Source organism: Panthera pardus, unplaced genomic scaffold (genome assembly GCF_024362965.1).
Source record: "Panthera pardus isolate Hobbes unplaced genomic scaffold, ASM2436296v1 HiC_scaffold_11, whole genome shotgun sequence".
Taxonomy (NCBI): Eukaryota; Metazoa; Chordata; class Mammalia; order Carnivora; family Felidae; genus Panthera; species Panthera pardus.
This window is the reverse complement of record NW_026526666.1, coordinates 63,807,075-64,300,434: the sequence shown is the minus strand read 5'-3', so window position 1 is coordinate 64,300,434 and position 493,360 is coordinate 63,807,075. Positions and strand designations below refer to the sequence as shown.

Genomic DNA, 493,360 nt, shown 5'->3' with positions numbered 1-493,360 from the left:
AAGTGAATGTTACAGAAAAGAATGCACTAAATGGTCACAGAAGTGGAGATTGTCCCTGAGGATGATGTTCTAGGGCAGCGTTAGTGTTAGAATGCTATAGAATCGTTAATGAATGGTCAAAATAAATACGATTGCTTCACTAATATACAAATATGAGATTAGCTGTGTTAGGATGACAGGTTTTTTTTTTAAAGTTTTATAACTTCAAAAAGGAAAAATTGTAAAACCTTACTCCACCCTTCCCCCTCCCTCACCCTTTGTCACAGTTTTTATTATGTAGGTTGACCTAATCTCTCGACTGAATTCCTCCTTTCTTCCCATTATCCTTCCATCTTCTATTCCCCATTAATCTGCATTTTAAGAGTCCAATGAATTGTTCTAACTCCATTAACTCCTTGAATTGAGAGGAGGGGATGAATGGTAGAAACCATGAGCACTCACATGAATTTTTGTTCTTATAATTTAAGATTCTAATGCAGTCTCAGAATTTAGTCTTTACACAGGCTCCAGCCTATGAAAGAGCAAGTCCTAGGCTGGGAGTACCCACAGTGAGCTCTTAGCTTTCAGAAGTAAGCCTTTAGAACAAGTTTGGGGAAACGACACCAATAGCCAGATGCTGCAAACGAATGGCTTACTCCCATGCCTTCAGTAAGACAGCTGCTCAAAACCATCTTGCAATGACTCAGTCAAGGACCATCTCTAATGAGTAGCCCTTCTTGACTTGGGATATGACTACTAACAGCTAAGAAGAACAACAAAAACTCTTAGCTCAGGTGCCTGGCTGGCTCAGCACCACTTTGGGCACAGGGATTGGAAGACAAAACAAAACAAAAAAAACCTTAGCTCTCCTGTCACTTCACATTAATATACATTATAAAAGGAACCATTTTCAATTACATACCTAGAATGTGATTGTCATATTTGAATATGGAAATTAAAGGGTTTCCAAAAACATCTTTTACCTAATTCTCAGTCTCATCAATTTGGCCTTAAACAAAACCCTTCAAAACTGCCGATACTATGAATGATGAGCCAAGTACTGCATTTAACTCTCAAATATCTTGTAAGGAAAGATAATTATTCCCTACCTTTACAGTTGAAGGGAAGCCTAACGAGATCAAATGACTTGCCTCAAATCATAAGACATAGAGGAACTTGTAGATTAAACCTAGACACTGTTTTGACACTAGTATCTCCACTATTTGTAGAACTTTTGCTATTTTGTAAAATTAGTACTAATGATTTTCAATGCAAAGCAAAGGTATAATCAAAATCCCTTTGAAACTGATTCATGAAATAAAGCACATTATTATTAGTGGATATTAGCAGTGGATTTAAAGATTTCCCCTTTAAAGACCTATGAGACTAAATCAACCATAATTTAGGTTTTGGGGTCAATCAATTAACACTATATGCCAAGTACTATTGGAAGGGGTCTATAATTTCAAATACTACTAGTTACTCGATAGATTCCAATGACTGACTTGGAATTCCAATGTAACTGGAAAGTATATCAAGGTAAGCACTATGCTAAACCTTTTTATGTGTATTTTCTCAGTTAAGCCTTGCAACAACCTTATAACAACGGTGACAATTATTCCATTTTATGGATACAGAAATTGTGAGGTATTAAATAACTTTGCCAGGGTCACAAACTATTAGGTGTCATAGTCACACATTAAGACTCAGGTCTGTCAGGCTCTGAAATCTATGCTCTTAATCACTGTGTTATACAGAGGAAAAATCCAATTTAACCATTAATGCCAATCTCAAATCCAATTTAAACCTTTCCTGTTTAGGGCTGCTGACACTTTGTGCTCCTCTGTGGTTCCAGTTCCTTTCTTTATTTCCTAGGCAGGCTCTTTCCATAACAAAGGTTTTATTGCTGATCACAATGGGAGAAATAAACCAAAGCTAACAGACATAGATATGGGTAAATCACAGATGTTAATAGCTCATCTTTGTGTGCTTCTTCAATGCCCAGAAAGAGACAAATACTTGCTCAAAGTCACAGACCTTTTCCCTTAGAAAGCATCCTATCTATTTGAAAGCCAAAAATAACACATAAGATAGAAGTTCTATTAGCTTTTAAGTAACTGCCCAAAGGAGAGGTGAAGTGGAATTTGAATTCAGGCTTTTTTGACATCAAAGTTCATGATCTTTCCTCTATACTTCAGGTCCATGAGGCTTAAGAGATTTTATAAAATTCTTAAAGAATGTCAGCCATGATTTAAAGAGATCTTGACTACAGTTTTCTAATTTCATTTCAAAGTTTAATTTCTTTATTTTGTTATTTTTAAAGATATTTTTATTAAGTTTATTTATTTTGAGAGAGATAGAGCATGTGAGGGAGAGAGGGGAAGAAAGAGGGAGAGAGAGAGAATCCTGAGCAGGCTCTATACTTCAGTACAGAGTCTGATGTGGGGCTTGAACCCATGAACTGTGAGATCATGACCTGAGCTGAAACCAAGAGTCAGACGCTTAACTGACTGAGCCACCCAGGTGCCCTATTATTATTGTTTTTAAGTAGGCTTCATTCACACCTAGCAAGGAGCCCAACATGGGTCTTGAACTCCCGACCCTGAGATGAAGATATGAGCTGAGATCAAGAGTCAGATGCTTAACTTGTGGGACCCAAGGAATTTAACAAAAACCCCCTACCCCTGGACAAGCAGAGCAAGACTAACTCCATTTTGTGCTACACCCACCATCTCATGTATAACCCCCACATGACCTACTTATTGCTTAAGACACTCCCCCACCCTAGTCAAGCCGCTGAGCACACCCTTACTGGAAACCGGCTCATATAGGAACGCAGAACCCCTAACCGCCAAAGAGTGTAAACCCCGCCTTTTGCCTGCCAAACTTGCGTGCCAATTCTGACCAGAGTGATAGGCTAGTTCAAACAGTTACTATAGGGTAAATTGTAATTCAATTGGCCACCTGCGTGTGGACTAACATGACTATGCAACTTTCTGTGTGTGTTACAATCTCATTGGCCACTGGCCCCTATAAAACTGCTACGCCTCTTAACCTAGGGGTCCAAGTCCCTGCTCCGCTGTGTCGGGTATACTTGGGCCCAAGCTCGAGCTTGCAAATAAACCCTGGTGCGTTTGCATTGGTATTGGCTCCTTGGTGGTCTCTCGGATTCGAAATCGGGGGCATTACAAACTGAGCCACCCAGGTGCACTGAGAAGTTGAATTTCTTTAAACTTCTCAGTTTATCTACATCTGCACAATCCTTCCCTACCTTTTCTTCAGAGTTGGCAGGAAGAGAGTAGGGTATGTCAGTGAAGGCTTTCTAGAGGAATTGACATCTAAGTGAGATTAAAAGGATCAATAGGAATTAGGTGGGGGGGGGGGGTGTAGAGTGAACAACAACAAGTGTGCAAAAGTACATTTCTGGGGGCGCCTGGGTGGCTCAGTTTGCTAAGCTTCCGACTTGGTTTCTGCCCATGATCTCACGGTTTGTGAGTTCGAGCCTGGCATCGGGCTCTGTGCTAGCAGTGCAGAACCTGCCTGGGATTCCCTCTCTCCCACTCTCTCTGCTCCTTTCCTGCTCACACTGGTGCATGCTCTGTTGGCTCTCTATATTTAAGAGTCTCTTATGTTTTGTTCCCGTTAGAGCACCATCTTTAAGAATTTTTTTATTCTTCATGAAATGGGAGGTTATAGGAGAGTTTTGTTTAGAAGGGTGACATGACCGTTTAAAATGATCACCCCATGGGACACCTGGGTGGCTCAGTTGATTAGGCAACCAACTTTGGCTCAGGTCAAGATCTCACAGTTTGTGAGTTCAAGCCCCGCATGGGGCTCTGTGCTGACAGCTCGGAGCCTGGAGCCTACTTTGGATTCTGTGTCTCCCCCTCTCTCTGCCCCCTCCCCTGCTCACACTCTGTGTCTCTCTGCCTCTCAATAATAAATAAACGTTAAAAAATGTTAAATGTTAAAAAATGTTAAATGTTAAAAAATGATCACCCCAGCTCCTGTTTTGAGAATAGATTTCAGTGGAGCAAGGGTGGAAGCTGAGAAACCAGATAAGAGGATCTTGTAAAAATCCAAGCGGGGGCACCTGTGTGGCTCAGTTGGTTGAGTGTCAGACTTCGGCTCAGGTCAGGATCTTGCAGTCTGTGGGTTTGAGCCCTGTGTCGGGCTCTGTGCTGACAGCTCAGAGCCTGGAGCCTGCTTCGGATTCTGTGTCTCCCTCTCTCCCTGACCCTCCCCCATTCATGCTCTGTCTCTCTCTCTCTCTCTCTCTCTCTCTGTCAAAAATAAATAAACATTAAAAAATAAATTAAAAAAAATCCAAGCAGGCAATGACAAGCCGTTGGCCCAGGAAAGAGGTAGAACATAGATAATCTCTAGATATATTTTGAAGATAGAACAAAGGGTTTCTTAAAAGGTAGGATAGGTGATATAAGAATAAAAAACAAGGGGGCACTTGGCTGGCTCAGTTGGTAGAGCATGGGACTCTTGACCTTGGGGTCATGAGTTCAGCCTTAATGTTGGACCAAGAGCCTATTCTTAAAAAAGGAGAGAGAATAAAAGAGTTAAAAATGATTTCCAAGATTTCATAAGCAACTGAAAATGAAGAAATTGCCACATATACTGAAATAGAAAAGACTGGCAAGAAAAGCAAGTTAGGGGGAGGATATCAAGAGTTTACTTTTGGACACATTAAGGCTGTTTATATAACCAGTTGTCTATATGTTGAATAGACAGCTGGGTATGAGTCTGAAGTTCGAAAGTGAGGCATGGGGTAGACATAAAAAATAGGGATACATCAGCGTATAGATTGCTTGCAAAGTGATGAAACTAGATAAAATCCCCACAAGTAAAGAATGGATAGAGGAGAGGTATACAAGCACTGAGTCCTGGCATACACAAAGAAGTAGAATTCTGAGTGATGAGGAATCAGGAGGATGAGAAGGAGCAGCCAGTGAGGTAGGTGGAAAAGAGAAAGAAAGAAGAAAGAGGTTGGGGGTGGGGGGTGGGGGGGGGGAAAGAGATGTATTCTGGAAGCTAAATGAAAGTTTTATTTATTTATTTATTTATTTATTTATTTATTTATTTATTAATTATTTTTTGTGAATGTATTTTAGAGAAGAAGAAATCACTTGGGTCAAATGCTGCTGAACAGTCAAATAAGATGAAGAATGAAAAGTGCATTTATCAACTTGATAAGAACTGTTTAGTGGAGTGGCCAGGGTGAAAGAAAATGGTAAGAGACACCAGGTACAGACCACACTTTAGAGAGGTTTTACTGTAAACAGAGTAGAAGAGATGGGGGAGGGGAGTACGTTGTCAAAAGTTTAGAAGTAGTAGAAAAACCAATGAATTACCAAAGTAGTGATTAGTAGAAGTTTCTTGTGCACACCAAAACCCTGCAAACCAAGAGCACTCAAAACCAAGAAATGGAATGAGGCTCAGGGGTTATAAAGCAGCTTATATAGTGAGAAAGCAGTGATTACTCTTCACAGTGGTTGGTTATAATATTAGAGTTTTCTTAAATGATAAGGAATTGATCAGTGGTTACCTCATACCAACCTTGGGAAACAGTTTAAGTTTTGCTTATTATTTTCAGAAGCATAAGCAAGAAATGACCCAGGTTAAGTTAGCCTTGCAAAATAAATTAAATTAAACTTTGTACAACTGTTTTTTTCTGTTCAGGGAATTTTTGAGGGTGGTCTCCATTTGTTTTTGGCTTTTACAACCTGAATAATTAGGTCAAAAGTATTTTTTTTGTTTTTAATTATGGAAAGAGTATAGGCTTTTTTTTTTTTTTTTTTTTTTTTTTAATTTATTTATTTTTGGGACAGAGAGAGACAGAGCATGAACGGGGGAGGGGCAGAGAGAGAGGGAGACACAGAATCGGAAACAGGCTCCAGGCTCCGAGCCACCAGCCCAGAGCCTGACGCGGGGCTCGAACCCACGGCCCGCGAGATCGTGACCTGGCTGAAGTCGGACGCTTAACCGACTGCGCCACCCAGGCGCCCCTAGGCTTTTTTTTTTAATGTTTTTTTTTTATTTATTTTTGACAGAGAGAGAGAGACAGAGCATGAGTGGGGGAGGGTCAGAGAGAGAGGGAGACACAGAATCCGAAGCAGGCTCCAGGCTCTGAGCCATCAGCACAGAGGCCGATGCGGAGTTCGAACTCACAGACCGCGAGATCATGACTTGAGCTGAAGTCAGACGCTCAACCCACTGAGCCACCCATACGCCCCAGTATAGGCTTTTTTTTTTAATTTATTTTTTATTTTTTAAAAGACTTTATTTTTGAAGTTATTTATTTATTTATTTATTCAGAAAGAAGGAGAGAGAGCCAGGGAGGGGCAGAGAGAGAGGGAGAGAGAATCCTAAGCAGGAGTTCGAGCCCATGAACCATGAGATCATGACCTGAGCCAAAACCAAGGGTTGAACGCTTACCCACTGAGTCACCCAGGTGTCCCTTAAATATTTTATTTTTAAGCAATCTCTGCACCCAACATGAGGCTCAAACTTAACAACCCTAAGATCATAAGTCGCATGCTGCACCCATTGAGCCAGTCAGGTGTCCCTAAGCTTGTTTATGTGCTGGTGTCAATGATCCAAGAAAGGGGACAAATGATAATTCAGGAGAAAGAAAGGATGTTGCCGGGTGATGTCTTTGACTAAGCAAGAGGGGATAAGATCTAGTGGACAAGTCCAAATACAGGAGCTGGCCTTAGGTAAGAGCAAAATAGTTGATAGTAATAGGCAGTAAGGCAAAGACAGTTTGCCCATACAGAGAGGTGGGTAGTTGTTGATGGTGAGAACTTAGGATGCTCTTTTTTAAAATTTTATTTTATTGCTTTTCTTTTTTTCAGTAAAACAGGAAGCTGAGAATATGTTTGGAGGAGGAGGTGTTGGAAGTTGGAGGATAGAGAAGTTATGAAATAATAGTCCACTGAAAATAAACTCCCAACATTGACTGGACTGGGAGTTAGAAAACTAGATTTTGATTCCCAGGTTTTCTGTTCATCACGTGGGTAAAATTTAACTTGTCTATTCAATCTCTCAGGTGTTCAGTTTCTCTGTGGGTAAAATGGAGATACCTACTGTAAATAACTTTTTAATGTTTATTGTTTATTTTTGAAAGAGACAGACGGGGGTGGGGGGGGGAGGGCAGAGAGAGAGAGAGAGAGAGAGGGAGACACAGAATCTAAAGCAGGCGCCAGGCTCTGAGCTGTCAGCACAGAGCCAGACAGGGAGCTCAAGCTCACAAGCAGTGAAATCACGACCTGAGCTGAAGTCAGACAGTTAATGGACTGAGCCATGCAGAAGCCCTGGATTTTTTTTTTTTTAATGAGGATTAAATAAAAGAATAAAAGAATAAAGTGATAATATTATCAAAAAATAATATCTATCCTCCACAAACTCAAAAAATTGAATAGAAAAAAAATTGAACAGGGAACAATTCCCAATTCATTTTTGAGGCCAGCATTATCGTGATACTAAAACTAGATAAAATGTCTCTGGAGAGCAATCTCCCTCATAAACACGGGGCATACAAATACTTAACGAAATATCAGCAAATAAAATCCTGTGGTATTAAAAACAATACATCATGACCATGTGGAGTCTTATCACATTTTACTGATGGGGATGTTGAACTTCAGAGAAATTAAGAACTTTGCTCAAGGTTCACAAATTAGTAGATGGCTGAGCAGGCATTCCAATCCAGGGTTCAAATCTAAGGCTCATACTCTTAAGAACTACCCTTTTCAAGACATATTTTTACTTAAATTAGCTGAAGTGTACTGATTTACTGCTTTCAGGGTTTCTTTCTTGGAGCAAGTTATAAGGATTTTCTTAGTACCTTGCAGGTCACAAGAAAGCTGAGTAAAGGAAGTCAGAAGTGTTTTTGATACTTGATTCATTCAATGTCGGTAGGAGTTGGATCAACAGAGAAGAGTGATAAAAGAGGTGTTGTTACCTCAGTTTTAGGAGAAAGGTCTTTAAAAATATATTTTTTAAAGTATATCTATATCTATATCTATCTATCTATCTATCTATCTATCTATCTATCTATCTATATTCTAGGGGTGCCTGCCTGACTCAGTCAGTAGACCAATGGACTCTCAATCTTGGGTCCTGAGCTGAAGCCCCACGTTGGGTATAGAGAGTACTGAAAATACATAAATAAATATTCTATTTTCCAACTTCACAGAGCTAGTCTGTGGGCATACTCTAGAGTGGCTACAGGAGTGAGGTATCAACCCCCGAGGTGCGGGTTTAAGGCAAGTTGGTCTCAGAGGCGTGAGTAGGAGTTGGGTGAACGCTCTCTGTGGCGTTGGTGTGCCCAAAGGAGGACGGTTGGGCCCTGATAGGGTGGGGTGGTGGTCGGCACGGGTAGGCGAGGGGCGGGCCGGCCCCGGGGGCGGGGTCTGCGGCGGGCCGGCCTCCGAGGGAGGGGGAGAGGCCGCGGCGGGCGCGTGCGCGTGGTCACGCCGGGCGTTTCAAAACCCCTGCGGTCCGGACGGAGCAGCGTGATTGCTGCGTGCGCTGCCCCGGAGCGGGCGCTCCTCAGCTGCCTCACAGCGAGGTTCGACCCCTTCTCTCGCGGGATCCGGGTCCGCGCTCGACGCTCGCTCTCTCCTGCCGCCCCGCCGACGGGGGTCGCCATGGTTCACTTCTTGCACCCGGGCCTGTCGCCCAGGAATATCGTCCCTCCCGACGCTCAGAAGGATGCCCTGGGTTGCTGCGTGGTGCAGGTGAGCACCGGGGCGGGGACGCGAACCTCGGCGGGACGCCGCGCTAGCCAGGGAGTCGTCGGGGACTGTGCGAAGGCACTTGCTGGTTCGTTTGGCTGACGTGGGGTAAAGTCTGAAGAGTGAGCCGAGGCTGGGCTCCTGTCGTCGCCGGGGAAGTGCACGCTGGAAGGGAGTTTTCTGTCCCGGGCGTCCCAGCCTCTGGGCCGAGCGCTCTGACCTGGCGCCGCAGCGTTCAGGCGCGGCGAGGGCGAGTCCCGCCCCCCGGCTGACCAGAGGGCATCTCCTCCTCAGGTCTGCGATTCTCATCTGTGGAGGCAGCCGCCGTTTGCTGAGTGGTGTTAAGTTCGGACGTAGACTCTCTAGGCTTGGCCGGCAGTTGACGGTGGCGCTTATTATTGTCATAATGAACCCAAATGCCCCCGACCTCGACCGTACTGCCACGTGCATTGTGGACGTGGTACTCCGCAGAGAATGTGACCCAGCAGTCCCTAGTACCTGAGGCCTGTGCCCCGGAACTCTAGCTGGAAGCCGCTCGTGAGTCCGGCGAGGGGGTGGGGGGACTAGAACCCCAAGACTTGAAATTCTTTCAGTTCACGTGTACCCCCTTCCGCCCTCCCTCCACGGAATTCCTATTAAACTACACCTACAAAAATGCAAACCAAGAGAGTGTATTTTCTGCTGTGTGTTAAGTATCGCGTTTCTAGAGTAATCCGGTTATCTCTAGTCTTTTGTATGCATTGATAGTCTCCATTTTTCTGTGGTCTAGGGCAGTTGAGAACTCTAAAGGTTAGTTGATTTGCTTAAGAACCTGAACTTGACTTCAGGTGTTCTGGGGTCAGATTGCACATTCTACCACGCCCCAAGGGCCACGACTCTTAGAACTCAAAATCTACTTAAGGCTCAACCTAAAATATGGAGGGAAGGAAACGTTCATTGAGGTTGTACTTTACGTGCAATACCTTGTTGGAAGATTGTTGTGCCCTACAACGATCTGTCCTGTACTTCTCTGTACTCTGTTGGATTCACTTTTAATGCTGCTATATAATTTGTAAATTTGTTTGTAGCTAATGGAAAAGCTGGGTTTTTAAGCATGTACTATAGCACAGTATCTCAAGCACATTTTTTGTTGACGCTAATTGGAATTGAAACAAGATTTTTCTCTAGAAATCAAACCAACCCATTTTCTGCCTGGTTCCATAGTGTACTGCATACATTCGTTTTCTTGGTAAGATTTTATTTTCAATTAATCTTGAAAATTAACACATTTTCGCTTATATATATTTTCCCATTTATGTCATCTTTAATTTTATTTAGTAATGTGTTGTAGTTTTGATAATAAAGGTCTGTGACATATTTTGTTAAATTCATCCCTATTTTTGATACTGTAAAAATATTTTTGAAAAACAATGCAAAGAATTTTTTGGTGTATTGCTCTTGTATCCTACAATCTTGCTAGATTCACTTTTTTTTAAAGATTTCTTAAGATTTTCATCAGTTATGTCATCTGCAAATAAAGACAGCTTTACTTTATTCCCTTTTAGTCTATGCTTTTTTTTAAGTCTATGCTTTTTATTTCCTTTTTCTAAATTGTATTTTCTCTAGAACCTTTGTAAAATGTTGAAGTGGTGAGAGTAAACATCTTTGTATTCTAGATCTTTCACCTTTAAGTATGATACTGGTTAAAGGTTTTTCCATAGATGCCCTTTATCAAGTTAAGGATGTTTTCTTCTATTCCTAGTTTGCCAGGAGTATATTTAAAAAAAAAAATTTTTTTTTATGTTTTTATTTTTGACAGAGAGAGAGAGAGAGAGAGAGAGCGCGCGCGCGCTGCGAGCGAGCATGAGCGGGGGAGGGGCAGGAGAGAGAGGGAGACACAGAATCAGAAGCAGGCTCCAGGCTTTGAGCTGTCAGCACAGAGCCCGATGCAGGGCTCAAACTCACAGCCTGAGCGATCATGACCTGAGCCGAAGTCGGACGCTCAACTGACTGAGCCACCCAGGCGCCCTTGCCAGGAGTATTTTTAAAATCATGAATGTGTGTTGAATTTTGTCAAGTGCTTTTTCAGCATTTATTAAGATTATATGTTTTTGTTGTTTTTCTGTTAATGTGGTGGACTTTCTAGATTGTGAATTTAACTTTACATTTACATCTAAACCCCACATGGTCATGATGTATTGTTTTTATATACCACAGGATTTTATTTGCTGATATTTCATTAAGTATTTGTATGCCCCGTGTTTATGAGGGAGATTGCTCTCCAGAGATATTTTGTCTAGTTTTAGTATCACGATAATGCTGGCCTTAAAAATGAATTGGTAATTGTTCCCTGTTCAATTTTTTTTCCTGTTCAATTTTTTGAGTTTGTGGAGGATAGATATTATTTTTTGCCTTTTTAAAAATTTAATTATTTCTTTTGAGTAAACTCTGCCCTCAATGTGGGGCTCAAACTCATGACCCTGAGATTATTTCTTCCTTAGATGTTTAATAGCACTCATCAGTGAAGCCACTGAAACTAATTTCTTTGGGAGAGCTATTCGTATACTTCATTTTATGTTTTATAAAAGCATCAATTTATTGAGTCATAACATTCCTAAATATGTATGCACTTATTAACAGATTATCAGTTTTTGTAGTTATTTAAGTAATTTGCCTATTTCATCTGAGTTACCAAATTTATTGGCAAAATTGTTCATAGGATACCTTTATTGTCATTTTAATTCTTATAGGATCTGTAATGATGTTCCCTCTTTTGTTCCTGGTATTGGTGTTTTCTCTTTTTACTTTCTCTTAGTCTTTGTATCTAGGGATTTAATAATTGTTAGTTTTTTTGAAGAACTAACTTTTGGTTTTGATTTATATCCATTGCACATCTGTTTTCTCTTATTTCTGCTTGTATCTTTATAATTTCTTATGTTTATCTTTGGGTTTAACTTACTCTCTATCTTTTTAAGGTGGAAACTTAGGGCATTAAATTTATAACTTGTTTCTAAATTTTTAAAAATGTTTTTAAATTTATTTTTGAGAGAGGCATAGCACGAGTGGGGGAGGGGCAGAGAGACAGACAGACACACACACACACACACACACACACAATCTGAAGCAGGCTCAAGTCTCTGAATTGTCAGCAAAGAGCCTGATGCGGGGCTTGAACTCATGAACCTTAAGATAATGACCTGAGCCAACGTTGGACGCTTCACAGACTGAGCCACCCAGGTGCCCCTTACATCTTGTTTCTAATACAAACATTTCCTCCAATAGTGCTTTGGTTAATACCCGTAAACTCTGGTATATTGTTCACAATATTTTCTAATTTCCATTATGATTTCTTCTTTGAGCCATGGGATGTTTAGAAATGTATTGCTTCATTACCAAATAGTTGGGGATATTTAAGATATCTTTTTTTTTTTTAAGGGGGAGAGGGGAGAGGGAGAGAGAATCCCAAGTAGGCCCCTTACCCAGTGCAGAGTCCTTCGCGTGGATTGATTCTAGGACCTGAGCTGAAATCAAGAGTTGGGTGCTCAACCAACTGAGCCACTCAGGCACTCCACACACATCTTTTTTTTTTTTTAAATTGACTTCAAACGAGGGGCGCCTGGGTGGCTCAGTCGGTTAAACGGCCGACTTCGGCTCAGGTCATGATCTCGCGGTCCGTGAGTTCGAGCCCCGCGTCGGGCTCTGTGCTGACAGCTCTGTTCTGTGATTCAGAACAGGCCGAATCTGAAATCAACCTGTTTCAGATTCTGTGTCTCCCTCTCTCTGACCCTACCCCGTTCATGCTCTGTCTCAAAAATAAATAAACGTTAAAAAAAAAAAATTGTAAATTGACTTCAAACATAATTATTGTTAGAGACAATACTCTATGATTTTAATCCATTTGTATACATATATTTTAAATGTTTATTTATTTTTGAGATAGCACCAGCATGGGAGGGGCAAAAAGGCGTGGGGAGACAGAGGATCCAAAGTGGGCTTTGCACTGACAGTGGCGAGGCTTGAACTCAGGAACTGTGAGAATCATGACCTGAGCTGATGCTGGACGCTCATCAGACTGAGCCACTCAGGTGCCCCTTAATCCATTTACATTTATTGAGATTCGTTTTATGGCTCAGATATGATTTATCTTGGTGCACACTTATGTGCACTTAAAGATATATATTGTACAGCAATATATGTGGGTTTTATCTATTAATGTCAGGTGAAGTTGGTTGATAATGTTAATTTTCTATATTCTTACTCCTTTTCCAGCTACTTGTTTTTTATCAGTTGTTTGAAGATGAATGTTCATTTCCAACTCTGGATTTTTCTTTTTATTCTTTGAGTTTGCTTCATGAATTTTGAAGCTGTTAGTAAGTGCATATACATTTAGGAATTACGTCTTCCTGATGAATTGATCCTTTTATCTTTATGTATTCTGGTAATAGTCTCACCTTGAAGTCTTTTTCTGACATTAATATAGTTAACTCCGTTTTCCTTATGATTGGTATTTGACAATCCTGTATGGTTGTTCATGTTTAAAGCACATCTCTTGTAGAAAAGGTCTTTTATTCAGTCTGACAGTCTGCCTTTTAAATCAGAGTAAATGTGATTATCAAAATTGTTGGGTTTAAAGTCTGCTGTGTTGCTATTTGTGTTTTATTTGTCCTGTTTGTCGTTTTGTTTCTTCCTTTCCTGACTTGAATTGAACACTTTTCAAGTTTCATTTTATCTCTCCTATTGACTTGCTAGTTCTGCTTCTCTCCTTTACCTTCTTCCAGTCTTTCCCCCCTCCCCCCTTCTGTCAGTCTTTAATGGTCACTCAAAGGTAGCAGTTTTTAAAGTGTGGATTAAGGACCTCTGTGGTCTCTAAGGCCCCATTTTCTTTTTTTTTTTTAGTTTTTTTTTTTTTTTACGTTTATTTATTTTTGAGAGACAGAGACAAAGCATGAGCAGGGGAGAGGCAGAGAGAGAAGGAGACACAGAATCTGAAAGCAGGCTCCAGGCTCTGAGCAAGCTGTCAGCACAGAGCCCGATGTAGGGCTTGAACCCGTGAACTGTGAGATCATGACCTGAGCCAAAGTTGGACGCTCAACTGACTGAGCCACCCAGGCACCCCAGCGTGGAATTGGGTTTTTAACTTCTTTTATTTCTAAATGAATTAATACAGGTTTTAAAGATTTCTCAGTTTTAACTTATGTAGTAACATGTTGATAGATAGAATCCAGTTTTTAAGAGTATAAAGTGGTCCTAAAACCAAGAAGTTTGAGAGTCACAGCTCTGGGTTTTAAAATACACACTTGACTTGATCACATTCTACTTTAAAATATATCAGTTTAGGGGCACCTGGGTGGCTCAGTTGGTTAAGCATCCGACTTCAGCTCAGGTCATGATCTCACTGTTCGTGAATTCGAGCCCCACATCTGTGCTGACAACTCGGAGCCTGGAGCCTGCTTCAGATTCTGTGTCTCCCTCTCTTTGCCCCTTCCCCACTGAGGCTCTGTCTCTCAAAAATGAATAAACGTTAAAAAAAAATTTTTTTTAAATATAGCAGTTTACCTTAAAACAGTATTCTTTGATTTTTTTTCCCTTTTGTTTTGTCCTTGGTGCTAGTGAGATAATATACCTCTTACTTCTCCATGTTATAAATTGCACAATTTATTTCTTTATTTTTGCTTTGATCAGTTATTTCTTAAAGACATTAGGAAATAAAAAAGTTTTTCTCTTTATCCACGTTTCCATTTCCATTACTCCCTTTTTCTTAAATCCCAAATATTCATCTTCTTTCCTTTTTCTTCAGCTTAAAGAACATTTAACCTTTCTTATAGTGTAGATTGGCTGGCAACAAGTTCTCTCTGCTTTTTGTTTGAGAATATCTTTATTTCAGCTTTATTTCTGAAAGCTATTTTAGTTGTACTTAATTTTTTTCCCCTATTGTACTTTTTTGGGAAAGATTTTGTTTTATTAAATTTTTTTAATATTTATTTATTTTGAGAGAGAGAGAGCAGGGGAGGGGCAAAGAGAGAGAATCCCAAGCAGGCTTTGCACTGTCCGTGCAGAGCTGGATGTGGGGCTCAAACTCACAAACCTTGAGATCATAACCTGAGCCAAAATCAAGAGTTGGATACTTCACTGACTGAGCCACCCAGGCACCCCTCAACATAAGAATTTTTGAGGAACACAGTCTATAGCAAGGAGTGAGGGCTAATTTTAAAGGAGTGATTTGGGGGACACAGCCCAAGGCAACCTTAACAAATCATTAACAAGTCTTAACAAATGTTAAGAATCTTGATGAGATTAGTGGAATCTTTATGAGAGAATGGAGGGAGATTTGAGACCTGGAGACACAGGGAGGAAGGCCATGTGAAGATGAAGACAGAGATCATTTATGCTGCCTCAGTTGGGGAGAGCCAGGAGCCTCTACAAGCTGATAACAGTTTTTCCCTTGAGCCTTCAGAGGAGAATGGCCCAGCTCTCAGGGGACTTGTTTTCTGGACTTCTGTTCTCCAGAACTGTGAGAGAACAAATTTCTGTTGTTTTTAGCCATCTCATTTTTTTTTCTCAGTCTTTATGTATTTTTTTAATTTACATCCAGGTTAGTTGTAATATAGTGCAACAATGATTTCAGGAGTAGATTAATGCCTCTTACCCATTTATCCCATCCCCTCTCACAACCCCTCCAGTAACCCTCTGTTTGTTCTCCATATTTAAGAGTTTCCTCTGTTTTGTCCCCCTCTCTGTTTTTATATTATTTTTGCTTCCCTTCCCTTGTGTTCATCTGTTGTGTGTTTTAAAGTCCTCATATGAGTGAAGTCATATGATTTTTGTCTATCTCTGACTGACTAATTTTGCTTAGCATAATACCCTCTAGTTCCATCCACGTAGTTGCAAATGGCAGGATTTCATTCTTTTTGATTGCCTACTAATAGTCCAGTGTGTGTGTGTGTGTGTGTACACACCAAATCTTCTTTATCCATTCATCCATCGATGGGCATTTGGGCTCTTTCCATACTTCGGCTATTGTTGATAGTGCTGCTATAAACATTGGGGTGCATGTGTCCCTTTGAAACAGCACACCTGTATCCCTTGGATAAATACCTAGTAGTGCAATTGCCGGGTCGTAGGGTAGTTCTATTTTTAATTTTTTGAGGAACCTCCATATTGTTTTCCAGAGTTAGTCATCTCATTTTTTGTGGTAATTTTAGCCCCACTAGGAAACAAATACATGTTCTAACTTCATTCACCTCCCTTCTGTCTTCTTTGAGAGTTTCATGTTGTCAGAACCAAACTGACAGCAGGGCAAGGGAATCTGTTCAGGAGATCTGCTTAATTCCAGTAGAGAGCAGGGTAGAGAAGATTAAGGAGTGAGTCTGGGTAGGAGGTAGGTGGCAAGTGCTGTAGTACAATTCTGCTTACATAAAGTTTACAGACATGGAGAACTAAATAGTATACAAGATAATGATTGCCTCTGGGTGAAGGGATGGGAAATAGCATCAGAAAGGGACTGCAAACATACTGGTATATTCATTTTAAGCTATGGGATAAATACAAAAGCGTATTTTAAAAATATACTTTATATTATATTTTATTTTTATATTTGAAATGTTTTATAAATTTTCTTTAAATAATTTTTTTAATGTTTGTTTATTTTTGAGAAACAGAGAGACAGAGCATGAGCAGGTGAGGGGCAGAGGGAGAGGGAGATACAGAATCCGAAGCAGGCTCCAGACTCTGAGCTGTCAGCACAGAGCCTGACGTGGGGCTCGAACCCACAAACTGTGAGGTCATGACCTGAGCTGAAGTTGGTCATTTAACCGACTGAGCTACCCAGGTGCCCCTGAATGTTTTATAAATTTCTAAATATCTTTTATGTGGATTTAGTCTTTAGTATACTATATTTTTATTTTTGTTCTTTTTAAAAAATGTTTATTTTGAGAGAGAAAGAGTGAGAGCAAGTGCACAGGGGAGGGGAAGAGAGAGCAGGAGAGAGAGAATCCTAAGCAGGGTCCTCGCTGTTAGTGCAGAGCCCTATGCTGTGCTCAATCCAACAAAATGTGAGATCATGACCTGAGCTGAGATTAAGAGTCAGTGCTTAACTGATTAAATTAACAGATTAAGTGTTTAACAGATTAAGTGCTTAACTGACTGAGCCACCCAGCCATCCCTACTATGCTATATTTTTTAAATGGAGCTGTCATGTAGTAATATGGCAAATAATGTTAGAAAATCTTAAAACTAAATATTTGGAATCAAATGTTACAAACATTTGCAAAGTAAGAGAAATCCCCAGCACCCCCACCTAATCCAGATAAAGTGGAAAACATCACTGTAAGCAGACCCTAAATCTTTGACATTTACCAATATCAATAACTTGGGATTGGAGGCTAGGCTTTTGCCAAAGTCTGGTAGGGAATTTGAGTGGATACTGTAAACTATAACTATATATATAATATAAACTAATATGGGCTAACAAAGGCTGGCTTTACTTTAGTGAAATGGTAGATCTAAAAAAATTTGCTTATGGGAAAGGGAAATGGGGAATGCTGTCAGTTTTGGCGTGGATTTTGAGTAGAAAGATACCTGCTTAAAATTTGCTACTGGGGTGCCTGGGTGGCTCAGTCAGGTATCCAGCTTTGGCTCAAGTCACAATCTCGCAGTTGATGAGTTCGAGCCCTGCATAAGACTCTGTGCTGACAGCTCAGAGCCTGGAGCCTATTTCAGAGTATGTGTCTCCCTCTCTCCCTACCTCTCTCCCCACTTGTGCTCTTTCTCTTTCAAAAATAAATAAACAAAACAATTTGCAGGGCGCCTGGGTGGCACAGTCAGTTAATTCGTTCGACTTTGGCTCAGGCCATGATCTCAAGGTTTTTAGTTCGAGCCCCACATCAGGCTCTCTGCTGACAGCTCGGAGCCTGGAGCCTGCTTTGGATTTTGTCTCCCTCTCTGCTCCTCTCCTGCTCGCACTGTGTCTCTGTTACTGTCTGTCTCTCTCTCTCAAAAATAAATAAACATTAAAAAAAAATTTGCTACCATAGGCTTGTCTTCACACACATTCAGGGTTTTTTGTTTGTTTGTTTGTTTGTTTATTCTGAGAGACAGCACAGCTTGGGAAGGGCAGAGAGAGACTCCCAAGCAGGCTCCACACAGTCAGTACAGAGCCCAACGTGGTGCTCAATCTCATGAACCACAAGATCATGACCTGAACCAAAATCGAGAGTTGGACACTTAACTGACTGGGCCCCACATTTAGGGTTTCTTGCTTGGTTCAGGAAATCTATAGTTGAGAAATTATCAGGGTGAGCCTTGGTATTTCCCCTGGGATAACCATAGTTTTGCAGAATCTCTCTGATGTGAACATCTTTTTTCTTCTTCTTTTAAGCTTATTTATTTTGAGAGAGAGAGAGTGCAAGAGAGAGAGAGACAGAATCCCAAGTAGACTCCACGCTTTCAGTGCAGAGCCCAGTGTGGGGTTTGAACTCATGAACTATGAGATCATGACCTGAGTGGAGATTAAGAGTCATATGCTTAACCAACTGAGCTACCCAGGCGCCCCTGTGACATGTCTTCTACCCAGGCCTCATAGGAGTCCAGTAAATAAAATCCCATTAAAAGTGCGTTCACAATGTTAATTTATGAACCATGAATCTCCATGAGTAAAATTCAACAGAATCAACAACAGGATTACATTCCAAGAAAATTAAGGAAATGGATTATTAAAACACTATAAGTATATTTAAAAGTAAAGATATAAAAGATGAAATAAGTCATGAAAAAAGAACAATATACAATTAGACTGTGAAGAAATATATACCACTAAACAAAGAGATAGTGACCTGGGAGATAGATGTGTGGAAATTACCCACATGAAGTATAATCTCCATTTTCCCATGGGCCTGTAAACCAATTCTGGCTTTTAAGACCTAAGTAGAAGTCTCCTGAGACTCTTTCAGGGAATCTTTTTGCTTCCCTCAGTCTTTTGGACATGAATTCTGACCTGGGGAGTTGGAGCAACTAAAATTTTGGGAATGCAAAATGGTAGATCCACTTGGCAAGAACAGGTTGGCACTTTTCTTACATAAAGTTAAATATAGACTAGTAGGAAGTGTGGAATCCCAGGGACCCAGGAATCCCATTCCTAGGAAACTACCCAAGAAAAATGAAACCCAGATTCACATAAACTTATATGAATATTTATAGCAGCTTTCTTCAAAACTGTCTAAAACTTTAAATAATACAACTGCCCTTAATGATAAAATTGTGGAACATGCGGTATAATACTTCTCAGCAATAAAAAAGGAACTAATTACAAAAACACAACATGGAAGAATCTTGAATCCTTTATGGGGAGTGAAATCAGATTCAAAAGGCCTACATATTGTATGATTCTATTTATATGACATTTTGGAAAAGGGAGAACTCTAGGGACAAACACAGATTTGGTTGCTTGGGGTTGGTGGGAGGGATTGTCTACAAAGGGACATGGGAATTTTTGGGTTATAGAACTGTTCTCTATGTTTATTGTGGTGTGGCACATGACTATGCATTTGTTAAAATTTGTGGAACTAAGTACACCAAAAAGTAATTTTTTTTGCTATATGTAAATTAGACCTCAATTTAAAACACACACACACACACACACACACACACACACACACACACAGAAATGAATAGGAAGAAAGTGATTACAGTAGTCTCCCTTTATCTGAGGTTTCATTTTCTGTGGTTTCACTTACCCTAAATCAACTGTAGTCCCGAAGTAGGTCATCGTTTGTTTTATTTTATTTTATTTTTTTAACGTTCATTTATTTTTGAGAGAGAGTGTGAGCAGAGGAGGGGCAGAGAGAGAGGGAGACACAGAATCTGAAGCAGGCTCCAGGCTCTGAGCTGTCAACACAGAGCCCCACGTGGGGCCTGAACTCACAGACCGTGAGATCATGACCTGAGCTGAAGTCGGACACTTAACCAACTGAGCCACCCAGGCACCCCTCAGGTCATCTTCTCTTGGCATATTGTCAGAAAATCATTAGGAGTCTAATGCTGCTTCACACTGCCTGTGGCATTCACCTCACTGCTTTTCATCATGTAGGCATTTTATCATTTCATATCATCACAAGAAGGATGAGTACAGTACAGTTAAGATATTTTGAGAGACAACATTGATATATTACAGTATATTGTTAATCTCTTACTGTGCCTAGTTTATAAATTAAACTTTATTTTAGGTATGTAGAGGAGAAAACAGTCTGTATCGGGTTTGGTACTGTGGGCAGTTTTAGGCATCCACTGGGAGTCTTGGAACGCATCTTCTGTGGATACGCGGATAAGTGGGGGACTACTGGATAGCATGTGAACTTATTGGAGAAATTTAGTTATGAAGAGGAGTAACTGAAGAGAATGTGGGTTTCGGCAGAAGGTGTTTTTGTTTTTAAGGTATATAGCAGAACAAATTATATGTTAAGAATGATCCATTTGAGGATACTCTGAAGATGTATGCATGAAGAAATGATAGGAGGGACCAAGGCAAGGGGGGATGAAGTCAGTCAGCACATGTGGAAGTGTTGGGCTTTGCAAGGAGGTACACATTTTCTTTTTTTGTTTGTTTTTGTTTTTAAAGTTTATTTTTGAGAGAGAACACACACAAGCAGGGGAAGAGCAGAGAGAGAGAATCCCAAGTGGAGTTTGAACTCAGGAACCATGAGATCATGACCTGAGCTGAAATCAAGAGTTGGATGCCTAACCCAGGTGCCCCGCAACCCCCCCCCCCCCCCCCATTTTCCATGTAAGAGGAAAGTAAAGGAAAGATGCATGCATTTTCCGGCTAAATTTGATGGTGAGATGGCCTCATTTTTCTCCATGAAGTGAGTCAGATTCTGATAGCATAAAATGCATTTGAGGAATAAGTAGAAGGCATGGAATAATTCTTGCCTGATGTTGGAAGAGTACCCTGTCTTGAAGACCTTATGGACAGACAACTGTCTCAGAGCTACGGAGGGCTAATTTGAAGTTAATGATTATGAATTTGCTGTGACATGCTATGTTATGGGAATCTTCCTCCTTCCCATAGATGATTAGCTGCTGCGTGTTGCCACAAAAACTAGTTAGTAGAGTTCTTCTAAGAATGGAGTTTTGTCTGGAGACGGAATAAGGAGTTGAGGGTATTTGCAAAGGAGTAATTTTTACTTTGGGTCATTGAGGGAACTTAATCATTTGAAAGTGGTGTGGAAGTCAAGGAATTATCCCATGTTGAAGCCTCTGACAAAGGTAACAACCTCTGTTTGACCTATGTCTATCTCTTCGTGTCTGATACAGTGCCATGCCTTTCAAATATTTGTTGGATAAACAAATGCCAGTTTCTCTTAGAGAGAAAGAGACCATATGCCTCTTTACTCTCACCTCACTGTCAGTTCTTACTCTTCTACAGCAGCCTGGTATAGCACACTTTTACGTTGTGAACACTTGAGGGTAAGAATAGGCAGGCCTGGGGCACCTGCATGGCTCAGTCAGTTACGTGTCTGACTCTTGGTTTTGGTTCAGGTCATGATTTCATGGTTTGTGAGTCTGAGCCCCGTGTCAGACTCTTTGCTGCCGGTGGAGAACCTGCTTGGGATTCTCTCTTCCTCTCTCTCTGCCCCTCCCCGGCTCGCACTCTGTCTCTCTCAAAATAAATAAATAAACTTAAAAAAATACACTTAAAAAAAAAAAAAAAAGAATAGACAGGCCTTATCCTCTGGGACATAGTAATCACTGAGTAATAAATATTTGTTGAGTGAATGACCATGTGATATCTGTTTGAGTTGCCCCTTGTGTTTCATTGAAATTGTCAGATTTCTTGGTTGTGTTCCCCACTATTAGCTCCAAAAGGATTAAAATAATATTTTGCTCATCCCTGTATTTTCAGTGGCTGGCACACAACAGGTGATGAGTGAAGGATTGAGAGAACTTATTTTTTTTTCAAGATACAACAGAAATAGATAAAATCTTCCATTCAGTTAACAGTTGGAATAAGGTGGTTTCGTTACATATAAATCATGTAAGTCACTACTAGGGTAAGGAGAATGTATCTTCAGATATCCTTACCAACTAGTTTGATGTCTTTTGCATGGTCTACTTCTGTGCTGAGTTTTTCTGGATGTATTCTAACAAAGTTTGTTTTCTAGGAGGAGGCATCTCCCTACTCTTTGGTCAACATCTGCCTGAACTTCCTGATTGCTAACCTAGAGAAATTGTGTCCTGAAAGATCTGATGGAACATTGTGCCTTCCAGAGCATTGGAGTTTCCCTCAGGAAGTAGCTGATCGATTCCTTGGGGTGATGACATGGCACGGTAATAATAACGCTCTTTTATTTTAATCTTATAAAGTTTATTTCTTTATTTTGAGAGAGAGTGTGCACTCGCGAGCACTCTTGGATGAGTGCACGGGGGAGGGGCAGAGAGAGAAGGGAGAGAGAGAGAATGCCAAGCCCGTGTGGGGCTCGATCCCATGAACTGTAAGATCATGACCTGATCCAAAATCAAGAGTTGGACACTTAACCAACTGAGTCACCCAGGTATCCCTATTTAATTTTTTTTGATAAGGTTTCTTTATATTGTACTCTTAAAGCATTTTACTATTTGAAGAGTGCTTTCATATCCAGTTCCTGTTTTACTCCTCACAACAAATGGATGGGCAATAGGGAAATAATTTCCATTTTATTTGTGTGGAGATTTGAATCTCAGAGTCTTTCTGGGATCCCTTGCAGGAAATTTGTCTTGTTTCTAGGTTTATCCTGCTGTTAGCTTAGCAGAGTGAAGACAATGGAGAACTAAACCAAGTTCCCACTCATCTGTTTGCTCTCTAGCTTTTGAAGTGCTTTTCCTATAGTCTTGTCTCCTACTCTTTTCGTTGTGAATATGAGACTTAAAAATCTTTTCATTTACTTCCCCTTGTAGTGAGGCTTTCAAAACCTCACCAAAAGTTATTTTACTTTTTGATTACAGCCTTCCTGGTGGATGTGAAGTATTTATTGTGGTTTTGTTGCATTTCCCTAATGAGTAATGATGTTGAACATTTTAAATGGTGTTTAATTTATCATGTTACTGTTTTTTTTTAAGTTTATTTATTTTGAGAGAGACAGTGCAAGTGGGGGATGCGCAGAGAAAGAGGGAATCTCAAGCAGTCTCCGCACAGTCTATGCAGAACCCAGTGTAGGGCTTGAACTCACAACCATGAGATCATGACCTGAGCTGTAATCAAGGGTGGGACACTTAACCAACTGAACCACCCAGGCATCTCCACTTTTTTTTTTAAATGTTTATCAGTTTTTTCTTAATATAAAGGCTTTTGGTAACAAATTACTGAGATGTGTTTCACATACTATATAATTCACCTACTTAAAGTGTACAGTTCAATGGTACTATTATTTTTGTTTTTAGTGATTTGGGCAGCTGTCATCACAATTTTAGAACATTTTTTGTCACCTCAAAAAGAAACTCCTTACCCATCCCCCAATCCTAAGCAACTACTCATAGACTTTTTATTTCTGTGTTGTTGTTTTTTTTTCCTGAACATTTAATATAAATCAAATTGTATAATATGTGGCCTTTTATATCTTCTTTGGAGACATGTCTATTCATATCCTTTGCCCAGTTCTTTCTTTTTCTTTTTTTTTTTTCTTTACTTATTCTTTTAATTTAAAAAAAATTCTTAATTTTTTAGTTTACATCCAAGTTAGTTAGCATATAGTGCAACAATGATTTCAGGAGTAGATTCCTTAATGCCTGCATTTAGCCCACCCCCTCCCACAACCCCTCCAGCAACCCTCTGTTTGTTCTCTATATTTAAGAGTCTCTTATGTTTTGTCCCTCTCCCTGTTTTTATATTATTTTTGCTTCCCTTCTCTTATTGTGTTCATCTGTTTTGTATCTTAAATTCCTCATATGAGTAAAATCATATGATATGTGTCTTTCTCTGACTAATTTCACTTTAGCGTAATACCCTCTAGTTCCATCCACGTAATTCCAAATGGGAAGATTTCATTCTTTGTGATTGCCGAGTACTTTTTTTTTTAATGTTTATTTATTTTTGAGAGAGAGAGAGGGAGGGGCAGAGAGAGAGGGAGAAATAGAAAATCCCAAGCAGGCTCAGCACTGTCAGCACAGAGCCCCAGAAATTTAAAAAAATGATCACCATGATAAATCTAGTTACCATCTGTTAACCATACAAAGGTTTTACAATATTACTGACTATATTCCCTATGCTGTACATTACATCCCCATGTCTTATTTTCTTGTTACAAGTCCCTTATCAGTTACATGGTTGCAATTATTTTCTTCCATTCTATGAATTCTCTTTTCACTTTGCTGATAGTGTGTTTTGACTTACAAACAGTTTTAATTTTTTAATGTTTATTTCTGAGAGAGAGACGAGTGCGAACGGGGGAGAGGCAGAGAGAGGGAGACACAGAATCCAAAGCAGACTCCAGGCTCTGAGCTGTCAGCACAGAGCCCAGCGCGGGGCTCAAACTCACAAGCTGCAAGGTCATGACCTGAGCCGAAGTCGGATGCTTAACCGACTGAGCCACTCAGGTGCCCCAAAAATGGTTTTAATTTTCATGAAGTCCAATTTATCCATTTCTTTTCTGGCTTATGCTTTTGGTATCATATCTAAAAATTAATTGCCAAATCCAAGGTCCTAAAGATTATACCTGTATTTTCTTCTAAGAGTGTTGGTTTTTTCACTCCTACACTCTTAGGTTTTTGGTCCATTTTGAGTTTATTTTTGTATATGGCATGAAGTGTAAGAGTCCAGCTTTATGTTTTCCATGTGCCTATACAGTTGTCCCATCACTATTTGTTGAAAAGCTTATTCTTTCACTATTGAATGGTGTTGGCACCCTTTTAAAAAATCAGATGACCACAGAGCATTGTGTTTATTTCTTACCTTCATTTCTGTTCTGCGAAGCAATATGTCTATCCTTTTGTCTGTATGACCCTATCTTGATTGCTGTTGCTTTGTAGTAAATTTTGAAATTCGAAAGTGAGAATTCTCTTTTTAGGATTGTTTTGGCTATTCTGGGTCCTTTATGTTTCCGTATGAAGTTTAGAACCAGTTGGTCAGTTTCTACAAAGAATCCAGCTGGGATTTGAATAAGGATTGCATCAAATAGGTACGTTAATTTGGAGAGCATTGCCATCTTAACAGCATTAAGTCTTCTGATGATGAACATGATGTCTATTTATTTAGATCATTTTGAATTATTTTCTAATGTTTTGCCATCTTAACCATTTGAAATCTTCATGAGTTTGGGTTAACTTTCTATTAAACTAGACTTTCATTTCTTTGAACAGTGTTTTCTAGTTCATGCATATAAGTTTACACATCTTTTGTTAAATTTATTTCTAAGTATTTTATTCTTTTGATATTATTTTATGTGGAATTGCTTTCTTAATTTCATTTTTGTTATTGACGTATTTATTTACTTATATTTATTTATTTTTTTGAGAGAGAGAGGGAGAGGGGCAGAGAAGAAGGGGCAGACCCTGGGATCATGACCTGAGCCAAATCCAGCTTAACCAGCTGAGCCTCCCAGGTGCCCCTTAATTTCATTTTTGGATTGTTCATTTTTAGTGTACAGAAATATAGTTGATTTTCTTTTTGAAATGTACAAAACTAGAAAATGTAAATAAACCTCAGTATATTCAACCTAAACAATTATCAACTCATGGCCAATCTTGCATCTTCCACACACCTACCCACCTTTGTCCTGCCCCCAGATATTTTGAAGTAAATCCCAGGTATTATGTTATTTCAACTGTAAATGTAGGTGGGGAGTGGGGCTTGTAAATTGTATATACATAACCGTAATTTTAATTTAACACTTAAAATTTTAATATTCGTTTTTTAATATCAGATAGTGAGCGTTCATTTTGACTGATTGTCTTACAACTTTTATTTTTTTTTATTTATTATTATTATTTTTTTAACGTTTATTTATTTTTGAGACAGAGAGAGACAGAGCATGAACGGGGGAGGGTCGGAGAGAGGGAGACACAATCTGAAACAGGCTCCAGGCTCCGATCTGTCAGCACAGAGCCCGACTCGGGGCTCGAACTCACGGACCGTGAGATCATGACCTGAGCCGAAGTCGGCCGCTCAACCAACTGAGCCACCCAGGCGCCCCGTCTTACAACTTTTAAAAACCTTTGTTTGAATTAGTATCTAGGTGAGGTCCATATATTGTGATCGGTTGATAGGGTTTTTAGGCCTCTTTTGATCTACAGGCTATCTCGTATTATTTTGCAATATGTATGTTATATGTGTATATATCTCTATCTTTGTGTGTGTGTGTGTGTGTGTGTGTGTGTGTGTGTGTTTAAGACTTTATTTTTTAGAGCAGTTTTAGATTTACAACCAGATTGAGGGTACACACATGCATAGCCTCCCCTATTGTCAACGTCACTCATTAGAATAGTACTTTTTTTTTTAACTAAGGAGGACTCTACCTTTGGCACCTCATTGTCACCCAGAGTCCATGTTTTAGTTTAGGGTTCGCTCTTGGTGTTGTGTATCCTGTGGGTTTGGACAAAAGTATAAAGACATACCCATCATTATATCATAAAGAATATTTTCACTGTCCTAAAAATCCTCTGTCCTCTGCCTTTTCATACCTTCCTCCCATGCCTGGCAATCACTGATGTTTATATTGTCCCCATAGTTCTGCATATTTGGAATCCTGTGGTATGTAGCCTTTTCATATTGGCTTCTTTCACTAATATGCATTTCACTCCATGTTTTTTATAGCTTGATAGCTCATGTCTTTTTAGTGCTGAATAATAGTCCATTGTCTGGATGTGCCACTGTTTATTCATTTACCTACCCAAGGATGTCTTGCTTCCAAGTTTTGGCAATTATTGAATAAAGCTGCTGTAAACATCTCTGTGCAGGTTTTTGTGTGGACGTAAGTTTTCATCTCCTTTGGGTAAGTAACAAGGAATGTGATTGCTAGATCATATGGTAAGAATATGTTTAGTTTTGTAAGACACTGACAGACTGTCTTCCAGAATGGCTTTTGTACTGTTTTGCATCCCACCAGCAGTGTATGAGAGCTCCTGTTGCTTCACATCCTGCCCAACTTTTGGTGTTATCAGTGTTCTGGATTTTGGCCATTCTAATAAGTGTGTAGTGCTGTCTCACTCTTGTCTTAATTTGCATTTCCCTGATGACGTGTGATGTGGAGCATCTTTTCCATATGCTTATTTGCCATCTATATATCATCTTTGGTGAGGTCTTTTCAGGTCTTTGGCCCACTTTTTAATTGGAATGTTTTCTTATTGTTTTTGTTTTCTTGTTTTTGTTTTCTTATTGTTAGGCGTTCTTTTTTTTTAATGTTTATTTTTGAGAGAGAGAGAGCACACACTAATGTGAGTTGGGGAGGGGCAGAGAGGGAGACAGAGGCTTCGCACTGACTCCCATGCGGCGCTTGAACTCACAAACCATGAGATCATGACCTGAGCCAAAGTTGGATGTTCAAATGACTGAGCCAGCCAGGCGCCGCATGAGTTCTTTATATGTTTTTGGATAAGTCATTTATCCGATATGCCTTTTGCAATTATTTTCTCCCAGTCTGGCTTGTCTTTTAATTATTTGGATATTCTCTTTCACAGAACATATGATTTTAATTTTATTTGAATTAAGCTAAATCAAATTTTGTTTTATTATACTTCTAAATGTTTATTTTTGGGTGAAAGAGAGTGAGTGAGGATGGGGCAGAGAGAGGGGGCCAGAGGATCTGAAGCAGGCATTGCACTGAAAGCAGTGAGTCCGATGTGGGGCTCAAACTCATGAACTGTGACATTATGACCTGAGCCGAAGTTGGACTCTCAATTGACTGAGCCCCACAATTTTAATTTTAATGAAGTCCAGCTTATCAATAATTTTTTTCATGGATTGTGCCTTTGGTGTTGTATCTAAAAAGGCATTACTATACCCATTATACCCATAGATTTTCTTCTGTTACATTCTAGGAGTTTTATAGTATTGTGTTTTATAGTTAGGTAAATCTGTTTTGTGTTTACAGTTAGGTAAATCTGTGATCTGTTTTTGAATTAATTTTTTTAATGCTTTTTATTTTAATGTTTGTTTATTTTTTGATTCCGTGAGCAGGAGAGCGGGGGAGGGGGACAGAGAATCCCAAGCAGACTCCAAACTGGCAGTACAGAGCCCAACTCGGGGCTTGAATACACAGACCCTAAGATCATGACCCGAGTCGAAATCAAGAGTCAGATGCTCAACTGACTGAGCCATCCAGGCGCCCCTGTTTTGAGTTAATTTTTGTGAAACGTGTTAGTTAGGTCTGTGTCTAGATTCATGTTTTTTTGTTTCTGTTTTTTCATGTGGATGTCCATTTGTTCCAACATCATTTGTTGAAGAAACTATATTGAATTGTCTTGGTTCTTTGAGTCAAAGATCAGTTGACTATATTTATGTGGGTCTGTTTCTGGGCTCTCTCTTCTGTTCCGTTAATATCTTTATTCTTTTACCAGTACCACACTGTCTTGATTACTGTAGCTTTATAGTGAGTCTTTTTTTAAAAAAAAATTTTTTTTTTTAACGTTTATTTATTTTTGAGACAGAGAGAGACTGAGCATGAGCGGGGGAGGGTCAGAGAGAGAGGGAGACACAGAATCGGAAGCAGGCTCCAGGCTCTGAGCTGTCAGCACAGAGCCCGATGCGGGGCTCGAACTCACAGACCGTGAGATCATGACCTGAGCTGAAGTCGGACACTTAACCGACCAAGCCACCCAGGCGCCCCTATAGTGAGTCTTGAAGTTACGTAGGGTCAGCTCTCCAACTTTGTTCTTTTCTTTCAATATTATGTTGGCTATTCTAGGTCTTTTGCCTTTCCATATAAACTTTATTTATTTATTAAAAATTTTTTTTAATGTTTATTTTATTTTTGAGAGAGACAGAGCACGAGCAGGGGAGGGGCAGAGAGAGAGGGAGACACAGAATCCGAAGCAGGGTCTAGGCTCTGAGCTGTCAGCACAGAGCCTGACGTGGGGCTCGAACCCACTAACCATGAGATCATGACCTGAGCTGAAGTCAGATGCTTAACCAACTGAGCTACCCAGGCATGCTCCATATAAACTTTAAAAAAAATTATTTTTAATGTTTATTTATTTTTGAGACAGAGATGAACGGGAGATGGTCAGAGACAGAGGGAGACACAGAATCTGAAGCGGGCTCCAGGCTCCGAGCTGTCAGCACAGAGCCTGACATGGGGCTCGAACTCATGGACCGTGATGAGATCATGACCTGAGCTGAAGCTCAACTGACTGAGCCACCCAGGCGAATATAAACTTTAGAACCAGTTTATTGATATTCACAAAATAACCTGCTAGGATTTTTATTAAGACTGCATTGTATCTGTATATCAACCTGGGGAAAACTGATAACTTGAAAAAAAATTTTTTTTGTTTGGATATTTATTTATGTTGGGGGAGAGTGCAAGTGGGCAGGGGCAGAGAGGGGAACAGACGATCTGAAGCAGGCTCTGTGCTGACAGGCTTTCAACAGCAAGTCCGGTATGGGCTCGAACTCACGAACTGAGAGTTCGACCTGAGCCAAAGCCGGATGCTCTGCCCACTGAGCCACCCAGGTGCCCCTAAAAATTTTTTTTAATTCCAGTGTAGTTAACATACAGTGTTATATTAGTTTCAAGTGTGCAATATAGTGATTCAGCAGTTCCATACGTCACCCAATGTTCATCACAAGTGCACTTCTTAGCCCCATCACCCATTTCACCCATACCCCTACCTCCCTCCAGTCTGGTAACAGGAGTGTTTGTTCTCCACAGTTAAGAGTTGTTTCTTAGCTTATTTTTCTCTCTCTCGCCCTCTCTTTTTTCCTCTTTGCTCATCTGTTTCTTAAATTCCACATATAAGTGAAATCATATGGTATTTGTCTTTTTCTGACTGACTTATTTCACTGAGCATTATAGTCTCTAGCTGCATCCATGTTGTTGCCAATGGTAAGATTTCTTTCTTTTTTATGGCTGAATAATGCAAAAAACTGATATTTTATAACATTGAATCTTCCTGTTCATGAACATAGAATATCTCTCCCACTTATTTAGTTCTTTGATTTCATTTATCAGTTTTCTAGTTTTCCTCATATAGATCTTGTACAAAATTTTTTAGATTTATACTTAAATATTTCATTGTTTTGGGGTGTTGATGTAAATGGTATTCTATTTAATGTCAAATTCCCTTTTTCATTGTTGGTATATAGGAAAGCTAGTCACTTTTGTATAGTAACCTTGTATTGTGCAATCTTGCTGTAATATTAGTTCCAGGCGTTGTTTTTTTGTTTTGTTTTATTTTTTTGTGATTCTTTCTGATTTTCCACATAAATAATATGTCACCCGTGAACAAAGAGCTTTATGTCTTCCTTCCTAATCTCTTTTTTCTCTGTCTTGTCTTATTGCATTAGCAAGGACTTCCAGTACAGTGTTTAAAAGGAGTGGTGAGAGGGGACATCCTTGTGTTGTACCTTATCTTAGTGAGAAAGTTTTGAATTTCTCACCATTAAGTATGTTAGTTGTAGATTTTTTGTAAAGAGTTTTCAAGTTGAGGAAATTCATCTCTATTTGTAGTTTACTTAGAGTTGTTATTAGGAATGAATGTTGGATTTGTCAAATGCTTTTTTTTTTCATTTATTGATATGATCATGTGATTTTCCTTTTTGCATGTGATGGGTTACATTAATTGATGTTTGAATGTTGAGCCAGCCTTCTATACCTGGGATAAATCCATTTGGTTGTGGTACAGATTTCTTCTTATATGTTTTTGGATTCGGTTTGCTAGTGTTTTGTTGTGGATTTGGTTTACTGATATTTTGTTGAGAATTTTTGCATCTGTGTTCATAAGAGAGATTTATCAGTAGTTTTCTTTTGTAATTATCTGTGTGGTTTTGCTGTTAGGGTAATGCTTGCCTCAAAGAATTAGTTAGGAAGTATGTCCATATGTCCTCTGCTTCTATTTTTTTTTTTTTAAGTTTATTTATTTATTAGGAGAGAGAGAGAGAATGATGTGGGGCTCAATCCTATGACACTGGGGTCAAGACCAGAGCTGAAATCAAGAGTCGGATGCTCAGTCCGACTGAGCCACTGAGCCACCCATGTGTCCCTTCTCTTTCATTTCTGATACTAGTAATTTGTCTCCTCTTTTTTTTTTTTTTCTTCTTCTTTTTTTTTTTTTTAAACTTAACCTGGACTTTTTAAATAACCAGCTTTTGGTTTTGTTGATTTTTCTCTATTGATTTATATTGATTTCACATTTTCAATTTCACTGATTTCTGTTCTAATTCTTACTATTTCTTTTCCTCTGTTTAATTTGGATTTAATTTGTTCTCTTTTTTTTTTTTTTTAATGTTTATTTATTTTGTGGGAGAGAGAACGTGCACACACGTGAGCAGGGGAGGGGCAGAGAAGGAGGGAGAGAGAATCCCAAGCAGGCTGCACACTGTGAACGCAGAGCCTGATGTGGGGCTTGAACCCACAAACCGAGATCACAACCTGAGCTGAAATCAAGAGTGGATGCTCCACTGACTCAGCCACGTAGGCATCCCTAATTTGTTCTTTTTCTAGTTTCCTAAGGTGGAAATTTAAATGATTGATTTTATTTTATTCTTAAAAATTATTTATTTATTAATATTTTATTTTTAAGTAATCTCTACACCCAATAGGTGGGCTTTATCTCACAACCCTGAGACTAAGAGTCTCATGCTCCTCGGAGTGAGCCAGCCAGATGCCCCAAGATGATTGATTTTAGATCTTTCTTTTCTCTTATATGTATTCAGAGCTGTCATTTTTCCTCTAAGCACTGCTTTCACTTTATCCCACTAATTTTGATAAATTGTTTTCATATTGTTCCAAATTTAAAATTTCTCTTATTACACTGTAATTAACTAATTGTAATTTAAATAAAAACTTGGGAAAAGAATAAAATAGAAAAAAAAAACCCAAAAAACAATTTAAAATTTCTCTTGAGATTTCTTCCTTGATCCATATATATTTTTTTAATGTTTGTTTATTTTTGAGAGAGAGTGCAAGTGGGAGAAAGGAAGAGAGAGAGAGGAAGACACAGAATCCAAAGCAGGTTCCAGGCTCTGAGCTGTCAGCACAGAGCCCAACACAGGGCTCAAACCCATGAGCTATGAGACATGACCTGAGCCTAAGTCAGACGCTTAACCGACTGACCCACCCAGGCACCCCTCCATATGTTTGTTTAGAAGTGGATTGTTTAATCTCTGTTTGTTTAGAGATTTTACAGTTATTTTTATATATTTATTTTACTTTTTAAAATGTTTATTTACTTATTTTGAGAGAGAGACCGCATGCATGCTTGTGAGCAGGGGAGGGGCAGAGAGAGGAAGAGAAAGAATCCCAAGCAGGCTCCCCACCGTCAGTGTGGGAGCTAGATGCAGGGCTCCATCTTAGGAATCATGAGATCAACACCTGAGCTGAAATCAAGAGTCAGATACTTAACCGACTGAGCCACCCCAGTGCCCCCAGTTATTTAATTTTTTTAAAGAAATTGTGGTAGTTTTTCTGTAGTGTTTTCCCACAATCTGGATTTTTCCATTGTTTGACAGTGCTGTGATTTTGACTATTCCTCTGATCCCTGTAATCCCTATAAATTGAAAGTTAGAGGTAGAGGCTTGATCGTATTCAGGTTTGATGGTTTTGGTTGTACCTTGTACTTCCTTAAGGGGATTAATTAAGTCTGGTTGTCCGGATGGTTTTGTGATTTTGGTGGTCATAGATGGTCATTGCCTAGATCCATTAAATCATCAGAGAATTCTTGTACCTTTGACTTTTAGTATTAATTACTCTTGACCTTTCTGACTTCAGAGTATTTCATTTTTCTGTTTTTTTCTTGTATCCTTGGTTACTCTGCCATAATTTCCTTGTATGCTCCTGTTTTTCTATATATCCCTTAAGTGTTTTATATTCCTTAAGGTTCCATCTTGGGTACCCATCTCACTTTATACACTCTTTAGGTCTGTGGGTAATCTTTTTAAATTTTTGTTCTTGTTGTTTAGCTACCACTTATTCTCTGATTCCCCAGAGTTCCCAGCACAGTACTTTTATTTTAAGCTCTAGAACCGCATATCCAGGATGCCTCATGGATATACTGCCATTTCTTCTCTGGGCTGCTCAGTCATCATATTTTTCTGGTTTTCTTCCTTCCTCAGTGGCTGTGCTGCTGATCTGTTTCCTTATCTAGCTCCCCTTGAAAGACAGTACAAATTAAAGTTTTAAGATATCTGGCTCTGATGCCAGACTGTCTAGGTTTGTACAGTCATGACTATTAGATGTTTCCTTGGGCCAGCTACTTAACTTTAGTATGCCTCAACTCATCTGCAAAATGTGGCTAACAATAATCCCTACCTCATTGGGTTTTATGAGGATTTGGAGAGTTAATACATCTAAAACGTTTAGAACATTCAACAGCTGTTAGTTGCTATTATGACTGTTATTCCTCATTCTACTGACCTTAAATGTAAATGTTTTCGGTACCTTTGTCTTGCTCCTTCTTTTACATTCCCATGTTATCCATTCCCACAGTTTTAAATACTGTCTTTGTGCCCGTTAATTTCAAGTGTTTATACTTCAGTCTTGTAGGTTTAAAATCTATAGAATCTAGAATGCCAACTGATATTTTGGGGAATTCTGAAGGTGTAACAACTACTCAGATCTGTTTGGTTGTGGTGTAGAATTCTTTTTATACATTGTTGGATTCAGTTTACTAATATTTTGTTGAGGATTATATTATACCATAATTCTTCTATAATTTCTTTCAGAGAATAGAAACAGAGGACATAGTTCCTAACTCATTCTTTGAGGCCAGCATTACCCTAACAGCAAAACCACACAGATGTTATAAAAGAAAACTACTGACAAATCTCTGTCATGAACACAGATGCAAAAATCCTCAACTATTCAGATCTGTGTTGAGCTGGGCTGTGAACGCTGGACCTTATACCTCCCAACTCAGTTTTGGAAATGGGTCTGCATGGGGAAGTGGTGTGACCTTGGGTGGGACAACTGTTTGTCCCATTGGATTACAGCCAGTGTAGTCCCCATAGATGAGGGCTGTTAGCTGTTGGCACTCCCAACAGATTTAGTAGTAAGTCCTTTGTTCCTAAAAAGGATCTAGGTGTCCTATTGCAGCATCTACTACACTGCCATTTTTCCCCATCTCCAAAATGACCATCTACCTATTTGTTTAGTGACATTTTTCATTTCTTCTTCTCTCCTTGGTAATATTGAAACATTTTCTACTTTCAAATCTATATCTCATTCTTTTCCTCTTACCTCCTATCATAGATACCTTTTCTTTCCTTTCCTCTGACCTCATATGCACTCTCTTCACTTCTACTTTTGCCCCTTGGCAAGCTCTGCCACACAGCAAACAGTCCTCTTAAAGTTTAATCAGATCTGGACATTACCTCTGTCACTCTTGAAAGGCTTCTCCTTGTACTTAGGGTAAAAAGTCAGTTTCTTGCCCTGGTCTGCACGATTGACTCTTTTTGCCTCTGTCTCTAACCTGTCAGATGCTGGTATCCCCTCATCAACTGTGCTTCAGCCATACTGGTTTGCTCTTATTTCACAGAAAAAGCCAACCTGTTTCCCACATCAGGACTTCAGCTTTTCCTTCCATCTAGAATGACAACTACTACCTTCACCTTTCATGTCCTTCAGGTCTTAGCTTAAACATCACCTCCTCAGCCTCCTCAGAGAGACAGGATTCTTGTTTTCCTTCTTCATTTCCTTACCCCTCTATCATGTTCTTGTTTGTTTCCTTTAGAACTCTCACTACATTTATTTTATTTTGTTTTGTTTTATTTTATTTTATTTTATTTTATTTTATTTTATTTTATTTTATTTTATTTTATTTTATTTTATTTTATTTTATTTTATTTTATTTTATTTTATTTTATTTTATTTTATTTATTTTTTATTTTGAGGGAGAGAGAGCGCATGCGTGAGCAGGAGAGGGGCAGAGAGAGGGAGAGAGAGAATCCCTAGCAGGCTCTGCTGTCAGCAGAGTGCCCAAAATGGGACTCAGTCTCACGAAGTGTAAGATCACGACCTGAGCTGAGATCAAGAGTCAGATGCTTAACCCACTGAGCCACCCAGGTGCCCCTTACTACATTTCAAAAATTTTTTAATTTAAATTTGAGTTATTTAACATACAGTGTAATATTACTTTCAGGTATACAATATAGTGATTCAGCACTTAACCTACAACACCCAGTGCTCATAACAAGTGTATTTCTTAATCCCCGGCATCTATGTTAACCCATCCTCCCACCCACCTCCCATCTGGTAACCATCGGTCTGTTCTCTGTAGTTAAGAGTCTGTTTCTTGGTTTGGCTCTCTCTCTCCCTTTTTCACTTTGTTTTGTTTTGTAAGCTCCACATAGGAGTGAAATCATATGGTATTTGTCTTTCTCTGACTGACTTATTTCCCTTAGCATAATACCCTCTTGCTCCATCCATGTTGTTGCACATGGGAAGATTTCATTATTTTTTTTTTTTAATTTTTTAATGTTTATTTATTTTTGAGAGAGAGAGAGACAGAGCATGAACAGGGGAGGGTCAGAGAGAGAGGGAGACACAGAATCTGAAGCAGGCTCCAGGCTCTGAGCTGTCAGCACAGAGCCCGACGCGGGGCTCGAACTCACGGACCGTGAGATCATGACCTGAGCCGAAGTCGGCCGCTTAACCGACTGAGCCATCCAGGCGCCCCAAGATTTCATTATTTTTTATGGCTGAGTAGTATTTCATTGTGTGTTATATATATACATACCACATCTTTTTTTTTCTCCCTGTATCTTTATCTAGTCATCAATCGGTAAGACACTTAGGCTGTTTCCATAATTTTGCTATTAATATGTAATGATTCTTTAAACATAGGGGTGTATGTATCCCTTTGAATTAGTATTTTTGTATTCTTTGGATAAATACCAAATAGTCTGATTATTGGATTGTAGCATAGTTCTGGTTTTTTTTTTTTTTTTTTTTTTTAACGTTTATTTATTTTTGGGACAGAGAGAGACAGAGCATGAACAGGGGAGGGGCAGAGAGAGGGGGAGGCACAGAATCGGAAGCAGGCTCCAGGCTCTGAGGCATCAGCCCAGAGCCTGACGCGGGGCTCGAACTCACGGACTGTGAGATCGTGACCTGAGCTGAAGTCGGATGTTTAACCGACTGAGCCACCCAGGCGCCCCGCATAGTTCTGTTTTTAATTCACTCAATACATTTTTAAAAAATGTTTATTTTTTGAGAGAGAAAGAGCAAGCGAGCAGGGAGGGCAGAGACAGAGGAGGGACAAAGGATCCCAAGCGGGCTCCATGCTGAGAGCAGTAAGCCTGATGTGGGGCTCCAACTCACAAACCATGAGATCACAACCTGAACCCAACTTAGAAGCTCAACCAACTCAGCCACCCAGGCACCCCTCACTTACTACATTTTTAATGTTAGATATTTTCTGCTTGTCTGGTATTCTCCCTCTAGAGTGTAGGTAAACTCCATGATGGTATATGAAGCCATGTCTGTCTCATTCACTGTGAAGCATAGCACTTTGCATACAGTGAACATTCAGTGTTTGTTGAATAAATGTATGAATCAGTGTACTAAATTCTTCCTCAAAATCTGAAGTATAGGGACTTTCTTCCTCCTGTCTTGGTAGCACAGCCCAGCTCAAACTGAAAAGGTGGGAATCAGCTTATATACCTTTTTCTCTCAGTTCTTTCCCCCATTCTGTTCAGCCACCATGTTCTGTCAGCCCTGTTTTAAACTTTTATCTTGCATTATGAGAAGCATCAATAATCTCTTGCCCCATCTTCCATCAGACACCATCCTAATTCCTTTACAGTCACATAATTGGTCTTTCTAAAAATATAATTATGACTATTTTTTTAATTAAATTTTTTAATGTTTTTATTTAATTTTAAGAGATAGGACATGAGTGGGGGAGGGGCAGAGAGAGAGCGAGAGCAAGAGCAAGAGGGGGGGCGGGGAGGGAGATACAGAATCTGAAGCAGGCTCCAGGCTCTGAGCTGTCAGCATAGAACCTGATATGGGACTTGAACCCATGAACTCTGAGATCATGACCTGAGCTGAAGTTGGACACTTAACTGACTGAGCCACCCAGGTGCCCCAATGACCATTCATTTTTCTGCTTCAAAATTGAATTGTTCCTTATTGTGCATAGGATAAAAAAAAAGTCTGGGTTTCATAACTTTGTCTGCAGGCTGCATCTGCTTTTTACCTTCCTTTCTACTTTTCTTTCTAGCCATCCTTCCCTTTTACACCACCGTATTCCAGTAATGCTAATCTGCTTGGGGTCTTTCCACGTAATCTGCTGTTCTTTGCCTCCCTGTCTTTGATAAGTTCTTCCATTCTCTCTGCCCCCACCCCCAAACTAATATTTAGTCTTAAGAACTTTTCCCAAAGTTAATCTCATCTGTACTAATTTAATACATGGTGCAATTTACTATTGCGTGTAATACACTATTATAATCATTTGTTTACCTGATGTGCCTTCCTAGACTGAATTCCTTGTGGTCACAGGTATCTAATTACCTTGTGTGACCATTACTTAACATAGAATGTCACACACAGAAGATGCTTGGTAAATCTCTTCTAAATAAAATCTAGTACAACCCATTCATTTTATAGATGAGCAAAATGAGGCCTAGAGTGGTAAGTGACTTGTTAAAGGCTATCTATTAATTTAGTTAAACTAATCATTGGTAGTGTTATTTGTATATTGCACATATGTACTTATTTATCTATTTTATTTTATTTTATTTTATTTTATTTTATTTTTTATTTTTATTTTTATTTTATTTTTTGTGAGCACGGTTGCTGTGGATAAAACTGTGGGCTCTGGAGTCAAACTGGTTTTGATTCCTGATTCCACCACATATTTTGACTTTGAGCAAGTCACTTAACATCTTTAAGCTCTAGTATCTTATAAGATAGTAATTAATAGTATTATAGTATTATTATAAAGAATAAATGAGGTGATCTCAGTAACGGGGTTAGAACAATTCTTGCCACAGAATGAGCAGTAAATATAGTCATTATTATTATTGGCATCTGTCATTGTTCATTGACCACAATGCTTCTGGAAAAGGCATGGGATTTAGTTGTTATTACAAGCTGGTTCTGGTTTTCTTATAGGCAAGCTGACTGATAGAACAGCGAGCATTTTCCAAGGCAACCAAATGAAACTGAAGCTGGTCAATATTCAAAAAGCCAAAATCTCGACAGCTGCATTCACAAAAGCCTTCTGTCATCACAAAGTCATTGAACTGGATGCTACTGCAGTGCACACTGACCTCCCAATTCCAGACATCATAAATGGACTCTGCAGCAATAGCTGGATCCAGCAAAACCTTCGGTGTCTCCTGTTGGACTCAACGAGCATCCCTCAGGATTCCAGATTACTGTTCTTTGGTCAGCTCACCGGTCTTCGCGTTTTAAGTGTTTTCAATGTTTGTTTTCATAGTGAAGACCTGGCTAACGTTTCTCAGTTACCAAAACTGGAAAGCTTGGATATCTCCAATACTATGGTCACTAACATCTCTGCACTCCTCGCCTGTAAAGATCGACTCAAATCTCTCACAATGCACTATCTAAAGTGTCTGACCATGACCAAACCACAGATTCTTGCAGTTATTAGAGAACTTAAATGTCTGCTTCACCTTGATATTTCTGATCACAGGCAACTCAAATCAGATCTGGCTTTTCATTTGCTGCAGCAAAAGGATATTCTGCCTAATGTTGTGTCACTGGATATATCGGGGGGCAGTTGTATCACCGATGGAGCTGTAGAACTGTTTATACGGCAGCGGCCTGCGATGCAATTTGTGGGACTGTTGGCTACGGATGCTGGTTATTCTGACTTCTTTACTGCAAAGCAAGGCTTGAGGGTTTGTTTTTTATCTGAAATAAGTTTGTTTTCATTTGTTTAGAACATTATTAGGCTTTTGTTGTAAAACAGAATCTGTGCTAGGTATTAGGGTTACAAAGACAGATAAAAAATCCTTATGGAGCGAGCGTAACAAAAATGATTGTGTAGCTACTATGTGGTAGGTTGTGGAATTACAACCTAAAGCAAGATATGGTCCTGGCGTGCAGGTCTTCTAATCTAGTTTGATATGATAAGTATAGCCATTTATGCATTCCCGCCTATATGCCAGATGCCACTTTGTGCATGTTGTTTTCCTCTTTAATCCTCCCATTTTATAGATGAGGAAGTGGAAGCTTAGGTTAAACTTCTTATCCATAATCCTATAACTACCTATTAAACGGTAGAGCTAGGACTTTTATCCAAGTCTTTGTGACTCTAAAACTTGCTCTGTTCACCTCTGTTGACAGCTAAATATAATTAGTAAGGCAGTGATCAATGTTTTTGCTGAAGGTTTGAGAGAAAACAGTTTTGAAAAGGGTCTTAAGAAAAAAAGTTTGGAACATTGCCAGAGTAAGTTTATAGCCAATCATGATGCTGGTTTTTTTTGTTTTTCGTTTTTTAAATACGGAACACTTTATGAATTTGCCTGTTATCCTTGCACAGGAGCCGTGCTAATCTTTTCTGTATTGTTTCAGTTTTAGTTTTAGCTTATTGCTGAAGCAAGCACTCATGGTGCTGTTTTTAAAGCAACACACATTGGGGTGCCTGGGTTCAGCTCAGGTCATGATCTCACGGCTCGTGGGTTCGAGCCCTGCATTGGGCTCTGTGCTGACAGCTTGGAGCCCGCAGCCTGCTTTGGATTCTGTGTCTCCCTCTCTTTCTGCCCCTCCTTTGCTCACACTTTTTCTCTGTCTCTCTCTGTCTCTCTCTCTCTCTCTCTCTCTCTCTCAAAAATAAACGTTAGAGGCGCCTGGGTGGCTCAGTCGGTTGAGCATCTGACTTCAGCTCAGGTCATGATCTCATGGCTTGTGACTTTCAGCCCCACGTTGGGCTCTGTGCTGACAGCTTGGAGCCTGGAGCCTGCTTCAGATTCTGTCTCTGTCTCTGCCCCTCCCCTCCTCATGCACTGTCTCTCTCTCCATCTCAAATATAAATAAACATTTAAAAATTTTAAAATAAATAAACATTAAAAATTTAAAAACCTACAAATTTAAATATTTTTGTTTCAGAATATTTCATTTATTTATTTATATTTTGAGAGAGAGTGCAGGAGGGGCAGAGAGAGAATCCTAAGCAGGCTCCCACAATGCCATCATGGAGCCCCTTGCGGGGCCCAACCCCATGAACCGTGATATCATGACCTGAGCTGAAATCAGAAGTCTGATGCTTAACCGATTGAACCACCCACGTGCCCCTAAAGTATTTCTTTTTTAAAACAGTGGTTTTCTACCTCGGCTGTACTTTGTGATCACTTGGGAAGCTTTAAAATATACTGATGCCTGTGTCCTATCTCCCAGAGATTCTGATTTAATTGGTCTGGGACTTGGTGTGGGCATCAAAATTTTGAAAACTCCCAGGTATTTCTAATGTGCGGCCAAGGTTCAGAACCATTGTTTTGAAATGCTTTTTAATTATACCATACGTAATTCTTTCTAGGCTGAGAGAGTAAAATGATTTGCAGTCATTACTTGTTTTTCATCTATCTGTCTGTCTGTCTGTCTATCTATCTATCTATTATGTAGGCCCTACACCCACCATGGGATTGAACTCACAACTGGGAGACTAAGAGACACATGCTCCACTGACTGAGCCAGCCAGGCACCCCAGTTTTTTTTCACATTTTTGTTCTTTTTTTCCTCAAACGAAAGGCCTCACATTTATTACTGAACCAGCCTACTGGTGCAGAAGCACAGTGACAGGAAAATCATTTCACCTATAAAACATGTCTGTTGTTCTGGTAGAAGTGATGTTTACAGAATGATAGGATATGAGCACATTACCTTCATGCAACATAAATACGTGTGCCATCTCATGTGCAATCCATTGTAGACCCAGCTTGGTTCTTCTCCAATGCTTCCTCTTGGAGCTAGACCTTCTTTTTTTTTTTTGGTACCTGATTTTTATTACCAGTTTTCTTGCGAGTCGACTAGGGAATGGAACACTTCTGCTTTTGTTTCTTGGCCAGGAATTATTTGGTCCTGAAAGTCTTATGAGAAGACATGGTGGGAGATAGTCAGCCGCATACCCCACGATGACAGAGAAAAGGAGAGAGCTGTTTACATATTTTTATTCTTTTGATTTGAAAATAGCAATTGTATTTTGAAGTCTTTTTAATTTTCTGGCATGTCTAATGAAGGTGTAAGCCATCAATTAATTAGGCTAGAATTAGAGATAATAGTGAGAACTTTCAGATTAGATGTGTAGAGAATTGTTTACTGGGAATGTATACTTAGGCCTGTTTCAGATTAATAGCATTTAGTGTCACAATGATCAAAAGACCACAGCTATCAGGGGAAAAAATTTTTTTAGTACAAACTCTTGGTATATGCAATAATATGGGACAAATGCTGGAATATTCTGCAGAGGGATTATGCATGTAGTTAAGGTACTGTCAAAGTGGGTACACCAAAAGAAAATGTGAAGCTGTGTTTCAGTAAACTTACCTGGTATACATGTAAGTTTAGTTTATTTTGAAAACTTTAAAGTATGCATTCTATACGGTGTTAGATATTGTTGGGATGGAGAGGAGAAACCACAGTCTTCCCAGTACTAAGAAACTCTAAAGATCTTAAGCCAGCCTTCTGTGGAGTGTAAGGTATGGCAAATTTAAAATTTAAATGGTTCAGAAAAACTTTATTTAATGGAAATATATATGTTTTAGATCAGATGCAAAGTATACTAAGTATCTTTGTTATTTAGGTTGATCAAAAATTTGCTTGCATTAACATGAATAAAATCAAATGTAAGCAAAGACCTTTAAACACAACAAATACGTTATTTATTGTACCCCAAATTAGAATGGGCAGCATGTACTTAATTCTTTTAAAATGGGCAGAAAGTGGGGGCGCTTGGCTGGCTCAGTCTGTATAGCGTGCAACTCTTGATCTCCGGGTCATGAGTTCAAGCCCCATGTTGAGCATGGAGCTTATTTTAAAATATAAAAATAAAAAATAAAATAGGCAGAAAGGGCATCCACTATTAGTATTAAGAGCCACACACATCTTCATTTGGTAGGAAATCCTTGTGAACCCCCTGGTGGGGTGTGGCGGGGATCCCTTCTGAAGATTGTTTTATAAGGCATCTTCAGGAAGCCAAGAAGAGAGGGTGAGACAACAGTTATCTGGTCTTCTGCTTGGTCATGTGGTTAATCCTTTGTTTCTTTTTCAGCTCTTAGATCTGGATGGTCATAAAACTTTTTTAAAAATTTTAGAATATATCCATTGTTTTACATTTTTAATGTGGAAGAGTGCCTTAGTCCTTCCTGTCCTTTGTGACATTGATATTTTTGAAGAATACAGACTAGCTTTGTTTTGTAGGCTTTTTGGAAGAATATTCCATTTTGGATTTGTCGAATGTTTCCTTATGATTAGGTTCTTCATCTTTGGCCAGAATTCCTTGGGAGGCGTGTTGTATCAGTCTCAAGAATACAATCCTGAAGCACACAGTGTGCCTCATTAGTCCTGTTACTTTTCATCATACATTCAAAGTATTGTCCAGATATTATATAAAATATCCAGTATAGATAAAATACTATCTATATAATATTGTATTGTTTCTATACTATATGGATAGTATTTTTTTCACTTGCAACTAATAAGTGATGTGTACTTGAAGACTATGCAAATATCCTCGTCCTCATCAAACTTTCTAATCTGGATTTAGCATCCATTGATGATTCTTACCTGAACCAGTCTTGACTGGAATGGTTGCAAAGTGATGATTTTCAAATCTAGTCCTCCTACCATAAAGAAGAGCCCTGCCTTCTGCATCTGTCTGTCTAACCCAACTTCAATGTGAACTCACTGATTCTTATTGTTTTCAGTGGTTTACAATTCAGTACTGTCCTTAATTATTTTGATGCCCAGTTTGTTACAGATTGGCCAATGGATGCTCCTTCATACTGGCTCCTGTGTTATTTACATGTCTCCATTATTATAATTGTTACTATTATTATTTTTTAAGATTTTTATTTTATTTTTTAAAATGTTATTTATTTTGAAAGAGAATGTGAGCAGAGGAGGAGCAGGGGGGGAGGGGGACAGAGGATCTGAAGCAGGCTCTGCAGACAGCAGTGAATCAGATGCAGGGCTCAGACTCACAATCTGCGAGATCATGACTTTAGCCCAAGTTGGACATTCAACCAACTAAGCCACCCAGGTGCCCCTTTGTTGTTATTTTGATCACTTCCTCACTTTCTAGCACATGAAGATGTTTTAGGCTTCATATACTTTCCTGTTCCTAGCCCTTCTGGCATTTCTACTAGGAGCCCTGGTTCCTTTTATTAAACCAATATCTGAGTACTAGGTATGTTCTTAGTTGTTGGGGTATCTTTGTTGTTGTTGTTGTTGTTGTTTAATGTGTATTTTGAGAGAGAGAGAATGAGAGGACGGGAGGGGCAGAGAGAGAGGGAGAGAGGGAGAGAAAGAATCCCAAGCAGGCTCTATGCTGCCAGTGCAGAACTCAATGTGGGACTTGAACTCAAGAACTGTGAGATCATGACCTGAGCTGAAATCAAGAGTCAGACACTTAACCAACTGAGCCACCCAGGCACCCCTGCATATTTTTGTTTTTAAGTCCCTTTTGGGAAACAAGGCTAAGGAGATATATGAAATAAGTTTCAGAGTAATACTTCCAAATGTCCATCCTCACACCATTCTCCTTTGCCTTTCTGCGTTCTTTACTTGCATTTCCTCTTTTCCACAGTGAGAACCTTCGTTCTCAAAACATTGGCACGTTTGCTTCATCCTACAGTACACGTAAAAGAGTTTTCAGAATAGTGAAACACAAGCCTGCTAAAAAGAATTGAAAATTTATTTGCAGTTCCTCCCCCACCCCCCCCCACCAGACTGAGAGTTTAATCAAGGTACTAAGCAGATGTATTTAGGTTCTCTTATTTCCTCTTCTTACACAATAGGTAGTATATACTTTGTATTTATTACTTAACAATATGTCTTGAAAATCACCCCATGTCAGTTCATATTTCCATTCCTTTTTTCTTCTTCTATTTTATTTTATTTATTTATTTTTTTTAACGTTTATTTATTTTTGAGACAGAGAGAGACACAGCATGAACGGGGGAGGGTCAGAGAGAGGGAGACACAGAATCTGAAACAGGCTCCAGGCTCTGAGCTGTCAGCACAGAGCCCGACGCGGGGCTCGAACTCACGGACCGCGAGATCATGACCTGAGCCGAAGTCGGCCGCTCAACCGACTGAGCCACCCAGGCGCCCCTCTTCTTCTTTTTTAAAAAATAATCTTTACCCCCAATATGGGGCTCAAACTCAGGACCCTGAGATCAAGAGGCACATGCTCTACTGACTGAGCCAAACACCCCTATATTTCCATTCTTTTAAGTTTTTTGGATGACAAAACATACATAACATAAAATTTACCATCTTAACCATATTTAAGTGTACAGTTCAATGGTATTAAACACCTTCATAAAGTTGTGCAACCATTACCACCATCCATTTCCATAGCTATTTTCATCTTGAAAAACTGAAGACTATGTACCCATTAAACACTAACTCCTCATTCCCCCCTCTCTCCAGACCCTGGTAACCCCGATTCTACTTTCTGTTTCTAAGTACATAAGTGGAATCATACAGTATTTTTGTGATTGGCTTATTTCATTAGCATAAATGTCCTCAAGGTTCATTTGTTGTAACATATTGTAGAATTACTTTCTTTTTTAAGGTTGAATTAAGTGTGTTATGTATATACCAATTTTGCTTATCCATTTATTGTCGATGGACCCTTGGGTTGGTTCCGTGTTACTTCCAGCTATTATGAATAATGCTGCTGTCAATAAGACTATTCATATATCTTTTTGAGACCCTGCTTTCAGTTCTTTTGATACAGACTCAGAGGTAGAATTGCTGGATTATATGGTAATTCTGTTTTTAATTTGTTGAGGAACTGTCACACTGTTTTCATAGCAGCTGTACAATTTTATATTCCCACAAACAATGCGTAAACATTCCAGTTTCTCCACATCTTGTCAACACTTACTATTTTCTGTTTTTGAACAGTAATGATCCTAGTGGGTATGAGGTGTATCTCTTTGAAGTTTTGATTTGCATTTCCCTACTGATGAGTGATTATTAAGCATGTTTCATGAGCTTATTGGCCATTTGTTTGTCTTCTTTGGAGAAAGGTCTGCTCAAGTCCTTTGCCCATTTTTGAGTGGGTTTACTTATTTTTCATTATTGAGTATAGAAGTTCTCAATATATTGTGAATCTTAATCCCTTACCAGAGATATGATTTGCTGATATTTTCTTTTTGTGAGTTGCCTTTTTACTATTGATATTATCTTCTGATGCACAAAACTCTAAAAAATTTTAGGTTTTATATATCATATATATATTTTTTCTTTTGTTGCCTGTCTTTGGTATCCTATGCAATAAGTCATTGCCAAATCCATTGTCATGAAGTTTTTGCCCTGTGTATCCTTTTAAGAGTTTTATAGTTTTAGGTCTTACATTTAGGTCTTTGATCCATTCTAATTTTTTTATATATAAAGTAAGAGCCTCCAACTTTAGTCTTTTGCATATGCATATCCAGTTTACTCAGCACAATTTCTTGAAAAGATTGTGCTTTCCTTGTTGAATGATCATGGCATCCTTGTAAAAGTCATTTGACCATATATACTAAGGATTATTTGGGGGCTTTCTATTCTATTCCATTGGTATATATGTCTGTTTTTATGCCTTTAATATCTTTTAGTAGTGTTTTGTAGTTTTCACCATATAAGTCACCTCCTGGGTTAATTCCTAAGTACTTTATTATATTATTGTAAATGGAATTATTTTCATAATTTCCTTTGCAGATTGTTCATTGTTATTATATAGAAATGTGGCTGATTTTTGCTTGTTGACTTTGTGTCCTGCAATTCTTTTTAGTTTCCTTTATTAGTGCTAATAGCTTTTTGTGTGTGTGTGGAATCTTTAAGGGGTTTCTGCATATAAGTTTATATTACCTGCAAACAAAGATAATTTTACTTTTTCCTTTGCAATTTGGATGTCATTTGTTTCATTTTCTTGCCTGATTACTCTAGCTAGGACTTCCATCCAGTACTATGTTCAGTAGAAGTCATGAAAGTAGGTATCCTTGTCTGTTCTTGATTTTAGAATAAATGCTTCCAGTCTTCCACCATTGAATATGATGTTCACTGCAGGTTTTTTATACATGGCTTTTATTAAGTTGAGGTAATTTACTTTGAATTCCAGTTTATTGAGTGTTTTTGCCATGAAAGGGTGTTGTCAAGTGTTTTTTCTATGTTAATTGAAATAATTATGTTTTTTCCCTTCATTCTGTTAATGTGTGTTATACTAATCAATTTCCATATGTTAAGCCATCCTTGCATTCCAGGAATAAATCTCACTTGGCCATGGTATATAATCCATTTCATACACTGCTGTATGTAGTTTGCTTATATTTTGTTGAATTTTGAATCACTGTTCTTTAAGTGTATTTATCTTTAGTTTTCTTGTATCTTTTTCTGGTTTTGGTATCAGGGTAATGCTAGCCTCATAGAATGACTTAGGAAGGTTTTTCTTCAATTTTTAACCTTTGAGAAGGATAGGTATCACTTCTTAAATGTTTGGTAGAATTTATTAACAAAGCCATCAGATCTAGGACTTCTGTTTGTGAGGAGATCTTTTAATTACTGATCCTATGTCCTTACTAAGTTACAGGTCTCTTAAAATTTCCATTTCTTCAGGATTTAGTCTTGTTAAGTGTTGTGTTTCTTGAAACTTGTCTATTTCATCTAAGTTATTCAATTTGTTGGGGCATAACTGTTCATAGTATTCTTAAAATTTTTTTAAATTTCTTTGTGATTAGTAGGAATGTTCCCACATTCATTTCAGATTTTAGTATTTTGAGTTCTGTCTTTTTTTCTTAATCCATCTGGGAGTTAGTGGTTTGTTAATTTCATTTGTTCAAAGAACCAACTTTTGGTTTTACTAAATTATTCTATTTGTCTATTCTGTATTTCATTTATTTCTGCTATAATCATTATTATTTCCTTCATTCTGCTAGCTTTGGGTTTAATTTGTTCTTTTTCTTGTTCCTTAAGTTGTAAAGATAAGTTGTTGACTTGATTTTTTCTTGTTTTTATTTTTCTTCTCTCTTTTTAAGTTTATTTATTTTGAAAGAGAGGGAAAAGTAAAGAAGAGAGAAAGAGAGAGAGAGTAGGTGCAAGCAGAGGAGAGACAGAATTCCAAGCAGGCTCTGTACAATGCAAGACTTGATCTCACGAACTGCAAGGTCATGGCCTGAGCTGAAATCAAGAGTCAGACACTTAACTAAGTCACCCAGGTGCCTCTTCTTGTTTTCTTCTCTTTTTTCTTTTTTTTTTAAGTTTATATATTTATTTTGAGAGAGAAAGAAAGTGAGCAGGGCAAGGGCAGAGAGAGAGGAGTCAAAGGATCCGAAGCAGGCTCTGTGCCGACAGCAGAGAGACCAGTGCAGGGCTCAAACTCATGAATTGTGTGATCATGACCTGAGCTGTAGTCTGACGCTTAACCGACTGAGCCATCCAGGCACCCCATCTTGTTTTCTTAATGTAAACATTTATAGCTATAAATTTCCCTCTTAACACTGCTTTCCCTGGGTCCTACCAGGTTTAGTATTCTGTGTTTTTGTTTTTATTTGCCTTTAAATATTTTCTAATTTCCCTGTGATTTCTGATTTGATCCATTGGTTATTTAAGAGGTGTTATCTAATTTCCATAAATTTGTAAATTTTCTGGTTTTACTTCTATTATTTATAACTTCATCTTGTTGTCAGAAAAGACACTTTGTATGATATCTGTTTTTAAAAATCTGTAGAGACCTAATTTCTGCTCTGACACATGGTCTATCCTGGAAAAGTCCCACGTGCACCTTAAAGGCTGTGGATGCTGGTATTGTTGGGTAGAGTGTTTTGCATATGTCTGTTAGATCTAATTGGTTTATTGTGTTAAGTCCTTTGTTTCCTTACTTCTGTCTGGTTCTATCCATTATGGAGTGGGTTATTGAAGTCTCCATTATTGTAGAAATGTCTGTTTCTCCCTTTAATTCTGTCAGTTTTTGTGTCATGTTTTTGGTTTTGTTTTTTGAGAGAGAGAGAGAGAGCGAGCATGAGCTGGTTAAGGGGAGGGGCAGAGGGAGAAGTAGAAAGAGAATCTTAAACAGGTTCCATGCTCAGAGCAGAGCCTGATGCAGGGCTCAATCTCACCATGATCATGAGATCATGACTTAAGCTGAAATCAAGAGTTGGACGCTGAACTGACTGAGCCATCCAGGTGCCCCTATGTGTCATATGTTTTAATAGTCTGTCATTAGATACATCAGTGTGTATACTTATTATATCTTCTTGCTCTACTGTACCTTTTATTGATATATAATGTCTTGCTTTGTCTCTTGTAACCTCTTCTGATTTTAAAGTCTATTTTGTCTGACAATAGTATAGTCACCCCTGCTGTCTTTTGGTTATATTTTCATGGAATGTTTTTTTCCATCCTTTCATTTTCCATCTAGCTATGTCTTTGGATCTGAAGTGAGTCTCTTGTAGATAGTGTATAGTTGGAGCATATGTTTAATTCATTCTTCCAATCTTTGTCTTTTGATTGTAGCATTTAATCCATCTACATTTAAAGTAATTAGTGATAAGGAGGGACTTATGTCATTTTGCTCTTTGGTTTCTATATGTTTTGCAGCTTTTTTTGTTCCTCATCTCCTGCATTACTATTTTCCTTTTGTTCAGCTGATTTTTTTATAATGAAATGTTTAAACTCCTTTCTCATTTCCTTTTGTGTATTTTCTGTAACAGTTTTCTTTGTGGTTATCGTGGAGATTACATTTAATATCCTAAAGTCACAATACTCCAATTTGAGTATCAGCTTCACTTCAGTGACCTAAAATACTGCTCATTTACATCTCCATTCTCAACCTTTTAATCAATGACATCCCCAAATTATATCATTATGCATTTTTTTGCCCCACAGTATAAAAATTGATAATTCAAGTTATAATAACACTAGCTTTTAGAGTAATATTTTTTTTTTTAGCAAATGTATTCGTTTCTTAAATCATGTAGAAAACAAAAAGTTACAAACCAGTTTTGTTGTTTTGTTTTTGTTTTTTTTTTTTGAGTAATCTCTACACCCAACATGGGGCTTGAACTCATGACCCTGAGATCAAGAGTCACATACTGTACCAACTTAGCCAGCCAGGTGCTCCTACAAACCAGTGTTAATATATCACTAGTTTTGTTTTGTTTTGTTTTTGTTTTTGTTTTAGTGTTTATTTATTTTTGAGACAGAGACAGAACACGAGTGGGGGAGGGACAGAGAAGGAGGGAGACACAGAATCAAAAACAGGCTCCAGATTCTGAGCTGTCAGCACAGAGCCTTATGTGGGGCTCGAACTCACGAACCAGAGAGATCATGACCTGAGACGACGTTGGACGCTTAACTGACTGAGCCACCCAGGTGCCCCAATATATCACTAGTTTTTTAAATGGCCCATGTATATACCTCTGTTGAGATCTTTATTACCTCAGATGGCTTATTACTGTCTGGTGTTACTTTATTTTACTCTGCAGGACTCCTTTGAGCATTTCTTACAGGACAGGTTTAGTGATAATGAATTTCTTCAACTTTTTTTATCTGGGAATGTCTTGATTTCTCCCTTACATTTGAAGGACAGTTTTGCTGGATATAGGATTCTTGGTTAACAGGTTTTTTTTTTCTTTTAACAATTCAAACATATCTGTTTTCCCACTGTCTTCTGCCCTTTAAAGTTTCTGATGAGAAATCTGCAGATAATCTCATCAGGGATCCCTTATGTATGATGCTTTGCTTCTCTTGCTGCTTGCAAGATTTTCTTTGTCTTTAGCCTTCAAAAATTTGATTATAATGTGTCTTGGTGTGAGTATTCTTGAGTTCATCTTACTTTAGATTTCCTAGGATATTTATATTAATGTCTTTAATCAAATTTGGGAATTTTTCAGTCATATTTTCTTCAGATATTCTCTCAGCCCCTCTCTCTGTCTTCTTCTGGGATGCCCACAATGTGTAGTTTGGTCTGCTCCTTGGTATTTCATAGGTTCCTGAGGGTCTCTTCACATTTTTATTTTCATCTTTTTGCTTTTTGTTCCTCTGACTCAGTCATTTCTGTTGTCCTGCTTTCGAATTGGTTGATTCTTCTGTCTGGTGAAATCTGCCTTTGAATCCCTGTAGTGAAGTTTTCGTTTCAGTTATTGTACTTTTCAGCTCAAGAATTTCTTTTCTTTTTCCTGTTTGTTTGTTTATTTATTTATTTATTTATTTAACGTTTATTTATTTTTGAGACAGAGACAGAGCATGAACGGGAGAGGAGCAGAGAGAGAGGGAGACACAGAATCGGAAGCAGGCTCCAGGCTCTGGGCCATCAGCCCAGAGCCCGACGTGGGGCTCGAACTCACGGACCGTGAGATCGTGACCTGAGCTGAAGTCGGACACTCAACCGACTGAGCCACCCAGGCGCCCCTTTCCTTTTTTTAAAAAAAATTTTTTAAATATTTGCTTATTTTTGAGAGAGAGAGAGAGTGTGAGCAGGTTAGGGACAGAGAGAGAGGGAAACACAGAATCCAAAGCAGGCTCCAAGCTCTGATCTGTCAGCAGAGAGCCTGACGCGGGGCTTGAACCCACAAGCCGTAAGATCATGACCTGAGCTGATGTTGGATGCTTAACTGACTGAGTCACCCATGTACCCCTTCTTTTTCTTTTTTATGATTTCTGTCTGTATTGATTTTTTTCTCTTTTGCTCATGCATCATTTCCTTGACTTTATGTATATCTTCCTTTAGTTCTTTGAACATCTGCAAGACAGTTGTCTAGAAGTCTTTCCTAGTAGATTTGCCATCTGTTTTTTTTTTTTACAGGGACAGTTTCTGTTGATTCCTTTTTCTTTCAAGTGAGCCATACTTCCTTAATTGTTTGTATGCCTTGTGATTTTTTTTCTTGTTAAAAACTGGACATTTGAAACTTATCATATGGTAGCTCTAGAAATTAGATTGTCTCCTTTCCCTAGGGTTGGCTGTTTTGTTACTGTGTTTGTTGTTGTTTTGTTTTGACCTGTGCCAGATATCAACCTGAAGTATAAACTTAAAGGTCTTTTTAGGTCTTCTCTGAATCTTTCTTGGGTCTGTGCAGTCACTTTGGAATTTTCTCTGTATATGCATTTGTTTTGAATGTTTTAGTCTTTAATGTCTGGCTTCCCAAATTAGAAAAAGAGTCAAAGGAAGACAAGGGGGATATAAAGGACACTGGCCCTTTAATTTCCCTGGAAGTCAGTTTGGTTGGAGGGAGAGGTGCAGCAATAGTGGCTTCTCACCTGCGTCCTGTACGCTGTTCTCAGAAGCAGCATTCTGTGATCAGAACACATATCCCTGATAATTGGGAGTCATGATCCTTTTTCCTTTCTTGGCTCCCACAAGCCAAGTGCATGCTGCCCTGGATGTATTTCTGGGGGCTGATGGGTGGGGGTGGACAGCTGTTACTGTGCTAAGAGCTGAAATAGATGGAAACGAATCACAATTTCCTGTCTAAGGCTTCTCTGGGAAATTGCAAGCCTTTGATAAACTCCTGGGTTCTGACATAGTCATATCAGACACATAATTTCCCAATGTACTTGTTGACTATGTGGGGACACAAATCTATGATTAAATATGTTAAATGTTCACCATCTGTCCATTTGCTAGAGTTACCTCCGTCATCTCTTGGTTACTGTATGAAACTTACTCTCTAGCAGATTTTCCAGGAAGGAGATTTGTGTCCTATTCTCTGAGTTCTTATTATTCAGTATTTTATATTTTTATAACCTTGATATTTGAAGTATAGCTTGGCTGGATACAAACTCCTTTTTTACCCTTTTCTTTCCTGGTTTCTTGAAAATTCTCCACTGTTGACTTGCTTTGTATGTTGCTTTTTAAGTTCCATGACAGTCTAATTCTCTGTGTTATTTATTTGATCTTTTTATGTGGAAGCCCTGCAGATTGTTTTTTTCCTTATCTTTAAATTTAATCTTTGTACTCTGATATATCTCAGACGATCTCAGTTAGTTGTCCCTGGTACTGGGTGGATCCTTTCAATGTATTGATTTAAGTCTTTTTAAAAATTATTTCTGGAAAGTTTTTCTAGATAATAGTTTTAAATATTAGTTTGTTTTCCCCTAAGGACCTTCAAATATATACATCTTGGATCTTCTTTGTCTTTTTTCCATAACAACACTCAATCTTAGACCATTTGTACTTTTTTCTTTCTTTTTGTTTTAAGTTTATTTATTTATTTTGAGAGAGAGAGAGAGAGACAGAGCACATGAGCAGAGGGTGGACGAGGGGCAGAAGAGAGGGAGAGAAAGACTCCCAAGTAGGCTCTGTACCACCAGCAGAGTACAATGTGGTGCTTGAACCCATGCACCGTGAGAACATGACTTGAGCCGAAGTCAAGAGCTGGACCCTTAACCAACTGAGCCACCCAGGAACCCCTGTACTTCTTTCTTTTTAAAAAATTTTGTTTTCTTGCATTTCTTTCCATTACTAAATGTTTATTCAAATCCACCCTTCCTTGGGTGCCTTGTAACTTAGTTTTTATATTTGATATGATTTTGTCTTTTTCTTTCTGAGTTTAATCAACCATTGTCTCATCTTTTCATTGAGGGTATTTTTTCACATCCCCAAATGCTTACGGAGAATATTTAATTAGATTAGTGCTGTGTTAAAATTTTCTTCTGATTTGTTGTTGGTTTATAGGAAGAATTTTTCTCAGATGAAATGTGTAGATCTACTGCTTAGAAATTTCTTATAAATAGCTATATATGGAATTGGTTTGAATTTTTTATTTTTTGGTATTTAATGGACATAGTTCCTACTTCAGAAGCATTGTCCATTAGTGATGTCAATCAGTGATGTGAGGTTTCTTCAGTGATAATGATATTACTGGTCATGGTAGAGTGGAGAGGGGATTGTTTTCATTTTACAAGATTCTGAATTTTCCCCTTTATTTTCTTCTCCACTACCCAGGAATGCTGAAAATTGGGTCATACTTAGTTTTATTTGCATTCCTTATTAATTTTATGTTTTGGATCATGGTGGGGGGGAGTACCGTTATCCTCCAGACCCAAAGTCTATATGTAGATTTTTAAAAGTTATTATTTAGGTGGTAGCAAGAAAGAATTGTGTTAATATTTAATAAATAAAAAGTAATACTACAAAAAAAGTCCTTTTCCCTTCCATTTTAGTTATTTTATGTGGCCTTTTACCTTTCTCTTATTATCTAATTTATTCTATATGAGTACTTAGAAAACATATGCAGTCATGGTTATTGATTAAAAATTTATATGCCACCCATTATTCAGTTGAAGTCTTTTTTTTTTTTTTTTTTTTAAGTCTTAACTGTAATATAGTTGTAGGGAGATGGCATTTCAGTTTAGCTCCATCACTGAATTGGTTTGTTAAAATTAGCACCATACTTCATCTCTCTGACCCCATCTGTAAAAATGGGAATGAGGAGACCGTTTACCTATTAGACTTAGAATTCAATAAGAGTAACTTTGTAAAGCACCTGGAACACTGAATTGAATACCTGTCATTGTTTCTAACACTCAAAACCCCTTAAAAACCTGAGTAGTGAAACCTATTGGTAATATTTTTGTTTTTCAGGTTGCTGGAGGAGCCAATATGAGCCAGATTTCAGAAGCATTGAGTCAATACAGGAATAGGTCATGTTTTATGAAGGAAGCCCTTTACAGGCTCTTCACAGAGACATTTTCAATGCAGGTAACCATGCCTGCGATTTTAAAGGTAACTATACCTCAGAAAGGTAGTTTTTGTTACCACTTTTTACTTAGTTCATTAAAGCTGTTCACAAAACACTGACTGCAATAATTTATATGCCTTATTCTATAGTGAGCCACAGTACCCTCACAGAGAAAGGAAAACAATGTTAGACTTAACTACTAGACCATTTCTCATTTTGAGCATCTGAATCAATTAGAATCATCCAGCATTTTGATTTTACCTGAGAAGGGTCTATAGGAGCACTGTACTATTTTGCCTACAATAAGAGATATAATTTATAAACACAAAGTCACTTTGCCCTAAGTGTTGTTTCTTATTCATTCATTCATTTGGTTACTCTTTGTTTTTTATTTAAAAAATGTTTTTTAAATGTTTACTTATTTTTGAGAGAGACAGAGACAGAGTGTGAGTGGGGGAGGGGCAGACACAGAGGGAGACACAGAATCCAAAGCAGGCTCCAAAGTCTGAGCTGTCAGCACAGAGCCCAACGCGGGGCTCAAACTCACGAACTGCGAGATCATGACTTGAGGCAAAGTCAGACACTTAACCGACTGAGCCACCCAGGCACCCCATTTGTTTACTCTTTAAAATCTAACCTCTGGTTTTCTAAAAGAAAACATCAGTATCTCCAACAAGAACAGAGCAAAATGTAATAGTTGAAGGTGGCCAAATCTACCATTTAAAGTATTTTGTGAATAAAGTAAAATTACCAGTATTGGTAGGTCCAGGCTTTGGTTTACAGAAGAATGAAATTTTTTTTTATTTTTATGTTTATTTATTTTTTAAAAAATTTTTTATTTTTTAATGTTTATTTATTTTTGAGACAGAGACAGACCATGAACGGGGGAGGGTCAGAGAGAGAGGGAGACACAGAATCGGAAGCAGGCTTCAGGCTCCAAGCCATCAGCCCAGAGCCCGACGCGGGGCTCGAACTCACGGACCGCGAGATCGTGACCTGAGCTGAAGTCGGACGCTCAACCGACTGAGCCACCCAGGCGCCCCATATGTTTATTATTTTTGAGAGAGAGAGGAAGACAGAGGATCTGAAGCGGGCTCTGTGCTAAGAGTGGAGAGCCCGATGTGGGGCTCAAACTCATGATCCGTGAGATCATGACCTGAGCCAAAGTTGGACGCTTAACTGACTGAGCTGCCCAGGCGCCCCTACAGAATGAATTTATTTTAAATGTTACTGGAAGTATTAAGTGGTTTGGGAAAGAAAACTGCAGTTATTTAGAGTGAAATGTAACATGGAAATGAAGAGTCTTAAAGTCACTGTCTTTATTATTTGTAATTCTTTGCATTTCCTTAAAAATATGGATATTTCTGCCTCATGCGAGATTAGATTTGTTCATAACCTAAAAGCAGCACTGTATAAAGAGAAAAAATTCTGGACTTTTCTCATTTGTAATGATACTGAATTTGGTGTTCTAAAAGTCCATTTCATATCAAAGATTCTATGATTTTTGATAACCGTGGTTTTTCTTTTATTATTTCTGCATATTTAATTTGCAGATGATGGCAATCCAATGAAATCCTAGGAGCAGTTTAGCAATATAGACAACAGTCATTTTTTTTCTCTAGTAGAATGTGTCCCAGGTCTGTGTCTGTCTCTAGGCTCCATTACTTCATGCAGCTGTCAGAGTGAGGGGCTCTGGTCTCTTAAAATCATGGTTCATGCAAGTATCAGCAGACTAGTTTCTGAGGTAGATAGGGATGATTATTATCCCTGTTGGATAGACAAAACAGATTGCTTTGTCCTTAAATGTTAGAGCAGGGGTGGTCTAAGGTTAGAATGGCACCTCCATTTTACATGAGTGTTGTAGGTCTTTCACAGTTTGTCTTCCAGTTACCTTTCTAATGTTATGCTTTACCATTTTTCAAATGCTTTCAAAATTCTGTTAAATTCAAATTTTCTCCTCCGCTAACGGATTCATCCCATCCTTTTGTTTATTTTGTGTATTTCCTTATCACCTTTCTCTTCCTTGGGAATCTCCTCTTCATTTCATCCCTACCTCCATCTTATTCTGTCCAAATCTTAGCTGCAACCCTGCTTAAATGTGCTCTCTGAATGAAGTCTTCTGATTCCATACCAGAAATGATTGCTCCCTCCACAGTGACCTTAGGCAGCACTTTATGTATACTTCTTTTATGATACTTTCTTTTTTCCAGTTTCATGTTTTGATAGCCCTCACAGTATCCTTTGTTTACATACCTTATTTTTCTCACAAGGCTTTATGTTAAGGAATTAGGGTGTAAGTGATTCATGTTTGTGTCCCCTGTAGTGCTTATCACAATGCTTTGTATGGAGTGAGGTTCGATAAAGGATTATGAAATTACTGAGGAAACAGAAGTCCAAAGAAAGGAAGTGACTTGCCTTTAGTCACAGAGCTAGTTAATGGCTGCATTTGGATTGGAAGGTATTGCTGGTGTCCTAAAATAATAAATGCTGAGGATAGGGAAAATCTGTTACTTTCTGGCCCAATGAACAGATATTTTTGCCAATTAACACAAAAACAAGACAGTTTAAAGAATGCTAATGTTGTCATATGCCACTAAAAACAAGTTCATCTTCAGCTTGTGGCTGTAGGAATGAGGAATCATCCATTGGATTTGCCAGTGCAGTTCACAGCCAGTGCTTGCGCCCTCAACTTAACACGCCAGGGCCTGGCCAGGGGGATGCCTGTTCGTCTGTTGTCAGAGGTCACCTGTCTGCTTTTCAAGGCTCTGAAAAATTTCCCCCATTACCAGCAGGTAATTTGAATTGAATACTTGACTGTGCTTCTTACTTCAGGGCAAATACATGAAAAAAATTATTAGTATTAGTTATTATTAGTTTTAGCATTATTTTCTTTTAATTTTTCATCCTACCTGAAAGAATGAGAGAGAGAATAAATAAGGAATTTATATTTGTTATAGAAAAAAATAGCAAATTTGGATAAGCAGTTGGGTTCAAATTTTTAAAATTTCTCAAAAACCAGTTACCCAGAAACCCATGTACTGTTAACACTTCAGTACATCGTTATAAGCTTAACATCATATGTGAAAGTTAACTTGAATTGAATCATCTAAATATAAAAGGTAAAACCCTAAAACTTGTAGACGAAAACATAGGAGAAAATATTTGTGACCTTGAAGTAGGCAGTTTTCTTAGGATACAAAAAGCACACATCATGAAAGAAAAATAATAAATTTAGAATTCATCAAAATTAAAGCTTCTCACACACATACACAAATTGAAAAGGGTGAGCTGTGGGCTGGGAAAAATGTTTATTTTGTATATATGAGAAAAGACTTTTATAGAAAATATAAAAAAAATCTCTTAGTAACACAAGATAAACCAGTTTTTTTAAAAGGCAAAAGATTTGAGCACTTTACCCAAGAATACATGCAGATGACAAATGAGTATGTGACAAGATGCTCAGTGTGTTTAGTTATTAAAACCACATTGAGATACCACTGCATACCTAGTACTACTACACACTAGATTGGTTGAAATTAAGTGTTGGCAGGGGTGTGGAGCAACTGAGATTCTCATATATTGATGTTAAGAATGTAAAATGATGCAATTACCAGTTTGACGTTGGCTTGCAAAGTTAGACATATACCTTCTACACTACCTAGTCATTCCACTACTAGAGAAATGAAATCATATATTCATACAAAGACTTCTACATGAATGTTCATAATACCTTTATTCATAACATATCTCCTAAAACTGAAAACTTTTCAGTTGCTCAGCAACAGATGAATAGATAAATTGTGGTATGGTCATATAGAAAGATACTATTTGGCAATAAAAAGGAAAAAAGTACTCATGTGCAATATGGATGAATCTCAAAAACATCATATACTGAGCAAAATAAGCCAGACACAGAAGAGTAGATACCATATGATTCCATTTATGTGAAACTTGAGAAAAGATTAGTCTCTTAGGACAGTGTAATTTTCTGGGGTTGAAGCCTGTGAGGTTAAGATTAACTGGAAGGTCATGCAGTGCAACTCTTTGGGGTGATGGAAATATTTTTTATTTTAACTATGGTGATGGTGGATGGTAGTGGTTACACAGCTGTATCAATTTGTCAAATCTAATTGAAGTATGTACTTAAAATGTAAAATTTTTAAAATACAATAAGGAAGGTGGTTTTTCCTCATTAAAAAAAAAAAATCTATTTCTACTTTCTGTTGAGAAGTTGGAAGCTCCTTCACAGTTTGGTGTTAATTCCTACATGGAAGGCATCAGTTGGAGTAAGAACTGCCCCTATAAGAGGCCATTAATTCTCATTTGCCGTAATTCCTACAACTGCTCTGCTCTGTCACATTCAGCCCACTTCACTTGTTTGTTACTGCCCAGTTCCTGTTGGCATTTCAGGCTTGCTGGCCCTGCCTCTTAAACTACTTCAGTCATACAGGCCTACTTATTATGGCCTTTCAAAGAAATGGTATGTTTTTCTATTCCTACAGCTTTCCCATGAAGCTTTCTCTTTCTTTCCTGTCTCTAATGGCCCAGTTTCATCCCTGCTGGTCTTAGGTAGCAGGTATAACTCTATCACATAGTTATGAGAGATCTGGTAAGGACATTTGTAGATGGCCCAGGCTTCAGGTAATTGATTTAGACTGACCCATAGTCAGGCCATTGGGGTTCAGGAGAAAAGACCCCACTTTGTCAAAAAAAAAAAAAGGTAGGGGGAGGATTGTTCTTTAGGCCAGAGGTAAATGTGACAGGGTAAGATTAAATGAACTTGGAAGTACATAGAGGCAGGTACACAGTGAGCTCTCAGTAAATGCCTAGAATCTTTATTTAGAATGGGGTATACCTTTGCTCAAAATTATTTTTCTTTATTTCCTTAAAGTTACAGAAGAATTGTCTTCTCTCCTTAACCAATTCCAGGATTCTTGTGGATGTTCCATTTGACAGGCAAGTATAAAACTTGGTCATCTGATTTTGGGGTGTTGACTAGTGTTACTCTGAACATTGTTGGCTTTGGTTATTAGCTTATTAGCAAGGGTTTGATTAAGGCTGGGCTAAGGTGTTTGAGGAGAATGTTCTGTTGAGCCTCTTCCACAGAGGTGATTAGAAGTACCCTACAGATGACCCTTGAAAAAATGCAGGGATTAGGGACACTCACACTACACCCCCGCCCGTCAAAACGCATGTATAATTTTGACTCAACCAGAACTTTACTAGTAGCTTGCTATTGACTGAAAAGCCTTAGTGATAATAGTTGATTAACATGTATTTTGTATGTTAAATATTATATATTATATTCTACATTAAAGTAAGCTAGAGAAAAGAAAATGTTATTAAGAAAATCATAAAGAAGGGGCACCTAGGTGGCTCAATCAGTTAAGCATCTGACTCTTGATCTAGGCTCTGGTCCTGATCTTGCTGTGGATTGAGCTCCGCATTGGGCTCTGTGCTCTGACAGGCAGTCTGCTTGGGATTCTCTCCTCTCCCTCTGCCCCTCCCCCAGTCATGCTCTCCCCAAAAATAAATAAATATTTTTTTAAAAAGAAAAAATCATAAATAGAAAACAATACATTTATAGTACTGTACTGTATTTATTGATACCAAAAGTTTATATTATCTACTTCTAAGGTGAATCTTCTGTCAGTACCTATATCAATATCATCTACAAAACACTGTAGATGTTTTATGTATTACTAACGCTAGATATCAAAAATGAAAAGATAATGTGGGGTATCTGGCTGTTTTAGCAGAGTGTGTGACTTGATCTCAGGGTCATGGAATTCAAGCCCTACATTGGCGGTAGAGTTTACTTAGGTTTTTCTTTTCTTTTTTTTTTTTAATGTTTTATTTATTTTTGAGAGAGAGACAGCATGAGCAGGGGAGGGGCAGAGAGAGAGGGAGACACAGAATCCGAAGCAGGCTCCAGGCTCCAAGCTGTCCTCACAGAGCCTGATGCAGGGCTTGAACTCAAGAACTGTGAGATCATGGCTGGAGCCAAAGTCAGCCACCCAACCAGCTGAGCCACCCAGGTGCCCCGAGTTTACTTAGGAAGGAAGGAAAGAAGGAAAGATAGTGTGAAAAATATTTATTTACAAGTGTATTCATGCATTGATAATGAAGAAGCAGCAATATGATTGCTTTATGGTAGTGTAGTATAATCAATGAATTGTTTCATGGTAGCCTAGCCTTACACTAATGAATGAATTGCTGTAAAATTTTCATGGCATAGAGTAAAGCAGTCATATTTATCATACAGTGTTGGAAACATTGTTACTTAAAAAAAAAACAAAACAAAACTACTGGGGTGCCTGGGTGGCTTAGTAGGTTGAGCATCTGACTTTGGCTCAGGTCATGGTCTCAGTTTGTGAGTTCGAGCCCTGCCTTGGGCTCTGTGCTGACAGCTCAGGGCCTGGAGGCTGCTTCTGATTCTGTGTCTCATTCTCTCTCTGCCCCTCCCCCACTTGTGCTCTGTCTCTCAAAAATAAATAAATGTAAAAAAAAAAAAAATTAAAAAAAAACAACAACTACTTGCTTTTGATAATAGGCTGAAATGCAGTTTCTTCAGTTACGGCAGAGGCATATTATATGGTAATGTAATTCTTGGAAAGCAAAATTACAAAATGATAAAACTAACATGTTTTTAATCTTATATTAAATATCACTTACCTTATGCTCTATAAGGGTAGGCTGTCCACTTCCATGCAAGTCTTGCATGTGATGTTGTACATCATGAATACTTAGGCATTAATAAGGACACAGAAACCTCTCATACAATTCTTGCTATACAGTTATTAGATGTTCATATGAAGATACATACACAAAAGAGAGGTTTATTAACTGTAGGCATGATGATTATTTACTGCTCATTAAGTGGAATTGGATCATCATAAAGGTCTTCATCCTCATTGTTTTCATGTTGACCAGGCTGAGGAGAAAGAGGAGGGGTTAATCTTGCTGTCTTGGGGGTGAAAGAGGTGGAGGACATGGAAGGGGAGGCAGCCACACTTGGTATAACTTTACTACATCATAATTTCTGTCTGACCTCTTTGCTTTTTCATTTCTCTAGAGATATTTCTATACAGTACCAATTTTTCTTCCACCATTTGCTTTAGTTTCATTGTCCGTATTATAGAAGGGTCCATGTTATAAAATAAGTCAAAAGCAGTCTTGAATAATTGGGATCCTTCTGCCCGACTGTCTAATGTCAATCTATTATCTGGTACTGCTTCTCTTACATCTTCTTCCTTGCCGTCCAGCACTGGTTTGGAAGCGCTCATCTGTATCAAATTGACATCTGTTAATTCCTCTGGTGTGGTGTCTGTTAACTCTTGAATTTCTCCAAGATCTGTATCTTGAAACTTCACCCCCCACCTTTTTTTGGCCATATCTACAGTGTCTTTCATGATTTCCTTGATTGGCTGTCATAAATCCTATAAAGTCATACACAGCAAATGGATACAGTTTTCTCCAGCAGAAATTTATTGTCTCAGGCTTGATGGCTTTTATGGCTTTTCCTGTAACAATAGTTGCACCTTCGATGGTGTAATACTTCCAGACTTTCATGATGTTCTATTGGGATTCTCTTCCAAAATGTTGACAGTCCTTCCATAGAGTACTGTGTGTAATGAGCCTTAAAGGTCCCTATCACCCCTGATCTAGAGGCTGAATTAGAGACCCTGTGTTTGGGGGCAAATAGACCACTTCAGTGCTTGAAATCATGGGGTTCTGGGGGCCAGGGGAATTATCCAATATGAAAAGAATTTAAAAAAATTTTTTTAGCGTTTGTTTATTTTTTGAGAGACAGAGTCAGTGCAAGCGGGGTAGGGGCAGAGAGAGAGGGAGACCCAGAATCTGAAACAGGCTCCAGGCTCTGAGCTGTCAGCACAGAGTCCTACGGGAGGCACGAACCCACAAACCACGAGATCATGACCTGAGCCAAACTGGACGCTCAACTGACTGAGCCACCCACGCACCCCAATATGAAGAGAATTTTAAAGGCAGTCCTTTATTGGCAAGGTAATTCCTGACTTCAGGGACAAAGTATGGAACCAATCCATAAAAAGGATTCTTGTACAGGCCTTCTTGTACAACCAAAAGACTAGCATCCTATGTTTATCTTTTCCCTTCAAGTCTTTGGAGTTAGCAGCTTTATGGTTAAAGGCAGTTCTTATCGTAAAACTGACTGCATTTGTACAAAACAGTAGAGTTAACCTATTCTTTCCTGCCTTAAGTCAAACCTCTTTCTAAAAAGCAAACTATCTTTGCTGGCATTAAATTTTGCAATTTTAGGGGCACCTGGACTGGCTCAGAAGTACCTGAGGCTTTTTTTTTTTTTTTTTTTAAGTTTATTTATTTATTTTGAGAGAGAGAGCACACGTGTCAGCAGGGAAGGTGTAGTGAGAGAGCCAGTGCAGAGCCTGATGCGGGGCTCAAACTCGTAAACCATGAGATCACGACCTGAGCCGAAGTCAACAGTCGGATACTCAACAGACTGAGCCTCCCAAGAGCCTTGGAAGAACATATGACTTTTGATCTCAGGGTTGTGAGTTCGAGCCCACTGGTTGTAGAAATTACAAAAAATAAACAAATTTTTTTTTGCAGTTTTAGATCCTTTCCCTTCCTTTTCCTTTAACTTGTCATATGGTCACTTTTTCTCAAGTCGTATTAGAGTCTATAACTATGCTTTTCTTATGGCAGTCCCTGCCCACATAAAAGCTGCATTTTCAATAAGATAAAAGGGTGTTTTGCAAAAAAGCATAAGGTTTCATGATAGCTGGCATAGCTGCAGCAACACCTTCACCAATTTCTCTTTTCTTTTCTTCCTTTTTTACTGTGGTCTTTATTCTGGATTCATTTATGAAATGATGGGCACCCCAGCTGCAGTCTTCAATCTATGGTAGATATCAGGCAGTTCAACTTTTTCTTGTAATGGCATGATTTTTCTTTGTTTCTAGGGAGCACTTCCAACATCATTAGTGGCATTTTTATATGGGTCTCATGGTGTTATTCAGGGTTTATAATATTTTACTAAACAGTGAAAAATATGTGAGTACTGCAAGAGATTGCTTTTTACTGCTGTATGCAGTTTACTGGATGGAAAACTGATCATGTCGAGTGATTAATGTTGCAGGGCATTTTAAGTGGATATACACACACACTTGAGCTCATTGTAATGTTAACAGGAGGTGGCTGTGAAATAATTACGGTAGTACAGTATGTAGTACAGATAACTATATAGTTACTTAATACTGTATGTTTGTTTACATTTATGTTGACTGGTGCTATGTATGGTCTATAAGTGTTTGTGTAAGTTTCAATAAATTTTAACCTTTTATGGTAGATGTGTATACATTTTATGGTAATAGTAAAAGAAACCAGTAACAAGTATCCATGTATGTTTTGTATAGTTATAAATCCCTAACTTTTTCTTATTTTTTTGATATTTCTGGGCTATGAGGTTTATTTGTGAGTTTTTTCAAATTGTTGCAAATCTGCAAAAAAATTTTCCATTGTGTCTATTGAAAAAAACTCTGTGTTTAAGTGGACCACAATAGTTCAAACCTATGTTGTTCCAGGGTCAACTGTGCTTGCAAATATTGTCTCTCAAAGTGATTCCAGTTCAGGGTAGTAAGTGTCAAGAACATGGGCTCCAGAGAGTCAAACATACTTACTTGAAGCTTGACTCATTTGTAAAAGTTTCCTCATTTGTAAAATAGTGACTCTTATGAGGATTAGACATGATAATGTTTGTAAAGTACTTATCAGGGTGCCTAGCTTAAGAAGTAGAGCCTGTTTAGGGGTGCCTGGGTGATGACTCAGTAAGTTGAGTGCCTGACTCTTGATTTCGGCTCAGGTCATGATGCCAGGATTGTGTGTCTGAGCCCTGCATCAGGCTCTGTGCTGAGCTCAGAGCCTGCTTAAGATTCTCTCTCTCTCTCTCTCTCTCTCTCTCTCTCTCTCTCTCCCGTACCTCTGCTTCTCTCTCCAGCTTGCACTTTCCTTAAAAAAAAAAAGTCTCTTCTAAGTATAGTCATTCTTTTTGTTACTATTTTATTGAAAATAATTGAGAAAATCATCATCCTGGACTCCAAAGGGACTCCTTTTGAGGCCTTTATAGTCTTCCAGATTCATGAGCTCAGAAACATTTATAATAGTTGCTGCTAACAGCAGAAAAATTCAGCACAGGCTGACATGAACAAAGCCTGTGGTATGTGGGTGTGGAGTGTTAGGCTAAGCCATTCTCAAATCTAACTGAAATGCGTACTTAAAATGGGAGTTGACTTTTTTTTTTTTTTAATTTTTTTTTTTTCAACGTTTTTTATTTATTTTTGGGACAGAGAGAGACAGAGCATGAACGGGGGAGGGGCAGAGAGAGAGGGAGACACAGAATCGGAAACAGGCTCCAGGCTCCGAGCCATCAGCCCAGAGCCTGACGCGGGGCTCGAACTCACAGACCGCGAGATCGTGACCTGGCTGAAGTCGGACGCTTAACCGACTGCGCCACCCAGGCGCCCCAAAATGGGAGTTGACTTTTAAAGTTAGGGTCTTCCTCATTAAAAGGGTCTTCCTCATTAAAAAGAAAAAATTGATTTCAGTCTTCTCTTGAAAGTTAGAAGATCTTTCTCATCTCAGTCTTCATTCCTACAATTGTAGTCAATAGGAGCTAACTACTATCTGCCTCTATAAAAGGGTATGAATTCTCTTTAGCTATGTGCTTTGTTTGCTATCCCATTTTAGCACTGTCTACAATTCATATTACAAATTACTACTTGTTGGGTGGGTTCTTCCCATTTTTCAGACCCATGAAAGTAGGAACTGAATGGTAAGTTTTTCCTAGGTCTGCTAATCTTATTTGTTTAAAAAAAAATTTTTTTTTAACGTTTATTTATTTTGAAGGAGAGAGAGCATGAGCAGGGGAGGGACAGAGAGAGAGGGAGACACAATCTGAAGCAGGCTGCAGGCTCTGAGCTGTCAGCACAGAGCCCAGCGAAGGGCTCAAACTCATTAGCTGTGAGATCATGACCTGAGCCAAAGTCAGATGCGTAACCGACTGAGCCACCCAGGCGCCCCTGCCTGCTAAACTTACTTTGAATTCTGTGCATTTTGCTTACATTCTTATTTGCCTACTGTCCTCTTCCTCTTCTGACCTTCTCTTCTTTTTGCCAGATGCTCTTGATTTTCATGCCTGAGGGTTTAGAAATCCAAGATACAGGGTTTGTTGGGGAGGTTAAGTGATTTCTTCTTTCCTCATGTACTGTTTAAAACTTCATTGTGAGAAAAAAAACTGGTTTTTCAGGTTTGATGCTGCCAAGTTTGTTATGAGATGGCTTTGTAAGCATGAGAACCCCAAGATGCAAACAATGGCAGTGAGCATCACCTCTATTCTAGCCCTGCAGGTATGTGATTGCTAAAGTCCAGATTTCTCTCCTGAGTCTTGATGGTGCTCTGATAGATGTCCAATGTTTTACTTTCGGCTTTTTGTTTGCTTACAGCTCTCATCTGAGCAAACTGCACAGCTGAAGGAAGAGCTCTTCATGGCAGTTAAGGTAAGTTGATTGTCGCTTTTATAACCCTTTTTTTTCCAATAAAAAAACCTATGAACATAATTTTAAAAGTATAATCATTCTAAAAGGCTTATAAATGAAAACTCTCTAAAGACCTGCTCCCCAAAAGAAACTACTTTCTACTCTTAGAGCTATTTCTTTTGGTATTTACCTCCACATCTCGAAATAAAATGCTTTTAACTTGATTTATCAATTTTATATGTTTTTTAGTGATTCTGCTGCTATAGTAAATAAGAACGTAGCTCTCCCACATGTATCTTTAAAGAATTTTTTTACATGTATGTATGTATGTACGTATGTATGTAATTTATTTTAGAGAGAGAGGGAGGGATGGAGGGAGGTATCCGCAGAGAGAGAGAGGGAGAGAGAGAATCCCAAGCCGACTCTGCGTGGACAGATGCATGTATTCAACACAGGGCTCAATCCCACGAACTATGAGATCATGATCTGAGTCAAAATCAAGAGGTGGACACTTAACCAACTGAGCCACCCAGGTGCTCCTCTCCTACATGTATCTCTATAAATTATCTCCTTTCCCAATAAATTAATATCCTAATTTTTATTCAGTAATCAGTATTAACCTTACGATTATGCTAATACTGCTCACTAAAAAATGTACATCATTGTTTTATTTTGCACTTGTTTTGAGCAAGTAATACCATCCCCCTTCCCCCTCCAAACATTTGTTTCCTGTGAACTGTTTTCATAGCCTTGATAGGTTTCCTTTTTTTTTTTTTTTTGTTTTGTTTTGTTAATGTTTATTTATTTTTGAGACAGAGAGAGACAGAGCATGAACGGGGGAGGGTCAGAGAGAGAGGGAGACACAGAATCTGAAACAGGCTCCAGGCTCTGAGCGGTCAGCACAGAGCCCGATGCAGGGCTCGAACTCACAGACCGCGAGATCATGACCTAAGCTGAAGTCGGACGCTTAACCGACTGAGCCACCCAGGCGCCCCGATAGGTTTCCTTTTTTTAAAAAATTAATTTATTTATTTTGAGAGAGAGAACCACTTGAGTGGAGGAGAGGCAGAGAGAGGGGGGACGAGGTCCGAGGTGGGCTCTTCGCTAACAGCGGAGAGTCTGATGTAGGGCTTGAATTCAGGAACCATGAGACAATGACCTGAGCCACCCAGGAGCCCCTGTTTTCCCTTTTGGGTTGCTGGCTTTCTTATGATTTATAAGACTTTGCTATATATTAAGGAATTGAGCCTTTTGACTCTGATGTGAGATGCATGTATTTTCCCTAGTTGGCTGTTTGATTATTTGTACTTTATTTATGACATGTTTTGCCATGCAGTAATTTAAAAATGTTTATAGGTTTAAATTTATCATTCTATTTCTCTGGCATTGATGGCACAGTTTGAAAGTATTTCTGTGCTCCACAGAGTATATTTTAAAATTTTCTCATGATTTTTATCTGTGGTTTCCTTTCTTTTAACATGTAAATTCTTGATTTACTTAAAGCCTTTTTTTTTGGGGGGGGGCGGGTTATGTTGTAAGGGTCTGTGTTTCTTCTCAATGTCTGCCTCTGCACCTTTTGTTGAACAAATTATCTTTTCTCCACTGTTATACATTGCTACCTCTATCATATATTAAATTCCCTTCTCTATTTGCATCTGTTTCTGGACTTTGTGCTGTGTTAATTTGTATGTCTGTTTATATGCTGATACCACACTTTTTATTTACTAGTTTTATAAATTCCTTAATAGTTAAGATCTTGAGTTTCTTTTTTTTCTTATGTTTTATTTTTGTGGGTTTTTTTTATTGTTATTGTTGTTTTTGAGAGAGAGAGGGTGCAGAAGAGGGGTAGAGAGAAAGAGGGAGATACACAATTCGAAGCCGGCTCCAGGCTCTCAACTGTCAGCACAGAGCCTGTCACGGGGCTCAGTCCCGTGAACTGTTAGATCATGAGTTGAGGCAATATCAAGAGTCAGACACTTAACTGACTGAATCACCCAGGCGTCCCTCTTTTTTTTTTTTTAATGTGAACACCAGAACTGGCTTTTCTTGTTTTAAACAAGCTTTGTTTTCTTTGGGATTATGTTAAATTTACAGATTTACTTAGAAGAATTGACCTCTCTTTGATACTGATTTTTCCTTCTGAGAATAGGAGATGTTACTCCCTTTATTTGGTCTTCTATGTCCCCCAGATGTATACGGGTGTTGTCTTAATGTTGATAATTCTGTATTTCTTAAATTTATTCCTAAAGTTTTTACCTTTTGCATTGCTGTCACAAGTAGAATCTTACGAGTATTTGATATGTAGTCAGTAGGTTTGGGGGATAAAAATCAAGAATGACTTTAGACATGTTAATTTCTGCAATGCTTGAGATGTCACAGAGGCAGTTTGACATGGGACACAGCTCAGAGTATTGGGTAAGAATAATTTGAGTCCTCAGTTCTGATACGGGATATAATCACCTGGAGAGTGTGGAGTGCATATAGAGTAAATAGAAGGACTGAAATGAGTGTGTTAGAAAGAAGAACAAGCCGGGGAAGGAGAGTGGAGTTGTGTTGAAAATGAGAAAACCAAGAAAGAGTGATGTCTTAGAATCCAAGAGAATTATTTCCAGAAAAATTGAGCAGTCATGTCAGATGCTATTGAGTGGTTGAGTGAGATGGACAGAGAGGTGCCAGTTGGATTTGGCAGGATGGAAGTCATTAGTCATCTTGTTTACATTATTTTAGTGGAGTAGTGGGACAGAGCCTGTTTGGACTACAATGATGAGCAAATGGGAGGTGCAACACGGAAGCAACTTTTTGATATACTTTAATGAGAAAAAAAGAAAGGAAGATACTACATGGGGCCAGCAATTGTTTTTTTCCAAGATCTATTCTACGCCCTTGAAAACATTTCTGAAAAAAAAGGAGAAATTGATGGCAATGGCAATAAAGAGGGAAGTAATTTGGTGCCAAATCTGTGTGTGTGTGCAGGAATTGTGTATAGAACAGGAGTAAAGATGTTCGCTTTAGACTAAAGCAGAAGGGAAAGCGGGGTGCGTTGATATATGTGTAGGTAGGCTGGTAGATTTTGTCAGGAGGAACAGCAGTAGTTCGTGAAAAACTAGATGAGGTGATCGAGTGAGAGGTGTAAAAAGATGGTGAGTAAAGTCGGAGGGGAGAGGGAATGATGAAAGAAGAGTGGTCTTGGGAGCAAATTCATTGAGAAATCCAGTAGAATTCCCAGATACAGTTGAATGCCCTCTTCAGAGTGTTCTGGCAGATATTGAAGATGAGACTCGAGCAGTCTTTTTCAGGATTCTAAGGCATAAAGTAGGGTGTTTGAGGCAGCAGTTTCATCAAGATGATGTGATGGAGTTGCTGGGAATGGTTAACAGGAACAGACAGAGATACAGAATAGAGCGAGATAGAGAGCAGGTCCTGAAGTAACACGGAGGGAAGAGCAGCCCTGTAGTTCTCGGAGAAACAATTTTGGAAATGTTACCAAAAATTCAGGCTTTAGGTGAAAACAAGCCATGTTCAGCCACTAGTCATAAGACCTTAGATAATTTATTTATCTTCTCTGTGCCTCAGATTCTTCATCTGAAAACTGGCATCATCTGAAAAACAGGCATCTGTCATAGGAGTAATATTTTGCAGTTATTTTGAATGTCATTAAGGTAAAAATATATAAAGCATCTAACCACGGGCCTGGCCACATTCGTTATTATTGTCAGGGTCAGCCTCACTTCCCCTGCTCCCTCCCTTGCCTTTGCGGCCATTCACCCCATTGGGTGTCTGAATGATTGCTACCAATGCTGTGTGTCACTCTTACACTTCCCTCTTGGTTTTCACAGCTTTATTTTTGTGATAAATTCTCTCGATACATTCTCTCCTGATTGGGTAAAATTTTTGAGGTGGTCTCATTCCTCCTGAAAACAGACATACTCTGCTTTGTTCAGTGCTGTTTTACTTTAGGTGTTTTCATTAGGTGGTTAGGTGAAAATGGCTATCTTTTCCCTCTCTCACAACAGTCTAATATGCTTGCAGGAAAGTGAGGATACTAGCTTCACTTGTGTCCAAAATTATTCTGATATGAAACGGGGTTTTGGAATCTCTGTTAAAGTGAGCCAATGATTTCTTTATTATGACATATGGTTGTAGTACTGGTGTTACCCTCTAGCCATACTGATCTGCTCAAGTGTGCTCAAGAACAGCACACTTTTTCTCTGCCTGGCATACTCCCTCCCCCTCTATGTCTCCACTCCTTGCTTAACTCATTATCTTTCTTTCTCTTCTGGTCTCATTTGTTTCAGTATACATATTACCTTTGCATGGAGGTTTCCTTTTCCTGCCTTTTCTAAAGTAAATTCTTAGGCTTTTATGTATTTTGTTCAGAACATTTTCCCAAACTTAAAATTCTTTTATTTAGTTGAGAGAAAAACCAACATTTTTTTTTAATCTGTCGCTCTTACCTGAGGTGTTGACCAACCATGCTCAATAAATGAATAATGGAATAGCTAATATGTACTTGATTATGAGTCTTATTAACAAGGACCAAGAACTAGATTAAGTGCTCATTAAAGCTGAATTGTTTTTTTCTTTTAATCTTCATAAAAATCTTAGGAGTTAGGTATAACTCATTATATAGAGAATAAATGGATCACAGAGCTATTAAGTGGTAGAACAACTATTGCTTTTCTTATGTTGTAATTGAGTTAGTCACTGGGGCATCTAACCCTTTGTCTCTTTGGTTTTTAGGAACTTCTAGCAATAGTAAAACAAAAGACTACTGAAAATTTAGATGATGTCACCCTCTTGTTTACTTTGAAAGCACTTTGGAATCTTACAGATGAGTCTCCAGCTGCCTGCAGTCACTTTATAGAAAATCAAGGATTGGCAATCTTCATCCAAGTCTTGGAGGTGGGAAGACAGGATTGAGTTTATATGTAAAGTTCTTTTTTTCATGGTAAAGTAACCTGTATATTCTTTTGACAGACTTTTTCAGAGTCAGCAATACAAAGCAAAGTACTTGGTCTTTGGGTAAGGTGAATTGTTTCAGTTAATTCTGATTTCTAAAAAAAAAATAATAAAACTAACAGTTATGTAGCACCTACTATATGCTAGGCACTATTGTAAGCAATTTTCTGTGTGTTAACTCATTTAGTGTTCACGTGATTCCCTATAAAATAATACCACATCAGTCCTCTTGCTCTGAACAAACTACAGCTTAAAACAACAGCCATTTTATTTACTTTTGAATCTGTGAGTCAACAATTTGAACTCCGTGTAGCCGTACAGTTCTTCTGGTCTCAGTAATTCCAGTGGAGTTATTCATGTTGCTGTAGTCATCTGGTGGCTCAACTAAGGCTAGGTGTGCTAAGATGGCCTAACTCTCACTGTGACAGTTGGTACAGGTTGTTAGTTGGGCCTTGTATCTCCGTGGGCGATGACTTCTCCTCTTCCCCTTTCCCTTCTTCTTCTTCTCTCCCCCTCCCTAACCCCCAGGGAGTTCTGTGCCCAATGTGGGGCTTGAACTTATGACCCTGAAATCAAAAGTTGCATGCTCTACTGACTGAGTCAGCCAGGCACCCCTGTCACCCTGGGCTTGTTTCAGTTTCAGGGTAGCGCTAGAAGGCAAGTCCCACTGTGCAAGTGCTTCTTAAACCTCTGCTTATGTCACGTTCTCTAATGTCTCATTGGGCAAAGCACACTAGGTGGCCTGGGGTGTTTCCCAGTAATCACTTCGCCAACTCTCAGTAACAACTGGGTATGCTCCAATTCAGTTCAATTCCTTTCTTACACTACCTACCTAAGTTATCCTAAGTTATCCAAGTTAAAGGGCTCAGGTTCATAAGACTGCCCCACTTCAGTTGCCAGTTTTAAGTCTTGGGCCACCCATACCTTTGACCATCTGGCTATAAATTAGGAGTGTCCATGACCCCTTCCTCAGGTTGATAATTTGCTAGAATGGCTCACAGACTCCAGAAGGCATTTTGCTTGATATTGTCAGTTTATTATAAAGGATACAACTCAGAAACAGTGAAATGGAAGAAAGATATAGGGCAAGGAAGGATGAGTGCATGCAGAGCTTTCATACTCTGTCTGGGCACACCACCCTCCCAGCACCTTAATGTGTTTACCAATTCAGAAGTTCTCTAAACCCATCGTTTAGGATTTTTTATGGAGGTTTCATCACATAGGCATGACTGATCATTAATTCAATCTTCAGTTCCTCTCTCCTCCTCCAGAGGTTGTGGGGTGGGGCTGAAAGTCCGAGGCTTCTAATTAAGGTTTGGTTTTTTTTGGCAACCAGTCCCCATCCTGAAGTTATTTATTTAGTTGCCTACCAAATAAAGAACAAAGATGCTCTGATTACTCTTATCACTTGGGAAATTCCAAGGGATTGAAGACTTCTCTTTCAAGAACTGGCAACAAAGACCAAATATATATTTATTATATGTCCATGCTTAAGCCCACATTAAAGGAGGTGGCCACCCCTTGATGGGAGGAGCAGTGAAGTCACATGGCTAAGTCACATAGAGATAGGAAAAGTTGTGTTATGTTCTATTTATCCTGTTACCTAAGTAGTAGGAGGCAGAATCAAATATCAAACTCAGGCAGTCTAGCTGTAGACCCTCTGATATTAACCACTTTACCATACTTTTTTATCAAGGTAATCAATTCTTTAGAAATTTCTTTGATTATATTGTTATACTACCTCTCAATCAGGATATCCATAATTGAGAAATTTCTTTGTTTCCAGAAGATAAAGGTGAACATTTACAAAAAGTAATGAAGACATACTGTTAAGTCCTTGCAGTTTGCCATGCATGAAATACATCCAGCTGATGGTCCTTCAGTGTTGGGGAGGTAGTGTTAGACAGGTATATGAATAATTTTCTGATTTAAGAGGGACTGTGGTAAGTGCTAGAAAAGCACAAAGTCTAGTGGAAGCTTTTGATTCTAGAGCATGCACTCCTTGAAAGCAGGGACTGTGTCTTTACTTTAGTATCCCTAGCACCTATAGGACTTGGAACAGAGTAGAGGGGATTAAATGATTAATATTGGAAATCTTAATATTGGAAGGTACAAAAAAGTAGGAAGATAGAGGACAAAAGAAGTAGGAGACAAAGCTCTTTGGCTAGGGAAGATGAGAAAATGTAATCATTTAAGGGATACTGTAATAAAGAATATCTGGAATTTTGGCAGAAGTTGGGAAAAGCAATAAATAAGGCCAGAAAGGTGGATTGAAGCCTCATATATGCTATATAAAGCTAAGTGTCCTACTATTAGCTAACCTTTTCTAAAAGATCTTTTACTTTTTTCTGAGAGCCTCTCAGAATGCTGAGAGTTTTTGAGGATGCCTCCTTTCCTTCCTTTTTCTGAGTGAAGAAGACCCACATTCTCCTGTAGCTTCCATCTCTTCTCAACATTTTGTTCATAGACTATTGGAATGAAAAAGGTACTAGAAAAGTAGCCTCTGCCAAGCTTATAAGAGAAATTGTGATTCATCTAAGGTGTCCTCAGTTATAGTAAGGATGCTGTCATGTTGTCTCTCCTTGTCTGGGGCTTCCATCTGATCGACTTAATGCTGAAATCCTACTATTGATGAGGGTATGTATAGATAGCTTTGGGGAAAACGGGGGGGAAATCTCACAATAGTGCAGTTTCTGCTGAAATCAATAGGGTATAGCTGGTCTTGTAAAAAAAAAAACAAACCTGGGGTAAGTGATCTCAAAATAATTTAGTTTTCTGCATAGTGCTGTATGATGCTATTTTGAACATACTAGTCTCTAGGGTATACTTTTCTGAAAACCACTTCAGAAGGAACAGTAACTGCTGTGTTCAATTTGACTATGTGTTTCACTTCTAAACCTTTGTGTTTTCATCTGTGTGGTAGACAGACCCTAAGGTGATTCCTAGTGATTCTGATTTCTTCTTGGTGTTCACGTCTTTGTAAAAGTCCTCCTCTCAAATGTGGGCAGGAACTGTGACTTGCTTCTAACGAATAGAATATAGCAAAGATGATAGGATATCAGTTCTGTGATTATGTTATGGTGTGTAGACAGTAGACCCCTTCCCCTTATCCATAGTTTCAGTTACTCACAGTCTGGAAGCAGGTGATCCTCCTGAGGAATGGTCCAAAGGTCAGTAGTAGCCTAATGCTATGTCACATGCTTACGTCATCCACCTTTTTTTGTCTTGTCATATAGACATTTTGTCATCTCCTCACAAGCAGAAGAAGAGTGAGTACAGTGAAATAAGATATTTGAGAGAGGGTGCTGGGTGGCTCAGTCGGTTAAGCATCTGGCTCTTGATTTCAGTTCAGGTTATGGTCTCACAGTTTGTGAGTTTGAGCCCCACATCAGGCTCTGTACTGACAGAGCAAAACCTGCTTGGGATTCTCTCTCTGCCCCTCCCCCCGCTCATGTGTTTTCTCTCTCTCTCAAAATAAATAAATAAGCTTTAAAAAGATATTTTGAGAAAGAGACCACATTCATGTAAATTTTTTTTTTTTTTTTTTTTTTTTTTTTTTTTTTAAGAGAGCGAGAGAGAGCACAAGCAGGTGAGGGGCAAGAGACAGACTCCCAAGCAGGCTCTGCACCATCAGTGCAAAGCCCAATGTTGGGCTTGAACTCAAACCATGAGATCATGACCTGAGCCAAAACCAAGAGTCGGACACTTAACTCAGTGGCGGACTGAGCCACCCAGGTGCCCCTATAACAGGGGCATGTAATAAAAGTTACATGAGGGGCACCTGAGTGGCTCAGTTGGTTAAGTGCCCAACTCTTGATCTCAGCTTAGGTCATGATCTCATGGTTCATGAGTTTGAGCCCTTCGTCGGGCTGTGCGCTGACAGCATGAAGCCTGCTTGGGATTCTCTCTCTCTCCCTCTCTTTTTGCCCCTCCCCTGCCCATGCTCTCTCTCTCTCAAAATAAATAAACTTTAAAAAAACAGACAAAAGTAAACAATATATTGTTATGATTATTCTATTATTGTTAATCTCTTACTGGGCCTAATTTACACATTGAACTTTATCATAGGTATGTTTGTGTAGAAAAAACAGTATATTATAGAATTTGATACTGTTTGTGGTTTCAGGCATATCCATTGGGGGTCTTAGAACATATCCCCCTCTGATTTAGGGGTACTATGGTGTTAATCCCTCTTGCTAATAGACTTGCTAGAGAGACTCTTCCATGTATTTGAAAAAGCAAGCTGCCAAGAAGTAAGTAGTTGGAGAAAGAAGCCCCTGTGGGAAGTAACTATGGGCAGCTTCTAGGAGCTAAGGGTGGCCTCCAGCAAGAAAACGAAACCCTCAATCTTAATGAATGTGGCCAACAGTTTGTAAGCTTGGAAGTAAGTTTCCTTCCAGTGGAGCCCCCAGATGAGAATGCAGCCCAGCCAGCACTTTGTGGCTTTTTGAGACCTCAGAGTAGAAGAGCCACCTAAGCCATGGATGAACTCCTGGCCCACAAAAACTGAGAGAGAAAAAATGTATGTTGTTTTAAGCCACCAAGTTTGTGGCAGTTTGTTAAACAGCATAGAAACCTAATATATAAAATAAAATACTACCTGCCTTTCATTGTTACTGTTAAATTTCAAGCTAATGTAACATATAGTAGGCCCTGAGCAATCTTAAGTATTTGAGTCAGGCCTGGATTTTATTCTAGTTCAACTGGTTATTAGCAGTATAAACCTGACAAGTTCTGACTGACAAGTTAAATCTTGCTGAGTGACTTATTTCTTGGTAAAACTATATGAAACATGAAATGAGATAAGGCAGAAAAAAGGACCTTTTTGTTTGTCTAGTACAGTGCCTGGCACTTAGTAAGTGCTCACTCAGTGATTTGTCATTACTGATATCCTCCTCATCAAGGGGTGGGATTGTGGGTTTTAGGCTAAATTGAGAGGGAGGAGGATGGGATGAAGTATCTAAGCTAAGCAGTAGTAAAGGAAGAGAGAATCAGACACTGATTCCTCTCCCTTTCCTATCCCTGATATTTTCTGCTCTTTTACCTGTAGAACAACATAGCTGAAGTTAGAGAACTGTCTTCCAAGCTGGTGACTGAAGATGTGGTGAAACATATTAGCAGCTTGCTCCATAGCAAAGAAATGGAAGTCAGTTATTTTGCTGCAGGCATCATAGCCCACCTGACATCTGACACACAGCCCTGGATGTCCCATGACCTTCAGAGGAGTGCTCTTCTCCAGGATTTGGTACAAGGACCATTCATTCTTCTTTACAAACTGTGTCATGATCTCTTCTTGCAGGAGACTTACTTTTCTAGTTTTAAGAATTTTACTTTATTATTATTATTTTATATTTCAGAAAGAGAGAGAGACAGAGTGTGGGCAGAGGAGGGGCAGAGAGATGGGGGAGACACAGAATCCGAAGCAGGCTCCAGGCTCTGAGCTGTGCGCACAGAGCCTGACATAAGGTTCGAACCCACAGACTGTGAGATCACGACCTGAGCCTAAGTCAGACACTCAACCAACTGAGCTACCCAGGCGTCCCAAGAATTTTAGAAATATGTATTCATTGTAGAAAATGGGAAACATAATAAAAAAGTACAAAGAAAATATTCTAAATCACTCACCGTACAATCAAGCTCTAACCTCTGTTAACACTTTGCTACATTCCTCCTGATATTTTTCTTTTATAAAAGTTACACGTATACACAGTTGAATGTGGCTTTACCAGTTCTCTTTTCCACTTTGAGCTTTTTTTCAAGCTATTTCTTTTGATATTTTCTCCATATCTAAATAACCTCTGTTGCTACTTCATTTTGCAGTTTTAGACATTAATCTGTTCATTCATTTTCCCACTCTGGAAAAAGAAGATTCTTTTTCTCATTTTCCCTATGCGTACCCTTTCCTATACTCCCAAGTATATATATCCTTTCAGTATATTGAAATATATTCCATCTACTTCAGCTTCTTAAGACTTCTTTCCCAGAACTTTCTGTTTTCTTCCATCTGGTCTGCTTATTTGTGTATCTGCTATACTGCTGTCATTCCAGGATATTCCTTTACTGGGGATTCTCTTTACTTCTCTGGTGTTGGATTCCCTGTTTCCTGGATTGCATGCCTTCCTGGTTTTTTGGTGTACTCCCTCATTCTGTTGGATCTTATCTAGTAGCTTCCTCAGAAGAAATGCATGAAATAGAAAATTTCAGACTTTACATGATCTCAGAGTCACGAGATCCGAGCCTCACGTCACACTCTGTGCCGGGCATGGATCCTGCTTAAGCTTCTCTCCTCTCTCCCTCTATCCTCCCAACCTCCCCACCTCCATACTCTCTCTCTCTCTCTCTCTCTCTCTCTCACTCTCACTCTCACTCTCACTCTCTCTCTCTCTCTCTCTCTCTCTCTCTCAAATAAATAAAAAATTCAGACCTTATTTGTTTGAAAAGGGCATTATTTTACCTTCATATTTAGTTAGTCACATGGCTGGGTATAGAATTTTAGTTTTGGAATATTTTTATTTCTGAATTTTTAAGTCATTACTTCTTTGTTTTCTCAGTATCACTTTTGAGAAGTCATTTTCCTTCGGAACCTTTAAGATTTTTGTTCTCAAAAATCACACAGTGGTGTGCCTGGATGTAGGTTTATTTTCATCATTATCTTGGATACTAATTGCTCTAGAAGCTTGTTTCCTTCAGTTCTGGGAAATTTCTTTCTCCCTCTCTAGTCTCTTCCTCTTTTTTTCCCCCCGCCTTAGGATTTGGCCTCCCTGGACTCATTTTTCCTTACCTATTTCCCTGTTTTCCTCTTTAAAAAAAATCTTTAAAAATCTCCACTGCTGGGGCATCTGGGTGGCACAGACAGTTAAGTGTCTGACTTTGGCTCAGGTTATGATTTTGAGGTTTGTGAGTTCGAGCTTCGCATTGGGTTCTGCACTGGTGGTGTGAAGCCTGCTTGGGATTCTCTCTCTCCCCACCTCTCTCTGCCCCTTCCTCACTTGTGCTCTCTCTCTCCAAAATAAATAAATAAAAAATCTCCACTCCTATTGGGTTTTGCATTTATATTTGTATTTTATATTTTTTATTATATAATTAACTATTTTAATGTAATTTTATATATTTATATGGTTCATCATATAGTTTAACATATACTTTAAATTTTTTTAATGTTTATTTTTGAGAGAGAGAGAGGAGGACACAGAATCCGAGGCAGGTTCAGGCTCTGAGCTGTCAGCACAGAGCCCAGCGTGGGGCTCAAACTCACGAGCTGTGAGATCATGACCTGAGCTGAAGTCAGAGGCTTAACCAACTGGGCCACCCAGGTGCCCCTTAATTTTTTTTTTTTTTTTTTTTTTTTTTTTTGAGAGAGAGAGAGTGTGTGCACACACGCAAGGAGGGGAGGGGCAGAGAGAGAGAGAGAGAGAGAGAGAGAGGAAATCCCAAGCAGGCTCCGCACTGTCAGTGCAGAGCCCAATGTGGGACTCAATCTCACAATCTGTGAGATCATGACCTGAGCCAAAATCAAGAGCTGGACACTTAACTGACTGAGCCACCCAGGTACCACAGTATATTTATTTATTTTTATAGCTTATAATGTGTTTTTATATATTATGTATAGTTATATATTTGTATTTATATATTTCTATTTTAATATTCAAGAACTCTCTTTTGTTCTCTGAGTGCTTCTTTTTCATATAATATCTTACTCTTTTCCCATGGTTGCTGTATCTATTATCTCCTTAAAGGTAGTAATGATTAGTTTGGGTTTTGTTTTTTTAAATTTTCCTCTTCCTTCAAGGTTTCTGTTTTCTGCAAGTTGCTTTTTCACCCTATTTCTATCGTTTATGTTACAGACTTTCTTAAAGTATATGGAGATCTTCAGCTGTCCACTCACATTTAAGAGTGGAGTTGTTTGGAAGCTAGGTGCAGATGGGTGGAACTTGTCAACTGTGGGCCTCACCTAGCATGATCTGTATTAGTCACTGTCATTGTCATTAGATCTTCTGTGCTGAACTGGTTGGAATTTTCCTCAAGAAGAATCTTCTGTTCTCCTGACTGAAAATGATAAGCTTGGTTCCAATGGTCTGAAATCCCACTAGAGGAAGAGAGTTGAGAGCAAGGGACTCTCAGCATTTATCATTTAGATTTTCACTTCATCCCTGTTTTTAACATGGTACTTCAACCCTTAATTGTTCACAAGGTTGCCCAGTCCAGAAATTTTTATTAGTGGTGGAAAGGAGATATGGGAGTCTTGATTCTTCGGTACTTTCGATCATTCCTCTTGTTTTTAACCCCACCTCTAATCTCACTTCCTAAAGTACTTGGTGTGCCAGATTTTTATGTCTAGGAGTTCTGTTTAAACTGGTTCATTTTTTAATCTTCTCCAGTGCTAGATCTACTAAATCACTCACCATTTTCTTTCTGCTTTGTTCTTGTTTGGTTGCCTTCTTTTAGTTTAAACCATTTATACTATTTCTGGTCATGGGATTTAGGAAAGGAATGGATGCATGCCAAGTCCTGCATCTTTACTCAGAAGCCCCCTCTTATTGCACTGTTTTCCACATGACTTTGTTCCTATTCTACATATTTAATGGTTATCTACTTCATATTTTGGCAGGTAGGTATACCTTAATTTGGGTGATCATTCCCATATTTTGAAGATTTGTTTTTTCATATATATGTAATTATAAATGGCATGAAACAGCCTATTATGGCCTTTTAAAAAGGATGGAATACAATACTAGAATCCTGGTTTCTCTTTTTGTATAGTATGCAACCATCCAGAATTGGCCAAGTTCAAGTTGCAAGATGACAGCGTTGGTGACCTACAGGTAATCTCGTGATGGCGCAGTACTTTTCTTAAAGCTTGTCCTCATTGTACTCACTATGTAGAGACCATGGTACAGTGATAAGATATAGTCAGATAGCCTTATGTTCAAATCCTGTTACTTTGTGATTTTGGGACAATCACTTTTAGGAGATCTCTGAGACTCAGTTTTACTCCTCTGTAAAATGAGGCTTATTGTGTGCAAGATTGAGGATGAAATGAGATACTGAATGTAAAGAGTGTCTAACATAGAATGTAAGTTCTTAAATGTTAGCTTCTGATATATGCTCAACAATACATCTGTCTCAATGAGGAAATGATCCTGTGGAGAGGTTAAAAATAATTATTGTATCACAGATGCTAGCCTGAGTTCTAAATGAACTTCTTTGTGCCTCTTTAGATCCTTCAAGGCATTTTTCCCACTCCTTGGCAACTTCTCTCAACCAGCGGTTCAGCTCTGGGCACTATGGGCAATGTATCATGTCTGCAGTAAAAACCGTATGTATTCAAAACATAGTAGTTTTCCAACTGTTTTTCTGTATAAAGGTTAAGTTCAAGATAGAATTTTGAAAATTTGCTCACCTGTATTGAATTTAACTTTTTTAAAAAATGAAGTTGGAAAATGTTTTTATTAGTTTAAAAAATGTCACAGAATTATAATCTATTTGGGGGTGGATGTCAAGCAGTATAGAAAGTGAAAGTTGGCTCTCACTCCTATTCCCCACAGGCAGGTACTATTAATAATTTGATAATTATAACTATCCTTCCAAATACTTCTCTATACACATACTGTAGTTAGTATATACTATATATAAATAAGGACATTTTTAAACAAAATGGGCTCATTCTGTGCATGCTGCCCTATAGCTGGCTCTTTTCACTCAACAGTTTATCATGAATACTCTGTCTATAGTAATATATACATCTGCCTTTTTGTAATGGTCTGGGGGAGGCTGGAGGGCCAGGAGTCAGGAGGGCCAGGAGTCAGGGGTTGTTTCCTAGCCAGATTAAATGTTTTTACATGTTTGGCTGTTGGGAGAATTGGGGACTTATTCTTTGCTAAGGATTATTGTAAAATTTTTTGCTTTTATTATAAAAGAATACAGAGTATAATTTTATAGTGAAAAGTTTCAAGAAATAGCTTTTAGAATTAAAATATTAGCTACTAACAAAAGTATAAAATTCCCAAAATAATTTTAACAGACAATGAGAGCTCTGTGCAGTAAACTGAGAAATAATTGAGAAACCTGAAGTAATTATGAGACATACTAGATTCCTAGATGGAAAGACTTTTTAAGAGACACATGTCAAATCTTATCAGCTTATGAATATGCTGCAATTAAAATGAACGAGTGAGATGAGGGATCTGAAAATTATTCTAAAGTTAACCTGGCAGAATAAACAAGAACTGACCAAGAAAAATGGTTTCTAGGAGCTTGCCCTAACACTTCTCTTTAAATTATAAATAAGTATTGTGAATGGTGTTGGCATATAAACAACTACAGGCAGATCTGTCAGAATAGCTCCGAAATGACTTTGGTTTATAGCAACTAGAAGTTAGTTGAGTACTTTCTCTGTGCCAGGCAGTATTGCAAGGTCTTTATGAGTTAACTCAATCTTCACAACAACGAGAAGGGGGTAGCATTATTATTATTATTCATCTATTACAGATGAGCAAACAAGGCACAGAGAACTTAAGTAACTTACTAAAGTTAAAATAGCAACTGGCAGAGCTCCAGATTACCACTATTAGTTAGACTGCTTAGTATTTCTTCACTATATAGATATAATTATTTAACCAGTCTTCTTTAAATGGATATTGTTTCTAGTCTTTTCTATTACAAGCACTATTTTATTGAATATTAACATATTTATATACATGAATATGGATTAATGTACAATGAAAAATGATATACAAAGACTATATATCTGTAACTCTATCTATCTATGAATTGAAGATGCACATGTGGGTAATTAAGAGGACAGATGTTAGAACCAGACTGACTACCTGTGCTCTGTTCCCAGTTTCTGCCAGTTACTAATAGTGGGAACTTGAGCAGGTTACTTGACTTCACTGTGCCCCAGTTTCCTTAAGTATAAAATGGGGATGAAAATACCTACTTCATAGAGCTGTGAGAATTAAGTGGGTTGAGGTGCCTGGGTGGCTCAGTTGATTGAGTATCTGACTTCAGCTCAGGTCATGATCTTGTGGTCCATGAGTTCGAGACCTGCATTGGGCTCTGTGCTGACAGCTCAGAGCCTGGAGCCTGCTCTGGATTCTGTGTTGCACTCTCTCTCTCTGTGCCTCCCCCACTCATGTCTGTCTGTCTGTCTCTCTCTCTCTCAAAAGTAAATAAATAAACATAGAAAAAAATTAAGTGGGTTAATATTCATTAAGCATTTAAAACATTGCTAGGCTCATAGTATTAGCATTTGTGCATAGCATAGTATTAGTTCACGCATAGTACATATCATTTGTTAAGTGTATCATTTTGCAAGTGTGTCAGTTAATCTGCAGAATATTTAGAATTGCTGAGTCAAAATGTTAGGAACATGGTGATATTGATAGGCATTTCTAAACTGTTTTCTGGTGAGTTGATTATCAGTTTTCACTCCTGTCAGCAATTTATGAAAGCTTGTCATTCTTACACAATGTTTAATTGAACTTTTTGTTCTTTGCCAATTTAAGGTGAAATGATGGTCTTGCTTAACATTTAAGTTACGTTAACTATCTTTTATTGAAGACTCGTTTTCGTTTCCTTGAATTGTCCATTGATATTCTTTATTCACTTTTTCTCTACTGTTTGTTAATCTTTTTAATTTGAAGGAACTCTTGCAAATATTTTTTCTGCAGTTTATTGTCTTGACTTTGTTCATTATGTTTCATCAGCCTTTTGTTACACAGCCTCTGGACTTCAGGTCACAGTTACACTTTCCAAAATTGATGAAAATTCTCAGCTGTTTAAAGATATTATTCCTCCCCTATACTTTCCTTGTGGGGTGTCTGTCAGAAGTATCTTATACCTTCTCTCACTTTATTCTATCTTATCCTTAAAAAAACAATTTCCATGTCATTAGATCATTATTTCTCCCTGTGTCTAGTTGGCCTTTGGAATGATTAAGAGAATCCTTTTTAGACTACGTTGTGGACACATTCCTTCAGCAGTTTTGTATTTGCTTCCCTCAGGTGCTCTAGAGGTTTTCCTGGGATTGAACTAATTTTCATATTAACTTCTCACCTCAAGGGTTCCCAGAACATTTAGGCAGTATAAATTCAGATCCTATACCAACTCACTACTGTGGTTATGAATTCTTGGGAAGGATTTCTTCCAACCACGCCTGTATACCCACCTAGAGGCCAAATGTTTTCATTGTCTTATCCCTTCTCTCCTATAGTTCTTTGAGGGGTCAGCTTTATGCACTGATACATATTTATTATATATAGATTGCTTCTAACTTTGTAAGTTGGAACCTAAATTCCTAGATTACTGAAACTGACAGTCCCTTTCTTCCCCGGGATAGCTGCAGATAAAGTTACATGAGCTTAGGTGCTCTCTGAAATCTGTGTCTGGGTCCTGGACAAGTTCTTTACTTTGTACACATGAGTATACATTTAAAATTTTTTGTTATATTTTATCCAGCATTTAGTGTTATTCAGGTTATCTAGCTCAGCTTAACGCCTGAACTTGAAATGTGTATTACATTTATAATAAAAGAGGTTTCTATCCTTTTAGCTAGGATTAGAGATTTGAGGCATAGAGTTGTCTGGAAATAAGCATACTAAAAAATCATTTATAATTGCACTACACAATCCAAGCATTATTTAAGTTTTGACGTATTTTTTTTCTTTTAAGTTTTTTTTATGTTTATTTTTGAGAGAGAGAGAGCATAAGTGTGAGAGGGGCTGAGAGAGGGAGACACAGAATCTGAAGCAGGCTCCAGGCTCCCACCTGTCAGCACAGAGCCCAACGTGCGGCTCAAACCCACAAACCGCGAGATCATGATCTGAGCTGAAGTTGGGTGCTTAACCGACTGAGCCACCCAGGTGCCCTTTGACATATTTCTTTTATCTGTTAATTCCTATGTCAAAGGGCTTAAACCTTGGTACCCTTTCTTCAAAAAGGTGAGTGTGGTGACTTGGGAATATTTAAAATGCCAGTTTGTCCATCAGTTCTCTTTGATTTTCTTTCAGCCAGCAAATACTGCAGAATGTTAGTTGAAGAAGAAGGATTGCAGTTTTTGTGCGACATCCAGGAGCACAGTGAGGCAGATGCTCAAGCACAGAAGATTGCAACCTCCATTCTAGATGACTTCAGAATGCATTTCATGAATTATCAGAGACCCTCTCTGTGTTGAATGCCCTCCTCAGCCCCTGGGGCTTCAGAGGTGCTGTCTGTTCCTCAGTGTCAGCCCTTCTGCCTTGCCAGCAGTTCAGTGTTGAAACAAGTTATCATTGGAGTTTGTAAGTTGGCTGCCTCACTGGCCTTTATTGTTGATTTTCTATAGGCCACAAAAAGGCTGATTTTGAATGATAGCCATAATCCCAAATCAAGTTGGAATCATTCTGGGAACGCTCCTTCAACAGCTTTGCAAAATCAAGCCTTGGACTATGTGGGGAGACCTGTGAGCTTATGTTGGAACAACTATGCCAGTTACTTTTCCTAGCCCTGGCCAGCTTCTTAACTCTGGGAGTTTCAGAGAGGAAGGAGAAACGAAAGACCTACAGGGAGACCTTGGTATTTATGTTAAATTTCATGTTTGAAAGAATATCCTGAGTTGTTATTCCTAGTGAGGCTACTAGAAAAGAAGTACATGAAAAAGGTTTGGAAAATACATGCTTATAAATGTGTTGTTTAGAAGGCAGAATCTCAGCTGGAGGGGAGGAAAAAGAGGGGAAATTTTTTTTTTTTTTTTAATAAATACCAAAGTACCTTCCACTTGTGGGGTAGAGGGAAGGAAAAAATATATTTTTTACAATTTTGGGTATTCTGCTTTTGGCCTCTTTTGCTCCAACTTTACACACTAGACTGAACATAACATTCTGTGTAAGTGGATGTGCTGGTGGAAAATAGTAGGACTTGATGACTGTGAGTAGAGGGTTTAGATGATGATTATGTGGGCATTGTAAATCTTGATCCCTCAAAGTTTTGATTTAAATGGGATTGTGACCAAAACTGAGAAGAAGAGGAAGGGCCAGAAAAAAGACTTCGCTATAGATTTCAAGAGTGCTCTTACCTAGCATGAAGACAAGAAATATAATGGGCTTTTGAGAACCAGCCTCAACTGCAGTATAAACTATCAGAGGCTTCTGTTTGTGTCCTTTGCAAACCTCTGTGGAACCGAGTATGAATTCCTTCCTTATTGACAACCAACGAAATGTGTTTTGCCATTCCTCTGTTTAAGTTTTCCAAAGAACAAAAGTATATTCCTTTTTGACTAGTGGCATATTTTTATACTAGATATTTGTGCTTTAGCTGGCCAGACTTTTTTTTTTTTAATTTATTTTTTATTTTTTGAGAGAGGGAGAGAGAATCCCAAGCAGATTCCTTGCTGTCAGTGCAGAGCCTGACGTGGGGGTTGAACCCACAAACCACAAGATCATGACCCGAGCCCATATCAAAAGCTGGTCGCTCAGCACTCCGAACTGGCCCGATTCTTACTGGAGTTCTGTGTACTGTCTTTTGGAATCAAATGAGGCTTATCCTTACTCTAAATCATATTCAAAATTCTTGCTCACCAGTGAGCAAGATAAGGAGAATTTGTAATCTCTTTCCTTCCACAGTTCTGAAACTGCACTGTATTTTCTCTTATTCACTCTTTTGCATGATTCCAAAAGGCTGTCTTCAGTTCCTGACCTGGGTTCTAGTATTTTAGAACATTCTGTTGCCAGATACTAACTCTTACTGATAGGAGGATGTAGTAAGAACTAGTGCCTGTTGAGGCAGCCCTCTGAACTTTGTTTCATTCATGATAGTCCTTTGATATAGATAAGTTGTATTCTCCCCATTTAACAGATGAGAAAAAGGAGGTTAAGTAACACTGTTACTTTACTGAGTAGTTACAAGGAATGTGCGGCTCCAGCTAATGTGGTTCTTTCTGATTCTAAGGCCTGGGCTCTGTTACTATTCCTTCCAGGAAATGAGCACAGCCTTGGGCACACTTGTATTTAGCACCAAATCGACAATGTTACTGGTATGTATCCATGCCCTTGGCTTAGTATCTCTAGGCCAGCCCTAAGCTGGGGAAGCTGAGATGAGTTAAAGAATGATCATAAGGCCACAGCTTAAGATGCAGCCTTCTCTTTTCCTACCTTGGTACAGGAGGAGGGCTATGAGGATTAGTGTGCATATGTGTTTATCAGCCACCATCATTTCTAAGTGTGTCATCCTCTTGCTCACCTTCCCTCATGCTGTTTCCCTTACCCTTCCTTTCTTTGCCTCAAATGCCTATTGAACGTTCAGGCTTCACTCCAGTGTTACCTGACCATTTCCTGACCCTCCATTCTCTCCTTCATACTTAACCTGCTCCCTTCTCAGTGCTCCTGAGAGCACTGTGTACTGCAGCCATCAAAGATTGCCTGCCACCCTATAGTTTACAAAAAGTTTTCACAGTGATGATTTCATTCGGTTCTCACAAGAGCACTGTACAGTAATAATAACTCACATTTATTGAACATGAGGCATAGGCTTTTTTGTTTTTAACAGTTTCATTTTGCAGCTGAAGAAGCTGAGGCACACAATGAATAACTAGGAGAGCTGGGATCTGCAGTCTGATTCCCGATGCCTGTTCTACCATGACCAGGGTTTCCATATTATCCCTATTGTATGGAGGAAGAAACTGGAGGGTTCTTACAACCTTTTGCGGTCTCTGGTGAGCACCCGATAATTGAGTGGCAGAGGTCAGGCCAGGCCTGAGAGTCAGTAACATAAAGACCCAGAGTGGTCTATTTTAATCCTTAGTTTACCATTCAAATAGGGAGAGACAGATATTCTCCAAAGCTAACTTGACCCCAGTGGTCATCTAGCCCCAGGATAAGGAATAACGAAGGTAGCAGTCGGTGGCATGGTCAGTACCTTAGTATCAGACACCATGCCAGTTGTTTTATATCTGTCATTGTCCTTGTGGGTCTTACCCTTGATGGCTTGCATCTCCCATACTTAAATGGGAGTCATTTGCCAACAAATCTGGGGGGCCGCTTCTCCCTGAAGGCTGCCATGCCCTCTAGCCGGTCCTGGGTGGGGATGTTCTGAAACAACAATACAGAGTATTAATTTGGGGTGGGGTGGGGGGCACAACAGGGCCAGAGGCCAATAAAGACTTACTTAAGCTTGTCCAGCCCATGGCAAGGTCAGAGTCCAAGTCTTTTCATTGTTTCTGAACTCTGGTGATGGGCCAGGCAAAGGTGTGGGCCTGACTTCTTGATCACCTGGGGAAGTTAGGCCACCTCTCTAGCATCTGTGACCTGTCACATTAGCCTCTTGCACACTGCTTACATGCTTCCAGTGGGCTGATAGTCTGCAGGAGTCCAATACGAGGCTGATTGGTAGAGAATGATTAAGTTTTACAGTAAGAAATCTGGCTTTGAATCCTGGTGTGTAGCCAGTTTGCACCAGGTTCTACAAGTCCCCAGACCCCTTGTTTAGGAGTATTTTGGATATTTGTTAACCTGGAGATTAGTATTTTTGACTCACCCAGGAGTCAAGGGCTAAATAAGTCAGCCTTAGGTAACCATCCTCCCCCAATCCTCCACAATTGAACACACACAGCCCGCAGGCTATAACCAAGGCCTTGACATTGCAAGGCCATCCTGGTCTCTACAGCAGCCACTGGTACAGAGACAAAAGAAGTGGCTCTTTGCCAGTTACCTCTACCTGTGTGCTTTGTGACTCTCTGTGCACTAAGTGGGGCAGTATGAGCCACCATTAGATGGCTGGGGACACAGTACCAGGGACCAGTGTGGTTTCCCTAGGACCATCCCACGCTAATTGTGAGAGGGAGTGGCACAGAGTTTAACTCTTCAGGGTGGGAGGAGCCTACTAAACTGGTTATGTATTACACAAGTCTCCCCACTCTGGCCTGCCCTCTGCTTGCAAGTATGTACCAACGGACAGCGGTCACGTACCTGGGCATAGCATATCCCTTCAATGGCCATCCCTGATGCGATGTCCACCTGTGAGAAAGAAGTGGTGCCTGGATCAGCCTGACCTTCTTCCCCTCTGTCTGCTTGGGGTGCCAGCCCACCTTACTGCCTACACCATTTCCTAGTGTTCATGGATTCCTCCAGCAAAGTATTACTGAGGCTTACTGTATGCTAGTCCATAGGAACAGAGATGAATATGATAAGAAATTCCCTACCTGGAGAGGGAACACCATTTGTAGCAGTGATAAAACAATGTTTGGGACAAAGCGGGGCTGTGAGAACTGGGGAGGATTGCACTTGGCCTGGGGAGCTGAGGAGGGTGTATGGAAGCTGTACATAGCCAGTGTTCCTTCCTTCCCATCTGGCTGCCTCTCCACACCTCCTGTCACTCCTGGTAAGTGAACTTCACAGGCTTTCTGTTGTCCTGAGGAGTAAGGCCCTAGGGTTTATGGCCGGGCCCCTGGCAGCTTTCTAGTCTCTACTGCCCAGTGCTTACTGTTACTACCACTTATGGGCACCATTCTAAGAGAAATACCATGTGTGTATAAACCCGTTTACTTTTCACAGCAAGGGTTATTATCCCTACTATACAGCTGAGAAATCAGGCATAGAAAGGTGAAGGTCACAACTATATATGGAGAAGCAGGTCTTTGAATCCAGACAGTCCAGCATCAGAATGCCTGTGCCCCTAACTTACGTGCTGTATAGTCTCATTCACCCCTTACTGCCATTCAGTCAAGTTACTTGTTTATACACGTCTATGCTTTTGCTCATACTCTTCCCGAATTTTTTTTGAACCCTCATCCAACCCAAGGCCCAACCTTACAAAACATTCCCTAACCCAGCAATACCCAGCAGTAGCTGTGTCTGCTTGGTACCCACCCCTGCCTTTTTTTAGTAATCTCTACACCCATCATGGGGCTCAAACTCCTGACCCTAAGATCAAGAGTTGCATACTTTAGTGACTGAGCCAGCCAGGTACCCCTACCTTGTACTAGTGATTGTGTCTGTATCTGTCCTGTTTCCCTACCTTAGGGGAGTGACCATATTTGACTTCTCTCTGTGTCCCAGTTCTCAGCTCAGGTCTAGATTCAGTGTGTAATGGATGAGTTGATGAGTAAGTTGATGTCTGAGGATGGATTAGTAGCATCTAAGGCACCACCCTGAGCCCTATCCTTGAGGCCACCTTACTGACCACCAGCATAAACCCAAGAACATGGACTGGGAGCCACACAGACTTGCATTCTTATTACATTTGTTCTGTGATCCTAGATAAGTCATTTACCCTTTTACTCAAATTACTTTCTCTCCAAGAGAAAGAGATGAGGATAAAATGTAATTCGGAATATCATCTGGCCAAATTTTCCATTTTGTGGGTGGGTAAACTAAGGCACAGAGAGAGGTCAGACTCCATGTTTGTTAGAAAAGTCTGGCTCCTGAGTTGTTTCTAGCTGTGCTCTCAGTCTGCATGAGCCATGAAAGCACTGTTTCCCAGCAATCCCACTGACTTCAGTGGACCCAGAACCTGCTTACATCCATTCCTCTGTCAATGGCTACTTTGCCCAGCCGCACAGCAATGGGTGCCTAGGGAAAAGAAAAGGAAAAAGTCTTAGTTGAGGGGATCAATGCTGATAGTTGAGGGGGAGGGTTGGAATAAAGAGAGGGACCTATCTTCATGGGCGGGGGGAAGAGTCATGGACAGGGAGACAGGTCTGGGTCAAGTTCCAGCTGTTCTGTTACATTTTGTTAGTGTTAGTACTTTCTACTTCTCAGTTGATACTCTCTATCTATAATGAAGGAAGCCTGACTGATCCCTGAGCCTCCCAAGTGTATCTGGGGTTCTTGCCATTTAACCTATCCCCCCCAGTGTGTATAACCTACGATAGTTTACAAAGCGTTTTCCCACCTACAGACTTGCCTAAAGGTGCCACCCACTCTTCAAGGGTGGTGCCATCTTTGAGGTTCAGGGAGGTGAAGCAGTTGGTCCTGTTTGTCCAGAGTGGTGAAGCTTGGATTTGATTCCCAGTCACCTTTCTTACTGCTGCTCTGTTCCCCTACTCATCTCGGCAAATACAAGCCTCTACTGCAAACAGGTTTCACTCCAGCAGGGTGAAAAAAAGGTCAAGATTAGGAACTTGGGCTTTGGGGTCTGACAGGCCTGAGTTGAAATCCCAAGGGACAGTTTACACAGCCACTGGAAGCAGATGTATCAGAGCAGCAACCTGTGGTTCACTGGTCTTGCTTCCGATTAACTTGTGCCACCGCAGGCCTGGCAGTCCATCCCCAGCCTCACTTTAGGCAAAAAATGTATTTATTCCCTATATTGCTCATATAAATTATTTGAAGTTTTTGTAAGTACAACTTTATCAGAAAAAGATTTGTAAAGTCTGTTAACATAGAGGACATAAGTGAAAAGGCTAGCTACATAAACACAAATGACTTCATATTGGGGGAAAATACCATGAATAAAAGGCAAAAATGAAAAACTGGGAAGATGTATTTGTGATGTTTCTGACAGGCAAATGTCCTTGATTTACAAAGAGCTGGTATAAATTTTTTTACGAATATTCACAAGGGTATGAAAAGGTAGTTCACAGAAAAGGAAATATGAACACAAGGGTTATTCAGTTATACTGTTAAAGAAATGCAGCTTAAAAATCTGAGGTGCCCCCTTTCCCCTAAACTAGGTAAGTAGTAAGATATTGGTGATGCCCACTGTTTGCTGAGATTCAGGAAATAGGTATTTGCATACATTATTGATGGAGTGAATTGGTACCATGCTTCTAAGGGCCAGATGTTAGGTGGATGCACATACGCTTTGATGTTTTAATTCCATGTAGGAATCCACCTTACAGATGCACTTCTAGAAGTACACAAAGATGTTCAGTTATGCACTCCAGCCATTTTGGTAGCAAAAAGCAACATAAAATGTTCATCATTAGAGTACTAGTTGAGTAATGATGGCACATCTGTACCATGAATGAAAAAGCGTGCAGTTGTTTTAAAAGAATGAGGTTGATAAGTATATGCTGAAATGGGAAACTCCAAAATATTGGGTAAAAAAAATCAAGGGCTATACTAGTATGTACATTCTAATCTCATTTGTGTAAAAGTTGTTGGCATGACGTGCCTTTGATCTCTCCAGAGGGTCAGGAGAATGGACAACTTCACTTTTTGTTTTATACATTTCCATATTGTTTGAATTCATTACTATTCATATTTTAATTTCATGTTTTTTATATGTCTGTTAGAACTGTATTAGCCTCTGCAAGTGTGCTCCTTGTCTCCCAAACCGTCCTAAAAGGAATTCAGTTCTTTAGATATGTGAGTGTATGTGTATAATATGTATTCCTATATATACAATGAAAATTTTTGGAAGAGTATGTAAATTGTTAACAGTGATCATCTCTGGGGAGGGCTTGGGGAATCTAGAGCTGTTTGGGTGACCACCTATCCTGGTTTGCCAGTGACTGAAGGATTATCAAGATATGGGACTTGCACTTTTAACTGAGACAGCCCTATGGAGACAAGGTCAGCTGGGTCACCCTATTTGTGATTTTTTACTTTATGCCCTTATTCTTCTATTTGATTTGCTTGTCATGAATATGCATTATTATTTAGGTAACTACCTAATAAACTGATTTCTCACCAAAGAAAAGTAAAAACTGTATAGATACGATGTGTGTTGTGTGTGTGTTGAAAATGTGATTTTTTCCCTGAGTGTATGGATACCATTTGACTCCCTAGTCTTGGTGGTTTATCCACTAGAGAGCAGCAGTCTATCACACCATCCTTACACTCATCCTATTTGGGAACCCTCTCATTCTGGGCACCCAATAACTCGCCTAGAAGTTGAAGATTGGGATTAGTGAATGTAAAACTAATTTTTGGTAAGCTGGTGCCTTGGTATACAAAGCTATTTTTAAGTAATGAAATACAAGTAATTAGTAGGAGACCATTGTTTCAGTATATTCAAAAATCTGAAATCTGAATCCTCTTGAGATGAAGCTCAAAGACCCAATTATTCAGTTTATGCAAAAAGACAACCCTACAGTCCACAAGTCTTGCTAGTGCAGTGAGCCACGCGCTACCTTGAGTTTTTTTGTGTTAGTTCAGACTTTTGCTCAAGTGTAATAGAAACCTAGTAGCATTAGAATGGCCCAAGTAACATCATCAGGCTCCATTTGTATGTGATGAAGAAAAGAAAAAGAAATAAAGACAAAACAAATGCTTTCTTTTAAACCAACTCACTATTAATTTTTAAAGTTATAGTCCTTGCCCTCAAAGAACACCTGAAAGTTATGAGGGAGGATTATTTAAATTTAAGAGAGACAAAGTATTTTTTCCAAAATAAAATACTTATTTTCGTGATTAATTCAAATACTTTTTTCTGTTAATATTAAAATGATAATATATGGTTAACAGTTTTATAAGCTTATCTGTTTTATAAATGTAAATTTTTTGTGTTGGAAATGCATTAAGTATTTAAGTTTTAAAAATTTTGTATGTATTCTGCACTCTTAAGAATACCAGTTTTTATATTGTATTTTGTAGTATACAAAATAAAAGCCCAAATGCCAGTATTGTCTTTTTTTCTGGTATTGCAATCACTTTTTGTGACCTTGATGAGCAAGTCACTTAACCTTTCTGGGTCTGTTGTATTACAAATACAACATGGATAATCAACTCGGCTGGATTGTACTAGTGATTGAGAAACTCTTAAAATACCTGGGATTGTGTCTGATGGATAGGAAGCGCTCCATATGGGCTAAGTCATTATAAAACCTAGCTCCATTTCAAGCTGCTTTCATATGGAAACTTGGGACCTTCCTCCAGGTCCCAGCAGTGAGAAGTGAGAAGCCAGCAGTGAGAGGCTCTCCAGTCCTTGGAGACCCCATCAGCCAGATTCTGGCTGCCCTGCTAAAGGCTTTGGGCCTGGAAGCAGGTAGGATTACACCTAGCTGGGGTCGTAACACATGTCCTACATGATACATGGGAATTTCTCTGTGCTATGTTGGGAAAGATAAGCTTGTAGTTCTTTATCTGCTTTAGAATCTTGCTTTATAGTTTTGGGGACATTTTATTGCAGTACTGTCTGATCTAGTAGCCACTAACCACATGTAGCTATTAACATTTGACATGGCGGAAGTGTAACTGAGAAACTAAATTTTTAATTAAATTTAAGTCCAGTTAAGTGGATCTTGTGTGTCCTCACAGGACGCACCCCCTCGCCTCCCCACAGGTGTACACATACACACCCCCTCCCGTGGCACAGGCTCTCCTGTGCTAGGCTGCTACCTCACCTGGGGCAGGATCTCCTGGGCCAGCGCTCTTGCCCGGTGGTAGGCAGCATTGCCCTCCTCATTCTGGGGAACAGTGTGGTTCACCAACCCCAGGGCTTGAGCCTGTGCACCACTCAGTCTTCGGCCTGTGAAGATGAGCTCCTTTGCCAGGGCCACCCCTAGACATCGAGGCAGCCTCTGAGTCCCTCCTGCCAGGATGGAGTACGGGTGGTAAATCGACATAGGAAGTGGGAGCCCAGAGGAGCCCAGTCTGGGATGCAGCCAAGACTTCTCAGAGGAACAGATTCTGAGTTAGGATGGAAGGGCAGAGCCCAGAACATAAGGCAAAGGATGGAAGCAGGGGAGTAGCTTGGATAGAGTGGGAATGGGTAAGTAGAGAAGGATGGGTGCTGTGGGTACAGTTACCTGCTCCTGGGAGGAGCCCTCGGGTGGTCTCAATCAGCCCCATGACAGCCGAGGAAGCTGCTTAAACAGAACAGAGTGAAGCACCCATGCTGTCCTGCAGTGCCAGTCCCCAGAGAGAAGAGTCCTCTGCCCCTAGGCTCACCCCTCCAGCCAACCACTTCTGTCATGGGCTGGCCGCAGCAGACCTCCCCAGACTCTGCCTTGGCAAGAGCCCTAACATAGAAGTCAGGAGGCCTAGGCCCTCATCCTGCCTCCTCTGGCGGTGGAGGTATGCATCCAAGCAAATCTCACCCTTTCTGAGCCTCATTCATAGGTGGAAAAAATATGGTTACTCTTCTGCCATCGTCAGAGAGCTGCTAAGGATCAAACGAGGTACTGGTGCTTGTAACAAGGAAGGGGTTCTTGGGACCCCCCAGTGCCTATTTGTGGGTTAATGGATTCTCTGTCTCATGGACCCTTAGCTCTGGCCTGGCCTATAGTATCATGACTTACGCTCACACCACAGTTATTCCTCCCAGCTTTTCATCAGCCTGAAAATTCCCATGTTTCAGTCCACTTCTCCTTTTGAGTTCTACTTCCTCTAAGGAGCTCCCTTGTGTGTCCCACCCCACAGGCTTCTCCTGAATTCCCTCACGGACCATCTGAACCATGCAGTCTGGCAGCAGGGAATGGCCAATACTCCTGCCTATGAGGGGTTTTATAGTCACTCTCTGCCATCTACCCAAACCCTGCAAGTTAGTTGCCCTAAACATGGGCACATGAGAAACAGAGTTGGAGCTATGATCTGACTTGGTAATTTGATACCTTCTCTTTGATATGCATCATGTAGATGCTACCTCTGTGCCTGGAGTTACACATTTCTAAATGTTCTACCTGGAGTGGCAGGAAAAAGCAGTGAAAGGAAGAGAGTAGCACCAGATAGCACTCAGACTTTCTGCCAAGAAGGGCACACTAACCAGCAAGTCTGTAAGGTTAAAGGCAATCATCTTTTTCATCCCCTCCCTCCACTCTTCAAACTCAACCGCTCTGAACAAGTATTGCAACACTTGCCTGGTACCAGTGAACCAGAGGGCAGTGTTTCTGCCCAGGCATGTTTGTGATTAACTGGGCTGGTGACAAACTGCCCCCATGGTTCTTTGTGCAAAACATGACAAATAAATCTGGCTTGCATAGAACCGGAAAGTTGAACAATTAATCTTTTCCTCAGTCTCCCCTCCCTGCGTTTTTGTTGATTGTCCTCTCGCCAACTGCTGTGGGGTTGGTAGAAGCATTCCTGAGGTGAAGGAGGCTGGTTCTGAAGAGTAAAAGGTACTATAGCAGTCAGTGGCTGGGCCAGGAGGGAAACCAGTTTCCCCCAAACTTGCTCTGTATCTCTCACGTTACATTTAGTTTTGCTGTTGATTGGAAAGCTCAGAGCAGTGGCTAACTTTGCAGAATCTCCAGACTTACCCTGCTTTACTTCTTCCCTTCTCACCCTGTCCCACCTCTTCTTCTGCCCAGTACCTGCTACTCGGAGATCACAGGCCAGGGCAAGTTCCAGGCCTCCACCCAAGGCAAACCCGTCCATAGCCGCAATAGTGGGTGCCGGGAAGGCTGCTGTGGAGATGAAGAAGGGCTCAGCCTGAGAGGCCCTAGCAGGACCAGAACAGGGACTCAAGGTTGGAAAGGGGCTAGCTGGTTGGGACAGAGGGCCTCATGGGTCCCAGGTTTGGAACCTTACCTGGTACCTCAGCCAGGTTATCTTAGAAGTTGGTTTTTCTATTGGGGAAAGTTGGGAAATTAGCTGGGCTACTGGGGTGGGGAGATGGGCTGAATGATCCGTGCTCAGGCCCACTCTCCTGCTGGCCTCCCCAGACCAGCCTTTCTGCACTTCCTCCAAGTTCTGTGTGCCAAGCCCCATGCTGGGTGCTGAAAACATAGAATTGAATAGATATGGGGAAGGCAGATCTGTAAACAGACAATGATGACCCATGGTAATCAGTGCTCTGATAAAGAAATCTTGGAGAACCAGTCCGGGAAGGCTTCCTGGTGGTTTTAAAGAATGAGTAAAAAGTTCAGGTGGCCAAGGAGGGATATTCCAGGCAAAAAGAGCAGTAATTATCAAAGCCCGAAGGCCTGCAGCCTGAAATCTGACTCCACTGGAATAGCTGGGCTTGAACCCTGAGGGTAGAGAGGTGGGAAGGTCAGAACTAGCAGGACACAAAGGTTGAGCACCAGAGCCCCCTCCGGGAGAAATGCCCTCTGAACTCTCTTGTCCCTTTCCACCTTGTAGAATTCTTTGTGCCATTCCTCCTGGGAGAGTCATCTGTCTTCACAGAGCTCACAACAGAAACTGTCCTCTCTTTACAGTAGAGGATGGTAGGTGTGGTGGGGCTGGGATCAGCAGGGCCCCTGAACGCCCTCCTCCAACCCACTCCAAGACCCTCACCAATCTCATTCATCAGGCCTCGGAGCCGCTGGACAAAGATCCCCACTTCCGCCTCACTCATCTGCTCCCGCTCCTTCAGGTCTGCACCTGCAGATAGTGAGGGGGTGGTGACAGCCCTTGGGAAATGACCTATTACTGAATCCCAGGTTGTTAAAGGACCCAGCAAAGGTGACTTGAGAGGCAGAGAGGAAGGCGAAATCTCAGGGAGGAAGGCATGGGCCAGGAAGCCAGGGAGGAAAGTGGGGGGCGGGTGGTGTGTCAAAAAAGGACAGGTGCAACAACAACAAAAAGGTCAGTTGGACTTCATTAGAATTAAAAACTTTTGTGCATCGAAGGACACTATCAAGAGAGTGAAAAGACACCCCGTGGAATGAAGAATATACCAGCAATTTACATATCTGATAAGGCATTAATATCTAGGATACCTAAGGAACTCTTAGAACTCAACAACCAAAACCACAAAGGACAAAGGGCTCAAATAGACATTTCTTCAAAGAAGACATATACAGATGGGCAATAAACGCAAGCAAGAAAAGATGTTCAACATCATTAGTCATTAGGGAAATGCAAATTGAATCCACAATGAGAAACCAACCTCACACCGTTTAGGATGGTTATTCTAAAAAACCACAGAAATAGAAAGTAAGTGTTGGCATGGATGTGGAGAACGCTGGTGCATTGCTGGTGGGAATGTGAAATGATGCAGCTGCTGTGGAAAACACGTGGGCAGTTCCTCAAAAAGTTATTCGTAGAATTACTATATGACCCAGCAGTGTCACTCTTAAAAGATTTAACAGCAAAGACTCAAACAGAGACTTGCATACCAATTTTCATAGCAGCACTATTCACAATACCCAAAAGGTATAAACAACCCAGGGCACATCAAGATAGATAAAACGTAGTATAAATACAATGGAATATGATTCAGCCATAAAAAGGAATGAAGTTCTGACATGCTCTGACATGTTCACTATGGGTGAACCTTGAGGATATTATGCTAAGTAAAAAAAGCCAGATACAAAAGAACAAATGTATGATTCCACTTGTATGAGGTATCTAGAATAGGCAAATTCATAGAGATAGAAAGTACAACAGAGATTATCAGGGGCTGGTGGGGGGAGGAGGAATGGAGAGGGATTGCTTAATAGGTACAGAATTTGGGATGATAAAAGATTTCTGGAATTGGACAGTGGTGATAGTTGCATGGCCATGTGAATGTACTCAGTGCCACTTTATTTTATACTTAAAAATGGTTAAAGTGTAAACTCTGTGTAATTTATTTATTTACCACAATTTAAAATATATATGATAATATTTAAAATGTATTATTTCTTGGGGCGTCTGGGTGGCTCAGTCAGTTGGGCATCTGACTTCCATTCAGGTCATGATCTCACGGTTCGTAGGTTCAAGCCCTACATCAGGCTCCACGGTGATAGTATGGAGCCTGCTTGGGATTCTCTCTCTCTCTTTCTCTCTCTGCTCCTCCCCCCTCCCCCATGCTTTCTCTCTCTCCCGCTCTTTCAAAATAGATAAACAAATTTAAACATCAAAAATGTATTATTTCTTCCCAGTTTTATTGAGAAATAATTGACATCTTGATTTTTTAAGGTTTATTTATTTTGAGAGAGAGAGTGCATGAGAGCGGGGGTGGGGGGGGAGAGAGAGAGAGAGAGAGAGAGAGAGAGAGAGAGAATCCCAAGCAGGCTCTGTGCTGTCAGCCCAGAGCCCGATGTGGGGCTCAATCCCACAACCCTGAGATCATAACCCAAGCCAAAATCAAGAGTCGGACGCTTAACTGACTGAGCCACCCAGGTGCCCCAACATATTACTTTTTGATAGGAGGGGTCAGTGTGGTCCAAGGAGACTACAAAGTCAAGATGAGAGAACTGACAAGCAAGTGCAGGATACAGTGGGATGGAGTTGGGAAGGACTTTGGTAAGAGTAGTACCATGGCAGAGTCATCAAAGGCCAGATGGCAGGGGGCTGAGGTGGGAGTAGGGAGTGAATATATTCTCTTCACATCTGAAACTATGGGAATTCAGAGCTGACAGCCCTTGCATGTCTTTGATTAGTCCCAGCCCCTCAAAGACAGATGGAGAAACTGAGGCTAAAGAGGGGTAGGGACTATCCCAGGATTCCAGAACAAGTCAGAGACAGACCCAGACCTCCTGCAGCCATCCCCCCAACCCCTCCACTTCCCTGTGCTTAGCTGGGATAGTGGGGCTACTGGGACCTTCATAGAGAAGGTCAGACAGGCATAGAGCTGAAGGAGGAAGCCAGGGTAGAGTGAGGCCCTCATCCTCAGCTGCGTCAGAGGCAGCTGCGTCAGGCAGACCCCTCTGCATACTTGTGCCAGGGAAGACCCCAAACTGGGCACTGTGATCCCGACAGCTCAGACCTAGAGACTGAGCCATATCATCTTGAAATGCCATGTTCTTCCCATCCTACCCATCCATGGCCTCTTCTCACCTCCTCAGTGACTCCTGCTATCCCTTCCCCAATCACCCCATAGTGGGTTCTTAGCTCAGCTCAGTGCATCTCTCACTCACTTGCTTCTTGTTGTGGGGATGTGAGTCAGTGTTTTGTGTCTTTGAAACAGAAGTTGGTGATGCTTGCCCTACTGTGAGGACCAAATTGTCCAGGGGCAGTGGAGAGTTTTGGCGACAGGAACTGAGATCTTGTGGGTGGGCAAAGGGGCACAGAGTACCTTCTTGGCCACAGACCTTGTCAATGTCACAGCACTTAGTTTCCTCAGTGAAGTGTCAGAACAGAGCATGATGTAGCAGAAAGAATAAGGATTTGAGGGTCAGAGGGGCCAAGTTAAAATTGAATTCTATTCTACCTCTTACTAGCTGTGTAACACTAGGCGAGGCATTTTACCTCTGAGTATTTGAGTTCACATCTATAAAATGGGAATAATAAGTCCTATGCTAGAGCTGACCTACGCCCCCAACCCCCTATAGGCTGGTGGGAACCCTGCTAGCCCTGGGGTAGAGGCAAGGGAGGAAACCCACCTGCACAGAACACACCCTTCACTCCACTTCTGAATAGCAGAACGCGTACTTGCTGGTCCTCCCGCAGCCGGGCCAGAGCTTCCAGAAGCTGCAGAGGAGATCTTTTCAGGTATCTCCCAGCCCAGCCCTAGCCCAGCCCCCACCCACCCTGGTGCTGCCCTTTCTCACCTCACTGACCAAGACATTCCCCAGGGCATTACGGGCACTTGGTCTGTTCATCAGGATCTCCGTGATTCCTGCAGGTGACAGGGCAGCCTTGGGTGAGCCAGCTGGCCTGCTCACTCCTGGGCTGGGGCCTGGAGGCAGCTGCCTGGATTCTTGGTGGCCTCTACCCTTGATGAGCAGTGTGACTTAGAGCGAGTCACAGACACCCAGGCTTCAGTTTCCCTGACCATAACATGGAGAGAATAACCCCTTGCTCTTTCTCCCTCACAGAAGTGAAAGGGCTTGTAACCCCCATGGAGCAACACGGAGAGACGGACAACAATGACCACTGCATTGGTTCCTACCTGCTTCTGCTGTTATTATACACACAAACACACAGGCAAGTCAGGAGGGCTTTCACATGCTCATCTGCCCCTTCTCCACCTTCCACACCCCCTGTGTGCTTGCCTCCTGTATACCCAGAACTGCTCTGCATATTTGACTAGCCCAGAACTCTCCCTGGAGCTCTAAGCCTGAATACACAGTTGCCCACTTGATGTCTTGACCAACCGGTCAAAAAAATGATCAATCTTTTCTCCTGTTCCCTTTGTGAGTAAATGATCTATCAACTCAGAAGTCCCTTCTTCCTCACCCATGGAATTTACTCAGTCTCCAATGCCAGTTCAACCACTTAAATGACATCTCAGATACTTCAGCTAATATCCCTCCTTGCAGCCAGCAACCTGTAAGGGTTCTTTACTACATGGATCACCCAAAATTGGCCCTCCTGCCTTCGGTCTTGCTTCCCCTCCCTACTCCACATTCATTCCTCATTTGGGTCAGAGTCCTCTTTCTAACCCAAATCCAACCATGACCCTCCCTTTCCCTTTTCACCAAAATTAAGCCAAATTCCTTAATACCACCCAAAAGATGCCCCCCCCCCTCCACCCCAATATGGCCATTGCATCCTACTCTGGCCTCAACTCACCCCCACAATCTGGGCCAGTTGTAGAGAAGACAGACCAGTTCTGGGCAAGGGCTCAAATACTCTCATACCTTCTTGGTTGTATCCCCTCCTGTATTTACCTATCCTTTGGCCTTCAAAGACCCCTTAGTATTTTCCCCCAGGGTCCTGAGCCTTGTCTGTGAAATAAGCAGTATTTATTAAGATGGCATTCTCAGTGTGAGTTAATCTGAGACACAGAAGGGACAATAAAAGTTTTGGAGCGCTCAAGGGACAGGGTTTCCAGCCAGGAGTTAGAGAACTGTGGTTCAGGACAGAAATCTATAACATGCAGACTAGGCTGGCTTCCTTAGCCTCCCCAGAAACCTTCAAAGAGTTCTTTGAGCCCAACAGGTCTGGAGGTCCCACAGAACTCAGATGTCCCCAGGGTCTTCTCCAGCTCTAATGCTCCATGAAAGAAAATGCTGCAACTCTGGGGAAGGGAAACTCTGGTAGATACAAAGAAACCACATCAGAGGGATTGAGGAAAACAGTCTAGAGGTCCAACATCTTTGTGGCAGACAGGCCCCATCTTCATATCCTCAATAATCTCCTTCCCTAGAGTGTGGGCAGGGCCCCGTGAATTGCTTCTAACCAACAGAATACAGCTAAACTCATAAAATGTCACTTTGAAGATTAAAATTTAATGATATGGCAAAGGAGATGAGATGTTCATTCTATAATTAGGTTACAATGTATATAAGACTCTGTCTTGCTAGGGCATACTAGAGAAACTAGTGGACCTATAGAGAGGGTCCTGTGGCAAAGAACTATAGGCTGCCCCCAGGAGCTGCGAGACACCCCCCAGACCAACAGGAAGAAAACAGGACTTCAGTCCTACAACCACAGGAGGTGACTTCTATCAATGGGAGGAGCTTGGAAGCAGATCTCTCCCTGGTCAAGCCTATGAGGAGACCATACCCCTGGCCAATTCTTGGATTGTGGCCTAGTAAAACCCTGAAGTAGAGAACCCAGCTACATTGTGCCTGGACTTCTGATCTATAGGAACTATAAGATAATACATGTGTGTTATTTTAAGCAATAAAATTTGTGGTAATTTGTTATCCTCAGGCAATATCCTGAGATTGATAGACGTTCTTCTCTCCTCTTCACTTTCCTATTCTGTCTTGCCTTTCTGGCTGATGTCTCCCATATTTCATCTTTGTCCCCTCTCTCCATCTCTATCTCCTTCTTTCAGAATACAAATGGGGTGCTTGGCTCATGTCACAGCTTAGTCATATACTACTAGTTCCACTGGTCTTGGGCAAGTTGCTTTACCCTCTGGTCTTCAATTTCCTAATCCATAAGTAGAAATAATAAAAAGGGGGGCGCCTGGGTGGCTCAGTTGCTTAAGCGGCTGACTTCAGCTCAGGTCACGATCTCACAGTTCGTGGGTTTGAACCCCATGTTGGGCTGTGCGCTGACAGCTCAGAGACTGAAGCCTGCTTCCGATTCTGTGTCTCCCTCTTTCTCTGCCCCCACCCCCCACTTGCGCTCTGTCTGTTTCTCAAAAACAAATAAACATTAAATTTTTTTTTAATAATAAAAAGGTTGTTATGAGGATTAAAAGAGATAATGCCTTGGGGCACCTAGCTGGCTCAGTCAGTAGGGAATGCAACTCTTGATCTTGGGGTTGTAAATTTGTTTGTAAATCTTGGGTGTAGAGAGTACTTAAAAATAAAATCTTAAAAAAAGAGAGAGATAATGCCCATAAGTGCTTAGCCAGAGTTTGTGAGTGAGCAGTGAGCAGGAAAAATGCATAGATGCTAGGGAAACTCTAGGATTTAATAGAAGGAATGAACTCCAAGCTGGGAGCTATGAGGAGCCAGACAGGGTTATGTTTGGCTTTCATTTAATTTGCACTTATCACATGTCAAGTCCTGGAGAAATAGGGAGGAATCAGCCATGGTCCCTGACTTTCTAGTCAAGCCCTGATTCTGGGAACATTGCCCTTGCTGGACCTCCACAGTAAGGATAGGTGTGTACTATACCCTCCCCACTCTTACCTAGAAATTAGACCTTGAAAGGGACAGAAAATTCTTGTTTCCCAGAAAAAGTCAACAGGAACCACTGTAAGGTATTAGAGACCCACTCTTTTTACAACCCCTTACTATATAGAAGGGGAAATTCAGGCCCAGAAGAGAATGTGCCTAATAGCTGGACCCACCTAGCAATCCTCACTCTCTAAGAGTTAATAACCTATGTGAGAGATAAGTTTAGATACATGGAAAGTAATGGGAAAATGGGAAGGAGGGAGTATGTAATTCCATAAGGACTTACATAAGCAGAGTGGAAAGAGAATCCAAGTGAACAAAACAGAGGTGGGACAGTTTGAAATGAACCCAATGCACTGAAGAGATAAGATGGAAAGGTAAGGTTGTGGTGGAGAACGTTGAACGCCCAGCTAAGGAGTTGGGTAGAGCCATAAGAAGAGCCAAGAGTGGTTAAAAAGGGAATCCCATTTTCAAGGACAACAGAAAAATGTGACAATGTTGTGGTGTCGTCAGCTCAAGTGGAAGCAGAACCTGTGGCTTCTAACATGAATATCAAATGACCCCAAATCACTTTAGGTTGGTGGAAGGTGGGGGGATGGAGGTAGGGAGGGGGTGGTGGCGGTGTTCTCCTTTGTGAGTCTCTTCCTGCTGCCTCCTCCATTGTGGTTTCTCCCTGGTTTCCTTCCTCCGTGGTTTCCTTCCTCAATGACTTCCTCCTGCCTTCTATATGCCCTCTGGCAAGGGCAGCCGTTTAATCTGCTAATCCTTGTTATTTGTGGATAAAACATTCTGTATTTGCAAGTGAGCCCTAATTTGACATATGATAGTTTTTTGGTTTTTGGTTTTTTTTAATTGATGTAGAAGTCTGTCTTTTGAGTCAATACTAAAGAAGTAGTGATGATCTAATAGTTGAGAAAACAGGTTTTGAAATCAGATCTGGTTCAAACTGCCTAACCTTTGCCTCAATTTCTTAATCTGTAAAGTAGGGAGAATAATTATAACAATCTCAAAGCAAGTGCTGTTGTGTTTTGCAATGAACTAAGCATGAGAGTAAGGAGTATTCTCTAAGAACCAACAATCCTAAGCACCTGGGTGGCTCAGTCGGTTAAGTGTCTGACTTCAGCTCAGATCATGATCTCACAGTTTGTGAGTTCGAGCCCCATGTCAGGCTCTGTACTGACAGTGCGGAGCATGGAGCCTGCTTTGAGTTCTGTGTCTCCTCTTTCTGCCCCTCCCTTGCTCTCTCTCTCTCTCAAAAATAAATAAACATTAAAAAAACAAAACAAAAAAGAACCAACAATCCCAAATGGCTAGAGGAAGACCCTTCATGTCCATGTCCAGGATGCACTCTACAGAACAGTATACAACAGCAGGGAGCAAGAAACTGGATTTGTATGGCAAAGCAGCTCTTCAAAACTTAGTATCAACCAGGGGAAAAAAGGAAGAAATACGAGTTATATAGTAGTTATATAGTACGACGATATGTACTTTAAAACTGTAAATTAAAACACAAACTATGCTACATCAAACTCAGGGAGAGAGTTGGGACTGGGGAGAAAGTAAAGCCAAGAAAATGGCTTTGCCCTTATGGTAACACGCAGAGGACTGAGGGGTGTTAATGCCACTGAATGCACTTTGACATCCCCTTGCACCCCAGCAAAAAACAAAACACCCATAGTGGAAAATGGAGGGCTGCCTGGGTGGCTCAGTAAGTTAAGCATCCCACTCTTGATCTCACCTCAGGTCTTGATCTCAGGGTAGTGAGTTCAAGCCCCACTTCGAGCTTAGGGCTCCGCGTGAAGCCTACTTAGGAAAAAAAAAGTTCTCTGCCAGTGACCAGCACGAACTTTCTCCTTTGACTCAGAGTGTAAAAGTCCGCCAGCCAAGGCCAGCCACAGCAGGGCCAGAGCGCATGGAGACTTGCCCAGGTCTTTGCTCCTCCTCTGCTCTCCTCCCTCTTCTTCCCTGCATGGCGAGCCAGATTGGCTCCGCCCCCTCGGCGCTCTGGAAACTAGCCAGGACTCTTGGCCGACGGCACAGCAGGCCTTTTAAAGTTACTGGGTGGAAGCGGTGAGGGGTGGGGGTCGCCGGTGCTTGGTCTATCGCTGAGCGAGTCTCCGTCCCTCCGTCACAGCCCCAGGCCTTCGAATGGGGGACTAAGGGACTTAGATTGACCTGGAGCTCCACCTCAACTAGGGTCTGGGCGGCTAGTGACGGGGCCACCCACCTCCCCGGCCTTAGGAAGGCGTGGGGAGCCTTGACTGGGAAACCGCACATTCGGGATCAAATCCTTAAACGACCCGCCTTCCCCTTACTGGTCTGTGTTCCCGCGTGTAGTGGGCCGCTCTGGCCATGGCTTCGGCCCTGGCAGCAGCGCCAGGAGCCCGGCCCGGACCCGTCGCGTCTCCCCCCTGGGCGCTCCCGCGACAGCGCACTTACCTTGGTCTGGACCTGCCAGGGCGCGCACTTGGATCTCCGGGTCCCCAGCCGCCCCATCGGAGGCGCAGCTGCGGGTCTGAAGGGGTCTCCAGGGGCGTGGAAGGCGCAGGGCACTGGTCAGGGCTCGCAGCATCTGGGCGCAGGCTGGGAAGGTGCCAAGGGCCCCTCCACTGCTCCCTCCTCTCTCGCTGAAAGCTTGCAGCGGCGCCCCCACGTTTCGCAAACTGCTCCACCTATGGGCGGAGAGCACAACGCAGTTTTTCTCGCCTCTTGACTCTCAGAGCCCTGGAGCCCTGGCTAGGTAAAGCCCGGCTCCTCTGTGTGCTTTGGGACAAGGATGTCAACCTCTTTAAGTGCCAGTGTTTTAATCAGTAAAGCGGGGATAATAATAGTGACTACTGTCACAGATAAAGGGGAGGCTAAAGTAGTGAGAACAGATAATGTACTACTGCAAATGGGAAGTGTCGTGTGTGAACTGAACTCAACTTCCATTTGTACAGAGGTGCCTGAGAATTTTAAAGGGAGAAAGAGGAACGACAGAGGTGGGTGAACCGGGCTTGTGCAGAATTACAAAAATCAGGAAAGGCGTTTGGCCACGTGAAACTCATCTGGGTTAGCTAACTGGCGCCTAGCCAACCTTAGGCTCCCACAGAGACTGGGGTTGGTGGCAGCGGTGACAGACAGTGGGGGTGCTGTCTTCAGGTGTTGGCCGAAACAAGCAGTAAATTCTCTTGGCAGTGCTGGCCTTAAAAATAAAAGTTGTTTTACCAGCAAAAATAGGTGTCTTTGGGAATAGCCAAGAATTGCAATTTGGGATAAACAAGCCACGGGAAAAAAACAGGCTAGTCCAACAGAGGAGGAAACCATATTTTATGGAGAAGTTGGGAGTGGTTGCTTTAAAACCAAAACCCACGGGAGAAAAGCAAGAGGTCAGAGTGATCACAGTTTCTCATGGGCTGAGCTGCTGACCTACTGGATTTCTTGTAGGAGATACAATGTACACCCTCTCCTGTTGAGTCTATTATAATTGACAATTCCTCCTGTAATTGATGTCCAGTGGTATCGCATGAGAACTCCTCTTTCTGGCCTCCTGACTGCATTTTAGTGAGGGTTTTCCTTTATTAATTTCTACAGTTGGCTTAAGTGTTCTCCTCCAGGCACTCTAAGGGGGGCCAGGGTCATCTTAAGAATGTGGCCTTGATCTGCTAGAAACTATGTTAGTGTTCAAGTCATTGTAGGCCAAGGTTGAGGCCTAGTAGAGAAGTGGGCTCAGAGGGGCATGGCTAGAATTTGGTCAAGAAGAGAATCTTTGTCACTATGTCATGGTGGTATTATGATGATTGAATGGGGGTGTGTGAACCTTGCTTCTTATTCCATTTTTTAAATGTCATTTCATTCATTCATTCTGACGTTGTCTACATTCATGGGCTTCACTGCCTCACCTCCCAGTTACTCTTCAATCATTCCAAATTTATGCTCACTAATTAGATGGCAAAAATATTTGTGAATGTGAATCCCTAGCCTCTGCCTCCACTATCTACCCAAAATGCTTTTGCAGAGGTCATCAGTGGCCCTGTTTAGTTCATTCTGGGTGGATCAATAAAGAGTGTTCAGTGAACACTCTACCTCACTCGCCTTCCACTTGTTAATGACCCCAAAGTCACTAATAATTCATGCCTCCAATCAATGGCTGGACTATTAGGTGATCTAGAAATAAAATTCTTTTTATTTTTTTTTGAAAGCCATGGCTTTCAAAAAAAAAATTAATGTGTATTTATTTTTGAGAGAGAGCATGAGCAGGGGAGGGGCAGAGAGAGATGGTGACACAGAATCCAAAGCAGGCTACGGGCTCTGAGCGGTCAGCACAGAGCCTGATGCGGAGCTCGAACTCACTACCATGAGATCATGACTTGAACTGAAGTCAGATGCTTAACCAACTGAGCCACCCAGACACCCCTAAAATTCTCTCTTTTTAAAGTCATTGGTGTTTGCTGAGGTCATCACTATGTCTAGTAAGGTTTAAGCAAAAATGTGCTCTCATCTCCTTCCTGGGTCTAATGGGAAACCCTAAGTTCCTCTGTGTGGCCTAAAAGATTAATTGGGGTTTGTATCAGTCCTAGTCATTTTTGATCCCTTGCCTTTGCTTCCAATGAGTTAATTCAGGTTATGGATCATCTGGCCATCCCTCTGTGTCCCTTTTCTATATATTAGTGGACACAACTCCAACTCCTTCATTCCTTAAAGAATAGTAGACACAAGAATGCATGAGAAAGAAAGGTTGGGGATCAACTGTGGGACCCCACTTCTCATACTTAATGAGGTTAATGCTAACTGTTGTGGACTGAATTATGTCCCCCTAAATTCGTATGCTGAAGTCCTATTCCCTAGTACACCAAAATATGATTGTATTTGCAGATAGGGTCTTCAAAAATGTAATTAAGTTCAAAATGAGGTCATTAGGCTAGACATTAATCCAATATGACTGATGTCCTTATAAGAAGAGGAAATTTGGACACAGATAGGTATAGAGGACAGACCTGTGAAGACAAAGGGAGAAGATGGCCATCTGTAAGCCAAGGAGAGAGACCTCAGACAAAATCAACCTACTGACACCTTTATCTCAGCCTTTCAGCTTCCAGAACTGTGGAGAAATAAATTTCTGTTGTTTAAGCCATCCAACCCGTGGTCCTTTGTTATAGCAGCACTTGCAAACTAATATACCAATAAAAGAATTCCTTTTGTTAAGAGGTAATCTGGTGCCTGGTTTTTAAAATAACAAAGTGCCCCCTTCCTCTACATTATTATTATTCCTAGGTCTCCAAGAAAGATCAGCAAAGCAGCAATGGGCATAGGACAAAGTGGTAATAACAGTATGGCCATAGGTGTCACAGACTTTGAGTCTGGAATTCTCTCTTGTCCAGCAAGGGAGCAGACGCAGAATTGAATATGAGAGAGGTTAATGTCCAGGAGGAGACAGGAGTCCTGAGTAAGGGTCCTTGCTGTGTATTTATTAGGATCATCTTCACAAAACACCTTATGAGAATGTGTTGGTTTGTGAAGATTTCAAATCCACTTATGACTTACGTGCAGTTGTTCTGATCTGAGGGTGAACTTGGGAGGCCATGTGAAGATGATAGCAGAATTGTGCTGCTGAGTGCTTATAGACAGGAACATATGGAGGAGCAACTATGATATAATGGACATTTAAACTTTAAATACCAATAATTTATGAGGACTTATTGAGAATGTCCTATTTGGGCAAGGCTACTCTTTGCTGATCAAAACAGATCTCTGAAGGTCTTGAGACACTTGCTCATGTGGGGTGGCCACCCTACCCTTGGTTCTGAGTGGTATTCAAGGCACAGTGGTCTCAGGAAGACAAAGACTTCTGTTCTGCCTTGGCAAGCCTACTCTTCCTAGGTAGTGGTCAACTCGGTGCCAGCTAGCTGTGTGCCCCAGCAGTAAGGAACCTAAGCTGGCAGCTGATTCCCAGCTTAGTTGGAAGGACTGATTTACAGAGGACCAACTAACTCATAGAAAGTACATCACAACTAAACTTGGACTTTATTTCATCTCCCTTTTGCCTGGAACTATAATGTAGTTAACCTATCTTTGGTTTGGAGTATGTTATTTCTTTATGAGCTTATTAAGAGACGTTAACCGTATGCTACTGGCTTGTGAAATATTACTATTATAAATTAGAATCCCTACAGCAAATCTGTGCTAAATAAACCATCGGCAAAGACAAAGCTCAGTTTCTGAGCATAATTTGCGGGAGCAAAACAAGAGTGAGATTCAGAGATTAACAGGAAAGGTCACATAGCTAGTGAAATGAAATCTGGTTGTTTTAGACATCCAGTAAAACACTCCCCATGGTCTTGTTGGTGTACAGCCTTATGACTTTTTGCACTTGCACTGACTCTTCTGAGTACCAACATTAACAGGATACAGAACAATTAGAACACTCCCAAAACCTTTCCTCAGGCTATGCTTTTCTGAGTCCGGTTTCAGGCCACCCTCTGCTCTCAGCCTCAGGCGCGACTCCTCTTAACATAGAGAACGTAAACCCGAATGGCTGTACTAGGTTATGAAACTTTTTCCTGATGTGTGATGTGGACTCAGACTCCCATCCGCTTGTAAGCCGGGTCCAGAGCTTCGCAGACGAAGAACTGCTGAACGCCCCCGTCCCGGAAAAGAACGCGACCACTGGACGCCTCTGCGCACGCGCAGGCGCCCTACTCTCGCTCCACCTCCCGCCGGCGGAGCGTGCCCCCCGCCCCCTCACCGCCTCCGGCCCCGCCCCTAGCTCTTGGGTGAGCGCCCGCGTCGGCTGCCTCAGGCCTTGCTCTGTCGGCCTCCGCAGCGCACGGTCTGAGCCATGTTCCTTACGGCCGTAAAGCCTCGGCCCCGGCACCGGGTGTTCGTGGTGGGGGTTGGGATGACCAAGGTAAACAGAGCCGCGGACCTCTTCGCTCTGTGCCGGAGAGGCCGAGGAGTCGGGGAGCCCCGAGGTGACAGGGGCACGGCGGGAAGGTCAGGGGCCTGGCGCTGGCCGGCGGTTTGTCCTTCCTACCGGGAGGGTGCCCCGGGCACCCCACTGGTCCGTTCCGGCTTCTTGGCATGAGAGTGGCGACTCGGATGGGTTGAGGTGTAGGGTTGTCTCTGAGGTATGGCGCTGTCTGGGGGTGGTTCCTGTGGCCATTTCTTTCCCCTTCCGCCTTTTCCGTTCTCCCTGGATCAGGTTTTGTGACGGACACCCCAACATAACCGAAAACCCACACCTCCTTTGATTCTGAGTGGAATCCCAAGGTATGTGGCTCTTTGACGAGGCAAGATCCTCCTTACACTGGAAAGGGAAGCAGGTACGGAAAGGGGAATGTCCCCAGCTCTCCACACCCAGGAGTACTCCCTGTAGGATTCCTTTACAGGCACAGTTAGAAGTGTGGATGAGGAGAAACAGTGATGTGCAGTGTCTTGGCACAAGGGGCAGGTTTCCTGGATCCTCCGACCCCCTTTCTGTCCCTGTAGTCTGTCCCTGCAGTGGTACTCTGCTTGGTTCTCAGGAATCCAGAGGCTCCAGGCCTCATTTCTTGACGCCCTCCCCGCTCCTAAGTGCGAGTAATGCCAAACTGCTTATTACTTTCACCCGCACTCTGTTCTATGCTTCTCTTGCTTTCCTTCTCTTGTTCTTACTCCTTGCTTTCCTTCTCTTGTTCTTACTCCTTGTGCTTGGTTGACTTTGGGCTTTTATTTTATTTTTTTAAATTTTTTTTAACGTTTATTTTTGGGACAGAGAGAGACACAGCATGAACGGGGGAGGGGCAGAGAGAGAGAGGGAGACACAGAATCGGAAGCAAGCTCCAGGCTCTGAGCCATCATCAGCCCAGAGCCCGACGTGGGGCTCGAACTCGCGGACCGCGAGATCGTGACCTGAGCTGAAGTCTGACGCTTAACCGACTGAGCCACCCAGGCGCCCCGACTTTGGGCTTTTAAAAGACTGGTTCAGATCTTAGCTTCTCCAAGAAGCTTCTGATCCTCCCGACTTTCCCGCAGAGTCCCGTACTTACCTTTGCTTCGGTGTGGCTGAACTTGTGGCAAGTACAGGTTGTGCCACTTCGTTTTCACCTGTATTTCAGAGACCTGTGTTAGTGCCTATTTTCATTAGCTGAAATTCGAAGAGGATTTTCGCTTTTAGAAAAGGCAAAAAGTGAAAGTAGCATTCAGCATTTTTTTTTTTTTTTTTTTTTTTTTTCAGGGAGTTGTTAGGCATTGAGCACCTGAAGCATCAGCCAGAGTGGGACTGCCAGGCTTCTTTCCTGGAATTACTCTCAGCATGAAGCCAGCGTAGTTTTGTTTGTTGGTTTGTTTGTTTAATTTTTAAAAATGTTTATTTTTGAGAGAGACGGAGTGTGAGCAGGGGAGGGGCAGAGAGAGAGAGGGAGACACAGAATCCGAAGCAGGCTCCAGGCTGTCAGCACGAGTCCTGACATGGGGCTTGAACCCAGGGACTATGAGATCATGATCTGAGCTGAAGTCGGACGCTTAATGGACTGAGCCATCTAGGCACCCCTGTGTGATGGTTCTTAATTTGAATAGCTGAGTTCCCCATACAACTTGAAGTTCTCATAATGAGATTTTATTATCAGTATAGGAAATAAGTTAGAATTTCTATGGTGGATGTCAACAGATTTTAATACAACTAAATCACAACCACCACCTGGCGGATAGCAGCCCAAGTCCCTTTGCTTATGCTGCTTACCTTCTGATATGCCCTTTTTTCATAGATTTACCTTCTACCTATTTCAAGAAGTGGTCTGACTTCATCTGTTTGGACTGCTGTAACAGCAATACTGTAGCATGGGTGGCTTAAGCAACAAATACTCATTTCTCACAGTTCTGGAGGCCGGGAAGTCCAAGATCAAGGCACTGGCAGATTCAGTATCTTGTGCGGTCTTTCTTTCTGGTTCATAGACAGCTATCTTCTTGCTGTGTCCTCACATGGCAGAAGGGGTGAGGGAGCTCTCTGGGGTCTCTTTTATAAGTGTATTAATCCCATTTGTAAGGGCTCCATCCTCATGACCTCCTAAAGGCCCCTCCTCCAAATTCAACCATATTGGGGATTAGATTTCAATATATGACTTTTGGGAGGATACAGACATTCAGTCTATAGCAAAGTACCCAAGTACTATATTTTCTCCTATTTCTTCAACTCGCTCTAAGTTATTCTGGTCACTTTTTTTTTTTTTTTTTTTTTTTAAAATTCTGGTGTCCTTATAGTTAGGACCAAATAATAAGCACTTGATTTTCCTAATACTTTAATGTATGATAATTTCATGACTTACAGAAGAAATACATTTTACATTCTCTCCCCCCCCCCCCCCCCCCCCCCCCCAGCCCAACACACAACTGAAACAAGTTTGCTAAAGCAACACTTATCTGGGCAGCTCTAGGTCAAATGTTCTAGGTTCTTAAACAGATACATTGAGAGGGAAAGAAAGTGGAGGAGGACCTGTAGATTAAAAGAATTAAAAGACCCATGGAATTTTGATAAAAGGCAAGACTAAACTGTAGTGTCTACAGATACATACTTGGATGATAAAGTAATGAAATATTACAAAGAAGTGATTGCTGTAAGAGAATGATAGTAAGAGGAGATTGAGATTGGGACGGAGTGCTTAGAGGAGTTTCTGGAGTAAAAATGGAAGCAAAGTTCAATTTATCGGTCTGGGTGGTGGTGTGAAAGATAAGGAAAGGCAGACACTAGGTAAAGCATCAGGACATATTTCAGTCAGTAACATATGACTGTGAAAGGGAAAGTCCAGTGTGAAGTGCACTCAGTTTTGATGTATACAGAGGTGACTGGGTGTTTTAAAGGGAAATGAGGGAATAGGGAGGGTGTTAAGTTGGGGCCCAGTAGTGTAGTGCTAGGGAAATGAAAACTTACAAAAAGGAGGAAGGGGGGGTCTTGGTCCATGTGAAATCCACTTGGGTTTGCTAACTGGTGCTCATCCAAACTTGGGCTCCCACTCTCCCACAGAGACTTGGAGACAGGGGTCCTATCTTCTTGTGTTTGTGGGAACAAACAGTAACTTCTTTTTGGTAGCCTTGAGGCACTTTAAGTAGGGCTAGAGTCATCCTAGGGATGTGGACTTGAGCTGTTAGAAACTGTGCTAATGTTTGGTTTTTATAAGCCAAGGTGGTAGCTTAGAGAAGAGGGCTCAGAGGAGCCTGGCTAGAGTTTGGTGAATCTTTGTCAGTGGTTGCAAGAGTGTTTGCCTTAGAGTAATTCATGTTTTGTGTGTGGTATTCTGTATCTCTGCTATTTACAATTAATCTTTAAAAAGGCTAAAACTTTTATTTATTATCATTTATTTATTGAACATTTATTTATTTGAAAGAGAATGAGAGAGGGAATGAGCAGGGGAGGGGCAGAGAGAGAGACACACACAGAATCCAAAGCTGGCTCTAGGCTCTGAGCTGTCAGCAGAGAGCCCGACATGGGCCTCGAACTCACAAACCGCGAGATCATGACCCAAGCAGAAGTCGGATGCTCAACTGACTGAGCCACCCAGGCGCCACTTTTTTATTATTAAAAAAAAAGTTTATTTATTTGTTTTTAAATAATCTCTACGCCTAGCCTGTGGCTCAAACTCACAACTTCGAGATTCAGAGTCACATGCTCTATTGACTGAGCCAACCAGGTGCCCCCAAAAGGTTAAAACTTTTAAAAATAACTCTAGAAAAAAAATTGTACCATAGGAAATGTAATTATAGCACACAACTTGGCCCAGTAATAAAAAATATTTACTTAATGAAGTAAACAATGAGTACTGATTTAATAAAAAATTATTCAATTGTATAAGTGGGATGGAGTAAGTGTAAATGTATATGTGAGGGGGCCTAAAGAGACCTAATCCTCACTGGCCCTTTTTGGAGATTGTGATATAATTTCTGAAATTGATAAAGAAATGATAGTATAAGAACATTTAGAAATATGGCAGTTTATAAAAAAAAAAAAAAGAAATGTCTAAAAGAATTATAAGTGGATGTTTTGGGAACAAGTAAGACTAGTGTGTGGAGAGTAGTGAAACTGAATTGCCGTTTTTATTAATGCCTTATGGTGCTTTTTGTTTGTTTTGCATTTCTTTGATGAAACAAATAAAAACTAAAAAAAATAGAACTTTACCAGCACCTCAGAATCTCCTTTGTGCTCTTTTTCAGTCACCGACTCCTCACCTGCAAGGATTGCCATCATCCTGACTTTAGACCTTTAATGCTATAGATTAGTCCTGGCTTTTTTATTCAGCATTATATTTGTGAGATTCATCCATAATTTTATGTGTATAGATTTTTCATTCTACTTGATGTCATGTAGTCCACTGTGTGAACATACCACAGTTGATCCAGTCTGCTGTTAATGGACATTAGGTAGTTTCCACCTAACTATGCTTTTTATTTTGAAGAAGTAGTGTTGTATGTGTTTATTTGCTTGGCTAGTCATTTAAAAATTAACTTGATTTCAGTAAGCACTGGGAAAGTGCAGTTGTTTCACTACATGGGTTATAATTTAATCATGAATTGGTATAACCAGTTAGAACCTAGCATACTGTTCTCTGTATATGAGTGCTCTCTGTAAATGATCTGATTGTGGATAGTGAATTGAAGAATAAGTAGGGGTGGAATAGGCAATTTTTAGGTACTGAATTAGGGAATTATGAAGGATTCCCTAATGCAGGAATTATGAAGAAATTGGATGAGACAGAATGGGAAGAAATGTTTAATGTTTTCTTTTGGTTCAAGTTCAACAGATGTATTTCAGCACTGTGCCATGAAATGTGGCATTTAAGTCAAGTCTCTATATAATACTTAAGACTGGTTTTGTGACTCACTGGGAGGTTGAAAAGTAAATTTGGTAGGTTGCTTCTAGCATTAAAAACTTGAAATCGAATAGAAAATATTTTATCAGTATAACAAGGATAAGTATTTCATGAAAATTTAGCTTCAATTATGTATGTATATGTGTCTACTGGGTTTGTTGTAATATGTATTTTTTTGTGGCTTGCAGTCAAAATGTTTTGAAAGCCAGTTTTTTGTTAGCACCTCCACTGACCAGCAAACCACTCCACTTTATTTAGTTGGCCACCTAGTTTGGTAGATTTTCTTCTTTTATGTTTCTTAAATCTGTCTACTTTTTTCATCTTTTCTGCTGTTATCTTAATCAACTCTTACTTGGACTGTTTCAGGATCATTTGTCCTCACTGCCTCCTGCCTATTCCCTTCATTCATTTCTCCACATTACATCTATAATAATCTAAAATGCAGCTCTTCTCACCCCAGTCTCTCTCTTTTTTAAAAGATAAGGCTTTATTTTTCAAAGCAGTTTTAGGTTTACAGCAAAATTGAGCAGAAAGTATAGAGCTCCCATATGTTCCCTGCCCCCACACGTGCACAGCCTCACTCGCTATCAGTAATCTGCACCAGAATGGGGCATTTGTTATAATCAGTAAACCTAAACCGACACATCATTGTCACTCAGAGTCTATAGCTTACATTAGGGTTCCGTTGTGGTGTTGTATATTCTAGGTTTGCACAAATGTATAATGACATGTATCCATTGTAATATCATACAGAATATGGGGTGCCTGGGTGGCTCAGTTGGTTAAACATCTGACTTTGGCTCAGGTCATGATCTCATGGTCTGTGGGTTCGAGCCCTGTGTCTATGCTGTCAGCACAGAGCCTGGAGTCTGCTTCAGATTCTGTGTCTCCCTCTTTTTCTGCCCCTCCCTCGCTGTTACTCTCTCTCTCTCAAAAACTAAACAAACATTAAAAAAAAAATCATACAGAATAGTTTTATTGCCTTGAAAATCCTCTGTGCTCTGCCTGTTCATCCCTCTTTTCCCTCAACCTCTGACAACCACTAATCTCTACTATCTCCATAGTTTTGCCTTTTCCAGGATGTCATATAGTTGGAATCATACAGTCTGTAGGCTTTGCAGATTGACTTCTTCACTTAGTAACATGCATTTAAAATTCCTCCATGTCTTTTCTTTGTTTTTTTAAAGTTTATTCGTTTATTTTGAGAGAGAGAGAGAAAGAGAGAAAATGTATGCATGAGAGAGCACAAATGGGAGGGGAAGAGAGAGTGGGGAGAGAAAATCCCAAGCAGGCTCTGAACTATCAGGGCAGAGTCCAACAAGGAATTCTTCTCTGTGCCATGAACCGTGAGATCATGACCTGAGCCAAAGCCAGTATTTAGATGCTAACTGACTGAACCACCCAGGCACCACCCTCTGTGTCTTTTCATGACTTGATAGTCCATATCTTTTTAGTACTGAGTAGTGTTCCATGTGCCACAGTTTATGTATCTATTCACCTACTAAAGACATTTTGGTTACTTAACAAGTCTTGGCAGTTATTTAAAATTGCTATAAATGTGCCTGTGTGGGCTTTTGTTGTGGACATAAGTTTTCAACTCATTTGCATAAATACCAAGGATTGCTGGATTAATGTTAAGAGAAGGTTTAGTTTTATAAGAGACCACCAAGCTGTCTTCCAAAGTGGACATACCATTTTGCATTCCCACAAGCAATGAGACTTCCTATTGCTCTACATCCTTGTCAGCATTTGGTATTGTCAGTGTTTGGATTTTGGCCATTCTAATAGGTGTGTAGCAGTATCTCGTTGTTTTTTTTCCAGTTTCTTAAAAAAAAAAATCCATTGTCTTCAGGATAAAGCTCAGATGTCAAAGGAATGCATATAACGTTCCCTGAGTTGGCTCCAGAGCCAGACTGTCTGAAGTTTCAGCTTCATTGCTTATTAGCTATGTGACCTTGGGCAAATTACTTAATCTCTCTATATACCCTAGTTTTCTTACTGTAAAGTGATGATAATAATAGTGACTACCTCTTAGGATTATTGTGAAGATTAAATGAGTTAATATATGTGAAGTGCTTAGCATAATGCATAACACAGTAAGTGCCCAATTAATGTTAGTGGTTACCATCATTTGGACCTAAGTTACTCTTCTGTACCTGTCACTTGCTGTAACTTATCTTGCACTTCAACTGCTGCAATATAAACTTGTTTATAGTACCTGGATTGAGCCAAATTCTCTCACTTCTAGACCTTTGCCCTAGAAGTTTTGTTTTCTTTGACTTGGCAAACTCCATCCTAAAAGACTTAATTTAAATGTCAGTTCCTCTGGGAAGCCTTTCTAATCCTCCCTCTGAACCTATGTAGTTTTCCCTCCCAAATTATTCTGTACTTATGGACACTGTAGTATAATTTTCTGTTTTCTGTTGGACTAGAAACTCCCCGAGTGCAAGGACTGTATATTATTTATTGTCAGAGTCCAGGAACATGATAGGTGCTCAGCATGTTAGGTGCTCAGTGTGTTTTTGTGTAAGCTAATAGATGAATGAATTTCTGCAGTGCTCTGTTGTGAGAAAAATCTAACTATATTTGCTTCTGTTATTATCTCCTTCTATATTTCTAGTTCCTAAAGCCTGGACTTGAGAATTCAAGAGACTATCCTGACTTGGCAAAAGAAGCAGGTAAAATAGAAAATTTAGGTATTTGAACATTGATGTTACTGTGTAGTCTATCTTGATTGTGGAACAACCTTGCAACCGTAAAAAGAATCCTGGGTCAAGGAGAAGAACCTATACAGATAATTGCTTACTGATTCATTAGGAAGGACAAAGGGCAAAGAGCTTGGGCTAATTTTTAGCTAGATAGCCAGGGCAAACAGTGGCCTTTGATTTTATGTACTATCCAACTGTTTAGTGTGACAGCAAAGGGCTCTGTGGGAGTCCCCCCTGCCCCCCAATAATGATATTCTTTCCAATTTTGCCCTTTAGAGGTACAGTGGAGCCACAGAGATGAGTAAGACAAGGACCTTGCCACTAAGGGGGTTTAAGATTTTGGGGTTTAATATATTTATAGTTAGTATATAAGTATCATAAAGGAGGTATGAAAAAGTGATGTAGTAGCTTAGAGGAAGAAATGGTTATTTCTCAATGGAGAGGTCTGAGAGGATTTGATGAAGGTTTGTCATTTGAATTGAACATAGACTATTTGGAGGTAGATCTACTCTGGGAAAACTCTAAACTTAATTTTTACTCACCTAAAGCAAATACTCAAAGCACTATTTGATTAAACATTTTTGTTTTTATAGGCCAGAAGGCTTTATCTGATGCACAGATCCCTTATTCAGTAGTGGAACAGGCATGTGTTGGCTACGTTTATGGTATGTGCTAAACTATACATTCTAAAAGTGTTTCACCTAATATAGCAGCGACTTCATAAACAGTGCAGAGGCATTTGTAAATTTTAACCCTCAAAAATCAGAATTCAGAGTCTTATTCCTATCATTCCTAGATTTCCCTTATGTGTTAGCCTAGTTTAATATATGTCTTTGCCATTGTTTATTGCCAAAACAGGAGATAAATTAAAAAAAAATTGTTTATCTTTAAAAAACAAAAAAATTGCCCATAGTTCTACCATATAAAGATACTGTTCAGAAGATAAATTTTTGTTCTTTGTTATTTTAAAATTTGTAAACATTTACTTTTTTGTATCCAATAAAATTTTTTATTAAACTTTTTTCTTTTCTTTTTATTTTTTTAATTTACATCCAAATTAGTTAGCATATAGTGCAACAATGATTTCAGGAGTAGATTTCTTAATGCCCCTTACCCATTTAGCCCATCCCCCCTCCCACACCCCCTTCAGTAACCCTCTGTTTGTTCTCCATATTTATGAGTCTCTTATGCTTTTGTTCCCCCTCCCTGTTTTTATATTATTTTTGCTTCCCTTCCTTTATGTTCATCTGTTTTGTCTCTTAAAGTCCTCATATGAATGAAGTCATATGGTATTTGTCTTTCTCTGACTGACTAATTTCACTTAGCATAATACCTTCTATTTCTATCCACGTAGTTGCAAATGGCAAGATTTCATTCTTTTTGATTGCCAAGTAATACTCCATTGTGTATATATACCACATCTTCTTTATCCATTCCTCCATCGATGGACGTTTGGGCTCTTTCCATACTTTGGCTATGGTTGATAGTGCTGCTATAAACATTGGGGTGCATGTGTCCCTTTGAAACAGCATACCTATATCCCTTGGATAAATACCTAGTAGTGCAATTGCTGGGTCGTAGAGTAGTGCTCTGTTTAAATTTTTGAGGAACCTCCATACTGTGTTCCAGAGTGGCTGCGCCAGCTTGCATTCCCATATCAAACTTTTTCTAACTAGGAAAAGAATATACACTAATTATAACAAAAAAAGGAAACAGAAAAAGACAAGAAAAAATAAATCACCTGTAATCCCATTGTCCAGTTCAGAAATTATCACCATTAATTTTTGGTGTTATCCTTCAGTGAATATGAATGCATGTGAGTATGCATGCATATACAACTTTCTCTTCAAGAAAATTAGGTCCTGGGGCACCTGGCTGGCTTAGTCAGAAGTATGTGCAACTCTTGATCTCTGGATCGTGAGTTTGAGTCCAATATTAGGTGTAGAGGTTATTTAAATAAATAAAACTTAAAAAAGAAAAAAAATAATGAGGTCCTAGTATACATACTTTTTGGTAACCTACTTTTCTCATTTTAGTATTGCCTGTATTCTCCATTAAGTCTTCCTTTATGTTATCATTAACATTAAAAAAAAATTTTGTTTTTTTTACATTTATTTATTTTTGAGAGACAGAGTGAGACAAAGTGAGGGTGGGGGAGGGGCAGAGAGAGAGGGAGACATAGAATCTGAAACAGGCTCCAGGATCTGAGCTGTCAGCACAGAGCCCGACACGGGGCTCAAACTCACAGACCGCAAGATCATGACCTGAGCCGAAGTCAGACACTCAACCCACTGGGCCACCCAGGTGCCCCAGCATTTTTTCAATTAAGTTTTTTTTTTTTTTTTTTCTGGACTTGATGAAGTATTTACATGGTACAAAAATACCAAAGGTGGATGGTTATATAGTGGAAAATCTCACACTTATTCCTGTCTCCCTGTCTCATGGTTACCTTCACTTAGACATCCAGTTTCACTAATTTCTGGTGTATCTTTTCAGAAGTGATTTGTACATATACAAGTATGTGTGAGTGTGTAAGTTCCCCTTTCCCCTTTTGTTACATACATGGTAGCATAATATACACACTATTTTGTATCTTAAATTTTTTTTCTTTTTTACTTAGTAGTTCTTGGCTACTGTTCCAAATTGTATCATAAAGAGCTTCCTTGGTCTATTTTTTATGATAGCATAAAATTCCATTGAATAGATATATCATAATTTATTGAATCCATTGTCTTTCAATGGACATTTAGAATGTACCCAGTCTTTTTACAGCCTTTTTAATGATTGTATGATTTTCTAGTCTTTGGGATTTACTACAGTTTATTTAGTAGTAGTAATGATAGCCTGTTCTTGGACATTTTCTTTCTTTATTCATTCATTCATTCATGGGACATTTTAAATTTTTTCTGATTTCTAGTTATCATAAAAGGCTTTGGGGTGCCTGGGTGGCTCAGTCGGTTAAGTATTTGACTTCAGCTCAGGTCATGATCTCGCAGTTCAGGGGTTTGAGCCCCACATTGGGCTCTGTGCTGACAGCTCAGAGCCTGAAGCCTGCTTGGAGCCTGAAGCCTGCTTCCCAAACTTGTGTCTCCCTCTCTCTCTCTGCCCCTCCCCCGCTCACGCTCTGTCTCTCTCAGTCTCTCAATAATAAATGAACGTTAAAAAAAGTTTTTGAAAAAAGGCTATAGTAAGCATAACCGTAGGTGAGTCTGTGTGCATATCTGTGGTTATTTTTTTGAGATTTCAAGATACCAAGAGAATCCTCAAAGGGAAATTTACTAGATCAGAGAGATACACAATGTATTTATTGAAAAGGAGGTCCTGAACTTTGCTGTTTTCCCTGAAGACTTCTGAAGAGTCTGTACCTTCAGATGTTCCCATTACATTGCTCTAGCATGTCTGCCTTGGTGGCCGTGTTACTTGGCAAAGGGAGTCAAATGTGTATTCAGCTTGGATCACTATTTTTTTGTAATGACCTGCCTCGTAGGATCTTTTAAACTTTTTGAAGTTGTGGAACCTTTATATGAAGAGAAAAATCATAGCCTTTTAAAATTTTATTTTATTTTTTATTTCTATTTTTAAATTACTATTATTTTTTAATGTTTGTTTATTTTGAGAGAGAAAGATAGAGAACAAGCAGGGAAGGGGCAGAGAGAGGGAGACACAGAATCCCAAGCAGGCTACGCACTGTCAGCGCAGAGCCCGATGCCGGGCTTGAACTCACAAACTGAGATCATGACCCGAACTGAAATTAAGAGTCAGATGCTTAACCATCTGAGCCACCCAGGCTCCCTGAGAAAGTCATAGCCTTTTAATCAGATGGTATAGTTTTAAAGATTTGTAAAGAAGTATAAATGAAACATTGCTTCCTTTATCATGTAGCACTAGCCAGACTGAATTGTTCGCTATTACTTGGTCATTTCTCTACTTTCCTATTGTAACATGTAGAGAAAGTACATATCATACTGTGTTTTGAGGATTTTTCATATTTGGAGTGTAAATGATGCTTAATGCAAACCTTTTTCTGAGTAAGATGTTGGTTTATTTATTGTTCTGCCTGTGTTGTATGCTAGGCAAAGGCATAATAGTGGAAAAAAAAAACAACAACCGTACTGTGGTATTATGTTGCATTGCAGCTTCATAAATTCCCATGTTGTAGATATTATAGTTTTTGTTTCTTTTTCTGTACAGGTGATTCTACCTGTGGGCAGAGGTCTATCTATCACAGTTTGGGACTGACTGGAATTCCTATAATTAACGTCAACAATAACTGTGCTACTGGTTCTACTGCTTTGTTTATGGCCCGGCAGCTGATACAGGGTGGTGAGGATTGTTTATTTGTCTACTGTACTTAAATAGACATGGGGCAATATCTATTGCCCTTTCATCATTTCTTTCTATGACCATCAGAGGGATTGATTGATTGATTGATTGATTGATTTTTAAAGTTTGTTTATTTATTTTGAGAGAGAGAAAGCACAAGTAAGGGAGGGGCAGAGAGAGGGAAAGAGAGAGAGAATCCCAAACAGGCTCTGGGCCATCAGCACAGAGCCAGAGGTGGGGCTTAAACCCACAAACCATGAGATCATGATCTGAGCCAAAATCAAGAGTCATATGCTTAACGAGTTGAGCCACCCACGTGCCCCAGAGGGATTGCTTTTATAATGTGTATCTTTTTTTTTAATTATTTTTTTAAGTTTATTTATTTATTTTGAGAAAGAGAGAGAGTGTGCTTGTGCACATGCATGCCAGGGGTGGGGCAGAGAGAGAGAGAATCTCAAGTAGGCTCTGCGCTGTCAGCATGGAGCCCAACTCAGGGCACGATCTTGTGAACTGTGAGGTCATGACCTGAGCTGAAATCAAGGGTTGGATGCTTAACCAACTGAGCCACCCAGGCACCCCTATAATGTAGATCTTTTTAAAAAATAACAGCTGTAAGGGCATCTGGGTGGCTCAGTCGGTTGAGTGTCCAACATTGTCTCAGGTCATGATTTCACGGTTTGTGAGTCTGAGCCTCTCATTGGGCTCGCTGCTATCAGCGCAGAGCCCACTTTGGATCCTCTGTCCCCCTCTGTCTCTGCCCCTCCCCTGCTCACGCTCTCTCTCTCAAAAATAAAAATAAAAATAAAACATTAAAAAAATAAAAAATAATAATTTTATTGAGATCTAATTTATGTACCATAAGTTCACCTTTTGAAACTATACAATTAAGTGTGTTTTAGTATAATCACAGATTTCATGTAACCATCACCACTATCTAGCGTTTTAGAACATTTTTATCACCCCAAAAAGAAACCCTGAACCTATCAGCAGTCACTCTTCATTATCCCCTCTCCTAAACACCTGGTAACTACTAAGCTACTTTCTGTCTCTGGATTTACCTATTCTGAACATTAAATGAATGGAAGCATATAATACATAGCCTTTTGTGCCTTCTTTCATTTAGCATAATGTTTTCACAGTTCATCTGTGTTGTGGCATATATCCCTACTTCATTATATTTCATGACCAAATAATGTTCCATTGTATGGATAGACCACATTTTGTTTATCCAATTATCAATTAATGGCCATTGGATTGTTTCTATTTTTTGCCTATTATGAATAATGCTTCTATAAATATTTATGTACATTTTTTAGTGGCCATGTGTTTTTAGTTCTCTTGAGTATATATCGTATTCTATATTTCCACATATTCCAATGTATTTTATTAGGCCCTCTATTCTGTTCTGTTGGTTGATTGTTGATTATTGCTCTACTACTCCACTATTGTTTTTGTTTGTTTGTTTTGTTTTATATTTTTTTATTTTGAGTTTATTTATTTATTTTGAGAGAGTGAGAGAGCAAGAGCAGGGGAGGGGCAGAAAGAGAGGGAGAGAGAGAGAATCCCAAGGACTAACAGTGTTAGTGCAGAGCCCAGTGTGGGGCTTGAACCCATGAATGTGAGATCATGACCTGAGCTGAAGTCAAGAGTTAGATGCTTAACCAGCTGAGCCACCCAGGCACACCCCTGTTTGGTTTTGTTTTTTAGAGAGAAACAGAGAGAGTGCTCGAGTGGGAGAGAGGGGCAGAGGGAGAGAGTCTTAAGCAGGCTCCGCACTCAGGGCACTCAATGCAGAGCCTTACCTGGGGCTTGATTGCACAACCCTGGGATCATGACCTGAGCCCAAATCAAGAGTTGGATGCCCCACCAACTGAGCCACCCGAGTGCCCGTCCACTGTTATTTTAATTGTTGGAGCTTTAATGTCTTATTGTTTGATAATGCTTGTGTCCTCTGTGCCCCTCACTTTGTTAGGTTTCTTCTTTTTTTTTTTTTTTTTAAAGAAAAATTTTTGTAATTCTTATTTTGCTATTCATTTGAACTTTAACATCATTTTTAAGGCATCCCCTCCCTCCAAAAATAATTCTGTTAAGATTTTAATCAGGATCCTTTAAAAAATTTTTAAATTTTATTTGTTTTAAAATTCAAAATTAGTTGTTTATGGGCGCCTGGGTGGCTCAGTTGGTTAAGTGTACGACTTTGGCTCAGGTCATGATCTGGCAGTTCGTGAGTTCAAGTGCTGCATAAGGCTCTGTGGTGACAGCTCAGAGCCTGGAGCCTGCTTTGGATTCTGTGTCTCCCTCTCTGCCATGCCCCCATTCATGCAGCGCTCTCTCTCTCTCTGTCTCGTGTGCGTGCACACGCTCTCTCTGTCTCAAAAAATGAATAAACATTAAAAAATAATTAATAAAAACCCAAAATTGGTTGTTTATATTTGTTTTCACTGAACCATATTTCCATATTAATAAAAAGTTTTATTAGCATACAAATTATTTAGAATAAAAGGAAGAATTAAATACGTAATTTTTCCTCTTATCTGGAATCATATAAGAATTTACTCTAATTTTTCACTTATTAAACATTTTGTCAGATTATAGCATCTTTTTCAATTTTATATAAATTACTTAAAGTATTTAATGGTATTTGGTTAGGTGTCTTGAAATTTAATTTTTCCTAATGATTACATTTTTCTTTCAAGGTATGGCAGATTGTGTCTTGGCTCTTGGGTTTGAGAAGATGGAGAAGGGACCCCTTTTATCAAATGTGAGTCTTACTGTTACTCTGGAGTTGTTAATAGTACTGTGAGAAAACTTTGCTCATCTGACTACTATAAATAGAACCTGTTAATAAGCAACAGAAAGCATAATTTGGCATAGTTATTAAATGAGCTGATATATTCACAATCTGAAATGTGACATTGTATATGTATGCATAAATTCTGGTATTTTAGAACAGTAAAGAATCGGAGATAATTTGGCTCAACCTCTTTACTTTGTCAGTGATAAACCTGATGTTCAGAAATGTCAAATGATTGAATTTGAGGTGACTTACCTATTTAATTTGAAAGTCATTAATTCAAAAACTTAACAAATTGAAGAGGATTAATAAAGTGTGGGATTTCTGATTCTGGAAATGGGAAGCCAAATTATTTAAACCAGTTCTAGAGATGACAGTTAAAGTATTGGAATATAAAGAAAAAATCCTAAAGGCAAGGAAATGCTAAAGAGAGAGGAATTGCAGATGAATGCCAGAGAGTTTGAAGTATTTGAAGCACTTTCGCCTTGAATGCCTTTGATCAGGAAGCTGTGAGCTTTAATTTTTATGGTCCCCTGGAATGAAGAGGCAAGTAGTCCTCCCAAGATCAGAAGTTTAATACTCACTCTGCACATTAAACTGGGGCCCTGCGGGGATAAACCCTTTGGGTAAGGGCAAATCTAAAGAAAAACTGTCTTTTTTTCCTGTGAGAGTTGTCTTGGTACCGAGCGGAATAGGGGAGAAAAAAGAGAAGGAAAAAAACAAAAACAAAACACCAGAAAAACCTTTCACTGAAAAATCTTTCTTTGATATTCCTCATATGAGATTGCTACCAAAATTCTCATTATAGGACAGTTAGAGAAACCTCAAACCTTGAATTCAGTCTAAATTGGTTCCAGAATGGTAATTACCTAGGTACTTAACAGACACAAGTGTGAATTTTCTTTTGGAGGAAAGCATCTTCTTTTGGAGGCTTTGAGAACTCTTCAAATAATTATCTAAGACATGCAGTAATAACCAGGCATTAAAGAAACAGGGCACCATAATTGGAAATATTGTAAGAATATTGGAAACTGCAAAAAGGGACATGATAGGCATGAAAAAAAAGTAGAGTTTATAGAAAAGAAAAATAAAATGATTAAAAGTAAGAAATCAGAAGATAGGTTTGATAGCAGATTACACATGACTAAAAAGAGAATTGGTGAAACTGGACTAGGTTAGAAATAATTATTTAGTATACACTCTAAAGAGAAAAAAGATAAAAAGAGTTTAGATGATAGTGTGATAAGATATAATTATGTTTAATTGGAATTAATGGAGAAGAAGTGGTGAGAGAAGATAAGGCTTGGGCATTTTGTTTATCTTCTCCAAAAACCAGTGTTTAGTTTTGTAATACCCCGATTTCGAATCCGAGAGACCACCAAGGAGCCGATACCGATGCAAACGCACGAGGGTTGATTTGCAAGCTCGAGCTTGGGCCCAAGTATACCTGACACAGCGGAGCAGGGACTTGGACCCCTAGGTTAAGAGGCGTAGCAGTTTTATAGGGGCCAATGGCCAATGAGATTGTAACACACAGAAAGTTGCATAGTGATGTTAGTCCACACGCAGGTGGCCAATTGAATTACAATTTACCCTATAGTAAACTGTTTGAACTAGCCTATCACTCTGGTCAGAATTGGCACGCAAGTTTGGCGGGCAAAAGGCGGGGTTTACATTCTTTGGCGGTTAGGGGTTCCATATTCCTATATGAGCTGGTTTCCAGTAAGGGTGTGCTCTGTGGCTTGACTAGGGTGGGGGAGTGTCTTAAGCAATAAGTAGGTCATGTGGGGGTTATACATGAGATGGTGGGTGTAGCATAAAATGGAGTGAGTCTTGCTCTGCTTGTCCAGGGATAGGGGAGTTTTGTTAAATTCCTTGGGTCCCACAGTTACATCGATGTTTTCTATTTGATATTTTGTCTCATTTATTTCCACTCTGATCTTTGTTATGTTCTTCTTCTACTAACTTTGGGCTTAGTTCTTCTTTTTATTGTTCTTTGAGGTGTAAAGTTAGGGTTTTGTCATGTGGGTTTTTTTTTTTGTTTTTGTTTTTGGTTGTTTTGGAGATCTTTCTCATTTCTCTGTATAGGAGTTTATTACTATGAACTTCCCCCTCTTAGAACTGCTTTTGCTGCATCCCATAAGTTTTTGTTGTTTTATTTCCATTTTAATTCATCTTAAAAAAGATATTTTTTAATTTCTTTGTCCCATTGGTTGTTCAGTAGCATGTTGTTTAATCTCCACATATTTGTGCATTTTCTAGTTTTCTTCTAGTTTCATGCCATTATGGTTGGAAAAGATGCTTGATGATTTCAGTCTTGTTAAATTTATTAAGGGCCTACCACACGATTTATTCTGGAAAATGTTCCATGTACACCACAGAAGAATGTGTATTCTTTTGCTTTTGGATGGAATGTTCTGTATATGTCAGTTACGTCCATCTGGTCCAATGTTTCCTTATTGATTTTCTGTCTGACTAATCTATCTATTGATGAAAGTAGGGTATTAAAGTTCTATGTACAATTATTGAATGCTGTCTATCCCTCCCTTTAGGTCTGTTGACATTTGGTTTATATATTTAGGTGCTACTGTGTTGGGTGCATGAAAAATTACAAATGTTATGTCATCTTGTTAGATTGACCCCTTTATCATTAGATAGATGGTTTTGAGGTTTTAAACCTGACTTAAAATAATAAGACCAGACATAATTATACTTTAATAAGTATATCAACATGTGAATGTAGAGGAGAGCCAAAATGATTAAGCATTTTTCTTTAGATTGAATATTTGAATCTTATGTGTAATTAATAGAAGTGGATTTTAGTTTAATGACCTTCTTTGTCTCTTATTATAGCCTTTGTCTTAAAGTTTATTTTATCTGATATAAGTATAGTGACCTCAGCTTTCTTTTAGTTTTCATTTGAATAAAATATCTTTTCCATCCCTTTACTTTTTTAAAAAATATTTATTTATTTTGAGAGAGAATGAGTGAGCGTGTTCAAACATGCATATGTGAGTGGGGGAGAGGCTGAGAAAGAGGGAGAGAGAGACTCCTAAGCAGGCTTCGGGATGTCAGCATGGAGTCCAATGTGGGGCCTGATCTCAGGAACCATGAGATCAAAATCAAATGTCAGATGCTTAAGTAACTGAGCCCACCCAGGTGCCTCATGTATATAATTTAAGAAGCAATTACCCTTGAAAAAATATATATATATTAGAAATTGCCAGTGCCTGGATGGCTTGTGCTGTTAGCACAGAGCCTGCTTGGGATTCTCTCCTCTCTCTGCCTCTTTTAACCCCCTTCAAAATAAATAAACTTAAAAAAAACAAACAAACAAAAACTAGAGTCATTGCTTTATTATTATTTTTTTTTAGTTTTATTTAAGTAGTTTCTACACCCAACATCTAACTCATGACCTTGAGATCAAGAGTTGCATTCTCTGCCGACTGTACCAGCCAGGCGCCCCTAAAACTAGAATCATTGTTAGAAAATGAGTTGAAGATAACTTTTAGCCTATTCATCTAAGACTTATGAGGTCAATCTGATTCAATTCTTTCTGTTCAAACATTAAAGGACCTCTACCTCAAATTAAGTTAAATATATGTGACAGTATCTCTTAGTAACCACAGGCATTGAAATCAACAAGAGCTATTTCCCATTTTCATTAGAGAACATTTTAAGAAAGTAGGAGATGTTAGGTTGGGTCTTAAAGACAATAAGAGATAATAATTATATGAAATTTGTATATAATAAATATGGATAATTATAATAATATAATAAAGATAATTAAAGATAGGGAAGCATGAGATCTTTCTGGGTATGGGAGAAAACATCATGAGCTAAGTCATGGATGGTGGAATAAACATAATATAATATGTTCAGAGGCACTTGGCTGGCTTAGTCGGTAGAGCATGTGACTCTACAAGCCCAACATTGGCATGGAGCCTACAAAAAAAAGTAATTAATATAATATGTTTAGGGGATAGTTTGAAAAACTGGATTGGAGGGTGGCAACTAGAGAAGAGTATGAAATAAGATTAGGTGATGCCTAATGAGAGTACCTGATATTTATGACACATGAAAAATTGACTTTTTTTCTTAAGTAGTGAATGATAAGTATCTTGGTAACTTGTATTTGAAAATTACTAAAAACCACATCTAGATCTGGAGTTTTCTTTATGGGAAAGTTTTTAACCTTTTAAGTTTAGTAATTCAGTTTCTTTCTTTTTTTTTTAATTTTGTTTTTACATTTATTTATTTTTGAGAAACAGTGTGAGGCAAAGCGTAAGCGGGGGAGGGGCAGAGAAGGAGACACAGAATCCGCAGCAAGCTCCAGGCTCTGAGCAAGTGGTCAGCACAGAGCCTGATGCGGGGCTCAAACCCACGAACTGTGAGATCATGACCTGAGCTGAAGTTGGATGCTCAACCAACTGAGCCACCCAGGCACCCCAGTAGTTCAGTTTCTTTAGTAAATATATTACTATTTATGTCATTATTTTTTTTTTTTGAGTGAGCTTTGATAATGCCTTTTAAGGAATTTGTCCATTTCATCTACATTGTTGAATTTATTGACAAAAAGTTGATCATGTTATTCCCATAGTATCTCTTTAAAGTAAGATCTTTATTTATTTATTTTTTTAAATGTTTATTTATTTTTGAGAGAGAGAGAGATTGAGAGAGCTGGGGAAGGGCAGAAAGAGAGGGAGACACAGAATCCACAGCAAGCTCCAGGCTCTGAGTTGTCAGCATAGAGCCTGATGTGGGGCTCAAACCCATGAACCGCAGATCATGACCTGAGCTGAAGCCATACGCTTAACCAACTGAGCCACCCAGGCATCTAAAATAGGATTTTTATTTATTTATTTATTTTTAAATGTTTATTTATTTTTTTGAGACAGAGAGAGGCAGAGCATGAATGGGGGAGGGTCACAGAGAGAGGGAGACACAGAATCCAAAGCAGGCTCCAGGCTCTGAACTGTCAGCACAGAGCCCGACGTGGGGCTTGAACTCATGGACCATGAGATCCTGACCTGAGCTGAAGTTGGACGCTTAACCGACTGAGCCACCCAGGTGCCCCTAAAATAGGATTTTTAGACGTGTCCTTGTTCTTCCTCTGATGTTGTTAGTCTTTGTCTTCTCTCTTTTTCCCATGACGAATAAAATAAAAGGTGTTTACCAATTTTATTGATCTTGTCAGAGTGCCAGCTTTTATTTTCATTGGTTTTTCTCTATTTTTTCTGTTTTCTGTTCCATTCTGTTAATTTCTATTTATTTCATTCTGCTCACTTTCTAGTTACATCTGCTATGATCCTTAATATTTCCTTTTTTTTACATTGGGTTTAACTTGCTCTTTATTTTTATAGTCTATAAAGTTGGAGGCTTAGGTCATTGCTTTTAAATCTGGCCTTTTTTCAAATGTAGGTATTTGATACTATACATTCTTTTAAAACACTGCTTAAGCAGCATACCGTAAATTAAAAAATTTTTTCTTAATGTTTATTTTTGAGAGAGAGAGAGAGTGGGAAAAAGGTAGAGAGAGAGGGAGACACAGAATCTGAAGCAGGCTCCAGGCTCCAAGCTGTCAGCACAGAGCCCAATGCAGGACTTGAACTCATGAAACACAAGATCATCACTTGAGCTGAAGTCGGATGCTTAACCGACTGAGCCACCCAGGAGCCCCCATACCATAAGTTTTTTTATATCATGCTTTTATTTTCATTTATTTCAAATTATTTTTAAATTTCAAAAAAAAAAAAGGGGGGGGGGGTAAACCAGGAAACACTCTTAACTGTAGAGAACAAACTGATGGTTACCAGAGGGGAGGCGGGTGGGGAGGGGGGATGTTATGATGAGCATAACAAATGTTGTATGTAAGTGATGAATCACTAAATTCTGCAGCTGTAACTAATATTACACTGTATGTTAACTAACTGGAATCTAAATAAAAACTTGAAAAAAAATTTTCCATTGTGATTTCTTCTCTCACCCATGTGTTAGAAGCATGTTGTTTAATTTTTAAATATTTAGGCATTTTTCAGATATCTTTCTGTTCTCTGTTTCTATTAAAAATTTTTTTTTAATGTTTATTAACTTTTGAAGGAGGGTGAGAGCACAAGCAGGGGAGGGGAAGAGAGAGATGGAGACTGAGGATCAGAAGCAGGTTTTACGCTGACAGCAGGAGCCTGATGCGGGGCTGGAACCATGCTCCAACCGTGAGATCATGACCTGAGCCAAAATTTGATGCTTAACCATCCAGCCACCCAGGCACCAGGCCACCCACACACCCCTATTTGTTTCTATTTTAAATCTCTGTGGTCAGAGAATATACTTTGTATGATATGAATACTTTTTAATTACTGAGACTTACTTTTTGGCTCGGGATATGGTCTATTTTGATAAATAGTCTGTGCACTTTCATATGTATTCTGATGTTATTGGGTGGAATGTTCTGTAAATGCTAAGTCATATTGGTTGTTAATATTGATCAAATCTTCATATCCTTACTGATTTTCCTGTCTACTTGTTCTATCAGTTATTCAGAGGGGAAGTATTGAGATCTTCTGCTAAATCTGTGGATTTGTCTATTCCTTTCAGTTCTATCAGTTTTTGTTTCATGTATTCAAGCTCTGATATTAGGTATACTAACATTTAGGATTGTTAGGTACTTGATAATTGACCCCTTCATCATTGTGAGATAATCCTCTTTATTGTAGTGTTCCTTGATCTTAGATCTATTTTGTCTGATATAAACATAGGCATTTCAGCTTTCTGTTGATTAGAATTAGAATAGTATATCTTTTCCCATCCTTTTTCCTATTTCTGTCTTTGTTTGAATTAGGCTTTTTAAAATTGAGGTGTAATTGAGATGCACAATTTTATTACTTTCAGGTGTACAACATAATGGTCCGATATTTGCATATATTGTGAAATGATCACCACAATAAGTCTGGTTAGCGTTTGTCACCAAACTTAGTTACAAGACTTTTTTCTTATGATGAGAACTTTTAAGGACTTTTAAGATTTACAGTCTTAGCAACTTTTGAATATGCAGTAAAGTCTTATTGACTATAGTCACCATGATGTACATTATATCTCCATGACTTTTTAATAGATTTTATTTTTAAGTAAGCCCTACACCCAGCATGGGGTCTGAACTGACAACCCTGAGATCAAGAGTTGTATGCTCTACTGACTGAGCCAGCCAGGTTCCCCGCCACTGCCTCGGCCATGACTTTTTAATTTTATAACTGGAAGTTTGTACCTTTTGCCTACCCTCTGACAACTACCAATCTGTTCTCTGTATCTGTGAGCCGGTTGTTGTTGTTTTTTGAGAATCCACATGTAAGTGAGATCATATGGTATTTGTCATTCTCTGACTTATTGCACTTAGTTTTTCATAATGCATCAAGGTCCATCCATGTTGTCATAGATGGCAAGATTTCATTCTTCTTCTTCCTCCTCCTCCTCCTCCTCTTCCTCTTTCTCCTCCTCTTTCTCCTTTTCTTTCTCCTTCAAGTAATCTCTATACCCAACTTGGGGCTCAAACTCACAAGCCTGAGATCAAGAGTTTTATGCTCCACCAACTGAGCTAGCCAGGTACCCCATGATTTCATTCTTTTTTATGGATGAATAATATTCTATTATATGTATGTGCATGTATGTATATGTGTGTGTGTGTGTGTGTGTGTGTGTATATATATATATATATATATGTATGTATATACGTGTGTGTGTATCTATATGTCTATATAGCCCTCATTGTCTTTATGCATTCATCTGTTGATGGGCACTTAGCACTTAGGTTGTTTCCATATCTTGGCTGTTGTAAATAATGCTGCAGTAAGCATGGGGGTGCATATATTTTTTGGAGTTAGTGTTTTTGTTTTCTTTTGATAAATACCCAGAAGTGGAACTGCTGAATCATATGGTATTTCTCTTTTTAATTTTTTGAGGAGCTGCTATACTGTTTTTCATAGTGGCTGAAATTTACATTTGCACCTGTAGTGCACAAAGGTTCCCTTTTTTTCCACATCCTTGCCAATACTTATTATTTCTTGTCTTTTTGATAATTTCCATTTTAACAGGTATGAGGTGATATATCAGTGTGGTTTTTGAATTAGATTTTTGTAGGCAACATATAGTTGGGTCTTGCTTTTTAACAATTTATCAGTCTCTTCTTTTTAACTGGGCTTTTTGTATCCTTTTTATTTAATGTGGCTATTGATATATAGGGTTTAAATTAATAGCTGAAACTAATACCTACTGGCTTCTACCAGCTTGCGAGACTCTTGCGTGATTGTGCACAACTCTTCTCATCTTTGCTTTCAGTGATTTAAATTGGCTGTAGTGGAAGTATTTACATCACAAAAATTGGCAAATACATCAGTTATGCCTCCCCGACCCTCATGAGCCTGTTAGTAAATGTTTACTTGGACAACATTAGTTTAAAAATTTTTTAATGTTTATTTATTTTTGAGAGAGAGTACAAGCAGAGGAGATGCAGAAACAGAGAGGCACAGACAGAATCCGAAGCAGGCTCCAGGTTCTGAGCTGTCAGCACAGGGCCCAACGTGGGGCTCAAACTCATGAACTGTGAGATCACGACCTGAGCCAAAGTCAGGCACTTACCTGACTAAGCCACCCAGAAGCCCCAAGGACAGCACTAGTTTAAATCTACTATCTTACTATCTTGCTATTTGTTTTGTTTTTTTTTGTTTTTTTTTTTTTGTTCAATGTCTTCTTTTTCCCTTTTTCTCTTTGTTTTCTGCTAATTGAGTTTTTTTTTGTGTGTAATTTCACTTTAGTTTTTTTTTAGTTGGATTTTTTTTTTATTCTATAAAACTCTTGGAATACACTTTTTTAATTTATTTTTTAAATTTACATACAAGTTAGTTAGCTATAGTGCAACAATGATTTCAGGAGTAGATTCCTTAATGCCCCTTACCCATTTAGCCCATCCCCCACTCCCACAACCCCTCCAGCAACCCTCTGTTTGTTCTCCATATTTAAGAGTCTCTTATGTTTTTGTCCCCCTCCTTGTTTTTATATTGTTTTTGTGTCCCTTCCCGTATGTTCATATGTTGTGTCTAAAAGTCCTCATATGAGTGAAGTCATATGATATTTGTCTGTCTCTGACTGACTCATTTCGCTTAGCATAATACCCTCTAGTTCCATCTACGTGGTTGCAAATGGCAAGATTTCTTTCTTTTTGATTGCTGAGTAATACTCCATTGTGTGTGTGTGTGTGTGTGTGTGTGTGTGTGTGTGTGTGTGTGTATGTGTGTGTTTGTGTATGTATATACCACATCTTCTGTATCCATTCATCCATCGATGGACATTTGGGCTCTTTCCATACTTTGGCTGTTGTTGATAGTGCTGCTATAAACATTGGGGTTCATGTGTCCCTTTGAAACAGCATACCTGTATCTCTTGGATAAATACCTAGTAGTGCAATTGCTGGGTCATAGGGTAGTTCTATTTTTAATTTTTTGAGGAACCTTCATACTGTGTTCCAGAGTGGCCGTACCAGTTTGCTTTCCCACCAGTAGTGCAAAAGAGATCCTCTTTCTCTGTATCCTCGTCAACATCTGTTGTTGCCTGAGTTGTTAATTTTTGTCATTCTGACAGGCGTGGGGTGGTATCTCATTGTGGTTTTGATTTGTATTTCCCTGGTGATGAGTGATGTTGAGCATTTTTTAATGTGTCAGTTGGCCATCCGGATGTCTTCTTTGGAAAAGTGTCTATTCATGTCTTTTGCCCATTTCTTCACTGGATTATTTTTTGGGTTTTTTGGGTGTGGAGTTTGATAAGTTCTTTATAGATTTTGGATACTAACCCTTTATCTGATATGTCATTTGCAAATATCTTTTCCCATTCTGTTGGTTGCCTTTGAGTTTTGTTGATTGTTTCCTTCGCTGTGCAGAAGCTTTTTATCCTGATGAGGCCCCAATAGTTCATTTTTGCTTTTGTTTCCCTTGCCTCCGGAGATGTGTTGAGTAAGAAGTTGTTGCAGCCAATATCATAGAGGTTTTTGCCTGCTTTCTCCTCGAGGATTTTGATGGCTTCCTGTCTTACATTTAGGTCTTTCATCCATTTTGAGTTTATTTTTGTGTATGGTGTAAGAAAGTGGTCCAGGTTCATTTTTCTGCATGTTGCTATCCATTTCAGAGCATGTGCACATATGTGTTCTCTGTCTGTCTCTTTTTGTCTCCAGTTCTCTTCTCTGTGAATTCTAGATGGCTTGGTCTCTTTGAGTTCTGAACTCTGTTTCTTCAACTTAGGAAGATTGCTGGACTTCATGTTACTCCTCCCTGTTCTTTCCAAGTAGCAATCTGGGGAAAATCATAATGCTCATCTTATTTGTTTTCCTTCTCTTAGCGATCTCTATGCTGTGCTTTATACTTGTACATTGAAAATTGTTGCTTTATATATTTTGTCCAAGCTTTTAGATGGTTAAGCTAGAAGGATAAATATGTTTTCTGTAATCCATCTTGTCTAGAAGCAGAAGTTATATATCATTGTTTTAATTAGCACCCCTTTTTTACTTAGCAGTGAACATTTTCTCTTTAAAAAAAATTTTTTTTAATTTTATTTTTTATTTTTAAAAATTTACATCCAAATTATTTAGCACATAGTGCAACCAATAATTTCAGGAGTAGATTCCTTAGTGCCCCTTACCCATTTAGCCCATCCCCCCTCCCACAACCCCTCCAGCAACCCTCTCTTTTCTCCATATTTAAGAGTCTCTTATGTTTTTAAAAAAAAAATTTTTTTTTTAATGTTTATTTTTGAGACAGAGAGAGACAGAGCATGAATGGGGGAGGGGCAGAGAGAGAGGGAGACACAGAATCGGAAGCAGGCTCCAGGCTCTGAGCCATCAGCCCAGAGCCTGACGCAGGGCTCGAACTCACGAACTGTGAGATCGTGACCTGAGCTGAAGTCGGACGCTCAACCGACTGAGCCACCCAGGCGCCCCAAGAGTCTCTTATGTTTTATCTCCCTCCCTGTTTTTATATTATTTTGCTTCCCTTCCCTTATATTCATCTGTTCTGTGTCTTAAAGTCCTCATATGAGTGAAGTCATATGATACTTGTCTTTCTCTGACTAATTTCACTTAGCATAATACCTTCTAGTTCCATCCACGTAGTTGTAAATGGCAAGATTTCATTCTTTTTGATGCCGAGTAATACTCTATTGTATATATATATATACCACATTTTCTTTATCCATTCATCCATCGATGGACATTTGGCCTCTTTCCATACTCTGGCTGTTGTTGATAGTGCTGCTATAAACATTGGGGTGCATGTGCCCCTTTGAAACAGCACACCTGTATTCCTTGCATAAATGCCTAGTAGTGCAATTGCTGAGTCGTAGGGTAGTTCTATTTTTAATTTTTTGAGGAACTTTCATACTGTTTTCCAGAGAGGCTGCACCAGCTTGCATTCCCAAAAAACTTTTTTTTCTTAATGTTTATTTTTGAGAGGGAGAGAGAGAGAGGGTGCAGGGGAGGAGCAGAGAGGGAGAAAGAGAATCCAAAGTGGACTCTGTGCTGACAGCAGAGAACCTGATGTGGGGCTTGAACTCATGAACCATGAGATCATGACCTGAGCTGAAGTCAGATGCTTAACTGACTGAGCCATCCAGGGACCCCTTCTCTTTGTTTTTAAAAATTTCTTTAGAACTCTTATTTTTAAGATTTCTGTGTTCAGAGATTCACACGACCCATTTCTATCAAAATATCATTTGGATTGTCAAGTGTTTATCATATCTAACTAAATAATTTTCTTTCTTTAGGCCTATATTTTTTCTTTTTTTTCTCAATGTTTATTTTTGAAAGAGAGAGAGACAGAGCATGAGCAGGGAGGGGCAGAGAGAGAGGGAGAGGGAGACACAGACTCCGAAGCAGGCTTCAGGCTCTGAGATGTCAGCACGGAGCCTGATGTGGGGCTCAAACCCACAGACCGCGAGATCATGACCTGAGCCGAAGTCAGATGCTTAACCCACTGAGCCACCCAGGCACCCCTATATTTTCTTAATCAAAGAGAAGGGCTTAACAGTATTCCCTCTGGAACTCCTTGTGGACCAAAAAATAATCCTCATTTATTCATTCAACAATTATAGAATGTTTGCTGTGTGGCAGGCCATATGCTAGTCATTGGGTGTATGTGCAAAGGTGTATGAAAAAAGATTCCTGCCTTCAGGGAGTTCATGAACCGTGAGATCGTGACCTGAGCGTCTAGCAGGGAAACTGAGAAGAAAATCTTTCCCTTTGTGAAATATTTGTGGTAGTAACTATGTTCTTATACTGTAGAACTAGGAAACAAAAGTGATTACACTCTCTGAGGTGATTACACTCTTTATCTTAGTCCTAATTCACTTCTTTTCTCAAAAACCCAAGCATGCTTCTGCCTTAAGATCTTTTTGGTTGCTGTTCTCTCTGCCTAGAATGCTCCTTTCCTAAGGTTACCCAAATAACTTACTCCTTCCTGCTTCACATTCTTGCTCAAATACTGTTTTGTCAATGAGACCTTCCTTGTCTATTGTGTATAAAATAGCACTTCCTAGGGGTGCCTTGTGGCTCAGATGGTTGAGTGTCTGGCTTCGGCTCAGGTGACAATCTCACTGTTTGTGAGTTTGAGCCCCGCATTGGGGTCTATGCTGACAGCTCAGAGCCTGGAGCCTGCTTCGGATTCTGTGTCTCCCTCTCTCTCTGCTCCTCCCCTGCTCACCCCGCTCACACTCTGTCTCTCTCAAAAATAAATAAAACAAACAAAAAATTAAAGTAACACTTCCTATGTTCAGTTTTATCCCCTTACTTGAATTTGTTCTTCTTTATAGCATTGTTATTTATATTTTAATTTAGTTTTATCTTCATCACCTTTTGTCCCCTCCCTGCCTCAGTTGTAAATGCCAGATGAGCAGAGCATACTACCTTGAGTAGTATGGGTGCATATTGGATTCTTTATAAATACTTCATGAAAAAATTAACACCTCACTTGATTATTTTTCCTTTCCATGTTTCCCTGCAAAGTATTTCCTGACTGACTTTATTCACATTGCTTATTTTTGGTTTACTATGGCTTAAAATAAGCAGATGTCTTAATTAACACTGTAATAGTTGAAAGAGACACTTAGCATGTCAAGTACTTATTTCTTTCTCCCCTCTCTTAGACTTCACAAAGGACCAATCCAATTGATAAGCATCTTGAGGTCCTGATAAAAAAATATGGATTGTGTGCCAAACCAGTTGCTCCTCAGATGTTTGGGTTTGCTGGAAAAGAGCACATGGAAAAATATGGTATGTTAAAAATATTTTAAGGCCTATTGATAGTTATATGCATGTGAAGAGAAACAATAGGAATTTATTTAGGAACTGTGGAAAATATCAGGATCTATAAAATATAAAGTGGTTTTTGAATTAAATTGAATAATTCATGTAGGATTTAATTGTAGAGAAGGTATTTATGTATAGGATATCATATGGGAGGTACCTAGAATGTTCCATACCAAGAAATTGAAATAGGAAAAGTAACATAAATCTTGTCCCCTATAATCATGAATTATAAATTGAGGTGTATCCGTTCTGAATATGACGAGACTTAAAGCTTGCTCTTGGTAATAGGTTTATATAGCCAAATTTTATTCTTAGTGCTTGAATTCATCAAGAGTCCATCATTGGTCATTTGTAATGTTTTATGAGGTTTAAATTTCATAGTTGATTTGCATTTTGTAGGTAAACATCCTAATTTTTTGACTGATAATCAGTGATTGGCTTGCCTTAACCAGTTAGTTAAAGCATGGGATAGTACAGATAGGATTTTTTTTTTTTTAATTTTTTAACGTTTTATTTTTTATTTTTGAGACAGAGAGAGACAGAGCATGAATGGGGGAGGGGCAGAGAGAGAGGGAGACACAGAATCTGAAGCAGGCTCCAGGCTCTGAGCCATCAGCCCAGAGCCCTACGCGGGGCTCGAACTCACAGACTGCGAGATCGTGACCTGAGCTGAAGTCGGACACTTAACCGACTGAGCCACCCAGGCGCCCCTAGGATTTTTTTTTTTTTTAATTGTATGACCCTGAACCGGTGCCTTGCTATGTACTATGAGATAAGAAAGTAAGTAATCCTACATGAAGTTCAGCTTTCTTATTCTTTGCAGGAAAAATATCCCAGGTTGTTTGATAGCCAAAATCAAATAATTAGAAAGGAAAAAAATTTTCAAGGAAGAATGGTGGGAAGAACATTGCCAGTTTTTGGCCATGAGAAGTTTGTTTGTTTGTTTGTTTATTTATTTATTTATTTATTTATTTATTTATTTTTATTAAAAAAATTTTTTTTAATGTTGACTCATTTCTGAGACACAGACAGAGCATGAGCAGGGGAGGGGTAGAGAGAAAGAGAGACACAGAATCCAAAGCAGGCTCCAGGCTCTGAGCTGTCAGCCAGAGCCCAACATGGGGCTCGAACTCACAAACTCCAAGATCATGACCTGAGCCGAAGGCAGACGCTCAACCTAGTGAGCCACCCAGGCACCCTGAGAATTTTCTTTCTTAATGCTATTTCCTGCATTTTAAAACTCAGTCTGTTCCATTCTGGCTTCCCTCCTTTCGCAAGGCTACTATTGAGCACCATGTTGCCATATCTAGTAAATATTTTTTAATCCTAATTTAAAGACCTTAACACCATTAATCCCTTTTGACTACTTCCTTCTTGAAACATACTCTTCTCTAGGCTTTTGTGACACCCCATTCTCCTGGTTTTCCTTACCTCTTTGGCTATTCCTTATCTATTTCTTTTTCAATTAAATAATTCATTTAAAATATTATTTGGGCTGTCATTATATTCTAGGCACTGCTCTAGGCATTGGATACATCGGTATATCAGTTTGCTATTGCTTTGTAATAAACCATGCCAAAACTCAGTGATTTTAAACAATGATTATTTTTTACAAGTTAGTAGATTGACTAGGAATCAGTTCATCTAAGCTGAACTCAGCTTTTCTTGTTTGGGTTAATCATATGACTGTAGGATGACTGGAGGCTCTGTTCTACTCTTGTTTGACTGGGTCATATATCTTTCTTCCTCCTGGGACCAGAGAGCCAGCCCTGGCATGTCCTTTTCATGGTGACAGCAGGAGGACAAGAGAGTAATCTGCAGCACGTAAAGCCTTGTGAGACTTCAGCTGTTGACCAAAGCAAGTTATATTGCAAACTTGGAATCAAGGGATAGGGAAATACATTCCACTTCTTTTGTTGTAGGAAACTGCAAAGTCAGACCTCAAAGGACATTTAAGAGGGAAAAAGAATTAAGTGTATTAGTGTATTCATTCATAAGCTATAAATAAACAGATGAAATATGAAGTCTTTGCTTAAATTTCTAGTATGGGAGAGATATTAACACATGAAAAAAATGAAGATAATTTCAGGTAATTATTAGTCTTGTGAAGAAAAAAAACAAGGGTGGGATGAGGAAGGCAAACTTAGGGCAGTCAGTGATGGCTTCTATACTTACATAACCAGGTGGCATCTTGGATATCTGCTTGTATATTTAATAGACATCTCAATTTAACATGTTCAAATGCAAACTCTTCTCTTCTCCCATAATTTTAAACTTGTTCCTCCTCTAGTTTTCCTCATCTCAGTAAGTGGCACTTCCATTTATTCAGATGTTCAAGGCAGAAACATGAGTCATCTTTGACACTTCTCCCTTCTTATTCTTCTTATTCCAGTCCCTCCAGTCCCATTATGTCCTATCATTTCTACCTGCAGACTCTAAAACAAAGACTCCAGACTCCTTCCAGTTCCTTTTATTACCACAGCTCTTAACCCTAGACCAGAGTTTTTCAAACTGTGGGTTGTGACCTGCTAGGAAATGATGGGATCAGCTTAGCGGGTTGAACCCAGCATTTTTTAAAAATCAAAAATTTGTCATTGATGGGTATTATAACTCAATACAGAGAAGTACACAAAACATAAATATACAGGTGGTGCATGGGTGGCTCAGTTGCTTAAGCAACTTGATTTTGGCTCAGGTCCTAATCTCACAGTTGTGAAATCAGACCCCAAGTTGGGCTCTGTGTTGAGTGTGCAGCCTGCTTGGGATTCTCTCTCTTTCCTCTCTCTGTCCCTCCCCTGCTCATTCTCTCCCCCCACTCTCAAAAATAAATAAATAAACTTAAAATTCAGTTGGTTGAATGTCTGACTCTTGATTTTGGCTCAGGTCTTGATCCTAGGGTTGTGGAATCAAGTCCTTCAGACTCTGTGATCCTGCTTGAGATTCTCTCTCTCCCTCTCCCTCTCCCTCTCCCCCTCCCTCTCCCCCTCCCCTGTCTGCACACACACATACTCTCTCTCTCAAAATAAATAAACATTTAAAAAAAGATAAAGATAAGTTTTCTTCTACCTTGGGTCCCTTCTGAAACAGCTGAGGGACAACATTCTTAAGCTTCTTGATTCTTTGAGAGGATTTGTGAGGCACAACCTTTTTTTCTTTAGAGGGCTTTTTGTCTGTTTGAACTATATTCTGAGGCGTCACTTTTGATATTTCTGAGATCACAGCAAAAGATTTGTCATAGCTTGGGCTTCATCCTTGTACCATTTTTTATAAGCAGTGCCCTGGATTTGATCTTTGCTCAAAGACTGTTACTTAATTTTAGCATCTTTTCCCTCTTTGAGAGGCTTGAACTTTCAATGTCATCAGGTCCTGAATTCTTTTTAACAGCCCTTTCTTCAGTATAGCAGTATAGATTTTTACTATAAATAGCAAGAAGAAATCATGTGGCACCTTCAATATTTTGTTATTATCTGATTTTCACATAACTGCAGATAATAGTGTTACTATAGTGTCAGCAAGCATTGCAGCAAGGATCTCCTTTCCTCTGTTCCTCAGTAAGGTTTTTATCATTTTGTAAACCCTCACCAACAGCATCCTCACAGGATCTGGAGGCTTCTACTAATAGTTTCTTTAAGGCACTTTATTTAGGCTTTCACTAGCAGTTTCCTTAAAACCCACTTCCTTGTTTCAAAGCCATTCATGTATTTTACATTTTTGTTTAGTGTAACCTCAGTTCCAGTATATTAGTCTGCTTGGGTGCCGTAACAAAATACCGTAGATTGGGTGGCTCAAACAACAAAAATTAATTTCTCACAGTTCTGGAGGCTGGGAAGTCCGAGATCAAGGTACAAGATAGATTTTATTCTGAGGCCTCTTGGTTTGTAGGTGGCTGCCCTTCCATGTGTACTCACCTGACCTCTTCTTTTGTGCAGGTGCAAAGAGAGAGAATGAGAATGAGAATGAGAGAGAGAGAGAGAGAGAATGAGACAGAGAGAGAAGGAAACATCTTTCTCTTCTTGAGTATTGTTTTTCTTTTTTCTTTTTCTTTTTTACATTTATTTATTTTTGAGAGACAGAGAGACAGAGCACAAGTGGGGATGGGCAGAGAGAGAAAGAGACAGAATCCGAAGCAGGCTTCAGGCTCTGAGCTGTCAGCACAGAGCCTGACGCGGGGCTCAAACTCACAAACCATGAGATCGTGACCTGAGCCGAAGTTGGACGCTCAACCAACTGAGCCACCCAGGAGCCCCTTAAGAGTATTGTAAGGGCACTAATCTGTCATGGGGACCTCACTCTCATGACCTCACTACCCTAATTACCTCCCAGTAGTCCTGTTTCCAAATACTAGCACATTGGGGTTTAGGGCTTCGACATATGATTTTTGTCAGGGACACAGTCTGTAGCATTTAGGTACTAAAATATGTATTCATTATTTGTTATTGTAAAACAATGAGACTCTGTATTTTAAAAAATAATTTCTTGTTGTTTTCATTCCCATTGTCCTGGCCTTCTTTCATTGTCTTCAGTAAACCAAACTGTTTTCTGCCTCAGAGTCTCATATTCCCTTTGGCTACAGTGCTATTTACTCCATTCTTTCAAGATTGGCTGTCCTCATCCATTAGGTCTTAAAAAAATCCTGTCTCATATCTCCAACACTTTCCAAAGGTATCTCCACTTGGATGTCTATAATAGGCATTTCAACTTTAATAGGTCTAAAACTGAAGTCCTAATTCTTTCTCTGAACTCCCCCCTTTTCCTCTGTTCCTCCTGAAGATTTCCCCTTTCAATACATGCTAACTCCATCTTTCTAGGACATTTGGCCAAAAACCATGGGGCTGTTCTTGAGTCTGCTTGAACTTGACAGTATGAGTATATTGGCAAACCTTTTCACTCATTTCTCAGTAAACATCTCTCACCCTTTCTACCACTTCTACTGTAGTGCAGGTCACCCTAATTTCTCATCTGGATTATAGGAGTCCTGTTTTGGTTTTGGTTTTTTGCCTCTTCTTGTGTATCTCTGCAGTCAGTTCTTTACATTATAGCCAGAGCAGTGTTGTTGTGTTGTTGTTGTTGTTTTTGTGGTTTGTTTGTTTTTTGTTTTTTAATTCAAGAATCGCCATTCAAATCAGTATTTAATTTTATTGACGTGTATGAGACCAAGTGTCCCTTGCTGTCACATGAGTATAGCAAACAGGTATAGTTAAGAAACAACTTTATTTTGAGCAGGGCGAGTGACAACACGGCACTTAACAGCTGTATCCTATATCAGCTATATCAGCACTTAACAGTCTAAACCCTGCTTCAGTGCAGTGTGTTTAAAATATAAGCCAGATGAGTTCACTCCTCTGCTCAAACTCTCCATATGTTCTTATCATACTCAGATTGAAGCTTAGACGTCTTATTGTGGCCTACAAACTTCTGCACCATCTGATCCCCCACCCTCATTAGTGTTCTGACCTCATCTGTTACCATTTTTTCTTTCACCACTCTACTCCAGCCACATTATCCTTTCTGTTTTTGAAAACAGTGAACACATTCCTGCTTGAGGCAGGGCCTTGCTGTTTCCACTTCTGGAATGCTTTACCCTAAGATATCATTGGTGCTAGCTCCTTTATTTCCATCAGGTCTTTGCTTAAAAGTTGTCATCTGCTTCTTTGATCACCCTCTTTCCTGGAACTCCCTATCCTCTGTGTCTCCTCTTGAATTATTTTATATAACACTTATAAAACCTGGCATATATATTTTTTCTTACTGATTGTCTCCTCCAACTAGCATCTAAGTTCCATAAGGCCATCACTTTTGTTTTATTCCCTGTTCATTTCTTGTTACCTAGAACAGTGCCTGGCACAAAGCAGGTATTCTATAATTAATTATTCTCCAAAGAAAGACTGTCCTTGGCCATTCAAATTGAAGCAGGTCCCTCCTATTATTCTCATTCATAGATAGCCCCCAATTGCTTTCCTTCATAGCATCTAGCACTATTTATATTCATATATATATAAACGTGTGTGTGTGTTTGTGTGTGTGTAGTTTTACTTGTTTAATTTTTGTCTTCCTCATTATTTTGTAAACTCCATGAAAGCAGGATCCATGTCTGTTTTGTTTACTTTCAATATATCCAGCCTAGCACAGTGCTTGGCATGTAATCTAGATAGAAGAACGTTGTTGTTTTTTTCCCCTTTCTCTTCTACAGTCCCTACCATATGTAAATAATAAATATTTGTGTGTTTTTTCTTTTAAAGGACATGTTTATTCAGTGTCATGATTAAAAAAACCCTTTGTTGGAATGCTTTACACTTTCCACAGAACAGAAACTAAAATAATCTGTTGTACAGGTCACAAATACAGTCCTCGAGTTTTTTGACCATACACATGAGTATTGTCTAAAACATGTCTTCTTTGTAGCAGCTAAGTCCTGCCACCACTATGCGTGGCTGAGTTCACAAATCTATTGTAACCTGTAGGTTCCCTGTCACTTCTCTGGCTCTTCTCTCCTGCTAAGCTTTGTTTCCTTGCAGTAATTAAAACCTTCTGCCACTGCCATAGCTACTGCTGCTGCTGGAACCGCCATAGCCACCTTGGTTTTGTGGTTTGGCAAAGTGGCCTCCACCACCATATGGGCCAGAGCTTCTGGCTCCAAAATTTCCTCCTTTCATGGGTCCAAAATTTGAAGATTGCTTGTTGTAATTGCCAAAATCATTATAGCTTCCACCACCTCCAGAGTTGCTTCCATCGTTACCAAATCTATTATAGCCATACCCACTGACACCATATCTACCACCACCTTGACTGCCACCGAAGCCACCTCACCCACTGAAGTTTCCTCCGCAGCCAAGTTTGTCATTCCCATCAAAACCACCTCTATGACCACCACTGAAGTTTCCAGAACCACTTCGACCTCTTTGGCTGGAGGAAGCACTAGCCATCTCTTGCTTAGATAAAGCTTTCCTTACTTTACAGTTGTGCCCTTTCACAGTATGGTATTTTTGAATGACAGTCTCTCTTTTTTTTTTTTTTTTTAAATTTTTAACGTTTATTTATTTTTTAGACAGAGAGAGACAGAGCATGAATGGGGGAGGGTCACAGAGAGAAGGAGACACAGAATCTGAAACAGGCTCCAGGCTCTGCGCTGTCAGCACAGAGCCTGACGCGGGGCTGGAACTCACAGACCGCGATATCATGACCTGAGCCAAAGTCAGACGCCTAACCGACTGAGCCACCCAAGCGCCCCTGAATGACAGTCTTGTCTACAGAGTCATGACAGTCAAATGTTACAAAAGAAAAGCCTCTCTTTTTGCCATTGCCTCGGTCAGTTGTGATTTCAATCCCTCCAATTTTCCCATACTATTCAATCTCTTAGATGATGTTCTTCAGTATTTTCTTTAATGCCATTGACAAAAATCTTTTTCACAGTTAAGTGGGCACCAGGTCTTTGAGAATTGTCTCTCGACACAGCCCTCTTTGGTTCTACAACTCTTCCATTCACTTTGTGTGGCCTTGCATTCATGGCTGCATCCACCTTTTCCACAGTGGCATAGGTGACAAACCCAAAGCCTCTGGAGCACTTGGTGTTTGGATCTCTCGTTACCACACAGTCTGTAAGATTTCCACATTGCTCAGAATGGCTCCTCAGACTCTCATTGGTTATTTCAAAGTTCAGACCTCCGATGAAAAGCTTCCGCAGCTGTTCAGGCTCTTTGGGAGACTCTGACTTAGACATGATGGCAGTGCGAGGGGAGACTTTAATGATGCTTACTCAGCAGCATCTGTGTGCAGAAAGGACTCAATAAATACTTGTTGAATGAGTAAATGAATGAATGAATGAATGACTTTCCATACTTATATTATCTTATTCAATTCTCACAACAATCCATTACGGCAGATGTTATTATCCCATTAAGTAAGATGCTGGCTGATGGCCTCAGGATCTTTTATATATATAAAAGATATGTAATATAAAATTTTTTATAATTATATATATATAGTATAATATATAATATATAATTTTGTTGTGTTCATAAAGCATCCATCAGTTGTTTTCTTGAGGTTTTTTTTTTTTTCTTTCAGGAATGGGTATTGAATTTTGTTAAAGGCTTTTTCTAGCCTCTGTTAATTGCACTTAGGTCTATTATTAGAATATTTTATTACTGGATTCCTGGTATTGAACCAACTTTGCGTATCTCGAATGAATGCCAGTTGGTTGTGAGGTATTGACTTTTTTTTAATGTGGGGTTAGATTCTGTCACTATTTTATTTTATATAGTACTTTCAAATCAACATTTGTAAGTGATTTTATGTTAATTTCATACTTGCTTTATAAAAAGAAATAGGAAGCCTCTCCTTACTTTTAATGCTTTGATACACTTTATGGAGCATGGAGATTACCTAATCTTTGTAGGTTTGATAGAATTCCCTGTGAACTCATCTTGGCCTGTTTTTTTTTTGTTTTGTTTTTTGTTTTTTTTTCCTTTTTGGTAGTTGCTTGGTTTCCTTATGTTTAAATATTCTATCTTCACTGAGGTTATTTTGGGTAGTTTATGTATCTCTAGGAAATTATTCATTTCATTTAGATTTCCAAATCTTTGTATTGAAGTCTGAAAAGTAGTCTTTTGCAATTTTACAATTTTTTCTATTTCAATGATATTTCCCTCTTGTTATTTTTTATGTTTGTATATTCATGCTTTGCCCTTTTTTTAAAAAATGTTTATTTATTTTTGAGAGACAGAGTGTGAGCAGGGGAGGGGCAGAGAGAAAGAGAGAGACACAGAATCCGAAGCAGGCTCCGGGCTCTGAGCTACCAGCACAGAGCCCAATGTGGGGCTCGAGCTCACAAACCACGAGATCATGACCTGAGCTGAAGTCAGATGCTTAACTAACTGAGCCATCCAGGCACCCCGTTGCTTTCTCCTTTTTAAAATTAAATTAGGTAGTTGTCTATTTTGTTAATTTTTTTTTTAATTTGAGAGAGAGAGAGAGAGATTGAGAGAGCCTGCATGTGAGCAGGGGAGAGGGGCATAGGGAGAGAGAGAGAGATTCTTAGCAGGCTCTATGCTCATGGCGCCCAATATAGGGCTCCATCCTGCAACCCTGGAATCATGACCTGCGCTGAAATCAAGAGTCAGACGTTCAACTTACTGAGCCACCCAGGTGCCCTTATTTTGTTAAATTTTTCAAAATAACAGGATCTTGATTGATTATGTCTACTCTTTTTATTTTTTCCGCAATTAATTTCTGCTTTTATCTTCTTTGTGCTTTCTTTTGGTTTACTTTGGTTGTTGTTTTTCTAGTTTTTGAGTTGGGAATTTAATTCATTTTCTTTTTTTAATGACAGCTTTATTGAGATATAATTCACATACCATAAAATTCACCCTTTTAAAGTATACAATTCAGTGATTTTTAATATATTCAGAGTTTTGCAACTATTACCACTTTCTAGTTTCAGAACATTTTCATCACTCCAGTCCCACCGAACATTTTCATGACTCTAGTCCCACCAATGGTCACTCCTTCCATTTTTTGGGTGATTCCAGTTGTTACAGTGGTCTTTGCCATGTTGAACTCAAATCTCTCTCCCTATAGTTTCCATCCATGGTCTTGTTTCTGTCTTCTGAGGCTCACAGGAGGTGAACCTCTTTCTATAGCTCTTCAAATATCTGAAACCTGCCAGACCTTGTGCTTAACTTCCTTTTAACTGTTTCTCACTTAACTGTGTAACTGTTCTCATTTGACTTGTTTCATAATTCATCATCACAAGTCTAATTGTGGATACTGGGATCACATGTAAGCATTTATGGTAGTTGCGTCACACTATTAAATCATATTGAACTTGTAGTCAAACAGAACCTCAGGGCATTTCTCATAGTTGCTGCTCCTTTTCCCAGATTGTTTTGGGGATCCAGGAATAGAATTGATCATTTAATTTGAATATATTCTGATCCATCCCATTAATAAGCTTTGTTGAATCTATTTGGATTCAATATTATAGCAGTCCTTCCCACATTCAGGTTTGGTGAACATGCCTTTAATTTTCTAATCCAATTTTTGGTAGACATATTAGCCAGAGCATGGCTGAGGTTAGAGGTTAGCACTAGAGACTTTTCTGCAGGTTAACCTATATTAGCCAATGTTGGTGGTTTCCCAATATGTGTTCTGTGGGACAGTAACCTGATAAGATTCTCTATTTCATGGGTCAGATAAGTTGGGAGATGCTTCAGATTCTTTAACCCCCTTTTGGACAGTCATGATACACATATAATAATAGTAAAGGCTCTGAATGTCTTGCCATAAAGAAACCTGTTTCACTTTGTTTAACCCAGTATTATCTAAACCTATTTGACAGAATCCTCATTTTTTAAAGTAACATCATTGTGCTCCCCCCAAACAAAAACCAAAACCCACAGTATAGTATTTCCTTACCTTGTCCCAAAAGATGTCCTAAAAAATTTAATTGTCTTGCTGATAATCAGATACTATGTTTCATTTGATCTACCAGTCAAACCAATGAAAACAGGTATTAATCTTCTATGGCTTGTTCCTACTGAACCCATATTGGCTGCCACCTGATTATCACTCTTCTTTGTATGAGATCACTAGTGTGGATTCTGCCTTCTTCCTTTTTTATTAGAATTGAGACAAGATTTGCTCAATTATATGTATGTCATTTCTGCTCTGAAGATCATCCTCCTGACAGAGATGATAGAGATGAAACAGAAATGGGGGCTCTTCATTTTCCTGTGCCATCATCTATTAACATAACATTATCAGCTGCTGTCAGTGTTCCTTTTCCTTCCTTGGCCTTTCTGGCTCTCAAGCAGGATTCAAAACCTATCTTATGCTGCTTTGTCTTTTTTAAAGTAGTAAAAATTTTTTGCGTATTTAACTTCCTTAATACTTGCTTTCGTTTTTCTGACACTAATCTTTAAATTTTCTGTTAAAGAATTTAAAAACATACATATTTCTTGTTAGGCTATAACTTTTCTTTTTTTTTAAACTTTAAAACATATTTATTTATTTATTTTTGAGTGAGAGAGAGCATGAGCGGGGAAGGAACAGAGAGAGGGAGACAGAGAATCCCAAGCAGGCTCCGAACTGTCAGCACAGAGCCTGATGTGGGGCTCAAGCTCACAAACTATGAGATCAAAACCAAGAGTCATATGCTTAACCAACTGAGCCACCCAGGTACCCCTAGGTTATAACTTTTCTAAAGACTCTTCTGCCTATTCATAAGGAAGGAGAAGGATCAGGTCCTGGAGGGTGTGGGTTGTAAAATTCACTTAGCCCAGGGGCATTGGGATACTTTGGCAAACTCCTTAAAAAATTGCTGGCAGTGCTTTCCTGCCCTATATCCACTGTGAATCCCAGGCTGTATATTCTGGTTTTTGAAACTGGACTCTTATTTATACTAGATAGAATTAACCAGTTTGAACTATTTTCATATTCAGTGCTTTTCATATTCATATTCATGTGCTTATTAGTGGATTCAATTCATTAAATATACACAAGTTTAATTAAATATTTATGTGAGGGATCAGTTGTTGACATGATCAATATTGACAATCTGTGCAAGGGAAAATGCAGAAATATTTGGCAGGACACTGTGTACCATTGCAACATTTAATAAGCAATATGAAAGCACTTACTTGTTTTCTCTACAGGAACAAAGGTTGAACATTTTGCAAAAATTGGATGGAAAAATCATAAACATTCAGTTAATAACCCGTAAGTATTTCAGAAATATGAAATTGTAAAAATCTGAGTTATCCTGCTATGTAATATACAACTTTATACTTAAAAAGTAAAGGGGAAGACCTCAAAGATATTAACTAGAATGTTTTATTATTTTTCTTATAAAAGGCCTGTACCCAGGTAAACTTTTAACTACAGTTTTAGCTTTGGGTTTGTTTACATTTAGAATGTCATTTATTTAAGCTTAAGAAAGAATGTGAATGATTGCTGATAAAGTTTTAGTGAATTTTCATTGCTTATATGATATAATAGAAACTCCTTCATATGAGATAATAAGCTTGTTATAATTTGGCCCACTCTACCTTGCCTGTCTTATTTCCTACTACTTTCTGGTTATTTACAGTCTCTAGCTTCACCAGATCACTTGTTTTTTCCCAAGTGTAGTATACAGTACTCACTTCTGTGTTTTTACTTAGGCTGTTAACTCTCCCTGGAATATCCTTTTGTCTTTCTTTTGTTTGGTGAATATCTATTTACCCATCAAGCCCCAACCCAAATGTCATTCCTTCTCTAAACACCTTCTTAAAGCTTCCTGGGCATAATTTTTTTTTTCTCATGAGTTTCATTGCACTGTCTGTATACCTCTATTATAACACATCACCCTATCCCACTTAGTTATTTATAAGTCTTTTCTTTGATCATGATGGTCCTTGAGCAGAGATTCTGTCTTATCTTGTATCGTCAGCATCTAGCAGGGTACTGGAACATAGTATATGTTCAATAAAACTTTGCTGTTACTGAATAGTAGAGTTGGTATATGTGCTGCCGAAGCAAGCACCTGTATAGTAGAGTTTGAATAAGTAGTCTTAAGCCCATGAAGATGATCTAGAGCAAATTCTTTGTCCTTAGAACTTGGAGAACCATGCAAATATCCTTTTTATTTCCTAAGTAGTAAGGAACTATACCAATACATTGAGGAATTGACAACACTGCAGTTTCTTGGCTTTGAGGCTTCAAGGAGTAGCTCTTAACTTTCTCTAGAGAATCAAAGTCTTTCTCTTACTTAACACCCTGCCTAACCAGGCATCAATTATCCACTCATTATGGCATTCTTCTAAAGGGAATTCATTCACTCAACAAATATGTATTCAGCGGCCTACTGTGTGCAACACACCTTTAGCTGCTAGTGATACAGCAGTGAACAAGATAGATAAGTTCCTTGTCCCCAGTGGCCTTCCATTTCATATTGTAAGTTCTCAATTATGTTGAATAGGCAAATGTTATTTCTGGATGTCAGTTTCATCATGTAAAACTCTTTGAAACAGCCAAGAATAGCCTTCTAGGTTTTGCTCAGAAATTTCAGATGCCAACTTCTTGCACTAGGTTTTCCTTGGCTAGGAAAGAAAGAGAATCCTGTGTTTGCTCACTAGTTGTTATAGATACCCGCTTACATATTTCTAAGAAGGTTGAATTATAAAACTCTTCTCAAGTGTTTCCTCACAAATTATAAGAATACTTAAAGGCAGTGAGAATCTGTGATAAGTAGTGTCGAATTAGGGATAGTTCATGCCACTTGAGCCCTCAGACCTGTGTCTATAACTTACTCCTAGTTGTCTCTACTTAGATGCTTCATAAGTGCCTCAGAGTCAACATGGCCATACAGAATTGATCATTTTTTCTCAACCCTATTTTTACTTTAGTATTCTTCATGAATGACATCAATATATACCTAATAATAGAAAACCAGAAGTCATTCTTAACTCTGCTTTCTTCCTCAGTGTCCCATATGAATTGCAGATGAGTTGAGGATGAACGGAATGCTGCGTCCTTACTGTCTCTTGAACTCATCCCTTCTTTCTGTCTTTAACTTCCAATTCCCTACTCTAGGCCCTTAGCATTTCTTGCCTTAATTATTGCTCTCATCTCTTAGTTTAGTTGCTTTTGATAATGCCCTTTACCATCCCTTTTGTGTACCATAGCCTTCTTGTTTAAATACAAGTCTGATTGTTACACTCCAGCTTAATATCCTTTAATAGTTCCTCAATGTTTTTAGTGTAAAATGTAAATACCATACACTGGCCTTTCATGAGCTGATCTTTGTTTATTTCTCTTGCTCCATCTTTGTCACCTTGTGACTACATTTCCTCCCAAACTTCATACCCTAGCTTCAGTGAGCTACTTTAACTCAAGAGGCTTTGTGTATCCTGATTCTTTTGCCAGTATAATTCTCTGTCTCCTCCTTCCTCTTATTTGCTAACCCCAGAGGGAAAGCTCCCTCTGGTATCTGGGTCTGATGCTCATCCTGTGTGCTTTCGTGGCACTCTGTATAACATTTCTGTCGTGGTATTTATCATATTGTATTTATTTGCCAGAGATTCATACTGAGTTCCTTGAGGGTAAGGACTATGCCCATGTCCCACATGCCTACCACAGGATCTGGCACAAATTAGGTGTTTTATGGAAGTTGGTGATGATCAAAGTTAACTTTAGAAGAAAAGGTACAGATACTAGTATGCAGATCTAAGTTACATGGGCTTTATTTCTAAACATTTGAATTGCTGTTCATTTCCATACCAGTTGAAGTTTGCTTATAGACTTTCCTTTGTGGTGTCTACTGCTTCTGCTATTTTTGCCAGAGCAGTTTCTGAAATCATCTCATTTTATTGTTAGAGGAGCCAAAGGGGATAAAAATAAGTTTCTTCTTTGCAGTGGTTAAGTTTCTTTTTCACAGAAAGGAAATGTGCTTTGAAGTATGCAGATAATTTATTATAGGTTTTCTACATTTACTTAAGAACTCCATTAGCCTTCATTAAAAGTAATTGTATAATATCATCCCCACAAAAGGCTGAATTGCAAGTAATTTTGTTTTGCTCTTAAGGAACTAGTATTTAATAATTCTCTAGGTGGTGGTGGTGGTGGTGGTGGTATTACATTTTAACCCCCAACTGATCTGGCACCAACTGGGTATACTGCAATTCAATTCTGGCACTAACCACCCGAGTTGATGCAGACCCCAGGAATTAAGAACTTAGTCCTCTGCAAGACTGCCCTCACTTAAGATGCCAGCCACAAGTAGGGTCTCCAGGCCACCTGTACTTCTGACCAACTGACTATAAATACAGGGGTTTCCATGACCTCTCAGGTTTGATAATTCATTAGAGTTCCTCACAGAATTCAGGAAAGTGCTATACTTATGATTACAGTATTATTATAAAGTATACAGCTCAGGAACAGCCAAATAAAGAGGCACATAAGGCAAAGTCTGAGAGGGTTCCTAAAGCAGAGCTTCTGTACCTTCTCCCCATGGAGTCAGGACACATTACCCTCCTGGTATATGAAGGTACTCACCACCAGGAAGCTTCAGCAAGCTTCAGTGTCCAGAGTGTTTACTGGGGCTTTATGCAGATGTACTTGATTAAATCATTGACACAAGATTGAACTCAATCTCCTGCCCCTCCCTTCTCCTTAGGGGTCAAACTGGCTCAAAAGTCCTAACCCCTATATTCACACAGTTGGTGTTTCTGGTGACCAGCCCCCTCCCCCCATACAGTTAACAGGGAGCCCACTGTAAGTCACCATATTAGCATAACAAAGACACTCCTGTCACTCAGGAAATTGCACAGGTTTTAGAAGCTCCATGCTAGGAAGCCAGGATGAAGATTAAACACATTTTTATTTTACAACATATTGTATTTTGGAGTTCAGATTTTTAAAAAATTCAGTTCAAACAACTTACTTATTAAAGGTTGAAACTTCAAGCTGTATTACAAAGCTGTAGTCATCAACACAGTATGGTACTGGCACAAGAACAGACACATAGATCAGTGGAACAGAATAGAGAACCCAGAAATGGACCCACAAACTTATGGCCAACTATCTTTGACAAAGCAGGAAAGAATACCCAATGGAAAAAAGACAGTATCTTCAGCAAATGGTGTTGGGAAAAGTGGACAGCGACATGCAGAATGAACCTGGACCACTTTCTTATACCATACACAAAAATAAACTCAAAATGGATGAAAGACCTAAACGTAAGACAGGAAGTCATCAAAATCTTAGAGGGGAAAGTAGGTAACAACCTCTTTGACCTCAGCCACAGCAACTTCTTACTTGACATGTCTCCAGAGGCAAGAGAAATAAAAGCAAAAATGAACTATTGGGACCTCATCAGGATAAAAAGCTTCTGCACAGCGAAGGAAACAATCAACAAAACTCAAAGGCAACCAACAGAATGGGAAAAGATATTTGCAAATGACATATCAGATAAAGGGTTAGTATCCAAAATCTATAAAGAACTTATCAAACTCCACACCCAAAAAACAAATAATCCAGAAAAGGAATGGGCAAAAGACATGAATAGACACTTTTCCAAAGAAGACGTCCAGATGGCTAAGAGACACATGCAAACATGCTCAACATCACTCATCATCAGGGAAATACAAATCAAAACCACAATGAGATACCACCTCACACCTGTCAGAATGACAAAAATTAACAACTCAGGCAACAACAGATGTTGATGAAGATGCAGAGAAAGAGGATCTCTTTTGCACTGCTGGTGGGAAAGCAAACTGGTGCGGCCACTCTGGAACACAGTATGAAGGTTCCTCAAAAAATTAAAAATAGAACTACCCTATGACCCAGCAATTGCACTAAGTATTTATCCGAAGGAAAGACGAGTGCTGGTCCAAAGGGGCACATGCACCCCAATGTGTATAGCAGCACTATCAACAATAGCCAAAGTATGGAAAGAGCCCAAATGTCCATCAATGGATGAATGGATAAAGATGTGGTATATATATACAATGGATTTGGCGATCAAAAAGAATGAAATCTTGCCATTTGTAACAATGTGGATGGAACTAGAGTGTATTATGCTAAGCGAAATAAGTCAGTCAGAGAAAGACAAATATCCTATGATTTCACTCATGTGTGGAATTTAAGATACAAAACAGATGAACATAAGGGAAGGGAAGCAAAAATGTTATAAAAACAGAGAAGGGAGACAAGCCATAAGAGACTCTTAAATACAGAGAACAAACTGAGGGTTGCTGGCAGGGGGTTGGGTCGGGGGAAGGGCTAAAGGGGTGAGGGGCATTAAGGAGGACACTTGTTGGGATGAGCACTGGGTGTTACATGTAAATGATGAATCATTAAATTCTATTCCTGAATGTATTATTACACTATATGTTAACTAACTTGGATTTAAGTTAAAAATAAATAAAAATTAAAATATAAAAGAAAATCTTATATTAATAGAACAGTCAAAATATATTAAATGAAGATGCCGATAGTATTAGCAGTTTTAGTGTAGCGCTTATTATATTACTCATAATAACCATAATAAAAAGTTAATATTTATTGAAAAAAAAAGGTTGAAACTCTTCATAAAAGCCTATCTTTTGTTTGTAAAAATAATATTTACATATTATTCTTTGACTTCTGGATCAGAACATTTTCAACAAAAATTAAAACTGCTACTTCGTATTCTGTAACTACTTATTTTGTATTTAGGAATTCCCAGTTCCAAAAGGAATACAGTTTAGACGAAGTGATGAAATCTCGAGAAATTTTTGATTATTTGACTATCTTACAATGTTGGTAAGAAAACCACATTTTAATATTTAATAGAAGTAACTGCTCCATCTGGGTATATCTGTAACTGTATCTGCTTGCATAGAGCTCCTACTAATGGAGTCCTCACTCTGGCGTGCCCTTACTTCCTATTCCTTTTTTTTTTTTTTTTTTTTTTGAGAGCGAGAGAGAGAGTGAGAACGTGCACATGTAGGAGCAGAGGGAGAGAGAAAGAGAGAATCTTAAGCAGGTTCCACGTTCAGCACTGAGCCTGAGCTCAGCATAGAGCCTGAAGTGGGGCTTGAAGTGGGGCTCAGTCCCACGATCGTGAGATCATGACTTGAGCTGAAATCAAGAGTCAGATGCTTAACTGACTGAGCCACCCAGGGGCCCCTTTACTTCCTATTCCTATCTGGAAACAGACTGTCTTTTCTCTTGGAAAATTATGTACTTCATTTCCTTCATTCTTGAGCTCTACCTACTTTTTAAAAATTGTATTTTATTCATTTAAATGTGGCTTAGGAGGCCAGTAGAGTCCAGAGTTTCTCCCTTGAGCATTTTGTTTTCTCTACTGTATGCTTCTATCTTAGGAAATGTTACTCAGTTATAGCAGCTAAGAGTAAACATAAAATAGGAAAAATGAAAACAAGAAAAAAATAGCTCTAATAATAATAATAGTTGCATCTTGAAAATTGCTTGACAATATCTGTTTCCCAGAAGGTTGAATTGGTACTGTATAGCTCCTGCTTATCACCTGGAAGACCCTGGTAGTATGCAATTGAACAAATGGGGTCAGCTTTTATCTGTTGCAATATGAAGGTCTGCCCATTTATAAAGTCCAGCTGAACTCAGAGAAGTCTTCTTGTGTTTGCCACTTTCCTTCACAGCTTTGCTATAAGGAAAAAATCTATTTTGAGGAGATCTCTTAACTAAACCCCACCTTCTGGTTTGGACTTTCTGGTATTTCCTATTCTCTCCTTTCCAAGTTTCAAAAGGATTCCAAGACTGATTATTTGGAGATAACAATGTTAGAGCTAGTTAGGCCCATGGTAGATTTTTATTGTACTATAATAGGAAAAACCTTGTTGACTCCTCAGAAGTCACCAGAAGATGCCTTATGCATCTGCAAAGGTAAATTCAGGATTCTTTGCATTAAGAATGTTTTGGGAGAGACCCTTACAGACCAAGCAGTGGCTGATAGTGTTTAAATTCTTGATAGAGATTCAGTTCTCAGGTGGGAAGCATGTATAATTTTTAACTGTAGATTTCACAAAGAAGACAGTGCAATGACCAGCAAGCATAATCAGCTTTTCTTTCCACATAGAAAGAACTGTTGGTCTGAAATCCTAAGGTAGAGGTGCACTGGGTGTAAATGATTATTTTTACCTCCTCTTAGTCCCACTTCAGATGGTGCTGCAGCGGCAGTTTTGGCTAGTGAAACATTTGTCCAGAAATATGGCCTAAAATCCAAAGCTGTGGAAATTGTGGCACAAGAGATGGTAACTGATTTTCCAAGCTCATTTGAAGAAAAAAGCATTATTAAAATGGTATGTCTGAGATTCTATTTTATTTATCAATCGAGGGCTTTCTGTTTTAAAATTTCAAGGTGACCTCATGTTGTCATTAGCTCTGGAAGTTATTTACTTGAAAAAAATCAGTCCAGAATATTTAATATTATAATCCATCCTTAAGAATCTGTTAAGGGAAAATAACTGATGAGAACATATGCTTCTTGTGATAGAGCCATAAATGCACTTTTAATTAACTAGATATACTATTTTGGTGGGGTTGTTTTTTTGTGTTTTTTTTTTTTTTTTTTTTTTGAGTTGACTGGATATGCCCAGAACTCCTTTCTTACAGAGTTAAGGGGAAGACAAGGATATTTTCAGGGAACTTTCTTGACCTTAGCACTTTAAAAATCTTGATTAAAGATTGAGTAAATGTGGAAGAAGTTAAAAAATGACAATTCAGACCTAGAGTTAGTTGAATATTTGAAGATATACACATACATATTTAAAAATGTACCCGTGCACGTATACACAAATGTATAACAATGATAAGGTAATTAGAGTTTACAAAATGATTTTACAGCAATGCTTTGAATTTGAAAATGTCTCAATAACTTGCCCAAGATCACAAAGCTGGGATGTGGTTGAGGTGGAACTTCTCAGGTTTTCTGTGTAATACATTTACACCACAATTTTATAACTTGGAGAGTTTGCTTGTTATTGTCTGAGACCAAAGGGGTGTTAAGAGCATGGGTTTGGAAAAATGTTATCCTATATGATTTTTTAGAAGAAGATTGTTTGTTTTCACATAGAAATTCCTTATATTTTTAGTGTATCTGAATCATAATGATCTATTGCTCAATCTCTTCAAACTATTTACCACAACAACACATTGTGGTTTGACTGAGTTTTTATAACTGTGCAAGATATGGCCTAAGGAATTTTAAGTCCTTTTTATATATTTATTTAAAATTCTGTTTGTTTTTTTTTTCGGGCACCTGGGTGGCACAGCATCCAACTTTGGCTCAGGTCATGATCTCACAGTTCATGAGTTTGAGTCCTGCGTCGGGCTCTGTGCTGACAGCTTAGAGCCTGGAGCCTGCTTTGGATTCTGTGTCTCCCTTTCTCTCTGCCCCTCCCCTGCTTGCACTCTGTTTCTCTTTCTCTCAAACATAAATAAACATTTTTTTAAATTCTGTTTTTTTTCTTATATTTTTTTAAGTTTATTTATTTATTTTGAGAGAGAGAGTGAGAGAGAGCAGGGGAGGGGCAGAGAGGGAGAGACAGAATCCCAAACAGGCTCCATGCTCTTGGTGAGGAGCCCTGATGTGGGGCTCGAACTCACAAATCATGAGATCATGTCCTGAGCCAAGATCAAGAGTTGGATGCTTAACTGACTGAGCCACCCAGGTGCCCCTAAAATTCTGTTTTTTATACTATACAATTTAATATGTACATTCTCCATCCTGAATATTCTTTTATTTAGACTTTCTATGTAATAGAGAATCATTCTAAGATTTGATTATTAATCTCAACTGAGATTTTAATTTGTATAGTCAATTTTCAACTGTAAAGGTTATACATGTTAATCTCTCAGAAATCTTATATAAAAGTCCCAGTTTTGATGCCCTTAACTTACTTATATGTGGTTTTGGTTTTAGGTTGGCTTTGATATGAGCAAAGAAGCTGCTAGAAAGTGCTATGAGAAATCTGGCCTGAGACCAAGTGATATTGATGTCATAGAACTTCATGATTGCTTTTCTGTCAATGAACTCCTTACTTATGAAGCACTGGGACTCTGTCCAGAAGGTAATATCTTTGGTGAGATGCAGATTAACTTAGTAAAGTCACTGAGAACATTTCAGTTTTGCCATTAAAAAAAGGAATTCACTAATTGCCTTTCCTTTCATGTTGACTCTGCCATACTGTGCAAAGTAAATGTAAGCTATCCCAATACTGGACTTTTTAGAGCATGTAGTCTTGGATATTACCACCACTGAGGTAATAGGTTATACAAATAATTTGTATTATGTGTATCAGAGGAACTTAGAATGAACTGTTAAGTAAAAAAAAAAAAAAAAAAAAAAAAAGGATAAACATTACATACGTACTTCCAAATATTTCATATTGTATTTTTTTTTTTTCCCAGAGAGGGAGCATGAGCTGGGGGAGAGGGGTAGAGGGAGAGAGAGAGAGTATCTTAAGCAGGCAACACGGTCAGTGTAGAGCTGGACATGGGGCTGGAGCCCATTACCCTGGGATCATAACCTCAGCCGAAATCAAGAGTTGGGCACCTCAACTGACTGACCCACCCAGGTGCCCCTTGGTTTTTTTTTTTTAAGTTTATTTATTTATTTTGAGCGAGAGCGTGCCCATGCATGAGAGCTGGGAAGGGGCAGAGAGGGAGGGAGAGAGAGAATCGCAAGCAGGCTCTATGCTAATGTGGAGACCAGTGCAGGGCTTGATCCCACGAACTCTGAGATTCTGACTTGAGCCGAGATCAAGAGTTGGATGCTTAACTGACTAAGCCACCCACGTGCCCCCATATTGTGTTTGAATAAAGACTTGCAGAAAGGAAAATGCGAAAACTAGTTGGTGAGATCTGGAGGATTTTTTTTCTTTTCTTTTATAAAAAGGTTGTATTATTTTTCATTACCATAAGCAGTGTATGAGAGTTTGAGTTGCTTCACATCCTCACCAATATTGATATGGTCAGTTTTAAATGTTTTAGCCACTCAAAAGAGTATGTGATGTCCTGCAGCATTCAGATAAGAAAAAGAAATAAACGGCATCCAGATTGGTAAGGAAGAAGTAAAACTGTCACTATTTGCAAATGACATGATGCTATATATAGAAGACTCTAAAGACTCCACTAAAAAAACTATTAGAACTAATAAGTAAACTCAAGAAAGTTGCATGATACAAAATGAGCATACAGAGATCTCTTGCATTTCTATACACTAATAATGAAGTAGCAGAAAGAGAAATTAGGGAAACAATTCCATTTACAATTATACCAAAAAGAATAAAGCACCTAGGAATAAATTTAACCAAGGAGGTGAAAGTGTTTTATACTCTGAAAATTATAAGACATAGAGGAAAGAAACTGAAGATGACACAAACAAATAAAGAGATATACCATGCTTATGGATTGGAAGAATGAATATTGTGAAAATATCCATAAGAATATTCCCAGAGGAATCTATAGATTCAATGTAATCCCTATTAAGATACCAATAGTATCTTTCATAGAACTAGAACAGATACTTCATTTTTTTTAATGTTTATTTTTATTTTTGAGAGAGAGAGAGAGCACAAGGTGGGAAGGGACAGAGAAAGAGGGACAGAGGGTCCAAAGCAGGCTTCTTGCTGACAGTGTCAAGCCCAATGTGGGGCCTGAACTCACGAACCTCGAGATCATGACCTGAGCTGAAGTCAGACGCTCAACCAACTGAGCCACCAAGGTGTACCTAGAACAGATCATTCTAAAATTTGTATAGAACTATAAAGGGCCTCAAATAGCCAAAGCAATCTTGAGAAAGAAGAATAATAGCTGGAGGTATCCCAATCTCTGATTTCAAGATATACTACAAAACTGTAGTAATCAAAACGGCATGACACTGGCATAAAAATAGGCACATAGATCACTGGAAGAGGAGAGCCCAGAAATAAACCCACTTCTTGTATGGTCAATTAATCTACAACTAAGGAGGCAAGAATATACAATGGGAAAAGAGTCTCTTCAGTAAATAGTGCTAGGAAAACTGGACAGCTACATTAGACCACTTTCTTACACCATACACAAAAATAAACTCAAAATGGATTAAAGACCTAAAGTTCAGACCTGAAACCATAAAACTTTTAAAACATAGGTGGTAATCTCTTGGACACATTAACCTTAGCAACATTTTATTTTTTTTTATAAATTTTTTTTTTTAACGTTTATTTATTTTTGAGACAGAGCATGAACGGGGGAGGGGCAGAGAGAGAGGGAGACATAGAATCTGAAGCAGGCTCCAGGCTCTGAGCCATCAGCCCAGAGCCTGACGCGGGGCTCAAACTCACGGACCACGATCGTGTCCTGAGTTGAAGTCGGACGCTTAACCGCTTAACCGACTGAGCCACCCAGGTGCCCAAACCTTAGCAACATTTTAATGGATATGTCTCCTCAGGCAAGGGAAACAAAAGCCACAATAAACTTTTGGGACTACACCAAAATAAAAAGCTTTTACACAGCAAAGGAAGCTATCAACAAAACAAAAAGGCAACTTCCTGAATGGGAGAAGATATTTGCAAATGATGTATCTGATAATGAGTTAATGTCCAACATATATAAAGAATTTATACAAGTCAACATGAAAAAACCCAAATAATCTGATTAAAAAGTGGGTAGAGGACCTGAATAGGCATTTTTCCAGAGAAGACATACAGATGGCCAACAGACACATGAAAAAGATTGTGAACATCACTCGTCATCAGAGAAATGCATATCAAAGCCGCAATGAGATACCACTTCACATCAGTCACAATACCGAATATCAAAAAGACAAGAAATAAGTGTTGGCAAGGATGTAGAGAAAAGAGAACACTTATGCGCAGTTGATGGGAATATAAATTGTTATAATCACTGTGGAGAACAGTATGGAAGTTCCTCGGAAAATTTAAAAAAATGCACCTGGGTGCTTCAGTTGTTAAGCATCTGACTTCAGCTCAGGTCATGATCTCACAGTTTATGAGTTTGAGTCCCACATTGGGTGAGCTTGAGCCCCGCATTGGGTGAGCACTAGCCATGCTTTGGGTGAACAGGAGCCCTGCTTTGAGTGAGCCCCGCTTCTCTCTCTCTCTCTCTTTCTTCCCTTTCTCCCTCTCTCTGCCCCTCCTGGGATTCTCTCTCGCGCGCTCTCTCTCTCTGCCTCTTGTTCACTTGTGCCCTCTCTCTCTCTCTCTCTCAAAAATAAATAAATAAAAAATAGAAACATCATGCAATCCAGTAACCCACTACTAGGTATTTACCCAAAGAAAGCAAAAACACTAATTTGAAAAGATATATGCACCCCTATGTTTATTGCAGCATTATTTACCACAGCCACAATATTGGAGCAACCCAAGTGTCCATCAGTAGATGACTGGATAAAGATGGGGTGTGTGTGTGTGTGTGTGTGTGTGTGTGTGTGTGTGTATATATACACACACACACATATATATATATATATATATACACACACACACACACACATATACGTACATATGTATACATGTATACATATATATACATATACATACACACACACATATATATACATATATATATATGTATCTATATATACATATATATTTACAATGGAATATTACTTGGCCATAAAAAAGAATGAGATCTTGCCATTTGTGACAACATGGATAGATGTAGAGGGTATTATGCTAAGTAAAATAAGTCAGACAGAGAAAGTCTAGTTTTCTTCTCTTCTTGGTTTTGGCATTAGAGTTACGTTGGCCTCATAAAACAAATTGACCATTCTATATTTTCTGTAACCATTCTATATTTTCTGACAAAGTTTGTGTAACCTAAAGAATTTACCAGTGTAATCAAGTAGTTTTAAGTTTTCTTTTTGGGAAAGTTGTTGATAAAAAAATTTAATAGATATGGGGCTCTTCAGATTTTCTGTGTCTTCCAGTGTCTATCAATTTTTGTAAGTTGTATTTTTAAAGAAATTTACCCATTTCATTTAAGTTGTCAAATTTATTGTCTGAACTTGTGTGAAGTATTCTCATATTATTCTTTTTTTTTTGTTTATTTATTTAGAGAGAGAAAGTGTGAGAGAAAGCAACCATGAGTGGGGAGGGGCAGAGAGAGAGAGAGAGAGAGAGAGAGAGAGAGAGAGAATCCCAAGCAGCTCCATGCTGTCAGCACAGAGCCTGACTTGGGGCTGTATCCCACAAACTGTGAGATCATGACCTAAGCTGAACTCAAGAGTCAGATGCTTAATCATTTTAAACATTTAAAAAAATTTTGAACTGAATAATTATGAAATATATCAAATTTTGTAGAAGGTAGCTAAAATACTGCTTAGAGGAAAATGTGCAACTTTAAATACTTACATTTGAAAAGGAGAAAGATCTAAAATAAATGACCTAAGTTTCTCTTGTAAGAAACTTAAAGAAAGCCAAAGTAAACCCAAAGTTAAAGAAAGTTAAAATTGAAGAGCCAAAATCAATGGAATGGAAAAAACAGACAATAAAGGAAATTAACAAAGCCAAAGCTGAATCTTCATAAAGCTCAACAAAACTGACAAACCTCTACCTAGATAGATCAAGAAAAAAGAAGAACACCAATCTCCAATACAAGGAATAAAAAAGAAGTTATCACTATAGATCCTATAGACATTAAAAGAATAATAGGAGAGGGACACCTGGGTGGCTCAGTTGGTTAAGTGTCCAACTCTTGATTTCGGCTCAGGTCATGATCTCGCATTTCGTGAGATTGAGCCCCACATTGGGCTCTGTGCTGACACCATGGAACCTGCTTGGGATTCTCTCTCCCTCTCTCTCTGCCCCTCCCTCCCTCAAAATAAATAAATAAACATTAAAAAAATTTAATATCCAGGTATTTAGAATTTTCCTGGATATATTACTGTTAATTGCTTTCTAATTAATTGTGCTATAGTAAGAGAATACACTTTGATTTTGATCCTTTCAAATTTATGATTTTTATTTTATGGCTCAACATGTGGTATATATTGGTGAATTTATCTATCACTGCACTTGGAAATTATGCAGATTCTGCAGTTATCAGATGTAATGTTCTAAACATATCAATTAAATTGAGATGATTGATAGGATTTTTCAGATCTATGTCTCTAATGATTTATTTGTTTTGCTGTTATCATTTGCTGAGAGGGGTGTTAAGATCTCCTACATAAATTGTGGAATGGTCTCTCTCCCTTCTAGTTCTATCAATTTTTGCTTTATTTTGCAAGCACAAGCACATTTATAGTTGTATATCTTCTGTTTTTTTCATTATGAATATCTTGCTTTATGTCTGGTTATAGTCTTTGTTTAGAAGTCTCTTTTTGTCTGACTAACATAGTTGCTCCAGCCTTTTTATGCGTACTGTTTGCATGATATATATTTTCTATTCATTAGCTTTTAATCTATTTATGTTGTTTATCTGTATAAGGTATATCTCTTGTAGGTAGTAGTGTATCATTTTTTAGCTTTTGTCAATTTCTACCTTTTTACTGGAGTATTTAAATCTGCTCTAATACAGTAACCATTAACTATATGTAATTATTGAATCCTTGAAATGTGGCTGTTCCAAATTGAGATGTGTTGTGTGAAGTACACATTGGATTTTGAAAACTTAATATGAAAAATAGAATGTACAGTATTAATTTTTTTACTGCTTACATGTTAAAATGAAATAGTTTGGATATATTGGGTTAAATAAAATGTATATTAAACAATTATATGTTAGAAAATTTTAAAGTACATATGTGATTTGCATTATATTTCTGTTGGACAGTGTGACTTAGATTATTAAGATCATTAACTTGACCATTTTTATCTCTTACCTGTTGTGCTCTCTGTTTTTTGTTCTGTTCTCCCTCTCCTGCTTTCTTTTGGATTATTTGAATATTTTTATTTTATGTTTTTATTTTTTGGTTTTAAATGTATATTTTTATTTCTTAAAGATAGTTTTTAAAAAAAGTTTATTTATTTATTTTGAGAGACAGAGAGAGCACATGGGGAGGGGCAGAGAGAGAGGGAGAGAGTGAATACCAAGTAGGCTCCACACTGTCAGTACAGAGCCTGATGTGGGGCTCAAACTCACAAACTGTGGGACATTGACCTGAGCTGAAATCAAGAGTCAGAGGCTTAACTTCCTGAACCACCCAGGTGATCCTATTTATTTCTGAGAGAGAGAGAGAGAGAGAGAGAGAGAGAGAGAGAGAGAGAGAGAGAGAGAATTCATGCGTATAAGTGGGGGAGAGGTAGAGAGGGAGAGAGAGAATCCCAAGCAGGCTCCACACTGTCAGTGCAGAGCTGGATGCAGGGCTTGATCCCATGAATTGTGAGATTATGACCTGAGCCAAAGTCAAGAGTCAGATACTTAACCAACTAAGCCACCCAGGCACCTCTATTTGAATATATTTAGTATGAATTTTATTTTGTGTATTGGACTTTGGCCATATCTCTTTAGTTAGTTTCTTTGTTTTTTAATTTAATTTAATTGTATTGTATTGTATTGTATTGTATTGTATTGTATTGTATTGTATTTTCAAGTTAGTTAACATACAGTATAGTCTTGGCTTTAGGAGTAGAACCCAGTGATTCATCTCTTACATATGACACCCAGTGCTCATCCCGAGAAGTGCCTTCCTTAATGCTCATCTGCCACCCATTTAACACCCCCAGTTTTTTTGGTTTTTGTTTTTGTTTTAGTGGTTGCAGGATTTCTTAACCTCAATGTTGTTGATGAATTAGATTATTCTTGGTCTTGGGGGTTGTGTATTGCAGGAAGTTTAGCAGCATTCCTGGTTTCTACCCACTAAATGCCTAATACCTCTAATACATAGAAATAAGGGATCCTCTTCTCTGCCTCTCTCCTCTGTGAACTTTCTCTTTTACTCTCTGACCTGTATGGGTTTCTTTTCCTTATTCCTCTGGTTAGAAAAATGGAGTTTCTGTTAGAGTTTTGGCTACCTATGCTTCCCTGCTGCCAGTAATGCTCAGGATGGTGCTCACCCTTGGAACAAAGCTGTTGAGAGAGCCTAAAAAGAGAAAACTTGGAATTTACCCTTGTATAGTGGCTTCTCCAAGTTTTAACTCTCCATGATTCCCCTGCGTTTGTTGACTTTTCAGAGTCTTCAAGTAGTTGTTTTTTGTATTTTATCTAGTGTTTTATATTGTAAACAGTGGGAGACATAGGCTATAGTGAATATATATGCTATGCTGCCTTAGTAGAACTGGAACATAATCTCAAGGTTTTAAATATATATACATTTTGATATATGATGATGACTTTCAAAATTATATCCCTAGCTTACACCACTTCCCTGATCTCTAGACTTATATGTCCAGCTGCCTATTTTTCAAGAGTTTTTTGGATGTCTCATTAGCATCTCAAATCCAAGTCCAAATTGAGCTTCTGCTGTGACCCAGACTTCCTCCTTCCTCAGTCTTCCCCATTCTCCTTTTGCTCCAGTTCCTCTCATTCTTTCATAGCCCCCTTGGAATCCATCTCTAAGTCCTGGTGGCTATGGACTCTGCCTTCTAAATATATCTAGAATACAACCATATCTTACCACTTTTTATCACTACCAGCCTAGTCCAGACCACCGTTATTTCTCACTTACATTATTGCAGTAGTCTCATAACTGGCACCCCTTCTTCTGCCTTGTCTCCTTATGGTTTATTTTCTATAATGAAGCTTTCATGGTTCTGTTAAAAGCATACAGCAGATCAATATCATTCCTCTGATCGTCTCGTTCAGGAGTAAAAGCCAAATGTGATCGGTCCTTTTTATTCCCCTCTCACATCTTTCTGACTTCTACATCTCCGACTCTTTTACTTTGCTGCAGCTGCATTGGGCTCTTTCCTCAAACACTCCAGACTTACTTCTAGCTCAGGGCCTTTCTTTGTTCCACATATCCATATGATTTGCTCCCTTATTCCCTTAAGGTCTTTGACCAAATGTCAAAGTGGAAGACTTCTCCCATAACTTGGTTTAAAATGTGAACTCCTTACCCTGTCTTTTTGGTCCCAACACTTACTGTACCCCCTTTCCTGCCTTTACCCCACCCCATGGTTCTTATCACCACTCTGTTATATATCTTACTTTCATTACATATTGTCTGTCTCTTCCTTACACCTCTCCTGACAGTGAAGTTAATTCCATTAGAATGGGGATATTTGCTTCATTATTGCTGTATCCCCTAGCTTCCAGTGCAGTTTTGGCACATAATTGCTTTCTATTTATTTTCTTATTGGTGGCCCATAAGAATGGTTGTTATAGTACTTTCATCTCTGGATCACTTTTAGTTGATGGGCTCAAGATATTGCCAGTGGAATCTTCTAATACTTAATAGGTTGTATATATTATAAAAAAGAAAATGCAGTGAATTATTCCATTCTTGGGGTTGGTTTGTATTCAGTCTGCTATTACTTGGTATAGTAACAATATTTAGGAGTTCTAAAAGCAGTAATGGCAGGTAGAATACCTGTTATGACCAGAGCCTTGTATCAGGCTCTATGTCAGAAACACCAAAAAATAAAAGAATACCTCAGTGGATGGTTTTTAATCTACAACCTAGATTTAAAGTGAAATTAGAAGTGTTAGTCATAGGGGTTTCTGGGTGGCTCAGTCAGTGGAGCATGTGACTTTTGATCTCAGGATTGTGAGTTTGAGCCCTACATAGGGTGTAGAAATTACTTAAAAATAAACTCATAAAAAAAAAAAAAGAAGTGTGAGTCATAAAAAATTTTGTGATTAGTGTGTTTCATTTTACCAATGGAGAAACTCTTTGGTTTTTGAAGGCAATAAAATATATTGGTTAAGAACATGGGCTATGAAGCCAGGCTGCCTGATGATTAATCCTAGATTAGTCCCCTGCTGTTGCCTTGGCTAGTTACTTAACATCTATGTGACTGTTGCCTCATCTGTAAAATGGGAATGATAACACATACTTCATAGTGTTGAGGATTAAATTATGTAGATATATGTAATAATTAGAACAAGGCCTGACACAAAGGGAGTACATAAAAGCTATTAGCCATCTCTGACAGTACCATAACCACCATCTTTCTTTGGAGGTTCCACTTCATTATCAGAAATACCAGCTGGAAGAATATTTTATAGCCTACATGGATTTTTATTTACTCCTTAACCACCTGGAAGAATGACCAGAGAGTTGATAGAAATGTTGAAGCCACCAAGCATGTAATTTTCATTTTCTTTTAAGCTTATGCTTATGGCTCAACAGTATTTTCATCTACTTCATTTCATCCCTTCATTTCATGTCCCATGCTCTCCCCTCGGCTTGCTGGGAATGTTTATAGATCATATAACAGTGCAATTGAAAATAAAAATGAATACATTGGGCACAATTATGGATTTTTAAAGCTGATGCAATTATTTTAGTTATAGTATTGGATCCACTTCCATTCTTCGGGGTCTTTGAATCTCTGTTATATTTGTAGCAATTTTGGAAGCCAGAGAGCTCTTAAGAAATTCTAAATAGGAACTCTGTTTAATGTATGAAATGTTCTTAAAATATAAATCTTTATTACTCAGTATTTATTATGTAGCTTTTAGAAGTGCTTATATCAGGGGGTGCCTAGGTGGCTCAGTTGGTTAAGCATCCAACTTCGGCTCAGGTCATGATCTCACTGTTTGTGGGTTCAAGCCCTGTGTCAGCTCTGTGCTGACAGCTCAGAGCCTGGAGATTGCTTTGGATTCTGTGTCTCCCTCTCTCTCTGCCCCTCCCCCATACTCTCTTTCTCTCTCAAAAATAAATAAACATTAAAAAATTTTTTTTAAAAAGAGTGCTTATATCAGTTTGATATTAGTTTGAACTGTTAAGAAATGTTTACTATAAGAAGATCTTGGCTATACTGAAATTTAAAAAAAAACGTATCATTTGGATCAATGTTATTTTTAACCTTTGTGAATATTATTTTTCCTTTAGGGCAAGGTGGAAAACTGGTTGATAGGGGAGATAATACTTATGGAGGAAAGTGGGTCATAAATCCTAGTGGTGGATTGATTTCAAAGGGACATCCACTGGGAGCTACAGGTAATACTACACACACATTTCCTAATTTTTTTGTTATCATTTTTTATATAAGTGTGAATTGTTTAGCCATTGATTTGAATGAAGAATTGTATTCTCTGAACCTGGTAGCCAGTGCTTTAAATGATTATTTAGTCATGTTATTTTAAATTTTCCTTTAAGTATAGTGCATTTTAATAATCTTAACTGATGAAAATTTGAATTAGGTGAAACTCTAAATTCAATATACATATATTTTTTAAAATATTTTTTTAATGTTTATTTATTTTGAGAGAGAGAGAGAGCGAGCGTGCAAGCAGGGGAGGGCTCAGAGAGAGAGAATCCTAAGCAGGCTCCACACTGTCAGTGCAGAGCCTGATGTGGGGCTCGAACCCATGAACCATGAGATCACAACCCGAGCCCAAGTCAGGCATCTAACTGACTGAGCCACCCAGGTGCCCCAACATACAATATTTTTTAAGTTTGATTATTTTCAAATAGGTGTACAATTTAAATTAAAATGTTCCAAATAGAGATCTTGCTAGACCTGCTGGATGGATAAGAATAAGTTGAAATGAGCACATTATTTGTATGTAGTTGTATATGTGGTTGGTGTTACATGGAAATTTTTTTCTCTGGAGAATTGGACTAGAAGTTATGAAATAAGAATTTTACTTTGACTTTACTGCTGATTGGCCATGTGACTATTTTGATTAGTTATCAATTAGTCAGTTAATCACTTTGAATCTTAGTTTCCTTAATTGTAAAATGAAATTATACCAGAAAAGTTTATAAAATAATTTAGTACTAAAATCTGGGATTTGTTTTTATGAAGATAGCTGAGCTTTGTATTTTTTCATATTGTCTTATATATTAAATATTTTATAAATTATTACAAATTCCAAAATAGAGAAGTTAGAATTAACAGTGTATTCATTATAGCAATTAACTGGTTTATTTTTCTTTACCACTTAAATTTAGTAAGCTTATTATCTAGTGAATAGATACTTGTAAACAGAGAGTAAGAGATAGGTAGACAAATGTGCACACATAGATAGTTGCAGTAGAAGGTGCCACCTTGTTATTTATTTTGTCTGGTTTGTTCTTTGGTTCTTTTCTCTTTTTTGTGCTTTTTGTTCATTGGGTGTTTTTTAGTATTTTATTTTCTCTTTTCTGTTGAATTATTTCTTTTTCTTATTTCTTAGTGGTTGCTGTAGAATGTGCAACATACATCTTTAATTTAACCACAGTCTACCTTCAAATAATGTTATGCCATTTTACATATAATGTAAGGGACTTTTACAACAGCATATTTCCAAGCACTTCCAAAATATTTGTAAACCCCACAGTATACTATTGTTATTATTGCTCTGAACAATCCACTATATTTCGAAGTAATCTGAAAATGAGGGGAATGAGAGTGATATTACTGGGAGTGACAGAATAACAATATCTGACAAATACTCTCCTTTATAAAAGTACTAAGAACACTTGCAAAAATTATCAAGACTGGGGCGCTTGGGTGGCTCAGTTGGTTAAGCCTCCAACTCTATCTCAGCTCAGGTCTTGATCTCAAGGTTGTGAGTTCAAGCCCCACATCGGGCTCCGCACTGGGTGTGAAGCCTACTTAAAAAAAAAATTGTCAAGATCAAGTTTTTACAGAACTCTGGAAATTAACCAAAGGGTTGCAACAATCTGGGGGAACATTTTTAAAAACAGTCTGATGAATCTCCATAAGAACACTAAGCTTTAATGGCATTTTGACTTGCTCTAATACCACTCCCCTTTGCCCCAGCTCCATGGTAGTCTTGAAAGCAGTAGCCTGCAATCATGGTAGAAACCAGCAGCCTGGCCAGCACTGGAGGAGTCAAAATTGAATTGGAGTTCTTTCAAAGCCCCATTCTTAGAGAATTGTCATTATTTGACCTGTCTGACAGTTCCCTGGTAAACCATTCTTAAAATGCTTGTCTTTAAGTAACCTGACACAGAACTTGCAGAGTATTTTCTCCAGAATCACTTGTTAAGAATAATTAACAACAATTGGCTTAACAACATAGCTGCCTGAGGTGCTGATAATTGGGACAAAAGACCCAACCAAAAACCTTAAAAGAAAAAACCAGGGAATGAGATGTCTATTAAGGGTCTTTGAAAAGATCTGACCTGTCCCTAAGAATCTAGAACACCCAGTATATACATGAAGATTGTATGTATGTTCAAGGCTTTCTTCATGCTCAGAAAAGACCTAACAAGATCTTAAGCTCTTACCTCTGGCTAACCTTGGGGCTCTGCGCAATTGGGAAGTAGAGGCTAAGGTGAAGTTGTAAACTGCCTGGCTGAGTGCCCCAATACACACACACACACACACACACACACACACACACACACACACGCAGCTTCAGCAAAAACTGGGAGACTTATTAGTTCCAGACACTTAAGAAAATCTCTGTCCAGCCATTAGCTAACCACTAAGGTAACCAAGAAGAAAATATAATGATCAATTGTGACAAAGAATATAGACTTTACAGAATCAGTTTGGAAAAGTCAACAACAACAAACTCTGAGAAAGGGGAAGAATCTGATTTCTAGAGGTGCCATATTTTATTATATAAAATAGCCAGTTTTTAACAAAAAAATGTGACACATGCAAAGAAACAAGAAAGTATGGCCCATACATAGGGGAAAAACAGTCAATAGAAACTGAGGTAGGCCAAGCTTTGAATTTACTAGACAAAGACAATCATCTACTTAAGTGTGTTCAAAGAATTAAAGGAAGCTATATCTAAAGAACTAAAGGAAAGTGTCACAACCAAATAGAAAATATCAATTACTAGGTAGAAATTATAGAAAAGAACCAAATATATTCTGGCATTGACAAGTATAGTAACTGGAATGAAAAATTCACTAGAGGGTCTCAATACAAAATATGAGCAGGCAGAAGAAAAAATCAGTAAAAGTTTTAGGTAAGTCAATTGAAATTATCCAGGCTGATGAACAGAAAAAAAAAAAAAAAGGAAGAAGAAGGAGAAAAATGAACAGAGCCTCAGAGACCTGTGGGACCCCAGCAACACTAACAGCATAAACGTAGTGACCTCAGAAGGAGAGGAGAAAAAGGGGCAGAGAGAATATTTGAAGAAATAATGGCTGATAACTCCCCAAACTTGAGGAAAAAACATTTATATGCATATTGAAGAAGTTCAACAAACTTCAAGTAGGAATATCTCAAAGAGATTTACACTTAGACACATCATAGTCAAACTGTTGGAAGTAAAAGTATATTGAAAACATCAAGGGAGAAGATTCATCATGTACAAGCATTCCTCAGTAAGGCTTAACAGCTGATTTTGTTTCAGAAACTATTGAAGCAGTGTGATGAAAGAAAGTGCTAAGGAACAATTCTGTATTCAGTGAAACTACCCTTTAAAAATGAAGGAGGGGGCACTGGGTGGCTCAGTCAGTTGAGCAACGGACTCTTAATTTCAGTTTAGGTCATAATCTCATGGTTCATGGAATCGAGCCCCATGCCAGGCTCTGTGCTGACAGCATGGAGCCTGCTTGGAATTCTCTCTCTCTGTCTCTCTCTGCCCCTCCCCGACTAGCACATGCACATGTGTGTGCATGTGGGTACGTACTCTGTCTCTATAAATATTAAAAATAAATAAATAAAAATGAAGGAGAAATGAAGACATTCCCAGATAAACAAAAATTGAGAGAATTTATCATTAGACCTCTCCTATAAGAAATCCTTTATAAAGAGATAGTGAAATGAAAGAACACTATATATAGCAATCCAGGCCTTCCTAAAGAAGGAAGAAATGTCTCAGATACACAACCTAACCTTACACCTTAAAGAGCTGGGAAAAGATGAGCAAATAAAACCCAAAACCAGCAGAAGACAGGAAATAATAAAGATTAGAGCAGAAATTAATGCTATTGAAGCCAAAACAAACAAACAAACAAAACAAACAAACAAACAAAAAAAACCCAGTAGAACAGATCAATGAAACCAGAAGCTGGTTCTTTGAAAGAATTAACAAAATTGATAAACCCCTAGCCAGTTTGATCAAAAAGAAAAAGGAAAGGACCCAAATAAATAAAATCAAGAATGAAACAGGAGAAATCACAACCAACACAGCAGAAATAAAAACAATAATAAGAAAATACTATGAGCAATTATACACCAGTAAAATGGGCAATCTGGAAGAAATGGACAAATTCCTAGAAACATATACACTACCAAAACTGAAACAGGAAGAAATAGAAAGTTTGAACACACCCATAACCAGTAAAGAAATTGGATTAGTAATCAAAAATCTCCCAAAAAACAAGAGCCCAGGGCCAGATGGCTTTCCCCGGGGAATTCTACCAAAGATTTAAGGAAGAGTTAACACCTATGCTCTTGAAGCTGTTCCAAAAAATAAAAATGGAAGGAAAACTTCGAAACTCTTTCTATGAAGCCAGCATTACCTTGATTCCAAAACCAGACAAAGACCTCACTAAAAAGGAGAACTATAGACCAATTTCCCTGATGAACATGGATGCAAAAATCCTCAAGATATTAGCCAACTGGATCCAACAATACATTAAAAAAATTATTCACCACGACCAAGTGGGATTTATACCTGGGATGCAGGACTGGTTCAATATTCGCAAAACAATCAATGTGATTCATCACATCAATAAAAGAAAGGACAAGAATCATGTGATCCTCTCAATAGATGCAGAGAAAGCATTTGACAAAATACAGCATCCTTTCTTGATAAAAACCCTCGAGAAAGTAGGGATAGAAGGATCATACCTTGAGATCATAAAAGCCATATATGAAAGATCCAACACTAATATCATCCTCAATGGGGAAAACTGAGAGCTTTCCCCCTAAGGTCAGGAACAAGACAGGGGTGTCTACTCTCGCCACTGTTATTCAACAAAGTATTAGAAGTCTTAGCCTCAGCCATCAGACAACACAAAGATATAAAGGCATCCAAATTGGCCAGGAGGATGTCAAACGTTCACTCTTTGCAGATGACATGATACGCAAATGGAAAACCCAAAAGATTCCACCAAAAAACTGCTAGAACTGATTCATGCATTCAGCAAAATTTCAGGATATAAAATCAATGCACAGAAATTGGTTGCATTCCTATACACCAACAATGAAGCAACAGAAAGAGAAATCAAGGAATCGATCCCATTTACAATTGCACCAAAAACCATAAAATGCCTAGGAATAAATCTAACCAAAGAGGTGAAATATCTATACACTGAAAACTATAGAAAGTTTATGAAAGAAATTGAAGAAGAAACAAATAGAAAACAAAGGGAAAAATGTTCCATGCTCCTAGGTAGGAAGAACAAATATTATTAAAATGTCAATACTACCCAAAGCAATCTACATAGTCAATGTAATCCCTATCAAAATAACACCAGCATTCTTCACAGAGCTAGAGCAAACAATTCTAAAATTTGTATGGAACCAGAAAAGACCCTGAATAATCAAAGCAATCTTGAAATAGAAGACCAAAGCAGGAGGCATCACAGTCCTGGATTTCAAGCTGCATTATAAAGCTGTAATCATCAAGACAGTTTGGTACTGGCACAAAAACAGACACTCAGATCGATGGAACAGAATAGAGAACCGAGAAACGTACCCACAAACATATGGCCAACTATCTTTGACAAAGCAGGAAAGAATATCCAATGGAATAAAGACAGTCTCTTCAGCAAGTGGTGCTGGGAAAACTGGAAAGTGACATGCAGAAAAATGAACCTGGACCACTTTCTTACATCATACACAAAAATAAACTCAAAATGGATGAAAAACCTCAATGTAAGACAGGAAGCCATCAAAATCCTTGAGGAGAAAGCAGGCAAAACCTCTTTGATCTTGGCCCTAGCAATTTCTTACTCAACATATCTCTGGAGGCAAGGGAAACAAAATCAAAAATGAACTATTGGACCTCATAAAAATAAAAAGCTTCTGCACAGCAAAGGAAACAATCAGCAAAACTAAAAGGCAGCTGACAGAATGGGAGAAGATGTTTGCAAATGACATATCAGATAAAGGGTTAGTATCCAAAATCTATAAAGAACTTATCAAACTCCACACCCAAAAAATCCAAAAAATAATCCAGTGAAGAAATGGGCAAAAGACATGAATAGACACTTTTCCAAAGAAGACATCCAGATGCCAACCGAGACATGAAAAAATGTTCAACTTCACTTATCATCAGGAAAATACAAATCAAAACCACAATGAGATACCACCTCACACATGTCAGAATGGTTAACGTTAACAACTCAGGCAACAACAGATGTTGGTGAGGATGTGGAGAGAGAGGATCTCTTTTGCACTGCTGGTAGGAATGCAAACTGGTCCCATACTCTGGGACACAGTATGGAGGTTCCTCAAAAAATTAAAAATAGAGGGGCGCCTGGGTGGCTCCGCTGGCTATGCAACTGACTTCAGCTCAGGTCATGGTCTTGCGGTTCGTATGTTCGAGCCCTGCGTCAGGCTTTGTGCTGACAGCTTAGAGCCTGGAACCTGCTTCAGATTCTGTGCCTCACTCTCTCTGCCCCTCCCCCACTCACACTCTGTCTCTCTCTCCTTCAAAAATAAATAACACTAAAAAATTAAAAAAAATTAAAAGTAGAACTACCCTACAACCCAGCAGTTGAACTACTAAGTATTTATCCAAAGGATATAGGTATGCTGTTTCGAAGGGACACATGCACCCCAATGTTTATAGCAGCACTATCAACAATAGCCAAAGTATGGAAAGAGCCCAAATGTCCATCAATGGATGAATGGATATAGAAGATGTGGTATATCTATACAATAGAGTATTACTCGGCAATCAAAAAGAATGAAATCTTGCCATTTGCAACTATGTGGATAGGAACTAGAGGGTATTATGTGAAGCGAAATTAGTCAGAGAAAGATAAGTATCATATGACTTCATTCATATGAGGACTTTAAGACACAGAACAGATGAACATAAGGGAAGGGAAGCAAAAATAATATAAAAACAGGGAGGGGGACAAAACATAAGAGACTATTAAATATGGAGAGCAAACAGAGGGTCACTAGAGGGGTTGTAGGAGGGGGGATGGGCTAAATGGGTAAGGGGCATTAAGGAATCTACTCCTGAAATCACTGTCGCCCTATATGCTAACTAACTTGGACATAAATTTAAAAAAAAAAAATAACAGCAGGAATAAACCCATAGCAAAATGAGAAAAAAAAAAAAAAAAGAAAAGAAAACACTAGACAGTGGAATAAAGAGCATATGAAGAAATACAGAGCATTAGTAGTAGCATTAGTAGTAGGTGTATTTGTAAATATAAAGACAATAGCAGTACATTATTTTGGCATGTTTCTCCCCTCCTGTCCAGCTGCATGAAGCAATAATCTGAGTTGATAGACATACAATGCATAAAAATGTTATTTGTATGACAGTGACAACACAAAGGAGGGTGGAGGTAACATAGCTGACCATTTTTGTATACTATTGAAGTTAAGTTGGAGGGGCACCTGGGTGGGTTAGCCAGTTAAGCGTCTGACTTGGGCTCAGGTCATGATCTCACAGTTCGTGAGTTTGAGCCCTGTGTCTGGCTCTGGGCTTACAGCTCAGAGCCTGGAACCTGCTTTGGATTCTGTGTCTCCCTCTCTCTCTGACTCTCCTACATTCATTCTCTATCTCTCTCTCTCAAAAAAAATAAACATTAAAAAAAAAAAGAAATTATGTTGGTATTAATTCAAACTAGGTTGGTATAAATTAAGATGTTAATTGTAATTCCTAGAGTAACCACTAAAAAATAGCTTTCAAACATAGGAAAGAGCACCGCCTGGGTGGCTTAGTTGGTTAAGTGTCCAACTTCAGCTTAGGTTATGATTTCATCCTTCGTGGGTTCAAGCCCTGCATTGGACTCTGTACTGACAGCTCAGAGCCTGCAGCCTGCTTTGGATTCTGTGTCTCCCTCTCTCTCTGCCCCTCCCCTGCTTTGCTCTCTTTCTCTCAAAAATAAATAAATGTTAAGAAAAAACATATAGGAAAGATAGTGAAAAAATATATAGTAAAATGACAAAGAATGAAAATGGTATACTAGAAAATACATATTTAATACACAAGAAGGAAATAAGGGAGAAATAGAGGGATTAAAAAAGACAAAATTTTAAGAGAATGAGAAAATAAGCCAGACTGAGAGAAAATATTTGCAAAAGACATATCTGCTAAAGGACTATTATCTACAGGAAACAAAGAATTCTTATAAAGTAAATAATAAGAAAATGAACAATATGATTAAAAATTGGGCAAAAGACCCAAACAGACACTTCACCAAAGAAGATATAGAGTGTCAAATAAGCATGTGGAAAGATCTTTAACATCATATGTCATTAGAGAATTGCAAATTAAAACCATAGGATACCATTACATACCTATTAGAATGTCCCGGATCCAAAATGGTGACAACACCAAATGCTGGCAAGTTTTTACAAAATGAAATATTCCCTACACTTATCATGAGCACTGAGTAATGTGTAGAATTGTTGAATCGCTATATAACACTGCATGTTAACTATAATGGAGTAAAATTAAAAACTTAATAAAAAAAATGAAACATCCTCCACCATACAATTCAGGAGTTGTGCTCATTGACATTCACCCAGATGAGTTGAAAACTTATGTCCACATAAAAATCTGCACATGGATGTTTATAGCAGCTTTATTTAAATTGCCAAAACTTAGAAGCAACCAAAATGTCCTTCAGAAGGTGAATGAATGCATAAATGATGGTGCATCCAGACAATATAATATTAGTCATTGCTAACAAAATATTAGCTATCAAGTATTGAAAAGACATGGAGGAACCTTATGTGCATATTACTTAGGTGAAAGAAGCTGATCTGAAAAGGCTACATACTCATATGATTCCAAATGTATAACATATGGAAGTAGTAGAAGGATCATGTGTTAGAGGAGAGGGAAGGAAGAAGGTATACAGCATAGAGGAAAAGGGCATGAGACTGTTCTGTGTGATACTACAGTGGCAGCTACACGTGATTATACATTTGTCAAATGTATACAACACCAGAAGCCAGGTGGTGAGCTTAGCTTTCAGGTCAATGGAACTATTGTTGTGTTTAAGACTGCTAAACTAGCAGAACCCAAAGTTTCAGGAATGACAAAATTTTCCTAGTAGATTATTAAGGTTAACAGTGAGAGGAGCTACTCCCTTTTCCATCTTTTGATCCTTTTTGTAGTGACTATAGAAAAATAGCACCATTAATTCAAAATATGTTCCACATTTTGGAGGGTGTGACTCCAGCACTACAAAGTGCTGCTGGTACCATTATAGAGTCTTCAAAAGGCTTTTACATTATACTATCAGATCAACTGCTTCAGGGTGATAGACTACATTGTAAGCCCAATGAATGCTGTGAATAGGTGTTCATCCCTGTATTCATTTATTGAGGCTATTAAATGAGCTTCTTAACCAGAGAAAATACTATTTGGAATACCACGTTGGCAAATCCAGCACAAAGATCAAGAATAAAACCCTAGGAGATATAAAAATTAAAGGTATAGGTGGAGAGGAAGATACATTTAAGAATAATAAGAATATATAGTCAGTTATTCAAGGGAGGAATGTTTCAAAAGTTAAGTCATCAGGCCAGAAAAGTTAAATTGATAGAGTGAAAAGTGTCCTTTGGATTTCACTATTATCAAGCCATTGGAAGTACTGGAACAATTTTATTGAAATGTTTTGCTAGAAACACATGGGAATGCAGAAATAAATAGAAGTGGGAAAGTAGCAACAATAGTGCAGATTAACTTTTAGGAGCAGTGGCTGTGAATGGAAAGGTTGATGTACCTCAATTGCAGGGGTGTGTTCTGTATGACTGAAGTCTTGTATTTCATCTTAGCCTCTTCATTCTTTTTAGTATACAGCTTTGTTGCTCCTAGTTTTTGTTGTTGTTTTTAATATGTAAAATGGGAATAAATAAACAACCTATATCTACCTTACAGAGTTGTTCTGTGGATTAAATTAGGAAATATGTATATGTGAAGTATATAGCACAGTTCCCAAAATGGGGTAGAAAAACAATAACTGCTAGTATTCTCCTCCTACAATTTCTGTAAAAGGATGCCATATTGGATCTAGGTAACTGTTTGTAGCTGGTAATAAAGTCATTGTTTGTATCACAACATGGAAAATGTATAACTATTTCAGGAGAACAACATTCTTTAATTTGTAGAGAAAGTAATTTTTCTTCTAGTATGACAGCCTCAAGGCATTAATTTCTCTATATAATTATTTTACCCAGTACTACACAGACATTTTTAAACTACTTTTCTGCCTTTAGTAAATAGACTAAACTCTTTCCTTTATCCCTCCAAAGAGGTAGGTCATACGTCAATGTTGACTTTTTGCTAATGGGACATAAAGAAGTCTGAGTGATAATAAATATTTCTGTGGTATGGTCATTGAAGCCCCATAGAGTTGTAGTTTGCACTTCTGGGAAAGATGGTGAAGTAGAAAGACCCTAAGTTCACTTTGTCCCATGGATACAAGTAGATAACACCTACCTTGGTGTAAATAACCCAGAAAATGACTTGAATGACAGAACACCCTCTCCACAGTTAAACATAGAGAAGAGGCCACATTGAAGAGCATAGGAAGTCGGCAGATGTGTTTGGAAGCTAAAGAGATGTGCAGGACTGTCTACAGGAGGGAGGGACACTGCAGGTGCAGAGAGGAGAGAGAAACAGACCTTTGTACCAGGCACCTCAGGCATGGGACTCCTGCATGGTGAAGACAAATCCCCATAACATTTGGTTGTGAAAACCAGAGGGGTCAAAAATTTCAAGTTCTTACAATTATCAGGGCTGGAATTTTAAAAATCAGTGGGCTCCGCTCTGGGAGAACTGGGTTGGTCATGGCAAACTGAGTCCTTGCCCTTATAGAAATAGCACAACATACATACCTGTGGAGATACAGCATAGAAACAGTGGTCTGAAAAAAACCTGGGGTATATAGGAGGGAGATTTGTATACTCATCTCAGAACATGTGCTAGAAGGGCAGGGATCTTTGGGAGACTTCTCCAAGAACAAAAGAGCTAGCAGGTGCCATTTCCCTCTCCTACCCCCAGCCTAGACACATGGACATATATGGGAAACAGCACAGTGCCAACACTTTCCACCTAGCTTGCTAACAGGATGTCCAGCCTCCACAGGTCCACCCCCTGCAACCTGGCTGGCATCTGCAGGAGTTTTACCGGGCAGTTGCAGGTCCCCTCCTGCAGTGGACCAGCACAGACTTTGCTGCCACTGCATGTCCTGCCCCCACATTCTCCTGTGGACCAGCCTCTTCCCGTATACCTTTGGCTGGAGTCAACACAAAGCAGTGCCACAAGCCTGGCAGTGTGCAAGCATCCCCAAGAGGGGTTGGCACCACTCCAAAGTGACTCTTGCCCTGGAGAGAAGGGAAGATACCCACATATACCAATCCAGCTGTAGTTGCAGCAGTGGGCTGGGGGCATATACCTGGTCTCACTATAGTCCCTGCTCACCAATGAAAGCTTCTCAGGGGACAGCACAGGAAAAGTGCCAATGCTCTGCTGTTTGGTGTTACTGCATCTCTAGCAAATGCCTGATCTGACTTACTCAAGCCCAAGGCAGCCCCAAACTGGCCCACTAACAACACAGGGACCAAACACTGTCTGCAACAGGCAAAGAGAGCCATTGCGGAGGATGGGACTGAAGGCAAAAGCAGCTCAGGCACCATAGTAGGATGCAAGCAACACACATAAAAGGCACCCCTGAAGTGCCAGGTTCAGGTGAACAGGGGACATTGCATTGCAGGGCACTACAGGACCTCTTCTTCATAAGGCTGCTACTTTCAAGAGCAGGAGACATAGTTGACTTTCCTAACACATAGACACTCACAGAGGGGTAGACAAAATAAGGAGACAAAAGAATATGTCCCAAATGAAAGAACAAGATAAAAGCATAGTAAGAGAGCTGAATAAAACAGAGATAAATAAGTGGTATGCCTGATAGAGAATTAAAGTAATGGTCATAAAAATACTCACTGGACTTGGGAAAAGAGTGAAGGGCCTCAGTGAGACCCTCAACAGAGATGGAAAACAAAACAAAAAAAAGAACCAATCAGAGATGAATAACTCAATAACTGAAATTAAAAATACACTAGATGGAATCAACAGTAGACTAAAGGAGGCAGAAGAATGGATTAGCAACCTGGAGTACAGAGTAATGGAAAGCAATCAAGCTGAACAGGAGAGAGAAAAAATAATAATACTAAATGAAAATAGGGAACTCAGTGACTCCATCAAGCATAATAACATTTGCCTCTTAGGGATCCCAGATGGAGAAGAAAATGGGGCAGAAAATGTATTTGAAGAAATAATAGCTGAAAACTTAACAGCTGGGGAAGGAAACGGAAATCCAGACCCAGGAAGCACAGAGAGTCCCCAACAAAATCAACCCAAGGAGGTCCACATCAAGACATGTAGTAATTAAAACACAAAAAGTAGTGATACAGAAAGAGATAATTTTAAAAGCATCAAGAAAAAAGAAAACCAGGGGCGCCTGGGTGGCTCAGTTGGTTGAGCGTCCGACTTCAACTCAGGTCACGATCTCGTGGTCCGTGAGTTCGAGCCCTGCGTCGGGCTCTGGGCTGATGGCTCAAAGCCTGGAGCCTGCTTCGAATTCTGTGTCTCCCTCTCTCTCTGCCCCTCCCCTGTTCATGCTCTGTCTCTCTCTGTCTCAAAAATAAATAAAAACGTTTAAAAAAAAAAAGAAAAAAGAAAAAAGAAAACCATTACATACAGGGGAAATCCCATAAGGCTGTTAGCTGATTTTTTAGCTGAAACTTTGCAGGCCAGAAGGAAATGGCATGATATATTCAGAGTGCTTAAAAAAAAAGAAAACCTGCAACCAAGAATATTCTATCTAGCAAGGCTGTCTTTCAGAATAGGAGAGATAAAGTGTTTTTCAGACAAACACAAGTTAAAGGAGTTGATGACCACTAAACCAGACCTATAAGAAATGTTAAAGGGGACTCTTTGAGTAGAAAGGAAAGACCATAAGTAGGAGTAAGAAAAGTAGGAAGCACAAAAGCAGTAAAAATAAGTATACCTATAAAAATAAGTCAAGAGATTCACAGAATAAAGGATGTAAATTATGACACCCTATACCTAAAATATGGGGTTGGGGAGGAGAGTAAATAATAGGTTCACACTTAAGTGACTATCGACTGAACATGCACTGCTGTATGCATAAAATGTTACATATAAACCTAATAGTAACCACAAATCAAAAACCAGTAATACATAATGCAAAAAATAAAGAGAAAAGAATCCAAGTATATCACTAAAGCCAGCAAACCGTGAGAGAAGAGAGCAAGAGAAGAAAGGAACAGAGAAGAACTACAAAAACAAACATAAAACAAGTAACAAAATGACAATAAGTATATACCTATAAATAATTACTTTAAGGGGCGCCTGGGTGGCTCGGTCGGTTAAGTGTCCGACTTCGGCTCAGGTCATGATCTCACGGTCTGTGAGTTTGAGCCCCGCGTCGGGCTCTGTGCTGACAGCTCAGAGCCTGGAGCCTGTTTCAGATTCTGTGTCTCCCTCTCTCTCTGCTCCTCCCCTGTTCATGCTCTGTCTCAAAAATAAATAAACGTTAAAAAAAAAATTAAAAAAAAATAATTACTTTAAATGTAAACGGACTAAACACTCCAATGAAAAGACATAAGGTGATGGAATGGATAAGAAAGCAAGGCCATCTACATGCTGCCTACAAGAAACTGAAACACTAACTTGAAAAGATAAATGCATCCCTATGTAAATTGCAGCTTTTTTTACAGTAGCTAAATTATGGAAGCAGCCCAAGTGTCCATCAATAGATGAATGGATAAAGATGTACTATATATAATGGAATATTACTCAGACATAAAAAAAAAAAATGAAATCTTGCCGTTTGCAACAGCATGGATGGATCTGTAGGGCATACTGCTAAGTGAAATAAGTCAGAGAAAGACAAATACCATATAATTTCACTCATGTTGAATTTAAGAAAAGAAAATGAACAAAGAAAAAGACCAAAAGGAGACTCTAACTATAGAGAACAAACAGATGGTTACCAAAGGGTAGGTGGGGTGGGGGGTGGGGGATAAAATAGGTGAAGGGGATTAAGAGTAATCTTTTTTTTTTTTAAGTTTATTTTGAGAGAGAGGAGAGAGGGAGACAATGAGCAGGGGAGGGGCAGAGAGAGAGAGGGAGAGAGAGAATCTGAAGCAGGCTCTGCACTGATAGTGGGGCTCACAAATTGTGAGATCATGACCTGAGTCAAAATCAAGAGTCAGACGCTTAACTGATTGAGCCACCCAGGTGTGGCAAGAGTAAAATAATATTGATGAGCATTGAGTAATGTATAGAATTGTTGAATCATTATATTGTATACTTCTAACTAATACAACACTATGTGTTAACTATACTGGAACTAAATTTTTAAAAAGACAAAAAGTAGCAGTTTGCAATAGAGACAGTGATTTAAATTCTCCTTTTAGACAGCTTCCTCACTCTCATATAAAAAAAACTCCTTTTTCTTTTTTCTTTTTTTTGAAACTTTTTTCATCCCAGAGATGAATGTGGCATTTCAGGTTAATTGTGTGGTTTTTTAAAAAAAAAAAATGTTTATTTATTTATTTTTTGGGTGGGGGAAGAGCAGAGACAGAGGGAGATAGAGAATCCCAAGCAGGCTCCACCTTGTCAGCATAGAGCCCAATGTGGGGCTTGAACCCATGAACTGCGAGATCATGACCTGGGCTGAAATCAAGAGTCAGAATTTAACCAACTGAGTTACCCAGGTGCCCCTCAGGCTAACTGTTTTTATTGACACATAACTTTTTTCTCCTCTGAAGGAACATATTTTCATTGTAATTAATTTGTTTGCCATTATAATTAATTTGTTCTGCTATTCACTGAAACACTCAGAAATCAAATGCTTTGTAGTAACAATATGATTTTTCACTCCATATTATATCTTAAAATTGAGGTATAATTATCATATAATAAAATACACAGTTCTCACAAAAACACAATTGTTTATAGCAGCATTATTTATAATAGCCAAAAAGGTGAAAATAACCTCGATGTTGATCATCATTTGATGAATGAATAAACAAAATGTGTTATATTCATGCAATAGAATATACTTATGCCACAAATTAAGTATTGGCAGATGCTACAACATAGATGGACCTTGACTTCCCTCAAACGTCTTCCCCATTCTCCAAACTCTTCCCCCTCAATCAGGCTAAGACTGATCCAGATTTTTCCTGTATCAGTAGTTCATTCTTTTTTATTGCTAAATTGTAGTCCATATACCAGTTTGTTTATCCATTCTCCTGTTGATGGATGTTTGAGTTTTTTCCTGCTTGAGGGCATTATAAATAAGGATGCTATGAACATTTTTGTACAAGTCTATTTGTGGACACACCTTTTGCATTTCTCTTGGGTTAATAACCCAGAGTAAAATTGTTCAGTCAGAGGGCAGATGTATGTTTAACTTTATAAGAAGCTGCCAAATAGTTCTCTAAAGCGTTGTCATGGTTTGTAATATTATAATGGGATGACAAAGTTTAACATTTAGCATGTCTTTCTCTTTCTTCTTACCCTTAGTTCTATTTTTCAGAGTCAACCTCTTTTACAGTTTTTTTGATATTCTCCCTCAAATTGTTATGCTTATACAAGTGCATATTTAAATGTGTGTTTATACAGTCTTTCTTTTTTTGTTATTGAAGTATACTTGACACATTATGTTACATTAATTTCAGGAGTACTGCATAGTGGTTGGACAAGTCTACACATTATGCTATGCTCACCACAAGTATACATACCATCTGTCACCCTATAATGCTATTACAATACCATTGACTATATTCCCTATGCTGTATCTTTTATCCCCATGACTTACTCATTTCATAACTGGAAGCCTGTCTTCCACTCCCCTTGACCCATTTAGCCCATCTCCCTACCCCCTTCCTCTGGCACCATCAATTTGTTCTCAGTATTTATGGATCCATCTCTGCTTTTTGTTTATTCATTCATCTGTTTTGTTTTTCAGATTCCATACATAAGTAGAATCATACGGTATTTGTCTTTCTCTGACTTATTTCACTTAGCATAGTACCTTCTAGGTCCATCCATGTTATTGCAAGTGGCAAGATCTCATCCTGTTTTATGCCTGGGTAATATTCCACTGTGTGTGTGTGTGTGTGTGTGTGTGTGTGTGTGTGTATCTATCTACATACCACATCTTCTTTATCCATTCATCTATAGGTGGACATGTGTATTGTTTCCATATCTTGGCTGTATGCAGCCTTTCTCTTTTTTTTAATGTTTATTTATGTATTTTTAGAGAGAGAGAGAGAGTGCATGCACATGAGTGGGGGAGGGACAGAGAGCAAGGGGACAGAGAATCCCATGGGCTCCATCCCATGAACCATGACCTGAGCCAAAATCAAGAATTGGGTGCTTAACCGACTGAGCCACCCAGGCACCCCACAGCTTTTCTTTATGTGTGTATTATATATGTATATTTACTACATTGCAGACAGCTTTATTTACTTACATCTTAAAATCTTTTTATATTATCATTTATAGATATTCTTTATTCTTTTTAATGCCTGCACAGTATTCTCATTATAAGAAATTTACCTAGCATACCTACTAGACATATGTGATGTCAATTTTGCTACTATAAACAATGCTGCAATAAGCATCTTTGTGTCTTTGTACACTTTTGTATGTATACTCAGGATAAATCCAAAACAATGGCCTCACTATGTCAAAGGATAGTATATCATTAAAAATTGGTAGACATTGCCAAATTTTTTTCAAAAAAGATTATACCAATGTATAGTCCCAACAGCAGAATGTGAGAGTACTTCTTTTTTTATAATCTTGTGTGCAACACTGGATTTTAAAATATTAAATGTAAACAATGTTGTCAATCTTGACAGGTCATCTACTTCTTTCCCCTAGCACTAAAAAGCTAACCTAAAATACCTCAGGAAGATAGAATTTACTCAATTTTTAAATACATCAAAGAGTGTTATACCTTCTACAATATCCTTTGAAAACCCTCTCCAATATTTTAGTCTACACTGTTGGTAAAATTTTCCTGTTATCATCAGTCATTAGGAATAATGTTAGTGGTGGGGTAGCATTTTTGGGGAAAAACTTACAGATCTTGATAACTTGATTGGTAGCCTGAATAGGGATGAGTAATTATTGAAGTGTAAATGTTCACCTGCTACATATTGAGAATTTGGATATACTTAAGTAAATACAGAGCTATTAGCTGTAGCCCAAGAAAGAATTCAGACTCCTGGAAAATATATCAGGATGATAGCTCTGAGCAGTTTAACGTTTATTTATTTTTGACACAGAGAGAGACAGAGCATGAGCCGGGGAGGGTCAGAGAGAGGGAGACACAGAATTGAAACAGGCTCCAGGCTCTGAGCTGTCAGCACAGAGCCCGACGTGGGGCTCGAACTCACAGACCGCGAGATCATGACCTGAGCCGAAGTCGGCCGCTTAACCAACTGAGCCACCCAGGCGCCCCTGAGCAGTTTAAATATTTTTGCCCTGGTTACTTGGATAACAAATTGCAATAGGATTCTAAGTGAATCAGAAAATCGTCAAGTGCTTCCAAAACATACTGACTTATGATGGAGTGGGGAAGATGGAAGGTTCTCTTCTACAAATAGTATTAGTTTAGTTGTAAGATATTGTTACTTTGGTGGAAACTCAGTATTGGAGAATTAGTTTTAAAATTAAAGCTTCATAATATAGTTTCCAATTTTAACTTGTCCAGATCTGCATAAAAAAAAAAAACTCTAGTTGCCATAACAGGACCTGTAATAGAAAAAAAAAAAAGATTTAAGCATTTGAAGTATTTTATTTACTGTCAGTTTAAAATCATGAATTCCTTTCAGAATTTTCAATTAGAAAAATCACATTAAAACTTAGATTTTTAAATTATTAGTGTCTAAATAATAGTATCATATTTCATTTATTTATTTATTTATTTATTTTTACATTTTTACATTTTTATTTATTTTTGAGAGACAGAGAAAGACAAAGCACAAGCGGGAGAGGGGCAGAGAGAGAGGGAGACACAGAATCTGAAGCAGGGTCCAGGCTCTGTCAGCACAGAACCCGATGTGGGGTTTGAATCCACAAGCCATGAGTTCATGACCTGAACAGAAGTCAGCCGCTTAACCAACTGAGCCACCCAGGCGCCCCTCATATTTTATTTTAGTTTTTAATGTGCTTTCACATATATTGCATTAACCCTTACTGAACGCTATTTAAAATTAATAAGTGGGGTGCCTGGGTGGCTCAGTTGGTTAAGCATTTGACTCTTGATTTCAGCTCAGGTCATGATCTCATGGTTTGTGAGTTCGAGCCCCGTGTTGGCTATCAGCACAAAGCCTACTTGGGATTCTCTCTTTACCTTTCTCTCTGTCCCTCCCCCACTTTCTCTCTCTCTCTCTCTTTTTCTCAAAATAAATAAACTTTAAAAATAGATAAAATGAATAAGTAAAATTTCATTTTAGCTTATTAGCTATTTCCAATTTTTGAACATGCATATTAATGTCTGTGATCTCCTGAAAGAGCATGAAAGTGATTTGAGATAGAGTTCCTTACAAGGGATTGTTGTTTTGAAGCTGGAGGTTGGTTATTTAGTTTGGCCTTTTGTGCCAAACTAAATTAAGCCTAGCATTTAGTGCCTTTCCATTGTGGCTTCAACCTGGTTTTAGGTCCTGATCTTCAGTCCATGAAAGTTCAACAAATGCTTATTGTGTGCCGACTTTATCATTAGGTGCTGTAATTAATTGACTCTCAAACATCGTGTGTATGTGAGGTACTGATATAAAGTCTCCTATAGCTTTTAAAAATGTATATACTCTTGCCTTCCCTTGGAAATTCTCTCTCCTAGGTCTAGTTGAGCCCAACAACTTACATATTTTTAAGATCTGCTAAGAGCTTCTCCTGCACAGCTGGGTTTGGGATCTAGGGCTAGGATATACAAGAAAATATTGCCCTCCTGAAGTATACAAGTGGCAGATAATGTGATAATGCAAATAGTTACTATGCAAACTTATAGATCTTACAGATGTTGATGACTTGATTGGAAGCCTGAATAGGGATGATGAATTATTGAAATGTAAATATTCACCTGCTACAGAAACTCAGGCAAAGAATAAACCAGAACTATGAGAAGAAAAAGGGAAAGAGAAATGGCAAGGTGAAGATTTATTACTTCCCTACCACAGGCGAGGGTCTGTGCTAGCATTTATATCTAGCTGGGTTTTGGATGTGGAGATGCAGAAATGGGAAGAAATGTCTAAATTAGCCTGAACTGTTTGCTTTTCCAAGACGTCTTTAATTCCTTCTCACCTGTGCAAGCTCTGTCTTTGATGTTTTCTGAATAACAACAGCAGCAAACATTTACGCAGCGCTAAGTGCTGGGCACTGTTCTAAGTATTCCTCATTTAATTCTCATGTCCGTTTTATATTTTATCAAAGTGGAAAATAACAGCACAGAGTAACTTGCCCAAAGTCACTAAACTAGTGGTAAAGCTAGGATTCAAACTCAGGCAATGTATTTCTAGAGTCTAAGCTCTTAACCATTACCTTCACTACAATGCTTTTTCCTCAGGAGAAATGCCCATCTTCAAGTTCCATTTCAAGTGTTAGCTACCTTATGAAACTTTCCCTAATTTCTTCATCCTTTCCATAGATTGGATTAATCTTTCCCTTTTCTGAACTCATGACACTTTCTCAGTGCTTCTTTTTTGACATTTATACTTATATAATAATATGGTAATTATTTATGGCTTTTAAAGAAAAATCTCTCCCTTTGACTAAGAGCCTATAAAGGCAGAATCCATATTTCATTTGTCTCTGTACCCCAAACAGTGCTCAGTACAAGAGTTTGCACATGTAAAGGGGATGGTTGAATTAATTGTTCTTTTAATATCTGAAAGGTGATATGGGGCAGAAGGGATAAACTTGTCTCCTTTGGGAACAAATAGGAAGAATTCATGGGAAGCTTGACTTTGGGCTGATATAGGAAATTACAGTCTAGGCTATGTACAAAAAATACAAGTTACCAACGTGATGGGAATGTCATGGGGGGATTGCTCATTTGTTAGGGCCTTAGATGTGATGAGCTCTTAGAGCCTTTCTTTCTTTTTTCTTTTTTTTTTTTTTAACATTTATTCACTTTTGAGAGACAGAGTGCAGGCGGGGGGAGGGGGGTTGCAGAGAGAGAGAGAGAGAGAGAGAGAGAGAGAGAGAGAGAGAGACAGGATCTAAAGCTCTGAGCTGTTAGCACAGAGCCTGATGCAGGGCTCGAATCCACAAACTGTGAGATCATGACCTGAGTCGAAGTCGAATGCTTAACCGACTGAGCCACCCCTCTTAGATCCTTTCTAATCCTAAGATGCTCGGATCCCCAAATGTAATATAGTTATTTCTCCTCCTGAATTTGCGTTGTTCTGGATGTTTTTAATGGTACACATACTATTCTATCATGTGATTTTTCTTTACATGTTTTAATACCTTTATAGGTATTATAAACATAGGCTCTAAAGATTTAGGTGAAAATGAAATGAAAGTAAATGGAATTTGAGCCAGGGGACCTAGCATACTCAAACTATGGCTTGCCTCTTTTACTCTGTAAGAGGTCAATAAAAGAAATACATCCTAGGACATTGACTGGCAAGAGCTAAATCTAATACTCTAAAAAGTCAGTAAGTCAATAAAGCCTAAATAGCTTTTCACCAGAGCATCTATTTTACCTCTCTTCATATCCTATAGGCCACCTGTCCTCATTCCCATTGCCTAGAATTTTGACTTTTGCCACTGAGGTGTGAGGAGAGGTAAGTTTAGTTGTTGGACTATAATGAATACTCTCCAGTGCCAGGAGAAATGGAACCCAAGTGAGAGCATTTTCTCTTGATACCTATTGGCAGGTAGAGATAGGTAGGAGGAGCAGGCCCTGGCTTTTATTGTTCTTGCTAAGTAAAAAGAAGAGAGAAGGAAGATCAGGCCTACATATCTTATATTTTATTTTATTATTTTGACAGCTTTATTGAGGTAAAATCAACATATAATCAACTGAACATATTAAAATGTGTAATTTAATAAGTTCTGTGAAACCATTACCACAGTCAAGATAGTGAATATATCCATCAACCAAAAGTTTCTTCATATATACGTGTGTGTAATCCCTCCTTCTCATTACTCCTCACCCCTCATCCCAAAGCAGCCATTGATCTGCTTTCTGTCACTGTAGATTAATTTGCATTTTCTGTAGTTTTATATAATGGAACCCTATAGTATGCACTCTCTTTTTGTCTGAGATGTATCCATATTTTTGCATGTATCAGTAGTTCATTCCATTTTATTGCTGAGTAGTATTTCATTGTATGGATATATCACAATTTATTGTTGATGGGTATTTGGGTTGTTTATAGTTTTTGGCTACTACAAATAAAGCTGCTGTGAACTGTGAACATTCATGTATAAATCTTTCTATGAACATTTGGTTTCTCTTGAGTAAATACCTAGGAATGGAATGACTGGATCATATACTAGGTGCGTGTTTAACTTTTTTGTAAAAGTTTTTATTTAAATTCCAGTTAGTTGCCATACATGTAATATTAGTTTTGGGTGTATTTAGTGACTCAACACTTCAGTATAACGCTGGGTGCTCATCACAACAAGTGCCCTCCTTAATCCCCATCACCTAATTAAACCATCCCTCTACCCCCCTCCCCTCTGGTAACCATCGGTTTTTTCTCTATAGTTAAGAATCTGTGTCTTGGTTTGCCTCTCTCTTTTTTTCCCCTATGAGCAATTGTTTTGTTTCTTAAGTTCTACATGAGTGAAATCTTATGGTATTTGTCTTTCTCTGACTGACTTATTTCACTTAAGCATTATACTCTCTAGTTCCATCCATGTTGTTACAAATGGCAAGCTTTCATTCTTTTTTTATGGCTGAATAATATTGCATTGTATATATACCACATCTTCTTTATCCATTCATCATTGGATGGACATTTGGGCTCTTTCCATAATTTGGCATTTAGGAAATGGTCAAACTGACTTCCAAAGTGGTCATACCATTTTATATTCCCATAGCAGTGTAGGAGAGTTCTAGTTCTTCCACATGTTCATCAGCACTTTGTATGGTCAATCTTTACATTTAGTCATTCTAACCAATGTGTAGTGGCATCTCCTTGTGGTTTTAATTTACATTTTCCTGATGGCTCATGATGTTGAGCATTTTTAAAGTGCTTATTTGCCATTTGTATACCTTCTTTAGTGACTTTATATTTAAAGTGCATTAGCCTGATTTAGTTGAGTCTTGCTTTTTTTCTTCTGACAATCTCTGCCTTTAATTGGGGTGTTTCGACTATTTATGTTTTATGTGATTATTAATATGGTTAGGTTTGAGTCTGTCTTGTTATTTGTGTTCTCTTTGTCCCTGCTAATCTTTATTTTCTCTTACCTTTTTTTCCAGCCTTCTTTTGGATTACTTTTTATGACTCTATTTCATTTTTATCTTATCATAGTGTATTATACTACTTAACATATAGTAAAAAAAACAAAAACAAAAACCTTACAATAGTATATTTTCATTTCTCCTGTTCAGGGCATATAATACTGTTGTGAAATTTTTTACATATATTATAAACCCCATAGGAAATTATTTTTGTTTAAACAATCAATTATCTTTTAAAGAGATTTAAACAGGATGTAAATTAAAAATAAATAAATAAGGAGATTTAAACAATTAAAAAGAAAACCTTATCCATTTACTCATGTAGTTACCACTTCGAGTATTCTTCATTCCCTCACGTAGATCCTTTTTTTCTATCTGCTACCATTTTTCTTCTGCTAAAGGACTTTAACATTTATACAGCATCAGTGTTGAGTATGGTAATGAAATATTTCAGCTTTGTGTGTCTAAAAATTTCTTTATATTACTTTTTTTGAACTATATTTTATATTATATTCTAGATTGATTACTTTTAAAGGGAAAAACTGCTCTTACATAAATACACATTTTTCAGTGCATGCTGAGTCCATTAAAGCTTTTTGCTCTTTGAAGCTCAGCAAAACTTTTCTTTCTCAGCCAGGCTCCAATAATAGAAAACCATGCTTTTTCATGTTGTTTATGCTAAGGCCTTTAGATGTCTAATGTGAACTGAAGCTGAATTATGACTTCTTTGTACTTGACTGTCTTAATGGTATAAGGAATAATGATGGGTTCAAGGAAGCAGGAGAAAGAAAAGAACTCGGGTAGTATCTCAAGATGTTTTTCCCTGTAGTTTTTCCACTCTGAGGTTTTCCATTGCACTTAGTACTTATCTTTATTAGCTGTTTATTGGAGTGATTGGTACATGTTTGAATGGTTTATTTTCAGTAGCAACCAGACTATAGGTAGTAGAGTCCTAGGCTAATGCTTTTGTAACTGCTGTGCCTTCTTGGTAAATGGATTTCTGAGACCAACATTTTTTGTTTTTAGTCTTTTTTTTTTTTAAATGTCTGTTTATTTTTGAGAGAGAGAGAGAGAGAGAGAGAGAGAGAGAGAGCGCGCAAGCCGGGGAGGGGTAGAGTGAGAGACACACACACAGAATCCAAAGCAGGCCCCAGACTCCAAGCTGTGAGCACAGAGTCCGACGCAGGGCTTGAACTCACCAACCATAAGATCATGACCTGAGCCAAAGTCAGATGCTTAATTGACTGAGCCACCCAGGTGCCCCTCTGAGGCCAACTTTTGACTTCTACCCTTTATAGATCCAGATTCTAGAAATGTAAGAAACGCCAGTTTGTTCTGAAAGTAGACATGGAAAGCTCAAATAATCAGTATGCTCTCTTACTAACACTCGTCTTTTATTGAAAGCAATTAAATGGCAAGACCTTTTTCTCTTTCTCCAGCTCTCTCCCTCTTTTTGCCTACCTCCTTAGTCCCCACCCCCACGGTAGCATTAATGTAATGCTACTCCCAGTGTAGACTGTATTGTAAATGCCTGCATCTTTATATCTCAAGAATATCTGCTTCCTGAGGGAAAAGACTGTGCCTATCTTGTTTTTGCTGGGTCTTCTGAGCCTTAAGCAGTGTCTGGCACATAATGGGCCATAAAGTATTTGTTGGATGAATGGGTAGATCAGTAATGATGAAGGAGCATGGGGCAAGCTGAGGGCACACCACAGGCTAATAGCACCTCCTGCCCCAGGTGGGATATGTGTGATATTCTTCATGCACTGCTGGCTGCCCAAGAACGGGGGAAAGGAAAGAAAGCAAATGGTTGACTGATAGAGATCACAGTCATGAAGGATAGGAGTCTCCTTGAGTTTACGATAACTTATTAAACTATAAGAAAAAGGCAAATTTATTTATAGCCTAATCTCCAGAAACTTTAGACTCTGTTTCCTGGAGCCCTAATATTGCCCTCATCAAGATGTGGGGGTTTAAGTTCTTGCCATGGTGATGTTGGAAGCAAAGGCAAATGAAAAATTAAATTCCCTTACTGACACTGACTGTCAGCCCACTGACAAGTCCTTGAAACAAGCAGAGTGACCTTTCTCTAGGAGCTCAGCTGCCTCGGTGATGACACTTTGCTAGGAGCAAAAGGGAATCTTGGCTTAACATTATCCTGACCCCCCAGAATCCTGTGAATCTCCTTAAACACATAAAAATTCCTTTGCAAACCTCTTTTATCTTTAACCCCCAAGGATATGTTGGCAATTATACTCCAAGCATATGGCCTCTGGTACACATCTGAAGGGTCTCAGGACTGAAGTTTTACTAAACAGTAACAAATGGTTTTCCTAACACCAGCTAGCCCCTCAAGGTCCTGGAAACCTTGCTTCCAAAATTCCTTGGAGACGTACGCTGTCCCTGACCTGCCCAACCTGAAAGTATATAATCGTCACTCTTCACAACTCCAGTGCAGCTTTTTTCTGCCCACGGGTCCTGTCCCCATGCTTTGATAAAATCACCTTTTTGCACCAAAGACGTCTTCAAGAATTCTTTTTTGGCCATCGGCTCCAAACCCCACCATCACTCCAAAACCCCATCAAATATTGGTTCCTTGCATTTTTTATGAATATTACCTATCATAATAGTAATTTTCCTGAATTGTTAGACATTTCATTAAACAGTTAAAATAGAAACATAGTGCTTTATCATATAGATACTTCATAATTTATATAACTATTCCTCAGTTCTTTCACTTCTAGATTATTTAGTTTTTCACTGTTACAGTGTGATAGAGATTGCTTTGTGTGTAAAACTTTACCTGTGCTTATTTCCATAGAACGGTTTTCAAGGCATTTTCAAGGCTCTTAATTTTGTATATTACTTTCCAAAAAGGTTGTACTGATTTGAACTTTCACCAGTACTGTATGGAGGTGGCTGTCTTGCTAGTCTCCCCAGCATATGGATTATGCTTTAAACATCCTTACCAAAAACAAAACAAAACAAACAAAAAAACATCCTTACCAATTTCGTTAAAAATGGCATTTTTCTATTTAATCAGGTGAGGTTGAGTATTTTCTCTAATATTGTGAACTATGTATATTTATTATTTTGTGAAGAAGACTAGCTGTATTTTCCTGCCCATGTGTATATAAGACTAGTGTGAATATTTTTTGCCTTTTTCATATTCATTAAATGGTTGAGCTTTCTATATGGCAGATTTCTAGTAAAATTAAGTGCCCCAAAGTTTCACTTTGATCTTCTTCATTAATATTCAGAATGTTCGTAGTTCAAAAAGTCATTAATAGGTTGTGGAGTTACCTATTTTAAAACAGTGCTTAAGATAGATATTCTGTAAATATATACACACTGCTTGGATATAAGAAGTAGGAGTTATATTTCTCCTACTTAGGGTTTGTTAAATAACAAAAATTCAACTGAGTAAATTTTAAAGACCTGATAGGCTTTATTAAATGATTCATGAATTGGGCAGCATCCCATCTAGCAAGTAGAGGGTTGCTCTGAAGAGTTGTACAAAATGGAAGGTTTTTATAGGAGACTGGAGCAAAAAAGTTATTAGCAAAAGAAAAGGATTGTTCCAGGCAAGACTGCTTTCCCTTAAGAAGAAAAGCGAAGGGTCTTATCATGCAGCTTTACCTCATCTTTGGGGGGGTGCGGAGGGCCCAGGTGGCAGACTCGGTGGTACTGATCAAAAAATTCCTGACTGGTTAAGGCTGCATTTCTGGGGGAGGTCGAAACTACAGTTAGATTAGGACTTAAGCAGGGTTTGGGAACTCAGTCTAAATGACACTGTTTGGGGCTTATGGTTTTTTTTTCTTTTTTAATTTATTTTTTAAATTTCCTTCCTTCCTTCCTTCCTTCCTTCCTTCCTTCCTTCCTTCCTTCCTTCCTCCCTCCCTTCCTCCCCTCCTCCCCTCCTCCCCTCCTCCATTCCTCCCTTCCTCCCTCCTTTCCCTCCTTCCTTCCTTCCTCCCTCCCTTCCTCCCCTCCTCCATTCCTCCCTTCCTCCCTCCTTTCCCTCCTTCCTTCCTTCCTACCTCCCTCCCTCCCTCCCTCCCCTCCTCCCTTCCTCCCTTCCTCCCTCCCTTCCTTCCTTCCTTGCTTCCTTCCTTCCTTCCTCCCTCCCTTCCCTCCTTCCTTCCTTCCTTCCCTCCCTTCCTCCCCTCCTCCATTCCTCCCTTCCTCCCTCCTTTCCCTCCTTCCTTCCTTCCTCCCTCCCTCCCTCCTCCCTCCCTCCCTCCCTTCCTTCCTTCCTTCCTTCCTTCCTTCCTTCCTCCCTCCCTCCCTTCCTCCCCTCCTCCCCTCCTCCCCTCCTCCCCTCCTCCATTCCTCCCTTCCTCCCTCCTTTCCCTCCTTCCTTCCTTCCTCCCTCCCTTCCTCCCCTCCTCCATTCCTCCCTTCCTCCCTCCTTTCCCTCCTTCCTTCCTTCCTACCTCCCTCCCTCCCCTCCTCCCTTCCTCCCTTCCTCCCTTCCTCCCTTCCTCCCTCCCTCCCTCCCTTCCTTCCTTCCTTCCTTGCTTCCTTCCTTCCTTCCTCCCTCCCTTCCCTCCTTCCTTCCTTCCTTCCCTCCCTTCCTCCCCTCCTCCATTCCTCCCTTCCTCCCTCCTTTCCCTCCTTCCTTCCTTCCTCCCTCCCTCCCTCCCCCCTCCCTCCCTCCCTCCCTTCCTTCCTTCCTTCCTTCCTTCCTTCCTTCCTTCCTTCCTTCCTTCCATGCTTATTTATTTTTGAGAGAGAGGGAGCCAGAGGATCCTAAGTGGGCTCCGCACTGTCTGCAGTGAGCCCAGTGTGGGGCCCAAACTCACAAAACTCTGAGATGATGACCTGAGCCGAAGTTGGACACTCAACTGACTGAGCCACCCAGATGCCCCTGTGGTTTTCTTTTTTAACCGCTTTATGTAGGAAATTGTCACAGGTACTGAGGAATCAGTAGTTGTGATTGGTGATGTAGGTGGATGAACAGACGTTATAGTTGGACCTATATAACTCTGCCTCTGGGATGGTGAAGCCAGTCTATCCTGTGAGAACATTTCTTAACTCAGGGATCCTTGAATTGCTGGTTGTTAGAAAGACAAACAAATATAAATCAGGAGACAGGGATTCTAAAGTTGACTCTGGAATTAGCCTGCTTTGTGACCATTCACAAATTATTTAATCTTACAGTTCCTCAGTCTGACATCATTAAATTCCTTCCAGTTCTAAAAACCTTTGATTTTATTATACAGGGGACAAAATGCTATTCTTATGAAAATCTATTCTTGTTGAGAACTGTTTGGGGGAAATCATAGGAAAATTCCCCATACTAGCTAAATTTTTTAGGGAAAGTGAACTCCCAAATTTAGATTTTTTTTTTCTTTTGATACATTAAAAATGGTAAAATTAAATTATTTTTATGCCATTTTACCTGGCTTAGAGAACTGTATATTCAGTGTCTTCTTTTCCAACATTGCCAAAAAATGACAGGTTAGAGTTCATGGAATTTCTTAAGCCTGGGTATTGTCTAAATACAGAGATTAGTGGGGTTGTGGGAGGGGGAATGGGCTAAATGGAAAAGGAGATTAAGGAATCTACTCCTGAAATCATTGTTGCACCATGTGCTAACTAATGTGGATGTAAATTATAAAAAATAAATAAATTATATAAAGTAAAAATAAGTAAGGAGATTACTTAGGAAGGGGGAAAACTAGCTGCAGAAACCCTCTTGCCCTTTAAGAGAAGTTATTTATGCATGCATTTTCTTGACTTTAAAAGTGGGCTTGAGAAAGCTGGTTGGGGCAGCTTTCTAACGCAATGGAATCTGATTGCTCTGTGTTCGATTTGTTAGGTCTGGCTCAGTGCGCTGAACTCTGCTGGCAGCTGAGAGGGGAAGCCGGAAAAAGGCAAGTTCCTGGTGCAAAGGTTGCTCTGCAGCATAATTTAGGCATTGGAGGAGCTGTGGTTGTCACGCTGTACAAGATGGGTTTTCCTGAAGCTGCCAGGTAGGTGGCATTCTGGGTTTTGCCTGTTAATGAATCCTGATTTTTCATAGCTGATGACGTTGTATATGTAAAAAGTCCAAATTTTATTGCTTTAGTACTCAATAAGTATATCATAACATTGCTTTGATAGCTTGGCTTTAAAACCTTAAAACTGGCAATTAGCTTTTAAACTTAAACAGCCTTAGGAAAATTTTGTTAAAAAATTTTGTTCAAAAGAGGGGGCAGCATAGTCAAAAGAGAGTGCTGAACTAAAAATACTTGTCTTAGCCCGGCTAACCTGAGTGATTTTAATTTAGGCAAGTCACTTTTTTCGTCTCCTTTTTCAGAGTTTGCTTTCTCTGTCTGTACATAGCCTCCCAGGCTTCTGAGGTTGTTTGGAGAAAGTTATCAAATACGCTGATTGGATCTCTGCACATGTATGTTTCAGAATCCAGCCAAGCCCTCACTGCTGCTAGAATTCCTTTTATTTGTCTCTTGCTGATTTTCTTCCTGTCCTTATCAAATTCCTCTGCTCCTCAAATCTCCAAGTGCTTTCTGTTCCAAGCCTTTCAGGATCCCTCAACTTCCTTGCTCTTGTCTCAGAGAAGTGTTCATTCTTCTTCCCATAGGCAAAAAGGCCCTCTTCCTTTCCAAGGCCAGGCTCTCCTCTTTGAATGCTTTTGTTACCAACCACTTTCTGTAACTTTGTTCTAATATTAAGTATACCTTCTCCCTTTAGAGTCTTTTCATCTTTGCCTTTCTATTGACTCCTGTCTGTTAGCAAACATGTTCAGCTCTGACAGATGATAAACAATTTATTTTTCTTATTGCCTTATTTTCTTTCATAATGAGACACTTTTGTTTATCTATGCTGAAATATTTGTCTTGGTTTTTGACTTCACCCCTGAGGTCAGGTAAAGCCAAGAGCAATCTGATTATGAAATATTGTTTTTATTTTGTTCTTATTCTCTTTAACCCTGATGTAGCTGTCAACACTAATTGGCTCCCATTTTTCTCCTGAAATTATTTTTTCTTTCTTTTTTTAATTAAAAAAAATTTTTTTAATGTCTATTTGTTTTTGAGAGAGAGAGAGACAGAGCACGAACAGGGGAGGGGGCGGGGGGCAGAGAGAGACGGAGACTCAGAATCTGGAACAGGCTCCAGGCTCTGAGCTGTCAGCACAAAGCCTGATGCTGGGCTCAGACCCATGAACTGTGACATCATGACCTGAGCCGAGGTCAGATGCTTAACCAATTGAGCCACCCAGGCACCCCTAATTTTTTTTAATGTTTATTTATTTTGGAGAAAGAGCCAGAGTGTGAGCAGGGGAGGAGCAAAGAGAGAGGGAGACACAGGATCCCAAGCAGGCTCCGGGCTCTGAGCTGTCAGCACAGAGCCCGACATGGGGCTCAAACTCATGAGCCATGAGATCATGACCTGAGCTGAAGTTGGGACACTTAACTGACTGAGCCACCCAGGTGCCCCATCTTTCTTTCTTTTTTTTAATGTTTATTTTTTTAAAATTTTTATTTATATATTTAAAAAAATTTTTTAATGTTTATTTATATTTGAGAGAGATAGTGCGTGAGCAGGGGAGGGGCAGAGAGAGAGAGAGACAGAATCTGAAGCAGGCTCCAGGCTTTGAGCTGTCAGCACAGAGCCTGACATGGGGCTTGAACCTGCAAGCCATGAGATCATGATCTGAGCCGAAGTCAGACGCTCAACTGATTGAGCCACCCAGGCGCCCCTTTTTAATGTTTATTTTTGAGAGAGAGAGAGAGACAGAGCACAAGCAGGGGAGGGGCAAAGAGAGAGGGAGCTACAGAATCCAAAGTAGGCTCCAGGCTCTGAGCTGTCAGCACGGATGCAGGGCTTGAACTCACAAACTGCAAGATCATGACCTGAGCCAAAGTCAGACACTTAACCGGCTGAGCCACCCGGGCATCCCTATTTATTTTTTTTTTTTTTCACACTTTTGGTTCCACAAAGGATATGTGACACACTTCTTTTCAGAATCGATTATATTCTTCTGTTTTACAAGCTCTTGAGTCTCTTCTATCTGTCCTTTCACTTTTCTTTCTCTGTCTGGAATATCATTTCTGTTGTGAAAATTCCATTGTTTTTAAGGCCCATCTTGAGTACCGTCTCCCTTTAAATATCCACAGCACTTTGCACCTCCTGCACCCTTATCTAGTTTTGGTTTAGTTGTAGTATATCCACATTTTTATTCCCCTCATATGAAATCTTTGAGGCCTAAGACTGTGACATCACTCCACTCCTCTAAGAATCTCTGTCATAGAGAGTGAATGTTTCTTGAATTGAATCACATAAAAAGGTGTTAAGATGTTGAATTTTTTAGTTTCCTCCTAAATGTGATCATTAGTCTGTACTGTCTTCTGGAATTCCATCCAGTTCATATGTGGAGTTGAAAACTCTCAGTAAAATCCAAACTTTAAAGTTACTTTATAGCTACTTGAGTCAGCATATTAGTGTAACTCTCTAATTTGCTCGGATTAGAAGGTTATGAATTTGGGGAAATAAATTCTATTTTAAACATGGAATTCTCATAGTTCTTTTAATTTCAGGAGACTAAGTAACTGGGAGATTGAATTGTTCAAAATAATTACAGTGATATTTCTGGGAAAGCAGAAGTATGAAAAAATCCAGCTGGTATACAGGTTTCCCTTGCTATCCAAAAGTAAAGCATTCCTATGAAACTTTTTTTAAGCCAAAATGGTATAAAGCAAAGAAGCAATTACCATTACTTTATATGGAAAAATTCTTGAGTATTCCCAGACCCCCCAAATAACCTCTTTTATGCTTTTCTGATACCTTAGGACACATCTTACTAACAGATGCACAAAATAAATTGAGATAAAGCACAGGTGTTCACAGATACAGTTCAAAGCTGTGGTTCCCTGCTGAGTGTAGTTCTTGGGGAAAGAGCTTGGGGACAGTGCCACTCTCCACACATGCACTGCCTCTGTGATGGCTTGCTGCAAAACAAACATTGAACTCTGTCGTCTCTTTTTGCTTCTTCTTTGGTAAAAGCCAAAATCCTCTTTGGATTTCTTTTGGTTAGCCAAAACAGGCACTAATGTAGGTCTTTTGTAGAAGCAAAATGGCATAACATGGAACGTTTGAAAAGCAGCTATACCTGTACTAATGACTAATAAGAATTAATGACTAATAACAGAGAAGGACAGATATCATATATTTTCACTCATATGTGGAACTTGAGAAACTTAACAGAGACCATAGGGGAAGGGAAGGGGAAAAAGTAGTTATAAACAGAAAGGAAGGGAGGCAAACCACAAGAGGCTCTTAAATATAGAGAACAAACTGAGGGTGAATGGAGGCTGGGGGAGAGGGGAAAATGGGAGATGGGCATTGAGGAGGGCACTTGTTGGGATGAGCACTGGGTGTTGTATGTAAGCCAATTTGACAATAAATTATATTCATAAAAAAAAAGAATGACTAATAAGAAAATATTGAAGGTAGTACTGATAGTTTTAGTGATCCAACATAACTCACGACAAAGGCCAAAGTTGGGAAAACGATTCTAAATCTGATGGCACAAATATATAGTTTTAAAGCGAGGTTGTGGTTTCACTTTAAATGAAGTCATTTTAAGGCACTATTTTAGGATTCCTGGACCCAGTTCCAACATGGGGAGTGGGAACTCCCAGTCCCCATCCCCAAACACCAAACAATTCTTGGACACCAGTAGGTCTGAATTCAACTCCTCTGACACCATCTACCCAGAGATAGCATCACATTCCACAGCTTCAGTGTTAGGTACCACACTGACCCACACCCACCACTTCAGATGCCAGTCACAAACCTCAGACTGGCTACAGTTTGGAGGTTTCAATGACTTCCTCCTTAGGTTTGATTAATTTGCTAGATTAGTAGCAAATTGCTAGGCTCACAGAACTCAGAAAAACACTTACTTATATTTACCAGTGTATTAAAGGATATGATAAAGGATACAAATCAACAATAAGATAAAGAGATAAATAGGGCAAGGTCCCAAACAAAGGAGCTTGGGGCCTGGTTGATTTGGTGGTATGAGGAAGTGTTCTGGTTTCCTAAGTGTGGAAGTTCTCTGAAAAGGACCAAAAGCTGTCCTCTTGGGTTTTATGGAGGCTTTAGTACATAGTCATAGTTGACCAAGTCAACAGCCATGGGCCAGCCTCCAACTCCTCTCCCCTCCCATATGGTAGTGGTGTGTGGTGGGGTCCAAAGTCACCTTCATTAATAATAAGACACTCAGTTTACCTTTATGACTTTGAAACATTTTCAGGAACTGTGGATGAAGACCAAATCTATCTGAGAAATATATTTTAGTCATCTGATGACCAAATAATATTTCTTATAAATCATTATATTGCAGATACCCATTGTACATGATCTGATTTACTTAGTTTCTAATTTAGATAACTTTGATGGAGCAATTGCTACATAGTTAGGCCCCCAGAATGGTCCTCTGTGTATGTGGGGAAGGCAGACATAGGTTTTTCAAAATGCTGTAGAAGCCCAGAGGAAGAAATTATTATGAAGAAGGTAAATTTAAACTGATAAGAGCAGATACTACACTTGATTTTAGCCAAAAGGTCGAGAAGTGATGAGGAAGGTAAATTTAAACCAGATGACTAGGATTGCCCAGCAGAAGGGTAGAGAAAGGATATTCCAGGCAGGTACGTAGATGGGTACAGAGAGTTGAGATACAAGGTTTGATGAGTAGCTGTACTGTGTGGGTGCAGAGTAGATTATTTTGTGTGTGCCTTGGTAGATGGGCAGAGTCAATAGTGTGTAGGTGACAGAAGATACATTTGTAACTAGACTGGGTATGGTTTTGAAACCTTCAAATGCTCCCTTCAGGAGTTTGGAATTTAGCCCACAGAATTAGTTTTAACAGAAGATCATGTGATTATATTGTGCCTTAAGCAGATCAGTCTGGCATTAGTTTGAGTTGATAGGTGGAGAGACCAGAGGTCAGGAATCCTCTCAGGAGGCAGTTGCAGCAGGGTGGATAAGAAATGGTCAGTGCTGGGGCACCTGGGTGGTTCAGCCGGTTAAGTGTCTGCCTCTTGATTTCGGCTCAGGTCATGATCTCACAGTTTGTGAGACTGAGCCCCGCACTGGGCTTAGTACGGAGAGGGGAGTCTGCTTGGGATTCCTCTCTCTCTCCCTCCCTCCCTCTCTCTCTGTCTCAAAATAAATAGACATTTAAAAAAAATGTTCAGTGCTGCAGTAGGAACTGAGAAAATGAGAAGTCATATTTAAGGGCGGTGACCAATTGCATTTAATTTATAGTTAAACTTTTCTGTCTTTTAAGTTAGATCAATTTTGAACAGTATTTTTCTTTTCTGCTATTACATTCTGGTTTTGAGCTGTATCTTGCATAAATTGAGGTCTGCTGTCAGTCTGTTCAGGTTGCTATAACAAAATTTGTCCTTGGCCCCCAAAATTCATGTCTTTATCATGTCATCAACTCAAAAGTCTTAAGTCCACAGTGTCATTTAAATATCTAAATCACATATGGATGCGACTCACGGTGTGTTTCATCCTAAGGCAAATTCTTCTCCAGCTGTGAACCTGGGAGATCAAACATGATATGTGCTTCCAAAGTAGAATTCCGGGACTGGAACAAGATAGACACTCCCATTCTGAAAGGGAGAAATAGGAAAGAGAGAGTCCTGAGCAAATCCAAACTCCAACAGGGAAAACATCATTATACCTTAAGGTTTGAAAATAATCCTTGTCTCCATGTTCTGCCCTCTAGGTACTTTGAGATGAAGGTCCTGCCTTCTAAACACACTGGGGTGGGGTGTGGGCCCCCAGGGCTCTAGGCAGCCCTGCTCCTATGGGTTTGCTGGACACAGCTCATTTTGTGGCTCTGATTGTCTAGAATTGCACATGGGTGACTTTGCTGGTCTGGGGTCATGGACATGGCTTCACCCCCAAGGTTCCATTGGGTGTTGCCCTAGTGGGGACTCTCAATGGTGGCCTCACTCCCATGGTGGTTCTCTGCCTGGACCCTGAGGATCTTGGAGGCATCCCTAGAAATTTAGGAGGAGGCAGTCATGACCCTACAGCTTTGCTGGGTGCAGCATATGCTTCACCAGAGCCTGTCAGAGCCCAGCCTAGGGTGGCAGAGGAATGGGATGTTAGAATGAGGGGGAGCAGAGCCCATGAAGTGAGATGGCACTGGGCATTGGTGACTCTTCCTTTCTTAAATTGTTCTGCCCCTAAGGTCCTTGCACTCTGGGTTTGTGAAGGGAGGGGTAGCTCTGATGATCTCCTTGCCTTTGGAGTCATTCTTCCATTGCCTTGGACAATAGGTCTTGGTTTGTGTGAGATAACAGAAAACATAAATATTTGGACTTTGACCCTGTTTCCTGACACAGGGCTCCTGAAACCCTTGTAAATTCTCAAGTTCACCAGAAGCATCTTTTGTTTAGTGAGGTGACTCTGGGTGGGCTCCTACACGACCCTGGTATGGGGACTGGTCACCAGAAACACCAAACCTTGATTAGAAGCTTGAAACTTTCAGTCCCACTCCCCATCTTCCAGAGAGGAGCTGGAAATGCAATTAATGATCATGCCTACTATTAAGAACAAAAGTTCAACTGAGTTTATTAAGTGATTCATGAATCAGGCAGCATCCCATTAGCAAGTAGAGGGAAGCTCCTTAATTTAGACCAGTTTTGAATATGAGTATTGACTTTGTATTATAACACTCTATTCATTTTATGTAAGTTGAGAGCTTTTGCAATACAGATGGAGGATAGATTTGCATTCTATACTCTGTTAAATAAAACCTATGTATGTATGTATGGGAAAAGCATGAGCTGGGAAGGGCAGAGAAAAAGGGAAAGAGAGAATCCCAAGCAGGCTCTGCACTGTTGGCACAAAGCCCCTTGCAGGGGCTTGATCTCACCAACCATGAGACCATGACCTGAGCCACGATCAAGAGACGCTTAACCAACTAAGCCACTCAGGTGCCCCAATGAAACCTATTTTTAAAACCCAACTTTGTTTTTTGTTTTTTCTTTTTTTAATTAAGGTATAATGTACATATAGTAAAAGTCACCTTTTTAATGCATAGTTCTGGAAGTTTTGTCCAACATATACATTCATGTAACTACCACTATAATCATGATACAAAACAGTTCTGTCACTTCCCAAAATTCCTTGTTCACCTTTGTAGTCAACCCTTTCCCCTCCCCTCCAGCTCCTGGCAACCACTGATCTGTTTTGTGCCCCTGCAGTTTTCCCTTTCCAGAATATCATGTGAAAAGAACCAAAAAGGCTTTGAGTCTGGCTTCTTTCATTGGTCATAATTCATTTGAGATTCATCCATGTTATTGCACGTACTGGTAACTCGTTCCTTATCGATGAGTGGCAGGCATTACATTATATGGATGTACCACAGATTGTTTATCCATTCCTTGGTTGAGGCTTTTTTATTTTATTTTATTTTATTTTATTTTATTTTATTTTATTTTATTTTATTTTAATTTTATTTTATTTTAATTTAATTTAATTTTTTATAATTTGACATAAAGACTTTTTTTTTCAATATAATTTATTGTCAAGTTGGCTAACATAGTGTATACAGTGTGCTCTTGGTTTGGGGGGTAGAATCCTGTGATTCATTGCTTATATACAACACCCAGTGCTCATCCCCAACAAGTGCCCTTCTCAATGCTCATTACCCATTTTCCCCTCTCCCCTGCCCCCGCCCCCATCAACCCTCAGTTTGTTTTCTGTATTTAAGAGTCTCTTATGGTTTACCTCTTTCCCTCTCTGTAACTATTTTTTTCCCCTTCCCTCCCCCATGGTCTCTGTTAAGTTTCTCAAGTTCCACATACGAGTGAAAACATATGATATCTATCTTTCTCTGACTGACTTATTTCACTTAGCATAATACCCTCCAGTTCCATCCATGTTGTTGCAAATGGCAGGATTTTATTCTTTCTTATTGCCAAGTAGTATTCCATTGTATATATAAACCACATCTTCTTTATCCATTCATCAGCTAATGGACATTTAGGCTCTTTTCATAATTTGGCTGTTGTTGAAAGTGCTGCTATAAACATTGGGGTACATGTGCCCCTATGAATCAGCACTCATGTATCCTTTGGATAAATCCCTAGTAGTGCGATTGCTGGGTTGTAGGGTAGTTCTATTTTTAATTTTTTGAGGAATCTCTACACTGTTTTCCAGAGTGGCTGCACCAGTTTGCATTCCCACCAGCAGTGCAAGAGGGTTCCCATTTCTCCATATCCTCACCAGCATCTGTTGTTTCCTGAGTTGTTAATTTTAGCCACTCTTACCAGTGTGAGGTGGTATCTCATTGTAGTTTTGATTTGTATTTCCCTGATGATGAGTGATGTTGGGCATCTTTTCATGTGTCGCTTGGCCATCTGGGTGTCTTCTCTGGAAAAGTGTCTATTCATGTCTTCTGCCCATTTCTTCACTGGATTATTTGTTTTTCGGGTGTTGAGTTTGTTAAGTTCTTTATAGATTTTGGATACTAACCTTTTATCCGATATTTCATTTGCAAATATCTTCTCCCATTCTGTTCGTTGCCTTTTAGTTTTGTTGATTGTTTCCTTTGCTGTGCAGAAGCTTTTTATCTTGATGAGGCCCCAATAGTTCATTTTTGCCTTCAATTCCCTTGCCTTTGGAGATGTGTCAAGTAAGAAATTGCTGTGGCTGAGGTCAGAGATGTTTTTTCCTGCTTTCTCCTCAAGGGTTTTGATGGTTTCCTGTCTCACATTCAGGTCCTTCATCAATTTTGAGTTTATTTTTGTGAATGGTGTAAGAAAGTGGTCTAGTTTCATTCTTCTGCATGTTGCTGTCCAGTTCTCCCAGCACCATTTGTTAAAGAGACTGTCTTTTTTCCATTGGATACTCTTTCCTGCTTTGTCAGGGATTAGTTGGCCGTACACTTTTGGGTCCAATTTTGGGTTTTTTATTCTGTTCCATTGGCCTATGTATCTGTTTTTGTGCCAATACCATACTGTCTTGATGATTACAGCTTTGTAGTAGAGGCTAAAGTCTGGGATTGTGATGCCTCCTGCTTTGGTTTTCTTTTTCAACATAACTTTGGCTATTTGGTGTCTTTTGTGGTTCCATACAAATTTTAGGATTGTTTGTTCTAGCTTTGAGAAGAATGCCTGTACAATTTTGATTGGGATTGCATTGAATGTGTAGATTGCTTTGGGTAGTATTGACATTTTAACAATATTTATTCTTCCAATCCCTGAGCATGGAATGTTTTTCCATTTCTTTATATCTTCTTCAGTTTCTTTCATAACCTTTCTATAGTTTTCAGCACACAGATCTTTTACATCTTGGGTTAGGTTTCTTCCTAGGTATTTTATGGTTCTTGGTGCAATTGTGAATGAGATCAATTTCTTGATTTCTCTTTCTGTTGCTTCATTATTGGTGTATAGAAATGCAACCAATTTCTGTACATTGATTTTGTATCCTGCAACTTTGCTGAATTCATGTATCAGTTCTAGCAGCTTTTTGGTGGAATCTTTTGGGTTTTCCATGTAGAGTATCATGTCATCTGTGAAAAGTGAAAGTTTGACTTCTTCTTTGCCAATTTGAATGCCTTTTATTTTATTTTGTTGTCTGACTGCTGAGGCTAGGACTTCCAACACTATGTTAAACAACAGTGGTGAGAATGGACATCCCTGTCGTGTTCCTGATCTCAGGGGGAAATCTCTCAGTTTTTCCCCATTGAGGATGGTATTAGCCATGGGCTTTTCATATATGGCTTTTATGATGTTAAGCTATATTCCTTTTATCCCGACTTTCTTGAGGGTTTTTATTGAGAAAGTATGCTATATTTTGTCAAATGCTTTTTCTGCATCTATTGACAGGATCATATGATTCTTATCCTTTTTTTTATTGATGTGATGTATCACATTGATTGATTTGCAAATATTGAACCAGCCCTGCAGCCCAGGAATGAATCCCACTTGATCATGGTGAATAATTCTTTTAATATGCTGTTGAATTCAATTTGCTAGTATCTTGTTGAGAATGTTTGCATCCATGTTCATTAGGGATATTGGCCTGTAATTCTCCTTTTTTGTGGGGTCTCTGTCTGTTTGGGGAATCAAGGCTTCATAGAATGAGTCTAGAAGCTTTCCTTCCATCTCTGTTTTTTGAAACAGCTTAAGAAGGATAGGTATTAACTCTGCTTTAAATGTCTGGTAAAATTCCCCTGGGAAGCCATCTGGCCCAGGACTCTTTATTTGTTGGGAGATTTTTTTGTTCAATTTCTTTGCTGGTTATGGGTCTGTTCAAATTTTCTATTTCTTCCTGTTTGAGTTTTGGTAGTCTGTGGGTGTCTAGGAATTTGTCCATTTCTTCCAGGTTGTCAGTTTGTTGGCATATAATTTTTCATAGTATTCTCTGATAATTGTTTGTATTTCTGTGGTGTTGGTTGTGATCGCTCCTCTTTCATTCATGATTTTATCTTATTGGGTCCTCTCTCTTTTCTTTTTAAGAAGTCTGGCTAGTGGTTTATTAATTTTGTTTATTTTTTCAAAAAACCAGCTCTTAGTTTCATTAATCTGTTCTACTGTGTGTGTGTGTGTGTGTGTGTGTGTGTGTGTGTGTGTGTGTGTTTGATTCTATATTGTTTATTTCTGCTGTAATCTTTATTATTTCTCTTCTGCTCCTGGCCTTGGGATTTCTTTGCTGTTCTGCTTCTAGTTCCTTCTAGTGCGCTATTATTAGATTTTGTATTTGGGATTTTTCTTGTTTCTTGAGATAGGCCTGGATTGCAATGTATTTTCCTCTTAGGACTGCCCTTGCTGCATTTCAAAGGATTTGGACTGTTGTGTTTTCATTTTCATTTGCTTTCATCTATTTTTTGATTTCTTCTTTAATTGCCTGGTTGACCCATTCATTCTTTAGCAGGATGTTCTTTAATCTCCATCCATTTGGAGGCTTTTTCTTGTGGTTGATTTCAAGCTTCATAGTGTTGTGATCTGAAAATATGCATGGTATGATCTCGGTTCTTTTATGTTTATTGAGGGTTGTTTTGTGACCCAGAATATGATCTGTCTTGGAGAATGTTCCATGTGCACTCAAGAAGAATGTGTATTCTGCTGCTTTTGGATGAAAAGTTCTGAATATATCTGTTGAGTCCATTTGGTCCAGTGTATCATTCAGGGCCATTGTTTCTTTATTGATTTTTTGCCTAGATGATCTGTCCATTGTTGTAAGTGGAGTATTCAGGTCACCTGCAATTACCGTATTCTTATCAGTAAGATTGCTTATGTTTATGATTAATTGATTTATATATTTGGGTGCCTCCAAATTGGGTGCATAAACATTTATAATTGTTAGCTCTTCTTGATGGATAGACCCCATAATTATGATGATATGATGCCCTTTTTCATGGTTGAGGCATATTTAGATTGCTCCAGTTTTGTTGTTGTTGTTTTGTTTATGGAAAATTATCTAAATTAGCTTGAAGTTTAACTCAACATGTGAAAACCCTAAGTGATATAAGAATTTAAAAGTTAGAAGTAAAGGTGTATCCATGTAATGATTACAGCTGTATATATGCTTGTAAACTAGAAGGACCAGAAGAAGCAATATGGAAAATTGAGTATAGGAAACTAGTTTGAGTGATAGGATTATAGGTGATTAGCTTTTTCATTTTCTAAATTTTTATTTTAACTAGAACCCTTTATTTTGACATAATTGAAAACATACAGGGAAGAATTATAAGAATAGTACAAGGAACTCCTATATACCTTGTACTCAATTTTACTATTTGTGCTTACATTTTGCCCCATTTTTTTTTTTTTAATATTTTATTTATTTTTGAGAGACAGAGAGAGAGCACAAGCGGGGAAGGGACAGAGAGAGATGGAGACAGAATCTTAAGCAGGGTCCAGGCTCTGAGATATCAGCCCACAGCCTGACGCGGGGCTCGAACCCATGAATCGTGAGATCATAACCTGAGCCGAAGTCAGCTGCTTAACTGACTGAGCCACCCAGGCGCCCCTGCCCCATTTACTTTATCTCTTTTTCTCTACATACATTTATATATGTGCATATTTTTTTCTGAAGTAGTTGGAGGTTGGAGACCTTATGCCCCTTTATCCCTAAATAATTTTTTAAATAAATTTTTAAAGTTTTTATTTATGTATTTTGAGAGACAGAGCAAGTGAGGGAGGGGCAGAGAGAGAGGAAAAGAGAGAATCCCAAGCACGAGCCATAAGATCATGACCTGAGCCCAAACCAAGACTTGGACGCTTAACCGACTGGGCCACCCAGGCGCCCCATACTTTATCCCTAAATAATTTAATGTATGTTTCTAAAAACAAGGACATTCTCTTAATCACAGTATAGTTTTCAAAATCAGGAAATTTAATATAGATAACATACTAATAATACCTAATCCAACAAACATATTCAAAATTTGACAATTGTTCCAATAATATCTTTATAAAATATACCATAAACTTCATTTTTTTCTCCTTGTCTAGATTCTAACCTAGGATCCTGAATGCATTTAGTTGTCATGTCTCTTTAGCTTTCTTTAATCTGAAACAACTCCTTAGCCTTTCTTTGTAATTCTTGGTATTGACTTTTTTGAAGACTACAAGTACATTCCTTAGGAGTAGAATGTTTCTCAATTTGCATTTGTCTGATGTTTCCTCATAATTAGATTCAGATTGTACATTTTTTTGCAAAAAATACCACTGAAGTGATGATATCCTTCTTAGCACATCATATCTGGAGGCAAGATAAAGAAGTTTCCCCTGCTATCTGAAAATAGAGCATTCCTATGAAACCTTTCAAAAGTTGAAATGGTGCAGAGTGAAGAAGCAATTACCATGTTGTAGCAGCTAAAATCCTCTTTGGGTTTTTTGTTTTGTTTTGTTTTGTTTTTGGTCAGCAAAAACAGAGATTAATGTTGGTCTTTCATAAAAGCAAAGTGACGTAAAGGGAACCGTTGGATAGCAGAGGGTACTTGTATCTGTGGCCTGTGGGAGCTTGTAGTCTGGACTCTGCTCCATGAAGTATCAAGATACTTTGTACACTGAAAAGTACTACTTATCAGTGTATCAGTTAGTATTTTATCATATACAATTAGGAAGTGACAAGCTTAGAAAAGGGCATAGTGATGATTAAAAGTTGCAAAGTTAGACAAATGAAATGGGCTTGTGGAGGACTAGTTGTGGCCACTTTATTTGAGGTCATTCATTCAGACTTTTGACTGGAAGATAGTGTACCATAGATAATTCTGCTCTAAATGGAACAGGAGAACATAAGAATTTAGGTAAGGGAGAGAATTCAATGTAATTTCACTTCCATTCAGTCACTGTTTACCAATTGTATGCTGGGAACAGGAGACACAATTTTTTATTTTATTTTTTAAGTGTGGTATCTGCTCTGGAGAAGCTGTCATTTAGTAGGGTTTTACAGAAGAGGAGTTTCTTGGCCTGGATCTTGAAGGATAAAATGGAATTTGCTAAGACAGAGGTATTCTAGATACAGGAAGTAGCACTGACAAAGGCATGGAAGTGTGGGGTAGCATGCCATGCTCTAAGTACTTACTGTATGTATCTCAGCATGGCAGGGGTGCGGGTTCCATTCCTCATTAGTGATATTAGTATGATTCCTCTAGTAGGCTTGCTTTTCGGCTTCTTAGACTTCGCATACCTACTTGTTCACTCTTATTCTCAACTGATTGCTTTGCCTTATACATTGTTGAAAAAATAGAAGCCATTAGACCAGACTCCTTCATCTTCCATTCCAAGACCTAATCTAGAATTACACCCATCTGATTCTCTTTCTTCCATTGAGTCACCTCTTCTTCTTATCATAGGCCCCTGGATCTCATCCTCTCTCACCTTCTCAGATCTTTTGTTCTTCTAGCTCCTTTTCCCTGGTTCACTACCATCAGCAGGCAAAAATGCTCTGATATGTTAATCTTAAAAAAGAAAAACAAAAAGCACATTTTCCTTGATACCGTAATCCCCTCCAGAGACCACTCTTTTTCACTGTTCCTCTAAAAGTAATATCTCGGGGCGCCTGGGTGGCGCAGTCGGTTAAGCGTCCGACTTCAGCCAGGTCACGATCTCGCGGTCCGTGAGTTTGAGCCCCGCGTCAGGCTCTGGGCTGATGGCTCGGAGCCTGGAGCCTGTTTCCGATTCTGTGTCTCCCTCTCTCTCTGCCCCTCCCCCGTTCATGCTCTGTCTCTCTCTGTCCCAAAAATAAATTAAAAACGTTGAAAAAAAATTTTTTAAAGTAATATCTCAAAAGAAGCACACTGTCTGTATAATCTGACTTCTGCCTTCCACTACTTCTTCAGATTAGTTTTGTCAAGTCACCTTTACTCTCCATGGTGCCAAATCCAGTGGGTATTTGACCTTTGGCAGCATTTGACATGGTTTACTCCTCCCTCCCCAATTCTTTCTCCTTTCTCAGCTTCTGCAACACCTCTTGTTATCATTGGCTGCTGCTTCCTCTTCTCTAAATAATGGAGTTCCATAGGATGTTGTCCTGGCCTTTCTTCTTTGTCTATAATTCCCTCAAGGGAAGCTTATCAGTTCCCATGGATTTAAATACTTTGATTATGTTGATAGTTATTCCCATTTTATATCCAGCCTCAACCTCTCCTCTGAGCTCCAGATTCTCATATCCAACTGCCTTTTTGTCTCACAGACATCTCCTACTTCATGTGTCTAAAATGCAACTTCGATCCCCTCTACTTCCACTGCTTTCTTCCTTTTATCCGTATGTGGCACCGCTGCCCCCTCAGTTATTCAGGAACACCTGAATATTCGTGTCCTTTCCCCCCACCCTTAGATCCTCCTCATTACTCTTTGGTAGCAAAGCCAATGGATTCTGTCTCTAAAATGTATTTGAATGCACTTCCTTCTCTCCATTTCCACTGGCAGACTGCCTTCACTGGGGTTCAGACCACCATCACTTCTCACCGTTAGTGTAGAGCCTGTCGTGGGCCTCGAACTCACAAAACTGAGATCATGACCTGAGCTGAAACTAAGAGTCAGACATTTAACCATCTGCGCCACCCAGGTGCTCCATCTTCCTCATGATTTTATTTTTTTTTAATTTTTAAAAATATTCATTTTTGAGAGAGACAGAGTGTAAGCAGGGGAGAGGCAGAGCGAGAGGGCGACACAGAATCCAAAGCAGAATCGAGGCTCTGAGCTGTCATGTCGCTACAGAGCCTGACATGGGGCTTGAACTCACAAGCTGTGAGATCATGACCTGAGCCGAAGTTGGACGGTTAACCGAATAAACCACCCAGGTGCTCCATCTTATGATTTTCTTAATGTCACCTTCTTTTCTGTAGCTCACTTTATTGTAAGAATACAGTACATAATACATATAACATACAAAATATGTGTTAACTGACCTTTTATGTTATAGGTAGGGCTTCTGATCAACAATAGGCTCTTAGTAGTTGTTAAGTTTTTAGGGAATCAAAAGCTCTGGAGAATTTTCAACTGCACAGGGGTCAGCACCCCTAATTCCCACATTGTTCAAGGGTCAACTGTAGGTTGCTTGGTGATAGTTCTTACAACAGTGTGCAGAATGAATTGGGGAGGGGGGAGGCGAGAACAGAGGTGGGGAAAATGGTTAGGAGGCTGCTTGAATAGTCCAGTTTATCTTTACATGGCTAGCTCATTTACAAAATTTACAACCTAATTTAAATATCACCCCCTCAGAGAGGCCTATCTGACCAGACTATCTAAAATAGAACACCCAACACACACATATATTATTTATCTATATCTTCTTGACCTGCTTTATTTTCTTCATAGTAACTATATTTCACATTTTTTTGCTTGTTCATTATCTCTCTCCCCAACTAGCTTCATGAGGGTAGGTTTCTTTGGTTTATGTATTTTTTTTAATTTTATTTTTTATTTTTTAAAATTTACACCCAAATTAGTTAGCATATAGTGAAACAATGATTTCAGGAGTAGATTCCTTAGTGCCCCTTACCCATTTAGCCCATCCCCCCTCCCACAGCCCCTCCAGTAACCCTCAGTTTGTTTTCCATATTTATGAGTCTCTTCTGTTTTGTCCCCCTCCCTGTTTTTATATTATTTTTGTTTCCCTTCCCTTATGTTCATCTGTTTTGTCTCTTAAAGTCCTCATGTGAGTGAAGTCATATGATTTTTGTCTTTCTCTGACTGACTAATTTCACTTAGCCTAATACCCTCCAGTTCCATCCACGCAGTTGCAAATGGAAAGATTTCATTCTTTTTGATTACCGGAGTAATACCCCATTGTATATATTTACCACATCTTCTTTATCCATTCATCCATTGATGGACATTTGGGCTCTTTCCGTACTTTGGCTATTGATGATAGTGCTGCTATAAACATGGGGGGCATGTGTCCCTTCAAAACAGCACACCTGTATCCCTTGGATAAATGCCTAGTAGTGCAATTTCTGGGTCATAGGGTAGTTCTATTTTTAGTTTTTTGAGGAACCTCTATACTGTTTTCCAGAGTGGCTGCACCAGCTTGCATTCCCAGTTTGGTCTATGTATTTTTAAGGGCAGTGCCTACCACCTAGTGAACACTAAATATTTGTAGAAAAATGGGAAGAAAAGCTTAATTATTTTATGGGTTTAATTATGGTTTTCTTTGGTAAGAGCCACAACATCTCTGTTCTTAGGACTTTTGAAAATTACTATTGTTAACTATTGAAAAACCTAATATCTGCATGACTCCATGGGTTGAAATTGATTTCTTTTCTCCAATTCTTTTAGAACTCATCAAATTGAGGCTGCTCCAACTAGCTCTGCGTTTGATGGATTTAAGGCAAATCATGTCTTTAAGGAGATTGAGAAGAAACTTGAAGAGGTAAGTAAGATTTGTATAAAATACTACCAGGAGGACCTTGAGCCTAGAGCCTTGAGCCAGTTGTTGCCATGAAAGGGTACAAGTTGAAAATTTATATGATACTGTCAAGTACTGAGTGTATTTTAGACTTTTTTTCTTTTTTTTGTTTCGTTTTATTTATTTTGAGAGAGAGAGACAGAGCACAAGCGGGAGAGAGGGGCAGAAAGGGGGAAGACAGAGAGAGAGAGAGAGAGAGAATATCTCAAGCAGGCTCCATGCTCACTGCAGAGCCTAATGTGGAGCTTGATCCCAGGATGCTGGGATCATGACCTGAGCCAAAATCAAGACTTGAAGCTTAACCACCTGAGCCACCCAGGCACCCCTTGCATGTATTTTAGATTCCTGAGTGTCTATTATAGTTTCTTCTTAATTCTGGTAAGACTGTATTTCAGAGATGTGTAAATCTCCAAACTTGAATAATATAAAGAACCTATGGTAAAATTCTGTTAAAATCTGAACTGTAGAGGAAAGGCTAATAATATCCTTGTCACTCTCCTCAGTTTTCTTTTTTGGGGAGATAATAATTTTGGACAAAGTTCGTATGTAAAGAGATTCTAATTTATTTTGGTGTGATTTCTTTCTGAACTAAAAAGAAGAAGAGAGAGAATCCCTAGCAGGCTCTGTGCTGGCAGCACAGAGTCTGACATGGGGCTTGATCACATCAATTGTGAGATCATGATCTGAGCAAGATCAAGAGTCAGATGCTTAACTGACTGAGCCATCCAGGTGCCTCAGAAAGAATAATAAAGTGTATCTTTAAATGTGCCTAATAACAAAACTCTTTTTAAAAATAAATCTTTTGTGCTTGAGCTTTTTCAAAGTAGGTTTTTCTTGTAAAAATAATGCTAATTTAAAAGAAATTCACACTATATATAGAAAAGAAAAATTAAAAATCCCCTGCATTTCCAGGGGTGCCTGGGTGGCTCAGTCAGTAAAGTGTCCGACTTTGGCTCAGGTCATGATCTCATGGTTTGTGAGTTCGAGCCCTGCATTGGGCTCTGTGCTCATAGCTCAGAGCCTGGAGCCTGCTTCTGATTCTGTGTCTCCCTCTCTCTCTGTCCCTCCCCCAGCCAATTCTCTGTCTCTCTCAAAAATACACACATTAAAAAAAAAAAAAAAAAAAAAAAAAATCCCCTGCAATTCCATTACTTCGAGTTCACTAAAATGTTAACAGTGATTGACATTGTTTCAGACATCTCTCTATGTTATACAGTGCTACATAACTAGGAACATACAATATGTGTTGGGTTTTTAAAATTATACTCTGTATACAAATCTATTTTTATGTACAATAATTAGTTCTTAATAGATACTAATCACACTAAGGCAATTTAACTAACTTTTTTCAAAAAGAGCTATTCTCTCTCTCTCTCTCTCTCTCTTTTTTCTTTGAGAGCTATTCTCTTTAGATGGAATTACATATTTACTTCATTGTTTCAAAACTAAAGGCATCTTGGTATATCATTACTGATATTAAGTTTCAGACCAATAAGGCACAGTTATAGCCACAGCCACACAGTTCTAATTAAACATCTATTAAGGTGACCAAAGTGGGTTGAAGTATTTCATTCATGTTACAGTGTGAAAGGCATACATTGTGCATTTCTCCTCCTTATTGTAGCACAAAGAACTTATTAACATCTAAAGTGATTGATTGAACTGTGGGTGGGAAAAGAGTCAGTGTGACTGGTGTTTTGACAAAGGTCCCTGTATTTCTAAGATTTTCATGATCAACAACCTTCCAGAGGTAGACAGAGAGCAAGGTTTGCCGGTTCTGAGCAGGCAGGCACCAGCCCAGGAGCCACAGACCTGTCTTGCCACCATCTTGTGGGGATATACCTGCATGGGGTGGCGGGGGGTGGGGGGAAATACCTGTTTTATAACCCGCTTTTTTCTCTTAACAGTGTGTTCCATGCCCATACATATAAATCCTTACCATTAGTTTTAATGGCCACCTAGTGCACTTTTGAATTTATGTATCATCTATTTAACTAGTCTCTTATGATGAACATTGGTTGTATTTAAATTTTGCAAGTAAAATAGTGAGTGGTATAGTAAATTTCCCTTTTTAACTCATCTTTAAATACATAATGCTGGGTGCCTGGGTGGCTCAGTCAGTTAAGAGACCAACTTTGGCTCAGGTCATGATCTCATGGTTTGTGAGTTCGAGCCCTGCTCGGGCTCTCTGCTGTCAGTGTAGAACCTGCTTCAGATACTGTGTCTCCCTCTCTCTCTGCCCCTCCCCTGCTCTGTGTCCTTCTCTCTCAAAAATAAACATTTTTTTAAGTTAAAAAAATAAGTACTTGACACCATGATCACTTTAGCATAAATAATTAAAGGGGGAAATTATTGGTTTGGGTATCTATTTTGCATTTGGTATATATTGCCAACCTATCCACTGACCAAAAAGAGGGCACTAATTTACAAACAACAGCTTGTGGGTGTGACTGTTTTTTCTTCACACCTTCTCTAGTGCTATGTTGGCTGGTTTATAAAAACCAATCTAATAGGAAAAAATATCTTATTGTTTTTTTTTTAAAGCAATTTCTTCCCCCAACATAGGGCTCGAACTCACGACCCTGAGATTAAGAGTTGCATGCTCTACTGATTGAGCCAGCTCTGAGGCCCCCCTCTCATTACTGTTTAATTTCTTTCATTCTGTATGTCCACTAAACTGAAGTTGGACTCTATAAGGGTTCAACTTGAATTTTTTTTTCTTGCCACCAATATTTGCCTGCAGAGCAATCCATCAGATAATTGCTTCTACCAAGTTACCCCATTTTTTCCAACTTTATTCTGTCAAAAAAATCAAATAAAAATAATTAGAGAGTATCTGGTATGGCTATATGTCCATCACTGAATACTTCATTATTGAGATGAACAAACCAGTGCTGTTTTTCCATTTTTATTCCATCTTCTTTTAACTTTGCAAATGTATTCCTCCTGCTCCCATTTTAATCCTTTTCTCCTCCCTCCATAACCTCACTTGCATGGACTTTGTCCCCTTGTTTCCTTCCCACGATTGTAAGTTTCCTAAATGTTTGTAAGGACTAGAAAGAGTGAAAGTCTTGAAATCTTTTGTCAATTCATGCATTTTCTGCATTAGCAAAGGAAGTCTGGCAAGAGATTTTATTTCCACTTTTGTCGTTGTTAGCAATACCCCGTTGCCCTTCTTTGAATTCTGTCTTAACTTTTTGTTCCAGTTAAGTTTGAGACAGGCCCTACTCCTTGACCTCTTGCCTACTCAGAAAGAAGTACTTTTCTTCACTCAAGGACACACTTAGAACTTTCTTAGTATTAATGATCTTTAGTTTCACAAAATGTGTATTTTCTCCCTTTTAACTCTCTCCTTGTCCATTTCCTTACTCTCTCACGTCCTCTTCAGTGAAAAATGTTATTTTATCAGAGCATCAGTTGATTCTTAAAAGTAACAACAAGTGCAAAATCAATCTACATCTGTTTTAAGGAGGCAGGTGGAATTTCTCTCCAAGTATGTTAGGTAGAATTCCTAAATGTTTGCTGGGGTTTTCCTGCTCTGACTTGTTGGTGTCTGTCATAGCTCTATTCCTGAGGCATTATGCAAGCAGATGGCATGGATGCACCTGGAAATAGTCATTCATGAGCTGTTGGCCCCAAGGGAAACCTGGCTCTTGGGTGGCCCACTATATCAGGATTATTAACTCCCTCTTCTAGATTGTTTTCACAGAAACTTGAGAGATAAAAGATCTCAAGGAATGTGGAGAAGACTTGAACTTGCTTTTAAAAAATTCCTTTATGGAGACAGAAACTGCTTTCATAGGCTAAAGTTGGAAATATTGATGTAACCTACTTTGTAATACAGTATGGTCAAACGACAAGAGCCTTGAATTTAGAATTAAACCAATCGTGCAATTTACTAGCCATATGTCCCTGCCCCTCAGGGAGCAGCGTTTAGTGGGAAGATAAACATGGAAAAATTTTCCCAGGGGAAAAAAAATAACTGCTTTAAGTAGAACCATGGATGCATTGGGCAAAGGGCTATCAAAGTGTCCAGCAGAGACAGAAACGCCTTCCCAGAAGAATTAGCAAGTGAGCAGGGACTTGATGAGGTTCGTGTGAGAATGTGACTAGGAGGAGGTGAGTGAGCTGGGAGGGGACATGAGCAAAGGCATGGAGGCACATGTGGTTATGGAATTCAGGATGATCAGTATTGTTAGAACATGAAGACTGAGGAGAATGAGAAAGTAGCTGAAGCTAAGAACAGATAAACATCCCTCAGATTTTGAAGAGTTTTGAGTGATACGTAAAGACAGACTTCATCCTATAGGGTATGGGGAGCCACATTTAAGAAATTCCACTTGGACGTGTTAGATGGCTTATGTTAATGTTAGATGAATTATATTAGGTGGATTACTCAGCAGCCAGATAGAGCATAGTCTGACGTGTTCTTAACCTTTATGAATCTCAGTTGTTTTTTTCTTTTCAATGAGCTGATATTAATACCTGTCCAACTACTTACAGGGGTTTATGGAGATTAAGGAAATAATGTATATGAAAGCACTTGAAAACTTTATAGCCCTGAAAGGATTATTATTGTCGTTAATAATTTCTCCTAAATGTAACTTAAAATAACTTAAAATAACTTTCCAGCTTCATTCCCCCAAGATCCAAAAGTAATTGGTGGTTGACATATTACTTGTATAATTCTCTATACTAACCCAGAAAATAAGTTGACCCCTCCACCCAAAAAGACTTTGCTTTCAGAACCAGTTATGTTTAAGTTCTAAGTGTGGAAAACCAGAAACACATGTAAAGGAATTTATCTGCAAAAAAAAAAAAAGAGAGAGAGAGAGACTGGGGTGTGTGTGTGTGTGTGGGGGGGGGGGGGGTCCAGTATTTAGGCAGGCCAGAATGAATCTTTCCGAAACTATGACATAGGAAAGCTGCTTCAGTAGAACATGCTACTGTGCCCACCCCCATCCTCCCTTTCCTTCCACCAGTTGTATCCAGAAAGCATTGTCAACAAAGGATTTGGCAGATGAGGGAGTTGTTGCCTGTTGCCTTTCAGATTTTTCTGGGTAAAAGATCCTAAGGGAGCTTGGGGATTGCGGCAGGCCTGGCTGTTCACATCATGTATCTATTTAAACATTTAATTTGGGGAAAAAGCCAGAGAAACGAACTTCATATAACTCCCAAAGTTTGTTTGTTTGTTTGTTTGTTTTTTCTTTACAGGAAGGGGAACAGTTTGTGAAGAAAATTGGTGGTATTTTTGCCTTCAAGGTGAAGGATGGCCCTGGGGGTAAAGAAGCCACCTGGGTGGTGGATGTGAAGAATGGCAAAGGATCAGTGCTTCCTAACTCAGGTCAGTGAAGTAATGACTTCATTTACAGGAGCACTGACAAGTTCACAAGGGAAAATAGGGGTCTGCTTTGGTGTTTCCTAAAAGGGGTGGCTGTAGAGGTATAGGACCTTGTTAAAGAACCAGTGAATCCTTGAGAACAGGAATATGTCACAGCTGCCTCCTCCCAAAGATTGGGAGGCTCCATCACGGAGTTGACAATCTTAGGCTTTAGAATTAGACAAACTAGTGTTGGGATCCTGGCCTTACCACTCACAGATTGTGGTTTTGGACAAATTATTTAACTTTTCTGAGCCTTGGTTTTCTGATCTCTAAATGGGAATAATAAATGGTACTTATTTCATAAGGTTGATGCAAAGATTAAGAGAATTATCTTTTAATTATCCTATAAAGCACATGTGGTAGTGTGTGGTTACATGGCCTTGAAAGTTCTGTCTATACCCAATCACTACCTCCACTTCCTCTCATCCCAGTCTTTCTTGAACCCACTCCAGTCAGCTTGTATCCTCATTGCTATTCCAAAGCTGCTCTTGTCAAGGTCACCAGTGACCACCATATTGCTAAATTGAGTGGTTCTCAGTCTTCATGATATTACACTTCTAGGCTTTCCTCTTATCCACTGCCTGTTCCTTCCTGGCCTCTCTTCCTGTTTTCTCACCTCCAAATTTCTAAACATTAGAGTGCTCCAAGGCTCAGTTCTGTCTCCATTCACTCCCTGGGGATCTCTAGTCTCATTCTTTTAAAACCATCCCTACACTGATAACTCCCAGATATCTTCACCATGGACTCATCCACTGAACTCCAAGGTGTATATCTAACTGACAAGTTTACTTGGATACTTGGTAGGTATCTCAAAGCTAACATGTATAAAACTGAACTTCTGACACCTGGGTGGCTCAGTTGGTTAAGCATCCAGCCTCAGCTCAGGTCATGATCTCACAGTCTATAAGATTGAGCCCCGCACGGGGCTCTGTGCTGACAGCTCAGAACCTGGAGCCTGCTTCGGATTCTGTGTCTCCCTCCCTTTCTGCCCCTCCCCCTCTCATGCTCTGTCTCTCTCTCTCTCCGAAATAAACATTTAAAAAATGAAAAAAAAAAAAAAAAAAAAAAAGCTGAACTCCTGATTTCCTCCTACTCACCTTTAATTATGTATTCCTCTCACCATCAACCCATCTCCGTAAAAATTGCTTCTCTGTCCTAGCAGTTCTTCGGTTCAAAAACCTTGGAGTCATCATTGGCTCCTCTTTTTCTCACACTCCACAGTCTGATCCATCAGCAAATTCTTGGTCTAAGCTTCCATCATTGTTTTGCTTGGCCTCCCTGTTTCTTTTTTTTTTTTTTTTTTTTTTTTTTTTTTTAAATTTTTTTTTTCAACATTTATTTATTTTTGGGACAGAGAGAGACAGAGCATGAACGGGGGAGGGGCAGAGAGAGAGGGAGACACAGAATCGGAAACAGGCTCCAGGCTCTGAGCCATCAGCCCAGAGCCTGACGCGGGGCTCGAACTCACGGACTGCGAGATCGTGACCTGGCTGAAGTCGGACGCCCAACCGACTGCGCCACCCAGGCGCCCCTTGGTCTCCCTGTTTCTAACCTTGCTCCCTACAGGTTCTTCTCCATATACCAGCTGGAGTGATCATTTTATTTATTATTTTTATTGCTATTGTTATTATTACTATTTTAAATATTTATTTTTGAGAGAGACAGAGCATGAGCAGGGGAGGAACAGAGAGAGAGGCAGAGAGAAAATCTCAAGCAGGCCCTGTGCTATCAGCTATCTGGTAGCTGAGAGCGCAGAGCCTGACTCAGGGCTCATTCTCACAAACGTTGAAATCAAGAGTTGGATGCTTAAATGACTGAGCCACCCAGGCACCCTGGAGTGATCCTTTAAAAACTTGAGTTAGATTGTGACCCTTCTCTGCTCAAAACCATCCAAAGGCTTTCAGCTCACTCAGTAGAAGCCAGAGTTCTTACACTGGCACCACATGATCTAGCCTCCGTTTTCTCTGTTCTACTACACTTTCCCTCACTTTGCTCCAGTCATACAGGAAGGATACTCGTTGCCATTGTTGACATGCGGGTGTTCCCAGTTCAGGGGCTTTCTACTCTGTTCCCTCTGCCTGGACTCATCTTCCCTTAGATATCCTCATGGCTTGTTCCCTCATTTTCTTTGGATCTTTGCCCAGATGTCTCTCAGTGAGCCCCTTCCCTAACCATACTTCATACCTGTTACCATTTCCTCTTGCCCTTTCCTGTCTGTCTGTCTTTTTCTTTCTTTCTTTCTTTCTTTCTTTCTTTCTTTCTTTCTTTCTTTCTTTCTTTTTTTCTTTATGAAATTTATTGTCAACTTGGTTTCCATACAACACCCAGTGCTCATCCCAACAGGTGCCCTCCTCAGTGCCCATCATCCACTTTCCCCTTCCTCCCACCCCCCATCAACCCTCAGTTTATTCTCAGTTTTTAAGAATCTCTTATGGTTTGCCTCCCTCCCTCTCTTCCCCCCCCCTTCCCTTCCCGCATGGTCTTCTGTTAAGTTTTTCAGGATCCACACAAGAGTGAAAACATATGGTATCTGTCTTTCTCTGTATGACTTATTTCACTTAGCATAACACTCTCCAGTTCCTTATTTTTATTTATAGCACTTACTGCCATCTGATATACCATATAATATTTTACTTATTTGCTTATTGTCCATCTCTCCCACTTGAATTATAAGCTGCATGAAGATAGAGCTTTTTGACTGTTAGGTTCACTGCTGCATCCTCATTGCCTACAAGAATATCTGATATATGGTTGGTCTTTGATAAATAAATACAGTAAAACCTTGGATGGCAAGTAACTTGATCTGTGACTGTTCTGTAAGATGAGCAAACATTTCTAGTAAATTTTAACTTGATAAAGCAATGTCTTGCAATACAAGTAGTATGTGAGGCCAAACATCACATGATTACAACTAAGCCAGTGATTCTTGAAATTCTCTTTGATATACAAGTGCTTTGGATTAAAAGCATGTTTCTGGAATGAATTATGTTCACAAACCAAGGTAGTTTTAATTTAATTAAAAAATGAACAGCAGAATGAATGATGTAATTTAAAAATGAACAGCAGAATGAATGATGCATAGTATGTATTCAGCAGGTTACATTTTGTATGTTGTATTGTATGTTACACGCCTCCTGTTGGAAAGAGCCTGGTGTACTTAAGAAATCTGATGGATGGAGACTACCTTTCTGGAGAGCTTCAAATACCATGCTATGAACTTTGAAAGTGACTTGATATATAATCAATCCAATTAAAGCTTTTTAAGTAAGAAAGTGAAAGTTGGGGCTGTGCTTTAGAGGATGAAGCTGGTGCATTAGATCTGACAAACTGCAAAGGGAGAAATCAGAGGTAGAGAGAGCAATTGGGAGGATGGATGTTGCTATCATCTGAGCAAAAAGAAGAGCCTCAGTGTTGACAGTGAGAAAAAAAAAATGTTATGTTGTAGTTGCCAGGGATATTTGGGGTGAAATTGATGGGACCTGGAAGCTGTGTAGGAGAAGGAAGTCTATCAAAGATGGGAGAGTTTCCTTACTAGTACCTTATTGAGGAAGGTCCTGGAGGAGTAGATGACATCAAGAGCACAGGAGGAAGGAAGGTTAGCTTTAGCAAGCAGCAAGGAGGGATGGATACTTCCTTCTCTGAGAGGGTAAATATTCAGGGGAATTTTGAGGTAGAAAGGAGGTTAGCAGAGCTTTTGGAATAAAGTTTAGAACTTGAAGACAGGAGAAAATGTTAAGAGTAGCACTGTTGAATAAGGAATCAACTAGAGATTCATGATGGAAGAACTGAGGCAGTAGTAAGAGCATCTTGTGCAGGCAGCATGGTGGCATTGTGGAAAGTTTTTGAATTATATATAGTCCCTTTTTTTCCTCAAAATGAGTAGGCAGAAAAATAATGATGTGTTTGGATTCTATGAGCTGCCACTCTTATGTTGTATAGGAAGAAAAACTAAATGCTTCATCTAGATGTAAGCTGACAGAAATAAAAAGAACTTTTGGAAAATAGCTATTTCAGGATTATATTTTGATATGCCCAGGCAGGTGATAAGGTGATATTTAAAAAATTTCTCCTGTATTTTGTTATCATTGTTTGTCATGAAAGATAATATGCTTATGGAAAGCTATTGCATAATTTCAAAAAACCTTACTACCTGTGTACTCTGGCAGTGAACTCTCCCCATATTAGGTGCCCCATCCCAGACCTGAAGGGATTTCACCCTGGGGCAAGGTAATTTCTGCTGAAACTGACACTTGTTGGCAGCTAGGAGTAGCGTTGAAATATGGACTTACCCAGTAAAAGCCACCACTGGAAATTGCCAGCTCCTATTACATCAGCCAACAAGTGCCCATTTGTTAGAGATCAGCTATGTTAAAGCATTAATAACCTGTCCTAGTTTGAACTAGCATCTTAAAGAGAATTGCTAGGTTTTTTTGGCATGTACAGTGTTGAGAGTTTTACTTACTGTTGACAAAGTAAGATTTCCTTAAACGTATTTCATTTGCTTATATTCTAAGAGTTTGAGAGTGATTATACAGATGACTATATTAAGGACCTTTAGATTTTATGCATTTTCCATAATCTTTTCCTGCCTAGGTGCCTTTGTCTATGAATTCTGCCCCTCCCTTCTCTCCTTTGAAACAACTCACATAGCATATCTCTAGGAAGCCAACTTTGATTAATCTAACTTGACCATTATCTTTCATTCCTTTATTCTGCCCTCTCAGCATCTACTTGAGTCCTCAACCCTGCCCCTTTGTGGGGCACACGATATAGCAGGCCTCAGAGTCTCACATCCCCAAGGTACAGTAGAAAGAGCATTGCCTTTGGAGACACCCAAACTGGGTTCAGACCACAGCTCTGTCACTTACTGGATGTGTACCTTCCCTGAGTCCAGTTGTCTCATCTAGAAAATGGTGAGAATAATTTCTATCCATGGAGCTGTTGTGGGGATTTAATGACATAAATCATTAAAGTGCTTTAGCATAGTAAGTGCTCAGTTGCTTCCTCCCCAACATATATTAAATAATAGTTTTGCTTGAACACATTGGACTCATCTAAGACTGCAGAAGGGCTTAGGGAACTGTGAAAGTATCTAGATTCATCAGATACTGACGAACTGGTGAATGCCCAATTAAAACTGAGCCATTGAATGTTTGAATCCTTCCTATAACAATAGGAAGCCATAGCGCTTAGCGGTTGGGAGTGTGGGCTTTAGCAGCAGCAGGAATCTGCTTTCAGATCTAGCTCAGCCTCTTATTTAGTTGTGTGATCATGGGCAAGTTTTGTTTTTTTTTTGACTTCTCTGATCCTTATAGGGTTGTTATAAAGATCAAATGAATCCATGTATGTGAAGTGCTCAGTATAGTGAAAGCTCAGTAAATGCTGATATTACAGCAGCAGCGGGCTTCACTTTATAAACTTACTTTTCAATGACTAAGAGTCCTTTCTTGGAATATTAGGATCAAATCCAATTATAAATCAAGTCCAACAATCTCGATTTGCTAACTTTCTTTCTCCCTGTTCTTTGGTGATATAAATCTACATGGGAACTAGATTTTCTAGACTGTAAGTAAGTCCCTTCATTTTCAAAGCTTCACACCTTTTTTTTCCAGTAATAAGAAGATTTAGTCAGAAGCAAAGATGGAATAGCCATTGAATATCAATCTTTTTAGGGGCTATCCCTAAGTTCTAACACATATAATAAAAATTTTTAACTTTCAATCTTGTTTTAACTATTTAATAATAGTTAAATATTTATAATAATAGTTAACTATTTAATGGGCATGCTGTATTTTAATAATTTACCACTATCTTAGTCCATTTGGGCTGCTGTAACAAAATACCACAGAGTGAGTAGCTTATAAATGACAGAAATTTCCTTTTCACAGTCTGGAACCTGAAGTCCAAGGTCAACGTGTCAGCCTTGGTCAAGGCCCTCTTGCTGCTTTATAGATGGTGCTTTCTTGCTGTGGGTTCACATAGTAGAAGGGGCTGGGGGCCTCCTTGGAGAATCTTTAAAATAAATTTTTAAGTATTTTATTTTGAGAGAGAGATTGAGAGCATGTGCATGAGCGGGGGGGAAAGGCAGAGAGAGGGGGAGAGTGAGAATCCCAAGCAGGCTCTGCACTGTTAGCCCTTGGAGACTTTTATAAGGCATTAATCCCATTCATTAGGGTCCACCTCCTGACCTCCCCACCTGCTAATATCATCACATAGGGCATTAGAAGTTCAACATGGGAGTTTTGCGGGAACATTCAGACCATAGCATCCTCTAATCTCTTATTAAGGCACAGATTATCTTATTAGCTATTGGGCCATGATTTGACAATCTTTTGAACTCTACATAATCTACTTATTATTCAGCAAGTATTTATTGATTACCCTTTATGTGTCGAGCACTCTTCAAGAACCTGGGGATATAGCAGTGAACAAAACTGACAAGGGCTCTGTCCCTTGAAGTGTTTATTCTAGTGGACAAATACAGACAGAAAACACCTAAACAAATAAATAAGGTAGTTTCAGATAAGTACCACAAAGAAAAATAAAACAGAATAATAAGCTAGAAAATGACTTGGTTTCAGGGAGAGGCCAACTTTGAGGAGGAGCCAGCCATTAGAGGATTATTGTTATATTAATTGTCTAAAACACTGAGTGCTGGCAAATATTTTTCTGGGTGAATTTTTTCTTTTGTACTTGAAAATTCTTATTTGTCCAAGGTAGACATGGTTGATTTAGCAATGAGATATTAGAGTCTTTGTTATACAGTCTTTTTATTCATTGTACTTTGATATTAAAATTAATATTTTTAAAACTTTCTATTATAAGTAATATGCACGTAGTGTAAACAAAAATTAGAAGACTCAGAGAAACAAAATGGAAAAATTACTTTCCTGGAATCCCACCATTTATGTCAGGGGTTGACAAATGATGTGGGCCAAATCCAGCCCACCACCTGTTTTTTGTTTGTTTTGTGTAAAATTTGTATTGAGGTCTTGTAATAAAAAGCATACATCTGAAGTGTATAGCCTGATAAATGTTTACTGATGAATATGTATCTCCCAGATCAAGCTGCAGAATGTTGCTAGCATTCTGGAAGTCTCTCTCATGCCCCCTGTCATCACTGTCCTCTCCCACAAGAAACCACTATTCCAAATTCTGTCACCATAGATTGATTGTATTTATTTTGGAAATTTATTTACATGGACTCATACAATATTTGTCTTTTAGGTCTGGCTTCTTTTGCTCAGCATCGTAAGATTTTTTAATTTGTTATATGTAGCAGTAGTTTGTTTTTACTGTGTGAATGCCCCAGAATTTATTCATTCCATGGTTGATAAATCTTTTCAATGTTTCCATTCTGGGGTCTTATGAATAAAGCTGTTATGAACATTTTCATATGGGTCTTGTAGTGAATGTATGTACTCATTTCCACTTGGCATATAACCAGTAGAAATACTAGGTCATAAGGTACACTATAGCCCGTTTGCGCGCGTGTGTGTATGCTATTTTACATTACCTTCCACATTACATGAGAGTTCTATTTGCTCCACATTTTTGACAGTACTGGTTACTGTCATTGAGCTATAATTTAATATAATAAAATCTACCCTTTTGAGAGGTATCATTCTATCAATTTAGGCAAATGCATATATTTGTGTAACCATCACCAAAAGTCAAGTGATAGAATATTTCCATCACCCCAAAAAGTGTTCTCATGTCCCTTTGTAGTCAATCCCCTTCTCCCACCCTCAGGCCTTGGCAACCACTACTCTGATTTCTGTCCCTTTTCCAGAACGTCATAAATGGAATCATATACTATGTAGTTTTTTGTTTTGTTTTAAGGTTTTGTTTGTTTGTTTGTTTGTTTTTAGAGAGAGAGCAGGAGTAGGGGACAGGGGCAGAGCACAGGGCCCGTTGCAGGGCTTGATCCCATGACCCTAGAATCATGACCTGAGCTGAAATCAAGAATTGGATGCTCAACCAACTGAGCCACCCAGGCGCCCCTTCAGATTTCATTTTGAAGTAATCTCTACACCCAAAGTGGGACTTGAACTTACAACCTTGAGATCAAGAGTTACACACTCTACTGACTGAGCCAGCCAGGTGCCCCAGTATATAGTTTTTTAAGCCTGCTTCTTTCACCAAGATTCATTCATGTTGCATGTAACATCAGTAGTTTCCTCCTTATTTTTCTCCCTAAAGGTCAAATAATTACTGTTTTATATTGGAACAGTACATTTCATATCAACCAAAAGACAAAAATGCAGTTTAACTTAAACACAGAAAATAATGGCTTCTCTGAAATGCCTTATTTCTAAATCAGACAAATAAACAAATTCTGTTCCCTTCCCTCCCCCAATGCAAGCCCACAGACTTTGCCCAAAGTCTTGTGTTTTCCATGCCATATGGCATCCAGCATCTTGGACTTGGGAGGCGCTTGAACATAGCAATGAAAACACTTGAGAGGCCTAGCAAATGGCGTTCAAAAGGGACCTCAAAGTGCAGATACATCTTTTCAAATGTGTTACAGACTGAGCAGCTCTTCAAACACTATCCCTGTGCTTAAATTCAAGAAGCAGGCTTTAAAAATGCAAAAGTGGGGGCTCCTAGGTGGCTCAGTTTGTTACGCGTTGGACTCTTGATCTCAGCTCAGGTCTTGATTTCAACCCAGGTCTTAATCTGGGGGTTGTGAGTTCAAGCCCCGCATTGGGCTCTGTGCTGGGCACGAAGCTTACTTTAAAAAAAAAAAACGCAGGGGCACCTGGGTGGCTCAGTCAGTTAAGTGTCTGACTTCAGCTCAGGTCATGATCTCTCAGTCTGTAAATTTGAGCCCTGTGTCAGGCTCTGTGCTGATAGCTCAGAGTCTAGAGCCTGCTTCGGATCCTGTGTCTCCCTCTCTCTCTGCCCCACTCCTGCTCATGCTCTGTCTCTCTTCATCTTTCAAAATTGAATAAATGTTAAAAAAAAATTTTTTTTAAATGCAAAAGGCATATAAGTTGTATTCCAGTTCACATCTTCAGCTGATCATTGGAAAAGATTACAACAATAAAAAAATCTTTTGTGTCACCTGCCCCTCCCTGCACCCAAAGCTGGAAATGAAGGATAAAACAGAACAAAACAACAATGAGAATTACAGATGGCTTTAGAATCATTTAGGAATCCACTACCTCTGATTAAAACATTTTAGAAAATTGTTTTTAATGTTTATTTTTGAGAGAGAGAGATAGAGTGTGGGCAGGGGAGGTGCAGAGAGAGAAAGGGAAACTCAGAATCTGAAGCAGGCTCCAGGCTTTGAGCCTTTAGCACAGAACCTGACATGGGGCGTGAACCTACAAACTGCAAGACCTGGGCCTGAGTTGGATGCTTAACCCACTAAGCCACCCAGGTGCCCCATTGATTAAAAATTTTTTAATGCATTAGGGAATCATTAAAATGAAAAAACACAGGCGTAATTTTGCTTTGACTGCTCTTCATGTATAAAATGAGCTTCCGTGTAGAGTGCATTTGAACTTCAAGTTGTGTGGAAGGTGGGTGATGTGAAAGGTGGAGTTGCTGGAGGCATTGCAAGGCTTTGGGAGAGAGGGGTTGTTTCTTTTTGTTGAATAGTTTATCCATTCACTAGTTGATGCACATTTGGGTTTTTTTCCCCCAGTTTTGGCCATTTGAATAAAGCCACTAGGCACATTCACATAAAGTTTTTTGTGTGGACATACGTTTTCATTTCTTTTGGGTAAACACCTAAAAGTGGGGTTCTGAGTCATATGGCAATGTATGTTTAGCCTTCTGAGAAACTTCCAGACTGGCTTTTAAAGTGGCTGTTCCATTTTACTGTCCCTCCAGCATTGTATTGACCTTTTACTTGCTCCTCATCGTAATCAGCATTGGATATTGTCTTTTTTTTCCTTTTTGGCCATTCATTCTAGTAGGTATGTAGTAGTATCTCACCCATGCTTTTATTCACGTTTCCCTGATGACTAATGAAGTTGAACATAGTTTCATGTGCTTTTTTGGCCATTTGGAGATCTTTTGTACAGTGTCTGTTTATTATTTGCTTGTTTTGGTATTGGATTATCTAACTTTTCTAATTGAATAAGAGGAATTTTTTATATATCCTGGATACAAGTTTTTTGGTCAGATCTGTGAATTGCAAATATCTTCTCCTTCTCTGTCTACTACCTGTTTTGGAAATAGTTTTATTGGCACACAGCCACACCTCTTTTGTTTAGGTATTATCAATGGAAGCTTTTGTGCTACAGAGGCAGAGTTGCGATAGAGACCTACTGGCTTTAGGCAGAGTCTAAAATACTTAGTGTCTGATCTTTTACAGAAAAAGTTTGATAACCCCTGATATAGATAACTGTACTCATTTTTTATTACTATATCTCAAATTACCACAAACTTAGTGGCTTAAAACAACACACACATTTATTACCTCATAGTTTCCATGGGTGAGTTGGCTGAGGACAGCTTAGTTGGGTCCTCTGCATAGGATCTTATAGGCTGCAGTAAAGGTGTTGGCCAGGGCTGGGTTCTCATCTGGAGGCTTGACTGCAGAAGGGTCCGTGTCCAGGTTTACTCAGGTTGCTGGCAGAATTCATTTCCTTGCAGCTATGGAGAATGAGAACTTTAGTTTTTTACTGGTCATGGGCCAGAGTCTGCCCTCAGCTCCTAAAGCACAGCACCCTGCCACATGGCCCTTTGCTTATGCACTTCACAGCATAGCAGCTAGCTTATTTGAGGCCTGCAGGAGAGAGTGAGTCTGCTAGCAGGACAATCTTACATAACATAACAAAACCACAGGAATGACATCCCATCTCCCTTGCCACATACTGTTGGCTAGAAGCAAGTCACAGGTCATGCCTACACTCAAAGGCATACAGAGGCATGAACACCAAGAGGCAGGCATCACAGGGGACTCCTTAGAGTCGGGTGCCACAATAACTATTATTAATATATTGGTATCTAAGTTTATAGATGTTTTTTCCTATACATATATAATTGAATGTCAGGGTTTGTTTTTTTTTTTTTTAAGTTTATATATGTATTTTGAGAGAGCGAGTGAGTGGGGAAGGGCAGAGAGAGGGAGAGACAGAATTCCAAACAGGCTTTGTGCTGTCAACGCAGAGCCTGACTTGGGGCTTGAACCCAGGAACCATGATGTGAGATCATGACCTGAGCTGAGATCAAGAGTCGGACGCCTAACTGACTGAGCCACCCAGGCGCCCTGAATATCTGTTTTGAAGCAAAAACCAGACCATGCTCATAGTTTGTTTTGCAACTGGCTTGTATAACAGTATCATGAACAATATAACAATAGCATTTTTTCAGGTCAATAAATGTAGATCCATATCATCTAATGACTGTATCGTATCCCATTATATGAATATGATAATCAGTTCCTTCTTGTAAAATATTGAGTTTGCTTGTAATTTATGCCACCTTTTACCAGGCTGCCACAGAAGAGTACATGAGTACTCTTGCCCACACTACTCCAGTACTGGATGTGATCTGTTGCTGTCAGTGGGTTTTGACTAAAATGTACACATGAAACTGAATACTCTCCCTTTTTCTCCTCTCTCTTCCTACATACCTGTTTTAGATAAGAAGGCTGACTGCACAATCACGATGGCTGACTCCGACTTACTGGCTTTAATGACTGGTAAAATGAATCCTCAGTCGGTAAGTATGATGGGGCTTATTTCCTCCTAGTAGATGGGTCTTTTAGCCCATTCCATTTCATCTCCCACCTCAGCCTCATACCATAAAGTGCAAAGTGGTCAAACCCACAAAACTCAGTGTTCCCTAAAATGTTCACTTAACAAATGACAAACATTTGTGGAGCAGGCTATGTGCCAGGCACTGTCTTGTGTGCTGGAAATACCCAGATGAATAAGAAAGAGTTCCCATGCACAGGGCATCCACAATTTGGTATGAGACAGACCTGCAAAAGAGTTAAGTATATCCAAGTATCCATGGTGCCATGGCCAGCTTGTGGACAGGGGAACGTGGGGGGATGGCACAGCCATGTCTTCCTGGACCAGCACAGAAAGCCTCACAGCAGAGGAAGCAACACTTGAACTGAATCTTAAGAGTGACCAAAAGTCAACCGTGCATAGATGGGAGAGTAGGTGCAATCCAGGGGGAAGGAGCAATGTGAACAAAGGCATGACCTCGTACATTCTGCATCTTTCTTTGCCCCATGCTCTTTTGGTCTGAACTACCTTCCCTGACAAACTCCTTTCCTTTCAAAATTAGCCCAGATGTTATCCCCTAAGACCTCCTTACAAGTTGTTGGGGAACCATAGCCAGTCGCTCTTCCTGGCCATCTACTGGAAGCAAGCTTAGCACTTGTCACATTATATTAGTTATGATGTGCCTATTTCTTCTCCACTAGATCGTGAGTGTCTCAAAGGAACAAACCATGCCTTATTCATCTTCATGTCTCCAGAACTTAGCGTGATGCCTGACATTTTTAGGTTATCACTAAACAATTGCTGGATTAAACTATATTTGTCTAAAATGTATTTATGCCTTGTGTAGATTTTCCTGGTTCCCAAATCATCAAGGGTCTTTTTATACTCTTTAGTCACACAGTGTTGAACAGACTTGATACACTAAGCTTTCATTAGACAGAGATAACAAAAAGAAACTGATGCTTCTTTCCATTGTATGTTTTTTTTGTTGTTGCCTCAGCCAGCTTTGTTTCAGGTCTTATTCCTGCAGCCCCCTGGAAATTCAAAAGATTGGATAAAACAACTGAGTCTGACTCACACTAGTATTCCTTTTTAAAATGTTTTCTCTAAGCAACTAAGCCTGTTTCAGTTGATGCTTTGACAAGCGAGAGACTCGCATTTGTGACGTTTCAGCTGATTACACACCATTGGTACTGACATCTCCTCCCATGGAGCCTGCTCCAAAAATCTGGACAAAATAGAGACCACCGGTATAGGAGCTGGCTGTCCTTGTCCTTCCCACCCACTGCTCCTCGTTCCACTGTGCACTCCGTGCACCTCCTCGGCAGGGTGATCAGACTTCACATGTTAGCTGCCTCCATTCTCAGTTTATCTGTTTACCATCCATTCAGGGAAGCAAAGTATCCTTCAGCCTTTTTTTTTTTTTTTTTTTTTTTGAATTTTTGAACACCTGTTAGCACTCAAAGGAATTAAAGATTAAAATGGCAGGTATTTCTATTAATATGCTAATGGCCTTCCGTTATGCTTAGAGGATTTGATTGGAAACCATTAAATGCACTGGAAATTATAATTTCAGTGTTTGGCTACAGTTGAAACAAAGCAGTGTGCTCTCCAGTGTAAAGCACACATGAAGAACACCTAGGGGCCAGATTAAAGCGATCCATATGCTTGGACTCCCTATAAAGGGTGAAAATTCGTGTTTTCTCTATAATACTCAGTAAATAAAAAGTCATTTTCTCTTTTAATTTAAAAAAAGGAAAGATGGTGAATTTCTCTGTTAGGTACTACTGGTCCATATTTTTAAGGACATATGTTAAATATATTGTGTTCTGAGACACTTGACCTTTAAGTCATCAGACAGAAGGCTGTGTGCCATATAGAAAGGAAATATTTAGTTTGTCCAGACAGAGGAGGAGAAAAAAAAAAAAAGGAATTAGTCACCCTTACCAGAAGGTGTAGAAAAAGCAGAGCTCTGTGCATTCTCATGGATAAGGCAGAAGAGCTCCTAACTTCTTAAGGTACTTGCTTAGAAAGCTAAGACTACCAGAAACTTTTTTCATCTAATCTAGCCTTTCCTTATTTTGACAGTTTTGTTAAAAGAGATCATAGCAGGAAAATCATGCTATGTTCCCAATTTTGCTATTATTTCTCTTAAGTTTTCCTGGGATTTTATTACATGATAAATTTAGCAAACATCAAGTGATCTAATCCCAGGCAGTTGTTAAATGGAACAAATTGTGGCTCTGCACTTCCGGGTTGGTTTGATTCTTCTTCTTGAGCCAGACTAACACCAGCACCTCCGTCTCAGCAGGCTGCCTGGCCTCCCTCTGTAGGGGTAAATCCTTTATCATGTAGACCAAAAAAAATTGGTGACATTTCATCCACATTGTATCGAATCTCACAAGTATCTAAGTGATACTTAGTGTTATACATGTGTTTTTTCTCCCAGCAAACTACTGAAAATTTTAGTTCATATTCTTTTTTTTTTTAAGATTTTAGTTTAAAATAATCTCTATACCCAGTGTGGGGCTTGAACTTATAACCCAGAGATGAAGAGTCACATACTCCACCAACTGAGCCAGCCAGGCACCCTCATTTCATATTCTTGATCCATGTGTGATATTTTAAAACAAAATCCATCTAGTATGAATCCACTTTGCTTACTATTTGGAAAAGGTACCTTCTGTGAGGAAGGCAGATAAAGGTAGACTCAATTTCTAAGAGAAGACATTTGGGAAAGATGGGCCATGTGACTGCTGTGTGTAGAGCATGCCTTTTACAGAGCCTTCCTTTTGAGGAATCTAGATTTTTTTTTTTTAAGTTCATTTTTATTTATTTTGAGAGATAGAGAGCTAGTGGGAGGGGGCAGAGAGAGAGAGAGGGAGACAGAATCCCAAGCAGGCTCAACCTGTGAGTGCAGAGCCCTCTGTGGGGCTCAAACCTGTGAACCACGAGATCATGACCTAAGCCAAAATCAAGAGTCGGAGGCTTAACTGACTGAGCCCTCCAGGTGCCTCAAGGAATCTAGTTCTAAATCTATTACAGAAAGCTAAGTTTCATATTTTGAATAAAGTTTAAGAGACCTGGACAAATAAATGATCTCAGGGCTGGATCGTCTAGAAATATCAGCAATCTCAAAACAAAAAACACCAAGTAATAAATTTTCTTTCTTTTTACTCACAGGCATTCTTTCAAGGCAAATTGAAAATCACGGGCAACATGGGTCTGGCTATGAAGTTACAAAATCTTCAGCTTCAGCCAGGCAAAGCTAAGCTGTGAAGAAGTCCCTTTGCCTATCTTTGAAAATTAAGATGAGATATATAGATACATATCCATATATTTCATTGTCAGAACTTAGATGGAAACCACACATTGGCAAATAATGTGTTTTTAAATGGGTGTGACCAATCCTGTTTTTCCTGAACTCTGGGTGAATAGAGCCTGCTGGTGTACTGCTGCTTTTGCTGAATTGCATACAACTGTGCATTACAAAGTTAATATGGTAATTATGGTTTGGGGTAAAATTGAGTTTCAGAATAAAATTAGGAACAGCGAGATCCAAAAACTATGTAAACAAAAGCTCTCATTTTGCTTATAAAGTATATTTAAAGAGCATTCTGCTGAAAATTGACTTTAAGTTTTCCTTGGGAGAACTAGGGAAGAAACCGAATACCAGTAGCTGGTAATTAGTGTTGTGCAGTTAATGTCCTTAACCTATTTTGCATTAATAGTTTTTAATTCTGTACTAGGATGTTTTAAAAAACTTAAATTTTGCATTTCATGCTATCAAAGTGGTATTTTCTTCCCAAATCAAAATAAATCTGATCAGAGCTGGGGGCAAAAAATCTATAGGTGAACACAGGCCTATTTTTAAAATAAAAATATTTTTAAGATGAGTTTCCTTCTTGAAAAATCAGTGTATTAATCATAAAATGCTGTTGTTAAAAATAATTGAACAAATAAAGTTCGCTTTGAGATGCACAGTTTTCAAAGTATAATCTCATTTAATTAAATTTGTAAAGCTCTCAGTCCTTTGTTATAATTTTCCTTTTTCATATAAGTTTAGTTTAACTAATTAGCCACATTTAATTTATCTTTCTTCCTGATTTTTCTAATGCTAATGTTATTTCTTATAACTCAGTAAGATACAGGGTAAAATGCTTTTGGAAGAATGTTTGATAGAAAATTAAAATAACTCTTCCTGATCTCCTTTGTTTTTATTGTGTATGTTCTTTTTGTTCAGCGCAAGTCTTATTGATAGAGAGTAAGAGAAACATTGGGGGATTGACAGTCTGGTTATCTAGGTATGCTCTGCTCGTTACTTTGATGTGATCACTAGGTCTTGATAGAGGAGGCAGTGTGTTGTAGTGGGAAGAGCACTGGACTAGGAGCCAGGAGTCTTGTTTCTCCTAGGCAAATAAATAGCAGCCTGCTGGGCCTGTTAGAAAACTTTTCAAAGAGGGGATTAAGTAGGGGGTCTCTAAGGTCCTTTCTGCTCTGATAATCCTGGCCACAGAGCCCAGCAGAAGTGTTCTAGGGGTTGTATACAGGCCCCACCTTTCTTTTGTTAACAAGTCTCTTCACCAAAAGGTGGTCAAAAGTAAAAAGCCAGGTTTATTGGCTAGATGTTTGGGTCCTGTGCTAATCAAATCAGGATTATGGGTCAGATCCCCTTTGACCATTCAGCTCTGCATGCATGTGCTGTGACCAACAGAAAAGCATCTGGTGATGGGGGAAAGACAGTATATTAAACCAACATAAATTGGTCTCAAGTTCCATAAAATGAATTCAGAACAGAATTCAGACCTACTTCCTAATCATAGTAGCTTCTTACCCTGAGAAGAAAAAAAGTTCCAACAGAATACCTGTTGTTTATCTGTAGTTTGGATTTGCTTTATCATTCTGCTGTTACTTGTGCCAGATAACAAAAGATGCCTGAAATAGGCTTTAGGATGAACCTTAAAACAAACAAACAAACAAACAAACAAACAAACAAATCACACCAAACACAAAAGAAAACTAGCTCTTGGAGCAGAAATATTTTCATATGTATGCAATTTATATGTATAATAGATAATGATGAAATATTATTAGTAGCAGTTTAATTTCTAGGGAAGGAAGCATCGTGGTTTGGAGGAAAGGTTAACAGGTCTGGGTTAAAACTGCTGCTGTTAGTGGTTTTGCTATTTGAGCAGGTTGAGTCTCAGTTGCCTGATCTATAAAGTGAAGATACTAATATTTGCCTCCTAAGATTATTGAGACTCTAGAGAGAGAACATATGTAAAGCACCTAAATTAGTGTTAGGTACATCAGTCACTTAGTAAACGTGAGTTCGCTTACTGTTCCCACAACTACTGCCTCCGCTTGCCTCTGTGATAGGTGATATGGAGTCTCTATTATTTTCTTATGTCCCACTTTTGGAATCTTTTTTTGTTTGTTCATTAACAAATATTTATTGAGTGTCTACCAAACATAGGGTAATATATTGAAGGTGCAATGCTGGGCACTGGAGGTAGTGGTGAGCTTTTTCCATCACGGTGCTTACAGTCTAGAGGGAGAGACAGTTTACCAAAGAGATGGATGACTGCTATAGACAGTGATGTGCCATGCAGGAAATGGTCAGGGTGCTGTGATGAAGAATCACAGTGAGGGGCCTTCATTGAGACAGTGGTTACAGGAGACATCTCTGAGCAGGTGATATTTAAACTGAGATATAAAGGTGCAAAGAACAGTGCCTGGAAGGGTGGGAAGGGGGCCAATGTGAGTGGAATATAGTGAGCTGGAAGGATAGGTCCAAGATGAGGTTGGACAGGTAGATACATAGGAACCAATTGTATTGGAATTTGTTCATTATGGTAAGGCACTTAGAATCTTTTGAAGATGTGGCTTTCCATCCATTTATTTCTCACTCCTGCTGCCTATCCACTTTGCCATTATACCCTAAGTCTAGGACCCAGGTTAATGCAGCAGCTGTTATCTGGAGCATTGTGATCGTCAAGGCAGAGGAAGAGAAAAAGGCAAAATACACTTTGGCTCTTAAAGTTTCCACCCCAAAGTGATACATATCATTTTTGCTCCCATTTATTTGTCCAAAGAAAGTCACATGCTCCACCTAATTTCAGAATCTTACCAGGTACCTGGAGAGAATGGAGTTAGAATATTTATGAAAGACAGAACGGCTGTATGCAAGGGAATGAAAGAACTTAAACTGTCACTGTAGTTGTTGTGTGGAGAATGTACCCCTTTACTGGGGGGAGAGGGCCAAAGAGTGGGTATCCGGGTGCAAGAAGATGGTGTCCTGGACTAGGGTGTTGGTGGCAGATGTGGATGTGGATGTGGAAAAGTAGGTGGAGGGAGAGCTGACAGAATTTGATGACTGGACGTAGGGGCAAGAATGACTTCCAGGTGAATGGTGGGTCATGACTGGTATGACCAGGAGACAAAGGGATTTTAGGGACAGTCACTGAAATAATAAGCTCCACTTTTGAACTTCCTAACTTTGAGATGCCTGAGAGATTTGCAAGTGAAGATATCAGAGAGGCAGTTGGATTTACAAAACTGGAGCTTAGAGATGAGGTCAGCTTAGAGATATACATTTGGAGGTCATGGGCATCTGGGTGGTATTTAAAGCTACAGGAATGGCTGATATCACCTGGGGAGGAAAGGAGGGCATGGGGTAAACCTTGAGGAACTTCAGCTTTAGAGTTCAGGTGGAGGAGGAGGATCTATCTGGCAAAGGGGATGAAGAAGAGGGGCTTACAGAGAGGTTAAGAGAAGTTTCTCTAGAAAAGAGTATATGTAGTCAAAGGGTGGGAATGGTCATCTATGCTTTGCTCTGTAAGGTCAAGTAAGATGATGTCTGAAAGTGTGTTTTGGATTAAATTTGGCAATATGGAAGTCACTGGTGATCATTTACAAAATTAGTTTCAGTGGAGCAGTAGGGCTAAAAGCTAGATTGGAATTGGTTTCATAAAGAGCTATGAATAATAACAGAAAAGTTCCATTTGGTAGTGATATGCTCAGTTTCCAAGTGATTAATACAGAGCAAGCACATTAGCTAATACTTTTAGCTCTAAGTTAGGTCATCTTGCATAGCACACATTTTGCAACAACAACATCTTGCTGTTCTCTGTGCCCACCCTCACCATTTTCTCCCTGCCTCCACCCCAATCCACTTGGCAAATTCCTTTTCATGCCTTAGCTTTCAGGAAGCTGTTTGCCCCAAGTTGAGTTAATCATTCCTTTGTAGTAATTTGTTTCTGTTTCCCTGAACAGAGACTGCATCTCATGCATCCATTTTGATCCCCCCAGCACAGAGTCTTGGCTTGCTGTCATTAAGTAAATGAATGAGATAAGTTGAATAACAATTTGAAAACAATTCACAGGGGGTTTCTGAGTATAGGAAGCTTGTCACAGAAATGCATTCTCTATTACAGTGACCTTCTGTTGCCCTGATGATGAAAGAGAACATTAAAAATTCTCCTTTAGCCTGACTTAACCTGCTCTTTTTTGAGAATATTTGCAGCTTCTTAGAATAGTCTTTCAATTTAAGATTGAAGCAGCTCGAGTACTAAGAAAAGTCAGTTTGTGGTTTTATTACGTTTTTAAAAACAAATTGGCCTAGTAGGTTCTGTGTGCATGAAAATCATTAACCCTGTTGCTGTATTTATCCAGATGAATTCAGACTCTCAGATTTCTACAATCCTTGTTGAATATGTAGAACAACAACAATGGAGAGCACAAGTAGGAAGATGAATGTGGAGGTCGGGGTAGTGTGGAGGAGTCACTGAAGTGTGATCATAAGAACTTGGATCAGGTCCTGTCTGCCTCTGGGAAGCTAAGTTAGGGTAAGGCACTTAAATCTCACCAGTCTTTGCTTTCTTCCTCTGTAAAAGGGGGACACTGTTAATTCTTTTTTAATAGTCTCATTGGACTGTAAACATCTTGGGGGTAGAAACTCTCGGTTATTCATCTCTGTGTCTCTTGTATTAATACAGTGTCTACCGGAGTAAGCATCAATAAAGTTTCTCAAGTATTAGGCAATGATCATTAAAGTTCTTTTTAATATTTATTTATTTATTTTTGAGAGAGAGAGAGAGAGAGAGAGAGAGAGCATGAGCAGGGAAGAGGCAGAGAGAGAGGGAGACACAGAATCTGAAACAGGCTCCAGGCTCTGAGCTGCCAACACAGAGCCTGATGTGGGGCTCGAATTCACAAACTGTGAGATTATGACCTGAGCCGAAGTCAGATGCTTAAGCAACTGAGCCACCCAGGCGCCCCATTAAAGTTCTTTTTAAGTTGTAAAATCCTTTTGAAAGGTTCAATCACATATAAATATAAACCCCTTCTGTTTTCCCTATATATGTCACCTTAGAAGAAAGAAGTAATGAAATTAAATCCTGTAATTAATACCTTTATCTTCTGAAACTTTAGAAAATAATACCTTAGAGCAGCCTGGTATAGGAAACTATGGGCCCATCAGATGTGGGTTTTGGTCCTAGCTCTGACACTTAAACAACTTTGGGACCTTGAGCTAATAATAAGTAAGGACTCTGAGCTTACTTCTCCTTTTGGAAAAGGAATAATAATGTCCACCTTGCTGGCTGTAAGGATTAGCAATTATAGCTGTAAAATGTCAAGCCACATAGTAGGTACTCAATAGATGGTGCCTAATGTTATATGAGACATTTTTTAACAGGAAGGAATTTATTCATTGGACATTTTATGACAGTTTTTTTGAGTTCAGATATTATGCTAGCCTCAGGATTGGGGACAGTTTCTTTATTTTTTTGGACTGTCCACATCCTTACATTTTCTTCTTCAAGAATCACTAAAATTTAATAATCTCTATAACTTAGTGAATGGATATAGAATATTTAGTTTGACTTTCAGAAGGTCTGCATTTTCAGCCAAAGATTACAGTTCTAGCTACCCCATGGCATAGTTGCTTTCTGAACACAAAGAATTTGCTGGATGTTGTTGACCAGAAAAAAATGGTAATCATCCAGATTGTAAATTACTGGGTAAATTACTCTGTGGGACTGGTTTTGTTTAGAGACCACACTGATGTGAATTAGGAATTGGGGGTATAGTACTAAACAGCTAATAAGAGCCCTGAAAGAATTACGTGCTATCAGGAACCACAGCCACGTCTAGCCAAATTTTAAGAGTTTTTCTCAATAGAGAGTTACAAAATCTACTGGAAGGGTCCAGTATTAATATCTATCTGGAGACTACTGCAAACAAACAGCTCTTTAGTTCTTGGTAAGAACAGAGAATATTGGGCCAGATTTCTGGCCCTTAAAAATGTGTCTGATTCTATTTGGCAGGGAGTTTAATCTGGTATGTAATTTTAGCCAGACTTCTTGGAGAAATATTTTTTTAATGTATCATATCCAAAATGTATTGCAAAACGTGATTCCACTTAATCTTTTCTATTAATACTCATTTAAATATTAGCTAAATATTCACAGTGCTGTTTTCAGCAGCATGTAGTGTTTGACCTTTTAGTTACTGAATTTGTGGCCATAAACTTTTATGTAAAATTGGGGGAAATTCATTGTAATCTGCTACTTATTTAAATTGCAGGCAGAGAAGCAGTAGGTGCTACAGTTTTCTAATTAACTACCAAACAGTGGCACGTTTCCTTTTTCTTTATAGATTATTGTGTAATTCACCTTTTAGAATACAGCACTTTTATCGTGTGTACAACACTCTGTTCAAGATCAGACACCTCATTTGAACAGAAATATATGGAAAAGAAGTTCAGATGTGAAGATGCAACAGTATTAGGGAAAGATTGACCTAGGTGGGCAGAAAGAGCCTTCAGCTTGGCAAAGTGATACCCAAGGGCAGGGTGTGATGACAGTTCACAGATATTTGAGAGATGGAAACACCAACGAGAGGGAGGAATTATTTTGCTTAGTTATTAGAACTAATGGGTAGAACTATAAAAGGGGAATTTCAGACTAAAAACCAGTAGAACTTCTTGACAATAAAAACTGGTCAAGAGTGGACTAAAAGCTCCAACACAGAGACGTTCCTAAACCAGGCTGGCAAAACAGGGCATCTGTGAAAGGTGTACTTTAACAGTGGCTAGAAGAGCATTTGAGTGGGAGAAAATATTTCATTGGCAGCCACTCTTTTGAGGATTTCTCTTTTTGCCATTTATCAAAATCTTGTTTCTATGTGTCAGAAAGAAGATTTGATCTTTTTTTAATATATATATACTTGTTTATAACTTGACTTGTTCTGTGACTTACTAGCTATCTTTGGAAGAAACAGAAATGAGTATTCAAAGCTCTTCAGTTTTCATAGTGTGAAAGCTCCCTGAGAGGTTTCTGTTGTTGTTGTTTGTTTTAGTCTTTTCTTAAGTCCATTTTTACTTAGCTTAAGACAGTAGAGCCTTAAAGCCACAGAATGGCAACTGCCATGGAGGAGACCACTCTCACTGAAGTTGGAACCTGAGTGTGAATTCTACCTAGAGTACTCATTATCTGGTCACCTGAGCAAGTTACTTATCCTCCCTGAGTATTGGTTTCTTAAAATAAGGGGGCAATAATACCATCATGCTTGTTGAAGATTCAGTGAAGTGACATCTGGGAAAATGCTATAGTACCCTGTACAGGTTTTGGTTATTAATGTTTGTATTACTTTTCTATTGCTGCTATAACAAATTACCATAAATGTAGCAGCTTACCTCCACATGAATATATTATCTCACAGTTCTGTAACTCGGGAAATCTGGGGGGGTGTGGCTGGTTTCCCTGCTCTGGGTCTCATGAGGCTGAAGTCAAGGTGTTGGCTGCCCTGGGCTCTTATCTGGAAGCTCTGGGGGAGAATTTGCTTCCATGATCACTCAGGATGTTGGCAGAATTCAGTTCCATGCTGCTGTGGAACTGCATATCCCCATATCCTTGCTGGCAGCCTAGGGCTCTCAGTTTTTTTAATTTTTTTTTTTTTTTTTTTTTTTTAGTGTTTATTTATTTTTGAGACAGAGAGAGAGACCGAGCATGAGTGGGGGAGGGGCAGAGATAGAGGGAGACACAGAATCAGAAGCAGGCTTCAGGCTCTGAGCTGTCAGCACAGAGCCCAATGCGGGGCTCAAACTCACAAACCATGAGGTCATGACCTGAGCTGAAGTTGGACACTCAACCGACTGAGCCACCCTAGGGTTCTCAGTTTTTAGAGGCTGCCTACATTTCCTCTATCTTTAAAGCTGGTTGAGTCTTCATGTTTCACATCTCTCCGATCTCCCCTTCTGCTGTATCTCTCCTACCTCCAGCCAGAGAATGTTCTATGTTTTCAAAAACTCATGTGATTAGGTTAGGCCCACTGGATAATCCAAGATAATCTCCCTATTTCAAAATCCATAACCTGAATTACATTTGCAAAGTCCCTTTTGCTTCATAGTGTAACATTCACAGGCTCTAGGGATTAGGGTATGGGTATTTTTGGGGGTTCACTCTGCCTACTACAGTAATGGTATTTGGGGCTGGAAAGGGACTTTACAGAAGATGAGATGAGGTTCTTGCCCTGGATGGTTTACAATCCAGTGGGGGAAAGAGATGAAAAACATACAGCAAAAAAAGTCCAATAATAAAAAGGGTTTGTATGGGATGTTCCAGGAGCCCAGAAGACCTTTTCTGTATCTGACTTGACCTGTAGTTCTTCCATAATACCCTGCTTGTTCTTTGATGCTGTGTCTTTTATCAAAAGCCTTCAGATGAAAGGATTATGTGTCCATATACACAAAATAACACGATGTGATTTGATTTCTAAATGTCCAGAAAATCAAGCTGCTGCCATATCTCCATATTTGGGACTCTGCTACTTAATAAGGAAAGGTCTGGAGCCCTCAGCTCAAAGTAAGAGGCATTTTCTTCATCTCTGATGATGAAGTATTGACAACACCTTATCTTCCCTTATCTTGTTCCTTATCTCCCCTTTTTCCTCATCAACCCCCCATGAGAACCCTCTTGTCTTTCACTCCTAGCTCTCTCTAGTCACATGTATGTCTTTACTCCCCTCTTTTGAGTTTTCTTGTTTCTCATTGTTTTGAATTAGAAGGCACTTAGCCTGGATAATGCAGAGATTTCTGTTTAATTCTTGCCACTTGACATTTCTATTTTAATCATGTTTTATAGATGTTTGGTGACAGTTTTGTAACAATAACAGCTGCCATTTATTGAGCACTTACCATGTGCTGGGTGCCATGCAGAGTTCTGTACTTCCATTTTTTTCATTTGCTTCTATTTTCTCATTTAATTTAGACAATCTGTGAGGGTGTAGGTACTATTTTTATCTCCATTTGAACCCAGCTGGGGTTTGAATCCAAATCTAAGTCCAAAGCTTGTACTTGACAGCATGCACTACAGTAACATTAAACAGGAGCAGAAAATGAGGCTTGAAGGAGCCAAAGAAACACAAGTGGATTCGGAATCCTCAACTCTTTATAGCTGTTCCGAAAGTTAGAGAATTTCTTTCTTTCTTTCTTTTTTAATTTTTAAAAAATGTTTATTTTTGAGAGTGACAGAGAGACAGAGTGTAAGTGGGAGAGGGGCAGAGAGAGAGGGAGACACAGAATCCAAAGTAGGCCCCAGGCTCCGAAATGTCAGCACAGAGCCTGACGCGGGTCTCAAACCCACGAACTGTGAGATCATGACCTGAGCCAAAGTCGAACCCTTAACCTACTGAGCCACAGGTGCCCATAGAAGATTTCTTTCTAGAGCACCAGGGTCACCTCCATTTTCCACCAGAGATATTCAAAGTGATTGCTAAAAATTCTATTTCAGACAGGTGATGTTAGTGTGTGTCTACGGCTCCAGAGAGCTACAGAGTATGTGTGAGCACTGGTTTGGCGTTCCATAGAAGAGCCTGTTTCTCTGGGCGGTAGGAGAGATGTCGTGTGCCCTGTGGCTGGCCCCAGCAGTTACCGGTAACAGAAAATACCTTCCCCAGAAGGTTGGGATGATTAAGATATTTAAGGATTTAACACAGTGCCTGGCACTTAGTAGGTACTCGGTATGTGCTGGTTCTCATTGTCCTTCTAGAAGATTTTCTTTAGTTCCTGGGTATTCAAGCTAGTAGAATCTTATTCTTCTAGCTCCACTTGAATCTATGCTCAATGTTAAGACAAGAGATGCATCTCTGAGTTGGCTCCTATCCAATCCTGTGAATCATAGCAGCTTTCAAGTTTGAGCTCAGAGAAAACTAAAATTTGAGGTCAAAGAAGGCAAAATATTTCCTTTTCCTCTTGTAAGTTTTTGAGTTATTGATGTAATGGAAACAGCTCTGGGTTCAAATGCAGGCTCTGCATTTGCTTTCTCAAGTTACTTGCCTGTTTACATCATGGAAAGAACCTAGGCTGTGGGGAAGGGTGAAGCTGGCCATTTTACTCAGTTAAGCGCTTCTCAACGGCCTTACCTGGGAATGGCACCAGTAGCAGCTCTTCTCCTGTAGGATTGTCAAGCTCAGAGTGTAATGTATGTGGTCCAATCAGGTCGCAGTAGTAGAAGCCTGTGAAAGATCCTTTACATGAGCCATTCATTCATTCGGGGCATTGGCAATTAGGTTGAGCAAGTGGTCCCAAGTTTGAGTTATTTATCCTTCTTCCCTGTCCAGTAGGAGGGCAGCCAGGTAAGGTAGTTGTGGATGCTCTGCCCACAGGCTAGAACAGGTATGGGGAGAGCTTGTATGGGGAGTGGAGATGTCAAGTACCACCTAAACCTAGCCCCACCACATTCTACGGCCAAAGCCCCTGGCGCCAAACAGTGTTGCTTCAGCTGCTAGTAGTTAATGCTCCTTTACTTGGAAACGTTTTCAGCTCCTGGGAGCAATATGGTGCCGCCAGGGCTCACTCCTCACCCGCCTTGTCTCCCTGCGACTGGGGTCCGCATGCACCCTACTCTCAGCCCAATTTACCGTCCTTCAAGGCTCACCAGGGTCAACGTGGGTGTGGGGGCGGGGGAGACGGGGAGGGCGGAGAACTTTTCCCGGAAGGGGCCCAGCAGGGTCTTGGCTGGCAGCCCTGTTAGCCACGGCCCAGGACCCCAGGGTGGGAGAGTGAACGGAAAGGTACTCGTGCCTGGAGCGGTTGCAAAATCCTCAGTCATGAGGAAGAAACTGGGCTCAGAGGCACTTGGGTGAAGGGGCCCTTTCCCCAGCCCTCCTTTCAGGTGCTGGGGCCTAAAGGGGGTCCAGTTCCACTGCGGAAGGCGGGAACTAGGAAGCGTTGCGGGCTAGACACCCCGCCTTCCCAGGCTCTGGGTGGAGGGGGGTGGCCTGGTACGGCGGCCCCGCCGCGGCGGAGAGGGGGAGAGGGGTCGCTGCGGGGGCTCTGCCTCCCGGGAAGTGGGGCCGGGCCAAGCCCACGAGCGGAGGGGGCAGGCTCTCTCCCCTTCCCCGCGCCTGCGGGGACCCTACGCCTGTGTCCGGAGGAGGCCGGCGTCCAGCAGATGCACGCGGTGTGGAGGGGGGAGCGGGGGAGAGGCGGGGAGGAGAAAACCCACAACAAAACTTGCATCGCCGAGCTCACGGCTCGACTTGAATGGAAGGAGCCCGCGCCCGCGGAGCGCAGCGGCGAATCGGGACAGCGCGTACGGCCGGCAGGGCGCGGCGCGGCGCGGGGGCGCAGCAGGTACCCGGCGCGGGTGGGCCAAGGGGTCCGGGCAGAGCCTGGGCGGTGGACTCGGACTTCCCGCCTGGTCCGGATGGTCCCCGCAGCTCCCCCCGGGCGGGGCCGCGGCATCCAGTCCCCTAGGTGGGAGCCCTGCACCGGGGCTCCTCGGTGCGCGGCCGAGAGTTCTACCTTGGGAGTGCGACCCCTCCGCGATCGCGACCCGGGCAGGGGCCTTGTCTTCTCTCTGGCCACAGGCTGGTCCCAGCCCTCGCGCCCCCCCCCCCCCCCCCGTTGCGCACATCTGGAAAGAATCTGAGGGCGGATGGGAGGGGAGTGGGGTGGAAGGACGCTGGCTGGTGACCGGGAATGTGGGGGCAGGTGGAACTGGGGAGGGGCGTAGACCCCTGTACTTAGAGCCCAGGAGCGCGTCTTACTATATCAGCTCACCCCAGTTAGTTCGCCCTTCGCCCTCGTCACAGACAGAGAAACTGAGGCCTAGAGAGGGGCAGAGATATGTTTCCAGGAAGGGCGGACAGGTGAGGCGGAGCCCGCGCGACAGCCCCTCGGACCCGCTCGGGGCTTGGCTCCCCAGCCCAGCGCCGCGCACTCGCCAAGCCAGAGCTCTCAGCTGGCACCTGGTGTCCGTCTGTCTACGCGGCTGCCTGCCCGCTGGGACAGCTGGACTGAGCGGGGGTCGGGGGGGGGGGGCGTGGAGCGCGAGGAGAGAGAGGTCGGCGCCCTCCAGCGAAAGCGGCGGAAGTGCCAGGTTGTAGGTCTTGGAACCGCCAGGCTGGGGAGGGGGGTTAGAATACCTGATGCGCCGTCAGGTGGAAGAGGAGGTGGCGGCGGCCGCGAGCTCTTGGCATCAGCCTGGTCTGGGGGGTGGGAGTCGGCAACCGCCGCGACTTAGGGACAGGAGCAGACGCGGCAGAAGAATGAGAGCGGCGCTGACCGTCCCGGGTCCCCAAGGCATAGAGAGATGCGCGCCTGGCGCTCGGAGTGCATCATGGACCTGTTGAGGCCCCCGCAACCTGAGTAGCTGCTCTTGGACTTGGGCAGCCGGGGGAAGGTGAAGCAGTGGTTTAGCAGCTCCAAGAGGCACCACTGCTATGAACCAGGAGAGCCTTCGGGTGGTCAAGTCCCCTTTTAAGCACCCAGTCTATTCTAGTCTAGAGTGCAAGTTAAGAAATGTTAGATTCAGGAAGACTTGGTGGCTCAGTCGGTTAAGCGTCTGGCTTCAGCTCAGGTCATGATCTCTGGGTTTGTGAGTTTAAGCCCCGCTTGGGGCTCTGTGCTGACAGCTCAGAGCCTGGAGCCTGCTTGGGATTCTGTGTCTCCCTCTCTCTCTCTGCCTGTCCTCCTTCTCTTTCTCTCTCTCTCTTGCTCTCTCTCCCTCTCAAAGATAAATAAACATTTAAAAAAAATTTTTAAAAGAGAAATGTTAGATTCAAATGGCTGTTTTCACAAAATCTTGTGGGAAAATACTTTGTGCTTTGTATCTGAATCTTAGGTAAGGGGTGACTAATGGTGGCGCCTTTAGGCCTAGTAGAGTCATACTAAGACCTCTGACCATGACCTGCCTGGTGCCCTTGATGGCTCCCTATCACCAGCACCTTAGCATAGTGGCTGATGCCTTTGGAGACTTGGACCTCTGGTCACATCCTCAATCCCCTGCCCCATCCAGTTTACCCTTCTTTATTATTTTTTTAAAAAGGTTTATTTAATTTTAAAGAGAGAGAGACAGAGCACGAGCAGGGGAGGGGCAGAGAGAGAGGGACACAGAATCCAAAGCAGGCTCCAGGCTCTGAGCTGTCCCCACGGAGCCCTACATGGGGCTGGAACTCACGAACTGCAAGATCATGACCTGATCCGAAGTTGGCCGCTTAACCAACTGAGCCACCCAGGCACCCCTGTTTTCCTTTCTTTAAAGGCACCTCCCTCTTCTTCCATCCCCACACTGTACCTTTGCTCATGTCCTTCCCTCTGTCTGGAGTGCTTTTCCTCCCTTTGTCCATCTGGAGAACTCCTACTCAGTCTTCAAGAACAGTTCAAGGCTCTGGGAAGGAGTCAGAAGACACAAACTCTAGTCCTGGCCTTAACTTGAACATACTAATCTGTGAACTGAGGGGGTCAGACTAGATAATTTTGCAAATCTTTTCCAACTCTGCCTTTCACAAATTCATTTCTTCATTCCGCAAACATTTCCTGAACACTCACTCCATGCCTGGGGAGTCAGGAAAGGCTCAGCTGAATCTTGCAGGATTCAGTGGGCCAGCGGTGCTGTGGGAGCACCAAAGAACTTCCTCACCCAAAGGGGAGCGACAGCTTCCCAGAGCAGGGGCGTTTGAGTAGGAGTTTGATGGGGATGGGCAGCTATGGGAGCCCCTTTGTGCTTGAGTTTCCTATCTGCAGAGTAGGAAGATTATGTCTTAGTTTTGGGATTTCTATTAGAGGCAATAAGATGCAGCTATCTTGGGCTTAGCACCAAGTGGGGGATTAGTGAATTTTTACTGTATTTGAGTGGAGGAAGAAGGTGCCGCTAGGGGCTGAGGATCTGTGGCCTGATTTGGGTCTCCCTTCCCCTTCCTTCTTCTAGTTTTGCCTTAATCTCCACTTAAGCGCTTCTGGGCCTTAAGGTTTAGTTCCCTAGGGGAGGTAGGTGCGGTGAGAGGCAGCTGGTCCCAGGAACTTCCTCAGTAACAGGGACCCCATGTGTATTGCACTAGCCCGATGCCAGCAACAGGTGGACATGTCATTTCATTTAATTCTCACGAGGAGCGCCCATCTCCATTGCCTCATCTCACGAGGAGCGCCCATCACGAGGCTCAGGTGGTGAAGTGGCCTTGTCCAGACTCACATGGCCAACAGGAGTGGAGCCCATGCCCTTCTGTTGCTAAGGCGCTCCCTGATAGAGAGCTCACTGCAGGCCGAGCTGCCCCTCTAGCTGGCCATTTGCTGTCCCAGTGGTGTAAATTGTGCCTCACCAGGGCCTCCTCACTCAGGACACGAAGAGGCCAGGGGCCGCTCTCTCCTTTGTTCTTCCCTCACACAGCTCCAATGTGGCTGAGCACACAGAAGGGGCTTTAGGGGCTTATCTGGCTCAACATTCTTAGAAGAACAACAACAACAAATCGAGACTCAGATGGGCCAGGATGTGGCCAAGGCCACACAGAAAACCAGGTGGTGGAGCTGGGGCTGCCCAGGATCCCAAGTTGCAGAGGATGAGGTGGGACTCTCTAGGCCCTGTCTGTTCTTCCTCCCTCTCCTGTCCATCCAGCTCATCCTCTCCATCCCAACACGTCTCTCTGCCCAGACCAGGCTTGTTAGCCCTTGCCTGTACCGTTGCACAACCTCAGAGAGCTCCTCACCGGTCCATCCATAAACCTGCCCATGCCACTCTCCTGCTCTTCAACGGCTCCTCATCTTTCCTAAGATCCTAAGATGAGGATCCCTCTCCCTAACTAGGCTTTCAAGTCCCTTCTTGGCCTGGACTGCCCACCTGCATCACTCCCTGTCCCCAACACCCACCAGACGCTCTAGCCAGCTTGGTGGAGTTCACCACATGGGCTCTTTTGCACCTGGGCCTTTGTACATGCTGACCTCCTTGCTTATATCACTCTCTCCCTTTTGCCTGATGTTCACCCTTTATGGCTAAATAAGGCATCACTTCTTCTGGGAAGCCTTGTTGGCCCCAGGCAAGGTTAGGTCTCCTCGGGGCCCCTATGGACTCTGGTTTCCCTCCATCACACCTCTGATGACACTGGGATTATAATACTCAGTTTACACCTATGTCTATTACATCCATGCCAGCACTGCCTGATAGAAATATAACGTGAGCCATAAATGCAAGCTGCGTACGTAATATGAAATTTTCTAGAAGCCAGGTTAAAAAAATAAAATGTGACAGGTAAAATTAATCTTAGTAGCTTATTTTATTTAGTTTATCCAACATACATGATTAATATAAAAATAAATGAGATGTTGTGTGAGATACCCTAAATATTAGTGATATTCTACATCCTCTTTTGTACTAGTCTGTGGAATCCGTATATACTACGGATTACACTTATAGCACCTCTCAATTCATTCTAGCCACATTTCAAGTGCTCAGTAGCCACATATAGCCACTACTTTGGATGGTGCTGGTGTGAGCTTCTTAAGGGCGGGAGCCCAACCCGAGTGCTCTGTCTGGGTCCTTAGTGCTCAGCTGTGCTTGGCCCAGTGAAGGGGCCACGTAGCATTGTGGTTAAGGCCCTGGGCTGGGAGCTCAGCTTCACCATTTAACAGCTGTGTTACATTGGCCGATCCCATTGGGCCTCAGCTCCCTCATCTATAAAGTGATGGTGATAACATTTTCAATATGGTTCATACTGTTAATATAAACAGATACAGTTTTATAGGTCTTCACGGATACACACCGAAGGGGAGGGAGGAAAAATCGCTGGTCCGGTGAGTGCACAGGATATGTGGGGAGGAACCTTCTCCCTGGCCTCCTGCCCTGGTTGATTTGGGGACTGTGCCCACACTCCCCCCTCCCAGAGCCCTGGTCCGCAGTGGGGTCACACACTGGTCTAATGCTGGTGGCTCCGGGGACTGAAGGCTTTTGAGCTAGTGGGGGGTGGCGGGGGGGGTGGAGGGGAGGAGTTACAATGTGCATGGGGATGATGGTCTGTAGACTGGCTGAAGATTCATTGCCCGTTTGGTCAGGGGATGGGGAAGCAGGGGTGTGGTAGGATGGGCATAGGGCCAGGCTGCGGCAAGTGATCCTTACTGCTGCCAACCGACCCCTGGGGCCCAGGAGCTGTGTGTGTGCTAGTAGGCTCCCTGGTTTTCTGCCGGGCCAGCAGCTGGGGTCTGAGTCTGCTTAGACCTCGTAGACCTATATGGAGTCAGACAAGCCTGGCTGCTGCCCCTCTTCTCTCTCCTCACACATCTCTCTCTCTGTCTCTCTCTGTCTCTCTCTGTCTCTCTCTCTCTCTCTCTCTGGCTTACCAGGGCTCACCCAGTCTGGGGTGGAGGGAGGGGCAGTAGTTATTGAATTGGGCTCTGCTGCCCCCTCTAGACTGAGAGCAGGGAACTTTGCCACCTCACTTGTGTCCCCTGTGCCAACACAGGGCTGAGGGCAGACAAGACCTCACCTTGGAGAGCTGGCTGAGCCAATGAGTGAGGCAAAGCAGTGTCTGAAATACTGCAATGGCCACAGGGCAGCAGGAATTCGTAGGAGGCTGGAGTCTGCAAATCTGCGGGGAGGTGGGCCTGGGACTGGACTGAAAAGCACAAGCAGGATCTGGACAAGAGAAGAGGAAGACGCAGGGGGTTGTGGGGTGGGCAGTGCCCATGGATCAGATATTAGTGGTAGGAAGAGCTAACATTTATTGAGCACTTAGGGTATACAGTATGTGCATCTCACTGACTCTCATGGTGTCTCCACGAGGGTGGGCAGGTGAGGAAGCTGAGGTTTGGTGGGTGACAAAACTTGCTCAGGTTCATACAACTGAGAGCCAGAGCCGACCGCAGCCCTGGCTAGTTGGCTCCGGTGCCTGCCTTCCTAACCAGACATCGGCAGCGGTGGCCAGCTCCCAATTTACCCAGGCCCAGCATCTTCTAGCCGTGTGGGGTGTGGTCCCCGATCTAGTGCCTTGGAGAGAGCCTCAGACTGGGGCAGGGGTCCCCTGGGGCTGAGCGCCTGCCATGTACCTGCATTTGTAATTGCTGCAGCAGTGACAGCAGCACCGCATCACCCAGGAGGTACCAGGTGCTTCACATCTGTCACCTTGCTGACTGCTCCCGGATGCTGTGGGTTTAGATGTATTTTATGCCTTGTAAGGTGAGGAAATAGGCCTAGGGGGGGTCAGAGCCACTAAGTGGTGGAGAGGGATTCAAACTGGGGTCTGTGGGACTCTAGAGTCAGCGTACCTGAGCTATGGCCTGTCACATCATCCCAGAGATGTTTGCTAAGTGCCTTTCTGTAAAGAGAACTCCAGAGACCAGCCCAGAGGCCAGCTAGGTCCATGGGCTGCTAAAGATGGAAGCCTGCATCTTCCTCATGGCCTGAGGCCATCCCCAATGCCCCACCCCTGCTGCTCTAGGGGGCTATGCAGTGCTCAGGAGTGGTCCCTTGCAGGTGACAGCAGGCTCTGGTGAGGCCAGCTGAGAGTGCAAACATCAGGAAGGGACTTGGAAGGCCCCGGGGATGGCAGCAGCACCATTCACTGATGCCTGCCCTACGCCCGGCTCCACCCAGACACTGAGGGTGGCTCACAGCCCTACATGGGAGAAAGACACCTTCACGTATTCACAGCCCAACCCAACTCATACCCTGGGGGAACAGTGATGGAGAGCCCTGGGGCAGCTCAGAGTCTTCCCAGGGGACACATCACTGGTGTTGGTTCTTAGAGAAGTTGCTAACTGCACAAGAGAGGGAGAGGGCATTCCAGGCAGAAGGAACAGCATGTGCAAAGGCCTGGAGAGAGGAACTTCTAGATAGACCTGTATGACTGGGGTGCGGGTGCTGGAAGAGAGACAGGGTCAAGCCCTGAACATCCTAGAACAGCAAGCTGAAGAGCTGGGATGTGCCCCACTGCTGCTGGCCCGCCATGGCCTGTGGCTCTGGATGAGATACAGGGCCTGTCAGCCCCGCCTGTGCCAGGGCAGCAAGAGCTCCACAAGGTCCTGGCCAACGCCTGCAAGTCACAGTTCCTCCCGGGCCACAGATTCCCCTTCTGTGAAGTGGGTGTCCGGTGCTCAGGGCCAGGACTGGTAAGGGCTGCTGGAAGTTTTGCAGACTTGCCTAAGGACAGGGCTTCACCTCCTCCCTCCAGAGGGTAGCCCTGATGAGGGGGAGGTGGGTAGGGAAGGGAGGGTGGCAGCAGATCGGATGTGTGCCCAGAATCCCTGGGTAGGCTCTGTCTTGTGCCTAGGAGGGCCTTAGTATGACTTCCATAGGCCCTAGCCCTGTGCCTGCTGTCCCTAACAGGTGAAGTCTGACTCACCCCCTCCTGCAGGCACCATGGCCCGGAGCAGGGCACTGCTGTTCCTGTTGCTGTTGCCATCGCAGCTGCAGCTGGGACCAGTGAGCACGGTGAGGTCTCCGGGGTTTGGCCGAGGTGGTGCCCACAGCCTGAGCCCTGAAGAGAACGAATTCATGGAGGAGCCAGTATTGGTCCTGAGCCCCGAGGAGCCAGGGCCTGGCCCTGCCACCATCAACTGCCCCCGAGACTGTGCCTGCTCCCAAGAAGGTGTTGTGGACTGTGGTGGCATTGACCTGCGTGAGTTCCCGGGGGACCTGCCTGAGCACACCAACCATCTGTCTCTGCAGGTGAAGCCGCCATTGCAACAGCGGTCACCAGGGGCTGCCCTCTACACTCGCGGCTCCTGTCCCAGAACCCCCAGTTCCTGTGGCTCCCTGTGGGAAAAAAGGACACAGATCTGCCTGGCAGCTGACCCTCTGAATAGACGGGGTGCCCAGACACCATTATAGGCCAGGAGAACAAGAGAAAGTCGACCCTGATAGATGCTCCCCAGCTGAGGTGCAGGCTAGATTTTGAGAAGTGGGACACAGTGTTCCAGATGGGGGACTCTGGGAGTGCTGGTGCACCCAACTTTGTGTGGCCCGGCAGCTCTGGAGGAGAGAGAGGGGCTCTCATACCCACTTCCAGAGATCAAGCCTAGTGAAGGAAAGTGATCTGCCCAATGGTCACTCAAACTGATAGGTCTAGGGTGATGGTGTAGGGAGCCCATGGCCAGGGTAGCCCATGAGGGAAAGGGACAAGTTAAGGACAACACTTACTGTTGGTTCATTCACTCATTTATTCATAAAAGTCTCCCGGGTGCGTGCTCGATACGTCTGGTGCTGTGTCAGATGCTGGGCATGTGGGGAGGACTTGAACAGCCTATGGGGGAGGCAGAGATCTAAACAGGTAAAGACAACAGATGGAGACAGAAGGACTAGTGCTGTGGGGCCCATAGCAGTTCCTAGTCTGGCCCCAATCCAATTCAGGAAGGCTTTTGGAGGAAGGTTTTAAAGCATTCCAAAGGGAGTGAGGACCCAGGTTCCTGCCCCCAACCCGAGAAAGGGAGCCAAAAGTAGTTTCTGGCTTGTGGTGGGAAGAATGGCTGAGGATGCCTGTCATCCAGTGGGAACATGAAGGGAGCGGGTCTAGAGGGGAGGCGGCACTCCAAGTTTGAACCACCTGGAGATGCTCCCATCTGGGCTCCTAGAAGGTGGGACCTGCATGCCTGTTGTGGTCACTGCTGTGCCTCCAGCGCTGAGACCCGGGCCTGGCCCAGACCCAGGGCCTGTCTGCATGAGGGTGAATCCCAAGGGAGGTGCCCAGCAGAGGGACTGGCTCCTGGGACTGGGACTGAGGGTGGGGGCAGGCCTCTAGTGAGCCTGCCTCCTCACCACCCCTGGCCCTTACTCCCCAGAACAACCAGTTGGAGAAGATCTACCCCCAGGAGCTCTCCAGATTGCATCGACTGGAAACTCTGAACCTCCAGAACAACCGTCTGACTTCCCGAGGTGAGGGATCACCCAGAGCCCAGGAGAGGGACACGAGGGGGTGGGGACTGGTGCCCATGGGAAGAGCTCCATCCTGCAGATCCTGGGATACGAAAAACAGCAGGGCTGGACTGGCAGCAGGGCCTCACGGCCAGGGGCTCCCTGAGGTTGCCTGAGAGTCACCCCTGTGGGTTTCTGAGAACTGGGAGTTGGGTCAGAGGAAAGGCTGAGATTCCCAGGACCTTTCTCACAGACTCTTTATTTTTATTAATATATTTTTTTTAACATTTATTTATTTTTGAATGAGAGAGAGAGAGAGAGAGAGAGAGAGAGAGAGCGCACGCGCGGAGGAGGGGCAGAAAGAGGGGAAGAGCCTGAAGCAGGCTCCGGGCTCCGAGCTGTCAGCACAGAGCCTGACACGGGGCTCGAACTCATAAACCGCAAGATCATGACCTGAGCAGAAGTCAGACACTTAAGCGATTGAGCCACCTATGCACCACTCTCATAGACTCATATTCACAGAAGGCCTTCAGAATCAAAGATGCGTAGAACACTCACATTGTAAAAAGTTATTTTTTTCTGATGATGAAAATAATTTATAAGAGAAAATTTGGAAATGTAGAAAACAAAATGGAAAAGAAAAAACCCACTTATAATTCTGCCACGTGAAGTTAATCACTACTAACGTTTGGGTATGTTTCTTTCTACTTTACTTATATACTGTAAGATTCACCCAACATAAAAGTACAATTTGACGAGTTTTGGTAAGTTTACATAGTTGTACAACCATCACCACAATTCAATCTAGTCTCTTTTCTTTTTGTTTTTTCATTTATAGCTGAGCTTACAGTTTAGATATTATAACTGTCATAACTGCTCTGCTCCACTTAGCAGTTACCAAAGCAGCATTTTTCATGTTGCAAAAAACTCTTAGTGGCCATCATTTCACACGGCAGCAGCCGGGTATTCCACAGAGGGACCCTGCACGGTTTATGTAACTGTTCCCTCTCCTTAGATGCTTGGGTGCGTCCCAGCATCTGAGGGTCTGGGAGCCCGGAACTGAGTGTCAGAGGCTGGCCTCAGGACTGGAGAAGGGCCAGTTTGGCTGGGCTCCCAGCAACAGCCGAGTCCTGACACTACAGCTGCCAGCTGGGACAGGGATGGGCCAGATGGTGGCGGGGGTGGGGGGGCACAGGGGCCACAGCTCTGCCCTGCAGAGGTATGAGGAGGGTCTCTGATCCTCTAGAGCTGCACCTGAGGAAAGCACTCCTTCCTGATGGGGAAGGGTGGGGATGGGTCCTCTGCCCCGTGGCCTGACCTTATGAGGACCCATTCCCACGTGGGTGCCCCCGAGCAGGTGAAGAATTGGTCGTTTGTGAGTAGACACTGTCTACCTGCTCCTCTGAGCCGGGGCTCCTGGGAGCAAGGGGAAAGAAAACAGGGCTGCTGGACTGGTTGGGAAGGGATCAGAACCCAACATGCCTCAGGGAGGGCCCTCCTGGTCCTGGCAAGTGGGGTGGGCACTGGGGGGGTCGGTGGTGGTGTGCTCCCTTGTAGCATCTCCTTCATCCAGGGCTCTGACCGATGCCTGTCCTTTGAAGGGCTCCCGGAGGAGGCGTTTGAGCATCTGACCAACCTCAACTACCTGTACTTGGCCAATAACAAGGTAAGGGGCCCCCTGGTGTTGGAGGCTGAGCTCAGGTCGCTGGGTCCCCATTGCTGCTTAGACATGGTCCCGGTGAGACCTCACACCTCACTGCAGGGCATCAGAGTGGTCAGATAATGAAAACGGAGGCCAAGGCCTTACAGAAGTGCAGGAAGGTGATAGCCACTTGGAGGGCTTCCTGGAGGAGATGGCATTTGAGCAGGGCCATGAAGGGTAACGGGATTTCAGCCAGGGGGCCTAAGGGGGAGACACTGCCAAAGAGAGCATGAGAAAAGGCACGAAGGCACTCAACTTCAAAATATTTGGTGTGTCCCAGGGCTCTGTCCTGGCCTCTTCTCTCTGAGGTCTCTCGAGGTGACCCATCCCCTCCCCAGGCTTTAGCACCCATCTACATCATGGCCATGTCCAGTGGCAGCCCCCAGCCTTTTCCACTCCTCCCACAGGAGAGTCAAAGATCCACCCGCCTCCTCGACATCTCCCCTAGATGTCTAATGGAACTAGAACTCTGCTTGCCTCCCACAACCCTGAAAGCCCAATTCTCCTGCGGCCTTCTCCCCCGCCCCCCATAAAGGTCATCTCCAACCACCTACAGCGCCGCTCAGCTGAGCCACAAATCCAGGGCGCTTTGCTCACCCACGCCTAATCCCACTGCACACCCTCGGCTCCCCTCCGGCCCCAGTCCACCAGCCTGCACCACGACGGCCCTGCTTCCCTGTTTGCTCCTCCTTCTCCACAGAGAAGCCAGAGTGACCTTTAAAAATCACACCTGCTTCCACCCCTCCAACCCGCCTTCCCCATCTCAAAGTTCCTGAGGCTTTACTTTCCACACAGAATGAAAGCCACACTTCTCCCCATGGCAGATGGCCTGTGTGTGGGCCCGCCTGCCTCTCTCAACTCCTATTCCCACTCACTCCCTCTCCTCCAGCCCCCAAACCTGGCAACCCCCAGGTGGGGCCTATACTTGCTGCCCCTGCTGCCATGGGTGCTCTCCCCTCAGATGGTATTAATGGTGCCTTCATGCCTTAAGTGTCACCTGTTCCCCAAGCACCCAACCCAGTTATTCTGTCTTCAGCCTGTTTTAACTCGCTATCACTATTGGATACTTTTGTGCCTTGTTTATTGTCTTCTCCATTGAGATGTAAGCTTTGGGGGTGGGGGTGGAGGCACTTCTCTGTCTTGTTCCTCAGGACACGTCCAGCTCCTGGACGCATGCCTGCAGTGTTGCAGACTCAGGGACTACTGTTGAATGAATGAAGGCTAGACACTGGGCAGGGGGAGGGGGTGTCTGGAGAAGTGGGTGCTCACTGTAGCTGGACAGAGGGTCTGTGTCAGGGAGCGATGAGGGGAGAGGCCAAGAGGACAGGCAGGGCAGGGGACAGGCCTAGGGGGCTTTGAATGTTTAGGGCTGTGGGGGGCCACGGAGTTCTGTTTTTGCACACTCAGGGGAGCGGGACAGGCTTCCAGTTTAGAAAGATGGCTCTGGTTGCAAAGAGGAGCCCAGATGAGCAGCAGGCAGTGGGACCCAGAGCTGGCCTCTGCCCGCCATTGGTCTTTCTGCCCCAACTCTTCCCTTTCCAGCTGACCTTGGCACCCCGGTTCCTGCCAAACACCCTGATCAGCGTGGACTTCGCTGCCAACTATCTCACCAAGATTTACGGGCTCACTTTTGGCCAGAAGCCAAACTTGAGGTCAGAGGTCAGAGGTCAGACAGGGGCCCTGGGCTCAGGCTGGGGAAGGGGGAGAAGCTGAGACACTCCCAGCCCCAAGCCAGGCAGAGGACAGGTCCTGGAGGAGGGGCATGCTGGGCAGTGCAGGCATGATGCCCTTGCTCAGGGCTGTGGTGAGGGATGACCATGGGCTGCAGGGGCACAGGATCTGAGGAGTGAAAGCAATCAGTCCAAGAGGCAAGGACAGAGAGTGATGTCTGTGGAACTGTGGGGAGCTGGGTGGAGGGTCTTTCCCTCCTTCCCCAGCCCCTGTGGGAAGGAAGCATCTTCCAGCAGACAGAGCTGCCCCTCCCCAAGAGCTGCTTTGGGAAGAGTAGCACAGGTGTGTGAGCAGGGCAGGGTGGTTGGTGGGGGGGGCAGGTACTGACAATCCCTGGTGCTGCTTCCGTCCCTGAATCTGTCATCTCACTTGATTCTCTCCATGGGGTCACTGTGCATGGTCCCATCCTACAGATGAGAAGGCTGAGGCCCAAGAGAGGCCACACAGCAAGAATGAGTTCTTTTATGTTTAGAATATCTTCTCTTATTTTTTATCTTTGCTCCTTCTAGTATGTTAGTTCCATGAAGGCAGGGTCTTGTTGGTTGTGTCCACTGCTTATATCTTCAGAGTCTAGAACAGTCCTGGCACATAGGGACAATCACTATATATTTGCTGAATGAATGAGAGTTCACCTCCTCTGAGCCAGGCCCTGTAGTGGACACTTGAGACAAAGAGGTAGCGGGGATAGCCCCCATCTGTGGGAAGTCCTGCAGAACTCAGAGCCAGCTGCTTGGGGTTGGCACACAGGATTCCAGGGCTGCAACAGTCAGGCAATGACTGAGAACCTTGAAGCGTGTGGAGGAGCATAGACTAGGGGTCAGGAAATCCTGTTTCTGCCACTGACGTGAGGGGGCAGCCTCTGGTGGGTCCTTGGTCTCCTTGGTTGTTTAGGAGGCACTGGATTAGGTGGGGTCTGAGGTCCTTCAAATGGGAGGAGGGTGCCCTGGGCCCAGGCCCAACCTGAGCAAGGTCTGAAGGCTCATCAGATGAGCTGGTTGGAAGAGGGGTGGGCATGGGTGGGTGAGGACCTGTGCCTCATCCCCCAGGTCCGTGTACCTGCACAACAACAAGCTGGCGGATGCCGGGCTGCCGGACAACATGTTCAACGGCTCCAGCAATGTCGAGATCCTTATTCTGTCCAGCAACTTCCTGCGCCACGTGCCCAAGCACCTGCCACCTGCCCTCTATAAGCTGCACCTCAAGGTGGGAGGGAGAGCATGGGGAGGGGTGGCAAAAGAGCAGGGTCCTGCAGTGGGGGAAGAGCCCAGGCCCACACAGGCACCGTGGTGAGGCTGTGGGGCCTTGGGCATATGCCGGAGGGCACAGTGTCCACTGTGGAGAACCAGGCAGAAGCCTGGGTACCTGGCTGTCAATATCACATGCAGCATGCTCCAGGCCTGTGCCTCCTCGCATGGTTCCCGTAGACTCCCCTCCACATCTCATCCAGGGCTCCGCCCCTGCCCCTCAGCTGTCCCTCATACTCCCCACCATCCCACCCCTCAGAACAACAAGCTGGAGAAGATCCCACCAGGTGCCTTCAGTGAGCTGAGCAATCTGCGTGAACTGTACCTGCAGAACAATTACCTGACTGACGAGGGTCTGGACAATGAAACCTTCTGGTGAGCCCCACCTGGGCCCTCCGTGTGAGCACGGTAACCGGGAAGCTGCTCCCTGGGCCCACCCTACCGGGTCCTCTCACACATGCCTGTCACCTACCTGTCCCCCACCAGGTTCCTGGAGAAGGAACTTTGGGCTTGTGCCTTTGCTGACACGTCTGTCCCCAAGAACAAGTGATATGTCTAGAGAAGGCCTGCCCCACTTCCAGTGAGGCTGGCTTCTTGGTACAAAGTTGAAACTGGAGTATACTTGCTGAAGGCAAATATGTTTTCATTTTTTAGGGCCCAGGGTAGCCACAAAAAGCCTTAAACAATTGGTCTTCAAATTGACTTCTATGTGTCAAAAACCATGCTAGATTCTTCCTTCGCCAACGTGTCACTGAATCAACCAAGGACCGGCTCCAAGAGGACTGAGCTCCCCTAGTGAGCTAGTCACAGAGCTGCGTTGAGTTAGAGGCAGGTCCCTCACCATCTCCCTTGGGAGTAGGGGTGGGACCAAACACCGTGGGCCTCGGCCAACCATCCTAATTCCTTCCTGCCACAGGAAGCTGTCCAGCCTGGAGTACCTCGATCTGTCCAGCAACAACCTGTCGCGGGTCCCGGCAGGGCTGCCGCGCAGCCTCGTGCTCCTGCACCTGGAGAAGAACGCCATCCGGAGCGTGGACGCAGACGTGCTGACGCCCATCCGCAGCCTCGAGTACCTGCTGCTGCACAGCAACCAGCTGCACGCGCGCGGCATCCACCCGCGGGCCTTCCAGGGCCTTAAGCGGCTGCACACGGTGCACCTGTACAACAACGCTCTAGAGCGCGTGCCCAGCGGCCTGCCCCGGCGCGTGCGCACTCTCATGATCCTGCACAACCAGATCACCGGCATTGGCCGCGACGACTTCGCCACCACCTACTTCCTGGAGGAGCTCAACCTCAGCTACAACCGCATCACCAGCCCACAGGTGCACCGAGATGCCTTCCGCAAGCTGCGCCTGCTGCGCTCGCTGGACCTGTCCGGTAACCGGCTGCACACCTTGCCACCCGGGCTGCCGCGCAACGTGCATGTGCTGAAGGTCAAGCGCAATGAACTGGCAGCCCTGGCGCGCGGAGCGCTGGCCGGCATGGCCCAGCTGCGTGAGCTGTACCTCACCGGCAACCGGCTGCGTAGCCGTGCCCTGGGCCCCCGCTCCTGGGCCGACCTTGCCCACCTCCAGGTAAGGGGGAGGGGAGAGCGGCTGGGTCATGCCCGCGTGAGGTGCTACTGGGATGGCTGCCCCGAGCCCACCCATCTTCTGGGCCCAGGTGAGGGGTGGGTAGGAGGGACTGGCCGTGAGGGGGGTGGGGATGGGGCGGCTGGACCAAGGAATCGGCTGGCTGGCATGCCAGGATACAGCAGTGAAGGGCTGGTGTGGCCAGGCTGAGCTCAGCACCTGCAGGTACAGGCTTGCAGAGGGCTGTGGGGATAAGAAGTCATGGCTGCAGGTAGGGGGCCCACGGTTCAGGAGGACAGGCGGGGGAGGGGGCGGGCAGGGCCAGTTCAGGTGGCCCTGGAGAGTCAGGCTCACCCATCTGAAGGCTCAGGTACAGGTGGCTGGGAAAGGCTGGGCTTGGGGCAGGGGAGGGGGTGAGGCCTGGGAGGCAGGCTGACCTCACCGGGTCTGCAGAGGGCCTGGGGAGCCCGCTTGAGGCGTGCTGGGCTGCTCAGTGGGTGTGGTTGCTGTGGCCACAGTTGGAGTCAGGTGGGATGTCGGCTGTGAGCGAAACTTCCCACTCAGTGAGGGCTGAAAGGGAACTTGAGAAACCTGGGAGGCAGGGCCTAGGTGCTGCGAGGTCAGGAGCTGCCCCCCCACTCTGCTGCCCTATGGGGCCCTCTTCCCAACATGTCCCCTCCCTGTCTCTCAAATGTCACCTCCTTGGGAGGTCTTCCTTCACCACCTATCACCCTCCTCTGCTTTGTTTTTCTTCCTGATCCTCATCCCTCCTGAGCATTAGGTCATCCATCTGCTTGTTTGTTGCCTGCTCTTTTTCTGGAACCCGCGGCAGGCATTTTAGTCTGTCGTGTTCGCAGGACCTCAGTGTGGTAGGCTCACAGTACATGTTTTTCGGGGGAGCTGTCAGGATGAGGATGTCTGAGGGAAACATAGGGGAAAGCCCACAGAATGGGGGGCAGAGAGGTGGGGCCCAGCCCCGAGGGTAGGGCAGGGGTAGTTGGGGGTAGGCAGCTGGCCTTATAGGAGCAGCTGTTAGCAGGGGTCTCTCCTCACCCAGACAGCCCTGCTGGGTGCCAGACACCAGGATCCCATTACCTGTGTCAATCCCTCTTGGTTTTCCTCAGGAGCCCATTCTCAAGGATCTCGAATCCCATCGTCCTCCCCTCCACACTTGCTCCTCTTGAAGTTTATTTATTTTGAGAGAGAGAGAGAAAATACGAGCAGAGAGGATCAGAGGGAGAGAGAGAGAGAGAGAGAGAGAGAGAGAGAGAGAGAGAGAGAGAGAGAGAGAAAATCCCAAGCAGGCTCTGCACTGTCAGCACAGAGCCCGATGTGGGGCTCGAACTCATGAAGCATGAGATCATGACCTGAGCCAAAGTCAGACAACCCACTGAGCCGCTAGGTACCGCTTTGCTGCATTTTCTAACTCACTGAAGGGGGTGCCCACAGGAAACCTGGAAGCTGCCCTTGACACCCCCTTTTTCACACCACGTACCCCCAACATCCATTGTTACTAAACTCTGCCAGTTCTACCATCGCACCTCTCAACTCACTTCTCTCCACCCCTGCTTCCCATACCCTGAGCCACCCCCCTTTCTCACCTGCACTCCGGCTCCATAGGAGCTCTTCACTCCCTTATTCTGTATGCAGTCGGTAGGTATCTTGAAACACATACACTCACCTTACACTCCTGCTCAGAACCCTTCTGTGGCTCCCCATTGCTCTTAGACCCAGACCAGAATCCTTGCCACAGCTCTCAGGGCTGGCCTGCCTCTGCTCCTGGCTGAGCTCCTTGGTTTCCCAGCCACACTGGGCTTTACTCATACTGGCCTTGCTGCTGGAAGCATAGCACCCTGGGAACACCTCACTCATTCATGCCACAGCCTGTCCCGGGCCTCCACCACGTAAGACACAGCTCTAGAACTGAGAACCTGACAGGGAGTAAGGTAGATGGTGGGTCATTACCATCCTAGAGCCTATAATATGCCTAGGACTTAGTTCAGGTGTCATCTCCTTCAGGAAGCCCCAGTGATGGGCAGGTATGTGAATTCAGTCAGGGATGAGGTGTCTGGTGGGGGGATTCTTCCTTACACTGTCAGATCTTTCTATAAGCAGCTGCCCCCACTGCTTCAGAGCCCCTGCCTGTGCTGGCTGCTGTACTCCCCTGACCCAAGCCTGGGTCGAGGCCACTCCCCTGGTCTCCCTCAACACAGCCAATTCCACCAGCTGTCATTGTCAGATTCTGTGTGCATCTCCTCCGCCACCCTGACCTCCAGTGCCAGAGGCAGCTTCTAGTGGATTCCATTTCCCCAGCACCTGCGGGCATGAGGATGTTCGGAATGAATGAGGAAGTGCCAGAGCTGTGTGGAGGGGACACAGTGGGGAGCAGGGAGCCCTGCTGGGTAGAGGAGGTGACCGGGAGGCTCCCTAAAGTGTGAAGCTAGTTTTCCCCCTTGAATCTTGAATCTAGATTCATGGCCCCCAGTTCCTGACCCTGAGCCCCCTCCTGTCAGGGTGAGGAAGGGAGATTAGAGATGATGGAATCCCACCTGTGCCTGCACAGGTGTGTGTCAGAGCGAGTATGTGCAGACAGCCTGAGGGGCAGGCAGTGAGCTGGGCCCACGCACGTCCAGGTCTCCTGCCTGCTGCGCGTTTGTTCTGCTTCCTGGGAAAACCACCCCATTTCCCTGCCCACCTGCTTCCTGGACTCCAGGCATGTGGTGATCCCAGGACTGACCAGTCTAGGTCAGTGGGCCTTGAACCCTTGCTCTTGGCCCCTGCCCACATGGCCTCTGAAGGCCACAAATGAGCAACCCCACCTGAATGGACCCCACCCTCACCTTCATCTGGGACCAGTGTGGGAATATGCAACCACTGGAGGACCCCGGGCCTCTGCCCTTCTGGGATCTTCAGTCTGATAGGGGTGACAGGTGTACTAAGGAGGAAGGACTGTGACACTCAGATATCTTGGCTGTGAGTTCATGTGGGAAGACAGAAGGAGCTGGGTAGGGCATATAACAGTTAGAACAAGGGTTTGGAGTCAGGTGCTTTGGGTTCCAGCTTCATACAGGCTGTGTGGCCTTGGACAGATCTCTTAACCCATGTGAACCTCTGTTTCCCCTCCTGGAAAATGGGGACAGTTAAAGGCCCCACCTCACAGGGTTATCATAAGATTTAGATAGGCCAGGTGGTTGGTGGGATCTTTGCAAGATGTTAAGTGTTTTGACTCCCCTGGTCATCTATATAGCTGCTGGACATCGCTGGGAATCAGCTCACAGAGATCCCTGAGGGGCTCCCTGAGTCACTCGAGTACCTGTACCTGCAGAACAACAAGATTAGCACTGTGCCTGCCAATGCCTTCGACTCCACGCCCAACCTCAAAGGCATCTTTCTCAGGTAGGAGGTCCCCTGGGGCACTGCACATGCTCCTCTGGGTTCAACCCTGGCTCTAGTGGGATAGTTGAGGCATGTGGGAACAGCTCCCAGGTAGAGGTCAGTGTTTGAAGCCTGGCTTCACTGCTGACTGGCTCTGTGACCCTGGGTACATCACAGAACCCCCCCTGAGCCTCTGTGTCCTCAGCTCTCAAGGGAGGGGACAGTCCTGGCCAAGCCTGGTAAGGTTTATAAGTTTGTAAAAGGTCTTCAGGAACTTTAAAAGCAGTGCATGTGGGCATTATTGATGTTACCGTGGCAGGAAGGGAACCAGGGAGCACGGATGATGGCTGTGCCCACAGCTGGCCAGGCTGTGCCCTGGGCCTCAGACCCAGCAGAGCAGGTGCTCAGGCCCTTGCTGAGCTCTGGGGGTTTAGAATGATTCTAATGGGGGAGCCAACTCCCCCAGGAAATGAGCTTTGGTACAGCAGAGTCAGGGTGGTTCTTCCCAACACCCTACCTAACCATCCCTTCAACTCAGGGAGAAGGGACAGATCTGAGGAGGCAGAATGTGCCCTCCCAGGGGAGTTGTGGCCCAGAAGGCCCCAGGCTGGGTTGGGGTGGAATGTGACCTATGCCTGGGCTTGTGTGGGGGGACGGGGACCAAGGCACAAAGAATTGAGGGGGCCTGATATCAGAGCCCAGCCTCTGCCTCCCTTCAACCCAGGTGTGTCCCTGGCCCAGCTTAACCCTGGCCTTGCCTGTGTGCCACTCCACACCAGGCTTCAAAGTAACCCCAGGCTGGCAGCACCAGAGCCTCAGGCCTTGAGGTTGATCCCAGAGAGAGGTAATCCCAGGCTGAGAGGAGGCACCCGTTTCTGCCACTCCTAAATTTTAGAGCATTTGCAGACGGGGACCTTCCCCTTTTGGATGAGTGGCCCAGCGTCCACTCCTGCCCCGCCAAGCTGTAGCCACACTGAATAGCTGGGACTTTTTATGACACACCATGCTTCTCAGCAGCCCCCGCACATCTTTTATGCTTCCTGTGCCATCTTCCTGGAGAGCTCGTTCCCTCCCCTTTACCGTCTAGGCTGGGTAAGTGTGGGGACTCTGAGGGTTAGGCCTCTGACACTGACCCCAAATGGGTGGCCTGCACAGGTTTAACAAGCTGGCCGTGGGCTCCGTGGTGGAAAGTGCCTTCCGGAGGCTGAAGCACCTGCAGGTCTTGGACATAGAAGGCAACTTTGAGTTTGGTGACGTTTCCAAGGACCGGGGCCAGTTGGAGGAAAAGGATGAGGAAGACGAGGAGGATGAGGATGAGGAGGATGAGGAAAGGCGATAGTGACGGGGTGAACCGGATTTGACATAGGTAGGTGGTCTGGGGGGGTACACTGACCTCTCCCCACCAGCTTCCTGTCCCTGACCCCGGTATAGGTCCTGGGTGAGAGGCTGGCAAAGCTGTGGGAGGCCAACACAGGCTGGGGAACTCTCCAGGGCGATGAGCGCCCTGATGGGACTGGCACAGGCACTGGGATGGTGGAAGCAGGGCATGGATGTGGGGGCCTGGAGGAGGCTACTGTGGCGATCCGGGCCAGAGGCGATGGGGGTGGGCAGTGAGGTTGCAGACAAGCAGAAGGCCTGAAGGGGTTTGGGGGAGCGACAGGCAGACTCCAGAGGCCAGAGTAGTCCTGCTGGGCCAGGGTGAGGGAGAGGACAGACCCCCAGGCCTAACTTGAATTCCAGGTGGACGATAGTACTAGGGGAGCAGATTTGTTGTGGTGGGAGTGTTGAGTTAGACGGGCCTGGAGTGTGCTCAGGAGCTGCCCAGGGGTGGGCCAGGTATGTGGGTCTGGGGCTGGGGGTTGAGGTCTGGGCTGGAGATGGGGGTCCAGACATTATCAGCCTGGAAATAGTCATGAGGCCACAGGAAGCTCGGGGAGCTCGCTTGAGGAGAGTGACAGGCCGTAGCCAGCTGCAAGGGAGCCTGCAGAAGGGGCTGACACAGAGCGGCTACGGAAGGAGGTGGGACAGAGGCAGATTATGTGCATATGCAACACAAGCACCCTACATGTGCACACAGTGCACCAACCGACATGTACCCGTGCTCACACATGTCCAGACATGCATACGTGTGCATGGATAACACACACTCAGGACACAGAGCGCACACAGACACACATACATGTACTCCACGACACATTCACAGGTGCAGGACGTGTGCATGCTTGCACGCACTCGTGCATGCATGTGTCTACACCCGTGCATCCCCACGGCTCTGGTGGAGAGAGTAGCTGTATCAGTGCTGCTGAGAGGCAGGTGGAGGTGAGCACTATCAAAGGCCTGTCAGATTTATCCACAAGAAGGTTACCCGTGACCTTGTGGGGGAGCAGCCTCAAGGGCAGTGGAGGTGGAGAAAGTAGCTGGCAAGGAGTGGACCCAGGGAGCATAGACGGCTCTGTCAAGAAGTTTGGCTGTAAAGGGATGAGATGAGACGGTGGCACGGGGAAGAGGTGTGAAGTTCAGGAGGGACTCTGTTTACTTTGCACCCTTTTCAGAAACAGAGTTGATGGGAGGGGCTGGCCCGGAGGGGGAGTTAAAGATGTAAGAGAGGAGAGCAGGGAGAAGCTAGCCCTGTGGACACAGTAAGAGGGTCTGGCTTTGGCAGGAGGCTCAGTCCTTCCACTGTGTCAGGAGGGATGAAGGCTGCAGTCACACACAGGACAGTGGCTTGGTGGCTGAGCATGAAGATGCCTTCAGCCTTCTGTTTTCTCTGTGCAACAGGAGGTGCTCAGCAGACCAGGGTGGGTGTGGAGAAGATGGACCATTGGATCCATCCATGGCTGGGGTTTTGGCCAGGTGTGTGGGACAGAAGGGTAAGGAACAAGGACGTTGAGGGTGTTGACAAGAGAATGGCTGCAGTCGTGGACCCCGGGGGTCAGGCTGGGAAGGGAAGGAGGTGCAGACAGGAGGAGGGTGGGTGGGCAGGGCCTCTGGAGAGGGACGTTGGAGAGTGGGCATAGTGTGGTGAGTAGCCAGGAGGAGAGATGTGGTCAGAAGGGAATATCAGAATGAGCTGAGCTGGGGGCCACAGGGTCAGGCTGTGGCCATGTGACGGGGCCCTTGGGCCACTGTTAGGACACTGAAAGCAGGGGCTTGGGTCAGAGTGGAGACTTGAAGGTGGTGGTGAGGATCCCATGGGTGGATGACAGAGGGAGGTGTGGCTGACAGAAGAGTGTGCGTGGGGCGGTTATCCCACCATGGAGAAGAGGCTCTTGGGAATCCCCTTCCTCTGTTCTCAGAGCCCAGGAGTATGAAGTGGAGATCCTTCTCTCTAGGCATTGTCCTCAGGCAGAGCCAGGGGTCAATGATGGGGGTGAACAGCTGTCCAGTGAGGATGCTATATCCCTCATTGAGGGGGATGGGGAGTCCTGGGATGGGAGAGAATCTGTCCTCTCTGGAGGACATTGGCCTCTGTCGGGTCTGTTGAGTGGGGCCTTGGGAGAGGCCCTGGGGAGTGGCCAGAGGGACCTAAAAGCCCTCTAGTCAATACCAGGCCTGGTCACATCAGCAAGAACACCTCTCAGTGGGTGGCCGGCTGGTTCTGGGCTCCCAGGGGCAACTCTGCCTCCTGCCTGCAGTCGCCTGGCCCTCCCAGAGTCCCCTCGGGGGGCCCCCAGCTCTAATCCACCTCCCCAAAGCTGGCACTTCTGCCCTGGCCTCCCTGACTCTCCCACGTGTTCTACAGGACACCGGACCGCCAGACCCCTTTCTGCAGCACGTACCTGTGCCCTGTGAGCCCCACTCTGCCATGCTCACAGACACACCCAGTGCCACCCTCACCAGCCACCCTGCACCCCACTGCCACAACACAGGCTGGACACACAGTCTCCCATTCCCCCTTGTTCCTGTAGCACCCCACGGCCAGACACGTGCAGGCAACATGACACAGTCACACAATGCTGGCTGCACGGAGCAAGCCCACCATACAGTTCCCCTCTCCATCCCACGCCCTCCATTGCCATCATGCCCTTGGACTCCTGCAGACTCAGGGAAGGGTCTGACCCTGCCCTGGCACTCACGGGCGCCTGCTCCCTTCACCTTGGACCCGCATGTGCACACATGCGCGCGCACGTGCACGCGCGCGCACACACACACACACACACACACACACACACACACACGAGTCCCATGAAAACAGCCCTCTATGGCCTATGCCACCGACATATCTTGCCCCAGCCAGAACTGGCCAGAACAGCTTGCCACCTGCTCATCCGTCTGTTCGTCCGTCCACTGGAGAAGACAGAGTTATCTTGGTGCTCTCTGTGGCCAGGTGCCTGCCACCTTCTGGAACTCACAGAAGCTGACTTTTGTTCCTTTTCCTCCCTTTGGGGACAGGAACCTTTGGGACTGCTGCCCTGGCCTGCCTGCCCTGACTCCCAGCTGCCCGGGCAGCCACTCCCTGCCAGGCCCTGGCCGGCCACAGGCATGTCTGTGATGGGAAACCCCATTGAGGCCAGAGGGAAAGTCTCCTGGGGTTGCTGGGGCCTTGGGCAGAAGTCAGGTGGAAGGGCAGTGCCAGGCAAGGAGGAAGGGCCCAGCTGCCCTGATGACATACCTTTTTTATTCTTTGGGCCTGTGGGATGTTCTGGGTGCCTTGGGTTTTTAAATTCTTTTTTAAGAAAAAAAAATGATAAAAAACAAAACTGATTTTTCTTGTTATAGAAAAACTAATATAAAAGCATTACCCCTTTCTGGCAGCCTATGGCCGTGTCCGTGTGTGCTTCCTGCCAGGTGCCAGGCCAGTGCCTGGCTGGGGTGGGCAGGATACAAGCACCTGAGGGCCTTTCCAGACCAGCAGGAGTCGGCACGAAGTTCAGTTCTTGGGCCCACAAAGTAATCACACAGGCAGAGGTCCAGAGACGCAGGGTTTAGTCACGGGTGAGGAGGCCTGGAGGCACGTGTGACCGTCAGCTTGGTGGGGGTCAGCAGGTCCGGCCAGCACCACCACACGGGGCTTGTGAGCTCACTCCGCGCTTCCAGAGGCTGAGCATCTGAGTTCACCCAGAGGGCCGCCTGTGCACTGAGTGGGCACTACTGATGGGGTTTGTCCCCAGGATGGCTGGGGTGGGAAGGGGACTAGAGGCAGGCCTGAGACCTAGAGCAGGGTCTACTTGGGGGCCCAGGTCTTTGCAGGCCTGCCCGGGGAAGAAGTGACGGACACGCCTAGTGCTCCCACCACCCCCAATAGTGCCAGAGTTGGAACTGGAAGGCAGCCCCCGGCTCAGAGCACAGGTGGTGAGATGCCCAGGAAGCATGACCTCCCACTACCGGAGGTGTGCAAGCGTGCTCCTGTCAACCCCAATAAAGATCAGATTCCTGCCTTGTGGTGGGCCAGGCTTCGTTGCTAAAAGGTCCTTAGAGATGTGACACAGGGAAGGGACGTTTAAGCCGGTCCACACCACTGTGGGAATGACTGATAGCTTGACCTCTGACCTCTCTTAGGTGATTAGGCCTGAGTGAAGGAAGGATGCTCCCATGGTGGACCCCACAGCCCCCAGCCCTGCAGCGAGATGGGGATCCTAGGATCGGGGCCCTTCTTGGACTCCTCAGATCATGGCCGTGCGAGGAGGATAGGAAGGAGTTCAGGAGCAGGGGCTGGGAGGCAAGTGCCCTCCTGGTTCTCTGAGTGACTTTGGGAAGCCCATCCCCTCCCCCAGCTTCACACACACACACTTCATGAGCTCCTCTGTGTAAGACTCTGGAGCTAGATGTTCTCCCCAAAGCACATTCAGAACAGGCAGTGTGGCCATGGCTCTTCTGTGTCCCCTGGAGCCTCCTGGAGGCACCCTGGGGCTGAGGACAATGAGGGAGAGAGTCTGGAAATGTCCTTGGGCACATCCCCTCCTTAAACAAAGCAAAGGCCCCGATTTACACTCTGCCTCCTGCATATGACAGGTCAGACAGGCCTGTCCTCATTCCAACCTCCAGGGACAGGCTCATTTGCACTCTGGCTGCCCAGGCAGGTCTGTCCATACACTGACAGGCCAGCTAGACCTGTCTACACTCCAGCTACATGGACAAGCCTGTACATTCTGGCCACCTGGGCAGGTCTGTTCATACGCTGGCTGCCCTGTCAGGCCAGTCTGACAGCCTGTATGAGCCCAATAAAGAAATGCTGGCTGGGGGGCCTGGGTGGCTCAATCAGTTGAGCATCATCAGACTCTTGATTTCGGCTCAGGTTATGATCTCACGGTTTGTGAGTTCGAGCCCTGTGTCGGGCTGATGGCATAGAGCCTGCCTGGGATTCTCTCTCTCTCTCTTTCTGTCTCTCTCTCTCTCTCTCTCTCTCTCTCTCTCTCTCTTTCTGCCCCTCCCCTGCTCGCATTTCTTCCCTCCCCCCAATCTCAAAAATAAGTCAACATTAAAAAAAAAAATGCTGGCCAGGGTATGGTCACCAAGCCCACAAGACTGAAAAACAAAACACCTTTATTTAGTTATCACTGAATTTGCAAACACAGAAAGGAGTAGAAAATCTAACACCACTTCATCACACAGGCTCATGGAGAGTGCTGACCCCAAGGCTCCATGGGCAGCTTGACTAAAGCATCCCAGGCAAGCCTGCCTCCCCAGTCCTGGCTGGCCCACCTGTCCTGTGGGAGACTGGCCCAGATGTTTCCAAGGGCCCCTGCAGCTCTTCTGAGGCCATGCTGTCTCCACACAGGCTGAGCTTTGTGAGAGACGACTGGTGAGACTGATGGGAGACGGGACAAGCTGTGGCACGTGGCAGGCAGCGGGCCTTGGCCTAGGCCTGGGCCGTCCTCAGGGAGGGCTGTTTGTCTGAGGCCACGTGTTATGGGGCAGGGAGGGTGACCGGCCTGGGCAGGGACTCAGCTGGGGCAGAACCAGAACATCACTGTGTCTTCATAAACTGAAGGCAGTGGTGGCTGCTGAGCTCCTGCAGAGGGGCAGAGACCCTTGGCATCTGGCCCTGCAGGCCCCTGTCCTCCAGGAGAGAGTGGCCAGGGCCTAGAAGACTTAAGTTAGAGTCCTGGCCCTGACATTACCTGCCCTGAGACCTGGGGCAAGTGTTTTCAGCTCATGGGGTCTCAACTCTGTGATCCAGAAAGTGGGACCATATAGCCCCTGCTGCCACCCTCATAGGTTAACACAGTGGAAATGTCATAGCTGGGGCCTTGGCTGTGCCAGGTCATAATTCTCCAGCTGGGGCTCCCACATGCAGTCTTTCCCTTTCTGAGACTCTATTGTCTGGCCTGTGGGGCAAATCCTGGCCTCTCAAGGGTGGGAGGAGTGTGTGAGCCTGGCTCCTGTCGAGTGCTCGGAAAAGTAGTGAGTTGAGATCCTGCCCTTGGCCCCTAGACCTGGAGGCCTCCCCTGGCCCCTGCAGCTCTGCAGGCTACACATTGGTCTCAAGCTCACTGATCTCAATGGTGCAGTGGTCCAGAGAGGTGGCAGCTGGTTCCTCGTCCTGTTCCACCTGGACAGGGATGTGGTGGGGACAGGCAGGGCCCAGGGTCAGCTCTGAGGCCTCCGCCACGCTCTTCACACAGCCATTCTGCTGGGTTGCCACGATCTCCTGGAGGCTCACTGGCTTGGTCTCACGGGGCGGCAGTTTCTGGGGAGGGGAAACAGGCCTTGGTAGCAGCAGGAGGGAGTGAGGTTAGACACCAGGGAAGACTGAAAGAGCAAACCACGTGATTGGTTTTCCTACAGATGTGCTGTGGGACCTTGATATGTCACACACGGCCTCTCTGGGCTCCAGTTCCAATCTGTCCTGTTTCCTTTTGAGGTTGTCTTAGTGGAGAAGTCCAGTGAGGGAACTGGTGGGTCCCCTGCCTGTCCACCCCAATGGGAGTGGGACAGCCTATTACACATAGTTATTGCCACGAAGCCCTGTGCCGACATACAAATGTTTGCATTGTTGTCGGCAGGATAGAGCGCACCCCCACACTAGGGTACAGGCTCCCTGAGGACAGGGTTTATCTTTCTTTGTTTGCCACTGCTCCTCCCACGATGACGAGTGCTCAACAGCTAGCTGCGAGAGGAATCGGTCACCCCGTGTCCAGATGAGGAGGCAGGGAGGGATTGGCAGAAGGCTGCCCAGCTGGTGAGAAGACCTGCACCCCCAACCCAGCTCCACCCTCCCAACGGCCAGGCTGGGAGGAGGCACTGCTCTCACCTCCACACCTGTGTCCTGAGCAAAGTCCTTCCGGCAGATGTGGGCCATGATCCCTGCTGCCAGCGCGTCACCCAGCACGTTAATCATGGTGCGGAAACGGTCCCTGGTGAGCCAAGGTGGGCAGTGAGTGGTGGGCACTATTATTGGTAAGAGGAGCTGGCAGCAGGCAGGGCCCAGCCCAGCAGCACCTGCAGCCGGCAGCCAGGTTGGAGCCTGTGGCAAAGTGCCTTTCCGGTCCTCTCAAGCCTACTGCCCCTCCTCAGGCAAGGCCAAAGCAAGTTGGTGCACGGCTGGATTCAGGAGCATGTGGACTGTGCCCATGCTCAAAAGGGCCTGGGCTTGGTCTGATGCTCTGCTCTCACCCCCTTGAAATTCTTTATATTTTTGAACAAGGGTAGGCACATTTTCATTTTTAAAAACTGGGCCCCGCAAAGGCTGATGTCAGTGAGCAGGGCACCCCCACTGTGCCAAACCATGGCAGTTCCCCCTGCCCACCCTCAATGCCTGCTGCCTGGGGGATGAGGCAGGTAGGGGGCAAACCCACTCACAGAGCCCAGTCGACAGCGATGATGAGGGTGATGTCGTCAGTGGGAAGTCCCACGGAGGTGAGTACGATGACCATGGTGACGAGCCCAGCCTGGGGGATGCCAGCTGCCCCGATGCTGGCCGCTGTGGCCGTGATGCTGCAGGAGGGGCAGGGAGAGGAAGAGGAGGAGCAGGAGGGGCAGGCCTCGCTGTTGGAGCCCTGGCTCCAAGAAGGAGTCCAGAATGCCAGGGCCTCTGGGGACAGCCATACGGGGCAGGGGTTGTTAGGAATGCCACATCAGGAAATTCTCAGGGTGGGGGGCACGTCCCTGCTCAAGGTCCTGTGACTCCATGGGCCTCCATCTCTGGTCCCAGTGGAACCTCCTGAGGAGTTTGTAGAAGAGCATGTGCCTGGGGCTACTGCCTCTGTCAGGTTCCAAAAAGCTGACCAGAAATTCAGGTCGTCCACCTGCATGGCTCTGCCCAGCCTCCCTCTGGGCCTGGTTCCTGGGGCCAGACTTGTGCCCTCAGGCTGGCACACAAGGCCTTCCCCACGGCCTCTGACCCTCACCCCAGCACCCTTCCTTCACCTCCAGCCACACTAGCAGTCACCCCCCCCCCCCACCCCGCCGTCCCCTCATCCCACCCCTGGTCTCTGCTCACCCTCTGCCTGCCATTAGCCCCCTCCCTGCCCTGCATGCCCAGACTGCAGGCCCTCCTCTGGACCTTAGTTCCCATCCTGCTCGGAGCTCCCCCTCTGCAGGGTGACACTGGGGAAGGAGCCCTGAGTCATAGAAGCCAGGCCACATCCCAGCACTAACATTCTGTGTGGCTAGGAACAAACCCCTTGCCTCCTCTGCACTTCAGAGACCCCATCAGATCTGAGAGCTCAAGAATCCCGAAGGTCCTTCCGGTGCCCTCCTCTTCCCCGGCCAATCCACCCTGGGTATGGGGTGTCAGGTGTGTACCTGATGGTGATGATCTGGCCGAAGTCCAGCTCATAGTTGTTGACCTGGGCAATGAAGATGGCGGCCACAGCTTCATAGAGTGCTGTCCCATCCATGTTGATGGTGGCGCCCACGGGCAGCACAAAGCGGGCAATCCGCCGGTCAATGTGGTTGTTTTCCAGCAGGCACTTGAAGGTGATGGGCAGTGTGGCTGAGCTGTGGGCAGAGGGGCCAGTGCGTGCCTACCACTGTCTCCCAGGGTACTCCGGGGCTCTGGGCTGCCTGTGTGCCAGGGATGGGAAGCTCGCCCCCACCCCAGGCAGCCCACCCATCACGGGGGAGGACAGGCTGAAGGAGCTTTGAAAATGGTCTCAAATGGCATTCTTGGCAAGTGTGTGATCAGTGGCCCGGCCAGACCCGCCCAAGCCTAGGCCCCCGAGAACCCCCACCAGCCGCACAGGTCAGGAAAGGAGCCACCATCAGCAGAGCACCTACTACGTGCCAGGCATTGTGCTTTACACACGCTCTTATCTGACCCTCACAGCTTCCTGTGAGGGAGGGGTTTTGAGTCCATTTTACAGATGAAGAAACTGAAGCCCGGAGGGGAGGAGGGGCTGACCCAAAGTCATACCACTGTGCCAAGCATAAAGTGGCTAACAGTAGGGCTCTGGGGCCGGCCTTGCTGGATTTAGATTCCAGCCTCCTACTAGCCAAGTGGCTCTGGCGGGTTCCTTAACCTGTGTGTGCCTTAGTTTCCTTATCCCAAACAATACCTAGATTACAGAGCTATTAGGGTGATTCAACAAGAAAGCGCTTAGAGCAGTATCTGGCACATTACAGGCAGTCAGTGGTAGCCACTACTGTCATTGTTACTGTCTCTGTTACTAGAGCTCCTGGTGGCCGTGCTGAGACTAAAACTCAGGTTGGTTTGGCCACAGTGCCCTTCCTTTCCCACAGGCCACTGCCTGGGGAGCCCACGTCCATTTTCCAGAGCCTGCGATGATCTCCCCAGATGTGCTGGGCCCGCGGCTGTGGTTTCTGCCAAGCAGGAGATGGCCAAGGGCTGCTGGCTCCAGCAGGGCTTGGCCTGTGGTATGGGAGCTGGCAGCCATTGGGACTTTGCCTTTCCTTTCCACCTCCTGGCTCTGCCCTGCGTGGAGGTTCCTGGACGAGGCTTCTGGGGCTTTTCCTCACTGGGGCTCTGATCCTCCTAAGTTCTGTGTGAGGCACTTCTGCTGCTAAGGGTGGGGGCCCTCACTCCCATTTGACAGATTGGGAAGCTGAGGCCCAGAGAAGAGAAAGCAGTAAGGGCTGGAAGGAAGAACGAGGCTCTGAAGAGACATGGGCCTGAGCTCAGGCGAGTCCTCCACGTGGAGCTTGGACATATGCTGTGGGGAGAACCACCCTTTCTTCACAGAGTATGTAGAGCACTTTCTCCTCCTTGGTAGACAGACGGGTGGGTTTGCATGCCTCCAACCCTGCTTCTGCACTCAACTGTGGGCCGGGATCCTTGAGAGCAGATGCCACCTCATAGGCTAGCCTTCGTGCCCCTTGTGAGTTATCTCCACTAATTCCCATGCAACCCTTAGAGGCAGAGACCACCCTGATCCCCAAACTGCATATGAGGAAATTGGTGCCCAGGGAGGTTAAGTGACTTGCCCATAGCCACACAGCCAATGGGCGGTGGAACCATGATTCAAATCCCCACTGGTGAGTTACACTGACAAGACTGGGACAGGGCATCCAGCCAGGATGTCCCTGCAGCCGTGGACAGGCCAAGACCCTAAACAACACAGGGTCTGACTCCAACGGAGCACCGTATGGCAGCAAAAGGCAACAGCCATTGCAGATTCATCCCCCATCAGCTGTCCCGACCCCAAGATATGTGGAAGCCACCGCCATGTGGACTGAGTGCACCTTAGGGATGCAGGCAGCTGGGGAGGGGAAGGCCTTAAGAGGCAATAAGGGCTTTCTGCCATTCAGGCCGGTGGGGCCTCAAGCAATACATTTCAAAAATTGGTCTCATTTACCACTGTCCATAGCTACCCCCAAGTTTGTAAAGTGGGCCATACTGAACTTTCCATGGTTCTATGGCTATGGACAAGTGATGGCTGGACAGATGAACGGAGTTCAGCTGCCAGCATCACTCCACCCTGCCCGTCACCCAGGGCTACCTGGAGGAGGTGGCCAGTGCAATGAGCAAGGCCTGGAGGACGCCTCGGATAAAGACAATGGGGTTCTTTTTGGTGATGAAGAAGTAGAGCAGGGGCAGGATGAAGAGGCCATGGACCACCAGTCCACACACCACGGTGACCGCGTAGAAACCCAGCTTCTTTCTGACTGCTGTGGGGTCGTCCATCTCCAGGATCTTGCCGGCGATGAGGAACACAATGCCAAAGGGGAAGTACCTGAGGGCAGGCGGCCAGTTCAGTGCCAGGCAGGCGAGGGTCCCGGGCAGTCCTGGCACGGCATCACTGCCCCCTGGCCGCCCGGGGATCCTGTGAGGACTGAATGGGAGTCTGTACCAACGTGCCCAGTACATGTGGCCTCATTAATACCACGACGCTCAACCAGTCCAACCCGCACAACCTCTGGCCTCCCTCCTTGCCTTCCCGTCTAGGTCTCTGAGGAGGGCCCCCGCCCTCAGCAGGCCCTCATTTCAGCCCAGCGGCGCCACAGACTTCATGCGTGACCCGGGGCGGGCCTCTGCGTTTCCCCATCCAAACTGTACAAGGTCGGACTAGAAGATTCCTAAGGCCTGAGCTCTGAACCAAGGAGTGGCAGCTGGTTCTCACTTCCAGTGTTTCCCTTCTCCAAAAGCTAAGCTGATGAGACTCCATGGGATGGGGAAACTGGGCCAGGAGAGCAAGGCCACGCTTAGCTTGTAACTGTCCTCCAGTGGGCCTGATCGGGCCAGAAATGGCAGGCCCGAGGCTGGAACTAGACCTGGTCAGGGCTGGGCCGGGGGATGCAGGGCAGAATGTGGCCAGGGCTGATCCTCCAGGGCAGGAAAGCAGTGGAAGGGGCCGTGGTATCCCTCCATCTTCCCAGGGCAGGGCTGAAAGGGGGTGGGGTGAAGGTGGAAGAGGACACTTCTGCCCCCAGCGAAGCTTACCACACAGCCACCGCCACAATCTTCATGACAGACTCATTGAGGCACTGGCAGAAGCTGACTAGAGGGGTCCCATTGTCCCCCATGCGGCCCAGCATGATGCCTGCAGGGGCAGAGACACACAAGCATGTCACAGAGGCCGCACACCGAGGCACAGGCACGCACCACAGTGGCATATGTGCCAGCACACGCTGGCGGCCCAGCAGGGACAGACCTGCACGCACATGTGGCCCTCGGGCCTTGGCTGAATTCCCAGCAGCCTTGGATCAAGCACAGTGCTTCCCTGCACCCTCTCCTCTCCTTCTCCTGGGCCTCTACTGCTGGACCAGGGCTCTCATCTCATCCTCCTCTCTAATCCATAAAAATGTTCCCTGCCAACCCCCCACGCACTGACTTCCTGAACACTCCCACCATAACCAAGATCCCCCCTGCTTCAGGCCCCGATTGATCTGACCCCTGTCAACACCTCCCACCTCCATCTGGCCCTGCTTTTCACCTCCTCACTATGCTCTGGCATCACTGGCCTCCTTTACGTTTCTAGAATACGTCAAGCTTTTCACTGCCTCAGGGACCTCGCCCATGTAGGTCCTGGTGCCTGAAACCCTGGCCGCCCAGCTCCCCACATGGCCTGGAGGCCCGTCCTCCTCTCCCCTTGGCAAACTCTCCATTTATTCTTCTCTGTATCATGTCTTTCTGATCCCTTTATATCACTTATTACAACTTATAAGTGTTATTTTCCGGTTGTCTGTTATTATTATTTTTTTTTTCCGTCTCCTCCAATAGAAGGTTAGCTCCATGAGGGAAAGAACTGTATCTCCTTAGCTGGCACATTGTAGGTGCTCAACAATAATCACTGAATGAACGAACGAACAAATGAATGAATAATAAAGGCTTTCCCGGAGCCCCTGTCATTCTCTTACTTGGGGAGTGTTCGTGTGTGTACTATTCCCCAGGTGAGCTCTGTGCAGTTGGGCGCCATCAGGCCACTCCTGAAACGGTGACAAGTGACAGCTGTCCCTTCTGGTGACACAAAAATGGAGAGCAAAACACACTCTGTGGCTGCCCTTAGAAAGCTTACCAGCAGTGTGCTTGGAGGGGCTCATCACCTGACTCAGCCAGGGAGAAGCAGGGACTGGATTTGAACCCTGGCTCATGTGACTCCAGAGAGAGGCTCTTTCCTGCCCCAGGAAGCCCTGAACTCACACTATCCACAGAAGAGCTACCACATGGCGATGGGACGACATGGGGGCCCTGCTGGTATGGGTGGGAGAGACCCAAGTTGAAGGTGATACAACCTAGCCCTTGCCCATAGGGCCTGTGGAAACCTGGCTGAGCTGAGACCCAGGTCCCCTGCCAGCTCTGTCCCTCCTCCCAGGCTATTCCTGCCCGAACCAGGAGACACATAAGGGCTCAGGCTGGCTGGGCACCTGTGTGCTGGGGACCCAGGGTCTGGTGGCAGGCCTCCTGCAACAGTCCCGGCCAAGGGGGCCTTAGTATCAGCTGCTTCCCAACACCAGGGACGAGATGGGAAAGGAGGTTGTGTCGTGGGGACCCAAGAAAGCCGCATTTGGAGCAGCTGTGCACGTGTGTCTGCTCACACTCAGATGTGGGCACACACAGATGCAGGTACAAATGGAAGTGGACACACACAGGCATAGGCACGTGCTGACTTGGGCACACATACACGAACATATACACACTGACACATAGACAGTTACACACATCCAGGAAACAGTGAGTCAGAGGGTCTCAGGGTTTCTTTTGCTCTGCCAACAGAGGTCCTGTTTATATGTTCCCACCCCTAAGAGAGAGGCAGTGGCTGGGGAGGAGCGGGAATGTCCAGTATTGGGGACTGATTGCCAGATGTGCTGTGAGCGCCTCCAAACACCGTCCTGTCACATGCTCGGGTCCCTGAGGCCCTAGGCCCTCTGCATGCCCGACATTTGGGCCAAGATGATTAGAGCTCCGTTACCCACCATGGTCTGTCCATTCCCAGCCATCTACCCATCTCTCCAGCAGGTTTTCCTGCGTGCCTGCTCTCTCCAGTCAGTGTGGTGGGCTGTGGGGATAAATGAGGAACAAGCCAGGCCCGTCACTGCCTGCATGGAGCTTACGCCTGCTTCTGTGTAGACGCTAAACAGTTACAGAAACAGATAACTGCAATGTGGTCAAACGTTTAAGGAGTAACAAGGAGCACCTGAGCAGTCTGGGGGTGCTAGGAAGACTTTCCCGAGGACGTGATGCTTGCGAAGACCACAGTCCCCCTGCAAAGAGGGGAAGGTGCAGGGGGAGAGGAAGGGGCAGGGGCAGCCAGGCTGGGGGAGTGGGAAGATCTTTGGAGAGGCACCTTCCTGGACCGAAAGGCAGCATGGCTGGGGGAAGAGAGCAGGACCAGAGAAGCCGGGAGGCAGGCTGGGCCAGATCACACAGAGCTCTGCAGGCCGTGTACAGAGTTCGGGACCCCTTTCCAAGTGCACTGGAGAGCCACTGCAGGACTTTGTGAGCCCGTGAGGAGGACACACCAGGACAGGGACCCTTCGGGAGGCTCTTGCAGAAACCAGGTGAGAGGTGAACTGTGGTGGCCCCGAACTGTGATGCTGGCAGTGAGCAGAGGGAAATGTGGGCTCGGAGAGAAGTTTCGGAAGCAGACCTGACAGATTTGGATGCGGGCCAGGCAGAGGCAGAGGCAGAGGCAGAGGCAGAGGCAGAGGCAGAGGCAGAAAACAGCCCCTAGATTTCCTGCATGAGCAACCAGGAGGACAGTGAGAAGAAAACCTTGTGGACAAGTCAGAGAGGGAGGAGAGGCCCTCGCCAGGACCTTGGCCAGGGCAAAGAGGGAGGTAGATGCCAATTTTAGAATAAGACTCACAATGACCTTTGATAGCCTAGAAGGACAAGACAGGGACTGACCAGCTAGATTGTTCTGGATGGCTTGTCTCCAAGAAGGAAAATGTGTGTGTGTGTGTGTGTGTGTGTGTGTGTGTGTGTGTGTGTCTGTATTGGTGATGGTGGTGAGGGCACTGTTGGCAGAGGCATAGCCATAGGTTTTGTGGGATCCGAAGCTTATACTATTTGGGGCTCTCTTTAAGAAAAAGAATATTTTTTTGTTTGTTTTGTTTTGTTTTGTTTTGTTGTTAAAAGGTACAGGAAGGCCTTTGCTAGTGAAGCCTCACCAGCTTCGTGGTGATAGCCTATGGTTGGAGGTTTTGGCAAGAAGAGTAGCAAAGGGGAGGGTGTGGTCAAGGAGGCCAACTGTGGGCCCTGAGAAATGACACACACTTGTCTGAGGACAGAGTTGACCAGTGGGGAGCCCCTGTGGTTGGAAATGGAAGGGAGAAATGAGGACTTTAATGAGACAGTGATGGATAATAGATTTTCAGGTTTTTCCTGTTCTTCATTGTAACCTCCCCGCCGCCCGCCACCCTGCCCTAGTATCCCCAGACCTCAGTAAAATGGAACAGGCTGCTGAGAGGAAGCCTGAGGCATGGTCTTCTTTAAGGGAGAGGAAACTAGCACCCAGGAGTGGAGAATTCCAAGTGAGGAATGCTAGCTTCGACTGGCGTGGGGGAGGGCTGGAGACACCCTTTGGTAATGGAATAGGGACTTGAGCCACTCTGGGTAGGAAAGAAAGGAATCACCTGGAAGATGGGAGACTCCAGGTTATTCAGATTAGTGGATGCAGGTTGCAGAGAAGGGTAGATGCAGGAAGGGACTGGCTCCCGGCCACTGCCGGGGAGGGGAGGAAGCACATACCCATGGTGGCAGAGAAGATGACGATGCCCAGCACGTTCATGCCATCGGTGGTGTCAGGCTCTGACTTGTAAACAACCTCGGGTGGCGGGGTCAGGTCCAGGGCAAAGTTCTGAACATGAGAGCCGTTCTCTTCCTGGACCCCGTAGATGAGGATCTGCCGAGGAGGGGCCTCCTCTGATGCCATCTTGGGGGATTTGACAACGGGGGTGGTCTTGGTACGGTACTAGTGGGTGACACCCCAACCAGGAAGGAGTCAGGACCAAATATTGTTATTAATATCATCAACAACAATAATAATATCTTGGAGGCACATTTGTATATAGTCAAGAACTATTTGATGGACGATAATCCTGTGAGGTAGGCAGGAGTATCATCAAGATTTTACCAAAAAGAAAACTGGGATTCCGTCATCCAAGTACGCCCTACCCAGCCATGCTTCTATTAGTCCCTTTCACCCTCTCCTTCCTTCTATGCATCATCACACCCATCTGGGATCCCCTCTAACCATCTCCTCTTCTACCCAGATAATTTTCTATTCACCCATCTATCCCTTCCAAACATCATTTTCCATCCACCTAATAGCCAGCCAGCCCTGCCTGCCACTGATGGAAACTTGGGCCTTCTATTTGAAAAGCTCAGGTTGCCCCAAGCCTTCTGGAGGAGAAGACGTCTCAGCTGCAAAGCCCTGAGCCTCCATGCTGTCTACCTTTCCTCCTCTGCCCCAGGGAATCCTCATTCCTCAGGCACTAGGAGTCCAAACAAGGGAAATTTCTAGCCTCCCAACACCACAGTATCGATAAGGTAAGCCTTCTGGGGCACAGGGTGGTGTGGAGAAACCAGTTAGGAAATATATGGGACCAGAAGTTTCTGTGCTTCAGTTTCTTCATATGTAAAATGGGGGTCACAATACTATCTGGCTCGTTTGAATAAATGAGGCAACACACGTAAAGTGTTTACAGCAGTGCCTGGCGTATCTGGCCTTATGTGGCCATTACTGCTGTTATTACTGCCATCACTACCGTCAGCATTCCAACATTGGACTTTCTGTGTTGGATGCCAGGGATATGAAGATGAACCAGACGTGAATTCTGCTCTGAGAGCTTTGGGGAGGGAGTGACTTACTTTGCTTCAGAGGATCAGACAGCTTCACAAAGAAGGGGATATTTGAGTTGGGTCTTGAAGGATGGGTAGGAGTTTGCCAAAAGAAAAAAGGGCATTCCAGGTAGGTATGAAGCAAAGGAACATTCACTCTTTCTCTCTCACACCTTCAATAATTTCCCGTCACTGTTGGAATAAAACCCAAACTCCCTGGCCTACCATTCGGGGCCCTTCACTATCTGGCTTATTTCGTAGATAAAGACCCAGGAGATTAGGAAAGATACAGAGATTAGCTCAAGATTTCACCACTCCTTATTTTGGAGCCTCCTATCCAACCCTCAACCTCCTCCTTTGTGTCCCCAGTCCCCAGTCCCCAGTGCAGGGACTAGCACAGGCAAGGGGGTCAGGAAATGCTCGCTGGATTGTCAACTAATCAGCCAACATTTTACAAGGGGAAAAGCATTAGAAGTTATTAGAAGGGCAGACAAAAATTTGTGCACAAGGATATTTACCATAATTTCTAAAAATGGAAAAACTTTGAAAACAACCTAAAAGCCTACCAAAAGGGGGCATGGTAATAAACTATAGCCTGGCCTTATCACGGGCTCTTGTCTCACTGCTAATATTGTATTTTAAAGAAATGCTTAATAACCAGGGAAAATGCTCATGATGTAATGGGGGTGGGGAAAAGCAAGACACACACTGTCTATGAACCGTTAACCTAATCTTATTTTTCTAAAACATATTTATGCAGAGAACTAAGACTAAAAGTGTACCAACTACTGTCACTGTTGCTTGGTGCTGGAACAAGAGATGATTTTATTTTCTTCTTTGTATTTTTTAGTATTTTCCTAACATTTTACACTGAACATCGTTACTATTCTTATTACGGGGCAAAAGGATTCTTTTTAAAAAGAAAGAGAAAACAGGCTTAGAAGCCAGACAGACCCGGGTTTTCCTACCAGCGCCATCATTTACTGGTGGTATAACCTTGGGCAGATCTTTTAATCCTTCTGTGCCTCAGTTTCCTCATCCGGGAGAGGCGCTGGCACACTGAGGGCAGGGTTACTGTGAGGACTGACTGAGACAGTGGGTGTGAGCATGGGTGTAAACCTAGAGCACAGTGGCTTCCCCCCACCCTTGTAAGTTCTCTTCGTCAGAAGCTGGAACCCAGGGCAGGGGTGTGGCCATGGGAGGCTGTGAGGATCCAGGTCTCCCCACCTGCCCTCCTCTCCAGCATCCGGCCCCCAGGAGGCAGGGAGACTTGCTGGGGAAACCTGTCCCTTCCCAGCCTGGCCCAGGCTGGTCCTGCCTGCCCTGCTCCATCGCTCTGGGATCCACTTACCTGTTTGAAAGTGGCTTCCACCAGGTTGGCTGGGAACATGTTCCTGGGAAGAGAGTCAGCAGTTGAAGAATTCCACAACCCAGCACAGGAGGGCCTGTGGGTTCATCTGAACACCCCGCTTGGCAGGCAAGGCTCTCCGTGACCTAGCCCCACCTCCCTCTCCAGTCTCATCTCTTCCCCACCCCCCAGTACTCAAAGCTCCAAAGGCAATTGCATCCAGTTCCCTAGAAACACTGCACACTTCTCCAGCAGCCGGCCCTTCGTCTACACTGTTCCTTCTGCCTAGAATGTCCTTCCTGCTTCTCTGGCTACCTCGTACTCCAATTAATCAGAGGCCAAGCCTTCTCTGATTGCTGGCCGACTCTGTGGGCCTTCCCTTGTGGATCACCTGTGTTCCAGCCTGCTGCAGTGTGGCAGCGGCTCAGGGGTCTGCCTCTCCCACAGATTAGGCCTCCTTGAAAACTCAGTTGTTCGTATCTTATCTGTGCTGCACAACACATGACTTGGCACATGAATGAGATCATAATTCTTGTTAACATTGTTTTCATAAAGCTAAAGGAGGAGGGTGCTTGTCCTATCAGATATGAACACCTTCTGTAAAGATATAACTTTAAAGTGCAGTATTGGGGCGCCTGGGTGGCTCAGTCAGTTAAGTGTCTGACCCTAGCTCAGGTCATGATCTCGCGGTCCGTGAGTTCAAGCCCTGCGTCGGGCTCTGTGCTGACCGCTCAGAGCGTGGAGCCTGCTTCGGATTCTGTCTCCTTCTCTCTCTGCCTCTCCCCTGTTCACACTGTCTCTCTCTCTTAAAGTGCAATATTGACACAGCTGTCAACAGAAAAACCAATAGAACAGAACCTATAGCCCAGAAACAGAACCATCTAAATACTTCATTAAAAAAATAATAAAGTGTATTTTTTTTTAAGTAATCTCTACACCCAACACGGGGCTTGAACCCACAACCCCAAGATTAAGAGTCCCACGCTCTTCCAACTGAGCCAGCCAGGTGCCCCTAAGTACTTCATTTTTGATAAAAGTTGCTTCACAGATCAGTGAGGAAAGGAAGGACTTATTATAGAGCACTGTGTGGCCGATCAACTATTAAAAGAAAACAACAACTTAGAATCCCTATTTATACTTTGTGCCAAAATAAATTCCATATGGGTTAAAGAAATAAGAAATTAAAAAAATGAAAACATAAAAAGCTAGAAGAAAATATAGGTTAATATTTTTCAGATCTCAGAATATGGAAGGACCCTCTAAGAAGAAAATGAACAATAGAAACATCAATAGATTTTACTACATAGAAATTAAGAATTAAGTGGGAGGGAGGGGAAAGTGGGGGATGGGCACTGAGGAGGGCACCTGTTGGGATGAGCACTGGGTGTTGTATGGAAACCAATTTGGCAATAAATTTCATATTAAAAAAAAAAAGAAATCCACCACACACACACACACACACACACACACACACACAAAAGAATTTCTAGGGGCATCTGGGTGGCTCAGTCAGTTAAGCATCTGGCTCTTGATTTCGGCTCAGGTCATGACCTCATCATTCATGAGACCTTGCCCTGTGTGTGCTCCATGCTGACTGTGGAGCCTGCTTAGGATTCTCTCTCTCCCTCTCCCTCTGCCCCTCCCTCTCTTGTGCACGTGAACACGCATGCACTCTCTCAAAAAATAAATTCATTAATTAAAAAAATTTTTTTAAAGAAAATAAGTTAAGAATTTCCTAAGAGCAACATGGTATCCTGGGTGGGATTCTGGGGCAGAAAAAAAAGACATTCGTGGAAAATCGGTGAAATCCAAACACGGTCTACAATTTAGTTAATAGTGTTGTACTAATTTAATTTCTTAGTTTTGACATCTGTGCCATCATTCCGTACTTTGCTGACTTCAGGGAAAGCTGGGTGAAGGGTATGTTTGTAAGTTTTCTGTAAACTTACAATTATGCCAAAATAAAAGGTTAAATAAATTGAGAATTCTCTGAGACAGATTCACATAGAAATAGAATTATAAAGCAAATGACAAACTAGGGAAACTATGTGACCAAGTGTTATCGTCCTAAATCTGTAAAGAGCTTTTACCAATCTTGTCTTTGTCTCCTTGTTCCTGTCTCTTCTCTCTAGAACATCAGCTTCCTGGAAGGCAGAGGTCTCTCTGTTTAATTCACTGCTGTGTCCCCAGCCACTGGAAGAGTGCCTGGCACATAACAGGCCCTCAGCAAATATTTGCTGCATAAATAATTTGACCACAAAAATATTAATACCTCAACAGAAAAACGATCGAAAGTCATGACCAGACAATTCACTTTGCAAGAGAAGGAACACGAGTAGCCCAAAAAAGCTTTTTAAAAATGCTCAACTTCATCAATAAATTAGACTTCCTTTTCGCCTATCAAGCTGGCAAAGGATTTTTGAATGACAATACTCTGTGCTGAGGAGGTTTGGTGACCCAGACACCCCCACATGTTTCTGGCAGCAACCTTTCTGTAAAGCGACTTGCAATTCCACCTGAGGGTCTGCAAACTATTACACCTTTGTCTTGACAACCCACCTCTAGGAATCTTTCCCAAGTCGGGGATGCTAACAAAGATTTTTGTTCACATGTTTGCATCTCCTTAAATAGGCCATGTGGACTGACCTTACCACCCAGTCTTGTTCTTGGCAAATCTCTTCTTTTTCAAGACCCTGCTCATACATACATGGAATTCTATACGAGGACACGAGTATGCATTGTTCCTTAACCTCACATCCCAGCAGCCACTGTTGGAAAGCAGAAACTATCATTTTTTTCCCACCGTCGTTAAAATATAGGTTCCGTGTAAGCATATGGCAGGAGGAAGAGACCTTAGAAGGAGCTACCAAGGCAGAAACTGGGAAAGAGTGGTCATGACTTTTCCCACTAATTTCAGCTTTGTCACAAGAGAGAGAAGGAGCAGGGGTCAGGGACCAGGATCTCAGAAGCTCAAATGAGGCTTTTTTTTTTTTTTTATCCAAGTTATGAGCAGATTTCTGCCAACAGAATAGTAGCTGCCTGCAAGGGCTTTTGACATCAAGCAGACCCAAAGCACCAAAGCCAGGGTTAATGCCGGGGGCTTGCCAGACACACAGCTGCCAGAATGCAACGGTCCACTGGGCCTGGGTTCTCATGACCAAAAGGGAGGATGCCTGTGCTGTGCCAATGGTTAATAGTCTGAAAATCTCTCCTGGGCACAACCCCAGGAGGTTCGAGTGACTTACAAGGTAGTTTTCTAATGAAACCTAGAGGGAAGGCTGCTTTAGTCTGAAACTAGGAACTTTCAAAAGTTATAAGAGACCGAATGGAACTTACACCTCGTATGTACATTTCTTTACAATCTCCTTTAAAATTAGAATAATTTAAAATGTGGGTTGTGGCAGGGTTACCTACCCAGTCTCTATTCTCTCCTTCCTTACCGACAGGTGCCCTGGCATGTTACGGGACCAACAGGGCTTTGCTGTCAAACCTTGTCTCCCAGCCTCTCTTGCCAAAGGGGTGGCCAGTGAGAGGAAGTAGGAGTCATTGGGTGGTGCTTCCAGAAAACTCTTGAAAAGGAGCCTACTCAGCCAGGACCCTTTGGTCCTTTCCTCCAACTGTCTCCTTCCTGCTGGAACATGGACATACTACCTAGAGCTTCAGCAGCCTTCTTGGACCATGAGACCCACTGATGATAAAAGCCAAGTGATAAACATGGTAGGGGGAGCATGGGATCCTGATGACCATGAGCTGCCCACTGCTGGACTATTGATTTGGGAGAAAACGAAAGCCTTTACCACAGTTAAGCCTCTGCTGCTTCAGGTTTCTCTTAACCAGCAGCCGACAGCAACTCTTGACTAATACATGTGCTCATACTAGTAGTCAGTGAACTTTTCCTGTAGTCTTTAATGAATTGTACTTTTTGATTCCTGAAGAGGAAAATGTACAATATTTTCTTGTGGCTTTGAATACCCATGAGAAGTCTTCCCATTTGCCCCATGAGGCCTGGGCTCCTGGTGGCATAAATTCCGACGTAATGTGCTTGGGAGACATTAGTAGTCACGCCCATCAAGCATACACGGGCCCAGCCTTCCTGCACATCACTTGGGGCAGGGCCACAGTCTGTGGCGCTTCTCCTTACTTACTCTTTCTAAGTCCCCACTGCGATGTTCTAAACTTGCCCTTAACCCCATGTCACCAACCCATGCCCCAAGGTGGGGATTGTTCCTTTGCAAGCACAGCCCCTGAGAACTTCATCCAATCCCTGAGAGGGTCACTGGGAGCTGTAAACGGAGCCAAGTCATTAATTCATCTCTCTGGTGTTTTAATAAGATTGGAAAAAAAAGAAGAGGCCCAGCTCTGATTAGTGTTCCTCTTGTTTGGGTTGTTTTCTGTGAATTTGCACTGTGAGGAGACGTCAGTTTTCTGGAGCCCTGGGAAATGAATTCATGTCTTGGTGAGTCGTCTGGGGATGTGGCCTTTGGGTTCCTCTGGAATCCTCTTTGAGAGATGGAAGCATGTCTTGCCAGCCCTGAGTTATGCTGTGTCCTTCTTTCACTGTTCAGGTGGCCCCTCCATCCTTCTGACTTCTCATCTGTCACACCTGTCCCCACTTCCCTGTTCCTTGCCCTGGCCACCGTGTTCTCGGTCAGTTATCAACGCCAGATAGCCACCTGCTCTGGGCCAGAGCAAGGGTGAGGGGACCCCTGGAAGCCTCCCTCCTGATGTTCTTAATTTCTGCACGGCCTCCCAGAACATCAGAGCTAGGAAGGATCTCCAAGAGTGGCTCTCCAGTTCTTGTCTGTCTGTCCTAAAATGGAGGGCAGCCTGCTGCAAGGACTTGCATTTGCCCCCTCCCCAGCTCTCAGCACCACGTCTCCGCCCAGAGCAGGTGTTTCATAAAGGTGGGGCGGAAGTGACTGCACCCTAAACAGAGCGTCCCCTTGTCTCCAGTCACATCCTGTCCACTCTGCCCTGCTCCAATCCATCCTTCCCAAACTCACCAGCTTCCTGTTTCTAAAGCCAACCCCTCAGCCCGGGTTCAAGGTCTTCAAGGTTGGGTTCTGCACCATCCTCCCAACCCCATCTCCCAGAACCCACCTCCGGAAGCTCGTGCTCATGCCCTGCAGCTTCCTCCCTGGTTTGTAGGCCTCTGTGTTTCAGAACTACTGAGTGAGAAGGGATCTTGAAAACCAATGGGGAAACTGGGGCCTGGAAGGACCACACAGTGACAAGACCTCACATCCCCAAGGTTCTGGTTTCCTGTCCCAGGAAGCATGTGACCTCTCTCTGCAGTCCCACTCTCTGACTAAGAAATGGCTCCAGTGAGGTCCAACCGCTCAGCTTTGCAAAACAACTTGCCTTGGGGTTGAGAGCAACTGGGGGAAAGCCTAAAACCAGAAGGATCAATTTTCACCACGTGAAAAGAGCAGGAGCCACTCCTGGAACATTTGACTCTGACACGTGTGTCCAATCCAGAGCCCTCAGCCCCAGAGCAGGGGAGGCAGTGGTGGGGAGGGCGGGGACTCCCCGAGCACCAACTCCTTCCACCACAAGGAAAGGCTGTTTCAAATCATAGAATCCAAGAAAGGATGAATCATAGCTGCTAAATCTTAGAAATAATGGATCTTAGAAATGAAGCTTCTCGAAATTCTTCTTCCCTTGGTTTCTAGGACATCTGTTCTCCTGGTGTGGTTCCCCTCCCGTCCCTCTGCTTGCTCCTGCTCTATCGGCCCTACACAAACCTCTAATGTGGGTCAAGGCTCGCCCTGGGCCTCTGAGCCACACACTTGGCACTTCCTCCCTGTACCAGTGTGCCTCCTCACGGCTTAGACCCCAGCCCCACTGGCGACCCTGTGTCCTATGTCTGTATTCAGCAAACATTGAGCACCTCCTCTGCGCTGTTCTAGGCTCCAGGATACAGCAGGGAACAGATTTTTGTAAAGATCTAGCCCTCGTGGAACATATTTTATTCCAGTGAGGGAGTCACAAGGAGAAATAGGAAAAGTACACAGACAGGATAATGTCAGGTAGTAATGAAGGCTATGCTGAGAACAGACCATAGGGAAGCAGAGAGAAAGCAGGGTGACGAGGTTGGATACTCTGATGAGAGGTGATAGTGGTCTGGGAGATGGCGACAGTGGCAGAGGAGGACAGAAGGGACAAGGTTTGGAGTTTTGAAGGTAGGGCTGACAGAATTTGCCAACAAACTGGATGCAGGAAATGAGAAAATGAGAGTCGGTGGCCCAGTCTCCCAACCTCCGTCTCCCACTCGGACTCTCCCAAAGACTCAGATCCAGCATCCAACCATCCACTGACATCTTCCCCGGGATGTCCACACCCGCTCTGCCATTGTCCTGTGACTCGGTGAGCACACCGCCATCCAGCTGGGTGTTCAGGCCAGAGACCCCACTGCCCTCACAATCAGCACCGCCCACCTCCTCCACCCCCTCCTCCCTCCTGCTCCTGCCTCCCTCCTGTCTCCTGCTGGTTTTACTGTCTGAGCAATCCTCAGTCTGCGGTCTCCCCGTGCCCATGGCCACCACCCTGGCCCCATCCCTGCCTGTCTTCCCTTCCTCCTCCTGCCCCCCTCCACCTCCACTCTACAGCCAGAGGGAGCCTTCCGGATCATGCCACTTCTGTTTTTCAAGCCCATTTCCTGTGGCCTTTAGGACAAAACACAAGTTTCGGCCTGGGTCACAATATCCTTCACACTGATGTCCACTCCCCTTTCCCCTGGTGCCCCAGCCACGCTGAGTAGGTGACGATTTTTCCCTGCACTTTCCCTCTCTGCTCAGGACCTTTGCACAGCTGTTTCCTTAAGCCGTCATGGGCTCCTGGCTCCCCTGCCTTCTCTCTCATCCCACCCTTTACCTGGGGCACCTTTGCCGCCTCTGAGTCTGCTCTCTGCACTCACCCGCAGCCTGTGCTTCCCTCACCGCAGCCCCCACCCCCATGTTGTCCCTGTCTGTTCGTGGGCCTTTCCCTCCTCTGGGGCTAGGGCCAGGCTTGAGTGCCTGGTCCAGGGTGGCCACTGGCAAGAGAGTGAATGAGTGATGGAGAGGAGAGGGGTGGCCCATATGGAGTCTTGGGAAAGGCGGGGGATGAGATGTGGATGCATCTCTGGGTTTACAGAGCTTTCCTGGGAGGAGGGCTCGGTCCCTGGAACAGATGGTGAGCAGCATCCGCGTGGCTCAGGCAGGGGCACCATGGGGCAAATATCACTGCCCTTGGAGTTAGGCCCACATTGAATCCTGGCTCCATGACCTGCCTGCTGGATGACCCTGGAAAAGTCACGTCCTCTCTTTGAGCCTCACTCCCTCATCTGTGAGATGAGGACCGATAAGGAAAAGGCAGGGGGGGCGTGGCCACTGGGGAGGCTGGGTGCACACAAGCAAGCTCCGTCAGTCAGCAAACACCTGCTAATGCCTGCTCCGTGCCAGGCTGCCCGCTGGGACTGGGATCCCAGGTAGCTGACCCCTGTTCTGCCCTTGAGGTGTTCCCAGTCTCATGGAGGCAGACAGCGCAGTGTGACCCCAGTGGGTGGCATAGGGGCTGAGGGAACAGAGACACTGTTTGCGTGGCCTCTGTGGTGGCTTCTCGTTACCACAGTCCTCAAGAGCAGACCTTGAGCACCCCTCTCCCCATGCCCTAGCCTGCCTCTGGTAGACATGTGGGGCCAGGCTTGTGGAACCGGTAACCCCAGCCCAGGCATGGCGTCCCCAAGTAGGGTATCGGTGGGAAGAATTACCGGATAAGGTCCAGCAGGGCGTCGGCCGAGCTCATGATGGGCTTCCCGCTCTGCTCTGTCGTCTCCTTCTGGGCCGCGCCCCCCGGGTGGATGATAGAGACCATGATGATGCCCACAATGACTGCCACAAAGGTGGTCCACAGGTAGTATGCCACGGTGAGGATGCCCAGGCGGCTGGAGGTCTTGGCATCCAGGGAGGCGAGGCCAGACATCAAGCTGCGAGAGCAACGTGGGTCAGGGTCTGAGGGCTGGGCGGGGGGGGGACGGGCACTCAGGTGTACCCACTCACACCCCCTCCTGGCTCTGCCTAGCACCCTCAGAGTGCTGGAGGGATCATGCAGGCATAGGGGACCCCCTAGCCATCCAGTCCTATGGCCCCTCCATCCTGGTTTTCTGCTCTGCTCTCTGGCCCACACCTAGAGTCACCAGCCACAGACTTTCACACCTCCAGGCCCTTGCCAGCATGTTTCCTTTGGCCGGTGTCCTATCACCAGATTCCTCCACTTCCTGAAGTGCTACTCACCGGATAAGACCAAGCTCAATGTCACGTCTCTGGTGACATCTTCTTGGACTCCCTGCCTCTCCCCCAGAGTTAGGAGCTCATGGCCTCTGTCATGACCCTGGTTGTCGCTGTCTACCTGTCTCTCTCATCAGGCTGAGGACACGAGAGAAGAGGGGCAGGTCTGACTTCTCTCTGGGTCCCCAGTGCCTGCACAGAGTGAGCTCTGGGCACAGGTGGTTGCTGTAGCCTTGCTGAATGAACTCACGAATGAGAGTGAGTTAGAGCCCTGGGCTGAGTCCCCACCCTGGCTCTGCCAACCGGCTATGTGACATCTTTGGGCCTCAGGATCCCATCTCTAAAATGGGGCCATGGTTTCTCCCAGATGTGCTACCCTGTGGCCATCCGGGTTACCTGCTGGGCCCAGATTCGCCTTCGTCACTGTGGGAGGCTGTGTTGAGGGCCCTTGTGGGTCTCCCCTCGGCTCTTCCCCACCCCTGCCTGCCTGGCCCTGGGCTCTCTGCCTGCCATCCAGGTCAGTTGGCGGGGTGGGGCAGAGAGATTAGTTAAGGAGATGCTTGTGCTTTGCTTTGCTGCCAAAAGGATTTTTCCCCAAAGCCCTTTCATTCTTTCAGATAAAGGACGTATTTGTCTGGTTTCAATCATGTAAACAAGAGTGGATAATCCCTCCCCATCCCACTCCTCTTATCTTTAGACTACTGGCAGGCAGCATCCAGGGTCAAGTTGAACCTCTCCCTACCTCAGGCTGTAGCTGCTGCCTTGAGTGCCCAGCTCTTCCCCGCTCTCTGTAGCAAAGGCTCATTCTTCTGTTAAGATACAGTTGAAGGCTCCTCCAGGAAGCTTTCCCTGATGACCAGCTGGAGCAAAGGCTCCTTCTCTGGGCTCCCCCAGGCCCTGTGCTGGCCTCTGCCCCAGCCCCCACCTCACTGAGTTGCTGACTGTTTACTGAAAGTGCCTCCAGCACTGGGCCCGGGTCTGACTCAATGTGGGGTCCACAGAGCCAGGCACGGGGCCCGGCCGCAGTGAGCTTGGTAGCAGCTTGCTGAATGAAGGAGGGAATAAATAATGAATCAATGAATGAATGTTTACAATCTCTGTTCATCCCTTGTCAACCAGTATGCCGTATGTTAGTGATGGGCTTAGGGTGGGTCTCGGACATAAATCCTGAAGGGCTGGTAACGGGATTGTGCGGGCAAGGGACACGGGAGGTTGTTCTGCAATTATTATCCATGGGAGCCATTATCCCTAGACTGGAGCCAGCACATAGGCGCAGGGCCAAGCAGTCCTTTGGCCACAACGGGAATCCCCCCAGCCAAGTCCACAGGGAAGCCGTGGCCCTGAGGGGGAGACCTGCCCGAGGTCACACAGAACACTAGCGGCCAGCTGGACCAGAACTCGGGCCCCAGCTCCAGGCCTGTCCTCTTTCCTTCACGTATTTATTCAAACCTTTAGCACATGCCCACTCTGTGCCATGCCCTGTGTTCACAGAAAGAAATCAGAATCGCTCCCCAACCTCAAGTTGCTCCTGGTATCGGGGGCAGGGTAGGGTCAGGAAGGAGACAGGCGGGGACACAGGCACAAGTGGACTCAAGGAACCAGGAGACGGGGTGGCTGTATTAGTAGCATAAGCAAGAGGACAAGGACGTACTGTCTTTATTCAGAGGAGGGAGGGATCATTTCTAGCTAGGAGAGTCAGGAAGGGCTTCCTGGAGGAGGGAACATCTGAGTTGGTTCTTGTGAGGAAGAGGAAGATTTGAAGATGGGGCTGATATCACAGGCAGTGAGACAGCAGAAGCCAACAGGGAGGCTGCCAAGGGTGGGCACACTGGGCTGTTTAGTGTGGTCAGAGCTCAGGTCGCATTAGAGGAATGGTGATATGGGGGACACACAGATAAGGCTGTGCTCAGGAGTGGGGGTGGCCCTTGAATGCCAGGTCAAGGGGGACAGGAGGGAGAAGTGGGGTCCAGTACAGCTCATCCAGCAGAATTTCCTGGCTGCAGGACACTAAAGTGGTATTTGTAAGAGCAAACAGCTGGGACTAACCCAAGAAATCATCAGTGCAGAATTAGATTAAAAGTTACAGCATATCCATGCAATGGAGTTCTAAGCAGCCATTAGAGGTGACGGTGGCAATGGAAAGATGTTCCTACTTGATGTTAAGTGGAGGGGCGCCTGCAGGGCGCAGAGCCTCCTGTGACCGAGATCCCGTTCCAGAATGTACAGTCCAGATACGGACATCCTTGAAGGATTGTGCAGGACAGGGGCATACATGACAACTGGATTTCAGAAAGGAGCAAAGGGCCCCTGAGAAGGCCACCCTCAGGAAGAAGAGGTCTAACTCAGGGGTGGTGCCAACTCGGGGACAGACCAGGATGTAGGAAGGGAGGGGGTGTGGGTTCTACATAGAGCAAGAGGGGACCTGATGCAGGCGCTCTGGAAAGGAGAGGGCTGATGGATAAAATGGAAAGGATTCCGACACCTGGGACCCCAGTCAGTTCCCCTCTGGAACCTCTAAACTGGGAAGGGTTCTTCTCCTGGCTGGAGAGAGAGGTGAGCCATGGAGAGGGGAGCTCGCGGGGAGGAAACTGCTGGCAGCAGCCGACAGAACAGCCAGGCTGGTGGGGGCAGCGCAGGGTGACCGCAGGTTAGCGGAGGGCAAGAAGGTCGGGAGGTTAAGTGTGAGGAAAGCCCCGGACTCCGCGTGTGGCAATGGCCACTGCAGGGACTCACGGTAACGAGAAAGGAGGTTCAAGCTGTTAAAGTGACTTTTCCATAAACAAACAAACAAATGATAAATAATAAATAAGGTGACCTTTCTGAGAACCTACAGGCTGGGGTATGGAGGCTTTGTGAGGACTCACATGGATATGCACAGAAGAAAACTCTAGAGAGTTTAATAGTAGCTATCTTTGGGTGGTGGGATTATGGGTGATTTTCATTTTGTTTTACTGTTTATTCACATCCTCTATTCTTTCCAGAATGAGCACGGCTTGCTTGTGTGAGGGAAAACACAATCCCTTGAGTAGCCGGCAGCCACAGAAACCATAAATTGTCTGGAGCTTAACTGTCTGCAAACACTGGAACATCCACCTCACTTGATCCTTAAAAAATATTCTAACTCAGCGTTGCCCTATAGAATCGCAATGTAGGCCACAATTTTAAAATTTTAAATTTCCTAGTAGTCACATTTTTATTTTTTAATTTTTTTAATGGTTTGTTTGTTTGTTTTTGAGAGAGAGAGAGAGCGCAAGCAGGGGAAGGGCAGAGAGAGAGGGAGACACAGAATGTGAAGCAGGCTCCAGGCTCCGAGCTGTCAGCACAGAGCCCGATGCGGGGCTTGAACTCACGAACTGTGAGATCATGACCTGAGCCAAGGTCAGATGCTTAAGTGATTGAGCCACCCAGGCACCCCAAAAATTTTTTAAACTGAAAAAAAAGGTGAAATTCATTTTTTGTGAAATTGATTTTAATAATTTAGCTTTATTTAACCCAGTATATCCAAAATATTACCATTTCAATGTGTAATCAATATAACAATTTCTACACTGCTTCGGGTTTAAAATTTTTAAAGTAATTTTTTAAAAAGTTAAGTTCCTCAGTTGTAGTAGCTGCATTTCAGGGGTTCAATAACTACTTATGACAAGTGGCTACCTTATTGGACTGCACAGTTTGAGTTACAGAGAAGGGAAATAAAACTCAGGGAGGTGGAGATAATTGGCCAAGCCACCCAGCTGGTAAGCTGTAGAGTCAGGCGTGGAACAGGGGTTTCTGATTCAGAACGCTGTGGGGCTTCCTCCACTCTCATTGCCTCTCCACGGGACAGACTTGGTTTAACTCCTGGGGAAGAAACGTGTCTTCTAGTTTTGGCTGACCATGATTTTAATGTGATACAGTCCATATAATGCATCTGTAGTTCAACTCTCAGTGTTGACGACTTGTCCCATGGTAGATTTGTGGTGGTGAGATTCCCATCTTTGGAAGTATCCAAGTGGACCTTGGATGGCCACCTGTTTGAATGCTAGATCGAGGCTTCTAGACTGAGTGGGAGGTTCCTCACGAGGCTCCAATGTCCTTTTTGGCTCTGTAATTTACAGGGAGGGGAGAATAGGTAACCTTACCTCACCTACTCCCAGCCTGGCTGGGTACTCCGTGGAGCATGATCCCTGCAGGCCCTGGGGAAGAGCCTCACGGAGCTGAGAGGTCTGGGATTCCCTCTCGAGCCATCTGGCCACCACCCAGAGCCCAGGGATTGTGGATCAAGAGATTACACTGATTGGGAAGCAGGCTGGGCTCAAGGGCCCAGCCTGTTTCAATCTGGTAACTGCTTCACTTGCAGGGGTGGGGGAAGGGAGGAAGCAGCTGCCAGGCTCCTTACTGAGGAAGCAAAAGGCTGTTTACTGACCCTCATTTGGTTGTAACGCCAACTGCTAAGGTAGGTATCGTGACCCCTCTTGCCACCAGGAGGCACCCACTGCTGCCCGTGCCCCGCACTGTGGACAGTGGACAGACTACCTGGACTGCTGGGTGGGGGAGGGCCTCCCCGTTTGAAGTCCTTGGTGGCTCCCCACTGCCCTCAGAACTGTGCACACTCCTTCATGCCTTGGGTCCAGTGTGGCCTGACTCAGTCTCGTGCTCCTCACCTGTGCGCTCTGGCCACCCTGGCCTCCTGCTGCTCCCTGAACCACCTTTGCATGGTTATTCCTTCAACCTGGAACTCTCTATGCCCCCTTTTCCACCCCACACACATTTCCCCAACCTGATACATTTCCACCTGCCTTTCCACAGTCAGCCTAGATGTCACTTCCTCTATCTGGGAAGACATCCTTGAGGGGTCACCTCACCCTCTGCGCCAGGGAACCCCGTGCTTCCCAGTTTGTTACGGGGCACTTTGCTGGTATGCTCACCTCTGACTCTCCAGGGCCCAACCAACAATCCAGCATACGACAGGCTGGCAGGGAATGAGTGCTAGAGAAGCAGTGAGGAACCCAGTCCCCTTGCCCCTGCCCCTCCCGCATTCCTTTCCTGTCCCCTCCTACTGCTACTCTCATCTTTCCAGTCTCCACTCGGGCACCACCTCTCTGAAGGGCCCCTTGAGCCCACCTGGGTAGGCTAGGCAGCTCCTGTAGGTTCCCACATTTATCCCTCAATAGCCGGGAGCCCTTGTCAAGTTCCTGAGCCTCTGGGTGCCTCAATTTCCACTGGAGGATAAAATGGAGGTAAATGATGGTTCGTTGTGAGGGTAAATCTAGGTTTAGAACAGTGCCTGGTACATAATAAATATTCAATACACTGCAATTATTAGCATTTGCTCTGCAATGTCATTGTCTCTTAAGTGACGGCCTGCCCCAGCAGACTGTGAGCTCCTCCAGGGAAGGTTTGAATCTGGCTCGGTTCCAGGTCCTCGAAGCCCAGGACCTGGCTTAGCCTGGGTGCAGCTTTGCTGATGTGTGTGATGTCAAACCAGGGTGCAATTCTAGATGAGACTGTTAAAAGGACGCCTTAGGTCTGATGACCATAAGCATCCATTGTGGGTTCCCAGCTTTGGTCCTCTTGCCAGGTTTAGGGGATGCCTCTGGCACTGTGTGTCTGTGTGATGTCAAGGCAGTTGGCACCAGAACTTTTGGGAACAGATGGGAGCTTTTGGGAGTGACTCTCTGAGGCAGTGCCCTCTCCCGACTGAAGAGAATCTGAGAGGGTCCCTGGAGGTGTGCTTCAGGGCTGTTCCCTCTGCCTCTCCTTCCTGGTCATTTTTATCAATGGCTTGGCCAAGGCCACTGACAGCATGTGGATCAGATTTGTAGACGACAGCTAATGTGTTGGATGAGGGAGTTGGGACTAAGCAGACCCCAGCAGGCTGGGACCATGGGCCAAGTCTGACATGATGAAACTGAGCACGGACGCGTGTTGGGCCAGACCTGGCTTCCACAGCTGGGAGAGCACAAACTCTGGGCGGGATTTGGGGGTGGGGGTTGTGGGGGGTGCTGAGCCGCAGCAGCAGCAAGCGGGGAGGGGACTTTGGGGTGTGTTTGCTGCTAGCTTGCTGAGACAGCTGGGGAACGGGGCTGCCGAAGGGCTGGTGGGCCTCTGGCTGTGGGGCCAGAAGCCTGGGCAGCTTGTCGAGAAGGTCATGGACTTGCCCTGACATGGAGACCCACTGGGAAAAGGGCAGGGGAGGGAGGTGTGTGTTACAGCTGGGGTAGGTGGCATTGACAGAGATGCAGGCCTGGGGAAGCAGCTGAGGGGGCAGGGGCTGTGGGGGGGAATGCTGGGACTGGGGCGGGGGGGAGAGCTATAGGGAAGGAGATTTCAGCTCAGCACTAGGAATAACTTTCTGCCCTGGAATGGACCACCTTGAGAAGTAGTGAACTCCCAGTCACTGGAGGTGTGCAAGCAACTTGCTAAGGCCACCCAATAAGTAGACAAAAACCCTGGTCCACTAGTATGACAACATCCATAGTCACAACAACCTGGCACTAGGATGTCAGAGACAGGAAGCCCCATGGCCAAGTCCTTGGGCTCTGGCCTCAGCTGACCCAGTCATGGAGGCTCCCCCAAACAGGCCCCAGGGTGCAGCTGCAGGGAGTCTATCAGAAAGGCAGCTGGAAGGAGGCATCTGGGGGTCCATGACAATCCCTTCAGCCCTTCCAAGCATCATGCCTTGCTGTTCCCCCTCCCCCCCCAGAGCAGATGACAGGCCCAGCAGCTGACAGCAAGTGCCACGTTAGCACCACGTTACTCTTCCCAGATGGCTCTGCCACACCCTCACCCTCAAGCCAACTCCTTCTACGACCTGAGGCAGGGTGCCCAGACTCCCACTTGGCTAAAGATGGGATCATCTGGACCTGGTACCCCCTACCAAGGGCACAAATTTCTCTACTGCCTCTGCCTGCACATTTCCAAGGACAGAGAACCCACTACCTTCTGTCAGCTCCTCCATATGGGCTAGCTATGCTTATTAGAAAGTCCTTCCTGGTGCCAGAATGAAATCCACCTCCAGGGAAGAGAATTCCCCATTCTGGGCCCAGCTCTGTCCTCTGGAGCTACACACACCAAAGTTCTTTGGTTCCATTTTAGATGCTGTGAGCTTGGAGTGCAGAAGTGGGGTGGGAAAAGGACGAGGGACCGGAGGGGGGCAGGCACAGAGCCAGGCATGGGTCTGTGTCTAGTGGGACACTGCTGTCTTGTCATCCCCAACTGCCCTCTGAAGGTCCCTCCTTCCCAGGCCCCTGGGCACCAGGACAATGCTTAACTGGGGCTTGCAAATAACATGCTCACAGATAATGTGCAAGTAACAAGCTTCAACTGAATCAAAAGTAAAATCTGGAGGAGCTAAAGCTGCAGCCCTCAGAGCTCACGGTCTGACCATTGACCATTCTCAACCACTTGAGGAAGGCTGTATTCCCAAGTGTAATAAGGGTCAAGTCCAGTTCCTGATTCCATGAGAGCTGAACTTCTACCCCTTTCTTTCCACTAGGCAAAGAATATCAGGTGTGAGGGAGCCAGAGTGCTCCCGTGGAGGATGACTACTCTGCTCTACCATTAGGAACAACTTCCTTGGGATGCCTGGTTATGACTGGTGCCACCGTGCCATGGTAAGGAGCCCCACTCCAGAGGAAGGAAAAACCACCCCACACCGCAGAGTAAGGGAAGATAGGTCTCCTGCCTCCTCTCCCTCTACCAGGGGGGCTCCTGGTGTCTACCCACCAAGGACTCAGGCTGGGCAGCCCAAATGAAGCTTTCTCCACGTCAAATGAGACCCTCCCAGTGCGATGGTTCTCCACAAAGAAGGATAGTAGGAGTTTTTCAAAACCTCCCGCACATCCCCAGACTCTAATGTGTTCCCAGCCTGCCCCATGTTGAAAACTTTCTCCGGGTGTTCTGGTTCCCAGAAATGAATGAGGTGAGTTTCTGGTCCTCAAGGAACTCCATCCAGTTGGTGGAAAGACCTTCATCTGGACAACACAGAACCCTGCGTCATGGCTATGATTGGCAGGGGCCAGACGCAGGATTTGGCCTAGCCTGGGAACCCAGGCTTCCCAGAGGAGGTGGCTGCTGAATGGAACCTTGCAGGATGAGTAGGAATTCTTTACCATGAGGGGGAAAGACAAGAGAGTCTGCGATGGGTGATAAAATTGGGGAGGTTTTTGGAGTCACCGGACTGATGGTCTAACCCCACCCGCAGCCCACAGCTGGGCTATGTTCCCCTTCTTGATGAGTAAGGCGGTCAGCTGACTGGGCAAGAGGGCCAAGGACAGAATCCCAGAGCTCCCATCTGAGAGGTCAGCTGAGCTCTGCTAAGAAAAGTTGCCCCACGGCTTGAGGGGAGGAGCCAGGACACAGGCTGCCCGTTCCTCCAGCCTCCCTCCCACTTGCTATGTGCTGGGGAGCCCGGACAGCTGCCCCCTGAACACCGGCTTCCAAACCAGACTTCAACAGCCACTCGGCCCAGGACCATCTCCAATAAGTTAGAACGTGGGTGTTTGGGAGTTTTCTGCCAAGCTAGAGTTCCTCAGGAAGGGGGAGAAGGGAGTGTTAGGTTTCTTTGGCCAAACATGATTTCCTGATTCTAAGAAAAATCAGTTTCAAATTTTTACAAGAAATGGAAAGGAAAACAATAAATACAAGGAATGCACATGCACACACATACATGCACACCATATGCACATGTAAAGACACACACCACGCAGTCACACACAAACCCACACACGCACTTGGATTTCTTTGCTGTGATGTGAAGCCTACAAAACATTCTGCCATGTTCGGCATCAGTGAATCACAAACACATGGATTCAGTTTCCCTTGAATGATGCCTGGTTTAAGAAATTGAAGGATGAGGGGAGAGGAGGGTTTGGCAAAGAACAAATAGAGAATTGGAGGCCCTCGCTGGATCCAGATGCTGGGCTGACCCACCCCTGCTTTCTGGTGTCGCCTGTCTGGGGATGTGTGAAAACAAGGCTCAGTTGACTCCCCAAGCTTAGAAGCAAATGGTGGGGCCTTGATGGGCCACCAAAAAACAAAAATAAGAAAGCACCTGCTGGGAACTGTTTTGTAAATTTGCAGGTGGCATCGTGCCTATTCTATGGCCGAGGCCAAGAGTGTGGTAAATAATAGAACTCGAGGTAAGTCTGGAGTCGTGGGACAGAGTGATGCCCCAAAAGGATATCCAGCAGCATCCTAAGTGTCAAGTGAAAGGAAAAGGGCTTCACAAACTCTGTTCCAGCCCAAGTGCAAGATGAAAACAAGATTATGGAGATGAGGGTACAGCATGGACAATTCTTATGACATCACATTGAGTGAAAAAGAAAAAAGAAGAAGCACCTAGATTTCTTTTTGCAGAAAGTAACAGTAAGGTATCCTCCAAGAATGTAAAGGAACAGAAAATTGCCAGTACTCTTTGAGATAAACTGTATATTAAAAGGAAAAGGGATCGGAGTAGTGACAGGTGCTATCACTGAGAGGAAACAGGAAAGGAAGGCCCCCAAGGCTCCAAAGGCTTGACTTTTCTAGTGGAAGAGGCGTAATTCACATGGGATCAATCAGCAGTGGGGCACAGAGAAGAGCGCTGAGAGCTGCAAAGCCCTCAGGACCTACCCAAGCACCACCCATGGGAGGGGAGCCCTCATTCAAGGGCTTTGACAATGCTGTGGCAGGTCCTAACCATCAGACTACTGCTAGGCCAATGTGACGGGAGGCGGGATTTTCTAAATTTTGTCTGAGGCTTCTTCTATAGTCTCCTTGCAGCCGACTTAATTTTTGGAAAACATTTTCAAATGGCAAATATAAGGTGAGAAGGCACACTTAGTCCAGGGGAAAGGAGAGACTTTGTGGGTTGACGGACACATCTTAAGACCTTGAGACTTTAAGAGCTGCATGCAGAGTTATGAAAGCGTGCATCAGTTTGCATGAGAGGCCCAGGAGCCTTCTGAGAGAAAAGAGACTAAGATCCCAACCCCTGCTCCCTGTGATTTGAAGTTAGGGTCAGGGTATACCAGGGTGCCTATGACCACAATCTGCTGGCACTAAAAGTCCCCAGGGCTAATGCAACAGTGGGGGAAAAGGGACCAGAGCTCAGGGCATGGCTGCCTTGAGGAACAACGACTGGGCACTTCAGTGGGTCTAGGAGCCAGAGCAGGAATATGCACCTGCAGTGTGCCGACTTGAACCAGACCATGCAGGACCTGTGTTCAACAGCGACACCATGCGGTAGGAACCAGAGCAGCAGGGCTAGAGGTAAGATCCAATGTTCTGTTCCATCTACTTGGCTGGAAGCTCACCGAAGGAAATAAGCTGACTTTGGCCAATAGTACAGCCTCAAGAGGAAGACACTAGGCTTCCCGCTGTACAGAGGAGTAGGACTATATTCAGCCTATTCAGTTCTGAAGTCAGTACATAAAGCAAAAACCAAGTATAATTAAATTTGCCTTGAAGGTCCCTTAAGTTGCCCATGAAGTTGAGGAGGCATAGTTTTATATAAGTTCACTCAAGGCAGTTTTCTTCCCGACTTGAAATGGGTTTGCTGTTTCTTTAGGTGAACACCAGCTGAAGCAGTCTGCGTACACTCAGAAGCCATGATGTAAAGGGGAAAAAAACAAACCCAATCTCCTCTTCACGCCCTAGAATCACAATTGCTGCAGGGAGAGGCTCACACTTTGAGAGGCACATGGGGACCAAGACTGGCTTAGTGCAAAGCACACCCACCTCAAGAGCACAGCTCTTTGAATGGGAGCAGCCTCCTCCTCCTTTAAATTATTTTTCTCTGTTTCCCACAGCGTATGTAACTGATTTTGTTTAAGTTAAATGCACATATGATGGGACTCCACCAGGTGGGACCCAGAAAATAACTAAAGTGGCAAACCTGAAGTCACACTGGTTTTACAATTAAAAACTCAAATTGTCCTGCGGGCAAACATGTAACCAGTGGGTTCCCCAAGTGGTGAGGCTACAGGGAGAAACGCTCTGGCCAGACTGTGCGCACCTGTGCTCCTTAGCAGTTATATGTATAACCAGTCGTATGTATAACTTTGTGAATGAATAAGTTGGCATTTGGTTTATTTGGTTGCCTCTTGTCAGCATCAGAGGACTGGCCCAGCCAGCTCAGAGGCTCAGATGAGGGTGAGCTTCTGAAGCAGTCAGCCAAGGACTACACCCTACACCCTGGGCTTCATGATTCACTACTAAGAATAAGAGCAAACATTTATAGGGAAAAAAGATAACAGTGGCAGAATTAAGACTGAAGGGTAATGGGGGATTTTTTCCCTCAATTATCTAAAGTGCCTAGAAGTATAGAATTTTATTTATTTATTTTTAATTTTAGACACACAGAGAGGGAGCACAAGCAGGGGAGAGGGGAGGAGGGAGAGAGAGAGAGACAGTGAGAATATTAAGCAGGCTCCATGCTCAGTATGGAGCCTGATGTGGGGCTCGATCCCACGACCTGGAATCATGACCTGAGCCCAAATCAAGAGTCAGATGCTCAACCAACTGAGCCACCTAGGTGCCCCTATAGAATGTTTTAAATACAAAAAAATATTTAAAGGCAACTCCTAACCATCCTCCAAGCGTCAGTTCAAATGTTGGTCATGAAACTTCCCTGAATTCTGCCTTAGCTGCCCTTCCACTGCTCTTAACCCATTTAATATTCATTTATTAGGTACCTGCTCTATAGTAGGCCCTGGGATGTTCCTGTAAAAGAGATAGAGAAATTTATTTTCTTTTCAAAAAATTTTTTAACACTTACTTATTTTTGAGAGACCGATCACAAGCAAGGGAGGGACAGAGAGAGAGGGAGACAAAGAATCTGAAGCAGGCTCTAGGTTTGAGCTGTCAGCACAGAGCCTGATGTGGGGCTCGACCCCATGAACCATGAGATCATGACCTGAGCTGAAGTTGGATGCTCAATTGACTGCACCACTCAGGTCCCCCGAGAAACTTATTTTCTTCAGAATTATTTTTATAGTAAGAGAGTTGTCCTTGTTTAGAAGAAATTCCTCGATAAGCTACTTGGACCAAGAGCTGAGCAGCACCCCACCCCGCCCCAGTCCAAGAGCAGGGCATGCATGGAAATGACTTGTAAAAGACAAGGAGGACAGGATTTCTGGCTGGTCTTGGAATAGGGGTAGAGAGAAGGGAGGTGGGGAGAGAGAAAGAAGTGGATACACCCTAAATTGACCCTCCAATGATCCACACCCTTGTATACTCTCCCTCCCTAAGTGTAGGTGGGATCTGGAACTCGCTTCTAACTAATAGAATATGGCAAAGGTGATGGGATGTCACTCCTGTGATTATGCTATAAAGGACTGTCTCAGAAGACTGGAGAGTGAGGGATCCTCCTTCTTGCCTTGATGAAGCAAAAAACTATGTTGGGAATTGCCTTTGGCGAGAGCCAGCAGGCAGAGAACCACAGGTAGCCTCTAGGACTCAAAGGTGGCCTCCAGCTGATAGCCATTAAGGAGGGGGGCCCTCAGACAAACAGCCACAAGGAAATGACTTCTGCCACCAACTCAAATGAGCTTGGAAATAGATTCTTCCCCAGCCAAGACTTCAGAGGAGAACACAGCTCAGCTTACACTTTGCAGCCTCATGAGACCCCGAGCAGAGGATCCAACTAAGCTATGCCTGGGATTCTGAGCCACAGAAAGTGGTAGATAATAAATGGGGGTTGTGTTAATTGGCTAAGTTTGTGGTAATTTGTTCCATAGTAATAGATAACGAATGTACAGAGAGAGAGAGAGAACCACGAGATGGCTGAAGGGCTTACACTTCTCAGTGTAATCCTTACCTGTGATCTTGCTCCCAACTGTCAATGAAAATTGCTAAATTTATGTACTGTTTGAAGCAGGGATATGTGTGTGCATGGGAGACTGACGAAGGCTGTCCCCTGACTAGTTGCAGGAATGCGAGGGCAGAGGAGAGCCAGAGGTAGTGAGCACTAGGGTTCATGGAGGATGAGGAGACTTCGACACCATCACACGGGGAATGGCTCTGGGCACAGGTGACATGTGTGTGCCGTGTTGACGTGCATGGCACCTCGTCCACGTGCCTGGGAAGGCTGCCATGAACACAGGTGTGCAGGACTCAGACCTACATGCAGGTCTGTATCAGTGTTCCCAGGTGTGCCTGAGTCCAGAGAGACTTTCCAGAGAAAGTGACACGTAAGCTGCAGGTGCTAAGTGAAAGCAACGAAGGAAGAACAGGTCACCCAAAGGGGTTGCCTGCTGAGAGCAAAACGGGTGCAAAACAGGTTCATGAAACATCTCATCTGGGCCTTGGAGAAGCCTTAATAAGTTAGAGAAAACATGCTACATTCATAATATATCAGGAGATATGCTGGGTGCTCCAAGTACATGATCTTATTTCATTCTGAGAATAACCCTGTGAGAGAGGTGGGTGTTGTCCCCATTTTACAGGGAAGGTCACTAAGGCTCAGATGCTGGGACTTGATCAGGGTCACACGTCCAGTAAGTGCTCTTCCCCTGGAGTCTCCTGCAGATTCTCAGCCACACCTACCAGTACTGTTTGCTCACCTCCCTCATTGCAAATTAGGAAGCCACAACTGGCCAAGGGGAGGTTGCACTCAGCTGGACTATGGCATGCCTGTCTGAGGAGGGGGCTCAGGCCAGGTGCTGGTTTGGAGTGGATTCTAGAGACAAGATGTCCAAGAGCTGGAAGATGCTAGACTGTGGGAAGACTGACTGAGCTGGGCTCCAACCCAGGCTGGCTCGAGTTGGGCCTCCTTTCTCTAAAACAAAGTGTTTCTGTGACTGTCCCCTTTCCAGATGGTGAGACTCCTGAAGGCAGGCATAGGATCTTATCATCCTTTGTGTCAACTGCCCACCATTACCACCCATATTTCTTTATACCTCATCATCCCTCTTTGCTCGTCTATTCATTTTCTGTCTCCTGCAAAAATCTGTTACACTGACCACCACCATTGACAAGGGGGACAATGAACCCGACCCCCTCCCAGTATCTCACATAAAAACACAGTGATGCACGTGGTCCTTCTCCATGGAGGGGTCACAGCAACTGGTGACCTTGGCAGAGGGAATTTCTGGCCTAGGAGTGGCTCATCCAGATAGGAATGCTGTTTCACTACTGTACAAAAAAAGGGGTCTGTACCCCATCATGTGGTGTGCCAGCTGTGACTGTGAATTCATTGAACTAACAATACTGAGTACACCCAGGGTTATGAGCAGCACCTGCGGTGGAGACCGGTCATCATCAATCGTTATCAATAAATAAAGAGCTGGGGGAACTGCACACGGCACCTTGAGCTAGGTCTTGCACGCAGAGTGAGGCTTTAATTGGGAAGAGAAGAGGGCATTTGTGGAAGGAGGAACAACGGGAGCAAAGGTATGGAGGCAGAAAAGCATGCGGCCCACTTAGGGGCTACTGACATAATCAGCCTGATCCCAGGGACGTGGCATAGGAACGGGGTGGCAGGTTCTGCTGATACAGAGGTGGCCTGGCACCCAGAATTGCAGGTTATCGGACCTGGGAGCAAATGTGCCTTAATGTGTATCCTCCCACTGCCCTGGAGCGGTTACTCTGCAGAAAATCCCTGACCTCTGAACTGTCGAGGCAGCTCTGGCGATTTTGCTCTGCCCTGAGTGGTCACATGGGAGTGGCTGCTCCTGGAGGACAGGGATCACAGCCTTGAAGTGTCCAGGAGCAAGCGCTCGGGGAACTGTGGGCGACCGATGAATGGATGGATCACAGTTGAAGCTAAAGGAAGGTGAGTTCAAGGACAGAGGGTTTGGGGCTTAGAAATGTGTCATTTTTTCCCCCTTAAGAAGGTTCAATTCTCCCTTAGTAGGAGAATATGAAAGCACTTCCATTTTTCAGTGACACGGTTGCTCTGCATGAGCCCAAACTGTATAATAAACAAAGGAAATGTGTGAACACACACTGGCTTTTCTCAAGTTAATACCGCATTCCATTCCCAGCCCAGAGAAAGCACTTCTGTCTAGTGAGAGACAGGACTTGGAGAGCTGGACAGGCCCTTAGTCGCTAGGTAAGCTGGGTAAACCAAGGCCCAGAGTGAAGGTGCCTTACCTAAGATCATGTGATAATTTGTGGTAGCAGCATGTCTAGGTCCCAGGTCTCTGACTGACTCCAGGCCTTTTTAAAAGTCAAATGACTTGCCCAAGATCACACAGCCAGAAAACAACAGCGCCAGGGTGGGAGCCCAGGTCTGTGGGACTCCAAGTCCATGCAAACCCTCTGTCTTTGAGGTATTTCTGTTCTGAGTACGTGGTGACACCTGGGCAGTAAAGGACGGTCATGGCAAAGGACCGTAAAGCCACCTAACAGGATTCCTGCGCCTTATATCATAATAAATCCAGGGAAAAAGGAGAAAAGAGAAGAGTCTTCTGCTTCTTCCATTGACACACTTACCTAGCTGTCATGTAACCATCTGTTTTCTCCCTCACAGCCTGTGAGCTCTGCCAGGACTGACCCTCATTGATCTCTATATGTGCAGCACCCAGGACAGGGCCAAGTGCCCAGAGAGCACAATGCCTGATTGTTGAATTCCTTCACTGATTCACTTGACAAGTATTAAAGAGTACCTACTATGTGCCAGGCACTTGGCTAGGTCCAGAGTGGAACCTCAGCAGACTACTGTCTCTGCCTTTACAGACTTTATGGTCCTGTGGGAGATCAAGAAACAAGCAAACAAGTGAATACATACAGGACAACAGTGGATGGTAAGGGCTGTGCCGGGAAAGGAATAGGGTGTGGTGAGGCAGAGTGAAGGTGGTGGTGAGGGGGGATGGGTGGGGCAGGCCTTTCTAAGGCAGTGACGGTGACATGGAGATCTAAAGAAGAGGAAGAGGAGGGGGAAATGGGTGATGGGCCTTGAGGAGGGCACTTGTTGGGATGAGCACTGGGTGCTGTATGTAAACGTTGAATCATGGGAATCTACCGCCAAAACCAAGAGCACACTGTATACACTGTATGTTAGCCAACTTGACAATAAGTTATATTAAAAAAAAACAAACAGATCAAGAGGAAGAGATATGAAGTGTTGGAGGCAGAAGGAACAGCATGCGTGGAGACCCTGAGGTGGGGGAGGGTTCGGTCTGGTCTAAAAGGCCAGTGGGACTGGAGTGAGTGGGGCCTGGCATGAGGTGGGTTGCAGGCAGGGAAGGATCAGGCAGGGCCTCTGAGATCAGGGTAAGGGCGGGAGAGTTTGTTCTAAATGCCATGGAATGTCATGTTCATTCGGGTTAATGAATGGCATGGCCCAGATGGCTTTTCAGGAGGTAACTCTGACCACTGGGTGGAGTATGGGTAGGAGGGGAACAAGGACCAAAGCCAGGAGGCCAGTGAGGTTACTGTGGAGTCTGGACCCGTGTGGTGGGGGTGAAGCTGGGTTGGCACTGGGAGGCAGAACCAGACGCAGTCACTGGCAGACGGGCTGGTGGTGGGGATGGGACGGGAATAAGCAAGGAGGTTTGAATAGCTGGGTGGACGGAGCTGCCGTGTAATGACAAGCAGAAAACAGGAGAAGGAACTGGTTTGTGGGGTAAAATCTCAGGCTGGTGACACTAAATTTGAGACACCTGTTGAATATCCAGGAGCGATGTCAAATAGGTAGTTCAAGTGTGGTGCTCAGATGAGAGGTCTGGGGGGGAAATCTGTACTTGGAGTGTTGGGCTTCTGGGTCGTACCTCAAAGCCATGAGAATGGACGAGAGAAGTCTCGAAAGCGACGACATTCAGAGAGGAGTAGAGGAAGAGAAGCTGGGATAAAGGGGCAGAGAGCAGGCAACCACAGAGGCAGGGAGGAGGGGAGCACCAAGAGGAGGATTTCACGAGGGAAAGGGGGGGATCAGCCGCTCTATCGAGTGTAGCAACTGCTGTGGAGAGAGAGGTCACACAGAGCAGGAACTGAGAGTGTCCTTTGGATTTAGCAACATGGAAGCTACTGGTGACCTTGACAGATTCACTGACCCAGTGAATGACTCAAAAGATGCATAGAGAGGAGATGACAAGCAGAGTGGGTTGGGGAATCAGGGAAAGCTTCTGGAGGGAGGGAAGCTGTGTTTCAGCAGAGTCTTGGATGGGATGGAGGCTGAGTCCTGAGAGACCTAAGTGCTGCCTGCAGGAAGTCGAACTGTACTTGACAAAGCACCCCTGCGGGGAGTAGAGAGTGCCTCCCAGCACTAGAGGGAAAGGGGAGAGGAGTTGGCTCATGTCTCAGGGCTCAGCATCAGGGAGGCTGCGAAGCGATGACCCTGCCCTAAGGGACAGACCCCACTACCCCCCTCCAACACACACATACAGGTCTCAGAGATGTGTGCACCTCCCTCCCTGCAGAGAAGTCCTGGGAGGTGAGGATTCCAAACCCACAGCCTCAGAGCAATGAAGGGCTCTTAGACAGCACCTGGAGCAGCCAGCTTGTTATAGGTGAGGAAATCTGAGACGCAGAGAGGGGCAAGGGCTTGCTCAAGGGCACACAGCATGCCATTGGTAGAGACAGGTGATCTCCAGTGATTTCCAGTGGTCCTCCCCCAGTGAGTAAAGTCTGAATTCTTAAGCCTGGCATACAAGGTCTTTCATGCTGGGGCAAGAACCTCCCCCCAACTTCAGCTCCCACCACGGTTCCTCACACTCTGTGACCCAGTCCTTCGAACATCTAGCACATGCAAGTATATAGTCTCGTACAGTCCTTGCAACAACCCTTTGGAGTAGGTGCTATTATTCTCATTGTATAGGTGAGGGAACTGAAGCTCAGAGGAGTCTGGGAACCGTCCAATGTTGCAGAGCTGAGCCAGCATATTATCTCATGAGTGTCTCCAAAGTTGTCTTTTCCCCACACCCTGCTGCATTCACCATAAAGAGCCCCTCTGCTGGGAAGCAATCCCTGAACTCCCTGGCCCTGAGCTACCTGGGAGCCAGGTCACGTCCTATGACACCAAGTCACTTTTTTAAGTCACTAAAAAGTCCATTGAATGGGACTGAAATAACTGGTGCCACTGAATGACCCGGGCTTCAGCAGCCCGTGCCACACCCGAGTGCCCATAAAGACCCCCAATCGCAGTTTTCAGGCCAGCCACCCACAGCAGGAGCAGGGCACCTACTGAATCTGTACAGAATCTTCTCCCCTCCGAGCCCTGGCCTCCCAGCCAAACACCTGCCCCTCCCTCACCTGGAGACCACCAGTGGCAGGATCAGCATCTTCAACATCCTCATCAGGAGCTCTCCAGGAAACTGGAAGTAACTAATTTCCTGAAAATGCAGGAAGAGCTGGGGTTATAGCAGGCAGTACCGACCTCACAGCTGCTCCATTCTTTACAACGTTCAAAGCCCTGATTCACCCACCCTCTCTTGTCCAGCACGTGGACAGCAGAGTCCACAGAGGAAGCACTGGCTTTGGAGCCAAGCAGACTTGGGTTCTAATCTTGACCCCCTGTAACTAGCTGTGTGGCCTTAAGCTAGTTACTCGATCTGAGTTTTTCTCATCTGTAACAAGGGTAACAACTACTTCATAGGATCATTTGGAGGCTTAAATGAGAGGAGGTACATAAAGCACCTGGCAGAGTGCCTGGATGAGAGTAAATGTTCAGTAATCACAGTAAATGACAGCTCTCCTCCACCTCTGCACCATTCATCTGCCCATTCATGGTATAATTCATGTAGCAGATGGTAAGTGGCAAGAGGACAGGGCCATATACTGTTCACACGTTCATTCAGCCCATATGGCCAAGCATCGTGCTGGGTACCCCAGAATGAATTAGGCACAGTTCCTGCAACGGAATTCTCAGTCTAGTTTATGGGGAGACTGACTCATCCACAGAGCATGACATTCTTGAGTCAGTTTCTTCTTCTGCATTGGGCCCATTCTCTGGTGCCTCCCCACCCCCAACCCATCCTGGCATCATCATGGGTTCTTGCCAGCCTCCTGGCAAAGGAGAGAGAATCGGGTTGGTGGGACACCATCCAGTATAAAGAGACCCTACCGAGCAGAGTTCTTACATTGGCTTCCTCACAGGCCGCTAGGTCTAGCCTACCCTTGGGGCCTTGGATTAGGTCTCCTCGCCTGTCAGCTGTCTCCAGAATCACATGTCCAGAACCTGACAGCTGAAGTAGAAGGGGTCACTAAGCCCAGCTGAATTTCATATGAATTTCATATGAACAACAAATAATTTTTTTAAATGTTTATTTATTTTTGAAAGAAAGAGAGTGAGTGATAGAGTGTGCTACTGGGGGAGGGGCAGAGAGAGGGATACAGAAGATCCAAAGTGGGCTCTGAGCTGTCAGCACAGAACCTGATTCCAGGCTGGAACTCACAAACTGTGAGATCATGACCTGAGCCAAAGTCGGACCCTTAACCAACTGAGCCACCCAGGCGCCCCAACAACAAATAATTTTTGTTATTCACTTGAAATTCAAATTTAACTGAGTGTGCTGTTTTTAAGTTTTTAAATTCAATTTAATTGTTTTGCTATTTCTAGCAAACCATGCTTGAGGCCACCTTCCTGAGGGTAAGGTTGTGGGTGAGGCCGGTACAGGGACTTTCAAGCACCATCCAAGTTAAATTTTTGTACTTGGAACCATTTTTTTTAAAAAACATAACACTTGGTTAATAGTCTGATACTTTGAAAAGCCCCAACTCATAGAATTTTGGTGCTGAGAAAGGGGTTTTAAAGATCTAGTTCAGCTGAGCCAAGAGAGGGAGGGGACATAGCAGTGACTGTGCAGGACCAGAAATCAAGCCTCCTTGTCCCGTTCTACTGTGGTTTCCAATGAGCCAGAAAGTCTTTAAAAAATAAGGGTGAATGGGAGAGAAACTTCTGAGTCCCATGAGCATGAACAAAAATGCTTTATTGTACCCTTATGTCCGATAGTAGTCTGGCCAAATATAAGATTCTTAGTTTGAAAGAATTTCCCTCCCCCTTGTCTTCTAGATTCTAGAGTTGCTTATGATGTTTGGAACCATTCTTCCTATCCCTTAGCTGAGACTTGTTCTATTCCCTCAGATCCATTGAAGGAATATCTGTCAATTTCCAGTTTTCTCTAATTTTCATGAGGTGATGTACCACAGGACGAGATTTTCTGATTTTCTTCTTTTTTTTTCTTTTAAATTCATAGTGGTGTGCATATTTTTTGCTTCTGAGAAAATGTCTTATATTCTCTGTGAAATTTTTCTCTCCATATGTTCTGCTAGCTCTCTCTAAAACTCTTATTAGGGAGTTGGATGTTGGACACCTCTGACTTCCTTATATTTTCTTTTATTTTCATCTCTTCTTGTTTTACGTTCTGGGAGATCCCTGCAACTTTATGCTAGCTACTGACATTTTTATTTTGGCTCATAGATCTTGAATTTCAAAACGTCTTTTGTGTTTTTAGATTGTTCTTTCTTTTTGCATCTTGTTCTGTTTTACAGTCACGATATCTTCTCTCACATGTCCAAAAAACTTAAGAAAAGATTTAAATGTTTTTTTCTATTTCCTGCATTGTCTCTGCTTTATAGAGACCCTCTTTTCTGTTTGTTTGGTCTCTTTCTGTTAGATGCTTTGACCTTGGCTTCTGCTCATATGTAAGTGTGAGGCACTAAACTTCTGTGTGCATGAGTGAAGCTTGTCAAGTGATGGCTCCTCAAAGGAAGGTAACAGGTGACAGTCTGACTTTTGTACTGGGGATAGGATGGGATGGGGAGGAATCCCCTTGAGAGCAGAATTTGGAGATGTTTTCTCTGAGGCTTCAGTTAGAAGCCTCTTCCTAACTCCAACTAGGGGGTGAGGGTGTGTCTAAGCCCAGGTGACAGCAATCTTTGGGGATCCCGCTAATTGGTGGGACGCATGTGCCTCATCACCTCCCCTCTCCCAACACACACAGGTGGGCCTGATATCCCTAAATCAAGCTTCTCTGGCTCTTTGGGACAGGCAGGACAGTAGAGATGGGTGGAAAGGAGTCTCCCCATTACATGAACTGGAGGGGACTTAGGGGCCCAACTGCTCTGGTTAACAAAATTCCAGCCAATGCCCCTGATTTCACCTCCATACTTCACGTGGCCTCCTGCAGCTCTGTGCACTTTCAAGTGCAGAACCTTTCTAGAGTCCTCTAAGCCAAAGTGATGTGGCATCCACTTCTACAGACACAGGTTTTAGCTTTCTGTGCTCCTACTAAGTGCGATCATTCAACTCTATCCACTTCCCTTCTTGCCTAATTTATGGTACTCGCTCGACTTCTTTTCTCCACTATCTCCTTTCATATTCTCCTGGGAGTTTATTTCTTTAAACAATTCCATTACTGTAATTTTAGTGGGATTCCAGGAAGGAAAGGAAGATGGATGCAATTGTAAATTCACCGTGGTTTCACCAGAACTCTCAAAATAATCTGTATTTTTTTAATGAGATACTATTTCCAAAGAGAAAATCTGTGATTTTCTAAGTTCTTTTCACAAGTAGGACATTCTTCCATTGTGCAAATTGTTTATGACTTTTGACTGTTGCATAAGCTTACAAAATAAGGGTTTAGTTTCTGAGTCACTGGCAGAGATCACAGAAACAACTCCTGGATTTCAAAGTAAGATGCTGGGAAAGCCAATTCCTGCCAAATAATTGTTCTAAGACTTCACATCCTTTCTTCAATTTATCTGGCAGGTTAATCCAGACCGGAACACATTTGCATTTCCAAGCAGATGGGGCAGGCCGCTTTGGCAAAGGAGGCCCCGGAGGAGCTTGGCTTTTAATGAGAAGCATTCCAATTTGTTTTCACAAAATAATCTTCCTGCAGGAAATATATTTTTTGTTGCTCAGGGAAATTAAAGAAAGTAGATTGCAGATTGTTTGTGCCATTGCCAGTTTAATTCGGCAAAAAGTCAAGGGTTGTCTCTGTGACAAGCGCTGAACTAGACTCACATTTTGGCTCGTGAAAGCCCATGTGATATTCATCAAGTTAAATTCTGATGGGAGGGATAGACACCTGCACAAAGGGCTCCGAAGCAAGACAGCTGGCAGCTGGTGACAGCAGAAGGCTGAGCGTGGCATGAGTGTGGGAGCAGAGTATTAGTTCAGAGTGAGGCAGGTCTGGAAGAACTTTTATAATATATGGAATATGAGATGGTTCCTGGACATAGGTCGGACTTGGACAGGTAGATAAGGGAGAGGGGAGTGAAGGACCAGCCACTCAGCACCGCTGTAATTCATTCATTCTTCCACATGCTGTATGAATCCTTGTTTATTCTCAGAACAATCCTGGTGGACATACAGTGCCCCCCACTCCAGATGAGGAAAACAAAGCCCAGAAAGGAGACAGCATTTTGCCTAAGGCCTCACAGCCATTTACTAGTAGAGTCAGAGTCCAGGGGTCTGGGAGCCACCACTGCTCCCAGAGTCCATGCTTCTCCCTAAATAGCCGAGAGTGGCTTAACAGTGTTACTGCTGTAATAGGGGCTCAGTTCTCAGGGACAGGGTGTTTCCCTTTTCATGGGGGACCAAATCTGATGCCTTGAGCCCCAGGTGTATTGACACCTGGTATCCGTGAGCTGCAGGAAGAGGAAATTTATGAAATAGGGGATCTTCCAAGAGCCCATCAGCAAAGACTCCTTGCACAAACGCGAGACGAGCTACTTTAAGCCCTTTTTCGGCCAGGCCTCATCCTTAGCCTTGTCTTCGGCCTGCCTAGCCCAGTTATAGCAAAAATCCTGCCAAGTCAGTTTAGGGAGAATGCCCCCTCTTTACCTTCAGCAAGAATCCTGCTAAGTTGATTTAGCAGGAATCCCTTCACCCTCCATGTTTCCTCTTAGCAATTTTCTATGTGTTGGCCCCTTACCATGCTCATTGGCTCTAAATCCTCAGCTGTCTTTGTTGTGTTCGGACTTAAGCCTGATCTCTCTCTCCTATTCCCATGGTCCTGAATAGTCCTGAATAAAGTCTCCCTTACTGTTACAACAAGTGTCAGAATAATCTTTTCTTTAATGCCGTATGAGTGTCCTTCCCTGTCCCGTGGGAGATGGGTGCCGAGAGGGAAAGGGGCCCTTGCTCAGGCCGTCACACAGGCCGGAAACCTGGGGGCCTGCCCTGATTTCCTGCCCTGCATCCAATCCGCCACCACATCCTGAGGGCTCCTCTTTTGGAAACAGGTCTCACAAGTGCCCTGTTCATCATGCTGTAGGTCTCACCCCTGCAGCCACCCTCTCATTTGGTCCCCTGCCTGTAGCACTGCCTCAGCTTGCACTCAGCACCAGAATGATCTCTCCAAGCTGAGATCTGACCATTTCACTCTCCTGCCCCAAACTACTCATAGTTGTCCCAGGCCTGTGCTTGGTGATGGGATCCAGAGGCCCGACGGCCCCTGAGCTCCAGCCCCTGCCTCATAGTGTACGTTCCAGCTGCCATGAACAGCCTGCTCCACACATGCCCAAATCTTTCATGGCCCTGCATCTCACTCCTGCTGTTACTTCTGCCTGGTGTAGCCTTCCTGGCTCTCTGTTCATCTGAGCTCCTGTAAGAGGTGTTCTCTGATGCCTGCCTTGCATTCTTACACGTCCTCATTCTTCCTGTTCCCATGCCTCTTGGCCCTGTGGTTCTTCTAAGGAGATGTCCTTGCCTCTCACTCACCCGGTGATGCCATTTGTAACCACTTCCTGCACCATTTTATTGGACCTCACTCCAGTCCTGCAGTGTTTTATCACACCCGTGCTACAGATGAGAAAACTGGGACCCAGAGAGGCAGAGTGCCTCACCCACTGTCATGTCACCAGGGAGTCGGAGCGTGGGACTGTGATTCCCAGATCCCTCAGGCCCACACACCCCTCCTCGATGGGGACCCGGTGAAGCTCTGGGTGGCTGACCTGTGGTGATAGGCGACGGGTCCTCAGGAAGAAGCCGAGAAGGCAGCCCACGGTGACAGATAGCACAGACAGGATGAGCAGTCCGTTCCGCTTGCACACATCCCTCCCTCGTGCCAGGACGGCGCCTGGCACCATGGTGAGCCCAGTCTGCTGGCACAAGGCACAGCACCATTCCATGCACGTGAGGCCAGCCGGGGGCTCGGCGTCCCAGCCAGGGGCACTGGCTGCTCAGCAGGCAGGTGGTCAGGGTTGCTAAGCACCAGTCGCCAGCCCCACGGCCATGGCCTGTGTGTCTGCCCCAGAGGGAAGCCACAATCCTATTACCGGCTGCGTCATTAGGAGCCAGGAACAGATCAGGGCCTGGGAAATTAGAGCAGGCCACGTGGTCTGGGGGTTTGGACCTCAAAGCCAAGTGCACCTCTTAAACAAGGGAGGGGCCCAGAGACTTGCAGGAGGAACAGAGGGACACTTGCTCGGTTGGTTTGATTTTTACCCCCACTTCATTTCAGAAAGAACTGAAGGCAAAGCAAGAGGATACTAGCAATCACTAACGTTAAGCATTTATCACATAGCAGGTGCTATTCTAGAAGCACATTACTTGCATTAGCACATTTGATCTTAATACCGATTCTGAGATGTAAGTACTGATACGTATCATTTTACGGATGAGGAAACTGAGGCAAAGGACATGTGTTGTGCGCCGGCCTGTTCTAGTTGCTTGACTTATGTGAATCATATGGAATCACCCAACAACCCTAAGACTCCAACCTTCATTTTACTGAAATGGAGACCCCAGGAGTGAGAGTCCCTTGGTCATTTTCACAGAGGCAGCAGTAGCAGAGTGGAATTCAGGCCTATGTTGGTTTGATTTCCACCACACGAATAGATGGCTTCAAAAGTGCTCAGCAGTATTATGGGGGCTACAGGATTTGAACCCAATGGATCTGGGTTCAGACTTGGGGCCGGCCATTCTCTGTGATGTGTATCCCTCAGGTTGCTTTAAGCCTGAAGCTGGGAACCCTGTCAGCTCTCATAGCCTATCATTTTTTAAAATGACACAGCCCAAGGGACCTATTCAATTCCCAGCTCTGCCGTTTACTAGCTGTGTGGCCCCGGGCAAGCCATATAAGCTCAGGGTGCCTCAGTTTCCCCATTTGAAAAACAAACATAATAATAGCATCATTAGCGCTGGTGTGACTTCCCATCCAGAGATTATTTGTGAAAGCAGGGGTGAACTGCACTGTGCCGAGCAGGGCAAAGTGCTGTTAGGATCATCGTCCACATTTAGCCATTTTTGTGAGCAAAGTTTTCTTTTTGCTCTTTTTTTGTGGCCTGGCCTGCCCTTTAAAGCTACAGAGAATTAACTCTAGTCTGTCTCACCAGGAGTCTGTAATCTCATTAGGGGCAGTCAGGCGGCAGCAGGGAGAGCATGCGTGTGCACAAGGGGTCCTCCCCTGACGAAGGGGGGAAGGAGGAAGATGGAGAGGAGAGGGCAAGGAATGGCAGGGAGGGCTGGGGGGTCCAGGCAGAGGGGGCTGGGGTGCAGGCCCTGAAGCTGTGCACAGAGCTCCCGACTGGGAGGGGGACCCCTGGATGTTGGTCCCAACTTAACCAGCTCTGTGACCTTGCCTTTTTTGGGCCTCAGTCTTGCCCTCCTTAGAATGAGAGAAATGGCAGGGGGGTTGGGGTGAGGGCTGTTAGGGGTGTGGTGCCTGTTTGGTTCAGTCGGTGGAGCATGTGACTCTTGATCTCGGGAGTTGTGAATTTGAGCCCCACTTTGGGCACAGAGCCTACTTAAAAAAAAAAAATTAAAAGTCTCAAAAAAAAAAAAAAAGGAGAGAAACATCTTCTGAAGGGCCTCTCTTTGCCAATAGCTTCGGGCGGTGAGAGTGAGGTGGCTACCAGTCTGAGAGGTGTTTTTTCTCCAACTGTGATTCTTAAAACCAGGAATTTCCCGATAAACCTTCAACTCCAATGAATGTCTCATTTTCCAATTAACCAGACGGTACAGTTACTGTTGAAAAGAGAAAATATTTGGAGTAGAGATTTGGATTTGTGTTTCAGTCAGTGTCCTGGCCTGGCCTGTAGCCAAGCCACTGATGTAGGTGAATCTTGATCTCAGGGTTCGTGAGATCGAGCCCTGCATGGGAGCCTGCTCAGGATTCTCTCTCTCTCTCAAAATAAATAAATAGACTTAAAAAAAATAAAAAATAAAGCGTGCTGAAGCGTGTGAAGTGCTCTCCACTTCAGCTCTAAGACTGATTCCCTTGGAGCCCTCACAACTGCTCCTGCCTCCTGTCCCTCCATTCTGACAGTACCACGACCTGCCTCCCAGACTCTAGGCCTTTCTTTCCATTCTTCCCACTGTCTTCAATAGGTGAAATTATAATTCATTCAAGCAAATGTTTTTATAGCAACGTCTCATGCCACCTCTCTTAGGTACTGGGGACACAGCAATGAGTTGACACAGTATTTACCTTCAGGAAGCTTGTAAGAAAATTTAGGGAACTCTAAGAAAGAACTAATTCACACTAAAGTGTAAGTGACTAATAATGAGCTTACTAAGGATATTTGTAAATCAAATCCAGAGTCCAGGATGAGAACGCTTTATTTATTTTTTATTTTTTTTAAAGTTTATCTATTTATTTTGAGAGAGAGAGAGAGAGAATCCCAAGCAGGCTCCCTCCCATGCAGGGCTCGATCTCATGAACCCTGAGATCATGACCTAAGCTGAAATCAAGAGTCTGGGAGCTTAACTGAGCCACCCAGGTGCCCCAAGAATGCTTTAATAGCTCCCTGTTGCCCACAGAATCAATTGCCTTACAATGTTACTAGATATGCAAATGTTTTCCATAATTAAAAACAAGTTGGGAAATGCTGGATGGAACAAAGTTAAATTCTTTAGGACAGCTCAAAGTCAGACTGTTCAAGTTCAAACTTTAGGTCTATTTACTAACTGTGTGATCTTGGGCAAACTTCTTGACTTCTCTACAAAATAGGAATGATACATACAATAATAGTGCCTAGTTCATAGAGTTGTGATGTGGGTCAAATATGGTGATGCATGCTAAGTGCTCAGAGCATCACCTGCTGCCTTGTAGACACTCACAGGTAGTTAGTATTAGTTATACTATTAAGTTTTACAATACTAATATATGTTGGAGGAAGTCACTGAGTAGGGATGCAGAATCTTAGCCCTCTTCTGCAGCAGAGAAGTCCATGGGTCTGGTGTTTGGGGAACACAACTTCGGAACATCCCGGTCTCCCGGATGAAGTCCTTGCTTCTTAGGGAAGGGTTTGAGGGCCCCAGGGGCTTGCATTGGTTCACCTCTTCAGGACACCCCCTCCTCCTGCTCGAGAGACCTGGAGCTTCTATAACACCAACCACTTCAAGTCCCTTAGCCCTGCATTTCTCTTAGGCCTCTACCCCTGTGCTCATGCTATTTCCTCCGCCTGGAATGTTCTTTCCTCTGACTCCAAAGACGCAGGTCCAATGCCCCATCTTCCTTGAAGCCTTCCCTAATTATCCCAGATACAACATTCCTTCTTTCCTCCTATTCAGGCCCTTCTGCCGTCACCACCTGAGCATGAACCCTGGTTCCCTTTTAAGTGGCTCAGACAAGGAAATAAATATCTATGAGAATGGAGTGAAGTCTCTGTTACCATGTCACTTGAAAACACCTTGAGGGTTCACCTTCAAAGTTGAAGGCTTAGACTGGGGGCTCAAGGGGCACCCCAAGGAGCAAGGAGTTGCCCTCCAGAGCGGCTGAAACTGATGGGCAGCGAGAAGCCTGAGAGATGCTTCCTGGGAGACTTGAGCTGCACAGATTAAGATGCTCTGGGCAGGGAAGATAAAGAATGTTGTGAAAAACGAGCCCAATCCAGTTGAGTGGAAGTGTAATGCAACGTAAAGAAAAATGCAGCCCATGTGAGCCGTACTCAAGTACAGCTGCTCTGCTCTGCAGAAGGGAGTTTGCAGGCAAGCCGTTGCCACTGTAACAACTCTGCATCGGGCGTGGTGGCAGGAACCAAGGTGGATTTATTTGTTAGTGAGTGATGATTCTCCAGTGCCAGCAGAGGGGTCAATTCAGCCCGGGGTGGTGGGGGTGAGAAGGCTTCCTGGAGGAAGGGTCATTTAGCCAGAGGCCTGAGTAAACCACGAGTTAACCCAAGGAAGGGGGTGCTGGTCAAGAGGGAGACAAGAGGAGAGCCTGTTCTGAAAGAGGAGCCCTGGCGGGAGGTGCAAGAGCTGGCTCTGGAACCTGCAGGGGAGCAGTGTGCTGGGGTGGCCAGTGGGCCTGGGGCCTCACCCCTTCCTCCATGTATCGAAATGAGTTTGGGTTGAGCTGTCTGAGCTCCTAGCTGGGTTATGGTGATGACAGCTCTGGGCTTGTTGGCTGCTTTTCAGAGACATACCAGAGGTGCCTTAATCTCCTCCCTGAGAAGCCTTCCCAGCCTAGTCTAGGCTGGGTCCTTCCGGGAAGGTTTTCTGTGGACAACTTGCCCATCTTGGTGTGGATTCCTGTGAGCGTTAGTCACTGAGAGGCTGTCCTGACCTCTGCTGAGGCTGGTCCTTTCCCATGTTTGCCTCAGACAGTGGGGTAAAGTGACTCTTATGTTGCTGTCCTTCTTCCCTTTACAGCCACTCCTTTCTAGACTGTTCATCTATAGAAATTGGGCCTGAGCACCCATGAAACCACTTAGCTGCTGTTTGTTGAGCACTTACTATGTGCCAGGTTCTATCAAAGAGCCATGAACCAGAGGGAACCAGTGAGCAACTCAGTCCCGCTACAAACACTTGCTGAATCAGTCAGGTATTGGGGTTACAGGGTAAGGGCACAAATTCTGGATCTGCGTGATCACACTATATACATTCAAATTAATGAAAATTAGATGGTTTAAAATTCAGTTCTTAAGTTGTAGTAGCCACATTTCAAGGGCTCAATAGCCACGTGTGGCTAGTGGCCACCATATTGAGCAGTTACAGAACATTTGCATTATCACAGAAAATTCTTTTGAACTTTCTGGAGTCACAATGAGCCAGATTCAAATCTCAGGTCATTCCCTTGGAAGCTATGTGACTTTGCCCAAATTTGTGAACCTCTCCAATACCTATACATTGCATTATACTTCCATTCATTTGAATATAATAGCTGGAGCAAAGTGTAAAGTTAAAACCCTCAGCAAGTTCAAATTCCAATTCCAAATTAATTAGGACTCTGGTTAGAAAATAACAGGAAACTGGGACACCTGGGTGGCTCAGTCGGTTAAGCGTCTGACTTCGGCTCAGGTCGTGATCTCACGGTCCAAGAATTTGAGCCCTGTGTCGGGCTCTGTGCTGACAGCTCAGAGCCTGGAGCCTCTTTCGGATTCTGTGTCTCCCTCTCTCTCTGCCCCTCCCCCGCTCATGCTCTATCTCTCTCTGTCTCAAAAATAAATAAACGTTAAAAAAATTTTTTAAAGAAAATAACAGGAAATTAAATCAAACTGGCTTAGGTAAAAAGGAAATTTATACGCAGGCTGATGACATGGTTTGTGAAGCCCAGTGCAAAGGGAACATGTGGAGATTTTTGTTCAAAAAGCAGGAAAAAAGTGCATTAAATGTACTAAAATATGAAGCATTTTCTTTCTTCCACAGTCTCTCTCTCAACTTATTATGGTGGATTTTTTTTGGCTTGTTTTTTATTTTTTGTTTTTTTGTTTTTGTTTGTTTGTTTGTTGTGTTTGCTATTTAATGTCATTCTGAAATAATAAAAATTAAAAATTTAAATTATTAACATGAATTTTCCTGTTCACCTTTATATTTGCAGCTCCACTCTTAAATGCAAATAGAGGAGCATTTGTCTTGTATGCAGAGTCACCAAAAGGACACAATTTTTATTTAGAAGCCCATACATGTATATATATTTTGTTCTTAACTGGAGCAGTGGAAACACCATACAAAACGAATTCAACTGTCTTTGTCTCTTGACACATAAACATTCTACCAGTCAGTACATTCTTTACCCTTGGCTTATGGGTGGGGAAGGACTGAAAAGCAAAGGAACTATATGGGTAGCCCTTTCTCTTCTATATCATTTTCAGTATCAGTGGTTGGCCAGAACAGGAAAATTACACCAGTAAGAAAGGATATGGTAAGGTTCCTTGACCGTTTGCCTTTCTTATAACACCACTGTCTCCTTTCTGTGTTCAAAGCAAGTTCTGGTTTGAGGAAAGCATAGGTTTTCATGGCTGACAGCACCCCTGCTTACTCTGCTATAGACATAACATGCTTTCCTTGGACTTGCTTTGAGTCTTGCTGAACGTCCGTGTGTGGCCAGCTTACCAGAATTCTGAGCTCATGGGACACCACATACACTAACACAAGCAGAGGGGCAAGAAACTGGGCGGGTTCATTTATACTGCACACATCTTCTCTGCTCACATCATGCTCCACTGGCCTGTCCAACTTTGCTTATAAAACACAAATTCAAAGATAAATTATTAAGAATTCAGAGATGGTGACAGCAGAGCATTAAACCAAGCACAGGACCCTTCAGATGCCCATGGAACTGATCCCATTTATAAGACTGGATGGTGAGGCCTTCACAGAACTCAAGGGCAAGAGCAGAGTTGGGCTGCAAAGACCATATGAACTCGGTTCTCAATTGTTGACAGAATTCTCTCTCTCCTTTCTGCATGACTGATCCATTCATTCATTCCTCATCAGCATGTTTATTAAGAGGTGGTATAAAATAGTGATTAAGAGCACAGCCTCTGGAACTAGATGACTTGTGTTTGAATCCTGGCTCCCAGACCAACTATCTGTGTGACTTTAGACAAGATACCCTGTGTCTCAGTTTTCTCAAGGAATATGGGGATAATAACGTCCTATCTTCTAGGATTGTTATGTGAATTAAATGAATTACATGGGAGAAGCACTTAGGACACTTGTCTGATCATAAGCACTATATACATGGTCCTTTTATTATCACTACTATTACATGCCACACATATTCAAGGGGTAAAGCAACAAACAGAAATAGACAACAATCTCTGCTCTCATTGAGTCTACATTTTGGTGATGATATTTGTGCTAGATTGTTCTTTCTCTAATGGAGAGATGGAGCATTTCTGCTACTGTGCTGATCCTCGTGGAGGAAACATGGCTACCAGCAGCTCTGTTTCACTCCAAATCCAAAACTCCCAGGGAAGATTCTGATTGGCTCAGTCTGGACCAATCACCTGTGGCCAATAGGGGCAGGGGGTAGGGTCACATTGTTTAAAATCGCCATTTCTATGGTAACCCTGTAGCTGTGTGTGGGAGCAGTTAGAGAAGTGGATATACTGTGCAGACACAGCAAAATATCTAGTACATCATGCTAGTCACTCACCTCTTGGCATATCATGCTTAACCTTGGGTTTCTTTTCTTTCTTGTATAAAATGCTCAACTTCTCCTGTAAGGCTGCTCCAGAGCTTGGGACCAGCTGCCCAAGGTTCACCATTGCTCTGCCTTCTCTGATGTCTACCCTTCCCCTGCATGACCCATCCTGCTTCACAGCAGGCATAGAAGAGACTGCAGACCACAGTTGGTCCAGGTGATTTCTCACTGCTTTCCAGCCCACTCCTTCTCACTTGTTTGGGCCCATACAGCCAGCAAAATCAGGGATCGAGGGTTCAAAACCCAGGCTTAAAGCCCACAGGGAGCCCCAGAGCTATTCTGCTCCACTCTCTGATGCTCAGAGAAGGAAAGAAGACTAGGCAGGGCTACTTGGAAATCAGGTGCCAAGTCAGGAACAGAACTGGAGTCTCCCCCTTTCTACTCAGTTCTCCGTAAACCCAGAAACACTTCTCAAAGAATCCTGTCATTTTTCAGCCTTTATGGTGCAGAATTGCCTCCACCTAGGAGGCTGCATGGCAGTAACTGAGTAGAGCCTCTTGGGGAGCAACAGCCTCCACTACCAGCACTTCCTGTACAGCCTGATCAGGCTCTTGCTCTCTGCTGCCTCTGGCGGCCAGATGATCATGTCCTTTGGGAAGGTGCTGAGGTTAGCAGTTGCTCAATGGGAGAGGCAGGATGGGGGACACAGGATAGCTGTCTGCAGAGCCATAGTGGCCGGTGACTGGGGAAAGGATGATCTTGGGCAGATGGGACCACAGATGTTAGGGAATCAGATTAAGGAATTGAACAAGAAATGGAGTGAGCTTTGGTTTCTCAAAAAAGTCAAAATAAAAGCGAGCAATGCACGGAGGCTCTGAGCAGAGGGTGCATGTTCTGACACTGAGGAATGCTCTCAGTAAGTCACTTGACCTCCTTGAGCTTTTGCTTTTTCAACTCAAAGATGACTCCTTCCTTCAAGAGGCTATAAAGTGCTGCAGAACAGGCAAACACCATGGTGAAAGCAAGGGCTTTGGTGTCAGACAGACTGGGATTTAATTCCTAGCCCCACCATTAACTACCTGTGCAACTTTTAGGCATGTTGCCTCACTGCTCTGAATCTCTACTTCCTTGTCCATGAAATGAGAATATTAATTATACCTAACTCATAGGGTTTGGGGGAAGTTTAGAATCTTACATGAAAAATAATTCATGAGCTTGGTATGTAGTAACTGCTCAATAAATGGTTGCAAGATATAGAGACCTCAATTAGGAAAACTCAAGCAGAAAGAACAACTTATTCAAAAGCTTTTCTACCTTCCCTCCTTCCTGCCACATCACTGTTTCTAAGGCCTAACTCCTCAGCATTTTGGAATCTGACAACCATAAATGTTTGAAGATGCAATGGTCTCCCTCTAGAAGTAGTAAACTCCTTGTTCCCAGAGAAAAACAAACAAAAGCTAGATGACATCTTGGGGGCACATAGCAGAAGGGCTTCAAGCAACTGATGGGATCAGGGTGAGGGGAGGAAGGCACTGGGCTATAGGCCCTCTCTCCCATAGTGGGCAGTGACCACTGAAAAGTCTCATGTGGGGAATGCTAAGAAAAATCCTGCTGAGAACTGGTCCCCAGGAAAGCCCATGATTAACAGATCCCTCCACACCATCAGGAATGTTTGTGTTCAGATGATTTCCCCTTCTCAGAGCTGAGGGTGGGGGCTGATTCTACAAGAAAACATGGTGCAGATAGCTGGCCCAGAACCCTTCAGTCAGAGCCTGGCTAAAGAGGGATCTGCAGTAATCATGGAGAATCTTCAGACCAGAGATGGGCCTTTGCAAGGGCAGGAGTGAGGAGCTCAGGAGAACAGCCCATTAACCTTCCCTCCCAGACCTCACCCACCTAGACCAGTCTCCAGAGCTGGGCACAACCACAGACCAGTCATCTGATTAAGTGATCCTCTAGGAGCGAGGGGATGAAGCACAACCCCTTGGGGGGCATGGCAGAGTGTCTGAGGAAGTTTTGCTTTAAAAAGCATGGTCAAGGGAAGCCTGGGTGACTTAGTCAGTTAAGCTTCGGACTCTTTGATTTCAGCTCAGGTCATGAACTCACAGTTGGTGGGTTTGAGCCATGTGGGACTCTACACTGATAGCGGGGAGACTGCTTAGGATTCTCTGTCTCCCTTTCTCTCTGTCCCTCCCCTGAGTGTGCTCTCTCTCTCTCTCAAAATAAATGAAAAAAAAAAAACATAGTCAATATCCTAATTTTATTTTTGGAAAATAAACACAAATCCTCTCTTTTTTTTACTACCTGAACAACAGAGTTCAACAAAATGTTCTTGACTAGTGAGGCTGTTTCTACCTAACCCCACCAGCCATGAAAATTCCCAAGGTTGGGGGAGAGGAGAATATTCCCCTGTAAGGTTCACATCATTATCTCTGGGAAATTTGAAATTTTTCTGTTCCTCTGAAGAAGGTATGTGTTCAAAATGGTCAAGTACTCTGATCTAGACTAAGTAATATTTTATAGAGGGGGGAAGAGATGCCAGCAAAGGAAAGGGACTTACCTAAGGTTAAAAGTAAACTGGCTCTTGGGGCATCTGGGTGGCTCAGTTGGTTAAACATCTGACTCTTGATTTCAGCTCAGGTCATGATCTCACAGTTTGTGAGTTCGAGTCCCACGTCAGGCTCCATGCTGACAACATGGAGGCTGCTTGGGATTCTCTCTCTCCCTCTCTCTGCCCCTCCCCTGCTTACCCATATGCTATCTCTCTCAAAATAAATAAACAAACATAAAAAAAAGTAAACTGGCTCTGACTTGTAATTAAATCTCGTTTTATCTCATTGTTAAGTCCAGAGCTTGTTAATGCCTTGATTGGTTGATTGATGGTGAATGTGGCACTTGAGGATGACAATATGGGCAACAGTGCTAAGAACTATTAGTCATTAGCTTAATGATCAAGAGGTCAAGATCAGGGATTGACTCCTGCTGGGGTGAGTAAGGCTGGCTTGACTCTCTGACCACTGATAGCATCCAAACTCTTAGGAGGGTTCTGAGTCAGGGCAATTTTGCTCTAGCAAAGGGATATTGTGTTTCCCTTAGCCCCAAGCTATAATCAATAAAATCTAAGGATGCCACAATTAAAAACAGAGGTCTTGTGGTGCCTGGGTGACTCAGTCGATCAAGCATCTGACTTCGGCCCATCTTGCAGTTTGTGAGTTGGAGCCCTGTGTTGTCATGCTCTCAAGATTCAATGCCGTCGAGTATAGCTGTAATTTATTTTTTAATTTGCTATAAAGCATTCTTGTTATGAATGGAGTATTATTTATTTATCAAGCCTTGTTGATGGACATTTATGTTTTTTCCAGTTTTTGATTACTATGAACAATGTCACGATCAACATTCTTGAATGTTTATATGCACATGTGCAAGACTCTCTCTAGGTTACATACATAGCAATGGAATTATTAGGTCATAGGTTAGGCAGGTGTTCAACTTTACTGGGTAATACCACCTGTTTTCCAAATGACTTTTACCAATTGATGCATTCATCCACAATGTGTGAAAGTTCCCATTGCTATACATGATCTCCAACATTTGGTACTGATTAATTTTTAACTATTGCTAATCTGGTAGGTGTGAAATAGTATTACATTAGGGTGTATATTTGCATTTCCCTGATTACTGAAATTAAATATATTTTAATGCGTTTGTGAGCCATCTGTGTTTCCTCTTCAGTGAAATTTCTGCTCATTTCTTTTGCCCATTTTTAATTGGGTTGTTTGTCTTTTCACATGTTCTTCATACAATCTGAATATTTATTAACCCATCATTTATATCTGTTTCCTGTTTATGGCTTATCTATATCTTTAGGTATAATTTTTAACATAATCTAATATATCAACCTTTTTCTTTATGATTTGTCTTTTAAAAATCTTCCCTATCCTAATAAATTTACTTTTCAATGTAAATTTCTAAGAGTTATGTATTTTTACTTTTCTCATATATATCTGACCAACCTGGTTAAAGACTAATGTAAGAGTCAAAAATTATGTTTCCCTTAGGGTAGCAAATTATCCCATTACTGCATATTGAAAAATCTATCCTTTCACCTTGAATTAAAATGCCTTCTCTGTAATAAAAAATCAAGTTCTTTATATATTTGAGTCTGTGATACCTTTGTCAATACCACTCTGTCTTAACTACTGTAAGTTTATAATAATTCTTGATTATTTGCCAAGCAAGTCTCTTTGTCTTTTTCTTCCTCTTCAGGAATGTATAGGTCTTCAAAAAAGTCATGAAAAATTTAGACAAAAACTTGTCAAGTTCCAGAAAAAGAAATTCTGATTTTTATTATAATTGCATGGAAATTATTGATCAATTTGATAAACTTGGCATCTTCATGATACTGAATCTTCCAATTCATGAGCCTTTGCATTTATTTAGATATTGTTTCAATTGTCTTTATCATTTTTCTCCATAAGTGTTGAATATCTGTTTTTTAGATCTAGTCCTATAAATTTTATAGTTTTTGATACTATTGTAAATAGTTTCCTGTTTTATTGCGTTTTCTGTTTATGGTGGATAGAAATAAATTTATTTTAAACCTGGATTTTGTATCCTGTTGACTTACTAAATTCTCTTATACTTTAAGATGTTCTGTGTACACAGGCATATTATGAGCAAATAATGATAGCTTTGCTTCTTCCATTCAGTCCTTATACATTTTGTATCTGTTTTATTTTATTTTATTTTATTTTATTTTATTTTTATTTTTTTATTTTTTGTCTACTGCCATGGTTAAGACCTCTAGTACAAAGCTGAATGAAAACTCATGATTTGCAGGCATCCGTGTCTTGTTCCTGATCTTAAAGAGAAATATTTTCAACATTTTGGTGTTAAGTATTATTGTTATAGGTCCTCTTCATCAGATTAAGGGAGTTCTCTTTTATTCTTAGTTTGCTAAAAGGGTTTCTGGTTTTTGGATTTTTTACATGCATGTTTCTTAACTTCCCAGCATAAGGTTTTCCTATTTATCTTTTGTTATTTTTTTGAAAAACTTTACTTAGGTATAATTTACATACTGCATGATTCACCCCTTTAAACATACAATTCAATGGTTTTTAGTAAATGTACTAAGTTGTGCAATCATCAGCACAATCCAATTTTAGAACATTTCCATCATCCCCAAAACACCCGTCATGCCATCTTTCATCAATCCTCATTCCCATACCCAGCCCCAGGCAGATACTAATGTGCTTCCTGTCTCCATAGATTTGCCTTTTCTACGCATTTTATATAAGTGGAATCATACAGTAGGTGGTCTTTTTTTCATTTGACTTCTTTCATTTAGGGTAATATTTTTGAAGTTCATCCATGTTTGGAGCATGTTATCATGTAGTAGTTCATTCATATCAGTAGATCATTCCTCTCAGTGGTGAGTAGTATTATTTGTATGGACAGCATACATTTTGTTTTTCGAATTAATGTTGCTATGAGCAATATCTATAGCAACATAGACTCTCATGTACAAGTCTCCCTGTGGACACATGTTTTCATTTATCTTTAATAGACATCTACAAGTCAAATGACTAGGTTGTTAAAAATAAATTTATGTTTAACTTTCAAGAAACTGCTAAACTATTTTCTAACGTGGATGTACCATTTTTAATCCCTGCCAGCAATGTATGAGGGTTCCAGTTTCTTCACATCCACTCTCATAGCTATTATTGTCTTTTTTTTTAAGTTTACTTGTTTTGAGAGAGAGAGAGAGAGAGAGAGAGAGAGAGAGAATGCTAAGCAGGCTCCATGCTATCAGTGCAGAGCCTGATGTGGGGCTTAAAATCACAAACCATGAGATCGTGACCTGAGCCAAAAATCAAGAGTCTGATGCTTAACCAACTCTTAACAACCCAGGTGCTCCTGTCTTTTTGATTATAGTCAACGTGGTGGTTTTGAAATGGCATCTCCTTGTGGTTTTCATTTGCATTTGCCTAATGGCTAATGATGTTGACCACCTTTTTAACATGCTTATTAGCTATTTATATATCTTCTTTGGTGAAATGTCTATTCAAATCCTTTGCCTATTTGAAAAATCGGGTTGTCTTCTTCTTGAACTCAGTTAAGTTCTGTATATTCTGGATCTAAGACCTTTATCAGAATAATGAATTGCAAATATTTTCTCCCAAGCTGTGGCTTATCTTTTTATCTTTTTAATAGTGTCTTTTAAAGTATAAACATTTATTTTATTAAGTTTGATTTATCAATTCCTCCTTTTATGAATCTTCTTTTAGTGTTACATCCAAGAACTCTTTGCCTAATCCAAGGTCAGGAAGATTTTCTCCTATGTTTTCTTCTAAAAGCTTTATAGTTTTAGCCTTAAATCTTGTCTGCTCCATTTTGAATTGATTTTTGTGTGTGATGTGGTGAAGGGTCTAAACTCATCTTTTTGAATGTAGATATCCAATTGTTCCAGCACCATTTGTTGAAAAGCTTATTATTGATTTTTAATAACTCTTGTGAACAGAGAATAAAGAGTTATGACAGTAAGCCTTTGAGGTTTGTAGAGATGTGCTTTATGACCTGTTTGATTTTCATGTTCACATTTTCATGTATTTGGGAAGGATGCCTATCCTGCAGATGGTGGTGCCGTGTTATATGTACATCTACGAAATCAAACTTGACAATCCGTTAGTTCAAATCTTCTATATCTGTACTTCTTTTTTGTGTCTGTTTGATCTATCAGTTACTGATTGAGGCATGTTAAAATCTACTGATGTGATACCAGGTTTGTCTTTTTCTTCTTGTCCTTTCAATTTATAATTTATAAGGAGTGCCTGGCTGGCTCAGTTGGTTGAGTGTCCAACTCTTGATTTTGGCTCAAGTCATGATCCCAGGGTGGTGGGATTGAGCCCTGCATCAGACTCTGCACTGGGTATGGAGCCTGCTTAGGATTCTCTCTCTCTCTCTCTCTCTCTCTCTCTCTCTCTGTCTCTCTCCCTCCCTCCCTCTCTCCCTCTGCCCCTCTGCTCACACACGCTCTCTCTCTAAAATAAAATGAAAAAAATTGTAATTTATAGATCTTAAGGCTGTATTATTAACTTTCATTAACTTGTAATCTGATCATTTTGTCATTAGGTGATGACCCTTTTTATCTCTGGCAATATTTGTTTGCTTTAAATTCTATTTTGTCTGATATTGGTATCTTTCAGGGAGAAAGTCCAGGGACTGTACACTTGGAAGCTTTGACTGGTGAGATAATAAATACTGCCTAAAACATAGTTAGCTTCTCTGCACAACACCTTTCCTCCCTCCCTCCCTCCCAGCCAGGCTCACATCCTTCTACTAATCTAGGGGCATCTTCATTGAAAAGGCAGCATCTTTCCCTTGGGATGCCAGAGAACACTAACAATTTTAAAAGGTCATTCAAGTCATTTGTTGTTTGGTATAAGGAAGCCAAACATGACAGAGAGAGAAGGTTCTGTCTTTTGAAGCCAGACAGAACTAGAAAACTTCAGTATGCCAATAGAGGTAAGCATATGTCCTAAAGGAAGGTGAAACATTTTAGATTCTAGATTCCTTGTGTATGGCACAATATCTCCACATATGTAGAACATAAAGCACAGAAACTGATGGCCCAGCCAGCTTTTCCTGCAATCCAACCTGGACTCAACAGAAAGGCATGGGCCGTCATATTTAACAGACTCTGAGGCAGTCGGACAGGTCAGGCAAATGGGAGTGAGGCTTTCTCCCTACCCAGACGTCATCCCTCACATACCTAAGGAAAGAGCACCTCCTTCTCCTCACTGGTGGAGGCTGAATAACTTTCTTGGGCTTGAGAGGAGACATCTGTACTCTGAGAGAAATAAAATTTCCTAATGTGGCTGAAGGCCTTGGTCTCAACCAAAACACCAGTAGAAAACCCACTTATTCAGCACTTATTCTGTGATGTGTACTTGGCATACATGATTTCCTCCAGTCTATACAGCACCCCTGTGAGGAAGATATTATTATCATTATTTCACAAATGAGAACACTTAAACCTGTATAAATCAACCTTCCAATGGGTAGTCAGCTAGTAAGCTGACCCTAGTCAGCAAACCCTAGTCAGCCAGGGTTTCGATCCCAGCACTTCTTACCTTCCTGTTTGAAGGAGAAACCAGAGCACCTGGCTTCTGCAGAGAAGAGTTTTCTTTTTTTTTTTTTAATTTTTATTAAAAAAAAAATTTTTTTTTAATGTTTATTCATTTTTGAGACAGAGAGAGACAGAGCATGAATGGGGGAGGGGCAGAGAGAGAGGGAGACACAGAATCGGAAGCAGGCTCCAGGCTCTGAGCCATCAGCCCAGAGCCTGACACGGGGCTCGAACTCACGAACCGCGAGATCGTGACCTGAGGTGAAGTCGACCTGAGGTGAAGTCGGACGCTCAGCCGACTGAGCCACCCAGGCGCCCCAAGAGAAGAGTTTTCAATCGACAAAGAACAGCCAGGAGGGCAGACTGGGGAGGGGATGGAGGTGTGGCCACCTTCCCTCCTACTTCCTTCTGAGCCAGGTGCTTGGTACAGGTACAAGGGACATCAAAGTGGCACAGTGGGCTGGGAGTGATGGGAAGATAGATGTAAATCCTGCTCCACCACCCTACCCCCTATCAGCTGGATGACACTGGGCGAGTCACTTAACTTCTCAGGAGCCCAGTTTCCTCATCAGTAGGATGAGGGTTACAGTTAATACAATAACAGTAGGATTAATAACAGTTCCTGGTTCAGAGGGTGCTTATGAGCATTAGACAGCACTGTGCACGAAAGCACTGTGTTCTATGTTTCCTTAGATGCTGTATTTGTCTATTGGGCATCCATTCATCACAGGGCCGACTACATTAACTACAGTTTCTTGTATTCTTGATGCTCCAGCATTTGGGGGCTTTACAGATGCAGGAAGACACCTCTTGTCCCAGAGCTAGCTAATTCCTAAAGACGATGTCAACCTACCCATAAGCTTGCCTTTTATAAGCAAACCAGTGAGTCCTGAGTCTATTCTCCATTACCCACCTCCTTATCTAACCCTCACACACCAAGCCCTAAATCATCCTGGGGCTGGGTCCCAGGCAACTAGAGACCACCCTTATAGCCCAGAGCCTGCTAGAATTATTCAAACTGTTTACCCTGCCTGCCTTTCCTGAAGAAATCCCAATATAAAGGCTCTGGCCTAGACTTTTCCCTCACTCCTGTCTCCCGACCAACACTGGTTCTTTCCCAGTGGCCCTGCCCTGCGCCATGCAGTGGCCCCCTCTCTGGGATCTGTGAACATAATGAACATCTTTCTTTCAAGCTGTGTTCTCATTTCCTCCTGCTGTGGCTACATGGACTTTACTGGACCATATACAGCATGCACATTCTTAGAACAGGTTGGCAGTTTCGGGCCTGTGGCAAATTTTCAATAATTGTTAGCTGTTACTGATACTCTTACTGTTATTATTCTAAGCCAGGTCTCTCTCTATTAATTCTGCCACCATAGACCTTTCTGAGCTTTAGTTCCCTCAGGCTACCAGTGTGAATTCATGATACCCCAACCTCCGTGGGATGGTTTTGAAGATCCAGTATGTAAAAAGTAAATATTAGTTTATTTTCTCTTTTCTTCCTCTTTCTCCTTCTAGAGGCTTGAGAGAGAGAGAAAGGGGTTATCTTTTTTTTTTTCTTAAGGTTTATTTATTTATTTTTGAGACAGAGAGAGAGAGCACAAGTAAGTGAGGGGCAGAGAGAGAGGGAGAGAGAATCCCAAGCAGGCCCTGCACTGTCAGCACAGAGCCCAGAGCAGGGCTCGAAACCTGCAGGATCATGACCAAGAAACCAAGAGTCAGATGCTTAACTGCCTGAGCCACTAGGCATCCCCAAAGAAGGGTTATCTTGATCTCCCAGAGGGTTTTGTGGTCACAGCAGGTCTCCGAGCTATAGAGGCTGGGCTGGATGGCCCGGGGCATGAGGAACTCTGCACTCCAAGACTGGTTCTCGGGCTCTGGCCAATCATCTGCTTCTCATCTGCAGGAACTGGTCCCTCCCAGGCCCAACAGTGCAGGGGGGTTGTGACCCAGAAGTGACAAGGGCCCCGCTTTTCAAGGCCCAGGCTTTGGAGAATAGGTACATAGAAGGACCCCAGACCATGAGAACAGCATGGGCACAGGTGTGGGCACTTACAGATCAGATGCACTTAGGCCACCTTCTCCATAACCAATCAATTAGTAATTTGTTCTAGAAGTATTTAGTGAACACTGTGGGGGACCTGGTTGGTCTCTGCCTTTACAGAACTTACCACTGAGTTGTAGACATAACAAGTACCAAACCACTTATATGGAACCTGGGGATGGGCTGCATTCCAGAGTTTCAGTGGTAAATCAGTGCTTAGTTCTTACAATAATTTGTTCTTTGGGGGAGTAAAAAAGTTATACCCACACTCTATGTTGTATTCCTGGCCCCATCCATGGAAAAATATTTAATCCATTGGATATATATAGTGGCAAATATTTGTAATGAAATATTGTAGGAAAAAACATACAGCTCAAAAAAAAAATAAACCACTTTGTTCTTGACACATAGTAGATAGTACATAAATGTTTATATACAAATATGGTAGATGAAAGTCTAACTTTTTTGGGTCTCATTTTTCTTCATCAGGATTTGGTCACTTGCTTCTGACAGGCCCCAGTGAGTTTTGTAATTGATTTTGGATGAGTTACAAAAGTCGGATTTTCAGAAACTAAATGTTAGGTTTAATTTTTAAAATTAGAAATGAAAGTAAAACAAACAAGCAATAAAATCTCCATAAAGTCAAAAGGTAAGTGACAAACTGAGAAAAACTATTTGCAGTTCATATCAGAAAGGATGAATTCCGCCCCCCCCCCACCAGTACATACAAAGCTTCTAGAAATGGAGGAGAAAAAGACCATTAATCTAATAGAAAAAGATGGGCAAGAGGTAAGAATAGGTAGTTCACAGATGATCCTTAAACATATGTAAAGATGGTCAACTTCATTCAAAGTAGGAGAAATACAGATTAAAACTATACCAGGCTACAATGTTTTACCTGACAGATTGGCAATAGTCAGACACATTTTGTTGGAAATTTGTGGTGACACAAAACATCCTCATCCACTGCAGATGAGACAGCAAAAACCTCTGAGCAGCAAACACCACCTATGAAATTTCCAAGTTCATCTACCCTCTCATGTTACATCTTACCTCTAGGGATGCATCCTCTGTCTGGCACCAATGTGAAATGGCACGTGCACAGGGTTATTTGACTGCAGCATAGCAAACAGTAATAGCAAAAGATAGAAATAATGTACTGTCGTCAGGTGGGAGCTGGTTAGATATTCTATGGTGCATCCACACAACGGAGTGGTGAGGATGTATAAGAACATAAAGAACTTTGCACTTGAATGGAACGATTTCTGGCATATATTAAGTAACAAAATTAAGATGCAGAATGGTCATTGTGTAAGAAGGGGGAAAACAAAAATGAGTATTTGTGTTATGAGTATTTACAACAGAGGCGCTGGAAGGATACATGAGAAATCGAGAGAAATGTTTAGTAATTAGACTAGAGCAGCAGTTCTTAAACGTCTCAACCAGCATCACCTGGAAGGCTTGTTAAACACAGAGTACTGGCTCCCACTCGCCACGCTTCTGAATCAGTAGGTCTGGGAAGGAGCCCAGAACTCCTTCTAGCAAGTTCCCAGGTTGCCAATCACAAGTTCGGAATTTGAGACCCACTGGGCCAGAAAATGGGATAGACAGAGGCTGGAGCAAGGCTCTTCCAGGTATATCTTCTAAAATCATTGCAAATTTTTAAAAGATGTGAATGTATTACTTAGTCAAAGTCTTTATTTTAAGATGTGGTCAATAAAATAACCTCTCTATCACTTTCTATCCTTTTAACCTGTTTTACTTTTCTAACAATGATTATTATACCTAAATTGATGTTATGTTGTTTACTTGCTTTTCTCTCTCCCCTCACTAGACTAGGGTAAGGGTGTTGCTTTTTCATTGCTCACTCTATTTCCAACACTAACATTATGTCTGGCACAGAGCAGGCTCTCAAGAAATAGTTGTTGGGTAAATGAAGTAAGTATCTGCTCAGTTCTCTTAGGGTATGCTAGGTCCAGCTCCAGATGCCTCACTGAGAGGATACCCTAATGCCCAAGACCCTCTTTTAGGTGAGGACCAATTCAGGCGTTGAATGTTGGAACCCAGTTAACTTTAACAGTCTCCATGTAGGTTTCCCCCTTGACGTTTTAGTTCCACAGCGAAGCCAGGGGACCCGTGGGCTCAGGTGACACCGTGCTGCAATCTTGCCACACTGTAAAAGCGCGAAAAGAGGTTGGGTTTGGAAGTCACAGACACATGGCATCCAATGTCACCAGCCACTCACCAGGTCTGTGACCTTAGGCATCTCTAGCCCTCAGTTTCCCCAACTGTAGATTCTTATGCCTATCTCTTGGGATGGCTGGGAGAATCAAATGCTATAATGCGCACGACCCTGGCACCCAGTTAACGTTAATTATTTCTTGGCTTTTCAGCTGGTTTATTGCATCAGCTGTTTTCATAGTTCTGCCCCCTATCTTGGTTTATTAAGTAAGAGTTGTAAAAGTTTATAAGTCAGATTGGCAGCCTGCACCCTTGTTTTGATTGGCTCTCAAAGTGTTTAACAAAGATCTGACTTAATTGCCAACACTTAGTAACTAGAGATCCTACATAAAAATCTGGATTTGTGGCTTCATTGGAAACATCTGCATGACCGCAATCGCTGGCGCTCGGCGTTGGCTTCTTTTCTGCTCACAGTTCCCGTGACTCTTCACCTCCTTCCACCTCACCACCCCGTGTCGCCCTGAATAGCCAGCCACTACAGGCTTCGGGTCCCTGCTTTAAACCCCCCAGTTTATAAAGTGGTTCCACTTCTCTCACTTGAACTTCACCCTTGAGGCAGATGTTAGCATTCACCCCTGCGCTCTGACCTCCCGGAGGTTGTTAATATTAGCAGCAACAGTAAATAGCTAGCATTTGTTGCGTATTCAACACATGCCACGCATTATTCTAAGCACTTTACATGTCTTAATTAATTTAATCCTCACAACAATTTTTTGAGATATTTTCATTATCCCTATTTTACAGATAAGAAATTGAGGCAGAGAGAGGTCAAGTGACTTTTCCAAGGTCACACAGCTAGAAGGCTCAAAATGAACCTTTCTATTCCTCTTCTGTGTCCTCATCTGCGTTGTAAGGCAGTGCAGTCTTTCCTTGTTTTCTTTCTTTCATTCATTCTTTCTTTCTTCTTTCTTTTCAAATAGGCAAACCTATGGATGCAGCTTCTGGTAAGATTTTGTAAGGGTTTTTTGGTGGGGGGAGGGAAGATGGAGTTCAATTTGGAATATTTGTGCCCTGCTGTACCTCCATCACCCAGAACAATGCCTGGCATGTAGCAGAAGTATATGAAATATCGAAAGAATACAGCAATAGAGGCATTCATCATCCATTATCAGCTTTCAGTACCCCTGAGGTCTGTTAATTGGTTAGTTAATTGGCATAGAGATGATGATCTACTATATGGGCATATGATGGGTTCTCTGCTCTTGAGTAGCTCGAGTTCAGGTGAAAAACATTGACAAATAAAATTCAAATACAGGATATACACAGACATGTCACTGGCCAAGAAAGTTACATTTCACCATCACAATAATTGATTTTCAATAAAGGCTAAAAATGGAGTCAAGTCAGTTTCAAATGCTAATTATCTCATTGAGTTTGTATTTTCAGTGGTGAAACTGGATGCCTGAAACAGGAAGACCTGGAGTCTGGAAAAGTTGTGTGATGAAAACCCAAGACAAAATGCAATTTGATAGAATGTCCTGCTACAATATTCTCCTGTTGCTAGGGTAGGCTCACTGGGATCCAGCAGAGACAGTGAAGTTTAATGTGTTTGATCAGACTGATTTCTACCAGTGTTTCCCCTATGAGGGCTTCTGGAGAGTCCAGGCAAGGACTGTAGACTTCCAGCCTTTTGTTTTCATTTTTTCTGGTATTGCTATGCCCTGGACTTGGCTCTCTAAAAAGCTAGTCACCTAGCATTGTCCGTGTCCCTTTCTCCCTCCTTCCCTCTCTCAACCTTTATCTCCCTTTGCTTCCCTCCTGTCTCGCGTCCCAACCTCTTTCCATCTGTTCATCCTTTTCCCTCCCTCCCTTCTTTCCTTCCTTCCGTCTTTTCATTATCCATTATTTCACTTTCTCCCACAATAAGCCTACGAAGTAGTCTGGTCAGGGATTATCACTGCAATTTAATGAGGAACTTAAATCGCAGAGGAGTGAAGTCATTCTTTTAGGATTATCCCCACCCTCCCCCCATGGATCTGACTCTCAGGTTGTGTGCCTTCCACCACACCACAGCTTTATTTCCCTGTGAGAACACAGCCTCCATCAGAACCTTTCTGCTCTAACCATGACATAATTAAATAAAGATACAAGATGGAAAAAAAAAACAAAAACCACCTAGACTTAGGATCCTTCTCCCTTTTTTAGGACAATAGAAATTTGGCATCATTTTCCAAATGGGGTGGAAACTCAGCTGCACACCTCGCTGCAAGACTGGGTATTCTCCATCAAGAAACCAGCTTCATCTCAGGTAAGAGATGAGTTCTGTTCAGCTCAGCTAACCCAAGCTTTTATCCTGGCTGGGCACTGGGCTGCGCACCGATGAGACCTGACACTGCTTCAAGGAACTCACGATCTGTGTGACATAAGCTACGTAGAGGGGTCTTGGGAGACTAAAAAGGATCTCCAAACACAGGTGCTCCAAACCCCTTCTTGGAGGAGGTATCAGCTGAGTTTAGTCTTGTTGACGAACAGATGTTGTCTTCTGGTGAAAGTGAGGAAGGGAGAGACAACTTATCATATGAGCAAAAGGATAGAAAAAGGCTGAATAATATCCCATTGCATGTTTATGCCACATTTTGCTTATCCATTCATCTATCCACGGACACTTGGGTTGTTTCCATCTCTTGGCTGTTGTGAGTAATACTGCTATGAACATGGGTGTGCGGGTATCTGTTTGAGTTTCTGCTTTCAATTCTTTTGAGTATATATGTAGAAGTGAAATTGCTGGATCACATACATATTGCTGTTTTCTTTTTTCCATTTCTTTTTATAAAAATTTCCCTCGTAATCATTTTTAAGTATACAGTGAGTGGTATGAAGTACATTCATCTTCTTGTGCAAATATCACTACCATTCCTCTCCAGAACTCTTTTCATCTTGCAAAAACTGAAACATTTTACCCATTAAACAGTGACTCCCCGTCCCCCTCCTCCAGCCCCCAGCAGCCACCATGCTGCTTTCTGTCTATGAATCTGACTACTCTAGGAACCTCAGGCGAGTGGCACCATACAGTATTTGTCTTTCTGTGACTGGTTCATTTCACTTAGTGTAATGTCATCAAGGTTCACCCATGTTGTAGCATATGGCAGAATTTCCTTCTTTCCTTGAATATCCACTGTAAGTATATACCACATTTTGCTTATCCATTCATCTGCCAGTAGACAGTTGGGTTGCTTCTATGTTGTAACTATTGTAGATACTGCTTCTTAATATATTATGAACATCTTTTCCTATGAATAACAAAATTTTCCCTTTTTTAAAACAAAAGGCTTTTTTTTAGTGCCTTATCACTGTCCCGCAATTTAGTTGACTAGTCCCTGATAGTTGGAAATTTGGTTTATTTCTTAATGTTTTGCTATTATATATAGTGCTGGAAGAAATACTCATGAATAGCATCTTCGCATGCCTGACTGATTATTACCTTCAGATAAAAGAGTGTGCGCTGTGTTCAGGCCTTCCGTACATGCTGTGTTCAGGCCTTCCGTACATACTGCTGGGCCCTTGTAACCACCAGCCTCCCTCCCTCCTACGCCCAGGCAGTAGCCTAAGCCTGAGCAGGCTGCTGCACAGGCCCCACCCCTCAAGGCCAGAGAACACCATGATGTCCAGGCATCCCTGCACCTCCTAGGGGTGAGCACCAAAGGGCTCCTGTAATAGAAGCTGATAAGGCCTCACGCCTGCTTACCTGTCATGGGGTTCTTGGGTGGGGCTTTCCCCACGAGGTCAAGTGTGTGTCATGTGGCAAATGGTCTTTGCCAGAGAAAATTTGGCTAAACAGAAATATTCTCAAACTAGCTGAAACTAAAGGGGGTGATTTGTGAGAAGGGAAATGGAGAGCACTTAAAGGGCCTGAAGATAAGGCCACTTGGGCTTCACAAGGGTCTAGAACCAAGAACTGAAAAGTCAGGAGTTCAGATTCCTTCTCTATCCCTCTAGAGTGATCTCCTCTCTCATACCTTCTTCTCTTGTTGCATCCCCTCAGTCTTCTCTCTCTCTCTCTCTCTGTACAGATCAAGTATCTGTCTTCCAACATGCCATGGTGGACCACTTGTCCCACACCCAGCAGTAGCTGACCTCTTGGTTTCAGCACCATCATGAGGAAGAGCGGTTTCTGGGTCCCAATCCTAAATTCCTGGGAGAAGGTGTCTCTACCTAGAAGAGGTATCTATCTGGGGAAAGAGGACAGTGTAGCTGAGCCCACACTCCTCATGTAGAAGTCACGGCTGAAGGACATAACAGAAAGATTTGGAAAGGTCTGCATCCAAAGGGATCCCACACCTGCCCGGCAACTCTTTCTTGCACTTCCAGATTTCAGGTTTCAATGGGATCATTCTCTGTCGAGAAACCTTTGAACAGTACAATCATTCTGCAGGAAGGAGACCATGTACTCAGAAGATTAACTCAAGGGAGAGCATGAGGGTGTCTAGGGAGGAAAGGGCAGAGTTAAGGGAGCCAACCAGGGATGGTGAAGCACTCTGGGACCAGAACCAGGAGAACCAGTCCCACCCACACATGGGCCTGAAGGCGGAGAGGCAGGAAGCTGTCATCGCTGAAACCAGAGAGGACTGAAGTCAGCAGCGGTAGGTCAGAGGGGGAGGGACACAGCCACTGTCCAAACTGCAGACAGAGCAAGAAATAACTGGCCACTCTCTCCTCCCACCCAATCTGAAGCCAGAGGACAAGGCACTTGGGTGATGATGGGTTTATAGGGTTCAGCCTCCCAGATCACAGAGCAGGGCAGAGAAGGATGCAGAGAGGACGCAGCTGGGGTGGCACAATAGAAAATACCCAGTCCAGGAGGTTACGACATACTTTTTTAGAACATGATAGGTGTTTAACTCTCAACTTTGTCCTCTCACTCCTGGGAATGTAGTTTGAAGATGATGCAACTTAAAATTTTTATTTGTACTAACTTTGGGAGGCAGTATGGCTTAATGACAAAGTGTGGGTTTGGGAGGCAAAAAGGTCAAACTGCAGACCAGACTCTCCTATTTCTTAGCTTTGTGGGATTTGGGGGCATGTGGATTGACCTCTCAAAGCCCCATTTTCTTCATCAGTAATACCTGTCTCCCCATGAAAGAAGTTTTCTTTTCCTTCCCTTCTTCTTTTCTTTCTTTCTTTCTTTCTCTTTCTTTCTTTCTTTCTTCTTTCTTTCTTTCTTTCTTTGTTTCTTTCTTTCTTTCTTTCTTTCTTTCTTTCTTTCTTTCTTTCTCTCTTTCTGCTTCAAATAATTCTTTATTGAGAGGCTTAACTACAACCTTATAAAGTGAAGTGTGTGAGCATGAGGCATCATGGACACACCACAAATGGTTCTTATTTCTATGATTTTTTTCACTATAACATTATCTGTAACAAAAAGTTTAAAAAGTGTGAAAATAGCCTAGCTACCTAACAATAGCGATTAAATAATCAAAGCTTGCCATCCCACTCTAAGAACCACAACCATGACTGTCATGGTGAAGACAATGAAACCACAGGGGACAATAGCTCCATTGTAGAAATGACTGAAAGGGAAGCGTGGCAAATACTAGGTTTACAATACTTAAAAGTATAACAAACACAAGAGAACATGAAGAAATAGAAATAACCAAAATGGTGAGAATCATGGGTATTTTGTCTGTTTCTTTTGAAAAAAAAATATGTTAGGTGATTTTAACAGTATTTATATAAACACAGTATCAAAAATCACACAATTATTTGACCTGAACAAATGTAACTCCTTCCTAAGGCTGACTGAACTCATTTCCTGTGGCTGTTGTAATAAATGGCCACAAAACACGGTGGCTTAAAACAACAGAAATCTAGCTTATAGTTCTGGAGGCTAGAAGTTCTAAATCAGGATGTCAGCAGGGCCATGCTCCCTCCAGAGGCTCTGTGGGAGAATCCATTCCATGCCTCCCTCCCAGCTTCTGGTGACTGCTGACAATCCTTGGCACTCTTTGGTCTGTGGCCATGTCCCTCCAATATCTGCCTCCATCTTCACATTGCTTTCTCCTCTGTGTCTGTGTGGTCTCCCTCTGACTCACTCTTACAAGGACACTTGGCATTGGATATAGGGCCTGTCTAGGTAATTGAGAATGATCCTATCTTAAGATAACATAATTATATCTGCAACGACCCTTTTACCAAATAAGGTCACAGTCACAGCTTCCAGGGATTAGGATGTAGACAAACCTTTTTGAGGGGGGAGGAGGGGAGAGAGTACCATTCAACCCATTCAAGAGGATTCAGAAACTGGAGGAAGGAATATTCAGAAACTTGGAGGAAGAAAGCCAGCTGAAACATCAGAACAGATGGTGGGTATTGGAGGAAGCGTCATGGAGGAAACACAAGACAACTTTTCACACAGAAATAACAAATAGAAATATTTGTTGGGTGAACAGAATGAATAGAAAGGAATTGAGGGTGAGCCATAACAGAAGTCTGATATTCTGGACTTGTCTCCCAGCCTCAGTAATAGAACCATGGACTCCAGTGTCTGCTGTCTGTCCATCGTTGTGCTCAACTCCACTCCTCACTTCTTAACCCAGTGTTGCCTCTGGCTTGTGTCCTGTTTGATGAACATCTCAAATAGTCTGAAAATGAAAATGAAAATCGGGGATGTGTGTGTACTGAGAGACTGAATATATAAACAGACAATGGCCAGACCATAATGACAATGGAAGTCTGACCTACAACCCCAGCAGCAAAAAGCTTGGTAAGGAAAACCACAAACCTCTACAGTAACCAGCCCAGAACAGTCAAGCTTGGTCAATGACAGTCATCTTTCCTATTCTTTGCCCCTACTTCCAACTCAGGTTAGCCAGAGAAAGCCAAAGACATCCCCAAGCCAATCACATGCAGATGCCCTGCTTCCCTTCAATAGCCTCCAGGTGGAGCACGTTTGAAGGTCTCCTTTTTATTTTACCATAAAACTTTCCTGCTCGGTGCCTGCCTTTGAATCTCTACCAAATGCAAATGATGGGGGCTGACTCCTTAGGTACAGTAAGCTCTAAAATGATAGCCTCTGTTCTCATTTGGGTCTTTGTTTATTTCCATTGGGGAATCTCTCCATTCTGCTCAATTGAGTGCACTTAGGTTCCTACCCCTTGGTTATGAGCATTGCCTAGAATGTTTAACCACTAAACCAGGACAGTGCTTGGCACATAGTGGACGCTAATAAATTATTAAGTTAATGAATAGCCCTCTAAGTTAAGGTGAACTGCATTGCTGCAACTCCACGTTCTTAGATTACGTTTAAGAGAGTAAACTTATTTTACTTCATTTTAGGGAGATTCCAATGAACTCTCAGTTATTCTGAATTCTTTGAAAATGGAAATTTTTAGTTAATAAAACTTTCTGGTTGACTCAGTCAGAGAGTCTAAATGCCCTTAAATATGCTCCTCATTGAAAAGACCTTAATCCTTCTTAAAGATGCAGATGTCATGTTATCATTTCATAAATGGTGCTGTGAAAGTCTCAAGTGCCACACAGAATGGGCAGAAGTTGGATGGTGCTGGCTGTGGGGCTACACCCACATTGGGGGCTATTGTTGAACTAACTCCCCAACTGGAGTTTGTTTTTTTATTATTTATTGCCAATGGAATGGAATGCAAACTGCTTTCATTCTCATTCCTTGATTCTCTTGGTTATTTAGATTCTGGGTAAATAGGCTGTCAGGCTGTTACTGAGGACTAAGGTCGGAGGCAGCAGAGGTGAGAAAGGCAGAGGACCTGCAGGGAGGGGCCTCAGAAAAGGCTTCTGAGAGGCTGTTGTGCCCACGAGATGCTGGGGCCACAGGACCCTCCACTTCTATTAACTATGCAAGGTGGTAGGCACCATTTCCAAAGCATAGAGAAGACAATTTCTCTGAAAACAGCAAAAAGTTTTCTGACTCTTTTTAAAAAATATTCAAAACATCCTTTTCAAGCTCTGTTTAGCTCTGTTTATAGCTGTGTTTAGAATGCAGGGCCTTTGGTTGGTCACTATATATTCTGAGTCTTGAATACAATTCTGACTTTCACATCAGCAGGAATTCTGACATGAGAATTTATTTACCATAAAATCCAGAGAATGTTCTTGTCTCCATCTCTCCTTACTTTCCCTCCCCTTCTCCCTCTTCCCATTGTCCCACATGTGTACTAAAATTCTCTTCATTTCCCTGGCACGCTTCTACCTGTTCTTGTCAGTCTTTGCACATGCTATTCCCACCGCCTGGCACACCCTCTTCTTTCAGTCCACCCCATGAACCAAACAATTCTTTAAGACTAAACAGAAAAGAGGGGGTTCTGGGAAGATGCAGCAGTAAGAAGCATGAGGAATCTGTCTCCCCACTGAGACAACAATTGCACTGGAAGAATCTGTCTGATGTAACTATTTTGGAACTCTGGCTCTGTTCAAGGCTTGCAGATTCCAGGGGAAGACTTGGACAGTAAATTGTAGTGCATTTTAATCAATTTTAGCTCTTAGCACAGTAGCAGCTGCCCACCCCAACCAACCCCCGCCCCCCCCATCCCCAGCCACATGGCAGGCAGCTGTGCCTGTGTTTCTGGAGGAGACTGCACACAACTTGCAAGAGCCCAGGCATGCAAAAAGTGTCCTGTCCCCCAAATATCTGTTCTCTGACACTGACTGCTGCTTCTTATCACAGAAGGTGCAAAGAGGTGGCTGCCATTGCTGTTACACTTCCCCCCACTGTTGCAAGTCCCTCCCCCTCCAGCTGAAGTGATTTGCTGGGAATTTTATGCATTGCTGCCCACCCCTGTTCATTTTTCTCTTCTTTCCCTTTTGGGAGACAGACATTAATGACCGGCTTGTTCAAAAACAACTGAAAAAAACAACTTTCAAGGGAAATTAGACAATGCATACACAGACCCAGAAAAGACCTGAGAAGGTGTGAAGTTTATGCCTCTAGCTGAACCTCACCACAAAGGCAGCCTACAACAATCAAAACAACAAAAACAGTAAATAAAAACAATAACAAAACCCAGCACACCCTGGGGAAGGAGGAGAATCTGATTTCCAGAGTTACCAGATTATTAGATTCAATTGTCCAGTTTTCAGCAACAACAACAACAAAATCGTAAGACATACAAAGAAACAGGAAGGTATGGCCCTCAAAGGGAAAAAATAAATCAACAGAAGTGAGCCTGAAAAAGACCTAACGGCAAGTATGCTGGACAAAGAGTTTAAAGCACCCATCATAAAGATGTTCAAAGAACTAAAGGAAGATGTGAAGAAAGTCAAGAAAATGATGTATGAAGTGAAAATGGCAGTAAGGAGAAAGAAAACTTTAAAATCAAAAAGAAATTCTGGAGCTGAAAAAAGCAGTAACAAATGAAAAAAATCACTAGAGGAATTCAAAGTCAGATTAGAGCTGGCAGAAGAAAGGATAAGTGAACTTGAAGCTAGGACAAAAGAAACTTCTTCCTATGAATATGTCCTGGCCCCGGGATAAGAGGACAATGGATGGCATGGCCTATGTGGGCAATACAGGGCTGGACACATTCCCTGAAATTTTTCCCAAAGTGACCCTGTTGGAGTGTGAAAATAACAGAGAGTGAGAGAGAGAGAGAGAGAGAGAGAGAGAGAGAGAGGGAATGTCTCTATTGCAGAGGGACTGCCCGTGTCAGGAATGAGGCTGATTTCTTAGAGTACTGGGATGGCTAATTTAATGCATCAATTTGGCTGGGCCATGGTGCCCAGATATGTGATCAAACATTATCCTGGATGTTTCTGTGAGGGTGTTTTTGCATGAGATTAACATTTAAATTGGTGGACTTTGGGTAAAGCAGATTGCTCTCCATAATGTGAGTGAACTTCATCTAATAAGCTGAAGGCCTAGATAGAACAAAAACTGATCTCCCCTGAAAAAGAAAGAATTCTATCAGCAGATGGCCTTTGGACTTGAACTGTGACTCTTGCCTGGGTCTCTGGCTGCTGGCCTACCCTGTAGATCTTTGGACTTGCACCTCCATAATCATATGAGTCAGTTCCTTAAAACAAATCTATCTCTCTGTCTCTCTCTCCCCTTCCCTTCATACACCGCCCCCCCCCCCACCCCACCCCTACACACACATATATATACATATTGGTTCTGTTTCTCTGTAGAACCCTGACCAATACAAGTACCTTCCGGGCTAAGAAGTCAAGATAGGAACCAATCAACCACAGCAGAATGTAAGAAGTCCCATTTGAATAAATATTTGTCGACTCTTGTGCAAACATGGTAACTATCCAAGCAGGAAGCGAGTTCAGGATGCAGCAGAATGCCATCCCCAACTCCTTCCACGAACCCCTCACCCGATGCAAATCCATTTAGCAACCGATCCTTTCTCTTTCCTGCATTTCATCTCTCCTCCTGCTACCACCTTAATCTGAGCCATCCAGACAAATCCCCTGCCCGTTACACAGGGCCCTTGACATCCTAAACACTGCTGGCTTCCAGCTTTGATCCCTGCCGGTCCCAATGTTTTCTCCCCACACCAGCTGGCAGATCCCTTCACCACTGCTCATGTGGTTCATGCTCTTTTATGCCTCTGTGTTTTTCAGTCACCTCACAAATTTCTAATGAGGACTGCCCTTGTGTATGACCCTGTGCTAAGAGCTGACCATGCAGTTGTAGGCCTCAGGCACTCTAGTCTGGGGGAGAGACGGGCCTGGGAGCATGTAGGAGCAACCTCAGGCTGCCAGGGCCCGAGAGGGGCCCGCACAGGCTACAGATGGAGGCAAAGCAGCACGGAGTACGGGCACTTCACAGAAGGCAGGGACATCATAGTGTCACCCACGCTTCCCTCTGCTGCCTGTGCCTCTTGCCCAGGGAACTTGTTCCACGGCTCCGTATCAGTTACATATCATCTCTGCTCAGAAGAGCTTGCTGTGGCCTCACTGCTCTCTCCAGGGACCATCCACTCTCTCTCTCCTGGGCTCCTTAACATTTTGTATTTACCACCTTCCTCACTTCCCACGTTGAGTACTCATACTCAACTGCTCGTTGAGCTTACTCTGTGCTGAGACACTGCTGGCCCAGCAACCACCCTGTGCAGCAGGTACTGGCGTATTGCCCTCCGCTCACAGGGATTGCATTCCTTGCTCAGTGGCTCGTGGTTCGGGAGCTTAATCATTTGAGGCCCCAGGGCTGAGCACCCTTTCTGGGACATGATAGGTAGTTAGTAAATGTTTGTTAAACAGAACTACAGTACGTCTTTCCAAGTGCACGGCTTTGCAAGCTGAACAGAACGGAATAAAGTAAACTAGACGTATGTTTCAGGAAAGACTTCAAAAGCAGAGTCCGTTTGTTGTTGTTCTTTTCTGCCATCACTGACATTTCTCACTGGCTGGGGGAGGCCCAGGAGAGAGAAACCAGATCGCCCCCTCATTGGTTCAGGTCACCGCACCTTGCCACCACCAGCCAAAACGGTGTGGAATTCTGCAGCTTCGGGAACCGCCCTGGCAAGAAACACTCCTTGGCGCCAGGTTCCTCCCCCTTCTGTGTGCCAGCTGGGGTCTCTCCTGGCTGGAGCTGGCCCCGCTGAATGCCAGACATCTGCAGACAGGATTTGCAAACAACTGGCTCAAGGTTCTGAACTTTTGTGATCTCATCCAAATGCCTGACTGTGGGGGGCAGGCTTGTTTTCCTAGGCTACCAGCTCCAGAGGGGTGGAGGTGGGGGTGGGGGTGGAAATCACACTAGACTTGGGCCCAGAGGCCTGGGGTTAGTTCTCAGCCCTGCCACTTTACAGAGAAATGATGCTGAACCTCAGTTTCCTTCACCATAAAGTGGAAATGATGACTGTTCCTACCTCACAGGGTTGTTATGAGAAGTAAGACGATACATGTGGGACATGCTTTTGACTGCTTTTTGCCGTAACGTGCAAGGGATTGTCAGTAATTCAAAGAAGCCAGAGTTCCTCAAGCCACAGTCTCAGGGCGACGTACCCACCGCGGCGAGCACGCCCTTAACAGCAAATGCCAAGATGTCTAGACAACCCAGTCAGTTTATCTGAGTTCATTACTGAGATCCGCATAACAGAGAAACTGCTTGTTGAGTTGATTGGACCAGATTTAGTTATTTATAGAGGCGCCTTGGAACTGGACCAGGATCTGGAGGCAGAAATACTGGAAATGAATCCTAGATCCCCAATTTCTGTTTGTGTAATTGTGAGCATGGTTTTTCAGCTCTAAAAGTGGGACTATAATCTCTACTTTGCACGCGCCCTGTGACCCAGCAAGTCCGCCCTTTATTTCCCACGGAAGTTCTCTTACAAGAGATACAGAAGGGGATGTCTAGGAGGATATTCATCATGACGGTGTCTGTGGTAGCGGACAGAAGAGGTACTGAAGGTTTTCCCTGCCAGAGGGATGGACAAGTAAGCTGTGGGGCCAGCAACTGTGTGGTTTAGACAGCAGGTGAGGCAGTGGACTAGACACACATACAGCAACGTGACTCTTCAAAACAGTGTTGGGAAAAAATGTAAGAGGTGGAACATATGTATCACAATACCATGGAGAGAAATACAAAACACAAGCACGCACAAAACAAGAGGACATATTTCACAAGAATACCTGCGTATGTATAGAGATATCAAAGACGTGAGACTAGATGCCTATGAGAGGAGATGAAGAGGGGTGGCGATTAGTGAAGGGGGTTAGGGGATCAAACCAGAAAAGAGCATCGCACAGACCAATGACAACAATGGGCTACTCACCGAGAGGCACCATCAATTCAGCTTCCTGCATCAGATTAAAAAGAAATCCCTACCTCTTAAAAACTGAGAACAAACTGAGGGTTGATGGGGGGTGGGAGGGAGGGGAGGGTGGGTGATGCGTATTGAGGAGGGCACCTTTTGGGATGAGCACTGGGTGTTGTATGGAAACCAATTTGACAATAAACTTCATATATTGAAAAAAAAAAAAGAAAGAAATCCCTACCAGCGCGCCTGGGTGGATCAGTCCAGCTTCGCCTCAGGTCATGATCTCACGGTTCACGAGTTAGAGCTCCTCATCAGGCGCTGTGCTGACAGCTTGGAGCCTGCTTCGGATTCTGTGTCTTCCTCGCTCTCTGCCCCTCCCCCACTCGTGCTCTGTCTCTCTCTCTTAAAAATAAATAAACATGAAAAAATTAATTAAAAAAAAGAAAAGAAAAGAAACCTCTACCTCGAAGTGTTGTCAGAATTATACATAATGTCCACATAGGTCCCTGGCTCGGTACTTGACATATGGGAGATGTCCAGCCACTGCTGCTGTTTTTATTATTCATTCATTGAACACCTAATATACCATGTATCTACTTCATGCTGGGTGCCGTGCAAGGAGCTATGGAAGAGACAAAGACTGGGTGTCTCTCAGGTACTGGAGAGATCGTGCTGTCAGACCCCCCTCACTTTCCAGAATAAGGCTACAAAAAGTGACTTGCCCAAGGTCACACAGCAAATTAGTGACTAAGTTAAGGGCAACTGTCCAGGTCTCCAGGGCTCTTTCTAGAGCTTCATCAAAGCCAGGACCTCTGAATCCTAGACCACTGAGAGGCTCGTATTGCTGTTCTATCACCCCGACAATCCTCCCTGAGGCTCCTCTTTTGTTTATATACCCAGGGGTGTGTGCGTGTATGTGTGTGTGTGTGTGTGCGAGAGAGAGAGAGAGAGAGAGAGAGAGAGAGAGAGAGAGAGAGAGAGAAAAGTAAATTAATAAACTCTTTTAAAAATGCAGTTTGAGGGGTGTCTGGATGGCTTAATCGGTTGAGCATCTGACTCTTGATTTCGGCTCAGGTCATAATCTCATGGTTTGTGGGATCAAGCCCTGCATTGGAATCTGTGTTAAGCATGGAGCCTGCTTAAGAGTCTCTTTCCCTCTGCCCCTCTCCCCCGCTCCTGCACTCACTCTCTCTCTAAAAAATAAGTAAAAATAAAAACGCAATTTGGTAGCCAAAACCTTTTAGGTCTATGGGGAAAAAACAGAAAGGTTTTGAAGGCGGGCAGAGACAGACCTCCAAGAAGTCCCTCCTGCCCTCCCTCTTCTGGGCCTGAACTGCTGCGTTAGTGGGTCCCGGGTCAGTCTCCCAGTCAGAAGCAACCTCCACCCCCCAGCCCTCAAACTGGCTCCGTTAAATCTTTCCACTTAAATGCTGCTCTGAGGAGAGGGAGAAATGTCCCTGTAACCTTATTTCCTTTCTCACCCTTTTACTCATCCTTAAAATATCCTGTTCCCTGGAGACGGCAAGAGAGCCTCCAGAGAAGTCTCTAATGGAGTGCAGCTCCCTGAGGTTTGATGGAGGGGTGGGGAGAACTCTGGGCCTGGCTCATGGGGTGCTGTGTCCAGGGATGTGAGGAGGTGGTCAGAGAAGCCCAGAGGAGACACAGACATGGCAAAGGAGAGGGACAGGTCCCTGAAGACTCTGCCAATGTCTTGCCAGCCTTGATTCATGGGGCTATAAGAGACTTTCCTACGATTTCAGGAAAATTCAAGTTTTCTCATGGATTTCAAAATAAGATTGGCAAGGAACAGAATAACACGCTGATTTTCCGAGAAGACATGGTTAGTTTCGTGTCAGATATGAATAGAGATGAAGAGGAAAGAATTCTCTCTGTGATGGGAAGTCTCCATCTCCCGGGGATCTGGCACAGCCCCGTGGCATTGCTGAGGAGGAGAAGTGAGGCTAACATTGAACGAGCACTTACTCTGTTCCGGGGACTGTGATAAGCCCCTACTTGATCGCTGCCATTTAGCTCTCACACAGCAGCCCTGTGAACCAGGCACTGCCAGGCGCGCATTTTTCTGGTAAGATGCAGAGAGTTCATGAGTTGCCCAAAATCACACTGCTGGGAAGTGGTGGGAATAGGATTTGAACCCAGGTTGTCTCACTCCATGGTCCATGGGCCTAACTGCTAAATGAACCAGCAGCTAGGTCATAGTCTGGTTACTAGAGATCTCCCAGCGTATGGCCGAGAATGTGAGATAAACAAACCCTTTCTATTCAGGACAGGGATCCCAAGTGCCCCCATCACTCACTGCTCATTTTCCCTGAAGAATGCTTCTTAGGGAAATGCATTCTAGGAAAACATCAGTCAACAGCCCTCTGGAGAATACTTTTGCTTTACAATATCTCAGTATTATCTCTAATATTTTATGGTGTGGTCTCTGCTAATGAACAGCAGAGGATATCGCTGGGTGTTACACAGCTAATCCCCTTTATTGTAATCAATTCAGTAGCACTACTGCTTATGGAATGTCTGGATGACACTGTTATAAGATATTTAAAGAGATTTGAAGGCACAAAAAAGAAATAAAAGCCACCACAATTACTGGAATAAATTCTGTAAACCACAGCCTGGTTCAGACAATACTGATAGGACCCAGCGAGGATTTCCGTTTACTGGCTAATGTGGCGCCACCGTGTGGCAGGAATGTAAACACCAGTCACAATATACCCCTGCTTTGAAATTGTGTCCTAAGTTTTTTAAATTAAATTAAATTAATTTATTGTGGGTTTTTTTTGAGAGAGAGAGAGAGAGAGAGTCAGGGAGAGGGACGGGGAGAGAGATAGAAAGAATCCCAAGCAGTCTCCGCACTCAGTGTGGAGCCCAACTCAGGGCTCAATCCCACTGTTCTGGGATCATGACCTGAGCGGAAATCAAGAGTCAGAGGCTCAACCAACTGAGCCACCCAGGTGCCCCCTGATTAAGATTTTTTTTTTTAATTCCAGTGAGTTGCATTATTTTAAAGTTGTATACATAAAGTCAGGCTTTATTATTATCTCATATTACACTATTATCAAGGAGCCTGTAAAGTACAACATGGGTGACCTGTAGATCACGGTTCAAAATTGCTCCTCTTGCATGTTCAACTGATTAAAGAAGCTATGTGAAGTAGATGAGAATTCTGATAATCTGACGTTAGGTGCATTAGAGAGGCCTTGGCTGCACCCCATCTGGCAGGTCCTCAAAAATATGGTAACAAATTAACTTAGAGAAGCACTCTGAAATTGAACCAAAGAACCTTGGGATTTCTGGGCCAAAAAGAACGTGTCAGACAATATGGTGACCCTTCAGGAAGGTACATGTTATCACGTGACTTTCTTCACAGTCACAAGCTTGCTCTGGCTCAGTCAGCTGTCTTTAAATAAATCTCATTTGGGGCACTTGGGTGGCTCTGTTGGTTAAGTGTTTGACTCTTGATTTCAGCTCAAGTCATGATCTCATGGTTCATGGGATCGAGCCCCACATAGGGCTCTGTGCTGACAGCACGGAGCCTGCTTGTGATTCTCTCTCTCCCTCTCTCTCTGCCCCTCCCCCGTTCCTCCTCCTCCTCCTCCTCCTCCTCCTCCTCCTCCTCCTCCTCCTCTCTCTCTCTCTCAAAAACAAAAACATTAAATAAATCTCATTTGGGAGCCCATCCTGGATGGATTTCACTGGTCAAACTCTTAGAGTTCTGGGAACACTTGTTGGGAACCACATATAGATACAGTGCATGGCATAGGGTGCAGTCAATACTTTTTGGTTTCTTTTCCTTTTACTAGTTGAACTGTGCTTTGTAAATGACAAAGTGACAGATGTACAAATGTCATTGACAAACGTTCCTGGTTAGAATGAGGTAGTGATACTGGTCCAATGGAAGAGACCAGTGTTTCTCAGAGACTAATGTATCTATGACTCACCTGAAGATCTGTCTACCTTATGCCTCCACCATTTACTTTCAATGTGTCATTACTATCTGTCTATATCCTATCTCTCTCCACCTGTCAGTCATTCACCTGAGATAGACCCAACAGCTCTCTGCACCCAGGGGTCTGTCCCTTTACCCTTTCTCAGATAACATTGTTAACTGTTAACTATGAATAATTAGAATGTGAATATTGGCCAGCTCTTTCATTTCAAATCTAAATTGTTCCAAATGCCATCATTTTATTGGCCTGGCTAGAGATACTCATTATCTTGGACGGGCATCTTTGCATTTCCCCTGGGTCACCTTTAGAAAGCACTGGTCTCACTGTAGAGCTGGAAATTGTGTGTGATTTTTATTTTAAAAACATTTTTAACATTTATTTTTTTGAGAGAGAGACAGAGGGTGAGCAGGGGAGGGGGAGAGAAATTGGGAAACCCAGAATCCGAAGCAGGATCCAGGCTCTGAGCTGTCAGTACAGAGCCCGATGTGGGGCTCCAACTCACAAACCATGAGATAATGACCTGAGCCAAAGTCGGACACTTAACTGACTGAGCCACCCAGGCGCCCCTGTGTGTGATTTTTAAAATGCTAAATTCTTGACATCAGCTCTTTGTCAGTTTGTTCTTTTCTCGTATAATCTTAAAAAAAAATCTGACTGAGGTTTCTGTGTGGTTGAATTCTGTGAAGTTTTTACTAACCCAGAGCACACACACACACTCCCACTAAAGTTCTTGTCCGTTGAAATTGTCAAAGGGGCACAAGAGAACAAGGCCTGAGGACTCAGTGAGGACAAAGATTTCCATTGGAAAATGGTCTTTTATAATAATCCCATCATATCGAGGAGATAGGACAAAGCCATTATTTTTGTGCCTTGAGACGCACCTTCCCTCTTTCTGACCAGTGCTGACTTGGGGCTATGGGTGGAGAGGCCTGCTCCTACCAGGGAAGTCCATGAGTGAAAATGGCCACAGCTGGAGGATGCTGAAGTCGAGCTTAATCTTCCTCACTTTGGAAGAGCTGAGTACACACAGGAGTGAAGCAGAAGTCAGGAATCTATTGCCACAGGGTCCAGAGACGGGCAGGGCTTCCTCAGGAGGTACTCTCAGCTGTGGGTGAACGCTCCACCTCGCCCCAGCCCAACTCTGGCCCCTTCGTAGCCACATTCTCCATTGTATGCTTGTAGCCAAGGACCCGGAGGCCTGACAGCTCAGATGACCAGAACCCATGTCTCAGATGCATGAACTTGGTCCTCTGGACCCTGCAAAAGGTGCACCTTCTACTACCTTAAGACTCTGCAAGGTCTTTACGCTCTGGCCCTCTGTTTTTTCCTCCAGTAGTTCTGGGCAATGCTTCAAAAAGTGAATGTCAGGTTAGTTATAAGTTAAAAGGAACAGGTTTTTTTTTCCACATACCACGATTCCTCACTCACTGGTTTAATCAAATATCTAGTGTACTCACATATGAGTTTGTTTGTTTGTTTTTAAATATTTATTTATTGGGGGCAGGGGAAGAGAGCAGAGAGCCCAGTGTGGGGCTCGAATTCACAAACCATGAGATCATGGCCTGAGCCAAAGTCAGACCTTTAACTGAGCCACCCAGAAGTCCCTTTTTGCTTGTTTTTTAAGTTTATTTATTTATTTTGAGAGAGAGAGGAGAGAGCGGGGGAGGGGCAGAGAGAGGAGAGAGAGAATCGGAAGTAGGTTCCACACTGTCTGCACAGAGCCCAATGCAGGGCTCCAACTCACCAACTGTTCATGAGATCATGACCTGAGCTGAAACCAAGAGTTGGATGCTTAGCCGACTGAGCCACCCAGGTGCTCCCTCATATGAGTTTAAAAAGTTTTTTTTTTTTTGTTTTCATGAGTGTATTATTCAGGGTTCTCTAGACAAACAGAAGCAAAAGAATATTTATAGATATACAGAAAGAGATTTATTATGAGGTATTGGCCCACAAGATTATGGAGGCTGGAAGCCCAGGAAAGCTGATGATGTAGCTCCAGTCCAAACCTGAAGGCCTGAGAACCAGGGGTACCGATGTTCTTGGGCAGAAGAAGATGGAAATCCAGTTCAAGCGGATAACAAACATACCCTCCCTCTGCCTTTTTGTTCTGTCCAGACTGTCATTGGATTGGATGACGCCCACCTGCCCTGGCGAGGGCAATCTTCTTTACTCAGTCTGCTGATTCAAATGCTAATCTCTTCCAGAAACCCCTTCACAGACACACCAGAAGTAATGTTTTACAAGCTACCTGAGCATCCCTTAGCCCAGTCAAGTTGGTGCATAACATTAGCCATCACAGCGGAGCAGGGAGTGTATTTTTTATACTTGGGTTTCAATTTTTTGTACTTAAATACTTTCTCACATACTGTTTCTCTTTAAAGGTTTGGAGCTCGTGATGACAAATCCCGCTGAGTGAATTTTTGAGGGCTGGCCTGTGACTTTCCTTATTTCAGGCAACATTTGGTCCAGGTAAGAGCCAGCAGAACTGAAGAACTTGGGACCGCCAGGCCAACTCGAGTTGCTAGTTCCTGTCATTTCTTTCAACACCTAGATCTCTTTTCCATTGAAATGTGAAATCTTCTGATGCTTATTTAAAATTCATTGTCCTTAAGAATTTTGATTTTGAGTAAGAATATTACTTAAAAAAAAAAAGAATATTACTTTAACCTGGCCAAGTTCTGCCTTTTCATATTAATTTGAAGCAAAGCAGAACTCTGGGATTACTTCAATGCAAACAATTTATTCTTCAGGATTTTTCTCTAAGTAGAGGAACTTTCTTGACTCCTACACAGCACAAGTTGGTGTTTCCAGTCTTCCAGCTCAGGGGTACCCTTGATGTGATACAGGCACCAAGGCCATCCTGAAGAAAAGCATATCTCCATGATATGCCTGCATTCAGCACGTGGGTACATAAACAAAAACAAGATCCCTGCCTTGGAGGACCTCAAAAAGTTTACTGTGAGAGATGAACTATTAATTAAATGAATCAGGTTTCACATCGATGACAGTAAAGGAGGATGAAAAGTGCTGTGGGGCCATAGAGGGAGGGATGTGTTCTTGTGGGAGGAGGAAGGATGAGGCTTGAGAAGGACTTCAGAGAGGTTGTGCATTTTGAAGTGGCGTTTGAAGGATGTTGAGGTGTACTAGGCAGAGATGCATGAAAGAATATTCTAGAAGGAGGCACAGTTAAACAAAAGGCCATGGAGTAAGAACAAGTTCTGGGAATGCTGAGTCATTCAGTGTTACTATGGCATAGGGTCCTTGGGGTGACGCGATGGGGTTAAGAAGCAAAAATTCTTCTCCCCTTCAAGGTCCTTCTAGCTGGACTAAGAATCAAATTGATATGAGACAATAACAGGAGTAAATCAGATTCAGTAGTGTACATATGGGGAATCCACGCAGACATGGATATTCCAAAGGCAGTCAGGCGAAATGAGGTATGTACATCATCCTGAACTAAGGAGAAGGGGCCTAGGAGTCTGGGGCTTCAGAGGAAAGAAATACACTTCACAGGACGATAAGAAGAAGAACAGATGTTGGCTAAATTCGACATTTGCCCTTACAGATGGGTCACTCAGATAAAATTTATCTCTGCTAATAACCCTTGTTCTGGGACCCTCCCTGCCCCCCGCCAATTTAGATTCTTTTATGTAGTTAAAGGAGAGGTAAAAGTTACTCTTGAGTCTGCAGGGTCTCAAATGCCTTCAGCTCAAAATAATCTTCATGCCAGAGTGCTCCATCTTGGGGCAGCCTGCCTTTGACCCTACTATGGGGATTGGAGAAGCAGGTGGGGACCAGAATTAGAAGGCCTTGGCTATTGGTGTGAGGGGTTAGATTTGTTCCGATCAGCCATGCACCCACAGAAGGCTTTTGAGCCCCTCTTTCAGCTGTTATATTGAATGAGCACTATTCCTTAGCTCTCTGTCTCTAAAATGTTTATTTTGAGAGAGTGCACGCACACACACCCAAGCAGGGGAGGGGCAGAGAGAGAGAGGGATTCTCTCAAACAGGTGCCGCACTCTCAGCGCAGAGCCAGACGTGGGGCTCAATCCCATGAACTGTGAGACCATGACCTGAGCCAAAATCCAGAGTCAGACACTTAACTGGCTGAGCCACCCAGGCTCACCAGCCCCCCTCTGTCACTAGAAGTAAGCCACTGTCCTTCTACTGGGTCTGCTGTTTCTTCTGGGTTCTCTGATCTCCTTAGCTCTACACAGCTCCTAATGTTTGCTTCAGGTTTCAAGGCTTTCAAAACTGTCTGGATTTGATGGAATGTTCTAATTTAGAAAAGAATTTATATTCTCTCTCTGGCTCTATACACTGTAGGCAAATGGCAGTGATGTTTTAGGTTTGGGTCAGCTCTGTCTGTTCTCCTTTCAGGGAAGGAGGATTAGATATTCAGTATCTTTGAGTTTCATGTTCAGTTCTTAAGGATTTGTAGTCACCACCGAATGAATGAGTGTTAGAGCTGGTCAGTGATCTTCCTGTTCAACCAGGGGTATGGGGTACCTAACCAGATTAAAGACAGGGCTGAGACAAAAACTCAGGTCTTTTGACTCCCAGTCTAGTGCTCTTTCTGATGTGCTCCGGCCACTGCCACTGTTTATAGACAACTATGGGGCAGACCAAATGTACCTGGCTACTTCAAACACACAGGGCCGTGACTGACAGTTGGAGCTAAGAAAAGGACAAGTTCCCAGAATGGAATTCTGTCCCTCAAGCCAGCCAACACGGTTTTATGTCTTTTGATACCTTCCTTTCTTGTGAAATGGGAGCAGAGCCTACTTAATCCTTCAACTGCAGCTGAGAGCAGGGATTAGACTGTGGTTGGAGTTATTTGTTTTGTGAGGGACAACAGGTCTCTGTTCCAGTTGTATCATCTTAGAGTCAGGGTTGGAAGGAAAGCTGGAGGTGATTTGTGAGAAGAGGCAGCCTCCTGTAGTCGACAGAGCATGGCTTATCAGATTCTCAGCGCTTTCTTCGGCTTTTCTTTTCCTTCCGCTCCAGTTTCTGTATTGCTCCAAAACAGAAGGGAGTGGCATCGGAGTTCCGTTTCCTGCCGCCTCCGGAGCAGCAGGGAGAACAGCAGGGAGAACAGCAGGGAGACCGTTGAGCAAAGAGGCAGCGGCGCCACCAGCCCAGCAGCGGGCCGGAACCCTGAAGCCAATGGTGCGCCCACGGGCGGGGCCCGCTGGCGGGCGGGGCCGTTCGTGGGCGGGGACGGCGGCTGGCCCTTTCGTGGGCGGAGCTGGAAGGCCGGAAGTAGCTCGGCGGACCGACGCTGGCCGGACCGGCGGCGCTGATCCGGTGACCCGGGGACCTCGGGGTGGCGGCCTTGTCTCTGTCCCCTCGAATCCCCATCCCCTGCCTTCTCGCCGTCCGGGACGATGGTGGCCCGCCTGCTGCTGCGCGCCTGGCCCCGGGGCCCTGCAGTTGGCCCGGGGCCCCTGTGTCGGCCCCTTAGCGCGGGCTCGGGGTCCGGCGAGTACCTGCAGCGCAGCATCGTGCCCACCATGCACTACCAGGACAGCCTGCCCAGGTGAGCCCGGCTTCCCGGTCCCCGCTGCCCTCCAGGACCGGCCCCAACCTTCACTCCCGTCAGTCACTCACGACTCTTCTACTGGACCCGCTTCCACCCGAACCCCCTCCCTGGGACGCTGTCGTGACACGCAATCTGGAAATCCTGTCACTTTGAGAGTCTCCTGGTAGAGGAACCTCAGTACGTTCAAATTCTCTACCAGAACCCCCCCCCCCCCCGCCCCACCTCCCATTGCTCGCTCGGATTCTCCATCTTGAACCCTTCTCGAATTCTCTCTCCAGTAACCCAGATTCCATCCTGATACCGAAGAGTCCCTCATATTTCTTCCTGAAAAATGCCCAACCTTCATATCTCCAACACCACCCTTACCCCCTCCAGCTAGGGTGTCCCCTGAAGTACTTTCATGACTGCCCCGCGTTCCTGCCCAGAATATGGACAGGCCAGTTCCTGATACATAATAGTTACCCTCCCTCAACTTTTCCCAGCATTCTGCCCTCAAGCCTGTTGCTCAGCCCCACTCCCTGTGCCTCCAGTACTCTGCTCTTACAGCAGCTTATCCGATACCCAGCACACTCCTGGAGTGTTCACCTTACCCTCCCCCAGCATCAGCACTCTTAGTCCAGGCTTCACCTGGAAGCCCTTCACCCCTTCCAGACCTTCCTCAGCTGCCCCTAGGTTTCTCCCCCTAAAATATCCTTTCTAACCCACATCACCCTCTTCAACTCCAGCCCCCTCGTAGAATTCTAGACACCACCCTCAGTGCTCCTCTCAAAGTCTTACTCAGCTTAGATCCAGAACCTACCCCAATTCTTCTATTCTTCTGTATTCCTCCTCACCTTAACTACCCTCTCCATCTTCTAACATGCTTCACCGAGTCCACTTCCCTATGAAAACCCAATAAATCTTCCTCTCCCTTTCTCTCACCCAGTATTTTTTTTTTACTCAGTATTTTCTTTTTTCTTATTTATTTTATTTATTTATTTATTTATTTATTTATTTATTTATTTATTTATTAGAATGCATGAGGGAGGGGCAGAGAGAGGGAGAGAGAGAGAATCCCAAGCAGGTTCCTTGCTGTCGGCACAGAACCCTATGCAAGGCTTCATCTCAGGAACTATGAGATCATGACCTGAACCAAAACCAAGAGTCAGATACTAAACCGACTGAGCCACTCAAGCGCCCCTCACCTGGTATTTTCTTTAATATAAAAAAAAACTTTGGGTTTCCCCAGCCTTTCAACTCCCAGCCTTAATCTCAGCTGCCAGGGCTCCTTTTTCAATGTTAGAGACTTCCTGAAGTTCTTTTACCATCTGAAACCAGACTTTAACTTCTCTACTCGCTCAGCGGTTAGTTCCTGGTGCCAAGTCCCAAATTTGTCTCAAAGACCGTTCTCGCTTCCTCTCTCACCAAACTGCCATCGGGGATCTCCCAGTCCAGGAGCTGGAGGCCAGGCTTCCCCATCCCATGAACAGAACATAGATTGTATCACAGGTATCATTCCCAACTACTAGGTTGCTATTTTTCTCCACATCCAGCAGCTGTTTAACCCGTTGTTATCCCTGCTGCCCACCCCCGCCCTCTCAGGAATATCATTTGAGGTGAAATAACTGTGCAGACATCTAAAGCAGACTAAAATGAGATTATCTAGCCCCAACCCCAGTGCTTAAGTTTGGCAGGAGGAAGGGAGAGAGAGAAAGAAAAAGTGGCCTTTGTGCCTGTAGGCGAATCCTGTGTAAGCTGAGCCCGTATGTGGGGGAAAGGTGAAGAATGACAGAAGCTCCCTTCACTTGCCAAGCCCAGTTGCATCTGACTTTCAGGCAGGCCTGGGCTCCAGCCTGGCTTAAGATCAGAGGGATTTTCTCCATTAGAATTAGAAAGCTGAGAGTAATACTCCAGATCATTTCCTCCAACCTACAGCAGAAAAACCTGTCGGAATTGAGCTGTAAATGAGCTGTGGAGTCATCAACATCAATGCATAACTTTCAGCAAGGACACCCAGGCCTCTGTTACCTCAGTTGTAAACTTGTGGTTAGATAAGATGAGATTCCTTTTATCTCTGAGATTCTAGGCTGGCAAAATGTATTATCTGTGACACTCATTTTGATGTCCCACTTGGTGAAGAGCCCTGGCTTTGAAGTCTAGTAGAACTTGGCCTCACGCTAGATCTGATGCTTTTGTAACTTCAGGCAGTTCCGCTAATTTCTTTGAGCCACGGTTCTTCCCTGCAAGATAGGAATGGAACACATACTTCATAGAGCTAATGTGAGGATAGAGTGAGGTAAGATGCCCAAAATAGGGAACTATTTTAAGTCATTGGCCTGGGGAAGGACTAGTCCCTTTGTGGTGGTCCAATTGGATCCCATTCCCTCCCTCTTCCTGTCATATCACTGCCGCCTCATGACCCAGTGGCCTTGGACTCACTTTCCTCTAAGAACCCTTGCACCGTCATTTGTTTGTTTTTTAGGTGTTATGGTTTTTTTTTCTTGGCTCTTCTTTAGTGTGGTCAGTATACATTGCATAAAATTTAGCTTTTTAACCATTTTTAGATGTATAGTTCAATTAGGTGTTATTTTTTAAGGGCTCTATTTATATACACTGAACAGTTAGCCTCAGAATATAAAACTGCAAGCCCTGAGGGGACAAAGGGTGGATCAACCTGACCAACTCATTCACATTATTGAGACACATTCATTGGTATGGATTTGGAGACCAATCAGTCATGGTGAGGAGTGTACATATGGGGAGGGGGCGGGGGGGGGGGGGAGATTTGACAGATAGTTAAGATATAATGTGATAAATGGGAAGCAACATTTCACCGTGGTTAAGATTGTCAACCTGAAAATAAAGAGCTGCAGTGAGAGGCAGATGAGCATTTATTTGGGAATAAAGAATTGCAGTGTGGGGAGCACAGATTCAAGTACATACCCAAATAAGATTCCCACTTGTAGGGTGAAAGCAACAGGTTTATATGAGGAAGAGATAGGGGGCAGTTATATGAGTTGAATTAAAAGAGGGAACAAAGGTTTCCTATACATGCTTACAAGCCAAACTACTCCAGGGTATATATTAACTGCTGACTTTTCTTTTTTTTCTGGAATGTCCATAGCCATCAGTCTTGTGATCATGATGTTTGTTCTCCTGTTGACTTCTCAAACAATTGTTTAAAAACAATTACCATTTTGTCCAGAAGGTTTTGGCCAGTTCAAACAAAAGCAAGTAAGGCAGTTTCTCTACAATGGCTGCTTCAACTCCATTTTAAAATGGCTCTAGTCCTGTCAGTTTTTCACAAGATCATGAGGCAGGAGTTAGATCTCATTATTGTTTTCAAATATTTTTTTAAGTTTATTTCTTTCTTTTGAGAGAGAGAAAGAGAGCATGAAAATAGGGGGAGGGCAGAGAGAGAGAAGGGGACAGAGGGTCCGAAGTGGGCTCTGGGCTGACAGCAGAGAGCCTGAGGTGGGGCTCGAACCTGTGAACCGTGAGATCGTGACCGGTGCAGAAGTCAGATGTTTAACTGACTGAGCCACCCAGGCATCCCATATGTTATTCTTAATCCAGCTCAACTTCATACTAACTGCACGGGTATAAGCAAAAGTCATCTAACCTTAAACTTGGGATGATAATGTTACCTTTCTCTTGGGATTGTTAGAATTAAATACCCTCATATAGTGCCTTTAATACAAATCTGGTAAGTACTTAGTAGATAATCATAAGTACTATAGCTGCATTAGGCACACATGTGTTGCATGTATAGGATGTGCTTGGTGACAGCTCTTGCGTCAGTCTGGAGGTAGGAGTGATGGTGCCTGGGCGAGTAAGGGAAGCTTCACAGAGGAGGTGATGTTTGCAGAATTTGACGATCACCAAGTGAGAGAAGTGAGGGAAGGATAGAGCCAGTGCCCAGGAACAGAAGCCTGAAAATGCATGACATGTTCAGAAATGTTGAGAAGTTTATGGAGAGCCCAGCCCAAAGTAAAGAATCACCATTTGGGCCCTAAGTTATTAGAATTGGGCTAGGGGTGTGTGTGTGTGTGTGTGTATGTGTGTGTGTGTGTGTGTGTGCGCGCGCGCGCGCACATGCATTGGGGTAGGGATTGGGAGAGACCCATTGTGTCTTTAAAAAAAATAATATCGGTCACCATTTAAGTTGTATAGTTGATTCACAATAAATGTCAATATTATTTTGTCTTTTAATCCCTAATCATTTTAGATGATAGTTCATGTTCAAGACGGAATGGGCAGGTTCTCTAGAATTCAGACAGGGAGGGAGGTGAGGCCAGAATGTCCAAGGTATGGAGGATAACAGGTAGAAACAGTAAGGTTCTGGGTAGGCCCCAGGGGCATGTCCTTAAAATAGATCGGCTTTATTCCAGTGATAACTAGATTGTGTAAAAATTACAAAGGGTTTTTTAGCTGTGTTCTTGGCAGGAAGAAGAGTGAAGTGCCTGCTGCTTGGAAGCTGGGTAATGATAGCAGGTCACTTACACAGAGTCACTTACACAAGGGATAATTAGTGAGATATATCTGCTTGGTGTTTACTTTTATAACAGATAATGCTGGATGGTGATTCTCTAGATTGCGGGTGGGGAAGGAGAACCCACGTGGTTAAGATGGAACTGCCAGGCATCTCTCAAGTCCCTAACTCTACCTCTTTCAAGGCACCTGATGAATTACATCACAGGCAGCACAAGAAACTACAGGTGTGCAAATGAAACCCCTTTTGGTATTCTTTAAGGAGCTGCCAAGAGTCTGGGGGTGACCTTGTGACTTGATTTCTAAAGATAAGACAGTCAATGTTGCCTATAAGTGAACACTTACTGGCCTTTGTGGTAGCAAGTTACCGAACTAAACTGGCCTAAGCAAACAAGTATAGGGACTCACAGACCTGCAAAATCCAGGTTGGATTAAGGGCTCAAATGATGTCATCAAGACTCTTTTGCCTTTCCACTCGAAGCTATTCATTTGTGTGATTCCATTCTTAACCAGGCTCTCTCCTTATGGTGACAAAGTGGCAGCCACCACTTAAGAGACCCCAACCTTTTTGTGACCTCAGCTAGTAGAGATTTGCCCCTCCTAACTGTGCAAAAAAAATCCTGTAATTAAGTTTTATAGGTTCACCCTGAGTCTCATTGGGTCTGAACCAGTAAGCTGTAAGCCCACTCCATGGATTTGGGTTGGAGTCAGCTCCACCTGAACCAGAGGGACTCGAGTAGGAGGGGTGCTGTTACCAGAAGAAGAGAGAATACATGGAAGGCAGGCAAAACAATAGAAATGGTGAAACGTTGTGCTGGGCACTGAGGAAGAGGTGATGAGCTAGTTCCCTAGGGATGTGAACAGTCTAATGGCAGAATTTGGATCTATAGGACTTAAGGACCGAGTAGATTTAAAAAAAAAACCTCGTATTTAATTGAGTGCTTACTAGGTGCCAGGCACTATTCTAAGTCAGTGACATGCATTGCCTCATTTAATCTGCACAGAACCCTAGGAGGTACATATTAATATCAAAAAAAATTTTTAATGTTTATTTTTGAGAGAGCGGGCATGCGCATGGACACAAGAGTGTGCATGAGTGGGGGAGGGGCAGAGAGTGAGGGGGACAGAGGGTCCGAAGCAGGCTCTACAGTGACAGCACAGAGCCCGATGTAGGGCTCAAACTCACCGTGAGATCATGACCTGAGCCGAAGTCAGATGCTTAACTGAGCCACGCAGGTGCCCCTAGGAGGCATGTACTAATATTATCCCCATTTTATAGATGAGGAAAATCAGGTATAGCAGGAGTGGTGTGCCCAAAGTCACATAGCTGTGAATGATGAAACCAGATTAGCCACTGAAGCTATGCTGGCTTGTAAGGGGAAGAATCAATGTGACTCCTGAAGTTACAAAACTGATCACCAGAGGTGAAAAGGGACTTGTTTTAAAAAAATTTTAACAGCCTTGTTGAGATATTGTTCACTTTTTAAAAGTGTACACAGAGATTTTTTGTGTATCACAAGAGTTGTGCGACCATCACCACTGTTCAGTTCATTTTCATTCCCTTCTGTCCCCCGCAAAAAACACCCATACTCATTAGCAGTCACTCCCTGCCCCCCTCCCATCCCTGGTAACCACTGGTCTATCTTCTGAAAAGTGACTTGTTTATAACTAAGGTTTGTCTGGCTTCAATGCTTATGCTTTTCCAGCATACCACACTGTCCCTAGACAGAATAAATCTGCAGTCGGCAGGGTCATGCTCCCTTGCATACGTTCCATTTTGCATCTCAGTACCTGCTTGGAGGAGCCTGTGTGTCAGACATGAAAGTATCAGAGCAGAAAGGCTTAATGAAGAGTAGACAGGGGAGGGCAGAGGACCGAGTCTTGAGAAAACATGCACTTTTAGAGAAAGAGGACATAGGGAAAAGAGACTCAGAAGAAGGTGATGGAAAAAACACTAGCAGGGCGGGAGGAGAGAATTTCTAACTCCATTTTTGATGTCCTTAAGGATCTCACAGTTTGCAGTCTTATGGGGGAGAGGACACAGTACATAACCCACTAAATGTGATGGAGAAGAATCAGGGCTGGGGGAGGAAGGGAAGGAGTAATCAGTGCCTGTTCTCTGGCAGCCCATGTGCTGGTGGAGGTCAGAAGTTTCAAGGAAGGATCCTGATGAGTGGCGAGCTTCCCTCTCTCTGCATCACTGTAACCACGAGAGCCAACTCTGCAGTTCTTCCCAGCTCCACATTCAGTGGCATTGTGTTGGTAGCTTGAAATTTGCCTGGTGGGAGAGTTACAGAAATTGGTAAATACTAAAAATCAGGGCTTCACCCCTTCCCACCCGGGAGCTGGTTTACTAACCCACCCCCCTTTAGAGTAGCAAACAGCTGAGGATGGGGAGAAGGTGGTATACTTGGCTTTGAGAGGAAAGAGACTTGTTTAATGCAGGCGATGGGGGTAAGGAGGGTGCTGGTCCTTCCTAGAAGTTGAGGGGTGGCTTTCTTTGGAGAGAAATCTGAAAGCAAATGGTGTTTTAGAATAGCCAGATTTTTTTTTTTTTTAAGTTTGTTTATTTAGAGAAAGTGTGCGTGCGAGGGAGGGGCAGAGGGAGAGAGAAAGAATCCGCGTGATAGCGTGGAGCCTGATGCGGGGCTCGAACTCATGAACCATGAGATCATGACCCGAGCCGAAGTAGAATGCTCAACTGACTGAGCCACCCAGGCGCCCCTAATAAGGACTATTTTTCTAAAACTGCTGTTGCCTCTAATTTAGAATTTTGTTTAAAAGAACTTTTGGGGGCGCCTGGGTGGCTCAGTTGGTTAAGTGCTGACTTCAGCTCAGGTCATGATCTCGCAGTCTGTGGGCTCGAGCCCCACGTTGGGCTCTGTGCTGACAGCTTGTAGCCTAGAGCCTGCTTTGGATTCTGTGTCTCCCCCTCTCTCTGCCCCTCCCCTGCTCGTGCTCTGTCTCTCTCTGTCTCTCAAAAATAAATAAACATTTAAAAAAAATTAAAAAGAACTTTTGTTAATGTCCCTATTGTATTAAAACAAAGTCGAGAAAATTAGGTAGATAACTATGAGTAGATAATTATGAGGTAGCTGAGGTAGTATTTGAGATTTTCTGTGTAGGTCCACGAATATAAGGACAATAATTGATGGCGTTAAAGTGTTATGAGTGGTTACTCAGTGCAGCTAAGTCCATACTGGCTGTAAATAATTCAGATTAATTTTGACATCATGTTTTTGATAAACATGCATTGAAAAATAAACTGAAGAATCACAGTATGTCTTACATATAGTAGGCTTTTAAACTGTGTTTTATGGATAACTTCACAGTTTTCCAAAATGGCTGCTATATTTAGATACTTTGAATATATTAGTGCTGATTTTGAGCTGACAGAGGTAACTTCGCAAACCATGATTAAGTTTTGGTATTGTAGGATATATCATTTAATAAAATTACTGACATGAAAGAAAGTACACCTCACTCTGCTGCCCATGTGTTTTCATTCCACTGTGGACCAGTAACTTTATCACCATAGCCATCATTGGGATTGTGCTGGTAGAGAATGATGAGTAAGTACACACACAGGAAAATCTGGTTCTCCTCAAAGGACTCTTGGTCGCTGGGCATAGCTTGACGGTCAATCCCATATTTGGCTGGCCCTCGGACAGGACTGTGCTTCATTTCTGTATGATTTTCTCTCATAAAATGCACAAGGAAAGTTAAAAAATAGAACTTTCTGTTTTCATCTTGGGGAAGAAAAGTGCAGTTGTTCCAATTAAGAGTAGGATTAAAATCAGTACCAATACAGGGTTAACACAGGTATTGTAATTGTGACTAGGAAACAGGAATGCTTCACGCGGCTTCCACTTCCCCATTTTGAATCTGTTATTTGAATATTTATTTCGCCTATGAAATTCACCATTAAGACATTAGAAAGTTCTTATTTTACCTTAAAAAAAGTTACTATTGATACTTACATTAGTAAATCCTTCTATTCTGATTTGTTTGTGGATTCCCATTATTGGTTTTTGTTTTTGGAAGGAAATTAATTATCTGGTAATTAGTTATTAGTTTGGGTTATGAAGCTAATTGACCCCTTCCACATATTGTCACACTTATACTTAGTTTCTTTCCAGGCTGCCTATTCCTAAACTTGAAGACACCATTAAGAGATACCTCCGTGCACAGAAGCCTCTCTTGGATGATGGCCAGTTCAGGTAAATGCAGAGAACCCTGAATGACCATGGTTGGGTGGTTCAAGAGAGGCTGGCAAGTAGTAGTTTCATGAAGTGTCTGTGATCCAGTTGGGTCTCCAGAAATCTGGGACCTCGTCCTTACATTTTCAAGTTTAGGAAATAGATCTTCACTCAGGAGGGGCTGAGCAAGCCCTGAAGTGACATTGTGTCTAACCAGACTCAACAGGCAATGGTTTATAAGCCAGAATGCCAAATTTATACTGTATCTTGTCAGGTGGACCTGGAGGCTAGCTGGTAATGGTCATTGGCAGAGGGCATGTGCTGTTGGTAGGGAGTTCGTTGAGGAGAGCACATGGCAGACCAGCAGTTTGCTTGTTGAGCATGTGTACTGAGCTGGATAGGATGCTGCCTTCCCCCCACCCCAGTTCATTCCCTTCTGGGAACCTTAGTATGTGACTTTATTTGGGAATAGGACTGTTGCAGGTGTAATTAGTTGAGTTCATACTGGAGTAGGGTGGGTCCTTAATTTCGTATGACTGGCATCCTTATAAGAAGAGGAGAAGAGACACAGAGACAGCCATGTGATGATGAAGGCAGGTTGGAATGCACCAATGCCAAGAATAGCTGGTAACACCAGAAACGAAGAGAAAGGCATGGAACAGAAAGAGAATACGACCCTGTCAACACCTTGACTTTGTACTTCAAAGAACTATAAGAGAATACATTTCTATTGTTTTAAGCCATCCAATTTGTGGCATTTTGTGATGGCAGTCCTAGGAAACTAGTTCAGCATGGAGTTGGAAAATAATATTGGATATTGTCAAAAGTGGGTTGCATTAAGTTCTTCTATCCCACTTTTCCATAATGGAAGGTTTTGTGCAGATAACTGGCACTGGCATTAGAATCAGAGTCCTTCACTGAACAGTGATGGAAAATGTAGATGAATTGTTCATAATCTAGTCCTCTGCTTTTAAATATTCCATATTATTCACTTGAAGCTTCTCTTGACATAGTAATGATTTAATAGCTACCAGTTACTAAGTATTAGGTTTAAAACTATCCTGAATCCTTAGCTTTAAAAATACTTTTTTTAATTTTGTAAGGTGGTATATTCTGTTTTACACATTAAGAGACCAAGACTTAGATCAAGTCACATATCCAGGGTCCCATAGTTTGACAGTGACAAAGCTCGAATTAAAACTCAGCTCTTCTTGACTCCAAAGCTTATGTCCTTTTCTCCATACCAAGCTGCCTCCTAGATTACAGATTGTTGTGTGAGATGTCGATTGATCTTCCCGATCAGTTATTTTAAGAAGATATCCTAAATTTATCTGTTAGGGATTGGTGGCTGTTCTTGCTCAGAGGGACTTCCTGATTTCAGTCCCAGGTTCTAGGGATATGCTACAGGGGCCCCACAGCTCTGTGTAAGAGTTCTTGGCCATGAGTCTGGAAATCATGTATTTCCTGCCATGGTTTGATTCTATCTTTTCTTGAACATTTCAGGAAGACAGAACAGCTTTGCAAGAGCTTTGAAAATGGGATTGGAAAAGAACTGCATGAGCAGCTAGTTGCTCAGGACAAGCAGAATAAACATACGAGCTACATTTCAGGTAGGTGGGCTGGGCTGTGGGCACGCTATTCCCCGAGCCCTCCACAGTGGAAAGTAAGGCATCTTCTGTCCTGTTTTGGTCTCAGAATATTTTTGGGGAGACCAGCCCACCAGAGTAATGTCTCATCTTCTCTTTCTTTTTCTTTTTTTTCTTTTTTTTACATTTATTTATTTTTGAGAGACAGAGTGAGACAAAGCGAGAGTGGGGGAGGGGCAGAGAGAGAGGGATCGGAAGCAGGCTCCAGGCTCTGAGCTGTCCGCACAGAGCCCGACGCGGGGCTTGAACCCACAGACCGTGAGATCATGACCTGAGCCGAAGTCAGACGCTCAACCAACTGAGCCACCCAAGCGCCCCTCATCCTCTCTTTCTGAGGTAAACATGAAGGCCGAGTGAATTCCTCCTTCACTAAGATCTCACCTGGAGTTAGTGCTGAGGAGCAATGTCTTGCCTGCTCTGTAGGTAGGACCGAGACAGAGCCTGATCATTGGTTCTGTTTGAAAAGGATGCAGGATTAAGTCCTGTGTCCTGCATATATCATCCTAGACCCTTCACACTCTGGCCTAACTGCCCTCTCCAGCCTCATCCCTTACTCTTCTCCATGACAGTCTCGTGCCTCAACAAAACTCAACAACTCACTGTTTATTTAGTCTTTCATTCTTCTGTGTCTTTATCCATGTTGTTCCCACTACCATTTTTAAACCTGTCGAATTCTTTCTTTAAGACCCAAGTATGTGGTTGCCATTGATGGCGGGGGGTGGTGGCGGGGGGACAGGCAAAATGGTCAAAGGGGGTCAAAAGGTGCAGACTTCCAGTTATAAAAGAAATACGTCATGGGATATAATGTACAGCGTCGTGACTATAGTTAATACTATTGTATATTTGAAAAGTGATAAGAGTGCAGATCTTGAGAAGTGTCATCACAAGACAAGAAGCTTTTATAACAGTGTGTGGTGATGGGTGTTAATTAGACTTACTGTGGGGATCGTTGTGCGACATATACAAATACCGAATCGTTGGGTTGTACACCTGAAAGTAACACAGTGTGTTATGTCATTTATATCTCAATTTTAAAGAGAAAAGACAAAAAACATCCAGGTGGGATGATTTTTCCAGGAAACCTTTCAGTACTCCTCCCTCTCCTTTCGGAGTTTGTTTTTTCTGCCTCTGTTCTCACGGAACTTCTTTTAATTTAGTTTATATTTTCATAAGGTTATACATGCACATAGTTTACAGAATCAAATGGTTCTACCAGTCTTGTTTGGAAAAATGGCAATTTCCTGACCCTCCCCTAGTTTCCCGCTTCTTACTTCCAGCTGCTCATTCTTCTGCTGTCTACCGCCATTCTGCACATCACATGCCCGTTATCACTGCTTCTTAACTTTTTCGGTTGTAGGCATTATCTGCTGACGTCTCACTGTGGAAGACCAGAACCGAGCAGTCGCTCATGTCCCCACCACACATATGAGTGTACATGCACACGTCCCATTCCCTGATTATTGCAGTGTGGTTGTTTGTCATTTTGGTTTGTTCGATACGTAGTGTTTATACTAAGGACCACATATACCCTATTGTCAACTGAGTCGTGGAGCATACTGAGATTGTTTTTCCTGTTCCTGTGTGAACTTTTTTCCTCTTAAGTTAATAATGGTCTTCTACTTTATTTTGTTTCGTTTTCTCTATGCTTAATAATTTATTGGGGAAGTTTTTTTCTCATCTTCCTTCGTAGTCTGTCTCCAAGTTGCTTTTTTCTCTATTTGTTTTGCCCGATTTTCTTTCTTCAGATCCTTCATAATCCTTCTCTGTTGTCTTAGATTTGAGTGAGATATTGAAAATCTCTGTGGATGAGGGTGGGGCTGGTCCATCAGAACTTCACTGTAATGTGACCCGGCTAAACCATTTCCTTGGGGTGCCCTTGTACTAATGTCTCTGGGTTAGACTCCCAAGAAAGGCTTTTCCATTAAACTGCCAAATGGTATGTTCCCCGGTTGCTACTGTTGTAGGAGTAGAGTAAGGGAAGAAGGCTTGAGATCTCACCTATGACTTCTGTCCCTAGTTTTACTTTCTCCAGAGAAGAAAACTTAAGTCTGCCAAATACTACGCATTCTGGGGGTTCTGCTGTGTAAATCATGTTATCTCTTGGCTTTCTCTGCCACTGGCTTAAGGTTGGCTTTCTTTTTTAATGTTTATTTATTTATTTATTTTGAGAGAGAGAGAATCCCAAGAAGGTTCCTTATTGTCAATGCAGAGTGCAACATAGGGCTCGAACTCACCGTGAGATCATGACCTGAGCCAATTTCGAGAGATGGACGCTTAACCGACTGAGCCACCCAGGCGCCCATGGTAGACACATTTTCTGATAAAATATTGCTTCTGGAATTTTTACAGGTGAAATATCCACAGGAATGTAGAAGGCTAGTTTGGATGATCCACACACACTGACTATTATTTCTAATTGCTTTTTGAGCATTTCTTAAAAGAGGGAGTACACAAATGTACAGCGTACCCAGACTGATGGTGAATACTTTCCCCCACGTTAGGTTGACAGCCAAGTGTGAATGTTGTCCCTGAACGGAGATAAAACAAGAGAAATCCAAGGAAATGGGTGGGAACTAACACCTGTTCTGTTTGAGCGTGAATATAGGTGAGATGTTACTGTATTTCTTTGAGAGTCAAGAAAGGAAATAGAATGAGAAAGAACAAGCAATAAACCTAGGGAAATGCAAATCAAAACCACAATGATATACCCACCAGAATGGCTGTAGTCAAAACGACAGACAATAATTAATGTTGCCCAGGACATGGAGAAATTGGAACCCTCGTGCATGGTGAAAATGGTGCAGCCACTTTGGAAGACAACCTGGCAGTTCCTCAAAAGATTAAACACAGACTTAACTACGTGACCTAACAATTTCATTCCTAACTGTTGCCCCTAGGAGAATTGAGAATATCCATCCACACAAAAACTTGTACACACCCGCATTGCTCGTAATAACCAAAAAGCGGAAGCAATCAAAGGTCAGTCAACCAACGAATGGACAAACAAAATGTGGTATAATGGAACATTACTCAGCAATAAAAAGAACGAAGAACTGATACACGCTACAACATAGCTGAACCTCAGAAACATAGTAAGTGATAGAAGCCACATGCAAAAGATGGTGTACAGGTCGTGAATTATTGCAGATCGAAAAAATAATTAGGGAATTTCACCCTCTGGAGGCTGATGTCATTTTTTTCTGCATATGCTTGTTTTTCTCTCTCAAATTTTATTTTTAGGGACTACATTAACTTTTTATGTTGTTCTTTTTTACTTTTATTTTTTAGGCCCCTGGTTTGATATGTACCTGTCTGCTCGAGACTCCATTGTCTTGAATTTTAATCCATTTGTGGCATTCATCCCTGACCCAAAGTCTGAGTATAATGACCAGCTCACCAGGGCAACCAACATGACTGTTTCTGCCATCCGGTTTCTGAAGACACTTCGGGCTGGTCTTTTGGAGCCAGAGGTTTTCCACTTGAACCCTGCGAAAAGTGACACTGATACCTTCAAGAGACTCATACGCTTTGTGCCTTCTTCTCTGTCCTGGTATGGGGCCTACTTGGTCAATGCTTATCCCCTGGATATGTCCCAGTATTTTCGGCTTTTCAATTCAACCCGTTTACCCAAACCCATTCGGGATGAACTCTTTACTAATGAGAAGGCTAGGCACCTCCTGGTCCTAAGAAAAGGACATTTCTATGTTTTTGATGTCCTAGATCAAGACGGAAACATTGTGGGTGCCTCTGAAATCCAGGCTCATCTGAAGTACATTCTCTCAGACAGTAGTCCTGCCCCCGAGTTTCCCCTGGCGTATCTGACCACCGAGAACCGAGACGTCTGGGCAGAGCTCAGGCAGAAGCTGGCGAGTGGTGGCAATGAGGAATCCCTGAGGAAAGTGGACTCTGCTGTGTTCTGTCTCTGCCTAGATGACTTCCCCATTAAGGACCTCGTCCACTTGTCTCACAACATGCTGCATGGTGACGGTGCAAACCGCTGGTTTGATAAGTCCTTTAACCTCATTATAGCCAAGGACGGCACTGCTGCTATCCACTTTGAGCATGCTTGGGGTGATGGGGTGGCGGTGCTCAGGTTTCTTAATGAAGTGTTCAAAGACAGCACTCAGGCCCCTGCTGTCACCCCACAGAGCCAGCCAGCCCGCACGGACTCTTCTGTCGCCGTGCAGAAGCTTAACTTCAAGCTGAACGATGCCTTAAAGACTGGCATCAGCACCGCTAAGGAAAAGTTCGATGCCACCGTGAAAACCCTCACCGTCGACCTCATCCAGTTTCAGAGAGGAGGCAAAGAGTTCTTGAAGAAGCAGAAGCTGAGCCCTGACTCGGTGGCTCAGCTGGCCTTCCAGATGGCCTTCTTGCGGCAGTATGGGCAGACGGTGGCCACCTACGAGTCCTGTAGCACTGCAGCATTCAAGCACGGCCGCACCGAGACCATCCGCCCGGCCTCCATCTTCACCAAGAGGTGTTCCCAGGCCTTTGTCAGGGAGCCCTCCAAGCACAGTGCTGGAGAGCTTCAGCAGATGATGACCGAGTGCTCCACGTACCACAGCCAGCTGACCAAAGAAGCAGCAATGGGTGAGATGGGGTTGGGGAGCATGCCCTTGGGTCATGTTGCCCTCAGCTCTGGGGTAAGCCTCAGTAATATTCTCCTACTCCAAGTCTGATTTCCACCACTTTCCCAGTTTAATCCATCTGCCAACTCCCAGATGATTATTATTTTCTACCCTAGCAGTCTAAACAGCCAGACTAGCACTAGGGATCAGAATGTTCTTTTCCTCCTAAGCAGGGATGGAGAAATGCATCTAACTTCATCCTCACTTAGGGTCACTTTCAGCTGATTGTCTTTCTATTATTTATTATTATTTATTGGCCATCTAACTTCTGACAGTTCAGGATTTCTGAGTCTGCGGCCTCGCTTGCTTCACCTCACTTGTGTGTTGGCTCCCTATCAATAGGCCTTCTCCGAAGGTCTTCCCAAATCTAAGTGTCCTCCTTCCTTTGCCTCTTTGTGCTAAAATTGGAGACCCGGAAAGAATTTGGAGGACCATATAGTCCTGTCCTTTTCATGCAGCCAAAAGTCCTGGAAGTAAAAGGGATCTCCCAAGACATTTTGGTCTCATCCTTCTCCATTTTAGGGGTAGGAAACTGAGGCCACTGGCTCAGCATTGCACAACAAATTAGCAGTAAAGCTGAGGTTAGAACTCTGGTCAAATACCCTTTATACTTTATTCCAGTGACTCAATCTTGTCTTTTACACTTGACTTGGACTTCGGGTTTTATTTTGGTTTTTGAATTCATAGCTCTCTTCATGCACTTTTCTTGACTGTTTGACTAAACTAACTCAGTTTCAGAATTTTAAAAATCATACTTTAATTTTAGGCCCTGCTGCAGAGGTTAGTGAGTTGGAGGTGCACATGTGGAGGCAGATAGACCCTTCTTCCACTCTCAAAGATGCCGTGAAGGGGACTCCTACTATGGGTGGGAGGTTTTACTAAGGTCTCTTAATTCCGGGATTCTGAGACTCTGGTTTCCTATTTTGTCTTTGACAGGCCAGGGCTTTGACCGACACTTATTTGCTCTGCGTTACCTGGCAGCAGCCAAGGGGATTGCTCTGCCTGAGCTATACCTGGACCCTGCATATGGGCAGATAAACCACAACATCCTGTCCACGAGCACTCTGAACAGCCCAGTAGTGAACATTGGTGGCTTTGCCCCTGTGGTCCCTGATGGCTTTGGCATTGGGTATGCTGTTCATGACAACTGGATAGGCTGCAACGTCTCCTCCTACCCAGGCCGCAATGCCCGGGAGTTTCTCCAGTGTGTAGAGAAGGCCTTAGAAGACATATTTGATGCCATAGAAGGCAAATGCATCAAAACTTAGCTTCTGAGTGGGTGAAAAACTTCCATCACTTCCTGGACATGAAAATTGGAGCCTAATAGCCAGTAGGTGCTAGTATAAGAACGAAACTAATCATGAGGTGCCTAAGCAGCCAGTGCTGTAAGACTTGAGCTTTAAGGTCATGGTTTTAAAGCTAAACATATAATTTCCAAGTGGGACTAGATCACAATTAAGGGTAATGTGAGATTTCAATTTTAAGGATATTTGATCAGAAGGTGGGATTTGGAAAAATAACTCTCAGGTGTATTTATTGTTGAAGCAGAAATAAAATTTAATTGTTGCTTGGAGATGGTATCTTTGAGTTGTTGTTTAACCTAATTTCCTAATCCCCACAAAGAACATTAAGTTCAGGTAACAGTAAGTTCCCATGGCTCCTGGCTCTTCAGGTGAGGTGGGAAGCACTGTTTCATCCTCCCTATGAACTTGTCTCTCTCTCCTGGGGACATCTTCTCTTTGATTTTTTTTTTTTTAAACATTTTTTTATTGTTGAGAGACAGAGTGCGAGCAGGGAAGGGGCAGAGAGAGAGGGAGACACAGAATCTGAAGCAGGTTCCAGACTCTGTCAGCACAGAGCCTGATGCAGGGCTCGAACCCATGAACTGTGAGATTGTGACCTGAGCCGAAGTTGGAAGCTCAACCGACTGAGCCACCCAGGCGCCACCGGAAGATTTAAAGACATCTTCTCTTTGAAAGTCCTCTTCATTTTTCTAGCAAGTGTTCTGCTGATGCTTCATTCTGATAGTCCTGCAGCAGTGAAGGATATTCCAATGGATTTGGGGAGTGCTATTTGACTATTCCAGCCAAATCAAGATTTATAATTGGTGGTGTATTTATTTTAACCAGTTGAATCTAACGTGCTATCTGTGGCCTAATGTACACATGATCACTCAGTACATTTTGCACTTGAAATCTCTGGTTTTGAGTGAACACAGAATTTTATGTTAATCTATTGTTATAACACCACTGTAATATGAAGGGTGTTCTGTTCTATCTTGTGTTTTGAAAAAGAAGGGTTTTTGTTTGTGTTTAATTTCAGCTGCATTCCCAGTGGATCCCCCAGTGACTCAGTGGACAGCTGGGATTTGAATTCCGGGACTGGCCAGTCACCAAGCACTTCCAAAGCATCATCTCACTTAATTCTTCTTACAGTTCACATAAACATGCCTGCACCCCTTCTTAGTCGATTCCACCCTTCACTCAGTAATCATTTAGTGATGACCCAACAGGTACCAGGCCCCCTGTATTCCGTGGTTTGATTAGAGAGGGCCATCTGAAGGCTGCCAGCGCACGTGAACATGATGTTGCTCTCACCTGGGAACTATCAAGAAAACCTGAACTAGAGCCTCTTCGTGCCCGTGCCAACCCGGAAGTACTTGTTGCGGCCCCGCCCTGCCCGCCCTCTGTTCTGGCACTTCCTCTGCGTGGTGGCGGCCACTGTTTGCTTTCGACCGCGGAACTACGCCGGTGGGTTCGTGCACCTGTACGGACAGCAAACGGTTGACAGGATGACAGGCAAGTTCAAAAGCAAGTTTAAAACCTATGCTATCTGTGGGGCCATTTGCAGGGTGGGTGAGTCAGACGACTCCATTTCTCCGACTAACCGAGAACGAGGGCCTCGTCTCAAAGAACTTCTAACTGGAGAAGATCCTGGACGTGTACTATTTGTCATAAACAAATAGTGACACCGCCCCCCCTCCTTGCCCCCCAAACACCTGAACTCCTGGTATCCTGGTTCTACCGTGTCCTCACTATGTGACCAAAGGCGAGTTATTCTGCCTGTCTGCTGTGTGAGTTTCTCTTCGTAGAATGAGGACAGTTCCTATAGCACGGGGATGTAATGATAGAGGTAAAGCATCTGGCATATAGTTGAAGCTAAATCTGTGTTCTCTTGCTGCTGTGAGGTCTCTGCTGTTCCATTCCTTATCAAAGCGAGTTGGTTCCAGTCACTTGCATAGCGAGTTCCCCACAGCATAAGCTCTTAAGACCGAAGCTTTGATTGGAACTTGCAGGGCTGAGATACCTGTTTCATGCATATGTTCAGGGTGAATGGACCCTTGGGTAGTACAGTGTTCGGCATTCCTATTTACAACTTACCCGACCCTTCCTTCTGGTCTTGGGTTCATGCTTGAATTCTTTCATTCAACATCTGAAACTAATTGACCTCCAGACTCAGGAGAATGCTGAACTTTGTTAAATTAATCCCTGCTCTTCCTGACCCTAAAGCCGCTCCCATGTGGAATTTCCTGTGTGAGGAGTAGGCTTTGGGAAGTCAGCAAGTTTTGTCCAGGTGGCTTTCTCTGTTCATAACTCTGGAACGATGTGGCTCATCTCCAGGTTCACAGCCATACCAGCCTCTCTGGAGATTATTTGCTTTTCTTTGAGATTCCCCCTGGACCTCCTGAGTGAGTTTTGTGGATATCATGTAGTTTATGTTTTTTTTATAGCTTTATTGAGATATACTTCACACATTATATATTCCACTTATTTAAAATGTATCATTCAGCCATTTTAGCATATCCACAGTTGCACAACTATCACTACAATGAATTTTAGAATATTTTCATCCCCCCAATGAATGCTGTACCTGTTATCAGTCACTCTCCTTTTCCCTCAACTCCTCCCTCCCTACCCACAAACCCTAGACAAACACTAATATACTCTTTGTCTAAATTTTCGTATTCTGGACATTTCGTATAAATGGAATTATAGGATATATGTATGGCCTTTTGTGATTGGCTTCTTTTACTTAGCATAATGTTTTCACGGTTTACCCATGATCTAGTATGTATCAATGCTTATTTTCTTTGTATTGCTGAATACTATTTCAGCATATGGATATACCACATTTTATTCATTCACCAGTTGATGGCTATTTGGGTTGTTCTACTTTTTGGCTGTTAAGAATAATTCTGTGAACATTTGTGTGTAAGTTTTTGTGTGGACATGTTTTCATTTCTCTTGGGTATAGGTGTAGGAGTGGAATTGCGGAGTCATGTAATAGCTCTGTTTGGTCATTTAGGGAACTGCTAGGGTGTCTTCCACTGGACACATTTTACATTTCCACCAGCAGAGTATGAAGGTTCCAATGTCTCCACATCCTCACCACCACTTATCATCCATCTGTCTATTTTGCATGTGGTCATTGCGGTGAGTGTGAAATGGTATCGCATTGTGGTTCCTACTAGCTAATGTTTTAAGTTAGACCACATGAAACATGCTTTCCGAATCTAGCGACACCTCTCCAATTATCCTCATGTAACACGATGACAAAGAATGGCTAGAATTTGAGGAGGGGGACACGAGACAGTGGCGGGTGGAGAAAGTGAGGGAGGTTAGGGTGTGGTGGGTCGTCCCTTTCTCCATTCTCCTGCTGCTCCTAGCTTTGACTTCTGTTTTAGCCAGTAAAGGGCCTGACACATAGTGGGTTATTGCTGGAGATGTCTGTTCTCTCCTAGCACCCACACCTTTGCAGGGTAACCTTGTAGCTTCTCCTTTCAAGAGGTGGAATCTATTTCCTCACTCCTGACTGGCCCTCCTGACTCTAGACTTCACTCATTCACTCCAGTCCATTCTTCCTCCTCACTGTAGCCAGTGATTTTTTTCCCGTTTCAAGCCTGCTTGAAATATCCCTGCTTAAAATTCTAAAATGGTTTTTCACCACCTTGCAAAGAAGTCCATATCCCTTAATGTGACAGTTGAGTCCCTGAGGGGGCTGACCCAACTGATATTTTCAGCCTCACCTATCTTAACAGCTTGCACATCCTCAGGGATGCCATGCTATTTGCCATTGCCTCTGCTTGGAACAGCAAAGGCCCCACCCTTTTGGCCATCTTCTGCTCGTCTTTGAAATTTCAGCGAGATTTCACTTCCTGTAGGAAACCTCCCCTCACCCTATCCTGAGACTGAATTAGTGCTCCTGAGTATGCCCAAAACGTCCTGACAATTTAACCTTTCCCACAGCACTTTACAGTTTCTGCAATTGTCTCCATTGCGAGGCTGTGGGCAACTGGAGGGGCTCAGGGCTGGTTAAATATTTGGGAACTGACTGACAGAATATCCGCCTGAAGCCCCGTGCTGTGATTGTCCGTTCATCTGTCCCAGCAAGTGTCTTGAGGGCTATATCATCATCCCCATGTTCAACACAATGCGTGGCATCTGAGCCTTTGTAGTCCGTGGAACAGCAAGATGGTCACTGTAGGTAGAGGTTCTGAGCTGGGCAAGAGAGAGTGGACAACAGTGCTTACAGTTCAGTATGCCGAAGGTACTGAAGCAGCCTCTCCATACTAACTCCAAGCAAATCAGAAGAGTGGCAACAACCCAGCGAGAGCCCAGGTTTTTCAGGGGAGCTAGCTCATTGAATTACATTGGTTGCAAATTCATTTTCCTCTTCAGTTATTGTTAAAACTTTGTTATTAGGATATTTCAGAAGAGAAACAAGTCTTTGGTTTTCTCACCGATTAGCCTTGACAGTTGACAGTTCAACTCCGTATATTTGTCTGTAGTAGTGATTCTTAAGGTTGTAAAATTCCTAGTATTGTCTAGCCCAGTAATTCCTGCCTGGATGCATCAAAATAGAAATTCTGATACGATAAATCTGGTCTTGTGTTAAGTTAGAGGCCTAAATCCTCATAGTCTTTTCTTGAAAGCCTCCAGGGATTGGGAGCTCATGAAGTAAAATGTATCACATTCCAATTCTGGATAGACATTAGGAGAATCTCCTTTATATTGAACTGAAATCCCCCTGAAACTCTACACTTGGTGCTAGTTTGCCCCTATGGAGTATAATTTGTCTTTGCACTTTTCCATATGTCAGTCCTTCAGCTCTGTAGAGGCTGATCACCTCTGCCCCTTCCCCCCAACCCCCTTCCTAATGTTTTCTCCTAGAGAAACCTCTCCTGTTCTCACACTATACCTCACAGGAATGATCTCCAGGCCTACTGAGTTTTGTTTGTAATTGCATTAAAGTGCAGAGCGCCAAATGAGACAGTTCACTACAGCATGGACTAACCAATCAGGGGCTGAGAGAGGGCCTGCTCTCATCCTATTTCTTGCCATTATTTCTTTTGATCTAGCCTGTGATCACTTTTAATTCACAGTGAATTTGCAGTTGTCATAGGGTGAGCTTATTATGATTAACCCAAAGCCAGGTCTTTTCTCACCTGTAACTCAGCCCATGTCTGCTATAAATCTAAGTAATTGGCTTTTATAAGCAACAGCTGGTGTTTGTCTTGTCTTGTTAGATTGTGTCTTTCCAGTCCAAACCAATTCTTTCTAAGCAGGAAGCGATAGGCTCAGAAGAGGGAGCTGTAGCAGCAGTACAGTACTTGGGGAACTAGGGCAAGGTTGGCTATCTACTGCTGTTTCCCAGTTTAGGGAGCAGCTCCATGTGGGTACTTAGTCATTAGAGAACAGCCCAGACTGTCTGCATTTCTTTATCGTTTATTTACTTATTGAAAGAGCATCTGCGCGTGTGAGAGCAGGGGAGGGGCAGAGAGAGAGAATCCCAAGCAGGCTCTGTGCTGTCAGCACAAAGCCCAACAAGGGGCTTAGTCTCTCAAACTGTGAGATCATGACCTGAGCTGAAATCAAGAGTCCAGACACTTAACCGACTGAGCCACCCAGGTGTCCTAGACTGTCTGCATTTCTAACAAAATTGGAACTGCCTCCATTTCTTCCTGTGTGCTGTGCCGACATTGCGCTGAACATGTTGCCTTCATTATCTCATTTAGTCCCTGCAGCGGCCCAGAGCACATCCTGCTATGAAATCTCTTCTAGTGATACTGGTGATCTAGAAACGTCAGATTCATCTCAGGTTTTAGCCCAGAGATTCTAATTCAGTGGGAATGACGTGGGGCCAGGAAATTTACCCTTTTCAAGTAATCCCAGTGATCCAATGCATATGTATGTTTGGCAGTGACTATTTTAATTAGTGGCTTAGTTACTTGGCTCTTGAACAAGACAGCGTGGGTCTGATTCATCTTTCTCCCTCTAGAGCTTGCTGCAGCAGAAACCCTCAGGGAAGATGGCCGAATGAAAATTCAGATGCATGGTAAGTGTCAGGAGAGTGAAGATATCCAGTGTTGTGGGTCCTGAGCTTTCTGAAGGCCAGCCAGGTAGGCAGCCTTCTCTGGAGCTCTAATGGCTAATGAGGGAAAGGGCTCAGTCCAGGGGAACTTGGCTCACACAGGAATGAGGACAGCATTGTGAGATGATCACCAGGCTGCCTAGCCAGGCAGAGATTCTGGGTGACTCTGCCTTTTCTGGGAAACAACAGAAATGACTGTTGTACACGAGGATGCAGCCTAATGTTACCCAACCTTCATCTCATTGCTATTCAGAAAAAGCCAAGTGTTTACACACACATGCCTACTTTAAAAAAATGCTACTGGATAAAGATGGTTACCTTTTAAACAGCTGTTCAGGGATCATGTAAGAGCATACTGAGGACCTTTGCAGAATGTCCAAATTAAGATGGTAGGGAACTTAGGCCTCAAATGGTCCCCACATCTGGCTGCTTTAACTTCCACTACCTGGACAGGAGACCACAGTCCTGGAGTGTGGGGCCAGGAACTAACTTTCCTGGTGGTGATGAGGGGCAGGCCTCAGACATGCTGCCACCATTTTGACTAATCTTATTGAGCAACAGAATGTCAGAGGTCAAAGTGCCCTTTTCTTTTAGATGGCGAAAATGGGGTCCTGAGAGGAAACGTACTTGCCCAGGGTTTACAGTAAGCAAGACACTGAGCCCAGGATTCTTCTTCTACCCAGCATAATGCTGTATCAAAGCACCCAAGAGAACTAACCTTGGAATAGACTTATATGCCAGTGAAATAACGTCCCAGTTTCATTTAATGGGCAAATGTAAACAATTGCCCCAGCACCACTTATTGGCAAGTTAATAATTTCCAAACTGGCAATACCACCTGTCTTAAACCATGCAGTTTTCATACATGCAGGGGTCTGTCTACTGTTCCACTGTTCTATTTGTATATCACAATATACAAATACTATATCATGGAGGCTAACTGCCATTGCTTTATAACTACATCATGGTATCTGGTAGAGGGAGTATCCCACCTGCGTCATATCATGGATTTCAGAATTTACATTCTGTTAAAGTTGAGATTACAACAAGAACTTTATAGATACATTTGTTGAGAAGGATCTTTATAATTTCAAGTTTTCCTATCCATCAATAATAGTATAGGTCTCCATCTAGGCTTTAACACCTTTCAGCAAAGTTTGGTAATTTTCTCTAATATCATGGTGGCTTAACTGCCATTGCTTTGTAACTACATCGTGGTATCTGGTAGAGGGAGTCTCCCACCTGTGTCGTATCATGGATTTCAGAATTAATTTACATTCTGTTAAAAAAAAAGTTGAGATTTCCATAAGAACTTTATAGATACATTTGTTGAGAAGGATCTTTATAATTTCAAGTTTTCCTATCAATCAACAATAGCATAGGTCTCTATTTAGGCTTTAGCACCTTTCAGCAAAGTTTAATAATTTCGTCCAATAAGGTCATAAACATTTTTGATAGATTTAGTTCCTAGTTACTTTTGGAGGTATTTTTTGTTGTTACTATTATAAATGGCACTTTTTTCTTGAATTAGATTTTGCATATTGCCATCGTACTGAAATGCATTTGGTTTCTGGGTATTGATCATAATTCCAGTACCTGTTCATGCTTTTGGATTTTCTAAGTGGAAAATCACAATCTGTGAAAATGAGTTGTTTCTTCCTTTTCGAGACTTACCCTTATTTTCTTTTTGCTGTCAGATCTCAAGCACAAGGAAGAGTAGCAGTGATCAAGGGGGATCCACATCTTACCATGACCTTGCATGGAATACTTCACACATTTCCTTTGCTCTAGGTTTTCTGTAGATCTCCTTTGTGAGATGAGGGTAGTTCCTTTCTACTTGTGGTCTGCTAAGAGTTTCTATGGTTTGTTGTTTCTGTTGAATCGGCGTTAAATTTTACTGAATATTTTTTCTGCATCTGTTGGCATAATCTATTTTTCCTTTAATCTGTTAGTGATCATTTGGTTTCTTCTACCTCCCTGAGAAATGAGAAAATAATCTAAAATATAAAGAAAACATTGAGATCCTTTTAGTGTTTGTTTTTATGAGCAAACACACACTGGATATTACAGAGGCCAAAACCTAGAAAGGCTGCTTACTCAGGCTTCTTCCACTTATTTGCTTTCATGCCAGGCAGTAGACTTGGACCCTGTGGGTGACACACTTCATAGACCTGCTGAGGGAGGGCCAAAGAAGCCCTGCTTTATCAGGTACAAAAAAAGAGGTCCAGGGGCCAGGAACCAGAACCTGGAGGAAACATGATGTATGTGCCATACTAGAGAATGGACAAGGTAGGAATCTCTTCACCACCCTTGGATACAGCCAGCTTTACGTGAACTCTGAGGTAGTGCCCCCCACAACTGGTCTGGAAGTAGGCAGGCTCTTCCCCTAAGGGCCTCTCAGAAATTGCAGTAATTTTTATTCCAAAGAATTCCTGGTTTCAGCAGAACACTAGAGCAATAAGGTCACACAGCAGGTTTTCCAGATGGTGGATTTACCAGTGTGAAGGCATGAGCATGTCCTCCTGACCTTACTGTGCACTGAACTCCTCTTTCTACTCTGCAGGGGGATCTTCAGACCTCCACAGGGCTGCATGACCACACAGTGACAACCCAGGACCAGCAGGAGCTGTAGGGAGCACAGAGGCTGACTTAGCAGAAAGAAGAACTTTCATACTGACTCCCCTGATGGGAGAGGATTGCCCCATCACAGCAAGTGGGCACAGACCTGATGACTGTCTGGCAGGAATTTTACAGAGCAGATTCATGCCAGGACTGAAGTGTTGACTCCAAAGTCCCTACCAGCCCTGGAACATGACGTGACACCAGCTAGAGATGCCTGGATTTACCTGAGAGCAAGGTGGTCAGTGCAGTGTTTTGGTTCAGGACGTAGGTCCTCTGGGTTGACCTGCCCCCTCCCCAAGAGCTGGAGAGCCCTGAGAAGTACAGAATGGATCCTGTGCTGTGGGAATGTGCCAGGAAGCAATCAGAGACTCCCAACATGAACTGTCATTTGTGGAGGGAGTGGCTGTTACCTGACTCTGTCTTCATGCACCAGTGTAGCACAAACAGCGGCTTTATTGGTGATGCTTGGGAAGCTGTGGCAGAGCCCAGCATGCAGGCTGTGAGGGCTCAGACAGCTTCCAGCAGACAGGGGATGAGGGGATTAGCCTCAGTGGGCTCTGCTGCTTGGGGCACATTGTCCCTTCTCAGTTCTTTGAGGCAAGTGTGCAGGAAGAGGGTTCAGCACTTCACAAACTGGTGGGTGACCTCGTAGATTCCCACAGATTCCTGAGCTTTTTCGTCATAGTCAGTCCAGTCCTGTGGGGGAAAATGGCCGTTATTAGCCTCATGAGATGGGACAGTGTGCACAGTGGTCATGAACTGGGACTTGAAACATGTATGACCCAGAACAGAGCCAGACTGCGTTTTGGGCAAGTCACTTAACTTCTCTGAGTCTCAGTTCTATTTAAAAAAAAGAAAAGGGGGGGGGGGGGGACAGTAGCAGATCTCCATCTTGAAAGAATCAAATGAGGTAACACATGTAAAAGTATTCAGCATAGTACTGGGTGCATATAAGAGCTCAGTAAATTTCAGTTACTGTTGTTATTAGGTGCTATGCAAACTGAAGTTTCTGTTCTTTTGAAGCCTGACCACAAGGCCTATGTAAGACAGTAATGTGGCCAGTAATACAGTTGATTCTTGTTATTCATGGTAGTTACAATCTACATAATCACTACAAACACTGAATTAGCAAACAGTGAACCACTATTCCCAGGGAAAATATAAAGTTAGGTTCTCAGAAGCATCTGATCATTTTCTTCAATCAATATATAACCTTGTTTTGGGTAGGTTTTTGTTAAAAAAAAAAAAAAAAAAAAACCCACCTTATTTAATATATATAGTTGATTCATTAATATTGAACTCCTAGCTGACAGCACTGTTACTCCTGCCTAAACAAAGCTGATCTAACATGCATTTTCTCCATTAGGCACACCCCAGACTTCTTGCTTGTGGAACACTAGACAGCACTTTAGCACTACACTTGGGGCCATTTTAAACACCAAAATCATCAGCAAAAAAAATGTGGAGTCAGCTTTGTATTGATGGTCTTTGTTCACCAGAAGGGTAATTCCCAGCAGGTACCCTCCAGCACCCTGCAAGACCCCCCAAGTCCTGTACCTTCTCCTGAAGATTAATATCACTGAAGACCGTCCCGGATTCCACGCCCTCGGCAGCAAACCCAGCCTATAGGTGACAGGACGGCAGCTGTTAGTCTGGGGAAAGGAGGCACCAGTCTGGCATGTGAGGCCTGGCCAGGGAAATGGCTCTCTTCCCACCACCCTTGGGATAGGAGGACAGAGACGCAGTGGGGGCACCTGCTCTGGAATAACTACTGCACTTCCAGGGCCTGGCAGCTGCCCCAGGAGTATAGTAGTTCCTCCAAACTAGAGCCTTGGACCAGAGGCAGGAGGTGGGGGGTAAACCTTTCCATTACCCAATTTTCTGAGATCCTAGGCATGTCACTCCCCTATCTGGACCTGAGTCGTATTGTTTATGAAATGGGGATGACAAGACTGTCTCATCTCCCTGCCTCACAGATTTGTTGTGAGGTCAAAATGCTGCACAACTAAAGTGGGATAAGCACTGGCTCTGGAGTCTGACAGACCTGGGTTCAAATAACAGTACCAGTGTTTATGAACTCTGTCACCCTGGGCAAGTTGCAAAATCTGAAATTCTTTCCTTGTCTGAAAAATAGGGTGAATAACTTCACAAGGTCACTGTGAGGATTAAACGAAGTAACACGTAAAAGTGACCAGAACGTACCCATCATATGGTAGGCACTTAATAAATAACAATTATTATTCTGAGAAGGAAGTCCTAGTCCATGGTCTCTGCATGAAGCAGAGTTCTGTTGTCACTTTCTATATGCCCCCCCCCAAAGATACAGGTTCCCTGGGAAGATACACACACCTGAGGCTGGAAATCAACTGGTTCAAGGCCCCGACACTCAAACTCTACAATTGTCTTGAACTTCTCATTGTCTTCAGCCTAGAAAGGAAGTGTGTTGAGGGGGCAGGCCCAACTGGGCCCTTAGGATGATCCCACTGCCCCTGCTCTTCCTGCCAAGTGGGCCCAACTGCCCTTGTGAGCCCAGAATGGGACTCAGGAGCAACCCATTCCCTTCCGGAAGAAGTCTGCACTGGTCACCTGCTCCCTGTGAGACCTTCTTGTACACAGATGCTGTAGAAGAAACACTGTGGGTTCTAGAGTCAGCCTGCCTGGATATGAGCTCAGACAGAGCTCTGCCTTCTGCCTCTCTTCCCATCTAAGATGGTCAGACTGGGCTGAAGAAACCACTGCAGGTTTGTTGTGAGAATCTGAACTATGTGTAAAGTGCCCAGCTATAGTCCCTGACTATGCTCAATAAATGATAAAATTCTCAAAAAATATGAACAAGAATGTTAAGCTATAAAGTCTCCAGATCTTCCAAATGGCCCAGTACACTTAACTGCAGCCTTTTGCTAACCATCTGCCATGCTGTGAGACAGGAGGCTTGGAGGGGTGCCCGGGGGGACACAGTTAAGTGTCTGACTTTTGATTTCAGCTCAGGTCATGATCTCACGGTTTGTGAGTTCAAGCCCCTCATTGGGCTCTGCACTGACAGTGCAGAGCCTGCTTGGGATTCTCTCTCCTTCTCCCTCTCTCTGCCCCTCCCCTGTTCATGTTCTCTCTTTCAAAATAAATAAACTGTAAAAAAAAAAAGCCTTTGAAATGGAATTTTCACATGAAGGGGGCACCCTGAGAGGGGTGGGTTAGTGAGGAAACTCATGCCTACCTCACCCATGGGCTCAGAGATGCCAGGCACCACACCCACACATTCAATCACATTGTGTCATTCACTATAAAATCTATACATTAACCATGTGCCTAGCACTGATAAGACACTCTGTTGGCTCTGGTTTGTTTTTGTTTGTTAATCTGTCTCTTCCACTACATTATCAATTACTTGGAAGCAAATCCTCATGACTTCTCCCTTAAACTTCAGGAAAAAGCTGAGAATTTGGCAAAAATCAGACATGTTTCAAAAATATTAAACAAGGGAGGGGCACCTGGGTAGCTCAGCCTGTCAAGCATCTGACTTTGGCTCAGGTCATGATCTCATGGTTCATGAGTTTGAGCCCCACCTTGGGCTCTGTGCTGACAGCTTGGAGTCTTGGAGCCTGCTTCAGATTACGTGTCTTCCTCCCTCCCTCTACCCCTCCCCCACACATGGTCCCTCTCAAAAATAAACATTAAAAAAAATTTTTTTTAAATACTAAATAAGGGATAGATGAATACAAATAACTACCTTTTAAACAGAGACCCAAAGCACATACTCCCTCCCTCCCCTTTAGACTACTTTGTTAACACAGTAATGTATAACTAGTTATAACGTCAATATCAAGGATGGGATGCACCAAAGGACTGTCCCACCCATGGTTTCAGAGAAGGCTCACTAGTCCCCCAGGGTAGACAAAGTGCTCTCAATGATGGAAACTGAGTGGCCAGGTTGGGTCAGATGTACACTGAGATCCACAGCCTAGTGCTTATAAAGAAAACACTGTAATAGCCTGTTCATGAATCTCTTTCCTACCAAGCACTCAGCCAGTATATCGTGAATAGACGACTAATACCATGACAGACTGAGTGAATGAGTGAACAAGTATATGAATGAATGTCCCATGGCAAGTCACTCTGGTACAGACAGAACTCTAGAACCCAGGCCTCTTAGCTTCCAGCTTAGATTTAATCCCACCACACCTGCCACCACAGCAGGAAACTTACATTGTAAGATTTGATGGTGCTGCTCAAAATCTCTGAAACATAAGAGAAGACAAAAGTTGACGAGTCCATACCCTGGCCCTGTCCAGGTGCCCAGATGTGGCTCTGGGAAAAAGAGTCTGCTGCAATCGCTTGGGCACCTCAGGCCTGGGTCCACCCACAGTAACATGAGCTTGCCTTTGGTCTGGTACCAGGAAGATATGGGCCTGGTTGGGGGAGCTCAGGATTCACAACCTGACCTACCGATGGAGTTTTCCCTTGCACACAGCTTGCACTTCTGGACCATGGAGGCGCTGCCACGACCTCCCTTCAGTGCCACACTGTCCTGGCAAGGGTAAAAAGAACCTCTAGTCAAATATCAATTAGTTGTAAAGGTCTCAAAGAGACCCAGTCCTACCACTTATTAGCTAAAGAGACCAAGATCGAGAGAGGGAGAGCCACCTGCTACAACAAGAATCCTGGGGAGGCTTTTTGAGACTGAGAAAAAGACTCTTTTCGGTTTTGAGCTCTGCCTCACATCCCAAAGAAGCCTGGTCTTCCCAGTGTTGATCACACTAGTGCCTGCCCTCCCAAACTACAGAAAGTAGGGTGCAAAGACCTGCGAGATTAGGGCCACAGGTTCTCTCCCTAAATCCCTGCCCAGAGGCATATGTGTGTTTGTGTTTGGGTATGGTGGTAGGGGGAGTAGTTACCATCAGCCGAATATATTGCCACTTCTCTGAAATCTCACCACAGTTGCCACATTTCATCTTGGGGGAGGAAAAAGAAGATCAGTAAAATAGCTGGTTCAGCTGGGCAGACACTAAAGGAAGGGTAAGAACAGTGAGAGGTGGGCATGCTCAACCTACCCTCTTGTCCACAGTCTCACCTCATCCTTACAACCGGCCCCACCAAGGATGTAACTGAATTTCTCTCCGGGCAAAGAACAGGTCGTTTTTTGTGCTGCCATGCACCTGTCCTAGAAGCACCCAGTCTAGCTGGAAATTCAAGGCTAATATAGTACAGAAATGGCTTCAACAGCCCTCACCCCCATCCCCTCATTAGGTCTGGAGCTTTCCTTGTGTTCTCACAGGCCTTGTAGGTTCCTAGTAAAAGTACTCGTCACTCTGTCGTTACTCTATTTCTCTGTCTCCTTAACTAGACTGTGTGCTTTTTGAAGCAGAAGGGCATCAATTCCTCAAATAAGCTCTGGTACTCGGGTTTCAAAGTATTTGGTAATAAAGGTGCCAACAAAGCTTCCTGAAAGAGACAGAGCTTTTGCCAGGTTCTGAAGGATGCTGGGATTTAGACAACGAGGGAAATAAAGCAGAAGTTCTGAGATCTGGCAGAGTGAAGGACCTCAAACTGCTCAGGTAAGAGGGGGGCCTCTGTAGACCCAGTCACCAGAGTACCAGATTCACCAGTATAGGGTAGAGAAGGAAGGGGGAAGCCACGCACAAAATTAAAACGCTTTCACGATAAAGCCTAATCAACAAACAAAACAGCGAAATTCTCCTCCTTACTAAATAACCCCAAGCCCTCTTCAGGTAGCCTTTCGGTGTTTACACAACATGAAATATTTCACGGAGAGAAAATTACAAAAGGAACTCCAAAAGACTACCAATTAAGAATTAACCAATACATTTTAAAAAAAGAACAAAATTCTATCCAGGAAAATAACATTTAATGGCTACATATTTCCGATCTTGCTGGACACAAAGCTCCGGTTGGACCAGCAATTCGGGACTGGAAAACTATCCTGAGGATGGGCCTGTGGCGCCCCGCCCCCTTCCGGAGTCGCTCCGGGGCCCGGAACCTCACCGCGCCTACGGGCTCCACGATGCTCCTCCCTTCTCCCGCCTAGGGCCCCTCCCATCAAGCCGTACCTTAAGGTACCACCGGAAGTCCTCGCCCAAGGGCCGGAGGTTGGTGACATTCTCCAGCGTGGCTTTGAGCTGCAGCGCAATTTTCTGTGAGGGAGGGCCACCGCAATTGCAACAACGGCGCCTGCGCAGCCCTATCTAGCCCCAGTCCCTCCCCTCCCGGTACGAGCCTCCCCGCTCCTTCTCAGTGCGGGCCCACTTCTCTCATTCCCTCCTGGCACAAGCTCCCGCCACCTTCCCGTCCCTGTCCCGGCGGCAGTCCGCCCTCGCCTTACCCCCATACTGGCCCGGCTCGGCCCGACCAGGCCCGGCACTGGCTGCGGCCGCTACTTTCCGGCCCGTCGTAAACGGTGGGCGCCGCTAGCGCACCCGGGTGCAGACCTCCGGCGTGCGTGGGGCGGAGCGGAGGGCGGGGTCTTCACGCGCCGTGGCTTCCGGGGCATGCCGGGCTTTTTCTTCGATCAGGTGGACCTGTGTAGGTGTCGTAGTCCGCAATTAGCCTGAACTCAGACCCGCCGAATCCTTCCTCCAGCAGTCAGCAATTTGCTGATTGCCAATCTCGTGCCAGCACTATGCTAGTTTGAGGGATACCGTAGCAAACAAGATAGTCCCTACACGAAATTTCGGCCAGGGCTTTTTCCTGCTCCTCAGTTCTTTCCCGGCTCCTAACTAGTCTGGTCTCTCACCCAACAACCACTTGGTTCCTGCTTGCCTTTTGAGGCTTTTTAGATCACGTCAGTTCCCCTTGCCCACAGCCAGCTTCGCTGATTTTGGGGGATGGAGCCTTTCATCTCTAAACTGCTCTTTCCTCTTTTCCCCCGGAGACCTGCCTTCAGAAGGTTGCCCCGTGTACACATCTCTCACTGCAGTCTCCAAGAGGAGCCACTCCCTTTCAAGGGCTCTTCTTTGGGCTCCGTGTACATTTACTGAACCTTGCCTTAACTGTCCTCTTACCCAGGGCACATCTGAGACCATACAAAAGCTGTGAGTGTCCCAAGGAACAGCCCATTTGAGACCTAGAGCCTTTGGGGTTCTCATGGCCATTTAAAATTTGGAGTGACTGTGCTTGGCTACTTTACCACCAACTTGATTCATTGCCCTGGGGAACCCTTCTATAGTGGGGATATACACTGGAGTTAGGAGCCCTGATATCTCTGGTCCCAGATCTGCACCTAAGTTGCTGGCCCGTAATCTTTGAAGGAGGCACTGTGTGTGTTGGAGGAGGGTTCAGGGGGAGACACTGGCCTAGGAGTCAGAAGACTTGGGACCTGTCCCAAGCTGGCCTGTCTTAAGGGACCTGAGCTTATCCTAATCACTTCCCCTCAAATGAGATTTGTTAAGCCCAGCTCCTTGCAGCACCCACAATCTGTTCAACCAGCAAGGAAGCTTCCTTGGCTAAGGAAGCAGTGCGATTTAACATCAAGAAAACGTTCCTACAAATACACCTGCTGAACAAATTCCCACAGTATCCATATCAGTTAGGTATCAGTTGTTAATGGGTGTTGGTATTTCTGATTTTATTTATTTTTTTTAATTTTTTTTTAACGTTTATTTATTTTTGAGACAGAGAGAGACAGAGCATGAACGGGGGAGGGTCAGAGAGAGAGGGAGACACAGAATCTGAAACAGGCTCCAGGCTCTGAGCAGTCAGCACAGAGCCCGACGCGGGGCTCGAACTCAGGGACAGTGAGATCATGACCTGAGCCGAAGTAGGCCGCTTAACCGACTGAGCCACCCAGGCGCCCCGGTATTTCTGATTTTAAAATGGATTATTGGAAAACTTTTCTGAGACCAGGCATTTTATCCCTTGTAATGTATTAAACCAAAATGTTTTCCTCCATACTGAAATACCTGCAGATGTATCTATAAAAGATGATTTAAAAAACCCCAACCTCAATTATATCTCAATAAAGCTGGAGGAAAAAAATACCACTTCACACCTAAAAAATTTAGCAATACTTCATTAATATAAAATATCCAGTGTTCAAATTTCCTCAATGATGTCAATTTTGTTTTTTGAATCATGACCCAAATAGGGTCAAATAGTGTACTAATTATGTGGTTTTTTTCTAATGTGTGTTTATTTTTGAGAGCGTGAGTGGGGGAGGGGCAGAGAGAGAGGGAGACAGAATCTGCAGCAGGCTCTAGGCTCTGAGCTGTCAGCACACAGCCCGTCGCAGAGCTTGAACTCACAAGCCGTGAGATCATGACCTGAGCTGAAGTTGGATGCTTAACCAACTGAGCCACCCAGGTGCCCCAAATTATGTGCCTCTTAAATCATCTTTAATCTCCTTAAATCTGGTTCTCACCCCATCTCTATTTTATGTTTGCAATTTGTTTATTGAAAAAACCAGATCCTCTGCCCTGGAATTTCCTCTGGATATTGGTGATTGGATTTCTATTGTATTTGATAACTTTTTTCTCTATTCTCTTATTCCTATAAATTGTTAGTTGTATCTAGAGTTGATTAGATTTTTGGCCACACTTCACATACGATAGTAGTGTTTTAAAAAAATAACAGAAAAGTTCACATGCTCAGGTCTTTATGAAATAATAAAAAAACCGCATTTTGTTAATGTATTTATTAAAGACGTTTATAGTTTATAAAAAAAATATTGCCCTGATATACACAAAAATTTCCTGATAATGGTAATTAAAAACAGGTACTCCCAACCCCCCGTGTGTCCACACCAATATTCAATCTAGATTGGCTTAATCTTGAAGTGTAATCCAATAAGACTGAAGACCAAACACTTTAGGTCCTGGACAAGATAATAAAATACTCGTAGGCCTTCTGGATCCCTATAATGCAAGAGGAAAAATATGTTTAAAAAGCTGAAAAAACTGGCCAAAACACCCCATGCATTAAAAAACCCATATTATTTATGTACCAAGATATTCTTCATAAAGATATATACAAAATTAAAACTTTAAAAATAACCAAGTGTTATTGAAGGAAAAGGCTATGTGTTATATATTAAAATAGACTATTATGAGGTCATTTAAAATGTTAACGTTTTTAATAGGGAAATATTTATATTAAATGAAAAAAATCATGATTAAAATAGATTGTTGATCTCAAATATATTTTTTGTACTTTTTAAAATATAGTTTTTAATGCACAGAAAATAGACAAGAAATACTTCGAGATATAATGGTTGTTTAATTGGTAAGTTTATGCGTGATTTCCCCCTTATTTTTCTGTATTTTCTACAGTGAGCATGTATTACTTTCAGAATTAGGAAAACTTTTTAAAAAAGTAGTAGTACTAAGCAGGACCAAGAGGCTGAAGATTACTATGAAACAACTAGCTAAGAACAAGAGGACTGTCCAAGGGAAGACAGTTATGTGTGACATGTACTAAAAGTGAGGCATATATAATTCTAAATCCTCAAAACACAGGAGCCACAGAGGTTGCCAAATTCTAAGGGCTCTTTGTAGCATGCAAACTCATGTATTAACTCTATAATCTGCCCTACTGACAACATGATTTTTAAATTTGTATTCTAAACAGTTGCAAGTTTCACCATAGACTGTAAGATGTGCTAGTCTGAATGGCCAACACTGAGGAAGGTGTTCAGATCGATCCACTGACTGTACAGTTTATCTCAAGCTCCTTTTTGGTATATTTCATTTTCTGTTCTGGCCAGATTCCTACCTACTTTGGCTGCTCCTATGACATTACTCCATTCGTGTCACTGAGAAGCTGTATGTACCAATGACTGAATAAAACATCAAAAGCAACAGGAGCAAGCCCCTGAAAATAATGTGGAGTCTCTATGAGAACAAAGCTGACCCCTTCTGTATTGCATTTGTACAAGATCTTACCATGATGGTCCCAATTTGGTTAAGGCTTCTTATCAATCTGCTTTAAAACACACACATCTGGATATAAGGATCATGTACACTTACTTGGATTGATTGACATCGATAAGAGAACCAATTTTTGATGTTGTGAAAGAAATGTGTTCATCTCCAATGACAATTTCAAGCTCCTAGAAACATTTAAAAAAAACTAGGTCAAGCCAAGTTGGATTTTTCATCAACCCCGCAGAAGATGCATCATCTGTCAAGTCATACAAACTCGATGACAGATGGTCACATAAACAAGACCAGTTCACTCTGATCACTAAACTGTGCTGGATACTAGAAACAAAGAAATTAAATACTGGTTTCATCCTTGTATGCTCTTGGGTCTCAATTTCTAAATTTCCCAATTTCTAAATCTTTAAAAACTATCTACGGGGGAATGCTCACTGTGTGCTAGCTATTGTTCTTGGTGCTTGGGACAGATCAGCAAAACCAAACAAAGGTCTCTGCCCTTGTGGAATTTACAATCTAGTGAGCCCTACTTCTTTTTTCTTAAATTTTTCTATTTCTTTTGCTTTATAGTTTTCAATTATGAAAAGACTTCGAACAGAAAATATAGAAAACTATGAGACTGATGTTCTTAACACCCAGATGTGAAAATGTTAATAGTATGTCAAACTTGTGTCAGATTTTTTTTTTTTTAAAGAAATAAAACATTACACCTACAAAGTTTAGGTCCACCTCCCCATTCCATTCTCCTTCCTGCATCCCAGAAGTTGAGGCGTATTCTTTCCACTCATGTTTTTTGATTTGGTGGTATGTTTTTCCATTTTTACGTAAATGATCATACTATATGCATCTTTTTGCTTTTTTCATCAACACTGTTTTTGTATGTGACCTAGTTCATTAGTTTTAAATGCTTTAGAATATTCCAATCATAGCCCTATTGAAGCAGACTTAAATTCCCAATTTATTTTACTGTAACCAATGTGGCAAGAATATTCTTTCATGCATCTCCTTATATGTATGTGAAAATGTCTCTAGGAAAATTCCTAGAAGCAAGGTATAAGGTTTTTCAGTTTTGCCAGATACTATCAAATTATTTCCTAAAATGCCTGTACTGATGTTATTCCCACTACCATGTAAGATCTTTTTCTTTCTCATATCCTTTTTTTAATTACTTTATTTATTTTGAAGAGAGATCACATGCAGAGAGGGAGAGACAGAGACAGAAAGAATCCCAAGCAGGCCTGGCACTGTCAGTGCAGAGCCCAATGTAGGGCTTAATATACATTAAGGGCTGGATATAAAAACCCTTTACCAGATGTTTTGCAAACATCCTCCTTCAGTCTGTGGCCTTTCAACTTTATCATGATGTCTTAAAACAGAAGTTTTAACTTTAAAGAAGTCAAATTTATCAGTCTTTTCCCTTGAAGAATTTAAAATATTCCTGCTCTACTCAGAAATAAGAAGATTAAGTTTTCTTTTATGTTTTACAATCTTGCTTTGTTTCTATAAATGGTCTAACTTAAAAATATTCTGTAAACATACTGCAAATTGTACCGGTATAACTGTTAAACAATCCATCCTACTTCTATTAATTTGAAAGCTCACCTCTGTTGTACACTGTTCTGAGTTCCCATAATCTTCATGGGTTTGTTTCTGGGCTCTATTCGTTCCAATGGTTTACTGGCCAATTCTGAGGCAATACCACAGTACAAATGACTATACCTTTTCAAGAAATCTTTAAAATTATCTTGGTTACTCTTGTCCCTTTGATCTTCCATGAATTTTTTTTTAATGTTTATTTATTTTTGAGAGAGAGAAACAGAGTGTGAGAGGGGGAGAGGCAGAGAGGGAGACACAGAATTGGATATAGGCTCCAAGCTGTCAGCGCAGAGCCTGATGGGGGGCTCGAACCCATGAGCCATGAGATCATGACCTGAGCTGAAGTCAGACGCTCAACCAACTGAGCCAGGCACCCCTGATCTTCCATGAATTTAATGCTCTCTTAGGTCTTAGGAAAAATCCTGTTGTGATTTTGATTTGAATTGCAATGAATTTATAAATTATTATGATTTTTTGAATTTATAAATTTTAATGAAATTGATACAATATTGAATCTTTCCGTCCATAAAAATGATACATATTTTTGTCCTTCATAAAGCCCTTTCCCGTAAGTTTTATACATCTTGTTAAATTTACTAAGTTCTTTTTTTTTTTGTTTATTTGTGAGAGAAAGAGAGAGCGTGAGTGGGGGAGGGGCAGAGAGAGAGGGAGACAGAATCCAAAGCAGGCTCCAGGCTCCAAGCTGTCAGCACAGTGCCCAACGTGGGGTTCGAACCCATGAACCTTGAGATCATGACATGAGCCAAAGTCAGACGCTTAACCGACTGAGCCACCCAGATGCCCCCCAAGTTCTTTTTTAGAGAAAGCATGAGAGCATGCGAGCAGGAGGGCAGGGGCAGAGACAGAGGGGGCAGAGAGAACCCCAAGCAGGCTCTTTGCTGTCATCGTGAAGCCAGATGTGGGCTCTATCCCACAAACTGTGAGATCATGACCTAAGCTGACATCAAGAGTTAGGTGCTTAACTGAGCCAGCAAGTTTAAAAAAAGAAATTTTTAAAAAAATTTTTTTACTCCCAAGTTCTTTATAGCTTTTGCTGGGATGACAAATGGAATTTCGTCATAATTACCCTATCCGACAGGTTGTTGCTAGTGCCTAGAGTATGCCATGTCCTCTTCACAGGACTATTGTGATTGTTGAGTGAGTTAATAGAGCTGAAAATGTTACAAATGGTAAAGCAAAATGTGTACATATGATTCTACTGAGATCCTATGTACATAAATTAAAAATCAACTTTAGAAATTAACGTTAGAAAGTACTGAGGATTTTTTTTCACTCTTCCTCAAGAGCTGCCCATCATTTTGAGGTGATTTACAAATGAACTTATCTAGGTTTTTACATTAATTTAATAAATGTAATTATTACTGAGCTTTTACTACACACTAGCACTACTTTAGTCACTAGAGATACAGCAGTGAAAAAAAAATAGGCAAAATCCTTGTACTCAAGGAGCTTGTGTGGGTATATGTGTGTCTCTTGTAGTGGGGGAGGAAAAGGGATACATGACAGCAAACAAGACAATTTCAGACAGTAATAAATGCTAGGAGGAAAATAAACAGATCTTATTTTAAAAAAATGGGGAGGGACATTTTAGATTGGATGGATAGGCAAGACATCACTGAGGAAGTGATGTTTGAAGCCTGCAATAATAAAGACAGTCTTGGATAGAACATTCCAGATAGCATGTAGCAAATGTAAATGTCCTAAATTAAGAACAACCTAGTTGTGTCTTGAGGAACAGAAATTAGGTCAGTAAGGTCTGAACACAGTAAGAGATTGTGTGAATGGTCGAAGATAAGGCAGGAGTTTGGATTTTATTATTCATTTATTTACTTAATAAATGTTTATTCATTTTTGAGAGAGAGCGTAAGCAGTGGGTAGGGAGAGGGGGACACAGGATCTGAATTGGGTTCTGCGCTAACAGCAGTGAGCCCGTGCAGGGTTCAAACTCACCAACTGTGAGATCACCACCTGAGCCGAAGTCAGAGCTCAACCAACTGAACCACCCAGGTACCCCTGGATTTTATTTATTAAAAAAAAAAAAAAAAAAAAAAATTTTTTTTTTTAATGTTTATTATTTTGGGGAGAGAAAGAGAGACAGAGCATGAGCAAGGGAGGGGCAGAGAGAGGGAGACACAGAATCTTAAGCAGGCTCCAGGCCCTGAGCTGCCAGTACAGAGCCCCACACAGGGCTTGAACTCACAAACCGTGAGACCATGACCTGAACCGAAGTCAGACGCTCAACCGACTGAGCCACCCGGGTGCCCCCCGTGGATTTTATTTTAAATGGAATGAAGGCAGTGGAGAATTTAAAATTAGTGGAATACATACATTTACATTTTAAAAGATTAGTCTGGCTTCAGGATGGAAAAATGGGCTATACAGGACAAGAAACAAGGAAATCAGTTAGACGTCTGGATTAGGAAGGGAGCAGCTGAGGCAGAGAGAAATAGCTTTCCTATTAACACAGTCAAATATGACACTGGCTTTTATTTTAATTACCATAAGTCTTCAGAATAAATGTATAAGCCATGAATTTAAACACACATACTTAGTTTGCTGAAATAGCCATGTTCTATTTATCTTTGTATCTTCACACTGCTTTGTCCATAGTCGTTACTCAGTAAGTGAGGTGGGCAGTGAAAACTCTGAGAAGGGCTGTGGGGAGAGTTACATGGAGAAATTCAGGGCTGGGCTCTAGGTGGTCAGAAACACCACTTGCTATCTCTGTATCCTCCCTGTGGGATTACTGCCTCCTTAAGACAAAGTGCTGGTAATCTGCTTTGTGTTGGGTTCCGTAACACACACACACACACACACACACACACACACACACACACACACACACAACACAGCTTCAATGTCATATGCAGAGCACCTTATTTGTAAGATTTCTGCAATACAGGATAGTTGCTAAAACACTCACCTGCCGGCCTACTCGGTCAGGAGGAGGCCACAAAGCATCATCCTCTTTGGTAATTTCACTGTCATCAATTATTCTCTTCAGTTCCTCCATTACACTTTTATGTACATAAGCCTGAAAGCAAATTGAAAAATGGAATTTAAGTTGCAAGTGTTCTGACTCAGATAGTGATGAAAGATTAGGCTTACAATCAGTTAAACAAAATCGTGTGTAAAATACCAAGTGCCATGCCTGGCATCTAACATGTGTTCAATGATGTTAATAAGTAGCAGATTCAGAGTTTAAACCAACATTTGCAAGACTTTAAATGATTACCAGTAATTGATTCAGCACTGTGAAAAAAAATATAAACTAAAAGAAGATGTGAGAAAAACTTTAGGTGTCTATAGATATATCTACGCTTCTCTATTCTTTTTTTTTTTTTAGTTTTTTTTTTTTTTTTAACGTTTATTTATTTTTGGGACAGAGAGAGACAGAGCATGAACAGGGGAGGGGCAGAGAGAGAGGGAGACACAGAATCTGAAACAGGCTCCAGGCTCTGAGCCATCAGCCCAGAGCCCGACGCGGGGCTCGAACTCACAGACTGCGAGATCGTGACCTGGGCTGAAGTCGGACGCTTAACCGACTGAGCCACCCAGGTGCCCCTCTCTATTCTTTTTCAATACTACTCCCAGAAAGAACAAAAATAAGACAAAAGGCTAAACTGCAGTGAACGAAAGGCTCTCAGAAGGCTCATTACCTCTTTTCTGATCATGACGTCATTTTTGTAATTGCTGTTGTTGGCATATCTCAATTTCCCTGCGAGGAGTAAAAAACATTCAATGTATAATAAAAACATATGAATAAAGCATCATTAGCTCACCCAGACTATCACCTGTTGCTTAAAATGTATACCAGCTTTCCCTTCAGTGTCTAACAGATTTACTATTTACATTTTTGGGGTTCCAACAATAGCAGTCTTTTCAGTTCTTCACTTTAGGCTATTAGATAGCCTCAAAGCCAAAAGTACTGCTGACACTGAATTATAATTCTTGCAAAGGCGGCTCACGTGTGGTAAAAGAACAAAAGCAAATCCTATCTCTGCAAATTAATGTCCTCAGCTGAAAACAGGGATAATAATTGGTAATTTCCTTGCACACAGGGCCTCCTGAGGCTCAAATGAGTTGAAAGCAGCCTGAAAACTGTAAAATGCTGTTTACGTATATTGATGTGACCATGCAACATTCTGATCTACTCCCGTGATGGAAAAGTTGTGATTTTATTATTGAGCATATTTGGCATATAAGGCCCTCTGTGTATATGTGCATCCCAAAGACTAATCGGGTATATGGTGGGTATGAAGGTTTTGTTTTGTTTTTACCTATAGAATAGAAGGCACACATGTAAAAAGAGCCAAATTAATTGATGCCTCACTGCCTTGTCTCTCTTTTGGTTCAGTTCATTCTCCATACAGTAGACAAAGTGATGAAGTAACAGACCAATCTAAATAGGCTACTCTGGTACTGACAATAGTTTCTCACTGCCTTCTTGATAAAATCCAAATTCTTCAACATGGCAAACTGCTAAACTGAGCCCCTGCCTGCCTTTCAGGCTCACTCCTGCAACAGCCCTCTCTTACATAGCTGGAGTTAATCACACTACTTGGTTTCTGCTTGGAACATCCCATGCTCTTTTTGGTTTTCAGCCTCTATGATGTCAATGCTGTCCAAATGCCTTGACTCATCTGCCTAACCAACTCCTACACAGTATTCAAGACTAACACTCCTCCTTTCATCAAGTCATTGTATGCCGGAAGCTTCCTCTGACTCTCAGGCTAGGTTAGGTGCCTTCTTTCTGTTCCAGAGTCCGATCTGTTTCTACCACAGCACCCAAAACACTGTCTTGTCATTGTTTGTTTACAGCTGGGGTTTGTCTGATTCATCTTTGTGCCCCCCTTTAGTGGGAGTTTTCTCTCATTTTTGATTCCTTTTCCTTCACCACGGTGGCCCTTCTCCCAAATCCTATCAAACAGCAACGTCCTATTGGTTCTGCCTCCAATAGTATCCTAAATCCTTCTGTCCACTTTTACTAGCACCCTAGTCCCAACCAACATCCTTTTGTCTGGAACACGTAACTGTCTCCTAATAAGTACCCGTTCCCACTCCTGCCCATAAGTAGAATGCTTTTTCAGGAAAAGATCACATCTCTTCTCTCCTTAAATCTTTCCAACTGCTTCTTGCTGCACTTAGAATAAAATCCAAACTCTTTACCATGGCCTATAAAGACCTACATGGTGTGCCCCAGGCTACTTATCTGACACTGTCTCCTGCTCTTCTTTCCAGAGCTCTCTACTCTTCAGCCATACTAGCCACCTGAAACATGCCTAGCTCATTCATGCCCTGCAGCCTTAACACTTGTTACTCCCTCTGTCCAGAACTGCTCATTCTTCCTGAGCTTCACAAGGCTGGCTCCTTCCCGTCAATCAGAGTTCGGTTTAAATATTACCTTTTCAGAGAGCACGCCAGTGGCTATCCCGCTTAGAAGCAGCCCACCAGCAATTATTCCATCATTTTACGTTCTGACCACTCTGTCACTATCTGGAGTCTCTTTTAGGATATCTCTCCCAGAACCAGAATACAAGTTCCACGAGAGGAAGCTTGTCTGTCATTCACTCCTATATCCCAGAATGTGAAAGAGAGCCTGGCAAAGTAGGCACTCAATCAATGTTTGCTGAATGAAGCATTCTGGGCAAAAATGTCACCAAACAGAAGTCCCTGCATATGGAAAGAACCAGCGGAGCGGACACAGGAGTGATCCTTTCAGATCCGAGCCGCAGGCAACAGTCCCTTCCTTTTCTAGCTCCTCGCACGTTCCGGAACCCCGGCCTCCCCATTCGCCCGCCCCAGGCCCAGTCCTCGCTCCCGGGGGCCAGAGGCCTCTCTTACCGTCTGGTCGGAACTCAAACTCCAGGAACTCGTGGCCGAACTTGCCCTTGTGACCCACGTAGTAACGCAGATAAAAGTCACTCTCCATGGCTCGCAAGGAAGCAACCAAACTTTACCCGCAAACCTCACCGCCACTGTTTGCGCCCAGCACTGACGTTTACCAGGGCGCGCGGAAGTGACGTAAAGGCAACACGGTCCGCCTTAGCGCAGCGCCTCGGTCGCCCCCCAATCCCGGAAGTGGGGGCAAGTCTGGCCAGTTCCCCAGCGGAAACAAGGCTTCTTCCACCTGCCCCGCCTCCTCGACCAGAGGCGGGAACGAGGCTGAGGCTCGCTTTCCAGGGTTTTCTTAACGCCTCAGGCCAGTAGCAGCTCCAGTGCCTCTGGGTTTCCTTGGAAGGTGGGGGCGTTGTTTCGATTTCGGGCTGAGCATCCCGAGTGCTGCGCCCTTCCAGGCTGCGCCCTTCCAGCTTCGACTTGTGTGAGTCGAACAATCTATTCACCATCTCTGGATCTAGGTCTCAGTAGTAAAACGTGGTTAAACGACCTGACTCCCTAGAATTCACACAATGGTACATGTGTCAAAAGTTGGCTCCAACTGAACTTTACTGTTCACAGACCAGTTCAAGAAAACCGTTCCCAGAGACGCTTTTCCAGAATCCAGGGTGGAGATTGCCATTTCCCTGGAACTAACTTACCTCCCATTTTATCTCTTAATACTTTTTATTTCTTTTTCCCTTTCCCTTTCTACCTCACTGGCCTCTAGAGAAGGTGCTGTGAGTAGAACTTTAATTTGAATATTTGATCTCCTACTCTTGTTTTCTATACATTTTTTACCCAGCAGTGATTCTCAACCCTGGCCGCGCAATGGAGTCATTTGGGAGCATCTAAAAAATACTGATGCCTGAGCCCCACCCCAAACCAATTAATCAAGCTCTCTCACGGTAGACATTGGTGTGTTTTTTTGTTTTTTGTTTTTTGTTTTTGTTTTTTTGTTTTGTTTGTTTTTTTGTTGTTGTTGTTGTTTTTTTTGTTTTTTTTGTTTTTTTGCAAAGCACCCCAGATAAGCCATGTCTGAAGACAAATGCCCAAAAGGCCCTTGTCTCTTCAGGTCAAAGTGGTTGACCTCAGTGAAAGTTTTCCGGCTGTGGAAAAATTTTCCTCCGTGAGTAGGTAAAGGACAATCAAAATCCTAATTATTAGAAGCCTGCTTAGGCTCATCTAAGTTCCAGCCAGAGAAGGTAATGAAATCGGTTCTAGAGACAGTGCTGAGATGGCATCATTCTTGGGACCTGGCTACTATAACTGTATACTATTCTGTATTCAGGTAGGGGTGTCTGATTCTCATTCCCAGTCTTACCATTACTCCCTTTCTTCCTGAAAAAAATAATCGGCAGCCGAGTATAGAGTGCGTGGGATGGGGAAAAATCACTGGAGGCTTGTGTTAATGACTGTGATTCACTGTGACTGAAGGTGAACTGATTAACTTTTTGGACCTCAAGTTTATTTTTTAAATAAGCAAAATAATGTTTTACATCTGGCAGGACTGTTGTAAGGATAGGAAACAATATTCTGGAAACTGGTAAAATACTTTGCAAACTGTAAATTGCTATAAAACCATAAGGCATTTTTTTAAAAAACACTGGATATGGGTGGTAACAAGGGAATTGTATGAAAAAGAGACGGGCTCCGTTTTGACAGCTCAGAGCCTGGAGCCTGCTTCAAATTCTGTGTCTCCCTCTCTCTCTGCCCCTCCCTCCCCTGCTCACACTCTGTCTCTCTCTCAAAAATAAACATCTTTAAAAAAATTTTTTAAGGGGCGCCTGGGTGGCTCAGTCGGTGTCTGACTTCAGCTCAGGGAATGGTCTCACGGTCCGTGAATTCAAGCCCCGCGTTGGGCTCTGTGCTAACAGCTCAGAGCCTGGAGCCTGCTTCTGATTCTGTGTCTCCCTCTCTCTGGCCTTCCCCTGCTCACACTCTGTCTCTCTCTCTCTCTCAAATATAAATAAACATTTAAAAAAAATTTTTTTTAAATAAAATTTTTTTTAAAAAGGCGAGGAGCACCTGGATGGCTCAGTCGGTTAAGCAACTGACTTCGGTTCAGGTAATGATCTCGCAGTGAGTTCAAGCCCCAAATCTGGCTCTGTGCTGACAGCTAAGAGCCTGGGGCCTGCTTCTGATTCTGTGTCTCCTCTCTGTCCCCTCCCCTGCTCATGCTCTGTCTTTCTTTCTCTCAAAAATAAACAAATATTAAAAAAAAATTTTTTTAAAGAGAAGGGAATCACCAGGTATTAAGCACCTAATAAATGTGAACCCATTAATAAGTGCTTGTTCTTTGCATCCTCACAACAATCTTGAGGTGGTAATTGAAATTAAGTATATAGAAACATCAGGTAATCACCATGAGGTTATTTTCCAAGAGTGAAATTATAAAAATTATAGTGTAACTGCTGAATCCAGGCATCTGCAGATGTGGTAAATAACAAAAGTTTTGAGAAAATTTAAAGGACACTGGACTCCAGTCAGGCTGTAAAGTGATCCAGGTTTGGGGGCATGAGACAACATGGTGTAGCTCAAAGAATAGGGTCTGTGTATTTGATGTGCCTGAATTCAGCATGATTCACTGAGCATTTACTGTGCTATGTGCTGGGAATACAACAGTGAGCAAGACAGACCTTTATAGAACTTGCAGACGAGGCAATTAAGGAGCATACGAGTGATTATTATGTAGAGATAAAGGTTACAAATAGGGGAAACACAGAATACTATGGAAGCACATAGGATGGCTCCTAATCCAGTCTAGGGGCTTAAGGGCTGCCTTCCTGAAGGAAATGTTGCACACAGAGGGCCCAGAACTGTGTGGTTAGAATACAGAATGAGGTTGTGTATATAGTAATGAGGTTGGAGACGGGGCAGAAGACAAGTGGCTTACAAGCCATATTAAGGAGTGTGAACTACAACCCAAAGGTATTGGATTTTAATGCAAGGGAAACCGAGGAAGAGCTTTAAGCAGCGAAGTAGAAAGGGTGGTGGTGATGCAACCTATTCCATTCTAGAAAAAAATCACTCTGGCTGCAATATTGTAGATTGGAAAATGGAAAGAATTAGAAATATGAACTTCAGATAAGTAGTTGTTAATCTACGATCATGATTACCCAAGATAATGGTGACCTGTACTCAGGTAGTGGCAATGGAGATAATAAAAGCGGATGGATTTGAGACAGAATACCATAACGGAAAGGGTAGGTAAAGGAGAAGATGTGGCCAGAGAAAAACCAGGAATATGCTGTCATGTGAGCCAAAATAAGAGTGATCCAAGGAGTGTCAGCAGTGTTAAATACCGCTTCCAGGTCAAGGGAGATAAAGACTGAAAGTATTTATAAGATTTATAATCAAGGAGGTCCTGGGTGACCTTGGTAAAAGCAACCTCAGTGGCTTGGAAGCAGAGGTGGGGCAGAAGTATTGGTATGCAAACAGGCAAATTTGCTGTGGAAGCCTAACCCTAGGAGTTGGGTCTAAGAGAATGGAGAAAGGTTTGTGGAGGAATGGTCCTAAAAGGAATACCAAGGACAAACAGGAGTTAGCCAGATGAAGAGGCAGAGAAGGAAAATCTAGGCAGAGAACGCCATGTGTCCAGAAGGGCTACATGTGCTACGTGTACTTTGGGGATACTAAATGTAACGGTGTGACTTCAGGCAGTTCCTTCACCTATTTCCTCATCTATAAAATTGGAATGATAATATTGATAGTATTTATCTCACAGGACTTAAAATCATTTTTAAATGTATTTTTTATTTTTATTTTTTAAAGTAGGCACCATGCCCAACATGGGGCTTGAACTCACGACCCTGAAATTAAGAGTCTCATGCTCTACCAACTGAGCCAGCCAGGCAGCCCGATCTCACAAGATTGTTGAAGTCTAAAATAATTTGTGTAGAATACCGGGTACACATTAGGGACTCAATCAATGATAGTTCACCGCCCACCCCCCCCATTAAAGCATCACCATGAAACAATACTTTCAGATTTTAAAAAATGAATTTAATCTCTCTCTAGAAACAGTGCACCCATTTTACAAATGTTCACATTTGGTTTTTCGTTCACCAAGATGATGTCAGTACAGCTAGTGAGATGCAGCACACCACCCTTTGCTTCTGGAACAGAAACCAGACTGCAAAGGGCACTGGGCACAGAAGCTAATGGGACTCGGAATGACAAGACAAAAAGAGCAGAAATGGTTAGTGTGACCCAACATTCTAACATGCCTGTTACATCAAATATGGTCATTCGAGGGTGGGGGGCGGGGGTGGGGGGGGAAGACAAACAACGATAATTCATTTGGGTACAATGTGATGCAATCTGCAAACCAGTACTTCACCCCCAAATTAACAACGGCTGTATAGAACAAAATGCTATTTTAAAACACATGGTTTGTACAGGTATGTTTTCTCTTGTAGTTTTTGTAAAAAAGTATCAAAACCTTCATGTCTTTAAATATATATATATATACATATACAGGTGGCTTTTTTAAAATTACTTTTTATAGCACAAAGTGTTTGCAAATGCAGAGGGTTTCTGCTGATTCTTGACTATGCACATGGTGCATAGCCTGAATGAACAGAGCTTCCTGATTTCTTATATTAACTGAAAATTTGAAGCTGTAATTCCTCCACCTCTAAGTTCTCTGTGTCCTGAAAATCCCCAATACCCTAAAAAATACAGCGTGAGAAGACTCCGATACTCTATCTTCATGCATTGATGGGAAAGGAAGTTATTTACTCTGAATGTTTAATTGCTAACTCATTTAAATTCTGTGAAATAAAGAGTGTGTGGCTGGAGTTAGGGAGAGGAGTGAGGCTCACATTCCTGTGCTCTCTCCCGACTCCCACCAGCGCCTGACTAGACAGTGCTTGGGGTTCCCTCTGCAGACTACACATCTCCAAAATTTCATTTTCTCACTGTTGAGAAAAATCTCAGAGGCTCTTGACAACATGGAATGCTTCTGTGACAATTCCATTGCCCTTATATTCAAAAAAAGTCAACTCGAACGTATGAAATGCAGTCACTATTTCCCTTTGGCCACTGGAAAGCTTGAGGCTAAAGACTGTCCTGTCGGCAAAGTGCTGGCGATGCATCCTGATGAATTTTCCATGATGCACTTGGTGCCTCGTACACAATAAATGTCTTAGAAATGTTTGCATAATTGAATCAGAAATTAAACATAAGTATTCTATAAAGTGCTTACGTTGAACCTGTCTTTCCATCCAGCCTCATTTCTTGCTAAGTCCCCCTTGAACCTTTTGCTCTTTATGATGAATTACATGCAGCTCTGTAAAGTCCCCGTGCTGTTTCATGCCCTTGTGTCTCCTCTGCCCGAAGCAGCCTGGACACCCCTATTTAGTTTTCAAGACTTAGCGCAAGGTCACTTCTACAATGCCCTTCTTGACCCCATTCCTCATCTCCTTGTGTAGAAGTGACCTCTCTCTCCTTTGTGCCTTAATAATACTCTGGAAAGAATCTATTCTTTTTGTTTCCGCATGACTTACTCTATTGTTACCGTGAACTCCTCCGTAAGGACAGAAAACATCTGCTTGACCTGTACATCTGCAGTGCCTGGCACTTAGTTGGTACCTAGCAAATGGTTTCAGTGAATGAATATACTGCAATCACAGAGAAAACTGGAAGGACCGATAGTACTTATTGCCATAAACTGAATTCCCATCTCATCTTGAGGTTAAAGGTCACGTCAACCTATTTTATAAATAATCATGCTATCAAGAGTAAATAAATAAAATTTTCGTTTTCTGTTTCTGGAAGGCTCTTTCTGCCAGTGTCTTCATAATTCCTCTGGAAAGATAGGCCATAAGATAGGTAGCAGGTTTGGTATAATATTCAGGCAGTTCAAAGTGGTCTCTTGGAGAAGGAAAAGGCCTGGGACCAGTTTCTTTTAAACAAAGAAGAAATTGTCTGATAAATCTTCTACCCGCCTGGCATTATCTCTAGGCTTCCTTCCAGCTCTAAAATCCAATGACTCTATGATCTGGGTATTGGCTGTAGATACATGGTAGCACTGGGGCAAAAGGCAACAGAAACGCAACTACACCTCAGAATGAGGCTCAGAAGCCTCCAAGACTAGAGAGGGAGGACGGACATGACCTCCTCAGACTTCATCTTATTGACTACCATCCCACACGTGAGGATTCTGCAACTTGTCTTCTGTAGGTTGCTCCCATGGGCGTCTCTTTCAAACTGCACTTGTAACATATTCAGGAAACATGGATGTCTCTGAGAAAGTTGTGTTTCGCCATCATTTTGAAGTCTCAGGCTGAGCCATCCTGACTTTTCTCATTTGTGTGTGTGTGTGTGAAGACCAGGCTCTGACTGAAACTACGCATCATTTCCCCAGGAAATTGTTTCTTTGGAGGCAGGCTATCGAACAAGTTGCTTGTTTTGTGTAAGTCTCAATATTTCTTGTCATTTTTATTCAGTCAAAAATAATTTTACTTTTCATTCTTGAAAGAGTAGTAGTGACTAATTAAGCTCCATAGGAGTTGGCCACCTGTTTTTAAAATCCTATTTGGTATTGGTCATTCTAGGTCCAGTGCCTCTCAATGAATATTTCAGGACTATCAACACATGCTTATCATGAGGAAATTGCTTGTTTATGCAGAGCATGGTGCCGACGCTCCAGAACACAGCTGTTTTTGTCAGAAGTTAGGAGACCGTGAGTGACGTGGAGAAAGGTCCTAGGAACAGGGTTCTAGAACTCCAGAGTGCCTGCCTGGAAATTTGAAGGGTATCACGCTGGTAAGACATCCAAACTTCACTGAGTTGGGGGCAGCTGGGGGTGGGTGGTGTCAGAATTTGCTTACGTGTCTTGTTCCTGGCTGTCTGGTGGGAGTGACGTGGCAGAACAGCAGAGTTAAAAGATCAGACCTTGGATAAGAGAGCCAGTGGGGACAGAATTCCTCTGGGACTATAGGATTATGTTTTCAATGGTAGACCCCGCAAAGAGAAAAGAGCATTTCTCCCGCCTCTCCCAAGGCCCAGGAAAAACAAAAGTGTCCATGATGAAAAAAAAAAAAATCTATACATATACCCAGAGTTTTTCCTTTTATTTACAAAGCAGTAAACCAAATCCCTGTTTGAACATATACATCCAATATACTATAATGTGGTGTATGCCATGTCTCCCTCAGTAGGACTTCAAGTTTGGCCACTTTCATCGATATGAACACATGATGGTAGCAAACCTATGTTGTATTCCCCACCTAAAGGAAATGGTAGAGAGTAAAGGAAGGGAGAAATAGAGATGTAACAAAACCTATTCCATTGTCCTTATCCTTGCTCACAGCATATCTCAGAGGCTGAGCATATCTCGGTGCCTGAACCAGTCTCTACAGTAAACTTGGGCTGTTCTAGAAATGCCTCCACTTAGCTCTCTACAAGTAAGGATGGCAGTAGGAGTGCTTCAGAGGAAACATAATGAAGTCAACCCAAGCATCCTGAAGGAAAATGCAGTTACTTGAAACGCTGAGCTTTACAACAAGGAGTAGCCGAGGTTCAGGCATGTTCTCATGTGAGCTCATGAGACCTCCTGGCGCCGTGCAAAGCCTGTGCACTGGCCTCAGTCACAGAAGAGAAAGCCCAAGTGGGAGTCACGGCAGCCACAGGTGAACTGCAAGGCCTTTCATGACTGACTGGGGTCCTAGAAATTGCCAGAGGTGGAAAAGATCTGCTTCTCCCACCACATGTTTGCCCAAACCATGGCATCTGTTTTTTGAGCCAAATTTCCAAAGGCTTCTCTGAAAACCACAGATACCCCTCTGTGGACTGTTTTACAATATACTTATCTTTAAGTACTTGAACAACAGCCACAGGTGCGCCTCTTCTCTACAGATTTCTCTCTCACACACACATACACATATAAACGTAAATGCACACAGAGTCTGTATGGTGGGCCAATCATACCAAAAATAAATACTCTCGTGCCTCTAAATTATTTATAGAACTAATCTTCTTTTTGAAATATGTTAATAAATAATCTAAATGGGGGAGGGAGTTGAAGTATTTTTTTCTTCTTCTTCGTCTTTTTTTTTTACTTATGTTGATGGATAGCCACAAAGCATAATCATTTTATATGCCAAAAAAAAAAAAAAAAAAATCAAACCCCAAACTCCAAAACCTAAAAAATCCCCCCCAAACCAAATACCCTCTGTAAATATAGTTTTAAAATGATGAGTAAGCTACTGGACCGTCAGCCCCATTTGGTTATGTACATCATGTTAGTCACTCAGCAGTAGCCATTCCATGAACTCCTCATGGGTAGTGCAACCAGTTAAAAAGTGTATAAAACATTATACATATAAAAACTCTCACATCCTTTGGATGTTTGCAGTTCATCATAACTTTGTGGTTACCTTTCTGCAACATAAATTAAAAAAAAATTACACATACACACACTCACTCACACAGACCCATATACAGAAAACCCTTTCATCCAGGCATACACCATCCAGAGAGTGTAGTGCATGGGACCGAATTCCATGAGGCACGAAGGGAGTGGTCCCATCCTCAGGGCAGTCCATCATCTTCAAGGCTTAATGCCACTCGCTGGGGAGACAGAGCAAAGAAATCACCATTAGACCCACAGGAGCTATTTATTGAGTGCCCACAAAGCACCAGACATTCTATTACTTTATAGGCATTAGCTCACATAATCTTCATACTACCCCAAGAGACAGGTTTGTCATATTTATTTTATAGATGAGGAAACTGAGACTCGATGAGCTTTAACAACATTTGTCCTGGATCACATAGCACGTGGGTGAACTAAAATTTGAACTCAGATCTGTGTGAATCCAGAGTTGTAGCTTTTGCCTCTTTGTAAAGGATCCCTGCAGAGATCTCAACTTCCTCAGTCCTTCCTTATAGGATTTTAGATTTGTTCAACTTCAGTGGCTTAGCTTTGGCAAATGTTTAATCCCAGGCCATTAGCCGCTTGTCTCTAGCTTGTGAGTCACAATTAGGAAGGCAATCTGTCGCACCCCTCCTGATTATACAGAATCAGAATGTGATACAAGTTGATTACATTCAATCCCTCTTTCCCTCAACCTTACTTTCTAGTCATTAGATAGACTAGACTTAGCTAGACTAGTCTAGCTAGACTTACCTGCCCACAAATGGCTGACTGTACTGGACTAAACCCATTAGCCCCTGAGGTGGTCTATTCCATTGGAACAGTGGACAGTGGACTTAACTTCTTTCCTATACTGACATGAAATCTGTTTCTTTAAATATTCTGATGTTCCCTGATTCTCTTAGACCCAGAGGGTTCTATACAGACAACCCTTGAAATATGAGGATAGTGTTTGAGTTCTCTTCCTTTCCTTCTGAGTGTTTTCTCCTCTGGGTTACACATCAAGCTTTCCCCAACTGGGCCTGATGTAATCCTGCTTGCCACTCTTCCATTTCCTGGATACACTCCTTGGGCAGACCCCAGTGTTTTGCTATCTTTCTCATAGCTAAGTGAATTTGGGCTAACCACTTCACCCCTCAGAGCCTTGGTTTTCTCATCTGTCAGATGGGAATAACAGGACTTACCACATAGAGTCGTTGAGAAAGCAGATGAGGTAATGTCTATAGAGTGCTTAATACAGTAACACACATGAGGTCTAGAGTATTCTAGACCAACTTGACCAGCAGAATAAAATAGAACCAGACTAGCATTTCCCATCTCTGGACAGCCTACAGACGATCAAAAGTGACCCCCCTGCCTTTCAGATCATCTTTGGGCTTTGCAAGAATACCATGGCCTTGCTCTACTAGCACTGACACTTGAGACTCTCTTCTGGTCCTGTTATCCTCCCACTCTCTCCAAGACAGATCTCTAGGCCAAAGGTAGGTCCCAGAAGTGATGGTGGAGTAAGACAAGGACAGGGGGGAGAACGGGTTGTTGAGGATACTGAACAAGATTCCAGGCCATCTGCCCCATGATGTAAGTGGAAAGAGCACCGACTTTTGTGTACATACAGACTGGAGTTTTTATCCTGGTCCTTCTGCTTCTTAGTTGTGACCCTAGGCCAGTTATTCAGATTCTCTGACTCTCAGTTTCCCCATCTGCAAAATGCAGCTAATCATATCAACTTTATAAAGTTACTGTGAAGACAATACAAGGAAGTGTATGTAAAACATAGAGTAGTGTCTGACACACAGGAGGTCTCACTAAATATCTCCTATTTCTCTGCAACTGGCAAGAGCTTATTCCTCAGGCCCTCGAGGCATCAGGAATAGCTCCTCCAGAGTGGTTATTTGTTCTACACATTTACTTTACGCGTGTAGAGTGCTTTATAACTCACAAAGCTCTCTCACGTGAGCTGTCTCACCCGAACACTATGAATTTAGGAGGCAGACAGAATGGGGGTTATCATTCCAATTTTACAAATAGAAGTGAGCAGAGAGAAGTGACTGAGACCACAAGGCTACAGAGCAGTGACACTGGGAGCCACCTCCTCAGGCTAAGCTCAACGCTTCGTCCACTGTGTCCCCCACCCCCGCCCAAGTCTTTAAAACTTGGTCAAACACCTGTTTGTGTGATTGGCCAAGGGGAAGGCTCAAGGCCATCTGCTGACCCTCCTCACTTGCTCAACTTCATTTCCCATGTCTCCCTTATGAATAATGTACAATGCACACTGCCCTGCCCCATACTTGATTTCTTCCACACACCCTTTCCTTGGTCAGCAACGAGCTCATCTTTCCTCTGCCCCGACACCCAGCTTACAATCTGCAGCCTTCCAGGACCAGAAAGCCGCCTGGGATTGGCTGCACCTGCCTAAGCTCACGCCCTCACTCACCAGCCCCTCAGACTCAAAGTGGCACTGCCCTACCTTGCACTTGACGACAGGCAGCTCGGAAAGAGGGTTCTTCGGGAGTTGGTGCAGCTGTGACCTTGGTTCCCCCGGCAAGACAAAAAGCTCCTTGAGGGCAGGGGCTGGGTCTTCCAGTTCTCTGGTCTCCCCAAGACAGGGCTCTGCCCACAGTGGGTGATCAAAGCTGCTGATCGCCTGACAGGGGGATGGACTGGATGACCTATGAGGTCACACTCAGCCCCCTGACTCTGCTATACAACCATGACATCTGCTCCAGACACTTTGCGGTCCTTGCTCCCCCAACAAGCCATGCCCTATTGTACCCCTCAGCGTTTGCACATGCTTCTTTCTGGAATGCCATTTTTCTCCTCCTTTCGCTGGATAATTGCTATTAACCTTTCAAGGACACAGTTCATCTGTCACAGCCTCTGTGAGGCATTCCCTGCCTGATCTCCCAAACTGAATGAATAGCTCCCCTGTTGGTGTTTCCATAGCATTTGTTCAGCAAATATGTACTGGGAGCCACCTAATTCTGTGCTAGGCACCAGGGAAACAGATTAATCAGACAATCCGGCCCTCAAGGAGTTCCCGGTCTAGTGGGGAGACCAATGTGCAAAAAGACAAGTTGACTACAGTGTGACAGGTGCTGTGATGGACAGAGGCTGTGGGAGAACAAAGAAACCAGGGAAAGCTTCCTGGAAGAGAGACTCCTGAGCTCCACCGTGGCATGACACACACAGCCGTACAATAATAAGTGACTCTCTCTCACCCCCCACCAGCAACTTGGAAGAGAGTAGGTTTCTTTCTTACTTGTGAACACGTCACATCCAGTGTGGTGCTTGGCTCATGGCCAGCATACAGTGTTTGCCGAAACAAATACATTTGAATTGCACGGCCACAGTTACCCTTCCAGGCCAAAGGTTCTGAAAATGTACTCAGCAGGAAGACATTTGGCTTCTTTACCCTAAGGAAGAGCCTCTAGCTACAAGGTGGCCCTTATACACTTCTACCCCAAACACCTGTCCCAGCATTTCTGTGTCCCCAGGGCCTAGAGGAGTGCCTGGCACATGGTAGGTTCTTGATAAAGTTGGAAGGAAGGAAGGAAGGAAGGAAGGAAGGAAGGAAGGAAGGAAGGAAGGAAAGGAAGGAAGGGGAGGAAGGAGGGGTGAGGAAGGGGGAAGAGAGGGAAGGATGTAAGGAAGGAAGGAATTCTTCCAGCAAGGGATACTTACTGCAGGATAGACATGGCCGATCTGAGCAGTCCTCCCTATGTGGAGCTCATCTTCTTCTTCTTCTTCTGTTGTTTTCCTGTACACTGGGTTGTCAAAATTCATGCTTTTGGTGTTCTTCCGCTTCCAGTTTCTCCAGATCAGGTAGCCACTCATGCACAGCAGGGCTATTACCGCTGGAGGAAGGGACACATTACACTGAACTTCCAGAGGCTCTAGCCCACTGCTCAGATGTCAGTACACTTCTCGCCGCCTCTCTAACTTTCCTGCCCCTTGTTCCTCAGGCTGTTGTGCTGTGTTCTTCTTCTGCTGCTTGGAAGCCCTTCTCCTATCTCTTCCTTTATTAACTGCTCATCCCTTGAGATCCAGCTCAAATGTGAAGTCTTCTCAACTTCTCAAGGAAGAGTCAGTTGCTCTCTCATGTGTGTTTCGAGCCTACGGTACTATACTTTATATACCTGTACCCCCAACTAGATTGCGCTCTTTTTGGGCAGGGACTGTGTCTTCTTTATCTCTCTATGCCTGGTGCCTTGCTCAGCAACATGTACTGATTGAATGAGTGAATTTCTTCACCACACCTTTGTCCTAATGCTGCTGCTTCCTTGGATTTCTCTGAGAAAACCATTCTCTCCTCCAATGGAGGGTGGATGGTGGGGGTGGGGTGTTTCTTCCCAAAGATGGGACTCTGCAAGAAGAGAAGCATCTCTAGAGGGGGACACAGCGGGAAAACACAAGCTCTGAGTTGGAACAGATGAATATATTAATGAGTAAAGGAGGAAGTTCTCAAACAGAGCTGGGCAAAACGGGCGCAAGCAGCTTCATAAGAGAGTAGACAATCACCATGAGCATTCAAGTGGAGGCTGATGACAACATCCATGACGCTAGAGAGGGGGGTTTTACTTCAGTTAGACTGTAATAATCAAGACCCATTAAAGATAGGAACAAGGCAAGGATACCTGTTACCATTGCTAGTATTTATTATTCCAGAGACCTATCTATGCAGTAAGAACAGATAAAGAATTGAAGGGTACACACAGGGGAAAGGGGGAATACCAAACTTATCAGTTTTGTATGCTTAGAAAATCTTAGAAAAGCAGATGAAAAACTATTATAAATAATTTTAGTTCATCAACAGTTCATATAAGGGGTGCTGGGGTGACTCAGTTAAACATCCAGCTCCTGGTTTTGGCTCAGGTCATGGTCTCATGTCTCATGGGATCAAACCCTGGGCTTGAGATTTTCTCTCTCTCTCTACCTCTCCCTCGCTCATGCTCTCTCTCTCTCAAAATGAATAAAGATTTTTTTTTTAATTTTTTTTTTTAACGTTTATTTATTTTTGAGACAGAGAGAGACAGAGCATGAATGGGGGAGGGTCAGAGAGAGGGAGACACAGAATCTGAAACAGGCTCCGGGCTCTGAGCTGTCAGCACAGGGGCCCGATGCGGGGCTCGAACTCATGGACCGCGAGATCGTGACCTGAGCCGAAGTCGGCCCTCAACCGACTGAGCCACCCAGGCGCCCCAAAGATTTTTAAAAAATTAACAAAAAGTCAATAGCTTTCTTATTAATTAGCAATAACCAATTCGAAAATGGAATGGAAGAAGAACAGAACACATTCACAGCAGCCCAACAAAAACCATAAAATACCTGGAATAACCTAGCAGGAAATGTGCAACTCCTATATGATCTACAAAATTTTATAAAAGGACACAAAAGACTCAAATAAATAGGGAGATGTGTTAAGTTCCTGGATGGGAAGCTTCAATATTGTAAAAACATGAATTCTCCCCATATCAATTTATATATCCAAAGCATATGATTCCACCATAGTTTTTATAAAGATGATTCTAAAGTTCATCTAGAAGAGAAGTTGGAAAAAACAGCTAAGAAAATATTGCAAGAATAATGATGCCCTATTAGAAGCTAAAGCACAGCACGGAGTTGTTCTTCTGGTATGAAGGAACAGAGAATAAAGAGGCTAGCAGCAGATCAAAGTCTAGAGAGCCATGTAGTTTAATATAAAGATGACAGTTCAAGTCAGAAGGATGAATTATTCAATAAGGGTCTTGGGAAAACTAAACAGGCCTATAGAAAAAAAAAAATAGTTCAGTCTCTACCTCACACCATACTCTATAATAAATTCCAAATAGATTGCTATCTAAATATAAAACAATGTTTAGCAGAAGAATGTATAGGGAGATATTTTAATAATTTATAGTGAGGCAGACCTTCCTATGTAAAACACAAAACCCGGAAGTCATAACACAAACGATGAACAGATCTGATACTTAAAATTTTTAAGTTTATGCATGGCAAAAGATACCATGAACACATTTATAAATCAAGAGGCAGTATGGGAGAAAATATTTGTCACATATATTACAAAGGTTTAATATTCATCATGTATAAATATTTCTACAAATAAGTAAGAATAAGAACCAGAACCAACAGAAAAACAAGACTGTGAATAAGCAATTCATTAAGGATGAAATATAAATGGCCATTAAGCTTATGAAAAGATACTCTACCTCATAGGGAAATATCAGGGAAAGAATATTCATCTTTAACCTCTCAGATGAGCAGAAATTAAAAATATTAATCATATCAGAGTGTATTGTATCAGGGAAGGCGCATATACAAGCCCTTCTATAGAACAGAATATGTCAGGAAAGGGCTTGATTTCTCTTTCACTAAGCGACGTTCAGAGTATTTTCCACTCACTCTACTCCAAATCGGCCTGAAGTAGTCTCTCCATCATCTTTAGTGTTGAAGACTTTCAAGGCCAATTCAAATGGCATCTTCTCCAGAAGGACCATCCCCTCTCCTCTGCCGGGCATCCCGCTTCTATTACAGCACATTGTGATACGTGTTAACACCTCTCTTGTATCACTTTTTATGACTAAGTCTGACTACAGACCGAAAGCTCTTAAAGTCTTTTTTATCTTTTTCTTCCCTGGGTCCTTGGCACTTGGCACAGTCCCTTGCCCAGAGTAGAAGTTTTTAAAACTTTCACTCACTAGCTCACCACCATACTGAGGACTCCCAGGATAAATGGGCAAAGTCCCTGTCCTTGAGGTGCTTGTGGGCAAGCCAGGGAGATCAACTTGCGAATGGACAGTTGCAATTCAAAGATCCCACCAAGAGATGAGACTGGTATAAGACACGGCATATTCAGGATGCTATGTGAACAGCGGGAGGCGAGAGAATAAATCGGCCTCCGTGGTTCTCCGTGAGGTTTAAATGTTATATTTTGGCCATATCGAACTTCTAGTTCCAAACCCACTCTCTCCCCTCCCCACGCTATTTCCCGGTGCTGGTTTTACTTCATGCTGTTATCACTGCTCAGGTTGCTCTGGATTCTTCTTCATTTGGCTGACTCAGCTCACATTATCATTTCCACTAGGAAACCTTCCCTACCGATTCCAAGTTAAGCACTTCTTCAGCACTTCCAATGGACCACATATGGCTTTGTTTTAGGACTTCCCCTGACATAATCAAAATTATCTGTTATGTGTATCTCTCCAACAAGACTAAACTTTTGGAGGACGAGAACCATGTTTTAGTCATTTTTAATCACCTTCCTTCCACCTCACAGAGGCTGGTACCTCGCAGCTGCTTGATAAAAGTTTGTTGAAAACCAAACAGAAAGAAAGCAAAATAGCATGATCTACTAAAGGAATGGCAAGCAGCTCTCCTCATTCATTCAACAAATACTTTATTTCCTACCACGTGCCAGCCACTGCGAGCAGCTGGGGAGAGTGGCGAGCAAGAGAAGCTCCAGCCCTGTCCCCATGGAGCCTATGGTCTGCCTTCACATGGCTGGCATGCAGAGTGTGAATAGTGGGGAGCAGGGGTGCACTGGGGGCTGCCTGGGGTCAGGTCCTGAGGGGCCTTGTGTGCCAAGCTAAGAAACTAAATTATAGGACTGGGAAGTGGGTGGGAAGGCTGCCGGGACAGAAAAAGTCAATGAGACAGGTCCGTGTGCTAAGTGCTTGGCCTTTCTAGTGCTTTTCCCCAGACCCCGAGCATCAGTTCTCTCTTTTCCACAGTAACTCGGGGCCACACTCACCCATGGGCACGATGATCCCAATGACAGCAGCAGTGACTGTTGAGCCCATCTTGCCACCTTCATTCCCATCTGCAAAACACAAATGTGCAGAACGATGCTCTGTCACCCAAGTCCTTGCTGGCCTCACGCTGTAAGAATTGCCCAACTGCTTCCTGCCCTCATTCCAAAGCGATGATCCTGGCTAATGCCGAACAATGCAGTCTTTCCAGATCCTATCAAAACTCCCTTGAGGTGAGCAGGACAGAGGTTATCTCCCTTTCACACATGGGGAAACAGAGTCTTACTGGGGTTCTAGGGACTCAAGAGAGAGTGACTGTCCAGCAGAGCTGGGACCCAAACCCAGGACTTGTGCCCCAAGTCTGTTACCCTTTCCACAGTATCACAGTATAGGAAGCTGGGGGGTGTGCCTGGCAGAGTGAGCACTTAGGTCTCCATGTTGCAGACTGACTGGGGCAACTGCCTTTGCCAGCCGGTATCTGTTCCTTGGTCTCTGTTGTTTCGGTGGTCTGTTTGTCCATCTGCATTGCCAGCTTATTTTCAATAAGGAATTAAATTGGGATGCGACATAACATAGTGGAATCAACAGCACAGACTCCTGGGTTTGGGCAGGTTACCTACTTGTGTGGGCAAGTTACCTACCTCCTCTGGATGCTGCGAAGATTAAGTGAGAGAATTCATGTAGAATCCTTACTTAGCACAATGCCTGGCACAGCCTTGCCTGGTTCAAAGTGGGTGGGGGGCGGGGTGGGGGGTGTTTCGAGGCCTAAATAAGGTATATAAAAGCACGTTCTAAACTGAAAAGGGCTAGAAAATGTACTGTATTTTTAAATTTTTTTTTACGTTTATTTATTTTTGGGACAGAGAGAGACAGAGCATGAACGGGGGAGGGGCAGAGAGAGAGGGAGACACAGAATTGGAAGCAGGCACCAGGCTCTGAGCCATCAGCCCAGAGCCCGACGCGGGGCTCGAACTCACGGACCGCGAGATCGTGACCTGAGCTGAAGTCGGACGCTCAACCGACTGAGCCACCCAGGCGCCCCTGTACTGTATTTTTAAAGTATGCTGTGCCATCTTTTCCACTCTTAAAACTGTCTTCATGATAACATCTCTATAGCACTTTTTAGTTTACAAAGCAGTTTTTTCGGATCCACTGACGGCCGTCTGAGGTGTGAAGAGGGCCTTCACCAGCTACACTCGCTCCAAGAGGGCAGACGATTGTTCCGGCAATGGCCCGGATGCCACCCTCGCAGCACACCCGTTTCTCCAAGTTACTCTAAGGCAACCTAAGTGTTACGGGGAGAAAAGAGGGGGTAGCACTGCTTGGAAGGGCTGCCACCCCCTTGCTGCACATGAGCAAGCGCCCGGCGGCCACAGCAAATCCAGAGCGGCGTGAAGCCAGTGGGGAGACTCTCTGCTCGGAGGCTGTGCCCCAGGTGACAGGAACTGGAATTCACCCAGGTGTCACGTGCCTCTCCAAACTTCAAGATGAGTGCTCTGCTCTGGAAACCCAGCTTCTGCTGGCAAAATGGGTCCGATGAGAAAGGTGCTGCCGAGCCGCCTGGCTTCCGGGCCACGTGTGGGATGAGAATTTAAAAGATGGTTTATCTTAAATGAACTCCCCCTGGCAGGTGACTCAATTAAAAAGGTATTTGCTGGCCAATGAGACAGAACATTTCTAGCAGTGACAATTACTGCTCCCAATGATTTAATAAGTGCTAAACTTACTTATTTTCATGCCAGGGTTTGGAAAGAGGCACAAGCAGGCCATAGTTATGGATATTACTATCTGGGGAACCTGCCGAGAGGGCTAAGAACCGAGACCAGAGCTTCTGAGGTTTCCAAATCTGGGGGACACCCCCTCATACACGTCAGTAACGCATGAAACACACACCCAGTGACAGAAGAGACTGTGTACGTGAGCACTTCTGTTTACACCGCCTTCTTTGTCTGTCCTAGTGGTCTTGTGAAGCATGTAGGGTAAGGGTAATTATTCTTCCCACTTTGTAGGTGAGGAAACTGAGGCTCAGAGATAGGAAGTGGCTTCTTGCAAGACCCTCTACAAGTTAGTGGCACCTAAGACTTTTAAATTGTAGGTGGGCACCTCCACCTGCTTCCTCAGCGAGGTCCAATATTCTGTTCTGATATGATCTCGTCTTCCCACATATCGCCCCATCATGAAAGAACACAGAACTCATTTACTTACAGTGCTGGGAGTGGTTGCTGGTCGCAGGGCTTGGGGTAGATGGTCTGATGCTTGGAGCCCTGGGGACACTAACTGAGCTGGGGACCACAGCTGCCAGGCTTGGTGTCTCTGTGCTGTGGTTCTGGGAGGTGAGGCTGTGGACGGTGGTCCCAGGGGCTCTTGCGGTGTCGGCTAGTGTCCTCGTTGTGGTAGGAGCTAACATCGTAGTTGAGGTAGATTGAGGTGCTGGAGGGGAAACACCGTGGAGGTCACTTGGACAGAGAGTTTTTGTTGCTTTATGTCTAACTTTTTGCCTCTATGAATTATACTTATGAACTCATCCTCATGGCTCAGCTCAAATGCCACTTCTGGGAAGCCTTCCCTAAACCTCCTGAATGGACTATGACCTTTTCTTTAGCTGAATCCCAAGCACTTTGGGTTTATACTGCACACTGATTTGATGAAGACAAGTCATTAAAGCAAGACTATAGAATTAGGTGTGGGAAGACCACTGTAAAAGATTGGGAGTAGGGGAAATCACACAAATCTACAAGGATCTTACATGCATATTATTACCCTGCTAGGTCGAAATTCTCACTCCACTTTAAACAAAGTGGAACATGGAAATCCCAAATGATGCAGCAGATTTATGTTCAAACAAAAGGCCTTGGCCCTGTGTCAACACTGAACGATGAATATAAACTTGTATGGTCAAAGTCATGACTATTAGTCTCAATCGTATCACAAAAGGGCTTCTTTTTGTGTTAAGTTCTAGGTGAGGAAGAGGCAAGCTCAGAGTCACCTGCATATAAACAGTAACTGAAGCCATAGGGGTCAAGGGTTCTTAATTTCAGGTCTTTAAGGGGTTCCAGAAACCCCCTGAAACTGAATTTAAAATGTCGTATGTATACGTGCATTTTTCTTGGAAGTAAGAGGAGAAAGCCTCAGACGGACCCTGGGGAAAACCAGCATACAAGGAAGGTAAAGAAGAGACAATAAGTAGCCAGAAAAGACAGAGGAAAACCAGGAGCATATGTCATCCCAGAAGCCCATGGAGGGTGTCAGCAGGAGGGGGTCTCGCACTGCCAGGGGCCAGCCCTCCTGGTAGGTCTGCTTACCTCGGTAGCACCTCTTCATGTCTGGGCCCAGCCACATTGTGTCAGGACAGGCACATGTGTACTTGGGAGAGGGGCTGGAGATCTGAGGAGCAGGAAGGCACAGGTACTCACAGCCTCCATTGGGCTGGGCACTCAGCTCACAGGCATCTGCAGCTAATGGCACAGAGACAGAGACAGAGTTGGAGCAAAGGTAAGGCATGCCAGTTCCTCCCTTCTCCTGAGGATGAGCCCCTTCCCACTCGGCTTGATCAAAAAGCTTTCTCTCCTTTTACTGGACACCTTCCAGCAGTGTGTCTGGTGTTTTACCCCCACACTTTCATTCAATCCTGATGACAACTCAGAGAGGTGGGTGTACGCCCCAGACTGACAGATAAAAGACACCCAGTTTCAAAGAGAAAAAAATCGTCTAAGTTATAACTCTAGGGATTTTAGAGATAGGATTTAAACTGAGGTCTATCAGGGTGCCTGGGTGCCTCAGTAGGTTGAGCGTCCGACTTTGGCTTAGGTCCTGATCTCGCGGTTTGTGGGTTCGAGCCCCGTGTCGGGCTGTGCCGACAGCTCAGAGCCTGGAGTCTGCTTTGGATTCTGTGTCTCCCTCTCTCTCTCTCTCTCTGTCCCTCACCCACTCATGCCCTCTGTCTCTTTCTCTCAAAAATGAATAAACATTAAAAAAAATTTTTTTAAATAAATAAACTGAAGTCTGTCAAATTCCAAAGCCTGTTTCCCCCCTCTGCCACATGCCACGTCTATTTCTTTTTCTTCTTTTTAAATGTTTTATTTATTTATTTTTGAGGGAGAGTGTGTGTACAAGCGGGGGAGGGGCAGAGAGAGAGAGAGAGAGAGAGAGAGAGAGAGAGAGAGAGAGAGACAGAATCTGAAGCAGGCTCCAGGCTCCGAGCTGTCAGCAGAGAGCCCGATTCAGGGCTTGACCTCACAAACCGTGAGATCATGCACGGTCTGAAGCCGAAATCGGATGCTTAACCCGACTGAACCACCCAGGCGTCCCATGTCTATTTCTTACTTAAATTTCTAGGTCTAGAATCAGGCACCAAGCTTATCTCCTTTCCCCACTGTGCCTTCTCACTGTCACCTGGCACCCACACCTCAGTTACAGTTAGACTTAGTACTATATCCTAGTGATAGAGGATGGGACAACCTAGTAGCAGGATTCCTGGCTTCTATTCCCAACCAACAAGCTGGACTGCTATGGCCCTAGGATACGTTAGCTCACACTACTGCAAAATGGGTACACATAATAAATGAAAAGCAATGTGTTCCTTCATGGCATAAGGAGCTCTTGAAATCAGATAGACCTGAGTTTGGGTTTCAGTTGTGCCACCCGCTAAAGTTATTTTGCCTCTCTGAGCCAGTTTCCTCCGTTGTTAAATGAGAAAAGTAATACCTGTTCTTTGTAGGCAAAAATAGGGCTTTATATATTTTTTATGCCCAGCCTTATTTCACCAAGAGCTGAAGGAAATGAGAGAAAATATGTGACAGCAAAGTACTCTACCAATGAGAGGGACTGTTGCTATATCTTTTGGGTGTGCTGAGACATTACATTACATGAACATGAATGCAGCCTACCTAGGGGAGGGAGAGGACAAGGGCAGGGGACCTGGGACCAGGGAAGGCTCACCTCTTGGCTGCTTCAGCTCATGGAAGATGACAATGTCATGTGGGTTATTGAGGTTCTCAGCTAGGATGGAGATTTCCAGGCCATTGAGCCGATTTGCACTGAAAATGGCCTCATTCTCCAGGTCTGTCCAGAACACCTTGTCCTGTAGGGTACAGATGCAGAGGATGGGAGGCTAGAGCGTAAGTCTGAGGGCCTGGCCCCAAATCACAGTCACAAGAACTGCTCTGCCATCTCCCCTGAGCTCTCCTGCCCACAGATTCGCAGGGGGACACTCAGCCTCTAGTGTGTGGCATATACTCTGGTTCCCTTCTGTCACAGAGGGCTATTTGTTGATTCTGGGCCTTGGCCTGGAGACTGCTCATTAATGCTGAGCTAGGTCTGCTTCCTGGAGTCCAGAAGAAACTGAAGGTTGGGTCTTTACAGCTGTTACCATTACTGGGGCCTGGGACCAAGATTGGAGGGGATGTATGAGCTGCTGAGGACTTATTCCCTGCAAGGCTGTCCTACGGCTTCTGGTTATACACACATACACATCCAGTGCTTAGTTCATATAAGACTACAGGTGCATCTATAGGCAAATCCATATTTATAGGTATAACCATGCAGCCTCATGCACAGATCTGGACACATACCCCTATGTTCATCTACACACACAAAGGCACGCTTGTACCTACATAAACACTTAACTAAGTATTGGTATACATATTTACATATTCACAAGCATGAGCACATAGAGAAAGGCACAATTTTAAGTGGATGCATTCATATACGTATGCACATACACCATACATGTACATGCCACATATATACACAAGCACATACATGTCTGAACACACCTGTCTTTCGAAGCAGGGGCTGGACTTGAAGGTGGGGCTTTGCCCACAATTTCAGAGCAGTGCTGAGTGAGGTCACTCCAAGCAGATATTGCCAATCCCCACCATAGACCAGTGTCCCCTTGCTTTCCCTCCCCTTGGTGGCAGAATTAGTTTAGGGGAAGAAATAGGTGTGTGAGACCTTGGTTGGTTCTGGCTTCCTCGTTCCCCGAGGAGAAAGGTTGTTAGGGTCAGAACACAGGTTCAGGAGGGTCTTGACTCTTCACCCTCTGGGGAGTTTTGTGAGGGCCGAGATGGTGTCCGACTCACTTCTGTGACCCCAGGGCCCAGCAAAGGTCAGTGAAAGTGTGCTGAACTGAACAGCACCTCTCAGGCTATTTCTAACAGTAGGTTTTATGGAAATGTATATTCCTTCTTCCCTCTCTCCCTTTATTGGGTACTTCTGTATATGGGGGTTACAGTGCCAGGTGCTGAGGGTACAGAGAGGAAACACACATGGTCTAGCAACTTACCCATGAGAAGGGCTCTGAAAGAGGTCTTGGGAAGGGAGCACAGGACAAGAGGCTGCGAGGCCTTTGTCTGCAGGGAGGTCACACATTGTGTACACATTTGGCTTCCCTATCCCTTTGTCTCCATTTAGATAAGTCTCAGAGAGCTGATCGGTTTGAGTAAGCCTTTTCTAGGCTTCAGTTTCCTGATAGGGCCACGTCTCCTGTCACGGGGCTCACCTCAAACACAGCTATCCCAAAAGGGTGGCTCAGGAAGTCAGGGGAGGAAATCAGCATCTTTCTGTTGCCTCCGCTGAGGTCAATGCTGGAGAGTTGGTGCAGCTTGGAGTCTACCCAGTATAAGCGCTGGTTCAGCAAATCTTGGGGAGGAGAAAGGGGACAGAGGATGGGGTCTTGAGTTTGGGACCCCAACCAGGATCTCTGCTCCTCTGTGCCCTCTTCCCTACCCATATTTCTGGGCCTGGCCTCAGACTGAGGCCAGCCTGGGGCAACCGTCAGGAAATACAGGCACTGGCACTATTAGCGGGTACAGAAACAAAACCCATGGAGCTCCAGACGGTGGTCAGGATCAGGTAGTAGGACAGGCCCCCAATCCAGGGAAGGCAGGGCTCACCCAGGGTGATTCCATTGGGCCATTCAATGTTGTCTGACACCAGCGTTTGCCGGTCTACACCATTGAGCCCAGACTTCTCGATCTTGGCCTGGTACCCCCAGTCAGACCAATACATGAACCTAGAAGAAAGAAGAACTCAATTGTGCTTGTTGTCAGGGGACAGGGTTAGGGCTGTCTATGTCACGGCACTCAATGACCCACTGAATGTTGAATGTTGAATATTGCGCGTGATGGGAACTGGGAAGGGCTCTGAAATCCACTGGAACCATCATCAAATCTAACAGGTAGCAGATGCGTTAGCTTCCCCTCATCTGAGAGCCTGGGGAAGTCTGTATTCACGGAGAGCTCATCTGGCCTCCGTTGCACCCCTGTGAGCCCCTTTCTCCTTCTGGCAGCTCTAACCAGAGTCCAAGAGGCCAAAGCGAAAAAGGCCCTTGTCAACCCTCTCTTACTTTCCTGGTGTGCAGAGGAGAAAGTGGACAGCTTACCCAGGGTCACACAGCTAGAACTCTGTCCAGGGTTTCTCTCTCTTCTTTCTTGAACATTTATTGAGTACCTACTCTGTGCTGTTTATGGAGTACCTACTTGTGTGGCAGGCACTGAGCTGAGTGGTTTCACCTCACATACTTACAAATGCAGTCACTGCCCCTCTAATCCAGTCCCCACAGAGCAGGCAAATGAGCCTTCAAAAATGTAAACAAGTTGTCACTCTCCAGTTTTTAAACTTTACGGCGGCTTCTCCTATTGCCCTTAAAATAAAACCCCAATCCTTACCACAGCTGACAGAGCTCTGCATCATCAGGCCCCTGCCTACCTCTTTGATTGTCTCTTCTGCCATCATCCCCACCCCTCCAAACCCCACACCTCCCCACGGGGCTCCTTAGTTCCTCCAGGGCAGGAACTAAGTTTCTTTGTCAGACAGTCCATCACAGAGCCTCGGGCCTCCTCCACTCTTCCCCTGGTTACTTCTCAGTTACACATCTCTTCAGTACAAAACCTTTCTCTGTGAGTAGGCTTACCCTGTTATTATCTCTCAAAGCACAGGATCTTTCCTTCCTAGCACTTACCCAATCAGTTTATTTATGTACACATTTGAGTAGTTTGGTGTATTTCACTGTCTATTTTCCTCACTAGTCTATAAGCTCCACTGAGGGCAGGCTCGTCTGTCTTGTGCCTCATTGTGTACCCGGCAGGTGGCTCATGCGTGATACAGAACAAGCTCTTATTTAATATTTGCTGAATAAAGTAAAGTTTTCATTATTAGTTCCATTTTATAGATGAGTAAATTGTGGCTCAGAGGGGCTGACTTACCTCGGATCATACTGCTCATGAGCAGTGGAACCAGCCTTCACATTTAAATACAAACTCAAGTGGAACTCGAGAGCCTGTGTGCTTAATTCTCCCCAAAACTGCCTTTGCTGAAACCAGGTGTCAAGCCAAGGCCGACTCTGGGCTCAGGGGGCTGAGTGGTTGCCCTGGATATTTTCTGTCAGCCACTTTGGATTCACTCTTCACTCATCCCCGTTCTGCTCTGTACACCAAAAAACTGACCCATGTGCGAACCACATCAGTGGGCCTGGCTCCCTAGCCTCCTGGCTTCCAGGTGCATTCGGCAAAATATTTGAGCAGAGGGAGGGAGACACTGAGATCAGGATATTTTTTCTGGACTCCTCTCTACAAAGTTGCCTCCAGCTGGCTACTGCTCTGAAGGTGACCCTCTTTCCTTCCTGGACCAAGTACTCCTCCCTGCTCCTGCCCCTCAGTGCACTGTTAGGGACAGTGCATTAGATCTCATCCATGCCTCTGTAAAATAATTCCCTTGTTAAGCCCTCCTCAAATGATCTTAATTTGAGTATGCGGTGGGTTTCCTGCTGGGACCCTGACAGATCCATAATGGGCCGGAGATGAGCTAGGTATAACTATGTCCGGGGGAAGCATACAGGGAGCAGGGCTGAAGTGGGGGCTACGTGAGACAGCTGAGCATCTATAGGGTGCCTGGTCCTGTGTGGGGTCCACCTATGCGTGTTCATTAAATGGTGGCTGTCAAGTCACTGCCCGGGGCCTCACACATTCTCTCAAGTGGCCACCCTGGCCCCCAGCTGTCCTCACTGGAAGAAGAGGATTTTCTTATCCCTGTTTAACAATTAAGGAATCAGTAATTGGAAGAAGCTAGCGATCCTTGTAAACTTAATATGACACAGCTGCCGAAAACCATGCCCTCTCAGGACATCCCCACTGAGGAAGGGAGGGAGGAGGCCTGCTCTGCTCAGAATCTCTACCCCCAAAAGGGAGGTGTGGCCAGATCAGGGCAGCCTGGGTGGTGAGGGGCCCAGGGCACTCTGGGCACAGGGGTGGGCAGCCTGGAGCAGAGCAGACCCAGTGATCTTGGTCCTCCTGTCTTGCTGGCTGTCATGCAGGGCAGGGAGTAGACATGTTTGATGTAACTCCAGAGGCCAATGCAGAAAGTCAAAGTTAGGCAGATTTGGGAATGTGAGAAAAGAACCGAAACACTCTAGTGGGCAGAGCTGTCTTGAAATGAAATAGCCCCAGTGGGAAACCCTGTTCCTGGGAGCAAGGGAGCAGCCACCAGATGCCCACCTGTGGCATGCAGCAGCCTGAGGAAAGACTTCCCGCCCCAGGAGCTTCTACTAGGCAATCTCTGGAGCCCGATTCTGCTCTGAAATGCTCTGATTCTATGATATGATGGGCAAGCAGTGGAGTCCAGGAGAAACCTGGGACTGATGCCCAAGGAACCCCTGGTCAGGGGTTAATGGTCTGAGGGACCCACACGGGCTTTCTTCCCTTGGGATGCCTGAGCGGCTCAGGGCCGTCCAAAGTCTTCAAGAAAGCTCTTGTGACAGACACACCAGGACTCAGTGCCACTGGTGGGGGAATGGGAAGTCTGGGTGGGGACACTCACCCTCTCAGGGGGTCGACCGCGATGGCCCGGGGTTCACTGAGGTCACGGCTGAAGAGAGTACATCGGCGGCTTCCATCAATTGTGGCCACTGAGATGGTCTTGTTGCCCGAGTCAGTCCAGTAGATGTGCTTGTGGACCCAGTCCACCGCCAGGCCCTCTGGAGAGTGCAGCTGCTTGTCAATGAGGACCTCCTGCTCTGCCAGGTCGCTGGCCTTGTCCATGTAGGCGCTAGGAGCAACCAGAGCTAGCCGTGGGGCAGGTGTTCCAGCCACGGGTCCATCTGGAGCTGCCTGGGTGCCCTCTCCCTCTCTCAATTCCCTCTAGGCCATGGCAGTGGATTTGAGAGGAACTTGGCTACTTCCTATTCAACACATTTCCTGGGCCACCAAGGCAAGCCTACGGGCTTGAGTCAGCCACAGCCTCTGGGCTGGAGAAGCTCAGGTTAGTGGGGGACGGGAATTTACAGACAGGTAATTACAGTGCAATGTGACTACGGAAAGCATCAGAGACTAGAGCAGCAGAGAAATGGAGACTCCATTATCCTGGAGGGCTGCAGAAGGCTCTGTAGTTGAGTCCTGAAAGACTAGTTCACTAGGAGCGCAAGGAACAGAAAGCAGAAGGAATAGCATGTTCAAGTGCCCAGAGGTATGTGTTCTGGAATAGTGAGGTATTCGGTGGGGGTAGAGCTGAGTATGTGGGATACAGACTGGAAGTACATGTAGGCAGGGGCCACAACCTGACAGGCTCTGCAGGCCATGCTAAGCAGTGAGGATTTTATTCTGGAGGGAGTAATTGAAAAGGTCAGAGGACATGGCCAGAGAGGCATGTTAGATCACTGTGGCACTGATGCACTGGAAAGGGAGGGAGTGAAGGCGGGGAGACTGGCTAGGAGGCCATTACAGCAGCCGGGTGAGACATGAAGAGTCTGCAGAAAGGCTGTGCCAGTGAGAATGGAGAATAGGGGCTGAGAACACAGTAGACACTCAAGAGGCAACACTAACAGGACTCTCTGTCTCCCAAATGCTGTTCTTCCCAAGGCTCTCTTCTCCCCCATGTCCTCTCTCTAGTTAATTAGTTCCATAGTGCCCACTGCCACCCAGAACTCTGGCTCTCCCATTGTGACAACTCTCTTAAGCTCCAGACTATAAAGGCAGATGGCTCCTCTCAGATGTCCCATGGACACCTGGAACTCATGTCCAAAACTGCCCACCCCATTCCCCTCCCCTCAGCCATCCTGAATGGGCAACCCCCCCGACCCCATACTCCTCTACTGCTAAGATCTCAGAGAATGGCATCACTGCCCACAAAACCTTCCAAGCCAGAAACTGGAAACCCCCAGAATAGGTAGTCTGTCATCAAATCCTGCCTCTTCCAGGCATAACTGTTGGACAGGCACGGCTCTAGCTGCTTCTGTGTGTGTGAAGTGAGTATGTGTCTGTATGTTAGGGGTGTGGTAGGCATCAAATTGTCTGTGAGTAGGAATTGATAGATCTGCCTCCATCCATCCATCCATCCATCCATCCATCCATCCATCCATCCAATCGTTCTTTCAACAGTCTACCCCATGCCTGGTCATCAGCAGTTCTGCCATGTGGATCTCAGGACAAAGGACATGACGTCTAAAGGGGAGCCCAGGCATGCAGGGAGGCAGGCTTGTGGTATTTGAGAAAGACCTATGAGAGGACCTCCTCATGTTGTGTGAGGACTTCTGGAGAGCCAAAGTCCACTGACTATGGCATCAGACTGGGGGTAGTGCCAGCCAGGAAGGGTTCCCTGATGCCCCATATTGGATAAGAGGCCCCCCTCTGTACTTTTCTCTCAAGATCACCACAAGAGACGTCACTATGTTATGGGTATGATCCTCCAGGCAGGACCAGGTTGAAGTCATCTTTGACTGAGTCAACCTCAGTCATCCCCAGAATCCAACACACAGATACACGAGTTGCTTTTAAAAGTCCTCACCAGGGGCGCCTGGGTGGCTCAGTCAGTTAAGGGTCCTACTTCAGCTCAGGTCATGATCTTGCAGTCTGTGAGTTCAAGCCCCATGTTGAGCTCTGTGCGGTCAGCTCAGAGCCTGGACCCTGCTTCAAATTCTGTGTCCGCCCCCCCTCTTTGCACTTCCCTGCTTGCATTCTGTCTGTCTCTCTCAAAAATAAATAAACATTAAAAAAAAAAAAAAAAGTCCTCACCAAAGTCAGAAAGTCTTCCTTTCTGCCCCAGTGGAACATTTCTTGTGTCTTGCTCTGCCCCACCAGGCCACCAGAGGTCAGTCAGGCCCAGGTGCCTGGGGCTCTGAGCTGTTCTCCCAACAGAGCTCTCAGCCCAGGCCAGCCCAGGCCAGCCCAGGAGAAGAAGGTCTGGCAGCTCCGTATCCATGGTGATCGCATGTCCTTTCCCAAGTCCCAGTCCGTCCTGAGGGATACTCAAGGTGGGGGTGGGCAGGGCACAGAGGCTACCATTCCTCTCCCCCTCTCAGGCCCCCCACTCCTGCCCAGGCCTGGCTACAGGACACCGGCACTGCTCACCTGTAGATCTTGCGGTAGGAGAGGTCACACCAGTAGATGCGATTGGTGGCAACTTCCACATCCAGCGCCACGACATTCTTGAGCATGGGGATGAGGCGGGAGTAGTCCCGCTTCACCAGATCGATCCTCCGCACTTCATGCCGGTTAGTGAAGATCAGGGACGGGCTTCTGCCGGCTGCCGTGCAGGAAGGTTGAGAGAAACGGTCAGTGCAAAAGGCAGGGAACTGCCACTCGATGGCTTGGGTGAGGCCTAATTTTCCTATAAAATGGGGCGAGGGGTGCAATTCCTACCTCACAGCTCAGAGGAGCAGATGAAATATAGGTATGAAGAGCATAGGTACAAAGTACCATGTATAACAGAAGGATTTTCCTTCTCTTTATTAGACACAAACCCCCCCCCCCAAATCTTCTATGACTGCCCACTTCGTTAGGCTCACACTGAAGGCCTTCTGTGGTGTGACCCCGAGCTCCCCTTCCAGCCTCATCAATCACCCCCTAACACACCTTGATTCCAGCCACCAGACCACCCGTCATTACCGAGCCATGGCCGAGTTTGGCCACCTTGGGCCTTTGCTAAAGTGGTCCCCTCTACCTAGCACGCGCTGCTCCCCAACTCCCCTGTGTAGGGCCCCACTGCAATAGTTCAAGGGGCAACATGAGCATTAAGTGTTCTAGAAAGAAGACTGAGGCTACAGTGTGAGGACAGACGTCAGAACTAGGGGGAGAGTTGGAAGAGGTGAGACTCAGGGAGGTCATCGTGAGTCTTCAGTTTAGGCACAGTGTGTGTGGGGACGTGGCAAGAGATGAAGCTTCAGCGGTTGCCGGGGGCCAGATTTCGAAGAGTCCCGTGAGCTGGGTGTAGAGTTTGTACTTTATTCTGAGCCGGAGTGTTATGGCACAGATCATATACGTGCAACAGAGACAACACATGACAGCCCGTGCACACACAAAACCCACTTTTAGATTTAGGATTATATTTTAGGAAGCTCGCTAGTGACCCAGACATTACTGGCTACTCAGTGTGAGGACCGCTGTGCCACAGGCCTGTTAGGACTAGCACCTAACTCTGGCTGCCACTTCTCCAGCCTGTTTTTAGATGTATCCGGCCACTCTCAGGTACCAGCACTGTCTGAGCGGCAACACGTGTCCCTGGAGTTGCCTGGGCCTTCTGTGTTTCAGCTGACACTTCTGCAGGCCACCCGGTCCCTGTCACTGTGCATCTGTGCCAAGCTGGTATGTTCCCTGGGGGCAGGGCAGGACTGGCATGGAGCCACATGGGGCCTGGGCCCGTGACCCATGTGTGGATGGAGCAGGGTGGGAGTGAGAGGGAGGGTGCGGTACTGAAAGAGAGCGCAGAAAAACAGGACTCCAGGTGCAGGAAGGAGAAAGAAGGAAAGCCAACCTCAAGGCCCTGCCATTGACTGTGCGATTTTCCTCATCCCAAAACGAGAGCAGGGGCACTATGCTGCGGAAGGCAGGAGCAGGCTTACGGGGTTATCTTGAGGCGATTTTTACTGAGAGCTGTGTCCGTGACAGGAATCCAGTGTGCTGATGATCTGAGTTTTGTGTGACTGCACTTGAGATGCTCATTTGCGGGGGTCTGTGATTACGCGGCAGTTGGGTGGCGTTGCCACTGCACGTATACAATTCAGGGTGTGGGTTACGTGCATCCCACGTGGGGTGAGAACAGGCCGCACGTTACGTGTGATGTGATGTGCGTGTTGCATACTGTGCAGTTGGGGTGGTATGTTTTTGGGTTTGCTGGCTCCAGGTCCATTACTGTGGCTGCTGTGCTGTTACAGTCTCTACACCGTGCATCGTATTAGTGCATCTGAACTCCAGACTCCTGTGTCCAGCTGTCTCCTCACAACCTCTGCTTAGATGTCTAAGCAGTTTTCTTATACTTAACATGCTGAAATCAGTCTAATATTCCCCCGAACCTGCTTCTCTCACCGTCTTTCCCAGCTCTGTAAATAGCAGTCCTGTTTTCCCAGTTGTTTGGCCAAAAACCTCAGCGTCATCTTTGACTCTTTTTTTCTCTCACGTCCCACATTCGATTGGTAAGTCCTGTCGTTCCAAAGAAACCCGGACCTTCAAAGTATGTCCAGTCTGTCTGCTTCTTGTTATTTGCACTGCAACATCCTGGTCCAAGCCACGCTCACCTCTCTTCTGGGTTATGGCAAAACCCACTTACATGGTTTCCCTGCTTCTTCCCTTGCCCCCTACAGTGTCCTCCTAGCACAGCAGCCAGAGGAAGCCTGTGAAAGTGCAAGGCACACCGTGTCCCTCCTCGACTCAAACCCCTCAAAAGTTTCCCCCAGACTTGGACTGAAATCAAGAGTCAGCCCTTACAACGGTCTAGAAGGCCTTTGTGATGTGCCCCGAGTCACCTCTCCAAATTTATCCCCTATGCTCCCTGCTCTACCTGCACTGGCTTCCATGCTGTTATCTGAACACACCAGGCGTGCTCCTGAATTAGGGCCTTTGCACTTTCTGTTCCTTCGGCCTGAAATGCAGTTCCTGCAGATACATGCATGGCTCCTTCCTTCACCTGCTCCAGGTCTTGACTCAAATGTCACCTCCTCATGAAGCAGAGGGTGTCCCTGACCACTCTACCTGAAACTGTAACCCACTGCCCTCCTGGGCCTCCCTCCCCCCTTCCCCACTTCGTATTTCTCTTTCACTGGTAGCCCCATCTGTCACGCACTGTATTTACTTATCAGATTTCTTGTCTGTCTCACTCACTAGGATGTAAGTCCCATGAGGGCAGACAGGGATCTGTGTCTGTTTTGCTTCCTGCCAAATCCCCAATGCCTACAAGAATGTTAGGTGTTCACTATAAAGAATGGAATAGGATGGATTCAGCTGGCTGAGCTGACCCACGGGTAGCTCTGCCCAGGTCATGCGCTTTGTGTGGACTACCCGTGTTGTGTGTGTAGTCTGCATGGTCCAGCTGGGGTCTATACGTCGTGAGTGGTGCATGTGCAGTCTCTGTGGGCTACACTGGGTGGCTCTGTGTGGGGTCTGTGTGGGTGTTAGTGTGGAATGCGTTGTGTGGATAACGTATACTTACAGTCTGAGCACTGTGTGTCACCTGCTTTCTGTGTGTGTATATGCACATGTGTACCTATCTGCTCCTCACAAATGTGCAAGCACGTTGCTTTCTGTATCCTCGCAGAGCTGCCCCCTTGCCCCCCACCTTAGGGTGCCCATACCGACGGCCTTGCAGTTCTTGGTCAGCGTGTCCATCTCGTAACCCGGGTGGCACTCGCACTTAAAGTAGCCTTTGTAATTGACACAGATCTGGCTGCAGGCGTCTGGATCCTTACACTCGTCGATGTCTGTGGGGAGGAGCCCAGGTCAGAACTGGCAGGAGGATCTGCCTCCGCTTGGTGCGGTGGGGGGGGGGGGGGGGGGGGTGACAGGAGGGTCTCACCGCCACAGGTCTTCTGGTCCAGGAGCTGGTAGCCTGCTGGGCACGTGCACTCAAAGCCAATCTTGAGGTCAGTGCAGATGTGGGAGCAGCCGCCATTGTTGTGCAGACACTCGTTCAGCCCTGGGGAAGGGACACAGGCTCCTGAGGGTCCAGGAGCCCAGGCTAGGGTGGGGGCAGGACAGGGGTAGGGCCTAGAGCTGAAGCAGAGACTCAGGGCAGCGGGACTCCCACAGAACCAGGATGCTCTCCAACCTCACTGAGCCTCAGTCTCATGAACCGGGTGACTAGGGAAGAGGAGGCTCAGAGAGGGGGCAGGTCCTTGGTCAAGGCCAGACACAAAGACAGGGACAAAGTGGAAGCAGAACGCAGGTCCTTTGCCTCCCAGACCAGAGCTCTGTCTACCAGAGGCAGCTTGGCTGCCTGAGTTCTTTCCTTTCACAAACATGTTTCTTACAAATCCTTCTTCCTTGTGACCTCATCGTACATGGACCACATCCAACTCTCAAGATACCCCAAGAACCCCTTCTGAAATGCCCTTGCTTAAATATCTCCAGCCTCATGGAGCCCACTTTCCTCCTAGGTAGCTGGTTCCACCTGGAACAGACCATTATAAAGCTCCTCCTCACTGGACTGGCCTTCTTGAAGCTTCTGCTTCCACTCCAGCTCTACTGGGTGGGATTGGCCAGAGTCTGACGGCTCCCTCAGAATCTCCTTTAAAGTGCTAATTTGTGGGGGTACCTGGTGGCTCAGTCGGTTAAGTGTCTGACTTAAGCTCAGGTCATGAACTCACGGTTTGTGAGTTCAAGCCCCATGTTGGGCTCTGTGCTGACACCTCAGAGCCTGGAGCCTGCTTTGGATTCTGTGTCTCCCTCTCTCTGTTCCTCCCCACTCTCACTTTGTGTGTGTGTCTCTCTTCAATAAAGATTAAAAGAAATTTTAAGTGCTAATTTCTGGTGCTCTGCCATTCAAGCACCTTCCTCTGGACACATTCCCTCTGTCCATGTCCCTCCCTGGACAGGGCCCAGTAGTCTGCCATCCAGAGGGAGTCTGAACAACAAAGGCTGCCCCTACTGAGCTTGTGGTTATCTAAGACCCCAGGCTTCTTCTACATAGAGCTGCTGCTTGGTCAGTTCTCTCCCGCCATGAAATACAATAGATTATTTCCACCTGCTCTCCTCTCAGCACCCGTCCCTCTTCCTACACTTAGCCACAGGCCTGGTCCCAGGAATACCAACTGCTACAAAGGGTGAAGGGATGCCAGGAGGTTACCTGGTCTCCTCGTCCTCCACCCCCTCATCCCCTCTGGCAGAATCCTAGAGGACGTCAAGGAGGCCAGGACCAGGGCTCACCATGTTCTCATAGCATCTTCTGAGCTTTGGAATCCCAGAAGGTGAATTCTGCAAGCCAAGAGAAGGTGCCATGCCACCCTTCTACCCACCAGGCTCGTGCACTGCCGCTCCAGCCAAGCCAAGCAGAGCTGAGCCCGCCATGGCCATGCACATGGCTGGTCTGAGCTGCCCACCCCAGGCCATGCACAGCTGTGGGTGCCCCCGCTCCAGCCTGAGCCATGCTTAGGGAATAGGGACCCCTTTACCCCTGGGCCTCCTCCTGTTTCCCGGGGACGTTGGTGGAACTGAAAGAACAAGATGACAGCAACCCCATGACTGGAGGATCTCGGGGTGACTCAGCCAGGCCCAGCCCTGGGAAGGCCCAGCCCAGTGGGGTGGGCGGTACCATGGCGGCTTTGGGGTGGTCTGTGTGGGGATCCACCCCCGGGAATCCTCTGTCATTCCAAACCTTCCCTGCCCTCTCCCATACCGTATTATCCCCCCAGTGCTGTCCATCCATCTGCTCACCACTCACCCACTGCCTCATCCATGCCCCCACTTGCTGCCCCCCTCTCCCTCTCTAGGAAGCTCCAGGTAGCAGCAACTTAACAGCTGTATTTACGGAGCACTTGCCAGACTGGCATGTGTCGGATGGCCCGGAAAAGGGAAAGCTCAAAGTGGCTCAGGCTTCTATGAAAGAGGAAAGCACAGAGTCTTCCAGGGCCGAGGTGCCTGGGGGAAAGAGAACGGGTCATGGGTCCGGACTCTGTGGCCCCTGCTCTGGAAAAGCCAGAGCCGAGGCGGAGGCTGAAGGGCATGTCTGGGCCTTCCCAATTCTATCTAGCCTGGAGGCGATTGATTCTGCTGGGGGCCTGCAGGGGAGGAGGGCTGGTGGTCCAGAGGCCTGAGCGGCATCTGAGGCCCAGCAGGGAAGGAAGGGGCAGTGTCACCTTCCCCAGCACGTGCGCCTACCTGCATGCTCACACGCACCAGCTCATGTGCAAAGGCACCGACAGGCCCATGGAATCCACAGACACATTCACACAGATGCGGGGACACGCAGAGACACGAGATGCGGTTCCCTTGCCTCACTCAGAGGAGGAGCCACGGACACAGATACTGGGCTCTCTCTCACCAGCACAGAGACACAAATACATGCGTACACACTTCTCTCAGGTATGTCATGCAAAAGACCAGAAAGAAGAGATTTAGTTGGTTAGTGTCCCTGGTGAACTCCAAATCTGGGCGGGGTGGGGGGTTAGGCTCCGTTGCTCCCACTTCTCTATCCTCTTTTCCCTAGGCTTCTTCTGGAACTCTACCCGGCAGGGCCCTTGGCGGAGGGGTGGGGGCAGGAGGGCCCGAGAGGAGAATCTGTCCTGCAAGCTTAGGTGGAGCCTGAGTGACCTTCACCCAACCACTCTTCCATTCAAAATCAAGTTTTAAATCTCAAAAAGGAGTGGAAATATGCCACTCCTGGGGAGTTCTAGAGAATGGAACCCCCCTGAGTGCCCAGGATGGGAGGTGCTGGGTAGAAATGAGTCTGCCAGGAAGGGAGGGTCTGATCTAGGCTCTGTCCTCCCAGGAACTCTCTGTTCAAACCCCTGACCTTGGCAATAAACCCTCCTGGAGCCCACACTGGGTTTCCAGCATGTTCAGTGGGATGTTCACTTCACCTACAGCCCAGACCCTCCTGTTCTTTTTCGCCTGGAACACACCCTGACAGCTGTAGTTATTAGGACTGTTGCCTCATTCTGCCCCTCACTCACGCCCAGCCTGTTAAGTCTTGTCTCCCAGATTGTCTGAGCTCCTCCTCGGGGTCAGGTTGGTGCCACCTTCTGCTGATAGGTCTGCCTTATCCTCACCCCAGGCCTGGACTGAGCCAGGTGGCCCTGGGATCCACTTCAGTTGGCCACCTGCCTGCTGTCCCCTACCTCTCCCTCTGCAGGGGGCTGGCTGGGAGGCCTCAGAGGCCAGGGCCCTGGCTAAGTCAGGAGGGCAGAATTACTGAGGAAGAAAGTTTCAGAGTGAGCACATACTCAGAGGTCTGAACGCGGAAGGAGTGAGGAGGAGAGTCCGAGTTTGTGAGAGGAAGCATAATTGAGCATCCGGATTGGAAAGAAAAGGCAGTTCGATTTGTAGAGATGCAGAACGAGGCCCCAAAGGCAAAGAGCCCCGTCTGAGGCCACAGGACAGCCCACGAGTCCAGAGAGGGTGAGAACAGAACGTGTGCAGTATGGCAGGCACGGGCCTCCACCGGGATGCCAGGAGGGGGTGGGGGTGGGGGGTTAGTCCAGCATCCAGAAGTAGACAGGTACTGTACCACACTCTTTCAGAGGCTCATCCGACCAGTCCTGGCAGTCCCTTTGAGCATCACACACTTTCCCGCCGTCCACGCACTCGCCACTCTTACACTGAAATCTGCGGGGACCCTCACATGTTGACTCTGTCGGGCCGGACAAGAGAGTGGACAGGATCTGTGAGACCTTGGGCAGGGAGGGCTGGGCTGGGCCAGGTCCCTGGGAGGTGAGCAGAGCTCCAGCCCCAGTCCTCCTCGTCTCTACAGGGCCCAGGACAGACAGTTGAATACAGGGCTGGTGGGAGCTCTGTTCATAGAAGTACAGGACCCCAGGGATAATCAGGACACCTAAGTGTCATCTAGCTGGGCAGGGCCAGAAGGTGGCGGTGTCTGCACCTGATCTGGCAGTGCTGGGGCCCTGAGAGGGAAAAATGGGAGCCCTGTGGAGATCCTGGGGGCTAGACTGACCATCTGAAGGAGACCTGTGCCCTAGAGACTCTGCATCGGGGAGGCTGCCTCACTGCCCAACCCTTTATCCATTTCCCCAGATGACCCAGGGTCAGGGTCCCAGAGAGTCATCTGAGAATTAAGGAGGCTCCCAGCAGGGGACTGAGCTTCTTCTCACTCTGGGAAGGAGGAGGCTTGGGTGTGGACAAATGGTGGGGGCTGGACTTCCTGCAGTGTCTTTTCACATCCCCCTAGGCCTCTTTCAGCTTTTTGCCAAGTCCTTTAAAATCTGGTTCTGGGGCCAGTAGGCCTCCAGGGAGTAAATCTGGGTAATTTAGGGGGCAAGGGATGCTCCAAGGGAAGACACAGCTCAGGGACCGAGGGGAGATCTCTCCAAACTCTGCTCTCTCTGGAGCCTGGGAATGCTCAGGCCTCTTCTTCGAGGAGGATGTTCCCCTTTGCCTCCAACTCCACGCACCCTGCAAGCAGCCAGCTTCGTCACTCCCGTCCAGACAGTCCTGTTCCTGGTTGCAGCGCTTGATTGTAGGGACACACGTCCCATCCCCACACTGGAACTCATCCCCACGGCAGGTCCCCAGTGCTGCCAGGAGAGGGCAAGGAAGGAGCGTCAGGGCCAACATGGTGTTGGAAAAGCTCTCCTCCCCCAGCCCCAGCCCCCATCCACCCCTGGCAAGAACAGAACCGGTGGCTGAGCTTGGGAGTCCTGACAGGACACCTGGCCAAGGCACTTCCAGTATACAGATGGGGAGACTGAAGCTCAGAGAGGGGGAAGGCCTCACCCAGGATCACACAGCACTCTGACTGGCAGAGCCAGTCTAAAACTCAGGTCTCCTGTTTTCCCATCCACTGCCTCTCCCCAGGGCCACCCATCTACAGCCAACACGTGGCCTTTTTTTGAGTGTTGGTGTTCATTGGTTAATGACTTCATCCCTTCAGCAAACCCTTCCTGAGTGCCCACTGCATGCGGGGCACTATGTGGGGTGTGGGGAACCCAGAAGCTACTGAGAGGCTCTCCATCCTCTAGGAGCTCAAGGGTGCCGAGGTGGGGGTGGGGGCTGAGGAATGCACAGACGACATCACAGAGTCGACCACGCTGTAGGATAGGGTGGTTCAGGGTAGCCCAGGGGGAAAGACCTAGCCCAGCTGGGAGGATTGAGGCCTTGAAGGACAAGCAAGCCCAGCAGGTAAGGAGGGTTGGGGGAGCTCCTGAGTGTATCAAGGTCTCGGGCATTGGAGCCAGCGGGCAGGGAAGGGCAGGGGTGGGAGGCATGACAGGGAGGGCAAGACCAGAGAAGACCCTTGGCCTGTGGGGTTAGACCTGAGCCGCGCACCTTTAGAGCCTTGGGGACCTCAAACAAGACTCCACCTTCCCCAAGCCCACGCCCCACCGTAACCCAGGTAACCCGGGCGGGCGGGGCAGGCGCACTTCTGGCCGGCCGGAAGGGGGCGGCGGGGGCCGCGCAGTACGGGGGGGCGGGGGCTTACGGCAGTCGGCCTCGTCCGACTTGTCCTTGCAGTCGCGGTCGCCGTCGCAGCGCCAGCCCAGGTGCACGCACTCGCCGCTGCGGCAGGCGAACTGGGCGGCCGCGGCGCAGGAGGCGGGCGCGGCGGTGGCCCCGGGGCCCGCACGGCCGCACAGCTCGGCCGCCTCGTCCGAGCGGTCCTCGCAGTCGAACTGACGGTCGCAGACCCAGCGCTCTGGGATGCAGGCGCCGCCACCGCCGCCACCACCGCCCCCGCAGCGGAACTCGCGGGGCCCGCAGGCCGGGTCGGCGCAGCCGCGCTCGTCGCTGCCGTCGCCGCAGTCGTCGTCGCCGTCGCACACGAACACGGCGGCCAGGCAGGAGCGGTTGCTGCACTGGAACTCGTGCGGGGCGCACACTGCGCGGGACAGAGAGCCGGGTCGGCCCGGCGCCCCGGCCCCTCCGGCCCCGCTGCAGGGGCCCTGACCCTCGCCCACCGGCCGCATGCGCTCTGCGGGGCCCGACGGTGGACGTGCCGTCAGGGACTGCACAGGGGCTTCCAATCCGGGGCCATGCAGGGGGGTCTTGGGCAGCACGCTTGCCCTCCCTTGAGCCTCCGTAGCCTCACTGGGAGCGAGAATTCCCGTCCCGCCTCCAGCATGGCGGTGGGGCTAGGAGCGCTTCCGCGGCAGGGCACTGCCTGTCTTGAAGGGCCTTGTGATGTTCCTAGGAAATACCTAACGTGACACTGACCTTTCCCAGGTAACGAGGTCTGGAGCTGTTTCCTAACAGCACAGCTCCAGGCCCCTTCCCCCCCACCCCCCTCCCTGGCCCGCACTATCCCAGTTAAGTCCCCTGGCCTGGCATCCAAGGTCACTGGCACGGAACCACTGCTCTACCCCAACACCTCACTCCTGCACACACCGTGGCTTCAGCCATACTAGACTATCTGCCCACCTGCTCACCTCCAGGTCTTTGCCCAAGCTATTCCATCTGCTGGGTGCTCACCTCTTGCCCACCACTGTCTCAATTTCACAATGAGGAGTTCTCATCGTTCAGGGGCCCCAGTTCCACCTCTTTCACAACACACTTTGGCTCTCCTACTTGGGAAGCCTCCCTCCACCTCTGCTTTCCTTTCGGGCGCCCTTCACAGCATGCTCAAGTGTCTGGGCCTGATGACCTTCTCTGTCTCCCTTGTGACAACCGCATGGACAGGTTCTGAGACTGACCCAGCTTCATCCTGAGGGCCTGGCACAGAGCTCCGGGCAGTGCACGGTGTGGAGCGGATGGATGCTGGACCAGCCCAGGTGTGAGGGGTAACTAAGGGATGTGTAGTAGTTAAGGGCATAGGTCACTGGCCCTGCCTGGGGCCCTGGGCTTCCTCTCTCTGGTGAACTGCTCGGTTCAGAGCCTGGGAGGGCCTTGGAGACCACCAGCCCAACCACTAGTTTACCGATGGGGAAACTGAGGCCCAGAGAGGAGCAACTTGCCCAGGGTCGCACAGAACCAGAACTCAGGTTTGGGGCTCTTCTCTCCTATTCTGACCCCTCTCAGCTTTCTGGTTTTCTCCTCTTTTCCTGGAGTGTAAGCTGTTTTCCGAGCAGCGACCTCTTCACCTTTGCCTACTTCATTCCTTACACAGAGGCCATGAAAAGGCGTGGGGACCCAGGTGGGACATGAATGCAGTGGCTATGGCCTTGGGTAATGTGGTGGTGGCAGCAGCACCAGATCTCTCCACATGGGGGCGCCAAGAGTCTGTTTTAATTTTCTGATAGAAAAACGTCATTTTTCATTGTTATTGGACATAAAATAGAATGATGTCTTCAGTTTCACAATGTAGGCTGCTCCTCATGTGTTGCTGACAGCTCTATCAAGTTTCTGACAGTTGCTTTTTTCCCCCCTTCTGGGCTTTTGGGATGTTGGGGCACTGGTGGGAAAAGCACACATTACCTTGTGGTGTCTGCCCCTCAAGATTACTCAGATGCCTAGATTAGCTCCCTTCTTTCCTGCCAGACTCAGCTTGCACATGTCTGGGGGGGAAGGACTCACTAAGTTTAGCATTCTGGGAAGATGTGCTTCTTTATACTGAGTTCTCCCTGAGGTTCAAAGCTGACAGCAATATCAAGAGCCATATTCTCAGATCTGCATCCAGAGACCCCACTCCCAGCACTCACAAATGGAAGCAGCTCTGAGGGAGGAGAGAAGGAGAATTCTTCCTCTGCCCAGGTGGTTGGGAGCTATAGCAGAGACACTCAGTGAGACCTTCTAACCCCTCCCCCACCCCCCCATCTCCCTCCCAAGATGTGCCCTAGTTAGAGATACTCCCACCCTGTGCAACAGGGGCTGATGGCCCTTAGAGCTGGGGAAACATCTGATTATGGGTGGGTAAGGAGGGAAGTGGATTTTCATTGGCCAGCGAAGCTCCGCAAAATCATCACAGCTGAAGAAACAGGCCAATGCCATCACCAGGGCTTTGAAACTGCTGGCCCCAGCCAGGATCTCCCCCCCATACCCAGATGCTTCCTGCTTCAGACACCTCAGAACTCCAGACTTGGAATCTAGAATGCTGTGACTCAAAAGGCTCCAGAGAGCTGGCATTTCCTCTGGGCTAGGGAGGATGGAGAGGATGTAAATATAGAGGCTGGTGGAGGAAGTGGGGTAGGAGGCAGTGGTGGGTAAGTGCCTGGCAAAACCCCCCATAATACTGCAAACCGCCCCTATCTCAGCCCAGCCTTGCAGCCTCGTTATCGACAGCCAGTCTGTCTCCCCTATTAATCATGAGCTCCCAGAGGGAGGAGCGTGTAGGATTCACCTCATCATCCTTTCAGAGCCTGGCTCCAGGCCTGGCACACAGGAGGTGTCCATCGAATGGAAACAAGCATAGCCCCACTGGCCCAGGACCTGCTGGCCTGCTCCCTGGGAAGGAGATAATCCTGTGTTTGAAGCTCAGTGATGTGGAACTACCCCAATGACCACTTCCATCTGTCCCTGCCGAGGCTGCTGGGGATGTCTTCCCTGCCCTGTGACATTCGAGCTCACCAGTCTGAGATTTCAGCATCAGACGTCCTTCACACTTCAGGAGTCTACCCCTCCCCCCGGCACCACCAGTGCCCTGGCCCAGGCGGCCACCATTACTTGCCACGTCCCGGCTCTGGCCCCCTGCCCTCGCTCGGAGGTTGGTGGAGACGGATGGAATGGATGAGCAGATGTCAGATATGGTAGAAGTACTCCTGGGCTTGGCTATCGAGAGCTGGATTTGAATGTCAGTTCCATCACTCAGCCTCGGGTGCTTTTCCTCACTTGTCTGAGCCTCAGTTTCCTCACCCGTAAAATGGGAATGATCATGGCTGCTTGTGAGGTGGTTGTGAGGATGAAAGCAGGAAATGTCTCTCCAGAGCGCCTGGCCATTACTAGTGTCCTGATCGTTACCCTTTGCTCTCCACCCACTGAGCCCCGGAGAGAAGGCCCCTCCCAGAAGTGGCTGCTGCTCCCCAGTGCTGCCTGACCCCCTTGTAGACCCCGCGACCTAACCCAACTCACAGGTGGCACAGCCGGCCTCGTCCGCTCCGCTTTCACAGTCCTTCTCCCCATCGCAGCGCCACGAGGCGGGCACACACTTGTGGCTGGCAGGTCCACAGCTCAGCTTCTCTGCAGGACACACCTGTTTGGCTGTGGAGACAGACACAAGGGCATGGCTTAGTCAAGGGGGACACAGGGCATGGCGCCAACCAGTCCTACCGCCCGACTCCGGCCACCTGGCCTGAGCCCCTGGGAATCCATCAGGGCCCTCCTGCCCAAGGTCCCGGTTTCTTCATCTGAGAAGCAGCCACTGTCTGCCCCTGAGACCCTCTGAATCCTACATCCGATCCCACCACTCCCTGTCTAACGCCCTTTCGCGGGCCCCTGGCCCCTGGCACTCAAGCCTCCCTGACTGCCTCACCAGCCCCACCTCCCTCCCTCCAAACCTCCCCTTTCAGCTCCAGCAACGCAAAGCTGCACGCTTCTCTGTCATCTCCCCTCTGTGTGCCCTGGGGTGAAATATACTCCAATTCAGCCTCGGTTTGGCTTCCAGATCAGTGACTCGGCGACCTGAACCTGTGGATTTGGAGGGCTCACCAAAGCCCCAAGAGCTCCCTCGGTGCAGCCCACCCCCTCCTGGCTGCTCTCCCAGCAGTGGTGCCGAGCCCGCTGTTGTGATCAGTGCTGTGCGGCAGGGCCCAGCGGGACCACACAGCTATAATTACTGCAGCCGCAATCAGAGGCTGACTCAATCAGGGGCCTGAAGCCCCAGGGTTGATTCTCAATTTGGAAGAAAGAATGAGAACCCTGATCAGGGCTGGGGACGGCTCTCATCCTGAGCGTCCCAGGATGAGCCACGTGACAGACCCAGCTGTGGTAGATGCATTTCGGACCTCCATGGCTGGCTCCCTACTACCTTCCAGGGTGTAAACTCAGTCGTCTCTAGGATGTGCCAGGCACCGAGCTAGGCACTCATTTCATCTTCACAAAAACCCAGCAGGGCGAGGATTATGTCGAGGCCTCCAGCTCGGAGGTCGAGTGCATGGGCTCCGGAACCTGGCGTGTTGGGCATGGATTCAGTCACTCACTGGCTATGTGACCTTGGTCAACAGTCCTCACCTCGGTGCCAATAGATTGGGGCGGATACTATTCCCTGGCCCATAGGATTGTTATGACTCCCAAGTTAATGTCTGTAAGGCACTTAGAAGCACGCTCGGCCCAGTGCTCACTTATGATTATGCACTCTCCTCCAAATGAACAGAGGAGCACTTGTCTCTTCACTCAGCGAGTATCTATTGGGTACTGCTGTGTACCAGACATGGTGGTAAGCCCTGGGTGCTAGTCACACAGCTGGTAAGAACTGAGCGGGGACTCAAAGTCAGCTGTGTCCGATGCCGGGCACTTGGCACAGTCCACTGCACCTGCAGGCAGAGGTCACTCTTGCCTCCCCCTTCAACTTCGCTCTCTCATCCCTGACCAGGTCCTCTTTCTCTGCTTCCATAGCAGGGAGGAAATGGCACAAGAGATGGAGAAAAGGGCAGATAAGATGGGAGAGGGGGCAGCTGTTTGAGGAAGGGCCCCCAGACACTACTATACCAAGGGACAGGAGTACTTTGGACCCCAGAGTTATCCCTAGGAATAGATGTCATGAAATACGAGGCACCCTGCTGGGAACACAGGATTCACAGGATTCATTTTATGGAAATTCCACTTCCCAAATAACTGTTGCATAGAGCCCTAGAGAGCGCTGACACTCAGATCTTCTACAAAGACTGCCTTGCAGGGCGCCTGGCTGGCTCAGTCAGTTAAGCGCCCAACTTCGGCTCAAGTCATGATCTCGCGGTCCATGGGTTCCCGCGTCGGGCTCTGACAGCTCAGAGCCTGGAGCCTGCTTCGGATTCTGTGTCTCCCTCTCTCTCTGCCCCTCCGCCACTCCTTCTCTGTCTCTGTCTCTCTCTCTCTCTCTCAGAAATAAATAAACATTAAAAAAAAAAAAAAAGACATTCTGCAAAGGCTGCCTTGGGGCAGGGTGTAGGGTGGTGAAGGAGGTCTGGCAGCTGGGAGGTGGGGCCCTTCCGGAGCACCTCTATTACCCCTGCACTGTAGGACCCCAGTACGCACAAGAGGGAGCTGAAGCCGACCAGTGTTTCCCAGATTCCTGACTGTAGGGTGGGGTGTGGGGGCTGTGGGAAAAGCAAGTTCCTGGGCCTGGCTCAACTTAGGCTGAATCCAGACTTTGAGGGCAGAGCCCAGGAATCTGCGTTTCAGTAACGCTCTTCAACCCCTGGTGATTCCCATGCACCCCATTTGAGAACCACTGGGTTAACATTCTGCAAGTCTAAAAGATATAGGATATGTTATCCGTTTTAAATTCACTCCTATAAAAGCGATAGAAGCATTCTGTATGCGTGCAAGCTCCCGAGAGAGCAATGAGACAGAGGGACGAGGTGACCGTTTACCCCTGAGCCAGGCCTCAGGAAACAGAACTTCACGTGGAGCTGGAAGGAAGCCATATTTACTGAGCACCCATGGTGTGCCAGGCTACTTCATTTTTTCATTTCACCCTCACCCTCCCAGATGAGCAGACCCTGCAGGATAGAGGTGCCAGCTCCAAGGGCGCCATTCACAAAGATCTTCATAGCAGCACCCCTGGGGTAGAGCAGGGCAGCAGGCCTTCAGGTAAGCACTCCATTCTGCAGATGAGGAAACGGGCTCAGAGAGACCAAAGAACTGGCACAAAGATGCACAGCAGGTGAGAGGCAGAGGCAGAGAGGCTTCTGACTGAAGCCTGCCCTTTCCATCAAAGCCTGCACGCCCCCGTGGATGGAAAGGTAGACTGAACCAGCCCCAAACTCTACACCCAAAAGCCCAGGTGACTGAAATGGCCCTTGACCGTCCTCCCTACCTCTCGGGGCCTGGTTCTGCATACCCTGGTGCAGCAGGCAGCCGCTTGAACTTTTAATGAATATTTATATAGTTAATTGCATAACCTTTCAGCAAGGACAATGATTAAACAATCCGTCTGCTTCCTTTCTTTATAATTAATAAGACATTTGCTGTGTCCTTAAATAGACAGCTCTAATTATAGGCTCCGGAAGATTCAGCAGTGCCTGACACCAGCCCTCGTACCCTCAAAGAGGGTACCGTCCTGGAATGCTAGGACCCAAGAGGTCACATCGAGGAACACCCACTATAGTGACAGCAGTCAGAGACCCAGCGAAGGGAGGGACCTGCCTAGGCTACTGAATATCAGGTATTCCAACCACCTCTCTCTCCTAGAACCTCACCGTCTCTGTTGTAATGCAGCTCTTCCCCGAAGCTAGCAGGCGAACCTCACTTTCCAGGCTCCTGGGTCAGGCCTCCTCACTGCCTAGCCCCGGAAGGCTGGTCCGGGCTGGCGTACAATATCCCCTTATGAGGCGAGTGCTCTTACCACCTCCATTTTACAGACGAGGAGAGCAGAGCCCAGAGAGGGTACGTCGTTGGCTCAGAGTCTTGTGGAGAGGAGGCAGAGATGGACTTTGAGCCCAGGTCTCTTACCTCCAGACACACTGCTTAACTTACTGCACTTAACCACTGTCCATGAGAAAAGCAGACCCCATTGGTCCCCACCAGCACCTCTGGGCTGGAGAGGGATCACCAGAGGAAGGAGGCTCCCTGGGCCTTTCCTCAGGTGGGGACCGCAACATGGCCACCTATTGTCCACTTTCGGGATAACTGAAGCCAGAGTTCCCCCCCACCCCACCCCAGGCAGCACAGTGCAGGACAAGGAGCATGAATGTGTTTTGGAGTCGTGCACACCTAGGTCCAAAACCATCTATTAACATGAAGCAGGCCAGCAAGTCACTTAACCTCTCTGTACCAAGGTTCAACCTGAAAATAGGGTAACATAATCCCCTAGAGTTGGTAGATGGTTTAAATGAGGAAACATGGAAATCTCTACACTCAGAGCCTGGAACAAACTCAGAAACCAGTTGCCCCTGTTTAATGAAAGGCAAACGCACGGTGCTGGGAGGGCCCCGGTCTCGTTCCTGGGGGTGCACATCATCAGAGTCCACATGGCCCACCACGATGACGCGCTCTACCCAAACGCCTCTCTTTGAGAAAGATGCCCCGAGGAATGCCTTGGCTTGCTGTCAAGTGTCCCAGAGGTTCTGAGAGGCAGGAGGAAGAACCCCACCATCTCTCAGATACCAGGAATCCTCCAAACCCGGCAAGGGCGTGAAATTGCATGCTGGAGTGGCTGTAGGCATTATCAATTCCCAGAGAATCCTGCCCCAGAAATCCAATCCATTTTAATTTATGAGTTCACAAATTAATAAAAAGAGAAATGTCTGTCGAATAAAAGAATGAAGGTGTTTGATGGCCGCTTAGTGAGCGAGACGTCTGTGGTGTCAGGTCATGTGAGGCTTAGGGGCAGATGACCTCCAGATGGGGATGGGCAGCTTTAGGAGGGCCAGGGACTAAGGGGGTGGAGGTGGTCACACCCAGCTCCTTCCCATGGGCTCAAGTGAAGTCCTTCTAGCTGGTCAGCCTCTAACTGGCTAGGTGATCTCCAAAAACCTCCAGGCCTCCACTTACTGATCTATGGTAGGAAAGTATACTTGGTTCATCAGTAAGGTCCCCCTTCCAGTGGAAAGGTTCTAAGACGATGAACAAAATCCCATTTTCAGTGATCAGTACCCAAAGTTGCAACTCACTCACCTTGGACCAACCTCCCCACCCCTACCCTGTACCCCTCCCATCATGTGCCTGGAGATGGGTGAGAAGCTGTCTCCAATCAAGTGAGCTATAATTAGAGCTAAAATGCTACTTTCATTAGGCAAATGTCCCAGGCTTTCCTACTGTGACTCTTGGCCGTATCTGATAGACACAAAACCCAGAACCAGAAGGAAGGAGAGCCAGGAGAAATCCCAGCCAGCTAAGGGCAGATGACATAGTGGGGGAACACAAGAACATGGGGACCTGCTCCCAAATGCCTTTCCCTCTCTATGCAAACCTCCTACTTATTCTAAAATGTGAAATTGGTATATGTGGGAGAGAGAGACTGGGATCAAGATGCAGTAATAAAAGCACTGCCATTTACTCCAGCACTGATGCTTTGCCACATTTTTTTCATTTCATCCGTGTAACCCCATAAGGCAGGTGCCATCACTCCATTTTACAGATGAGTAAACTGAGCCGTAGGGAGACTGGCCAACCTGCCTGAGGTCTCACAGGACCTGGACCCAAATATATCACACAACCAAACCCACTATACTTTACTATTGCCTGGAATCTTTCTTTGAGCTGGCATAGTCCTTAGGAACCTGGTAGGCTATAGAGGCGAACCTGGTAGGCTGTGGAGGTTGCTATGGCAACACCAGTTAAATGAGCAGTGGGTCAGCTACCAAGTTCCCCATTTGGTGGGGAGGCAGTGAGCAAGCCTGCTACCAGGTCCCGCTGCCCCCAATTCTGCCTGTCCCTTGAAGTCCCACTCTGGCCCACCTCCTCCAGGCAGCCCTCCTTATCCACAGGCCTTGCCTGCCCCTGACCAATGTAACTTGGCACAAGAAGTGGGATCCTGGGCCTTGTGCCCCGGCTGGGACAAAGAAGGTGCTAGGAGTCCAGGAATCTTAGATCATGGTCTTTGGAATTATGAGATGTTAGAAACTGAGGCCCGAAGAGGGATGGGAAAGTGTGCAGGATCTCACAGCAAATTCACTGGGAGAGCCCAGAGGAGAGCTGGGGCTCCCAACTCCCAGGGTGCAGCCTTGAGTCCTGCTCCCACGGGCACTCCGTTAAGCCTGAGAGCCTGACGAGCCCACTCGTCTTCTATCACAGAAGGCCGACCAGCCACAAGCAACCTGTGCGTCCTGGAAGCAAAGCCCCCAACTTCTCTGGGCCTCTAGTTATTCAACTGTGGGTACAAAGCAGACCTGGGAGGCAGGAGGGGGGAGGCTGGAGAGCCCCTGCCAAGGGATAGGAAGGCAGCAACTGCTACAGGGAGAAAGCCAGAGGGAAACGTGGGGCAGGGCAGGGAGGAGAGGGAGGGCGAGAGGGAGGATGAGGAGAGGGGCAGGCAGAGGAGGGAGGCGGTCCAAGAGAGTAGGGGTGGAGAGGGCTCCGGAGATAGGGTAAGGGAAGATGAAAATGGACACTCACACAAGGAGGCAGAGACACAGGGAGAAGGGGGAGCCTAGCTCTCAGGCAGCAGGACAGACCCCAATAATAACGGTGATGAAGCTCCCCCCATCCCCCTGCTGCCTCCTTCGTCCATGGTGACTGCTGGAGTGGGTTGGGATGGCCCAACTGGCTGACTACAGTCCCCCTGCAAAGCCCCCTGTGGCCACAGCCCCTTCCCCACACACACACTCCCAGCCATATGCAACTCTGCCCCTTGTTAGCCAGGCAGCCTCCGGCAAGTGGCCAAACCCATCCTGGCCTCAGTTTCCTTCTCTCTAAACGGGGATCCGAGACTGCGCTGAAGAGGAGAGTCACAGTGGGCGTGGCTAGGCTTTGTTCCTTCTGCAGCTCAGGAGGAAGCTCAGGACAAGCTCCAGAACAGGTTGGCCACGTGGGGAGTACGAAAAGGATAGGGCGGATGGCCTGGCCAGGGAAGGCAGAGGCAGCCGCGCAAGGAAACGAGGGAGCCTCCTATCTTGGGCCAGGGTTGCTCTTGCTCTCCCTTTCTCTCTCCCTTTCTCTCTCTCTCTCATGAGGAGACCGCTAGCTCTGTTGCTAAGAGACGAGGAAACTCAGTTATCACCAGCCACAGCCCTAGACAGGGACAGGACGCAGGCCTCCACTGTCCCCACCTCTGCATCTGGGGCAGATGTGACCCCTAAGGAGTGTGACTTGGGTGTTCACCAGCCCTACCCTCCTCCACGTGCTCCCCCCTCCCAACCTTTTGTCTCAGTTTTACTCTGCTGAGGCTCTGCCTCAGGACCCCTGGGTCCTTCCCCGCCCCCTTCTCATCTCCTTTTTAATTTAACAAATGTCACGGAATGACCTGCCGGGTGTGAGTTTGCTTTGAGGATTAGGGCCTGGAAAAGAAATCACGGAGAGACAAAGCCCTGAGTGTGGGAGGCGGGCCTGGCGCTTGGCTCTGGCCCTCTGCCTCACCCCTGGTTGCCCCTGCTGCCACCCAGCCTGCCATGGAGGCCAGGGCTCCTGGGTTCAGCCAGCTCAGGGCAGAAGAAAGAGCAGAGGCCTCAAAGTCCTGGCTGGGTAGTCTTGCAAAAGTCTCTCAACCTCTCTGAGCCTCAGTGTCCTCTTTTGCAAAGGCTGCTGCGAGGAGAAGATGAATTAATGCACACTAAGCACCTAGCACACAGTAAACATGTTATAGGCTCCTGCTATTACCAGTACTGCTAGAATTATGATCAGAGCCCTCCAGAAAAATTGTGTGTGTGTGTGTGTGTGTGTGTGTGTGTGTGTGTGTGTGTGTGTGTGTGTGTGGCAGAGAGCCCCCGAGGATATGCTCTGGGTGCTTCTGGGCAGAAGGGCTGTTTCTAGCTCCTGATGCTCCAGGAGCAGGGCTCAACCTGCAAGAGGCCTGTGAGGAAGTTACCAGAAACTAGCACTGGATACACCTGGCTTTTTGCCAGGGGCCCCCCAAGGGTGTGGCAGAAGGTCGGTGTGGAGTTGTGTCTGACAGATTGCCTCACTTGAACCTCCCAACCTCCCAGCAAGGAAGCTCTGATGAGGAAGCTGAGCCCCGCCCCCCTCTCCAACCCCAACCCTCCCCACATGCAGCCCCCTCCCTCAGCCCTAGGGCCAGGACTCACTGCACGTGGTCTCTGCCTCATCGGAGCCATCGGGACACTCCTCCTCGCCATCACACTTCCACCTCTCCGGGATGCAGTGGCCATTGCCACAGGTGAAGTCGCTGTCCGCACAGGTCTTCTTGGCTGCGGGGCAAGGAAAAGAGCGTGAGGGGCCTGGTGGGCACAGGTTTTTTCAGGATACAGTCAAGTGGCACTGGGGTGCCCAGGATGTGCTCTGTCTGAAAGCAGGACCCTATGACCTCCCACCACCCCACCAGGCCACGGAGTGCCTCGCCTACCAAGAGAGGACAGGAGAGAAACGCTTAGTCATTCCCCAGGCGTCTGCTGAGCACCAGGTGGAGGCAGGTGACGCCTGGCCCTGCCTGCAAGTTCAGGAGCTCAGGTCCAACAAGGGTGACAGGACCCATCCACCAAGGGACTGCCTGTTCCCCTGTCATATTCCTCTTCCCCCGAAGTCCAGTTCCACTGCCACCACCTCCAGGAAGTTTTCCCCCATCGCCGATGGCAGTTACAGTCACCCCTTTAGCCATTTCTCAGTCCCTTTACTGGCCTGTCCTGCTTCCCCCAACCAGGCCCCTCTGGAAGCACCAGGGAGCTGTTGCTAATGAATCCTAAAAGCAAATGATTACTCTGAGACAAGATTAATGAGGTATGTTCTGTTTGGAGTGATGAAAAGAGCATCTACTGGGTAAGAGACCCAAATCAGTCTCCTAAGAGTAAGAGGCACTTAGACACTCTGGAAGGGAGGCTCCACATGGGGGTCTGAATCCCGGCTCTGCCTCTCTCCATCTGTACGACCTTAGGGGTGTTACCTAACCTCTGAGCCTCTGTTTTCTTAATGGGAAGAAGAAAACAAAAAGGCTCTGAGGAGGAGTGACAAGCTACAATGTGTGAAGCATATGGAAAGAGACCCTGGCACAGAAGGTGCAGTAAGCAGCAACTACTGCTGTTTTTATGGTTTCAGCCTTAGTTCGAACAAGCTAAGGAAACAGGTGTTCCATGCCCTCGCAGGGAACTTATGTAGCAGGCTGAGATCTCACAGCTGGTAACAAAACTGGGATAAGAAGGCAGGAACATGGTTTGCCTTCCTCCCTGATGGAACTGGCCTGATGTTCCTCCAGGGTAGGGATGCTGTCATATTCAGCACAGGACCCAACTCAGGGTTGATCTCAGTGGGGACAATGAACTGTATGGGAACATGGCTCCCACACCTCCAGGGCCGGGACTCACCTGCTCCCAGGGACGCTTCTTCCCAGTGACCAGCGTTGAATTATGTAAATCCTCCCACGGGCCCTCTGGCTGCCTCTGGGGCCATGCAACTGCTCTGCCTGGCCTGAACAGCCTGGCAGGGATTTGGGGACAGACCCTGGGTCTCCTGAATCCATTGTATTTCTGCCTTTCAGTGGAATCCTTGCAGGACATCTGCATTCTGAGATGAATTTTTTTTTCACCCTTTCTTTAGAAGAATACCTCTGTCTGTTCAGGGCTAGCAGAAACTCGAGGAATCAGTCTACCTATAGATTGGGCGGAGGAGTGGGGTCTGAGGCCCAGAGAGGGAAAGGGGCTGGCCCAGGGAAACATAGCAAGGCAGGGATCAGAACCACCTCTCCTGGGGCATCTGGGTGGCTCAGTCGGTTAAGTGTCCAAGTTTGTCTCAGGTCACGATCTCATGGTTCATGAGTTCAAGCCCCACATTGGATTCTGCACTGACAGCTCAGAGCCTGGAGCCTGCTTCAGATTCTGTTGCTCTCTCTCTCTCACGCTCTCTCTCTCTCACGCTCTCTCTCTCTCTCTCTGCCCCTCCCCCTGCTTGTGCGTGTGTGTGCGCTCTCTCTCTCTCCTCCCAAATAAATAAACATTTTTAAAAAATAAAAAAAAGAAAAAAGATGGGGCGCCTGGGCAGCTCAGTCGGTTGAGCCTCTGACTTTGGCTCAGGTCATGATCTCACAGCTCGTGGGTTCAAGCCCCGCGTCGGGCTCTGTGCTGACAGCTTGGAGCCTGGAGCCTGCTTCCGATTCTGTGTCTCCCTCTCTCTCTGCCCCTCACCTGCTCACACACTCTCTCTCTCTCTCTCAAAAATAAATAATAAACATTAAAAATTTTTTAAAAAGTTAAAAAAAAAAAAGAAAAAAAGAAAGCACCACCTCTCCTGCCTCCCAGTCCGGATCCCCAAGCAGCCCTCCCTGAGCCCCGCACCGAGGAGCTATTGTGGGTAATAGATACCAACACCACGGCCTGAAATAAATACAATTACAAACCACAGCACGTGGGGCATTTTGTAACATGAACACCAGAACATCCCTTCCACAAGAAGCTCAGCGTCCACAGAAGAGAAGAAATGTATATACCAATGTCTCCCTCATCCTGTTCAAACCTTCTCCAAGTGCATTCTGTGTGCCAGTCTCTGTGCTGAGGAAATCTTGACACAGAAGTGTTAAGTACATGCCCAAGGTCACATCTGAGTGGGAGCAGGGCCACAATTTCACTTCAGTCAGATACCCCTCTACCTTACCATGGCTCCCCCAAAAAAACACTCAGCAGCATCAGATTTGGAAGAAAAGCCTCAAACTAGGTGGGAAAAATCCCATGGCAGCTTTGGCTTGGCATTCAGTGAGACTGCCTCTGTGCCAGGCTCTGCACTGAGCCACAGAAGAGAAATCAGCCCAACCTGCCCCCCGGAAACTCAGTGTGGGTGAAGAACGGGCAGAACCCAAAAGAGCAAGGTCAGCTTGATGGAGAAGGTGATAAAGGGGCTCTGTCACTGGCCTGGACCAGCCAGACACTATCCAAAGACCCTTTCCTCCCTCCTTGCTGGGAGCCTGGGAGCGAGCTTGGCCTCCCACGGTGTGCCAAGCCCTGAAGGCACCTGGCAAGGAGACCAGGGCAGCCAAAACACCATCATAGTCCTGAAGGGCGGCCTTGAGACCAAACAGGCTCAGGAAGGAAGTGGCAGCCTCAGGAATGGATGAGTCCTGGCATGTTCTGGAGAACAGATTTGTTCACTGTCCTGACTGGTTTGGACATTTTTCACCTTGGTGCTCTGGCCCGGCACCTTTCACCCAATATCCCAGTGACTCCTCGCATCTATCCTGGTAGTGCTGTTAATCCCATTTTACAGAAGAGGAACCTGAGGCTCAAAGAGGTGAGGGTGGTAGGTGGCAGAAGTGGGATTTTAATTCCATGAGCTAAAGCTTGAGCTCTTTCCACAGGCTCTTTCTAAGGCCCTCAGGCTCAGAGGACCCCAGAAGAGCAAATGCAGTATGATCAGTGAAATAAATAGCTCTCGGGTCCCTGGGGCCACAGGACAAGGCAATGAGGCAGATCAGGCACACAGATGAAGTGTTCCCTTGGAATGTGCCCAAAAGTGTATGCCAGAATAACTGTGGGCCTGCGACAATCTATCTCTGCTAATGGACCACCCTGGGGAAACTGAGGCAGCATGACCACTTTCAGGTTGGGGACCAGACTAAATGCCCTAGTGGGCCACATCTGTAACCACATGGAAAGATTTGGAACAAGAGCTGAGACTGAATGCTGGCATGGCCCCCTCCTCTCTGGGTGACCTTGGGCAAGTTCCTTCCCTCTCTGGGCAAGTGGGGGGTGGGGAGGGTGGCTTTCCCATGAAGCACTGCTACAAGAACAAAAGGCAAAAAAGGCTCTCCCAGGGGATCCCAGCAAGCATCCCAGTGTTGGGTCATTCAGTGTAATGAGCCCGACAGTCCCTCGTCAAGAGGCTACATCAGCCCTGCCAAGGCATGCCCGTCAGAGCAAGCCATGCCAGACCCCCATTCCTAGCCTTGGCTCCAACTCCCAGGGTGATTCCCCAGCTGGGCTTGAGGCTGTGGCTCCCTGTTTCCAGGGATTTATTTCCTTCCATGCCAGTCTGCCCCTTGGACAATGCCCACCTCTGTGAGCCCCTGTACTCCACAACCCAGGAGCTGTACATAGTCATCCAGGGTCTGCGACATCATAATCTGGTGCCATGGCAACAGATGGGCCGCCACAAAGGATTTGGGATTCCAGAGGGTGGCGGGGAGGAGCTGACCCCAGGGCAGAGTTGGGGAGAATGGGAAATCCAGGACAAAGGAGGGAGGCGTTGCTACTTATAACAAGAACACAGGCAGAGGAAAGCATCAGACAGTCCATGGTCAGACAAACTACTCTGCTACTTGGGCTGTGTCACCTTTTGCAAGTTACACAACTTCTCTGAGCCCACATTCGTAGCTAATATCCTTGCTTTGCCAAACACACAAGGCTGGGGGAAGCAAATGGGCTGAGGATGGTATCAGAACATTATAACTGAAAAGCGCAAAGGTGCAAGTTTGAGGCGTGGGAAGTCAGCAGCCCCAGCTGCTGCGTGTGTGTGACATCGGGTCCATCAGTCACATAGGGCCTGCCTCCTCATTTGGAAATGGAGGTGTGGTGCTGACTGAATCTTAAGTCCTGCTCAACACCCAGAGTCTATGATCTTGTGCAATTATTATGATCACGCAGCGCCTCCCAGCTTCCCCACCCCCGGAGGCCTCCTTCCCTGAGACAATAAGATCCTTCCCTCTGCTGTTCCCCACCCACGCTCATCCAGCAGCCCCAGTGCAGACAGGGGGCTTCAAAACAAAGATTGGTCAGGGCTGCCAGGTGGAGCTGCTTGGTGTGGATTCCTCTTGGCGATCAGTGCTCTGTCCAGGCAGAGCCCAGGGTCTCCAAGGTCCCTCCCTCTACAACTCTCCCATTCTGTAAGGCAGAAAACCAAGGCCCAGAGAGAGGTGGCTACTCAAGGTCACAGCACATGTTTGTGGGAAGGCTGCACTTGAGCCCTGATGTATTCTGACTCTGTGGCCAGGAAGCCAGGGGGTGGGTCACCTGACCCAGCCCAGGCATTAAAGACTTCCCGAAGGAGGGGACTATGTTCAAGGAAGAGGAGTCGGCTAAACCACCCAAACCACGGGAGTGAGGAGACCGACAAAGGGCATTCCAGGAGGTGGGATAACGGCCTGGGGTGTGGGGGAGCCAGCAGAATGGCAATCTGGGGCAGGAGAGGAGGCAAGTGGCAAGGGACCTGGGAGCTCTACCATGCCGGCACCAAGCTGCCCCTCAGAGGCCCAGCACAGGGGCTTTACTTTCTCTGAGCTCACCCAGCCTCTGCTGAGCACAGGGGCTACTGCTTCGCAGCACACAAAACCCATGGCTCCAAACTGCCTGGGCTTCCTTCAGGATTTGGTGAGACTGTGCGAGATGGATGACTGGCCCCTGGCAGAGGAAGAGAGAGGCAAAGGGGCGGGAGAGCAGGGGGAGCCATCCACCCAGATGTTTGTGAGAAGACTTGCTATTTTCCCCCTTGGAGATGCATGACCCCCACTGGCTTACTGAAGGTCCTGAGAAGGCCTGCAGATATCAGAATGACTTTGTTTCCTCCCACACTTCCCAAACCTGGTTAGCCAAGGGACATCCTTTGCAGGTGCCACTGTCTATTAATTTTCCAAGAAACAAATGGGCCAATAAACGACACCCGAGGGCATACTGCTGCAGTGCCAGCCCCTCACCCTGCAGATAAGAAGATGAGGCCCAGGGAGGGGAAGGACTGGCCTATGGTCACACAGCAGAGGCTGGTACCCAGGCTTCTGTCTCTGGGCCAGCTCCACCAAGCCATGAAAAAAAGGAGAAGGTATTCACAGACACTTGGAAGATGCTACGGGAAGTCCTCAGAGCGGGGGCCTACCTGTGCAGAGAAGAGCAGGAAAGGGGGGATTGGGACCAGGCCACATGGGACAGGTTGATGAGAGAGATGTCAGGGATACTGGCCCTCAGGTTTCTGCAGACAGGCTGTGGGCCCCAGGGAATATTCTCCGAGGGCAGAGCAGAGACCCATAGGCAAGGTGGATTCCAGCTCAACACGATTGCTGAGGCACTTGGGTCAGTCCCTTCCCCTCCCACGGCACAGAGGGACTGATCTGTCCCCATTTCCTCTCCCAGGCCTGGACCAACACCGGATAGCTTGGCTCCGGCCCTGCAGCCCAGCCCTAAGGCAGCTGGGCCCCCTTGTACCCGGGTCGGGGAGATGAAAGGGCTGCTCCCCCCACAGTTACACTACTGCAGAGCTCGCCAGGCCCCAGCATTGCCAAGACAACCGCTGCCAGCAGAATGAAGATCCGGGGTGGGGGCAGGGGGCGTGCCAGCCCGCCCCTGGCCTACTAACCTGGCAGGCAGATTTAAATGACAGCCCAGGAAGCTACTATTAAACTGTCACCCCAGTCAACGGCACGACAGACCCGGAGTGTTCTCCGGCTGCAGCAACAACACAGCAGGAGTGAGAGGGGGAGGAGACGGTGGCCCAGAGCAACCTGCACCCCCTCCCGGGAGGCCCCTGTCTGCCTGCCCAGTCACCCGCTGGCTAGAGCCACCCTCTTGGGCTGTGGCGAGTCCTGGCACGGAGCTGCAGCACAGCACAGGGCCTGGAAAACTTTATTTTGAGGCACAGGAACCCTTTTACCAAGTGAAACTCCAACATATAAAACAGACAAAAATGGAGGTGCAGTACTTACTGGAAAGAGGGCGAGGGGAGACCCCATCGGCTGTTTCCCCATCATCCCCTGGGCTCATAGCCCATCCCCAGCAGCACTGGGTTCAAACCCCAACCCCTCCCCAGATGTGTGATGCTCCTAAGAACCCTCTGTTTAAAGACTCCATGGGTCTAGGTGCCTGGCTGTCTCAGTCTGTACAGCATGATTCTTGATCACGGGGTCTTAAGTTCGAGCCCCATGTTGGGTGCAGAGATTACTTAAAACTAAAATCTTAAAAAAAATAAAGATCCCATGGGTCTAATCTAACATTTAGAACAGCTTCCATGGATTTAAGATTGTAACTCTCTAGGGAGCCAAGGTTCTAAGCACATTGTGATCTGCTCACACTCAGCCCCGTGACGGGACTCCAGGACAGTTATAGCATGAGTCACGCAGGTCCATAAGCTGTGGATGGCCTCCAATTCCATCCTTGCAAGGCACTGTGTCTCTCAATCCAAGCGTCCACACGCTGACAATCAGACTCAAGGCTCTAGGTGGTGCTGGAAAGGCAAATGGTTCCCACAGTGTCCCAACACCCACGAAGCGTGGTGGGCGGGGCTTGGCTCCCAGCTTTGTGCTGCCCAGCAGGCTCCAGGGCCTGGGGCCACCACCATCCATCAGCAGGTGACATCTGAGTGCGGTTCTCCCCCCCACCCTCTCATCCCACCTGGGGAGAAAGAGGAAATGAAGCAGCAGCAGGTGCTGGGGGGGCCCGGAGGGGCGGGCATGTGAAAGGTTTGAAGGAAAAAATGAAAGAATGGAGCAGTGAGCCTCAGAGGATCGCTCTCTGGTGAGGGCATCTTTGCATTTAAATTGGGCAGTTTCCCTTAAGATTTTCCAGGTTCTCTCCTCCTCTTCCAACTCACTACACGAAGAGGCTGCACATTTCTTAACCGGTCCAGATCATAAGACAAAACCAAAATACAAGGTATGGAAATGAGGTGTAGAAGGTTGGGAGGTTGGAGGTGAGACTGGATGAGAGGCAGCCACAGAGAGGTCTTCTTGGAGGAGGTGATTCCCCAGCAGGAAGGGCAGCTGAGGGATGGCTGAGGGGAATGCAGGACCGGTGGAGTATCCCACGGTTGACTGGCCAAGGACACAGACGTTCCTCATGAGCTGCCCACACTACCTTGTTTTAAAATGGAGAGACAGGGTCTCCATACTACCCTCAGCTGGGGGTCCTTGGAGGGGCATGCCATCCACTAGGTGAGGATGGAGAGGGAGCTCCAGATCGGGAGAGGGGCTAGAGCAAGACTTCCTGGCCAGACTTGAACCCTAGCCCCTTCTTCCCCAGTCCAGGGCTCTTGCCTCAACATCCTTAGCCCAGGTGTTCACCTGGATGCACACCAGTGCTTCCCCATCATTTCCTTCATCTCAGTGATCACCCCACACAGGGTCTGGAGCCAAGTGGGTGCTCAGAGAATATCTATGGCCCCACTCCTCTGATGGGCCATGTGACCTCTTCCCACTCTGCACGTCAGTTTCCTTTGTGAACAAATCTTTAAGGACACCCTCCAGCTGAAATTCTGGGCCAGTGACTCTATGACATAGGTGTTGCTGCCCCTCCAAAAGGATCACCTGGGACTTCCCACAGCCGAGTCCCTCCTCTGGGCCCCAGCACATCAGAGCTGCTCTCAGAAGCTGCCGGCCACCCCGGCCCCACCGTCACCAAGGGAGGTCCAAGCCCTAGCTGGGGTATGTGGGACTCCCCGTCGCCACGGGGAAGATGAGCGTCTCCGAGGGACAGACGACAAAGGGGTCTAACTGTCACAGTGATTTGTGGACACAGGAGGTATTGAGCCAGTGACAGCTGTAGGGGGTGGCGGAAGATGGGGGTGGGGGAGAGGGGAAGGGGATCTGCAGGGGTCCCTGGCTGGTGCCTGCAAAAGGACCAAACATTATAAGAGAGGTGCTGCTTAGATGATAAGGTGGCACTCAGCTCAGGCCCCAAGCCCTGGCTGGTCCCACCCTGGATTTGGGCCACCCACTTGGCACTGGGATTTTAGGGCCCAAGGAAACAGCTGGAGGGAAACTCATGGCACCCTCAGAACAGAAGCCTCCAGAGGGCAGGGGGTGTGGCTGGGAAAGCCTCTATGACCACCAGACAGAGTCCTGCCTGGCTCCCAGCAGCATACTGTCCCTCCAGTCAGATGGGAAGCAGAGAGCTGGCCCCCGTGGGGACTCAGCCTCCTCTGACCAGAGGACTTTCCTGTCTAACCCCAGCCAAGCCACCTGAGCCGGGGATGCACAGTTCTGCCTCCCTTGGGCAGACTTTGGAGCCTGCCAGGGACACCCACCTTCTGGGCCCTGTTCTCCTGGCACCAGCGCCCTGGTAGAAAGAGAAGCAGTTCTGCCTCTTCCTCTGCGGGTGAAGAAAAGGCTCCAGATCCCACTCCAGCCAGGCTCAGCCCGCAACAAGCTGGGTGGCACCCGACAGACTGCTCTGGGCTCCACTACCTCTAGCCACTTCGATTTTAAGTAGGAAACCTAGGGTTCCCCAGGGCAGAACTCTGCAGCCAGGGGTAAGGAAGCCAAGCCAGAGGGGGTCGGAGAACACACAATGGGCAGGCACCGCCTCAGGCAACAGCCTGCGTTGGGCTTGCTGGTGGTCAGGGAGTGAATGATGGAGTGGAGACCCCTGCCTGTCTGGGAGGGGGGCAGTTGCTCCACCCACCCCACAGGCAGTCAGGGCCCTGCCCCTGCAGCAGTGTTGATGCAGCACCCTCTGCCTAGCAGGCAGTGGCTGAACACACTGGGAAGCAGCCCTAGCTAAGTGGAAATGCAAATGCTTTTGCCAATTAGGCTGCTAGGAGAAGTACTGCCCAGGAGGTCCCCCACTGGGCCATCCTGGTGACCAATGGGCAGCACATCTCCCGTCTCTGGCCTGGGGGTCCTGGCTGTATTATGTGACCTTGCCTACTCAGTGCCTTCTCTCTTCCTCCATGACATGGCTGGATTGGATAAGAGGATCTCTACGTGCTTTCCTTCAGAGGTATGGTGTTATCCACCACAAGGCCCAGAACAAGGCTGATAGATAAAGGGAACTGTGGCTCTGTCCTCAGGCCCCCTAAGTCCACTCCTGTGGCTCCAGATGGGGGGCGATAAAACCAGAGCCAGTAGCCATTGTCCTGCTGAAGGCCTCTCTGTAATCTGAAAGCCATCTTTCTTTCCTTGTCCTGCCAGGTTCCCATCTGCCCCAGGAGATGACCAAGTGTCTCAGTAGGGTCCTCACGGACACCTCAAGCTATACTGCTAGCTGCTCTGGCCCATCCCTGGCTCCCATGGGCTTCCACATGCACTCAAAGGTCATGGGCAAAACCATGGGCTTCCCTCTGGCTACCTTTACTCGTGCAGCTCCACCAGGCAGGAGGTGCTTCTTCCGTCTCCACCCGGCAAACTCTCCCCACTCCTCAGCACTAGCTCAAGCATCTGCGGTTGATGGGGTCTGACAATGCCCTCCACCTCCAATAAGGCAGAAAGGAGGGGAGGCCCAGCCTGGGGTGCCAAGGGAAAGCATTCACAAACTCCATTCCCACAGGCTGCTTATCTGGCTGCCGTATTTTTGGCAGGCTAGATCTGGGCAGTGCCCGGAGCACGCCCTTCCAGGCTGCACCCACCTTGGCAGTCAGTGACGAGTTGAAGATCTGCAGTCCTGCTGGACAGCATTCATTTCCCAGTTGGGGCTCTGGGGAGGCCTCCCCTCCACCAGATTGGAGCAAAGTAAGCTCAGTATGTCATCCCAACGGCTCGGTCGGCCAATGACACATGGCTCAGGTACCACCATGAAGTCAGTCTCAGGGAGATGCAGACCCTTCATGTCTCATGGTAGCTGGGCCCTTAGCTACAGGAAGGCCCTTCACAGGGCTTCTCTGGGGGAGCCCCACAAACCCAGGCCTGGGTTGGGGGTGTGGGGAGGAGCCTCTGAGTGGTCTGGGCCTTGGAGTCCTGGGCACACCTCTCCAGGCTTCCCTGGACCTCTGCAGTGACCTTGGAAAAATCCCTTATACTTCCTGTGCCTCAGTTTCCCCATCTAGACATGGGAGGAGAAAGAAGTCAGGCTTTCCATGTGTGTCATTCATGGGCCTGCCTTGGGTACTCCGCCAGGTCAAGAGTGGAAGGGACAGATGAACGGCTCTCTAGGCATGTGGGCAGGGCTGAGTGTTACAAGCCCAGTGTAATCAGCACCTGATTCCAGGAGAGGTGGCAGGAGTGCTGCTGCGTGACGGGGACAGCAGAGGATGTACGAGGTTCTGGCTAGGTGCTCCATGTGGGGAGGGGAAGGACCTTGAAAGTAGGGGCCACAGAGGAGCTCTGAGAGGAGGAACTGCGGGCTATTCAGGAGACAAGGAGATGTCTGGCTGGAAACTCAGCAGAGCCCAAAGGAAATCTGCAGAACTGGGATCCTGAATGGATGTGGTGTTGACGGCAGGTTCAAGATCCCTGCCTCCCACCCCCCAGCTCCTGCACCTGGCTCTTCACAGCAGCTCTAGAGGATGGGCAGTAGGGGAGGGGGGCATCACTCTCTTTGAGAGATGAGGAAGTAAAACCCTTGAGAGGCAATGGATTGTCCCAAGGTCACAGGGCTTGAGAAGGATCAGAACCCAGTTGTCTTATCCCTAATGCTCTACAAAGAAATTGAGGGTGGTGAGGGTGCTGTGCGGCCTCAGACAGCCATCTCCCCTTGCTGAGTCTCAGTGCCCCAGCTGAAAACAAGGACATTGAACTTGGGAGTCTCAGCTCTCACCAGCACCTCCTCTCCTGCAAGTGGGGGCTGCTGGTGGGGCAGAGGGGATAACTGGAAGCCCAGAGCTGGACCTCAAAGAAGAGGTGATTTTGGCCGGCAGCAGTGGCGGCTGGGGAAGCCCACCCTGAGAAATCTTGTTTCATCCAGAAGTAAAAGGTAGATTCTAAAAGCAGATGGAGAAGACGGTTTCCTTTTTGGCTTTTTGGTGCATCTGGAAGGAAATGGGGTCCACTCTCTGAAGCCCTTCAACATCCCTGGGGTTGGGGCCAGCAGGAAGTGGGAAAGTGCAAGCCACAACCCTGCCCGGCAGCAGGTTCCTGGGACAGATGACTCCAGGGTCCCTGAGCTCCCTCATCACACTGACCACCCTGGCTGCTTACATCTGCTTCAACTCCAGCCGGCAGCCGGTCTGCAGCTACACTAACAGCAAGCGACTTGGTGTCCTGGAACTGCTGGTGTGACTACAGGTGAGTTACTTAACCTTCCAGAGCCTTAGTTCCCTCACCTATAAAATGGGGCTAACAATCAATAACATCATGGGAGGCACAAATCATGGGAGACTGTAGATGTTGAACTTATGGTGAACAGTACAGCCCACAAAGGCACTGGAGCTCTTGTTAATGATTGTTTTCTTACCATCACCTCCACACCACTTTTCCTTGCTGAGAGTTTGGAGGAGAGCTCAGTTGCTTTCCTGCTGGAAGGGGAGAGGGCTCAGGACAATTAGACAAGGGGAGAACATTCTGGGTCCCCTGAGGTGCCGGGAGGGGGCAGTGGGAGATGGGGGGGGGGGTAGGTAGGCTCAGAAGGAGCCAACAAGGACTACAGGCAGAACATACCTGGAAGTCAAGTCCTGGAGGCCATCTGGTCCAACCCTTACCTTTCATAATTGGGGAAACTGAGATCAGAGGGGGCCTACACTAGCCTCCCAAGGCAGCCCCAGCAAAGCAATTACACTCTTGCCCAAGACACAGACATGGAGCAGAATGCAGTTTAAGAGGCTCACAGAATCATAAAATAGCCTTAGAATCACTGCATAGAAACTTCAATTCAAGGAGATGACCTTAGAATCTGAAAACACACAGTTTATAAGTACTTAAAACCAAATGGCCCAATGTTAGAGCTGTGGATGCACAGAATCTGTCCAACTTTGAAATCACAGAGAGAAATCTTAAACTCACAGAGAACAGAACCCTAGAAGGTTCTAATCCAGGCTCCAGGAGTGGCAAAAGCCTGCCCCTTCCCCCCACCAGTGCAGGAATCCTCTGTTCCCAGTGCTGACATATGGCCATTCTGCCCTCTTGAATGCTCTCAGCAACAGGGGACTCAGTCAGCGGTGCCCGCTGGAGGCTGGACACGTTCCTTCCTCTTGAACAGAGAGGGAAATAAGTTCTCAACAGGAGATCCCCACCTTGTACAAATGGGTTTTTCACCCCTCCTTGTTCTTTGGCTCTGGTCAGAAAGATTCCTAGGGAAGTGGAAAGGAGCCAAGAGCTGCCACAAAATGACTTTAACCACCAGACAGGCTGGTAATAGGTTTCGGTGGGAAAAAAGGAAGGAGAGGGGCGATTAATTCCAGCTTGCTATGTGATAAAGAAAATTAAGGCATAATACTGAGGAGGGAGCAGTTCTATTAACCTGCATGGAATACCAATGACTTCGGTCTTCTCAAAATTGCTAGAAATAAAGAGAAAACCCCAAAAGAGAATGTGATTGTGGCCCAGGGCTCATCTGGATTAGGCTGTTTGTTTGCCCTGGCACCCTAATGATGGGAATGAGGGAAAATTCCCCGTTTCCTGGGAGACGGCCGTGCCTGAGTCGGGGAGGAAAGGCAGGCCCACGCGTTGCCACTGGACCGCTTGGCAAAGAGCTCAGGGCAGAGGGGGTCCCCAGGCACCCTCCAGGGACAGCTCAGTGCAAAGGCCCTCAGGGCCTCTCCTTGTCCAGCACACTCCCTTGGTCTTGTGTTCTGGGGGGGACCAAGGGAGGGCCAACCTTCTGATGACCCCCCCATTCTAACTGGAAAGTCTTAGATCTCTACTGCTGGAAGCCAAAAGAATTAAACAGGGGGCCTACTGTACCAGGTGTCCTGCCAGCTGCCAGCAAGCCCTGCAGTTTGGTAAGACCCTCAGAGTTGGCCATGTCTCAGGGTGCTGGTCCTGCAGAGCTGGGGCTCAGGGCCCTGAGACCACCTACATATCTGAGGCCAGCCGCCTGCCTGAGGGGCAGGCAGCATGGGCAGAGTTAATAGTCATGGGCCACAGCTCAGTGCCTCCAGTCAGTGGCCCAGCAGGGCAGCTGTGAGGCCTCTGAGCCAGATCTGGGCAGAAGGAGGTAGACGGGGCTACAGGAGACAAGGGTAAAGAGGGAGCGGGGCAGGTGCCCAGCAGATCCTCACGCCCCAGTGGTGCCCTGGCCCAGACCTTGGTCACGTTCGCCACTTCTCAGAACCCCTCACCCTGAGATTCTGAGCCAGCATGGTAACTCGAACAAGATAGATCCCAGCACAGCTTAGGTGAAAGGAGAGCCACTTCTGAAACAGCCTACTCTGGGAGCATCCCCCCCTGCCCTGTGACTTCCACTCACGTCTGCCTTTCCTTCAAGTAGACATATTCTCCTAGCACAGAGGTTTGGCAGATGCTGGTCCGTTGCCCACTGTGGCCCTCCTCCCACCAGGAGCAGGTTAAGGAACCAGGGCTCAAATCCTGGCTTTCTCCCCTTAGTAGCTGGCAGGTAACTTGACCTCTCAGAGCCTATGTTTTCCTCGTGCAAAATTGTGATGGTGAATTCTGACTTGCAGGGTAGTTGGACGTGAGCTATGTCTATCAGTTGGGGCCTGGCACTTAGAAGATATTCAGAATATTCTAATATTCCAGAAAATAGAGATTAGAAAATGTTCGCTGGTGGAACTTCCAACTTTTCTCAGTTGCTCCCCCACTCCATAGTAGGCCCTCAAAAAGTTCTTGTTACAGTTATTAAAGGACATCAGGAGGCCTGGCCTCTTGTCCTGGGCCTCTTGGTTCTTCCTTATTTGGTTTTTCCATGTATATGTAGAAGGGCTGTTCCTTGGAAAGCTGCATAGGGGAGGGGGGCTGGAAGGTGTTCCGCTGCCCATCTCTGGCTGAATCATGAGCCTGTCCAAGGTCGAGCCCATGTGAGGCTGGGAGGCCAGAGTGTCCTGTAGGCACATCCTCCTCATTCTCTGGGAGTCCCCTCCTCTACCATGAAGTCCAGGACCCCACCTCCTGGCCTTCTCTTTAGGGCACCCGGGGGACAAGTGTCAGGGCCACTTCTGGGCCAAACTCTCATCTGTCCACTGTACCTTGGGGTTTACAAAGCCCTTTGCATACACTTCCTCATTTAGTTCTTACAAATACCCTGTGAGGCTCAAAGATGGATGGGCCCAGGTCACACAGCTATATATCTGCCCAGTGTTCTGCCCTGACACCACCACCCTGGGCCCAGTGGCCTAACTGCCTCCTCCACAAAATGAGAAGGACACAGGGTCTGCAATGCAAGTCCTGACCTTGTCTCCCCACCAACCCAAGCAACCCTGAGAAATGGGGGCGGTATTCTCTCAAGAACATATCCGAGCCACCATGAAAATCTAACAGCATAAGAGATGCCAAAGGCAAGAAACACTGGCCAGTGGAGCAGAAAGAGCACAGCCCAGGAAGCCCCAGAGCCTGAGCTCCAGTCCTGGCCCTTCCACACTTTGGCTCTGTGCTTGGGCAGGCCTGGGTCTCCCCATCTGTCAAAGATGAGACAGGAATCCCTCCCTGCCTGCCCTCTGCAGGCCAGCTGTGCAGTTGCCAAACCTACCCTCCTCCCACCTGTGCACAGCGTACCTGTCTGTGATCACCACTTCAGCCAGGAGGGGTTGAGAGGCTGCCCCCTCTCTGTACCCAGCTCAGCTTGACCCATGCCCCCAAAAGCTAGGCCTGCAGTGTGTTCAGGCAGGCGTGCTGACCCTCGGTGCATGTCCACAGCGTGTGTTCTTGCACACGAACACACATGCCCACAGAGGCACACACGGCCCACTTGCATGCTCAGATGTGCACCGTGTGCCAAATATACTCTGACGCACAAGCCACACGGTGCACGTTCCACAGCACAAGGACCACATACCCACACATGCGCAGGTGGCTTAGTATGACATTCACACAGTACAGACAAATATGCATAGATTTTCCTGCCTCTCTCGTGACAGCCAGATGGTGGGATTCTCCCACAGGGCTACCATTTAATGCTCTAATTAATTTAAAAAAATTCTAGGTACGCGGAGTCTGGGTTTGTTCCAATGTCCCAGGCAGGGCACAGTGCAAACCCAAGGAGGGAAGCAGGGCATAGGGGGAGGGACTGTGGGGCCAGGGAGTGGGAGAGGCTCCCACTAAACTCAGGAGAGGCTATGCCCTTACCTTGAGGGTTGATAACCTAGCCTAGAAAGGGGGGTTGGGCTCAAGAGCCATCTGCCCAGACGTGGGCCTGATCCTGGTTCCAAGAGTGCCCCACAACCCAGGATAGGAAGACACCCCTTCACGGCCTCCTGGCAGGGCTGTCTGGCCTCAGCAGACGGGGAGCTGGTCCCTGTGGAGGATACTGGGCTCCTGTCAAATTGCACTGCAGTTCTGGGGCTCACATCCAGATCCGAATTCACTCTTTAGGGGCCCTACTGTGTGACTTCAAGCCTCTATGGGAGGAAACAAAACACAGAGCCACCGCAGTCTGTGGTGTGAGATGGATGAGGTGGAGATGATGGGCAGGTCCAGAGGGACTTGCAATGCTCCCTGCCCTCCTGCTTACATGCCTCCAGGGACGGGGTGCTCGCTACATCTCCAGTAGCCTTCTCTGATTGGCCCAGAGTCCATCCTCTCCCAGTGAGTCCTGGCTGTTCTCTGGGCTACAAGGCCCAGGTGGTTCAGGCTGGCAGAAGCCGTACAGCGTGCGTCCCCAGGCCTTTCCTCTGACTTTCCCAGGGGCACATTCTTTGCTGCTGAGTGTTTGGGAAAACGCAGCAATAAATTTACCACTTCACTTATGAATAATTTGCTGTCAGGAGCTCTGCGTAAGCAGAGAACTGAATTAACGAGGCTTAATTAACATTAATGTTGTGACAGATCTCAACCCTAGTCGGAAATCCCCCACCCTCGCAGCCCAGGCCCTCGCCTGCTGCTTCTGGGCCCATGTGGGAGGTGACAGGCCCAGGGAGGGTTCTGGGAGCTGCTGACGGACCTGATGGGGGCGGAAGGGGGCTGCCTCTTTCCCAGGATTAGGAGGGATTTGGGAGCTGGGGGCTGGAGGCTTGCAGGAGATCAGCACAGGAAGCCAGGAGCCTCTGCGATTCCAATTCCAAAGGAGCTTTCAGGTTAAGTCCTTCGTCCCTGCCTGGCGCAGTGGCATGGGCCTCAGAGTCTGAGCGGCCAGGGCTCGAATTTGCCACTCACATGCTGACTCACCCCACCCCTCTGTTAGCAGAGGGCCAGGGGTCTCGGGGGATTCATGAGGTCACTCATAGAGAACAGAGGTGTTCTGGGATCTTCATTCCTGCCATCCCAACCTGAGCGTGAGAGCGAACGTGTTCATCATCTCATCTAATCTTCCCATAGTCCTTTGAGCAAAGGATTGCTATAACCTCACTGTACAAATGAAGAACCCAAGGCCAGCTTTGGGCAGCGATCTGAGAGGGGCAGTGATCTGCCCAAGGTCACACAGATAGTCAACAGGAGTGAGGGGACCATAGCCACCCACTACACTCCCTGGAGAGCAACTGAGGATCCAAAGAGCCAAGGTGAGGGGCAAGTGCAGGCCACAGAGGCCATGCTGGGGTGGGCACAGGGCCCGGCAGCCATGTTTGTGGAATCAATCTATGAATGATGGGGAAAGGGGAGGAGTGTGTCCCACCAGAGGGGCCCACGTACCTGTTTCTCAACCGCGAAGATTTATTAAGCTGCCCCCTGAGCGCCCAGCCTGTGACAGGCTCTGGAAAGAGATAAATGCAGTGGAAGGTACCCACCCTCTCTCGGGATTGGTACCACAGTCTACTCTTGGCTTTCCCCCAGGGCACCCGGCTGCGGTCTGGCACAAGGTGAACACACCATAATTTATCATTAATGATTGCCATTATTAATATTAATGGGGAGGACACTTCGACTAGAACCAACTTTAAGGACCCACAGGAAGCCCAGCTCCCATCCACTACCCTGCCTTCCAGGATGCTGGCCATGACCCCACACGCATCCCAGGTCACTGACCAGGAAGGGCCATGGTAAGATCTTTAGGCTCCAGCCTGGTCTCCAGGTGGGGATGGGCTCTGGGTCTCGGGAACCCACGTCTCTCCTGAAGTACCGGCCAGTTAAAGTTTCAGTGTTAAGGATCTGATTGTGAATAGTATGGGGAGGAAGGCAGGGATGGAGGCTGGGCCAGGGGCAGATCTGCCTCCAGAGTGTGACCCCTCCTCAGCCCTGCCAAGCCCCACATACCCCTAAACTCTGCCACAACACCCTGCTCCGGGAGGTCTTCCTGGCCCACCCAGCCACCCCTCACCTCCTGACTCACACATCAGCCACATGACCTTGAGGAAGCCACTCACTGTCTTCTGCCTCATTTCTCTCCTCTGTAAGATGGGGGATAAAACACGACCTATCTTAAGGGGCTGATGTGAGGATCCAATGAGATACCACCTGGCACTGAGTAAAGGTCAATAAATGATAGATGTGATTACTGATAACCCAGAGATTAGTGCAGTGGAGACCCAGCTCTGTCAGGTGCCAATGAGGAGCTAGGTGGGCTTGGGGGTGTCTCTGGTCTACAAGACTGCTCTAAGGCAGCAGGATCATCAAGGGGGCTCTGTATGGCCCCTGTAACAGAACTGGGACCTGTGAGGCCTCTCAGGACAGAATCAGAAAGAACTTTGTTTCTGGAAATAGAAAGAATTGCTGTATGAGGAGGTTTCCATCCCAGGAGGTATGCAAGCAGAGGATCCATCCATTCATTTAACAAGCATTCACTAGACCCTGCCTCTGTCCTGGGCCCTGTGTTGGGCATTGGCTGGAGGGGGGGCGGAGGGGGGTGCTAGAAAAGAGAGCATGAGACCTAATGCTGCCTGGAGAAACCCACATTCCAAAAAGGGATGCTGAAGGTGCCGAACCGACCCTGGAGCGGGCCTGTCCACCCTGTCAGAGCCTACAGGAGAACCAAAAGGTCTTTTGCCATGAAGAAGCCTTGGGAAACCCCTGGGCAGCTCAAAGAGGGGCTGAGCTCTAGTCCTGCAGATGTGAGGCTGGACCCCACCTGCTCTGAGCCCCCCATGGCCCCAGAATCCCAAAGGCATCCAGGTGCCCATGTTCTCCTTGCCCTGGTCCACACTGACCACAGCTCAGCCCCAGCCCCCAGAGCACCCGCCCAGCCCGACACCCAGTGAGGGGTGGGTAAGAGGTGTCCTTGGGGGGAGGGCCCTGCGGCACAGGGTATGGAGAAGGGAGGAGTGGCTGACTCTGCTTGGGCAGGAGCAAGGGCATGATCAGTCCCAGGCAGGTGACAGGCTCACCCCATTGCCCATTTTCCTGCCCAGCAGCATCCACGCCCCCCCTACCACCGTGGTTCCCGGGGAGCGGGTTCCAAGGAGCCAGCAGCCAGACCACCAGCTGCTGCCCCCTCCCCATACAAACCCTGGCCACAAAGCACCCTCTCCCCCAGCTCTGCCCGCCTGCGGTGACAGCCTCTTGGCACTAGCTCTCCCCTTCCCTCCATCTGTCAGGAACTGGTGCAGACAGACTGTGAGAACCACAAGAGGAAGCAGCGGCTCTGTTTGGACCCCTCCCCCTCCCCCTGCCTCCCCAGCGCTCTCCCCCTACCCCTGAACCCCATGGCCTTCCTCTTTCCCCCTCCTCCCTGTGTCTTCCTTTCCCTTCCATCTGTCTCCATCTTTTCCTATTGATGAAGACATTGACAAAGTGGGAGTGGGAGGGGAGAGGACCGTCCAGCCAGTGACCCCCACACAGCATGGCCACTCACTTCTTTTCAGCCCTTCATCCTGTGGGGTTGTGGGCTCGGCGTCTCCAACTGTACAACTGGCGCAGTAAATCCTGCCAGGCCCACCTCCCAGGGGATACTAGGAGCCCCGAGGCAACACGTGGAAAGGGCTTTGTAAACTGTAGAGCCTTGTGCAAGTGTTTGGTGTCCCCAGCTTCTTCCTATTTAATGTGGGAATGCTCATCTTGGGAGTAGCGAGGCCAGAATGGGACATAAAAAAAAAAAAAAAATGGGAAAATGCCTTGAAGAATATAAATGACAGCAGGAAGGCAAGTCAGGGTCATCAAGGTAACGATCCTCACCATACTACTGTGAAGTAAGCGAGGAAGAGCTGGGGAGACAGGCTCGGAGAGAGCAGTCACAAAGCTATGTTAGAGTCAGGAACAGAACAATGGTCATGCCACCCGGCCCTGTTCACACCAGCACCCCATCCAGGATGCCCCAGCTCCTCCAGACCTTCCAAGGGGGCTCTCTTTCTCCTCCAGTCCTCCCCAAACATGGGAACACTCAGCCTTTTCCTTGATCTCAAGTGAGCCCCGCCCAACTGGCAGCAGAACCCGCAAGCAATGGGGCCGCCCTGCCGCAGACCTGGAGGGGGTTCGCAGGGTGCGGGTAGCTTGGGGCTTTTAGTTGTAAAACCAGGACGCTGGTGAGCAAACCATCACCCTGGATGGGAGTAAGCTCTTGGCAGCTTCCAACTGCTGGGCAAATGCAGGCATGGGTATTTCCCCTAAAAAGAGAGCAAAACCCATGCCCACTCCTACCCCATGAAGTCCCCAGGGGCCAAATGTTTGTGGAATTGTTCCTTCCAGAAAGGAAGTTCTGGTCTAGCCATAGTCTCATGGACCTGCAGGGCCATATCTGACCCCAGCCACAGCACAGATGTGCCTGAGAGAAAGGGGAAGTATCTTGGGCCCTCTGCCCCTTTCATAGCCAAAGTAACTTGAGGTCACACATTGAGTTAGGCAGCCAACACTCAGAAGACAGGGAGGGCCTGCTTTCCATCTACAGATCCATCTCCCGGGTCCTGGCAGGGTAGTGGCACAGAACACCCCTTTGGTGAACACTGGAGCTCAGACTCTCAGAAACACCGATGCCCCACACATACAACGTGAGGGGTACAAACAGCTGGCAGGGGCACTGGGCATATGCAAAGCCAGAGAGCACCCCATGCCTTCTTCTTCCCTTCTCTCCTCCTCCTCAGGCTCTGGCCAGGTCCCCCTGCCCCATCCCGCTGAGGCCTGTGGTCTGGTGTCAACCAGACTCTTGATCAGACCATCCCGGTGCAGAGTGGCAAGGACAGACAGAAACACAGGGATGGACAGCCCAGAGGAGGCCCAGACCCACCTGGGGCTGGAGGGAAAATGTCCCTGGAATCAGTGACTCTTGAGGTAAAGAGCAGTTGGACAAGCAGAGAACCTTCCAGGCAGAGGGAACTATATATAAGAGTACGATGCCCTGTGATATTGCTCCTCATTCTGGGTACTGCTGGAGCACAGAGCCATGGCATTTGGGGGGCAAGTAGATGGTGAGGTCTGGGGCTGCAGAGAAGCCAGGTGCATGTCTTAAAGGGCCCTGAATGTCAGTCAAGCAGACTTGATCCTCTGGGTGGTAGACGTCACTGTAGGATGCTGAGCAAGGACGGGACAAAGCCCTGCATGCTTGACAGCATTTGGCTGCTGAGCAGAGAACAGTTTGGAGGAGAAGAACAGATTTAGGTTGTCACTGCTGTACTGGTCTAGGGACAGCGCAGTGGGATGGGGAAAGGCCCTGGACTGGCAGGGCAGGGGAGGAATCTAAGGACTTAGCGACCCTTAGCAGTGAGGGGACAGGGGTGGTGCTGACCCCTAGGTTCCTAACCGAGGCTGGAGTGGTGTCCACGCTGTGAACTAGTTCCAGGGGCAGAAGAGGCCCACCATAGCCCGGGGTGCTTATGGGCTGGGTTGCAGGTCACTGTGGGGTCTGGGAACTGCTGCCCTGCTAACTAGGAGACCAAGATGTCTGTAGAGATGTCACTTTACATCTAGGCATGGCACACCTGTCTTCACTCTCCACTTCCCTGGGAAGCAGGTCACAGTCACAGGAGGTGGCCAGCACTTACAGAGCCCAAGAGTGTGCAGCCTGCCAGGCACCAAGAAGCAGTGGCCCAAGAGGGGAATGGGCCTTATCTCAGGTCTCATAACATGTCAGCCGTCACGGCTGGGAAGGGACGCTGAGCAGGCTTGGGGGGTGAAGGGGTGAGGCAGTCTCTTGGAGCAGAGGCCTCAGAAATAGAGCTGATCACAGGCGGCAGGGCTTGTCTTATTGAAAAGGAAGATAGATTTTCTAACAGGAAGAGCTATCCAGGAACAGAAGAAGCTATCTGGTCAATTAGTGTGCTCCCTGTCCCCGGAGGTATTCAGGCAGAAGTTGGACATCCCCCACTCCAACCTCCAGGGCTGCTGAAAGAATCCCTGCATCGGCATGGGGTGGGAAGGCTCCTTGGGCCAAATGAGGCTGCAGGTCTATCCCCAGGAGCCACAGCTCACTCATTCATTCACCGAACATACATTCACCAAGGCCTGCTCTGTGCCAGGCTGGGGACAGCGGGTACCAGCAGTGGGCAGAACAGAACCAGAGAAACCTCTCTCAACCTCCTCTACCCCTACCTGGAGCAGAGGTGGTGCAGCTGGAGCTGGGCAGGGGACAGAGAATGGAGGCCCTGGCTGCCCATGCTCCATGTCTTGGGTCTGCGCCCTCCCCGCTAACAGACCAAGCGCCCTTATCTTCCTGGGCACATCTGGAGCACAGGGCCAAGGGCTGGGCAGGGTCAGACACAACGCAGCCTCCTCCTGCGCCCCACCCCTCCCAGAGGTCTCTGAGGCTCTGGACTCATTTCCTAATGAAGTCCCTGGAAGGACTCTTCCTAATTAAATTAGGACAGTAAGTTCTGGCCTGGGGCCACCGGGAAGAAGCGGGGACAAAGGAGCCTTTTTGGGGGCTCCCTGGCTCCTCCCATTCCATACCACAGCACAGCAGCCCGGCACAGGAGGGGATTCCTGAAAGACCGACAGGAGACAGGAGCTCAGAGCAGGAGGTCAACATAAACCTAGCAAGTCTTGAACTGAGCATTGACCACTCTTCCTGTTCCCCCTAAATTAACTCACACAGTCCTCCAACCACTCTGTGGGGTAGGGATCGATGGCTCCATTTTACAGATGAGATGAGGGCTCACAGAGGTGAAGTAACTTGCCCAGGGTCCCCCAGCTAGGAAGAAGTGAAGTACGGACTCGCCCCCAGGCCGCCTGCTTATCTGTGTCACAGTGGAGCCTCTCACGGATGACACAACGCACGCACGCAGGAGCCATCAGAGGTAGGAGGGCCTGAGGAGTCTTCACATCCGTGGCTCCCACCTAGTTGCACAGCATGCAGAGGTCTTGGTTAGGCCTGGGCCATGCCAGGGAATCTGAATTTCACAAGCTGCCCACAGGAACTCAAACTCCAGATCCAACCCTAACTCTCTCCCAGTACAGATGGGGAGACTGAGGCCCAGGGAAGGGCAGAGACTTGCCCAGATCACTCAGCAAGTCAGTGACAAGGAGAGGTTCCCTGGTTCCTGGTGTGGTGGCACTGAGAGCCTGGGGGGACTGGCTCTCAACAGGGTTCAGTTGACTGATGGAGCCCTCCACTCCCAGGACAGAATCTGCAAGCGTGGGCAAGGCCAAAGGCCAGGGAGGGGGAGGCCGAGGGTCTGGGAGAGGAGGTGGCAAAGAGAACAGGAACTGTAACCACACAGGCTGGCAGACCCCTGTGCTGTGGTACAGCCCAGCTCCTGGCTCTGTGGGACCCAGTGAGGTTTCAGGTGCTGTGCAAAGGCCAGGGACTACTTACTGCTCACTGTACAGAAGTCTGAGGTTCAGGTTCAAGGGACTTGCACCAGGGCCCCCAACCAGGATGTGGAAGAACTACAGGGGAAACCCAGGTCTGGCTGACACTGGGTCAGGAGGCATGCTTGTTCCCGCACCCTTGAGAAGCAGGCAGCTGTGGCAGGCAGGGAAAGGGAAGGGGAAGGGGAGAGGAGACCATCACCCATGTAGCTGATATGAAGTCTGTTCTGGCTAGCTCACAGGTATTAAAGAATCAGTCTAGTCACACTCAGCAGGAAAACAGACAGAAACTCCCAAGTGGCTGTAGTATGTTTTCTATGGTTTAGGCCACGTCCCCTGTGGGAGGGGTTGGATGTCACAGCCCCTGCTCTGGAACTCCGGGGCCTCAGGAAGGGGCAGCTCCTTGTGACCCCCACACCGTGGGCTTGGCCATGACAGACTCCAGCTCCTGTGAACAACCTGGTTCTTAGGGGAAAGCAAAAGATACCCAGAGAATTGGGTCTGAGAGGGATGCCCTACTCCTAATGAGCAGAGACCCCAAGAGAGGCAGGGACCTGCCAATGTCACTCGGCAAGGTAGGAGCTGGGGTGGGGCAGAGGTGGACCTGTCATCTGGGTCAGAGTTTATATCAACCTCAGCCTTCGGGGTGGGGGTAGGTGGGGGCCAGACAGAGGGCTGCAGGCTGGGGCTTAGCGGGGAGAGGCTGCTGTGGCGTGGCAGGGGGCAGGCTGGGAACAGAGACTGCTGGCGCCTATCCAGCTACAAATAATTCTCTGCCACAAACACCCAGTGGGGGACTTTGGCCTTGGCTTGGCTCGGCTGTCTTGGCGGGCGTGGGAGGAAGAACGTCACCCTGACCCCGCAGGCTTCGTATATCCAGAAGGGTCACCTCCCTCCCAGTGCACACCCCCTCCTGGAGCACGCACACCTATGTGTGTTGGTGCACATGGCTGAGAGAGGGCTCTGTGGCTGATAGGGGCAGCAGGTGGCAGTTCGGGGTCCAGGAAGTAAAGGAGGGAGGGACAAGCGCTGGCCTGAATGTCCCTGGATTCGGGCCACCAGGAAAGCCCACCCTTGGCCTCCAGCTATTCACTCGAGCAGCTTAACCTGGCCCTGACGGGGCCTTCCTGCCTCTCATCAGCTGCCAACTCTCTGATGTTAACCTGGCCTTGTCGGTGAACTCAGGCCCTCTCTGGATAACTAACCATGCCAGGCTCGCTAGTTAACCAGTTCTCCTGGGCCCCTCTGCTTGGCCAGCTCCCTCAGACCATGCCGGAAGCAGTCGCCCTGGGGCCCCCAAAGCAGGTGGGAGCAGAGTGGCCGGGTTCCTCCAGACCCTCCCAATCCGAGAAGCTGCTACACTTCCAGGCAGCCGAGTTCTCCCAACTGGCCAGTTGACCTACATCTCTCCCGCTACCATTCCAGGAGCTGCCCCTCTTGTGTCCTTGCTGGATGAGGAGGGAAACTGCTGACAGTCCCTCTGCTTGGCCGTTCCCTCGGCAGGGATCACAGGCTAGGGAAGGGGAACAGAGATGCTCAATTTCAGGGCCAGGTTCTGAGCAGGACATCAGCCCACACACCTCTGAGACGTGGGCTTATTATCCTGTTTCACAGACCGAGGGATCTAAAGCTCAGAATAGAAGACCCACACCAGGGACCCCAGCTAGTCACGGGGCCCGTGGGTCTGTTTTTGTCCATTCCGCCACTATACCCAGCACAATCATGGGCACAGGAAAAAGGGCAGAAGGGAAAGTGGCCCGAGGAGCCTGGGCCTCGGGGCTGAGTTCTGGAAGGAGATCCTACGAAGTCCACTACCCTCTGTCTGCCTGCCCAGAATCCACCCACCAAGCCAGCAATGCTCCTACTAACCCTTCCCAGGCAGTAAGGAGCTCAAAGGCCATAGGTCCCCCACCCCCCAGGCCAGGACTGACCCTGAGCCAGCTCCAGGGAGGAGGAGTCTGCTCAGACTGCTGTTTGCAGGGCAGGTGGAGCAAGGAACAATGGGTAAGGGGAAATAAGTTCAGAGAGGGAGAGACACTGGCCCAAGGTTACTCAGCAAGTTACAGGCCGATACAGAACAACGATTACAATGATGTGGGAATGGATTCTACAAATATCTGGAGAAGAATGAAGACTGGTTTTGTTCCCTTTTGTTTTCTTTGGTGGGGGTAGGGAGTCCTTGAGGCCAGAACATCGTTGTCCTTTCTCCTTGCTTTGCTTTGCGTGGCCCAGATCTGGCTACTTTGTCTGACCCACGGGGCGGAGATCAGGGGGCCCTGTGCTCAAGGAGGTCCTGCGGGCTGCCTGCCTGGTCGGGAAGGGCTGTGGAGATTTAGAGGTGTGGCAGTGAGGTGGGAAAGCGTCACCTCGAGAGAACACCATGGTAAGGACGGAAATGGATGTGCTCGGCAATGTCTTTCCTAAGAATTCATCTTAAGGACGAATGCACAAAGGTATACATACAGTACAAGGATGCATATCCCAGGGCTGTGGACAACAGGACAAAAAACAGAAGCAACTAAACACACGTCTATCAATAGGAGACTGTATAGTTAAGTTATGGAAGATTCCTGCATTGGATGACTGACTAGCCCTGGGAAACAATGATATGACTCTACTGTTATTGACAAAGAAAGTCATGCTTGACGTGGGGAGAAAACAATTAGCATTAACACAGCCTCATTTTTGTTAAAAGAAAAAAAATGCGTGTGTTCATGCACACCCGCTCACAAGCAGAGAAAATCCTCTGGGAGGAGATGCTGCTTACGTGACGGTATAACCGAGGCTGACCGTCACCTTCTTCTTTTTGCTTCTCTGTATTGCTTGTGTTTTTCTTGAAATTACAAGTAGAAAATTACTTTTATATAATCAAAGTAATTTCCACTGGAAAGATAAATAAAATCAACTGAGTTGGGGGGCGCCTGGGTGGCTCAGTCGGTTGAGTGTCTGACTTTGGCTCGGATAGTGATCTCACGGTTCGTGAGTTTGAGCCCCACGTTGGGCTGTGTGCTGACAGCTCAGAGCTGGAGCCTGCCTCAGATTCTGTCTCTCCCTCTCTCTCTGCCCCTCCCCTGTTTGTGCTCGGTCTCTCTCTGTCTCTCAAAAATGAATAAACGTTAAAAAAACAAAGTTTTTTAAAAAAGAAAGAAATAGTCTCCAGAGTGTCTGGGATAAAGTTCCTTGTGGCACCTCAAGGTCAGTGACCAGGGGAGGATGTTGGCCACATGACCATTCCCACAGACCCAGACTGGTAGTTCCCAGAGAGGCTTTGGGCTGTCTGTTCTGCCATGTTCCAAGGGCAGGTTACATGTAGAGGGCATGAGTGGTCACAGGAACTGGGAGCCTCACATCCCTGCCTCTCCTGGGGGACTCTCCCAGTTACCACAGGGCATCCTGAGGTGCCTGATGTGTGCTGGGCTCTATACCCCCAAAGCGGCTAGCTTGTGGGCATCTGGGCTGGGCCCTGCCAGGGACACAGAGGTCACACCGGGTGCAGCAGGTGAAGAACTCACAGGGCCCCTTCCTGAACCACTCGGGCTGAGGGGCTATTCCTGGGGTCTGTGACATTCAGCAGCTTATGAGAGGCGCCAGACAATCATGGCTGGGGATTAAAATTGCCGCTCAGGGGCCCAGCTCATGCTTGAGGGCACCCGGGGGCCAGAGCCGCTCAGGAGGGAGCCAGTATACCCACTGGTAGGGGCTGGCAAGCGGGATGCCTGGGGTGCGTGGGAAGGAAGCAAGGCCCCCCAGGCCACCCTCGCTGTTGTGACTGGGATGTGTGAGCGCATATGGCTTCCTTTCACTTGTGATAGACTGCAGCCGGACAGGCGTGGCCCAGTCCTGCCACTGACCAGCTGGGCTGCCCGGAGCAAGTGACCTCATCTCCTGCAGCCTCAGCTCTTGCCTTTGTGAAGTGCAGTGATGATCCTTTACGGTACTGGCTGTGGGAGGTCTTGCATGAGAAAGTCCTCAGCAGCAAGCACACTCATTAACACCTATTATAATTAACATGATTTTAGATGAGCAATTCAGGGGCAGGTAAGGCCCAGGGTGGGAGCCCCTAGCCGCTTCTTGTGCAGAAGTCCGTGCCCAGCCCTCATCCTGAGAACACCTTGTTCCCTGATCCAGCAGGGAAGAGAGAGGGCAGGGATGGCAGGGGGAGGGGGGAGCATGGCTGTCTTGATTCAAGTCCAGCCCAGGGAGTGAGGTCACCCTGGTTCTGAGAATGGGTCCCTGATGACATCTAGGGCCGATTTCTGGACACCAGGGCTTTGGTTTCAGTTTCTGAAGCCTAGGGCTGGAAAAGCACCCAAGTCTGCAGGGTGGGCACTAAGAAGCCCACACGCACATGCAAGGAGGCAGTCCAGGCCCTGTGTGACTGCCAATAAGCCACCGGCACTCTCTGGGCTTCAAGTGACCCAGCTCCCTTCCTGGTCCTCAAGGGCCCCCCATCTGACCAGTATCAGCTTCTCACCCTCAAAAGTAGGTGACGTTTCCTCGATCATGTTTATTCATTCACATGCCATCCTCCAAATACTTCCCCTGTGCCAGACCCTGTGGGTCACCTCAAATTGCTCAGACACTCCCTTGTAACCTGGACTTCCTATGAGGGGCTATGACAAGGGTGCACAAAGCCATGAGCATCCAGACACAGAAGAGGTTAAAAAGCTGGGGAAGGCTTCACGGAGGTGGCCATGAGCTAGGTGTTGAGGGATGGGTGGTCATCAGGGAAGTACGTGCAAAGACCTAGGATCAGGGACTTGCATGGGAAGTTCAGAGAAATGAAGACCACACTCTGATGTCTCGATGGATGGTCCTGATGACTTGGGCTCTTGAACTTTCCTGGAGGAAACATCTTTCCACTCATAGAGCAATGCACCTGTATCAGTGGCAATTTGCCAGGTCCTCAGTTTCCCTATCCGTACAGGTGGAACAGTAATCTCCACCTCACAGGCAATGGCCAAGAGAGGCCTTGGAAACTGTGGAGGGTCACACCTGTGGGAGGCTGCACAAGGAGCACCGTATGTTGATGCTCCATGGGCGTCTCCAGAGAAGAGTCCCTGCCAGGCTAGAAACCTGCAGCCTGGGACATCGCTGCTACTAACCCACTTCCTCTACATCCTCTGAGCCCCAGGCTCTCTCACCCCCACAAGAGCAGAAGAGTCCTTGGGAGAGGAAGAGTCTGAGGAAGCGTCCAGGCTCCAGACCAGATGGACTCGAATCAAATCCTGGCTCCACCACTTCAGCCTCATGACGTTGCCAAGTCACTTCTCTTTGGGCCTCAGTTTCACCATCTTTAAAATGGGAATAATAAGAAAATAGCCCTCACAGGGTTGTGAGTAGCAAAGCTAACGAATGCAAATTGCCCAACGCGGTGCCAGGCATGGGTTAAGTGGCCAAAGTCTGTTATGTGTAATTCCCTCTAGGGAACTACTTCTTTCAGAATCCCTAGTGCCCAGCATGAGGGTGGCAGAACAGACAATGTAGAGGAGGATCTGAGACTGAGGGAAGAACAAGGACATGTTGTAGGAACTCAGGAACAGGAGAGCTGGAGGACAAGGGGTCAGGGAAGGCAACCTGGCCAGGGGTGGCCTCTCCACCAGGCCTTCAAAGACTCAGTGATCTGGATATGCAAGATCTCGGAAGGGGGGGCAGGTGTTACCAGCGCTGCTTAGAAGTGGGGCCCCAGGTCTGGCTTCCTGGGGGCGGAGCTGGCCCAGGGCTCTGACTACTAACCCTGGAGCCAGGAGAGCTGGATTCCATTTGGTTTTATGGCTTGAGGGGGTACAATCCGGTCCTATACTCTCCTGCTCCCTATCCTCTCCCCAGGGGGCATCTCTCTGGCTTCACCTGCTGCTGGTATTTCCCCAGGGTGGGAAAAACTGTCAAGCCAGCTGCCCAATGACAACTAGGGAGGATGGAGCCAACCAACCCTGAGGCCTACTGCCCCTGGGGGGTGGAGGGCGGGAGGGGGCTGCAGTCTTGAGAAAGCGGAGGGGCTCACAGAGCACAACTCTGTCCAGGGAGGGCCTGTGGAAAGACCCTGAGGGAGAGTCTTCAGCAAACGCTCCCAAGGCTCACAGGGGCTGGCCCTGGGGGCACAAGCCTGGATCTAGAAGACAGGGAAGCTTGGGGCCTGCTGGGCGGAGCTATGGGAGCTGTAGGGTTTCCTTCCTTTAGCACGCACAGCCAGGAGGAAAGGAATACAGGCCAGACAGGACGGAAACCAGCTTCGGGACCAACACGGGCCTGAGGGCAGCCATCCTCTGCCTCTCCCAGGGCCCCAGGCCACTCACCCAGTGAGACCAATCAGGCCTGTTTGGCTCATTTCTTCCCTCAACCCCTCCTTGGGTACCTTTCTGCCACATCCAGGTCCATTTAAATGGCCTTGGCACCACATCCACCATTACCGGGAAGCCTACTGGCTGAGGCAATCCCCAGTGCAGGAACCTTCCGACATCTTGCTAAGCAAATGGAGGCAGGGGAAGCAGGGGGCTCTTGGGTGACCTGCAGTGAGGTTCCTAGAGACTCAGCGAAGCTCCTCCCTCTGAGAACCATCACACCTATTACCATTCATTGAACACCTGCTGCTCATCAGGCACATTGCCTCATTGGCACACAATCCTCAGAATATCTTTGGGAAGGAGAGACTATCGTCACTCCCAAGGCCTATCAAACAAAGGTCCCAGGTGGGATAGAAAACTATGTGTGTCTGATTTAGGGCCCCACTGAGTTACGATTTCAATACGGCTCCCTAAGTCCCTTCTCACTCTCTTCACTCCTGTATCTTGGCCTTGGGAATAGAGGGTAGCAGGGAGGGCTTCCTGGAGGAGGGGACACCCGCACTGAATCTTCTAAGATGGCAATAAGAAGGTAGCCAGGTGAGGGAGCAGAAAGAGCGACCCAGGCAGAGGAAATGACAAGCACAAAGGCCTGGAGGTGAGAAGCAGCAGGAAGGCCAGAGTGAGAGAGAAGCTACAGCTCAGTGTTGCGGGCTCAAAGGAAGAGGCTGGAGGGGAGTGGCAACAGGAGCCAGTCACAGAGAGCCAAATGCAGAGAGGTCTAAGCTGACTTTATCCTGTGGGTATGTGGGAGCCTCAGGAAGGCTGTGAATGGTGGCGTTGCCTGGTCACATGGAGGTTGCAGTTCAGAGGGGAGTAATACTGTCTCTCTGATGAGTCCATCCAAAAAGGGGATGAAGCGGGGCCTAGGGTCTGGGGTGTGAGACCAGGGCCAAGGCCAGGCAGCCCTCTGAAGGCCAGATGCTGGCTGCAAGGCCCAGCTGGGAGCTATGGCCGAGCTTTAATTATTTACAAGGCTGCTTCCCAGCAAGCCTCTGTGCTCCTGCAGCCTGGCCTTGCCCAGCTAATGAACTCTCAGCCATGGGAGACCTCACTGCGGCCATTTGTTATTAAACCTAGGATGGAGGGCTGATGGGGGCTGGGAGTACAAGGGCAAGCTGAAGAAGCATGAACAAGGTGGAAGAATTTGAGCACAAAACCAGTCTACCTGTACACGCAGCCCGGCCCCAAGGAGGAGCACAGAGCTGCGGGCATGAGGGAGGGGGTGGGCGGAGGCTTGATGTCACCTCAAGGGAGGAAATGGAGATCTGGGAGGTCCTGCCTGAGGTCATCAGCTGGTGCTTGGGGCAGCACAGGTGCCATAGTTGGCCGCCTGCATTCACACCCCAGCAACTTCACTTAAACATCAAATACCCATGGGCCAGTTACTTAACTGCTCTGTTCCTTTGTAAAATGGGGCTAATGCAGGTACTTCAGAGACTTGCCCCATTTTACAGAACCGAGGATAATGAGGTGACGCATGTGGAATCTCGGCACAACGCCTGGGCCAATGCAAGGGCGCGGTAAGTGTTCACTGTTGCTGCTGTTACTCCGGGAGCAAAGGGCTGGCCAGAGACCAGAACCCCCGTCTCTGTCCCCAGACACTAAAGAGCAACAGGAAACTGAGGCCAAGGAGCCAACTGGCCTACGTGACCCAGGTCCACAGTCGGGGATCCCACCTCACTTTGCCTACCTGGGCCGCCTCTGGGCTTCCTTGAGCATAGTCCTCAGGCTTCCAGCCTTTTCCTCCGCTTTGAAGCTCTTCTGAGCTAGGAGCTGAAGCCCCATGAGCACTTCACTTCCCCATCCTCCCGGCTCTACCAGTGTCTCCGGTAAGTGCCAAGTCCCACCCACTGTGGATGAAGACTTAGAAGGCCTTGGTCTGAGTTCTTGCTCTAACCCTGAGGAGCTGTGTGACTTTCCGGGGCGGGGCGGTCGTTTCACCTCTCTGAACTCTTGTTTCCTCCTCCACAACATGGGGACCGCACCACCTATTTTTAAATGGTAAGCCTTGAGCGAATGATATTAGTTACCATCTTTCAAGGCCTGGCTTAGCTGTCTCCTCCTCCAGGAAGTCTTCCTTGGCCTCCTCAATGTAAAAGCTTCCTCCCTCCAGCCTCCATCGGGTATTGGTAGTCGCGGGCTGCATCCTGGCCCCGTTGGGAGCTTGCACTCATTCTGCCTCACACAGACTTCACTGACAGAGGGCAACACCCATTTTGCAGGCCCAGAGGTAGGGTGGCTCAGGCTCTCTCACGGGATAGAAGGGTCGGAGTGACAAAGAGGGGGTCAGGTATAAGGCAGAGAGACTGCTCAGGGAGGAGCCAACAGACTTGAGGGGAGGGTACTTCAAGGAAATGCAGGTTGGTCAGGCGGCCCACAGTGGGGGAAACTCCCCACATGAGGAAGCAAGGAATGACGAAAGACCATTTTTGAACACGTAGCGCGACACAGCTGGGTCACCTTTTTGGGTCCTTCTGCACCACACTCCCCACTGCAGCAGGCAGTACTCCTAAGCTAGGAGGCACGTGGACATCCTGACCAAGTTCTGTCACTCTCAGCTGTGTGACCTTGGGCAAATCACTCAACTTCTCTGAGACAGCATCCCTATCTACAAACGGGGATGACAAGAAAAACCCGCACAAGACTGTTGTTGTACAGAGCCAGGGAGATAAGGTAAAACCAACCCAGACTCGCAGTTTCCCTTTCCTTGCCTCATCCTTGGCACTCCCGCTCTAAGGGGAACCACAGAACAACTCCCAGGGAGGACACTCACTGCAATATTTTACTCCAGCCCTACCATTTTCATTGTTTCAATAGCCCTGGGAAATAAATGGTGAGGGTTATGACTGGGCTAAGAATTAAATTCAAGCTCTTACTTAGCAGCTCAATAGCTCAACTTAATCTCTCAGTGCCTCAGTTTCTTTAGTCTGTAAAACAGGGCTGTTCAGAAGATTAAAGGAGCTTATGCAAGATAAGCACTTACCACGGTGCGGGCACACAGCTAATGAATGGTCAGCACATGTTAGTCTCGTTACTTCCAATTACACGAAGAGAACTGGTGTTCAAATACAGGGCAAGAACGATTAGTCCGAGTGGTCAGGTGAGAAGATAGAGACAGGACGGGAAGGGCCAAAACACAGAACCAACTCTGGGTTGGGTCTGAGAATGAATCCAGAGGCTGACTGGCAAACCCATGATAAAACAAACAAACAAACAAACAAACAAACACAAAAGCCTCAAGGACTCAACACAGTGTCGGTCCAGGTGTCCCTCTACCCATCCTGCCACTGTGTGGTGCTGTGGATCTGTCCACCTGTTGCCCTCCTGCAGAGCCTATGGGCCTCCCTGGCCTGCAGGAGTGGGCCTGTTGTCCAAAGTGCCCCAGTGCTGTCACAGAGCAGGCATTCAGTAACGATGAATAATGACCACCTGCGTCTGTTTCTAAAGAGCCCTGTTTTTCTGTTCCTGGAAATACACTCCTTCACGGTAACTGCCGGCGAACTCACTTCTGTCCCACAAACACCCCAGGAAAGAACTTGCAAAGCTGTAGCGCCCAAGGGTACAAACACCACACTCAGCAAAGAAGGCCCGCCACGTGCACACGGCCACCACGGAGGGTTCACGCGCAGCCTCGCAATCCTCGGGCCCTCTCCAGGAAGCAAACCGTTCCTCCCGGCCCCCTCCTTCCTAGTCTGCCCCATGACTCATGCCCGAGCCGGGCTGGCAGTAGAGCCCAGGGTGGCACAAAAAACTCTCCACCGTGACTAGGCAGAAAAGAAGCGGGAGCCAGCGCCAGGGCCTTGCCAGCTCTAGCAACCCAAGAGATGCATGCGGAGGTGTGGCCGGGGCGGGGCCGGGGCAGGGCCCCTGCACCCTGGGCGCCAGAAAACTGCACACCCTCCGGCTCCACGATTGGCCGCTCCGGCCACGGGGGCCTATGGGGTGGTCCTCGCCTAGCCAATCAGGGGCCCCGGGGAGCCCATTCATTCACAAAAAACCAGCAAGGAAAGGAGCCTGGCGAAGCCCGGAATTGCCTGGAACTTTGAAACACCGGTGCGTTCCGTGGGGCCGACGCAGGAGTCCAGGAGTACCCGATCGCAGGAAGCTAGACGCGTACAGGGACGGTCCCGTTCCGGCCCAGCAACCCGGGCGTGGCGCGCCATCCTCCTGGGCCACACCGACTGGGGCTCCGCCCCCGACCTCATTAGGACACGCTGGACGCCCAGCTCACGCTGGGTCGCCAAGGGCCACCCAATCCTAAGGAAGGCGGCGCCTGGGCAGCTTCCTGGCAGTGAGATCCACGCAGGTGGCCCAGCGGCGGCTGCAGCCACGTGTGCGTTGAGCAAGGAGCCCCCCGCCCCCGCCCCGGTGCCTTCCTCCCCCGCCGGCCACTCACGGCAGTCGTCCTCGTCGCTGTTGTCCGAGCAGTCGTCGTCCTCGTCGCACCTCCACACGGAGGGGATGCAGCGCTCATTCCGGCACCGGAATTGGTCTTCTTCGCACTCTTTGACCGGCCCTGCGCGGGGAAGATGGGGGCGTGAGCAGGGTGGCGGATAGCGCAGTCCTGGCTGGGGGGAGGGGTCTACTGGGGTGCAGCAGAGGGGGCGATGATGGAGCCAACGACCTCGGGAGGCCTCGGGCACCCTCGATCCGGAAGGAGGGGAATGGTAACGGGATGGCGGGCTACTCCGTGGCACGACGAGGCCAAGCACACTGTCCGTGTCACACGATTTGACTATACCCCCCATTTAGAACACTCACTCGCACTCACGGCCCATAGCCAGAGATCTACGCAGACATGGCCCACAGGGAGCCCCCGAACACGCCGCGACGCAAGCACTGGGCGCTGCGGGCACATCCCCCTCGCACGCAGCCCCTCTTTCTCCGCGGCGCGCAGGGGTCGCCGGAAACGCATTGTCAAGCGGGGAAGTCTCCCGGTTCAGCTCTCACCGCCGCCGCGAGGCGTGCGTGTCAAATAAACCCCACTGGCGAGATTCACGCAGCCCACCCAAAATCATCAATGACCACCCCTAACCTGCAAAGTTCCCGGCCCGCCTGGCCCCCACGGGGCCCATCCCCCAGGAGCAGGTGCCAGAGGGCAGAGCCAACAACACCGGGAGCCGCGGGGGAGGGGGTCGAGGGCAAATTGAAGGATAACTGGGTCCGGAAAAGCCTAACCCACCCAGGCCCGGGCTCGGGGCCCCAGCGCAACCCGCATCCCGGTCCCCGGGCCGCGCTTTGTTGGCGGCTCCGGCGGCTCAGAGCCCGGCCAGGGACCAGCCTCACGCACCTTCGCCGCCGCGCTGTGGATCTGCCGCCGCCGCGAGATGCTGGAGCTGCAGCAGCAACAGCAGCAGCACCAGCGGCCGGAGCGCGCCCCGCTCGGGGCGGCCCATGGCGGGCCCCGGGCTCCGGCCGCCGCGCCCCGCGCACCCCGTGCGGCTGCTGCCGCCGCGCCTCAGCCCGCCGAGTCCTTGCCGCGGCGCCGGGGCTGCCGCTGCCCCCGCCGCCGCCGCCGCCGCTGCCGCCCGCCCCGGCTCCTCGGCTGCATTTCAAGCAGGTTCCGTGACGCTCGGCGGCGGGGCGGGCTCAGGCTGGGCGCGCGGCCCCGGCCCTGGGCGGCCGCCGCCGGCGCGCGCGCCCCCTCCCGCGGCATCCTCCGCCCCACGCTCCTCCCGCCGCCGCCGCCTCTCCCTCCTCCCTCCTGTCCTTGGTCCACTCCTCCCTCGGCTGGCTCGCGGTGACCCTGCTGAGGGCCCGCTGGCGAGTGGGAGCCGCAGACGCTGGAATGAGCCGGGCGAGGCCCCTGCCCCAGAGGTAGCAGACAGGCCAGGGAAAGCAGCACTGGCTGCCTGGAGGAGGTGACAGGCTGATAGATAGGAGGCTGAGGGGTGAGTAAGAAAGAGTGAACCTGGGCTGGATGGGAGATGATGTTCCCTGGTGCACAGGCCTGTGCAGTGTGCACATGGGACAGAGGTGGTGGTGGTGGGTCAGGGTCTCCATACCAAGACGTGTGAGATCAGGAGAAGCTGGGGGAGCTGGACTGGACCTAAGCACGCCTCATCCGCTCCCACCCAGATATGATGCATGTGTGGAACTGGTTAATGTGCCCATGTGCCTCTGTGCATATTACATGCTCATGTGACCGTGGCTGAGGATGTGAGGCAGGTGGCTTCAGTCTGGCACACGGACTTTATGCATTCATCCTTTTCAGCATTCTCCATGGCACCAGGCAAAGGGGCAATCGGGGGGACCTGCAGGGACAACACCAAATTCTTTGCTATGATGGACAAGGGAGGGGACTGTGGCGCTCCACAAAAGGAATGTGTTATCCCTGCCTATAGGGGACACACACCCAGGGCCTCTGTCCACCCTCTGTATGAAGGAGAAGTCTGTGGAGGGTCCTAGTCCCATCTCACCCATGCCAGGGTGCAGAGAACAGACTGGGAACTAGATTTTAGCTGCCTGCTGGTAAGTGAGGTCGAGCCCACACAACCTTCTTTGGAAAATAAGGTTTGAGGGCATTGGCCACTAAAAGAGACAGACTGGCAGGTGTCTAGGCCCAGCAGAAATCCCCCCCTTCCATCTCCCCCTGCCCCTTCTCCTCCATGACAGAGGGGCAGAAGAGGGAGCTTCAGGAGCTGTTAGTCCCAGGCCTGGAAGCCACTGTCTCATCAGCAGCCCTACTACTGAGCCATATTCCTTCCCACAGGGGGCAGCCCCTTGGCAATGGCTGTGGCCACCTCATAGGAGAGGGGCACAGACTCCAGAGAGCCCAGCAAGTGCTCTTGCCATTACCCCTTTTATCCTTTGTTCATTCAGTCACTGAACAACTATATCCCAGCCCTGCTCTGTGCCAACGCTTTCCTGGGCCTAGGGGCGACAAGGTGAATCAGACATGGTACCAGTCCTGGTGAAGTCCCTGACTGGTGGGGAGACAGGCCATTAACACACAATGAAATGCATGCACACTTTCCACAAAAACTTATGGAGCACCTACTCTGTGCCCGGCATTATCTGAGGCCCAGGGATACAGTGTAGAAATAGAGGAGGTCTCTCTTTGTTCTCCTGCAGCTTACATCTTCCTTGGGAGAGGAAAACACAAAGGCAAGAAAATAAAAAAGATAATTTCAGATCATCATACCTACTATGAAAAAAAAATAAAACACGGTGATATGAGAGTGATGGGAAATAACAGGTAAACAGAGAAGGCATCTCTGAGGAGGTGACATTTCCCTGAATGGCAAGAAGGATGCTCTAGATTGAATATGTGTGTCCTTCCAAAATTCATATGTTGAAACTTAGTGTCCAGTGCAAGGGTATTTAGAGGTGGGTCTTTTGGGAGACAATTAGAACGTGAATAGAATTAGTGCCCTTATAAAAGAAGCCTCAGAGGGATCTCTGGGCCCTTCTGCCATGTGAGGACACTGTGAGAAGACAGTCATCTGTGAACTAGGGAGTGGGCTCTCATCAGATACCAAATCCGCTGGTGTCTTGATCTTTCGGTGCCTTGATCTGGGACATTTAGCCTCCAGACCTGTGAGACTTGAATTTCGGTTGTTTATAAGCCACCCAGTCTATTATGGTATTTTGTTACGGCAGCCCAAATGGACTAAATGCCCAACAACATGAAGACCAGGTGGAAGGGCATTCCTGGCAAAAGGAACAGCATGACAGGGCTGGAACCTGCTGGTGAGGAGAAGGTGGGTGCATCAGGTGAGGTCAGAGGGAGTCAGGAAGGCTCTGATCACATGAGGGCTTTGTAGGTCACAGCAAGGAGTTTGGGTTTTATTCCAAGCATGGTGATGCCTGCTGTGACAACAGGATGCCTGGGACTATGGAGCCCAGGATGGAGTCCCTCGTGTAGCCCAGACTGACCTCTCCAAGTCAGCGGCTCCTCCTCCACTCTGTGATCTTAAGAAAGTCAGTCCCCATTGTTAAGCCTCAGTTTCTCATCTGAGAAATGGGGGAGATGGGGAATTTCCAAGATAGATTCTAGTTTTAAGATTATTGTGTGGTTTGCAGTTTAGAGGCAGCAAGGTTAGAGAGGTTAAGAGCATGGGCTCTGGGTTAGACTGCCTGGGTTTAAATCTGTTCATTCCCGGGGCACCTGGGTGGCTCAGTCGGTTAAGCGGCCGACTTCGGCTCAGGTCATGATCTCACGGTCCGTGAGTTCGAGCCCCGCGTCGGGCTCTGTGCTGACAGCTCAGAGCCTGGAGCCTGTTTCAGATTCTGTGTCTCCCTCTCTCTGACCCTTCCCCGTTCATGCTCTGTCTCTCTCTGTCTCAAAAATAAATAAACGTTAAAAAAAAATTAAAAAATTAAATCTGTTCATTCCCTTCCTAGCTATGTGACCTTGGGCAACTCACTTAACCTCTGTAGCTCAGTGTCTTCCTCTAAAATGGGAATGATGACAGAACTCATCTCACAGGGTTGTGAGGATTATATTAGATGAGATTATGTATGCACAGGATGAAGTATACAGTTGGTGCATATTAACCATTATTTATGTTACTATAATTCAAACACAACTCCCTTTTCAAAAACCCCCAGTGACTTCCCAACACTCAAAGAATAAAGATTGAGCCCAGGCATTCACTGACTTCCCCTCCCAAGGGAGATCTTTGTTCATATGGTCTCCCCCAGATCCAGTGGCCAAGATGGGCAGCTCCTTGTTTCTCAACAGCCCACATCAGAGGTTTTCTAGGCTCCCCTCAGTCCACAGCCAACTTGGGCCACTTCCCTCTCTCCCTAGTCAGCCTGTGACCTCCCTGAGGACAGGAAGCAACTCTCCTGAACTTCTGGGTCTCTGGCATGGGGCACATTTGACCAATATTTGTTTCTGCCTTGCTGAAGTTTTCTGTACCCCCAGGAGGACTATGTCATACTCATCCTTATTTTCAGAGGATAAGTACAAGGCCTGCCGCACAACTAGCATTTGATAAATGATGCTTAAATACTCGAGAAGGTTAACAGGTAAACCATATCAAGTAATGATAACAGCTAATTCTTACAGTACACTTGCTGGGGGCAAGCACCATCGGAGTGCTTTAAATGCTTTAACTCATTTAGTCCTTGTAATATCCCCCCCTGAGGCAGGTTGTGTGTTTATCCCACTTTGCAGATGAGCACACTAAGGAATGGGGAGGTCACACAGCTAGTAGATGACAGAGCCAACATTTGAACCCAGGTGGCAGAACTGGGAAGTTTTCAGGGCACGTAAGTTGGCTAATTCTGGGGAGGGGCAGTTGGAGAAAGCCCAGCCCCTGACAGACACCAGGCACCAAATGGACACTGGGGTACAGTTTTTGCTGCCTGGGTGATTTGTCCCCACCTGTCCTCTCTCTCCATCCTGGGATGACTCAAGCAAGCATACAGGCCGTGTCCGCTTTTGGGTGTCCGAAGAAAACCCTCAAACCCAACCCCAAGCGCAGTGAGTTTGCCACGAGAAAGAAACAAATGTCATTCCACCTGCTGTCAGCACGTCACTCTGCCCTGCCCAAGCCTCCATGTTCTGCCTCCAGAACTGCTGGGGCCCAGCAGCTCACCCGATGCACGCTCCACTCCCTCACCTTGGCCCCACAAGAACCGGAGCTTTTGCCAGTCTGTACCCTCTGCCTAGAACACTCTTGCACTGTCTGACTTCTATTTCATCCTTTGAGCCTGAGCTCAAATGCCTCCTCCTCTGGGAAGCCTTCCAGCCTCATCCAGAAAGGTCACAGCCAGAGCCTAAAGGCTTTCTGCATATATCTCCCCAGACTTCCTTGACTGGACTTGTGCTAGGTGAGGCACAGATGAGCAAGACTAAGTCCCTGCCTTTGAGGATCTCTGGTCTGGGGGCAGACAGTGACAGTGCAGGGTAATAACCCCTGGTGGGGCTGCTCAGGGGGGTCAGATTCCCACGCCCAGGTACCCAAGGCTATGTCACCCACCCAGCCAGGGTAACAAACCAACGACCTGAGATAATCACAGCTGAGCTGTAAGGGCAACAGAGCTCTCCCACTGTCCATGGCCTTCAGTTTACAGAAGTCTAGCCCAAGTCTTTCCTGCTGTACTGTGAGCTAATTGCTAATTTCTCTTTGCCACTTTTCTCTGTATTTTTTCCTCTTACTCTCTCTGGATAGACAGAATATCTTCATTCCTGTAAAAAAAGTATTCTCATTCATTACGTGTACTTAATATAGGTCCAAACTGCCAAGGTTTAAATCACTTGCTAACTGTGTGACCCAGGGCAAGTTATTTGAGCTCTCTGTGCCTCAGTGTTCTTATCTATAAAATGGGGATGACAATGTTACCTAATAGTATTAGTTATCTATGACTGCATAACAAAATACACCAAAACTTAGCAACTTAAAGCAACAATAAATATTTATTATTTCTCACAGTGTCTATGGGCCGGGAATTTGGAAGCAGCTTAGTTGGGTCACAATGTTAGTGGTGCTGTGGCCTTCTGAAGGTTTAACTGGGGCTGGAGGGTCTGGGTTGTCTCACTCACATGGCTGGCAAGTTCTTGTTGGCTTTGACAGTATGACTCAGTTTTTCACCACATGGATTTCTCCACAGGACTGCTTGAGTGCTCTTACAACATGGCAGCCAGCTTCTCCCACAGTTACCCATTCAAGAGAGACAGAGAAAGCAAGGAGAAAGTCATAATGTCTTTTTATGATCTAACTGTGGAAGTTGTACTGCATCATTTCTGCAATATCCTACTGGTTACCCAGGTCAGCTCTCGTCCATGTGGGAAGGGACCATACAGCAGCATACCAGCCAGAAGACATAAATCACCGTGAGCCTCTTGGAGACTGGTTGCCACACTCATAGAATTGCCATCTCATAGAATTCGTGAGGATGAACGAAGTTAGTATACATAAAGTGCTCAGAAGAGTTTTCGATACATAGCACACCCTGTATAAGTGTTGGTATTGTTGTTGTTTCTGTGAGTTAAGAGTACAGAGTAAGCCTCCATAACGATTATCTACAGTTACCATGAACATCATTGCTATTAGCTGCAAGGACCCCTTCATGACACAGATGGAGACACCCAGCAACTGAGAGGATGAAGGCGTTTCACGGTTTCATAGCAGACCACAGGCAGAGCAGGACCAACCCCGCCTTGGTTTCTTGCTTCCTGGCTATGTACTCTCAGAAGAGCTGGAGTTTTTTTAGTAATCTCTACACCCAGTGTGGGGCTTGAACTCAGAACCTCAAGATGAAGAGTCACATGCTCTTCCAACTGAGCCACCCAGGTGCCCCCCCCCCCCCCGATATTTGCTCTTTTATGATTGGCTTGTTTCACTTACAGTGTCTTCGTGTTCATCCATGTTATAGTGTACTATAGGACTTCCTTCCTTTATAAAGCTGAGCAATATTCCATTGTGTGTGTATTTCACATTTTGTTTACATATTTATCCATTGATAAATAAATAAGCCCATTGCCACTTGGGTTGCTTCCATCTCTTGGCTCTTGTGAATAATTCTGCTATGAATATGGGTGTACAAATATCTCTTCAAGATCCTGCTTTCAGTTATTTTGGGTATATACCCAGGAGTGGAGTTGCTAGATCATATAATGATTCTATTTTTAATTTTCTGAAGCACTTCGCTGTTTTCCACAGCGACTGCACCATTTTATATTTTCACCAACATGGCACAAGGGCTCCAATTTCTCAACATCCTCACCAACACTTGCTATTTTCTGCTTTTGCTCTTACTTTTTTTCAACGTTTTTTTTTTTTTTTTATTTTTTTTATTTTTGGGACAGAGAGAGACAGAGCATGAATGGGGGAGGGGCAGAGAGAGAGGGAGACACAGAATCAGAAACAGGCTCCAGGCTCTGAGCCATCAGCCCAGAGCCTGACGCGGGGCTCGAACTCATGGACCGCGAGATTGTGACCTGGCTGAAGTCGGACGCTTAACCGACTGCGCCACCCAGGCGCCCCTCTTACTTTTTTGACAGTAGTCATTCTAAGGGTACGAGGTAGTATCTCACTGTGGTTTTGATTTGCATTTCCTTGATGAGTAGTGATGTTGAGGATCATCTCATGTGCTTCTTAGCTATTTATACATTTTCTTAGGAAAAATGCCCATTCGAGTTCTTGGCCCATTTTTTAAATCAAGTTGTTTGGTCTTGTTGTTGTTGAATTGTAGGAATTCTTTATATATTCTGGATATTAGCCCCTTATTGTATACATGATTTGCAAAGGTTTTCTCCCATCCCATGGGTAGCTTATTCACTCTGTTGATTGTGTCCTTTGATGCACAACTCTTATTTTTAATATAGCCCAATATGTCTATTTTTCCTTTGTTGCCTATACTTTGGGTGGCATATCTTGGGAGGATTTTTATGTGATCACAACAAAATAAATGCTATTCCCAGTGTGCCATGATGAATTTTTTTCCTGCACAACTTTGTGTCTTTCCTGGAATTAATAATTGATTCTTTTTATTTTTATTGTTTTATTCTTTGCTTAATTTTCTATGTATTCATCCCTTATTCATCCCCAAACTCTCCCTCAATTTGTGTAAATCTCCTCTTAACACAATCACCCATATTAAGGACTCACTGGCTCGTGTGGAGGAAGTCCCTGCAGATCTCTGACGACTCTATCTGGACGGGTGGACGGCAGGGCCAGCTGCTCAGCTCTCGTCCTGGACTTTCCCTTCACGGTCACCTGGAGGTTTCTCTGCACTTTTCTCTTATGTCAAATCCCTTGCTTCTCACATCCCACATCTTCCTCTTTTTTTTTTTTTAACTTTTTTACATTTATTTATTTTTGAGAGACAGAGTGAGACAAAGTGAGAGTGGGGAAGTGGCAAAGAGAGAGGGAGACACAGGACTGGAAGCAGGCTCCAGGCTCTGAGCTGTCAGCACAGAGCCTGACACGGGGCTCCAACCCACAGACCGTGAGATCATGACCTGAGCTGAAGTCGGACGCTCAACCAACTGAGCCACCCAGGCGCCCCCCCACATCTTCCTCTTTTTATACTCACATCTGGATTGGGGGGAACACCTACCCACAGCTTTCTAGAAGGAGGTATTTGAGGTATATTTTTGGAGGCCTTGTATTTCTAAAAGTGCCTCACATTTACTCAATAGCATAACTAGGTATTGAATTCTAAGTTGGAAATCATTTTCCTTCTGAGTTGTGAAGGCTTGCTCCAGTGTCTTCTAGTTTCTGTCGAAAAGTTCAATGTCATTCTGTTTCATCATTTTTTATCGGAGCCCTACTCTTTCTCTCTGGAAGCTTTTAGTCTCCTGTGTCCTCAGTGTGTCTTGGGGTAAAATCTATTTCCATTCATTGTGCCGGGCACGCAGTAGGTCACCTTGTTCTGGAAATTCATCTTCAATCTGGAAAAAATTTTCTGGAACTACCTCTATAATGATTTCCTCACCTCCACTTTCTCTTTTGTTGTTGTTTTTTCTTCTCTTTCTGACTCTCTTTAATTATTTCAATATTGGCCCTTTGGACTGGTCTTCTACATTCTTTTATTTTTATTTTTATTTATTTATATTTTTTAAGTAATCTCCACACCCAACGTGGGGCTTGAACTCACAACCCTGAGACCAAAAGTTGTAGGCTTTACCGACTGAGCCAGCCAGGCACTTTTCTACATTCTTTATATATATATATATATATATGTATATATATATATATATATTTTTTTTCCACCTCTTTTTGTTCTCCATTCTGGAAAATTTCTTCAATGCCCTACAGAGTTGCTTTTTTTTTTCCTTTTTCTCAGCACATTTCCAAGAGCTCCTTATTTGTTCTCTGACCACTGCTTTTGCATAGTATCTTGTCTTTTTTTTTTTTTATGGATGCAGTATTTTTTTTTTGAGGATGTTAATGTTAACAATGTTTGTTGTTTTTGTTTTTGTTAAAGTGTTTATCACTATGCATAGTCTCTGCTTCCTCCAAGTTAATTTTTTTCTGACTGTTGAAAAGGTAGGTTATAAATTGGGAGGATGTATTGAAGCACACATAACAAAAAAAAGCATTACTACTCAGAATCCATAACGAATTCTTACAAGTTAATAAGAGAAGACAGCAACTCAATTAAAAAAAAAAAGAAAAAGAAAAAAAGAAAAAAAATAGGGGCACCTGGGTGGCTCAGTGGGTTAAGCGTTTGACTTCAGCTCAGGTCATGATCTCATGGTTTGTGGGTTTGAGCCCCGCGTCAGGCTCTGTGCTGACAGCTCAGAGCCTGGATCCTGCTTCAGATTCTGTGTCTCCCTCTCTCTCTCTGCCCCTCCCTCTCTCAGTGCTCTCTCTCTCTCTCTCTATCTCAAAAATAAACATACAGTAGCAAAAACTTCAAAACCAAGCTGGTGTCTTTAAGCAGGAAAATGAATTAATAAACTGTGCTATCTCCATATAATGAAACCCCACACAGCAGTGGAAATGAATCAGATCTAACCGCAGCCAACTATGTGAAGGAATCTTAGAAACATAACACTGAGTGAGAAAAGCTTGTCACAGAAGACTCCATGCAACACGATCCAACACTTTTAAGGTTCAAACACAAGCAAAAATAAACTATGTTGTTTAGGTTTTCATACATATGTGGTATGTAATACAAGTGTTTTGGTTTTCGGGTTTTTTTTTTTATTGCGGAAACGATTCATGCAAAATTCTAGATAGCAGTTTCTTCTGTAGGGAAGGCAAGGGAATGGGGAAAGGACGAAGCCCACGTATTAGTCATGCTCTCATGGTTTTATTGGGTTCAAAGGTTTTCATGATTATGCTTCATATCCAGGGTGGTCAGACATCCGGTATTCCCAGATTTACACCTGTTGTCCCAACATAATTATTCATCACAATGTAATAGGGTATCTGTGGCTGCAATGTAATAGGGTATCTGTGGTTTGGCCTGGGCATTCTTCTGAACCAGTCTGGGTATCTGTCCTTGGGACCTCGGATGAACCCCTCTGGCCACTCTGACCTCCCTATGCCTTGGTCCTCACCCCCCATCCTACCCCAGGTCCCACTCTGCCCTCTTCTCCACCTGTCACTCAGTATGGGATGGTCCTCTAGAGGTCCCTAAAATTTCACTCACAGTACAGGGCCACCCAGGATCAATGACACCCCCTCTGTGCCAGGCTCTATGCTGAGCAATGGTGGGGACCCAACCTGGCCCTGCCCTTGAGGAGCTGTCAAGGTTCAGGTGGACAGGGATACTGTGACAGTCCAGCACACCATGGTAGTGACATAGCCTGGGGTGTGGCCCAGCAAGGGTGCAAACATAGCCCAACCCAGGGACCCAGGGAACTGTGGGGAGCTGGGTGGGACAAGTGGGGAAGAGTGGTCTCAGCAGAGAAAACAATATGTAGAGAGCAGTGGTGGAAAAGAGCCAGCTGGACTCAGAAAAGGCAGTTCACACAGGTCAATCTGTGCGGAGCACAGGGCACAGGGCAGCACAGGGGCAGGAAGCAAGCCTGCAAAGGAGACCTCCTGGGGGCCTTGAATGCCGAGCCTGGGACCTGGTCCATATCCTGAGGGTGGGGAGAAGGCACTGAAAGAATCGGTGAGGCTCAGAGAACTATGAAGTCAGGAAGAGTTGTATCAAATGAGGTTAAGGAGAAAACTGGAGAGAGTCAGAGGCACAGAAGGAGACAAAGCAATAAAGAGATTTTACTATTCTGCTAGGTCTTGGAAGCCCACCCCAGCCCAGGCTCCCCTCCTGCATCCCTTGTGGCCACCCGCACACCCATGCTGACACGCTCTGCCGAGGTGACACACTCTGCAGAAATGCTCAGTGGTCTTGTGTGCGAGCCCTGGGTTCCCATCCCAGCCTTGCCAAGTTCTACCTGTGTAACCTTGGGCAGTGACTCAGTCTCACTGTGACTCCGGTTTCCCACTCTGTAAAATGAGGGTGAAGAACGTATCTACCTCATGGAGGCTTAATGGAATCATAAAGGGGCTGGAACATGGTAAACTCTCAATGGGCGTGAGCCATCCCTGTTCATGGAGCAGAGGCAGTTGACTGCAGAGACAAGACTTGTGGGCCAGGACTCAGCACAGCACCAGGATATACACCCAGATGCAAGGACTTTGGCGTGTCACTGCTGTACCCTTTGCAACTAGAGCAGTGACTTGTTCAGTGAATAGATGAATGAAATTTCAGGACTCCAAGGTGCCCCCCTTAGAAATAAAGCCTAAAAGTCTCTCCCTGTCCTTGCCTGGAGTGGGGGTGGGGGGTGGAATGTGTATAATGATGCAAAGTGCATTCCCTGAAGCCCAATCCCCCCACCTACAGTTTCCAGTTCCTTTTGGACCCTCACCGCACCCCTGTTGGCGAAGTATCACTGCCTCTCCAGATGAGGACACTGGGGCTCTAAAAAGTGTGTCGCCTGCCCAAGGCCACGCAGTCAAGGACCAAGCTCAAGACTTCTGGCTCTCACTGCTCCACAGCTGTCTGAATATAGAATCCCAAAACATCAGAGCTGAGAGACCTTGAGAGAGGACATCTTGGATGTGGTTTTTTAGTCGTAGAATTCTTTCTTCAAGAAAAATCTGGGGGCACCGGAGCACCTGGGTGGCTCAGTTGGTTAAGCGTCTGACTTCAGCTCAGGTCATGATCTCATGACTCATGGGTTTGTGCTCTGCTTCAGGCTCGGTGCTGGCAGCTCAGAGCCTGGAGCCTGTTTCGGATTCTGTGTCTCCCTCTCTCGCTGCCCCTCTCCTGCTCATGCTCTGTCTGTCTGTCTGTCTGTCTCTCTCTCTCTCAAAAATAAATAAACATTAAAAAAAATCTGGGGGCACCTGGATGGCTCAGTCGGTAGAGCATGCAACCCTTGATTTCAGGGTTGTGAGTTCGAGCCCCACGTTGGGCATAGAGCCTACTTAAAAAAAAAAAAAAAAAAAAAAAAAGAAAGAAAGAAAGAAGAATCTGTGTGAAACCTCCAGATCTGAAATCTATCGAAGAACATATTAGTCATGCTAGTCTGGGCTCTACTAAGGTAGCAAATAAACCCCGAAATCTCAATGGGGTAACACCATAAAAGTTTATTTCTTGCTCACACAACTACAATGTGGGTCAGTGGCTCTCCTGAGCATCTCTTTTCCACGTGACAACTCAGGAATCAGGTTCCTTCCACATTATAGTGCCACTGTATATAATGTGACTTCACTGCGCTGCCATGTAGGAGGTAAGGGAAAAAGCAAAGAGTGCCATACTAGCAGTTTTCTAGCTGGGCCTGGGAGCAGCATACATTACCTCTGCCAACACCCTTTTCAAAAAACCCCAGCTGCTGGCTTTTGTCACCTTGGGCAAGACCGCAAGAAATGCAGTCTTCCTGGGCACCCAGGAGGAAGAAGTAAGTCTGGCGAGCCCGTGGTGACACCGCGTGCTTCTGTTGCAGGGCAAAGAGGAATCCCAGGGGCCCGTAGCTGGCATCGCTCCACCCAAGCCGCCTCCCCAATGGGGAACATAGTCTGAAAGTCTCCACTTGTGTCCAGCAGCTGGAGAGGCTGCGGCCCAGAGAGGGGCAGGATTTATTTGT

General features: G+C 44.5%; 9 protein-coding genes, 1 long non-coding RNA gene, 2 other non-coding genes and 2 pseudogenes across 41 annotated transcripts; 4 read left to right on the top strand and 10 right to left on the bottom strand.

Annotated features, from left to right (window-relative positions):
• Positions 1 to 8,485: 8,485 nt before the first annotated feature.
• ZYG11A (zyg-11 family member A, cell cycle regulator) lies at positions 8,486 to 83,881 on the top strand. Its single transcript, XM_019449268.2, has 14 exons — positions 8,486 to 8,732; positions 21,863 to 22,028; positions 37,943 to 38,694; positions 53,583 to 53,723; positions 56,295 to 56,471; positions 58,571 to 58,635; positions 64,985 to 65,084; positions 65,181 to 65,234; positions 69,954 to 70,115; positions 70,191 to 70,235; positions 75,223 to 75,417; positions 78,933 to 78,994; positions 79,391 to 79,488; positions 83,183 to 83,881. Exons 1-14 carry the CDS (start codon positions 8,643 to 8,645, stop codon positions 83,344 to 83,346), a joined length of 2,271 nt encoding a protein of 756 aa, XP_019304813.2. The 5' UTR covers positions 8,486 to 8,642; the 3' UTR covers positions 83,347 to 83,881.
• LOC128775967 (U6 spliceosomal RNA) lies at positions 39,294 to 39,400 on the bottom strand. The gene has a single exon (XR_008420945.1). It is a non-coding gene; the product is annotated as a U6 spliceosomal RNA (small nuclear RNA).
• Positions 83,882 to 85,634: 1,753 nt separating the features above from the next.
• Positions 85,635 to 104,104, bottom strand: ECHDC2 (enoyl-CoA hydratase domain containing 2). 7 transcript variants are annotated; one of them, XM_019449260.2, is made up of 10 exons: positions 103,861 to 104,102; positions 98,449 to 98,516; positions 98,281 to 98,368; positions 95,267 to 95,353; positions 94,342 to 94,434; positions 92,839 to 92,898; positions 92,434 to 92,621; positions 88,664 to 88,714; positions 87,113 to 87,160; positions 85,635 to 86,236 (listed from the first exon to the last, which is right to left on the bottom strand). In XM_019449260.2, the coding sequence occupies exons 1-10, from the start codon at positions 103,991 to 103,993 to the stop codon at positions 86,159 to 86,161; spliced, it is 894 nt and encodes a 297-aa protein (XP_019304805.2). In that variant the 5' UTR covers positions 103,994 to 104,102; the 3' UTR covers positions 85,635 to 86,158. The 7 variants fall into 7 exon arrangements, with proteins under 7 accessions (XP_019304805.2, XP_019304807.2, XP_019304808.2 ...); XM_019449262.2 differs by having other exon boundaries at positions 92,434 to 92,591; XM_019449263.2 differs by having other exon boundaries at positions 92,434 to 92,591; positions 92,839 to 92,895.
• A 4,075-nt stretch (positions 104,105 to 108,179) lies between these two features.
• Positions 108,180 to 233,717, top strand: SCP2 (sterol carrier protein 2). Its single transcript, XM_053895251.1, is given in 16 exon segments — positions 108,180 to 108,307; positions 115,858 to 115,915; positions 116,539 to 116,610; positions 120,137 to 120,268; positions 122,965 to 123,029; positions 136,209 to 136,362; positions 148,050 to 148,113; positions 153,595 to 153,681; positions 155,051 to 155,201; positions 156,824 to 156,971; positions 166,847 to 166,954; positions 195,366 to 195,519; positions 212,307 to 212,400; positions 217,651 to 217,780; positions 229,419 to 229,498; positions 232,696 to 233,717. Coding segments are annotated over 16 exon segments (1,662 nt in total). The 5' UTR covers positions 108,180 to 108,238; the 3' UTR covers positions 232,792 to 233,717.
• On the bottom strand, positions 142,681 to 144,128 carry LOC109266865 (heterogeneous nuclear ribonucleoprotein A1-like; annotated as a pseudogene).
• On the bottom strand, positions 199,978 to 200,127 carry LOC128776042 (U2 spliceosomal RNA; annotated as a pseudogene).
• LOC109266866 (uncharacterized) lies at positions 228,223 to 245,152 on the bottom strand. The gene is made up of 3 exons (XR_002079898.2): positions 244,945 to 245,152; positions 242,938 to 243,030; positions 228,223 to 228,427 (listed from the first exon to the last, which is right to left on the bottom strand). It is a non-coding gene; the product is annotated as an uncharacterized LOC109266866 (long non-coding RNA).
• On the top strand, positions 243,851 to 268,518 carry PODN (podocan). 4 transcript variants are annotated; one of them, XM_019449241.2, is made up of 11 exons: positions 243,851 to 244,150; positions 251,109 to 251,450; positions 252,560 to 252,653; positions 254,234 to 254,298; positions 255,877 to 255,986; positions 257,112 to 257,268; positions 257,569 to 257,684; positions 258,226 to 258,883; positions 262,128 to 262,276; positions 263,411 to 263,621; positions 267,755 to 268,518. In XM_019449241.2, exons 1-10 carry the CDS (start codon positions 244,061 to 244,063, stop codon positions 263,592 to 263,594), a joined length of 1,965 nt encoding a protein of 654 aa, XP_019304786.1. In that variant the 5' UTR covers positions 243,851 to 244,060; the 3' UTR covers positions 263,595 to 263,621; positions 267,755 to 268,518. The 4 variants fall into 4 exon arrangements, with proteins under 4 accessions (XP_019304786.1, XP_019304784.1, XP_019304787.1 ...); XM_019449239.2 differs by lacking the exon at positions 267,755 to 268,518 and adding an exon at positions 265,998 to 267,014 and having other exon boundaries at positions 243,854 to 244,150; XM_019449242.2 differs by lacking the exon at positions 267,755 to 268,518 and adding an exon at positions 265,998 to 267,014 and having other exon boundaries at positions 244,019 to 244,150; positions 251,137 to 251,450.
• A 203-nt stretch (positions 268,519 to 268,721) lies between these two features.
• Positions 268,722 to 313,719, bottom strand: SLC1A7 (solute carrier family 1 member 7). 9 transcript variants are annotated; one of them, XM_053895207.1, is made up of 12 exons: positions 313,299 to 313,715; positions 308,477 to 308,581; positions 307,650 to 307,729; positions 288,977 to 289,192; positions 281,230 to 281,272; positions 278,787 to 279,009; positions 275,037 to 275,136; positions 274,096 to 274,329; positions 271,943 to 272,137; positions 270,998 to 271,132; positions 270,450 to 270,552; positions 268,722 to 269,885 (listed from the first exon to the last, which is right to left on the bottom strand). In XM_053895207.1, exons 1-12 carry the CDS (start codon positions 313,473 to 313,475, stop codon positions 269,667 to 269,669), a joined length of 1,830 nt encoding a protein of 609 aa, XP_053751182.1. In that variant the 5' UTR covers positions 313,476 to 313,715; the 3' UTR covers positions 268,722 to 269,666. The 9 variants fall into 9 exon arrangements, with proteins under 9 accessions (XP_053751182.1, XP_053751187.1, XP_053751198.1 ...); XM_053895214.1 differs by having other exon boundaries at positions 269,761 to 269,904; positions 313,299 to 313,716; XM_053895212.1 differs by lacking the exon at positions 308,477 to 308,581.
• A 33,502-nt stretch (positions 313,720 to 347,221) lies between these two features.
• CPT2 (carnitine palmitoyltransferase 2) lies at positions 347,222 to 371,772 on the top strand. Of its 5 annotated transcripts, none has more exons than XM_019449237.2 (5): positions 347,222 to 347,698; positions 352,093 to 352,180; positions 363,863 to 363,943; positions 368,857 to 370,161; positions 371,136 to 371,772. In XM_019449237.2, exons 3-5 carry the CDS (start codon positions 363,928 to 363,930, stop codon positions 371,465 to 371,467), a joined length of 1,653 nt encoding a protein of 550 aa, XP_019304782.1. In that variant the 5' UTR covers positions 347,222 to 347,698; positions 352,093 to 352,180; positions 363,863 to 363,927; the 3' UTR covers positions 371,468 to 371,772. The 5 variants fall into 5 exon arrangements, with proteins under 5 accessions (XP_019304782.1, XP_019304778.2, XP_019304780.1 ...); XM_019449235.2 differs by lacking the exons at positions 347,222 to 347,698; positions 352,093 to 352,180 and adding exons at positions 354,979 to 355,250; positions 365,426 to 365,532; XM_019449236.2 differs by lacking the exons at positions 347,222 to 347,698; positions 352,093 to 352,180 and adding an exon at positions 354,979 to 355,250 and having other exon boundaries at positions 363,852 to 363,943.
• Positions 371,773 to 380,627: 8,855 nt separating this feature from the next.
• On the bottom strand, positions 380,628 to 386,663 carry CZIB (CXXC motif containing zinc binding protein). 2 transcript variants are annotated; one of them, XM_019449231.2, is made up of 8 exons: positions 386,530 to 386,663; positions 386,258 to 386,341; positions 385,085 to 385,141; positions 384,636 to 384,717; positions 384,396 to 384,427; positions 382,542 to 382,619; positions 381,750 to 381,815; positions 380,628 to 380,888 (listed from the first exon to the last, which is right to left on the bottom strand). In XM_019449231.2, exons 1-8 carry the CDS (start codon positions 386,533 to 386,535, stop codon positions 380,811 to 380,813), a joined length of 483 nt encoding a protein of 160 aa, XP_019304776.1. In that variant the 5' UTR covers positions 386,536 to 386,663; the 3' UTR covers positions 380,628 to 380,810. The 2 variants fall into 2 exon arrangements, with proteins under 2 accessions (XP_019304776.1, XP_019304777.1); XM_019449232.2 differs by lacking the exon at positions 386,530 to 386,663 and having other exon boundaries at positions 385,085 to 385,194; positions 386,258 to 386,347.
• Positions 386,664 to 388,818: 2,155 nt separating this feature from the next.
• On the bottom strand, positions 388,819 to 397,715 carry MAGOH (mago homolog, exon junction complex subunit). Its single transcript, XM_019449230.2, has 5 exons — positions 397,538 to 397,715; positions 395,353 to 395,411; positions 394,617 to 394,727; positions 390,167 to 390,249; positions 388,819 to 389,056 (listed from the first exon to the last, which is right to left on the bottom strand). Exons 1-5 carry the CDS (start codon positions 397,623 to 397,625, stop codon positions 388,957 to 388,959), a joined length of 441 nt encoding a protein of 146 aa, XP_019304775.1. The 5' UTR covers positions 397,626 to 397,715; the 3' UTR covers positions 388,819 to 388,956.
• Positions 397,716 to 401,353: 3,638 nt separating this feature from the next.
• Positions 401,354 to 401,426, bottom strand: TRNAK-CUU (transfer RNA lysine (anticodon CUU)). Its single transcript has one exon. It is a non-coding gene; the product is annotated as a tRNA-Lys (tRNA).
• Positions 401,427 to 401,553: 127 nt separating this feature from the next.
• LRP8 (LDL receptor related protein 8) lies at positions 401,554 to 481,425 on the bottom strand. 8 transcript variants are annotated; one of them, XM_053895138.1, is made up of 20 exons: positions 481,148 to 481,425; positions 480,254 to 480,373; positions 446,316 to 446,438; positions 438,568 to 438,696; positions 435,050 to 435,445; positions 434,022 to 434,144; positions 433,121 to 433,243; positions 429,473 to 429,592; positions 429,252 to 429,377; positions 426,037 to 426,211; positions 423,512 to 423,739; positions 420,592 to 420,710; positions 420,198 to 420,337; positions 418,637 to 418,778; positions 417,001 to 417,153; positions 415,904 to 416,128; positions 413,701 to 413,769; positions 409,635 to 409,807; positions 408,421 to 408,597; positions 401,554 to 406,147 (listed from the first exon to the last, which is right to left on the bottom strand). In XM_053895138.1, the coding sequence occupies exons 1-20, from the start codon at positions 481,251 to 481,253 to the stop codon at positions 406,109 to 406,111; spliced, it is 3,006 nt and encodes a 1,001-aa protein (XP_053751113.1). In that variant the 5' UTR covers positions 481,254 to 481,425; the 3' UTR covers positions 401,554 to 406,108. The 8 variants fall into 8 exon arrangements, with proteins under 8 accessions (XP_053751113.1, XP_053751114.1, XP_053751115.1 ...); XM_053895139.1 differs by lacking the exon at positions 433,121 to 433,243 and adding an exon at positions 431,067 to 431,105; XM_053895140.1 differs by lacking the exon at positions 433,121 to 433,243 and having other exon boundaries at positions 481,148 to 481,424.
• Between the last annotated feature and the right edge of the window lie 11,935 nt (positions 481,426 to 493,360).

What these genes read in the sequence shown, in the direction of transcription:
- ZYG11A (XM_019449268.2), top strand. Translation starts at nt 8,643, where the DNA reads ATGGTTCACTTCTTGCACCCGGGCCTGTCGCCCAGGAATATCGTCCCT. An exon ending in TGGGGTGATGACATGGCACG is followed by an intron (nt 22,029 to 37,942) that starts GTAATAATAACG and finishes GTTTTCTTATAG; the next exon opens with GCAAGCTGACTGATAGAACA. An exon ending in CCATGCCTGCGATTTTAAAG is followed by an intron (nt 53,724 to 56,294) that starts GTAACTATACCT and finishes GTTCATCTTCAG; the next exon opens with CTTGTGGCTGTAGGAATGAG.
- ECHDC2 (XM_019449260.2), bottom strand. Translation starts at nt 103,993, where the DNA reads ATGCTGCGAGCCCTGACCAGTGCCCTGCGCCTTCCACGCCCCTGGAGA. An exon ending in CCTGGCAGGTCCAGACCAAG is followed by an intron (nt 98,517 to 103,860) that starts GTAAGTGCGCTG and finishes TGTCACCTGCAG; the next exon opens with GAATCACGGAGATCCTGATG. An exon ending in GAAGGGTGTGTTCTGTGCAG is followed by an intron (nt 95,354 to 98,280) that starts GTGGGTTTCCTC and finishes CACTATCTGCAG; the next exon opens with GTGCAGACCTGAAGGAGCGG.
- PODN (XM_019449241.2), top strand. Translation starts at nt 244,061, where the DNA reads ATGGAAGGAGCCCGCGCCCGCGGAGCGCAGCGGCGAATCGGGACAGCG. An exon ending in GGCCAGAAGCCAAACTTGAG is followed by an intron (nt 255,987 to 257,111) that starts GTCAGAGGTCAG and finishes CTCATCCCCCAG; the next exon opens with GTCCGTGTACCTGCACAACA. An exon ending in CTCAAAGGCATCTTTCTCAG is followed by an intron (nt 262,277 to 263,410) that starts GTAGGAGGTCCC and finishes TGGCCTGCACAG; the next exon opens with GTTTAACAAGCTGGCCGTGG.
- SLC1A7 (XM_053895207.1), bottom strand. Translation starts at nt 313,475, where the DNA reads ATGGAATGGTGCTGTGCCTTGTGCCAGCAGACTGGGCTCACCATGGTG. An exon ending in CGGCCTGTGAGGAAGCCAAT is followed by an intron (nt 307,730 to 308,476) that starts GTAAGAACTCTG and finishes CTGCATTTTCAG; the next exon opens with GAAATTAGTTACTTCCAGTT. An exon ending in GCACTGGCCACCTCCTCCAG is followed by an intron (nt 272,138 to 274,095) that starts GTAGCCCTGGGT and finishes CTCTGCCCACAG; the next exon opens with CTCAGCCACACTGCCCATCA.
- CPT2 (XM_019449233.2), top strand. Translation starts at nt 354,878, where the DNA reads ATGGTGCGCCCACGGGCGGGGCCCGCTGGCGGGCGGGGCCGTTCGTGG. An exon ending in TACCAGGACAGCCTGCCCAG is followed by an intron (nt 355,251 to 368,856) that starts GTGAGCCCGGCT and finishes TTTATTTTTTAG; the next exon opens with GCCCCTGGTTTGATATGTAC. An exon ending in GACCAAAGAAGCAGCAATGG is followed by an intron (nt 370,162 to 371,135) that starts GTGAGATGGGGT and finishes TGTCTTTGACAG; the next exon opens with GCCAGGGCTTTGACCGACAC.
- CZIB (XM_019449231.2), bottom strand. An exon ending in ACTTCCGGTGGTACCTTAAG is followed by an intron (nt 385,142 to 386,257) that starts GTACGGCTTGAT and finishes TCCTCCCCCAAG; the next exon opens with ATGAAATGTGGCAACTGTGG. An exon ending in ATATTAATCTTCAGGAGAAG is followed by an intron (nt 380,889 to 381,749) that starts GTACAGGACTTG and finishes TTTCCCCCACAG; the next exon opens with GACTGGACTGACTATGACGA.
- MAGOH (XM_019449230.2), bottom strand. Translation starts at nt 397,625, where the DNA reads ATGGAGAGTGACTTTTATCTGCGTTACTACGTGGGTCACAAGGGCAAG. An exon ending in ACGTCATGATCAGAAAAGAG is followed by an intron (nt 394,728 to 395,352) that starts GTAATGAGCCTT and finishes ATTTGCTTTCAG; the next exon opens with GCTTATGTACATAAAAGTGT. An exon ending in ATCGATGTCAATCAATCCAA is followed by an intron (nt 389,057 to 390,166) that starts GTAAGTGTACAT and finishes CTTGCATTATAG; the next exon opens with GGATCCAGAAGGCCTACGAG.
- LRP8 (XM_053895138.1), bottom strand. Translation starts at nt 481,253, where the DNA reads ATGGGCCGCCCCGAGCGGGGCGCGCTCCGGCCGCTGGTGCTGCTGCTG. An exon ending in CAAGAACTGCAAGGCCGTCG is followed by an intron (nt 426,212 to 429,251) that starts GTATGGGCACCC and finishes CCTGCACGGCAG; the next exon opens with CCGGCAGAAGCCCGTCCCTG. An exon ending in CAGCAACCACTCCCAGCACT is followed by an intron (nt 413,770 to 415,903) that starts GTAAGTAAATGA and finishes TGTGTTTTGCAG; the next exon opens with ATGGGAATGAAGGTGGCAAG.